The sequence below is a fragment of the Telmatherina bonti genome, assembly GCF_933228915.1.
Source record: "Telmatherina bonti genome assembly, chromosome: 1".
In the NCBI taxonomy this organism is placed as follows: domain Eukaryota; kingdom Metazoa; phylum Chordata; class Actinopteri; order Atheriniformes; family Telmatherinidae; genus Telmatherina; species Telmatherina bonti.
The window spans coordinates 12,234,317-12,763,186 of record NC_136619.1 but is presented as its reverse complement, the minus strand read 5'-3'; the positions used below and the strand labels follow the sequence as shown (position 1 = coordinate 12,763,186).

The following is a 528,870-nucleotide window of genomic DNA, read 5'->3' as shown; positions in this document are numbered from 1 at the left end:
CTGGTAGGAGAATGGGGAGACTGGTAGGAGAATGGGCAGACTGGTAGGAGAATGGGCAGACTGGCAGGAGAATGGGCAGACTGGCAGGAGAATGGGCAGACTGGCCGGAGAATGGGCAGACTGGCAGGAGAATGGGCAGACTGGCCGGAGAATGGGCAGACTGGCCGGAGAATGGGCAGACTGGCCGGAGAATGGGCAGACTGGCCGGAGAATGGGCAGACTGGTAGGAGAATGGGCAGACTGGCAGGAGAATGGGCAGACTGGCAGGAGAATGGGGAGACTGGCAGGAGAATGGGCAGACTGGCAGGAGAATGGGCAGACTGGCAGGAGAATGGGCAGACTGGTAGGAGAATGGGCAGACTGGTAGGAGAATGGGCAGACTGGCAGGAGAATGGGGAGACTGGTAGGAGAATGGGGAGACTGGTAGGAGAATGGGGAGACTGGCAGGAGAATGGGCAGACTGGTCGGAGAATGGGCAGACTGGTCGGAGAATGGGCAGACTGGTCGGAGAATGGGCAGACTGGTCGGAGAATGGGCAGACTGGTAGGAGAATGGGCAGACTGGCAGGAGAATGGGCAGACTGGCAGGAGAATGGGCAGACTGGCAGGAGAATGGGCAGACTGGTCGGAGAATGGGCAGACTGGTCGGAGAATGGGCAGACTGGCAGGAGAATGGGCAGACTGGTAGGAGAATGGGCAGACTGGCAGGAGAATGGGCAGACTGGTAGGAGAATGGGGAGACTGGTAGGAGAATGGGCAGACTGGTAGGAGAATGGGCAGACTGGCCGGAGAATGGGCAGACTGGCAGGAGAATGGGCAGACTGGTAGGAGAATGGGCAGACTGGCAGGAGAATGGGGAGACTGGTCGGAGAATGGGGAGACTGGTAGGAGAATGGGCAGACTGGCAGGAGAATGGGCAGACTGGCAGGAGAATGGGCAGACTGGCAGGAGAATGGGCAGACTGGCCGGAGAATGGGCAGACTGGCCGGAGAATGGGCAGACTGGTCGGAGAATGGGCAGACTGGTCGGAGAATGGGCAGACTGGTCGGAGAATGGGCAGACTGGTCGGAGAATGGGCAGACTGGCCGGAGAATGGGCAGACTGGTCGGAGAATGGGCAGACTGGCCGGAGAATGGGCAGACTGGCAGGAGAATGGGCAGACTGGCCGGAGAATGGGCAGACTGGCCGGAGAATGGGCAGACTGGCCGGAGAATGGGCAGACTGGCCGGAGAATGGGCAGACTGGTAGGAGAATGGGCAGACTGGCAGGAGAATGGGCAGACTGGCAGGAGAATGGGGAGACTGGTAGGAGAATGGGGAGACTGGTCGGAGAATGGGGAGACTGGTCGGAGAATGGGCAGACTGGTCGGAGAATGGGCAGACTGGCCGGAGAATGGGCAGACTGGCCGGAGAATGGGCAGACTGGTAGGAGAATGGGCAGACTGGCAGGAGAATGGGCAGACTGGCAGGAGAATGGGGAGACTGGTAGGAGAATGGGGAGACTGGTCGGAGAATGGGGAGACTGGTCGGAGAATGGGCAGACTGGTCGGAGAATGGGCAGACTGGCCGGAGAATGGGCAGACTGGCCGGAGAATGGGCAGACTGGCCGGAGAATGGGCAGACTGGCAGGAGAATGGGCAGACTGGCCGGAGAATGGGCAGACTGGCCGGAGAATGGGCAGACTGGCCGGAGAATGGGCAGACTGGCCGGAGAATGGGCAGACTGGTAGGAGAATGGGCAGACTGGCAGGAGAATGGGCAGACTGGCAGGAGAATGGGCAGACTGGCAGGAGAATGGGCAGACTGGTAGGAGAATGGGCAGATGATTGAAAGGCAACAGTAACCCTAACAAGCGCTGAGGCTACAATTCACACACACTCACCAGAACTGGAGAACAGAAGATGGAAAAACCTTGCTGGTCTGACGAGTCTCCAGTTTAGCTCCACATTGAAATGGTTCAGGCTACTGGTGGTGTACTGGTGTGGGGGATATTTTCTTTGCACACTTGTGGGTTCCTTTAGTACCATAATGGCATGACTTAACCACCAGCATGCTACCTGAGTACTGCAGCAGACCATGTCCATCCCTTTATGAGCCCAGTGTAGCGTCTTCTGATGGAAACTTCCAGCAGGATGATGCAACATGTCACAAAGCTCACATCATCTCCAGCTGCTTTCTACAACATGACGATGAGTTCGCTGTTCTCCTGCGGCTCCACAGTCACCAGATCTCCACCCTGGTGTAGCACGAGGTTCTCATGGATGTGCAGCAGACAAATCTGCAGCAACAACGTGCAGCTATCGTGTCTATATGGAGCAAAATCTCAGAAGTATCTCCAACGTTTTGATGAGTCTATGATACCAAGAAGCAGCGTTTGCTAATAAAGTGGCTGAATGTGCCAGCAGCTCATGTTGCCTTCAAGCTCCCCAGGTACCAATCTCCCAATCCACAGAGTCACAGGTCAGGATATTCTACAACCTCCCTGGTACCTGACACTGGCGGGTTGTCATGGATGAGGGGGTCTATATCAGTGTTTTCCAACCATTTTCAAGCTAAGGTACAATTTCTTTCACTCTCATAACCACAGGGCACATCACAAACCAACAATGTTTTTTTTTTTTTTTTGTTTTTTTTTCCAAAAAAAAAAAGCCTATATAAATAATATAAAGTCCATCTTGTCAAAGTGTCTTGAATAAAAATCAGATAAACAAAAGAAAAAGGAATTTTATGATCTTTCAAAGGCCTGGGTGTGTTTGGATGGACACAGAGCGGCTTTTTAGACAAATCCGGTGAAACTGGATCATTTTCATGGCACACCTGATGATCTCTCACTCCACCCTAGTGTGCCACGGCACAGTGGTCTATATAATAAACGTGTTTATGTGCTTTTCATGATGCACAAGCTGAATTTGAGCTCATCCTTTTTCTTCTATCTGCGGCTAAGATCGGCTCTGCAGGCATATGGTGTCCCATGAGGGACATCACTCCCCACACACCCTCTGCGTAAGCTACTAGCCTCCATAGAACCAACACAAGGGATGGTTTCTACACTTTACAAATTCATTACTGGACTCTCTAAACGTTTATCAGTGGAGGATATTTGGAAGAGAGATTTAACAGAAACAGCGGATGAAGAGGTCTGCTGGGAAACGGTGTGGAAAAATCTCAGTGATGCATCCAAAAACCAAACCAACTCGTTCGCTATAAATATATTCATAGGATGTACCTCCATCCACTGAATGCCCAGGGTTCATTCGTGCATGCTTATAGGAAGTGTCCTGGTACCGTTAGATTCTGGAAGGAAATAAGCCTCACATGAAGTGATCCCAGGCTCTCCAGGTTAGCTTTAAGCTTAATGATGACTTGTCTTTAAACTTGTCCCTGCAACTGTGGGCTGGCGTTTTACTGAAATAAGCACCCCTGCCATAAAAAGCTCTGTTCCAGTCAGAAATGGGAGTGGATGCATATTCTGGCAGAGGGTTTCCAAATAGATACAGCCATCATAAATATTTATAGCACTGTTTGGACCTTCACTGCTCCCACAGAGTTTTCAGTGCTGCATTTTCAACCCCTGCAGCCTCAACCACGTGGAGAAACTCTCCTGAATATTGAATTGTGCCTCAGTTGTTCTCTTCCACACACTGTGGTTTCCAACAGAAGCATCACTTTTACCATCGCTGGTTGACCAATCATGTGAGAAGACGGCCCGTGTCCGGAAACGGTGAGGCAACCAAAGGGGAATCCAGTAGAAAACAGTTTTATTGGTGAAAGAATACAGTAGAGCTGAGGAAGTCGCGCCACGCTGATGTGGAGCAGCTCAGCTCCTCCTGCAGCAGCTTCTCAAATGAATAAATCGGCACAGTTTTATTTCCTCTGCTGCTGATTGGGCTAAGCTACTTCCTGCTTTATGGCGTTTCCCCTCATCACAAACAAAAATTCACTATATGAGCTATGCAAATATCCACAACCTCCCTTTCAAAGAGTTATATAAAGACACAATGAAAGATAAATCTAAAACCATTCCCCAACACGTAAAACCCAAGTACAACTCATATGACCCCTACCCACCAACATCCCTGCCTGTCCCAGAACTCTTACAGAGTGTCCAGGCCCCCCAGGGAAGATTCACGAGAGGAAACCAGTCCCATGCGCCAACAAACCATTTCACTGGTAACTACATTTACTGTGTTAAACGATGAAAAACGCTGCTCCTTCGCAGACTTCAGGAAGAAAGAATCACATCATTATTCTGTTGTTCAATAAATAACCAAACATCTGTGAATTAAAGCACAAATGTGGCTGAAAAACAGCTTAAAGTGCTAAACACGGATTTAATTTACAGATCCCATGGAAAGCAGCACTGCTTCGTTACGCATAGTCATCCTCAAGAGGAAGAATCAGCGATGCCCGATAAATAAGCTTCATCAACATGGAGGGTCTTAACAAAACAATACAGCATTTTAATGAGAAGTAATGAAATATGAAATAACAATATATATTGCTCCATATAATTTCAAATTCAACAATTAATTCATACAAATAAGTTATTCACATGAATAAATGTTTGTCATTTTAAATTGAAATATTAAAAATTAATTGCAAACTGAAATATGAATTCCTTATTAAATGCTGCAATTTGTACACTTATTATAGATGCTACTTTGAAAAGTATTAAAAATTACAATTGATAGATTTGGTTAGAAATACCTCTTAATTTACTGTGATAAAAAAAAAAAAAAAATTAAATTCCCAATCTATATTTTTATTTAACAATTTATTGCTTCTCATGAAAATGTTGCTTTGCTGCTGCAGAGACCCTCCTGTTCCTCCAAACATCAACAGTTGTTTTATCATATTGCTGCTTTCTTCTATCCACTTTAATTCAGAATTAACATATTCTCCTACAAATTTACATTAAAATAATAATTCCGAATGAAGGTTTCCATGAAACACGTCCTCACTTAATTCCTCTTTAGAGTGGCGGGTTTGGAAGGGTTCTGATTGGACAAGGGGTGCATGTAACGTATGATGTATACTGGAAATAAACAGTTGGCTCCCTTCTTTTTAGTCCCAGCTTGTAAAAAGTATGAAATTGGTAACAGTTTCGCCACTATATTTATTATAAATGTGAAGTACCAGCTCAACACGAGCATAATACTTCACTTTTTGCAGCAACTGAGAAGGAGAAGAAAGATAGACCACCATGAAGGTTTACATGACAGAGGAATTAAATAGTTCAGAATTAAAATGCGAGTAAATCCGCCAATTACATCGGAATAAAGTTTAATTCTGAATATAAATTTGCATTAGGAATTAAGTGTTTACATGGTCATTTTCTTCAGTTTAAAGCGGAATTAACTTTTATTTTATTTTTATTTTTAAATTAAAGAGGAATTACAACTCCCATGTAAACGCTGTGACCTCATTCGCCCTTAAGGCGTCTTTTAAATACAAGTTTTAAGCAGACCACTTTCCCCCCACATCCCCACTGTTGCCCTACCAATTGATTTCCACCATAGACTGTATATGAAAGATGGACGGAGCCTCGGTGGTTAAAAGTGAAGCCGATGCGGAAGTGCATAAAACTGCAGTTCCCCCCTCATCCACTAGGGGCTCCAAAACAGAGCAAATCCCCATAGACTCCCATGTTAAAAAGACCAACTTCACAGCAGAAATAAACATGTTTACAGCCTGGTTCAAAAATCCATTTTCGGTTTATAAGTCAGGTTTACCTTCATGACAACTGTGGGGGGAGCAAATTTTTTTTTTTAACTTGCCCGTTTAAAAGTAATTTAATCTCGAAGTTTGGCATATTTAGGGGCGTGTCCTTTTGATTGACATCGACTTGTGATTGGCGATCTCCCGCTTCAAGTCAGAAGAACGTAGAACTACCGCGGTTTTTAGCTGGTTAACAACGTGACTTAGCTTTAGCCTGCTTACCTCCGTTAGCTGGTTAGCTCCTGTTATCTCCTGTTATCTCCGGGTTAGCTCGGTTAGCTCTTAGCTACAGAAAGCTAGGAGTTCGCTCGATGTCAATCATCCACCATGATGCTCACAGCCCCCCTCTCAGCTCCACCTCTTTGCTCACATTTGTATTTTCCGGGCTAGATGACACGCATGCCCCTGCCAAGATGGCGATGGTAGGAACCGCCCACCGAGCTTCAATTCAGCTCTTCAGAAACCTATGGGTGACGTCACAGCAGCTACGTCCATCTCTTTAGTCTAAGATTTACAGTCTAAGATTTACACTGAAGATGCACATGTCTGCCATCTAGTGGTGGAAAGTGGTGCCATTTTTGTGAGTTTAATCAGCGGTTGCTGTTGCATTGTCCACAAACCATAACATTTCCACCCCTGTGCTTTACAGATGGTTTCAGGCTCAGCTTCAACTTTTCTGTCACAAATCATTCAAAAAGAAAAATAAAACAAAAATCTCTGTCATTATTTTCTCTGGTTTTGCTCCAGTGGTCGTTGGAACAGAAAATGCTTTTTCCTGGCGTTTCTCCCATGTTTGTCCAATATGTGCAAATCTCTGTCTGATTGCTGGCAGGGCACTTTGACTGCGACAGCTTCCCAGATATGCACTGGACTGGTGTAGCTGGAGCTGCCAGTGCTGGATGAACTGAAAACTGTGGTCATGAAAATTCATTTCAAATAACTTTTAGATGTTTTTCAGCTCACAGGTATCCACAGTTCTTTTCTTTTTCCTACTTTTCCCCTGTTTTCTAAAGGCTTTAGAGGACTCTTGTCACGGTGACGCCGTCCACTCAGCAGCCCCGGGGCGGCTGTAACCACTGCCATCTAATCTGGACCAGCAGACTGTAGTTTTGCTGATGTGAAGCTCTGATAAGTGTTTCAGGGTACTCACTTTTCAGCATGTGACTGACCTGACTGTTTAATTACTGAATATCACCTTCATCTATAAGCAGTGCACCACAGAGGTTTACTTCTGCAGAAAAAGGCTGAAATGACAATCAGTTACTTTTTCACTCAGCTGTGTTCTTTATTTTTACATGGATGTTGTAAAAAGCCTTCGGTCTGTCTCTTTCTTCTCATGATAAACCAAGTCTGGGCTGCACTTCCATGTGGATGAACATTGTTATTTGTAGCATAAATGTTAATTGCTATTTAGGCTCAGTAAAATGACCTAGAAATAAAAACGGCCAAACAGCCTGTATGCAGATTTCAGAGGTCCCAAGGTTTGTGTGGGACGCCTGGCGTTGCCAAGCTGGTAAACCAGTTTAATTTTATTCTCCCATCATGATCTGCCCAACGATGCAAAAATGCCCAATCTAACCAAGTTTTATAACTTTCTATGAAGCAGAAAAGGCTTTTTGTGCTTGTTTAGAGGTGATATACTGGAAGAGCAGATTGTGGAAAATCATTCATATTTTCAAGGTTTATATATATATATATATATGTGTATATATATTCTATTTGTAGCTTTGTAACGACATTCTTAAGTTGCTTATTTTATACATATATATTAAATCATCACTGTTTGCTACCACATTCTATCTTTCACATCCCATTTTAGCCCTGGAAACTTGCGAGACCTCCCAGTACCAGTTCACACACAGCAAAAATGCTGTTTTAATATAAGTAAAGGCAAGTTTGTTTGTTTGTAGGACAATTCAAAGTGTTTTGCATTAAACATTAAAAGCATTGCAGATGTTGTAAAGAAAGAAAAAATAATCACAATAAAACCACAAGTTGAATTCAATGTATTAAAAGCAAGATAAGTTAAAAGTTACCGAGCAGATTTCATGCACAGGCGCATGAGAACAGAAATGTTTTAACCTGCATTTAAACGTGTTGGTATGTGGTGACAGTTTCATCCCCACAACAGCTAAATGCTGCTTCTCTATGGTTAGTCTGGACTCTCTGGTCTGGACTCTGGTCTGGTTTCTGGTGTTGACTTGACCTGAGCCTTTGGATCTAAGAGTTCTGCTAGGTTTATATTCTCTGAACGTATCACAGATTTGTTATATTTATTTTTTTATTTTTGTTTTTATTCGACCTACGACTGTATGAAAGTTACTTTTATGAGTGCATGAGCAGCTGGTGTTCACAATTTCTATCTATCTATCTATCTATCTATCTATCTATCTATCTATCTATCTATCTATCTATCTATCTATCTATCTATCTATCTATCTATCTATCTATCTATCATTTATTCTGGTCCTGAACCATTCTGGGATTTGTAAACAATCAGCAGGGTTTTAAAATCCATCCTGTGACTGACTGGAAACCAGCAGAAACTGGAAACCAGTGTAAAGATGTTAAAACTGGTGTGATGTGTTCAGGTCTCTCAAAGCTCTAGCAGCAGCATCTGGATGAGCTGCAGATGTTTAATGCTCTTTTTAGGAAGTCCTGTTAAAAAAATCCAGTCTACTGGAGATGAATGCATGGATGAGTTTCTATTGGTCTTTCTGGGAAATTAAAGTTTTAACTCTGACGTTTCTGATGGTAAAAAGCTTCTTCGTGACGCTTCGATGTTGAAAGTCAGATCTGAGTCTGTCAACACTTCGAGGTTACAAACTTGGCAGGTGATTTTAAGAACCCGACTTCCAGGTGTTTACCATCGCTGACCCTCTTCTCTTTGCTACCAAACAAAATAATCTCAGTTTTGTCTTTCTTTAATGGGAGAAGATTTTCTCTCATCCAGGCAACAACACGGTAAGAGTACTGGACTGCAGGCTTAATACTAAGAGTAGAATCAAGTCAAATATGTTGCCGTTACAGTAAAATAAGATTTCAGGAAATTAATTTTAAAAAAAATTCCTGGCTTTTAACAAATGAAAAATATCTTAAACACTCATTGAAAGCTTCATTTCAAACCCCTCATTAAGTAAAAGGGAAAAACTCAAACCACACTGTCTGTGCTGGTTTTAGTGTTTCTCACTCAAGCCTCCAAACCAGCCTGTCAAGCACCGAAAGAAGCTGACAGGCTGGTTTGGACGCTCAAACGACTGTTTCATAACTTGTTTTAAGATGTTTCTCAAAACGTAGATATTTGTCATTTCAGGAAATCTTACTAAGTGTAATTTATTTCACTGCACGGGACATTAATGATTCATCTGAATCTTCTCAAGTTAAGTTTTTTCCTCTTTATTTTCACATTATTTCTGCAGTTACTAGTCTTTATGATGAATGTTCTTTTCTTCCTGGGGTCTAGCATAACCAGAAAAACCAGTAAAGCATTTGCCAATAATCCACCGTTTTAAGGTCCCATCACTAAATTCTGTTAATGCTTTGATTTGCTGTTTTTTTGCCGGGTGGGCTGCAGCTGAAGCACCGCCGCCGCAGGAAAAATGCTGACAAAGATCTTGATGGACTGACAGCGACGGCAGCACAAGGAAGCGTTGGTTTGTGCTGATAAATAAAGAGCGAGCTGCTTTTATCTCTCTGTGCTCTCCACGCTGCGCTGTTTTGCCTCTGGTTACATCCGCTGTGGAGGTTCTTTCTTTCATTTTTTTTTTTTTTTACAACTGTGGGATCTCAGAAATCACACCAGGTTCATCAGACTGCAGTTTTTCAAAACATCTTCTTTCCAGTCTGCTCATTTCTCCAACTGTATAATCTCCAGAGGACACCCCCCCCCCCCCCCCCCCCCCACCTCCTCCCACACAGAATAAAAAAGAAAACAAACATCAGCTGATAAGAGCAAAAAGCATCAGTGTTCTGTAAATGTCGTCTGTTGGACCAAAACATGGTCAAAGTTCTCCTATCGCTTTGCAGATCACTTGTGTTGGACAGGTGCAGCCGGTCTGTTGGTGGGATGCGGTGACAGAAAACCAGATCTGCTTCTGGTTGTCATGGTGACAGGCCTATCCAGGCACATGGGAGCCATGCGGCAAAACGACTTGTGGAAACTGAGACATGAAGGAGGTGTCAAGGTAGTCCACCCTTGACAGTCGCAGTCGAAGTCGCAGACAACGCACTCAAGCAAGATCAGTGAGAGGTGAAAAAGCGCTCCACTGCACCAGTAGCGTGCCAAGCTCCTCCTCTTCACCACCATGCGTGAAACAGGACCATGGCATCCATTTAGGATGCATGGGTGGCCACTGGGAAGGTCAATGTTTATTCTGGGGGTTGTTTCAGTAGCAATAGTACTGCTTATTCGCACGCTTCATTTGGATTTTGACAAAAGGGGACATCGTAATCCTACCAACGCATCATCCAATTCCACCACACGTCGCCCTCGTTGCTTGAACACAAATAGTGCCACTAAAAATTGTCCTGTCTTTCGTCCTGCCAGTAAATAACTCGGCAGAAGTATTCATTCCATGGACTGCCCTTAAGGCACAGAGGGGGTCATACGATGGCTATGGATACGCCGACCGGCTGTGGTACGCGTTTATACACCCTTTAAATGACTGGACAAACCTAATAGGCGAAACTACGTATGACTGGTCTGCCTGATCCAAAGGCCAGGCAGCTAAATGGAGAAGGCATTGGGAGGTTACAAAAACTATCGGGGGACTAAAATTCGTGTTTACAAATAACACAGGCCCACCGCCGTCAGGTCAACAATTACATTTTAGGATTAGCCCGTATATGAGAAATCCTCCGTTCTGGGAAATCAACATGGAATGGCAGCCTCAAAAAAGCGGAAATGGGTCCGCAGGGACTATGGTATTAGTTGCTACGGAAGATGCAGTGGATTGGATTCAATTTACCACAGGGATCTCTGATAAAACCAACAATTGGTTGCTGCTAACAGAGCAGGCTGCAGAAACTGCCCAACAACATTGTGTGGTATGCATGGGTCCCAGGCCTACATTACTAGTGATCCCAGCTCTTTTAAACGCTAGCTGTATTCTTGATGTGATGACTCACACCGTACCAACCGATTCATGCCGAGAATGGGATCGTATCTACCCATTGACCTCGAGAGAGAAACAGACTCCCACATTCTCACGTGAGGTGGCGTTTGGCAACTTCACGTGTGTTAACTTGACAGGCACTGGAACAGGTTAGTCGCAGTAATATGGTGATCGCATCCACCCGTAGAGGAAAGAAGGGTGAGAGTTGAAATAAAGGCACAACAGAAGAAATTGATTAAATATTCCATCACATCTCGGAGGAAGCAGAGAAAATGCTGCGCTCCTGCCGCGTGCCGGCGTCTGTGTGGCTCCAGAGTTCATGGTAAATTCTCAGATTCGTGATTTATCCGCCACAGATTAGATACATTTGGTATTGTTGAGCTAATTGCTGTTGTGCGATAAGTGTCTAAATCTGTCTAATGGATCATTTGAAAGCAGCTTTGAATAGAACTGAGATAAAAACAAACATTTTAACCGAAGCAGCGCGTTCAAGACGACGCTCTGCTACTGAGAAGGCCTCTGTGGTCGAGAGATGCTCATTCTGCTTGTGTGATGGGTTGAGATAACATAACGTAGACATCCCCCTCCCATAACCACAGCTGTAACCTCAGTTTATACCTTCTGAAGAGGGGGTTATTCATAAGGTGACTTCATTCTTAAAAGAAAGAGATAAAAGGGTTTGGCTCATCACAAAATACTTTTGTATATATACTTATTTATTTATTTGTACTTTTAAATTGTAAGGAGTAGAAAGTACAGATAATTGCGCAAGAATACAATGAGTAGAAGTAGAAAGTTGTCTGAAATAACTGAAATAAGCTGAAATAATTACTCCAATAAAGTATAAATACTCCAAATTTCTACTTAAGAAAGGTAACAAAGTACTTGTGCTTTGTTACTTGACACCTCTGGTCATGAAAATCAAAGACAGGTCAAATAAAAGCACAAAAATAACAATAACATACATGAATTTAATAAATACAATAAAGGGGCAAAATTGAAAAACAAAACAAATTCAGACAATAAAAACTTAATAAAGTAAATTAAAAGCCAAGTAAGATCAAGTCTCATATTAAGTTCAAGGCCTGTGAGTAAAAGTGAGTTGTGAGATGGGATTTAAACTGTCAGTTGTTAGATATGGATTATGGCAAGTATTTTGGGTAAGAAGTGGTTCTAATACAGAAAGCCTTTATTTCCTCATGTTTTTGCAGCCATGCTCACATTTAGTCAGCGCTGTAAGCTGAGGCTAAATGTGGCACAAACTAAAATGCACATTTCTGCCATCTAGGATCGTACTGCTCACCCTCTGAACGCTACAAAAAATCACTGGTTGCATGCAAATATGTTGTATGTCCTTTGTTCTTGTAGGTGTGCTTCGGTTCAGAACTCTGCCACCTCGTCTGTAGCGTGAGCAAATGTCACACGCTGAAGTTTGAGCTTTTCTCCTTGTACTCACACTTCCTCTGCGCTTGCAGAAATAGCTACACTTGGGGTTTTTTTCTGCGTGCTTTACAGTTGTTCTGCGAAGATCCTGTTACATCTCTCCCAGCCGACGTACAGCCTCATTGTAGGTGCACTCGTTTACCTTCACAGCGTGCACTCCAGAATGAAGCAAGTTAACCAGTCTGTCACTCCCTCCCAAAGCTACTCATATGTGTAATGCAGTTTATGTATATTCTCCTGAACTTTAAAGGTTAATACCCAGGTGAACAACCGTTTATGTTTCTGCACCTTTGTCTGAGAACAAGCCTTTAGTTTATGACACCCGAAATTCTGCCTTCTTTTACAACCCAGTCGTCAGAATTACAACTAACACAAAGAGTAGGACCATCACATTATTACACCTTCAGTTGACTGAAGATCATGTTTACAATCTTATATGATTCTCTCCCCCTGCGATGGACTGGCGAACTGTCCAGGGTGTACCCTGCCTTTCGCCCAAATACTGCTGGGATAGGCTTCAGCTTCCCCATGACCCTTGATCAGACTAAACGGTTTTGATAGTGAATGAATGAATGAATCATCCTCCCCAGAACTTTGTCGTTTTCCCTCATTCACTTTCTTAAAATATATTTCTTGTTTGTTTATTTTCTTTGTTTCTCATTCAAACTATCTCCGTTATCAGAATAAATATGTAATAACTTTTTCTCCCTGGTTCCTCTTTGTTAGTTTTCCTTTCTTTTTTGGGTTGTTGACCTTTATCTAACTACTGGTTTTGGTCAAACCTCAGTGTCGGGGGTCCTTTCATATACATCAACATGTCTTTGGCTTGTAAATCCTTGCTTATCATCATCTTGGCAAAGAAACTTCTCTGATCTGACACCGTTCCCTGTATCGAGCTACACACACTCGGACAAAACAATAAGCTGAAAGCAAGCAGGTGCAGCTGAGCTGTTTGATCAGACCTTAAAATCTTGATGAAAACGTACCTTGAAACTCAAAGTTTTAAACAGCCATCGACACATGGACATCCAACAGAAGTGGTTGTGGCCTAGAACAGAAGTAGGAGTGTACAAGACTAACTAATAATAACTAGCAGCTGAGCAGGCTCCCTGACGTCATGCATGGCTTCCTTCATCAGACTCTTAAGATGAAAAGTTCAGTAAGAAAGAGCAGAGAAGCTGACGATCAGCAGACAACTGTGAACAGAGGCCGCGGCACAGCTGTGATAAGCAGGAGTACAATCTCCTGGTGTATATTTACAGAATGCTGAGTAGATATTATTCCAGTCCTCCTGGAGGTTGCAGGAAAATCACGTCTGCAAACAATATCTGCACCGCAGTGTGGAGAGCAGTTCGGCTGCAGTGGGGACAGAGGGCGGGACAGAGGCGACGCCAGGTCCTCCATCTTGCTCAGAGATGTGAGGATGATTTAGGAGGCCTGTCTTTCCCAGAGAGTCCAGAGAAGGAGTGGGGCCAAACAATCCTATTACTCCACAATGAGGTCACCACAGCACTTACAGACCACTCTGACGCCAAAGAGTAGTTGATAGTGCACTTACACAAACTTGAAAACAAGGACTCATCATGTTGTTTACATTTACTCAAGTTATTCCCAATCACTGCGATGGATAAGTGGATGCTAGCAGTCTGTCTAAGTCACTATGACATACATTATCATGAAATCTAAACAACAAAGTTTATAAAAGGAAATACTAATACAGGATATTAATGACCTTTCCATCATTATCTGTCATTCCAGGCCAATGATGCTAGTTAGCATGTGCTAGCAAACAAAAGTAACAAATATGGTCAATAAGGAGTCTGCTAAAGATTTTAAGCTGCACACTAAGGCTGTCAAGGTTTCTCTAAAGTTCCAATGTACTAAATCAGATGCTAGTAATTAAAAAATCAAAATACTAAATCAGATGGTAGAAATAAGGAAGCTAGCTTTAGCTTTGGATGCTAGGCATTGCTATTAGTGACTGATGGGTAGTGCTCTTTGCATTCCTGATGAGCGAGGATGAGAAATGTGCACTGCTTCACTCTCATTGCTTAACAGTGTGCTGTTGATGTACCCATAGTGCACTGCAGTAGCAGTACTCTCCAAATGATCATACTCTACTCTCAAAAAAGTAAGCTAATGTAATACACTGAATGATATTATATTTAACTTAATTTTGGTTGTATTTGCCAACTCACATCATATAAGACTATGTATTAGTTGGGTTGCCACCCGTTCCATAAAATAGACAAATGCTTTTGTTCCATACTTTCCAACAGCCTACACATGTCGGTCACACACATCAACACTCAATCTAAAAATGATTAACTAAATAAAATACAGAAAACACAGAAGTCAGCAAAAGTGTTCTTTTCGTGCAGAATCATAGACTGTATATAAAAAGAGATGGACGGAGCCTCCATGACGTCACCCATAAGTTTCTGAATTGAAGCTCGGTTCGCGGTTCCTACCATATTTGTATTTTCCGGGCGAGACTACACGCGTGACGTCTCGCCCGGAAAATACAAATAAGGGCAAAGAAGTAGAGCTGAGAGGGGGGCTGTGAACGTCATGGTGGATGATTGACATCGAGCGAATTCCAACTTTTCTGTAGCTAAGAGCTAATCAAGCTAACCCGGAGATAACAGGAGCTAACTAAAGAAGGTAAGCAGGCTAAAGCTAAGTCACGTTGCTAACCGTCTTAAAACCGCGGTTGTTCTATGTTCTTCTGACTTGAAGCCAGAGATTGGTACCTGTCAACCATAGTTGCCATGAAGGTAAACCTGAACTACAAACCGAAAATGGATTTTTGAACCAGGCTGTAAACATGTTTATTTCTGCTGTGAAGTTGGTCTTTTTAACATGGGAGTCTATGGGGATTTGCTCTGTTTTGGAGCCAGCCCCTAGCGGATGAAGGGGGAACTGCAGTTTTATGCACTTCCGCATAGGCTTCCCTTTTAACCGCCGGAGGTTGCCGCTTGTGCAGAATCTGAGCAGGTCCCGCCTCCTCCCCTCTGCACCTGTTGGACAGTCATGGTTGCCTAGAGACAAACAGGACTCATGCTGCCTTTTAAAAATGTCTACTGTTCCTGGTACTCTACCTCCTCAAAATAAAAAGCCCATGTAAAACAGACGTGAAGAAGTGCAGCTGCAGCGTCAGTGAAGATGTTTATAAGTCAAATTGTGCAACGTGACAGCGACTGTTCAGTCGCACACGGTGGACTGTCTAACATCTAACAGCATCAGCAGAGCATGATCATTTATTCATATTCTGTATTAGCCTATATAAATACCATATACAGATTATAACAATGTGTCATCCCACTCCTCTCCTCTTACTGGATGCAGGTGAAGTGACACAGGTGTTATTTTTGTGAAGTTCAATGTTGCACACTCTACACACAGAAATCTTCTTTAAGGTTAATTAATTACACAATAGCTAAATATTGTGCATATGGAACTTTACTATATAAAGTATTTTCCTCATGTTAGTAGAGCTACATGTAATCAAAGCTTTATGTTGCCTAATTAGCAAAACTTTATATGCAACAATGTTTATATGCAAATGTATTCATTGCCAATGTGCCCCCCCCCTCCGAGCTGTGGTGTATTTTGATTTATGAAAGGTGGCAATCCGATGTATTATTGTCATCTAGATAGCATATACTTTTATGTTATGATATTGTGATGCCCACTAATGTGTGCCCACAAAATAATTATATTTGTAAATGATTAGAATGTTAAATGAAACATTATTCTCTGTAAAATGTGTTTGTTATAAATTGGCACTCGTTTACTCAGTCACATGCAGTAACAATATTTACCAGCAGGAGGTGCAAAGTGAGTCAGTAGTCCACGCCCGTTTTCCTCATAAACTGAGAGCTCTTGGATTAACACAACCACGTCTCCTGTGTGATCATTGTGTACCCTTTAATTCAGGTGAGAAACTATGGTGACCCTGAACGTTTCAAAGCAAAACAAAAGCCACAACACAACAAAATTAGCCACAACAGAATGCATTAAGCCACAACATATTAGGCCACAACGGAAGTGATTTTGCTTTTTTTTTTTTTTTTTTTTTCCTCTAGACCACCACAATGGAATTTACATCACCTGAAGTTAGCAGCGACGTACGTAACATCATGGGAAGTCAGCAGATTTTAGTCCTTACAGATTACACAGACAACAATCTGCTGACTTATGTTTTGAGTAAACTTAATACAGTCGGACATAGGTGGATTGGTAAACTCTCAGATTTCGGTTTAACATAAAATACAGGTCTGGCAAGTGCAATATTGACAAAGACACCTTAACCCACCTTCCGCTTGATATGGAGATGTATGAGATAACTTGCACTCAAGCTTTCCAAAGTGAGGCGGTACGTGCAACATGGGGTGGAACTCAAGCAGCAAAGGACAAGGATGTGGCCTGGGTTGCAGCACTCAACATTTAATCCCTAGACCCACACCAACAGCCTCAGACTGATCTCCCAACCATCTACCCAAACAATCTCGTAAAAGCTGCCATGTCTAACTTATTTCTCCTTTTTCCGTGGGTCTTCCTTAATAAGTGGAGTTGTACATGTTGATTTGTCTTTCCTGTCGCCTCCACCCCAACCAGTCGAGGCAGATGGCTGCCCTCCCTGAGCCGGGTTCTGCTGGATGTTTTCTTCCTGTTAAAAGGGAGTTTTTTCCTTCCCACTGGTGCCTCGTACAGCTCAGGATGGGGGATTGGATTGAAGTCATGATTCAATGCAATCAGTTGGTTTCTATTGTAGGATATGTATGAATTGGCTTGAAATGATGTTTATGTTGATTCGTGTATGTAAAGTGCCCTGTGACAACATTGTTGTGAAGTGGTGCTATACAAATAAAGCTGAATTGAATTGAATTGAAAAGCTCAAAAGGAGTACCAGGCCATCCGGCAGATCAGAGACATGAAAGCATCCAATGTTAAATTGATGGATAAAAACGCAAAACCGTAAGCAAGGATGCTCAAAAATTGCTGCACAAATGGAGCAAGTTTCATTTGAACAATGATCTCCTTTGCCGATGGACCACAGAGAGAAAGCAATTAGTCCTCCCCTCCAAGTACAGAAATGTCTGCACAACGAGATGGGCCATGTTGGTGCAGAAGAAGTTCTTCTTCTGGCAGAGATTTTATTGGCCATTCATGGGCAAAGAAATTGAGGATTATGTCACACGAAAATGTTCATGCATCAAAGCCAAGAAACCCACCACACATGACTGCGCCCCGATGGGCAGCATCACTTCTAGTTTCCCTTTAGAGCTGGAATGTATTGACTATTTGCATTTGGAGGCCAGTTCTGGAGGATATGAATATATCCTAGTGGTGTTTGACCATTTCACAAGATTTGCTCAGGCGTACCAAATGAAAAACAAGAGCGGGAAGACAGCTGCTGAGCTGATGTTCAGTGACTTCATCCCTCAGTTTGGATAACCATCAAAATTTAAAATCATGACCAAGGTCGTGAGACTGAAAACAAACTCTTCCAAACATTGCAGCAGTTGTTAGGAGTTGGCCACTCTCAAACAACACTATACCATCCCCAATCCCCAATGGGAAATCCAGCTGAGCGGTTGAACCGCAGCCTCCTCCAGATGCTACGGACCCTGACTGAAATCCAACCATTGTACATGCATACAATTGTATCCAACATGAATCTACAGGCTACTCACCCTTTTTCATCCTCTATGGTCGCCCCCCCCCCCCCCCCCCCCCCCTACCAGTTGACTTATTACTCAGGTTAACTGGAGACAAAGATTCAGACACCGAGAGGATACACAGAAAAAACGGGCTCAGTGAATGTCACGAGCTAATCATAATGCCAGTGAAAATAGCAAGAGGTCCAGTGAAAAGGGAAAAGCAATATATGACAAGAAAGCAAAAGGAGTAACTTTGCAACCAGGAGACAGAGTCTTGGTCCGGAACCTCAGTGGGCGAGGGGCAAGTTACGGACCTACTGGGAGAAATCCATTCATGTAGTAAAAGAAAAAAGGTTGCTGATAGTCCAGTCTACATTACCTGCCCTGAATCTGGAGATCAGAATAAAACCAGAACGCTGCATCACAACCTCCTCTTGCAAAGAGATTTTGCACCATGCCAGGTCAACATCTGTGAGAAAGCAGACACAAAAACTAGGGAAAAGGAAAACTCAATATGTGACCATGTGGATGCATCTTTCGCATCCTTGCAAGCTGAGTGCAGAAGTAAGAAAAGCCTGCTAATTGACATTGACGAAGAGAAATGCAGTGACTTTGTTTGGATGGTTAATAGAACCAATGTTGATGTTTGCTTGTGTTTGTGCACAAATGAATATGTCTCCAGAGACGATTAAAATGTACAGTGAAATATTGAAGTGCAATTTGGACTATATAACAGCAGAATAAGTTTAGTGTGCTGAATAAAATAAGCTGAGAGATCTTGGAGGACCACGACCACGTGTCCTGTGTGATCGTGTACCCTGTTTTTCAGCCTATCCACTGACAATGAGTCTTGGGTTCCAGGACCCATTACAATATGAATGATATGAATAGCTTGCACAGGATACTTAAACACTGATTTGCTGAGATTTTCTACTTTAAAATGAAGAAAAACAACACAAGAACTACATATAATACTGTAGTTTGATCCTTAAAATGATCAACTAAAGCATGCACAAAAAAACACTAGATAAGAAGTAATTGCACATTCACACATATAAAAGTCAAACACAAACTGCAGAACGACATACTTATGCATAACAATGTGCAGAGACACAGACACGTGCACGTTCACACTGTCTGGGGATCTCCTGTTTGCACATCAGTATAGCCTGTTGCCAGGGTAACAGTCAGCCTGTCTCATTTAAAAAAGGTCTTGATGACCTCAGTGCTGTTTACTGAGCTGTGATCAACATGTTTGCCTGTGCCACCTCGACTCCCCGCAGGTTTCACCAGTCAGAGAGGGCCTGAACGGAGGCAGGAAATCAAAACTCTGTTGCTCATTTGAACTAAAAATCTTTAACCAGAAACAGGTTTTTTCTGAGTATGTATGCTATTTATGGAGAGAAAACAGGTATATGGTTGCCATAAAAATGGAAAATGTGTGATATTTGAAGGTCTGACAATATGTTTAAAGCATGAACATTTTACTTTAAAACATAAATTCTTATTGATTCTGATTATTAAGAGATCATTGCCACCGTGCAGAAAAGAAGAAGTAAATCGACATACACTATTTAAAATTCACATGTAGGGTATTGTAGCTAAATTTTCTCATTGGCAGATGCATCTTTTACATTGAAGCTGAGGATTGCAGAGGCTTCCATCCACCCTAAGGACACTGCTGTTGATCTAATTGTCGAGGTAGGAAGGAGGAAATGTCAGCCAGCCTCTGAAAGGGCAGCAACAAGATTTCTTCTTTAGATCTTGATCATATTTCCAATTCTGCCTGCCTCTTTGCAGGAGGAGGGGTCACTGCATGGAGATAAGTGTGATGCAGGAAGCCTTCAAAGCAACTAGAGACTTGTTGATCATAATAATAAAACTTTTATTTTTGCTTCAGTTTTGTTGGTTTTAGTTCAGTTTTTATCTATAAAGAAACAAAACATTCACATTGCATTTTGAGGCTAGAGCATCTGTTGTGTCCAGTTACCATGGTTACTGGTGCCATCCTGGCTGTGGCGAGAAAGACACTGTTTAGTTGTCCACTCAGACAGTGTGCATGTGACTCTGCTCAGTCAACCCAGTATTTCAAGCTTAGCCCATCTGGACAAGCTTGCTGTCTTTTATCTAATCTGTTCTTCTCCGGTCTGGTAACTTAGCATCACCGCACACGCACAACTGCAGTAGGGCAGCTCCCTGCTCGCTCCACTGCAGCTGGATTCATCTAAATACTCCCCATTGACTGCACTTATGATGAAAGAGGAAGCTATAGGATTTTAAGAAATAGTGATACTTTTTTAATGATTATTTAAATGATTGACAACAGATTGATCGAATAAGTCTACATGTAAAGAAAAGATATTTTGGGCAACGACAACAACAATCAGGATGTCAAGTAAAAACAACAAAAGGGGCTCAGCCAAAAAATGTTTCAAAATAAACATTTCTGCAAACGCAATGTTTGAAAAACGTGACAAACTAAAATTTTAAAGGAGGGTTTGGAACTTCCTTCACAAAGTATACATTCACATCAGGACTCCATTAGACTTGTTCTTATTGGGGACTCGGCTCAGTTGCAGGGGGGTGTTTCCATGCAGGCCGAGAGCTTGTTCATGCTGCACTTTGGTCAAATGAGCCAAACAATTAGAATAATATATCCCCATTCTCACCAAAGGTAGCACTGCAAGAGTATTAAGCAAAAGAGAGGACAAGACCTACGTGAATAAGAAAACTCTGTTGCAAGTTAAACATGGAGCAGTAAACTATTGTTGTTTTGGGTTTTTTTTTTTTGTGTCATGCGAGTATACTGCAGAAATACACAGCAACAATGTGCACAGTATAAACAACAGACAAGGCAGAGGACAATTAACAAAATTGCTATGTATTTACCCACAATGCAATGCTAAGCTAAATGCGGGAAGTGACTTTTTTTGTAGTCGGCTTCCTATATTTCCTGTATTAACGTTTCCCCAAATGAAACGGACTTTCCAACCAAATAAACTAGGATTCAAATCAAAAAAGGTTGATGTGAATGTGCCCTTAACCTCAGTCTTTAACGGTTCTTAAGCTTTCTCATACTGGAAAAGAATCGTCCAAATATCATTGGTTGGGCTGAAAATAAAACATTTTTAAGGCAAACTTTTCATCTGGCAATGTAAGGTGGTCTGTCAGAGCAAAGATTGAAATCACTCATTAAACCAAACGGTGTTGAGTTTTAGTTACCATCTTATTTTACAACAATAACGTGAATTAAAATCAGGTAAAATATGAAAGCAGTGGAGACAGCATTTCACAAAGTATTAGCTTAGAACCGAGTGAATTTGTAGGCTAACGTTAGCATGCTATTCACTGATATTAGCTGATACAGACACGTACAAAACTTTCCATTATAAAGTTTGACATGTTAAAAAAGGTGACGTTTGACAAACAGATGACTTCACAAAGCTACACTGCAGATGACACTATTGAAAGACGATGAGACTTGCTTCCAAATAAACCGTTTTTTTCCATAAATTAAACGTTGCAGGCAAAACACCTTCATGTAAACATGTTTTATGAAAAAGATAGCATCTCCTCACATATTTTATTAACAATGAAACATGTAATTCCAAAAACGCAATGACAGATTTGCAATGGCAAAAGATACACAAAAGATACTAATGTACCAAGGCTAGTATCAGTACTAATCTATACTGGAGAGTTTACATTGATATTTTTCTTGCAGACTGCTTTGGGATTAAAAAGTCAAAGATTGTGAATGAGAGCGATAGTAGGTGGTTTTACTTTTTTGGCACTGTTGTCTTTATTTTTCACAAAAAAATAACTACAGATCAAAATGAGCATTTAGTTTATTCGATATGTTTACAGCAATTTTTGCATTAATATGCACTGCCCCGTTCAAATTGTGCGCGATAAAAGGGTAAAACTGTTACTTTGTTAAATTTTTTACAAATAAAAATTTCTCAGGTCTCATTAAAATTGCTATCACAAACAATCTTTGTATATGTTTTATTATAGTAATGATTATAATCAATAATTGATGAAAAATAAGTTGATAACTATCAAGCAAAAAGTATAGGTTTAGATATTGGTAAAAGCATCGGCAATACTTTTCCTGGATTTACTTGGTATTGGATCGATGCTAAAATTTGCAGTAGTCCCCGCCCTAAAATTTATGTGAATGCCATATTTGTATTTAAAAATGGTGATGTGTGTTTGTGTTGTTTAGTTTCAATACATCAAAAACTAAGTCGTCCTTCTTTTTGTTATAAAAATAGTCTTTCTCTAAATGAGCATATAATTTGTACTTTAAAAGAAACTATTTTAGAACCAAGGGTTTGTAATATAGTTCAAACACAATGAAATACAAAGCGCAAGACATCTTGTTTAATTTTGCATATGCTGTTGGTGTTCTTGATATGTGAACCTTGTGTAAATGATTACATTTAAGTCTCATAGACCCTTGGGCTGTAATGACTAGTAGCACATCACGACTAATACCATCAACTTCAGTTCAAAGCAGAACGCAAACACAGACACGCACAAGAGTTAGGTGTAGAACAGAAACTAAACTTGAATTACTTATGAACAGTATAAAACTCATGGTTATGCTAGGCAGGTATAAGCCACAGGAAGCAAAGGTCACAAAACAGGATTAAAAAAATTACTACTCTAAATGGGCTGGTTCAAAAATTACCTGGAAGATAGAGAAAAAACCTCTGGGAAGAGAGTAAGTGGGAAAACTAATAAAGCATAAAGTAAAATTAACCAAAGTGAGGTAGCTCAACCAACTAAAATATAATATAAGCTGACTAGACATCCAAGAATGGACCAAAAAGATCATGTCAGACACTACAGACCCTCCCAAATATTAGTGAATGTAAGTAAAATTGAACGCAATATTAGGTTTCCAGTGTGATTTTCCTTTCATGTGATTGGAGTTGAGTTGACAATGATCACATCATTCCCAATCTGTCCACAAGTGTTTTTATTCAGATTTAAATAGTTCTCTGTAAATCAGGTATGCCCCAGTCCATTTCTGGAGATTTACTGTCCTGCAACATTATTTAATGCATCCCTTCATCAGTGTAAACACCTGACTCAGTTCAGCTGGTAATTAGCAAGCTTGTGTCAAGCTCTGCCAAAGTCTGCGATTTAAGTTTGATGTAAATCAGGTGTGTTGCAGCAGGGAAACTCTCAATGGCTCTCAGGGACCAGAGTTGGCCACCCTTTGTGAACTCCATCTGCATGTCACCCAAACAAGCTTTTGTTTGATTCAGGTGTTGGAGAAGGGATGCATCTAAACATTGCAGGATAGTAGATCTTGAGGATTGGACTTTGGGACCCCCACTTTGGAACACGTGTTCAAATAAACACCGTCCATTCTGCTTTCATTGCTCAGTCCAACAGGAAGTGACAATTCTTTCTACTAATCAATGATTTGCACAAAGTTTTTTAGCATTTTATTTTGCCTATTAACACTGTGATCAGTGTCCGAACTTTGATATGAATTTTTTAAAATGTAAAATAGTTGGTATTTTTATGTTATCTTTAGGCTGAATCGACCGAAATAGGTCTTCCATTTTGCTACTCTTTTTATTTGAAGTATTAAGTTGAAATATTAATGTTAAAACTTCTTGTTCTTCTTACTTACTGAAAACCTAACAGTTAGATAATTTGAAGGAATAAAAACAAATATTGCAGTGTATATAGCATTTAAGGTTTGATCTCAAAGATTTGGACACCAACTGGAAAGTAGGGAAGCTTGGATCAATTATTTTGCCAGTTTTGACCCATGGAAACAGACAAAAATGCATGAATTGTCCGGTACCAACCCAGACCTGCTGCTGGAAACAAGACCTTTGACATGTGACCACCAACCTCCTGACTGGCTGTTCACACAGTTACTTTGAGTTATGAGCCCTATTTGGTACATAAGTCCAGATTGTGTCTCAGGATAAAGATATGGAGTCCTACTGTACTGTACCTCTTTACCAGACACTGAGTTATTGGGAAGGACTTGTAAAAGAAATTAATCACATATTGTTTTAGCACAACAATATAAGGTGAAGACTAAGCAGAGGTCAAGTCAGTCATACAGTCAATTTATTAATTTATTCAATGTCCGTACTGCTTAGTCTGATCAAGGGTTACGGGGAGCTGAAGCCTATCCCATCAGTCTTTGGGCGAGAAGTGGGGTACACCCTGGACAGGTCACCAGTTCATCCAACAGTCAATTTAAAAATGGAATAATTACTGGAATGTCATCCATCCTTCATTCATTCATTTTCCAAACCGCTTAATCCAATTCAGGGTCGCGGGAAAGCTGGAGCCTATCCCAGCAGTCTTTGGGCAAAAGGCAGGGTACACCCTGAACAGGTGCTAGTCCATTGCAACAGTCAATTTAAAAACAGAATAATTAGCCGAATGTCATCCATCCTAAATTAGTCAATTTCCTTACTGTATTAAATATGATCATTGTTTTAAGTTGGATTGTCCACCTGAGAATGTGTCTGCCAGGACAAACGGGCTCCATATGTTAACAAATGTATTTAGCCTTCCCAAACCTGTGTCACTTCAATAATTAGTGTGATATCTTTTAACATTCACCATCTAATACAACAGCCCAGCCAGGGCCCACAGCTCCCCGTGCCAGAGCAGGACGTAGAAAGTTGGCTCATTTTGCCATTAAATGGAGCTAACAAGGTCCACTGGGATAAAGCCGGCACAGCAATTGATGTCAGTTTAGAATAGTTAAGCAGTGCTGATAATGCTCAGGAGCGTCCCAGTGGCCCAGTGCTTTTGTTTTTTGTTTTTTTTTCCACACTTCAGCTGATTGGAGCCGAACCGGGTTCCACGGACCCACGAGCATTCTCTTTGACTCTTGAAAGAAAATGGCTTTTAATAGACTCTTGCCTAAAATCGTTACCACTTCATCCACTAATAGATTCTCTTTGAAGTCAGCAACTTGTTCTACAAGGAGGGTTTCCACTGGTGCGAGTTATTGTCTTAGTAATCATCAGTATGCACCCTTAGTGGCTGAATTAAACATTTGATTTACATGATTGACCTGCAGTCATTGCTGTGTGTGGTAGGGAAATATAGCTGGATGTTAATGTTTAAAGTCTGCCTCACCCAGTTTCTTTGAGCTTGTTGCATGTTAGACATTTGCATGTGATTATGCTTAGATCACAGTTTTGATCTCACAGACTTCTTTCTTGAAGTCACAATCCTCCAGGCACATGTAGACATGAACTTGGATTTGTAAGATACATCCCAGAGCTCATTGCTAAGGAAATGGGTCAGTAGCTAAGTTTAATTGAGTTCACCACATAGAAGGTAGTCCTTCCTAGCAGGTGGTGGCGATATATATACTTTTCTTAAAAAGAAATAAGTATTATAAAGCTTCTTGTCAACCTGTGTACTATAGACAAATATTGTAGTTGCTCTGGCAATGGAGGAATTTATGGCAGTGGTACCTGAAACAGCTAAACCTCCACAATCCTGTCAAATAAACTCTTATAAGTCTAGAAGTAGCAAATACCTGCTGCTTTCAGTTTTTATTTGAAACATTACATCACATTTAGATAGTCTGACCCTTTAGTTCATTCCGTATATATTTGAACACTTTTCATTTGATTTTGCTTCCAAATTTAACTAGCATCTGTAGCTAACAGCTTTAGCTAACAATTGTAGCCGGGCATTCAGTTGAAGCTAATGATTATGCTGTTGCTTTCATAATTTTTTATTTTCTTATATATGACTTTTTCTTGTGTTTCAATTTCCAGATTAGCTAGTGCTTTGGGAATTTCTTTCCCATACTTTTTACATGCAAATATATATTTAATGTTTTCTTGCAACCTTAGCTAGCTACCTCAGCAAATTAAGTCCTGTTAGCTAGCTGGTGCTCCTACATTCTTCCATGCTTCCCACCCATTACTTTTAGCTAAGAATGTTTTAGTATTTGTAAAACTCCCTTCTTCAAATAATGAGATATTTCATTTTCTATGAACTACATATTTAATACAGTAACTTGCTACTTACTAACAACCTGCAGTAAATGGTGTTATACCTGACTTTAATAATAATCCATAATTCTGAATTAATGACAATGTCCTAAATTGTAGAGACAGAATTATATATGAAAGAAAACCCAAATGAAAAGAAAACAAAAAATTCTTCAGATATTTTGTGTTGTAGAATATCTCAGAGTACCTTCCTGCAGCTACAGAGTAAGCTGTGTTGGAATCACTGACCTACAGAGCCGCAAACTGACATGTGACTACATAACTGCTATGGATCTAAGATGTTTCAGTGAAACGCTATAAGCTCGGAGAGCAAACACAAAAGCCATCTTTGGTTCTGTGGAAAGCCTCCTGTTTCTCTGTGGCTGACAGTAGCAGCCCGTGGGTGTCTACCAGCATGAATGTGTGGAGCTATATGAGCGTGAAGCAGGGCAATGCTGACAAACAGCATGGAGCTCAGCTGACTCTCTCTGAATAATTACAGTCTGCTGTAAAGAAGGCTGCTGCTGTGGCTTATCTGTGTCTCTCTGTGTTGCCTCTACTCCTAAGTGCACCATCTGTTTTTGCATTGAGTCTGGCTGAACTGTGACACTCAGTCTGAGTAAACTTGTGTGCTTCTGCTCTCTCTCAGCAGGTCACGCTGCAGTAAGCAGATGCATATTTTTAGCCTTTGATATGTTACACTGTGGCAACTCTGAGGATTTTAAACCCATATGGAGTGCTAGCGTCTTTTAAAAATATTAATAGTCATTGCTACTTGTTATTGCTACCAAGATCCATTAAACTTCAATTACATGTAATTTGAATCCCCGTGGGGGCCTGTCTGGGTGTTTTCTTACAAAACGAAAATCACTTTCTATTAGATTACATTGAGAAAAATCTTTGTTTTGTCACTGGGTGAAGTTAATTGCTGAGTTGTGAAGGAAATGGCAACAGATTACTGCAGAGACCTTCTGTTTGCCTTGCACACTCCAGGGAAGTTGGATGCCGTCCACGTGAACCTGCCGACTGGAACGAGCAGACACAGGAGAAGCAGCACTCCTCTTTTAGCCTGTGAGGAGGAGGTGAGAGAGAATAGAGGAGTCATCTGTTAGAACCTTGTTGCATTGCTGTTTTTGCAAGAATATGCACTGTTACTAGAGAAACTCAGTTTTTATGCTTTTATCAGGACTTTGGTTTCACACTATTATTGCCATAAGGTTAGAGAGATGACACACTGAAACCAAAAATCTTTTAAAGTAAGATTACTAATATTATTTTTACTGAGCCAAGCATTTCGGCTTCCTAAACTTAACCACCCAGCTCGTGAAACTGAGATTAAACCAGGTGTACCGTGACCTTTCCATGTTAAATGCTTGACAATTCGTCCAGTAAACCACAATCCTGGTCCTCAACTCCCACTGCCATGTATGTTTTAGAGGTAAACCTACTTTAATTCAGCTGAATTAAATCAATGGCTTACTAACAGGCTTGCAAAAAACTTGAGGAAGTTCATTTAACAAAATCAGGTGCTTTGGAGTAGGAACATGTCTAGGACATGGAGGCCAGTAGTACAGGACCAGAACTTTCAAATAAATAAGATGGAACATGGTTAACACAGAGAGAAAATATGTGACCTAAAATAAAGATGCTGCTGCATAGTTGACGGATAAAAACACAAGACACCAGAGGGAGGTGCACTGAAGTGCAAAAATGTGACCTTATAGATGCTACTGTAACTTCTGCAGCTTTATAGCTTTTATGCTTTATAATTAATTAAATCTCACCAGGGGGCTGAAGTGAATTAATCTCTTTACTCAAAACAATGTGAAACATATTGTAATTGCTTGGTTAGGTCCAAAACGGTGATGAAATAGGACTCACCCCCCCCATCCCCACATCTGCCCTTTGTTTTATCCTCATCTTAAACTTTACAAGTTTGTCACCCTTAGAGCTCTTATGTCATCTGTTTTGTTTGCTGATATGTATTTGAATCAGTTGTGTGGAAACAAATGGCAGCTTCGAAAATGTTATGAAAGGTTTAAATCAGATGGATCCATGGGAGGGTTTTTAAATGCAGTGAAATGTTTATAGTAGTTAAAATATTTACATGCTTTGTCACAACTGCTGGAATCAAGAAGAATATTGTCTAAAAGTTCAGCAGAGCTTTGTATGTGACTGTCAGAGATTTGCAGAGTTAGTAGCCTTGAATATGCTCATGAATCAGAATCAATAAAAGTAACTTGTATTCATGTTACTATTCATCTCATATTTGGCTTTAGGGTTTAGAAGATTCGCTTAAAAAGCTTTAAAAAAAAAGTGAATAGTGTAGTTTCTCCAAAATTCTTTGTATATCAAATATAAATTACCAGCACCTATAGCATCTATTTGTAAAATTACAGATCAAAAATATAATAACAATAAGAAAACTTTATTCATTTATTACATTAAATAACGGGTCAAAAATTGCATTTTTATATATATATATATATATATATATATATATATATATATATATATATATATATATATATATATATATATATATATATATATAAATATACATATAAAATTCATCTTATTTTTCACCCAATAAATTGGTCTGTGGAAGTTCAAGCTACATCTACATCTGGTGACCTTTTAGCCACTTCTTATCAAAACAATTGATAAAAAGCACATTTTTTTTTTTTTTTTTTTTTTTTTTTTTATTCATCACAATTTTTTTGTTCCTTTTTTTGTCAAAATACAAAACGAAGTACAGATTTTTTACTTGCAATTTACAACTTTACCACCAGGTTACTAAATCACAAACTGCTTTTTTTTTTTTTTTTTTGTAGTAAAATGATAATATTTTTTTGTTTTCTTTATCAAACATCTTGTTGTTATACACATATTACCCTGATCAATATTACATAAATCATCCTCTTTTTCTGTGTCATATTTTAATTGTCTTTTGCATAGGGTATTCAGGGTATTATATTTAGTTAATATATGCAGAATAAAACTCAATCTCAATGGGCAATATGGGACTGCAAAATATGTAATTTTAGGTTTTAATCTTACAGTAAGCTCTATCTTGCCCGCATTTCACATTTTCCTCAATCCAAATGCTTTTCTTCCTGCAACACACACTCCACATTGGTCTGGAAGAAGCGAAGAGCAGACTCCCTGCCCCAGGATGTTGGCCTGGGTCTGTCATGTTTGTAGAAATAGACTCGAGCATGAATGCCGGGGACATATGCTCTGCCCAGTTCAACCATATGCCCCTTCTGCCGCTGCTGTTTCCCAACAAACTGCATCGCTTTAGCACAACAAGACTGTTTCTGGCATGCCTGCGTCGAGTAGTATTAATACAGACAGTCGTTCTATTGGAAACAGAGCCTGGGAGGCAGTGGATAAAGGAGAAAAATATATAGATATCACCTTAAATTAGAATTAACATCCAGCCACACGTTCAGACAGGGAAGTCATAATGCACAAATACAAGTGTGGGAGCATGACAGTCATTTCACTGGTGAGCTTATATTGTGCAGTTGAAGGTGAATTCCTTGCAGACTCACTGCCTCACTGAGAATCTGCTTGAGACGTGGAATCCAGCAGAGTTTTATATGACAGTAGCTTCCAGCTGTGAGTCAGATAATGTCTTGATATCACAGCAAAGCCTCACCGCAGCTGCTAACATCAGTGTCCTCATAGATGTTCCATTATTCAGAGTGCAAGGATCACTCTCAGCTTTTGTACCCAAAGAACCTGTCTGACTTGAAGACAGAGAATAATGCATAAATCCTCATTAAGGACTAATGATAATCTAAAACTTGTTACATGCAGCTGGATGAGCTTGCTGATTGAACAGATCCAATCTAAACATGCACAAAGTACGGGTGCTGACATGTCCAAGTATTGTGTATTTGCAACCTACAAATGCCTGACACGGAAAGCTGCATATTTTCCATCTCAATGGTAAACATTCACATCCCACTATCATGTAAAGCTGTTTGCTATCAAATGCAACCCTGAAATTGAGTATGCATGAGAACTGCACGGGCTGCCAAACACAGAAAATCCTTTTCATATTCTGAAGGGATGCCATTCTCTGAGTGTCCCATGGCTCTGTGCACAAATGCTCTCCCTTGGCTGTTTGCTGCTGGATGAAGTGCCAAGGGTAATGCTGTCTCTGAGGGTGCAGATGCCATGCGAGCCAGTAGGGGGCACTGTGACTATGTGGCAGGGCTGTGCCTGTTGCTTTCCACCTGCAGTGGCTGAGTGGATAGTGGCCTTAGCTACATTATATCTGTCTTCTCTCAGGAGCTTTCATGGCTGGGAGAAAATCGCTGTGTTTGCTGATGATAATGCAATTAATTAAAGAGCCAATCATTTTAGCCCTGCACGTCTACATTTGGGGGCTGCACGGTGGCGCAGTGGTTAGCACTGTGGCCTCACAGCAAGACAGTCGCTGGTTCAATCCTTGGCTGGTTTGGTCAGTGGCCTTTCTGTGTGGAGTTTGCATGTTCTCCCCGTGTATGCGTGGGTTCTCTCCGGGTACTCCGGCTTCCTCCCACCATCCAAAGACATGCATGATAGGTTAATTGGTCACTCTAAATTGCCCCTGGGAGTGAGTGTGAGCGTGAGTGTGGTTGTTCGTCTCTCTGTGTGTGGCCCTGCGATGGACTGGCGAGCTGTCCAGGGTGTACCCTGCCTGTCGCCCGGGGCCAGCTGGGATAGGCTCCAGCATCCCCATGACCCTGAATTGGAATAAGCGGTTCGGAAAATGAATGAATGAATGAATGAACATTTGAATAGAACTTGTGATATATTGCAGTGTGTTCCTACATGCTGACGCCTCTGCTCATCATCAACAAACTTGTGTTGTTTTTTTTTCCAGTGACCATTGTTTTTCATTTTTGATATTTGGGGTGGCACATAACAAGGCAGGAGGAGAAACCAACAAACGCACAAACAAGCCCGCCCCTGCCGTCTTTCTGCAATCTACTTGTTGAATTCTTTTTACCTCGTTTTTTTTTTTTCTTAAAGGCATTGACTTGATGCATGCCTCTATGTGTGCTCTGTGTATGAGATCATGTTGAGGTAGAGCAGGAGAGAGGCAGACAAGGAGGAAGATATGCAAGCATTCATGCATGCCACCAGCTAAAGGACTGAATGAAGGCAGTCTGCTCCCAAATTTCCTATAATGCCCCCTTCTCTGCTCTCTGTGTTCACAGACAGGATAGATTGCACGCCACATGTGGTTACGTGTACGGTTACAGGTGTGTGTTGACAGAGGCTCGTTATGGGATGTGGGCACTGGTGTGAGATCCAGTCGGTGAGCATCACTGGTGAAGCTGCTGTGATGTCAGAGGACACAGAGACAAGGAAGGCGAAGAGGAGAGGGAGAATCACAGCCGGAAAGAGAGGGAGAGCAGGGGGAGTATTAATACTGTCAGCAGGAAATCCTGCTTGGGGGGGTTCCATCTCTCTAACCCTCTAGCTAGTGGGAAAAAAAATCAGGTAAAGCACTCTAGCACAGCCTGTAATATTAACTTTATGCGTGTGTGATTCTTCTTTCTGTTGGCCCACAGGGAACAGACTCAATCCACACTGAAGCACAGGCTGTTTGTGAAGCATGCACACAGACCGTCGATGCTGCAGTGTAAAACTGCATAATGCATCTCTGATTGACTGATTACCAGCAAGCTAAAAATAGACACTGTTGCACACTGTATTTACACAGAATAATTACCGTTTGCTCCAAAGTACCAAAACAAAAGAAAAGAAAAAAAAAAAAGCAGAAAAAGCACGATCTGAATGCTTGTGATGCTCGGCAGCTGCTTGCAGGAATTTTTAGCTGGAACACCAGCCGCTTCCTGATGTTTGGGTTGAGAATGTGTTTTTAAAGCGGCAATCACTGTACGCGTTGCCATGGCAACTACATCATCAACTCATTGAGTCTATAAGAAGCTTTTCAGAAAAAAACACTCTCCATCAGCTGAGAATATAGAGATCTTACACAAAATCAGACCTGCTGTGCGAATGAAATGAATCAGAAAAAAAGATTGGGTCAACTGTCAAATGTGTTTCACGTAAAAACAGAGAGACCTGCAATACTACAGGATGGGCATTGTGATTTTGTTTTACTGTATAAATATGGTCTAAAGATCTGCATGTATATAAAATAACCTGGAGGCCTTTGGGAAAACAAGTAATTTTGGTATTTTTCTGGATAAATTTACTGAATTAAACCCAAAAGGAAAGAGATAAGGTGTTTAGGGGAAAAAACAGCTTGGACTTCCCAGAACAGCAGCATGATTTTCAGAAAGCAGAAAATGTTTTTAGTGTTTGTTCATTGAAGAAAAAAAGATATGCTCTAACTCTGATTGTAGGATAGACATTTATTTGACAAATATTTTGTTTACATAACCTCCGTACTGAGTAGATACAGAATAGTCCAGCCTTGCTGGGTTCAGTAGGTTTTATCTGATGGGATTTTATCCCTTTCTTTTGTTTCAGCAGAAGAGATGTGCGGCATAATTTACAAAACCTATTATAATACTGTGACAGTAATGTTTGGAGTCTGTTTAAGCAGAGAAGCCTTTGCAGTCTTTCCATGGTCATATTTTCATCCTGGGGAGTCCTGGGGTGTTCCCAGGTTGGCTCAGAGACACAGTCCCTCTGGTGTGTCCCAAGTCTTCTCCGGGGCCTTTACCCAGTGGAACAAGCCCAGAACACATCACCAGGGAGGCATCTAGTACGCATCATACCCAGATGTCCAGGCCACGTCGTCTGGCTCCTTTCCATGCAGAGGAACATCAGGTCACATGAGGGCTGGAATGTAAATGGACCATTTTTGTTGCCCTTTGGCTCAGCTCCTTTTTCACCATGACAGTCCAATACACACAATAACTGTGGACATCGCATCAACAGATCATGAAAAAAAAAAAAACAAAAAAAAAAAACAACCAAAAAAACAGCAAAGTATGAAATCCACAATACAAAAACCTATATTTGTTCCATTGTTTGAAAGTCCCACTTGAGTCTCTGTATGCTTATATTGTGCAAACCAAGAGCTTGTTTTTAGCACCTGCAAATCCACAGCCATCACAGCACAGTTTGCTTAACCTGTTGGAACCAGACGTCCTGTTGGGAAGGTCACGGTAAATAATGATTCATTTTATTTACTTGCCAATAGCTACAGATGTGTGATGTGAATGATGTACATCATACAGTACCAGTATTTAGAGGTGGGAAAATCAAACTGGAAAATCAGAAATTGGGATTTTTTTGCTTCACAATTTTAAATTTTTTATTCATTTTTTTTTAATTGATTTTTTTTTTCAAATAGATAAAAATAATCCATCAAAATAAAAATTTTGTCATTTTTATTACTTTTATTGATCTTCGAACTTGTCTTCTTGGGCATTATAGCAGCAGAATGATGGTCTGGCTACTGTGTGGTTTTTTTTCTCATTGAAATCAAGTAAAATGATGAGCAAAAAAAAGTTTTATACATTATTTTTGTTTTTAATCTACAAAACTCAGCCATATCGAAAAATTGTGAGAATCGCAATTTAAATCAAAATCGGCTACCAACAAATCGGAATCGAATCAAAAGCAAATCGTCACAGTCCTACCAGTATTTGTTAGATAACTTCAAAGGTAACCAATTCATCATCTGCTACTGTACACCAGAAACATGATGCTGCTAGAAGTACTCCAGTAAAATAGTTGGTCCACAACAAGTCTTTTATCCATGAAAACCTGTTTTAGACCAAAACTGAGGGGTTTTAAAAGGTTAAATCCAACTAAAGCTGTAATCACTTGCATGGTTTTGTTATAAAGAATCCTGCCATGTTTACAAAGCGTTAAAGATCAAACTGGAGACGCATGTAATTTGCAGAACTAAGGAACTATTTTAGCTTTAATCTCAGATTTTCTCCACCAGCAGAGGTAAAAACTCCTAATCAAACTGTTTGGTACACGGTCCAGACAGCTAAAGTGACTGATCACAAAATATTAACGTAAATATGGTAAAATAAAAGTTTTTAACATCAACCAGAAAAATGGAGCACTACTGCAGTCAGTAATTAATTTCATGCACAATGGACGGAGATCCAACTTGATTTTGCCTCATCTGCTGCTGAGCAGCTGCTGCTGCAGTGTTGGAGATGCAATCAGAAAGAAGTCCTTCAAAGTACTGAGTCCACACAGGAGAGCTTCAGAGTGCCCATTTACCCCCAGGGAATCAACTATTTGAGAAAAAAAAGTACCTATTTATGCCCAAGTGAAATGTGCCAGAAGAAAATAACCTAAAAACACTTTATTTTGTGTGATTTGATGAGGAAACAAGAGGGTGAAGTTAAAAGCACAGCCTTAAATTTTCATCTTTTAGCTTCTTACATGATGTCATGCTGATGTATTTTGCTGAATACTAGTTTGATGTGGAGAAAATTGGATTAGATCATCCATCATTCTAACATAACACAGTTTGGCAGTGAGGCAAGCGAGATAGAAAGTACATCTGTTTCATTGTTTGTATGCTTCAATTTTAATGTTAGAGCAGAGCATGATGCAATCTCTCGTAACATGTTTGGCTGAGGATCAAACAAAGTGCATTACAGGGTTCCTGACATTAGCATTTGACATAGTAGCATCCAGGACTCGTTTCCCCATGTTGCAAAGCTACTGTTTAGTTGTAGAAATACCAAAATACAAAGATTTTACTTCCCTGCTCTAATACTTGCTTCATAACACCAGAGTTGGTACATAAAGTGATAAATTAACCAAATATCTCTGTATCACATAAGCGCTATTGCTTGATTAGCTTTGAAAAGCTAAAGCTAGCCCTCTTTGAACACTGGGTGTGGTGTGTTGCTATAGGAAAATGTCGCAGGTTGCTAACAATTACATGTCATTTGAGGATAAGAGAATTCTGGGAAAAATGTTGTTTACGTGAATTACAACTAAAATCCACACACTTTGAATTCCGTATCCTGAAGCCTGCCTTCAGGCTGCTTCCATGTGTTTGAAATCTTTCCCTTTCATTCAGATTCCTGTGACACTGAGCATCTCTCTCTGCTGTCAAGCACTCGTCCCTGATCATCCTATAAAAATAATTACTGTTGAGGTGAAACACTCTTTAGCTCTGTGCATCTTTTCTAATTTTATTATTTCAAAACGCACTGGTATCCAAGCTTTTTCTCAGACTTTACAGGTTTTTTCCATTACTTGTAAAATGTTTTCCATGTAGGATCAACATCTAAGGGAAATCATTCAAGACGACGGAAAATAAACCAGAAAGATGTGACTAGTTTGGTGCTAGCTTAATTTTCTTGCATAAATTTATAAACTTTATTTGGATTTCATTCTTATAGAAAGTTGGACAGACATTTTCTCATTTCCAGCTTCCTGGGGAAGTTTTGGTAATATGTTTACTGTCTTGATGCACTTCTGCTGGATAAACAACACTGTGAAATGTCCGTCTGAGAGCTGCAGCTTATGTAAACTCTTTGCTTTCACTGCTCAGTATGTGTGTTGCTTTTTGTTGTTGGAAGAACATATTTTGTGATATAATGGTCATAATTGCATTGAAATTCTGGCTTTATTTCTGTGCCAGAAACACAAGGAAAGGAAAATGCCTACTGCTCCATTATTTGGCAGAATGGGTGCAAAACAATCACGCTACAATTTTCCCTTCTGAATGATGCTAGCAGCAAACACGACTGCAGCATTCAGCCATGTAAAGATACACATCTTTTCACTCACATTCAAGAGATGTGTTTGCAAGTAAACAGCTGAGAGGTCTACAACCTGTCAGCAGGATTGTTAGAGTTCTTACCTTTAGGTACTGTAGGTGGACGCGGCAATATTTTCATCCTGCTAAAACCTCCTAAAACCAAATCATTTTACCACCTTTCTGATCAGTTCTCGATAGAGCTGACATTCACGTTTTCCAGGCTTTACACAAAGTAAGAACATTATTTGGTTGATGAATTCTGTTGTAACAATTCTTTTTGGCAATAAAGCTTATATCCTTTTAAAGTGTTGCTACGTTTGTAATGGCCTATCAGTATGGGATAGTCGCTGGTTGCAGAATCTCATCTCAATTTTTTCCTGCATTGAAACTGCCTCCCGTGATGGCAAACCTTTTTTTCCACTGTGGGAGATGCTGCCCCACACCATCATCCAGCTCCCACCAAAATCTGTTACCGTATCGCTGCAGCTATCTCTGCCATAGTCATAATAATCCTGCCAGGTTACGGTGCACGTGCTGCTAACATCGGCGCAAATGGGCCTGATGGTGAGAGGAAGTTGTGTCAGAATAAGCTGTTTCACCGGCAAAAAGGTGCAGCAGAGGAAAAAAACCAGTGGGTGACCTCACTACGTGTGATAAACCAGTAAATCAGGGGTGTCCAAAGTCGGCCCTCAGAGACCGCCGTCCGGCAGGTTTTCAACTACTCCTGCTTCAACGCACCTGACTCAAATTAAATGGATCTAACAGCCTATGAAGTTCTGCACAATGTCTTATTCATTTGGGTCAGGTGTGTTGGAGCAGGGATACACTGAAAATCTGCAGGATTAAGTACCGGAACTGGACACCCCCGCAATAAATGACTGTAAAAGCTGGAGTTTTAAAGTGTTTATGGTGACTGCAAAGACTGAGCCTGTGAAACATATCCAAACTTTTTAAAATAAAATAATATAATCTCCCAAATATAATATCCCATAAGATTGTATATGTTTGGGTTGAACTTGATTAATGTAATCCCTAAAATGCAACTGATTTGTAAAAATCTAATGTTTTCTTCAAAGGTAGCTTGTAAGAAATAAAAACAGAAAATGTTGAGCCCATGTTTAACCTTTATAAGCAGCCAGGGTGTTTTTGCATAATCCTGCTCAAATGACAATCAGATGCTTCTGAAACACACACACAGACAAAAACCCCGCAGTATCGCAGTTGCCTGTTTGAAGTTGAACTATATTTGGATATGTGTTTTGGTGTTGTGCTGAAAACTGCTCCACCGACATACCAACAAGTTGAGACATAGTGGCACAGTGGACTGAGCATAACAGGCTTTTTCAGGTACATAGTCTAAGCTGATTAACGGTGATGACTCAGTATTTAGGTAACGTGGGAACTGCTGAGTGAACTTTATTGCTTTGTTCTTCATTTTATAACAACTAAAGCAAAACAAAAATGTTTACATTGATTTTTTATTGTTTATTTTTTCAGGAAAACATGAAAGAATGTTGTGATGATGCATGAACTGAAAAACATTGACTTGTTTGATATGGAATCAGATTTGATTCAGAATCTCCAAGCAAAACTTTTTAAAACTCAAGCAAAAAACAACAATTAAAACCTAAACTTTCTAAAACTTAAGTAGCATAAATGATCTCAAAATCAAAAAGTATCAATCATAATGAAAACTTATAGGCTTTTATTTAGTTAAATTGAGTAGTTTTGTTTGCAGTTTCCTCTTCCTCTTCCTCTCTTTTTGCTGTTTTGGTTGTGCTTCACAGTCTTTGGTTTTGATTCTTGACTGGTTTAATTTCTGACACAAACCTTTCATGGGTGGGCTCTTTCAGTAAAAGAGCCCGCATTCTGATTGGCTGGTGAGTTTTGGGGTGACACAGCTGTAGCCCAATGAGATGTACAAACACTTTCTTAGGAAGTTTAAGGAGTTGTAAAATTAAAACTACTTCTGATTCTCTGACAAAAAAAATTGAAACTGTGGAATTGTTTAATGGTCATTTTCTTTAATTATCAGCATTCGGCTGTGCTGCTTAACCATTAGAATGTAAAACATCCATAAAAACATTAAAAGATGAGTTAAATTTTACTTCTGAATCTCAGCCACTTTCACTTTTCAGCACACAGGTGTTAAAACGCTTCCCCATAAAAGTAAACTCTTGACTTTTATCTAGAAATTGATGCAAACTGCACGCTTAGTGAAAGTGTGAAAACAGACATGGGTGTAAACATAACTCAAAGCTGAACTTGGCATACATATATAAGGGTTTAAACCAGGGATCCCCAACCCTGGTCCTCAAGGACCGGTGTCCTGCAGGTTTTCCAAGTGTCCCTGCTGCAACACACCTGATTCAAATCAATGTGTATTTAGGAGACATGTGCAGAGCTTGTCTGAGTCTGAGACAGGTGTGTTCCAGCAGGAACACTTGGAAAACCTGCAGGACACCGGTCCTCGAGGACCAGGGTTGGGGATCCCTGGTTTAAACAACATCTGGGCTACAACTGTGTCACTCAAAAACTCACCAGCCAATCGGAATGCAGCCCTGAAAAGAGCCCGCCCAAGAAAGGTTTGTGTCAGAAATTAAACCAAACAATCGAGAATCAAAACCAAAGACTGTGAAGCGCAACCAAATAGAGAGAAGAGAGAAAGAAGAAGAGGAAACTGCAAACAAAACTACTCAATTTAACTAGATAAAAGACTAATAGTTTTCATGATGATTGATAATTTTTTATTTTGAGATCATTTATTTTACTTAAGTTTTAGAGAGTTTTGATTTTAATTGTTGTTGTTTTTTGAGTTTTAAAAAGTTTTGCTTGGAGATTCTGAAACAAATCTGATTCCATAGTTTGACCAATCTGTCCAGTAACAAACTATGGAATAAGCCATGCTGTAGGATCAGATGTGATATTAAGTTGTTCAAATCTGCAACATTTTAACTTGACTACTGGTAACAAGCAGGATTTCTGCTCCCCTCTTTTGTCCAGAGGATGCATTATCAATACTTTTCAAAAAGAGCTTAAAATGTTCATTAATCTGACCCCTGATCTGATCTCCATGTTTCCCGTGGGTTAATTTTGTAATTATTTTTGACCTGGAGAAATGGTAATACAATACTCTGGATGCTGTTCACGAGCTGCTGATAATTCCCATGATGTAGCTTTGACTGCATTTGTGCACAGCATAGACAGCTGTGTTCACAGAGGATGGTTTATAGAAGTATTCCTGAGCCCTCTTATTATTTCCATGACAAAACCTATTTTTATTCTCGCCTTAAATCTAATCATGTTTATGAAGCCCATTTATCCAAAAAGTTGCACAGTGTTTGAAAAACATGGTGAACATGAAAAACACTTTTTGAAATATAAAAACAAGCCTTATTGCAAATATCCAGCACTGATTGTTGAAATCTTTTAAAGATATTGCATGAGTTGAATTATGGAGACGTGCGCAGAATCTTCCAATGAGCATTAAGCTGAAATTAATTTACAGATGTAGTTCTTTTTTTTTTCCAGATGCATAACTTCTTTGCCTTTGAGAGACTCTGCATCTTTAAGGTGCCACTTAGTACCATTTATTTCAGTTTTTCTTGCCCCGTTCCACTTTTTTTTTTTTTTTTTTTTACATAAAACTTGTGCTGATGCTGCAGATCTTGTAATACAGCGCAGGTATATAGCAGAAGTACTTAATAAGAGTCCAGGGGTTAAGTATGTTTGTAATTGCTAATTTTGTTCCTACCTTTCCTGCTTCCTGTCCAAGAAGACTACAAGGACTGTATGTTTAATTTTGGCCTCAAAGGAGAGGTGACATCTGAGATTAAAACAAAAGATCAAGATATTTTATGATTTTATGAAGTTTTTCAAAGCTGTTTGTCTCATTATTGTGTGACATAAACTCAGCGAGTCAGACATCTGTGTGATATCTGCTTCCACATCTGGACTCAGGTTGGTTTTAAATGGTGAAAAAAAGCAGAAACACTAAACTGGACGTGTGCTGTTTAAGTAGGTTTTACTTTTGTTTTGCTCATTTAAATACTCGCAGTTTGTATTCTGTGTGTGTTTTTTTTCTAGCAGTTCTTGGTAGAGGCTTTCAGCTAAGTTACGTAGGATTTGTGCTTTCTATCGTGTGTATAATTGATCTGTACTACTCATATCTCACATTCTTCTTTAACCTCTTCATCATGAATGATGCAGCTAAGTACTTTTTCAAGTGTGTTGGCTGTAAATTCATTCATTCATTCATTTTCTTAACCGATTAGTCCAGTTAAGGGTTGCAGGAAGCTGGAGCCTTTCCCAGCAGTTATCAGGCGGGAGGTCTTTACATTTATGAAAAGAAAAATGACCTGCTGTTAAATTTACAGTACTGTTGATGACTGAGTTTCAACTGCAGGTTAACGCATACCAAACCGTGATGTACCACTTAGGAACTGTTAATACCTGCATCCATCAGCCATTATAAAAGTGTCTGCGTTATGCAAATATTCCACCTGAAAGTATCTACAGAATTTCCACGGATTAAACAGAAGCGTAGCTGCTATACTTTTCTGTCCTGCAGAAATTGCTTTTGAAACACTCTTGGCAGCTTAGCTCCAGGTTGCATCTTTTACCTTTGTGGAAACTGCATGTGATTTCCCCCATGGAGACAGCTGGAGTGACATCAATTCAACTTTGTACAAAACAATTTTCCACATTGAAGAAAATTGGGCGGCTCACTAATCTAGTAGCTCTCTAAAGGGACCGTGCGGGTGAGAAGATGTAATGCCTTGACTAGACCACTCTAAATGACTTAAGAAGTGGTGCCATTATAGATCTATATGTCAATGCAACCCCAGCTCAGCCTTTGACAAACACAAATTGGCAAGCCATTTGGTGGCCCTTTTCCCCTCATTACATATGTATTTATTTCAGCAGCTTCTCCTTTCATGCTGTCTGCTTCTGTCAGAGGCTGAGCATTGGTGTGCATCAATAACAGGAACATTTCTGATAGTGTTGCTGCAAAGTTGGAGAGAGGGACACAGAGAGAGAGAGAGAGAGCGGTGGGGGGGGGGGGGGGGGGCAAAAAGTAGAATAACCATCAGCAACTGAAAAAGACAAAGAGACGCACATTCAGCGCACTGATAACAATGGAAACTACTAAATGTCAGTGATCTTGGAACTGATTTGAACTGGTTTAAACACTTCAAACTTGATAAAGTAAAAAACTGGCGAGTATCCTAAATAACAAGCACACAAGAGAGGCATCATGTGATCACGCCTCAGCCTCATGGCCTTCACACAACACAGCATCTGTGTTTCTGACTGGATTAATGTGTTCATAACCTCCATACAGCTAGCATGCCTGTGCTCAAATCATCACCAAAAAACTGATTTTAAATGGACGCCATTGAATTAATGAGCTCAGGAACATGGATGCAGAGTACGAAAGATGGTGAAAACTTGTGTTTTTGTTGTTGATGTTGTGCAAAATTAAGATAATACTTTAAAATGTAAATAACTCCTGCCGTCATCTGCACTGTCCAATAATGAGTTACGCCTCTTACGTTCCCCAACATTAATAGCAGTTACATTGATTCAGAAGCCCCCAATGCATGTAGACATCACTCCCCCTCCTCAACTTATCATCATCACCACGAGTTTCCCCTATTAGTTACACAGACTTCTCTTCCAGAAGCATCCAATGTGTTTGATTTCTCCTTCCACGTCAATGTTGCTAAAGCTAAGGGACAGAAATGTTGAGTTTCCAGCGATAACTTGGAAGGGAGAGAAGTTAGGCCAAAGCCCTGAGGCAGTACAGCACCGTATCTTTAGGTTCTCGCTAAGTTCCAAATCTGTCATGTGTTTCCCGAAAGAAGATGGCAACGGCTCTGCTTGTGTGAAAAAATGTAAAGTAGGGTATGTAACTACAGAAATCTTTCACTTCTTTCCATGGTACTTCTCATCAGATCATTAGTTTCTTCATCCTTCCAAACAAGCATTTGGGATGGAGATGGATGGGTTGTAGCTTCTGAGCCCCATCAGAGTAACAAACAGCCACGGCCAGGCACGCAACGTAGCTAAGGTTTGATTTATAGAGAAGCTGGTATTTTCACACTGCCTAATGGAGCACAGAGTCTGCCTGATTTACTGGTATTTCATGTCCTTAACTACATGAATAGGAAAAGCTCTAACAAGCTCGTAAACAGCTTAATAACACGCTGACATACTGTATTTAGATCGACATGTGGTATCTCACACGGCTTTTCCGCATGTTATACACTACCAGTCAAAAGTCTGGACACACATTCTCTTTGGATTAAATGGGGGAATGTGTATGAGTGTCTGACTGGGAGTGTACTACCAAACTGCAGGAGAGAAGCAGATAAAATCAAACCAACTTCTATAAAACACTGAAGCAGACACAGAATTCATAACTTTGGATTAAACAAGGTTTTCGTGTGTGATTAAGACTTCTTTTTTAGCCTGAACAGAGATTTTCATAGATTTAATTTTGTGAAATGGGTGTGCTGGTGGCATTAAATCTGCAGCTCATTTCAACTGTCAAGCGATAAATAAATGAATGACCTTGTGTGCCCCCCGTCTGTTGTCGTGTTCGCGGCTTGATTCCCCACCAGGCAAAGGAAACAGAACTCTGCCTGACTTGTTTTCAGAGAAAATCAAGATTTATAAAAGCTTCCCATATATATTTTTTTACTTTTTAATTTTAGTTTCAGATGCAAAAATTGATTTGCTTTTAAAGCTGCCGGTAGCTGGACTGAATTTAATTTATTATCTCGGAAGAAAAGATAAGTTCAGCCCCACATCTTTTGGTTTCCTCTGAGGATGCCTTTTGCATGCTTAAATCCTGAGATCTAACTTTAGGTTGGTGACTTGCAAAACCAGCTGCTCATGAGCCAAAAAAATACACATACGGTTTGATATACTTAGGATAACAGCTTATTGTTTATTAGCAGGCATAGCACTATGCAGCACTATTAAACTTGTCTTAATAAAGTCCATTTTCTTATGTTGTCCTCGTTCCATCTTGTTCCTTCTTCCCAAAAAGTTAGCTACTTTTAGCCAACAAGAAAAAAGCTCACCCGACCACAACAGTCAATCAGAGGCAACAGAAGCGTAATCTTTACTAAATGGTTCTCTATTTCTAGAGCGTACAACATGAAGCACCTTCAGAGTCTTTATTATGCCTACATCCTGGTTTAATTATGGCCCAAAGCTTCCTTTTTCAAAGCCACTTAAAAGGGCTCTATTATGCTATTTCTAGTTTTCTGAGCTTTCTACAGTGTTATGGCGTTGAATACTCAAACATATGAGTGGTGCTGTTTTTTATCCCCTAAATTTATGTTTGAGTTCATCCTGCATGCGCTACGTTCGGTTTCCATGGCGTTGGAAATGTTTGGTTTTAGAGAGATTTTTCAACTTCGAGATTTCAGTGATGCCCCGGGGAGGGACTCAGTGATTGGTCATCTTCTCTACGTTGTGCACGTTCTTAAGTAGAAAGCCACGCCCACCTTCACTGCTCAGTATAACTACTCCTAGCAGCTGACCAATCAGACGCAGTCTGCAGGCAGGACATGGGGCAGAGCTTTCTTTGTTTCTTTGTTCTTTGGAGCTTGTTTCTGGCAGAGGCTGATCTGAGAGGATCAATACAAAATGAATGAAGGGGTTTGTGAAAAATGCTTGATTATTTCTTGCCCTTCTGGATTTGCATATTAACATAAATAAGACTGAAATGGGCAGGATTGAGTCACTTTAAAAAAAAAAAAAAAGCAGCCACTTCCTTAGTCTTCCTCAAAAGGCTCGCAGGATGATGCTGTGAAGTGACTTATAGGGCGTTTCTCAATTTAGGTTCTACACACTTTCAAGTGCCGATTCGTCGGCTGCATACGTCATCGTGGCGTGCCAAGTGCTGTCTCAATTCAAAGGCTCCTTCGAGTCCACCCTTCATATCTGCATTCTGTTTGGCTCCAGATTAGCTTAATTCAATTCAATTCAATTCAACTTTATTTATATAGCGTCAAATCACGGCAATGCCATCTCAAGACGCTTTATAGACAGAGGGGAAAACATAATGAAGGCCAATTCATAACAGCCTATATAAGGAAACCAACAGATTGAGTTGAGTCCAACTCAATCTCCCATCCTGAGCAAGCACACTGGCAACAGTGGGAAGGAAAAAAAACGAAGGTTACAAGAGATGCATCCTATGCGCCCTCTCCTATCCCAGAATTCATTGCGCTCCTGATAGATTATTTTTCAAGTTAACGTCTGAAGTTAACGTAAGATTGACAGGATAAGCTGTCAGCCAGAGGAGAGCTTGTCTAAACTGCCTCATGTTGGTCATTTAATCACAAAGAAAAATGAAAATAAATCAAAGTTAAATTACTGGCACCATTTGCTGTAATTTTAAACAATAATTTTGTGTCTTTTTGTGAAAGAACAGGATCAGTAATTAGATAAACTTGGCATATGTAGTTGCCAGGCAACGGAGGACCAGAGCACTACGGGTAATTCTCATACACTACATAAGCCTTCTCAATTTACTGTCAGTAAGCGCACTTCCGTGTGTGCAGACGACGTAAAACACTTCGTTGCCTACGCAGACCCAGAATTGAGAAACACCTGTAGGCTGTTCTTCGGTTTTCCAGGCAGTAGAAGACGATTACGCCCTCTTCTGTGTGGCATTGTGTGGACAGGTGTGTGACAAGATCCCTCATGTCTGGCGATGGTCCTCCGGGCTCGAGACACTCTGAGCTTCTTTGTTTCATCGAACCAGAACAAATGGCTTGTAAAATGGACATTTTGAAAACTAAATGAGAACGACACAAAGGATCGGTGGCATGGAAAGTGTTTTTACTTTGACATGGGATGTTATTCAGCTGAGTTAACATGTCAACAATCTCAAAAACACATGGTCCCAGTTAATAACATCAGTTGCTTGTAATAAATGGGCGGTAATAAACATGTGGTCACTGATTTCAGGCTAATTTTAGTTGGTGTATTTTTGAAAGGTGTCATTTCTTTAATTACATTCTTGTACGACCAGAAAATACTGCGGCTTTCATGTATCAAAGAAAAACCTTCCTAAGTAATCACTTGCAAGACAAATGGTTGGCATTGAGACATCTTACAGCCCTGTCTAATTAATGACTCCCTTCTTCCCCCCCTTGTAATAATTCAGGATGAAGGACAATAAATAAATGATGCTGCCATGGTGCAGGTTTCTTTTCAAGAGAGTGAGGAAGGATTCATTTAATGACCAAGGGTCTGAGCCTGCGTCTACAGCATGTTCTTACATTTACGTCATTATGTTGCATCTTAAAGCCAAAAGGGATCCAATCGTGTCAGAAATGGGGTTTTGTACTTTTTATTCCACTGATTAATCTCTAATCATTCATTTCTCATCACAGTTAGTTTTTTTCCTCAAATGATGGGAAGATGAAGCTGCAAGGTGGTGAAGTGGTCAGGAGTGTGACCTCACAGCAAGGAGGTTGCTGGTTTGAACCTTGGTTTGGGGGAAGGTTCAAACAGGGGCCTTTCTGCATGGAGGTTGTATGTTTCATGTATGCATGGGTTCACTACAGGAACTCTGGCTTCCTTCCTCCTTCCAAAGACATGCATGTTAGGTTGACTGGATACTGTAGGAGTGAGTGGGATGGTTGTTCGTCTCTTTGTGTTGTCCCTGCTCTGTGATGGACTGGTGAACTGTCCAGGGTGTACCTTGCCACTCACCCAAAGACTGCTTGGACAGGCTCCAGCTTCCTGCGACCCATGACTGGACAAACCGGTACTGAAAATGGATGGATTGATGAATTCACATACTGGGAAATTCTGCAACTTGATCTCTCAACATCTCCTCTACATAATGCTAAAACGTCAAATATTAATTGCTTGTCTAAGCTACCAGAGAAAATCATTAAAATGCTGTAAATGTGTATTTCAGCCATGTTTTTCAATTTGTTTTTTTTTACATTTATTGTGTTTAGAATATTATGCATAAATGCACATTTTATGTACATATTTTATGTACATATTTTATGTACATCCCTTTTTGGTATCTTCATTTATATACATATATTTCACATGTCATCATCATCTCATTTTTTAGAAAAGTTTTTATGAAGCCATTAAAGACTGTTTTCTGTTAGACATCTGGATGAGATTTTTTTTTTCTTTTTTTTTTTAGAAAACCTTGAAAAATTCATTTAAGAGGGTGACAATCTATATGTTACACTATCTCATGATTGTTCTTGAGTCTTTCTTTTAATTTTCTTTCTAGTGGAAGTTGCATGTTACCTGGGGGTGACTGTCGGTTACCCGGGTCTCTGGGTTCTCCTGGCCTTCCTCTAGCTGTAGGCGGGCGGGGTCACATTGGCATGATCACTCTTCTCTAAACACGTTCCACTCTGAATGTTCTGCATGAATGTTCTGCATGTGTCACAGTCACTGAGTCATCCAGCAAGTTTATTCACTAACAGCAGGTACCTCTCTTTCTGTCTTTTTGACTTAACTTGCTAGTTTCTGGTCCTCCTGATTGTCAACGGTTTTGTTCTCCACGAATCTAGAGTTGGCTTGTGTGGGTGTATATATTTATGTGTGTGGGTGGGTATGTGTGTATATGTATGGATATGTATATATGTATGCATATGTGTGAGTGTATGTGTATGTGTGTGTATGTGTATGTGTATATGTATGTGTATGTATGTGAGTATGTATATGTGTATATATGTATATATATATATATATATATATATATATATATATATATATATATATATATATATATGTGTGTGTGTATGTATGTGTATATGTATGTATGCATATCTATCTTTATGTATGCATGTATGTGTACATGTGTGTGTATGTATGTGTATATGTATGTATGTATGTATATATGTATATATATAATGTATGTGCGAGTGTATATACATATATATGTAGGTGGGTATGTATGTGCATATACATGTATGCATTGATCTCTTTCTTTTGTTTTTTTTTTGTTTTTTTATGTTCTCTTTTCTGTTCTCTTTCTGCCCCTTTCCTGTCCTTTCCGGTCGGGTCCAGCAGCATAAACTCTGTAATACAAGCTATTATCCAAAACAAATTGAAAAATAAAATAAGAATCAAGAAATACAAGGGGATCATTACATCTACAAAAGTTCCCCTTGGCAAAATAAATTTGCTCAGCAGAACACAGCATCCAGAACATCAGTCTGCTTGCTTAAATGCTGGACAAGACAAAAAAAAAAAAAAAAAAGGAAGTTGCATGTTAATGTAATATGATGTAACATGTGTTGATAGACATGTTTATGCTCATATGTTTCGGTATAGTACTTTGTCCTAATTTCATCCTGGTTGGTGGGGGGATGGATGAGAGAGGAGAGAGAAGCAGACTCCTTCTGGTTGAAGGGACATTGTGTAAATATTGATAAAAATATTTAAAAAAAATATTATAAATACCCTGTGATGGACTGGCAACCTGTCCAGTGCGTACCCTGTCTCTCGCCCAGTAATTGCTGGGAAAGACTCCAGCTTCCCAGCGTCCCTTAATTGCACTAAGCAGCTCAGAAAATGATTGAAGAAATGAATGATGAAAAAAATAAAATAAAATAAATTAAAAAAATTAAATGAAGATGACAACAAGGTGGCAAAAAAATCTACAAGATCAATAAGTCAGCACAAAAGAGCAATAAAACTACATTGGTGTGTCGGGCTCCAGCTTCCCTGAAAACCTGAATTATAAGTGGTAACAAAGAAAATGAATGGATGAATAAATTCACTTACCAGGATGTTGTGCAATTGGAGCTCTCATCAACTTGTCTACATAATACTAAAACATTAAATATTAATTGCTGTTCTAAGCTATCGGAGAAAAATCACTAAAATGCGGTAAATACTTGCGGTCTGTCTCATGGACGGGTGCAGGAGGGGAGAGGGAAGCAGACTCCTTCTGGTTGAAAGGATATTGTGTAAATAATGACCAAAATAATAAAAAAATAAAATGATCAAAAATAAAATAAAAAATAAAATGAAGAAGACAGGGTGGGTGGAAAAAAAATAAAAGATAAAATGAATCATCACAAAAGTGCAATAAAACCGCATGGATGTGTGAGGGAGTTAAGTAAAGTAGTCTTGTATGTGGGGGAATTTCTGATTCAGTGATGAAGAGAAAAAAGGTTGAATAATGACAGCTGTGGTATGCTTCTCAAACTGTTTGACTTACAAAAAAATATTTAAACCCAAGAGGATTCACAACACTGATCCTGAATATCAGTGAGACTTGATTTAATGTGACACACATCAATACAGTCTGCTGTGACATGTAGATTTAGTCATATCGCCTTTGAGCGTATCTTTGCAAGTTTACACCCTGACTCAGAGACACAGGAAGCAAATTATGCTGATATACATGCAGCAGCATGATGACTAAGAGCTGCTTGGAAAAAAAAAGAAAGAAATGTGACCTCTCATATGCGGAGACAAAGCGTCCTACAGAAGTTCGCCCTCTGAACTGATGAGGAATGTCGTCTGCTATTTTCTGTCTCGTCATGTTCAAAGTGCTTTCTCTGCCTAACCTCTCGCCTTCTCTGAAGCCTCAGCCAATTAGGACAAAAACAAGGTTAATATTTCATATCACATTTCCTGAGAGGAATTATAACCATGTCCGCTCCACTGGCTGCGTGCTTCTTTTGGTAACCTTCAGAGTCACGTGAAACCTGTTGGAAATGACATTCATGGAGGTGAATTGGCTTTTGCGGAAACTGAGCATCAATACACAGCACCAATCTGCTGGCGAGACCACCCTGCGATTGAGAAATGTGCCTCAGAAGTTCTCAAGCAGGAGGCCTCTGTGCTGCAAGCTTTAGCACACATTTGCATACAGTGTCAGAGACAAGAAGCGAGTCGGCACGATTAGCTCAGCCACTTGAAGTGCAGTCTGAAGAGGCGGCACTACAATGTGAACCGGACATATTTCTGCTCTACTAAGACATATCACACTCCTGTGAGCTTTTTAAACTAATTTAAAATTATTGGTGATGAGGGAAAAAGCAGAAAGGCTTTCTGACTAGTTCTGATATCAGTCGGAGGCAGAACTATCACGGAAACACACTCCCACACATGCAGCATGGTCAGTCGATATGGCGTTAGCTGGCTTACAGCTAATGTCGGTTTGAGATAACTAAATTGCAAAACTAGTCTCACACTTCTCAAACGTCTCTGAGCAATTTATTATTCTGATTGAATTAAAAATAAAGATATTTAATGTTGTTTAGCCGGTGGAATCAATAAGAGACTCTGAGATCATGTCTGCAGAGAGCAGATTGTGTATGTGTGGTTTGTTCTGACATTTCACGCTGCCATGGATGCATTTAGCAACGTTGCAGTGGTTCAACATTAGAAGTTTAAAATTTATTTACATCTGTTTCAGCTGTTAGTCTGCAGAAATTCTTGCTCAGGTTCATTGTGTTTCTACTGTGTTCACTCTCACTGTAGGTGCAGCGTTACGCATGCTGTGTGGAAATGTTAACAGTGATGGGAAAATAGCACTTTGGCATGTTTTCGCCATGTTGTCTGCTGGAAACAGATGATCAGAAACCAGACATAAACCCTGAGTGTGTTTGGGTTGATGTCACATAGATTTTTAAAATAAAACCACATGACTTTCCCGCCTTAAGACTCTGTATCTGACCTGTTTTTGTTGGCACACTGACAATTATTATGCACATTCCTGTAGCCTCAGGAAGCTCTGCAGCATCCAGAGGCTGAGAAACCAAACTTAATAACTTCTGTCCCGTTACATCTCGCTTTAATGCATAGCGACAGACATCAAACACTAACAACAGATGGCATACTGATTCCAAAAGCGCAAAAGCTTTGTGTCTTTTTATATATGCAAATATGATGCCTGATAATCTGATAAAACCTCTGATGGACTCAGCTGGTCAGCAGATATATTTTATATAAAGACCATCATAGTTTATTTGTTGAGAAAATAGAGGAAAAAGCAAATAACTGCCTGACTGAAACATGATGATGTTGACTGTATTGCTTTAAGTTTTCAGTTTTAAGTTGTTTTGTACAGCAAAGTTGTGCTTTATAAGTAGGCGTCAGCTTAACTCACTGGTCAGAATTCCTCCATAATTCTCCCAGTTGAGGATTCTGACTGCTTCCAGTTAGACATGCACAAACTCCTAATTCCTCCCACCACCAAAACAACATAATATTCCTTCTGAGTAACACGTTATAACTTTCTGACCTAAAAATTCTGTTCTTCAGACTTGTTTTGATGGCGCACTAACATTCATTATGCACATTTCTGGAGCTGCTTGCCCTGCAGCGACCGAAGGATAAGAAACTGCACTTCACAGCCATTTTTCTGTCCAGGAGAATAACTTTACAGCAAGCATTACACTTTATAACACTGTGTCTCCCACCAGCAACTGGATATCAATACACTGCTCAGTCTGAAAACAAACTGTTGCTAATTCGTCAAAAAAACTTCAGATGACATTAAAGAAGGAAGTCGGTAAGAAATGGAGAAAAGAGGAGGAAAGCCAAAGGGACAGAGCAAAAGAGAAGACAAGAAGTAACACTGGACTGATTTTTACTGGCTGGAAAGAGCTCAGAGAAGAAACAGGATACAAGATGGATGCAGAATTAATCACTGTTAGATGTCAATTCTGCCACAGTTCAGGTGTATAATCCAGGTGCCAGAAAGTAAAAGACCTGCTATGTTTTTGGATCTACCCCTGCATTTAGACAGGTGTTTTCACTAACAGGCTCATCTACCTTGCAGTGGAACGGAGCTCATTAAATTCAGCTGGTTTAGTGACTGGTTGTAAAAGCTGCCGGACAGAACTTCTACTTTATGGCACCTGGATTATACACCTCTGGGTTTTAATAGTTTTTTTTTTTTTTTAATATAAGATACTATTTATTATTTAATAAAGTAGTATATAGTTGATTCTATACCTGAGAGTCACCTTGTTCCTTCTGCCAAGGCGGAGTTCATGTTTTGGGTGGTGTTGGTTTGTTTATGTGTGTTATGTGTTAAGGATGGATTTTGATGAAATTTGAGGAAATCTCAGAAGTAGGATCAAAAACAAGTAATTAAATTTGTTGAAGGTTTTTTGGAATATGTGTTTTCATGAACGCTGATCAGGACAACAGTCAGCAGAACCCACCTGTCTTGATCAGAGTAAAATGTTGATCCAAATGAGTGATCAGATCAGAATCTTCTTATTAATATGTGATTAATATGATTTGTATTTTCATTCCAATCAGGCTTTTTATTCGAAGACTTGTTTTCCCCGAGCCACCACCTTATTGTGGTGGAGGGGTTTGTGTGTACCAAAGATCCTAGCAGCTATATTGTTGGGGGCTTTATGCCCCTGGTAGGGTCACCCGTGGCAAACAGTTGTCTAGGGGAGGGACCAGACTAAGTGCAGCTCAGCGACCTCCATGATGATGACGACCATTGCCAGAAGTGTTCCCTTGCCTGGATGCCAGTCATTTTGCCCGTGGGGCCCGGTCGGGCTTAGCCCGAAAATTGGCCCTGCCTTCCATGGGCTCACCATCGTTGGGACGAGCCATGGGGGGCAGGTGCAATGTGAGCTGGGATAGCGACAAGAGGCGGGGACACTGGTGGTTTGATCCTCGGTTGCAGAAACTGCCTCTAGGGATGTGGAGCGTCACCTCTCTGGCAGGGAAGGAGCCTGAGCTTGTGTGCGAGGTTGAGCGGTTCCAGCTAGATATAGTCTGACTCACCTCGACGCATGGCTTGGGCTCTGGAACCAGTTCCTTAGAGACCTTCTTCCACTCTGGAGTTGCTCACAATGAGAGGCGCCGAGTAGGTGTGGGTATTCTTATTGGCCCCCTGCTTTGTTCCTGTATGTTGGGTATGTATGTTACCCCGGTGGCTGAGAGCGTAGCTTCCCTTTGCCTCTGAGGAGACCCCGGGAAGACCCAGGACACGCTGGAGGGATTATATCTCTCGGCTTGCCTGGAAACACCTTGGGATCTCCCCCGGAGAGTTGGCAAATGTGGCTGGGGAGAGGGAAGTTTGGGCTTCCCTGCTTAGGCTGCTGCCCCCGCGACCCGACCCCGGATAAGTGGTGGAGAATGGATGGCACTTGTTTTCATGCAAACATCCTTACTGACTGTCATACCTGGTATTTGAGCATTAAATTGTCATGATTTCACGCTTCTTGATGTGTTTTGTGTTGTGTCATTAGTTCTAGTGTCCTGTTTTATTTAGTAGTTTTTCCCTGTTCAGTTCCCTTGCCTGGTTTTCTGCGTAGCCTTTATTCCTGTTCCAAGTTTTCACATGGTCTCGTTAGTTCCATTTTCACCTGTCTTGTTTTGTTCCCCAGTGTTTATGGCCCTTGGTTTCATTTGTGTTTGTTGGTTCATTGTGTTTTCTCGTAATAGTGTTCATGTTTGCTTCCCTTCAGTTCAGTTCTGAGTTAGCTCATTAAAATGTCTTCATTCTGCATTCCTGGTCCTGTTCCTGCATTTGGGCCCTCACCTCCACCACAACCCGTCACATAAAGTAAGTTAATAATTAAATGAAGCAGGAGACAAGTTTTGTTTTAACTTATCATTTGTCCTTATAAGAACAAAGTAGGGTGAAAAAAGAGAAAATACTTCCAGCTTTCTTTGATCATCTGTACTATCAAAGTAAATATTCAGCAGTAAACCTAATATTTCATTGTCAAAGTGGAATAGTTGACATTTACTACAAAACCATGATATGGACAAAGATGTTTCATGTCTAGGAAATAGTGAAGCTTTTTAAGAAGGCCTACATTCAGGCACAGATCAAATGTCAGACTTGGGTCAAAACTGGGCCACTTTTGGCCCTATGTCTCACTTTTGGCACTGGCAAGTCTTGTGTGGGGCAGATGCCAGTTGCCACTCTGGACATGAGTTACAGCAAGCATCTTGTGGGCCAAATGTGAACCAGATGTCAGGTGTTGGCCTGGCAAAGGTTTAACATCCAATCTCACAGAATCAACGCCGTGAATCAAGGCTAAATATGGGCCAAACAACTTTTGCTATCTGGGTTATTTGTTAAATTGGAAACACAGTGTCTGATAGTAGGACCAAAATGTGTAGGAAATTGTTTTTTTTTTGCAAAACGAGGAATTGATCAGTTTTCTTGTGACCAAAAAGAGTTGGCCTTATGTTTAGATTGACCTTCAAAGTTGTAGCTCTTTGGCCTTACATATATATATTATACACATAATGACCCCATGGCTCTATATTTTTAACTGGTTTAAAGTACAATGAATGGAAATGCCATTTGTGATATATTTTTCTACTTTTTTCATAGTTGCCCTGGTTGAGGGTCATTTCTACCACAGAGAGTGTAACATCTGCTAAGATATTGACAAGAAGCATCCAACCTCAAACAAGCTTGGCTTTTTCCTTTTTAAGCATTTTTTTTCTTCTCTAAATCCCCTTGTTTGTACTTTGGTGGAAGAAGCAAAGGAAACATTTGATGTTTGCCAGCTGCAGAGAAGATCTTCGATGGTGCACAAAGTTTCATATTGATCTTCTATCAACTGTGAAATCCTGATTCTTTTATCATCATAATGTAAAATCTACAGGCTCAGCAGGAACTCTAAGATACAGTGACTCAATTGTGTCATGTGCCAGGCGAGCAATCTTGATTCGTATGACCGGGCTTGTCCTTGTGTTCATCCATGGCTGGTGGGGGGTGGGCGGATGGGGGTCACTGCTGACAATGTGACAATGACCGAACAATTCACCAGCTGCCATCAAGTTTAGATTAAAAAGCTTTGAAATAGTAACTGGTACTTAGCAGTATGCAATGTCATGTACAACTTCATCAGTGAGAAAAGCTCCAATCAGAAAAATGAACATCAGTGATGTGAAGACCATGTGAGCTGTCCTGAGGAAAAAAAAAACTGTTTATCTGTTTTATTCAAGACCTTCTCATTTATTTAATATGCCAACTTGAAGCAGAACAAGGAAAGAACGTAGAAATATTCCACCACCATTTATTTATCATCTCCTCCTATCACATTTCATTACTGCTCCAGTAGCTCCACACCAACAACCACAAGGCACAAATCAAGCAGACCATCTGTTATTCATCATACTGTACCCTGAGGCGGATTCTGTGTCCTCCTGTTAAAAGCCACCTTCCCAGAGCAAATATTTCCAATAGTATGACACAGTTTAATAGCCCGTGGAACGCATCCAACAGCACTGTCCATCTGTCTTGAATCTCTGTAAGTCTGTGTGAAAGATTATCTGAAGTTGGCTCATTCCGTTTTGATGCTTTAATGCTGTCAGCTATGAATTGAAACAGAGGCCAAAACACTGAGTCATGAGCCCCGTGTGGGTACACCATAGTTACATTAACAAACCCGAGAACATCTAAGTAGAGTTTGCTAACATGCACTCTCTGGAGTAATCCCCAATTAGCATATAGTTAAACGTGATGTGTTGAGTTTGTTGTGATAATAAAGTGAACGAGAACTACCTTAAACATGCCTGAGCTGGTGGGAAATGTTCCTTACTGGTGGAACATTGCTAATCCTGAACTATTTGATGGGTTTTGTTTGGTAGAATATGAGCCAAACACGTGTGTCAGTCTCTTCCACCTCCACCTAGAGCTTGCAGGTACTAAACTGCTTCCCATTAGTTGACAGACCACTTAATGTGTCAGGGTCAAATGAGCCAGCTCCCCCTGGTGCTTTTCCGTAACATTTAGGGTGCAATCACACCTGGATCGCCCCGAGGATTTGGTTCAATTGGGCGGGAAATGCCCAGAACTATCACATCTTTCTTTGGTTTGTTTTCTTTCATATTACACTTTATCCAAACGTACCCGGACAACTTCATGCAGTTACTGCTCCCTAGGGGGAATATTCTCCAAAACAACCCCTGATGAAGTAAAAGCAGGAAGAACAAGAAAACCCAGCTTACCACCTGGACTGAAAAAGTAAAAAGTGACACAATGAATATATTCAGTCTTCTGTTTTTCTGTTGCAGTTCAGCCTCATAGAGTTTTAGCAACAAACTGTCTCGTATGAGCAGCTGGAGAAGCAGCGAGCACGATGACATCACTTCCTCTCATTTGTTCACTTGATGATCTGGTTGCTTTCTCGCTGTAAGTCAACCACACCAGCGTTCACCTGCCTGGGAACTGAGGCCACGTGCACACGTAGCTGGGTTTTTGAAAAACCAAACCCCCTCGTTTTTCAGAAACAAATCCATCCACACTTATCCGCATAACTGCGTTGTTAAGCACATCATACCTTAAGGCAACAGTAGCGCCTCTAATCATATCCAGTCAGAATAACCTTCAGTAATATGACTTCACTGCTACAAAACACATGCCTCTGAAGTGATATGGTTAGGTGGCAGGAAATAAATTTCTTTAATCTGGTCCTTTGCCTTTGGCTGTTTATATGGAGCGGTACTGACGGCAGTGTAGAAGACACACCTGGACAACGGATAACACCAACACAGTTTTGAGGACGTCCGTGCTGTTGAAAACAAAGGTTGCACATTTGACGTCATGACATCACACATAAATGTCTACATGCAGACGTGCAAACAGAGTATTTGCACATCTTCACTTTGGTCGGAGGTTTTTAATAGATTCATTTTTGACTGCATCAATCTGTGCTGTTGTGTGGATGGCAGGACAAACTGGAAAAAAATGTCTTTGTTTTGTGAGATACCTGCTACGTGTGGACAAGGCCTAAGAACTCTGGATTTTTGCAGACTAGAGTTCACCTAAAAGTCAGATCATAGACGCCACTAAATTATTTTTATTATCCGTCTTTCTTTGAATTGCTATTATTGAACTTTTTTATAAAATTGCCGAATTACTTTTCTGTTCTCATTTCCAGCGAGTAAAAATGTAACATTTGCTCAAACACATTAAATAATGTATAAAAAGCTTTTACTTTAGCTTAGTAGATTTTTAATTTTAAAATATTTGAACAGAAGTCATGTTTATGGGGAAGATATCGGGGCTCTCAGCTTCAGAGAAAGGAGGTGACCATACCTTTTCTTAAAGTTTAAAATCACCTTATCATGACATAAATGCACCTATGTTATGTGGACAGCCCACTTGTCTTTAGTGTGCAGGTAGATAAGATCCTCAGCTGCTTCCATCCCGCTGCCACATTTTACGCCATCACTGAGCGCTTGTCATGTTAAGACAAACTGGTAATGACACACTGGTGGAAGAGAAAACTAGGTTTGTAAAATAACCTCAGGAATATATCTCACTTCATATACCATCTAAGTTCGTAAAGCACTCTGACTTTCTCCCATGATTTTACTGAATAAAGTGACAGCAAAAGACTGTAGAGTTTGGATAGTTTCTTTCCCTTAGCTGTTACAAAATATAATAGCAAATAAGGCATTTTTTACTTTGTTATTAACAGGATAAATGTCTTTAATTTCCTCTGTTGTGCTGCAGATGTAAGGATCCAGGTTCACACAAACTTTACGTAAAAGATGGACGCGATCTTGCTCATGTCTTAGATAGGTTTCATTAGTTTTAGACTATTGTTAAGTTGTCTTATGTCACTTCCCTTCTTGAGACAATGCTGACGTGTTACATCTGACTGAGACCCATGGACACCTCGATGGTCGTGTAATACCCAACGTCACGTCTCAGACCTTGTAATCAGACTGTTCGCTATTCCCCACTCCTTAATTTTAACCTGGATGGATTATCCTTTATAAATTCACACAAGCATTTACAGTTGTGCTCATATTTATTCATACCGTTTCATTAAAAAAGGAAAAAAAAACAACAACAGCTGCCTGTAAAATAAGCTGAAATTGACTAAAGTAATAATAAATAAAAATTTTATAAAAATCATTACATTATTTTCTCATTCTGGTTCAATCGAAATATTTTTTTTAAAAAGCAAACAAATAAGATCATTTATTACATATTACATCACTCATAAACTAATATTTAGTTGAACAATCCTTTAATGTTTCCGCTACAGTCAGGTGTTTTCTGTTCCTCTCAGTCAGACTTCTGCACCTGTTGACAGGTATTTTGTCCCACTGTTCAACAGAAAAGTGCTCTAATTTGTCCAGGACCAATTTGTTTGTTTGTTTTTTTTATTCTTTTTTCAACTCAATTAAATTAAAAAACAGTGTCTTATATTACTAAATTATATTTTTGCAAATTTTTTCGTTATTGTTTCTTCTTTTAAGTCTCCAATTATTTGAGTGACTGTTGTAAATTCAGCCTTTTCTTTAATGAAAGGGGATGAATACATATGAGCACAACTGTAGTTGGGAAGGGATTTCAAACTCACTGAACCTTTATTATTTACACCTGCTCCAAAAACTGTTCTGATGAGTCTCTATTTAAGCTGTCAAATTCAGATGGCAGGGTCAGAATTTGACAGAAACATGGATGCATCTTGCCTTGTATCAAGGCTTCAGGCTGGGGTAACTGTTGTAAAGGTGTGTGTGTGTGCCTGTTACTGTTATTATGAGCACAGTGTAGCATCTTCTCATGGATACTTTTAGAAGAATAGTGCATCATGTCTTTATATCAGGTATTTAAATGTGCAAGATGCTCTAGAAATAACGTACTTACTTACACCATGAATGCCTGCATAGTAGTAACCTACCAGTCACATCGTAGCTCCGTTGTAAAGCATGACCAGCTTCGTTGTCTATTCTAGTCACAATGAAACTCGTTGCTGTGCAGAAAAACACAATGAAACGGTACATTCATTGGGGAATTATTTACAGAGACACTGGCTCAAGCAGGAAGGGGGCTTATTTGTCCCCATCTGCTATATTAAACGTAAAGCAGGTTTAAGGCGATTTCCACACATTGTATTGTTTATCAGATCTGAAATCTTTGTCTATTTTTTTTTTTACATAAAGTCCATAGTTTCACACCAATCCCACAATGCCTGTAATACGATAACACCAGAAGGAATTAATGTGGCGCCCAGTTACTGCGAAAACATTCTATATGTTTCTAATGGCACCCTCTGTTGGGAGCAGTAATTATAAACTTTACAAGTGTGAAGTTGGGTGCATATATGACTTTGGTATTTAACCATTCCCTAAAACCACATATGGTTAAAGTTGTCATGTTAAACACAAACACAACCCCATTAGTCTCAACATGGTATTTACACCACATTACGCCTCATTAGCATCAACCTCTAGGTTTTCCACGCCAAAAGGAAAAATCCGAATTGTTTTCCTGCAGGTCTGCTACATAATTGGGATTTTAAGACCAAATTAGCTAGTCACAGCATATTTATTGTGTTTATTTTATGAGCAAAATGAAAGAAAAAAAACAGTTAATTAGTTAATATGTAAACTATTGTACAAGTAGGCAGAGATGAACCGTTCTGTAGATTTTTGTGTATTTCACACTGTTGCTGTTCTTGTTACTTATAGTCCTGAATCTAAGAATTTAGTTTGAAAGCCTGAACATTTATAGAAGTTGAACACGATATAAGACATGAGCCCTGGATAGTCGTGTTGTTGTGCTGATAAATGTGCAAACCTTTTGATTTCAGCTCGTTTTTGTAAGCAGCTTATATTTTACTGGAAAAAAAAAACAACATCATATGTGACTATCACGGCAGAAAATAGTCGATTTGATTGCTGCTTAGTACAACATACTATGAGCTGCGGGCAACTTAAGGACGGGACCTGCCCCATTAGGAATGTGTATGGTATTTTAACATAATTCTGCCTCACAGGGTATTTTTCACTGCTCATTACTGTATATCCGTTCAGAGGCAGCAGGAATCTCATTAGCTTGCAGGGGAACTGCATTCATTGCTTGTCTTAGAGACAGTAAAACCCTTGATCCTGCATCCCTGCATACATCAACATTCAAATGAAAGATGACAAAAATGAACATTTTGCCACTTAAATTCTTCAGTGTGACTTCACTTTAATCCTGTTTGGTGTACTTTATTCCCTGTGAATGCATTTATTTTCATTTTCCCTTCATATTTACTTATTCAGCTGCTATTGGATCTGAGTCATCTGAGCACAACGCAGCAGTTTCTTCAAGGTTTATGCTCCTTCCTTTTTTAGCTGTCTGGTCTCCTTCCTCCCCGTCTCTCCTCTATGACTCAAGTGGATTTAACAGGCAAATCAATCTGGGATCAGAGCATGCACCTGGATTCACCTGAGCAGGCTGATTGATGGAAAGAGTAGCCACTCCTGATATCCTCATATTTTGTCCACTCCATATGTGCCCTGCTGGGTCCTCGCTGCTGCTCTCTGTGTTGAGTGCATTTTGGCTGAAGGATGATGGATGTTGGAAGTTTTCAATAGAAGAAGAAAGGAGATGAGAACAGATGAGTAAGAAATGGGGAGAAGGAGACAAGGACAGGGCAGAAGATGTACAGGAGGGGGGAGGGAGACTGCTGAGCAAGCTGTTTTCACACATGTAGAATGATCATGGTGTGTGGATGTGTAATGAAAACTTGGCCAGCATCTGGCTGAAGCAAGTACCTGCTTCCTCATCTCAAATCCACCACCACCACAGCCACCCTCCACCTCCCCCATCAGCCTGATTAATAGTGAGAAGAGCCAGCTGCATTCCTCTCCCCACAGAGAGGTCAGGCATATGGCGGAGTGGAGAGCCAAGCAGTGGAATTATCATATCAAACCGGTTTCCTTCAAATACTCGTGGGAGCACGCGTCTTAGCCACTGATTCTGAAAAAAAGAAGTATTACGAAGATCAAGGTGCTCAAGCCATCTCTGACAAGCACTGTTAGCTTTGAGATTATGAATTTTTTTTTTTCCCCCTCTTCTTCTCTTTCTTGAGCCCAGGCTATGCGGTAGCTGCAGGACTTTTTCATCTTCTGTTTTCACACAGCCATGATGTAAATTATGCATGGAACAGCACGGCCAATTTCCCAAATGTTTAAGCCTGTAACCTCCGAGGCACGGTTTTGACCCCTGCTTAACATGGAAACTAGCTGTAGATCTTCAGGAATTGGAAGCTTGCAAAAAAAAGGGACATGTTACTGGTAAGTGGGCCCAGTGATTAGACCAATGCTGGGAGGAATATGTTCAGTTTTGATCGTGTTAGCAGCATGTTAAAGGTTTGACACAACTACACTAAGCTGACGTGAAGAGATTAATTTAATTATGACAGTGTGTGTAATATGAAAGTCGTCTGCAGCTGACAGTAAGCCCTCAGGACCTCCCTGATTAGACCAGGTAATGGTTTTCTGACTAGAAATGCTACTGGTTAGCGTAGCAAAGGAGGCTACCGCATTAGCTGTTAAAACAGCCAGCTGGAGACAAAACATAGACTGAAGTTATGCTATGTGCTTTGTATTTAAAGACTGTCTGTAAATACAAAATGAAAGATTAGGTCTGTGAGGTCATTGTCTAATGGGAAATAACAATACTACTGTTAATTAGCTTTAATGCTGCTAAGCTAATGGGCACTTGCATGTTACCTGCACACATTCTACTGAACAAAGTAGTGGTCAAACAAGCCAAAATAGCTAATGTTGAATAAAAAATATATTTCCAGAGAATATTAAAAGTTTAAATTCAAGATCATGCTTTAGATACATCAATGTTGGTCCTCGGCTCTGGTATCGTGCAGAATGTACAAGTGTCCCAGATGCAACACGCCTCATTCAGACTGCTAATCATCCATCGACTAGAGTCAGGTGTGTTGCAGCAGGGAAACTTCTAAAACTGGCAGGGAAACCAGGCTTCAAGGACCAGGATTAAGGATCCTTGTCTTGACCCTTTAAATCAGGGATACTCAATCCTGGTCTTTGAGGGCTGGTTTCCTGCAGGTTTTCCAAGTGTCCCTGCTGGAACACACCTGAGTCAGACTCAGACAAGCTCTGCACATGTTTGCTAAATATACATTGCTTTGAATCAGGTGTGTTGCAGTGGGGACACTTGTAAAATCGGCAGGACACGGGCCTTTAAGGACCAGGGTTGAGTATCCCTGCTTTAAAGCTTGGACTAAGGCAGTGTTTCCTAGTCCAGGTCCTCAGGGCCCCCTGCCCTGCATGTTTTAGACATGTCCCTCCTCCAAAACACCTAAGTCAGATTACTGAGCTTTCCATTCAAGTTCTTTGCAGCCTGTTAATGAGTGTATCAAATTAGGGTTTTGCAGGTCAGGGGTTCCTGAGAACATGGATTGGGAAACACTGGACTAAGGGGAAAAGCACGAGAAGTGTTTCTTTACAACTTTCCAGTTTCCTTGAGTGTCAAATTCCAGTCCTCCAGGGACAGCAAATTGTTGTTGTTTTCCTGCACCAACACACTTGATTTAATTAAAGAAATACCCAACAGCATCTTCTCAACCTATTCATTCATTTCAGTCAGGTGTGTTGGAGCATGAAGACAACAAAAACCTGCACGATGCTGGTCCTCGAGGACAGGAGTTTGACACCTGTGCATTAGACAGTAATAATAAGAATTGTGTTTTTTTTTTTTTTTTTTTTTTTTTTTAACGAAAAGCTGACATAACAGTTAATATAGTTATCATAGTGAAATAGTCAAATCCTGAAACAGTAATGCACAAACTTCCTTTTGGCTTTACAAACCCAACCAAAGTGATAGATAGCTCCGACAAGATTCATTAGTCAATAAAAAAATGAGCCCCACCAAACCGTAGCGTTAGCATTTAAAGGGTTAAAAGGAACTTTTTAGTGGCATAAATTGAACTAGTGGATTGAACTGGAGATATATCTGGCAGTTCATTCCTCCAGTATCTCAAACTATTTTATGAGAAGGAAGAAAGTTTGACATAGGTCGCATGTGGGCAAATAATCTAATTTGTCCACCTTTACCTGGAGCATGAACAAAGTCTGAGAGAGTTAGAACCATATGTAAGAACCTCAGTTCTTTTCTCATTTCACTGTGGCCGATTCTTGAGTTTTGAGGGATTGTACAACAGGCTGGGATATTATATGAATCTAAAAAGCATCACAAATTAGCTGAATATGTTTATATGGAAACTGAAAAGGGGATTTTTAGGACTGAATGAAAATTGTGCAAAAACACCAACTTTTCAAAATTACTTAACCATATATCTTACAAAGTGTGAGCATAATAAAAATAATCCCACTTTGTGCATCAACAAAAATATTTTCAACCAAGATTTTGAGCTTGGAAGCCATAAACAGAGGAGACCTGTGGTTGTCGCATCAATCCCACAAATGAAATGTCTCCATAAAGATTTTAAATCCTATCTAAACTACCCTGTTTTTCTCTTGTATCAAAAAATTAAGCTTAGTTTCACAAAGTATGTTTAATTATCTACTATTACTTAACGCTGCTCATGAGCTTGCCTTGTTGGTTTATTCCATCTTTGAAGGGCCTTCATAGTCATAGCCATAGTCCCACCTGACTCATCAGTACATCTCATTCATGTTACCCAGATTCCCCTGCGAGCAGCATAGCAGAGATACTCTGCAAAGTTTTGCATGAATTCTTACAAGTAACTCTTGGACATCATTAATATATTTATCACAACTGCATGTTTCCTTTGGAATGTAAGCTCTTTTTCAGGCCAAAAATTCATACATAATTAGAAACAGGATCCTGCAATTTGTTCCAGCTAATTGCACCTTTTTGCCTGAATGAGGATGGCGAGATAGAAGAGCTGCCAGCAACCACGGTGCTTAGTGGCAGCGAAGAAGGCAACATCCTTATTAATATTGGCCATGAATTGACAAGTAACTGGAAAGTCTGCTGTTGGTGCTGAACCTCGGGAACTGCAGAAAGCTACACAGTTAGTGTCTGTCAAAAATACTGCTGTTTGTAAGAACTGCAAAAAGAACAGCGTTAGAGCGGGACAAACATACTGAAAACATCTCCAGGACAAGATAAGAGAAAACCAAGCTGTAGAAGATGTAGTCCAATCGCAGCAGCACTTTAGGGGCAAATCTCTCTCTCGTTGCTCAGCGTTCAAAGAAACACACTTAATCTTTCAGTTTGTTTGGGCGTTTTATTCCCCGGAGGTCTAATTTAGAACGAAGTGATCTGATTAGCCTGGCTCCCCCGGAGCCTCTCTCATGGGAGCCACCACCGAGGGCATCAGTTGAATCACAATCAGAAGATGCAGAGACAAATTATACTTCTTATTAAAAACTATGTCTTTTTAATCTCTTCTCCTCCAGATCAGCACTGATCCTTTTTGCTTCAGCCCTTCCTCACAACATTTAGTAGCTTCCTGCTTCCTTTATGACCTGGTATTTTTGCCAGAGTAAGTCCCCTCAGATATAATAATAATAATAATAATAATAATAATAATAATAATAATAATAATAATAATAATAATAATAATAATAATAATGGATTTATTTTGTGCTGTGTTGCTGCGGCACTCAAAGCACATTAATTTGATCTATTATCAACTCCACAATGGACCAATGGAAATTTTATATATATGTATATATATATATATATATATATATATATATATATATATATATATATATATATATATATATATATATATATATATATATATATATATATATATATATATGAACTTCTGAAACAATCCAGCACCTCACAGCAGAGTGCAAGATACTGGCAGGCAAAGAATACATGGAACGCCATAACCAAGTAGCCGGCATAGTGTACAGGAACATCTGTGCAGAATATGGACTGGAAACCCCTACGTCCTAATGGGAGACACCTCTCAAGGTGGTTGAGAATGAGAGGTCTAAGATCCTCTGGGACTTCCAGATCCAGACAGATAAAATAGTGATGGCCAACCAACCGGACATAGTGATCATACATGAGCAGCAGAGGAAAGCTGTAGTGATCGATGTATCCACCCCAATGATGGAAATATGAGGAAAAAGGAGCAGGAGAAACTGGATGAGTACTAAGGCCTCAAGGAAGAACTGCAGAAGGCCTGGAGGGTGAAAGCAACAGTTGTACCCATAGTGATCGGAGCACTGGGGGCCGTGTCCCCCAAACTGGAAAGGTGGCTCCAACAGATACCTGGTGAGACATCAGACATCTCCGTCCATATATATATATATATATATATATATATATATATATATATATATATATATATATATATATATATATATATATATATATGTATATGTATATAACTTGACACAAATTTTTAATCAGCTGATTGTTTGGCAGCTGTTTGGCAACTCAGTTCACGTAGACATGGTCAAAACTACTTGCAGAAGTTCAAACTGAGCATCAGATTGAGGACAAAAGAGGAATTAAGTGAGTGAATGTGACATGGTTGTAGGTGAGAATATTTGAGAACCTGTTCAGCTACTGGGATTTATGTCCAGAGTTTACAGAAAATGAACTGAAAAAGAGAAAATATCCCGTGAGGAGTTGTCCTGGTGTATATCACGTTGATGGTGTAGGTCAGAGGAGAATGGGCGGACTGGTTGGCTATATAATCATGTAAGCTCACCAGATATGTGGCTCTTTTGTGACCATAAAACCTTTAGATATCTATATTTCAGCAGAACATTAGAAATATGACTCTGGAAATGTGACTAAAACATGACAAAACATTCTTTAAAGCTTGAATATTTAGTTTTTCTTACTCATTAGATTTCCAGGCAAGGCAAGTTTATTTGTATAGCACCTTTCATGTACAAGACAATTCAAAGTGCTTTAAAACATCAAAAGCATTATTCTATTCTATTCTATTCTATTCTATTCTATTCTATTCTATTCTATTCTATTCTACAGTCATTTAGCAGACACTTTTATCCAAAGCGACATACATATAAGTGAGAACAACACAAGCATGAAATCAAACTGTAGAGGACATCATATGAAGGTGATAGTGGACTGTCCAGTTGGACGCAGGCCTGACATGAAGAGCTACATCTTTTTTTCTCCCTTCCCACCCCACAATATTCCCTATGCTAAAATACAAAGAATGAATACCATAATTTTTTTTTTGCAAAGAACTGGACTAAATACTCCAACTTTCTGAAAAATATAGCAGAACTAAGTGTGGAAGGGCTCCTTGAAGAGCTGAGTCTTCAGCTTGCTCTTAAAAGTAGCCAAGTATTCTTAAGAGTGGACAAATTTTGGGAGGACATCCCACCATTGTGGCACAAGACAGTAAAAGAGTCTGGCTAGTGATGTAGTCCCACATATTGGTAGTGACATGAGGCATCTTTCACTGGTGGAACGTAGCTGTGGAGAGGGAGTGTAGGTCTGGATTAAGGAGTAAAGGTAGACAGGAGCCGTTTGAGTTATTGTTTCATAAGCCAGTAGCAAAGTTTTAAATTTGATGCATGCTGCGACCGGAAGCCAGTGAAGTGTGATTGGCAGTGGAGTTACATGAACTTGTTTTGGCTGGTTGAAAAACCAGACACGCTGTGGCGTTCTGGATCATCTGTAGAAGTTTAACAGAGCATGCAGGCAGACCTGCCAGTAAGGAATTGCAGTAATCCACAGCCTGAACCAAAAGATGAGTCATGTGTTCTGTCAGGTACAGTCTGATTCTCTTGATGTTGTAAAGAGCTAATCAGCAAGTACAGGAAACCGAGGCAACATGGACCTTTAAGGTCAACTGGTCATCCACCATGACACCAAGAGTCTGGGTAGCTGACGTACGAAACAAATTAAATGCGGATGTATGGAAGGATTGACTGGACAGACAATTAGCTATGTCTTGGACAACCATTGAGCTGAAGGTGGCAAGTCTTCATCCATGCAGAGATATCAGAAAGACAAGCTGATTTTCTCATTGAGACAGGAGTCATCCGGAGAGAAGGAGAGGAAAAGCTGAGTGTCATCAGTGTAACAATGGTAGGAGAAGCCGTGAGAGCTTATGACTGCACCAAGTGAGGAGGTGTGTAGTGAAAAGAGAAGAGGGCCGAGCACCGACCCTGGAGGCACCCCGGTTTTCAACTCATGTGAGCTGGACACTTCTCCTCACCAGGATACTCTGAAGTTCTTCCTGAGAGGTAGGACATGAACCACAAGATCCAGATCCAGAGATGCCAAGCTCAAAGAGAGTGGAGAGGAGCATCTGATGGTTTACTTGGTCAAAAGCAGCAGAGAGATCTAGCAGTATCAGGACAGAGGATTTACCAGTGGATCTGATGTAAAAAAGATGTAAAAAAGCGTAAAAGACAACAAGTAGCAAAATCACAATAAAATCCTAAATTATATTAAAATTATGAAAAGCAAGCTTATTTACAGATTAATATATTAGTAAACACGAAAAAGAACAAACACAATGACATACATGCAATAAGAGGATAAAATACACAGCATACATTCATTTTTATTATGAAATATAATTTCAGTCAAAACTTCTGCAAACCTTATGGATACTCGCTTACATACAGTTTCACCTTACCATCTTTTCTGGAAGTATAACATTTTCTTCAATAATATAATGTGTATATCTACATTTTATACTTTAGAAGCAGAACCTTCATACAGAATAGATTAATATTCAGATCCATGTTCAAATAGCATACATGCTTTTCATTTATATTAGTTAAATATTTATCTTCACGAGTCCTTGCACATGCACTAAGACATCTAGATTTTTCTTTTTTCTTACTTTTACAACCCATAGAGCTAAAGCTCCACATCTGTTCTGGCTTCAGTGACTCAAACTGCAAATTTCCAAGTGCAGTTACAAGAGTTTTAACACCCTGCTTGTGGTGATCAAAATGGAAATTATTTTACTGCACCAAAATAGTTTTAAACCCATAATATAAACAAGGTCATTATCTCAAACCTACACTGTGCACTTCTGCCTCCCAGCAGGGACGTAGAGCTTTCAAAGGTATTACAGCCGAGCAGTCGTGTCAATGCAAATGTGTTTTCATGTTCTGCCCCGTGGGAGTATATGCGTGTTGTTGTCAAGCGATCTTAATGTCACCGTGCGTGGTTGAAGAGATTGTTTTCTGCAGCGGCATACACAGAGCCCACTCTGGAGCGGATGTCTATTTATGAACAGCAAGCTGACAAGGACAAGACTGAACACACCGCATGTGCTCCTTATCTGCAGCGTTGTACATTAAAACACAATATGTTGCACAGAAAGCGAGACTGCATGCATGCCTATGGCACATGCACTGCAGCAGGAGTGAGTAGCGAGCGGTTGGTGATGCATGATAGAGATGTCAACCAGCAGAGTGGCCATCAATCAATAGGTGTGATTAATATGATCATGTTATTCTTTGGAGCTAAACGGGCTGTGGGACAGTGTTAATCTACCTGTCAGCCTCTGCTGGTTTTCCCCTGGCTACAACACCGACTGTCAGTTTGATATTTGTTTTGTTTTTCTGTTTATCCTGTTACAGCTGAATCATTTAACTGAGTAACAACTGTATCGCCACCGTGAATCATTGTTGTGGGTTCGGTCGGGTTAGTTATGCTCTCATGCATTCTCTCCTCTCGGCTTCTCTCTCTCTTTCCCCCACTCACACACATCCAATTTCACACACACACACACACTGCCATGCACACAGGCCCATCCACTTTTCCACCTGGTAAGGGAATATAAATGATCAATTTCCCAAGTTGAAGTAGAAATTCTCATAGAGGAAAATTAAATCCCATGCCTAGGGTTGATGGGATATTTATCTCTCCCGTTTTATCTACTGCTCTCTTCCTTCAGTAGTTGGCACATTTTCCATCAGTGGCATTCTCCTTCAAACACTTGCACTGACTGTGAGTGTGTGCGAGTGTGTGTGTGTGTGTGTGTGTGCACACCAAGGCACAGTGCTTCCTTCTCATAGCAAGCCAGGGTTTTTTAATTTAATAGGTGCACCTTGGACCCAAGATGAATTTAAAAGGGGGGGGGTCACAACGTTGCAACTGCTCAGCCTCTCCTCAACAGAAGAACGAAGCTTTATTGAATATCTGAGAACAGTGAGCTGATTGTTTGGAGGAGGAGGCGTCTTAGTCCTAACAGGTTGAGGCAGTTTTAGTTGGTGTAAACAGTTGTTTATCTTGAGCAGAGAACGGTGCACTCCTTACGGCTCGTCGGTAAGAATCAATTCCTGATTCCAGCAGCCAATCACCTGCAGGTAATTAAACTCCTTTGCTCATGGGAAACATGGCAGTCTGATGTCATGGCGGCATCTGTTGTTTTCTCTCCTATTATTTTGTACTCCTGGTTTCATCTGTGAAGATGCTTCTAGCTGCCAGCAGCAGCAGCAGGTAGTTCAGGCGATGAAAACTTGTTTCTCTTTCTTCTGTGTCCTATCGATAGAAAGCGGTATTGACTGGCACGCTGATGTGGAGGGAATTGAACTGCAGGAGGCCGGTGGAGTCGGTAGATGTCCACAGCCCTCTGGATTCATCAGCTTGGCTGGCTGTCAGAAGCTTAGTGATTCTGCTTGCAATCAATGAGCCCTTTAAGTAATGCATGGATCCACAGAGACGACTGCAGATGACATGTTTAAGACAGGGTCATAACTAGGTTTCTAATGAGAGCCGTGGATGGCTCCCATAGGCCTGAAAAGCACTTACTGACACTTGGGAAATGAAGAAAAAAGTTGATGTCTCACATAATCGAAGCATTTGTAAGACATCACATATTTCATTAGTTTCCTGCAAGGAGGGAAAAATCCATCAACGCTCTCATGTACCACTCAGCCCAGTCGTGCAAGAGTTCATTTAATCTCGCACTTATAAAAGCCTTTTTTTGTTATCATTACATCTACATTGAAGTTGCACCAGGGCAATATTTATATATCCAACTTGGAACTGTCCAATAAAAACTACAAAAAAACAAAACAAAAAAAATCTGCCTGTAAGATTTTAGTGCCTTAAAGACACGTTACGTCACTTTTTTTACTTTAAAATGGCGCATCTCGGACTTGTTTGATGACACAGTAACATCTATCATGAGTGTGTCTAGAGCCGCTGCTACCAATGCTGAGAAACCGCACAATATGACTTTTACATCCAGGACGCCACATGACGCTGCAGTACAGTTTTACTTCATGGTATAAGGAATTGGCTGTTTTGAACATTGCTGATTCGGCAAAGAAACGCACAAAGATCAAGAGAGAGAAAGGAACAAAAGATTCATCGTAAGATCTTCTAGGAGAGCTAACAGGTGAGGTGGGATGCAAGATGGATGCCAAATTAACATTAGGGAGTGCATGAAAATGTCAAAAGTTCTGAAGTATGTCTTTAAAGGTTCCTGAAGACGCCTAATTCTGTATCCATCTTACATCCTGGCTCATCTCTGAACTCTCTACAGCTACTGAAAGTCGGTGTAATGTTGACTTTTGTCTTATCTACTGCTGTCTGTTCCATTCTTCCTTTTGTCCTGCTTACTACACATCCTATAACCAGTGTGTTGACAAGCGTTTGCAGGTGTTTGGTGTGTTGGCATCATGCAGAATGTCATGAAGTGCAGTTTTAGACGCTGAGGATGCTGCAAGGCAACAGCAGCTCCAGGAATATGGTTAAGTTATATAATTAGTTTCACTATAACAGGATATTTTATTGTTTAAAGTGATGTTTTATTCATTTTGGGGTTATGTTAATTATCAGTTTGTTCATGAGGACTTCTGACCAGCCAGCTAGGCTTAAGTTATTTTGAAAGAACAAATTTGACAAATAAAACAACTTCAGCTTGAAAAAACACAAAATATCCTGTAAACATCATAGCAGGCAGTTATTTACTTTGCTCCTATCCTAAATGAAAAACTAAGATGTTCCTTCATCTGCTGAATTCGTCCTGCTGCTGATCAGCTGCACTAACAGTCAAAAGTTTGGACACACTTTTTCAATGGATTCAATGGAGAGGTGTGTCCAAACTTTTGACTGGTAGTGTATGTCCATAAGGAGACTATGAGAGAACACAGTGCTTGCCTGTACATTTGCTAAAATGGAAAGATACTATGCTTTGGTGGTTTGGGGTCATTTCCATCGTGTTCACCATTAATAGTATTTTGGGACCAGATTTGTGAGTTGTAGCAAATCATTGACTGATGACAATCTTACTTTGAGACAGGTTGAACAGGTTGTTGTGCATACCTCCCAAAGCCGCTACATGTTGTTTAGTGTTGATTTATTTAGTGGAAGAAGTAAAAGAAGAAGTAAAAGCATATTTACAAAAGCAATATATTCATGTTTATTTTTGGGGTTTATAAGATAATTTCCGTTCAATTTAAATTGATGCTGCAGATCAACTATATTTCAGAGAAATATTGCACTCTCATCTGTGCTTTATTAATGTGATAGCTTCATTAGACACATTACGTTAAAAGCTTTTAAACCAGTGGGTGCCCAAGTCTGGTCCTCAAGGTCTACTATCGTGGAACCTTTAGATGCATCCCTTCTTCTCCTTTGAATCAAATGGTTGAATTCCCTCATCCACACATCATTTAGCCCAGCAGAGGCCTGGAAACCAGTAACATTTGATTCAGGAATGTTGGAGAAGAGAGGCAGCTAGTAGATCTCGAGGAATGGACTAAGGCACCTTTTTTTTTATAAACCTTGTTTAAACCATTTTTAAAGCATAGTTTATTTTTAAACTATGTTGAACTGAACCAGGAAGCTGAAATAAAAATCCCACCTTCAACACTTCCATTAACACTTCTACCTGAGGCGGACAGAAGGGAGAGATATAGCTGCCCAAGCAGCTTTTGCTTTAGACTGAGTGTGGTACCATCCAGCCAGTGGCTGCATAACATGAATAAACTCATCAATAATTACAGCAATACAGATGCAGCCAATATGTTCCAGGAGTGCTTTTTATCTGCTGTTGTCTGTCCGGGTCATTCAACTGTCTTGTGTTTAGGATGTGTTATATTGGGGTGCTTATGCTGGAGATGCTTGGACATGTTGCATATTTCCTTTAGTTTATAAGACAAAAACGCTTTTGTCATCCGAAATGAATTGTTTTCACTTCCTTATCGTTGTACTCGACAGCAAACCTGAAATTATCCAACACTACAGATTTGAATCAAGCCAGTGTATCTTTAAACTTCTTTCTCTTGACTCTGTTTTCACATTTGTGTTTGTATGAGTAGGTGTGTGTGTGGGTGTGTGTGTGTGTCTGTGAGAGAGCCACAACCCCTAGTGTGTGGTTGGACATTGACCTGCAGGGGGAAGCTTTCACCTGTGTGGAGAGGCACACACACTCAGTGGCTTGTAGAGCAGAAATTAAAGGAGCAGCGCAAAAACTATTGCGAAACTGAAAATCCCGCGGGATGGAAGGCGGATTGTCCCGAGCATGGCGGACCGCTTGGTTTGGTATTTTACAGAGTCCTGTTGTATCTCTAGTATATTCAGGATTGCAAATACAATGATGCGCTGCATCAGTTAAGCTGTGCAGCATAGAGATACATCATCTGAGGCAATACGAGAGTTTGTACAAACTTATTATGATCACTCTCCTTTTAATCCCAGCCTGAACCCTCTTCAACAAGCTTTCTTGTACTTTCTTGAAGTAGTCTTCAGGAATCCCTCTTACATGTTTTCTGCCTTGTTGTCTGATTGCTCCAGATTTTCAGCCCAGTTGTGTCATTGGCCATGGTTCAGGCATTTCTCTGGACAGCTACTGTACTGTGGAGAACATTTCTGATGATCAGCTGCAGGTCCAGATGTATCTCTAATGTCCTGCTTCAGATCTTTGTATTTTTTTCTCCTATTTCATCAGAGCTTCAGAAGCTCCACTTGTTTCACCACAGCTCGTCCAGTTGCTGACAAATGCCAGGTTTTTGGTTGATTTTTTTTTTTTGGAAATCCCATTTATGAAAATTTTTGGACATTTTTTTCTTATTGTGACAAAGAAATGTTAAAAAGTACATGTTTTTCTGTCAGGTTTTTAGCAAATATCCCTGTAAGATCGAACTTAAAATGTTATTTTTTGCTACATCAGTTATTTGGAGAAACAACATTGGTGCTTCACTTGAGCTAAGTGTCTTTTTTTGTGCTGAAATGATTCATTGCTTAGTTTTATGTGGCTTAACAAGCAACAAAAAGCAACACAAAACACACACACATTCCTGAAAAAACTCACATACACGGGATAAGAGGACTGGATTGAAAACATTTTAAAAAGCTCTTAAAGGCAGTTCAAAACCTCTTTAAGAGATTATGGTAAAGTCTGACTGCTTGAAGGTAAAATAATAAGAAAAAATTGGAAGCACAAGACTTTTTCTCAGCTCTTTCTCCTCTGAAGAAGATAAACTATTGCTAACAAATGGAACAGAAAACCTGCATCATTAGGACATGGCCGGTAATCACATTTACATATTAAAAAGTATTTACAAAAACTGTGAGTTATTTGTCCTGTACTGAGCTGGGAAAACATGGTCAAATACTCAAACCTCTGTCTTATGTATAAAATTATTCATGGTTCATCATCCCCTCGTCTTCACCAGTTTGTTAACGTCCGAACAGCTGATCACAGCAGAACTTGAGATGCAGCGAGGGGAGATTGTATCATTCCCTTTAGAAAAAGTGTTTTCTGTTCCAGCTGCTACTGAAAGGAACCAAACACCCATAACCATCAGAAATCTGAATACATACAATTCATTTACAACACAGTGAAAAAAATTGTTCTCTGACAATCAGAGCTGTCAACATTACTAAATCTGTTGTCGCTGCCTCCTGTTGCCATCTTGCCTTTTATGTGTGTGTGTGTGTGTGTGTGTGTTCATGTATTTTGTTTGTTGTTCTGGTTGTATGTGTGTTCTGTCACTAATGTACTTTTAGCCTAAATGTTACTTTTACTGAATGTACTACAGTAATATTGCCATGCAAATATGTAATTTTACTCTTTTAGGGTGACTTTTAACTCCTGTCTACGGACTGCAGATGAAAAATAGCCTTCTTGCATACTCTGGCATCTTGACAGAAATGTTTATTAATGTGAACTGGCCCAGTATTATAAAAATAAATAAATAAACAAACATTTTCACATATTCAGAAAGAAATGTTTACAGTGTTGTTCAACTATTAAAAGCTAAAATGATCATAAGGATAAGTCGTTGTTGTTGTTTTCCTTTTGACTTTTCCCCCTGAAGGGGTCATCACAGGGAATCACCAGGTTCCAACTACTGAAACCCCATTGGTACTCTGACACGTTTTCTGCCGGATGCCCTTCCTGACGCAACCTTCTGCAGTCGTAAGGATAAGAAATTAATCAAATAAATTATGCAAACAAGCATCAGAAAACCCAAAATTTCCAGTACAAACTTCACTGCGTGCCATTACCATGAGTGAAAGTAGGCGTAAGGAACATGTTTGCTGACATGGCATCAACATGTCCGTATGCCTTCAATATACTTTCACTTAAGTACAAACTCATACTAATTCCCAACCTTATTTATATGCAAATTCAGTTGTAGTCCCTCACCCTGCGTGCCGTCGAGCTGGGTGAGAATAATTTTCTGATTGCTGTGTTTTCAGGATATGTTGAGCCAAAGGGATTTACCTGAAGGTGTGTGTTTGCTGTTATGGTCATGATGTTTGATGCTGCTACGCACTACTCCTCTCCATGTGACTACCAAAGTCCAACCAAGAGCTAAACTTTTCTATTTTACTGTCACGATTTGTTAGTGCTTCCTATTGATGAGAGTGTTGTATTGCCTTTGCATTTCTTGACATATCAGACCGAATTCTGTCTGTTCAGGACATCCATGTGTCCTCGACAGTTCCCTTGGAGCTTCCATAAATAAGTGGCAGCAGTAGCGGAAAGCCACTTTGCACATACTCTTTTCCTAAAATTGATAATAATGATGCTTTTAGTCCCACTTGCTGACCTCTACCTTGCTTTCTTCCAGACTTTTTTCATCACATTCTGGTCAGCTGGGGAACATCTTCACCCAGTTCTGCACCTCAGCCTTCCACAGCTTCTCCTACATCGTAGAAAGTTAGGTGCAGTGAAACCCGGCTGGTATGTGGTTGTCTCTTCCATGCAGAGGCATCAGTTTTAGGTAGAAACTGAACAAACTGAACCGACTGATGAAAGATAAGAGGAAAGGAAAGGTGCTACAACCAACTGTAATGTTTAATTCTACAGCTTTGGCTCTGTTAAAGTCTCTTTCTCTGAAGTTTTAACCTTATTTACACAAGATGGTTAGCACCACTACAGTCTGCAAAAGGTAGAGCCACATAAGTGTTCTATCGACTTCTATCGAAGGACTAATCCTGACTTTGTAGGACTTTTCTGAAAGGTTTTTAATAAACCGATGAACTGGAATGTTGCACAAAGCAGAAACTGGGAGGGACACCGGCTGGATCAAACCAGCAGAATTTAATGTTTCCTCTATATGTGACCTTACATGTAAGATTTAGCTTCTCCTTCTTGAGATGCATTAGTTAGTTTAAGGGTTTATGACAGAAACATGACAAAGGCGCTAGAAAAAAAAAGTGAAATAATGATTAAATATTAAAATGAATTCCAAATGCAGGCTGCGTGGTGGCGTAGTGGTTAGAACTGTGACCTCACAGCAACTGTGTTCAGTTTACATGGTCTTATATGCATGTTAGCTTAATTGGTGACTGTAAATCGTCCCGAGGAGTGTGAGTGTGGATGGTTTGTCTCTGTGTGTTGGCCATGTGATTGACTGGCGACCTGTTCCCGATGTGCCCCGCCCCTCGCCTGATGATTGCTGGGAAAGACTCCAGCTTCACTGCAACCTGTAATTGGACCAAGCGGTTAAGAAAATTAACGATTGAAATTCTAAATGTAAAAATATTTCTACGAATTGCAACAACTAGTAATAAACTGAAAAGGAGTTCAACAGCTATGCACCAATATCCATAATCTAAGTTCAATGTTGAGGATTATAAGCAAGAATTTTTTTTAACTAAAAAGATTAATTTACATGAAGAAACAAAATAGTAACAACCTGACATTTAAGATGATAAAAAAAAAACACTGAAGAAAAAATACTTCAGGCTACAATCCTCCATTTTTTTCCCTTCTTCTTAGCTGTCATTTTCATTAACGATCATTACAAGCTAGCATGTAGCATAATTAGCACTGAGGCAATGAATGACACAGGAAGGCAATGAAAAACAGTCTCACTAAAGAAAACGTGGCAAACAGAACATAAAACTTCAGTTCAGCTTCCAAATAAAAACTAAACATCAACAATGAACAAAACACAAGGTGACAGATTAACGGTATAAACATTTTTATTAAATTAACTTGTTTGTCTTTGAAATCAGAACCAGCTTCCAATAAGTTTTCTGCTGTTTTTTTTTTCCCAAGTTAATTCCCATTTCTTTCCCCAGTCCTTTAGAGCAACAATCCCACAGGCTTTCACTGTTTCCCTGCTCCAACACGCCTGACTAGCAAAACACTGTGCAAAATTTTGGCTACTGGATCCATTAAATTTGAGTCAGATGTGGTCAAGCAGGGAAACACTGAATACCTGCAGGACAGTGGCCAACTTTGGACACTGTGGACCTGAAAATACATTTTAGCAGAGTTATCAGTAATATTTATATGGGTTACAAAAAGCCCAAAGTAAATAGTAACAATAATGGACTTTGATTCATTTTTCAGATTGTTTTTGTTTGTTGTATATATTTAATTGAATATAATTGGATTGGCTCATAAGACTGGGGGAGCTATAGTTTAACTGTGGCGTGAGTCCAAATGGCTCAGAGCAAAAGTGAACAGGAAAGGTGGAGCGAGAAGTGAGAAAATTTATTGAGAAATTAAAGAACCAAAAGCAGAATGAAAAACAACGACATAAAGATCAATTTATGACATTGGGAAAAACTGAAAATAAAAAAAATAGCATACAAAAATAGTGAAAAGTTACTCTACTGTTTATTGTTTTATACATAAAAACAATAAAAATAACTTGTATTGTTCTTTTGTTTTATTATTTGTCTTAAAAATCCACAATTTCCACATTTTTAAACGTATTTCTGTATATTAGGCATGTTTTTATTTTCCTTTTCTTTACAGAAATTGTATCATTTGTTGGTACTCTTATTATTCCAAAGGTTTTGCTCCAGCATTAGAAATGAAATATGAATATGTTGACTGAGGTCAGATCAGGATGTTCATAGATCCATATTAACCAACAAAGACAACTACCGTAAGCCATTTAAGGTCATCACCTTTTTGATGTCACAAGTTTTTAGATATACAATTTTGAAATGAAGCAAAAATAAGAACAACAGCAAAAAAAAAAAAAAAAAAAAAAAAAAAAAATCAAGGGATTTTCATCTACTGCAAGGTGCCATAAAGCATTTGTGCAAGGAAGTCCCACTTCTCTCCAGTCCACTTCCCAGACTGTAGCTTTTCACTACCTTCATAAATACTGCATCTTCTTGATGAAGAGAAAAATAAGCATCTCCTACGTAGCACCATTTTTCCTAACAGATAACGTATTTACCAGATCATTAACTAGTCGCATGTGACCTAATGTACAGTCAGTCCTCTGCTTGTAAAGCAACACTATTAACCTTTAACAGACTTTCACACGTTGGCGCCTTCTAATTTGGCCTCAGCCTTGCATCCTGACTGTGTGATGCTGACTTTTATTTTATCTCTTGCTCTGTAACTTTCTCTCTTTCTTTTCCTCGCTTCTTCCGATAATCTTCTTTTGTGTTTCTTTGCGTGATCCACCGATGAAACAGCCGGAGTGTTAATATCCAGTTGGTTGTGTTCTATTAAATGAAACACAGCTGCCACGTGACGCTCCTAACTGGAAAAAAAAAAACATTGCAAAGTGTTATTTGTCAGCCTCGGCATGCTGCAAGGCAGTGATGACACCAGAAAATTTACACAATGTTCAGTGTACTGTCAACACAAAACACAAAGTTTTACACAAGATGTGTTTGTGCAGATCACCTGAAGCTGTTAAAGGAGGGTGAAAACAATTTGCTCTCTACAAGACGCTGTCTTGAGAAGCTTTTAGCATTAGCAATCAGGAAAGATTCCCAAACTGAGAGCTGTGATTGTTCTCCAGTCTTTCGAGTCAACTTCACATGACGTAACGTAAAATGATTTGCTTCAGCAGACAACCTTAGGTAACCTAAAACAGAGTTGTACACTAGAGCTTCAGGCTTCAAATGAAGTGCAGTCAAAACAAAAGCGGTCATGAAAAGTAAACCATCACTTTGTTTGATGAAACTATTTTTAAAAAAGAATATTAAAAGAATGATGAGAACGTTTTTTAACCCACTTCTCAGAATTGAACATAATTATAAGCAGACTACATTAGTTTTGCTCCAGTACCTCACAACTGATAAGGAGATACCTGTTCTTCCTGCCTGCTGACTGATGTTCAAGCACAAAAGCTTGTTCCACATCAGGGATCCCCAATCCTGGCCCTTGAGGACCGGTGTCCTGCAGATTTATATCTGGTGCCAGATCAGGACCAGGATTGGGGATCCCTGTTCCAGATCACTCATGTATCTTTCACGATATAGCTTAATTAAACAGAAAGAAAGAAAGAAGGAATGAAAGAAAGTAGGTTTATGGAATAATGATGAGCTTAGCTGGCAAAGAATCCATTTCACATAGCTGTGCACAGAGACAACACTCTCAAAAATAGAGGTACAAGATAAGGACATTTCTGTACCTATAGGTACATTTTAAAGAAATGTTCTCTCAAAAGTACAATACTGGTCTTTAAGAGACAAGAAGCGCACATTCAGAGTATGAAAAAGGGTTCAAAGTGACATAAAGTACAAATTTGTACCATTTCGACCATAAGGGAACCTGCAGCATTGAAAAATGTAATGTTAATGGCTGTAATGTTACAAACTAGAGCAGAGATGAGTGATGACAGTAGTACTACTTAACAGTCATTTACTACACCAGACAATGAAGGTCAGATGCTGCAAACTAAGTATATGTCTGGTCAGTATTTTGAGTTTTTGAAGATTATTTCTAGATTAAAGATAAGATAATATTGCTAAGTTGCATGGACCAGGCCTAATGTGGAAAACATAAAAAAACATGACTTGAAAAGGTGAGGTTGAACTCGATAAGGTACAAAAATAGACCAGAACTGAAGGATACAGAAACGTCTCTCAAAAGAGTACACCCCCAGCGACAAGCATTTGTACCTTTTTAGGTTCAAGCTGGTACCTCTATTTTTGAGTGTGAATGAAATGAAAAATGCTATCTGGAAATTTTTGGGAATCTCCTGATTTCCTGGAAACGTTGCAAAATGTTTGATTTAAAACAAACTTTTTTTGCATCGTGTCCTATTTTGCAAAACTAACATTTTCTTTTATATCCAGTTAAATGGTAAATTTAAATGTACTTTTACACATTTTCATTATCTGCAAGCTGTTGAGAAACTGTTAGCTTTGTTAGCTTTGCGTTGAACACAGACTGTATATAAAAAGATGGATGTAGCCTCCGTGACGTCACCCATACGTTTCTAAACAGCTGAATTAAATATCGGTGGGCGGTTCCTACCATCGCCATCTTGGCAGGAGCATGTGTGTCGTCTCGCACAGAAAATACAAGTATGGACAAAGAGGTTGAGCTGAGAGGGGGCCTGGTGGATAATTGACATTGAGCAAACTCCGAGCTTTCTGTAGCTAAGAGCTAACCGAGCTAACCCGGAGATAACAGGAGCTAACCAGCTAACCAGCGACCTAAAGCTAAGTCCTGTTGTTAACCAGCTAAAAACCGTGATTATTCTACGTTCTTCTTACTTGAAGCGGGAAATTCGGTACTTGTCAATCAAAAGAACATGCCCGTAAATATGCCGAATTTCAAGATTAAATTACTTTTAAATGAGCTAATTAGAAAAAATTCACTCCCCTGACAGTTGTCATGAAGGTAAACCTGACTTATTAAACTGAAAATGGATTTTTGAACCAGGCTATAATGTTTATTTCTGCTGTGAAGTTGGTCTTTTTTAACATGGGAGTCTATGGGGATTTGCTCTGTTTTGCAGCCCCTAGCGGATGAAGGGGGAACTGCAGTTTAATGCACTTCTGCATAGGCTTCACTTTTAACCGCTGGAGGTTGCCGCTTGGTTGAACATTAGCTCTGCTCCTCTGAACGTGTTACTGTTTTAGGTTGACCTCAGCCAGTTGTGTTGAAAAAGTGCAACACAGCTGTTTTGTGTCGATTTAAAAACAGCAGTTACTTTGTCAGCTTTTCTTCCCAAAGTCTACATTTTATTTTTCTTTTGGGAATTTGACTAATTTAACAAAGGAAATTGGGAGGTTTTGAAAAACAGGTTCAAAGATTTTCCTCAAACTGAAAGCCGGAGGAAGCAAGTAATTCCCAGCTGTGATGTGCTGCTGAGGTCTTTCTCTCCGTCTCATTTTCTCTCTCTCATTAAAGTTCTTTTTAACCCTCGTTTGCGCCGTCAGCCTCGTCTCTGCCTGTCTCAATCTTTCTGCCGCTTATTCACTGCACGTCACCCCAGATAATAGTGTCAAATCAATGTCCAAACTGTGAACGCCTTTCTCCCTTCCACTTCTGTACATTTCTCCTCATAACAGCACATTAGAGCCGGCCCCTCTGGACACAGCCTGCCTCTTATTAATCGCATGCAACAGGATCTGAGCTCAATCTCCTCTGCAATTGAATTCTATTAATAACCTTTTGGCAGCTGTCTGTGCAGACACAGTATTTAACTTATTTGAAGGACAGGGGAAATTTTATCAGGACAATAAAGGGCTTAACATATGTGGTTGCAGCAATGTCTTACTCTTTGCATAATGGCTACTTTAGCATGATGTCATGTTGCTTCTGCTTTTTGTTTGGGGATCCAGTCACAGTTTTTCACACGCAGCTTTACGACAGCGGCACAAAATAACATCTGATCTCTCTGTGAAGAGGCACAGGAGGGAGGACAGAATCTATATGTAGTTAAGTGCACGCAGCTGCAGATGTGCACACAAGACAACTGGGAGAGAGCAGTGGAGTGAGCAGAGATGATGACCTTGAGCTTAGCTCTGGAAGAAATGGCTGAGCCGAGCGTCCGGAGTGCTGAGGAGAATATGAAGTCCTGTCAACATGAGGAATGTTGTCGTGCTGTTGTCTTGTAATAAAAGAAGCCATCATTCTCAGCTCAACGCAGCACGTTCCAGAAACAACCAGGAGAAATGAACCATCCAGAAGCGCATGCGTTTCACAGCTTTGGTATGTCATTAGCTTTCTGACATTTATTGAAGCATTGCCAGCGGAAGGACTGAAATACAGTACATCATGAGACAACAGAGCTTTTTATTATGGCTGGCTATTAATGGTCAATTTGGCATTTGCTGTGGCTCTAAACTACCTCCAGGCACTGCAGCTGTTTATTATAGGTTGAGGCGGAGTAAGAACTGGATATAATGTCATTTAATTTAACCGCATATGCATTTCACGCTAGTAAAATATCACAATTTACTGTTATGGTTTCATTTTGGTTGTTCACGCAGCTGTGGTAAATCTCACTGTTGTGAAAATAATGGGTCGGGAACATGGTAAAAACCAGCACACTGTTAAAATAAGGCTGGTTTATTCTCAGCAGGTGGTGACAGACAGCAATAACAGAAATCTGGAGAATTGAAAAACCATCAGTCTCAATCAGACATGAATCGAGATAACTGGCAGTGATATTCTTCAGAACAACCTGGTGAGGATGAGAACAGTGAAGAATGTAGCAGGCAGAAAAAAAAATCAATTTTAATATCATAATTTAGCTGTCAGATTTTCTTTTCCAGAGTGGAAAGAAGCAAAAATTGGACAGGTGCTGAAATAAGAAATCTACACCATTAAAGCAACCTGAGTCTGAATAAAAAGGCAAGGAAAAAAAAAAAAGAGCAAAGTTATTTTTGATTTAGTTCTGTGAATTCAGTTTGTGCCAAACCTCAAGAGCAACATGACACCAAGCAATTTATCAAGATCATAGAAGAAGAGTGAGCATCTGCAGTGCAGCACACAATAAGCCAAGCTGTTGCACAGAACCGAGAGGGCCGGGAGGGGTTAAACACTATTGAAATGTTTGGATGCCTTCCTTGCCTTCCAAGCCTGTGACATTGACTTATGGTGACACCCTCCAACCTGTTTTGCTTAGACAGATAAATGACAAATGGCCCTGCCTGTCAGCCAACATCTGTTACTCATCTGCAGCCCGGACTGGCAGCGCCATGCCAGCACACACAGAGTGTTAGCCTGGCAGCCACCTTTAAGGCCTGCCTCCCACAGCTCAGTTGCACAATTACAGCCAATCTGCAACCAAATACTGCTATTGGAGTTCCTTCAACAGCGATCACACCCAGTTAATGTTTTTTTTTAACTTCTCAGTTAACTTCATGTGGGGTTTAGTTGGATCAGGTGGGCGAGATTGTGTCAAAACATAACCTGCAACTCTTCCCTCTGTCTGTCTGAATAAAATGCATGAGGAATAACGGCAAACTAATATTATGGTTGAAAATAATTCAGAATTCAGGTTCCATCCATCCATCCATCCATCCATCCATCCATCCATCCATCCATCCATCCATCCATCTATTGATCCATCTATTCATTCATATCCATTCATTCATCCATCCATCCATTGATCCATCTGTTCATTTATATCCATCCATCCATCTGTCCATCCATCCATCCTTTCATTCATCCATTGATCCATCTTTTCATTCATATCCATCCATCCATCTATTCATTCATATCCATTCATTCATCATCCATGCATTGATCCATCTGTTCATTTATATCCATCCATCCATCCTTTCATCCATCTACAGTAATTCTGTGGAGAGTGGTGGGAAATTATAGATGCATATCCTAACCCAGTTTCTCACAATAGTTAAAGAAGTGCAAAAACAATAAACAAATAACATGATCATAAGTAAATAAATCAGCTAAGACACGCACAAGGGTTGGGTTAAATGAACTCCAGTTTCTTCCTATTTTTCAGATGAGGAAGGATTTTGTTTTCTATTTTGGATTGTAATGCTGTTCTGTTCTGATGATTCTAACATTTTAGTAATACCCCTCTAAACATCTTAGTTGCTACAGGAATATGCTACATTATGATGGAAGACAGATTCCAGCTCTCTGCTGTGTGTGAGCTCTGTGGTTCACTGTGAGGAGCAGTAGGAATGCTAACTCACGCTTGTGGAGCTGCACAGTGGGGAGGAGAAAGTGAAAGATCAGTCACTCAGCAGCTGAAAGACGACTATACCTGAGAGAAAATGTTCCTAATATTTCATTTTATTAATTTATTTCGCTCTGCAGAACCTCATCACGAAAAAAACAAAACAAACAATTCAAGAGCACATCTTAGAGCACCGTCATGATAGAAAAGGAGCAGGAAGAAGATAAACTTATAGTTGCCCCCTTTTTAATCAAAAACTCACACATAATACTCTGTCAGCTAATTATTTGACAATCATCATTAATACTTGGAAAAAAAACATAAAATAATTTATAATAGATAAATAATCACACTAATTTATGATTTATATAATATCCACCATTCATTTGACACATACAACCTAAATATATGCTTTTATACATTCTTTTAAACTGACATATATCTGCACACAACTTCAGCTTTTTCATTTCTGTCATGGATTCCATAATTTGACATCAAATGTGTATTTAAAGAGTCCTTATTCCTTCACATCCAGCACTCTCTCTGGTTCATCACCGTAAATATACATTTGAACAAAAATTATTGCAAACGCGTTGTAACTTGTAGTACTTTTGTACCAATAAATGTAGATTTAATGGAGCCTTGCAGAGAGCTTGCAAAGTTTGTGTTTTTAAAGACAGGCTGAAGCTAAATAGTCTGACTTTTTCTTCTTCTAACAGAAACATATGAAGATCAATTTTATTGCTCACATTACTGCACTCAAAATGTAAACAGAGAAGAAATCTGTTTATTTATTTTATTTTTAAGCAGACTTTAGCTAGACTACATTATGTTAGACCACACAAAGTCGATGTAAAGTCAAGGTTAAATGAATAAGTTTTAGTGCTTCGCTGTGTTTGGATGCTCGGTAATGCAGCACAGTTTTTGGTTTCTTTAGTGATTATGGATAGAGCGAGAGCGGCAGCAGTGTTTAGGGACTGTTATCTGCAGCCTCCTTTCATTTATGATGGCTTTATAATGTTCTCTCCTTCATGGATCACACTCTCAAAGGCACAATACCTCACAATGATGCATACTTTATTATATTTAACAACAGAGGTTAAACTAACAGTACACTCCACCGTCCTTCAGGAGTCCAAATAAGCATCGTGTCCACTGTAGCTCCGTAGAGACTAAGAGAGAAAGAGTATTCTCAAATTTTGAGTGTTGTTTGACACAATTAGGTCTGGATGAAGGAATTATATGCTAATTAGGAAAGACAAAGTTTTATCCATTTGATCAGGATTAAGGTTTATTAGGTTTGAAAACCAACCTCAGCTGGTTGTGGTCACCGACTTGGGTTCATAAAATGGTGCTTTTATTAGCACTGGCAGCAATAAGAGCAGACCAGAACACCGTCTCACCTACATTTTCCGGCTGTTCTGCTGGGACTCCGAGGTGTGCTCAAGCTTGACAAGATATGCATTACTCCAGCGTGTTAGCGTTTACTCTGGAGCCTTTTCTGATCCAAGTTTATGTCACATCGCTGCAAGTGGAGACTTGGGTAGCATCCTAATCAGATGCACAAACAACCTCATGTGTTTTTCAAGAAGAGTGGTGATACTATCATATCTTAGGCCATCATGTTTCAGAAGCCTGCCAAAGACGATGATGCAGTGATTTTCCAGTGATGGGGGGGGGGAGGATGCTGTGTGTGGACCATGACGGGGCGGACTTACCATTAGGCAAAACTAGGCGGTTGCCTAGGGCCCCCAGTTTTTTAGGGCCCCATAAAACTTGTCACACACGTATGGTTATTTATTACCTACTTATTAACAAAAATGATGTTTTTGATTAAAATGCATTCGCTAAACTGTCAGCAGAGTGATTATTATATTATGTGTCTTGGGCCTCCCACTTCTGGTATATAGGGCCGCGCACTAATACCTAATGTGATCTGTGTGTGTGATGCGGTCATGGAGTTGATCTGTAGCTTAAAGAATGACTCGTCACAATAAATGATCAGTTCGTACCATCAAGTGAAGCAACCTTTCTCTGTCATTATACACGGTCCTCTCAGTCAGCACAGAGACTTTTACACTGGCTGTTTGTTAGCAACGCAAATAATATACAGTAGTATATCAGCACACTACTGACGGTTTTTGTATTGTTTCAACTTTAAAATTTAGAATCATCCACATATATACTATCTCAAAATCAATTATTTTAAAGTGGTTATAGGGATCATGTATAGTTTAAACTGTAGAGGTATATTTTTAATGTTCTACTATAGTTAGTTTGATGTTCTCAGATCAGCTCTGGGGGCTTTTTTAGAGTATGAGTCTTATAGAAGCTTACAGTTCATATGCTGCCAAATAAATATATAGCACAATACTTCTGTGCATGAGCTGAGGCGACGGTCATGCACTTTCAATTTAGGTCAAATCAGACGATATAGTTTTGCTAAGGGAGGATAAAGGTGAGATGGACAACAGTTTGAAAAAACAGTAACAAAAAAACTTTATTAGCAGAAAATCCACTCTTACATGAAATATTGAAATGGTTCATCTACGACTGAATTATGTTTTCTTATATAAACAACAATAAACATCAATTCACAATAAACAACCTCAGTCAAAAAAACCCCCAAAATAATCAAATTCACAATATAGAAAAACATAGAATTACTGTGAATGAAAAAAGCAATGAGATAAATGAAAATAAAAATTAATTCAATTGGGGCCCTTAATAATAAACACAAAATCCAGTAAAGTCCAACAGAAATCACATCAAATAATCATACGAGTCAGTCCTTAGTCCGTCTGTGGGATTGTCTTTCAACATATAACTAAAACGTTCATGTGGCTGTTCACCAACCAGGTAGTGTGGTTTTGTTTTTTATCTGTATGATGAAATAGACGCGCTTTCTCCTGAAACTGTCGCCAACGACACACCCTCCATGCATTACCCCCGTATCCTGCTTCTTTAGTTCATTTATTTATTTCAAACAAAAGAAAATTTCTGTACATACATACACATAACATGTATACATACATATACAATAGGTAAATAAAAAGAAAAACATAATAACAATAATTAAATAGCATCATCAAATTATTCAAATTTCCACAAAGAAAGTGTTGCTATACTGTTCTTTGACATTCCCACCCTTTTCTACTCATCTGTATACCACACAATATCCATATACTAGATGCTCATTCAATTTATTATATACATATAGATACATCCATATCTATGCATAGACTACATAAATATCCACTGACTGATAATATCTCATATGTCTAGCAGTGTTTAGCCCTCATCTTCTATGTAATTTATCATAAATTATATTTTGTTCTTCCTCTTAAATATATTTATGTTTGTGCTTTCCTTTAATGCTTCCTTTCAGATTGTTCCACAAAGTCACCCCACAGCTTGATATGGATGTATACTTTCCATTCTTCCTCCTTAAATCAAAGCTTCCTTCTTTGTCTCTCAACATCTGCTGGGTAATTTTTGACAGTACATTATTTCTTACTTCACGTTTCTCTGGTTCGAGCTCCGGCTCGCCATCACCACTGACTCATACTGAAATAAAAAAAAACAAAAAACAAACCCTGCACAGAGCAGCTGTTTATTTCACCATTATTAATCTTTTTTTTTTTTTTTTTAATCAAGCATTCATCGAAATCAGCTGTACATTATTCATTCTGTTTTTAGTCTAAATCAATGAACATGAAGTGTTGACATTGACAAGTCAATGTCAACTGAAAAAGTTGAACATCACAGTCTATCTAGAACGGCTGTAAACAACTGTCAAATCAAACTCAACAAATAAAAGATGTCTTCACCTGTTGAGATGTGCAGGAAAACTGGAGAAACTGGGCTAGACAGGTAAGTAAGATAAGGTATCATTCATAACCAGGATAGTCCGCTGGACTCGGTATGACTGAGTGCTCAGTTGGGTGTACGACGTCATCCGGGACAGAGATTATGTTCATGCGGCACTTCTGAAACAAACTGAACCTTTTAAATAAAATGCTGCACTTCCTACCAGAGGTGGCGCTGCACCAAGAATTACTGAAGAAGAAACTGAAGAAAAAAACTTGTTCATCTATTTGTCAATGCAGCATGACTTCTCTTTCATAGAAAAGAGCAAAACATGGAGCTGCATAGGATCCGAGCTGCCCCTATTGACCACATAACTATCAGAAATTCTACTAAATTCTTCCACGTCTGTCCATTAACCATTTTTACCAGACAGACCTTGCATATTTGGATTGTTTTTACCCACAGTGCCATGCCCTGAACAATCACACACTTTGCTGTGTAGTTAGCTTTCTGTATTTGGTCTGCTTGAAACGCACAGCGACCTGCTTTTGTAGGCAGACCGTCTACTTCTTACATGCATTTAGCAAGAATCCACCAAGCAAACCAGAATGACCAAGCAAATGGACTGGGATTAGTGTTAATGTGCCACCAATTTCACAAAAGCACAACTCTTTCTGGAAAGACGTCCATACTGCACCTTATACTCCATGACTAAATGTAATACTAACATGTGTATGCTAATGAAATGTCAAACTGTATTTAAAGCTGTCTTTTCGCGTTTATATAAATACAGTATTTATTGTGACTATGAGGTTTGATTTTTTTAGATGGTAAAATAGTATAATCTAGATTTTTTATGAGTGTTGTGCTACACAGCTGTTTTCTTTAGTCAAAGCCGAAACTTTGACATACATTATGCAACACACGTGCAGCTCTACTTACTTTAATATCAAACGTGACAGCAAACCGCTGTGCGTAGGATGCTGCTGGGCTTCAGGTCCGCCGCGCTTGTTGAGAAACACTCAGCAAAAATCCAGACTGATGTCTTCACATAGAGGCTGCTGAAAATGTCCTGTAGAGACTCAACCCAACGCAGACTCCCATCACACACCTGCACGCTCCGTTCGGTTAGAAACGGATCCAAAAAAAATTCCCAGTTTAAGAACATCCAATGCAAGAAAAGTAGATCCCTGACGTGCGCTAGATGATGCTCCTTCTCTCTATGTTATGGAATTATTTGAAGATTTTAAACTTGTGTAACCGAGTTCTACCTCTATTGATGGTGTAAAGATGTGACAAAGCACGGCAACCTAAATCACCATCAGTCCAAACCTAGGACAAACTACAAAAGCAGGTAGGTGTGGCAACTGAAGGAACAGAGTCAAAAATAGCTAGTTAAAACATGTTTTATTAGACAAAAGTTTTTTTTTTTATAACAACTCTTTTAAAATGGGCTATAGCTCAATTTCTAGAGAGCACCAGAAAGGCTTAGATCAGGTTAACTGAACCCCCCCAAACAAAACAAAACAACACAACAAACCAAAATTAGTAACAAAACCAAACATTAGTAAAGAAATTAAGTCGTCCACTTAACCTAACCAAAGTCATCGGGCACCAATATTACAAAAACTGCACTTAAGATTTACTGAGCACTGTACACACGCAGCACTGACCGATTGTATGTTAAGAGCGAGAGCATAAATTAAACAGCAGAGGCCCACTGATCAGTTTGATCCCCTTTTCAAACGGAGCTCTGGACACCACCACCGACTCCTTTCCAACACCTCATTCATTCCAGCAGCCAGAAACCCTTTGGCGTGCACACCTTTTATCGATCAGTAACCTCTGGAGTCGGACGTAACGGGGAAGGGGAAGACGCACCGCTGAAGATGTGTTCACGTGCATCACCCACAGTGGGAAACCCGACCACCTACCCCAGCTAGAGTCCATAACCTGGTTACACTTGCATTAAGAAGATACAGCAAATTGAGTATATTTATAGCAACGAATTCTTTTCCCCCTTTTTCCCAAATCAACAAACTGTGCAAAACACAGAAGATGAGGCTATCAGCAGTACAAACTATGTGGCATTTGGCAGCGAAACAAAGAGGACTGTTCTCTCTGGTATAAATATACCTTTTTGCAGCTATGAAACAGTGAGTTCCTGAAAGTATTGTGTTGGACAGAACGTGTGTTGTGGCGTCACATTCACAAACCAGAAGCCAAGTAGAAATCCAGACCTTTCTTCTGGGAGAAATAAGGGTGGAAGTGCAGAACATTTCTCTTACTTTTCATCTTGCACGCTGGGCTGCACGTCTCTGTCTGTCTGGGGCTACTGCAGTTTTTCGCCTCGTTGACTCGTTAATGATGTGGTAAAGACATGTATGAAACCAGCCAGTTGAACTCCACCAAGCAGAAACATGGCATTATCTGCAGCAAAGGAACATAAGCAGCACGCCCCAGAGCATAATAGAAGGCTCATGTTAATCTTTTTATCAACATGATTAAAACATGAGTTTCTTCTCTGTCAAAACACAGCTGCGTTTGGTTTTCTCCTCCGGACACTGACTGGAGCAGATGAAGAGACCTTTAATTGCATCATCTCTCGCGATGCACTTTTTCCTTGTTTATCTGTTAGAACCTCCCATATCTTGCATCGTCTCATAGTTTATGACGGTATTTGTTAGTGGACTGGTGTACCAGCGTCTAATCATTAAAGTGTTTAAATATGTGAGATAAAATTCAGCATGGCCCTGTGTGGGGCTAGCAGCCTGTCCAGGGTGTACCGTGCCTCCTGCCTGATGCATGCTGGGATTGAGAGCTTCCCCCTGACACTGACCTGAAAGAAGTGGCTTTTAAAGCGAATGGATGAATAAAAGTTACGTATTTGAAGATGCTTCTCGCAGAGTTTACAGGAAATACAAGAAATTTAAACATGAAACATTGGTAATAGTTCAGTGAAGGAGATCTGATCCATCTGTTTCACTCCTTTTGCTTTTCCTGTTACCCGGACACTCCTCTTGTTGGCGCGCTGTCAGCCCTTCTTAATTCATGACATCTCCACTACAGGATGTCAATACTCTTCCTGCTTCTTCGTAGAGTATCACATCATATTTAATTTCCTTGTTTTTCTTTTTTTTTTCTTGTTAGCTGCGTTTCCATCAGTTTTTCGTAAAATAAAAGCAATATTTCTAAAATTTAAGCTATTTGTACCTAAGATTTCAAGTACATATTGGATTAGGGCGTTTCCATCGACTGGTGTTTAATCTCATAAAATCTCATCCAGTGAGCCTCCACTTTGGGTAAGAAAACATTGCTGCTGTCATCATCAGTAGATAAAAGAAGTTGTCTAGAAGACATTGTCTCTTCACGTCTGGGGACATGGAAATGTAAAAAAAAGCCTTCCTTTTAGACTTTTGCCATTTACTTTAATAGCAACACGTCTGAAAAATCACCACAGAGTAAAAGCTTTTACTTATATTTCAGAGGTTTCTTGAACCTTAGGTGGACTCATCATGTTTTTTTTTTTTTTTTTTATTGTGATACTTAGTTTTGTTATTTTTTTTAGCACAGTTTTAGGGGAAATGGAAATGCAGCTGTTCCCTATCCCGATAGTATGTCCTCCATACCACCTCTTTCCCAACGCCACCTTCTCCAGGTTCCCAAGATGGAGCTTCTGAGGAAATGTGATCCCACCAAGCATCTAGACTTTGATCCTTTCTGTCCTTTAAGCTTCATGTCTTGTTCAACCTTGACATCTGAAATTCTAATCATCTAATAAAAAAAGAATCTTATTTGGAACTTCCTTTTATTATGATCCACTTCTAATTTCTGTTTTTTTAAAAAAAAAAACTATTTTACTATATTTTACTTTTTGTGTCCTTTCAGCTGTTTCGCCCAGCTCTGTAAATCACTTTGGGTTTCTCTAATGTGTCTGGTGAGGCGCTATATAAAGCTGAGTTGCATATTGAACAGCTCCTTCAGTCGGAGACTAAAATATCCTCTCTGCAGGATGTAGCGTTTTCGCAGAGCATTCATCCCAACAGCAGTCAGACTCTTGAATGCATCATGATGTTATGAGTAACTCGGACACTTTGCCTCCACTGTTGCCATTGTCAACGCTTCACGCACACATATTCCCCATAATGCACCATGCATGTCTGTTGACATTTGGGATTGTTGAATATATGTGTATGCGTGCATATGGTGAACGCATATATATATATGTACATGATGTGTATGAGTTGTATGTGTCTATATGTATGTGTTTTATGTCTATATACCAAGGCAGATATTACCTATTATCACGTTTTCATAACCCTTCCTCCACGATACACACTGTGTATGTGTGTACATGTAGAACACCAGTCACTGTGATATAGTGGTGTTTTTTAGTTTATTGTACTTGCAGTGTAGTGTGTAATATTCATATTTTATATTTTCTTATCTGTTTTCTTACTCTGTTTTTTCTGTATTAAACTGTGGTAATCATAAATTTGCCCATTGTGGGGGAATTAATAAAGTCATGTCATGAAATATAAATGTTTTCTGAATGTTTTCTGATATAATGACAGAAGCGGACAAATGTTGCAGATGTATTTGTTAAACAGAACCAGCGTATACAAGGGTTGGACCAGTGTGTGAGATATGGGACGACGTAGAACCAGGTTTAGGGGCGTTGGCAGGCAACCTCCTGTTACCTTGAAAAGGTAGCAGGATCATCATCATCGTCGGGATTATTAAAACCAGAGCCACAGCTCAGACACGGTGTTCCAGCAGCTACAGGAACAGCTGCACGGTGCTGACTGGTCGGACTTTCTGTGTGTTTACTCTGCAATACTCTGTTTAAAGCCTGCTTTTCCTCTGAAGGATGAAGGAGTTTTTTGTGTTTGTAATAAGAAAATGAATAAATTAGGATTTCCAGACACTCAGGAATGGCTGTATTTCACACACTGATTAAAAGCAATCTGACCAGAAATCCTGCTGGACATTGCAGTTAGTACTATCTATTGATTGGCCACCCCACCCTAACTGGTGTCTTATCTTGGCCACCTCATTAAAAATTTGCTGTATGCACCACTGTTGTACATCAATAAAATTTCATCAAGCTTTTGTTTGATATCCTATCGAACTAAGATGAGGTGTGAGGGTTTGCTACACAGAAGGAGGTGTCAGCCTGCGAACCACCTGCAACCCTGCAAAAATGTTGAATCCATTCACTCATTTTCTCTTCTGCTTTGTCCGCCGCAGAAGCTGGTGCCTGTCCCAGCAAGCGAGAGGCGGGGAACGTCTTGGACAGGTCGCCGGTCAATCAAAGGGAAAATTTTTACATCACTTTACAATTTTTAATTGATAAAGATTTTTTTTTAATTTATTTTGGGCAACTTTGTAAACCTTTACTTGGCTGCGAGCAGGGTCTGGTCAGAAAATACAAATATGGGGAAATAGGTGGATCTGAGAGGGGGGACTGTGAGCATCATGGTGGATGATTGACATCGAGCGAACTCCGAGCTGCCTGTAGCTAAGAGCTAACTGAGCTAACCCGGAGATAACAGGAGCTAACCAGCTAACTGAGGTAAACGGGCTAAAGCTAAGTCACGTTGTTAACCGGTTGAAAACCGTGGTTGTTCTGCATTTTTCTTACTTGAAGCGGGAGATCGGGTACCTGTCAATCAAAAGGACACGCCCCTAAATATGCAGAACTTCAAGATTAAATTACTTTTAAACGGACAAGTTAGAAAAAAAATTCACTCCCCCCACAGTTGTCATGAAGGTAAACCTGACCTATAAACCTAAAATAGATTTTTGAACCAGGCTGTAAACATGTTTATTTCTGCTGTGAAGTTGGTCTTTTTAACATGGGAGTCTATGGGGATTCGTTCTGTTTTGAAGCCATCTTCTAGTGGATGAAGGGGGAACTGCAGTTTTATGCACTTCCGCATAGGCTTCACTTTTAACTGCCTGAGGTTGCCGCTTGGTTTATTTACTCTTGCATAAAGATTTGAGATATTTATTTGATGATGGGAAAAAGAGCAGCCCAGTCAGTTTTAGCACATTTCATTTAGCATGTTAAACATAATTTTAGTCATCACATCTGGTCATGACACTTAAGAATGTAGTATATTGATTCCCCCCCCCCCCCTCCAAGGCAGCCCCTCTTGGCCTTCCCCTTAACTGCAGAAAACTTTTAGCAATTCTAAATTTCAACACAAAGAAAACAATTAAAATGTGTGGATAATTAGGCATTTCTGATAAAAGAACGTGAAACTGTCCTGCTACTCAATTAAAAAGATCGAATCAGCGTGGCTTATTTAAGGTAGAAAACTGAAAAATAATGACTTGTTATTGGAACGTCTTTGTCTTTGGACATCTTGCTCATCACAGAGCTTTGGCTGAGTACAGATGTTCTACTACACTGAAACATTAACAAATTAATTCATTTCATCAAATTTTTCCCCCCTTTGAAACTTCTTTGTCACTGAACATGAAATAAATGAAACCCAGTCAGGATTTGCTACCAGACAGCTTCAAACAGATACTTCATTTTTATGACTGACAAAACTCGTGGTTGATGTAAACGCCTGATGTCAAAAAGCAGAGTGGCTTATGAGCGCATGCAGGGCTTAAATAAGGCAAATTTCTGTGCCTGAAATGTGATCAGTATTAAATAGAAAGAATAAAAATGATGGTTTTTAAGATGAAGAAATGAAACAGTGAACTATAATTTACATCTACTGCTGGTAACTGGAAGTACAGGTGAAAGTTGATTATGTTTCGATATTTACAGAAATAATTATGAAACACAACTAGATGTTGTAATTTGTTAAAAACATCGACAATAAGCTGGGAGCTAAAAGTCAGACGTATCTCAGCCATTTTTCAAGTGTACATCCAAGCTGTAAAGAATATTTTAAACTTGTTTACACTGTTTGTATCTAAACGTGTAAGTAGCTTCGCTAGGCAGGCAAAAACTGAAGTATCTCCACTTTCTGCTCCATCAATCATAAAATAGAAAAAAGCAAGAAAAAAATGGGTGCTTCTCCATCTTTGCTGTCAGACTCATTCATTCATTATCCAAACCGCTTAGCCTGATGAAGGGTGGCAGAGAAGCTGGAGCCTATCCCAGCAGTCTTTGGGCGAGAGGCAGGGTACACCCTGGACAACTCGACAGTTCATCGCAGGGCCACACAAACAACCACTCACACTCACTCCTCGGAGCAATTTAGAGTAACCAATCAACCTAACATGCATGTCTTTCCACGGTGGGAGGAAGCCGGAGTACCCAGGGAGAACCAACATATACACGGGGAGAACGTGCAAACTCCACACAGAAAGGCCACTGTTCAAGCCTCCCCCAGCCGAGGATCAAACCAGCGACCTAATTGCTGTGAGGCCACAGTGCTGACCACTATTCCACCATGCAGCCGCTGTCAGACTCAATGATGAAAATCAAAACATCCAAATTCTGGAAAATATTTTCCATATTACTCTAAATTGCCCCTAGGAATGAGTGTTAGCGTGAGTGGTTGTTCGTCTCTGTGTGTGGCCCTGCGATGGACTGGCGAGCTGTCCAGGGTGTACCCTGCCTGTCGCCCAAGGCCCGCTGGGATAGGCTCCAGCTTCCCCGCGACCCTGAATTGGAATAAGAGGCTCAGAAAATGAATGAATGAATGAATGATTATTTTCCATATTTGCAAATTGCTCAGTCGTTCATTTGTGTTGGAAGTGAAGAGTAGAACGATGCAGATAAATAACACATTCATATTAACTTAGACTTGCATATTAAATTAAAGCGACAGACAGAAACATCCAGTCACATCGTAACTGAACTACATGGATAAATTATTAATTAACATTGTCAATGAATTCATAAATAACGCTACAATGATTAAATGCTCAAGCATCTCTTTTATTTCATTTTATGTTCAAATTTATTATTTTTTAATGTAAATTTTAGCATCACAGTGACAACACAAACATACCAAAATGACCTCAAGTACACACATTTACATGAATTAAAACATCAAAAACTCTTCCTGACACAGAAATGATCTCGCTTTGCACAAAAGCTACAATTTTCGCATCAACACGTACGTGATAACATGCATGATCGCCGTCCTCTGGTCTCTATTCCAGTAAAACTCTGATGTGTTTGTTAAATCCAGCCATATTTTATGTTTTATTAACTTGTTTTTGCTGCTAAAATAACATTCTGATGGTATAATTGTGTACTGTATGTGTGTGATGCTCATCCTGAGTTTATCCTACTACATGTCAGACAGAAAAGCCCACCTTCCCGCCGAAGCAGCAACGCCGGCCGCAGCCATATCAACCAGCACACTGAATGCTTGTTATGATAAAGTCAACAAAGATGCGAGTGGGAGAGCTTTTTTTTTTCCACATTCTCTCACGGTCCTTTTTCTGCTTGAATAAAAGGAGGAAGAAAAAGGAAAAAGTCAGACACAAAGGAGACATTCAGACTAAGGTGAATGGATGACCAAAGATTGTTCAGTTAAGCCTTAAATGAACAGGGATGGGATGACGTGTGTCATTTTGTGGTGTCGGTTAACTGTAAGAAGAAACTCACAGACGATGAAAACACACAATGACCTGGAGACGATTACAAGACAAGAAGCAGCTGTTACAAGTAATCACTGGAAGTTAGTAACGTTACGCTCAAGCCCCTCTGCTCCACTTCCCCACCATCGTCTGAACCCGAAGTGTCGCTAGAATTGTTTCAATAAGTAGCGTCAGCATTCACAGGAACACAAAACTGATGCTGTTAGGTGGTCTAAGCGTGTCACGCTACCCCCGGAGTTTTAGAAGAGGCTGAGCTTGTCAGTCTGTCAATGCCTGGGATACTATTGCACGGTAAAACGGAGGTTTTACAGAGAAGATTTTTCTAGCAATCGATCATCATTTCATTTTGAAAACTGGGATCACTTTAATGATGTTGGATGAGCTTTTAGGAATCAAATATCTGCACGATGCTGAACGAGCTCAGAGTATGAGGATGGAGTGGGTGGAACTGTGGGCTATACTTCGCTTTCTTAGATGTTGTTGTCTTTTATAAAACTTTCCAGAAAATACTTTAAAAGTTAATCATGTGGATTTTCTCAGGAAGCAACAGCTGCAGAGGACCATGACATCCTGTGGCTCGTTCGACGATTGGTTTGTATAAACCTCTCATCACTGAAAGATTCTTTTTCATTGCTTTTAAAGTTGCTTGTCATCTAATTCTTGTGTTTCTTTTAGGGACAATCTAGAGAGGTAGTGGAGCAGAAAAATGGTGAATGGACTTGTATTTATAAAGCACTTTTCCAGTCATATTGACCACTTGAAGCACTTTACACTATATGACACATCCATTCATTCACACACATTCGTACCTCGGTGGGTACATCAGGGGGCAACTTGGGGTTCAGTATCTCCCCCAAGGACACTTCAGCATGTAGTCAAGGAAAGCCTGGAATTGCTCTCCCAACCTTCAGGTTAAAAGACAACTGGTCTTCCTCCATTTTAATACGACTACAAATACGACACAATCACTGTTGCATAATCACTGTTTTCTCCTACTTTCCTGTTTGACAGTTCAACACTGATTTAAATACTGATAGATGAAAACAGTAATTAGGTTGTAAACATTTTATAGACTGTATATTAAAAACACGTGCAATGCATATTTAAACAGTATGGTTTTAAACATATAGAGCTGTATGAGACGTAGCGACTCGTCTGACATCAAGAAGGTCCCTTTTCAAGCCTCGGCTGAGGGGGATGGGTTTAATTCAGTATTGCTGTGCAGATGCATGGGATCTCTAACTTCCTTCCCCCGTCTAAAGAAATGTATGATAGATTAATTGATCACTATAAATACTCCCCAAAAATGAGTGTGAGTGATTGTCTCGCTGTGTTGGTCCCGCAGTAGACTGGCAGCCTGTCCATGGTGCAACCTGCGTCTTGCCTAATTGCTGGCATAGACTCCAGCTTCCCTCAGACACAGAATAAGCAGGCATAGAAGACAGAGGACTTTGTGTATGTACATCTGTGTATCTGTTCTATTTAGTCTTTTTTACAATTGTGCATGTGCAAAAACATATTGTAGGTTCTGTTCAAACAAAAGAATTGACAGGAGTCACATGATGAGGGAACACAAAACAAAAAGACAAGAGCGTGCAGCAGCAGAATGTCGAGTCTAAAGGACATAAAACGACCAGCTGCAGTCTTTAAGCTCCCATATCAGCAGAGCTGATATTTATTTTCAGTGTCTGAAAGTTGCTGTCGCATCAGCAAGATGTTAACACAGAACCATAACTAAACAGTTTACATATAATATTTAGACAGTACACGCATGAAAAATCTCTCACTAATACTCCAATATATCATGTATACACAAACACTGCATTAAGTTCAAAGTTTAGTTCTGAGAACTGAGCTTGAAGCAGAGATGCCGTACTCAAAGACTGAGTCTGTGCGTTTTAATTCCTCTTTAATTCCAAATAAAAGTTAATTCTGCTTTAAACTGATGAAAAACGACCATGTAAACACTTCATTCCTAATGCAAACTTCTAATCGGGATTAAACTTAATCCTGAAGTAAGTGGCTGATTTATTCGCATTTTAATTCCGATCTATTTAATTCCTCTATCATGTAAACCTTTATTCTGCTCTAAATTAATTCCGGTCGTTCTGAGCATGCTCGTTACCTCGTCCTGTCCCGATGATGCGTTGTTTTGCCTCCAGTGTTCAGTGGTCTATCTTTCTTCTCCTTCTCAGTTGCTGCAAAAAGTGAAGTAGTATGCTCGTGTTGAGCTGGTACTGCAAAATTATAATGAAAATAGTGGCTAAACTGGTTCTTATTATGTAGTTTTTACAAGTTATGACTGAAAAGATGAGAAGCAGGGAGCCAACTTTGTTTATTTCGGGTTTTATGTTTCATGAAAACATTCTTTTGAAATTATTATTTTCATGTAAACTCGTAGGAGAATACGTTCATTCTGAATGATTTAATTCCGAATAATTTAATTATGAATTAAAAACCACCATGTAACCGTACCCAATGTTTAGAACACAACAGGAAGTTCTGTCACCATTTCTTTGTACAAATAAATCTGGGAAATGTAGACGAGGTTCTATGACTCATATTTCGGTAAAAGAAAAGACAAAAAAGTGCACGTGGACTGTCAGAAATGATTAATCCCCGTCACTGGAACTTGACGGTCATGTAAATGGAGTTGCTGTTATGTTAGCTCTGAAAATAGAGTCCATTTCGTTCACTTGCTGGTGTTCTCATTAATGAATATGTCTAATCACATAATCGTTTATGTCACCTGTACACTAAGAGGGAGAGAGAGAAGCGGAGACATGTAGATGAGGGGAGTCTGGAGGATTTATCAGAATAATCTGATTCAAAAAATATGGAGTTTCTTTAAAAAGTGAAGGCAGAACTAGAAAAGGAATATGCCACAGCGAATAATTAGGAGCTATTTTTTTTTTTTTTTTAAGAGTGTTTTAAAAATAAGTATGAAACATATATAAAGCAGGATAGTGATGTTGAAGCTGGGAAAAACCAAAACATAATCAAGCTGGCACAGTATTTCTGATTTTATTTAACCTCCTTTTTAAGCTTGTAATGCCTTTATTTAACCCTGTTTAACAATCAAGTAGGCCAATTGAGATTAAAGTGTTTTTTCCGTAGAGACTTGACTGTGAAAGCAGCATGAAGACTAGCATACCAATACTGAGAGCAAAAGACAAAAAAAAAAAAAAAAACCAGCAATGGGAATATTCTGTGCATGAAGAATGCCTGAAACTACATTCCTCACCATGCTGTAAAATATCAAACTCTTCCACAAGCAGAGGAAATATAAAAAGAAGCCTTTTGTCATTATGTTTTATTTATATTTTTGTTCTATTTTATAGTAACTTCAGTACATAATGGAGAACACCTAAACGTATGCAACAGATCTTCACAAAGGAAACCTCTCAGGGCTGTTTAAATACAGACAGTCGTAGATTCAGAATAAATCAGAGCTCCACTATTCCCTGCAGGTTAACGTGACCTCGGCAGAGGAATAACAGCGGCAGTCTGGGTTAACAGCATGGAAAACTACTTCATTTTAGGAAAATGACTGAAATTGTTTCCTGGAATTTCTTGCCTCTGCCACTGATGTGATTTGAAGATCTACTTCTCTGAATGAAAGAGAAATCTTATTTGAGGATTCTGATACTGTGCATTTGTGTATACACGCCGGTGAGGTCAGGGGAACCTTTGAGTAAACAGCCTCAGGGAATGCAGTCTGCCAGCAGCTGCGAGCCCACCTTCAGTCCATCTGAGGGGAGTTTCAGAGCCCTTTTAATGCACCTTTCAGGAAAAATGAGTACATTCCTGCTGATTATCTGAAAATAATTCAGAACTTGATGCTCTTGCCTCCTACAATTCTAAAAATGTACTGAACACTATTTAATCTTATGTTCTGGTAGAAAAGTCAGTAGATTAGTTTAAAAAAAAGTTTCCCAAAGCAACCATGGGTCAACTTTTATACACCTTTTTAAACAGCTCATTAGATATAAAGTTATACCAACCTGTTTACAAACTAGGAAGTCAAGATGTTAATTTCAATGAAACATAAAGCACAATGCATAAAGGTAAAGAAAAGCTTTTCTGCATGTTGTGATGAGAAAATATGGCAGAAAAAACTACTGAATATCAGGAACTCAAACATGACTTTAAATACTGGATATAAGCAACACTTCCTATGATGGGATGTTTAGACTGGACAAAATAATTTTTAGAAATTCCAGGTAAAAATGATGAGAATTGTAAAGTTGGATGTTTTTATTCTTTTAATCTGTTAACTGTTTTTTTCCACTATCTGTTGCGAGTCGATAAAACACTAAACCCAAAAGTCCGGCGTTGATTGAGAGAGAAAGACGAATCAGCCCTCTGATCCCAGCGTGATACCAGGATGAAAAGGACAATTGTGATAAATAAGAACATTTCAAAGGAACCTTTGAAGATATATCCACACAAGTATAAGCACAGGTCACCCAAACAATAAAAACGGTCCGTGATAATTCATTCATTCATTCATTCATTTTCTGAACCGCTTAATCCAATTCAGGGTCGCGGGCGGTCCGTGATAAGTTTCATCATAAAATATGTAATTAATTAATTGTAAAATTGTAAAACCCTGGCCCTGCAATGGACTGGCGAGCTGTCCAGGGTGTACCCTGCCTGTCGCCCAAAGCCAGCTGGGATAGGCTCCAGCTTCCCCGCGACCCTGAATTGGAATAAGCGGTTTGGAAATGAATGATAAAATTGTAAAACATTTGATGTAATAACATTTAACATGGCAGAGGAAGAGTTCTTCATTGAGTGAACTGTTTACAATAAACTGTTATCACCAAGGCTACAAACATGGATATTTTACATAAGTTTCTCCAAACTTATGGTTGCCCAAAGAATGGCTTTCACTAATGGTAGAATATGTAGTTTTTTTTTTTTAAAGCTTCAGTTGCTAAGTTAGCTTAGCTGTTCAGGTAGATCGAGCTGCAATTCATGTGCAATAAGCAACAAAAGGCAGGTAGGTTTTCATGCATGTAGAAAGTGGACCTGCTGCATTGTACTTTGTTAACTTATTGCTATGAAGAAATCAAGGTTTGGTGGAGGTTAGGACCTGAATGTAGGCTGAAAAGACAAGAGGCAGATGGAAACAAGACAAGGCAATGAACTGGTACAGCTGGTATGGAGGTCACTACAATGTTCAGCTGTTTAAAAGTGTTTTTATTGCGTAATCTTAAACAAAAAAAAATCCCTTTGGCAGGTGATTGCAATGGAAAAAGTAGTCAGTAAATCTACACTGCAAAAACTCAGCCTTAAAAAACAAGAAAAAAATATAGAAAATTTTGGTAAATTTTGCTTAAAATAAGATAAATTATCTGCCAATAGAAGAAAATTTGGCTTGTCAAGACTTCCCAAAACAAGTAAAAATAAGAGGAATTTTCTGGCATAAAAACTAAGAATTATCTTACCTTTAAAAAAAAGACAAGCATATATGTACTCAATTTAAGATTTTTAATCTTACTTAGATTTCAGTTTTTGCAGTGTAAGATGGCCGACAGACATCAAGAAAGACCAACCGTCTCAGATATTTTGGTTTCTACCTTCTATAAAACGATACCACTGCAGGTAAAAAAAAAAAAAAAAAAAAAAAAGCTCAAATAACATTTAATTTGACATATTAAGCAAAGACTTTCCAAGTTTTGATTTTATATTTGCAGGACATACAGATTAATCATCTGTCCACTCAGCTGTACATCATGCATCACAAGCTATGTTTCAGTTTAAATGAAATGTCATTCACAACCAAAACAATTCATATTCTTTAATGCTTTGGCTTTAAATAAACTGCCTTATGTTCTTGTAATATAATTTAAGTTAGTTTTTTTTATCAAATCAAATCAAATCAAACTTTATTTGTATCGCACTTTTCGTGCTTAAAAACAATACAAAGTGCTTTATATTATAAAACAATTTACATCAAAATAGATAAAAATAGATAAAACACTAACACACATACACATCCCCTTTCACCCACCCACAACCACCGTCACCCATGCCCTATTTGCCCTGTAACAGTTAAAAGAAGTTGAATGGCCAGGTGCATTTGCACCAGATGTGCACCAGATAGGGAAACGATATTCTCAGGGAGCCTCTACACAAAGGGCTACCCCCAATCAAGACCACCCAGGCCATCACCATGGGGGCCACCCGGGTCCGGGCAGACAGGACCCACGCCACAACCGTAAGGCTGCAGCGTTGGATCCCGACCCACCAGACAGGGACAGCCCCCACAGCAACACCCATGCAGTCAGAGCAGGGGCAGCCCTTGGTGAAGAGGACCCCAATGAGGAGAGAGCTGGAGTGAAAACAAAAATAAAATCCATTTAAAAAATAAATAAATAAATAAATAAAATAAAGTCTATACTAATATGTAAATAAATATATAAATAAATCAAATTAACTAAAAAGATGTAAATCAATACATAAAATATATAAATAAATGAAATTAACTAAAAAGAAGAATAAATGTGGTTTAATATAAGAATGTTACAACTTAGTTATAAGCTAAACTAAAACGGTAGGTCTTGAGCATTTTTTAAAAAAACATCAACAGTCTCTGCAGCCCTGAGGCCCTCAGGCAGGCTGTTCCATAGGCGAGGCCCGTAATACTGAAATGTGGCCTCGCCATATGTTTTGGTACGAACTTTAGGAAGAACTAAAAGGCCGGTACCTGAGGACCTCAGGGTCCGCGAGGGTCCATACTTTAAAAACAGATCAGATAAATAAGAAGGCCCAAGACCATTAAGACATTTATAAACCACTAAAAAAACCTTAAAATCAATCCTGAAATGCACGGGGAGCCAATGCAGCGACTTTAAAACTGGTGTAATGTGTTCCCGCCCCCTGGTCCTTGTCAGAACTCGTGCCGCCGAGTTATATATATTTTATATTTTTTATATATATTATATTATATATTTTTTCCATACTTTTAGTAGGGCTCAAAAGGAAAGGCATGCAAGGCAATAGAGGAGTTTCCAGACTCAAGTGGGAAGAGTAAGCTTCTGGTAGCAGTGAGGAGAAATGGGTGCCAGTACAGATAGATGCAAGCAAGCAGCAGAATCAAGCAGGGACAGTGAAGGTGAGGAGGCGGGAAATGTTGCTGAGGGAGTTGAGGATGAAGAACGAGATTAGGCTGATGAAGGAGATGAGACTGATGAAGCTGAGGGAAATCAATGCATGGGCTCAGGGACACTTCCTGAAATCACTGCGAATTCGCTGCATAATCCTCACATGATAATTGAAGCTGTGTTACTGAAAAAAGAAGCCAAATATAAACAGCGTGAGTAGAAAACATTTGGTGCATCATGAAACAAAGATCCAACAATATGGCTTCATGAGATTTATACATCATTGCTGTCTGATTTCACACAGCATACACACTTTGTTTTGGAACTGGAGCTTGGCAATTTGTTCCATTATAAAACTTATAAAGAACATTTTCTATTGCAGTACAGCCCTGTGTACTGCAATAGTAAAATGAATGTTAATACAAAGAAACATCACAGAAACTATTGTCCCAGTTGGTTCTTCCTGCATTAGCAATTAATGGTGATGGTGCAATAATGCCTAGAGGTTTCAGTGGCAATGAAATAAAGCCCCTCTGATGCCTACAGACTTATCTGTCTTCCTCATATATCATCAAGAATTAATAACTGACAAAAAGATGACAGAAAATGCATTAATTGAAAACAACTTTATCCAGTTCTTCATTAATATGAACTGAGATTTTGCATTTAGTGAAGGTTTTTCTGTCTTTTTCTCTCTTTTTGTAAATTACCCTTGAACTGAAACATAGTAAAGGGCCAGAAGCACTGACCCTTCAGAGCAGAATGGGCTTGTTTGAGGAAGGAAGCATCCTTTTTTTTTTTATTTACAAAAAATAAAACTTTAGAAATTGAATAAATGCTGAGACAAGCAGCTATTATTTATCTTTAGAGTCATTCATGTGAAGATGTATGAAAGTCACTGAGATTTAAAAGTCACTAAATAAATAAATCTGACCATATTTGACTGGATAACTTTTAAATCCTGCTGGAGCATTGATGTGCATAAAAAGGGAAGAAAGAAATCGGAAAGATATAAAATGATTGTTTAGGTTTTTGTGAATACCAATTCATTTTTCTCCCACTCCACCACATGGGAGTAAAGGCAGCACTGGTCTGTCTGTGAACAGCCTGTCATCTGTTTCTATTTCACATTCACTGGGCATCTTCATTGCAGTCAGGGAAAGGAGGATACATCATTCCTCATGGGCCATATGTATTCATCAGAGGAAGAAAGCTTTCACTTGACATCCGAAAAATCAGCCATGTTACTCTTGTCTGCGTACAACATCTGATTTCCAGGGTCTTTGTAACACTCCCACTTGCTCCTGTGGTCGTCTCCGGCTCGTTCCTTTTAATTTTGTCAGGGAGAAAGGATTCATTATTTGAATACATCCACTCTTGCTAATTTGTAAAAGAGTGAAACAGAGACGGATGCCCTCTTCGACCTAAATCTGCCGTCTGCCAGCAGCTGCCGTCTAATTATGCAGTCTACCTTTTTTAGGTCCTACCTGGTGTCACTGAGCCACACTGAAGCAATGTTAAGTGGTGCCTTTAATGGGTTTTCTGCCACAGTTCACGTTAAAAAATAAGGACCGCTCTACATTAGCGGTCAAAATGACCTGTGAAGAACAAGCAGAATCATTTACTATTTTGAGAAATGGAAAACTGAAGATAAAAAAATGTAAGTAAATTCCAGTTAATTCCGATTATCTATTATTTTTTACTCATTGTAGTATTCAATTAAATTCAATTCAACTTCATTTATATAGCGTCAAATCATGGCAATGCCATCTCAAGACGCTTTACAGAGGAAAAAAAAAAAAAAAAAGTACTGTTGAATTGTAGATTTCAAGGGTCGTGAGTCTTTGTTTTAATTCACAACTATTTATTGTTAGGATGTTGTGCAAACTGACTGCATGCTCAGATCTGTCCAACCTGTCAACACTGTTGCCAACTCCTCAGAAGAGAAGGTAGCTATTGGTTGTTCTAAAAGTTGCTATAAGTTGCTAAATGACGTCATCGCCTAATTTGCACAAGGGACCATTTGCATATGATGTAATGAATGTTGAAGGAGAGAGTTGTGGGAAAGACAAATAGGTGAGTCCAAGCCACCAAAAATATGTTTAGTACAATAAATGAAGTCTTTTCTGTTTGTTATTGTTTTGGGTTTTTTTTTCTATTATTTTGTTAGCCCATTGAAATGGGCTATCAATTTGAAAAATAGACCCACATTGCAAAAAACAACTTTGTCCTGATTTGTTAGATGTTAGAATATCAAATTTAACCAAAGGACTATTAGGTTGTGTGGCATTGTTAGCTGCATGTCCAACCTTCCTCCTTTATCTGGCCTTGGAACTGGTAAAGAAACCCAACATAGTTTTTTTTTTTTTTTGTAGTTTTCTTCTTTCTACTTTAAACTAAAACATGAGCATATGTTGCCAAAACAATAACATTTTATAAACTGGACAACATGGACAGAACAAAAACAATATAAACGTCACTTTTCAATTTACATCCCACTCTTAAAGCCTGGGCGGGGTCAGCAGTGGATTTGCATATACGCTATTCATTTTGACTGTGTATGTGGATTTGTGCACGTGTCCTCTCTGCTCTGGCTGTGTGCACCTGCAGCCGGAGCCGACCGGGAGACTGGCTACCTGCGAGTGCTTTAGTACAGGGAGAGTGACTTTAACTGCAGGACAACGTGTGCCTTCAAATCCGTCGCCAAAACAGCAGAAAAGTCTCTAAAACTCCAGTAAAAGTCACTAGAATTGTCGCTAGTCCCTTTTCACAAAAAAAGTCGCCAAGGTGGTTTGGAAAGTTGCCAGATTTAGTGAGAAAGTTGCCAAGTTGGCAACAGTGCATGTCAAATGGATTGTTAGAAAGGAAAAAGAGGGTGATACCCAATCAGGACACGATGCAGTTTTGCTACACGTGGTTCCAAAGCTTTGTTCGCACTGAAGCTTACTCCCAATTTTTTGCCCCTATGTGACTCGTATGTGATCTTTTAATAACAACCTGAATGGTACAACTCAGATTTATTAAATCCAAACCAGAAAACTTACATATCTGCTCCTACACTGGGTACATATCAGTTCAATATCTGTGTTAAAGTAACCTCTGTCTAAACAGTAATGACATCGATTTTTTCAGACTTGGACGTCACAGAAACGGGACAAACATCTCAATTCTGCACTGGTTGAAGAGAAATGCAGAAATTTAGGAGTGTTGGGCAAAATTTTGTCAGGTGCTTTGAAATTGATATAAAACCATGTGAAGCATCTATATTTACAACTGTGGCTGCTACTTGGGGCAGCTGTAGCTCTGGAGGAAGACCAGTTGTCCTTCAACTGGAAAGTTGGGGGATCAATTCCAGGCTTCCCCTAACAGGCTGAAGTGTCCTAGAGCAAGACACTAAACCCCAAGCTGCCCCCCGATATGCCTATCAGGGTATGAGCGTGTTGGATGAGTGTGTGCATGAATGGGTGAATGTGACAAGTAGTGTAAAGCGCTTTGAGTGGTCTGTATGACTAGAAAAGTGCTATAGAAGTACAAGTCCATTTACTGTAAATGCAACACAGTGTGTGACATCATGTTTTTCACTGTGCATGCTGTCAATTCAGGACCACTTACCATTCACGCTAAAGTGAAGAATGTTGCATTAAAATGATAATGTGGAAGACTGCAAGTGTTACAGGCCTCTGTTGAGTCCTGTATATTTTTGCAGGAAGGAAAAGACGCGTGAGCTGTGATCTGTTGGCAGGCAGGCTCTGGTCTGCATTTATTAGCAATCAATTTTCCTATCAAACATTCCTCATTACAAAATGCAGACATTTGTTCAGAATTCTTATGTATACAATCTTACTTAAAACACCGAAAAACCTATGTGCAGTACACTAGCTTTTCTTTAGCACAGTGATTTTGAGCATTTGTCTAACTCAAAGATATTGCAGTTTCCATTACAAAATACTGAAGCAGCACAACATGCTATATTTCACCTGCATCTTTTCTCGATTTTGTAAGTACAACAACACATATAAACAGTAACATCTCAGTAACAGTCTAAGAAAATAATCACATGTATCCTACTGTTTAAACAATTAGTATAACTTAAGGCCATTTGCAAATAAAATCCAAATAAAAGTCACACTCCGGGAGCTATACATTACACTTAACGATCCACGTGAAGGTCCGCCATCTTAACTCGGAAAACGTGCAACATAACTACTGCTTTGAAACTCAGGGCTCAATTTATATAGTTGTATCATTCAAACAAAGAAAATTCTGACATAACAATTACCAGTTTAATTGTAAATGATTACATTTAGCTTCACGATACATACAAGTCCAAGAAAAACATATAACCAACCTGTATATTTTTGCAGGAAGGAAAAGACGCGTGAGCTGTGATCTGTTGGCAGGCAGGCTCTGGTCTGAGCATGCGCTGCTTCTCAGCAGACCACCAGACCCAGCGCTCACCTTGACCCAGACGCCCTCTGCTGTCCTAATATCGCAATTGCACTTACAACAACAGGACTAAAACAGGTGTATTTTTGATGAGCTGAGACCTTCTTCTTAATAAAAAAAAACAAATTAAATCACATTTGTGATCCTACATTTGTAGGCGTCACACAAGAAGAAAAAAAAGGAAAAAAATCAGACTGCTGCAGTGTGAACTTAGCCTTTGGCAGGATGAAGGATTTGTAAATCACCAAAGGAGGTTGTTTAAATTGAAGAGTAATTTTCTTTCAGTGTGCTGTTAGCGTGTAACCAGCAACATGGAGGCAGCGCTCACATTGTAAAATCTGCTGAAGATCCAACAATGACTGCTTTCAAAACTGTTAAGTGGGAATGTTATTGCCTAACCTGACCACAAGGAGACAAACATTTAACTGGAAGTTGTCACAATAAGTTCAATCAACACTGAACTTATTTCAGAAGTGATAAAACTCTTGTCATCTTCAAGTTGGTGTTGTGGATAGACACTTTTACTACCGATGCTGGTGCAGAGTAGTGTGTTGCACAGGAAGCGGCTGTTAGTGGTTAGTGACATTGGCTTGCTATAAGGAAGCACATTACACTGAACCTCATTTGTTTAATTTAAAAGAGCAAAGGTGGACATCTGAGACCATTTTTTTCTTGTTTTTGGTCTGTGTTGGGGTTACATAGTCCCACTCCTGCATTAATGGTGAATAAAGAAACTGAAGATCTGAATAACCAGTTGTATGCTAAGGTTATCAGGATTTACATGTTAGCTCTGGCTGAGTCAAAGATACACACAATAAAACATAATATACAATCTATATTACTTTCAATCCACATTTGCCTCATAACTTTTAATTATCTCATTTGTATAATTTTTTTTTAATTTTCTTATTGAGTGACATGTTTTTATTTCTTTACTGCAGCTGTTCCGGAAAGATAAACATAATATTCTTGTATTGCTCCTATACTATGAAACCTCGTCACCTACTTATGTCAGATTAAGAAAGATTGAAACACAATTTTTTAAAAATCATTATTGCAAAAGGTGAATAAACTGAGTTTAGGTGGGTTTACCCGCCTCCGCAAAGTGAACTTCAGTGTAATTCCCTTGACTCTGAGGCTTTACTTTACAAGAGGAGCTGATGCAGAAAGCCCAAGGCACTGGAATGAAGGACTGTTAAATAATTTTTGTCAGTAGAGGTTTCACACTTGGATTCAAACAGACAAGGCTTCAGCAAAACGTTGAGGACTGTCCTTTGAGGACGGGGGGGGAGTCAGTGTCATGTTCAACACCTTCAGAAGCCATTTTGATCAAACTTTCACTGGATGGGCAGATGCTGAAGCAAGCTAAAAACTACTACACACTCATCCGTACCCTACTTTAAGCAGAAATAAAGATTTAAACTAATAAACTGCATGTCCGGTGGCACTGCCTGCTGTAGGTTTTGTGCCTCAGCTGAAAAAAAAAAAACCCACAATGAAATGGTACTCAAAGATGAATAAATGGTATGATTCACAATAAACTGTGCTATAATTTATGCCTTCTACCCTTCTCTCCTCCTCAGACTGTCTCAGTGTGTCTGGATCAAAAATTTCAAGATGACGTGTCACACAGGGTTCTTGTGATTCCAGACAACTTCCCGCACTAAGGAACAGGATGCCAGATGAGTGTCAAGGGGAAAAAAACACTTATTAAAAGTCTTTGGGTAAAAAAATATCTTTTCCTGAAGACACTCCTTTAAAAATTGTCCCACACAAGGTCAGAGAAGTGGGGTCAGCGTGGATAGTCCAGTCTCTTGCAGGGGGGAATCAGCTGCAGCCAGCATGGGGCATGTCCTCCTGGATGCACTCTGCTGTTTGCGCCACTGCCTGCCTTGGCTTCAGCCACGCCGCTGCCAGGGAAGACACATACAAGGAGGGGTAAGACACACTTCTGTATGGGGATCCAGCCCACCCACACACACAACAGCCAAGAGTGTTAACCTTCCTTTGACTCAGGTGCTCGTTAGGATTGGGTTCTCTCCAGGCTGGTGATCCTTGCTCCAGATCTGACACGGTATCCCGGTGTTCTTTTTATGCTTCCGTGAGCAGCCACAGTCGTCGTCGTCGTTAGCCTACCTAATCAAAACTCATCAATAATGACCTCTGAACAATTTCAATCTGGATTCCATACGCACCACAGCACTGAAACAGCTGTCCTCAAAGTCACCGGTGACCTCCTCCTCTCCTGATGCCGTCTCTTCATCCTCATCCTCCTGGACCTCCCTTTTGACACTGTCAATCATTCCATCTTGCTTTCTTTGTCTTAATATTACTGATCGCAGCCTCACCTGGCTGACATCATCTCTCATAGAGCTGAAACAGCTCAGCACCATTAACAACTGCTCCTCCTTAATTGCCCCACTGTCTCAAGGTGTCCCCCAGGGTTTGGTGCTTGGTCCTCTCCTTTTCATTCTCTACATCCTCCTCCTCACATCATCCATTGTCACGGTCTTTGCTTCCACTGTTATGCTGTTGATATTAACCTGTATATCCATCATATCTATCACCCAGCAGACCCATACCACTCTTTTAAACTGTCTGTCGGACATTAGCTTTTGGATGCAAAATTATTATCTGAAACTGAACATTGGTAAATCCAACTTTCTAATCATTGCTCCAGATTCCCTCACCTTCTCAGTGAAAGATCTCCATGGCTCATTAGATAACTTCAGCCCGTCACCCTCACCCCACTACCGGAACCTCCTAGTTATTTTTGATAGCAAACTCAGCTTCATGTAACACAAAACACACCTAACAAAAATATTGCGTGAGTAGACCCCATTTTCTCTTTTCCTGCTGCCGAAACCCTCATTGACACCTTTATTACATCTTGTATAGATTACTGTTATAGCTTTCTTAAATGCTGTAACAGTCACTCACACCCTCATAAAGCACTCCATAACCAGGGAACCGCCTACTTAAAATAAAAGGCGTCCTGGATTATAAGGTGCATTGTGATTGATCTTTTAATATCACATCTATTTTGATACATAAGGTGCAACCGGCTTATAAGGTGCAATTTAAGTCAGTGATAATTCTAATGTCAGTTGGTGTGCATTGTTTTCGTATGCACACACACTTAATTTGTCAAGTTAAATCACCTTTATATCACTTACTATTCAAGTACACATTAGTGGGCCTATCATGTGCAGTTATCAATATTTTCCATATCAAAATCACCAGACTTTGCTGATTTTACCCCTTTGAAACATTCAAAGTTGTGTTATTAATTGAAAATTATGTTATCTTTATGAGGACAGAAGCCCGTATGCTTGTTTGATCACTGCGTTTAATATGATTCATGATCCAGACGGTGATAAAGAGGTTATAATACATGGTCTGCTGATTTGTTGGTGCATTTTATGTAGATGAATGTTTAAATTGATGTGTTTAATATTATTTAAAACATTATCCAGATGGTGACTCATTGGTCACAACATACCAGTGCCATTTTATTTTGAAAATTTTTCCATTCAGTTCTGCAATGCAACTTATTTTGATTATTCTTTGTTTCTTCCTGCCCTGTGGAGGAGGTGTCCTGGGTGTGGATCCTGGACCAGAACTGTACTCACAGTGGAGCCCTGCAGCCAGACTGTCTTGGGTTAAAGTAGCAACTGCTACAGAAGCAGCAATTAACTTCATTTAAAACAAACTAAGGCAAAACAACCAAATCAAAAGTTGAAATAAACTTTGGAAATCAATGACACCACTTCCTCAAAAATAACATGGGAGAGGGCATCCAAATTGTTCAAGTCTAACACCTGTATCTCTCTGATGGTATTGGGGAAACATTGGTGCCTTTTGAGCTGGGAAGGTTATGTGCTCCCACTAGAACCTGCATATTTCATCAGGACAGCATTAAACCACGTATCATTCAGCTTCAGAATGGGAGACTCTGAGCAGGATTGGTCTACTCGAAGTCCAGATCATTCGCCGATAGTAAACATCTGGAGCGTCATGGAACACAGAGAGGACCAATGGCTGATTAACAATGAAAATTATCCATCTGACAAGAAAAGGACACAATTCCTCTCCCACACTGGAACACTGGTCTCTTCAGATGACTGTGGAGTGTTGATAAGAGATTGAAGGATGATAGACAGAGGTAAATATGGCTCTGTCCCCAAACTGTTTGGAAATATGTTTCTGTGTTGTAATGTGAATTTTATATTTGCTTTTGACAGTTGTGGAAACCTTGCACATTGTATCTCCAGTTATAAAACACCCCAAGGATGTTCTTAGAGCTGAGACAACTTTAATTTTCCATACAATGATTTTGTAAATCCACCAAGTTAATGAATCGTATTTTCATAATTCCTTACTTGTCTGACTTGTCCTTATCTATGGTTCCACGCTAGACAAAATGCCTCTGTGATGTTTTTAGAACCACTTTATCATCAAACAGTGAGAAATCCAGCATGTCTTCAGTAAGATTAATGTCAGCTGGGGGAGATCCAAAGAGCAATGTATTTATTACCTTTTTTTTCTAATCATATTTTAATTTAAAGTGATATTGGCTAAATATATTCTCACGGTGAGGCTGCAGCTTCTATGGGTGGATGGTTGTTGCTATATAGGAGCTCTCTATTGGCACACTATAAATATATTCTTCTAGAAAAGTTGCACACAGTTTTGCATCTACAAATCTTGTGTGCTGCAGGATTTAATTTACCCACAACACGTTTTGTTTTGGCAATCTGCAGCTTCTTCATCACTGCCTTGTCTACGTAGCTGCAGCAATCGTCTCATTGGTCTCTTCAGTGAAAGCCAATCCAGTCATTGTTTCATAAACTCTGCATGACTTAAAACCTTCCTCCTGATCTTTTCCTCCCTAGAGCATATCCCATAATAACATGATGAACATAATGTTTTAGACTTTGGATGGGGACATGGTGCAGCTAGTAGATCACAGAAAAGCCTTATTTACAGGACTTGATTAGGTTTTATTTCATGCATGGGTTGAGACGTGGCAAGATTCTGCTGTTTTTCAACACCTTCGATGGCATTATGCATACTCTGAGAAGGAATTTGAAATGAACGGGGCTGCACTGAATGAAGAATAAGTCTGATCACCTTGATGTGCCATTTTTTCTCATTGATCAACTACAGAGCCACAGGGGGCTCCATGGCTACAAGCTTCACCAACTAAACTGCATTCAGTTAGGTTATGTTGTGAGTTAAAGTACAGTGAAACCTCTACTGAAATTTCATCGCTTCAGATGTCTGTGGACTCGAGAAAACACAGAGAAACTGCTAAATATGTCACAGAGCACTAATCCACTGCTTAATTTTAAGTCAGTGCCTATTGAAGTGCCTATTGAAGTGGACTACACTGTGGTAATATGTCGCTGTCGCTATCAAACTGGCCTATAAATATAAATATATATATATATATATATATATATATATATATATATGTATACATACATATATATATATATATATATATATATATATATATATATATATATATATATATATATATATATATATATATATATATATATATACATATATATACATATATATATATATATATATATATATATACATATATATACATATATATATATATATATATATATATACATATATATATATATATATATATATATATATATATATATATATATATATATATATATATATATATATATATATATATATGGGGTGGGTCTTTCATGCTATAATTATGATTAATCAATATCAAAAACGTAAAAAAATTTATGCATTAATGCATCTGATTTTGGTGACATATAGACCCAAATGCAAATGTCCAGGCAGACGCAGTGCTCAAAGTGTTTAGATAAAAGTGCTTACAAGGAATGCAACTCTGGCAGCTAAATGGAGATGTGACAGACGTGGCAATGAACTGGCATAAATGAAACCCAGTTATAAATACAATATACACAGCTGAACTCACATGGAGCAGGTGAAGTAAATGAGCAAGTCAAACCAGGTTTACTTATGAACTGAAAGCAGAAAGTAAAAAAAAAGGTATATATAAGGTGGAAAAACTAAATAAAAAAGAAAACCAGACAGGACAACAAAGGAGTATAAACTAAGACCACAGGACAACAACGCAGATCATGGCAGACGTGTCTTTGTTGAAAATCTTAACTTGAAGCAACATGTAGCTGCTGTCTTTCCTGTTCTGTAACGTCCACTGAAAAATAAATTGCAAACTTTAATCACTGACTAACCAAAGAATTGTCCCCTTCACCCAGACATTGTCTGCCCAGTCCTGACATTTTCTACGGACACCTTTGTAATTGCCAGATGTTCTAATGCAAACTAAATGTAAGCTAGCAGCGTTTTCTCATTTTTTTATTTGTACTTATTACTTGCTGTATGATGTAAAACTAGAAGCCCTTCTACTGCCAGCATGCATTGTTACATAACACAACCATGTGCATGGTCCACTCCACTCAGCAAGGCCACAACATCCTTCCACACAGTTAATCTTTATACCTTCAGTCTGGTCCATGACAGGGATCTTTTCAGCATGTGTGGTCTTTATCTGCAGCTTGTCCACATCCAGAGAAGAGATGCAGCGCTGGTGAGATTTGCAGGCAACGTTCCAGTCCATTGGGGAGGCTTTCCTGCATCACTTCAGAGGGATAGACTTAGGTTCCAGGGCTGTAAGATGTAAAATTCAAGAAATGCCAGCAGTTTGGTGGCTTAGCCAAGTTTTATCTTTCTGCTTAGTTCCCTTTGTTGAGTTATGCATTTTTATAAAGTCTAAAAGAAAAGGAATGTTGAGCCACGGCATGCATATTTACAGCAAGAGATGCCTCTTTGTGTCTTCTGCAGCAACTAATTGTTAGCGTACACACCCAGCCACTTCTGCATTCTGTTATGTAGTCACGTAGCTTTACAACAGAATCTGGCCTGTCAACAGGCCAGATTCTGCTACTTATGAAAGTACTTGTCCACAGCTGAGACTGTCGCCTCCATATTGAAGTGTACTGTGTCAGGCAAAGTGTGAATAAGCAGCAGGGCTCAAGAGGGCACGAAGCGCACAGAGATTCACCAGTTGACTAGATGTGAGGGTGTGAGAGAGGGTGTGTGCATGGGGTAGCTCATGTTGAGGGTGTTTGTGGAGCAGATGCTGGTCTGAAGGAACCCTGACAGCATACAAAATACCCGCCTGATATGACAGATCACCTGTGATCCTGGAGAGATAACTGCAGCTATTCAGTTGTGGTTTGAGATGTCACAGAAGGTGCTTTTGGCTGACTTTTTCCACTGATAGATTTTTCTTTTTTCTACAAAGAGATGAAAGATTGAGCCTGACCTGTGTCTTGAAATAGCCTTCTGATGGTATCTACAGCTCATGGATGGATGGACAGGACTGTGCAGGAGAAGAAATGTATCAGGCCCTCGCCATATAGTATGATAAACATCGCGGATATACATTCTTTTCACTGAAAGGAACATTTATTTTCAAGTCATGCATTTACAAATTCAGTTTGTGCCATAAATTTATTGACCCCCCCCAAATAACCTAGATTTATTCTCTGAACCAAAGGTTTCACTCATTATAGTGGAGGGGCCACTTACAGCTTACAGATTTGATCTTGTGTGGGCCGAAACTCCTCCTTTTCCCCTTTGTCTAACTGCAGAGAAGTACACGATGTTTCCAGTTAATGAGCTGTCCTGTTATTGTTATTTTCTTGAGAAAAATAAGTGCTTAAACTATATTTCAGCTTAGTGTAACATTTATACATTACAGCTTACAGATAAAAACTGATCTATAGAATAACTACAGACTTAGTCAGAGGTATCTGGAAGTACAAAATCGAGTATTTCACATCATGATTAGCAAAACATGTAAAGTTATTTTAAATGTGCATCGCTGTATATTCCCACACCTGACATCTCGCATCATGAAAGTCCTGGAGAGACTCTTACTGGTTCACCTCAACAAGCAAGTAAACACCTTTCAGGACCCATTACAGTTTGCATATCGTAATGGACTTGGGGTTGAAGATGCCATCATATACCTGCTCCAGAGAGCACACTCTCATCTGAACCATTCAGGCAGCACTCTGAGGGTCATGTTCTTTGATTTCTCAAGTGCTTTTAATACCATTCAGCCTGATTTGTTATGTGAGAAGCTCCATAAATTCCAGGTGGATACCTCCACAACCACCTGGATCTATGACCACCTCACAAACAGACCCCAGTTTGTGAGACTGAAAGGTTGTGTGTCTGAGATGGAGGTCAGCAGCACTGGTGCACCACAAGGAACTGTACTCTGGCCATTCCTATTCACACTGTACACCTCAGACTTCCAGTACAACTCTGAGTTCTGTCATCTGCAGAAATACTCTGATGACTCTGCAGTTGTGGGGTGTATCAGGGATGGACAGGAAGCAGAGTACAGAGGACTGGTCAGTCAGTTTGTTAAATGGTGCGGTGACAATCATCTTATATTAAATACCAGCAAAACAAAAGAGATGATTGTTGACTTCAGGAGGAACAAGAATAAACAAAGCACTGTTTCCATCCTGGGTGAGGAGGTGGTGGAGGAATACAAGTATCTTGGAGTTCAGCTGGACAACAAACTGGACTGGAAATGCAACACTGACTACATCTACAAGAAAGGTCAGAGCAGACTGTACTTCTTAAGGAAGCTGAGATGGTTTAACGTCTGCACCAACATGTTGCATATCTTCTATAAGTCTGTTGTGGAGAGTGCAGTCAGCTTTGCAGCATCTGCTGGGGTAGTAGCATCAGAACCAGAGACTTGAAGAGAATCAACAAACTGATCCAGAAAGCTGCTTCTGTGCTTGGAGTAACTCTGGAGCCGCTGGAGCTGATTGTCCAAAGAAGAATGCTGCACAAGCTGATGAAGATGATGGAGGATTCTTCACACCCTCTCCACAACACAGTGATGAAACAACAAAGTGTGTTCAGTGAGAGGCTTCTTCAGGTCCAATGCAAGACTGAAAGATACAGAAGATCATTCCTGCCAGCAGCCATCAGCCTCTGGAACAAGACCTTCTCAAATTAACTATTATCTACTACAATATTGAATTTCCCTTTGGGGATTAATAAAGTATTTTAAGTCATTTAATTTAATAAAATCTGTAAAAGCTATCATCCTCTATTTCTCCCTTTTTTTAGTGTTGTTTTCCTAAACTGCCTCACCTCATCACATGTGTGTTATTAAGCTATAAAGTTATAAGTTATAACTCTGCCTTGTCAATGAATTGAACATTACAAATGTAATCAGTGTCTTCTATATCCTTTTCAGATTAACAAATTTATTCCAGAGGCCACATTAGACTATCTGGTAGGCCAGTTTCAGCTCTGAGCCATATGTGTTCTCAAACTTTTTTAGGTGCTAATTTCACAGATTTATCAATGTATTAATTGTTTCCCTTTGACAGCCCAGATAAAAATCCCAGATTTATTTAATGGTTTTTTTTTTTTTTAAATTATCTGGTGACCTTTACAATCATGTCATGAGCCCAACAGTGGCCCCAATCCCCAGATTGAGAACCACTCTTCTAAATAACGTCATATTTTACCTAGCTGACTGTAGGTTGTGTAAATCACAAGTTTAATCACAATATGATACGTTATTGATTCACTGTTTAGTGTTTGTTCATGCTTAGTAATAAGAGTAATATTAAGATGAGAAAAATCAATGTGAATAAATTGTAGGAAGATTTTATTCTACATCATTAGTCATTAAATCAATGTATTAGTGAATCTGTTACACCCCTACTAAATATCCACACCTATATAAACATAGCGTTAATAAGGAAGAAGCATGTTTAGTGTCACAGTAATTCCATGTGAGCAGCGTTATTCATAAACATAAAGCATGTGGTCTGGGTGATAGCAGTAATGAAAGGTCATGGTAGTACACGTAAAAGATTTGTAGCTGAGATCACAATGGTGGTTAAGTTGGAAGATGAATGTGGTCGTCTGTGAGAAACCAAATCAGCTAAACCTCAGACCAAAGCCACCAGCAAGTGTACCAGTCATATTTAACTCACTAACAGTCTTGCAAATGTGGCGTGATGGAAGCGAAGGATACAGAAATGTGTTGCTGACAACGCCACCCAGGGGGAATGCTTCCCCTGGGAAACTGCTAACCAGAACACACTGGTTAGGCACGCAAATTCGTCACCACTTGGCAGAGACCGTTCAAGTTACAAAACAAAGTTTATTTGAACAAATTACAAAATAATCTAAATCTTATTTAAAATCGCCAGGCTGCCAGCTGAAATGGAGGAGACAAAAAAAATGGGCCATTGCAGCATTTAAACAAAAAGGAGAATACTTACAAACCAAATCACCTGTGCACTGCACCCCAAGTGAACAATCGTGAAGAAACCAAAACCCACCACCAGGGAAGGGAATGCTTCCTCCGGCCCACAGGATAAAAAGTTAATACAATGCTAATTAAAACAAAACAAAACATTAACCCAAATACAATAAACAAAATACACAAAGGAAATCTAATGGGTTAAAAAAAAAACAATTATAAGGTGGGCCCAGAAAGTAGGGCCAACCGCGTCCAGTCAGAAGCCCCTCGCAGCACTCAAAGATAATGTAGGGCGAGCCGGGACATTAAGCCAGAGCCCGGAAGGCAGCCGAACCAGTATGTTAGGTGGAACCAAAAGAAGCAGGGCCGCGATCACTGGAAATCCAAGAGGGTTTGCATATACCCAGCCCAGCTAGAGATTAAGCACAATTAATATAAAATGATGCAAATTTATGCCGACAGTTATGCCCACACATACCACTGCCACAGCATCAGCGCAGCGCAGCGGGGACAGAGGGAGCACAGATCTGCAGCGTCAAAAGTGAACAATCTTGTGGTCCGCCAGTCTTGCCCCACATGAGCGACCAGCTCAACTACGAGTGAAAAAAAAAGGGTAAACCGCTTAACACATAAAGAAAACTGAGTGGACAAGGATCCGGTAGCAAGACTTACCTTTTTTGATGGAGACAGATCATGCTACTGTCAACCCACTGCAACCAGACAAAGCCAGAGGAGGAGATGACAACATGAGTTTCACCTGCGCTTAAATACCTGCGCTGTACTGCCAATCTGCCAACATGTGACACTCCGGCAGCACAGCGCCATGTAGTGGCCTGGGCAAAGAGGACCTCCGGCCACACACAGTCACGATGCTGTTGTTTAAAAAACAGTAACAAGAAAACATAATGTGGCACACCTAAAATAGGGTGTCCACATTTATGTGATATTTTATTTGTAAATTGTGTGATTTATTTTGACTGAAGTATTTTTTATGTGAAAGTCAGGGGGGCGGAAAGTTTCTTTTCTCTCGTTGCGCTGGGAGCGATAAAAGGGACGGACGCTTCCGGTGCTATTCAGACGTGATCTGAGAGAGAGAGCACAAGATGCGCCGTGGTCTTACTTCCCTCTTTCACCTGCTTAAATACAGGTCAGTAAAACATGCAGCAACCATCTGTAATTTTGATACAGAACCTGGAGTTATTCTGGTGGATTCTAACGTATTTAATGTGGTTTAATATAGTTTTGTCATATGTAAAACCAACTTTTGAGTAAGTTCTCACGAGTGGCCGCCATTTTGTGTCGCCCGCGCCATAGTTACACGAGTGAGACAGCCGTTTGGTGGATTTTAACGGCTCCGGTTTACATAAAATAATTGTTACAGCCAGTGTTTAGGCATCTTGAATGGAAAATAGCCATATGTTTATGCTATTATACCAAGGTTATTCTGAAGTTATGAAAGAATGTTGAACTTGTAGTGTTTTGGGAAAAAATGTTTAATGATTGACATAAATGTGCAACATTGTTCATTTCAGTGGTCTGTATATTTACAGCGAAGAGATATGTTTTATTTTGCTTGATGCTGAGAGAAATTACACATTTTATTTTGTGATGCTAATCCAGTGAAAGACTGTTATATAAAATTGTTACTTTATGTGCAAGAATTATTTTGTGAATACATGTCAATGCAGATGTGTGTATCTTAAGAACTGTCCATGGAGAATAGTGTGAAACAGTGAATCTGTCTAAAGGGATTTTAGGAACAGAGCTAGTGATATCTTTGAGTTGAGTTCAAACAAGCTGAAATGAAAATGCTGATGTTTGTGAAACATGTTTAATAAATTGAGACGTGATCTGAGAGAGAGAGAGCACAAGATGCGCCGTGGTCTTACCTCCCTCTTTCACCTTAAATACAGGAAACATCTCTGCTACTGTGGTCTTCAGCCCTGAGACCCGTAACAATAACGTTTTTTTTCTTAACCCTCCAATGCATGATGTCCACTACAGTGCACGCCTTTTTTTTAAAGACTGTTTTCTGGTATATTCATTGATGAGGATGGTATATTTGTAATTTTTGTCACTTCAGTGGTCATTAGGACAGTCACCCAACACACTGCCACTCACTGAAAAATAAACTAATTCAGTATAACATTTCATATCTACATGTACATTTAATTACCTACTTTACCTCAGTGATAAACAGGACAAAAAAATTATACAATTCAATTTTTTTAGACTATTTCTATATATAAATATGAAAATAGAAGTAAAATGTTGTATGTGAAAAATTTGGCAATGTTTTTTTAATAATTCATGCATCAGAGGGTTAAACAGGATCATATAAAAGTACTGAGAAGCATGTGTGTTGTAGTTTCTGCTACAAAGTAGGATAGTGGTTCCTATGTTGGGTTCTGAAAGATCACAGGCGCTGCTTGAATCCTTCCCTCCATAAATGTTGTCATAATTACATCTGCACCTGTACAAAATCATAACAAGTTTATTGAATGTTTTTGTAATTTATGCATTTGTCTGTTGTGTACGCTCCCAACTACCAAAGGCGGTCAGAATAGTTTATTTGCACTGTATTTTTATTTTAACAATTTATGCCGCTAAAGATGTTCACTTTTTGTTTTCCTTCAGCTCATGTCTGAGCTGATTATGTGTGAAGCAAAACCTGACCCACTGCAAGGTCTACAAGACAGCTCGACATATTGTGTGTATCCTGTTCCTGCTACTGTGTGCAAAATCTTGAAGATCCAGTGTTCTGGGGTGCATCTTCCAAAAGCTTCAAGTGGAGCTCAATTGGATCCAGATGTAGAGACAAGAGTAAAGTATGTTTTGTCTCACTTCTAAAACCATGAACCATTTTTGTCGTATAGGAAACCTCCGATCGTAAGAGCAGACGGTCGACTCTTGTTACTGATACCTTCATGATCATTCTATAAGAAGCCAGCTCTTCTGTGTGAACCAGCAGTCGTGCCTCATAAGATAGATTCTTCCACAGATAAAAGAGCAGCGATGGGTCTTACAGGAGAAACCCCCCCTCTAACAATCAAGGTTTATCACATGGTATCCAATAATATCTCTTGCAGGAAGCTATCAAAAGCCTAGTGTGGATTAGACAAGGTTGACTTCATGAGAACCTGCTGCTGAGTGGTTCAAATGAGTGCAGCAGGGACTGAACCATGTGCTCTGGGTGAAACCAGCTCCTAATCTGAAGCACATCCCAGAATTGAGTCATTTTTAGAAAGTGCAGCGTAGGATTTATGACAGATGCTCGGAGCATATATTTGGGCCAGGCGTTCAGCGGTGTGACAGGGAAGGAGGCACAAAAGGAAGCTTAAGAGCATCTGTGCTTGTTATGTCTACAGACTAAGCTTTGCAGAGAAGTGAACTAATGGCATTTTTATTTTCACAACAGGTTCCTCTGAGAGGCCACGCTGTGGCGAGCCGTTCTCCACGCCACTCCATCTTAATTTAACTCTGTTTTGTTTTCCTTTGAAACCTTGGTCCTTTTTTGCCATCTACCAGGGTGCCAGGCCTTTCTTCAGCTTGACAGCTCGGAGCTGAAATTGCAGAAAGATGGCGTTCGGCCTGATTGGGCTGTAGTTTGGACAGCTGCCCTGACAGCCAGAGTTTCTAACAGGAAGTGGGCCAAGCACTGTGTATGCTTCCCCTCAGGCCTGTCTGACAAAATCCTCTGCATATGGATGTCCGTTCTGATATTTACCATATTCGTTGTGACTCTGTGGCTTCAGAGACGCTCACTTTGAACTTGAGGAATTTAAAAATAGAAAAACCTTATTGGATTTAGCGAAGTTTGTCTTCATCAGTCTTTAAATTGTTGTCAGCATTGATTAAAAAGCCAAGCCTGTAACCATGTTAACTCTGACCTTCTCAGTTATCATACCCTCGCTAATGATGGCACAAAGTAGCCAGGAAGTATCATTTGTTCCTCAAGACATTCCCAGCCTGTCTCATACATCCTTCTGAAAGGTTATCATGTGCGCAAGCTTGATTTAGCTCTACAGCTGCAATCATCCTGGTCACCTTCTGCAGTGCAGGCTGTGTCATTTTTCCTGCTTGGAAGGGGAGTGAAGGATGCAGCGTGCAGTCGGTGGAGCCGGCAGCTTTTCCACCTTCTATTAGAGTGGCAGATATTACCAGGCCGCTGGTCCCAATAAACCCGGGTATGAACTGTCAGTGGCACGCTCAAAAGAGCAAATGAGCCAGTGATCATTGTCACCGGAGGCGGTGGTGTAAACACAAGAGCCTGACGGTAAAAGGAAAAGTGTTCATTCAGCACCTCAGAGTTGAGACTTTTGTAACGTTGTGTCAACATTTTTCAAAGCATTTTTTAAAGAAAATGCTTACAGAGCAAGGTAAAAGCCAAATAGCAAGAGTCTGTCTTGCGAGATGAATCAAAGGGTTGAAGCGCTGCCAGATGTTCCCAGGGAACATTAAGGAGCCAATCGGATTAGTGGATGAAGCAGCTGGTCATCCAGATGTTTCCGGCATGTGTGTAAAGGTGGAGCCATGAGCTCCAGTGTCTTTGATTAAAAAGTCAGTAGTTATTTACTCAAAACTCTTCATATGTCTGGCAGCGCAAGACGCCGTCAGACTGTACGAGGGAAATTAAATCAAGCCACGTTTATCTGTGAAATGCCTTTGGCAAGGTCACAATATGTTTTCAAGGAAGGTAACTTGATTAAAAATAATAACAGAAAGCCCCCCAAAACACATCAAACAGAAAAGAGACTAATGGAGTCAATAGGTGTGTGTATGGGCAATTCATTTGGGTTACTCCTGCTTTCTTATTTTAATCCAAAAACAGCCAATAGAGTGTGCTATCTGACATGGACAGATTAACCTTTATCACAGCAATGCAGCTCACTGGACAAACGTAGACAGCTCCCCAATACAGAACGAGGAGAAAGGGCACCTAAAGTGCTGTTTCAAATACCACCATCCTGGTGATTAAGGCCTTTCCTGTTGAGCCCAGAGGCTAGCCTTTTCAAATCAAGGCAATGTTAGTTAAATATTTTGCAATCCTGCTCTTCCTACCTGTGTTAGTTTAAGAGCCCGTGTAAGCTCTCAGGACTTGACAATACTTCAAACGCGGCAGCAAAGCAGCCGTGAAGGTCAGTCTCTTTGCAAGCAGGTTCTTTTTCATACAATATTCATCAAAGCCTAATTTCATATGAAAGAGACATGACATGTCGAGCTTAAAATAGGGAATGTCAACTAGAAGAGGATGAACAAAGACTGTTTGGATGGGGGAGAATCCCAGAAGATGTTCCTTTTGTCTCTCTATTCAAACATCTGGGCCTAAATTCATATCGAGGGTGATTCATCAGGTTAGACTCAAATTGAGCTAATTTGCCCTTAATGTTCTGTGTATCTTCCAGGGACAAAAGGGTTATTCTATAGCACTAAAGACTTGGGGTGCAAACGTTCCCTTTGATAATTTATTCATGCTTCGAAAAAGAGCCGCACACTCATTCCTATTTGCTCCTTCTTGATGATGAGAGAAACAAGGATTATTTTGCTCCACACCCACAAGACCGGATATCTCCCGGGATGAGAAGGACAGCTAAATGCATATTTGAGTTGGATTAAATACACCTGTGTTTGTAGTCCCATATGAACCCAGTATGCCAGGAATTTTTTGCAGCAATGCCGCACAAGATTCAGAGCCTCTTTCTTTCCTGCTTTAAATACTCAGTGAAAATAACCACAGATGAAACTACACCTGCACAAACTGACATCCTGGAGGCTGTTGGCAAGCTACTTTCCTCCCAAGGCATATGGCTGAGAGCCATCTGCTCAAACTCCACCTGGAAGTGCAGAAGCATTCATTTCACCCCAAACTGAGATCAAACTCAGAAGCTTTGCTTTAGTTAACTTTTTCACTCACACTTGCTCAGTGCACCTGCTGGCACATTGTCATTAGGACATTTGTGTGATATGATATGATTCTTAAATAAGATGCTCAATGTTTTTGTATTATTTAGTGTTGGAAAAGAGGTAAAAAATATCCTGGTTAGATTTACTCTATGAGCGCTACTGGGTTGGACAATTCTTTACTTGCTACGTTTCCATTAAGTTTATTTAAGTAAAAGTGATATTTTTAGGTTTCGACAAACAGCAACTGCGATTTGCAGGAATTTCCATTGAACAGCGTTCAGCGCTTCAGGTAAGCATTGAGTTTTTCTTTTATTGACCGAAGGATGCTAGGAATTTTTCACCACGTCTGTAATGTCATAGATGAAGACAAAACGCATAATTTTATTCTATGGCCTTCAATTTAAGCTTGCATTTTGGGGAACACCTTGACTTTTATACTGTTTTTTTACTTATTATTTTTACTTCCACTATTATCACTTTTATTTTACTTAATTGCCATTTTATTTGTACATTTTGACCATTATTTTATCACTATTGTTCTTTTGTTTTTATCTTAATTGTGATTATTTTTTCTGTATATTTTGTTCTGTGAAGCACTTTGGTCAGCTGGGGCTGTTTTTAAAAGTGCAATATAAATAAATTTGAACTGTTTTAAATTTAAAACAGTCAAACCAAATTAAATATATCATTAAAGGTGGTTTTTAATGGTATCCAATCACTTCACTAAAATAACTGTTAAATAGCTTGGTCTTAGAATGAGCTGTTGGTCCACATACATGAGAGCTGCTATATTTGTGGTATCTATTATTTTCTACGGCGTCTCTGAATGGACGAATAACTCTGTGTGTGACATGAGATCCCTCTGAGCTATAGAATGCAGTGCTGGCTTTGTTTGACAGGTGCCAGAGGACCATTTGGGATAAGTCGGGTGCCCAAAGTTGGTCAAGGAGGGCCTCTATCCTGCAGGTTTTTGTTGTATTTTTCCTCCACACCTGGCATACATTAAATAGATTCAGCAGCCAATGAAGTTCTGAACAATGGTTCATTAATTTGAGTCTGGATTCACTCACAGTTTTGACGTAGTTATGTGCAATGTATTCATGGATCCACTCGCAGATGAAAACATGTTTATGTCTTAAAGAGTTTTGGCCACTGATGGCCACCATCTGTTCTCAGTGCTCTGAGCAAATCTCAGGGCAATGCGTTGTTGTGAACGAAGGAGTGTTGTCTTACAGTGTGAAGAAAACTTGTGACAAAGAAGCTGAATTAAAAAACTGACTAATGGCAAAACTACTTTCTCAGGAAATATGACAGTTGGACCTTGGGGATGGAAATTGCTATGTGATGTGAAGAGTCCAGGTTGATTCTGTTCTGTAATGATAGTCACATCAAAGTACGATGAAACATTGAACCCATGATCTGTGGTGTGCACTGTACAAGACTTTGAGGCCAGTGTTAATATCTAGAGTTACTTTAGTTGTCACATTGTTGTCATGCAATATCTCCACCCCATCCAAAAACAAAAAAAAAAAAAAAAAAAAAAAACAGCAAATGACCTATATGAGCTAACACACTAAATGGTGAAATGTTTTCTTTAAAAGATTGAAACCTTTCCACATGGCACAGATATGATCTGAGAAAAATGCTAACCGTACTTAGCCTCAGTTTTAGAGAGTTTTTTCTATTTGGAAATCCTTGTGACGTCCCGGCGGATAAGGTTAGGTGATTGGTTACCTTCTACTGGTTAACAAGGGCATGTACAAATACATCAGGCGGGTGGAAAACGTGGGATAAAGTTATTTCCAACGATGGCTGGTGAGTTTACCAAAGAGAGACATCCTGCTGCATTCGTTGCTGTGGGTTGCTGTTTTCCACTTTGTTTTCAGGGTCTGATTCAGGTTCCAACATGTAGGGCTGTATGCTATGTGTTGACATTGTATTTTGTTTTTTTTATTGAGTTTATTTGAGCCTAATCCTTCTGTTTATGAGATGTTACAATGACGGCAAAAGCAGTTGCGGTGCGCGCTCCCGATGTAGTGCAGTGGCAGCTGACCAATCAGTGGCAACTTAAATCTGGCGGGAGGCGGGGCTTAATGCGGAAGAGTCTCAATCCACTCGTTTTGCCCACAGGCTGATCTGACAGCCTACGGAGAGGGTCAGTCTAAAGTAAATAAAGCAATTTGTGACAATAACTCGATCAATCCCAGCCCTTCTGGGCTCAGAAATGAAAATAAATTAGCCTGGAATGCACATAATAGGGGCTGCACGGTGGCGCAGTGGTTAGCACTGTGGCCTCACAGCAAGAAGGTCACTGGTTCAATCCTTGGCTGGTTCAGTCAGTGGCCTTTCTGTGTCAAGTTTGCATGTTCTCCCTGTGTATGCATGGGTTCTCTCTGGGTACTCCGGCTTCCTCCCACCATCCAAAGACATGCATGATAGGTTAATTGGTCACTCTAAATTGCCCCTAGGAGTGAGTGTGAGCATGAGTGTGGTTTGCCCCTAGGAGTGAGTGTGAGGTTGTTCGTCTCTGTGTGTGGCCCTGCGATGGACTGGCAAGCTGTCCAGGGTGTACCCTGCCTGTCGCCCAAAGCCAGCTGGGATAGGCTCCAGCTTCCCCATGACCCTGAATTGGAATAAGCAGTTCAGAAAATGAATGAATGCACATAATAGTTCTACTTCAAGTGTGGCAAGAAACAGTCGGCTACAAGCTAAAAATATGAAACCAGACAATGTCCAGGGTAAATAGCTAGGTGGTTACACCAGGCACTCAGGTTCGTTTAGCAATGGAGGCAGAGACATCAGTTACAGGTATAAAGAGATATTTTTTTATTTAAAAAGAAAGATAAATCAGGGCTGAGACCTATTGGGGTGGATGTGTCCAGAAGCTAGGGAAGGGACCCCAAGAACACCACACATGAAAAGATAAACAAAATCACACCAAAGTAGTAGGGAGGCACCACCACCAGGACACCAATCCACCACTGCAGTCTCAGCACCTGAAGAACAGAAATAGTTTAAACACAAAATTAAACAATATAAAAATATTAAGATAAAATAATCAGCTTTGTCCCCCAAAATGTCCTTCCGTTCCCCACTATCATGGGCGGCGCGACTGTCCAGTCTGCACCAGCTTGTGGTGAATCCGGCGCCCACGTCAGCGTTTCCTCTTCTCCAAGAAGGAGTTGTTGAGGGCGGAGAAGGAAATGAAGTGAAGTTGAAGCTCCAGTAAAACAGAGCGGCCGATGGAACACCTGGAAAGATGCGTCAAAGCAGAGCAGCAGCGGTCTCCAGAGCAGTTTGATACACCGTAACGCTCCCCGTAACTTGGGAAAAGGAGATCAGCGTCCGTCCAGTGCAACGCGGGTGACAGTATTTTGGCATCGAATAATCCAGCTCCAGCATATTCATGTCAGCTTCTGCCTGACCATAAAACTGGAACACCGGCGTTTGCCTCGGAACCAGTGATGCTACTGGCAACAGCTTGCCACAGCAATGAATGAGTCCAGGCTACTGAACCAAGCCTTGGAACACCCAGCGCCGATCTCTGAAACGAAAACAGCAGAGAGCAGTACCGGATGGGTAAAATGCAATTAAAACGTGAGGTGCTGCACTACCGCTGAGCCTACCTGCCACCAACCTGAAGCGGAAGCAAGGAATCCCCTGAATGACGTAGCCCAGCTGCTAGTCGGCAATCGATGAGCTGAATGCCCAGCTTACCTATATAGGGTGGCTCCCCGTGCAGCGATTGGCTGCTGGGAGGGAAAGCCAGAAACTACTGATAAGCTACAGCTGTGTCCTGTTACACAAGCATCTGAAATATGCTTCCTTTGAAAAAGTGACTGGCCTCATTCTAGGTAATAATGGGAGGAGCTTTATCATCTGGGAGGGGCTCTAAAGGAGCAAGTTAGGATCATTTGGACATTTGGTCAGGATACCTTTAGGACACATTGCAGGGAGAGAGCTTCAGACATGTCTCACCTGGAGGAAGCCTCAGGGCTGACACAAGACATGCTAGAGAGACTAAATCTCAGTTGGCAGCAGTGAGTGTCTCCTAGCTTGCGGTTGGGTCTGGGAGTCTGCTTAGTCCATTGCCTCCACATCCAATTCTCACATAAGAAGTGATCACTAACTCTGGACCTCTAGAGCCAGTTCCATGATGTTTGTAGATGCATACAGTGGGTACCTATAGAAGACATTCATGACTGAAACTTCTTGTCATGGGCATCGTGCAAAATTTCTTGGATTATTCGCAACACTTTGAGGCAGGTATTTATGATTCAAGAAATTTGAGGCAAATAGAAAGTTGGACTGAACAGTTAAAACTCAGTTTGACATAAAAATTTAATCCAGGCTGTAACAGAACTTCCAAAGAAACTCTGTCAAAGAGAAGGAAAACAGTGTTTGTCTGTTGCTTTTTACTGCACGTAAAGACTTGATGGAGTTGACAGTTAAATGGCTCGTGGCACAAAACCTCTCAGCTTGGTGTGTTCCATGTGTTCGTTTGAGGAACGTAAGCGGGTAATGTAATACCGGTAATACTCCTGTTGAACTCCTATGGCAGTATATAATGTCAAATTCTCATTCCAATGCACTTCTCTGCTTCTGTAGAGAAATTCATACGTTCAAGTTTTAATTTAGCCAATTTTTTTTTACTCAAACATGCATGAACAAGCAAATGTAATACTGTTTCATTTATAAAAAGATGAACCAGTGACAGATGCATGGAAAAAGAAGACAGCTGGTTTAAAAAAAAACAAAAAAAACTGGGCTTGAAAAGGCAAACAGAAATCTGAAATGCTTTCTTGGGCTTTTGCTATGCGCAACATTTACACCCGCTGACAGCCTTGTTTGATGAGATTCAAGACGAGAACTGGAATCAACCCAAACGCGTTAATATAAAAATCTGCAGCTTCATAGTTCTGCGAATTTGTTTGAACGGCACCAGATTAGGTCTGTAGCTGATGTAGATGCTCATCAAAGCTGCCATAAAAACTGCTCTGCAGTGTTTCTACTCGTATAGAGTTTGCTGCAGGCCGAACTGACACCTCCACTGACTTTACAGATAACTTGTTTCATGACGTGAAGGTAAGCTAGAGATCATTTCATCACAGGGGTCGACAGCAGTCACTCAAAGACAAATGGCCTGTTTGGATGACTGAAATGATGAGCTGCACAGTTTATACATCTATATACAGACAAGTGACAAAGGGCCGGCTCAGATCTGCTGACCCAAACTATATGAGAGGAAAAGGTCACTGCTAATCAATGCAGAGCTGGAGTGACTGATCATCCTGATTCATCCTGAGACCAAGCATTTCAATCAAGAATGGTTGCGATAAAGAAATCCTGCTACTCAACCCTACAGCTCACCTTATGTAGGTTTTGTACTTGTCTTCTACACAACATAATTATTAGGAGTGCAAAAATCGAATCGAAAAATCGAAAATCTGGATTTTTTGCTTCACAATTTTAAAATCGATTTTTTTGTTAAAAATTGATTTTTTATTCAAATAAATAAATAAAATCCATTATAATTTTTTTTTTTGTCATTTTTGTTGTTTTTATTGATCTTTTTACTCGACTTCTTGGGCATTATAGCAGCAGAATGATGGTCTGGCGTATTGTGTTATTTTTTCCTAATTGAAATCAAGAAAAATGACGTGCAAAAAAAAAAAGTTTGATACAATTTTTTTGATTTTAATCTACAAATATTAGCAATATCAAAACAATTGTGAGAATTGCAATTCAAATCGAATCAGGACAAAAGCATATTGTCACAGCCCTAATAATTATAATACCAAACAAATGAATATCTCTCCAAGTGATCTTTCCTTTCTCATCTCTGCAACTTCAACTAAACTTTTTAACTTTTCAAGGGTACAGTTGATGGAAAGTAAAACACACAGCTCATCAGAGCATGTAAAACACTACAAAGGGTCTGTGATAGTAAAAAAATTTGGATTTTTTCACATTCTGATCAAACAAGGTGTTCCTACAATTCAACAGTTATATTCCATCTTATAAAGAAGTTGTGTGACTTTGCAGAAATTGGGTGACAATGTCGAAACAGCATCACTGCAAATAGCTCCATTACTGTGATTCAGTTGTACATGCTCCAAATGTTCAATTCAGCATAATTGGTTCAAATCAGCATGTTTTATGTATCTTCATAAAGCACTCTAGCCCAATGTGGAATGGCACACTCTAACAGACATTAAATACTGTAATGTTCTGTTGCATGAAACAGTAAAAATATTTTATTCTTTAAAAAGTTAATCATGAGAGTGGTTTGTTATTATCAGCCATAACAACCAGTAGCTGCAGTTCATTCCACACTGGAAACACTCAATAAGAAAATGATGGTCATGAAGTTTTATAGACATTCACATTGTGAAGACATATAATTTGTAGTTTGAGAATGTATTCAGGGCCACAATGAGGTCAGAATGATCCACTGACATATAGAGATCACACGTGACATGAATAATAAATCCGTAGAGAGGTTCATTATTCCCTGAAGATGCAGTACTGACACTTTGTTTTAAATTTAATTCTGTTGTAGCATGATTTCTGACTTAATTGCCCTTGATGGATAAGTAGCTTAAAACTGTCTGAATGGAAATGAACTAACAGGCTGAGTTTAACCGGTAGGTGTGTGTATCTGCCATATGCGTAGAAGTCATGTGTATCCAGGATCCAGGCTTGTGTCATGAGCTCTGGGGTAAGGTAGTCAGGCAGTTGCAAATTGCTGCGGACACACAAATGATAATTTAAATGTGTGGGCAGGTAAGTGCTTCACAAGAGAGATGTGAAAATTGTTACAGCCTCTCTGGCAGGGTCATCCCTTCTGTGAATGTTAACCAACTTTGAGTGAAGCATCAATTCACTAATTCTCTGTGAATGTACATAGACCGTTGGCATAGAGCAGTGATGTAAAAAGGTAGCGTAGTTATCCGCCTTTTTATGTTATGTTATGTTATGTTATTTTATATAGGTAAACACACTGTGCATGCATAAACATATTGAGATGATATGAGAGGAAAAGGCAGTGCAGAGCTGTGCCTACGGCCTCGACGGTACAGCACATGAGTGAACTGTGCAGCTTCTCTGCCTGGCCAGGAGGAGGTGCTGTTGAGTGACTTTTATTGACCTATGAAAAGCACTGAATGCCATCAGTTTCAAATTGATAGGTGCTACTGCCTACAGGAAATTATCATCTGAAAGATTGTTTTATAATTACTATTTTTAAGATAAAGTGAAAAATAAATAAACTAATTAATAAAATGGAATGAAGCTATGGAATTTCTTTCTGCCTTGTGTCGGCACTGCCAACCCTGCCTGCACTCCACTGCCAGGATCTTTGCGGTAAACTATAATTCATGCACATTACTTGATATTTCAACTCAGTATGATGCTGTTAACATTCTTTGTAATTATTTTCTTCTTCTAAATGAAAACAGGTTATTTGTATATACATGACTCTGGCTAGTGATGTTAAGTAAAAAAGTAATGAAATTTGAATTTGGTGGAATTTTTTCTTTGTCGTAACAATACTCCTTGGCAGCACATGTTATGCCACTTTTCAGTATGTTTATTTCCCTTTTGAATGGTGCGATATGTGTGAGGAAAATGCATTTATTGGACGAGCAGCAGAGTTAATTAAATGGGTTGTTTCCTAGAAAAACTTGACAAATCTGCTCTGCATTGCCAAACAGCATGTTCTGCTGTTTACTCTTACTTGGTGCCGTTTGGATTGCATGGTTCAAGTCTGAAGAAAACAAAATGGCATGTTGTAAAATGTATCACTAGACTTTAATTTAACCAGATTACAATCCTACTGAGACAGAAATCTCCTTTGCGTTGGCAACCTAACCAGGAGAGCAGGGGCACCTCCAGGAATTTTGGGCCCTATGAAAGAAAACGACGTTGACCCCTCACTTAATTGCAAATTTGAGATCTTTGTTTTTGCCGCAACTGCTTCAACTTCTCTATTATATGATTTTAAATGATAAAAAAAAAAAAATCTCAGACTTTCTGCAATTATGTCAAATGGCCTGAACACAATGCTACTCGCCTTCTTCACTGGGACCAGGAGGGGACACTGGGAAGGAAAGGGGGCACTGAAGGAGGACACTGGTACAGGGAGGTGACTGGAACATGGAGGGACTGAGGCTGCAGCTGGCTTATCTGTGTTTCTGTGACAGAGACAAATGTTCAGTAAATGTTCATGCACTTTCACGGGGATGTTTGGTCAAAATCAACATTCATTCTTTGTTCATCTGTTTATTTTACCGCTATATTTTCTTATAGCCTTTGAAAAATATCTACAATTTCTATTGAAGGTTCAATAATGTTCTTATATATTTTGCACATATTCTTGGGGCCCTATCAAGTTGTGAGCCCTTGGAATTTTCCTAACTCCTTCCTAATTCCTAAAATTTCTAATTACATATATTTTCCTCTTAGTACTGTGTTATTACTGTAGGTTACAGACCTTTTAGTACCCTTTAAACATCAATTTTAGTCTATTTTTATCAAGATGTACCTAGTGTTACTAAGATGTAGTAATGGTACTGGCAGGAAGGTAGTTAAGTTCAATGTATTGGCATTATGGGAATGTCACTGGTGGCAGAATCTCATCTAGGCATGCCTCCATGTTGACAAGTTTTTGTAGTGGGAGAGGCCACCCCATCACACTGCTTCTTTCCTCAAGTTGTTTCCCCATTTGTGCAGCAATCACCAAAATATTCACCACGTCTTCTTCAAGTTTTCACTTTGTTTTGATCCAACAGAATCTAGACTCATCCCAGAATTCAACATTTATCCTGAAGTGCCAAAAACTGCAGTTCCCTTTTCATCCACGAGGGGCTCCAAAATATAGCAAATCTTCATAGAGTCCCATGTTAAAGAGGACAACTTCACAGCAGAAATAAACATGTTTACAGGCTGGTACAAAAATGTTGGGATGTTAGGTTTCCTTCTTTCAGCTGTCGTCCACCAGAGGTCCTCCTAGTGTGCTGTGTGCCGGAGGGCGGAATCTCCAACAGGTGTGGTTGCACACCTTTTTCTCATCTAAGCTCATTAGGGGAGGATAAAAGGAGTCTGCTGCCCGGCCTTCAGTGCCTGAGTGTTAACCCTCATGGTACCTTCAAGCCCTCTGAGTTATCTTCTGAGATTATTTGTGCCTTTGCAAGTCTGTGCAAACTCATTCCAACTTTGTAGGATAAAATTCTGGATCAGCTCCCACTAAGACGCCCTGGCTGACTCAACCATCCCTTCTCTGTTCCTGAAATTATTGGTTTTCCTCAAACGACAACTGGCCTTCTCCTTCCCTGCCTACAACTACACCTGTCTGCCCTCCAGCCGTCCTCCTTGGATTCCACGCTCCCTTCATCTTCACCAAATTTAGTTTTCGTCTGCCAACCTCCGTTAGCTGTTTAACTCCCATTTGCTCCTGTTAGCTCTTAGCAACAGGCAGGTCAGAGATTGATAGATGTACATCATCCATCCCTACGCTCACAACCCCTGTCTCTGCTCTACCTCTTTGTTTATTTGGTATTTTCTGTGAGAGACGAGCGTGATGCTGCCAACATAGTGACAGTGGGAACCGCCTAATGAGATTCAATCCAGCTCTCCAGAGACCAACGGGTGACGCCACAGAGGCTCCATCCATCTTTTATATCCAGTCTATGGTTCCTCCACACGTTCAGATTCCAAAGCACGTTAAGCTTCACTCGATATGCGAATAAGAGGACTGAAATGACTCGCCTCTGTTCTTCAGCCCACAAATGCATTTTCCATATGTGGCACTATAACCGGCTTTCCAAAGGTAAAAGGTTTATTTCACAGAAACTTTGTTGCAACAACGTTTTAACTAATTTCCATACCTTTAGGACACATTGCAGGGAGAGAGCTGCAATAGTTTGTTATAAAAGCTCAAAGAATCACATCTTAGCTTGTAGCGACCCACATGTTTAAGCATTCTTGTGCCTCTTTGTTGTTTGTCAAATGCAGTTCCACAGTGCTGATGTATGGACTGTAATGTCATCAAAGCCATCATTCTGAACATCCTTAGAAGCCTGTGAATCCTCTAAAATCACTCAATAAATGCTGAAATGATTTTTGACCTTGCAGTTATTCGAAACTTGTTGTTAGAAAAAATAATTTTACATTTGTGTCTTCATGATCTGAGTTGTTGCTTTGCGATGCTTGAGTTGCATTCATCCAGGGATTTACAATGAGGTCTTACCAGGTGAGTGTGGAGAGCTGTGAAGTAACCGCTGGAATTAATCAATGCTTTACACTCTTTAAACCAATGAAACTTCTTCATGAAATCCAAATGACTTCAGGAGATTAAATTTGACAGTGCATTGTAATGCTGCTCATCAGACATGTTTTATTTGTGTTGGAAATGTGAAAATGAGGAACTGATTTAATTTTCATGGTGATCCGGATCACCGTTTGGATTCAGGATTTCTTTAAAGGATTCTTTAACATTGTGAGATACGGCCATTTTCAACATTTGTGTTCATAACTCCAACAAAATTGGTTGGAGCACTTAAGGCAAATATTTAGGAATATTCCATCTATGATAGAGAATGTATAGTAAGAAAAAAAGGGAACTGGAAAAAATAAAGGCAAAAAAAAAGATTCTGAAAAATGCCACAAATGTAGGGCCAATATTTATTATGCATGTCACAATATGGGGAGAACTGAGGCCCTTGGCGGAGGTTTGTGCTCTGTGATTGCTTTTCTAGTTCTGATCTGAATTTTAACCATCAGATTAAAATCACTTCCAAAAACTGCCTCTTATCACCTGAAGAATATTTCCGGTTTTAAAGGACTGACTTGGGACTTGGGAAAACTGATTCATGCACTTATTTTCAGCAGGCTGGACAACTGTAAGGGTCAAATCACAGATTTACCACAAAGATTGATCAGGCAGTTGGAGTTGTGCTCTTCCTAACACAGAATAAGTGGATCATATTGCTCATATTTTAAGGTATTTCCACTGGCTCACTTATGGGATTTTCTACTTTATGAAGCTCGGTGCATGGTTTAGGGCCAAAGCACTTCTCAGACCTTCTTGCTACTTATTCTGCAAATTCGGACTAAACATGGAGTCCTTTAGCTTTTGTGCAACTGCAGGTCACCTCAACATCTGTTTTTTTTATTTAAATATTAAAACTTATCTTTGTACTGTTGCGTTTAACTAGTCTTTTATTTTTATGTCATATTTATTCTTTTAACTTGTATTTGTCTTCCCTGCTTGGAGAAGCTGCTTTATAGCATAACCCCGTTATGCTCTTATCTTTGCTCTAAAGTGTGTTTCGATGGACATGTTTACACCTGGTTGCTTTGGTTTGAGTATTTTGTCTGAAAAGTGCGATAATGTTTGATTTTTATCAAAATACAGGTACATTTTAGAAAAATTATGAAAAAGTTCAATATTTTTTGTCACTCATTTTACAATGTGAAACCTATAGATTCATTACACATAGTGAAACATTTCAGATATTCACTCCCTGAAATGTTGATAATTGTGGCTTATAGATATTGAAAACCCAAAATTCCCATGTTCCAAAATTCAATGTCTCAGAAAATTAGAATATTGTGAAAAACGTCAATCTTAGAACTAATTAACTAATAACCTAATTAAGTCAAAATACCTGCAAAGGTATCCTAAACCTTTAAATGGTTTCTCAGTCTGGGTCAGATGGCTACACAATCACGGAGAAGACTACTGACTGAACAGATGTCCAGAAGACGATCATTGACCCTCCACAAGGAGGGAAAGCCATGAAAGGTCATTTCTAAAGAAGCTGCTTGTTTACAGAGTGCTGGATCCAAACATATTAATGGAAAGTTGAGTGGAAGGAAAAGGTGCACCAGCAAAAGGCAGAACCGCAGCCTTGAGAGGATTGTCAAGCAACATCCATTCAGGAATCTGGGGAGCTTCACAAGGAGTGGACTGAAGCTGGACTCAGCACAGATGAATCCTAGACATGAGCTACCAATGTCCCATTCCTCGTGTCGAGCCACTCCTGAACCAGAGACAACGCCAGAAGCATCTCACCTGGGCTAAGAAGGAAAAGGACTGGACTGTTTCTTAGATGAAAGCAAATTTTGCATTTCATTTGGAAACCAAGGTCCCAGAGTCTGGAGGAAGAGTGGAGAGACACAGAATCCATGTTGCTGGAAGTCCAGTGTGAAGTTTCCACAGTCAGTGATGATTTGGGGAGCCATGTCATCTGCTGGTGTTGCTCCACTGTGTTTTCTGAAGTGCACAGTCAACACAGCATCTACCAGGACATTTTAGAGCACTTCATGCTTCCTTCTGCTGACAAGCTTTATGTAGATGCTTTGTAGATTGTTTTTTTTTTTTTCTTTTCCAGTTGGTACCTTTGCCACCTGCCTACACTGCCAAAGGTACCAACAGCTGCTTCAGTGACCATGGTGTTACTGTGCTGGATTGGCCAACAAACTCACCTGATCTGAACCCCATAGAGAATCTGTGGGGTATTGTCGAGAAGAATATGAGAGACACCAGACCCAACTATGTAGATGACCTGAAGGCTGCTATCAAAGCAACCTGGGCTTCCATTACACCTGAGCAGTGTCACATGCTGATCGCTTCCATTGCCACGCCACATTGATGCAGTAATTCATGCAGAAGGAGGCCTGACCAAGTACTGAGTGCATGGAAAAGAACATACTGTTCAGAAGCCTGACATTTCTGTTTAAAATATCCTTTTTTTCATTGATCTTAAATAATAATCTAATTTTCTGGGACACTGCATCTTGGGTTTTTATTATCTATAAGCCACAATTAACAAAATTTCAAGAAATAAATGTTTGAAATATTTCACCCTATGTGTAATGAATCAATATAATATATGGGTTTCACATTTTGAAATGAGTGATGAAAAATATTGAACTTTTTCATAATATTCTAATTTTCTGAAATGCACCTGTATATAATGTTAACACCAGGTTCTGTCTACACCTGTTAGCCTTACAAACACACACATGTATATATTAACAAATAAACACAGGAGCAGCTAATATCTACATTGGCATTACCGGAGGTTGTTCCAGTGTTATCCTGATTAAATTGTACTGTTAGGCTCTATGTCTGCAGACATCCTGCTGAACTGTGGGTGCAGTCAGCTGCAGACAACACTTCCCAACATACTGAAGACCAAATTGAGCCAGGTTTGGATTTTCAATCAAGGAGGTCATTTGAAGAAGAACCGAGACACTTTTTAGCCTCTGGGTTCGACATCAACCATCGTGTCCTTTCTATTCTGAGAAACAACCCTCACCCCCTTTAAAACAGCACGAGTTAACAGAAGAATGACCACCTGCAACACAATACATCACATGCCAAGGGGAGTTTGTGGTTTGCTTAATTCGTCACACGCTTGGTGCCAACAGGAAATGTGGCCCAGAGGCTGTGTAGCGTTACAGGTCTCAGCGACTGAGCCGAGCACGGCACAGGAGGGAGGAAGCTGAGCAAATATTCTTCCTCAGCTATTTGGATGATTGCTGATAACTCGAACTGCAGCCACTGCTTTGCAAAATGTCAGAAAGCAAGCAGAGAAGCAGTCAGCAGGTCTGAGCACACAAAAAGTCACACAGAGAAAATACACATAATCCCTTTCAACAATGCTGTTTGGTACTTGATATTAAGACAAATAACAGCTGTTTTTTTTGTTCCTTCTTTCATTTCACGGTTACATTTCAATACCTCTCTGTGGTTTTCTCATTCAGTTCACAGAGCACAATACTTAGTGGTTGGACCAAAGAGCAAAATGACTACAGGTGACTTTCTTTCTTTTTAACATTTAGTCATTTCTTTCTTTTGTTTTAACATTTGGAAAGTTTTTGAAACTGTTCAGCCACAAGTCTAAAGGGTTAAATATTGAAGTGTCAACATACTAAGCAGCAATAAAATGTTCTGCTTTTTACATAACAGCCAGAATGACCTTTCATCCTTGTCCAACATTTGCTCCAAAAAGCACATATTGTACTGTTTGCCAGCAACATATTTTGAAGAAATTGTTTACTGGGTGGAAACGTGATGTTTTGAGCGATACTAAACTGCAATGTTTACCCAAGATCTGCCGTCAGAAGTGTTTGTGTTTGCTTTCTCTGGCAGCACTTCACCGCCTAGCTTTGTGGTTATCACAGCGACTCCACAGAGTTCATTAATTGTTCCAGCAGAGGCCTTTGAGTCTCATTGTCATCTAATCTGGTTTGGGCCGTGTCACTGGTTTTTAGTCAAACTTTCCCTTTGTTTTCCAAATCTAATTAGAGATTGCAAAAGGTGAAGATGTGAGAAATGATTGATTTGAATATATAATAAATAGGTGACGAAAAAAGAAAAACTCTAACTGGAAAATCTATTCCCACATAGTAAAGGTTTACAAGAGAAGGCATGAAAGCAGTGCTGCAAACACAAACAAGAGATTTGTGACAGGAATGAACAGTGAAAGAAAATATCAAACCACATAAGTTTTATTAAGAATATTTACAAATGCTATTTTGATGTAAAAAAAAAAAAAAAAGAATCTGCCTTTTTATTATGTGCCATTTTTTCAGGCCATGTAGTGGCTTGCATGATCACTTTCAGTATAAAATAATATATCATACAATGACTTTGTTTTACTTGGGTCATATGGAAAACAGCTGACTGGACTGTATCTTTAAAAATGTTCAGCTTCCCAGTTCCTGTCCAGTAGTTCACCTGGTTTCATTTAGTTCATTCAGTCCACCTGTGTCTTCCACTTTTACCTCCTTGTTTCAGTGGTTTATTGTTGCAATCTGCTCTGTTCTCCTTCCACTGGATTATAACATAGATATCTGCGTCCCTCCTGCCGTCCTCCAGCATGCATCAGGGTCCTGCACCTCTCACATACCATAATTATGCCTTCGTTTACAACTTTGTTACTTGCAGATATCCCACCTTATTTTGTGCATAATTAATTAGACCGTAGACTGAGCCTTCAATTCATAAAATGTTGAAAGAAAAACAATCTAGAAAGGTTTTTTTTTCTTGTTCTGTTTCTGACCTCAACTTGATTCAAACCTCAAAGAGGCAGATTTGCACAGAGAACCGTTTAAAGAAGGACCCTCACAGAACATTGCGTGGTCTCGCTTCTCCTGATAGAGATGCCAAACCCAATAACATGCCGCACAGAGAGGTTTTTTTTAAATCTGGCTGTTGTGTCAGAGTTACACAAAATAATACTAAAGAATTATTTTGGTTCAGTTTAATTTTTCCGTGACAGAAATGCACCGCAATGCGAGAAGAACACTGTCCCAAACAATCTGTCAACTTATGACTCAAATTCCTTCGTCTTTTTCAAGGAACACAATTGTTCTTTCATTTTCAAGCAGATGAAATCAAAATATATATCTTTTTTATTAAAACTGAAACCAAAGCTGGATCTGAACTGGCTGAATTTTAATGGGAGAAAAATCGTTAAATCACTGTATTTTGGTGAGATGTCCAGGTGAGAGATTCAACTGATCGGGTCCCTTTCTTATGCTCCCTTACCTACAGATACCCATTTCAAACATTACCTTACACCACAGGTGTCAAACTCCAGTCCTGGAGGTCCAGTATCCTGCAGGTTTTTGTTGTCTCCATGCTCCAACACACCTGACGGAAATTCATAAAGAGGTTGACAAGAAGCTGCTGGATCCATTTGATGTGAATCAGGTGTGATGGTTGAGAGAGAAGCAACAAAACCTGTCGGGTTCTGGCCCTCAAGGACTGGAGTTTGACACCCCTGCCTTACGCCAACGTCCTTATACTCCCATTAGTCTTCCTCTTACCACAGCAGTTAAATCAGTTCATCCACTAGTGGGCGATGCTGAGTTCAGCGAAATCAGAGTACACGTCCACGTTTTGGCACTGACATGAAGATGTTTATAACCATCCAAAAGGTCCAAAAGAAGTAAACTATGAAACCACAGTTTTTTCTCAACTCCTTCTGCGTCATCTGCTTTTTATATGTTGGTTCCTGCCTCTTCTGTTCCTCTTCTTCTTTTCTAGTTTGTTCCTTTCGCGGGTTGTGTGTGCGCTGTACAACTCAACACCGCCTCTGCGATTTCCGGTGTTTTCAGCATCCAGTGAGAGAAAGCTAAGCCATTAAAAACAGACCAAATTACACATTCAAAGCGACATAAAACTACCCGTCCATCTGCGTATCAGTCTTCTATGTTAAAGCATAAACGGGCATTTATTGTTTAAGGTTTATTCATCTGTTTGTTGGTGTGATTTAACCATCAAACTGAATTTTTGTAATTCCTTGTAGTTCAGTTTATCTCTGCCAAAGCACCAACGCACTGCTGCTCAACTCCATTTAGACTAAAAAACATAAACATATTACTTGTGTTTTGGCATCACTCCATTGGTTTATGTCCACAGTAGTAGATTTCAAATTCCGTTGCTTGTTTTTAAGGTTTTCCATGGTTTGGCACCATTATATTTGTGTGAACTTCTGCATTTGAATCAGATTGTGTTTGTATTCCTGAGGTCCAGAGTCAGAAATAGAGGTGTTTGGGCTTTTTCAGGCGCTGGCACCGTTCTCTGGAACAACTAGTATCTACAAAAAAAACCAAGCAGCTCAAGCTGAAAACTCACATTTTTCACTTGTCTTCAACTCACAATGATTTAGACATTTTATCATGATTTATTGTTTTACTTGTTTTGATGTGCATTATCTGGACTGTTTTATTTGTACCCGTAAAGCCCTTTAGTTAAGCTTGGTGGGTTTTAAATATGCTGTGTAAATAAAAATGACCTTTAACATGACTTTTTGCTACTTCCAATTACCTCAACTCCCCCCCCCCCCCCCCCCCAATTTTCTGCCTAACTTGCAGTAGTTGGAGATCATATGAACAAAAAATATGCAATAAAAACATCTGTAAATCTATGCAAAGGTTACAAAAAAAATCATTAACGTTTTGAGCCTCACAGCAGCACAAAGGACTCAGTAATTGTGAGCTGGAAGATGTTCAGAACAAGCAAGATGCTTCCTCGGTGCCCCCCCTGCTGATACAGCCCGCTTTACTTTGTCTTCCTGCTGGAAGTGGGAAATAAACTCCCTGCTGGGCCTCTCCTCTCATCAGCAACACAACGTCTGCACAGAAACAGCGAGAGCTGCACTCGCAGTTCCGCTGCTCTGTCTGTGCCACACTGGACCCGTTCTGGTGGGGGGGGTGGGTGGAAATAGATGCATGTTAACCATAGGATCTGTATGCCGCAGCTATTCACACTCAGCCATTGCTGATAAATGTGTTGAGGCCTGAATGTGTCACTACTGTCACTTATACATGGTGGCGTTTTATGAAAAGTACTGTAAAAGACAACATCATACACAATGTGTGTTCCTCTCATGAAATGAGATATCAGATATTGCATAATTTTTTAGGACATTATGTACTAAATAATTTACTCAGCATAGCTGAAATGTCACAGTGACTGAAGTGCACTTTCTGTGTGACTGCCTCAGGGTCTTCAATGCAAGATTTAAAAAACAGGTCTCTTAAAAGCAGCTTAGTTTTTAACTTGTAAGTTTAATGTTCAACATTTGGACCAAAACTTTGCTTCCAGTTGTTCTGATGAAAAAAAAAAAAAGACTGATATACATTTAAAAAATAGGTTATATCAATGTAATATTTAGCAAGAAAAACACAGCGAAAACAAGATAATTGTGTTGATTGGTAATAACAAGCTGCTTTGTTAAAAAATATGTGTAGTTGAAGTGAATCATGTATGATAAAAACACCAGAGAATTAAAGATATATGTGGATAATGCAGATAAAAAGTTAACAAAAAATTAGAAAAATAAATATAAGCATCACTGTAATATTAAGGGTTATCTTAGTATTTGTGCTGTCTATGTGATAAAAACACCTCAACAGTGATATAGCATGAGTAAAAAACCAAAAACAAAATCAAAAAAGAGTTTTTATAGTGAATAGTAAAAATGTAAATACAAGAGCACGTGAACATGTAGCCTGATGTTCTTTATTCTGGATTACAGGTTTCAAAGACCTGGGATTTCATAGAAATCGTCCATATTAGAAAATTCTTTGTTGAGCAGCGTGTTTTTTTTTATCACCAAAACACATCTTTGAGTTTTCCAGCACCTCCAACGTTTGGTTTCCATGGTGACAAAACAATTGGTTATAGAGAGTTATTTCTACTTCAAAATTTTAGTGACATCCCGAAGGAGGGACTGTGATTGGTTATAGTCTCTAGGTTGTGCACGTTCATGAGAAGAAAGCCACGCCCACCTTCACTGCTCTGTATAACTACTCCTAGCATCTGACCAATCAGCCGCAGCCTGCAGGCAGGACAGAGGGCGGAGCTTTCTCTGTTCGCTTGTTTCCGGCAGAGACCGATCTGAGAGGATCAATACAAAATAAATGAAGGGGCTTGTGAAAATGCTTGATTATTTCTTGCCCTTCTGGACCTGCATATTAAAATTCATTAGACTGAAATGTGCACAATAGAGTCACTATAAAGGCTTTTTAAATTTGTTTTCCCTGCACTTTGACAATATAAAAAAAAATTACAGAAATTCCCAACAAACCTAATTAAAACTGTAAAACCATCACTGTTGCAGATACTGCACAAAGTCTTTGGTGCAGAGCTACTTTCCTATTCTATGAAACATGATACTGGGGTTAAAAAAAAAAAAAGACCATTTCATGACCTGTGTAACATTAGGCAGTGCTATGACTGAATCGTGTGAATCTATTCTTTATTTACCAGAGGAATGTCTCTTTGCAGCAACATGAGTCAAAGTTCACTGTTTTGTCAAACGGTTTGGGGAGGTTTTCTTGCCATTTAACTCTCCCATTTCATATTTTAAACATACCTTTACTTTTTCCTGCCTTTACACTCTGCTGTAAACTCTACTCCTCTTCAGACTCGTTTCCAAAAACAGGTCAGGTTTATTTAGATGTTCGAATAAAAGTTATAACACTTATTTTCTCAGGACACCAACACATAAATCATAAATGCCATATTTAAGTACATGTTGCTCGCAGTAGAAATGTGCACCACCACTCCAGCGTCTACTAAATCTTTCTAAATGCCTTCTGCATTTAAACACTTGGTTCAGTTTGCCTCTCTACCTATCCTTTATAGTATCAGCTGTTATATTAAAATTTCCTAGATCTCTCTCGACCTCCACCGTTTCTATGGGAAACGGCTGCTTTTTCATGGTGTTTTTTCCTCACAAAGCGATTTTTGCATAAACTGGCCTTTTGTAACAATGACTATGATCAGACATATCCAAAACAGGCTCCAAAAGAACTTATATTTTGGGCAAAATATTGGTAAGAGTGGAAGTTTCATGGTGTTGGAGGAAGGAAACATGGAGAACCTGCTGGACTGTGGCCATCCGAGGGCTGAATTAAGCCCCTCTGCTCTAAGGAGAGTCAGAAAAACCCAAACAAAATTATTCTATTTGTTGCTTTTAGCCACGATAACTTGTACTATAGTCATGCATCCATTTTTGGTCTGACTCTGCAGGGCTGCTGTGATTTAACGCTGTATAGTAAGACTATATGCCACCTTTTGTAGGTCAAGTACAGAGGTAGGGGCTGCTTTTTAATCTTCCAATCAACATTCCTTTCCTGAAATATGGAGATGAAAATCCTTTTTAAGAATCTTGCTCAACAGTTCAAAGAAATGAGGAATTCTTCTTGTTAGCTTTTTTGCTGTGATTTCTCCATCTGGCCCTTCTCATCTAAACCTTTGACCCTCTAATCATAATCCGGTCTCTACAACCCCCAACACAGCTGTCCCAATTTAAAGAAAAAAAAAACCAAAAAAAAACCCATAATGCCCAACATTGTCCCCTGCTGGGACATAATCTAAAGTAAATTACCTCTATCATCTTCATCAGTCTTAATGTGATTCCATCTACACTACCCAGTGATATTACAGCTGCAGTTAAATGTTACGGTCATTAATGGCAAGCAGTAACTCTCGTCGTGCTGCTATGGAGCTGCTCTTACAGAGTAGATAATCTGTTATGCTCATTGTGTCATCAATCATTCCTCTCCTAGAGCTGCACTGTTAGTGTCTCAGCTTCAGAATAGCCAACACAGGACAAGGAGATGACGCTGATAAATCACCAGCTGACTGGCTGACTGGTCTGCATGTAGATGCACTGTCTGACTTGAAGTCGACAACGGTGTGGGCTGATTGACTTGTTTATTTGCTAGGTAACTTTTGGACTCCCCCGTCCACTTAGCAGCTGCTTCTCACATGACATGTAAAGCAGCCCCACTAGCTGACAGGATGGTTGAGCAACTGACTGACTAACTGATTGGTCTTTCTTTCCGGCTGGTTGCTGTTTTCATGTGCGCGCGCCAGGCAAGAGCTGAACCCAGTCAGCAGAGGGAACACTAATTACCACCAGGAGCAACAGATACATGTTTTGGTTGGATGTCTTGATTCTTCACTCCCCCCCTACTGATTACTTTTCCTGTGAGGGTGTAGACCTTCTCGCTGACCTGCAGATGAGACTGCAATCTGCAGGGATGGATGATAGATAGAAAGGGAAGCGATGAAGCTGTTGACTTCATTGTAATTAAAGAGGACAATGACTGAAGTAGTTAATCAGGCAGATGAATGGCTTCTACTCTTTCCTTTGTGAATGAACAAGAACGCTGCGTCCTCCGATATGTAGAGAGAATTACCGTCCTCTCGCTGAATAAAATGGGATCATAAAACATGTTGGTTTTTATAAGGATTACGCTCCTCTTTGAAAGAAAAGATCAATGCTTCTTTTTAAATATCTCTCTCTGCAAGGCTGTACAGCAAAAAGAGTTTCACAAACTACCAATGCTGTTGTGAAATATTGAAAATAATCCTCTATACGTTGATCAAAGCTCTCCATGTAATCTGAAAAGTAAGCGCATGCTGTTTGCTCATTTGGCATTTTTTTCCGGGCCGTGATCGATGTGTGTGAACGTAGCGAACTGTCAGGCTTTCATAAGGTGTCCTTTTACTCCATCCCTCTGAAGAGAGTGGGGCCTGAAGCCTTGTTAATGGGAAATGGCTTAATTAGTGAACAGGAGCAGGGAGGGATAGGAACGATGATGCATTTGAGCTCTTTCCATCTATATCTGCACTGGGGGTTGCCTCTGTCTCTGGCCTTTCTGTAATTGATGTCTCTGCCCTTTTCCAGGCTACCGTGACGGCTCGGTTTGACAATATAACATATAGATCTACAGTAAACTATACCGTATATAGCTTTTGAATGCCGTTAACAAAGTCATTTTATTGACGCTGGTGATGTTCCCTGCTTTTCACAACATAAATAAAAACTGATGAAGAAAACTTGAAGTAAATCTATTTTGCAATGTTTCAAAGAAAAACTTAAAAAGTTTCCAAACCTTAAATCTCTGCTTCTGACAGGTTTTGATGGTCTACTGACATTTATTATGCACATTTCTGAAATCTTTATTTCCCTGCAGCGTTATGAGGCTGACAACTCCAATTGCACAACTTTGTGTGTGTCTGCCCAGAACATTGCATGACAGCTGGACTACTGGATATCACCACACTGGCCATTCTGGAGACGCACCATGGCTGATTGAGCAAAGGGATTCTGGAGGACATTATCAGATGAATCAATGACTAGAAAGAGAGAAAGCAGCAGAACAAGGGTCGACATTCAACTGACTTCTACTGACTGGAGAGAGCTTAGAGAAGAGACAGGACTTAAGATGGATACTGATTGAGCTTCCATTAGCACAAATGTCTGGAAATCTGCCAAGGTTTAGTTCTGCTGCTTTCAGTAAAAAAGCATCAACTTATACGAACAATTATCCAAAAGAAATAGAAAAATAAAATAAGAATCCAGAAATACAAGGGGATCGTTATACATTTAAAAGCTCCCCTTGGCAAAATAAATTTACTCAGCAGAACATGGCATCCAGAACATCAGTCTGCTTGCTTAAATGCTGGACAAGACAATTACAAAAAAAAAAAAAAAAAAAAAAAGCATCAACATCATACATATTATCCACCATCTTAACAGATAAAGAAGCTTTACAAAGATAACTAAACAACTTTCAAATTCTTAACCCCACCACTCCCACACACACACACACACACACACACGCACAAACACACAAAAGAAAAAAAAAAGAAAACAGAAATGACTTAACATCTTAAAATGAAATACTGTCTGGGTGTCCAGCTTCAGTCCTCGAGGAACACGATTCTGCAGATTTTCAGTGATTTTCTCCTCTAACACACTCAAACTCAAATCAATTAATCATTTTGCAGAATGTCATAGGCTGTTGGATCCATTTAATGTCAGTCAGGTGTGTTTACTGCCGCGACATATTGAAAACCTGTAGGACCGTTGCCATTGAGGACCAAATTTGGACTCGCCTGGCTTAGTTGAATAAGTTTAGCTGGTTTAAATCTTAAAAAAACAAAACAAAACAAAACAAAACAAAAAAAGGAAATATTTTTTTCTTTGAAACCAATTTCTAATATTGGAATTTGTAGAAAATAATGATCGGTGCAGACTTCATCTTTTTCTGCAAGTGGCTCCTTTACATTAATGGATGTCTAACGTTAAAATGTAATGGCACGTTGTATCGACATGTCTCCCCAGTTTTACATTCCTGCATATGGCTGTGGCTTAGTTTGGGACTTAAAGCCTGCTCATCTACATACAGGCATTAATGACGGAAGCACAATACACTCAACTGTCATGTGTCAAGCATGAGACTCAGGCAATTTAGATTTTCTTACCCTCACACATCCACAAATAAACACACATACAACATACACACATACAGGACAGAGTAGAACTGCACAGCAAGGTTTTCACATCAGCGAAGAGATGATCATAATATAATGAGTGGAAGGTCATTCATTTTCTGTGTTTTTAGGAAACGTACCCACAAATACTGTATTTTTAAAACGTTTTTTTTTTTTTTTTTTTTTTCGTCATCATTGGCAAGAAAAATCTACATGAATATCCACAAACACAGGGCTGACCGCTTACCTCATACGGTTTCAGTACATTCAGTGTTAAGATGAAGCAACTCATCAAATGCAGAAGTGATGATCTGGACAAATGAAAAGTCTTTCACTTTCCAGCACACTAGAGATCCAACTGTTCTGGACAAAACTCTGGCTTTGGATTCTGTCACTGAGATGGTTTTCATTTTTTATTTTCTTTAGCAGTTTATACTCTGTGAAATCTCTGTTCTTCAGTGCTGTCGTCAAGTAAGAACATTTATATGCAAACATAACAAAGATGTAAACATAATAAAAGAGTTGTTAGCAAGGTCAGCATTCAGTGGTCAGTAACGTTGTGGAAAGCTTGTCTGGTTCCTGTCTTGCAGAACAGTGACTGATGCTTAATATTTTCACCAAAAATCTTTTTTAAGGTCTTAAAGTGTTGAAAAACAAATAGATTTTTGTCATATGCTTAAACACAAACACACAAAATAGGCAATAGTGACCTGACACCTTGGGTTCAAGGTAGGAAACAAAAGAAAAGCTTTGCAGGTTTGTAAAAGCAAAAGAGATATTAAAGCACCTCATGAATTATTTGCTTTATGTGTGCTCTTATTATAATTGTAACTTTTATGAAGTAAATGTGGAGTCACAAGTGTAACACTGTCTGCAGACAAAATTGAGACATTGCCTTGTCATTGATATAATGCACCGGCTAATGGCGTTCTTAATGCAACCTGCCCTTTTGCACACAGACAGACAGCAGGTAGGACTTTTGAGAGGGGTCACGGTGACCAAATATTTTACTGACAAAGAGATATTACAACAATAGTAAACCATTTGTAAGACTGACGCTACATCAAAGATTACACACCTAAATAATGTTATGCAAATGACGTCCTTACATCGCTGCTTATCAAACACTTGACAGTTTTGCACCTTGAATCTGTCACAATTCACATAAATTCATCATTGCTGTAAGCTGAACGCATGTTTTGCAGATTTTAAGGACGGGAATTAAGAAAAGGGGGCGATGAAGACACGGGGAAGGAGGGAGAAATCACATTTAGCAGCACAGTGAGGTGGATAAAATGAGGCATGTGCTGAGAGGCTGGGCCATGAAAAGGAGAGAGGAGAGGAGAGAGATGGAAATTGAAAAGCTGTAGTGAATCAATGTGCTTGTCACATCTCCATCCCTTGGGATCCATGTTTTTTAATCTAATTAGCCAGCCTGGTCTTTGTGCTGCCTGTCTATCAGCGGCAACGTCTCAAGGTCAGACCCTCCTTCTGAGGTCTGAGCAGGAACAGTGCTCCTGTCAGTATTCAATTACAGCTTAGCCTCACACTCTCAACCTCCACAGCAGACCTCTTTGTTCAGGACAGCAGCCGGTGGAAAACCTCAATGCGTTCTCCTGCATTTCAACTCCAAACACACACACACACACACACACACACACACACACACACACACACACACACACACACAGATTACTCTAATGCAAACTCATTACATTTTGGAGAAATATTTCAGCGCTGTGGAGAGCTCTGAGTGCAAATCTAAATAAGTCTATCAGAATCAGTCAATTAGCCAAAGCCTCATCAGCAAATGTATTTATATACACATAAATCTGTCTGTAAAGCTGCAAGTCATTGAAAAAAAAAAAAAAAAAAACCCAAAACAAATGTTTTTCTGTGTTTTCTTTAGGTTTAGTTAAATTAGTCCACATTAAATCACGTTGACAGTGGTAAGGAATACCTTGTGTCACTGGTATGCACATCACATGTTTATCTTCTAGTGCTATACGAGTCGCTTCATACTCGGGATTTACCTTACTGAATTGTGAATCACAATTCCACGTCCTTTCAGACTCATTCACTGACTCGACCCACAAGAAAAGCTCAGTTCCGTCTTTCCATTAAGAGTTAATCAAGAATATTGGGCAAAAAAGTCAGAATTAATAAACAGAAAAAAACTTTTGTATGTTTTTTATGTTCCCATTTGAGATCTGTTGATCCTACACTCTTTTTTTTCCCATAATGAAATGGATCGTACTTCTTCCAATTAAGGGTTGTGGGAAGCTGAAGCCTATCCCAGTAATCATTGTGGAGAGGCAGGATACACCCTGGACTGGTTGTCAGTCCATCACATGCCACACAGAGAGCCAAACTACCACTCACTCTTACACTCACTCCTAGAGAGAATTTAGAGTAGCAAATTAACCAAACATACATGTCTTAGGACGGTGGGAGGAAGATGGAATACCTGGAGACAACCATACATGGGACATGCTAACTCCCCTCAGAAAGGCTACAGTGTTAATCCCTGCGCCACTGTGAAGCCCCTGGGTGGTGTGAATCAGTTGAAAATGGGAAGCTATATACATATATGTATTTATAGATATATGTGGAATTCAACGCTCTCTTTGGGAGACTGACACAGATAAGAAATTGACTCTAAAATCCGATTTATTTTGGTGACAGACACATTTAAAGTTGATTCAGTGAAAATAATTGTGTTTACCATCATTACAGTCAGTCGATACAGAGCAGAGCATTGACCAGCCACCCTTGATGTATACTGGGACTCCTTGTCCCGACAAATCTCAAGATCGAATGTAAACAGTTGCAACAAGCCACAAAAACAAACCTGGACTTTTCTTTTTAAGATGACATTATCATGTAGTGAGCGTGTGACTGGTCATTTTACTTTTAGGTAGACAAGCCACAACACTGCTAAATACAAGATGTCCCAGAGTATTGATCTCAGAGGGCCAATGAGAGCAGCCAAACATCAGCTTTGGCTCCAGTCTGGCCTTGCACATCGATTTTACAAGTACCTAGCACAATGTCTCCCCTATCACTGCCAGGCTGGAGATGCATCATAAAGCAGTTGCATTGCTGAGCCTTTTTCTGCATCATAAAACAGCCAAACAGAGAGAAGAACAAGTGTTAAGCCAGACAGCTGCCACTGCCAAAGATGTACTGAGAGGTTAGTTGCTAAAAATGCTGCTGCCCCGTGATGCTGACTTTGCGGCGAAGTCCATGAGAGCAATGGATCGAATATACGTTAACAAGCTTAAAATACAATGGGGGGGAAAGAGCTTAGGATCAGCTCAGAGCCCCTTAGTCATAAGATAAGATGAAACAATAATCCCTTTGAGGGGATTTGCTTGTTACATTATTAGTCAATAGAACACGCACACTGTGTTAAACCGTCATGCTCATCACTGCCCAAAATCACAAGCTTGCAAATAATTAAACAGTTTATATACATTCAGAAGAAAAATATTGTTATGGCTCCTTTAAAAAAAAAAAAAAAAAAAAAAAAAAAATATGTACTTGATTGTGGTAAACAGATTTTTTTTTTTTTTTAGCATATTTTCTTATAATTATAAGCATACTAGCTTATAACTAGAGCTGTGCAAATGGTTATATATGTAATTAATTATTCTATTGATTATTTCTAATAATGAATTAACTTGTACTTGTTCTGTTCTGAACGCTGGATGTGTAGACTGGCTGCTTTTAAAGACGCATTACGTAACTATTTGACCTTAAACAGAGCTGACACAGTGACATCTATCATGTGCATATCTGCTCAGCAGCATCCCAAGGCTGAGAAACCAAACTATAGAAGTTTTACATCCGGGACGTGACTTGACATTTCGCTTCACGGTAAAATGAGGAACTGGCTGAACACGCAACGTTGCAGATTCACCAAGGAAACGCAAGAAGATTTAAAGACAGAAAGGGACAAAACAAGAGTCATAATAATTTTGCTGGCTGGAGAGAGCTAACAGGTCCGATAAGATGAAAGATAGATACTAGTTTAGCCGTCGATAGGAGGTGTGTGATGGGGATGTGGCAAAAGTTCTGCAGTGTGTCTTCCATGACATGCGGGATGATTGCATGTATAGCACAAGAAATGAAGAAAAGGCTCGCGTGTTTTTGTTTAGGATTGCATGCAGGTTTCCACAATGTGAGAATTGCAAATTGCCAAAATAAAATTACAACCACCTTTTTCAAAAGATAGTGAGTTAAATGTCTCAACGTAATAATGTGTCAGATTATTAGTTTATTGTAGTAAGGTGTCAATATACTGGAAACTGTTCACTGCTAGACAACTATAGCAGTAATCCGTTACATCATTTTCTCAAATAAGGAAAGTTACAACAGTCCACAATTCAGATGAAATTCAGCCAATATATAGAAAATTAAGTGCTTTGAAGCTGTTTTAAGAACAGTTCTGAAAAACTTCATCAGCCATAATGAAGATGCCCCTGGAAAGGAAAAACGAGTTATGCCTTTACTGTGGAGGAGAAGTTTGTTAAGTAACCTTAAAAATCACCAATTAACAATACCTCAGACTGGACGTCCAGCTGCAGATGAACATCTGCAGCAGCTGTTGGAAGAGACTGCAAAGCGACGTTTATGATGGAACTGCAGCAAAAGAATAAGACCCAGGGGACTGACAGTGGTGTTAAATAAAATAAAGATTTGAGCTGAAGAGTCATAATTTGATCTGTTGTTTCCATGTCTTTATGACACACAGGTCCAAACAATTTGAGGGGTTTTCTGAGGAACTGTGCAACTGAGGACGACAAGAACTTTTTGCTCTGGTTACATTTTCAGTGCAGATAAAGTTCTAGTTAAGTTAAGCATTTATAAAACAAATCATGTGGCCCTTAGCGTTTCAGAAAGATGTACAACATTTAACCTATTACAACATCTCTGAAATAAAAACAAAAAAACATCTCATTTCAAAGTAATATGGGAAAACTTTGCCAATGGGAATCTTCTACATGAATTAAGAGGATAAGCAGCAGCAAGGTGTTGCAAATCAAAGGGATTTGATCGAATGATCTTGAACAGATGTGTTGATGACCTGCCGTCTCTGCAAATTTAACATACAAAGCTCAGAGAAACTGTGTAAAAAATGAAAGAAGAAATACAGAGAGTTACACCTAAAACTCGGCAGGCCTCAGTTATCATGGTAAATGTTGAAGTTCATAATACGAGTATAAAAAAGACCTAACAAGTCTGCCTTGCTTCTGAAGGGTTTTTAACATGGAAAGATGACCTCAAATGCCTCTTCCCAACCGTGAAGCATAGCAGTGCAGGGTTAATGTTTTGGGCTTGTTTTGCAGCACCTGGAACTGGACATGATGCTTTAAAGAATCCTCCAGAGTCAAATATGTGGTAATTTCTCCAACAGCTAAAGCTTTGGTCAGAATTTAATCAGCATAATAATCCCAAAAACACCAAAAAACTTCAACAAACTATAGAAAATAGTTAAGTATTGCAAGGGTCCAGTCAAAGTCCAGACCAAAAGCTGATTAAGCCTACAAAACCAAACCATCATAAACGATAACTGCATTTTCTGAAACCTTTTGAATCACTTTACGGTAGAAACTTTGCTCAAAACCCTGTTGTACACCATGCAATACTTGTCTCCATCCTCATGGTGAAAACCAAGAAGCAGAAGACTACACTAATACTTCTGCTTTATGATATAGTAAAAATAGTAAGAAAAGAAAAATAATAAATAATAAAAAAAAATAAAATACAAGTGCTCGGTATTTCTTAGGTCAGGCTTTGAAGAGTTAAAACAGGGCAGCAGGACCTTAAGAGACCAGTGCAACAAAGAATATGGAAAATCTCAAATTACACGTGCAGTAAAGAGAAAGGTGGGTCAGATTTACTCTGTAAAAATGTTAAAGACTAACAGCACAGGAGCACTTTCATCTTAATTACCATTAATTAGTGAAGCAGTTATATATGTCTTTGCAACATATTTAAGGTTTTTGCCATTTAAGACCTGATAGGACTAAAACTTTCTTCTGTTACGTATAAGTAAAATTTCAACAGGTGTGATGTGATACATCAGCTGGTGGGTCATACACATGTAAAGATCATCTGATCATTTCTTCCTGGATTAGACTATAATAGAATATTTTCAGATTATTCTTTATTATGATAATTGGATTCAGAGCTAAGTGAACCTTCTTTCTCCATCCATGATCTTATGCATTGAATAAGTGTGAAAACATAATAAGCTTATGAACACCCTCCTTACACTTTAAAGACGTCTTAAGATGCTGCAAAAGAAACCTGTCGCTGTGTTATAATATTCAAAAATAGAAGAGAAAATGTTAGATTTATTTATATACAAATTTTTAACACTGTGTGTCATTTTAATTTAGTAATACTGAACCTTGAATTGGTCCTATAAAATTTTCATGCAATATTTTTGTTATTACCATCCTAACCAGGACTATCATCAATATATAATGAATTTGATCTCAATGGAATCTTACGAGCAAAAAAAAAAAAGTAAATTAAATAAACTATTACAAGCTCTTCCTGGCAGCAGTGTGCGTTTGTTATATCTTTACTAGACATAATCCTCCATATGCTTTATGTACAATTAAAACTTTTTCATTTTGCATTCAGAAAGGGAAAGATGTTATTGCTCTAAACCTGGATTATTTACTTTTCTCCTGCCATCTCAGCTTCTAACGTTCAGAAATTTCAAGTTAGCAAAATAATGTTGATATAAAAGATTAACAGGAGGTTACTGTAATGGAATTAAACACTGCTATGAGCTCAGCTTTTCAGTAATGTTAACACAGTTCCTGCGAAAAACTGGCCATCTCCTCTCATCAGGCAGCTATTTTCTAACATAAGTCTAAACTGACATCTTCTGATGCCACTAATTTTAATAATTGTTGTTTTCAGTAAATTGTCTTTGAAACAAATGCAAGAAATGCAATGAAATTTGAACTGTATTCATATGTATGCTGTTTGGAGCACAAACATAGCTAAAACTACTACTTTGTTAGTACTTAAACCTGTTCTGACACTGGGGTCAGACAGACTGAATCCAAAGTCCTTAAAGACACAAACCACCCAAAGTTTTACATCCTTGGTTGCTCTCTTTTTTTCACATTTGACGCTTAACATTGGTAAATTTGGGTTTAAATGTGTTATGCTAAGAAGAGCTAACCTTATGCAGAGAAGAGAAGCAGTCTGCAGAGGTTTGATAAGCTTCGCTCTTCTATACATTAGCATCCAAACTGGGTGTGTGCTCCAGTATGGAATTAAACCATACATTTTGGCTTTGGAGCTAAAAACGAGGTTTAAATAAATTACAAAGGGTATGGTAAAGGATGAGGCTACCTACTGAATGCAGCAGCCTTTTAGCTTTTAGTTGGACCCACTCTTTACTTGTCACATCTACATTCAAAATGCTTAAATGAAGAGGAATAAACAGGACTAAAAGCAACCCAAAAACCATAGTACGTTCCCATCTTTTATATAAAATCCACCCAGCAAATAATATGTGCATCACATCAGCATGCATCTGTTGTCTTTGTGAGCAAAACATGCAAAATTGAACAGTTCTCTTTAGATGTAATGATTGTGAGAAATGCAGCTTTCTTTACTGCAGCTATCTTGTCATTTTGTTTGCAAAGTTTTATCTGATCGAAGGGGGTTGGGGGGGGGATCAGGTAACGTTGATGCTGATTTCATCTGAATGCTACATGCTTGCCCAAGTTCACACATGAATGAATTTCTTAATTAGTGCCTCATTCGGTTGCACGTGCTTATTTCTCTGCTGTATCAAATGATTGTGTTATTACATACCAAACTGAATGAGAATGAGGGGGTTGAATGGGGGGCTGGTCTCTTAGCTCTCCAAATTTAAGCAGCACATGATTGGTTTGAGTGTTTCTAAACTAATAAAATAACCCAAAGTAATTTAACAAACTTTACCCCTTGACACTACGCAGTGTTCAGAGAATGTGACCGGAAACATGTCTTGAAGTTAGCGTATGTTCTAAAATGTCAAGGTTTCTGTGTGTGTGTGTGTGTGAGTGTGTGTGTGGAAGGGGTGGGGTCGTGTGGGGTGGTCCTGATGTCTACCAAGCTTTTAATCAAATCCCTACCCTGAAGCAACAGTGACAGTGAAGGTAAGCCTGAAACAGGATATATACTCTAAAAGTCTAAGAGCTAAAATATCCCTGCTGGTGTCCTTATTAATTTCTCATGGTAACTTAAAATACCAGTAGCCTGTATCTGTTCCTATTTGCAGAGCACTTTGGTGCTTTCGCTTCATATGACAAATTCTACTCCAAAAAGCACACTTGCTCCAAATGGCCATATAAAATAAATATGGTAAGTCCAGAGAAAATGTGTGTGTTACCGTCAATGAAATATTGAAACCTTTTTTTTTTTTTTTTTTTTTTTTTTTATGTATGAAATGAAGCCATTCACCTGTGGGCTTTTACAGCCGCAGTTATCCTGTCTGTCTGTTAGAGAGAAAAGCTAATGGAGATGACACACGCAACACCACTCACCGTCTCTCAGGTTTCACAGGCTCCTTCACAGGCACTTTTTTTGTCCTGCAACACATATTTGTTTTCATATAACAGTAACTGTCACAGTGGAGATCTGTCCAAGATGTGCCATACCTCTCGTGGTTTTAGCTGGGATAGACTAGGGCTCCAAAGATAAGACGGATTGATGGATGATTTATCACACGAATCATTCAGTTCCTCTGGAGGGTCTGAAAGCCAAGCGGAACAAAATTCCCTTCCAATAATACAAATTTTAACACAAGATTCAAGAGGGAGACGCTATGAAACTATTATCAGCTTGTATGCAAAGACATTTTCCATAACCTTCAGGGAGTTATCTTCCAACAGCTGCCAAAGCTGCAGATCTCAGGCATATTGGAAAATAACCAAGCTTTAATTATGCTATCAGTGTGTTTTATGTCAACCATTAAGATGTCAAATGGATGAAGTAAAAGTAAATCAGAAAGTTTGTTCCATTATAGGAAAAAATGGTTTTGAATGATTCCAGCACATAGACTGTATATAAAGAGATGGACGTAGCCTTTGTGACGTCACACACAGGTTTCTGAAGAGCTGAATTGAAACTCGGTGGGCAGTTCCTACCATCGCCATCTTGGCAGAGGCATGCGTGTTGTCTTGCCTGGAAAATACAAATATGGGCAAAGAAGTGGAGCTGAGAGGGGGGCTTTGAGCTTCATTGTGGATGATTGACATCGAGTGAACTCTGAGCTGCCTGTAGCTCAGAGTTCACTTAGCTACAGGCTAAGAGCTAACTGAGCAAACCCGGAGATAACAGAAGCTAACCAGCTAACAGAGGTAAGCGGGCTAAAGCTACGTTGCTAACCGGCTAAAAACCGTGGTTGTTCTACGTTCTTCTGACTTGAAGCATGAGGTCAGGTACCTGTCAATCAAAAGGACACGCCCCTAGATATCCCAAACTTCGAGATTAAATTACTTTTAAACGGGTGAGTTAGCAAAAATTCACTCCTACCACAGTTGTCATGAAGGTAAACCTGACCTATTAAACCGAAAATAGATTTTTGAACCAGGCTATGAACATGTTTATTTCTGCTGTGAATTTGGCCTTGTTAACATGGGAGTCTATGGGGATTCTCTCTGTTTCGCAGCCCCTAGTGGATGAAGGGGGGACTGCAGTTTTATACACTTCCGCATAGGCTTCACTTTTAACCACCGAAGGCTCCGTCCATCTTTCATATACAGTCGATGCTCCAGCAGTAATGAATGTGACATGGTTTTCCAAACTACCTTTGGAGGCATCTAGGTTCTGTTCAGCTCTGATTTGATCCCTTTCACCCATAAAGACGTAAATATTGGCAGATTTTCTCAGTGAGGCAGCAGCTCACCTTGCATCTTACCTGTACTCTGAGCTCTCTCCAGTCGGTAAAAGTCTGTCCAAGTTTAAAACTTATCTATTGCTCTGTCCCCTTTTTCTCTTTCCTTTGCTTCCTCCAATAATGTCTTCTTTGGATGAATAATATTAGTTATTTAAAGTACCACTGCATGATTGCAATGCATGAGAGAAAGGGATAGAGCAAGAATTACAAGAGGAAAAATTGGATAAATCTGTGGAGGCGTCTCAGTGAAAAACTGTCAAAATTCAGCAGAGTTGCTTTTACTCTCTATGACCAACAGGACCTTCCTGCTCTGCACCAAATGTTTGACATTATTTCAATGTTATTGCCTGAGATTCATCAAGATATTAGTTCAGTTCATGTATAAGTGGTTATGCAGAGACGCATATGAAGTAGTGCAGTGGTGTATCTGGGAATTCCAGCTGCTTCTGGTAGAAAAAAAAAAAAAAAAAAAAAGCGAAACTACCATGTGAAAGATGAAGCAGACTTTAGCACCGATCATCAGCACTATTACTGACACAAAACCAGTTCTCAGATTAGGTACACAGCACTGTATTTGTACTGCAGTGCTTGCTCTTCACACACTAATCTAATGCTTTCATTTACTCGCATTTAGCGCAGTATAATATTTAACTTTGAATCACCGGTCATTAATTCAGTTTTTAGTGCCACGTCTCAGCTGTGTCTTTCACAAAACGTAACTAGTTCTTCTACTGCGTCGGCAACCCATATTTTGTTCTACATATTCTGGCATCTAAGATACCATATGCATATTTTTCGGCTGAAAGCAGAACTGTTCCAGGATCTGGTAGATGGCAGGTGGAGTGGATGACTTGCTTAAGGCTATTGCGATATAGCATTACTGTATTTCCTAACAAAAAACCCTGAATTTCCAAATCCGTTCAAAATACTATTGTATGTGCAATATAATTTTTTACCAAAGGCTTGACACTAAATATTTATGAAACAAGGGAAGAAGGTAGCCAGGGTGAGTTATAAGGGGAAGGTGGAGAGGCCAACCAAAAGATATTTAGCTTTTAATTCTTTGTTTGATTTTGAGTTGTTTAATGAGCCTAATCTTTTGCTAAAACACCAGACCTGTTGATCTTACCTCATTAGCAATGAGGAGAAGGTCCCTTTATCAAAAGTCACAGTTCATCTGGACCCATTTCACTTTGCTTCTACGTCCGGCTGTCACAAAATATTATGAACCCACGGAATAGGTTAGCAGTTTAACTGTAATTGAGTAATCACCAAGAGGACCAGATGGCTGATGTCCCAGGATCTTGGCAGAATCTGGGAAGGCAAGGTATTGACCCAGGCAGGCAGGCAGGCAGGACTGGCTGGGTAGGATGTCAGATGGTCTGAACAGGCAAGGCAGGGCTGTGGTTTGTCTCAGCTTAGTTTGACACCTAGAAGAGGCAACGATCCAGCGTCAAATGGTGAACAGCCTGGGGTTTTTAAGCAGGTGAGGAGCATGATAGTGATTCTGCTCAGCTGTGCTGCCTTAACCACAGGCCACGCCTCCGCCAGACACCACAGAGAGCTATACACAGCTTGGAGATCCATGACACCGGCAGGGGGTGCGAGATGCAACAGAAACATGTCTAAGTGGGATTTTAAGGCGTCTAGAGGCAAGAACAATTCTGACCAGATGACTTGTACTTGATTTTTCATCTGCTTATAACTCTATCCAACCCAATATTTTAGCAGAGAAATCAGGTTGGTGGCAGGTAGGCTCAGCGGTAGTGCAGCACCTCACGCTTTAATTACATTTTACCCATCCGGTACTGCTCTCTGCTGTTTTCGTTTCAGAGATCGGCGCTGGGTGTTCCAAGGCTTGGTTCAGTAGCCTGGACTCATTCATTGCTGTGGCAAGCTGTTGCCAGTAGCATCACTGGTTCCGAGGCAAACGACGGTGTTCCAGTTTTATGGTCAGGCAGAAGCTGACATGAATATGCTGGAGCTGGATTATTCGATGCCAAAATACTGTCACCCGCGTTGCACTGGACGGACGCCGATCTCCTTTTCCCAAGTTACGGGGAGCGTTACGGTGTATCAAACTGCTCTGGAGACCGCTGCTGCTCTGCTTTGACGCATCTTTCCAGATGTTCCATCGGCCGCTCTGTTTTACTGCGGCTTCAACTTCACTTCGTTTCCTTCTCCGCCCTCAACAACTCCTTCTTGGAAAAGAGGAAACACTGACGTGGGCGCCGGATTCACCACAAGCTGGTGCAGACTGGACAGTCGAGCCGCCCATGATAGTGGGGAACGGAAGAACATTTTGGGGGAGAAAGCTGATTATTTTATCTTAATATTTTTATATTGTTTAATTTTGTGTTTAAACTATTTCTGTTCTTCAGGTGCTGAGACTGCAGTGGTGGATTGGTGTCCTGGTGGTGGTGCCTCCCTACTACTTTGGTGTGATTTTGTTTATCTTTTCATGTGTGGTGTTCTTGGGGTCCCTTCCCTAGGTTCTGGACACATCCACCCCAATAGGTCTCAGCCCTGATTTATCTTTCTTTTTAAAGTATTTTGTAGGTTTTAAATAGGAATAATATCTCTTTATACCTGTAACTGATGTCTCTGCCTCCATTGCTAAACGAACCTGAGTGCCTGGTGTAACCACCTAGCTATTTACCCTGGACATAATACCCAGGGTGGCGTTGTCCGGTTTTATATCTTTAGCTTGTAGCCGACTGTCTCTTGCCACACCAGCTTTATATTTATATTTTAGATCTTGCTGATGACTTGGTCATGTTGGTCCTCCACTGTATTGATGATCCTGATCCCTGACCTGCGATCAGGGATATTACTGACAGGGCAGCAGCGACTCCAGAAATACACGATATGTGTCACAGTTTCCTCAGACAAGTCTGGGACGTGGAGTTTTAAGGTCAAAAAGCTGCATAATGCGTCTTTAAGTGAGACATCACAGGAACAACATCTTTTTTGTATAGAATAGCCCCTCAGACTTAAGAAATGGGATTCATGATAACATCTTCAGAGGAGTCAGAATGTAAGTTTTGTTTTTGGATCATGCTTGCAGATGTTTCATCATGAATTTCACACTATATGTAAATTCATTTTACATTTTTTAATAGACTGCTCAATTCATCTGTGAGTCAGAGTTAAAGGAATGTCATGAGGGCGACACAAAGAAATCGTTTTCAGAAAAATGGATGAAACAACTTGAAAACATAGAAACTCCAGCCATGGCTACTGCTAGCATGATAAAGACACGTTTTATAGGTGTGATCACGAAAATGAAAAGTTAATGGTTTGAAAAGTTATTGAAAATGTCTCTTGTGTATTTTATGACAACCCAGCAAAGCACTTTGTATCTCACTCAGAGCCACTGATTTTAACCTCACAGTGGAGCCATGAGGGGTGTTAGAAGTTCATTGGGATCCAGTAAAATGCCATTTTTCCCATTCTGGAACATTCCTCGGATGTCTGCTTGCTTCTAGCATGTCTCATCTGAATATGTTGTTTGGGTGTTGAGTGGACAGGAAGATGCTCCTCCTGCTTACAGCTCTGACAGCACCTGCGCACTACGTGGATATGAGGAAGACCAAAGACTTTCAAAAAGAGGTCATCCATGAAAATGGAAACCACAAGCCATCCAATCAAAGCGACTGTATTGTGACAGCTGGGCTGCATGTGTCATAAAGCAAATTCATCACAGGCAAGCTGTCCTTGTTCTTACTTGCTTTATTAAACCCGACACTTGCAATAACAGCTGACATATATTAACAATGCTCTTGTAGTGGAAACTGATTAATAAATATGTAAGTACTTATTACAGCAGAAGAACTGGACAAATTGATTCAAACAGAAAAAAAAACAAGAAAGACGTTGAACACATGTGAGCACAAAGTACATCCAGATTGGTACTCAGCAAGCAATACAAAGAGATTTAATGCAGGATTAAATGAAAGCAGAACAGCCTTGAGCAATAAAACTTCATATAAATTCTAAAAAATTATCTTCTTTACATTACATGTTATAGAAGAGTTCACAAAGACGACCAACGAATCTGCACTCGAATTAATTACTGTCCGGATTTCCTGCTGCGAGCAATGTCAAAAAAGTGTGTTAAAATATCACACATCATACTTTTTGAAGACTTTTTATTAAAATGCCCCAAAAAAACCTGCAGGTATGTTTCAGATCTAGACATGAGAAGAATATCATAGAGATAGAGAGTAAAGAGAATCTGGTAATTGCTTGCATTTGGTTACGTAATGTTCGTGCATTACTGCTGCACAATAAATCGTTTGAGCGTCGTCATCACAATGTGTGTGTGTGTGCTGTAGTCACACTTTGGAAGCAAATTCACTCAACATGTTTTCATCATTTTCAAGGGTACATGACATGCAGGTTTTTTTTTTTTTTTTCCATTGGCAAAGGTAAAACATAATTCACGTTTGCACATAATAGCATGAAACGTTTATTGTGGACTGTTGTGGAAAAAAAGTTCATCATGAGTCTCAATAAAACAAAATGAAGCTGATATTTATTAAGACTTATGCATAAGAAGAGCTGTTGCACAGATCCACAAGGGTTCTGAATGAGGACTCCGCTCACAGAAAAGCTGCTCAGTCTTATAAATTACAGGAGATGTGTATTCATTGCAGAGGTCTTTGCTTACTTAGAGGCAAAAAGAGTGATTCACTACAGTTTGGTAACTTTTATTAACTCTAAGTTGTGAATTGATCAAGCAGAAACAATAAGAAATTAAATAAAAGCATTACATTTCCTCCACAGGAACCTTCCACAATAAAAGCTGGAATAGCAGATAAAAACCATACAGGTTTCGTTTCAGAAAATTAGAATATTATGAACAAGTTCAATTTTTTTGTGACTCATTTCACAATGTGAAACCTATATATTTTATAGATTCATTACACATAGTGAAACATTTCAAATATTTAATCCTTGAAATGTTGGTAATTGTGGCTTATAGATAATGAAAACCCAAAATTCAATGTCTCAGAAAATTAGAATATTGTGAAAAACGTCAATCTTAGAAAGTCATGGTGTCACACCATAATGAACTAATTAAGTCAAAATACCTGCAAAGGTATCCTAAACCTTTAAATGGTTTCTCAGTCTGGGTCAGATGGCTACACAATCACGGAGAAGACTACTGACTAAACAGATGTCCAGAAGACGACCATTGACCCTCCACAAGGAGGGAAAGCCATGAAAGGTCATTTCTAAAGAAGCTGCTTGTTTACAGAGTGCTGGATCCAACCATATTAATGGAAAGTTGAGTGGAAGGAAAAGTTGCACCAGCAAAAGGCAGAACCGCAGCCTTGAGAGGATTGTCAAGCAACATCCAATCAGGAATCTGGGGAGCTTCACAAGGAGTGGACTGAAGCTGGACTCAGCACATCAGGAGCCGCTATGCACAGATGAATCCTAGACATGAGCTACCAATGTCCCATTCCTCGTGTCGAGCCACTCCTGAACCAGAGACAACGCCAGAAGCATCTCACCTGGGCTAAGAAGGAAAAGGACTGGACTGTTTCTTAGTTGAAAGCAAATTTTGCATTTCATTTGGAAACCAAGGTCCCAGAGTCTGGAGGAAGAGTGGAGAGACACAGAATCCATGTTGCTGGAAGTCCAGTGTGAAGTTTCCACAGTCAGTGATGATTTGGTGAGCCATGTCATCTGCTGGTGTTGCTCCACTGTGTTTTCTGAAGTGCACAGTCAACACAGCATCTACCAGGACATTTTAGAGCACTTCATGCTTCCTTCTGCTGACAAGCTTTATGTAGATGTTGTAGGCACCTGCCTACACTGCCAAAGGTACCAACAGCTGCTTCAATGACCATGGTGTTAGTGATTGATTGACCAACAAACTCACCTGATCTGAACCCCATAGAGAATCTGTGGGGTATTGTCGAGAAGAATATGAGAGACACCAGACCCAACTATGTAGATGACCTGAAGGCTGCTATCAAAGCAACCTGGGCTTCCATTACATCTGAGCAGTGTCACATGCTGATCGCTTCCATTGCCACGCCACATTGATGCAGTAATTCATGCAGAAGGAGGCCTGACCAAGTACTGAGTGCATGGAAAAGAACATACTTACCAGAAGCCTGACATTTCTGTTTAAAAGAAATCAATTTTTTTGCATTGATCTTAAATAATGTTTAAATTTTTTGAGACACTGCATTTTGGGTTTTCATTATCTATAAACCACAATCATCAAAGTTTCAAAAAAATAAATGTTTGAAATGTTTCACTCTGTATGTAACCATTATAATATAAAGGTTTCATATTCTGAAATAAGTGATAAAAAATATTGAACTTTTCATAATATTCTAATTTTCTGAAATGCACCTGTATATAATGTTAACACCAGGTTCTGTCTACACCTGTTAGCCTTACAAACACACACATGTATATATTAACAAATAAACACAGGAGCAGCTAATATCTACATTGGCATTACCGGAGGTTGTTCCAGTGTTATCCTGATTAAATTGTACTGTTAGGCTCCATGTCTGCAGACATCCTGCTGAACTGTGGGTGCAGTCAGCTGCAGACAACACTTCCCAACATACTGAAGACCAAATTGAGCCAGGTTTGGATTTTCAATCAAGGTCATTTGAAGAAGAACCGAGATGTTCCTTTACTTATACCATTCACAAACATAGGCTAATGGTATATTTACTTACCATTAGCCCCATATTTTAGCAGTCTGCTAACAGTATTTTCTTTTTTAGTCTCAAAAGAAATGTAAAACCTAAACTTAAATATTTACTAAAATAATGAGTAAAAACCACCCCTGCTCCAACTGTTTATACTAAAATAGTGATAACCCTTTAGGCACCAAAGCTGCAACACTGTCAAGCGCCAGGCCAGAGACCTGAAAGGATGGGTTAGGAGATGCTTTTCAGGAGTATTTTTTAATGTATTGCTTGAAGGGTGCCCATGTCTAGGAAGGAAAAAAAACACCAACCAATTGTTCTAACAGTCCTGTTCTTCAAGATTGAATGGTGATATGTCAATCCCCCTCCCTCCATTAACAAGCATTGGGTGTCTTTGGTGTTTGGAGTCATGGCTTAGGAGGAAGATCTGAAGGGTTTGGACCAGTGACAACTTCCCACCGCTAGATGGCACACATGTGAATCTGCCGGCATTCTGCCGGCATTCAGCCACCTTCAGCGTCAGCAGTTGGCCGATTGACACTGCCATCACAAACAAAACAATGCGCAGAACACATCACACACTCTAAAACTTTCAGAATTAAAGAGTTAACTTTTGTTTGTTTGTTTTTGTTTTTTGGTGACTTGCCACTGGTCAAGCTGGGATTCCACAGTAAATACAGATTCTGTATGCTATACATTTGCCATGTTGTTAATGGCTGTCCAGTTGGAGCAATTAAAATCCTTTGTTTCTGTTTTGGGCAACCTACCTTCAGGGATGACTCAGTAATTTAAGCAACCTTGTTCTTCCACATGGCAGATTAGTGTCTGTGCCCAGAGGGAGTATAGAACAAACAGAAGCAAATGATTTTGCAGTGAACTGAGAAAGCCAGAAACCACAGAGAAAATGCCTGAAACAACCAACCTGTCAAGAATCAAGAAAAGCTGTCAACAAGTGAGCTGAATACTGCTGCCATTTTAAAGATACAGCTGATGTTTTTCTTCTCTTCACCTGACTGTCTTGGAGGATAACTGTCAAATACAAACTTCTGAACACATGTTTTTAAAGCATCACACCTTCCCTTTAGGTTTTATGTTGCTACAAGGCTAAATAGAGAGTTTGGCCTCACCTGACTCATTCTGGGCACTGATGTCCTGATTTGTACTGCAAGTTGAAACTAAACGAGTTGGATTAGACTGAACTGTGACCTAGGGCTGCTTGATTATGGCAAAAATTTTAATCACGATTACTTTGACTGAAACTGAGATGTTGATTATTTAACACGATTATCCATTATCTTTAACAACATGAATACAGTTAACATTAAACCGTGGCCTTTAAACAATGTCTTTAGGACTCCACAAATTTTAGAAAACAAACAAATAACATGCAGCTTTGTCTTGACAAAGTGCAAATACTGATGTAAACTGAATAGATAAATAGAAGTAAGGATTAAACAACGCTGTGTGTTGGGGTGTTCTAGGCTCGGCGCACGGTTCTTATGCCATGGTCCCACACAGTAAATATTTTATAACAAATTTGTATTTCTTTTTCACAATATTTGCTGAATATACTAAATTACATGAATTATTTCATGTTGGCCTGGATGTAGTTTTTATACCAAGCACCTGTTAAAGACAGCTGATCTGAACCAGATGATTAACGCGTTGCTATGGTGACGCCCCGTACTGGAGGGATATTATAGTGATTTAACTCACCGAACTACGTGTGCGTTTATCCGAAAATAATGCAGCCAGTTGTCACTGACCGTGGTAGAAACTATGTTGTGGTGAACTTCCACAACCTACTGCAGTTATTCTACATTGACCTGCAGCCGGAGTCGACTGAGACTGGCCGCCTGGGAGTGCTTTAGGATGGGAGAGGCTCCCGCTGCTCCTTCCTTACAGTAACTGCAGAACAATATGTGCCTTCAAGTCAGTCGCCAAAACACCAGAAAAGTCTCTAATAACTCCAGTAAAAGGGGCTAGATTTGTCGCTAGTCGCTTTTAACAAAAAAAAAAAAAAAAAAAAAAAAGACACCAAGTTGGCGACAGTGTCTGAATGAAACCAAAGCATCTGTGGGAGGAGTTTACAGCACAGCGCTGCAATGCCAGAGACGCTCGATTAGCAACTGAAGACAGCAGGAGAGGAAACTGCTAAGAGAAAAATAATCACACCTTTTTATTTTTATGATCGTTGAAAAGCCAGATCGTAATTGAGATTAAAATCTGATTAATCGCCCTGTGACCATCCCTCCAGCTGACCCAACCTTTCGCAATAAAAAGCTGTGGTTATTGCAAGCCATGCTGTGTTCTTTTAGTAGGCAGCTATCTATGTTACATACCATTGTACTGGATATGTACATACAGACATTACATATTGCATATGTTCTGAGAGGATAATGTTATTTTGACAACATATGACATAAAAGCTTAAAACGTGCCTTTTAAAGGTACAGAGCGTAAAAATCACTGACATCTTGTGGTGAAGATGGGAACAGAAATTGCTTTACATGAATGTTGGTCGTCAGTGACCAAAATTCCCTCAGACATAAACACGTTGTCACCTGCAGTTGCAAGCGGAGCGCTGCGACTTGTCAAACTAAGCAGCGATGTTTGTCCATTCAGAGACACTGTAGCAGAAATGGTGGTTTGCATCTGGCAGCTGACCTGCATGTGAACCCATTGTAAGTAGATAGAAATGGCTCCATTTAAAGGAATAGAAAAGTTATTTTAGTAAAGTAATTATCCACACACAGACAAACCGCTTTTAATCATGTTACTTTTTGTTTTGACAATGAGCTTTGGTTTTGTCACATGATGCACCTTAAATTAAATTTGGACCCATGGGGCGAGCTCTATCCATCCTGCACAAACAGGATTCCCAACAGCGAGGCCGACTAACTTCCAGTTCAATTCACACATGAATGGAACAGAATGAAACACCCGAACGCTTCCTCCAAACACCTAATCAGAGTTGATCAGATGACATTGTTTGTTCAAAGGGGTTTGAGACACAAGTTTAAAAGAAAATGTTTTTGTTTTGTTTTTTTCACTAAAAATCGGTTGCATCAATTCCATCGTGGTTTTTAGATCTTGCTGTTGCTCATGTGATATTTGCCTCCTATCAGCAGTTTTACACATGTCAATACTTCCAGGTCACATTAGAAAGTTCTCCCTTTGAAAGTAAACATATTCCAGACAGCAACTCAGACAAAAAAAGATTTTCACAGCATTTAATTGGTTCTTTCTTTCTTTCTTTCTTTTTAGCATTTACTGCACATCTTTCCTGCAAACATTGTGGTGCCATATTGTGTGATTTTTGGGAATAATTTTACCTTCACAGAAAGTGTCTCGTGTAAACATTCTCCGCCCCCTTTTCTTTAGGAAATACACCCAGTTTAGATGATTTTTATTCTCCCCCTCACACAGAACAAAAGCTTCTTCCAGTTTCAGATGGTAATTCAGCTCTGTACTACGCCTTAATGATTACTGATGTGTATTATCATTAAATGAAATGTGCTTAGTGTGCTTGAAATTGAATTGGAAGGCGTACGTTTGCTTTGACACTGCAGGGCAGATACTGAAAGTCATTAGACGCGGCTCTGAGATAAAAACGTAAACTCCTTTCCGCGGTAAATTCGGCTGCCTCTGGCTGGCGGAGAGCCTTATTAGGGAAATATTGTGTGACTTGTTTCTTTGCTCCAGTGTACAATCATTTTGACAAATGTAAGGAACAAAGCGCACAACAGTGGATGTTGACAATAGCTTCAAGACAAAGAATCGGAGGAGAAAATCTCAGCTCAGCACATGCGGTCGACCACTGTAACACTGCTAACCTAGAAACTGGAGGTCAGTCTTGTTAAACATATCAATGGGCACATTTAACAATCAGCCAACAATTTACTACCAACTTGACTTTAATAAAGTCAGTTTTTGTTTATTATTTAGCACACAAAGGCAAAAGGGACATCTATAACAGTGTCTCTCCGGCAACACTGGGCTTATAAAGGTGCTTGTGATTTTTAGTAAATACTGAGCGTACAAGGTCATGTTTGCAGTCACTTTATGAGTCTAGTTTTGTCTGTTCTTTATTCTAAATGTCCTGAGGGAAATATTTGTCTCTGTCTCCCGTATGGATGGATGATTATAAGGCCTTCAGAGGGACTGGTCAGGGGGCCTTGTGATCAAAGACCCCGTTTGACAAACGCATAACAAAAATGCAAAATTGGGATTTTTGTAGCGCTCGGCCCTTTGTTTCAACAAAAGCATGCAAATGACAGTGAGACTAACCTTTTCTTTTTTTTGTTTTACAACTTTAAAGCTTCTGGTTTGATATTTTAAAATTTGTCATCAACCATGATCACGTCTGAAACTACTTTAGTGAAGCTGACGCTTAACTAAAAGCTCAAATTTAACAGTTTAATCTCATCCTCAGCTGTGACTGGGCTTGTTTTTCTCCATGAGAAACAGATTTCTGATGTTTAAAGGCTTTAAAATGGAAAACTGTCTTGTATAATGCTGGATAAAATATTTTGCAGGGATAGATGCTATTAAATAATGTCAGGTTTTTAATTCTAGCATTGCTAATTTTCTTAGAGAATGCTCATATTTTGTGTACACGAGTGCCAGTGGGCCAAAAACATCTTATTACATGATAACAGGAGCATAATGATATGCTAATTTCACTGCAGAGGAGACTTGATGTTCTCTGTAATTATGATATATGTGTACACCAGTCAGCTTGGACAGAACTGACATGTGTGTTTACCCTCCGAAACGCAGGCAGTAATTCCACTGATGCCAAATGTTTGAAGCTTTATTATTTACGTTTACATTTTAATCATTTCAAATGTTTTGGTCTCTTTTACAACGCAGAATTTCACTTTATATTTATTTCTACATATAATATGGCATCATGGACATCTTTTGATTATGAAGACAGTGGAGCCAGCAGTGAAATCATGACGAGTTAAAAGCACGTTGAAGTGCAGAAATTGCAACAATCTCCAGTTAATATAATGTTATTGTGGACGTTAAGCCGTGTGGGGCATTGAGCGGAGGTGTGTTACCATGACCTCGTGCTCCTGCTGACTTCTACCGTGTAGAGTGACGTAAATGCTAAATGTTTGAATAGAACAACCACATACCACCTAATACCATTTCCCATTGGATCTAATCCTTTTCTACACCTGCTTTATCGTATCTGGGATCAGTCACAGTCACTTTTAGTGTCAATATGGGATTATTCATTAACATGCATTGGGAAATGGGAGGAAGTCATTTGTGTACAGGAAGAAGATAAAGTCTGCATAAAAAAAGGCTCCAGGCAAGATTGAACCAGGAACCTTCTGGCTAGGAGGAAAAGAGAGTCTCATGGTCCAAAGAAAAGTTAACTCCAGCAGCAGCTCTGTGAATTGGTTCAACCAGCATCTGATTTTATTTGTATTTTGCTTCCATGTAGAATACAGGAGAGAAACGCCAGACAATTCAAAGCTCAGAGGGAAATCTGACAAGGTGGAAATGTGGAAAAGCGTCAAACTGGTCTGTCTATCTGCTCTGTTTTCAGGGATGTGGTGAGATGCATCCATCTTGTGGGCAGCTGTTCAGTGTCTTCTGTCTGGGCTTGCTTTGTTAGCTGAAGGAAACCCACTGGTGGGAGGAGTTACTTCCTCTATGTGTGGATCTGTTTGGTCTCTTTCTCCAAACACCAGCTTCATCTTCTCTCCTCTGAATCTCCACACCCTCTCTAATGGGCAGGTTAACATCATTTTAGTTTTTTGTTACTTTAATAACAGAACTTCACATTTATGATGGTCCAACTCCCTGTTTAGCCCCTCAGTTTCACCTCCTCAGAAGACGTCTCTGTCCTAGCTGTCCCTGTGCTGTGTCAGTCTGTATCCAGGCGACAGAATTGGTGGAGTGATCGTTATTGGGATGTTTTTCCTTTTCATCAATAGAAGGTCCGGTCCAAACTGGTCTCTCTCTACTTTCAGAGCCAACCCAGCAGAAACAGAACTCAACATCATGCTGACGTTTTAACAGCAGGCAGGTGTTTCATTTGTAACACAGAGAGAGCTTATCAGTAGTTATTAGGTTTTAGCTGTTAACCAGCAGTATTGGTGAATAGTATTTACTAACATTGTTTTTTTTTTTTGTTTTTTTTTTTTTAACTCCCCTGTATCCATTTGGACTGGTGGTATTACATGCAGATACAGCCAAAGTGAGAGGTAGGAAGACAAACATCAAATGGATGGAGAAGGGGGGCTCGAACATTGTAGTGTGGCTACGGACAAACTGAAATAGGCCTAACATTATCCATTACTGATATTCTAATTTTATTACCTGTATGCTGCATGTATTACCATTATTGCCATTGAGGTTATATTTTTGTCCACGTTTATGTTTCTGTCTGTCTGTTTATTAGTAACCTTACACAAAAACTACAAGGTAACATTTTGTGATTTTACTTTTTTAATATTAGTCTTGGTCTAATTTAAATCAAAGCTGGATATATATATTCAATTCTATTCTACAGAAATTCATCTGATGCTTTTATCCTAAGCGACATATAAATGAGAGTGAGAACAACACAAGCACAAAATCAAACAGTAGAGGATAAGTAGGTGCTGGTTGGACTGCTGCAAGTCTAGTTGGATGCAGGTGTTGCCATTTAGTGCTACAGGCTGTGTAACAAAAGTTTTTGTTATCCTGCACACAATATTCCCAATGTTAAAATACAAAGCATAAATAAGCAGGCCAAGTTCTCCAACCCCTCTGACAAATAGGGTTAAACTAAGATCAAAAGTGCTCCTTAAAGAGCTGATTATATATATATATATATATATATATATATATATATATATATATATATATATATATATATATATATATATATATATATATATATATATATATATAGATAGATATATATATATATATATATATATATATATATACAATGACATATAAAACCGTGAAGACATTAAGACCTATTCACCTTTGCTCTGAATCTAGTGCAACCGGCCACCACAGATGCAACAGTCCTGTTACTAAGCCTCTGAATTGCAGATTTGCTGACATTGTCATAAAGAGGAAAATTCTAATTTATTGCTGAAGTCAGCATGGTTGTGAAGATGAGGGAGGTGGGGGGCTGGGGTCGGGGTAAAGGAAATGCTGTTTTAAAGAGGGATTATGGTGTATCTGACAGTATTATTATTTTCCAGTTAAAAATGTTTGTGACTCACAGTCCAGGCTGTTCAGGAATGTGATGTTTGTTTGCATTTAGGCTGGATTAGACTCTAACAGACAGTTTAGAAACAGACTTTGTGATTTCACATGTGATAAAACTACACTGTGTTCTTCTTTCTGACAGCAAAACAGAAATGAAGATGATTGCGCTTGAAAGACTCCGAGCAAAACATGTCTATGCCAAAAATATGTTGAGCCATTAGCAGAATGAATTAAAAGAAAGACTGATTATAATGTAAAGAAGCTACATAATTTAATATTAGCATGTTTATAGAATGTTTATGATGGCAAACAGCGCAATGTGATGCACAGAAAATGGCTGTCCATCTGTTAAATGTGTCTATTAAACAAATACAGTAAAACATCTGTTGTTACCTTCTGTTTCTAATTAAAAAATATATTTTATTTTCATGACAAAGTTCAATTCAACTTAACTTTATTTAAACAACACATTATGAAACAGAGCCGCCACAAGGCTTTCACAGTGGAAACAAGCCAGAGAAAGGACATAACAACTAAAACTGATGTAAAACAAATAAACAAAAGGCTAAAAGTAAGTCACTAATAAAAACAAACAATGATACTAATATCCATAACACAGTGATACAACAAGGAGGCAAGTGTTGACTTTGGTTCCCACATTAAATAACTTAACCAATCAGAAGTTTCAGCGATACTTTGGTCTTTGTTTTGAATAAACATGGACAGGCAAATGGTAAATGGACTTGTATTTATACATCACTTTTCCAGTCATGCAGACCCCTCAAAGCACTTTACACTACTTGTCACATTCACCCATTCACATGCACACCCATACCCTGATAGGCACATCGGAGGGCTGCTTGGGGTTCAGTGTCTTGCCCCAAGACACTTCGGCATGTTGTCAGGGGACGCCTGGAATCGACCTCCCAGTTGAAGGGCGACCGCTCTTCCTCCTGAGCTCATTGTGCAGCTTACTCAGTTTTACCAAGCTGTGAATTTGCTGAAAGACAATGTTTACATCTGTCGTGATATAAAAGCTACCCGACAGAAGAAGCCCGTCGTCTTGATATCATTTGCAAGCAGAGCACAGTGGAGATATGATTAAATCATCCAAAAATGGGCTGGACGATTTCGCAGTGGTTTGCACTGTGGCCTCTTAGCAAGAACGCTGGTCCGAGCCTCGGCTGGAGGGTTTGAACAGTGGCCTTTCTTTATGGCCACATGTGTGTGTGGGTTCTCTCTGTGTACTCTGGCTTCCGTCCAACGTTCAGACATGTACATTTGGTTAATATGTTACTCTAGATTGTCCTTTGGGGTGAATGTGTTAATGATTGTTTGTCTCTCTGCGTGGCCCTGTGATGGACTGGCGACCTGTCCAGGGTGTCCAGGGTGTCCCCTGCCTCTCACACAATGATTCCTGAGATAGTCTCCCGCTTCCTCTCCTCTCAATGGATGGATGGAACATCCAAAAACTCCCCAGTCCTAAAGTGGTTTTATTGGATTTGATGTTAACTTTGAATCATCATACTTCTTCGTCCCAGTAACGAGGGAATCTTTTTTGTTAAAATTTAACTCACACTAGTCAGCCATTTTGGAATTGCATCAGAGCAGTTCCCAACATGGTCGCTATTTGGCCATTTCCAAAATAGGCTGTTGTTCAGGTGGGTGATGTGCCGAAGCAATATTCATACAAAAAGTTTGAACTTTTACGACAAGATTAAGCAGACACCATTTTAAAATGAATTGAGGAAAGCTATGAGAAGTGTAATCTCACCTGTCAGTGGTTTACATGTGGCTAAGAGTGAGAATCACAGTAGTATCTAACATGTTACATATATATGCTCTAACAGAACACCCTGCGACCCCCCCCCCCACGTGAGTTGTGTGGTCCTTTATGTCTTTTTCTTTCATTTTATTTTATTTCATTTTATTAATTTATTTACAGTTTTTTTTTATTACCTGTTTATTGTGATTGTTTTTAAGCTAATTACTATATATTTATTGCTGTTTTAGTATATCCATATTTTAGTAATGTAACATTGTTTTTCTTTTACACTGTTTTATTTGTGCAACACTTTGGAAGCTGTTTACATTAATAAAATGTGCTACAGAAATAAAGTGGATTGAACTGGAAAAATCCCTTCAATACACGTCATTAATATTCTGTAATGTGATGTTAAACCGATCGATCCCAAGGTAACATTATTTCTTGCAATCAGCTTCTGAGACATTTTGTGGTAAAAACTTTTCTCATAATCCGGTTGAACACAGTTTAATATTTCTTTTCATTCCCCTAATAGATACCAGGAAGCAGAAGATTACACTGCAGCAATATTGACATATAACATAAAACATAACAAAACCTTTCTTACCATTTTTTATGGGTCTGGCCCTAAAGGGTTAATTTGTAATGCTTTTGTTTGCTTTTGGTTTCAAAATCTGTAGCTTTACAAGTTATTAAATTCCCACAGAAAATTTCAGGACAATCTTGTACCGGTAAAGGGATTTGTTGTGCAAAACGTGAGCAGATTTCATGCGTGTTTGTAATTTCCTTCCTGCTGCAGCGTGCAGAACACAGCCTGCATCAGCACGCTCCTCGGCTGCTGCGTCTCCGGTTGACCACAAACGACCTCATCGTTTCTCCAATCCCAGGTGAACAAAAGCGGCAGATTAACTCTGCCAAGCTAAAGGTAGTGTTGCTTAAAATAAGGAGGCGTGTTTGGCCGACATACAACACAACATACAACATGTAATCTTTAAGTGGCGCAGTCATTTTTCACTGCAAACATAATTGGGTGGGCATGAGTGTGTTTTCACCTGGAGTTAATGTTCCCTGATTTAGCAGAGGAAATTTCTGTATTAAAATATTATAAAGAAATCTATTTGGTTGCATATTGTGTAGTAAAAGTCCTATTTCTTCTCAAATTATTGAGCGTTGAAGAACTAATCAATAAAAGCTAAAGAGTCAATCGTCCTCAGCGACTGTTTGTTTTGGTTCCGTTTCCACATTCAGCCAACGAGTTAAGAGGGTTGCATTAACCTTTATTGCAACCCACCTTTCAGTCAGCAGAACATTTCCATTTGCTTTAGAGGCTCTGATAAGGTCGGGAGCCTGCTGCAGCTCATCCAGCCATGCAGTTTTACCCTTCATGTGCCATTTATTGATTCACATAAAATGTTGATTTTAGAGCATGAATAAAACTGTAACTATAATCATCAGCAGTAATGAGCTGCTCCAGAAGTAGATGGAAATCAGTTATAGCTATTTTACTTTAATCATAAAAAAAAATCAATAAATTATTGTTATGACTTTATAACATGTCTGTTTTATTATTTTTGTCAGATGTATATACAATTCTAAGATAAAAATAAACGTGTTTGTTTTATTTAACAATTCTGCAAAGAGTAACAAAAATCCAAAGCTAGTTTTTTCCCAAAATTGATATTATATGAATCAGTTATACTTATTGCATTCTGTGCAATACTTTCAGTTTAAGTGTTATTCACAGAAAGAAAAAAAATAAAACTAACCAAACCATAACTTAATGCAGTGAAATGTCTCTGCAGGATTTCCTTGATCTGTCTTTCAAGGTTCAGCTTTGCTCCTCATGTTTAGACGCTTCAGCAGCTTCAGGCAGCTTGTATTATTTCAATTTCAACTCCAGAGTATTTTTAGACTCCAGAGTTTAAAAAAAAAAATCATGAAGTGTGTTTTGGAGTTTTAAAAGTCCGTCCATGTTCTTGCTGTTCAGTAGAAAAGCTGAATGGAGGAGCGGTGTCCGCATGATGAAAAGAACTGTTGGTCCAGCTCTTCGGATCAATAAAGTGATCTGATTCAATGGCAGCTAATCATTTCTCTCTTCATGAACATCTGAAAAGAAATACAGAGGCTTTTTCCCATGTAAATCTCTAAACTGAATCTGTATGAAGGACATTCTCCAGTTTTTCATCCAGTTTGGCACAATTATACAATCAATTATTCTTTCACTACTTTGCAGAAATTCTCAGACGAACTGTTTTCCTTTTAAATCTGCTGCTTTTAAGTATGACCTAGGATTACTAACCATTAAACTATCAATTTTACATGTATTTTTTCTCTTTTCCCATTAATTTTATATGTGCCTTCCCCCTTTTAACCATTCATCTTATATGCATGTTTCTTTCTCAACTATGAATTATTATTATTCAGTCTCCTAAGCCACTATCTGTCCTATGTTTCTTTTGATACTGTGAACTCAGTGGTGAACATACATCCTGCATACCAAAAAATTCTTGCAGTCAGTGTAAGACTTAATGGAATGAAACTAGTAGCAGTGCTCAACAATGCAAAAGTAGGCCACACTGACAGAAGTCATAACAAAAAGACTTACTCATATCTCAGTTATCCTATCAAGTTATCATTGCAGAAGTTCGCTGCATTTACTGAGACACTAACTATCAGAGTTCTTAAAATAATGTGACAGTCACATGTAGTAATGGTGCTAATTTAAGCCTCCAATAGGACGTCTGAATTTCCTGATTCTTTGTTTGAGTCCTATAAACCACATAAATCCACACATATTTCTCCATGAAAAAAAAAAATGTGGTTAAGAAAGTATATCTCACTGTTCCCTTCTGTTTTAATCTAGATACGTGATTATCTGTTCAATTCAGCTTTATTTGTACAGCAGCACTTCACAACAATGTCATCTCAGGCCACTTTACACACACATCAATATGATCCAGTCTGTCAGTCATTTTCTTAACCGCTTGTCCAATTCAGGGTTGTGGGGAAGCTGGAGCCTGTCCCAGCAACCACTGGGTGAGAGACAGGGCACACCCTGGACAGGCTGCCAGTCTATCACAGGGCAAATAGAAGCCATTTTATAAGAAATAACTGAGGAAAACCAACAGATTGCATCAAATCCTGACTTTAATCCAATCCACCATCCTGAACATGCACGAGGCGACAGTGGAGAGGAAAAAACGCCCTTCTAACTGGAAGGAAAACCAGAAGCTGGCTCAGGAAGGACTGCCATCTGCCTGAACTGGTTTGGGTGGAGAGGACAGGAAAGACAGACTTGCATGCACTCACTGCAATATTTATCCAGGAAAACCTGCAGAAATATGTTAATGATGCCAGCCCTGCGATGGACTGGCAACCTGTTCAGGGTGTACCCTGCCTCTCGCCTAAAGACTCCAGCTTCCCCGTGACCCTTAATCGGACTAAGCGGATAATGAATGAATGAATCTGGATGATGCCAAGTGTCATTTGTCTCTACATGGAAGAGCAGAGAGATAAAATGAAGTGCCCAGTGCATCATGGGACAGTCCTCAGCAGTCTAAGTCTATGGCTGCATGACGAAGGGATGGCGAGACTACAAGACTGATCAAAAAGAGAGGTCCTAAGCTTGATTCTAAAGGTAGAAAGGGTGTCTTCCTCCGAAACCCGAATCGGGAGCTAGTTCCATAAGGGAAGAGTCTGATAGTTGAAGACTTTTCCTCCTATCGAAGACTCTATCTGTGATCCTTAACTATGTGGTAAGTGCAAATTATGATTACATTGGACGAGGCACTTATTCACTGCGATGGATTGGTGACCTTTCCAGGGTGTACTCTGCCTCTCACCTGCTACTCACTGGGATAGGCTCCGGCTTCCCTGTGACCCTGAATTGGTCAGACAAATTAAAGAAAATTGATGGATGGCTGCAGCCACTCCACAAGCTTGTCTCAATAACCAGCATATAACTGACTTTCCTGTGACTTTGCCTCTCACACTTAACTGTCACCTAATGAATAAATATAAAACAAGAAAAACAGACTTCAGTTAGACAGATCCAAAGCTCTGTTTCTCACAGAAAGTTTTTGTCTTAGATTGAGAAAAACTATATATTTAACATTTCTGTGGGATACTTTAACAGACATTGTATCTCCTGGAACTCCTCATGTATATGTGTTCACAAAAACTGGTTTCAACAGTTCCCCATCTGAATAAAGTCAAAGATTTCTCACCTCCATCCTCTAAATTGGCCAATAATCTCTGTCTCCCAGCAAATCTGGTCCTCCTTTCCATTAATTTCTTTCTAAAATATCTTCAAGTCCTCTTGACATCCTTCCAACTTCATTGTTTTTTTTCAGCCTTTGAGTGAATTGGCACCTTTGTTGGGGAGATTGCAGATCTGTCTCTTTCAACTAGCTCTGTCTGCAGCTTTTCAAATAAATATTTGAATCAGTGCTGAAGAGACACAGTTAGATGCCAAAGAACCATAAGCACAATTTCAAACTAACTTTCTCATTCAGGATTTGGGGGGAAAAAAAAAAGCAGCTGCATTGTTTTCTTCTGGAGCAACATAGCATTTATGATAAGTTACAGTCTTTGTTTTGGAAGATGCATGCGACTGAAACTGCTCCTCAAAGTTTCAAATATGACTGCTGTAGACTCTGGAGAGTTTACAGTTCAGTTTTGCAGAACTTTCCATGGCCTTTGACTCGACTGATCACATGTTAAGTAAAAGGAATTTAGGATTCAGAGAGACATATATTATAAATGTGTCCCTCAACATACTGTTCTGGTCCATCGGCTGTTCTGTATGTAGGACATGATATGTAACGATTTAGCAACATCACACACTAAATAAGACAGAATGTCTAATCATTGTTGCTGACAGCAGGCCATCACATTTACGATGGAGTTACAGTCTAAACTGAGTCTTAAACTGAGCTCAAACAGTGATCAGCCACCTCCATGCAAGTATTGCAATTGAAAAACTGTTAATTTCAACAACAAATTTTTGTTTAGTTTATGTCATAGTCTTATGACTAAAATGCTGTTTAGTTTTAGTCATAATTTAGCAATCTTCGGTTTAAATCTAGCTTTAGTTGACTAAATATCATAATATAGTTGACTAAGCTATGATATATTTAGTTGACTAAAATGTTATCTAGAAAAACAATTAAAACTAGTCTACTTGTTTGAACATATAATACTTTAGCTCAGACTCGCAGGGATTTTACTTGTAGCGGAATATGCCTCTACTGATTATTAATTTATTAATTACCTCGGAGCACCACTCATCACTTTTGATTGACCTAAGATTCAGGAGGATGAGACACCTGAAATAAACTCAATTCAATAAACACTCTCAATTTCTCAATTTAAAGGAGTAAATTCGAAGAACAAGCGAACCAGAAATTGTGCATTCAGACATTATGACAAGAACGAATGAATTGATTACATATTTATTGACAATGATGATAAACAACACAGAAGAAGAAACCAAACAGTTAAAAGGAGGTTATTAATGGAATGGTATGATGGATATGTCTGCATGGGTTTTCAATTCTGACATTAATAAGGAACGCTGAAATTAATTAAATGAGATGGAGCAGGAAGAAACTGGTTGGAATTAAGCAAATAAATCGGGATGATTATCTTACTTAAATCTTTGATAAGAACGTGTTCAATAATTCTAAATTTGGATAAGAATTCAAATGTAATTATTAGTTAAAATTTGATGTACTGGTTTGGGACATCACAAATGTCAGAGCGCTATCAGATCCTACTTGGATGCAGATCTCTGGAGTTAGGGGTTGAAGCGGGTGGTTGGTTCCCTATTTGGCGCGTTTCCGGGGGATTGGATCCCTGGAGCGTCAGAAGAGGTAGGTCTATGCAGCTACTTTGGGCTTCTGGGTCCGTTTAGCGGAGTTCCAGAGCGGCGTGATGATGATCCAGATTGTCCCAAAAATAGTTCCAGATTTTACGTGTAAAGACACAGTGGAAAAAGTTGGAGCTACGGTTCTAGTTAATTACTGATCTCGGGAAAAATGACTGGTTACAAATAAACACTTGTACTTTCTCCCGTTTGGAAGAACGGAGAGGTAAAAAAAAGGCTTATAACGAAATAAAAACTAAGAAAGAAAGAACAAAAAAGCTAAAGAACTAAAAAGCTAAAAAGAAGACTGAGGAAGTCAGGCTGCAAGTCTAATTTAAACAGACCCGCCTTTCGGACTTCCAGCCAATCATGAGTTGCTTCTGTCAGAGGCTGACTGACCTTATCCAATCAGGTCAGCTCTAGTTCCTTCCCTCTGCATCTCATTAATGTGAACATGATACTCAAATTCTTTACTTTGTTTCGACTCCAATACACATCAAATCACATTCTTAAGAGTTATGCAGACTCCTCGTTTGCTGGGAAGAAAAGCATTAACTTATAGTATTACTTTCACACATGAAAAGATTGGCTGCATGTATTTTTATTAAAGGTGGATTAATTAATTGTCATGACTCGTCTTCATCGGGCAATAAATCCTGAAAAAGGAAACTCACATTTTATTCATTCACATTAGTAGCTTAAGACAGATCTGGAGCTTGGAAAACATAATCAACAATTATTTAATGCAGTGCTTATGATTAATATATGTGTGTGATCAGTTCAAAGAATTAAATCACATATCAGTCTGGTACTTTAATGAAAGGTGTCATTTTTGACAAGAATGAGGTTTGGTCAGATGCAACTCTCGACATCCCCCCGACCTGCAACTATAAACTGCGTTCCACTTAGAAATCTCCCTTTGTTGATGCAGCTGCATTCTGTAGAGAAGGGAGAGTGTAAATCTCTGAGTGTCGTCCTCCTTTGGGTCAAATGGTCACCCTTCTCGTCCTGTGTGGACCAGTCTTACTGCAGAGAGAGAAAGATGGGAACTATTGTTTAATCCAGTTCGAATGTCTTTTAATCCTGGAAGGCCAAGATCATTACATACTTATTTAAAAAAAAAAAAGTTTTTGGCATTTATTTTGTTCTCTATCAGATCAGCGTAATGAGTTGTTTCTTTCCAAAAGTAGCTAACTTTGCAAGAGCCCACCAATAAGCTCAATTTAGGGTTAGCATGCTCACCTTCGCATGAATTTCTGGATGACTTCGGAAAATGTTTCAAGTTGGTTGTGATTTTGCCGGTAAAACGACTTCCGCTGTGTCCTATCATATGCGCAATGTGTCCTTATGTCAGCTCTTCTTTTTCTCACCAGAGTGGACATTGTTTCAAGATCCCTTCATCACAAAATAAGAACACAGGTGAACTGTTTATGGCATCTTCCCAGGTAACCGTTTGGTTGCAGCCTCACTAAAAAAACTGTTTGTATTCTGATTGGATCTTTTTGTCATTCCTCCTGCATTTCCACATAATAACAGTTGTTCAGATTGGATAATGTATTTTGTCAGTTATCAGTACATTTCTTTATAATTTTCATCCCCATGTGGTAATTTTTATCAAATGATCGTTTTTTTTATCGTCGAGAAAAATAAGTCGTTGGCAAAGACTATGACAAAAATATTTTGTCAATAAAATTAACACTGCTGATAAAGTATGAACACAAAGGACAGTCCCTAAAACATGGGTGCCCAGCTCTGGTCCTCAAGGGGGCCCAATCCTGCTGGTTTTCCATGTATCCCTGTTCCAACACACCTGACTCAAACTAATCACTCATTGGGCAGAACTTCATTGGCTGTTGGATTGTTGGATCTTCATTGGTGTGTTGGAACAGGGATACATAGAAAACCTGCAGGGCAGTGGCCCTCAAGGACATTCAAGGAGTCCCCCTATGAGAAACACATCTCCACACGTCCAGTGTTCATAGCATGTTCATCCTTTTCAGGGTGAAGGGGGCTGGAGTCTATCCCAGCTGCCATCAAGGTCTGGGACACCCTGCAAAGTTTATCAGCCCATCTTTGGGTCAACATAAAAATTAACAAAACAAATCATTACCGCTCACACTCGCTTGTTGGGTCCAGTTGGAATTACTACATAACTTAATATGTATACATGTGTGTACTGTGAGAGGCAGTCAGAGATATCCACAGCTGCACGCTGACAGCAGGCAGCCCATTCCTGTACAGCACACTGTTCTTTGTGCCTTTTGTGTTTTTTTCTTTGCTTTTATTGCTCTTTGTCTAATTTCTTTTTGTACTTTATTCTAATTCAGGCCATGAAAAATTGAAGAAGTTTTTATCAAAAACAAAATGCAGTGATTTGCAAACCTCATGAGCCAATGTTATTACCTCCCTCAAAGCAGAAGTCATGGTGGCATTGGTCAGTACAAAAGATTCCAACAGTAAATGGATGGATTTTAATCAAATTTTCATTACATATTAGAGGTGGAATGAGAAACAAATGATTAGATTGGGGGTGGTCCAGATCACTGCCTACATCAGGGAATTATTCTGAAGGATTCATTTCTAGGACCATCACCCCATCAGTTAATCTCATGGCAGAAACAAGTCTGTGGCAAGTTGGGAAAAGGACAAACAGCAACAACAAAGAAAACTAAAGACAAACGGCTGTTAGGATGATGTTGTAGTTAATGTTTTTTAGTAACAAGTCAATAACAAGAAGCAGTAAAGAGGAGCACCTCAGGAAGGCAGAAGTACATGATGCAGCATCTTTAAAACATCACGTACAAATTTTTGAAAAATAGGATTTTTTTCCACAAAAAAGTATTTTACAATCTCAATTATTTTCAATACTTAATACCATCAAACTATTCAGATAATCTGGAGATATTTCTGTAAGCCTGTGATTTCCAGACGTTCTAGTGCCATCTCATTAAAAACAGACATGAAAACTACTGCAGAGTCTCTGTTCTCTGGGCAGAAGCTAAAAGCTTTAGAAGTAACAGAGGCAAACTAGAATGCTGTTGTGTGGTCAAACAAATTGAAAGTGGAAATTCTTTGTGGAAATGACGCCTGATAAATACTCTAATGAAGAGAGGGCCCGTCCATCTAGTATTTCAGATAGTACGGACTGCATTAGTGCCTCTGGAACCAACAGCTTGCACGCCTGGAAAAACCTCAATGCTGAATGATATACATGGATTTAAGAGCAATAAAAGATGTCATCCAGACAATGGAGATGGCCAAATACCCAAAAGAAAAAAAAATAATAATGTTTTTCCTAATTCCTTTTACTTGACCTTGTTAGAAACTTTCACAGGATTAAAGAAAGGTGGTAGGAGAACTTTGGACAAACGTGATGCAATGAGAATAACACCCCTCTGACCAAGCTGCAATAGTCTCAGCAGCAGTGAAACTCTACATTTAACTTAGAGTGTTTTCGAAACTTCCTCTTTTACATCTTATGACAGTGTTGCAATGAGACGTTTAGCAAGACAAGATATAACATATTACACAATTATGGCACAAAATGAACTCCTTTCTTTCATGGAAGATTGCTTTGTGTTTTCTTTCCTGAAAAAAACAAAGTAGCTGGAGACTTTAACGTCACTTTAAACAGGTCTTTACACAGCTGCTTTTCACAAATATTTGAGTCATTTCACACAGTTGGGGAGATTCTTAAGAAAAGTTTACTGTTTGACACAGCCTTTTCGGGGAACATTTTGCAAATTTCAGCAAGACAATATGACAATATAAACATGTGGCAGCCATTTTAACAGCAGTGTGAATGCTGGACTGGCTGGTCTACATTTCAGACTTTTCACTGATTGAAAACACTGATTGATCAAGAACTGCTAAATATAATCGAAGACTGCTTTGGAGCTGAAATATTACAGTATATCACACAAAAATGGAACATTCCTCTCCCGAATGTCCAAAAACTGGTCTTAATGATTCTTAGTCCTTTACTGACTGTTGTGAAGGAAATGGAGGATGCTGCACATGGGTAAGCATCGCCTTGTCTTTGTTTTCAGCTAGAAGTGTCATGATTCTCCTCTTGCTGCCATCACAGTTACTTTTATCTAATAAATCAGTAGAATGTCCCTTTTCAACATTTGATGTTTTATGTGTTTAGAGTCTGAAATTATGTGTTTTTACATTTTACACAGTACGTCACGTTTTTATGGGAATTACCGGTAAGTTATTTTTTTTCTTACAAACAGAACTTAAGGATGGTAGGATATGCTGGAAAACATTTCGTGCTAGATACATTTTAAAAATACACAATTCGAAAGTTCAAACCCTTTTTCTTCAGGTTCCCCTGAAGCCATGGCTCCAAAGCACACAAACACGCAACGCTTGTTCCCGAGAAGTTGAGCAGGGAGGGACAAATGCCAATTAAATTTGATAGAACGGCCAGTTAAAACAATTTGATAGTGATTTTTTCAGTACTATTTGTTCCTATTTTACCATTGTTGACTAAATACTTTTATTTTTGTGTTAGTTTATTTAATTTGCTGCAGTCGGGGTATGAAGGAGATCCTAAGAATGATAAGTAAAAATGCTCCTGGAAAACGTCTCCTAGCTTACCTGCAAAGCTTCAACAACATGCTGCACAAATCTATCTTTAGCACACAGATCCCAGTACAATTTAGGATTCAACATAACCTAAATTTGCCATCCTAGCTGAAATTTCCTTGAAAATTTTCTGTTTCACAAGCGTGAATCTCGTTGCAGACTGAAAAGAATGCCATCTGCTGACACACAAAGAGAAGTCAGTGTGTAAGGTCTACATGCCTTTGTTTCCTCATAACTGTCTGGTTTTACCTGCTGGTTGCAAACAGTGTTAAGTGAAGATCTTTGTAAATATAATTTATCTGGTGCGAACTGAGAAGGATTGATGCTGTGAGGAACAAGATGGTCTGAGAAAACTTTAACAGTAATTCATAATATTATTGAAATATTTCAGAATCTTTAATACAACAAATAAATATTGGAAAAATGTAATTGTTATTATCCTTAAACATGTTTTTTTTTTCCAGGTTTCCAGAGGTTAGACAGGGTCCCAGACAGAAAAGGCCTCATTTGTGATCTTCTTAGATGATCAGTAACATATAGGCATGAATCAGATCAAACACAACAAAAGAAAAGACACGTCTCCAGTTTTTAATGAACAAAGGCAGAGAAGAGTATACTGAACAGTAGAGGATGACATGACATCTCTAAGACTTTCTACATTAGGAGAAAAGAAAGCTACAAAACAAGCATCTGCCAAGACATCAGACTCACTGAGACCGGGTGAGAGTCATATTAACACAGGCAGCCAGAATACTTACAATCGCCAGCAGACAGGAGCTGGGTGTTTTGCTCGAGGACGTTGTCAGAACCCATGGCTGCTGACGGACACGCGAGCTGCCAAGGGGAAAGACTTTAAAGGGAGCAAGGACAGAAAAAAAAAAAAAAAACCCTGCCTGCATCAAACCAGGACAATTAGTTGGTTTTGTAATGTCTCACTTATTTTCTCTTTGAGTTCATTTTACTACAAATGACATTCAAATTAATTGCAGGCGGCCTGATAATAATAATAATTTCTCTCCCTCAAGATGGGGATTGTTTGAAATGTCTGCGGAAAAATGTTTGATGCCTTATCAAGATGTGAGCTTCACAGCTGAAAATAATCCATTGTGCGGTGATGAAAGAGTGGCTCAAGCTGCGGACTGAAGAAATGGTGAGAAAGTGGCACGGAGAAGAATGGGATCTTTACTTTTGGGATTTTCTATCAGAATTGTTTTAATTGTGTAGAGGGGTGGGGGTGTGGGGTGGTGGTGGTGGTGGTGGTGGGGGGGGGGGGGGGGGGGGTTTCAGTGGTTACTTTTAAGATGAACCCTTTTTCAACACGCCTTCCTTGGTTTCCCCTAATGACCTGATTATTAGCTCTTTGCTGCAGACGTGGTTGTGAAAATGACCCAATGACTTCCTACTAACACTTCATATGGGGAGAGAAAATCACTTCACCATCTTAGTGACTCAGTTTTACTTTTTACTGTCATTTTCCAGTAATATCCAACTTCACATGATCTTTTAAAGGCCACATCGACCCATTTTTATATAATCGGTTATGACAATAAGTCTCTGATCATTAAAGTTATGTAGTTGATGTCGAGATGAAGTGTACTCAAGTCTCTCACTAAGCGTGTCAGATAAGAGACGGTTAGAACGGCATGTCGACATTACCACTGGATGCGGTTTTTCCTCAAAGCAGTGACGGTGACATCTAAAAGATCGATGCGACACTAGCAAGGCCTTCAGATTTGGGCAAACAGTCTGTCCCTAAATGCATTTCATTGTGTTTCTGCCAGCCACAGACATGTGCACGATCCTGAATTAACAAGCACAACAAACCAAGTTAGTCTAAGAGGAGTTAATCTGGGGTCTGCTCCACACGCTTGGTTTTAGTCACTTTAACGCCCTTGAGCTGCGTTATGAAGTGAAGAATGGGAAGAAGGTGAACTGTAAAAAAAAAAAAAAAAAAAAGAGAAAAATGAAAGAAAGCATATTATGGCAAAATCATTTTCAAAATGATAATTATTAACTAAAACAACTGTTTTTTTTGGTTTTTTTTTATCTTTCATTCAGTTATTTGTCAGTGTATGACTGTAACAGTCGAATCCTCCAGCTGAAATGATCATAACCCTCGTTGGTTCGGACCAAGCGGCAAAGCGGCAAGCGGACCAAAAAGTGAAGCCTATGCGGAAGTAAATAAAACTGCAGTTCCCCCTTCATCCACGAGGGGCTCCAAAACAGAGCAAATCTCCATAGACTCCCATGTTAAAAAGACCAACTTCACAGCACAAATAAACATGTTTACAGCCTGGTTCAAAAATCCATTTTCGGTTTAATAGGTCAGGTTTACCTTCATGACAACTGTGGGGGGAGTCAATTTTTTTTTAACTTGCCGGTTTAAAAGTTATTTATTCTCGAAGTTCGGCATATTTAGGGACGTGTCCTTTTGATTGACAGGTACCAATCTCCGGCTTCAAGTAAGGAGAACGTAGAACAACCGCGGTTTTTAGCCGGTTATCAACGTGACTTAGCTTTAGCCCGCTTACCTCCATTAGCTGGTTAGCTCCTGTTAGCTCCTGTTAGCTCCAAGTTAACTCTGTTTGTTTTTAGCTACAGAAAGCTCTGAGTTCACTTGATGTCAATCATCCACCATGACGTTCACAGCCCCCCCCCCCTTTCAGCTCCACCTCTTTGCCCATATTTGTATTCTCTGGGCGAGACGACACGTATGACGCTGATGGCAATGGTAGGAACCGCCCACCGAGCTTCAGTTTAGCTCTTCAGAAACCTTTGGGTGACGTCACGGAGGCTCCGTCCATCTCTTTTTATACAGTCTATGGTTCAGACCCTTTATTATGTCTTATAATTCAGCATGATGAGGGGAATGCACCTCATATACAGTATATATACAGTATATACAGTACTTCCACTCAGGAGCAGATTTCATTTTCAAGTGTTTTGTTTAAAAAGTCACACGGTTCCCATGGGGATCGGGAGGTGTAGCATGTAGTACAACAATAATTTTGTTACGCCGAAACTGTCATTTTGTGGTTGCTGTTAAACAACATCGTCACTTCATTATGGGTTTAATTACATTCTTTCAGCATTTCTTCCCATCATTGATGCCATTTGTACCCATCATGTGCATTTTTCTTTTATGTCATTGTAGTCTCCATCTGCCTCCATACACATACCCCTGTGGTGCATTCTCAGTCCACGTCCACACATACATATACTTAGAAAAAATCAGATTTTTCCTTGTGTTTGTGCATTTTGCCAACATGGAAAGAAAATTTAGGGGCACCTAAAATAAACTATTAGTGATGTTGGATGATTGTGTGTGTGGACCGGATAACCGGTGCTTTAGTTTTGCAGTCTTTCATTGTGTGCTGGAGTTTGTGTGCTTTGCATCATAATAACCCCTTTCTTTACTTCCATGGCTACGGTGCCAATACTGTGCTGGTACTTCTGTTGTTAACAGCACTTTTTTTCATGTCTGGATATACGATTGCAGTTAGTCACAGATTATACTGAAGAACAAGGCTTGGACACCACAAGGCGACATAACAACACAGTCATTTCTTCATCAGCTTTGTGATTGGGGCTGGATTGCCACCTTCTGGTTTGGCATGTTCACATTGTTTTAATCAGGACAGTGTGGGAGTTATTTTTGGGGGTGGGGGAGGGGAGATACTCCATTTGTGTAAAAGCAAAAATATTTTTACTTATGTTAAAGTCTCCACTTGGTTTTTCTACTGAAGACAGAATCTTGCAAGAGCGACTTGTAACTTTCTGTCACTGCAGTTTATTTTGCAGTGAAGCTGAAACAGAAACAGAACAAACAGCTTCCCTGTGTGTGAAGAATCATGAGCCATGTTTACAATAATCCACTGACCTGATTGAAATCAGTCTGATTGGAGATTCCAGCTGACATGTTTACATGGAAACTTGGTGAAGTGATCTGATTGGTTGGTTTTACACGATCCTGTGAAAACATTTGAAATGCTCAGTGCCTACTTGTCCAGAAAGTGTTTTTTTTATTTATTTCTAACCTTCTGACTGTCAAAAGGCCCATTAATACTTAACTTTTCCAGTTCTCAGTGTGGTTCAAGCATGCGCAGAAACAACGCCCAGGATAAAGCGATGCGAATGATGCTGATGCAATCGTCTCGATGTTTTCTGCAGAGCTCTGTTTGTGTTTGTGTCTGAAACAGCTCAATCACATGTTTTCATGCATCTGGTCTTTAAGTCACCTCCAAGTTGTTGTGTCCTGTGTGTAAAATGTTATTCTAAGTATGTGAAACTTGAGAATATTTCACCTGTCAACTTTAATTTCAGGATTTCACCAAAATTGCGTCCCATAATGGGGACAATACATAAATAAGCTAATAAAACCTTAAATGATGACTATTTTTTATACATGCAGCATTCTGACGTCCGTTAAAACAGCTGAAACAATCAAGCCTTTTCACATAGTTTCAGAACATTTTAAAAGAATAAAAGAACTGAAATTGCAGTTCGTGCAACAGGAGATGGCATCACAGGTGTTGCAGAGTCATACCTCCATGTCTCTTTATAATTGTCCAGGCACATATTTCCTTTTAAAATATTTTTTAATATTTTGCATCTGCAGATGGGGCTGATTTACGGAAGCGTAGAGCTGTCATCCTCATAAAAAAAAGTTTGGGCCTTATTACGTTATAACATGATAGTTTTATTGTAAAAACATATAACCACTTGAACGCTGGAGGGATTACATCTCTCAGCTGGCCCGGGAGCGCTTTGGGACCCCCCCTGCAGAGTTGGCGAATGTGGCTGGGGAGGGGGGCTTCCCTGCTTAGGCTGCTGCCCCCGCGATCAGAACCCTGATAAGCGGTAGAGGGGGGATGGATGGATGGCACTTGGATGCACCGATGATGATGTTTGAATTTATAACGATTCTCACGCCGCTCAAGTTTCAATTAGAAATGATGCCACGTCATGGGGATTGGACTCATTTTTCCTTCTGTACAGACCCATGTCTTTTAAAACTGTCCTTAAACTACGCATATTTATTACAATGTGATCGAAAGTGTTCCAAAGCACCATAATTTCACAATGTCTCAACCCAAGTATGAAGAAAAACTCTATCAAGTCCTGTAAATGAGCCATTTGTGATCTCCTATCCACCCCGCACTCAATTTCCTCATCTAAAGTCAAAAATGACCAAGTTCACGTTTTCAGATACATGAAATGTTTCACGTTTTTACAATAAACTTATCACGTTATAACGTAATAAGGCCCAAACATTTTTTTATGAGGATGACAGCGCTATGCTTCCGTACTGATTTGATAAAAGTGCGATCATTTTGAATTATCCAGGATCATTTTGTGCTTTTGCACATTGTAACAGCTTTTGTGTACTATTGAAATCAGCAGGACATCATAATGAAGAGAGATCCTCTTTACAAAGACTCCCTAAATCTCAATCAGAAATCATGATATGACTTGGATGTGACGTGAAGTACAAAATAACCAGTGACCAAAATGCACGCATTGTTGCCGTCACAGGGACAGTCTTAATAAGACGTGTAAAATCTAAGCTGTCTAACGGCGGTGGTTCTGAAAAAAAAACCCATAAGAAAACACTGGATAACGGAAATTATGCAAATCAATAAGAGCTTTGAATCTAATCTGAAGATATCAGACACACTGGAGGGAAATTCTGTTTCACGTGTCGTTATTGTCTTATATGTCAAAACACAACAAATGGACCGTAGAACTGTGCAACTTCATCATAAGTCAGCAGCAGCTGACTTATGAATTAAGCATGACAGGGTTTGCAACCCTCTTTTGCATGAGTACTGTTCCTATTGGCAGTTGTTGCCCCGGCAGGGTGGTGGGGACGAAAGCATGCGTCTGTTCAAAGCAGGGCCATTCATCTCATGGACACCTGTCAGAACCCGGCTGACCTGCTCACCTACAAAGGTTTTAATGAGTGAAACAGTGACGTCGCCAAACCTGTGCTAATGGCTGCCAAACGCTCGTCACCGGCCGCAAGACCCCTCTGAGATCTCTGGCATGCCACTTTCACCGCGCAGGAGTGATCCAAGACTTTCTGGACCTGTCGCCAGGAATGCCAAAGAAGAAAAAAAACAACAAAGTTTTGACATGCGAGACGGTATAAACACAGGAAAGAATGGCTGTAAAACTGTGAGTGAGAGGTGGAGCGACGCGACGCCGTTCACCTGCATTGTCACAATCGCTCTGCTCGTTTTGCTTCTGGCGTTGCTCCCATCATGATAAAACCTTTGAGAGGTGCAAAAATTCTGTCATCTGTCTCGGCTCGGCCCCAAAATAAATAAATAAATAGAAAGGTTCTGAGCACTGAAAGGCACGCTTTAAATCTGCAGGTCGGAGTCGTTTCTGAACAGCAATTTTCCCCTTTCTCTGCGAGCAGGTTACCTCTAAGCACTCTGTCAGCTTTCTGAAAAATCCTCAGCTGGGGACCGCCAGCTATAAAGTGTGCATTAAAGAGATCTATCACAGAGCCAGATCATTGGCTGGGACTGGCACTGGTGTCCAATAATACAGTCTGCCTTCTCCAATTTCAAATGACAGACAGGAAGATGGGGACAATAAACACATTTTACCTCCCCTCACGCACATCCCCGCTCTGCCTCTCTCACACCTGTCCTTTCCCTTGTTGTGCTTCATTCATCACATGTCTCTTTCATGCTTAACACCGAAGTTTTTCAATTTAGTCAGGTTATGATTATGTTTCCTTTTTCTGTTGTCAGGAAAAGAAAGAACAAACCTGAAATGCGGAAGGTTTGTTAAGTTCATTTGTTGTATTGCAGCACGCTGTCTTACGTCCACACTGGGACTAATCTGAGGATGTGTTTTACTGTTGTTTTTTTTTTTTTTTTGCCACCATGAAGCTTGAGACCTTCTGAAATGTGTGTGCGGAATATCTTTATGTGTGCTTGTTCGACAGAATAATGGATTTTCTACGGGAAGGAGCAAAAACACAAAAACAGAGGGGTTGGGGGCTGCTTCACTCAGGTGAAAGGAGGCAGTCTGCTTGAGACAGGTGGCTTGAAGAGCTGTGGGATTATTCCTCAGTTTCATGTTGAATGTTATCATGGGCGGCCAGACTGATGCGGGCGGAAAGCAGCAATGCAGCACAACATCTAACCAAGGTCAAGCACTTCCTCTCTGTCTCTGCGAGTTGTAGGGAGATTTGCTCAGAAAAAGTGTGATGAAATGTCAAGAACAGAGTGATTGCTCGGGAAGTGGAGATCCTAATTAACTCTCTCTGGTGCAGATCTCCAACTACTCCCTCATGCTGCGTGCGCCCGTATGTATCTTTCATCTCATCCTCCTTGCTTTGCCTCAGAGGACTCCGCTCCAACTCCGCGCCAGCCAAAGGACAGATGAATACAACAAATGCAAAGGTCGAAAAATAAACAGTGTAGCCGTGAATGACAGCCTCTCTCTCAGGGATGCAGACAAACAGCAAAGCAGTTCCTGCAGGACTTTATCCAAAGATCTCGCAAGTTGCAACTGTGTCTCAGTTTTTGGAAAAAGAAAAGAACATGGACCTCTGAGCCATACAAGAATATAACGTGGTATTAATTAGTCCTGTATGAACACAATATTCACTGACAGAAGCACCGTTGGAATTGATTTGTGGTGAATGTTCACTTAAATGCCCTTTTCACACACTGTAGGAACCTTAACAGTAGTAGTTCCACATTTTATAACTCATAATGCAATTTTGCTTCCTTTTTTTAAATTTAATAAATAAAATGTTAAACACTGAAGAGGGAAACAATCCCACAGCTAGTTAAAAGGTTTCATAAAAGGAGCAGAACACCTACGGTATAAGCATGATGTTGCACTTTAAGCAAACCACTAAAACACTTGACCACACAGCTGGACTTTAGTAGAAACACAATGACCAGGATTACTGTCCATGACAAAAAGCTGTTAACCTGTTTTTAACATAATTAATGGCATCAGTGGAAGAGCAGAGAGAAAAAAGAAAAAAAGCCCCACTATTATGCACTTACCGGTCATTTTAATTCGCTTTATTCAACCTTTATTTAACCAGGAGGGTCGACAGAGAACCAGTTCTAATTAATCATGACGACCCGAGCCAGAATAAAGTGCAAGGTAAAATCCAAAGCACAGTTTCATACAAAGGAAAACATCTGAAAAGCTGCGATAAAACAATTCCACACATTTAAAGAAGCAGTTAAGAGGAGAAGTTGTTAGCTGATCACAGCTATCGGGGAATGAAAAGAAGTTAAAGTTTAGTTTCTACTAGAACTACTCCCAGTTATTAGAAGCTCCAAACTGGGAAGAGAAACAGCCAAAAGGTGTAGAAGCTTTTGGGATGAAATAGGGCTGGACCTTTTTTTTTTTCTGCAGAAGTGACTTCATTTTTGCCACGCAGACTCAACAAGGTGTTGGAAAAATTCCTCAGAGATTTTGCTCCATATCAACATGAAACATCACACAGTTGCTGCACATCCATGATGAGAATCTCCTGTTCCACCACATCCCAAAGCTGCTCTGCTGGACTGGGATCTGGTGGCTGTGGAGGCCATTGCAGTACAGAGAACTCTCCTGCAACTTTCAGATGGTAAGGTCAGAATTTGTAAATGGCATGCAAGCCTGTGCATCACTGCTTCAGAAATATGCAACATGTATTCACTCCAAAACTTTCATATAAAAGATGGATGGAGCGTCTGTTACATTACCTGAAGGTTTCTTAGGAGCTGAATTGAAGATGATTGGGCGGTTCCTAGTGTCGCCATCTTGGCAGCGTCATGTGGGCCGTCTCTGCTGGAAAATACAAAAAATGGGCAAAGAGGTAGAGCTCAGAGGGGGACTGTGAGCGTGAGGGTGGATGATTGACATCTATTAAACTCTGACCTATCTGTTGCTGAAAGCTAGCACAGAGCTAACAGGAGCTAACCAGCTAACGGAGGAAACAAGGCTAAAACTAAATCATGCTGTTAATGTCTAAAAACTGTAGCTGTGTTACATTCTGCCTTCTTGCAGATATTTGATTTGATTGTTGGGTATCTGTCAATGTCATAAAAATGAGGATGAGTAATAAAAAAAAAAAAATCACTCCCCCCACAGCTGTCATAAAAGCAGACTTGACCTATTCAACCTAAAATGTTTTTTGTACCAGACTGTAAACATGTTTATTTCTGCTGTGAAGTTGGTCTTTCTAACATGGGAGTCTATGGGGATTGGCTTTGTTTTTGAGCCCCTAGTGGATGAAGGATGAACTGCAGTTTTTGGAACTCCTGCATAAGCTTCACTTTTAAGCGCCCGAGTATCCCGCCTGATTTACATAAACCACGGGGCTTATTGTGGACATGTAGATGTTACAGCAGAGAACCAAACTATCATTTTATCCTCTTTATCCACTTTTTTTTTTTTTTTTTTTTAAACTTTTCAAGCCTCACATTGAGAAGATAGCAGCAGGATGACCTGTTTGATATATCACAAGATGAACCATTCAGTCGTCTGGAGGGGGGGGGGGTGGGCTTGTGGTGGGAGGGTAATCTGTTATCTCAGGGGTGGTGAATCAAAAAGCTTGAGAACCACTGCATTTAAACATGCCATTTATCTTTCCAGAAGGTTTTTAGATTAGATCAGAAAACGTTAAACTGTTTCATGAAACGGATGTTTTAGCGCCTTGTGTGATCTGCATCACTACAGCATCACTTGCCTGCATCCTCCCGTTGCCCCGGCAGCGGCTTCATTAAACCCAGTCTGGCTCTGAGTGATCCTTTAAAACTTTCACACTTACATGTTAACTAGCAGTTTTTTATGTTAAGTTTTTATCTACTTCATATTCTACTGAGTTGAAGTCAGTTGTGCTATAATAAAGAAGACATATTTGGTTCAGCTCTTTTTAAAAAATGAACTTATTTAAAGTACTTCCATCATGCTTCCTCTTTGACTGCTATGTAGAAGTTTGTCAAGATGTCACTGTGTCATTGAATAAGTCTGGAATGCAGAGGTTTAAGGTTGGAAAGTTATGAAATGCTGCGATGGACTGGCGATCTGTTCAGGATGTACCCCGCCTCTCGCCCAAAGCCTGCTGGGATAGGCTCCAGCTTCCCTGCGACCCTTAATCGGACTAAGCAGTTAGGATGATGAATGAATGAAAGTTCAAAATAAGGAATTATTAAACTGGAATTTTAAACATGCACCCACAATAATCAACTGCCCAGCTTTTAATCAATAAAACAATCAGACTGAGTATTTACAGAGCACTTTTTTATACATTGCTGTGCAACACCAAGTCATTTACTTTGTCATGTTGAAGAAAACAGTTTCACATGTTCCACTCCCCCCCATTCCTTACCCATCAAGTGCCCCAGACCATAGACCCTCAAGTCACACATATAACACACACACCTAGTATATGTAGTTCTAATGTAGTATATATGTAGTATATGATGTCTTGCCAGCTATGTCTCTGAGACGTTAGAAAGTTTCAATGCTTAATGATTAAATTAAATTAAAGATTAGAAGCATCAAGGTTTTGTTTTGGTTTTTTTTTGCACCTGATTTACAAATTTTTGCTCTTATATTTGGAGCTAAATTAATTTTAAACTTCAGTATTTATAAAAATTAGGATTTACTTTTGAATTGGGAGAAAATCCATGTGATATAGTTTTATTTCACTGTTTTAACAAAGCTCATGTTTTTTTGTTAGTCTTTTTTGTATTGCAGTATTTAAGTCTGTCAGATCCGGCTGTTATAAAACACTGAATTAATTTGGACCAAAATACATTCTGGATCTTCTTGTTTATTATGAACCAACCAGATCCCTCAGGTCATCCGGAGCAGGTCTAATTTCTGTTCCCAGAGACAAAACTGAACATGGAGGCCTTGTTCAGTTTTTATGCTCTTCACATGTGGAACAAACTCCATGAAAACTGCAGGTTTGCTGAAACTATGAGCTACTTTAAATCAAGATTAAAAACGCTTTTATTTGCCGCCTTTTATCAAAGTAACTGCTAATTCCTCACACTGTAACTTATTTAAAGTATTTTTTCATGTCTTTTTATGTAATCCATTTTTCTTTAAAAAGGTAATTGTTTTTTAATGCTCTCAGCACCCGCAGTAATGCTCTAATGTTTTAATGTAAAGTGCTTTGAATCGTCTCATACATTAAATTTGCTCATTAACTGACCTTGAAAACACCAGAAAAATCTTGAATTTGCCAATTAACTTAAAATGATTAGGGCTTGACTAATTTTGGCTGCAAATCTGAATAAAAAATATGTAAATGACAAAACTCTCAAGAATCTAAACAAAATTGGCAAAGTTTTGTTTAAAAGGGAAGAAAATTGATCAAAACATAACGGATAGCCACATTTTCCATGTTGTTAAAACCGCTTATGATTCTGCACCTTCCGGGGATATTACTCAGCAACTCTTTAGTTCTGCATGTGAGGAACAAACCGACTTGAGTCACCGCATGGTTATGAGCTCTGAGGAGTGCTAGCTCCAGATGCTAATGCAACTTAGCGGCAGCTAACGTTAGCAAGCTCCATTAGCTGCTGGCTCCAGAACAAGATGCATAATGTTTCAGCGTAAGTAGTGTGCAGTTTCTGCACACAATACTTGACTTCACTGACAAGATTTTAGTGGACAAGATGGTGGATGAGAAATTTCTTTGGAAATTTCTAATAGCACTAGAAAATGACTCACTAATGAGCAGACAATTCGTGTACAGCCTGCAGGCCTCCACACATATTCATAGGCTGAGACACATGTTGTAGGTCAGCCGTAATTCTGTGTCAACCTTTAACTCTGATGACTACACAACAGTCCGTTTGCACAACTAAACACTGCTAAAATAATCAGTTCCAGCCCTCTTTTATTATTTGGAACCAAAAGATTTTATTTGATTCTTTTCATTTGGAAATGAAGTAGCCCTTTCAAATGAAGCAAGTAATGAGATCTTTCACTGTAAAGTTAAAATAAGAATATAATTGGACTAAATGAACAAAAGAAAAAGAAGTAATAACACTTTCAACTGTAAGAAAATCCCAGTAGAGATAGACAGGGCAGATACTGGTGCTAAGTATTAGCTGCTCAAAGCTGGAGACAAAAAAAAAAAGAAACAGTTATTGACCTTCAAGTTACAGAGGAGCTTTTATGTCAGACTTAGCTAATGGGTTTGCCTTCTTCATTTATGGGAAACGATGAGAACTTCAGGGCAGATGGATGCCTACAGAGGAAGTTTCTCCTGGGACGGATCATAAGCAGCCTCCTGCTGAGTTCAGAGATCAAAGCCAACCCAATTACAACAGAGCTGACAAACTGGATAACTCCTGTGTTGCTGCTAACTTGCCAATCACACATATTTTTACCATGAAGTTTCACAGTGGAAAAATGTGTGTAAAATTGCCACAGTTTGCTTTTCGCCGGGCAACAAACAAGCTCATTTATATAACAGCCAAGATCTCACAGTAAAAAGATGCTTTTCTCTGAATAACAATGCGGGTCAAAATCATTGACCTGCAATTATTCCAGGAATTATTTTTTATTAATCTTCTGCTGTTTAACACTGTATTTAACTCATGAGGGCATATTAATTTTATTCGTTTGCAACATGCTAATTTTTGCAGCTTATTTCCCAATAAATCTTCACACATGCCAAGTGGAAGCTTATGACAGAAGCAATCATGTATTAAATAGAGGGAGCCTTTCATTGCTCAGTATATTGAAGAGGGGCTGGGCTGATAAAGGTCAAGTGCCTCAGTGAAATCCACTGAGGTGTCAGGAAGTTATCCATCAAAGAAGACATGAATGTGGAATGCATGGTTAATGAAGGAGAACCCGTCGTCATGTGCATCATGGGCTTTGTGTGTCGACGGGAGCCCCACATATTCCCATCAAAGCACTTTCTTGATACATTTCCAAAACTTGAAATGAAGTCACATCTGAATGTCCCTTCTGATGCCGTCACAGTTAGGAGTGATTCAGAAAATCCTGCAAATTAGTAGCAAAAAAGCAATAATATATAGAATGTAAACAAGCTGGTTTTCAGCCTGAATGTGGAACTTATGTGTATTGCTCTGTTTTCTATAGACAAGTGAAAAGTTGTGTAATATTTTTGACATTTGTCCATGAAAACTCTAAGGGAAAAGAATCAAGTCTATTACACTGCCAAGCTAACAACAAGTCTTATCAAGCCACTTTTAAAGATACAATCTGATTCCATCTGGTTATAATCCAATTCAACCCAATTTACTGTAATCCAGATCTAATCTAATTAATTCTAATTCATTTGTAATCCTCATTGGTCTAATTAATTGTTACAGTGTTCACATAATGTCAATTCATGACCTAAACTAGCTAAAAATGCCAACAGATCAGAGGAAATATTTTTGATTGACTCCTCTGTCTTGAGCTTGTGGGGGCTGCATGGAGCGGTGGGAAGGAAAACAGGAGGGACCCTTTAACCAGACCTTATTCATTATTTAACAAAAATACAAACAAATGTTAAATAAATTAATAAAAAAACGTACATTTCAAATCATAAAGTTTGTTTGTTATTCAGCTTGTCCCTCTGATGGTGTCGCCACAGATGAACAAGTCATCACACAGGTGAACTTATGGCTCATATTTTACATCAGATGCCCTGACACAACCCTCTGCGTTTATCTGGGCTTGGGCAGTGCAGGGGACCGTCATGTGGCACGACAGATAGCTCTACCACCTGAGCCACTGTCACCTCAGTTCAAACAATAAAGTATAAATAAAAAAATAAAAAAACCCTGTGAAATGAACCAAAGTTGGATTTGGTTCCTGCACTGCAGACACGCTAAAAGAACAGTACGTGTGTTTTTCCGATGACTTTTTAAGCTCTTATCAGAAGAAAAACTACAAGAAAAAAAATGAATAAAAAAATTACCTTTGCCAGAGCAGCTTTGTAGTCATCTCTCCTGATAAGGCCTGGAGCAGAGTAAAAGTACATTTTTAGAAATACAGACTATTTTTTTTATCTGCTCAAACAGTCCACAGTGGATTAAAGCATAAAAACAAGCTGCTTTTGCTTTTATGCTTAATGGAAAAAAAACAAAAAACAAAACACAAGCTACAATCTAATCCAGTCTATAAGGTTTAAAGGTGAGAGTTCCCAATTCTCTCTGTGTCTTTGTTTATTTGTCTCATCTCCATTTGGGACCAAGCAGATGAGGTCATGCTGGTGCTGTGCCTTATTTAGCTCAAATGAAATAAACTAGGCTGTGCTGTACTTGGTCTGTTGGTGGCTTTTAGACTGGTGAAAATGTCCTCAATTACAAACCAGTTAAAGGTTATATGTTATATATAATACATACATGCTTCTATGTTCACATTTAAATGTAAACATGCTGGAACTATGCTCCTTGCTGCTAATTTGCCCTCGTTCATCGTGATCAGTGACTGGCGTTGTTTAGCAGACTGATGCTGATGTATAATGGCATCATAAAGTCTCGTCTGGGCTGACAGCTTTCGGAGAGAAGACAGTCAAGTAAACAGCTAAAAGTCAATGTTGGCCTGAAGCATCCTGTGTACACAGGCCTCATTAATGTAAGACTAACTCTTTAGTATGGGAAAGACATGAGCCAGGAGGTAGGGCGTGATCCAGAGGGGAAATTACTTCTTTCCCTTATTTTCTTGTTCTTTTTTATTTTTAAACAGAATGTTGATTTACTGCTCCGAGATGATAAAATCCTAATTTAATAGAATTTAAAGCAAATGTGATCAAATGAAAACACACTTAAAGCTTGTTTTGTATAGCTAAACCTGCACGTGGTTAGCACAGTGGCCTCACAGCAAGAAGGTCGCTGGCTCGAGCCTTGGCTGGGCGGGGTAGGGGGGTCAAAGGTTCGCCTTTCTGTGTGGAGTTTGCATGTTCCACTGTTCAAGGACATGCATGTTAGGTTGATAGATTACCAGAAGTGAGTGTGAGCGTGAATGGTTGCTTGTCTCTCTGTGTGGCCCTGTGATGGACTGGTGTACCTGCCGCTCGCCCAGTGATTGCTGGGATTGGCTCCAGCTTTCTTGTCACCCCTAATTAGAGCAAGCGGTTAAGAAAACTGTTGCACCTTCCGCTCCGACAGTAAGGGAGAGGTAAGTAGTTATTTCTTAGTAAAATAAAGAAAGGAGACGCAGACAACGTCTTCACTCCGTTTCACTTTTATTAAGAAGACCACGTCATCACTGTGCGAGCGCACAACACAATTCCCTGCTGGTGAAAAGCAATCGAGCATGCAATCTCAACCTCCTACTGAATTGTAAATATTTGCACACAATACTGATACCTTTTGTACTGTATTGAACATTCCCAGTTGTTGCAGTGATGAACAATGCAATTACAAAATATACTTTTTTAACCTTTTAACTCCTGCAAATCCACTATCAACTTTTACAAATGTGCACAATACATCAACTTTTACAATCTGTAACCTGTCACATTACTAAAAGAGTATGTTACTCACGCTTTGTCACATAAATTAAATGTGAATCGGTGACATGCAAAAGTTTGACTAAGTGTTTGGTTGCTGGGTGTTGGCAAGTTAAGGACATGTTGAGGTTCAACTCCTGCTGTTTTGTTTCCAATTTCTTTGCACCTTATTCTCTGTATGCTTTCTTTTCTACATAAGGTTAATTAAATGTGGGAAAAAATGGTTTGTACAGAGGCACAACGCATTCTGTCAGATCACTCCGGTGGACTTTCAAATGAGGATGCAGTTTATTAGGAGGCCTCATCAGAAAACATGTCAGACCTGCAGGGATTCATAGAACCTTGTCTCTCCTTCACCGAGGCTTAGAAGACACACTTTACCCACTGTAAAACCAAACACTCAGGTCAAGATTAAAGAGAGGAAGGAAGATGAGAGGAAACACCGTTGCAGATTCTTAACAGCGCTCCCTGGTAAGGGAGGAAAGAAAGGGTGGGAACAACGGCTCAACCCTCGCTCAGAAAACACAGTCTGCATTCTAATTCACTTCAACACTCATGAAACAACTTTTTCCTCCACTTGCAACATTTATTTTTATTTTCGTCACATATGTCTGTGAATGTCCATCACAGCAGACGGATAAGTCTGTTCTGGTTATTTGTGGACAGGTCCAGCTTTGTGAGCACATCACAGCCAAGCCATTCAGGCTGTTTTCTTTCTTTGTTGTGAATTGACTTTTCCCTTTAAAGGCTTGTCCACTTCTGCATCAGCTGGTAATGTTCTGCATTAACAGTGACATTACCCAGTGCAGAGAAAGGCTTTGAGCTTGATGTTTTTCAGCCAAAGATAGCTATTTGGACAAATAGTCTCTGATTGCAGCCATGGCCTCTTTCTAACATAAAAAAAAAAAACAACATGTCTCTTTGGCAGAATCACTCGGCTCCCTTTTTAAGATGTTGTAAAAAGATAAAACTGATTTTTTTCATGGAAGTGTGTTGCTTATTAATGTGTTTAAAATAAGAGTGTTATTGCTTTTAAACTTGTTTAACTAATAAATCAATAATTTGTCTCTTTTAGAGATGAATTAAACACAGGGAACAGCTAGCTATGGTTACAGTTTGACTGGCCCATTGGCAGCTCTGCTTGGACTGTAGAGATGCATGAGACTGAAAGATTGAAGGATGACAGACATCCATATGATGGGCGGCATCCAGTTGATGAATCACATCACAAACCAAACAGCTGACATTTTAGTTGATATCAAAGTATAATCACGTCAATCAGTGATGTGAAAAATGTTTGCCTTTCACCGGTCTTCTGCATCCTTTAAGTGCATAATTTGGCCCGTTTTTTGGGGTCCTTGCGGATGCATACCATGGCCGATAAATGGAGCAGTACCCCTGAAAACCATGGGGGCAGCACTGAGCAGTATAGCTGATGTGCAACCTGTGAAAGGAACTTAGGAAAAGAAGCTGCAATGTATTTTTAATAGGATTTTTGGGCTGTATGGGCTTTATAGACAGTAGCTGGACAGGAAAGGCATCAGAGGGTGTAGGAAATCACATGTACCAAAGAATCCCAGTGTGGGGCGCCAACCTGCAACTCCACAGAGGAGCCAAAGACAGTACTTTGCTAGTCAACCAGTTGATCTGGTTGACTCCAATGCAGCCATGCATGGACCACCAGTCTTTACTGCAACACCTCCTTTTACTGTCTCCTTCTGAGAATGCAACTTAACATGATCTCTTTGTCAAGAGCCCAAAGTGCATTTTTATCAAAGTATTAGGGTTTTACCTGCTTCCCATTGTTTTATTTAGTTTATTCTGTGTTTTTTGTGGGCTGTTTTTTTTTTTTTTTATTCACCACCTGGAGGTCCAATCAAATGCTCAACTAATCTGGCATAACCAGGAAGAGGTGTTATGTCCCCTGCAGCACTGAAGTGGTGTGAGGGAGTGTTAGAGGGGGCACTGCTGTGAATCTCTCAGATCAGTGGACTTCTACGTACGTCTCTTCTTTCTCTTTCTTATTTTTCCCTACAGGACATTTTTAGAACCATTTTAAGGATTATCTAACTGACTGGTTCTTACTTCGATTTACAATAAATTGCTTTTGCAACTTTTTGTGTGGTTTTAACTCTGCTGTCCCTGTTTTTAGGCTTTTTGAGGATCATTGTGGCTTTGAGGCCTGGGGCTCTGGAAACCCAGGTGCCGTTGTCTGTAGATATTAGTATTTTATTTTTTAAAATCTTTGGCCACTTACACCTTCATCATCGCCATGTTTACTGTTATCTAAAACTGATGTCAGAACTCTCTTCACCATCCATCCATCATCTGTTCCTGCAGAGCGATGGAGGAGACTGAAGGCTACGAAGCGACAGATGCTGTACAGGCCACTGCTTCGACCTAACACACGTGTTCATGGACTGTAAATCAGTGTTTTTCTAAATCCAGGTCTACAGGGCACAGAGCTCTGCACTTGTTAGATGTTCCTACTCCAACACACCTGATTCACATTAATGAACTCCCTCAAAGTCTATGTTACCTGTAAAACAAGCAGGGCGGGGGGTCCTGAGGATCAGATTGAAATACACTGCTGTAGAAGGAAGCCAAAGTACCTAGTAGTAGTAGGGTAAGGAGCTCGGTCTTCTGGGAGGGGATCAGAGTAGAGCTCCTCCGCATTGAGAGGAACCAGTTGAGGTGACTGGGCATCTGGTCAGGATGCCTCCTGGACTCCTCCCTGGTGAGGTGTTCCGGGTACATCCCTCTGGGAAGAGACCCCGGGGAAGACCCAGGACACACTAGAGGGATTATATCTCTCGGCTGGCCTGGGAAGGCCTTGTGATCCTGGACGCAGAGTTTGCAAATGTGGCTTGGGAGAGAGAAGTCTGGGCTTCCCTGTTTAGCAGCAAAAGATGGATGGATGGATTTAAGGACCAGCGGCCCCTCTTAGTGAGATACAATGAATTGTAAATATTGTAGGAGTGGCCACAGGTAGGGTGACCAAACATTCTCTTTTACCTCGAGATGTCCTCCTTTTGAAAGCTTAAAAGTGCTTCTGGGAGGAATTTTTAAAATGTCCAAAATTTTGCCCGCTTCTGCTTGGAATATGTTTGCGTCAGATTTACATTGCATTTTACTTCCAGTACTTGCTTATTGATGATATAAACCTTTCTGACATCAAGGAACAAGAAAGGGAGGGGGGCAGTGCCCGACCCGATGAGAGGTCTCAACTCCCGTAGTTTTGCACAAGCATCTGAATTGGTCAGATGCTTGTGGAGACGAGGTTCATGTTTTGGACTCCTGGCCTTGATGTCTTCGTGAGGTAGCTGTTCAGGAGTTTTGGATTTGAGTGTACAGTGTCTAGAAAAACTACAAAATGTAAAATTGTAAATGCAAATTTATGAACAAACTATGGGAAAAATATTCCCATTTTCACTGTGGTGGTAATGCTTGGTAATCTCAGTGGCAGAAAAGCAGGAAGCTGAAAGCTCACATCAGTTGAGCAGGATGATATACAGCAGCTTTTTGTTGTGTGTTATCATATTGCTTTATAAAGCAACAACCATCAGAAACCACACTGACAGTTGACTGAATGCCACAGTATGTTTCAATGCAAACAGACTGACACTATTTAGAGTTATATTTTCTAAAGCCCAGTTAACAAGCCCACATGGACAGGCTTCGCCCACTTTGGCCATACATCTCTAATGAGGCACAAAGCCTATGAGCTTCACTTATGGGGACCGTATAACAAAAACCACATGGACCTGCAAAATTTTCCCAGTTCAAGCCCTTGCCCACTCAGTACCCCTATAGCCCAAAATGAACCAATGTGGGCCCCACATGGACATGCTGGCTGGGATATGGGGGCTGCATGGGTCCTGGGCAACTCACCAAGTTGGGCTCCAACCGAAACCCAGTTAGAACCAACTTGAAACCCATATGGGCAATATGAGACCCCCATAGAAACCTCAACATAGACATGCTGGCTGTGTATAAGTCAGATCTTTCATTTAGCAAAGTAATTCAATATTTCATCAACTGCAGGCAGATAACTTTAAGCCATGATGCCGATGGCAGCAAAGTTTGGAGTTTAGTCCTCACTTTGAACACTAATGTTCCTCTAAAATGCCTTATTTTAGTAATGTACACCCTGGACAAGTCGCCAGTCCATAACAAGGTCAACACAGGCACAAGCTTTAATGAGTAAAATGTAATTCTGAAACTGTGCCCATATATCCTTGAGCCGTATCTGTATGTTCAGAAGTGCAATTTATTCCTTTGGGAATATTAGTTTATCGTGTGAAAGATTTGAACTTTGTTTTATTCCGCCTTCTGAAATTTGCCATATGGTTGAAACATAACTTTTGCTGTGAATCGCACCGAGATGGCATTGAGCAGTAAAGGCAAACAGTTGATTTAACAAGATGTGTATGTGCATGTTATCAACTCGTGCAGTGTTTCAATCAGACATTTTCCCTGACTCTGACTGGATGGAAGCCCTCCTGTTCCTAGCAGACTGGATGATGAGACGTTTATACTCACCTTTGCATCAGCACGCAGATTGATTCCCGATTGTTCAGAATATAATCAAACCGCATCTTTGTACAATATTAAGTCGTTCCAAGAAATTCTTCCACCCAGTATGCCACCAAGGTTTTAGTACGAATCATGGTTATCTCCCACCTCCATAACAGCAATTCTCTTGCAGGTCTTCCTGCTTGCACAGTGAAGCCTCAACAATCAAGTTCAAGACATTTATGCCTCAAGAGTAAAAGCAGAGTCTGCACCGGGCTATGAAAATCTCAGGAAGGCTATCTGGTATTGTTAAACCCACGCACAAGAGTCTCAATCCACAATGTCCTCATTTGTGGTGCCATGATGGCGGAACGAACTAACGAGTACTATCAGAGCAGCGGTGTCCCTCTCTACCTTGTAGAAATACTTTTAAAGACTTATCACATCAGAGAATACATCCTCTCCTAACATTTCTAGCTCCACTTACACTTTAGTATTTGTTCTTCTTCTACTTATCATTTAAGTTTCTTCTGAGTAATTCTACAGAACAGGGTTTCTTCCTCTCCTGAAGCTTGCATGTTGTTTCCTCATGTAAAATGGCTTTAGATTAAGCATCCGCTTTCTGATTTTGGAATTTATAGATCACTTAAAAAGTGAATGCTTTCAATGTTGGCATGCAAAATTACAATGCTGTTTTCCCTTCCTTTTCTCCCTCACCTCGCTGCTTCTGCGCGGGCTGTAATGGGTGCCAACCTTTGTTTGTGTCAACTCTGCTTCTGGTCATTAAAAGATACCAAGTTTTTAATTGAATCCTGGTTTTTATTTGAGGAAATTGGGTACAAACTTTAACAAAGCATTGTGATTACCTTCAAAGAATACACACAGATCAAATTTACTCCAACAAATTGTTGTTGTTTTTTTTTTGTGTAGCTAAAGGAAGCTTTGTATGTAAAATCTTTGGAGTGCTTATTAGGCACTGACACACCTGTGCTGATATTTTTTATGTAGATATAATTGGAATAACATTTTTAAAACTAATTTGATGAAACTTTTGATGAAATAGTTTTGAAAGGTCTCTTCTGTAGAGAATTGATCAGAACTCAGTGGTTAGTACCGACACCTCGCAGCACGACAACCTGAGCACAGTCACAACCTGCTGTGCACATCTTTGCCGTTTTGATTTAGATTCACTGATCCAGTCAACACTCATGAATACCAGATGAATGGTTGATGTAACAGTGCAATTGAAAACAACATAAGTTCTGGCTTGTGATAGACTTCTGTCCTGTCCAGGATACCATGTGCTTCCCCTCCTGATGTTCCAACATCTCTGACATCCACCACACAAATGTTAATCCTCTGGGGACCAAGGGTATTTTATTTTTACTTTGAATTGAAATATCATAAACTGCTATGTAAATGAGGCTCCTTTGCTTGAAATAAAGAGTATTTTAATTTCAAAGCATGACTAAAGGTACTGAAGGGGACTGAAGCACCACAGCTTTCCGAAATCACTGTCAGCTGCACACACTGTATCTGCTACCAAGTTATACATCTGTTACGACACTGTCGTGTCGTTTATGTTGAAATAAACTACTTGAGTAATGCAAATGTTTGTTTGAGCAATTACAGATGGTATGCATGCGTGAAAGCTGTTGTTTTCATAATTTAATCGGCCTTGTAAATACAGAAGGCAGCTATCTGACTGCTGACACCAATGCATAGTGACTGACACTGTTTGGAGGCGTTTCCTGAGGCATCATTGGCTCTGATTGAACAAACACGTGTCATGCGCCAAAGACAAAGGTTCTGATTTTATGGTTCAAAAGCTATGCTCGATAAAACACAACATGGTCCCTGGCATCACCGACGATGCCGGCGTCTCCATAGTGTTAAAATGTTAAGCAAAGAGAATTCTGCTTTATTTTAATGAAGAATACATTGCATTAATGCGGCTAATAGTCTTTGCACTGGCAGCCAAACCTCAGCTGACTCAGTCAGAGCTTCTTACCTGTTTCATGCTAACCAGCCAGCAAAGATTTGAACCAAAGAGACGAGACAAATAGGAATGGGAAATGAGCATGACTTTACATTGGAAAGCCTTGTTGTGGTACAAACTCAAACTTGGTTTCAATAAAAAATAGATGTTTCTATATGTTCAAGTTCCCTCTGCTTGTCTGATGAATGTGGTGGAACCAGTATTCACACATGGCTAGACAGAATGTGAAAGCGAACGCGTTTCACAGGCCTATCTGTTAGTAGACAATCCCCTGGGCCTCATCTGACGCACCCTTTCACACTATCTGCTATACTGCAGTCAGACTAGCCCGCTACATGACTGGAATATCAACCAGGAGAGTATTTTTGTCCCCCATTTTGATAACATCTCACTCTTTCTTGCAGCCATATTCTGCAACCGCCATTGAGCACTTCATCCCATTCATCCACAGCCCACGAGGATAAAAGACAGAGCGTGTGCCATATGCATGTGAAAGCAGATGAATGTGAGACTCATCTGATAATCTGCTCAAAACGCTGAGGGATATGTCTGGTTTGGTGATATTATACTGGTTAATATTGCATATGGGCAGAAGTGGATGAAGCTCCACACCTGAGCTGACTTGTGCTCGTAATTAAAGAGGAATAACATGTTTCTGACTACATATCTGCCTTCACTTCATAACCTGCTTATTTTACGTCAACTTAGACAGACTACTTCTCTGATTTCTAACGACAGACTATGTCGTTGCAACAGTGCAACATATCATGCAACAGTGTTGCATGATATGATAACTGGTTCTTGCTTCACTTCATGCTACATAAATAAAGCTAAAGGAACTTTGTTGATTGGATTAAAAAAGTGAGATTTTAATATTTCAGGATGAATTTTCATCAAACAAATGTTTTGTATATGGTGTCTAAAATAAGCAAATAATGTAATCACTGAGGATGAAATTCTGTTCATTCAAATAAATGTTGAGATTGAAATTTTATGAATTTTATGCAGGTTTATGAAGCCAGTGGAAACATCTGAAAATGTGTTTCAGATGTTTCCACTGGCTTCAATCCATCAACTGATAATTCACACAGAAAATGTTGAGTTTAGCGGTCATTGTAGAACCTGTTATATGCTGAGAAATAAATGGGATCAGATATATTTTCCAAAAGAATCACTGACGCAAGATTGATAATTAGGCAAATGTTTCTTTTCAGTTTATCTTGACAGTGTTATGCATTGCATGCAGCCCCATCTTCACCTGAATCAAACGGCTGAATTCCCTCACGCACATGTGTTGCAGCTCTGCAGATGCCTTGTAACAGTCCATTCATTTGATTCAGGCATGTTGGAGAAGGGATGCATCTAAAAGCAGCGGGATAGTAGATCTCGAGGACCGGACTTGGGCACCATGCTGTATACTAATAAAACACACAACTCAGATGACACGTGATCACTAGCATGATGAAAGCTGATTTGCAGTGAGGACAGAGACTGTCACCGTTGTACTCTCTTTTTTTCTCCCACGAATTGCATGTCTTCAACTGTTTCACACCAGATGTGGTAAAATAGTTGTTTCAGATTTGACTGTATTTTCGCCTGAGTTGTACTGATGGTTAGAGCGTCAAAGCACTACAGCTGACATTTGGCCTGGAGGCCATCCAAGATATCACAGTGAGTTTTCTGGGCATTACAGGTTTTCCACATGTTTACACTGGCAAGAACTTTTTAAAATCATTTTATGAGTATAAATATCTACTTCCCTTTACAAGCCTGCAGGGGAGTGGGAGAACAGGAAGCGGTCTGCTCTAAGTGGACAGTTTGATTCGTCACCCTCCAATCAGATCGAGGTATTAAGGTATCATTTTACTGCATATCTGGACAGGATGTTAGCAGATTCCCATGCAAATCTTTGTTACAGCCATGCAAATGCTTTTCTGCACATTTTTAGCAAACATTCATTTACAGCTGCAAAGTCTTTGACTCCATATTGAGTCTGTACATTTTTTTATTTTTTTTTTTATCTTTGGCTGCTTGATCAAATCATTTGGCACATATTGTCTTCAGGGGATCAAAATCATCGAGCGAACTTTACGTAAAGATTCCCTGGGCTTCGGCTTTTTGCATGACCTTAGTAAATAAGGTCTGCTCCTTCTTATCAGTAACTGTACACAGCTGGCCTCTTCATCCTGCTACACTTCCCACAAAGTCAAACTCATTCTTAATCCATCACAAGTCTGCTTCAGTGATCTTTCTACTTATTGAGCCGCCATGCGATGGACTGGCGACCGGTCCAGGCTGTGCCCTGCTTCCCGCCTGCTAATTGCTGTGGTAGACTCCAGGTTCTCTGTGACCCTGAGTTGGAAAAAGGTGTAAAAAAGAGGAAAAGATGAACTCTTATTGGCTACGACTACATGATGTTTTTTAATTCCAAATTAAAAATTCGGAATTAAATAATTCGGAATTAATTCTCCTACGAGTTCACATGGAAACAATTCTGAATTGAGGTTTACATGACACACTTCCTTACTCAATTCCTCTTCAGAGCGGCGGGTTGGGAAGGGTTCTGATTGGACAGAGAGTGCATGTGACGTATGACGTACACCGGAAATAAACAAAGTTAGCTCCCTGCTTCTCGTCTTTTCAGTCGTAACTTGTAAAAACTACATAATAAGTACCTATTTCGCCACTATTTTTATCATAAAATTGAAGCACCAGCTCAACACGAGCATACTACTTCACTTTTTGCAGCAACTCAGAAGGAGAGACCACTGAACACGAGAGGCAAAACAACGTGCGTCATCGGGACAGGACGAGGTAACGCGCATGCTCAGAACGACCGGAATTAACTTAGAGCGGAATAAAAGTTTACATGACAGAGGAATTAAGTAGAACGGAATTAAAATGCGAATAAACCAGACTCTTACATCAGAATTAAGTTTAACTCCGAATAGAAATTTGCATTTGGAATGAAGTGTTTGTGACCAGGCTTAGCCACACTACTTTGAAAAAAAAACGTCACGCTGCTCCAGTTGCCCTACAAACCGCCTCCCTCGAGGCCTGCTTACGCCGTTCCAGCAACATTGTAAGTCGCACCTGTCTCAGCCTCGCATCTCCACCAATAAGCCTGTGGGGGAGAACAGACTCCTCCCCTGTCGGCTGCCCATTCGTCTATCAATGTTCACACACCTGCGGTCAATCTCAGATAACACTGGGAGGCAGGGTCAATCCATCATGCAAAAGAATAATAAAACCAAACATGTAAATTGCATAAAAATCATAAACATGCTATTGATAAAACAATAAAAAGACTAAAAAAAACCCACCCTGTAACACTTATGTGGTCATTTTTCATCAGTTCAAAGCGGAATTAACTTTTGTTCGGAATGTAACAGGAATTAAAACTTCATGTAAACGTAGTGATTGAGCCAATCAGTCTGAACCCCATTTATCAAAATGTTCTCCTGCGCTTGTCATTCCTCCCCCCTCCAGTCTGGCTTTTACACATCCCACTTCCTCCCCATCTCCACCTTCTCCTGATACCACCTTATCCTGGTGGTGCTACCCTTCATAGCCTCATTCTTTTCTGCCTCATGACTCAACTCTATCAAGTTGAAACACTACAATATAATCAACATGCAATATTGTCCATTTTTTCCCATCCATTCAGATGATCTCCCCTTCCTAAACATGTTTTATATCAAGATTTGCCCCAATAGATCTCTACTTAGCCTGATCGGACATGCTATTCCACCTCACAGATGTTTGGCTGAGGTACAGAATTACATTAAATCCTTCACATGCTTACAAACCATCAACCAGAAGAGAGAAGAAAAGTGGAGTGAGAGATGTTGCATCGTTGGTGATGCCTCTCAACTTGGTTTGATATTTTTTGACAGGCAGCAAAAGGCTGAAAATGCTGTCAGAACTTCAGCAGTCTGTTTAAAGGAACACCTTTTTTTCTCTCTGATTATTTCCAAACCCAGAAAGGTTTTGTTGATTATTTCAGACAATGCTGAGAGCTCAGTGTGTCTTTGCCACTCAACGAGTCCTAAGTTAAACATATTCAAACTTCTAAAAACACTGAATTTCAATCATCACACTGTAACGGCGAGAGCAGCATCCCAAATTTCCCGCAGGCACCTTTTAACCATTCAAATAAAAAAACAGATCTTGGTGGATGCAACTCCACGACCCTGTCACTCTCGTTTCTCCGACCCTTCCCTTTTAAACACATGTAAACTGTCTGTCTCATCTCAAACAGCACTCATCCTTTTGTACATCAGCATGTTTATTCATGGCACGACTCCCACTGTGGCACATGGAGAGGCTGCTGGAGGAAGAGTGGCAGGGTGCTGTGAGTTTTCACCCTGACAACATGTCAAAAGAGGACAGACACAAAGGAATTATAAACGTCCAGTCGCTGTGCTACGCTTGGGATCGTGATATGAAAATACCACTTGAAGTATTATCCTTGCCAGGTGGGGGGGTCCATACTAATCACCTCAGCAGGTGATGGCTGGAGCACTGGGTAAAATCCAGGGTAAAAACTCTATTTTCCAGTGCTAGACAAGAAAACATAGAAAGATCCAGTAAATCAGAGGCCAAAGGAACGATGTCCCATGCTGTTGACAAATATGGCGGATTCTAGGACTCTGCTGCTTGTGGCAAAGCTTCCCAGCTTCAGTCTAAGAAATCTTGCCAAAATAAGGCAAAGCAGAAGACAGAACATACAGAGAGGAAAGACATGCGACTTGCAGTGGGTTTCCAGCTTTCTATGTTGGTCCTGTGTTGGAACCTAAGCAGCTGAGGAAACACTTTCACTTCTCCATCTCTAATGGGGCCTAAGGGTAGACATGTTGAATAAGTTATACGGGGAAAGTAACACCACCGTGGCCGGGGAGAGTCTTCTAAGCCTCTATTCATAATTTACGGTACAAGAAGCTCTTTTTTTTGCAGCAGAAGGAGCCGTTAGATTGTCGCATATTTTTGTTTTCAGCTAATACCGACTGCAGCAGAAAGCAGCATTTTTTTTTTCCTTTTTATTTCAACAAAAGCAAAGTTAAATGGTAAATTTCAATCAGTGAAAAAGGAGGGCAGAAAAGCAAAAGCTAAAGAACGAAGCTGAATGTGGGAGTGTGAGCATGTGTGTGAGTGTCGGGGGGCGGGGGGGTTTAGCTCTGGAAAGGACAGTCGTGTCTGTGAGGCTGATGTAGTGCTACTGTGTTGCTACTGAAGGATTTACAATAAATGTCACAGTCAAGTGTGGGAGGCTCGCGGGAAAAACAGGGGGAAATTTATTGTTAATGCAAAACCTTCTGATGACATAAACATATGCACACATGCATGCACCCCCCCCCCCCAACCCCCCCACACACACATCCCATAGAGGGGGGAATTACTGAGCTGTGAGGCTCTTTGAATTTAATTCTATTCTGTATATCACCAAAAAGATGTGCCGATGCCTTCACTGCCATTTAGAGCAGGCAGTCCTACACACCAACACGCACACACACAAACACACTTTCATGCATTCCCACACGCACACACACAGTGTGGCAGAGTAGCTAAAATGCCTGTGAGCTGTTTGAGAAATGATTGGATGAAAATCCTCCTGTTAATGGACTGCAGATCTTGAAGAAAATATTTGCAGCAAGTCACACAGCCAACGGTGACGCACGACAGGAGAGCCTGGAGAAAACGAAAAAAAAAAAAACATCTTCAGACATCATCATTCACAGCTCTCAAGATAATTAAGTTTTAATCCCTGAATCACACATAAATAATCTCAGAAGAAGAAGAAAAAAAAGAACTTTGCTGGTTAAAGGTCTGGGTGTAAGAAAGTAAAGGAAAAGACTTTAAACTCTAAGGTCAGGCACAGGTAGATGTTGTACGTGAATAAGGAGTTTTTGGCACCTACTATATGTAAAAATGATGAAATTTAGAACATCATGTCTCAGAGTTATGCTGTAAGATTGTTCATTCATGATGTGACTGCTACAATTCCCTGTTATTAGTTGGTCCCACACGTTTTCTGAAAAACCAGTCGTTGATCCAAGATGCTGCCAGAGTGATAATAGTGACCAAACTTTATGCATCTTAAAGATTTAGTAGAAGTGTGTTTTCCCAGCAGAGCTTTGCCCTCAGACTGCAGGTTTACTGGTGGAACTGGGAGGCAGAGCCTTGAGTCTGCAGGTCTCCAGGTCTCTCTCTTGTGGAACCAGCTCTCAGTGTTGCTTCAGGAAGCAGAAACCTGTCACACATTTAGGAGTAGGCTTTCTTTGGTTAACTTTCCTTTTTGATAAAGCTGTGGTTGCCATAGTGATTCATAGTTTTCCCTTTAGTTATTCGGATTATATGATTGCTAGGACACTTTTTTCCGTTTTCTCCCCATGTATAAATAAGTGACATTATTCATGTCACTAACTTGTTTATCTTTTTCTTTACCTTTCGCAGCATCTCTGGCTTACAGTGCTGATGCTTGTTCCTTTCCATCCAACTGATCGAGACAAATGGCTGTGCTTCCTGAGTCTGTTTTGTTTGGAGGTTTTCCTTCATGTTAAAGGGGAGTTTTTCCTCCCCACTATCGCCTGCCACCCATGCTTAAGATGGGACATTGCATGAAAGACAAGATGCAACGCTATCAGATGGTTTCCAGGTGGTTTTTAAAAAATAGGCAAGGTAAAATGAACTTTTAAGGACAGGTGTACCTGGTCTGCATGCTCCAGGGGAGACACTTGATCTAACTAATGTCCTGTATTGAAGCATAACATTCACAGTGGCCACTAGAGAGTAAACTTGCCACACTTTGAATCCTCCTTCCTCATGGGGTAACTGAAAAACAAATGCTCCATCACACTGAGCATTTTAACATAAGACGGGTACCGCATTGCTACAGGGATTTAGTGCAAAGCCTGATGTTGTTCATGGCACGTGAGCAGCCAGTCATCAGGTTTACAGCTGTGGGAATTCAGCCATTCGTTGCAAAAGACTGAAGTTGAATTGATGAAAAAGTGACAAAGAATAAAATATACAAGGAATACAAAGTAGAACATGAATATTTAGGAGTGTTTTTATGTGTAAATGTTTCCTTCCTTTAGTTATGAACCATGCAAATAGCATGCTTTGATAATAGTGAAGTAACTGAATTATCAGTAGGTTTGGTTTTCAACAGAGGACAAGTTACTAATATCCATATACAAATAGATGAATGAACGCTTTATGATAAATTTGGTGAACTTGATGACTTATATTTATCCATCCGTTTGTTTGGCATCCACCCATCCAGCATATTGGAGGGTCTGGATGAATCAAACAGAAGCAAAACATTTATATTTGCAATTGACTATTTTGAAACCAGACAATAGTGAATGTTGTATCAATCCATCGAGCCATTTACACTAATGGATGCTGTCTTTTAACTCTGTACTTTGTTTTCCCTCCTGAACAGAAGCTTGCTGCATTTCTGGGACTGGATCCACAGAGATTTCTCTTCAGTATTATATGTTATAGATTATAAAGCTTCTGTTTTTGTTTCTGAATTCTTCCAGTGTTTGAGCCATTTGCCACAGTGTGGTGAAACTCTCCTTATCTTTACTTGTGAACGACAGCCTGTGTGGGAGGCTTCAGTGTGGTAGACCACAAACCGAACGCTGGCGTCATTCTCTTACATCCTAACAATCTGTGGCTTGTTGACACTTTGACAACAGGACATTGTTTAAAAATTGTGCTTGTCTGAAAAGAAAATTAAATAAAAGAGCGCTGTGTTTCATACGCGTGTGCTGCTAAACTGGTGTGTCTTTTCTTTAAGATGAAGTGCATGACTGTCACAGCCTCATTATACAGCCACATAGTTTGACAGCAAAGCTTTTTCAAAAGGGTTTATGGAACCTGTAATACACAAATAGGGAGAGAGTGGGATTTTTACCCCCATAATCTGAGCCTAGACACGACCCTGGAAGATCTTTTGTGAGCAGTAGTAGTGCCTCTCAGCAATCCCAGCCTCTACTCTTTAACCACTGCAAGCTGACAAAGCTTTACACGCTCCTGCTGGGCGAAAACGGGGTCACCGTTTCTGCATAAGAAGCATCGTTTTTAAATTCAGTTGCTTTTATTAAAACCCACTGTATCCCTTTGAAAGAATATATATATATATATTTTTTACATGTTTTATTCATTCTTATAGAGACGGAAAGATTTGTGTCTATTTATCAGGACGCTTCAACTTCCCTGTCTGAAAAGCCACTTTCTCAGAGTTACTATGGCAACAGGTTGTACCAATTTCACTGTCAGACACAACGGAGTATTAGTATGGTATAATTCAGTATTGAAAGTGCTTTCAGCTGCAGGAATGTAATGCTTGGGCCCTTTAACAGACATGTGGCCTGATTTCACGCAGCATCATGTAAGCCACCAGCAACCGAGCTCATTGTAGGCCAGCGTGTGTGATAAAGGTGTGCTTAATCACTAGAAAATGAGTTAAGGCTCATTTGAGGTCACTTTATGTAAATAGGTACATCTTATTTTAAACAATGTCAAATGTCCCTACACACATGCTCCACATGTCAACTTTATGTTGGCACGATTGTTACGCAACACATCCAGTAGAGAAGCAAATATGGCGTTCTGACTCACACTGGGGTCCCATGATCATTTTACTATGTCGCCAGATCATTGACAAAAATAGCTTACATTTATCAAATAAATTTGGTATTTTAATTAGGACTGTCAAAATTAATGTGCTGTGATTAAATGGCGAGCTGTCCAGGGTGTACCCTGCCTTTCGCCCAAAGACTGCTGGGATAGGCTCCAGCTTAACCCTTAATCGGACTAAGCAGTTCGGAATTTTAAATTAATCAAAATTAAAGTGTTAATAATTACACAGATGAATCTTTTTGCATAAACACAAATTTTTTAATGACTGAATGCATAAACTACGGAAGCTGAGAGCAGCCACAAACAACTATGATCCTGGATTTAATTATCCAGATAATGAGTTAATTTTCCCGTTATGTTTAGATAATGAGGACTGTTTTCTCATAAAAACGGAACAATTTATCTGTTTTTTTCAGGATAATGAGATAATTAAGGTGGGCTCAAATGTAACAAGTTTTACACCTAATTTCATTGCTCAAAACAGATCACATGGCAGAGGGGGGAGGGGCTACAGTCATGGTGTAGATGTGTATTTCACCAAATCAGTGATAGTTGAAGTTAGTTAGACACTTTGTCAGACTTAATAGAAGTACAAATGGATGTATTGATCAGTGATGGATGTTCCTCTATCTGATGTCAGTCTCCATCCATTGCTGACTTGTCTGTACTGAGGCATACCAGTACAGACCGGCTCAGTACTGGTTCCCATTGGACCCACTAGCTCAGGTGTTGGGAGATATTAGGATGCTGATATTAAGATGGCCCTCCCCACCTCTCTTCAGCCCTCCTGAACACTGACAGCCCCACAGAGCTCCTTCAGTGACAACAAACTGCTGCAAGTGTGAAGAAGCAGCTCCTTGATTCCTGCAGCAGTTAGACTGGAAACCAGCACTGCTCCCAGTAGATCACCAACACACACAATAAAATCCAGTACAGTTTAACAATGAACACACTTAATTATATTTATTTTTATAACTGCTACATATGAAAAATGTGTGTGGGGAAGTCCCCCCACCCACCACCCCTTCAATCAATCAATCAATACTTTATTTGTAGAGCATTTTCACATACCTCTAAGTAACCAAAGTGCTGTACAGGTAAAATAAAATATATCAACATTAAAAGCACTAAAATAAAGACAACAAAATAGTTAAAAAGACAAAATAAGACAGAAAAGACCCAGTGGTCCTGCTCTCCGACATAAAAAGATGAGTTTTCAATCTGTTCAGACTGTTCTAGAGTTTGGGGGCTACTGCAGAAAACATTCCGTCTCCACGAGTCACGAGTCGAGTCCTCGGGACTACTAGAAGCATCTGGTCTTCTGATCTAAGAGCTCTAATGGGACAATGATGTTGCAGTAGTTCAGAAAGGTACAGAGGTGCCAGACCATTTAAACATTTAAAAGCCAAAAGTTGAACTTTAAAAACTATTCTAAATGAGACAAGTAGCCAGTTTCTGAGCTTCCTCCCACAGACCAAAAACTTGCATGTTAGGTAGGTTAGTGTATGTAAATTCTTGCTAGGAGTGAATGTGAGTCAGAGTACGAGTAGTCCCCCCACCCCTCCAACGACTCTGCATCTGTATAATCCATTATTTCAAGAAAATGAAGTTTGTTTCCTTGAGATAACAACATAAATAATTCAATTCAATTCAATTCAATTCAATTCAACTTTATTTATATAGCGTCAAATCACGGCAATGCCATCTCAAGACGCTTTACAGACAGAGGGGGAAACATAATGAAGGCCAATTCATAACAGCCTATATAAGGAAACCAACAGATTGAGTTGAGTCCAACTCAATCTCCCATCCTGAGCAAGCACACTGGCGACAGTGGGAAGGAAAAAACTCCCTTTTAACAGGAAGGAAACCTCCGGCAGAACCCGGCTCAGGACAGGCAGCCATCTGCCTCTGCTGTGTGGGGGGAAGAGGACAGAAAGACAACAGACAACAGGAACTGCTACTCCCGGCCAGGGAGACCTGCTGAGACAGGAGACATACATGTTAATGATGCAACACTGTTATGGGGGGGGGGGATAAAAGAGAGAGATAAAGAGAAAAAGAAAGAAGCTCAGTGTATCAGGAAATGTCCCTCAGCAGTCTAAACTTATAGCAGCATAACTAAGGGATGCTAACCATCCCTAGCTATAGGACTTATCAAAAAGATAAGTCTTCAGCCTAGTCTTAAAGGTGGGGAGGGTGTCTGCTTCCCTAACACTAACTGGGAGCTTATTCCATAAGAGAGGGGCCTGATAACCAAAGGCTCTGCCTCCTGCTCGGCTCTTGAGACTCTAGGAACCACAAGTAAGCCTGCAGTCTGCGAACGAAGTACTCTGCTTGGTATATAAGGAACAATGAGGTCTTTGATATATAGTGGTGCCTGGTTGTGGAGGGCTTTATATGTAAGGAGAAGGATTTTAAATTCTATTCTAGATTCAACAGGCAGCCAATGAAGAGAGGCTAAAACTGGAGAAATATGATCTCTCCTGCTGGTTCTGGTCAGGACTCTGGCTGCAGAATTCTGGATCAGTTGAAGGCTTTTCAGGGCATATTTAGGACAGCCCAGTAATAGAGAGTTACAGTAATCTAGTCTCGAAGTAACAAAAGCGTGAACCAGTTTTTCTGCATCACTCTGAGACAGAATGTCCCTAATTTTGGCTATATTACGTAAATGAAAGAAGGCTGTTTTAGTAACCTGCTTAATATGTGGGCCAAAGGACAGGTCAGGGTCAAATATTACTCCAAGGTTTCTCACTGTAGCACTGGAAACTAAAGTAATGCCATCCAGGTTCATTACGAAACTGGAAAATTTAGCTCTGAGTTTTTCAGATCCAACGGGAATTACTTCAGACTTATCTGAGTTTAAGAGGAGAAAATTTCTAGACATCCAAGTCTTTATGTCTATGAGACAATTTTGTAGCCTATTGGGCTGATTTGTTTAATCTGGTTTAAAGGATAAGTATATTTGAGTATCATCTACATAACAATGAAAGTTTATTCCATGCTGTCTAATAATTTTGCCTAAAGGGAGCATATATAGCGTGAAGAGTATTGGTCCAAGTACAGAACCTTGAGGAACTCCATGACTTACTGTAGTTTGTGAGGAGGACTTATCATTTACATGAACGAACTGAAGTCTATCAGATAAATATGATTTAAACCAGCTTAACGCTGTACCTGTAATTCCACTAACCTGTTCTAGTCTTTGTAACAGAATGTTATGATTGACTGTATCAAATGCAGCACTAAGATCAAGCAAGATAAGTATGGACAGAAGTCCTTTGTCTGAGGCCATAAGAAGGTCATTAGTAACTTTCACCAATGCCGTCTCAGTGCTATGATGAGCTCTAAATCCTGACTGAAACTCCTCGCATAAATTATTTCTGCTCAGGTGGGCATGTAGCTGAGCGGAAACTATTTTCTCCAGAATTTTGGACTTAAACGGGAGGTTAGATATAGGTCTATAATTTGCTATTACCTCTGGATCCAGAGATTGCTTTTTAAGTAAAGGCTTGATTACAGCAGTTTTAAATGATTGTGGTACATATCCTGTCACTAAAGACATATTGATAAGATTTAGTAGTGATGTATTAATTAAAGGGAAAATGTCCTTAAAGAGGCTCGTTGGGAGAGGGTCTAAGATACAGGTGGATGGTTTAGATGAAGCTATTATTTTAGTTAATTCAGAGGGTTGGACAGGACAGAAACTATTTAGACACAAGTCAGATCCTGGTTCTAAGGATGCTTCAGAGACCACAACAGGCTCAACATTATAAGTAGAAGGAAGAGTATTGTGAATTTGATCTCTAATAGTGTCAATTTTATTCCTGAAAAAATACATGAAATCATCACAGCTAAGTGAGAAAGGAATACATGGCTCCACAGCGCTCTGGCTCCTAGTAAGCCTAGCTACAGTGCTGAAAAGAAACCGAGGGTTGTTTTTGTTTTCCTCTATCAATGATGAAAAATAAGCTGTTCTTGCCGTACGTAAGGCTTTTTTGTATACAATTAAACTTTCTTTCCAGGTTAAGTGAGACTCCTCTAGTCCTGATGAACGCCATCTGTTTTCCAAACGCCTTGACGCCTGTTTTAGAGCTCGAAGCTGGGAATTAAACCAGGGAGCCTTCATAATCTTACCTAATTTCTTCTTCTTTAGGGGGGCAACATTATCCAAGGTTGTACGCATTGAAGCTGTTATAGTATCAGCATGTTGATCAATCTGAGCAGGAGTAAAGCTTAAAGGGGGACTCTCAGTCATGCTAACACATGGTAGATGTTAAAAAATGGATTCAATTGATTGTTTAAATTTTGTAATATTATTGTCTGATAAACATCTACTATAGTAGAATTTATTTTTGGTCAGTGAGTAATCAAATAAAGTGAATTCAAAGGTTAATAAGAAGTGATCGGACAAGACATGGTTTTGAGGAAATTTGAGCTTATCAGTCTCAATACCATATGTCAGAACAAGATCAAGAGTAGGACCATGAGAGTGAGTGGCACCATGGACATTTTGTGAAAACCCAATTGAGTTTAGAATAGAGCTAAAGGAAATGTTTAAACTATCATTTTCATCGTCAACATGAATATTAAAATCACCTAGTACAATGACCTTATCAGTAGTCAGCACTAACTCAGACAAGAGATCAGAGAATTCGGTCAGAAACTCGGAGTAAGGTCCAGGTGGGCGATACACTAATGCTAAAAGGAGCGGTTTCTCTGAATTCCATTTTGGATGAGATAAATTTAATGTCAGGAATTCAAAGGATTTATAGTTAGTTTTGTGCTTAGGATTAATTAAAAATTCTGACTTAAAAATAGCTGCAACACCTCCTCCTCTGCCTGTAGTTCTAGGAATGTGAAAGTTTAAATAGTTAGCTGGCGTAGCTTCATTAATACTAACATAATCCTTTTGCTGTAACCAGGTTTCCGTAAGACATAATAAATCAATGTGGTGATCACCTATCAAGTCATTGACTAATAAAGACTTATTTGGGAGGGATCTGATATTCAGTAGGCCACACTTTATTGTCTTATTTTCAGATTTTATTAGATCCATTGTTTTTATTTTTATGAGGTTTTCACGATTAACCCGAGGAGTATTTTTGTGTTGTTTAATTCTTACTGCTGGGGAGTTATATAAGGTCAGAATGGGGTTTTGGGTGGGTGGCGGCAGGTGGGAAGCTGCAGAAAAGTGTGTAGGACTACAATTCTGCCTCCTGGTCCCAACCCTGAGTTGTCAATTTAGCTGACTAATAAAAGAGTCCATATTGCTAGATAAGAGAGCGGCTCCATCCAACGTGGGATGGATGCCATCTCTCCTAATAAGACCAGGCTTTCCCCAAAAAGCGCTCCAATTATCTATAAAACCCACGTTGTTATTGGGACACCACCTCGACAACCAGCGGTTGAAGGATGACATGCGGCTAAACATGTCATCGCTGATTAAATTTGGCAAGGGACCAGAGAAAACTACGGAGTCCGACATGCTCTTGGCAAAGTTACACACCGAAGCAACATTAATTTTAGTGACCTCCGATTGGCGTAACCGGGTGTCGTTACCGCCGACGTGAATTACAATCTTACGGTATTTACGTTTAGCCTTAGCCAGCAGTTTCAAATACGATTCGACATCGCCCGCTCTGGCCCCAGGAATGCATTTGACTATGGTCCCCGGTGTCTCTAGTGCCACGTTTCTGACTATGGAACTACCTATAATCAGGGTTTCTGCCTCAGCGGGTGTGTCGCCGATCGGGGAAAATCTGTTAGAAACGTGAACAGGTCGGTGGTGGCCAGTGGGTTTTGGTTTGGGGCTACGCTTCCGCCTGACCGTCGTCCAGCCTGCCTCGGCTCCGGGCTGCGCGGGAACTGCTGAGGGACGGCTCGGGATGGCTGCCCTGGCTGGTAGCTCCGCCCTGGCTAATGGGGGCTTGCTGACTAACTGCTTCCCTAACTGAGTGCGGAGCTGGGCTTCTAACTCGCAGAGCCTCACCTCCAAAGCTGCCAAGCTGCTACACTTAATACACCTACTGTTATCACTAAAGGAGGCGGAGGAGTAGCTAAACATCAGACACACCGAGCAAGAAAAGGCAGGGGACCGGGGTGTGGGAAGAGAGCTAGCAGCCATGCTAAAACCGAGTGCTTGAGCTGTTTAAGTCAGTAAACAGAAAGCCAAAGATCCCAAAAATAAATGCAATATATAGAACAGTGGTTTGGGAAGATATTGTGCGCTAAAGTGAGTGGTTGGTTAATAATAGATAGAAGTTAGAAAGAAGTTAAAGGAGTCAACGGCTCGTAGCAACCCGCAGTGATACACGCTAGGGAAACAGGAAATGACACAATACGTTACCGCAACGTCAGCGCGTCAGTGATAATAATGCAGTTACCCTGATAAAACACAAGCATGTATGGCTGCTTGCTGCTTCCGTAATAAACAGTTAGTTCTGGTGCCGTATTGAAAATCTAAATTTGGTATTATCTCTGTGAGAGCAGCTGATTTTCGGCATGTACGGTATGGGTTTTGCTACAGTTCTAAACTTATCAAACGTCTTATCCTGGTTATTTAAAGAGATTCAGATGTTTTTTCAAGCCTTCTATTTAGAGGATGTTTCAGCGGCTAGTACAGAGTTTAACATCCCCTTCAGCTTCTTATTTCAACAGCAACACATAAAAGAAAACGAAGAAGATCATGATAGTAAACCCTCAGAAAGAGACATATGAAGAGACAGAGCAGTAGGTGTCAGGACTTTCTGTAGCCATTACATACAAACCAACCTTTTTTTTGTCTTTGTTGCTTTTGCTAGTCACACGTTAGTGATACTGCATAAGCCCGTCCTCATGATGTGTGGTGGTACTGCTCTATTCTCTGCATTTTGCTACACATCCTCAAAAGCTTTCTGAAAACACACAGAGATACATATGAAATGAATGAAGATGAAGATCATTCATAAGGCTCCGTGTGTACGTAGATGTGTATTTACCGTGAAGCATAAATGAACCTGTGTTGTTTGTGTTTTTTCCAATTTTTTAAGCGCACATTGACATCAACCTTTTTGATTCAAATCCGGTTGCTCGGAAAATCCACTTAATTTAGGGAAACTTGAAAGCGCCAAATGAATTCTGACTCAGATCAAAGAAGCAGACTTAGTCTTCCTACAAATGCAAGTCTCAGTCTGTTAAGTGGACCAAATAAAGGACACGGATTAAAACAAAAAAGTCATTATCTGCATTTTGCGTAGTTTTGTATTTTGGGTAAATACATAGCGATGGCATTAAGAGTCCTCTGCCTCATCTATTGTTCATATTGCATCCATTGTTGCAGTGTATGTCTGCAGTATACTTGCATTAGACAAAATAAAACACCCAGAACAGCGATAGTTTTGTACTCTATGTTTAACTCCTAGCTGAGTTTTCTTCTTCATGTGGGTCTTCTTTTCTCTTTTGCTAAATACTAGTGTAGCGCCACCTTTGGTGAGAATGGGGATATATTATTGTAGAGATTTAGCTGGTTTGACCAAAGTGCCACATGAGTCCGCTTGGATACACCCCCTACGACTAAGCCCAGTCCCCACTTGGATTGAGTCTACTTTCCTGTGAATGTACCCTAAATAATGTAAATGATCAAGGTTGCTTCACACTTCCGCTTAAATTCATGAAACTGGAAAAGTGAGCAAAGGATTTCTTGAAAAGATGTAAATTTATGTGCCTTGTGAATCTCTTGTTGGGGTCGGAAGGAGCTCAGTCAGTCAGAGCTTAAGATGCTACATAAGTTGACGCTGAAACTGTGTTTCAGGCTTGTTTGATGGACCAGTGTAACATGCTAAAAGGCATATATAAACACACTGGCTGTTTTGAAGGCGCGTCTTGCTGATTCATCAAAGAAATGCAACAAGACACAAAAAGAGGAAGGAAAAGAGAGAAAAGAGACAGCGCAAGAGATAAGACAACAGGCGAGATAAGACTTACTAGCTGAAGAAAGCTCACAGTGCGGGGAAGATGCAAGACGGATGCATAACTAACCGTTGACAGGGGGTGCATCACTGAGAAGAGTCTGAATGGCTTTTATTCTGTTGATTAGGAACCTTTTCTGTTAGCTTTCAGTGTTTTGTGCTTAAATTGGAACAATTAAAGCTCGAGCTGCTTACTTGTCAGGAGGCCAACAATAACATTACCACTTGCATTAATTATTTTTCCTCATTTTCCAGAATGTCCGAGAAATCTTTATGACAGCGACAACTAAGATTGGGTTTAGTTTATACCCAACACAGGCAGAATGTACGATTAAAAGAAAAAAAAAGGTGTGCTTATTGGAGCAGAAACAATGCCGGATTTGTCATGAAGCATTTTTTTCTCAACTGTTTCCACACACATATAGAGGCTGTAAGCTTTTCCTGTTTTTTCATGCGTTGCTTCATCTTATATGAAGCAAAATGTCAGGAACCTGCAGGGCAGTTTCACCAATTCATTCTAAAGTTTCATTCTTTGTTAGATCATATAGAAAGATATATAACACCACAGAGTTTGGAGTTTTCAAGCACCAACTTGTATTTAAACTTTAAAAATTCTCAAAGGCTCCACTGCTTTCTGACACAACATTGGCGTTGTGTTTAGTGGTGTTTGAACACCACTTTGTGAGCAGGAAGACGAGCGTCTGCAACAGCTACGTAACAGATTTCCAGCTGTAGCTGAACTGCGTTGAAAATAAAACAAAGCAGAGAGTATTAGAAGAATTATGTTTGTCATGTTGAAAACCACCAATAGTTGTTGGTCAGAGATCCAGAGAAAGCCTGTGTGTCTGTGACTATTTGTTTACACCAAACAGCAGTCAGTTATTTGTCCTCAGGTTTGTATTTCAGGTGTCATTGCATTTTTTCCAAACATTTACTAGATCTTGTTTGATGGATAAATATACTTCATTAGCATTTACTCATTTATTTTCTTAACCGCTTTGTCCAATTAAGGGTCACGGGGAAGCTGGAGCCTATCAAAGCAATCATCAGGCGAGAGGCAGGGTACACCCTGGACAGGTCGCCAGGGCAACACGGAGACAAACACCTATTCACACCAGTCCGAGTTGTAACCAGTTCAAATCACTGTTCAAACGTCTCCCCCAGCTAAGGCTCGAACCAGCAGACTTCATGCCACAGTGCTAACCATGACACCACCATGCAGCCACTCTGAAAACTACATGACTAAAAAGAACAAACCGCGGTCCCTGAAAGCTGCGTGTTTGTCTTTTACAACCACACGCTAACCGTCATGGTTTTCTAACTCGTCCAAACAGCTTTGTTTCCTCTGCCTGCCAGGTTCTCATGAGACAAATCAAACATAAACCCAGTACATCTAACAGTTCCGGTAACTAGGGGTGGGAAAATTGAATTGAAAAATTGAAAATTGGGATTTTTTTTGCTCCACTATTTTAAAATCGGTTTTTTGTTGTTTTTTTTGGTAAAAAAAATCTTTTTTATTTCAAATTAATAAAAATAATCCATGATAAATTTTTGATCTTTTCACTTGTCTTCTTGGACATTAAAGCAGCAGAATGATTGTCCATTTCAAGCTTTCCAAATACAGGAAGTGGACAACAAAAAAGTCACTTCCTGCATTTGACGTGGCATTGCATTATGGGTAAATTCATAGCAGTCACGTTAAGAGTCTTCTACCTCGTCTGTAGTTCATACTGCACACACTGTTGCAGTGCATTTCTGCAGAATACTTGCACAAGACAAAATAAAAATCCCAGAACAGCATCAGTTTCCTGCTCAATGTTGAACTGACAATGAAGTTTTCTTTTTTATGCAGACCTCGTCCTCTCTTTTGCTACATACTAGTGCAGCCCCACCGTTGGTGGGAGTGGGGATATTTTATTGTAAAGGTTTGGTGTGTTTGACCCAAGAGCAGCGTGAACATAATCTTGGTCTGAAAGGATACACCCCCCTACAACTGAGCCGAGTCCCTAATCAGACCGAGTCCAGCAGACTTTCCTGATGTGAATGCACCTTAAGTGCACTGAGCTGCTGCCATGTGATTGGCTGATTGTATATTTGTGGGTTGTGTATTTTATAGTTACAGGTGTATCTATTAAAGTAGCAGGAAAGTGTATTTCTGAGTAACTGCATCGCCTGAAAATGTTATTTTCTCTGAATATTTGCATGTAAGTGAATCTTCAGATGCGAGTATTTCCATTTTGTTGCTGTTTTTGATGCTTACAGGACTTTTACTGGACTGGATCCTGACTCTTCTACTGGTCCACAGAGAGCTGTCATCCATTCAGAATCCTGAATGATATCCAATTATCTTTTTAGGCAACTGGTGAAATGAATGCACTGTCATCTCGGTTTCGGGGCAACTTTTTCACAGCGTCATAAAGCCTAAACAAAAACTGATTGATAGAATAGATTAAGACTAAAGAAACCCTGCTGCAGTCGGCTTTATGGTCATTACCCGAGTTAAGATGCAGAGCATCACTTGCTTCTTTTAATTAAGTTCAAATCCCTGCTAAATTAAGATGAGGTGTGGAGTTTAGACCTGCATGGACAATCTCTTATTTCTGCTTCTACCAGGTCAGAAAGGAAGGACATCCAGCAGCGTCAGACCAAAGGCTGCCTTGGAATTCATGTCAAAACTGATACTCGTCCCTTTTTTTCTGTTTAAAACCCTCATTGCATATTTGAAACTCTTTGTTTATCAGATGAGCTCTCTCCCCTTCTTGCAAAGTTTTCCTTTCATCTTTTCATTAAAAAATATCAAAAATAGATGAAAGCCATGAACGTCCTTGTTGGGTTTCACACCTTTATGGAAAAAAAAATGGCATAACATGCCAGGTTAAGCAACCTGTGGAGTTAGAAGAAGGAAATCAACAAAAAGACGGGACACACGGCTGCACGGGGGGGGGGGGGGGGGGGGGGGGGGTTGCAGAGGAACTGCTTACTGTGTGCTAGACTGAACAAATAAGCTGATAATGATGAAGAAGAAGTAGGTCGCTTGCTTGCGATTCTCAAACAATTTCCAGGCTCGTCCTGGAGAGGATTTTTGGTGTCACACACCATTTTTTTCACTGCTGAGCCTTAAATCATCCGATCGTATTTTTCCTGGACCGATGCCATCAGACGTGATGTTGTGTAATATCTGATCAGAGATCTGCATGTTATCCTGCATGCTTTTTACTTCTTTTTTTTTTTATATATGCCTCATTTGCTCTGCTCAACTCTGTTCATAACAAACCTCGCATGTATGATTAAGTTGATGGTCATGTTACTTTTGAGAACCGTGTGCAGCCTGGCAAGTAAGACTCTCTCGCTGTACCGGCGTCGAGTCTGGGGACTCTCTCGCATCAACGGATTTCTAGGGCGGGACAAACGAGCGCGGAGTAAACCAATCAGAAAAATAGCGGACGTGACGTCTGTAAAGCGGCAGCCTTCAATGTCAGGAAGTGTTCAGTAGAGCAAACGCAACAGAAGAAAATAAACATAAAGAAGACATCAGACAGAAATGACCTGTGTTGTTTTTGCTCTATAAACCTGAGGCTACGTGGCGTCATGGCAACTCAGTGTTGCTTTTTCCCTGGTCATTTAAAACAGCATTTACAGCAAAAAGAAACAAACTCCTGCTACATCGGTGCGCCATCTTGAATGTTTTGAAGAATACATGGTGACACAAGGCGAGAGTCTCCTCAGATCAACCAATCAGAGTGGCCGGTTTGTTTCAGACCGATGTTAAGGGGAGGGACTCCAGACTGAGTTGCTCTGTAATGAACATATAGAGCTCTCCAGTCTGTCGTGTGAAGCGACCACATGTGCTGCATGCATCTAATGCAGGGGTGTGAAAAAAATCCGGTTTTCTATACATCCCTGCTCCAACGCACGAGTCTACAAAGTTCTGCTCAATGACTCATTAATCTGAGCCAGGCATGTTGGAGCAGGGATATGTCAAAAACCTGCAGGATTGTGGCCCTTGAGGACCGGAGCTGGACGTCCCTGATCTAATGGGATCACAAGCATGTTACACAAAGATGCAAGCCGCCCCTTTTCCCCCCAGTCTGCAGCTCACAGAGGTACTCTCTGCTGTCTAAATGTCACCGGTACCTTACAAGCATGTCAGGGCTGTTTGCTTTGGGGCATACCCGCATGAATGAGCTGGATAAGCTCCTGTGGAAGCAGTTAAGTTAGTATTAATTAATGAAGGCCAAATAATTGCCAGGTCAAAGGTTCCAGCCGAGTTTCCCATGTCCCTGCAGCTACAGTCTGCTCTGACGACCCTTTGAGTGGCAGGAGAGCGAACGAGGGGGCAGAACATGGGAGCGTTGGAAGCCTGCGACTGGATATGAGCCCTCCATGTGCATTCTAATACACTGCCTTCCATAGGAATTGGACCCCAGCAGTCCAAGGTTAATCTAGATGTCAACACCTGCTGAGTGTGCAGCAAATTGCTGTGGCTTGACATCCCGCATCTTCCTCTTTACTGTGGAAACTTAATGTGGCATCTGATTCCTCCCTCTGTGCAGGAGGAAGGGTAGGGGCTGCTGTCGTGGTGCTCGGCAGATGAAAACTCCTCCTGGCACTTCGCCTGCTGCCCTGCTTACTTGCTTGCTTGATTGCCTCCGATGCACCCTGGTCACGCTCCCAACGAAAGCCTCTGAATATTCCTGAGAAGAGTTTGAGGAGTGGTGCAAATGAATTTAAGAGAAACTCATTAGCTTTATAGCTTTCTGGTATTCATGATCAAATGTTAATGCTGTTTTGTTTTATTTGTTTTCCAAAATGTCAAATGAATAAACCCAGTTTAATTCGGTTTATTTATTTGCATTCAGTGAATTGGCAGCGGCAGCCATCTGAGGGTACTGCTCGGAAAAAGTAAGCAAATTAAATCCAAGTCCAATAAAATAGTCTCATTTAATTAGAATGTAAATTAATCCAATTCAAGACGATACAGTTTAATTCACAGCAATGTCATTTATTAAATAACTATTAAATGTGTCTTGTATAGAAATGCAACGTAGCTTTAACTGGTCAGGCAGGGACCCTCTGGACCCAGACTGAAGTCTTCATCTTCATCTTCATCTTCATAAGCCCAAGTTTGACTTGGAGGTGTTGCTGAACTATTGATCTGTTACCGAGTAAATGAAGAACTAGAATCTGTGATACTACAATCTGAATACATTTTCATGATATTACAGCAGCTTTGTCGTGTTTTCTTTAGATCGCTGTTGGTGAATTCATTTTTAATCTGCTGTTGAAGAACTGGATGAGTGAGATAGTAAATTAATTCAGTCTAACACATATACTTGTAGTTTAAATATAATAAGCACACAGCATCACTTCCACAGTTAACAAAAGCTGCAATTATATTTAATGAAATCGGAGCTGTATTTCAGCCAGTCTGCAGAATAAATGCATCATATCAACATCTGAGCATAATATTTACTTTGTAAAATTGACCAATGTGACAAATGGCAAATTCGCACTTTAAAAATGAAACTGTGACAAAATCCAGCAACACAGTGCATAAAGAAGAAAAGCTGATGAAGGTGGGATGTTGTTTAAAAATGTAAATAAAAACAGAAAAGACTCACATACAGATCAGCTTTAATCTATATTAAACTGAAAAGACACAAAGACGAGAGATTTCATGTCTAAACTGATTTTTTCTTTTTCATTGTTGCAAATATTCACTCATATATTCATTTTCAATTTGATGTCTGCAAATTGTTTAGAATCTGAGACAGGGGCAAGAAATTACTGGGAAAGTTGAGGAACGCTCCATAAACACCTGTCTGGAACATTGCACGGGTGACGAACAGGTTCGATGGAAACAGAGGAGAGTCATGAGGAGGATAGAAGGAGCATCTCCAAAAGGTTCAGTCATCACAAGTTACCATGTGGAGGTAAAACGCCTGCTTGGAGAGAACGAGCAACTTGACACAACAGACTTTTAAACGTTTCCCTCCTGTGTCAGTGCGGCACATTCAACAATAACCACAGCTAATGGCTCCACATGAACCGACACAAGAAAACTAAGATGGTGGCCATCACTGTTTTTTGTTTCTTTGTTATTTTTGCCAAACAGCTGAGGGTGGGGTCTGCTCCTTTTCTATTATTGTGTGAAATTACATGTTTGTCCTCCAGTGTTTGCACAGGCCTAGCTACTTTTTGTAGACTAAACACTGTGGTCAGTCACATCCCATCTGGTGACACCAAGCGGTCCTTCCTCAGATCATCTCAGCTGGTACCAATACTGACCACTAACTACTGCATAACTTTTTTTATTATAGAAAAATATTTTTAGGTTTTCAGGTCTTGTAATAGCCTCCAGTATTATAACAACACAATTTTTTGTTGCTGAAAATGAAAGAGTTTTGCAGTGAGAGCTGGATTAAGGCTTCATAGCAAAGACGACCTTCCATTTGACATTATTCACCGTCTATTGCTGACATCCCAAGACAATATGAAGTTGTGGTTTTTGCATTTTAATGCGGTTCATCTTTTTAAAATGCTGTGGCTACTATGTATGTGATGCATTGATATAATAACATATTTTTGCTATGGAGAAAAGTGGAACCAAATCTATCGCTTACTTAAATTGATATCTGCAGGTGAAAAAGCAAACAAGATCATCTAAGTCTTTAAAGTGAATACAGTATAGTAGTTAACTTCCCAAAAATCCATCTGGCAGCCAGCTCACTGTTACATATATGTCCATTCATCACAGCAGTGTGCATAAAAATAACCATGATTACATGTTTTCCATTGTGGATATTAAGTTACACATGGCTGGAAAACTTAGAGGCTTCACAATTCAAGTTGTGTATGCACTGTGTGTATCCACTAAGTTGTGTATGCAAATTAGCCAAGGATAATTTAAAAATAGGTGTATATTAATAAGTTTAAAAAAAAACAGTTCTATAAAAGCGCATGTAAATGGCACCTAAAGTCATAAACTTCTGACCAACCCAAATGAAGCCACTCAATACAAAAGTTTTGCAGAAGACTTGAAGGCAGAGAAATAACAACCTTTTCTCGAGACTTCATGCATTTCCTTACATCTGACGCAATATTCCAATGTTTGCTATGAAGCAAAATCCCTTTTTACAACTTATACACGGTGTTTCTTCAGTCTGAAAGCCTCAAAACTACTTCTTCTCACCACCCGACTTGTCTGTAATTTAGCGTGACAGTTTAAAGACATGCAGCTTGCTGAAGCAGAATGACTGGCAGCCCTGAGTGGTGTTAAAACTGGGTGTAATGTAATGAAAACCACAAGGATTATAGCTTTATTAATATAATTATGTCAAATACAGTCACGTTGATGTCAGAATGGCCAGTATTAAATCAGCCTTCACAAGGACATTTTGTTTAAAAAAATAAAAAGCCACCCAGCTTGTAATTCCCTCCTTCTGCACACATAAAGCAAACAGATGAGAAAAAAAAGCTTACTTGAGACAGTGCATGAAATTATATCAAAATTAAAGCTTGCGTTAAGGAAATTGTCATTTAATTGCCATCTCCTTCCCTGCAGAGTTCGTCTTTCAAAGGGGTTTTTTAAATGCTCGCAAAGAGAGTGTCAGCTGAGTGAAAGCGGGAGATTCATGCTTCTTTATCACACTCCTACAAAGAAAACAACATTACAGTAACTAAAAAAAAAAAAACCTGAAAGCCTTTTACACCATAAGTACCTTTTATTTTTCATCAGTCATCGTTCTTATCAAAAGATGCAAAAACAGCCGAGGCATCGTCGCCGGGTATCATCCGCTTGACCCTGAACAATTACTTTGACCAAACACCGTATTTGGGAGGCACCTGCAGCCACGAAATCTCATTTCATTGGTAATTGTCACCCATTCCCCGACAGTGGAGTCACTTAACCCCCAGAAACCTTCTGAACCCCCCCCCCCCCACCTCCCTCTGTCACACTCGCTCGTATAACCCTCCCAGCACACCACTTCTTTTCTCATTTTGTCAAAATTCATTTATTTTCTCCGCAGATCAACCTAATTAGAAGGAAGGCTTGTGGTGAAAATACGTCTTTATTGCTGTCATCATCAATATCACACTCCTTATCTGGGTCACTGCACACTGATTGGCTGCATGGCAAATGGAGTGGAAATTTTCCATTTTGTTCGGAGCCTTTCATGTTTCAAACACATGCCCACTGGGGAATGAACGTGCAGATTTGGGGGGTGTGTGTCTGGCGGGGGTGGTAAACAGTTAACAGGTCTTCTTTTTTACACAAACACCTTGTTTTGGAGAGAACAGAAAGAAACAGGAATAGAAAATAGAGAGATAAAGGCTAGTCTGTCTTCTGGGGGACTGAGGGTACTATTCAATCACACTTGATAAGAAAGCCTGGGGGATTAGTCAAAGGCATTCTGCCTGGGTGGTGAGAACACAACCTTGAGTTCAGGAACTCAACAAAATAAAAAAAACGCTGTTTGCGGGGAGATAGCACCGGAGGCTGCTTTGAGGCAAAACAGAAGATTATGAATTTTCAACAAATCACACAGAAGCAGGTTTGATGAAACAGCAGCAGGCAGTTTTGTATTCAAGGTCAGTACTTTTGCTTTAGTGTCGGCAGATAATAAAACAACGAGGTAAAGAATTATATAAAGAGCATCAGTGTAGCTTCTCTTTTTATTTTGCACAACCTCCTACTCACAGATGAACCTGCCGCCACAAAGAACACAATCCTGAAAACCTTCAGCCTCCCCCAAACATTTCTTGTTTTCCTGATCGTGCGTTTCCGGTAAAGCTGCCTCAGTTATCGCCTGGTCTAATACTTGCTGATCTGAGGCGAACTGACACAACAGAATTTCCTTCCAGTTTGTTGTTTTTTAAAAAATTTTTTTTAACAATACAAGTCTCCAGGATGGATAGAAAATCATTTCCTTGTAGTCATCTTGGGCTTTTTAAAGACACGGATGAAGGCAGGGCTTGGATTGTCGCTCAAATTGCTCAGCTGTGTTCAAGCACTTGATGCTGACAAGCAATACTGGAGCAGCAGAAAGCAATCTGCCTCCAACACACAACAATATATTCATTTTAAACGCACTCTCGGTCGGAGATTTCATGTCACATGCAATGTGTGGTAGTCAGCTGGTATGTATGGTTCAGCAAATAAGAGCTGTTCTGCACAACTGCTTGACATTGATTTTCATCACACTGGTGACCTTATTCTGTCACACTTCACAGTGGGACGCACGGAACAGAGGTTTGTGTTTATGGTCCATGTCAGGGGTTTGACTGATCCCTCAGAAGCGGAAGTCGAATAACTGTGGACTTCAACTTGAAGTTTACATTTAGAGTTTACATCTTGGGAAATTAATGCCATCCTTTGAGAGCGTGAGTCACCCTGATCTTAAAAATATGAGTATCCGATTTGTGTGTTTAGATGTGACAAGATGCCCACAGGCGCAGGAATCAGATGGGAAATTGTGGTATTTTTAAACTTGGCCCTTGACACTTTTTATCGTCTTTTGGGTCTCAGCAATTGATAGAGACAAAAAGCTTAGAATCCAATAGTGAGGGAAAGGACTGAAAAGTGGCAACTTCAGGCTGAAAGTAAAATCTGAACTAACTTTTCAGGCAAGTCATCTGTCTGTGATGTGTGATGTGTCCGAATACAAGACAACATTAATTAGAAGGTTACAACGTGACCATAAGGAACCATAATGGCATGGTGGCAGTGGATTCATTTGGATCCATCAGCAGTCTCAAATTTCCATAAGGCACTGATTGACAGGAGAACTTAGAACCAGGCCCGTCGCAACAAGGCAGGCAAACCAGGATATTGCCAGGGCCCCAAGCTGCCAGGGGCCCAGGACAACAAATCATTGTGAGTTAAACACAACCACTTTAAAATGCTATGATGGCAGATGCAGGAAAATGCAACGACGTGGTTTTGTGGAACCCCCCTAAAGGGGCCCCATCGCTACGGCACTTGCTGACAGTTCCCAGCCAGCTAGGTCCGTGATTTCTACTGCTGGCTGAATATGAAAATCATGAATTATCTACCAGAAAGTCAGAAAAGAAGGAAGAAGAAATTTACTTTACTTTACATTTTATTATCTCTGCCAAGGAGGTTATGTTTTTACCGGTGTTTATCTGTTTGTGTTCAAGATGACTCAAAAAGTTATGGGCAGATTTTCATGAAATTATTAGGAGTTGTTGGACATGTAAAAAGGAAGAGCTGATTAAATATTGGTGGTCCTAAACACCGTTTGGATCCAGGAATTTTATTAATGGATTCTTTAACATTGTGCTTGGCGGAGGTTTGCGCTCTCTTGAGTGCTTTTCTGGTTTGTTTTGTTCAAATAACATGGCTTAAACTAGCAGCAACTATGCTAGCTATGCATGCTAGTTAGCATGGCTGCTGGGCAGTTTCTGTCATTAACATTCATGTAGACAACACATTGGATGCTGCTTCAAGTGTCAACTACAATATTGATCCTGGGAATTACCCTTAACAGCAAAGCTGGACAAATGTTATATGTTATTCTAAATAAATAACTTGTAGCACGTCTTAGTCATAAAGCAGCCAATCATGCTGCTGTCTGGCCTAAATGCTGGAGATATGCTGAGTGTTGCTGCTGTGGAGGTCTGACGTGATGTTTTATTGAGGTAGTTAATCCTCATTTTAGTTTTTTAATTAAAAGTTAAAGTCAAAAAAAAGGAGGAGAACCTGCCTTATTAAAATATTTGTTCGACTGTAAAGACATTTTTTTCTTTTGAATACCTGTCAGATTATACCCCATACATATTATTATTTTTATATTTCTGTGTATATTTTTTTTATATCACCTGCATGCTTCAACTTTTCCAACAATTCAAGGTTTCTTAATCTTATTTCTTTATATTCTTAGTTTAATTATAAGTGGTCTTTAAAATATATTTGTAATGATCTACAGAGATCCAGGACACTGTGGACATATTACTGATGAATTTTCTAAATTATTGTCAGTTATCTGAGTAGATCTTAACAATATCATTTTGACTGGGAATTTTAACACATAATTACAGCACATAATATAATGGATGGTAAGTTGAGGATCTTTTCACTTTTGGTTTCCATTAAGTTAAAGAATATGACGCCTACATGATAAAATAATGGGACAGGGAGGGTGGTGTTAGTTGTAGTTTATTAGAAAGTTTGTTTTCATTCATAGCTTTTCTTGTCTTTCCATCAATACCTGGTGGACCAGTTTCAGCCCAATATGCCCAGGCCAATTTTTTGTCCCAGTCCAGACCTGAGTGCTTCAGGAATGTTGGAGAAGGGTTGCAGGAAGGAAGTTCTCGAAGACTAGACCTGGGCATCCCTGTAATAGGATAAAACAACAGACAGGATAAAAACAGGCAACCTTATGGCTGCAAAACAACCCATGATGGAAGACACGGCTACAGTTTTGTCTAACTTTCAAATCAAAGAGCAACCAATTTTATTAAAACACTTTTTTTTTTTTTTTTTTTTTCACAAAGGAGAAATGTCTTGTATCTGGGCCAGCACTCTTATTGTCCTTATGCTGGGGAGCAGATAGCATAGACACTCAAACTGGATATTTGACACACTCCATACTAATAATAGGAGAAAACACACACACACACACACACACACACACTTGCTCTGAAACCAAAGCACACAAAACACTTAGTAATTGTAAATCAATAAACAATTACAGAACCACCATCATATAACACCCTGTTTACTGACCTCAAATCCCTCGGCACCGGCTGTGTCTCCATTTTCTTGTTTGTTCGAGGGCAGCTAAAACAATCCAGGGATAGGTGCCGTCTAATCTGGACATTCTCCACTGAAGCCTTGCAGTGTAGCGAGACAGCTGAAGTGTTTCTGTTTGTGCTTTGCATGTTCACCACACAACTGGAAAGCTCATGCATGACCATTATTTACCTTGAGACAGTAAATATGTCATTTCACTTCTTTCAGGTGCTTTTAAGGAATGTTTGACTTCTCAGAAATGTAAATAATTTCTATGTGATGTGAAAGGTCGCATGCATGTTTTTGGACAGTGGCAATGTGATGAAAGATTTTATGAAATAGAAAAAACAAGAGTTTGTGATTTTCAACATGCGAAAACAGGTTTGTGATGACGGAACATTCATGGAAAGTCTTTATGCTAAATAAAGCACTGACAGTGTTCTGAATCCTGCACACGGTACTCTCAAAGCCTCGCTGTTTGTTTGATGAACTGGTGAGGAAACAGTCGTCAGTAGCTTCCCCATCTACACGAGAAACTCCAGCAGTTTCCTCTAAAATGTATTGAGCATATTGTGATGCTTAACTGCTGTTTTTCACAGGTGATGTGTGATTTACTCCTTGAAGAAGGATGTAGAGCAGCTCCTTGTGTGGAGAAACACAAAAAGTTCTTGACAAACCAACCACCAGTAAGTGACGGGTTGGGACATAGAATGTGCTGCAACAATAACGCTGATGAAAAAAAAAAACAAAAACAGATATTAAGAATATCTGTTTTAAAGTCCAACATGTTCATGCAGTGAATGTTTGTTTTTATTCAGACAGTGCTCTTTTCACTTGTGTTTTTTGTCAGAAGTGATTTGAGGGGTGAGTTTAAGGCAGGTTTTAACCAGTTTGTCTCTTCTCCAAGTATGTTCGCAACAGTTAGAGCAGCAGCACCCACTGAGACTACAGCAGCTGCCAGTTCAAGTGGAACACCTTGTATAGCAGCTAAATCTCTTATTTGTTTTGAAAGTTACTCTATGTTGGTTTGGCAGCGGTGTTCTGGAGAAGGCTAATTTTAGCTGTTAGCATGCTAACGTGCTGTTGAAGTCAGTGTTAAGAAAGAAAAAGTTCATTTAACTTGATGAAAGTTATTTTTACTGAGAATGCTGAACTGGTTACAACATATTTGTAATTAAACTAAAAAAAAGCATTAGAATTCTTCCAAGCATCTCATTTCCACCCCATGCTCTACTCTTACATTCATTTTATATGTAAACACTACTAGATAATTAGATACAATGATAGTGAATCCACATTGTCTTGGTAATATTGTGTTGTTTGTTGCCAGTGTATATCTTAAAATTGTTCTCTTCCAGTGATGAAAATTCCAAAAGATCCCCTGTTTTTTCCTGTTCTGGATCAAATAGAATTTTTCTAGGTGACAGATTTATCTGAGATATCTTTTAAAACATGTTAGGAACTTCTCCTGTATTTCCTGGCCAATCACAAAGACCATCTATCGTGGTCAGGGTGATTTATACACACATACACACTAATAAATGTTAGTGGGGGTAATATAGACCTTGAGTTTGAACTTCTTTTGATGAAAGAATATCCTGTCAAAGTTGCTTACATTTTCAGCTACACCCACTTCAGACCACATTACAACCATGCAATGGGACGTCTAGCATAACAAAGCAGCAACGCACCTCAGCAATGTCGGCACTGTCCCTCCACTGTCACTCTGACATGTCAAATGATGGTGAAAGGAGAGAAGCTGCAGTGGTAGCATGTGCATCCTGTGCTTCACGTGCTTCTGAGTACATACATACTGTGTGCAGATTCTGACAGTAAAAATATAATATTTCTATGCAAGTTATGTCTGCTTGCACTTAAAATGAAAGTCGGAACATCAGACTTATAGACTTCTAAGTTGAAGTGATCTGGAGCCGAAGCGTCCGTCCAATTTGTGAGGATACCTGCAAGTCCTCACCATTTTAAAAAATGAGAGAACCTTCAAAGAAAAGGTGGGACCCCCCGCTAACAGCCCCAAGCAACCAAGATCACACTGCCTGCAGGGTCAGTAGCACCTCTCTGCAACAGGTTAGCAGCAGGTTTCTCAGGTTCAGTCTGGTATTATTAGTTTCACTTAAAACAACTGAATGAGCTGAACTTCAGACTTGTTCATGACAAGCATGAACTTGTGCAACACTTGTTGAAGCTCCAGTTTTTTTTATTCATCTTGACCACACCCCTCCCCCGTGCTAAATATTAATGCAAAGTTTTCTCTGGAAAAATCACATCATTTAAAAAAAAAAAAAAAAAAAAACTATCAATGTTAAAAAAAAAACAAACTCTTACCATCAATATGCTAAATTTTAATTTAACTTTTTTTTTTTGTTTTAAATTAATTTAATTTTTATTTTGTAATATGTTTTTATTCACCGGTGCAGTTTTTTGTTCTTGCTTTGGTTTGTCACAACCAAAACACTTCCTGAGTTTTTGCAATTTAGAATCAATGTTTTTGTTTTAAGCTTTAATAGGTTGAAAACTAACTTTATTTTATTTTTACAATATAATGAGCTGTCGGTGTTTTAGCCCAGGAATGAATGAATGAATGAATGAACGTTATTAATCTCACTGTGAAGAAATTCTGTAAATGTCTCCACTGTGAGAACTGGGATCTTAGATCTTCAGTTTAGTGCTTAAAAAAGTCTGCTCTGTCTTTAACATGAAATAGCTTAAACATGGTGACCACACAGGGGGAGATAGTATTAAACTTAAGAAGAGGAAGAAAGAAGTGACATAAAATAAAGTTGGTTGCCATTATCATCATGAAAATATGTATTAAAGAGGACGTTGACTACAGATAAATGAAACAACGTAAACTTAAAATATCCAGTTTTGTATTTGGGCAAAGAGAAATGTGTTTCTGACTGCACAGGTTGTAAGGATGTAGGCTAACCTGAAAAACAGAAAGGCCACCTGAGGTTCACAAGAAACATGTACGAGGAAATGGAGGTGTGGAACAAAGCGAGGAGGTAAACAAATATCTGCTATCAATGAGGGAAAGAGAAAATGGAAACACATGACCCAAAGCAGCACCCTGCTCCGTTACAGCTTACACACTGAACCTGGCATTTAGTCATGGCTTCACTGCGCGTAGAAATGATAGGATGCATACAGACGTGTGTGTGCTAGCGTTTTGTGTGGTCAGACTCACACTGATGCATCAAAAGTCGCCAGATGTGTTATCATCATTCAGCAGATCGGCGGTCCTGCATGTGTGGTCAACAGCAGTCATGATGAAGATGAAGAGGGAGAAAGTTGTCAGTGATCGCTGCTGTCTGACCAAGCTGATGCCGGGATATCTAAAGAGCTGGAGGTGTCTGCAGCGGAGATGCAGGAGCATCTGGAGGGAGGTGGAGAGTCGTCAGGGGAAGATTCAAACGTCGGCTGCTGTTCATGGGTCAAACACTTTAATCTATGACCAAGTTAAAAATGTGCGATTTCCCACTCAGTTCTTGCTTTTCTCATTGAATAAATAAATAAATACAGCTCAAACTAAAAGCTGACTGCTTTAATGTAATACCCATGATTTAATCTGAAATCAAAAGTGCTAAAATACACAAGAATGTAAAATATGCCACCAGCCAAGCGCTCACCATCTCTGAACAAGGCTCCAAACTGAGCCTAACTTTTTCATTTGGCTGATTTTCTCTGCAAACTCTTTATTTTTATATATTTTAATGTTTGTCTTTTGATCCTTTCACATAGACATTGTTGAGGACTGAAGTTATAATATAACGAGATTTATGAAAAATATTTGGCAATTTTCCTTCCACTAAACCAATGTTTAACCTTTTCCAGGATATTTATCTGCTTGGATCTGAAGCTCGTGAAAGGCGGCTCCTCATTGGCTTCTTTTAGACCATGTTGTTGCTGCTCAGCAGCCAGAAACTTCCAGGGATGTTGTTCAGTTGTTTCTTTGTTAATCTACAGCAATCTCTTATTAGGGGAGTAACAATTTATTGATCCTAATTGATATATCGGTCATATGATCAATGAGCCAATGACACTGATCCAAAACACAAACATTGTTCAAAAATCGACACAGTAACCATTTAGAAATGTAATTTAAAAATGGCCAAAGTCCCCCTGGCACGTTGTTTCCATTTATTACCAGTCTCTCTAGGTTATAGAATGGAACTCAATTTAAATACCTAATTTCAGTAATAAAAACATTAAATGATTTGAATTTTGTGATTTTAATATAATTAGAAATTACTGTGTTCAGTTACCTGACATTATTTCCTATGAATCTGTCGATCCAAGCAAACACTGAATCACTGTCTATAAAATCATTTTATCATCATATGATAATCAAACTGGTGATTTACACCCCTACACTAGTGGTTTTGTTGAACATGATTAATGTTTATTTTTCATGGATCTTCTCCAGGACAGCATCCAGGAACAGCTCAGACAGGTGAGTTTGATGGAGGCTGCTTTCATTTTCTGACAGGATCAGGCAGCATATTCTCACTCAAATGCTTCAACAGAAACAACTTTCTGCTTTTCTATTGATGAGTAGCGACTGAGGTCTTAATATTTGCATGTAACCTCATGGCCTTCTTGGGGAGACTTGATCCCTGTCAGTACAGGTGGCATCACACAGATGGACAGACTGCAGCGGTTACAACACGTTCAACACTCCAGCTCTTCCACTTCATTTATCTCATACATGCTGAAGAACTCTTAAATCAGTGTGGATAACAGACAGCAACCACAAAGGAGCAAATTCCACCAAATTCCATGTTTTACACATGATTCTAGTTTCCTTAGTGTCGGTCTTTGCTTTACTGGATGTTTAAAGGTGGAGTGTGTAAGATTTTCAATATTTTCAAAATAAATTAACTAATAAAAAAATTACAATCATAATTAGAAAGTTTTTTGAACATTTCGGTTGCAGTCTGTTCATATTTGATGCGTTTTTAAATTACAAGTTTAATTAATGACAAATGACAAAAAGCACATTTTTTTACTGGTAGGCAAACATTTAAGAAGGGTCTTTGTCATTAATTAAACTTGTATTTTAATAACACATCAAATATGGACAGACTGGAACATACATGTTTAAAAAACTATCTAATTATGATTGTAGTTATTTTTTAGTTAATTTTTTTTTTTTTTTAAATATTCAAAATCTTACATACTCCACCTTTAATGAGTGTCGGCCTTAATTTCAAAACAACACGCAACACGGCGTACACCTGTGTATCAGAGCCAATCAGAGGTCAAGGAACACCTTGGGTTTTTTTCTTCTCTGAGCTCGGGTGAAGAGGCAACGAATACAGACCGCACACACACAAACATTCAGAGTAATAATTACAGTCCTTCACCTACACCTGAGAAAAATTAGGCAAGACTCAAAACAGTTTTGGTGCCATGTGCACTCTGGAGCCCTTCTATGAGAAAACGTGTTTTCTATCACTTAATTAGTGGCTGCAGAAGCAGAAAACACAAACACACACTCTTCACCTCTGTAAGAGATTTAGAGGAAGACGAGATTTTGTCAAATTCACACATCTTTATAAGACAGGACAAAATGGAAAAGGAGATCGTCTGATTGTTTGAAGACATTTTCTTAAGAGAGTCACATTAATACAAAGATCTATCATGGAATACCAGTATTTTATATACTGCAGTTGTTATACCACATTTTTATATTCTGTAACATGTGTACATGGTAATATGCCAACTTTGCTCCAAAAAGTGTTCAGTTAGTTCATCCAAGAAAAGAAAAAAAACAAAGTAAAACTTCAAACAATATTCATCTCACCATGACAGGATTACAATACCCTGCAAATGCTCACGGTCTGTGTCATAATGTCTTTAAGCGTTTATCTTTACGACAAGAGAATACACAAAAACTCAACGCTTTGGGTAACTCGATGGATTTGATCCCGCCTTTCATATAAAACACTTGAAATAACTGAATGTGCATTAATGCTTCACACAGTCCCAAAAGGGAAACAGAGCCAACACTGTGAAACTGTGTGAATTCATGTCAAGATAATAAGGAAGATGTGTAGAGTTCCACTCCAAAATGCTTTATATCCAGATACATGAACTAAAATTGTTGCCTGAGGTTTTTCATTCAGTCTCAAATCTCTTGGATGTGAAAAATGAACGAATTTAGTCAACTAAGCACTTTTTATCTGTTCTTCAAAAATTAATGTTATTTGGGTTTACATTGTGATTAGGGTCTTCTTTTTTCCCAGTTTCATTTTGGAACAAAACTCTATGTTTCACTGGTCATTTAATAAATGTAATTACAAAAAAATATGCATTTACTGTAATACCACACAATTAGCTGATTCACTTCAGCGGTTAATTTTGATCCAAGGCCATAAACTGGCACAAGTATCTGCGTGCTTCAGTGAGACATTTGTGATGGAAACAGTGGAAGGTTTTTTTTTTTTGTTTATTTGTTTGTTTTTCTTATCAAAGCAATGGAAATATAAATCACTCATGGACAGCTGATGGGAAATAAAGCAGGATGGTAAAGAGGAAATGTTTTAATTTCAGAACCACTTATTTTTACAGCTCATGAAGTGACAAGATCTTGATGGTTTTAAATGAGTATTAAATGTTGAAGTTCCACGTTTGAAGCTGATATGCTTTCTTGCTGAGTTATATGAGAAGATATATTCCAATATCTATACGGTTCGGTATACAGCTAGTGCCAGAGGTAGGTTAGCTTAGCACAAAGACTGAATACAAAGGTAGCTACTAGCTTAGCAGATTTCAGTAAGCAAGACCTCTTTGTGTCATAAACGTAAAATATCCTGAAGCCTTGATGTGACACAACTTCACACATTTTGTAGAGTTTACCAATACTTACATGGGATTCCATTATGAGCTTACATGTCTGTTCCAAGCTAGCTTATTTTATTTATTCATTTAATTTTTTGGTGTCCGTTTATCTGATTGAAATTAATTCTGGAGTTAAAAGACCTTTTTTGTCTAAAAAAAGTTAAATACTGTAACTTAAATATCCAAAAGCTACAATTACAGTAAAAATTTTCAAGCAACGCAGTGCAGGTAGTTGTGTTAGCTTCACTTTGTCAAATTCTTTTAAGTGCGTATTTCCCCTGGTTTAAGCTCTTATTCTGCTTTAATATTACTTTACTACTCTGATGTACTGAAAGGTTTCTTTTGTAGGTTAATTGTTTAAGTGTTAATAAGAAAAGCAGAAGCCTGTACGATGAAACTGGATTGTCTCTCATCAGGCTAACTTGGGTGTTAAGCTTGGTTTCAGTACTTTGGTTCACTTCTTAGGTCTAGGATAGACACCCAGTGTACGCAAGCAAACACAGTAATGTCCCGCTACATTACTGTGTAAATCACGAGGGTTTGCCAATGTGCAACTGGGAGGAAAAAATCATAAAGATTCTTGGAGCTGCGAAGGATGTCCAAGAGACGCTCTTCGAAACTATCCGCCATTGTGTTTATCTTTGATCTCATGTTCATGCTCTGAGAGTCTCTAGTGGTTAAGGCAATATTACAACTCGTACACCCGACACGTTACCTAGCATCAACGCGAGTGGTCTACATGCCAAATGAATGCTAAAAATGCATAGCGGCCATGATACGTATGCAGACGCATTGCTTACAGCAAGTATATCCCAGTCCTTACAGGGGTAAATCACCATGGTAACTTATGCTAAATGGCTGACCTGCTCTAAAAAGTTTTTTTTTTCTTTTTCTTTTTTTGGGATAAGATCTCAGTTTAATAATTTGATTAATAATTTAACTTAATTTAAAAGCACAATCTCCTGACCAATCAGCTCTCAGCCTTTTCACTGGCGACTTTAAAGTACCGCAGCGAATCATTGCACAGTTGAATCGGCACACGTTTTATGCTGGATGCTCCTCCTGACACAACCCTCTGCCTTTATCTGGGCTTGGGATCGGCCATCAGAGAACCATTGTGTCCCCTCTCAAGGCTGCAGCATTGTAGGGGAGCAGGACTTAAACCGTAGACTGTCAGGTCACAAGAAAAGCAGCTCTACCACCTGAGCCACTGCCAATATATTAATATTGTACAATCTCACAAATTTAATGCAACAGAATCTGGAATTTTCTGCCAGCCTTTCTTCCTGGCTGTTGCTGCGGCAACAATGTTGCTTTTGAATTGAATGAAGTGTTTTCATTCTTCATATCTTTGTATTTAACTGTTTGCTCCTCAATGGTAAAGAAGGCTGCAGGGTTTCTCCATGTTTGTTAGCGGTCAGACGCTGCGAGCACCAACCACTTTTGTGAGTGACTGGTCAAAATGGGCAAACCCAGGGTTGAAATATAGAGTTGATAACCAGTATCGTAGTGCCACTTATCAGGGTTGCGAACGTCTGAGTTAGACTACCCAGAGATACCTGGGCACGTGAATCCTGCTTCAGGTGACTGGCTTGCAACATGAGGGATGTTCATATTCCACAAGAACAACTTTCTCCCTTCAAGTGCTTTCAGAGAAGAAAGACATAATTTTTAGTGAGTTCTTGCTGTTTGTTGTCAAAAAAATCATCTGTGGAAAAATTTTCTTTACACATGGGTTCCAACAGTTATTGCATGATAAGTCAAAAAGGGGACGATTCACCAAGGTGAACTGGATATTTTTGAGAAACAGCTGCCCGATATGGTGACGAGGTGGTGACACCCGGTACAAACTGTTGGTTGCAACTCAAAGGAATGCATAATGTTTGACCCATTAATCCCTCTGCTTTCTCTTTTCACACATACAGCTTCATACAACTTGGATTAAGACGTAATGGCAAACAATAGAACAGAAATTAGGTTTCATTCTATATAGTATCAAAAAAGTCTAAAATTTACCTCAGAGTGTTTCGTGTTTCGAACCAAATTTAAAATAAAAGATTGCTTCTAGATACATCTAAATTTTTAAATACTTTAATCAAGAAAATAATTTAGGCCACATTGAAGATTTGACCTTGTAGTATTTGCAATATTTTAAATGTCTCGTGCTTTACTGAAGGAGGCTTCACCATGTGACGCTCGTGATGTCACCTCTTTCCAATCTTTATGTAAAGCTAGGTTTTCTATCTCCTGGCAGTAGCAGCAGTTTGTTTATCCTACATATAAAAGCTGAAATGTTAATAACTCACAGCAAGAAAGCAAAATGTCAGAATTCCCAAAACATCAAACTACTCCTTTAACGTGTAGAGGCAACACACCTGCGACAAACTAACGATGAAAACACTGAGAGCTACGAAAAATGTTTTTCTTAAGGAATTTCACACCAAAAAGCTTGAAAATGAACAAAGCATGTGTTTGTGTTGGAATGGGGTGTGGTGCGAGATGTTACGTATCAACTCATTATTCCTGCCATAAAAAGCAAATGAACTGGAAAGTGAAAACGAGGTTTCATCACCTCTTTGGAAAGTGTCATGTTGAACCATGGCTCTGAGTCATCCCACATTCTCCAAAGTCTGTGATTTGGTGTCAGTAGGCTGTTTGAACTGTAGTCACTGTCATTCACCTTCACCACATTAGACAACTTAACCAGCACTGACACAGGGAAATCCCGAGAGAAAATATCCTCTGGATTAGGATGAAAACAAAGACCATAGCTTTATACTTTTAGCCAGTCAGATCACAGTCAGAAAAAGAACCAAAGTAACATCCGAAAAAATAAGTTAACATAATTCTGACACGTAGAATTTTACAATATGTACATTATTTTTAAATTAAAATAGATTTGTCGGTTGTCTGATTGGGTAGGTCCTCTACAGAGCGTTGCTTTTGTTTTTTTTTGTTTGTTCCAACCATCCAGTGTTATTCCACAGTTCCCTTTAAAAGCTCAGTGCCAGCCAATCAGAGAGCGAGTAAGGCTTCCATCGCAAGTCCCTGCCAATAGTTTGTTGGTGGCGTCTTCGACAGGGCCAACCCCCTAGCAACACAAATGGCAGACCCTTCAACACCTTGTCGAAAAGAAATAAATATAAAATATATGTAATATTTCTATTTATATTCATAAAACCAAACCCAAGATAGATTTAAACTCTAATGTTTTTGTTTTTTTTCCATTTCATTAAACTGTGGCCATTATCCTACAGCCAGCCCACTTCCCATTCTTTCTCCATGTTTGTTTATTTTTGCAGTTTTTTTTTTGAAGGGGGGAAAAAAAAAGTCTTCTTCAAACCTGTACATCTTATACGCAAGTAAACAAAATGTAAAAGTGCATGTTTTTTTTGTTTGTTTGTATTTTTTTTTTTTTATTTTATTTTATTTTTTTAATACGTTTTATCCACTATATCCAAAAGTGTTGCAGGCACTTAAGTCCTTCCCAAACAAAGCAGGTGTTTTTCGACAGTGGAGCAGGTTGGTTTGGTTATTCCTGGATTCCTGTGGGTCGTTCTGTCTGTTATGTCTCTGTCGATCTTTCTGTCTGGCGAGGAACGGGCCAGCCTGGGTCGCTGCTAGCCCAGGATGTCCAGGTAGACCGGTGTAGCTTTTCCCATGGCGAACAGGACCTTTTGAATGTCCTTAATGTTCAGTCGTTGCTGTGGTTCCCTCTGCCAGCAGCCCAGCATGATGTCATACACCTCCTTTGGACAAATCCGTGGCCTCTCCAGCACCCGACCCTGGGTTATGCACTCAATAACCTGCAGAGGAAACAAGAGCAGTGGAGTGAGACAGGCGATTCCCACTGTCTGATTGCTTCGCTTTGTTCATAATGAGAAAGTGGTGACGCTGAGCAGACTGTCCTTTGAGGTTTGAACTAATGAAAGGGAGATGAAAGAAATAAACAGAATGCATTCAGTCCTAAATTTATGTAATATTAAAGGGGAAACAAGTTTTTTTCTTAGTCCCACTGCACTAAAACAACAATAAATATCAGCGGGGGTGGATGTGTGACATGCTGCTAAAAGCTTGAATGATCACTTCTTTGTTGGGCTTGTGCGCCAATTAGCCCGATGACTCACTGTTGTCATGACAATTTGACTTCATTATTTGTGCCAGTTCTGACCACTGTAGCTTAACTAAAAGGATCAGGCTCTGTTTGTTTATACTGACTGGGGATAGACAGGAAAACTTTTGTTCACAGTCAGTGAAAATCTTTTTTTTTTTTCTAGAGATTTCCCCTTTGAAGCGTGGGAAAATTAGCAACTCAGCTGAACGGGGTAAACAGAAATCCTCCCCTTAAGGCATTTTATGGTGTCGTGCAATTTCATGTTCTTTCCAGCTAGCAGCACAACAACACAATGTCAAAACAAAGATCCTGATTATCTGTTGCAATCTCAAGTCTAATTTTCTGGAAAATAAAAAGCACAAAACAAACTTATTCTGTGCTGTGATGTACACACAAACGTGCCCACATGAAACATCACATCAATCCAGTGGGGAGTCTGTTCGTCTGCTCCTGCTTTTGATTCCTTTCTGTCATTCTTTATTTATTGCACTACCTAAAAAGTTGCAGGATAGACAAACACAAAAGAGCATCTTTGAATAAATTCCTAAATTAAAAAGCGTACACGAGCACAGCGCTGCCTGCAGCAACTAACTGCGACTTATTGGTAGTTTACCTGCAGCGTCACATTAGAATTTGCACCATCTTCAATCCAGAGATGTCTAAGTTTGTTCGAGAGCTCCAGTGTAGATGATCATATCCCTTGCAGATATATAATAGGTTTTCAAATTTCAGGAATTTTGGTGCAAGGAGAAAGAAAAGAGTGAAAACAAGTGTGTGATTTGACACTGATCGTGGTTGTAGTCTTTGATTACAGCCCAAAGGACTCCAGGCTCCTTCCAAAGAAACTCGAGTGGACAGATAAACCGTTGGATGCTCAGCTGGCGAGCTGATGTAACACTGGCCTGGGATCAGCTGCCACTACGAGCCCCAGGCAACTGGTGAAGTATTGGAAAGGAAAAGGTGGAGATGGATCCTTTACAACAGGTACGGCCTGCAGTAAAGTTTTCGCTTTTTGTTTGTAATGTAGCTTCAACGAATAATTCTGCTTTACTTTAACCCAACATATATCAGGTTGGTTCTGCTGCTGAAGATCTCTAAGTGCCACGTCTGCAAAATTATAGTTACAAAAGTTTTTAAAAAAAAAGTGTCAAAAAAGCATGATTTAATTCTGACAGACTTGCACTGATTATCGTTGATGCTGTAAGAAAAATAGTTGTTATAGGTGACTCATTTCTGTGTTTATTTACTGTGATGAAAACAAGCCTTTGGCATAAATAGTGTAAACAAAACATTAATGCAGAGAGCTTGTTGCATTTATATACAGTGTTTGCAAACTGTTACATGTGAATGCCGTTCTTCAAAACTTCTGCAACAGCTGCAAAATTATCTTTAAGCAGGATTAATGAAAATTTGTTAGGTTGAAGTAGTATCCTTATTTTTTAAAACAAAATTTACATAGAAGGATAAAATAATGATTGGATAATAATGATTAGACTAAATAAATACTAGCTTAGGAGCGAAAGCAGTCGGCTTGTAACTGGAAAGTTGGGAGTTCGATTCCTGGTTTCTGCTGACTATGTGCCAGAGTGTCCTTGGGCAAGGCACTGAACCCTAAGATGCCCCCCGATGTGTGCCTATCGGGCTATGAGTGTGTATTTAAGTCGCTTTGGATAAAAGCGTCTGCTAAAATGACTGTAGAATAATTTGGTATAAGAATGAGGGGAAAATAATACTCATAAGGTTAACAACATGTGATACTACAATGTATGATTACTTAACATAAAAGCTAAACTCGCGTAAGCCAAAGTGCACGAGCAGTGTGTGATTAATGAGGAAAATGCTTCTGTTTCTGCAGAGATCATGAGATTCCTTCGCAGCCAGCTGCTGCTGATGAAATGCACTTTAATAAATAATTATCAGCAAGGTGTGAAGACTTCTGTAAAAGCAAAGGTGATGGCGGTTTGCTATTCTGCAGCCTTAGTGTGTGTGTTAACACAATGTCAAAGTAAGGGAGGTGCCAGGAATGATCGTAGAGAAGCATCTACTGCTACCGCATCAACCTGGGAAGGGTTATAAAAAGGCTATTTCCAAACAATCTGAGTCCATTACTCTACGGAGAGAAAGATAATTCAAGGCGGTTGCCAGTTTTCATAGGAATGTACATCCTATCATGTTCACCCTGAGGTCAGACAGAGCACTGCTCTGAGCAATTCCCCAGAGCTCTGACTTAGACTTTACTGGCATCTTGTAGCATGTCTAATGTTAAAAGTTCATGACACTGTGATAAGAAAAAAACCGAACAAGTGTGGCCTGGTTTGAAAGGATGCCAGGAAAGAAGCCTCGCTTCTGAAAAGGACATGGCAGCACAGCTTAGCTCTGCAGACTTACATGTACATGAACCACAAGAGGTCCAGAACAGTGTCCTTTTGAAAGACAAGACAGAAGCGGGTGTGTACAGCCTTAATGTGCAGCTCCACATTTGCAGAAAACCTAACACAGCGTTCCAAACCTGTCGGGACCAAACTGTCAGGACCAGTAGCAGAGGAGTGGTGTGGGTTTGTTTTGCAGCAGAAGGGACCTGGAAGTCCTGATATTTTTATACATGAACCTTTTGTGGTATTTATGGCATTTTTGCTAAAGATGTGCTTTCCCGGATTGAAATGCAATCAAGAAGGTACCGTGAAACGTCTCTGTGAATGACACAGGAGGCATGACATGATGCAGAAATTAAACCGTGGAAGTCCCTGTTTTATGTACATGTTTAGTTCTTCTATAGATGAAAACACACTATGAAACACTAGCAGTTACATTTGAACATGGTTTAATGTGAAATTGTGCCGTCTTCACTGAGGGGCTTGGTGGAGAGTAGAGATTTTTGTTATCGAATGCCACAGGTCTAGAACATCGCCAGAAGATTTTATACGGAGTGTTACAGCAACACAAAAGCCACAACAGTCCACAGATAGCCACAATACAACACAAAAGCCGCAATGCCTGATACCCTGCTTTGTTGTGTTGCCTTTGCTGCATTTTGATTTGTGTTACTGCTGATTGTGGGGGCGTTGCTGCTAATTGTTGCTGGTCTGGACGGTGGCGTCCGGGGGGGCTTTGAACAGTGGTCTTTCTGTGTGGAGTTTGCATGTTTTGACTTTGTGAGTGTGTGCGTTCTGTCCTGGTACTCCGGCTTCCTCCCACTCACAAGACATGCATCTTAGGTTAACTGATCACTTCTCACATTTAGGTCACTTTGGATAAAAGCGTCTGCCAAATGTGTGTGGAAGAATTGTGCAGTGTTGTAAATATTTGTGGAGTGTTGTGGTGTTTGCATTTGTGTTGTGTATTCTGCTTTTTGTCTTCATGTTGCAGCTTTCCTGTTGCTGTGACACTAATTTTGCATGTATAAAAGTCTTTAATCAGCTTTTAACCAAGTAAAGCAAATTATTGTAGGGTCCAATGTCTGGCCATCTGTCTGACTGGTATTGTTGGACTATAACTGGGTCATGAACTGGAACTCTGATTTTGCTTTTTTGATTAGTTTTCATTCAGTGTTGTTATTCATCTCATGCTGTATTTATCAGATGTTTAATGTCACAACAGAATTAAAAGAAGATGCCATTTTTTCAGGTGATTGAATGTTACATGGTGCTATGTATCGAGTCATCGCCAAAGAAACAGCTGGAGCCAATAGAGGCTGGCAGTGAAAGTAGATGCTAATCCTAATATTCCATAAATGTGAGCGATAGAGCCTGCCGAGCACAAAAGAGAAAGGGGGCTGTTTTGTAACATGTTCCCACAGTAACTAAGTACTAATTCGTCACTGTCACTGAATTACTGTTGCCTGCTTATAATTCGAGCAGGAATGTGAATTTATGAAATGAGTTAAATGAATATTCCAGATTGAAGGTTTTTACAACTCACTCCTCTCATTATACTGGCATGAGATTTTGGCGTTGAACAGTTTTATTTTAAGTTTCTTAAAACTGCTGCTCAGAAATGTGCAAATCCCTTGTCTGTGTCAAGAAAAATTAGGCTTTGACATCTCTATTGCTCACAAATCTAAGGTGCGCCATGTGCTGCGTTTTTTTTAAATTATCTGGTCAGTTTCTTTTTCTCAAGATGTTCGAATTGAATTTTATTGATTCAAAGATCCAAAGTAAAAACATAAACAAAAAAACCAAAAAAAAACCAATCATGGGTGTTATGCCGCGTGCCATCTATTCTGGTAGATGGCATCCGTTTATCACCTCTTGGGTGGAGATGCGTCTCACAGACAGAAGAAACAACACTGCATATGATTAAGATCTAAAAATGGTAGTGTTAATTCAAATCAGCCGGTAAAAAGCTCAGGTTTTCACTTTGTGTCAAGCAAAGCGGCGTCTCGCCTCCACCTTTGAAGTTATATGAGAGAGGCTTTCTACATGGTCTGCAACAAACAGCCCCACTTGATCTGTGGAAATGTAAAAGCAGACTAGACATGAGCACTGAACTACCTGGAGCCTTCATTTCCAGTGTCTACATGAAAGCCTGCATCAAAGCCTTTTGGTTATCTACATGAATATATGTGGTTATGTGGATGTTCATCTTTGTACCTCATTGTTGCCAAGTTGAAACCAAGGTTGTTTCCCATAGGTAAAGATCTCCCACAAGATGACTCCGAAGCTCCAAACGTCACTTTCCGTGGAGAACTTCCTGTACATGATGCTCTCCGGGGGCATCCAGCGAATTGGTAGCATGGTATGTCCTCCGACCTGAGAGGAGGCAAGAACAGAGGGGAGGGATGAAGAGGTTTATTTCAAACTTAAACACTGTATCTAAAACACAGATTATAATATTGAGACATCACCGCAACTGTTGCCTGAGGATTAACTTTCCTTAAACTAAACGACATATTTTTGGCTCAACATTTCTTGATTGTGTGCTGCGTTGTTGGATGTTGACAATAACAGAAGAAAATGCTGAGTCATCTCCCTCCTATTCTGCACACTGAATCACTGGATGTGAAATTATTTGGGCTACGGTATTAAGCCGCCCCCTTGCTTTTGATGTAAAGTAGCAATCTGTTTTTATGTTGAGTCTTCAGCATCAAGCGAAAGATTGAAGTGTCAGATCATAGACATGGATACTTTTGAACCACTTCTTTTCAAATTAATCAACCAAGGAGATAAGAAAAGTAGTAACGTGAATGCAAATGTGGATGTTGAATATCTACATATCAGCCTCATGTATTCTTAGATGTTTGCATGTTGAAGGGTAACAGTGGAGGCAGATATCAGCTTAAAGCTGTTTGTAGTGAAACTGGCAGGACATGAAATGAAGACATCCACTGATGTAAATCCTGTGCCTGGATATTAATTAACTGAACAGTTGTCCATTTATCATCAGCCTCCACTTGCAGGACTTATTTTAAGATCATTTTCCAGTTTCTACCAGCAACTGTGCATGGCAGCGTGAAGCTTCACAAAGCTAGAAATAATAGTGATGTGTTGCAAGTATTGGCTGGGGATTCTAAGAAACTTACTTTCATCAATTATTGTTTGATTTAGGAGTCAAACTGTTGTCAGATAATGTTAATAATAGTGTTAAACAAACCGGTTTGACAATAGTTTGCATACCGTTGTCTCTATTCTAACTCATCTAGTTCAGTTACTTTCAGTGATGCTAAGCATACACAAATGATACTTCTTCCCAACCTATTAGAACTAAACACATTTATTTTTATGACAAATGTAAGCCTGCTGTTAAAAATCTTAATTACATAATTCAAGTTGATAAAAACATAATGACTTCAAACCAAGCCATTAGCTTGTAAGGAGATGCTAACACAACATGCTAGCATCTGCTAAAGTGCATCTTTTAAAGTATTTTAGAAATAGTTATCATTAAAATGTTCTGATTGTCAATCAGAAACATTTATTTGGTTTTCAAGTCTGCTAAATTTCTCTTCAACTGCTTCAAGGAAAATATTGGCAGTATGTGTTTAGTCACTAGCCCATTAGCAGACACTAGCATACCGCAATCCCTGAATCTTTCATAGCTTTTCTAAAATCATCAGTCTCAAACAAGGAATTTATGACCTTGAAAGCTAATAGAGCTAAATGCTACAAATCAATGAAGATGAGCCAAAAGTCACATATTTTAAGTGAAAAAGCAGCCTGCAAGTTCAGCACAGGCTATTCCTGTTAATCCGTTTTAACTTCTTGTAAATAGAGTTGACACAGTAGCCCTTGTATAGCTAAAGGCCTTTCAGTGTAATTAATATAATATTCCCAAAATAATATTAGCCTTCCCTAAATAACACTATGGCAATGCAACAATAATAGCCACAATCTATTTGTGCTCATTTTGTGCATCTGTGGGAAATGTATGAAAACAAAAAAGGTTGCTTTGATTAATGGGAAGTTGACACAAAGGCACACAGCAATATTCGGTCGTAGTGCTTTCAGTTTGCACAAATTAAATCACTCTTTTGGTTTTTCTTTTGAGACATCGTTGCAAACTTGTCACAAACACAGTACTCAGAGCTGATTTTACAGACATCTTACAGGATCTGTGCCTGATAGCATAACCCTAAAACTCTTTCATTATAGTCACAATCATTTTCCAAAGGCAAGAAATTTTGATGTTAGAGTTCTGTCTGAATTTTTAATGAAGAGTACTGATCTACTCTCATATCAATTACATCTGATAATGCCACTGTAATTTCATTGCATAGTATCTATAATACTAATAGCAGGGATATTGTACTTCTTATCATCCCTTTCTCTTAGCTTTTGCTCTCCTAGTTCAGTCTGCCAGCTTTGCTGTTACCTTTGGTTTTGTCAAGATAAAAATATGATGGATTTTTAAGCTGCTTTGAGGTTTTTATCTCCAAGTCAGTGAAAGTACCCCTGCAATATATCAGACACATATATCACTCATCCATCATCAAAACCACCCATCCATCAGGACATTCAGTGATCCATCCTACATCAGTCGACTCAAACATACATCTGTCCCTCTGAGATTGTTTCTATGTTTAAATACAACATAAAATAAAATCTAACTCAAGCTGTGAGATCTAAAATTGTCATTAAATTGGAGCTGCATTCACCCTCACACACTGCCTCCAATCTGTACCACTGGGTTACAACACAATCAGATTCGTTTAATCATAATAAGCTCTTCTCCAAACTCCATTTACCAGCTCCAACATCTGTGTGCCTTCAGCTGTGAGTGCTGCGTAGCATTTTAAGTATCATGAAAAAATTCCACTCGATTCGTTCTAATTACCTCCCAGTTCTGTAGCATATTCATTGCACATTTCCTTTGAAAGTCAAATATAATCTCCATGTGTCAGACTGATGCAGCAGCTGAATCTTCTGGATGTGTAGCCTGTTTCTTCCTGGCCATTTATTTAGGACGTCCTCTAGTTTGTACACTTTATCAAATTTAGTTGCTGAGTGTGACGTTTGTTTGTTTGCATTACATGTCCTGCATGTGTAACCAACTCTGATGCCTGGTGTGGGTTGCTCAAGTTACACACAAGGCCTTCTTTACTGGTTTGTACTGATAGGTTCCAATTAGTTTACTGGTTTGCCTTGCATTTGAAATGTGCTATATTAATAATTTGCTTTGCCTAGTAATTTGTTTGTATAAATAAGCAGATTACTATCAAATTATGTTCAAACATTTTAAAGTTAATCATCTAAAGAAAACTGATCTCTGTCAACAACAGTGTTTTGCCAACATTTACATAGAGATCACTCCTTAGTAATACGAATGAATGCAACATATCACATGACTGTATAGGTTGATGGAAAAGTGATCAGATTGTTGTTTAGTTTTGATTTACACGTTAAATGTGGCAGCTACTTACAAGTTGCTTGTTGTTGCCAATGTGAAAGTTAATGTGGGGACAAATCTAAAGCTTTTCAATGAGTGTTTGCTGCAGAGACCTTTAACTAGAAATCATGAGGAAGTAATTAAATCTGACTAAGGATTACATTCACCTGGGTCGACTTCTGTCAAGTTAAATTTATTCACAAAATAAACCTTATGTTGTTAAAATAAGACAAATAAATGAGACTCAAGCTATGCAGACAAAAAGTCTCAAAGAACATGGAGTCAGCGTTATATATTAGCCTAGACCAGTGTTTCTTGATTCCGGTCCTCAGGACCCTCTGCCCTGCATGTTTTATAGGCACCCCCACCTTAACACACCTGAATAAAATAAATGGCTTGCTAACAGGCTGCAAAGAACTGGATGAGGACATTTAATGATCTGGCTCAGGTGCTTTGGAGGAGGACCATGTCTGGTCCTGAGGACCAGAACTGAGAAACACTGGCCTAGACCAAAGCATAAATATCAGTACTACATTTTGACATTGCACACACACACACACACACACACACACACACACACACACACACACACACACACACACACACACACACACACACACACACACACAACACACACCTACCCACTAAAAACTGGCATCAAAGCTCTGCAAATGCTTATTGCTTTACTTTTATGTGCACTAATAAAGAAAGTGAACACTAATCATGTAGATCTCAGTAACTATATGCTGAAAAGCTGAATGTCTCAAATTGTAAAACAATTCGTACCATTATCATTCAGTTTTAGTAAAGTAGCAGGTCACTTATATCATCTATATCCCATCAACACTTTTGCTCTCAGGTCTCTTTGGGACTAATTAGCAGTTTAAATGAATGGTTGTAAGTGTAAATGCTCTCTCGTTGCATTTTACATATGCTATGCGACGCTAACTTCAGAACTTGTAGTGAGACCGTGCGATTAAAAAGTAGCGCTGACTTCCTCTTTTATAATAAAAATGCAGATTTTGATGATTGAAAGTCGAACACAGAAGTGAGCACACAGCTGTAACACTCTCCTCTGTATAGATGGTTCAAATGATTCAAGATGGCGTCTTGAAGAACAGCTTCATAAATGATTCATTAGCCTTGCAAATATCCACAATTCAAATGTATTTAAAGAAACCCCTCCCTCAGAAGACAAAGAACCTCAAGGTATTTTGTATCCTCAGGAAAAGTTGTGTTGTGGCTATTCCATGTCATTTTGGACCTGGTTATTCCTCGGTGTATCACCTTTTCTTCGGTATGTTGAATAAGTGGATATCTGCTGTGCAAAGCATTCACTGTGTAATGATATCAGTGAGCTGTATCTGTCTGCTCTGCTTACATTTAACAAAAATCTATATTTGTACACTTGGCCTGCAGGGGAGTAAAGGCAGTTAGAGACAGTTTCATACACAGGCACCTATGTTCTGACTGACATTTTGAAGGTTAACAGAGTTTTATTGTGGTTCTCAAACTTCTGGTCTTGCCGGTTTCCCAGCAAAACAAATGGAAAGCATAATTTCTTTTCAATTCACACATTACTAAAAACACATCCATCTATCTGGATACCTTCTCCTTCAAAGGGGATGAAGGTAAAAGTATTCAAACATAGATGTATAGTATGTCTATATGTGTCCACATAAGTTTGAATGGTCACCCCGTCTTATTAAAAGAACCAAGAAAATCACACGTTCATGTTCAGCTGTGCTTCTAAATACACCCCTTATGTTTCCCTGTCAGGGATTAAGCAAAGCAGGTTCAAATGGGAGATATTTTAAACACACCAGGAAATCCCGAACATTTACTTTCAGGCTATTATTAACCTGTTAGACACATTTTCCAACTAGAAAACACTCGGTGAAGTCAGACCCGCCTCGTAGACATTTCCACCTCTATTGTGATTATACTCCTTCATTCGGTTTATATGGATACATTATTGGATTATTAGATACGCTGATAATGAATCCACAGTTTTGGCTATATTGTGGTGTTTGTTGCCTGTTTATATCTTTATTTGTTCTTTTCCAGGGATGAAATTTTTAAAGATCTACTTTTTCCCTGTTCTGGATCGTAGCAGCCAGAGTTTTGCCGGGATCCAGATCTATCTTAGATATCATGTTCCTGTTGGGAACGTCTGTGTGTTTTAGCCAAGCATCCAGACTATTTATCATGGAGTTATATGCATACATATTGAAAATGTATGCATGATAAAGAATCCTTCAAAAATTCCTGGATCAAAAATCTGGATTGCTTTCAAATTTTAATGGGAAATACTTTAGACCAAGACCCACTCTCAGAAAAGCAGAATAAAAATCCATCCGGTAGTTTTTGTGTAAAGTTGCTAACAAACAAACACCAGCAAAAAACATAACCCGCTTGGTGGAGGTAACCATTAATGTCCACCATTCAGCAACAAAACTGTTTAAATCCATGGGGAGAAAAGACTTTTAGGAATTCTCAAACTACAATCTAATTAATTTATCTGTCATAAGGTCAAATTTCCCAAAATAAAAAATACCTAGTATTAATGTGCTTCATTGAGGTAAAGAAAACCTGTCATTGCTTCTTTCAGTCATGGGCGTTGCGGATGTAGGGTACACGGGGGACATGTCCCCCACACTTTTTACAGCCACTTAATTACTTTTTTACATTCTGAAACGTGTTTTTTCCGAGCCGCACCTAAACACATCACGAGCAGGCGTAGCTACGGCGGCTAACAACAAACACTGTGTAAACAGAGAAGCCTGTCTTTGCTAAGAGAAATAAAACTAAGATAGTTTCTTCCAAACAAACCATGTCAGATGAGTCATGCTGCTGAATGTAGACGCTGTTGAGCCGAAACAGAGACGTTTTGTATTCTTTATGTCACCATGTGGATTTTAAAAGATGACAGATAGATGTTAATTAAATTAGCTAAGATAGCTAGTTAAGGCAGAGGTAGTTGTATCTACATTTACTTTAATAATGTTTTTGGTAAATAGTACTCTTGGGAGTTATTTTGTTGCGAAAATGTTTTTACTTGAATATTTTTATTCTAAAGTAATAATAAGCTGCTCTTGCTCAAGTAAAGTTAGGGTACTATTTAGGCTTCTCTAAAACTACTCACTTCTGGATAGAAAATAAAAATATAAATTTATTTGTCTTCCTTTGACTATCATATATGTACAGATTTAATCTATTTTGTGGTATTTAAAGTTTAAAGTAAATTAGTTTTATGATAGCTATTTTTTATTTTGATTGATGTTACTTGATGAATAAAATCAGATGTTAGGCTACACAGCATTTTAGTAGTTTTTTTTCTCTAGACACGTTTTTATTCTTACTCAAGTAATTATTTGGATGGGTACTTTTTTCTTTCATAAAAGTAATATTGTTCTAAAGAAATAATGGTTCAGAGACCAGCGGCAGGGGTGAACGTAGATTGTTTTCACAGCAGGAAAAAAGGTAACCAAAGTCCTGCCTTAGAATGTCTCTGTTATAACTAAGAGGAAATATTGACAGTATCAAAGGGATTTTGAGATTAAATTCCACAACAATTTCACTTTTACTACTGTATGGTTAATTCATTTTTAATTTATTTAGGTATAGCCCCCACTCAAACTTTAACATAAATGATTTATTTTGATCATATTACTGTTTCTGCTTGAGTTTAAAATGAAATTTAGAACTCATTACATTATTGTGTAATGTAGTTTTATTTTTTTAGGAGCACCTGTAGTCTTTGATTCCCTTAGTTAAAAAAGGAAATACTTTCACACAGTTTATCTGTCATTTCAAAGACAATATTTGTTTATTATTCATTTATTTGCAAATATAATTTACTGTTGTATCAGGCAGCAGGCATTGTTCATAACATTCTTTTTAACTGATTAATTTTACACATCTGTGCTGTCATCATTGATGATAAAATAAAAGATAAAATAGCTACATCTTAATGTTGACATGTTTATTGTTGGGTCACTTTTTCCTTTTTATCAAATGATGTGGCTTATTAGCCTGTTACCGTGTCACTTCCATGTCATTTTGGTGCTGATATATTGAAACAGAAATGGTGTTTTACCAAACTTATTGTTCTCAGTGTCGTCGTTTGGCACATAATATTCTGACTACTCACCCTGTAGACGCTCCAGGGTCATTCTCTGTCAACTCAATCAGTTTAGCAGCTTTAGATTTTAGATTTTGACTTTAGGTTTTGATAGTATGCCATTAAAAGAACCAAAGTTGGTTCCCTGGTTCTGTGCTGGTTGTAGTTACGTGGTTCTTTGGCTGCTAAGGATAGATGCAATTGAAACAGCCCTTTGATTACCTCGTGGTATGTGAAAGTGCTCTACAAATAAAGCTTTGATTGATTGATTGAATGCGAGATGGTGATAAATCATTTTATAGATCTAAGCACTTTGTCCCCCTCACTTCTAAAAGGATGGCTACGCCCTTGGTTTCAGTGTTTTTCCTTCCTCACATTGAGAGGAAGGATCTTTTTTCCTATAAAACATTTCCAGCAAAACAATTCATAATAATGGAAAAGATTTCCATAACATATAGACTCTAAAGAATAATCTCAATTACTTTCTAAGAAGATATGTGAGGAAGAAAGAACCTCTGTGAGAGAGAGTGAGCAGGCGTGAAGTGTACGAGAAGAGGCAGCATGAACGCTGGAGGAAGTGAATTCTATAAATAAAACATTCAATTTTACAGCAGTTACATTTTAAACGAAAAAAAAAATCTAAATGTTCCCACCCGAGCACAACCCTGAAGTGAATTCTGGTGCAACTTTTTGTTTTTTCTCCCACTGTGTGTGTGTGTGTGTTCACCCTACTTCATCCCTGCTCATTAGATACATAGATGTGCAACTCTGATACATAAAGCATAAAGGAAATAAAATTTTATCAGCTGTCAATGGGCTACTTTGCTCATCTTCACTGGGCTGTAGACTGAAGTGGAAACACGGAAAACCAAGGTCTGGGGGAACCTGGAGATTAATTGACAAGATCTCCTGGGTCATTTAGACCCCTGAAATTTTGATTATAGCGCAGCCTTTGTTCAAGCTTGTCATGGGAGGGGAAGGCTGAGAACTAAGGACCTTAGTTATAGAAATTAAGAAAAGGAATTTTAAATTCGAAATGGTCCCATTCCTCAGGAGCCAAGAAACCCAAGGTAACATCTAATTCATTAAGTGTCTCATTTCCATGAGCCCATCTTTTCTGAAACACTTAATAAAAATGGCGTGCATGGCACGCTGCAAGGACAAATCCACTGCTATCCTAAAAGAAGGTTGCATTTTGTCACGCGGGCAAGCCACAAGGCTCATTCAGGCTAAGGCAGACTGGCATCATTCACAAAACATTCAAATTTCAACCATTATATCAGCAAATTTTCAAAGAAAACGTTCGTCATACAGCAAAAATGTGGCCTTCAGCTCCCAACTTGTTCCACCTAAACAGTGTAGGAATAAAGTTCTTGTGCTGAAATGGGCAAAAAGCTGAAGTCTTGACCTCAATCCAGCAGAAAGGTCATGGTTGGATCTAACATGACCTGGTCAAATCTATCCAAGTTGAGGCGGGTTTCTTTTAGATGGAATTGGATAAAATTCCTACAAACATTCTTTAGTTTTTTTTTCCAATCAGAGTTGTTAAACAGAAATTATTCTTTAACAAGTGACAAAGAATGAAAATCTGACAAAGTTTTGCATCATATATCTGCAGAAATGATTCCATTTCTAACAATTGCGTTGGATCGTTTTCCTCTCCGCAACACAGAGGAGTTCCAACTTAGAGGGTTTGTTTAGCACTTCCCACCTCCATCCAGGGTTACAATGCATTCGCACACACGTTTACACCTCAGGGCCACCCAGTGCAGCCACAGCCTTCCACTAATCTCACCAGGGGTTATGTGCTCTGCTCAGCTGCATCTCATGGCAGAGTTTCAAAGTAAAGAAAAAACACTTTTGTGCCATTTCCCCCCCCCACCCGATCCTCCTGTCACAGTTCTGTCTCTATGTCATGCCCAAGGGCGTTGGGCAGAAACACACCTCCTCACCATGCTCGCTCCCATTCTCAACAAGTTTGAGACACCAAAGCTGCTGCTTTTTCTCACCAGGGGGACAGATAAAATAGTAATTAAGATAAAGTTACTTTTAAAAAGGTGCCCTTTCTCCACATGGTGAATGCACAAAGGCTTTATTGACATTAGCAGCGTGAATCTCGTAGCGGTGAGGAGGGCTGGCAGGAGCTCTCCCTCGTGTGTAGCCTCAGACTCATTTACCACAGTTTCCCTGTGAGCTAATGGCCAAATGAACACTGACTTACACTCCACCCGGTCTCATTACACACGACTTGTTTTACTATTGTGCATAGCATTAAGCCAATATCTATACCGACGATACGGAGACCACTCACCACCCTCTGCTCCTGTAAAACCTCGAGGTCGAGCCACGGCGAGGTGGGCTGAGTGAGGCGAAGGAGCTGGTGAGGGGCTGTATACCAATCTGTCCCCCTGTGGGGCTTTACAAAGATTAAACAGAATTAATTAAGATCCCGTTAGTCTAAATGACTTGTCTGAGGCCCACCCTGCCCACTGGATCCAATGCTGAACCTCATCAGATGCATACTAATGACTGAACCGTTGTTGCCGTGGTGAAATTGGCTCACTCGCTTCTCCCCAAATGGTTGTTTGCCATCCACCTTGGGTTTCGTGACAAGGCCATGGCAATTAGCTCGGGACACGGAGGGAAAGGAAATACGGAAAAAAAAAGGCCTCATAACGTAAAGAAATTAAATAATTGCTCCTGTAATTATCTTCATCTTTCTCACTCAATGTCACATGGAGAAGCTGGGAATGCTCAGCAGGAAGTGAGGAATGAGTCTGGGGCCTTTTTTTTTTGTTGCTCTATAAACTGGATTAGTGCTCTGCCTGTCCCACCGTGGCAGGGGAGTGATTGGATTAACGGTGTGGAGAGCACAGCAGCATGGCAGAGGGATAGATTACTAGCCCAATCGGGCTCTTCCATGGGCGCTTCGCGACCCGCAGGGAGGCCCCAGACATCTTAAAGGGCCCCGATAACCATCTAGACACACTCTCACTCCCTGCTCTAACCGTGCTGCTATCTCTGCTCTCCCAGCTCAAACAGCAGCAAACACAAGTTCACTCTTAGAGGCTATGATGTCCATTAGGTTCCTACCTGCTGCGCTGCTGCCAGGCGGAGATAAAGTGGTATCTACTCCGGCTGGTGCGTGCTGCTGGGTGGAGGAAGTTTCTGTGTGTGTGTGTGTGTGTGTGTGTGTGTGTGTGTGTGTTTATGCTTAATAAAACTGACATGCACTACACCAATGCCAGCTTGCACTTCTAATATGTGAATTTTTAAAGTAATGTGTGATTTGCTTTATTTTAAATATGTTGTAATGAAAAATGGAAAAAAAAAACACAAGTAAAAATACCCAATATGGCATTTATCCACAGGGATTTCATAGCAAAGAAACAAAAGGAAACGCCTCACTTTTAAAGTTTTTATGTCACTTAAAACTAAATAATGCACCTGGAGTGTAACAGTGCCTCGACCTAAACTGGTTAAATGATCCAATCTAAATGATCCACGTAAGACGTGGTGAAGAGAGCGAAACCGATCTGTCTGATTCTCTAGTCATATCCATCAGCTCTTTAATTTAATCAAAATTATATTGTAGCGTCAGAAGAGATAGAACTTTTATCCGCTGTATTAATATATCTTTTCATTTGCAGTTTAGACCAGCTGTGCACCACCATGCAAGACTTATCTAACCAGATTTACGAAGCAGACCAGAAGAGCTGCATCTATTTGCTCTTCTGGTCTGACTAGAAAATTTCCTAAAAGACTGATTAAAACCCACTGTGCCAAGAAAGAATAAACAACTTCAAGAAAAGAAGGGAGAACACACATTTTTTTCAATCCAATCATGGAGAGGTAACAAATACGGCATGTGCAGTCATTAGCACCCAGCTTCCTACAGTCTTGAGAAGCTTGCGCTTGATAAATAATGTAGCAGAGGAGCGTCTGTTTGATCCCTGAGACAAGAGCAACCTGGGGGACCATTTTCCTTCAAAGCAAAGCAGCACAGGTAAGCAGAGGCTTCTTGGCAGAGATACAAAGACAACTGAGTCACTGAAACCGCCATTAGATCGTAGCAAGGATACAAGGTTTACTCATCTTTTTTTTTTTTTTTTTATATATATTTCATAAAATAAATAAATAAGGCTCATACAGTATTATGCAAGTCTTGAGTCACCCCTTTTACTTTGCATGCGGCAATTTCTGAAAACATGTCCAAACTCTGATAAAAACACAGCATCACACAGAGTTGGAACAATCCCAGTACGAGCCCAGTGATTCTTTAACAGACTCCTCAACACGTTTTCTTGTCATTTCATAAAAATGGTCTTCAGGAATAGTTCTGCAGGCTTGTTTAAAGCGCTTCCACACACTGTTCTTTGGATGTTTTCTACTTGTAGTTTTTCATCAAAATGATCCCATGAAGCTTCTCTAATGTTCAGGCTCAGGTTCTGGGGAGGATTCATGGCGCCTGTTGCCGATGATTTTCAGTCCAGCTTTTGTGTTATTTGGCATCGCTCAGCCTTTTCCCTTGTTTCATCTCTCTTAAGAATGGCTTCTTGACAGCTAGCTTTCCACTGGAGACAATTTCTGGAGAGGTTCCAGTGAACAGTAGATGGGCAAACTGGGTCTGGTCTTTCTTCCTATCTCTTAAGAACAAAAGTTTCAGACATCACAGTTCTTATCGTGTCAACTTGTCTTGTTTTTCTTGTTTTTGTAAAGGCTACACTGTGTACCGGGCTTTGGTATGCCAAGTTTGATGCAAAACTACTGAATCTTATCAAATGCGGTTTGTTAGGATTCTTTTAATCAAACTAATTTTCTTTGTCTTCGGCATTTCTGTAGAAGTTACTAAGAACCAACCTGCGTATCTTTGCAACTGGCTGCTGTTGACAAAGTGTTTTGATCACATTTAATTTAATTATTAGAGGAGATGTGGATGATCAAGATCAAAATTTCATTAATGTAGTTCATAAGGAAGCAGCTGTCCTGGACTTCTTGTTAATAAAAAAAAAAACAACTGAATATTACAGAAAATTCAACAGGCACACCAGGAAAGAAATGTCAGAAAGAAATTAGCTGTCAAATTGACCACATTTCTCATTATTCTAACAGCTCGGTTCAATTAAGGAAGACACACAATACGAAAGAAGATGTCATTTCACACTAAGGAGATGATGGTACCAATAATGACATCTGAGACCTGAAGGTTGTCAGCGATCCTGCATGTGCACCTTCATTCTGCTAAAAGACTTCCTCGCTTTCACTTTTAATGCAGAGGCACTTTGAGAGTTTTTATTTATACCCACGTAAACATGCATAATTTAGAAGTCAGGAAAACTTTTCCTGGTGCATTGTGAGGCAGTGGTGTAAAGCTGCTGCCGGCCTGCGTGGGCTCGCTGGTTGTTTTAAATATCAGAGAAACACAGTCGGTGCAGGTGGAGCAGAAAGATGAGACAGATGGATGTGATTTAGGACAATATTCCTCTCTATCTCAAAGTTGCTCCCTTCTGCTGCAAAGTCTCTCAGAGCCCCAAAGGGCAGCAAGCATCGATACAACTAGCCGGCAATGAGGCGGATTCTACTACGCTGCTATTTATAGTCCCTCAACACGGGAAAAGTGTCCAATACTGTTTAGAGCTCCTTATCTCTGTCAATACTCCGCAATGTAGGCGTGCAGCGATGCTATCACAGTGCACCAAACAGCAGCTTCGCACAAAGGATGCCACACAAATACACACAAATTTAAACTGAGACAGCTTTACTCTGGTTTCTGCTTGATTTAACAGACAGCTTTCTTAATAAATTATTCAGCTGCTTTAAGTTTCCTCAAAGTGTGATACAAGAAGCCCACATTGAGCTGAGGATGTTGCTCCCTGACTCCTGTCTGTCTACGAGGTTATGTCTAGTGTCACATCAACAACAACATCAACAGTGTCACATCACCGCTGCGGTGAGAAATCAAGTAAAGTAAATGAATTCTGAGTTTGCCATCATCCCAAGAGGACAAACGAAAGAACTACACCCACTGGACGGTAGTTGGGAGCGATGGATGAGAGACTAGTATATTTGTAGTCACGGATACCAGGTAGTTAACACTTTAGATGCATTCTGGGTAAATTTCATGGAAGTGTTTGAATTCTTTGACTTCCTTTAAAGGTAAATTCAGTAACGCAAGGCATCAGAGAAGCATCGATCAGTCGTTCTTCCTGAAGACATTTTAACATTGTTTCAGTCGGATTCGGTTGTTTAAAACATCATCAGGAAAAGAACTGATGAAAAAAAGTGCATGTTTTCCACATAATCTGGACCTGAAAATGTTTATATAAACACACAAACAGAATCTTACTGCATCACTGATAACAGAAAAAGCCTGATTGACACAAACTTTCTGACTCATCTGACGATATGCTTCGCCGCTAACCTCGCGGTTAGCCTGGTCAGAGTGGCACTGCACATGGAGTATCCTGCTATTTGCTTTCATCTGTCAGCAAGGAGCATAATGTGCTTGGAGGGAGGCTCACCTTGTCACCCCCCCAGGTCCACCCCCCTCTGCACAAACAGCTTGAACTACCAGCGGGAGCTTTGATGGCAGTGTGAGGACACGGAGATTCAGGCCCTCACACTGGAAGCTTCACCTCCGACAATCCTGACGCTCCATTATACCACATCTTTGGCAAGTATTGTTCATTCAGGCTTCATCAGTTAAAACTTTATTCTCAGCACTGACTGCACGTACAGTAAAACATGTTGATTGCGCAGACAGGAGCAGCCAGCTGATTCAGCCTTCCAGCTGGGAAGTATCTGCCCACTAAATGAGTTGCGACTGAGGCAATTATAGGAAATGTTCCGCAGCCAAAACAAGAAAAGAACTCTTGCTTCTCTCTGTTACTTGTCCACAGAGGCCAGTCTGAGCCAACCAACACATCTTTATTCATGCTGGAATCTCTGTTACAGACAAATGAAGCAGGCACCTAACAATAATGGATAAATATATATTTTTTAAATCATCATAATAATTTCTACACTTTATGCGTTTTAAAGCTCTATCATGAGCTGTCTTTGGAGGAAGCAGTGCAGGAGGGACCATTTGAAAAACACAATCTGCAAAGAAATGACATTTCACCCCCTTTAAATGTCAAGATAAGTAACTGTTGTGGTAATAAATCAAGTCCTGGAGAAAATCCACATATGAAAAAAAAGAACGGATGAGAATGGCATTCAGGAGTCCAATTCAGATCTTGTTAAAATAAGCCATGTGTGTGTTTTTTTTTCTTTGTTTGCTTCTGTAAAAAAAAAAAACCACAAAAAAACACTGGCACAACTTTTATGCAAGATTCAAAGAGTAACGCTTGTTATGGGTGCCACTGGGCTGACCTGAACGAGGCAGAAAGTGTCTAAACATCCAATTATCCGCCCTCACAAAGAGCTTGATGCTAAACCCTCCAACTGCTTTGAATGTTACATTTAGAAGAAGTGTGGCTGGCAAATGAATAAGTCACAAAGCTTCACTTCACACTTTCTCATAATGCAACATGAAATTCTAGGCTGCTGGAAAAGCATTATTCTACAACTAATGCTCAAATTTATTAAAAATGATTAATACAGCAATTGATAAAGAAGGTGCACTTTGATTAATGTTTAGGTATCAGGACAAAGTGAAATGAAATTCTGGTATCTTAACATGTTAAATAAAACCACAGATCAATAACACGTGGCGTAACACTGTTATTAAACAAATCAGTCAAAATGTAAAAGAAGTGTGTAAAAAAACAGGTACTCTGCGTGGTTTCACGGCTTTAGAAACATCTTTAGTAACAATAACTTCATTTTGTGTGTATTTATTTATAAACTACTCTCTAAATCCTACAAAATATCATTCAGTTTGAGGTCTAGACCTTGACTCTTGCCACACCCCGATTCTTTAGACTTTTGTGGACAATTCCTTGTAGATTTGTTGCTGTGTGTGGGGATAATTTTCCTGCTACATGATCTGGGCTTGACCTGTCTTCATATTTGACTAAACTGAAAAAATTCTTTGCTAAACCGGAGAGTTTGACTTAAAGACCGGAAGGTGTCAGGATGTAGCGGCTGCAAAACAAGCCCAAACCATCAGCTCTCCACCACCGTGCTCTACAGTTGGTATGATTGCACTGATATGCTGTGTTTGTTTCTCACTTGATATGCTGCTATGAATTATGGCCAAATATCCTCAGTGTGAAGTAACCTGGCCTAAGGACATTGTCTGACAAATCTTATTCAGATCTAACTGTGCAAGTCTAAGCTAGGCTGCCATGTTAATATTTTAGAGAGAAGAGCCTTTTTCTCAATAACCCTTCCAACACAGACATACTTGTTCAATCTTTTTATGGTTTCCTTGAGTGGATTGCGTGGTCTGACCTTGGGGCTGAGCTTATTGCAAAGTCCACTCTTGAAAAGATGGGTAACAGTCTTCAGTGTTCCCATCTGTTGAGCAATCTTTCTATGGACTCCAAATTGATTACAAACAGCCTTTCAACCCTTCTCAGACGGATGGGCAGCACTGCTATGCATTAGGTTTTGATCCAATCAAATGTCTAAGCAGAAGAAAAATGTGTATCCAGTTGGACAAGATTGGAGAGAATCTTCAATCCGAGAGAGGTGGTGGTTTAAACCTCTTCATGATCTGATCAACAGGGAAAAACACATGGCTACGCTCATCCTGATGATTTCTGCGGCATGTGTTCTTTCTGCACATACTTTGGAGCACATAGGGGAAAGCTGATGAAATGTGTTTCAGGAAAGACTTGTGAAAATGAACTGAACTGTTGCAGATGCCATATTTTTGGTAGAAACTGAAAGAGTTCCTGAAGCATCCCGATGGTCAAAAGGCTCAAAACAATAACCTGTTTATGCAGGCACCTGCCATGCATTAGGTAGGCAGACAGTCGCAAATTGCACACACAAATGATCAGTTAAATGTGCAGGCAGGTATGTGTCTGCTCAAACTAACACAATCAAGATCAAAAGACCTCAGTAAAAACTTGCAAAGCTAGCTAGACTAGTCCCCAGTAGCAGTCCCCAGACGATTTAAATTTGTATGTCATGACAACCATTAGTGTATGTTGACAGTTTTTCTCAAAAGAAAGATGTGAAAATGGTTAACTTCTCTGGCAGGGTCATCCCTCCAGTGAAAACATGAACTTACTTTGAGCGAAGCGTCAACTCACAAATTCTATGTGAATGTACGAAAACCATTGGCATAGTGCTCTAACGTGCCTTTTTTATGTACATGATTTTATATTGGGGAATGGACTGTACATGCGCAGACATGCATTGCTGCAATGATTTGAGAGGAAAAGGCAGTGCGGGACTGTGCCTACGGCCTCGATCACCAAGCTATGACAAGCATTGGTTTTGACTCAATAGGTATTACAGGCGATAGGAAATTATAATCAGAAAGATTATATTAAAGATAATAATTATAAAACAAAGTGAAAAATATATAAACTAATGATTAAAATGGAAAGATTCCTTTTTTTTTTTTGACTTGTGTAGGCACTGCCTACCCTGCCTGCACACCACAAGGTATTTACTAAAATTGGATAAAATCTGAATTACCTTCTTTTTCTTCAAGTTAGTGGATATCAAAAGTGTTTAGATTGAATTCAATCTTTGTATCATGTAAACACATGGATCAGATCAATTTATCTAGCGCCCATGTAAACATGTCCGCTGGAATCTCTTAGCGTGGTACGCCAGACTGGAGCGCTCTATATATTTAATACATAACGACTCAGTCTGGAGTCACTTCCCTTCACGGAGATTCACATCGGTCTGGAACAAACCGGCCACTTTGATTGGTTGATCTGTGGAGACTCTTGCCTCTTGCCTTGTGTCACTATGTATTGTTTAAAACATTCAAGATGGCGCACGGAGTTTGTTTTTTTAACAATTTAACAAGTTTTTTTTTAACAATTTCTATGATTATGTTCAAAAAGCAACACCGAGTTGCCAATAACGCCATGTAGCCTCAGGTTTTTACAGCAAAGACAACACTGGTCAGTTATATCTTCTGTACAGCAAACCATGTTTATTTTCTTCTGTTGCGATCGCTCTCCTGAACACTTCTGGACATTGTAGGCTGCCGCTTTACTGACATCACGTCCACCATTTTTCTGATTGGTTTACTCCGCGCTTGTTTGTCCCGCCCTAGAGATCCGTTGATGCGAGTCCCAGAGTCTGGTCTGGTACAGTGAGAGAGTCTGGCTAGCCAGGCTAGGAATCTCTTATCCGATTGCTTTCAATCAGATACAAGATTTTTTTCTGCATGCTAACGTAGCGGTTTGGCATTGTGTATTCAATTCAAATCAATTCAAATTTTATTTGTATAGCACATTTAACACAAACTCTGTTGCCCAAAGTGCTGAACAGAATTCATTCAGACATTCAGTTTCTGAAACCACTTAGTCCAATGAAGGGTCGCAGGGGCTGAGCAGAATTAAAAGTACAAATACTGATGATATCAATAAAAGCTATTTTTTGTTTAAAAGAAGTACTCTAGGGTCGACAGGTATACAGTAAAAAACAAAGTAAAACACAAGTAAAACATAAAAATGAATTCTAAATACAAGTAAAGAGAAATATCCTGTTTAAGTAAGTTTTAAATACCAGACTTACACAGCTCCACGGAGTGAGAGGCCTTAACAGAGAGCAGAAGGCTGTTCCACAGTCTAGGAGCTGCTACTGAGAAAGCCCTGTCTTCTCTAGCTTTGAGTCTAGTTGTAGGCACTGTCAAGGAGCTGATCTGCAGACCTGAAGGCTCTTGATGGAGCATAGGGACGCAGAAGCTCAGTTAAATAAAGTGGGGTCATAAAATGCAAACATTTCAAAACAATTAATAAAATCTTTGGAGTCTAAAAGTAACTGGGAGCCAGTGAAGGGAGACCATTACAAGAGTAATGTGCTCCCATCGCTTGGCTTTCGTCAGGTGGCGGGTTGCATCATTCTGCAAACGCTGGAGAGACCCCCGGTCTAACAGTGAGTTACAGTAATCTAGTCGCAACGTGACAAAAGCATGAATTGCTCTTTCAAAATCCTCCTGAGGGAGAAACTGCTTTATTTTCAAAAGAAGTCTTAGCAGAAAAAAGCTCGACTTAATGACACAACTGATTTGCTTGTCAAACTTAACCCTTTTATGCAGGTAGTGGACACCTATTTACAAGCTTTTTTTGTGCATATTCATGAATGATGATGGTGTTTTTGTAAAACTACTTCAGTTGATGTTAGTGAGTCATCCAATACGTTTCCACTCAATGGACAATAAATGAATATGTGATATAATTAAACATAATGTAATTACACAAGTTTGACTTTGACATAAATATGAAAATAAAATATACAGCTATTTTTAAAGAAGATTTACATACTATAATTATGACTATATATATTATCTTATAAATATTTTATAATATACAAAAAAACAAAAAAACATGATGAATTGTAAATATCACTAAGAAACAAAATTGTATCATTGCATATGTCTGTAGAGGTAAAATACAGTTTTTAAAAAAACATTGTATTTTTCACTTAGTCATTTCATGCATGACAAGGTTGAACATGCAGTCACACATCACTCCAAGGTTACTTGCAGAGTGATTGGAGTAGGAGGACAAAGGACCAATGACACTGTCATGTCCATGCGGAGGGTCGGTTTGGCCAAAAACCACAATTTCTGTTTAATTTTGGTTTAAGTTTAGAAAATTAGCCCCCATCCATGAATGCACATCATGTAGACAGCCCTGTAAAGTATTCACTGTAGACCAACTATCACTGGTAGTTACAGGCAGATAAATCTGAATGTCAACAGCAAAGCAGTGAGAAGAGACTTCATGCTTTTTAAAAATGGAGCCCAGGGGAATTATGTATGAAGAGAAAAGGAAAGGAGCCAAGACTTATCCCTGAGGAACTCCGAGTTAAAAGAATGACGTGGTCTACTGTGTCAACAGCTGCAGTTAAATCTAAAAGCACTAGAACTGCAGATTTACCTCAATCAACAGCTAAAAATCTAATCATTCAAAACTTTTAAAGGGGCAATTTCTGTACTTTGCTTCGCTTTAAAGCTGGACTGAAAATGTGTAAACATGCACCCGCAAAATGCAGACAACCAAACTGACAACACTTCTCTAATAGATGTTTCCAGAGTTACTAATTCTCAGTTAACTGAGTGCATTTGATCAGCAGCATCTGGCTCGTCATTAACTTTACAATACTGAAATACTGAAAGCGGTAAAGACAAGCTCAGTTTTTCACACTCCGCTTCTGGTTTTTGTCTTAGTATTTATTAAACACATTATAACACCACGTCATCGCCTTTCTGTTTATTGTTGCAGTTGTGCCTCCTGCATTTTAACTCTTCGTAGAGATCCGATGATTTTTGCATGATATCCTGCTACATAAAACCTTGGAATTGAAAGAGCGGGTCCTCTCTCTTCCACATGAATATGTATGCTCAGGATGTTTAAAATGCTAAGCTGGTCTAAATAGCCTCCCACCATTACTCTGCTGCTGGGTTATACTTCCACTATAAAACAGCCTTTTTCTCATAAAAGAAAACTAATGATATTCTGTTGCAGCTATTTTATATTTTATCCAGTGAAGACATTAAATCCCCAACTTGCATTGCACAGGACACACAGAATCCTATCATCATTTTTTTGACAACTTAAACAAATATTCTGGTTTTATGGTAGTAATATAACCGTCACACAGATGGTGCACATGGAGAAGCCATGGAGCAGGCGCAGGATGCAGCTTCCTCAAATTTCCGAACAAATTATTTTATGGGTCCAGAGATGCTCTCACAGCAGGCGAGTACTCTGTTACTGCTGGCGTTGCCCCAAGCAGCGTCCGAACTGGCCCAGCTGTCACGCTGGGAAAGCATTATCAGGCACACCTAAAGTCATTTTACACAACCAAGCTATTTAAAGCAGCCAGATCTCCAGCAGCCATCGCTTCGCTTCCATTATTTGTTCTGCAAAAACGCTAAATTCTTTAGCCCAGCATTTTGCTGCCTGGTCTGCAGCATTCATAGTTGCTAATCGTGTTAAACAGTAGAGAAGACATGATTACGATGCAATACAAACAAGCCTTAGAGCGTCAAGCTGGAGGCTCAGCAGGCTCATCTCCCACCACACTGCTGCAGCAGCTCCATCCACGAACGAATGTACGAGGCGTGGTGTGAAGGCCTGGAGCTGCGTGTGGATGGGAGGACTGTTAACTCTCCGTAATGAGGGGGGAAAAAAGAAGGAAACATAAACATGTAAACAAAATGACACAGTAGAGCAGCAGCATTCACTCATTAGTACGATCTTTTTTTGTTTGCAGCCCTGGAGGCTGTTTTTAAATCGGTTTTGAGCCTAATTGGAGACCAAGTCAAAAGTACTGTGAACTAAATTTACTTTTTCTGATTAAATTCCTTAGATTATTAAATGTGTAGCACGCTGAGTGCTAAAGGATAGAAAACTTGACAGTTTTAAATCTTCACACAATGTACAGGCAACTTGTGTTGCCTGTGGCAGAATTAATTGAGGCGTGGCAAACACTGATTTTCAGTCAGGGACTGTGGGGACTTCAACATGGACGATTATTTTAATGGCGAATGACAAGCACAACAACAATACTTGCTGAGGCTTACCCTGTAGTAGTCACTGCTGTAGATGTCCCTTGACATGCCGAAGTCTCCGATCTTGACCAGCAGGCCATTCCCCACCAGGCAGTTGCGGGTAGCCAGATCTCTGTGCACAAAGTGCTGGGAGGCCAGGTAGACCATGCCTGAGGCAATCTGGGTGGCGATGTGCAACATCTGGGAAAGACCCAGCTCTCCGTTGGATTGCAGCGGCTGGCCGTCAACCAGGATCATGGCATCAGGGCCGTGGGCTCTGGGTCAGAAAGAATAATGCAGACTGGATTAATGAGCTGGTACTGATGACGCCATTCTCTTGTCTCAGATTTGGTTTGAAAAGACAATAATGAGATAATCAACTGGACTGATTGGATTTTTAATGTGGACAAATATAAAACTTATTTTTCTGGGATTAAGAACATGTATTTTGACATTGAAGTCCCTGCAGACCATCAATTTAGAAATATCTCAATTTTGTGATATGTCCAGTGGATTTTATCGTTATACTCCCAGCTCAAAGTAAAAAATGTTCAGGTTTCTCATCCTTATGTCCACCCAAATCCAACTTTAAATACAGTTGGGTTCACTGGACGCCCAAAGTTATAACTCTTTTGCTTTTACTTTGCTATTAATGGAAAACAAACTAGCATATAGTTATTTTTAACTCAAAGATGAAATAACATCTGTCTGTGTTTCCATTTCATCTAAAATTACCCAAAAACTAAATATCGCAACAACACCAAAAAAAAATGCTAATGCTAACGCCTACATTTAGAAAAAACTCAAATATTGTTTTAAGGTGTTTATGCTCTAATGAGATGGTTTTTCAGATGTTTTGATACAGAAGTACATTGCAAAAGTGTAATAAGAACAATTTTTCCACATTTACGTGTCCTTTTCGTGATGTAGGTGGTTACCAGTTCATTTCCAGTAAAAATGGCGCGGTATTGAACAAATAACAGCAAATTTCAGAGTTTTATAATTAATTAGAAAAGGGAATACGAGAGAGACTTTGAAAAGCAATCACAAATTCTCCACAGCAAGTAGAAAATGCCAAAATAATGCTACATGGCTACCTGAGGCTTATGCAATTAAAACACCTACAAATCACTTTTGTTGTTTGTTGATACTTACAAATATCACTTTTCTATTGCAAAAAACTGCAATGGAAATGCAGCTAATAATCTACTTGATTTTATTTTCGGCTGTATGTATCCCAACTAGACAATGTAAACTATAATTTCATTTCATTTCTTCCAAGTTAGAATTGAATTATTGCACTCTAGGACTACTGTAAAAATAACCGTAAAGAAAGGGAGCTTGTATAAACTGTAGTTTTTTAAGCTGGTCTCTAAAATCTAAGAATTTCTGACATCTAATGCGAAAGTTGGTATAAAAATGAACTCAAACACATCAAACACAGTTGTAATGGACGGTGGCTGTCAGTGGCCAAAATCCTTCCAGCCAGTGGATCCAGTGGCTTCAGGTGCAGTAATGACTACAGGTAACCACTTCAACATTGTGTGCATATTTACTGATTTCTATGTGCCTTTCAAGATGTTCCTAATTTCAAACGGAGCCCCAGAGCCTGTCTAACAAATCTTGTCATTTATCCATTCAGAGACACCGTAGTAAAAATGGTGGCACAAATATGACAGCTGCCATATATGCAGACCAACAGCAAGTACATGTAAATGTATCATTCTAAGGCAGTAAAAACATAAATGTTGTTTTTAAGTGATTGTATCCCAATAAAAACACAGTTTTATTATTTCTCACAATGGTCTTTAATTTTATTGCATACTTATCCAAAACAGCAGAGGAGGGGGGTGACGATGGGATTATGGAATGCAGAAAATACTATGCAAGTTTTGACAATTTTTTTAACCCTGATGACATGATGTGACTTGTAGTGTTGTCAACCCAGTCCAGTTCAACACATCACTTACACTGTAGTTAAAGACACATTGCGTAACTTTCTGAACTTAAAACTCTGAGTTCCAGACTTTTTTGAGGACACAGTGATGTCTATCATTAGCATTTCTAGAGCCAGTGCTGCTGTCCAGCAGCGTCCCGAGGCTGAGAAAACGCAAGAAAGAACTTTTACTTTTAGAGAAAAGGGAAAAAACAAGAGTCACCTTAAAATTATTATTTGCTCGCTGGAGAGAGCTAAGAGGTTGGTTTCAAGGTGGATGGCGAAATAGCCGTCAATAGGGGGTGTGTAATGGGAAAAATTGCAAAAGTTCTGTAGTGTGTCTTTAACAAACAGAGGAACGCTTACTATTGATTAACAGTTTTGTTACTTTTTTAAAAAATTAATTAGCTACGTGTTACTGCTGTGAATTATGACGAGATTACTAGTCACTGCATTTGAAAAGTAACATCAATACTTATTACTTTACTTTTCTGTTTTATAAGTTAGATGTAGATTTGGAGAAACGGCGTGCAGACGCTGCTGTCTGCAGGAATACATACAGTATGTCTCTTTGTAAATCCATAAACAGGATAAAGGCAGCTGTGAAGACGTCATGCTGTGATGATACATGCTACTAGAAGATATGAAAATGTGCGTAAGGCTGAATCGCCCCGTGGCTCATCAACTACGTGTTCTCGTGTAAAATAAATCTATTAATGCTTTCCTGGAAGATCCGAACCCCCCCCTTTCAGATCTAACTTCCAGCTCAAATCTTTATTTCAGGTTTTTACTGAGTGCAGAAAAGGGAATTAAACTACGTTTGTTATAAAATATCATCTTACACACCATCAGTGTTTGCAGATCTCTGATAGCGGAATGATTTCGCACAGCAGCTGATTGATCAGACGGATCATCTGAGGAATCGCCTTCCAATGATCCGTGAAGTCAAATAAAAGAATTTCAGCAGTATAAAAACTCTAATAAACCATCCTGTTTGGTTATATGAAGTATGGATGTGGACCAAGTAACTACCGTCACATCCATCTCTATGGCAACGTGTCCAGGTAAGGACACACACAGACAGTTCATGCAGGCAGAACTTGAACAGATCAGAACTTCACTCACAGGCAACTACGGCTCGGGTAACGCAGGAAAGCCGGCTACCACAGTGTATTCAAGTAATTCCATTACAGATATTTCTAATGTAATGCGTTACTTCACTGTGTTCTACAAAAAACAGTAATGTCTGTCACACGTTACCCCCATCAGTTCGGTGTGTGGCTGTCTGATCTGTGTTTACAGTGTGTGCTAGCGTCAACGCTCCAACTATTTACTGCGTGCAATGTGACATGGTAATAATGTGCTCTTGGTGTTACTACTGATTTGAAAAGAGGCAGATCCTGCAGAACAGACTGTTGAGTGGGTGAGTGGATCACACACTGACCATAAGACAGTCCAATGTGGAACCAGGTGTGCATTCATGGTGGAAACTGTGGGGGTGGATTTCCTATCTTTCTGTGCTGTTTTAAAAAAAAAAGGCCACATGGCAGATCTCTAATTAAAACCCTAAGAAATTACATCAGCTGTTTGGGAAATGGCATATTATGTCTCTTTTAACCTAACACTATCAGAATAAAGTCCTAAACTGATAATAGAAAACAACATTTAAAGACCAGCAGCTACTTCTTATACCGGGGCAAGCAGAGCTGCCGCAGCAACACCCCTACGAGGGCTGAAAAACACAAGCGTTTTATTCTCATGTTCTCTTTCTTTAAAGCGTCCACAGCCTCTGTTAATAACCGCATGTAGGAGTTCACAGTGTGTGCTCAGCTTGACAGATGCAGAAGGGGGGTTGCTGCTTTATAATGTCACCCAAAGCTCCTTACAGCACCACTGTAATAAACCTTACGCTCGCACTATTTGTGTCTATTTCTTTTTATTGAGGATCATTAACATAATAAAGAGGGAATGTGAGGAATGTTAACAAATTAACTGTAGCCTGGAAGCAGTCAGACTGCTTTAATTTCATGATAAACTCTTACGCGCTCGCACCGTTATGATTAATTCTATGGCTGCGATATGAGCATCGCAGCTGCTTTTTTTTTTTTTTTTTTTTCCCCTCCGTTTTTCATACAAAACTTTCATGTATTTCAACATGTCAGGAATTCTAAGTGGGTCTGTGGGATTTCATGGAGGCACTGCAAGTTGTACTTTTGCCCCAAGTGGTTGACTGAAGGCTTCTGGGTGACGAGGAACTCATTTCCTGTAAAGAGTCCCCGCTGTTCTCATCACCCTCTTGTCAGTGTGATTACAGACCAGCCGCCACACAGGAAGGAGTGCAGGTCTGCCGCTCTGCCTCGGCCTGTCTTTCCACCACCATTTCTTTCTTTCGGCGTGCATGCTCTTTGCTTTCAAAGCTTTTGCTTGGTGACTGATTTTTCTTAGCATGTCTCTTTTGTCTCTCCCCTTCTTTCACTTCGCAGACATCCAGTAGCGGCTAATTAGGTGCACACTGCCCTCCATTTATCTGACGACTGAGTTGGACCCCCTCATCTGATCCTTCTATTCAGTCATTGATTCGCCCTGCACGTCTCATCATCATAAATGTGACCAAAAAGGACCAGCCGACCGAGAATCAGCCCCGTCTTGCACCTTGCATGAAAGAATTTCATCATTCACGACGTTGCCTTTCATTTCAGGAATGATTTCCCAACAGAAAATCTTCACGCATTTTTGAGTCTACACACACACACATTCACACTCAATCATAACATGTCATCTTTTCATCCACTGCTCAAATTTCAAAAACAAGAAAGGCCACACACACACACACACACACACACACATGTATGAACGCTGCAGCTGCTGTCATCACACTTGAAATAGCACTCTTGTGTCTGACTCCTCTCGAGCGCGCCGACATCAGCTCCAGTGAAGTCTTCCATTACCAAAGCGTTGGCTGTAACGGCATCATGTCGCCTCTGCTGCGGCTTATCAGAGGTCACTTCTTTCTCTGCACACTGACAAACATGGAACAAAGCACCGAAGCCCACATGTTTCTGAAAGCAGGAAGCCGCCAGGAGGTCTGAAAGTTTCATCACTGACAGGAGCTTGACATCCAAATTACAGGTTTCTCACGCAGCTAATAAAGTTTTACATTTCCAAGCAGAGTTGGTGATGCCCCGAGTAACGCTGTCACACACACATTTGCATTGTAATTAAGCTTTTCTCCCACTGCTGCACGTTGCTGCTTGTTTCCATATTATCATTGTCAAACGTTCTTTTAGCAGAACAAGCTGCTGCAGCGGGAACGACTGCACTTCCTGTCAAATACTGACCTCAGGAACTTGTTGAGGTCTCCATGCTTCATGTATTCAAACACCATGATGAGCGGGTCTCCGTCCACACACACTCCATAAAATTTAACAATGTGGTCGTGCTGCAGGTTGGTCAGCAGCTCCGCTTCCCTCTGGAAGTCCTTCCGAGCCGACAGGTTGGGATCTTTAAGCGTCTGAAAGGAAAAACAAAAGTTCACCAGTGAGAGGGAAATAATGTGAAGGAGCTTACATGGCCTGTAAAAAAAAATCTGTTATTTTAGAAAAGTCTTTGCCTTTTTAAAGAATATTAATATTTATAATAGTATTATGAATAACAATAATGATAACAATTAATAACAATCATAATATTATTATTAATAACAATCGTATCTGGCAGAGTTGTTACATCAACATGTTCCAGTCAGGACTGCTCCGGAGATATGGAATAACCTTCCCCTTCACATCAGTGCTGCTCAATCTTTTTCTGATTTTAAGTCTGTCCTTAAAACCCACTTCTTTGTGCTGGCATTTGGTCTGAGCTTTTTCTTTGTGTATTTTAATTTTTACTTTTATTTTAGATTTTTCATTTTGTGTCCAGGTTGTATTTCTTTTTTAATGTGCAGTGTTTAATTTTAATTTGTGGGGTGTTGTTGTGTGTTATTTTACTGTTCAGCACTGGGCAGCTGCTGCTGTAGAAATGTGCTATATAAATAAACTTGAACTTTAACTTGAACTAATAATGACAGATATGTGTTCATAGAAATAAGTGTCTGTTGTTTTTTTTGTTTTTATTAAGATTTACGTCATCAAACTTATTGTTCACTCTTTAAAAGAGTGAGTCGACGGGGATCTCAGGGTGGCAGCAGGATGAATTATGTCACTGTTAAGGCTGGAAAATGTTTTGGACAGAAGCAGGAGAAGTTTGAGTCAGAGGGGACAAGAGGCCAGAGAACAAACTGCTTTCCGTCATGGACCATACATCCCAGCATCTCCGCGTCCCAAAGCAGGGGCAGCAGAGCTCATTCTCCAACAGACTCATCCAGCTCTGCTGTCAGAAAGAATGCTGCAGGAAATCCTTCCAACCTGTCACCACAACACTGTACAGCAACTCACCTTCCTGTAACAATCACACACACTGTTGTACTCATCTCTATAGACTCTGGCTATCAGTATGGAAATCACAGCCATCTTGGACTATGTCCTGTTTACAAGGTTCTGCCTTGTTCCCCTTTTATTCACAACATTTTGTCTTTTGCTTTATTTGGATTCGCTTTTATTTCTTTTTTTTTTTCCACCTTTTTATTCTTTTTAGTTTTACTTTGTATCAGATGTAGTACTTTCATTCTAACCCTCATTATTTCTGATATTTCTTTATTATGATGATTATTTACACCCAAGGATTAAGTAAGTTTTTATTTTCCTTAACTGATTATTGCTATATATCAATTCATCTAACTATCATCTTGTTTAACATCAACTCAAACTGAGATGCAGCTTGTGCTTTTCTTTTTACTGCTTATGCTCACTAATCCAATTAGCTCCCTCCCTGTTGTTTGAATTAGTGATAGACCATGTGCTTTGACTAAAATGGTCTGACAAAACTGATGGATTATGATCACATTTGCTGCTGACACGAAAGGTTCCTAGCACATTATTTCTGGTGCTAATTAGCAAGCTAAACTAAAATGACGAGCAAGTCAAACATTAGTCACCGAACATCAACAGACCACCATTTTATATTTCTTTGCTGAAAACACAAGATGATGAAACCATTTAACATAAAACCTAGAAATTATGTCATAATAAAAAAAAATATATCAGATTAGCATGCAGTGAAAATTCAACTTTATTTTATTCTTCACATGAACACAAAAACTAAGGTGATATACCACACGGTGCTGTCACGAACCCTGGTTATATTTCTGATTTGCTCCAATTTCAAATGAAAAAAAACTGGACTTTCATGCTACTGCTTGTTCCAACACCTGTTAGCAACATGATGCTATCTGTTAGCAACATGATGCTATCTGTTAGCAACATGTCTGTTATCAACATAATGCTATCTGCTAGCAACATGACGCTATCTGTGAGCATCATGTTGCTATCTGTTGACAACATGATGCTATCTGTTAGCTTCAAACACTTTTGGTTCCAATATCAAGACTAGAAACAGAGAAGAGGATGATGTGTTTGATTGTTTCGATCCAAAATCCTTACAAACATGGTAGTAAATTAAATTTACATCACAGTGTCTGATGAGGATGATAAAAGCATTATGACTTATTTCCCCTGAAGTCATTCATGTAACGACATCTGAGGTGAAATATAAATTTGCCTCACTTATACAGTACTTTTCAAGGCTTGTGGAGCACCCAAAGTGCTTTACATTAAAATATAAAAACACCATATTTACACAGGCATTCATACAGTTCTTTCTAGTTCCTTTCTAGTTCCTTGACTAAGTGCATGTATCTCCCAAATGCAAGGCAAGTCTATTTGTACAGCACCTTTCATGTCAACAATTCAAAGTGCTTTACATAAAACATTAAAACCCATTACAGATAGTTAAAGAAGCATAAACAACATCATAAAGAAAAAAACATAATAAAACCATAAAATAAATAAAAGCAAAATCATTTAAAAGTTACTGTGTGGATTTCATGGTGAGTTTTAATCTCCTCTGGCAGATTGTTCCACTTGTTTGTAGCATAACAGCTAAATCCAGCGTCTCCCTGTTTAGTCTGGATTCTGATCTGGACAACCAAAGTATGGTCTTTAATCACAAAATGCAGTCCATTTCCTGTTGCGTGTTCCTCCTGCGATGCAATAAGGCTGAGTAAACAGTAATCACAGCTATATGTGCTCACTTTGTGTTTTAGGAAGACACCTCTCCTCTCTCACAGTGTGTGGCTGTAATTCTCTGCCAGAGACTGACTGCAGCTTGCATTGAGGCGTAACTGCTATGTGTTCTGCCTTCTGCTGCATAGCAACCCCTGCTTCTATGTGTAGTATTGTACAGTAATCACATGGAAGTGGGAAATGACCACCAGGATAACATTTAGTTATATTTTCTTTCCCTCAAGAAGCTTCACTGATTTAAAGTTAAACTGAAATTGCACTTAAATTGGTTTTGGAAGTGTGCACACAGGGCTCACACACACAGGGTAATAATGACCACCTGTTCAAGCAAGAATTCTCAGTGTTTGTCATGATGTATTTTTTTTTTTTTACTGTATCTAAACATTTATAATTGTATTTTATTTATTTTAAACTGGTTGTTACCATAATAATAAATAAATATAGAATAAATAAATAAAGAACGATGAAATTAAGTAAAAAAAGACATTAAAAGGATTCAGTGACACATTTCATGGCCAACAGTTCTTGTGGAAAAAAGTGTGTCGGATCCAGAAATGGGCAGCTTTGAAGACCTGAGGGACTCTGACAGAGGCCAAAAGATTTTGGCTGATAACCGAGCTGCAGCATCCCTAAATGCTGAGGCTTGTTTGGATCAAGAATGAGCCGCCACAGGAAGAAGTTCGATGCCGACCTACAGGCAACAGGCTGCGCATCTCCAACTGCTTAGCCAGGAGAACAACTTTGACTCCTGCTGTGCCTTGATGTTTGCACACCCACGCCACATGCAGCAATGCAGCAATAAACTAACTGCAAATTGTCTACCAATGTTTGATTTCTTTCTGAAATTAAAAATTAATGTTGCCGTATGAGTTACGTTTGCTGTGAACACATTAAACATGAATTTATTTTGGCTTGCGCTGCAGCAGGAACAACTACGTCCTGATGTAAAGCTGTTTTCCCCCAAACATGGTTATGTAGCTTTCCAATTGTTCATTTCTATATATTTTTCAAAATCTTCTACTTAATAGTTCTAAAGGTAGTAATGTTCAGAGAGTAAAGGTGCAGCAGCATCCACTACACACACAGTCTGATCTGATTAGTGATAAAATGAAGCACAGGGGTGATCTGAGCCTGCCTTTGAGGTGGAGAGCAAATAAAACACCAAATCTCGATGGGGGTGTCAGTTAAAGCCACCAGCTTGAGAAAGAAAGGAAAATAAATAAATAACCAAAGTAACTTATCTTATTGCAGCCAACTATTTATTGGAGGGAAAAAAAAGCTCTTGACACTTCATCAGCTGCAGGAAAATACTCAGAGTTGCCATTCTTGATCTCCTCGGCCTTGAGTCCTGCTTTTCCAGCCTGCTGCTCACATTAGCACCGATGGAATGACCCCCAGGATGGAAATGCATGTGCTCTTCCCTTTCTGTGAAGCGCTGGACGTGGTTGAGATGGACGACGGAGTGGAAAAAATAACCATAAAATTCTATTACCAAATCAAGCCGCACTCTTAAGGAAATGTTTTTTCTCTGGGCATCCCTCCAAAACAATACCTCCAAAGTGCTCAGCGACGATAAATTGAGGGAAAACGCTGCGATGAATTTTCTTTTTGTTGACCTTTGAGTGTCATTCATTCATTCATTTTCCGAACCGCTTATTCCAATTCAGGGTCGCGGGGAAGCTGGAGCCTATCCCAGCCGGCTTTGGGCGACAGGCAGGGTACACCCCGGACAGCTCGCCAGTCCATCGCAGGGACCTTTGAGTGTATTCAGAGAAATTCTTCCTGCTTCATCATAGCCAGACACATGACCAGGCGGAAAAGCACACGGAACTGTGTTGCAAAGAGGTCAAAGCAGAGGATAATTTCTGGCATTTTCTTTTATAAAACTCTTCCTAAAAATCAAAGTAGGTGACATCCAAATCCTCATTCACAGCCATCTGAACTGTTCCTCTGGTGTCAAGGACGGGGCGCTTCTGTCTTTATGTCCTGACCAGTTATGCTGCGTTGGCAGGCTTCACATTCATACAGATCTTTATTCTCACACTGGGATTCGCCATGTGCAACCTAGTATTGATAGCATCGCGAGCTGCATCACACTGACAGCGGCTGCAAAGGCTCAAATCTTTCAGAAATAAATCCTCCGGTTCACTGGGGTTTTAACTTTGTGGTTGCTCCCACATCAAGTCTGAAACATCAATATTCTTTTTTTTGACAGCAGTTGCTCATCTTTGTGATTGATGGTTAGGCTAGTTTTACTGTGAAGCAAAGACCAGTAAACTTAAGGACATCCACTACCAAAAAAATAAAACAGGAGAGAACTCAGTTATATGTCAACTCAACAAATGTCCACTTCGCTCATGACTTTGTTGCTTGAGTCTCGTCACCAGTAGTGAACTAAACTGCAGAAAAGCATGCAGCCCTCGCTTACATGCCATTTAAGCTGAGTTTGTTTGACATCATCTTTTCACAACTGATGAGGTTGTGCCATGTTTAGCTTCTGGTAGTTTTGTGGAGTTTGCATTTTAGGAAATGCTGCATATTTTTAAAATGGAAAATGGGAAAATTCCTTAAAAGGCAGATATTTTACAATGAGTACTATTTGCATTACAATTAGCATAAAACTGATGTAAAGTGTCAGTTTGTAGCACTTTTATCTGATGAAAATAAAGCCACTTTGAGGGCTGATTAGAATGAAATTACCTCCCTCCTAGAACTCAGTGTGGACAAACTAAAGGTTAAAACTCCAGTTCAGTTTCTAGCGGTGTACCACAGGGCCATTGAAAGTTTACATATTTATGCAGATGATACCTCATAATCTACACTAGCCTGGCTTTCTGTAGCAACATGTCTTTAATAGAATGGAGCGTCTTTTAATGATTTAAGACTTGTAATAAATGCAATCAAAACTAAATGCTTGTTGTTCTCAAATTTAAAATAGAACCAAACAACATTCCCAGAATCACCACTTCTCCAGATCAACTCATTGAACAACAGAAGAGTATAGATCTGGGTATCTTAACAGACAACACGCACATCACGTTCATCCCATTCACTAACTGGTAAAATGATAGAAGCTTAAGCTGAGTTTTCACTTCAGCCTTTCTTTTGAGGCTACAAAGAAAACGGTGACTGCTTTAATATCAGTGCTGGATTACGGTGATGTTGTTTATATGAATGCCTTTTCTAGATGCTTGCGCTTGATACTGTTTTACCTGGTGATCTGAGGCCCGTCACAATTTACAAATTGCTTATTCATCCCCAGATTTTGTTTGCTAGTGTTTCTCTATCTGACTTGTTCACAAGAAGACTTGAGCATTGCTATGTTTTCATCGCTAGATGTTGTTTGGGTCTGGTTTCCTCATATCAATAAGCACGCTTTACATGAAATAACTCAGCAAGGTATAATCTCACAAGACATCATACTGTTAGCTGTTCTTAGAGCAGGAAATATGGCTTTCGAATATGCTGCTTCTGCAGCCTGGAAACACGTGCTGACAGAGGCGGTCTTGCTGCACGCTTTTAAAGATATTTTAAATTGATGGTCAAATGGAAGTTCAGACTGCGGCTTTCTTTGACATGTTATTGATAGATTACTTTTCTTTAGCTTTGATTGTGTTTTAGACCATGATTTCTGTGTGTTTTTGTTTTCATTGCTAGGTGCAGGTTTTGTTTGTGGTTGACATTAGCTGCAGTTTCTCTTGGTCTGAGTTCGCCAAGATTTCAATCTCAATGAGTTCATTTTATTGGTTAAAGTTTAAATAAACAATCACAATGTTTACCAATGTTTGTAGCTGATTAAGAATTTGTAAGTGTGATATTTTATCAGATAATGGCTATGTTTCATTCATCCATTCAAAGAAATTTCTATACAATAAAATTCAGAGAGGGTTTTAATTCAATATGGTGAAGAAAGTCTCAAGAGTGCGTTGACAGTTTGCCAAGCTAGCAGCTTGTTAGCATGGTGCTGTTTGGTTTATCCTCCAGTTTGGCAGATAGTGCAGTCTTTTAATTTACAGTGAAAGTTGCACTTTTTCATCAAACATTAAGCAAATTCAGGAGGGGACAAATCAATGCACAGTTATAAACGATGGGATTAAGGGAATTCCAATTGGAACGAATGGCATTCCAGATGACTTGCATTTGAACGCAGTATGCAAAAATGAGGTTAAATGATTATGTACAATGTTCTGTTTCTTCTATAGAAAACTGGTCTTGCAGGAAAAATAAGACAAGTCCGACTAATATCAATGAGAATCAGTAATAAAGACCTGTTCCATGTAAACTCCAGCTAAACTACGGAGCTTATGCCAACACACAGCTCTGACTGTCTCTGATGAACTGAGAAAAACTGACAGAACTCCTTGAAAAGGAAATGTTTTCCATTCGCAGCATGATAAACATCATATGTTGTTTAACACAGCTAATGAGATCATTTTTCCTGCACAGCTGTGCGATCAGCTGGCCATACTGCAGCTGGTGTCTGTAGCTGTACGGACCAATCAGCATGTTGTTAAGAAAATCATAACAGTGGTTTGTCTGAATATTTACGAGCCAAACAGTGGACACTCAGTGGGCAAATTCACCATGGTAACAGACACGATCTAGTTTAGAAATCTTTTTTCAGATCACAATGACAGGTTTAGTGACATGTAGCTACACCTGTAACTAGCAAAGCAGCTATTACTCTGAAATGCAAGACTAACAAAATAAAAGAAAAAAAAATGTACGTACAAGAAAAATATCATTGTGGTAAGTTTCCTGGTGGTGCTGATTTCAGAAAGGAGCTTCAACTAACTCTGAGTTAAGCGCTTACTTAATCTCAGCTGAGCCCCTCTTGAGGTTTTAGATCCACTTCCTGAGTTGGTCTATCAAGTCTGAGTATCTATCAGGAAATGGGAATCACAATAAAAATCTATCATCAACAGAGCCCCACTAACTGGATTCACCATGGCAACCTATGATAAAAAGCCAGTTATTTTACCAGATTGGAGCAAGAGTCTTATTGAAGCATTTGGGCAACACAAGAGGTAAAGAGGAAAACACTAAAGCTGCTGCTAAGGAGAGAGAGAAGCATAAGGGAAGAAAACTGTAGTACGAGTCAATGTAGACGTTAGAATCCTCTCATGCACTGACTAAATATTGAACTTTATTAAAACTGGAGAACGTGGGGTCAAATATCGGTGAATAGAACTAAAACTGAAAAGTATTTACATTCAATCCTGCTAGGGAAAACACATGTTTAGGCAGCTAAAGACGAAATATAACAATATATCTTAGAAAGGTATATGGCAATGGATCATTCAGTATGCACTCTCTCCTCATGTCCAGATAGATAGACAGACAGACAGATAGATAGATAGATAGATAGATAGATAGATAGATAGATAGATAGATAGATAGATAGATAGCTAGATAGACAGATAGATAGATAGACAGATAGATAGATAGATAGATAGATAGATAGATAGATAGATAGATAGAGATAGACAGATAGATAGATAGATAGATAGATAGACAGATAGATAGACAGATAGATAGATAGACAGATAGATAGATAGACAGATACAGATAGATAGATAGATAGATAGATAGATAGATAGATAGATACAGATAGATAGCTAGATAGCTAGATAGACAGATAGATAGATAGACAGATAGACAGATACAGATAGACAGATACAGATAGACAGATAGACAGATAGATAGATAGATAGATAGATAGATAGATAGATAGATAGATAGATAGATAGATAGATAGATAGACAGATAGATAGATAGATAGACAGATACAGATAGATAGATAGATAGATACAGATAGATAGATAGATAGATAGATAGATAGATAGATAGATAGATAGATAGATAGATAGATAGATAGATTGCCAGCCAATGTCTGACAGCTTTTTCCTCCAATTCAGGGTAAAAATACTCAGAGTTTCAACACAACTGGTTTTCTGGAACAGACCGCAGGTGTTGCACAGCTGATAATCAGCTTGTGAAGTCTCATCAAGTGTCTCTGTGTGGCCCTGTGATGGACTGATGATATGTCCAGGGTGTATCCTGCATCTCGCCTCATGATTACTGGGATATGCTCCAGCTTCCCCACAACCCTTAATTGGTCTAAGCAGTTAAGGAAAAGATGAATGAAAGTCTAATCAATCTCCAATGAGAGCCTCAAACATCAAAATATGCTTTCCCACCAGTGTTTAATGAAACACTTAACCAATCAGAATCCATTTGACTGTCTGGTGTTGCTCTGACAACCAGCAGAAAATATGAACAGATAGGAACTGAACTTCTTCAGATGTCACTGCAGTGACCTTAGCAGCGTAGTCTGCTCAAAGAAGCATTAACTACTGAAGCACGACCTCCTGTAAGACCCACTCAGCAAGAAAACTTAGGAATGAAACTTTGAAGATCAGCAACAAATAAATAATATCAATAGATAAATGACTAAACTGAACATAAAACAAGCCGGAGACGAAAGATGAGGGAAGTGTGGAGTCAGCAGCCGCGGATAAACTATTCACTGGGTGATGGATTTGGGCCTAAGGGCACCGAATCAGCTTTCTCACACTTTGCCAACAATCACAGGGACATGCTTTTTAAAAATCAAGTTTTGGATATTTTATTTGGCTTTTTTCCACACAGAAACAAACATTTCAGGTTATTAAAAACCAACCTAAGAAAAGTGCTTCTGGGTAAAATTTCTATTAAAAATACCACATGCACATATGAGCTATTCCCAAAGCTCTATCTGAAACTGCCTGCTATTACAAATACTGAAGCAATACGCCATAAGAAGATTATCTCTTTTTCCCAGCATGGTGGGGGAGGCTCATTTACCGAAGTGCAGCATTCCCTTATGCTACCAAAATGAGGTGCTTTAAATGGGTTTTCAAGACTTTTTTCATTGAATAATTAGATGTGTGAATGGAAGCAGATTTTGTCACATTACATGTCGCTAATTGGATATGTAATGTTTCGATTTATTTTGGGCTGCAATGACATCAGACTGCTCCTACTTTACTTTCTGGGGTACTCTCAGCAAGGTAGATCAAAATCTAAATATACTGGAGTGTCTGAGAATAACCATGAAGTCCCTTTTTATTACAAACATGACATCTTAATAAAATCAAAACATTAGTCTAAAACATAACAGGTAAAGATGGAAAGATGGTGTGGAGATGGCACAGGACAGATTACTTTCAGTGAACCATCTGATGTTAGCTTCACATCCTCATGTAGTAGTTTATGTTTTAATGGACATCCTGCTATAATGTGTTGCAGTTTTGCAGTTAAATGAGCTCTGCATCATGATTTACTGAGCATGAAATGAAAAAGACCTTTCGGATCTAACTGTATTACTCAAACACAGATACATTTTGGACACAATTAGGCCATTTGTCATCTTCTTATATCCTCCTGACTACCAGGAAAAAAAATGTGTAACTAAAAATGTCAACTACGAAGGATATTGCTTAAATTTTAAAAATTGTGGTAAAATACAGTTATATTTATCTAAGAAACGATTTAATGTGTTTATAAGTTATTCAATGAAAATATAACTACAAAATTTCAAGTAAAAATCAGCACAAAGAAAAGTATTATGCACTTTGGCTCTTCCCATTAAAAATGCTTGTTGCAATGGAGGCCATTTTTCTTGAAGAGAGAAAGAAAGTTCACAAAGCCCCCCCCCTTTTAAAAGCACTAAATGTCCTCTTGAAAGACCAAAAGGTGTCAGTTCAGTAGCATTCAAGGAGATGAAAACATTTCGGTTTACAAAGGTCCTCCACAGAGGACATATTGAACTACTGGTAGTCAGGAGGATATACTTCGAAGTGATGTCAAGCTTCAGGGACACCATACATACATAATATAATATAATATAATATAATATAATATAATGTAATATAATATAATATAATATAATATAATATAATATAATATAATATAATATTAGATTAGATTTTATATATACATACATATATATATATATATATATATATATATATATATATATATATATATATATATATATATATATATATATATATATATATATAATATCATTCAGTATACAGATATTGAAATCATGACTGAGATTACTTCTCCTTGTCTCCTGTGATGTAATATCTCATCACAAATTGCAGACTAAAATCACAACATCTTTGTCTTGCACTTGAGCTTAATGAGTTTTAATAAATCTGATGTTATTCAATTCCTATGTCAGTTGTACTGCATCACAAGTTGTTGTGATGCAGTAAAATTTTGAAAACAGTCATTTAAAAATACTTGGGTTCCACTTTTGCGGTTGTTAAAACTTATCAAGGCTAAAAAAAAAAAAAAACCAACAGTATTTTCAGTAATTGCTAACACAAGAATAATATTACTTAAAGTGGAATTATGTGCATTTCAGGCTAATTTATTTTTATTTCTGAGACCAGAAGGGCTGGGATTGATCGAGTTATTGTTACAAATGGCTTTCTTTACTTCAGACCGACCCTCTCCGTAGGCTGTCAGATCAGCCTGCGGGCAAAACGAGTGGATTGAGACTCTTCCGCATTAAGCCCCGCCTCCTGCCACTGCATTACATCGGGAGCGCGCACCGCAACTGCTTTCGCCGTCATTGTAACATCTCATAAACAGAAGGATTAGGCTAATATGAACTCAATAAAAAAACAAAATACAATGTCAACACATAGCATGCAGCCCTACATGTTGGAACCTGAATCAGACCCTGAAAACGAAGTGGAAAACAGCAACCCACAGCAACGAATGCAGCAGGATGTCTCTCTTTGGTAAACTCACCAGCCATCGTTGGAAATAACTTTATCCCACGTTTTCCACCCACCTGATGTATTTGTACATGCCTTTGTTAACCAGTAGAAGGTAACCAATCACCGAACCTTATCCCCCGGGACGTCACAAGGATTTCCAAGTAGAAAAAACTCTCTAAAACGACACATTTTTCGTCGCCATGGAAACCGAATGGAGAGCGTGCTGGAACTCAAACTCAAACTCAAACATGCGTTTAGGTGATAAAAAACAGTGTCGTTCACATGTCTGATGAGGATTCAACATGGTAACACTGTAGAAAGCTCAGAAAACTCCAAATACCATCATAGCACCCCTTTAAACACATATCAAAGTATAACACACACTTGTTGGAATATCTGACATCTAATAAATCATGGCAACGTGTTGGACACATAATTTCAGAGAAGGACATCCTAAAGGTACTGAATCTCCATCCATTTTCCTCCACTTATCCAGGGTGGGGTCAAGGAGGTCAGCAGCAGAAGCAGAGAAGATCACACTTCCCTCTTCCCAGCCACTTCATTCAGCTCATCCAGGGGGATACCGAGGCGTCCCCAGGCCAGTCGAGAGACATAGTCCCTGTAGCGGGTCCTGGTCTTCCCCGGGATTTCCTCCCAGGTGAACTTACTGTACCTATAACACCTCACCAGTGAAGCATCCAGAAGGCATCCTAACCAGATACTCGAGAGACACTGAATCTCTGTCACACACACACACCTGACATATTTAGCGACAGCTCTGATGACGATGGAAAAGTTACAATCTAAACATGTCAGGTATGTATGACAGATTTAAATGTCCGAAAAAAAATAGGAAAAAAAGAGAAAACTATGTAAATAGTAAACAATTTGAACGTATTTGGACTACTGGGTAAGGCATAGTTACATTAAGTTTGCACATGCTCAGACTTAATATTTTACCTAAATATGTTAACCTTCAATGGAAGTGGGTTCAGGTCATTTGGACATGTTGCAGTTGTACGTATCCACTGAAAATACTAGAAAAGACATGTCTCTGCAGGGTTCAGTACTCAGAAAGATACTTTGCTCATCTGTCTTAAAATCAAGTTGAATTTTGCAACTTCATTATAAATGAATGCTCTGCAGACCAGTTTTTCTTTTCAATATTCCTGCACTCAAGTGTTGAGCGTCTCAGTAAATTATAAGCATATTAGCAGATTAGCATATTTAGAGATACTCATTCACTGATTTGGATCACTCCAAGCCACTTTAGGACCATGAAAGTTTTTTTTTTTTTCATTGCTAAAATCCATTAAACGTATAGTCAAGCAACACACATTAGCTTTTCTAAATGCTTAAGGGGCACATTAAGAAGCAATCGCTGTCACTGCATTGATTAAAGACTATAAAAAACATCCAACAACCCACAAGGAGAACCAAACAGTCTGAAGATGTACCTTGACAGCAACCAGCATCTTGTCCTTGGTGGGGCTCAGGTTGTAACACTCTGCCAAGAAGACTTTCCCAAACGCTCCCTCACCCAGCTCCCTTTTCAGGATGATGTCTCTCCGCTTTATATGCTGGACGACTGAAACGAAACAGAAAAAGAAAAAGAAAAAAACCAGTGAGTATTGTATTCTTTTAAAATCCCCTTTCTCAAAATTCTGCCATGATATATTTTATGAGACGGAAACTGCGTTACTCTGACAGGAAAACATGATTAGAGAGGCATTTCACCACCAAATGAATATATCTCATGGAGAGAGAGAATATGAGGACTGACAGGATGCCAGCGAAGAGAAAGAAATTGTAAGTGAATCTACTTTGTGTTTGTTTTGCTTTTTTTTTTTTTAAACTCCAGTCAAGAGCCCAAGATGTCTTTTTAAAGATACTCTTCATGCTGAATTACAGGGTAGCATTTAGAAAGACGATTCTCTGCTTTGCTGTGAGCTTCGGGATATTTCAGCATAACTGTAAGAAAAAAAATATAAAACAATGTTAAGAGAATAAATAATGTTGTCTCAGCGTGTGAGAATTGTTTTATCTAACTTTGAAGCCGCTGAAGAAAGACTAGTAGGAGCAACATGGTTCAAGTGGTTTGAAATCTCTGAAGTGCACGTAAACTGCGAGATGACACTGGACCTGCCGAGCCGCGGAGCTCTTATCTTGGATTTTTTTTTTGTTCTACTGTCAGTGCTGCGACGCCACAGGAGGATACTGTCTAATGAATCGGGACTGTAAACTGTTTATTACTGGAAAAAAAGAACCTTTTACCTTTAACTGAGCAGAGTAAGGAATAACAGCCTCCTCCTCTGTCTCTTTCAGCGGCTCTTTTTATCTCCTGTCCCTAATAACTCCTTCTAACAACAATCTTTTCACAGCTAGAGGCTTGAGAAATCTGTTTTTAAAAATATATGGGAATAAATATATGTGTATTTCTTCCCTTAGATCAGTCTCATCCTTCGCTGCTGTCATTGCTTACAATGTTTGTGCTTCCAGACTGGCTTATTCTTCTATTGATTAGCCTTTAAAAACCGGGTGGCTCCACAGAATAGGAGGCTGAGTAAGTGACAAAGCTGCAGGGAAAAAGGTAGAAATAGCGAGACAGAAAGCTCAGTGAGAAAAAGAGAGACGGGGAGGTGCAGGAAGCTTTTCAACAGAACTCCTCTTTGTGCCCCACTCTGAATAAAACATGACAGTCTGTAGGTTTACCATGAAAGCTGTAGTGCTCTGATAGATCTGCACACAGAGTACATGTGGTTTCTACAACACATCCACATGAAGATCACCACAGCACACACGGCCGGGCATCACGGCTTCAGCAGCAGTTGTCGCTGATATGAACCAGTAATGACATGAAACCTGATCGTTAAATAGCTAAAACAACAGAAAGAGGATTAAATGAGAACAAACTGTTTTGGGATAGGAAATTGATGATTATGAAAAAAAAAGAGGGTTTAAAAGTCAGATATGCATTTAGAACTTGGTGTCCAAAACAACTATAATTGTACAGCACAGTATGTAATCCTCTGGTATTATTGGACATAACAGGACTTAGTTGTGTTTCACGTTTCCCTGTAAGGAGAAAGAAGTCACAAACAACATAATAGTTGTTTATATTACTTTGGATCATTATGTTTTGTTACACACATCTGTATTTTTGCAGCTGCTTCTAAAGGATCCTTACAACACACAGTGATGTTGCTGAGACACGATGAATTAATCTGGCTATCAGATATTTTCTAATACAGCCATCATAGACATATCTACCTCCATCTGTGTATTCTTCCTTATTGCGGTACACCTAAAACAGGTTGATCACATTTATGTTTTTTTTTTTTTTTATTATAGTATTTTTTTTATATATTAGTGGAGCGGGACATTTGTTCTCTCTTGTTGCCATGGAAGCGGTAAATATGACGGACTTTTCTACCGTTTAATCAGATGTGATCTGTGAGAGACCATAAGATGCACCATGTCATTACATCTCTTCTTTCACCTGCTTAAGCACATATCACTTTGGTATTGATCCTGAAATTATTCCTGGTTTTTGGCATTTATAATGTGGTGTAGAGTTATTTTGCTATTTATAAAGCTGCTTTTCAGTAAGTTTGCTTGAGCGGCCGCCATTTTGCACAGACCGCGTCATATTTCACACGAGTGAGACAGCAGTTTGGTGGATCTTAAGGACTTCTGTGGAAATAAAACAATTCTCACAGCCAGTGTTCAGGTATAAAGGATGGCAAATAGCTTCTAGTTTAGTTATTCTAAGATGTTTGTTAAAGAATTTTAAGCTTGTTTTCGTTTGGAAAATGTTTAATAATTGATATGAACACGTGCAATGTTGCTCATTTCAGTGGTCTGTTTACGGAAAGGAGATATGTACGGTTTTGTACAAAGAAAGGAGATATGTTATACTTTGTTTTAGGGAAATTACACATTTTATTTTCTAGTTTTGACCCAGTGAAAGACTGTTACATAAAACCATTGCTTTATGTACGAAAGTTACATTGTAAATACAAAACAGATGTGTATATCTAAGGGATAGCTGTGTCCATGAGTCATGAGATGAGTGTGAAATGGTGAAGCTGTCCAAAAGAACTTCCAGAAACAGAGTTAAAGATTGCTGAGGTGCGGTTCAAACAAACTGAAATGGAAAATACTGATGTTTGATGATGATGATGTTCAACACAAAAAATTAGAGAGAAAGCACCAAATGCACCGTGTCCTTACTTTTCTTCTTTCACCTGCTTAAATACAGGAAACATCTTTGTTGCCGCGATATACAAACCTGAGACATGTGACATTGAGAATGAGTCCGAGTGCGGTGGACAACACGTGAAAGCACATGAGGTTACAGACAATGTAAGCTAACAATACACGGAGGAAAACATTGATGTTTGTAGACATGTTTTTCTTGTTTCAACAGATATTTCTCCTAAGCTAGACTTTTAATGCCTAAGAAGTGGGGTGTGCTGTAGCGAGAAATGATTGTAACAGCTAACACAACTCATGCTAACCAGATCAAGTTAGTTGACAAATACAAGATTCATTCATAATTTCCAGACTTGCTGAAACACTTGGCTAAGCTCATGTGGACAAACACTCAAAACTTTTCTTTGAGTATACAAATCTAGTTCTGTCATTTCAACCCAGTGACCATCTATTCCATTTGCAAGGCTCGCAAGCCGCATGCGGCTCACTGACTCGTGCCATGCGGCCACTGAAGCAGCCACTGGCTTTAAAAAAAAATGCTATCTAAACAAGTCATAATGATCCTCAACAGTGCAGTTCTCTCCACTAACAAGAGCTGCAGGCTGCTTGCAAAAACTTTGCTGTCCTAACGGCCCAAACTGACCCTGTCAGAGTTGCCAGTTTAGGCTGATTTCAGCTGCACCGAACTCCGCCAAAGACCCGCTCCGTCGGTAGCTCCGTATATATATTGGAAAAGAAACACCCACATTCTGGAGACATTATTTTATTTTCACCATATACTGTTGCATAAGAATGCCGTTACTCCATGCAATATTTAGGATTACGAATAGTTGCTAAAAAAAACTGAATGTTACTGATTTGGCAACGTAGCAGGATACGTAGCGTGGGAATGCTTTTTTTTTGGGGGGGGGGGGCGTCTCTCCTCTTGTCTTAGTATTGAGTGCGGCTCTTGTTGAATTAACAGTGAGGATCACTGATCTATTCGGTTGAGTAAAATGATGAAGATACCTGCAGATTTGATTAAAATGAACCGAACTCTAAGCTATAATGTGATCTAAGTAGTCCAGAATGTGATGATTCACAGATCATGATGTTATTTTAAGGGTGCTAAAACACGACAGCATTTCTCAAATTCAACACAGCCCTTTTTTATCCCCGTCTGATTAGAGTGCTACCTTTTAGCTACAGCCTCCTTAAGGCTGCTCTCTATCTGATTTTTTACTGGAGGTATGCTAAACTATTCTCAAGGCAGACATAATGAGATTTTGTTATACACCCAGGGATGTATAAGTAATAGAATAAAAGCCTGAAATGCTGCTTAGGGGTTTCGGCAGTTTGTCCACGGCATCTTCTTTGATATAGTCTGTGGGCTTTGTACTTTTGCAGGCTTTTTTGTTGCATTAAAAGCTATGTAACACACTGAAGGCAAGAGAAAACACTCCATATACTGTAAAGCCTAATGTGCTTCCAGATGACTATTTTGTACATTATAACCAAGGTTTTTTTATGGTTAATGGGGAAAATGTCACATAATGGTTGTATTACTTCCTTCTTACCTGGACAGACATTTGCTGTAAAACCATTGCTCGGTAATACCTCGATCACAACAATTTTTCACATGATTAAACATTTCTTTGGTATGAGACACCCAGTTTGAAGCAGTGAAATTGTCAGTAAAAAGCAGCTAATGGTGCTAGCATTAGCCTGTCTATGGTCTGACACAGTAACATTCAGAAAAAATCTTCCACAGAAAAATAATTCACAGTGAATGTTTTTGTCATTTCAACAAATGTCTCTTCTCAACTAGACGTTTAACCCCCAACATGTGTGGTGTAGCGTGGCGAGAAATTATTGTAACAGCTAACATATATTCAAGCTCAAATTAGTTAATAAACACTAAACAATAAAATTATGTTATGTCATCATTTTCATTCATCATTTTCCGCGTTTAAAAAAGCTTTCAAAAACTAAAAACACCCTTACTCTGGGGAATCAAGCATATTATTCCAACGTATCATGAACCCAGGGTCTGTAGAAACTTCTTTACACTCCTTCAATGGCTTTGTTTTTTACTTTTTGGTAAAGCTGTTAATGTCAAATCTGCATTTAGCTAGCTTTAATTGCAATGTTGGAATTAAATTAAGAGGAAGGTCAGAGTAGGAATTTGCGGTCCAAATGTAAAGCCCAGAGGGTATACAGGCAATTAGTTAAAAACTTTCTCCATGGTCTACTTGGCCTCTTTTCCTGGATATAGTTGAAAAAAACCCCACAGAGTTAAGGATAGACGGTGGGAGGTTCTAGAAAGAAAAGATACACATAATAATGTCCCCTAGTTAATGTCTGACCTCCCGTGGTTCCATATTGCAATAATGATTCATGAAAGGGCTCACTGGTGTGGGATTTTACCAGCAGATTTTGTCAACATCAGTCGATGGACAAATAAATGTGTGGTCATGGTGGCTGATGTTGGAGCCGATCTGTGAAAGGGGAGACCGAGCCTTTTATTAGATTCTTCTTGTTACTTTAAATTATGATCACGAACATTTTTTGTTTGAGATAACATGGCCATAAAAATAGTTTATTTATTAATTAAATTACCCTTCTTACTTGCCCTAAAGTATACCTATTGCAGCAAGTTTGTAAAGTGTTGCCAGCCTAAAAGTGGATTAAAAAAAAAACAAAAAAACATAATTAAATTATAATATAACACAAAATATTCCTTTCTCCTTTTTTTTTTTTTTTTTATTTATTTATTTTTTTATTAGCGTCTTCCCTTCTATTCCAACATTTTTATTTGAGGTTTTAACTGGTTTTAACTGGTTGCTTGTTGCTTAGCACAACATATTTCCTGTATGTCAAAAGTCACAGGAATGCAAACCTTAAGAGGCAGATCCTCATTAACTACAGTTTTTAATTCAAACAAATCTGGATTAACTATGGATGGATGGGTGGATGGATGGATGGATGGATGGATGGACGGACAGATGGATTGACAGTCGGATGGATGGATGGATGGACGGATAGATGGATGGATGGGTGGATGGGTAGATGGATGGATGGGTGGGTGGATGGATGGGTGGATGGATGGATGGATGGATGGACGGACGGATGGATGGACGAATGGATGGATGGATGGATGGACAGACAGATGGATGGATAGGTGGATGGATGGATGGATGGATGGATTGACAGTCGGATGGATGGATGGATGGATGGACGGATAGATGGATGGATGGATGGATGGGTAGATGGATGGGTGGATGGATGGGTGGATGGATTGACGGATGGATGGGTGGATGGATGTACGGACGGATGGATGGATGAATGGATGGATGGACTGACAGATGGATTGGATTTTATCCAGTAAGGGTTAAGCAAAAGCTGAGACAATTCTCCCAAACTATTTTTCTTTTATTTAGCCATTTCATCGTGATGGTAAAAACACTGTTAATGAACGTGCTGAGAAGGTAATTCAGAAAAAAAACTGGCTCCTTTCGAGCTTCAGTCAGACGGTGTCAATGCAACTATTACTGAAATCACTATTAAATATGAAGAAATGTCCTAGTTTGAAAGTAGATCGAACAGAAGTGTCTGCAGGCTGGCAGCCACTTTCCTTGGTGACTTGGCCCACCAGGGACACTAACACATCACTGCTGTCAAAACTTCATCTGCAAAAATCTGCTTTCTTAGAGTAGTGAAAATAAAAAGTCAATGCATGTACATTTTGATTCAGAATGTGTTTTGACAGGATCCATGGAGCAAAATAAATAAAAACACTTCCACAGCTAATAAAGGTGTGAAGAGTCACCATATGAAAACGACATCTATTCCCTAATGAATCCCACTTCTGCTTCTGTTGCGTTTTCTTTAAACATTATTCATTTAATTCATGTCTTATGTCGGATATAATTATTTAATCCTTTAAAGACGAGAAAAACAAGGATAAAATTCTGATTTCTTTTTAATCTGATGTATTTATTTTGCTCTTGAACAAAATATAAAAAACAAAAACAAATTACAAAACATTATTTTGTGTATTTAATCTCAATTAGCATGTGAAATGTCAAGATTTTTGTAGAGCAAAAGGTATCTACCAGGAAACAGAAGGCAAATATCAGACAAGTATACTGTGTCTCATTACACCTAACCTCCTCATCTACACTTATATTTAATTCCTTAAAGCAACACCTGAGCAAATTTTTAAAAATGGCTCTAACAGGCTGTGTGTAGGCTACGCAGGTACACAAGTGTTGTCAGGGAAAAACAAGACTTATTGTGAGGAAACAAACGTATTGCAAGATAACTCTAAAGTAATGCAAAATAGCGCACAACTAATTGTGTGTTAAAAAAAATATGGTAAAGGAATGCAATGGAAAAAAATCTGCCTATATCCACCAGGATCTCTGTACTTTACTGTTTCCAACAATTCACAGTATCATTGTGGAGGGCAAGTGCACATACCATATGAGACAAGAGCTAGGGAGTTGTTTCCACATGTTAAGTTATGTTACTGCCTTTTTTTTTTTGATGATGCTCTTGAACATCTTGTAGGTACCTTACAGAATAATGTGCATTGCACTCTGTAAGGACTGAAGGAAGTAGTCTACAACAGTTTGTGTTTCTGGGATTCAAAGATTATTTCATTAATCACCTGGCTTGTGATAAGCAATAAAATGCCAACTAAAGGTCTTTCTCTCTCTCTCTCTCATAGTGGAATAAAACTACCTCCGTTCCATATGGGATGGCCAAATGCTACACACATCATACCTAAAGCATCTGTCTAATGCTCACAGTCCATCAACAAGTATAACGTTAAATTAAGGGAAAAGAACTGCAGAAATTCATTAAGAGTTCCTCCCCATAAAAATAAGTTAATTAAATAATTCACACTCCAGCAGTGCATTGTGATTGTGGTATGTTGTATTGTGATTGGGGTGTGATGTATTGTGATTGGTGTTCAATACATTGTGATGTATTGTGATTGTGGTGTGTTGTATTGTGATTTGGATGCAATGTGATGCATTGTTATTGGAATGTGATGCATTGTGATTGTGGTGTGATGTATTGTGATTGTGGTGTGATGTATTGTGATTGTGGTGTGATGTATTGTGGTTGGGGTGTGATGCATTGTGATTGTGGTGTGATGTATTGTGATTGTGGTGTGATGTATTGTGATTGTGGTGTGATGTATTGTGGTTGGGGTGTGATGCATTGTGATTGTGGTGTGATGTATTGTGATTGTGGTGTGATGTATTGTGATTGTGGTGTGATGTATTGTGGTTGTGGTGTGATGTATTGTGATTGTGGTGTGATGTATTGTGGTTGGGGTGTGATGTATTGTGATTGTGGTGTGATGTATTGTGATTGTGGTGTGATGCATTGTGATTGTGGTGTGATGTATTGTGATTGTGGTGTGATGTATTGTGATTGTGGTGTGATGTATTGTGATTGTGGTGTGATGCATTGTGATTGTGGTGTGATGTATTGTGATTGTGGTGTGATGTATTGTGGTTGTGGTGTGATGTATTGTGATTGTGGTGTGATGTATTGTGATTGTGATGTGATGTATTGTGATTGTGGTGTGATGTATTGTGATTGTGGTGTGATGTATTGTGGTTGTGGTGTGATGTATTGTGATTGTGGTGTGATGTATTGTGGTTGGGGTGTGATGTATTGTGATTGTGGTGTGATGTATTGTGGTTGGGGTGTGATGCATTGTGATTGGGGTGTGATGCATTGTGATTGTGGTGTGATGCATTGTGATTGTGGTGTGATGTATTGTGATTGTGGTGTGATGCATTGTGATTGTGGTGTGATGCATTGTGATTGTGGTGTGATGTATTGTGATTGTGGTGTGATGTATTGTGATTGTGGTGTGATGTATTGTGATTGTGGTGTGATGTATTGTGGTTGTGGTGTGATGTATTGTGATTGTGGTGTGATGCATTGTGATTGTGGTGTGATGTATTGTGATTGTGGTGTGATGCATTGTGATTGTGGTGTGATGTATTGTGATTGTGGTGTGATGTATTGTGATTGTGGTGTGATGTATTGTGATTGTGGTGTGATGCATTGTGATTGTGGTGTGATGTATTGTGATTGTGGTGTGATGTATTGTGGTTGTGGTGTGATGCATTGTGATTGTGGTGTGATGTATTGTGATTGTGGTGTGATGTATTGTGATTGTGGTGTGATGTATTGTGGTTGGGGTGTGATGTATTGTGATTGTGGTGTGATGTATTGTGATTGTGGTGTGATGTATTGTGATTGTGGTGTGATGTATTGTGATTGTGGTGTGATGCATTGTGGTTGTGGTGTGATGTATTGTGATTGTGGTGTGATGTATTGTGATTGTGGTGTGATGCATTGTGATTGTGGTGTGATGTATTGTGATTGTGGTGTGATGTATTGTGATTGTGGTGTGATGTATTGTGATTGTGGTGTGATGCGTTGTGATTGTGGTGTGATGTATTGTGATTGTGGTGTGATGTATTGTGATTGTGGTGTGATGTATTGTGTTTGTGGTGTGATGTATTGTGATTGTGGTGTGATGTATTGTGATTGTGGTGTGATGTATTGTGATTGTGGTGTGATGTATTGTGATTGTGGTGTGATGTATTGTGGTTGGGGTGTGATGCATTGTGATTGGGGTGTGATGTATTGTGATTGTGGTGTGATGTATTGTGATTGTGGTGTGATGCATTGTGATTGTGGTGTGATGTATTGTGATTGTGGTGTGATGTATTGTGATTGTGATGTGATGTATTGTGATTGTGGTGTGATGTATTGTGATTGTGGTGTGATGTATTGTGATTGTGGTGTGATGTATTGTGATTGTGGTGTGATGCATTGTGATTGTGGTGTGATGTATTGTGATTGTGGTGTGATGTATTGTGATTGTGGTGTGATGTATTGTGATTGTGGTGTGATGTATTGTGATTGTGGTGTGATGCATTGTGATTGTGGTGTGATGTATTGTGATTGTGGTGTGATGTATTGTGATTGTGGTGTGATGCATTGTGATTGTGGTGTGATGTATTGTGATTGTGGTGTGATGTATTGTGATTGTGGTGTGATGCATTGTGATTGTGGTGTGATGTATTGTGATTGTGGTGTGATGTATTGTGATTGTGGTGTGATGTATTGTGGTTGGGGTGTGATGCATTGTGATTGTGGTGTGATGTATTGTGATTGTGGTGTGATGTATTGTGATTGTGGTGTGATGTATTGTGATTGTGGTGTGATGTATTGTGATTGTGGTGTGATGTATTGTGATTGTGGTGTGATGTATTGTGGTTGGGGTGTGATGCATTGTATTGTGATTGTGGTGTGATGTATTGTGGTTGGGGTGTGATGCATTGTATTGTGATTGTGGTGTGATGTATTGTGATTGTGGTGTGATGTATTGTGATTGTGGTGTGATGTATTGTGATTGTGGTGTGATGTATTGTGATTGTTGTGTGATGTATTGTGATTGTGGTGTGATGTATTGTGGTTGGGGTGTGATGCATTGTATTGTGATTGTGGTGTGATGTATTGTGATTGTGGTGTGATGTATTGTGATTGTGGTGTGATGTATTGTGATTGTGGTGTGATGTATTGTGGTTGTGGTGTGATGTATTGTGATTGTGGTGTGATGTATTGTGGTTGTGGTGTGATGTATTGTGGTTGTGGTGTGATGTATTGTGATTGTGGTGTGATGTATTGTGGTTGGGGTGTGATGCATTGTATTGTGATTGTGGTGTGATGTATTGTGATTGTGGTGTGATGTATTGTGATTGTGGTGTGATGTATTGTGATTGTGGTGTGATGTATTGTGATTGTGGTGTGATGTATTGTGGTTGTGGTGTGATGTATTGTGGTTGGGGTGTGATGTATTGTGGTTGTGGTGTGATGTATTGTGGTTGTGGTGTGATGTATTGTGGTTGGGGTGTGATGCATTGTGATTGTGGTGTGATGTATTGTGATTGTGGTGTGATGCATTGTGATTGTGGTGTGATGTATTGTGATTGTGGTGTGATGTATTGTGATTGTGGTGGTTGGGGTGTGTGATGTATTGTGATTGTGGTGTGATGTATTGTGGTTGTGGGTGTGATGTATTGTGATTGTGGTGTGATGTATTGTGATTGTGGTGTGATGTATTGTGGTTGTGGTGTGATGTATTGTGATTGTGGTGTGATGTATTGTGGTTGGGGTGTGATGTATTGTGATTGTGGTGTGATATATTGTGGTTGTGGTGGTGATGTATTGTGATTGTGGTGTGATGTATTGTGATTGTGGTGTGATGTATTGTGATTGTGGTGTGATGTATTGTGATTGTGGTGTGATGTATTGTGATTGTGGTGTGATGTATTGTGGTTGTGGTGTGATGTATTGTGGTTGTGGGTGTGATGTATTGTGATTGTGGGTGTGATGTATTGTGATTGTGGTGTGATGTATTGTGATTGTGGTGTGATGTATTGTGATTGTGGTGTGATGTATTGTGATTGTGGTGTGATGTATTGTGATTGTGGTGTGATGTATTGTGATTGTGGTGTGATGTATGTGATTGTGGTGTGATGTATTGTGGTTGGGGGTGTGATGTATTGTGATTGTGGTGTGATGTATTGTGGTTGTGGTGTGATGTATTGTGAGTTGGGGTGTGATGCATTGTGATTGTGGTGTGATGTATTGTGATTGTGGTGTGATGTATTGTGATTGTGGTGTGATGTATTGTGATTGTGGTGTGATGTATTGTGGTTGTGGTGTGTGATGTATTGTGATTGTGGTGTGATGTATTGTGGTTGTGGGTGTGATGTATTGTGATTGTGGTGTGATGTATTGTGATTGTGGTGTGATGTATTGTGGTTGGGGTGTGATGCATTGTGATTGTGGTTGTGGACGTATTGTGATTGTGGTGTGATGCATTGTGATTGTGGTGTGATGTATTGTGATTGTGGTGTGATGTATTGTGATTGTGGTATGATGTATTGTGGTTGTGGTGTGATGTATTGTGATTGTGGTATGATGTATTGTGATTGTGGTGTGATGTATTGTGATTGTGGTGTGATGTATTGTGATTGTGGTGTGATGTATTGTGATTGTGGTGTGATATATTGTGATTGTAGTGTGATGTATTGTGATTGTGGTGTGATGTATTGTGATTGTGGTGTGATGCATTGTGATTGTGGTGTGATGCATTGTGATTGTGGGTGTGATGTATTGTGGTTGGGGTGTGATGCATTGTGATTGTGGTGTGATGTATTGTGATTGTGGTGTGATGCATTGTGATTGTGGTGTGATGTATTGTGATTGTGGTGTGATGTATTGTGATTGTGGTGTGATGTATTGTGATTGTGGTGTGATGTATTGTGATTGTGGTGTGATGTATTGTGATTGTGGTGTGATGTATTGTGGTTGGGGTGTGATGCATTGTGATTGTGGTGTGATGTATTGTGATTGTGGTGTGATGTATTGTGATTGTGGTGTGATGTATTGTAATTGTGTGTGATGTATTGTGATTGTGGTGTGATGTATTGTGAATGTGGTGTGATGCATTGTGATTGTGGTGTGATGTATTGTGATTGTGGTGTGATGTATTGTGATTGTGGTGTGATGTATTGTGATTGTGGTGTGATATATTGTGATTGTAGTGTGATGTATTGTGATTGGGGTACGATGCGATTCACTGGGACTGCGATTCCATTGGATCCATTGTGAATGGGATGCTCTTGCATTCTAACGCAAAGCAGGCGATGAAGCTGAGAAATTCACTGGAAGAAATCAAGAACTGAAATCAAGAAAATGTCCCACAAAGGGGGTTTTCAGATTTCACAGAACCATTTCTGGTGTAAGGGAAGCCTTACACGATTAAAAAGAGCAGAGTTTCCACTTCTACAGCAGCACTTAAAACCTGTTTAGCCTTCCATTTGTACTGGTTGCCCCCTCATCCTTATTTCCTACCTCTGAATTATTCATTTGGTTTATTTTGCTTAGCTGCTATATAGGCACCAAGCACCTTGTTCCTCTCCACTGATGGGATTGAAGCCACCATTATGGAGCATGCCACACTGACAGTGGTGTAGACAAGTTACTTTAACCTTCAGTTTCCTCTGCAGGCGGACTCAGGCTGCATCCTGCAACCTATTTACCCAGAGTGGCATGTTGAAAAGCCCAGAGATTAAATCTCTATCCCACTGCTCAGCATCATTCATTTGTCCTGGCTCACTCGAGGCCTCCATGCTGGCAAACATTCTCCCTAGAGGGAGAGACAGTGCAGCGCTGAGATTTACTCAGCTAGTCAGGTCAGGCTGCTGTGGGAGAACAGATGTTTGGAGGGCTTTGTTCTGCACCCTCAACTGTGCATGTCTGCGTGTGTGCATGCATTTCATCACAACTACCTGCCAACTTTCTCTAATTTCACTATGTGTGAGTGTGTTTGGCTTCTGCCAATGTTGGATATTAAAATGCATTTTTGTGTATGTGTGTGTTTCTGGCAGCCCTCCTTTGTTGGGTTGACCTACGTGTCTCCTTGCTCTCTTCCTTAAAAATGGTGGCTTGGTCACAAATGCTGAGGTCATTCATGTAAACATTATTGTCAAAACACAACTGTGCATTAATTTTCTTTCAAACACAGTAACTTATCCGCATTTGTATTTGTATAAACAACTAGACTAACAAATAGACAAATGCAACAATGGAAAATCAAAAGGGGAACATTTTTTTTTTTCCATTTAGGTGCAGCTCACATACAAAGTTCACCAGCATTAAATCTACTGCAGTAGGGAGACTGTCTGTACTGGCATCACTGGGGGACTGTGACGTGAAAGCCAGCATGTACTCTTGACTCTCACTTGGAGTCTCCTCTTAACCTGCTGCTGCTGAATCGCTGCCGGTCTGAGAGTCTGCTTCTGCAGCTGCACAGCCTTGGCAAATGCTTTGTGAAATAACACCTACGCTTGGATACAATACAGAACACATCACTCACAACATCATCCTGATGACACCACCTTTGTTTTGTAATGATTAGAAAAAAGCTCAGGAAATAAGCCAGCTGCTTCTTTTCATTTAACTATAGTCCATCATTCTTGCTATCAAAGTAGTGAGTTGGTCCTGGGGCTGCTTCTTCTCTGTTTTTTTTCTTTTTCTTTTTTTTTTTTGTTAAATTGACACATTTTTACAACATAAAGTCCTTTTCAAATGTCTGTGTTTCATAAAAGCACTTTGCTATGTATCACTTTTATTTTTCTGTGACAGTTATGAAATAGCATAAAAAGTCAATGCTAGTCTTTTCAGCCAATCAAATGCCCCCAGCTCAGAGCAGGTCCATTTAGAGCTCAGTTTTTCATTGATTGTATCTAAAAAATAATAATAATTTAAAAAAAAAAAGAAACAGATGAATAAATAAAAAAAAAAAATCTTCTGAACACTGAACTGGTATTAGCCAACAAGATACTTTTGGCCAAAGTATGTCTGTATTCCAACTGCACCATCTCATGAAATGTAAAAACACGTATTCTCTCATTAATGTAAAACCTAAATATAGACAAATGTCATTAAAAATGAATTTGTCTTCACCAATTAGAACATTTAAATGTACAGAATAAAAAATAAAACCATGCAATTATTCTTAACCATCCACATAATGCTAACAGCATAGAAACCAGGTCCACCTTAAAATGTCATTTTGTGTGTAAAATAGGTTTTTCCAGGTTTCAAAACAGCAAATTATAAAGAAACAGCAGATGTCATGATGACCATGTTCATTTTTACATGGTTTTATGATTAAACTCAAATATAAAGTCTCACAACTTTAGCTAGCAACCAGACTTTCTAGACATGAAAGCAACAGGAAGTTGATTTCCGTTCATGGAGTTTGTATGTGAAGCAACAGTTTTCACGTTGCGTTGCTCATTACAGTGACGAAGCTACTGATACTCACGGCTTCACATAGTTTTGGTCACAAGTTTCTAAGTTGGTAATTGTAACATACATACAAACATGACTACAATGCTAGGTGTTACATTTGCAATCATACTGTGGCCCGTTAACATTAGTGTTGCTACCAAACACATGCTAACTAGCTAAATGCTACATAAAGTAACAGTTTGCAGTTTATTATAAAGCTTGACTTGTTGGACAAGATTTAAGGAAATGCATTTCAGTCAATAAAATGGAATTATAATATCAAATATCTGTTATACTTATAACCACCTCAAATACAACTATTGTTTGTTGGTATACTGAATAGTAATAGAAGACTTTATCGTAAACACTTAGCAGTTTCATAGTGCAGCACTTACAACACACTGAGATAAAACTGTGAAAGTTGATATCCTTTTAACAATGCTTCCTCCCTTAGCATAACTCCAGAGTTATTGCTGGATTAAAGTTTGAACATTTAAGCACCAAGCACTTAACACTTGCTTCTCAGGGGAGTTTCTCTAAAAGTCTTGGCTGGCTATATTTGACATCTTAGTGGAGATGAGGTATATTATCCACCCTAAGCTGTTAGTCCCAGTTCATAGGGTGTAAATTATGTTTCAATAAAAACAGAAAAAGCACTTTATGCAAATTTTATTGGTTAAAATCTTAATAATTTAGGCTTATTTTATGCATCAGTTAAAACACTGAAACACTGTTAATGCTGTTAAAATAAGGTTATTGAACAACACATGCTCTCTCTGCGTATTGCATAATCCATGTATAATATTTAACTGAATCTGGATATTTGTAAATGGAGACTTAACCGTTTCAGTCTGGATGTAGTTGTCACAAGGCTTTAGAAAACATCACTTCAGAGCTCTTAATAAAAAGCTTATACTTTGCCTTTGTCTCGGTTGAGCTGATGGGAAGTCATGGTAATTTTGGGTAACACAATAAAGCAGGTTGTTTGAATTCACAACTTGTTACTGTATGAGGCCGTTTCATTTCATCAGACTGTAATTCAGGGAATCATAGCCTTGGAACATAATAAGTGCCTTTCAATCAATATGCTGCCTACTCACATTCATTTGCTGAGCTTTCAGGTTGCCAAATTAGTCACTCCTCATCTCAGCTGGGAACGTTTTAGTCCTCAAAAAATGTCACCTAAAGCATAATCATGTCTCTGTTACACCAAAAGCAGAGGAGCCAGGGAGGGATGGCTTGTCCGAGCCATGCCTGGGAGTGATATCCATAATAACATGGATGTAATGAAAAACTATACACACTATACTGCAGCATCAAAAGCTCTAATTTTGGCCAGTGGGGTGTGACAAATCCGTAATTAAAAAAGCTAGCTGAATGATAAAACAAAGCCACTTGCTGGGAGACAGGGGATCTGACTAGATATGGATCTGTCATTAGGCTAAAGGATTGTCCTTTGCCTTCCCGGCTTTTATCCTCCTAATGCGGCAACATTTCCTCGGGATTGGCCTTTTTCAGCTTTCTCAGTACAAAACGAAAGGCTGGTCTCAATAAACTTGCACATTTGCCTGTTTACCTCAGCAGAAGTTGAGGACTCCACTTTAGTCAGGAGGTACCCAAGTGCATTGTGGTACATTGTGCTTCTAAACTGCTACTAGAATAACAGCAATATTAACACTAAAGCCAGCTTCTGCAGCCTGTTTACAGCTGCAATTGCACCGGTTGCCAGTTCAACAAGAGGGCATCCATAATGGAATGATATTTATATTATTGTTTCATGTTCTCTCCTGCAGTGAGGGATGATAGCAGCACTGCTACTGGTTTCAGGTCCCATAATTTTAACAGCTGAAATACAGTGTGGTTTTTTTTATGCAATTACAGTTATATGAATAGTGGTATCACCATATAGATGTATGTATAGAAGCTGTATATATTCTTTTGCCAGGACTGACTTGTAGATCACACGCTAATGAATAATACATTCAGAGTGTGGATACTTGAATTAATGGTGCAAACTCTGCAGCAGGCAGTTTCTCAGCACATACAGCTGTTTAAACGGGCCAACAGTAGCAGTATCTACACACTATTCCCCTTTTCATTGTTATTATTGGAGCTGATTTGAAAACACACACAAAAGCGAAAAGGACAATAGACACCACCCAAAGATCTAAAAGGGGACTGGAACTGACCATTACATTAATACAATCTTGATACACACGGGAAAGCAGTAAATTCATATATGAGTGAGATAGTACCACCATTGCAAGCCAGAGTTGTGTAATGTATGTGTGTGTTTGTGTTTGACGCCCTGGCACTGTGCTATTCCCCTGGATAAGAAGCTTTCAAGTAAATGAATGAATACATTATGGATTAGTGGTCGAGCGCCAATCTAGCAGCCAACCTGCATCTGACTGAGTGCTGCGGAACAATCCAGCTGAGCGAGGCCAGAGGGACAATGGTGACCCGGGGGGGGGGGGCATCTAAGAGACCTCTGACATGTCATGCGATAGAGTAAGCGGAGGGGTGTAAGGTGACAGAGCTGCAAACTTTCCGTACATAAGCAGTGCCAATGGTCCGCCCACATGCGTGGATAGATTTTTTTTCTACCGTACACTTACACACATACTAGAGATTTTCATGCGGCTGCATAGAGACATTTCCTTTCTTTGTGTGCATGTCCTGAGGGTAAAGAAGGCATTCATATTCAGTGAATGATCGGCAAAAGCAGAAGCCGTTCAGATCTATTTTGTTTTTCTAGCCCATGGCAGGGAAGCAGTGGCCATTATGACCTTGTGATGAATTCAGGGTTCATTTACTACAGCTTCCTCTTTTTGTGCATGCACATAGAATTTAATCTAAAAGGAGAAAGGGGGCAATACCTGTAGATAGGGAGAGGGAGGAACACTTGGTCAAAGCTGCAATGGCGCATGTGCATGGCCTGACTTTCAATTCCAGGTGCACAGTGATCGGGAGAAAGTTTAATTTGTGCCCACTGTCATTTATTCATTAGCTTGCAATCAGATCTCCTGTGCAAGGCATGAGACGTTATAAATCAGTCACTGGCAGGACATTAAAAATTCATGCAATTCATAATACATAGGACCCGTCATTTATTTATCACCTCTAAATGGGATTTCCTCTCTTCTCATTGGCTCCTACTCAGAAGTCAACTTTTGTTAGCCTGACCAGCAGCCATTTTGAGGCAGAGTAAAGATCTGAGCTGGACAGGGCAGTTGATGGAAGAGCTGGGTCCGACTTTCGGAACAGAGGGAAGCTTTTTCCTTAAATCGAGGTGGTTTGACTGGCACCATCTGGAACAGATACAGTGGACACCAAACTACGACTATCTGCTGGTTTCTACTCATATTTTTGTTATTGTAATTTTGAAAAAAGTGGTTTCGTCTGACCTGAAACAGTCATTCAAGTCTTATTTATTACTATAGTACATTTAAATAACCTAAGTTGACCAAAGTGCTGGACAGGACAGAGCACACAACAATATAACAAAGATTACATAAGTTCAAGAGTGACTTTAGAGAGAGGAGATTGTAGGTATCTAAATAACAGTTGCTGGTATGTTCAAGCCGCCTTTTTTCTAAACTGATTGTACATGCACAGTCTGTTACTGTTCGAGCAGATGCTAACAGTAGCAGCTAACAGCACGCGATAAAAGAGATTCTGCAGCTGACTCTAAATGATACTTTTACCCTAAGGGTCCCAGCACATTGCAAAGATGCACAGTTCATTGCCAACGTTATGCAATATGCAGAACGAGCCTCATAAAGATGGTTGATAACTGGCTGCTGCTTGTGAATGATGCTGAGGCAACGTAACTTCTTTTAAAAAGAATTTCCTCATGGTTATGAGAAATTGATTTATAAATATCAGTAGCTCTTCACTGAAAGTGACAGGCAGTCGGGATATTTCTCCACACATGGGTTGGGTGTGTTAATTCCAGACTTACGAGTGGTTGGCTTGTTGCAGTTGTGTCCATGTCTGAAGTACTGGGGATTCTCCACCACGGGTATACGAGTCATCCCTATGACAACCGCATCAGGGCCTGCATCCAGTGTACATGGGGTAATTATCCCATGATTGACATGATGAAGAGGGCTGGCAGAGTCTTCCTCCCCACTTATTACAGCTACAGGACCTGAAACAACAAGAAGAACAGTGATTTACTTTACAGTGCTCGTTGTTGTTCTTTATTATTTATTTCTGTTAATGCTGCATGAGGATGTACTTTGTAATTAAGGCCAAAGGTACAGTTATCTGAGGTTCAGTAGATGAAGCTGTTATACTTTACACAACACAATTGAGGTTGGCAGAGAAATTGTACAATTTTTCACTTAAAACAATAAACGATGTGTCCTCTGCTTTACCAAATGACAAATTAAGAAGTAATGGAGAGTTTTCTGGTTTGTATTTAGGATAAACACAGAGAATAATACAAAAGCCTATTACAGTAAATGTGTTTTCATGTTTCTGTAGTAGCTAACCATCACTAACTCAAAAGTAGAATCAAGTAGAGCATATGAAGGATTAGCAAGTCTTCAAGAATTATTTTACTGTTGTTTTCTTCAGATAATCCTCAACCATGTACAAAAGATAATGTACTCACAACTCTGGGGCAACTACAGTCCAATTACAGAGGGAATTATAATGCACCCCAAAAACCCAAGCCAATCGATTAGGCATGACCGTTTCACTGAAGTTTCCATGCAGCAAACCAAACTGATTCTTAGTAGTTTGTATCACTGCCATGTGCTGCTCTGCATGCCTGGTAATGTCTGGCACTACTACTACTGGGACAACAACTACTGCCCATCTCCTCCCAGATGTGGACCAAGGTATCAGAGGACACACATAATGTCCAAGAAGTCCTCCATTTGATTCAGGTCAAGTGAGAATCTGGCCTTATAATATCAAGTCCTTTATTCTCCAGAAGCTCCCTTCATACTCTCACCACATGAGGGCAAACGTTGGCATGCACCAGGGAGAACCCAGGAGATGATGCACCACTGTATGGTCTCACAATGAATTCAAGGGTTTCATCCTGATATCTGTTGGCAGTCACGAAGCTGTTGCCCGGCCGTTTTGTGTCCAGAGGATAAGCCTCCCCAAACCGCCGCTGATCCACCACCAAACCATTCATGTTGAACAATATTTCATGGTACATAATGTTCTCCATGCCTAGACGCTTTCCCATTGGTCACATGTGGTCAGGATGAAGCTGCTCTCATCAAGTGCCAATCGAGCTTCATGGCACTGGGAATGGAGCACAGTGGGTCCCTCACATCCCCCCTAATGAAGTCTGTTTCAGCTTCTTTTGATCAGGGACATTCACACCGGTAGCCTTCTGGAAGTTAGCTTATAAAGCTCTAGAAGTGCTTATCCAGTTTTTCCTCACACAAAGCACCTCCTACCACGCTGTCTGGCTGTTCTGGTGTAACTACCCAGCTAATGAAATCTCTTCCATTCACTGTACTGGGAGTTACAGCAAGCCTTATTGACATGTCATCCTGGAGGAGTTGGACTGCCTGCAAAACCTCTGTTTGGTCCAGGTATCGCTTCAAGCTGCCAGCAGGGAAATGGACTACTGAATGCAACACAACTAACCAGATCAATATAGCAGAAGTTTAACTGACTTAATGCTAAACTCTGATTAAAAATCCTTCACCTGCTTTGTTCTGGCAGTGTGTGTTCAGGCTTCAGCCCAACGGTGCAGTCAATGAAAGGGCTGGTTACCTCGACCTTTTGTGGTTTGCAGTTATGTTTCTTTTATTGTGCGTCTCTATTAAATGTCACTACTGATGTCATTAAGTTGAGTGGAAAATTCTGAAAGTCAACCAATTCATTACTGTCAGAGTAATGAAAAGCGAATCCCAATGTGGTCCACTTTTCCGCTAAATGTGTGAGAAGCTTTGAAATATGGGTTCAGTATTCAAAGGTGCAAATTATTAAAAAGGAAAAACATTGTTATTATGGGCACTGTCACAAAAAGTAAGCCCTGTGATGTCATGTAACACAGTTATCAATCTGGACGATAATTTCCCGTCTGTTTCTTTAATCAACATTCAGAGAACGACCCTGAAAGGTTGTGATTTACTGTCAACCAGTGGGATCCAGTTTGCTGTTCTATCACCGCTGTGTCAAAAGCAACTCACAGCTCTGACAACTGCAATCTTTAAAGAGGAGTGAGTGAAGGAGGGAGGGAGGGGATGGGGAAACAGAAAGTGGATATATGAAGTCAACAGCGGCTGATCCGATGGAGCAGTGACAGTGAATCTGTTCATCCACCATGAGGAGTCTTTTTCTCACCTTGACAACACTGTAAATAGTCATCAAGGTCCAGTCATATCAAATTATAGACCCTCAGTGGTGGAAATGGGCCGGGGGGGGGGGGGGGGGGGGGGGGGGGGTTGATGTGACACAATTTATTCCCGACATTTATTTTCATTGCAGGGTTTTCAGACCCGAGCACCTGCTTTATCAGACACAAACACACACGGAGCACAGGTCTTCACTGGGTGACTACCGGCCCAACCACTGGGGACAGGTGGCAAATGGCAGCTCTAAATCTCAGCAGGGGCTGTACACACCTCACAGCTCTGCAAACATGCACATAGAAATGAAAACATCTGCTTGGAAATCTTGAAGAGGATATTCTAAAGTCTTGTCCATGTAGTAGGACCCATAAACATAACAGTGAATTTGAAAAAAAAATCCCTAATCACCCAAGGATGTGGTGTGTGTTCTGCTTTTTACTATAGTACGAAATGGAAGGAGGAGCCACCGGGCCAAATCAATGTAGTCCTAGGAAATGGATTTGCTTCAAACTACTGTACTTAAAAAAAGTACCATTACTCCTACTTGATTCCTTTGGAGATGAAGGTTTTCTCTGATTCTAAAGTGAAATTTGGATTCTTGACTCCAGAACATCTTAAAAAATGCATTTGCGTTAGCAGAGTGATGAAAAAGCCCAACAACATCCTGGAGATGATGCCGGAGCACAGAATGGATTTCAACGCTGGACATTTATCCCTGAAAGGTTTATTTGAAAGAAAAGTTTCTCGCTATTAAACTGACGTTGATTCATTCAGGAGAACTTAACAATGCAATGAGACTTTAAACTCCTTTTTTCTTTTCTTCTCTTGACCCATCCTCTGTGCAGCTTCACTGAAGCCGATAATTCAGTCATCGAACCTGATTGGCTGCTGGATTTATTTCAAACCTTGACTACAGACAGGAAGTTAGGAGACTAATGAGGGGTTACTGCCTTCTACTCTGTAATTAGTCAAGTATTTTCAGCAATTTCATGATGTACAGAAATAAATCTGCATAACAGAAAAAGTCGACATAGCTGATGAGTACATTGATATTTTTAATCTTTTCTATTCATATGAAATTTGGATCTTTTAACATTCCCCTCCCATCAACTCCACAGAGCTTAAGTTAGTTTAGCACATTGTCATTATACACTGTTAATAAGGTGGACATAACCACTGGGGTTTCTGTCCATTTCCAGTTTAACTACTAACCATATTTGGATAACAGGTTGGGGTTAAACAGTCGTACTTAAACCCTTATTAATTATGGGATTATCGCTGTAGGACCAGCGGCCGCCTTAAAGAGGAGTGAATTTAGCGTATGACAGCTCAATGACCGCTGTAGAGAAATTACCTGAATTATGACCACATTAGAGAACCTGGCAGATGTATTGTGCTTCATGCCTCCTCCTGGTTAGCAACCAGTTTCAGACTTGACAGTTACCTTCTGCTTCTCTGGTTCTGCTTCGGCTAATTTCAGAGTTTAGTTGTTTGTAGACGTGAACGGCAGAGATGTTCAGGACAATGTGGGGACAGTTTGGCCTGCTTTTTCTCCACAGCAGCTGCTCGCAGCACCTCTCTGCTACAGAAGTGCTCTTATAACTGGAAAAATAAGGGAGAGGTTGTGTTTGAGTGCCTGTTTAGAGGGTAGAAATTTGATTTCAAGAAAATGTACTCTTTAGAAATCACAGCCTTTTTTAGGAACAGTTGAAGAGGCTCCATGAGGAACGTTGTTGTGTTTAAATCAACAGAACATGTTTATAATGATGGAAGTGGTCTATATTTGGGTGGACTTTGTTTTTTTTTGGGTAAAACAATGCTAGTTATTTTTTTCATGGTTTCCAGCCTTTAACACCTAATTTGACTGTCTTAACAACACAGGCACGTAAATGACGTTAAACTTTGCAAACAACTCGCAGCATAAGAGCCAATAAGTGAATTGAACCGCAAGTGGAACTTTAATGGACAGTATTTGATCAATGAACCTAAAATTCTACTGTCAGTCATTTAGATTTGTAAAGTTTGGTTCCTCTCCCACATAACATAATGATGCAGCACTTTCAGTAAAAATAAAAAGATAATGATGCTCCGGTTTCTTTTTTAACACTTATTGCAAAATTTCCCAGGGTACTTGGCAGCAAATCCGCCTTAACAAACTTGTTGCACTTCTTTGAGCTGATTCCGTTCATGTAACCCTAGATGTGATCTACAGGAAGACGATATTAGGATTACAAGGGGGGGATAAACATAGGCCGCAATACTTTTTATCCTTTCTGTTAAAGTGGCAAGAATATCTAATAATCATTAAAAGGAGATGAAACCAATCAGAGGAACGTGTTTAACACTGACTGGAGTAAGAGAAACTAGTTTGTACCAACACTCCTACTGGAACGCTCTGAGATCCAGCAGGTTTATTGTCGTTCTATTACCATTCCACTTTCTTCTCCCTTCTAAAACTTGATGCTCCTTCTCTGTGAACTTTATCTTTAACATTATGCCCATGCGAGGAATAGTTCAGAGGTACATTAGCTAATTCAGCCAAAACAGTTGATGAAGAGTGACATTTGCATCATCTGTCTCTCAGAGTTTAGAGGTTAATCTAATTGAGCTGATACAGAAGAAGCTGTGGTCCAAGTCTGGGCCTCGGTGATGGATTGGAAGGACAGTGGCACCTTTGAGCTAACCAGCTTTGGAACAGTATCAGAGCCAGAAAAGAGCATAACGGGACAGCATAAATAATGCAGGTGGAGAAGTAAGGTAACAGAGCTCAGTCTGCCTCTATGAAAGATGGTAACAGCTTTGCGTGCAGCTCATATGTTCCACATCTTTTTATTTCAGGAACAGTGTAGGTTAAATGTGATTGTAAAGTTTTCACTGGATTGTGTTCAAAATGTCCAGTTCTCATCAGTTCATCTGTAAAGTTAGGAGTTTGTTAGCCTGACAGCTGTTTTGTCTATTTTTTCCACAAAAAATGGAAAACAGTGTGTAAGTAAATACTGTAGGTCATTGTTGTGTGAGTGTTTGGACTTTGTAAAGCCCAACATGGTGAAGAGCCTTTAAACTTTAAAATGAGGCCTGAAGCAGGCTGGAAGCCGATGCAGGGACTCCAGATCAGAATCATGTGGACTCTTTCTGGTCCCCGTCAGCAGGCAACACCAGCGCTAACAGGTCTGTAGCTCCGCCTCCTGCATCAGGAGTTCATGGCTTACCAAAACAATATAAAGAATAAAGGACATTTTCAAGTAAATTTGTCTTGATTTGTGGCGTGATTTAACATGAACTCTGCTTTTTAAACGTCTACATGTTTGAGGGGAATCAGTCAGCCAGAGTGCGGAGGGAAAAGAGGACATTTATCACGCCTGCCTTTATTTAAACTGCAATCCTTTGTTGGGTTATATGTTGGACGTGTGCAGGTCTGATTGTGTGTGCTGCTTCAACTGAATCAAAAGTTTAATTGAGGTTGCTTTAAGTTATTTTCCTCCGCTGCTTTATACCATTTTCCTCCCATGTCCTCTTTCCGTGCCGCGGCGACGCTCAGCTCATTTATTCCAATCCTAATTTGTTTTCATTCTAAAAGTTATCTCTGCAAAAAAAAGCCATACGAGAGCAAAAATCAGCAGGAGTGTTTGTCTGGAGCCACCTGATTGTGTTTTTGCTTTCCTACAAAGGAGAGTGCATGCTGAAGGTGATTCTTGGGACAGGAGGAAAAAAATGGAAGGCAGCGGGTGACTCTGCAGGGTTTTCCCTGCGGTGGGAAATAAATTGTGCAGAGTGTGATTGCTTCCGTTCCACCTCCTTGTGGTAATTATCGCACAGATTTCTTTCAAAGGTAGTTAATTAGGACTGGAATTAACTTAAGGACATGTAAAACGAACAAGAGAACACAGGAAGGATAACTTACTGAGGCAAGGCCCCACTTTTAGTTAATGATGGATTTGAAACTAATTAAATCCATTCCTGGGAAAGGTTGAAAGCAGTGGCATCTGGACTACCTGACGTGACTGTAAAGACGGACAATGAGTTTTCAGGACACGACTACAGTCATGACACTTTTCTCATTAATATATCACAGTTTGTCATTTGCTGCTTAGAGCTGCAGCCGTTGTGGGTTCATTTATTTAGATGGCAAAGCTACCAGCCAACATGGGAAAGGTTGCCTTACCCCTTAAACAAGAGGCTTAACTCTTTAAAGCCTTACTCAAGGAATAATGGGGAGAAAATTATTTTAAAAAAAGGATGAAATGTAAAAATAAAATCAAATAACTTGTATAAATGTTGAGTTTAATATTGTACAATAGCCCATGTCAGGACTATGTGGTGCACCAGGTTGAGAAAACAAGCGGTTGTGTTGTATACAGCCGGCTTTTGAGCCATGTTTTTATGACAAGGTGATGCAAGTGGTCTCAGAAATGTGTGTGTGTGTGTGAAATTATCCTCGCAACACTGAAATCTACAGTGAAGTCAAATACAAAACACTTCACAAACAGTGATTCACAAAGCCAAAAAGAAAATAAAAAGATTTAGTCAAATCTGACAGCTTTTTACAAAACCAGATTCAGTTCAAGACTAAATATTTGGGTTTTTTTTTTTCACTCTACAAGAAAAACAATATTTAGACAGTTAAAAACTGAACTCTGTTATCCACAGAAACTGTAGATTATCAGATTTTTTTTTAAATAAACCAGTTAAACCAGTTCCAGTTTAAAAGCTGCAAACTTTAAAATGCTGAAATCTGAACATTTTACACTTTTACAAATCACTTCCTGTAATTTCACTGGTTTTACTATGTGTAGGATAATCTAGTTAGAATTTGACAAATTTAGTGCTTATTTTTAGGGGTGGGGGGTGGGGGGGGGGGTAGTCGAACTGGACCTGCCCTAGGGTGGTCTATTTCACATGGAGAAAAAAAAAGAGAAAAACAAAACACTTGACATATTTTACATGACCTGCTAAATCCCAAACTGTAACTGCGACTGCTACGTGGCCGTGCGCTGTGGGCCATAATGAAAACTTCTCAGGGAAAGTGTCCTCAGAGTAGAGACGGATGCAATGAGAGCTGATGGAAAAGATACCAATCTTTTATGTTAGGTCTGTCGAATCACATGGAAGATTTTTCCCCCTACCTCCTTCACAGGATTTAAATGTGTTTTCTCCTTTCTTGTGTTTGACACTTCAAATAGAAAATCTCATCTGTATAAGTTTACAAATACGATGTCTTAGCAGCTAATTCAGCAGCAGCCAAATGGGCAGAATCACACTGCGAGTGCAGCTCTAGAAAAGGTCAGTCTGATGCAGGATTCCCCTGCCGTTCCCCTTTGGGTTCACGGCTAAATTCATACGACAACCTTCTCAATGCATCAAAAAAGACATATAAATAGTTCTACTGACAAACGGCCTCAACCTGCTCACTCAACCTCCCACTTAAGCACGGTGAGCATGTGACAGCTGGGCAGGCCGGCAGCAAACCCACGCTAACCCCATTCCTCACAGTTTCACGGTAACGGCTTCTGTAGATTGAAACATCCCTGGACTGCATGCAAGCCGCCTTTCTGCTGGTAGATCTTCAAGACGGCTAATATTTATGGGCTATCGACGATGTACAGTTGCCTCATATCGCTCAAAGTGTTCTCCTTTTTTGAAATAAGCAATGGCAAATGCTGAGGGGAAGAGCAGTTGAGTCATAATAAAGATAAACATGCACTGGAAGCCCTCTGCAAATCCATCAGTCACTGCATCTGAGTCCACTTGTATGTCGTCTAAAATCAAGCATCTGCACCACACCAGACAACAGTAAACCAATTACAGCTGCTGTTGCTGCTACATATCTGCGCTCTTGATGCTCAGAATGATAATAAAAGAAAACACAGAGATTGTTATTCTTACTCTGTTCCCACAACACCCTATCAGCGTCCATATAACTGACAGCACATTACCCTGTGGGCTTCCTGAAGACAGATGAAGCAATTTTAAACAAGTCTGAAAAGTGATGGAAAATGACATCATCCAGCGGCTGAGTGGTCCAGACTCTTGCTTCTTGATTTATGACTGAGAACAAGTCAGGTTCTTTACCAAAGCTGCCACATACATTTGAACAGATGTAATGCACCCAAACGCAAATTGGAAACACAATGCAGCGGGCGCGCATAGCGATCTGAGCAAATATTCATACAAGTCGTCCAAACCTACAAGTCTGTTTGGGCTTTCAATTTTTACTCTCGCTGCAATGTAATCAGAAAAGGCCAAATGAAAAGCTTATGGCGGCATTGTGATAGAAACCAGTCTCCATCATAAACTCGGCAGTAAAGGCGAAAGCACACACACACATATACAATGTAAACAAATGCACAGCAGCAGCAGCCTCGCACCAGACGGCTGTATTTCTTGTCATGGTATTAGAATATGAGACGATTCCCTGGCGTCGAGCATCTGGCAGTTTGCATATAAATCACAAAGGAGACCGAGAGCCACATTCAGCCACTGCGGCCCTCAGAGCTGTTTGATGATGGTGCACATCAGTGTTGCGGGTGAAGCCTCTGCATGCTAATGCGGCGCACCGCCCTGCAACCAACAAGTGTTAGATGTGGGGGAGGGTTAGCAGGGAGGCATCTCATTAGCCATGAGCCATAGGCTGTGATGCGATATGATTTCTTCATTATGTCAAATGTGTTAAAAATCTGGACACAAGTTGACTTGGTAGCCACACCATAAATCACCAAAAGAGATCTGTTAGAAGGCAGTGCTGAACCTGTATTAATCCCTGTTTATAAATATTTATTGCTGCCTGTGTAGCCAGACAGCTACTTCATTGTGCTCCCAAGAGGGAAAATGTTTTCACAGTCTGCACATGGAACATGAACAGTTCGCTGCACCCAGGCACAGTATGGATGTGCGTGGCTGGATAGCTGAAAAGAAAGTAGAAAATCCAGGTACAGATCACTGTGCATCTTCAACATGCTGATTGAACAAGAGGATTGGTATTAGTTACAGTGCAGGTATTGCATGTTGGACTACTGGTTAATGAGATGGACACAAACAGCCTTCAGCCACACAAGCTGCCTTGTGCAGATCTACAATGCCAACATGCAGATGTTTAGAAGGTGGAGTTTAGCTTTATCTCCTTATTAGCTTACTTTAGAATTAGCATTGAACTTTCCATTGTGGGAAAATTTATTATGTACAAGTTCAAAAGCTACATAGCTAACAGTCAAGTGCATGATCCTTTTTGTAAGTTTAAAGGTACAGTGTGTAAGGATAACTGACATCTAGTGGTAGAGATGGGGATAACAATGATTTGAATGGACGGTGGTCGTCGGTGGCCAAAATTCATTCAGACGTAAACATGTTTTCATCTTTGAGTGGAGACATTGACCTCACATGCAGCAATGATGGTACTGCAGGAAGCTTCAACATTGTTGAAATGTTTACTGGTTTTTTTTGTGTAACTTCTGAGGCATTACTTATCCCAAACTCATTTGGGATACTAAATCTGACTCATTACTTATCAATGACTCATTCTAATAGAATAAAATCAGAACAGTTATTTAGGTAAAGTAGACTAATAAAAATGTTTTTCTTTGAATAACTTTTTTTCTTTCATTAGTCTTTTGATTTTGTTCAGTTTAATTTAAATTTATATGAACTGACCTGGGAAAGTCATATTTCCAGATTATTTCCTATTCCACAGATTTCAGTGTTTCTTTCATGGAATCGTTACTGATACTATTAAATAAATTAGAAAGTTAAAAAAAAAAAAAAAAAAAAGATTGCACATTGCTGTTTGTTCACATGAAGTACTGCTCCTACAAGTTGGGAATATTTCCCCATCAAAGAAGACATAATTTCCAAGTCTTTTCCTTTAGAAAATCATAAATTCCACACAAAGAGGTATTGCACGCAGGACCTTCAGTTATGCACAAGACCATCATACAGTAACGGGTAACACTATAACGTCATTGCTGGGTTTGACCAAAAACATGACTTGGTTAAGGTTTGAAAATCATCATGACCCCCCCACTCTGTAAGTTACTCCAATCAGGATGAAATTTGAGGCTTTTTACCATACGTTCCTTCTTGTGCATCAGAATAATTGAAAAGCAAATGAGGCATGAAGAGGATGAAGTTATCTGCCTTGATATTTGTAAGCACACACTGATTGGCCAAAGATGTTGATTTAGTCTTGTCATCAGACCAATATTTTACCTGGACTGGCGATAAAAATACAAACTGTACACACAGGACTCAAACAAGAGACAACACAGGCACTTCTTGCTTTATTAAGCTACAAACAGCCATATATGAGTAAGGTGCACAAGGGGCAAGAGTCTAATTACCATATGATTGTTCCAGGATGGGAATATTAAACAATAACATCTAAATAAATAATAAGGAACAGGTTTAGAAAACAGCAGTGAAAGTCTGAATCATTTTTAATCTGAACTTTTCCTCGCTATGAAAGGTAACAAAGGCAAGGGCCCCGTGGGGAGCTTCAAATTAATTGCAGGTAGCACATTAATGTCGTTGTTAAATACATTTTTTTTTAATCTGGTTGCATTCAGGTCTTGTTTCCTGAGCTTTTACTCAGACTTGGTTCTAAACACACACTCAATTAAATCCTTGGCTCATTGTGTGATATCAATCACTCAAATGTCAGCATTGCCTTTTTCTCTTACCTCTCTCCCTCTCATATTCCCTTCTCTTTGTTTTCTTTCAACAATTTCCCTGATTGCTTTCTTCCCATTCAGTTGCCTGCTGTCAGACTCTTGAACATGTTGCCTTAGTTAGCTCAGCTGCAAGTATCCATAGTAATACAGATTAGAACATAAAATGCCTTCTGAACGAGAGCAAAAGCAATTGATCAAAACCTAAATTCCTCTATCAGCATGTTTTACTCGAGCAACTGCTGTTTCATCATAACTTAAAAGCTGTTTTTAGCCTCACATCATTTATTTCATCTTTCCCTTGCTACTATCTCTTTCTGTCCCTGCCTCTTTCTTGTTTCTAGCCCCCAGGGGTCTTGGTTCCTGCCTCGGTTCTCTCACAACCTCCCTCCATTGGAGGGTTTCAGACCAAACAGATTGGCTATCCCACGAGGTGGAGGAGTGAGAAAAGGGAGGAGGGGAAAGAAACAGAGGGAGGTGTGTGTGTTCATGTGCACACATATCTCCCCGTCAGTCAAATTACACATCTAGCCATAGCGCATAATTTCAAATCAACCTTCATGCTCCTCTACCTAATGCCCACCTTTCATGCATACAGACTATTAATTCATTATGAAATGAACAACTGGTGGACAGTCCGTTAAAGCCAAACCCTGGTTCAAAGCGGTTCACTTAATTTATCGCTATAACATACATGATGGCCACTTTTCATGTGCATCGTCACGGCGTTGTCACTTCGTCATTTGATACAGTCAGAAGGCATTCAAATGGTCCGTGGAAGTGGTTCAGTTCTGTATGTTTGTAGAGGTTTAGAAAATGTTCATATTTAGTTCTAATTTCACCAGAATTTCCAACCTAAATACATAGAAGACAGAATAAAAGAAACATAGTTAGAGTTCCTCTCCACACAGCCACATATGGCCCTTTTCTACCAGTACCTGCTTGGATTGCTTTTGGGTTTCCCATTGGGTAGCAGCACCTGGTACCAGATCCACACTCAGGCTTCAAGTTGCTGAAGTTTAAAGAATGCTGCCACTGATTGGCCAGCGAAGACATTGCTATGAGTCATGAGAGCAACTCATTTCCTGTATTTCCTCGTCTGCAGCTTTTCTTTTACCTTGACACAATCACCTCCATGTCCTCTATTGTTGTGTTGTGTTTTGTGTTGCATACAAATAATCTAATGTGACTTTTAGGTTACGATGAGGATATATTCAATTGCAATGAAAAAAAACCTGTAAGCCTTGAAAAGTCAAGTCAAATTGAGTCAAGGATGATAAAGCACTAGTGGAAATGAGGCTTTAGTTGTCATCTGCACCACCACAGTGTCATATTGTTGAAAGCAGGTAACATCCATGCAGCAGCTAAAGCTGATAAATGTTTACCATATATTCAACTCCCTTTATGATGTCCCATATGCATCTTGATGAAGGCAACAGCTGCTGTTGCTCCGTATGTATAGAATTTTATATAAAACATTAAGTGTGTTGCAGTCTATTATACCACAATGGATTAACATGTGAAATATTGGTTTTATACATTTACATTAATCAATATCATCTCTCTCTTAACACGCAACTTTAAGTGATTTAATGTGTGTGTTTAGATGTAAAAGTAAAAAGTTATTTCTTAAACATGCTCAACATGCTCAAATAAATTTTAAATCTAGTTTGGTTTATTTTAGCAACTTGCAAAACAAATTTCATTTTTGCATCTTCTGTATTATAGCTTTTTTTATTTAAAAATGTATTAATGAGGGATAACGCCCCTGGGTTTAAACCTTCAGCCCAAGATATCCACAACATGATAAGAAGCAACACTAACGTCACGTCTCATGCTCATCAGAACTGTAAAAACCCCAGAAGCTCTATGATCATAGAAGGGTTTTGTGGTTTGATTAATAAAATGTTTTTTGAAAAGAAACAAAAAGGTTTTATGAGACATAAAAGTAGTAACAATTACTTGCATGGAAAATTTACTCCAGGTGGCCTAGTGTGCAAGTTCATCCTAAACAGAGGTGTAAAAAGTAGAAGTAAAAATAAGGTAGAAGTCCTGCCATGTTTTCTGGAACTACCTTTGCGTTTAGACAGGTGTTTTCACCAACAGGCTCATCTACCTTGCAGTGGAGTTGAGCTAATTAAATTCACCTGATTTAGTAACTGGTTGGAACAGTTACCGGACAGGACTCCTACTTTTCTACTTCTACCTTATACACCTCTGATCCTAAGTAAGATATTGTGCTGTGGCTGCACTGTATCATTATAGAATGGGATCTTGAGTCCAACAGCAAGAGGTGACTTTAATCTTCTGTATGCCCGTTTAAGGGCGTCATATTCATAACAGGCAGTATTTATATCCTTTGGATGAATGCATAGTGAGATGGATAAATATATCACAGGATTAATGGTTGTATAAGTGTCAGCTTATATGGAGAATAATCGTCTGCTCTTGTTTCACCTACACTACGTGTCCAGCCATTACATACAGTATCTACTGTAGCTATGACATATTCTACACCCTGCTTGCTCTGTGGTACGGTGCTACAGTGGCCGAGCAGGCAGGCTCTTTAATATTTTAGTCAGACTCCCGGCAGACTGATGGCTTACAGGGGCAGCCAGGCAGGGCGCACAGCCAAGGTTAGCAGTAACATCAATCTCCTTTCATTTGAACCTGAACACTATACTGCTGCACTCAGAAAAAGGACGCGTCTACTCCACAATTCCCTTCAGTTCAGGTTAGAGGTCCACATCACATAATGCCTAAGATATAATATGGAGAAGGAAAAGTGCTTTTTTCCAGTTCTTTGAAATTGCTTTTTAATACTGATCTTTTTTTGAAAAGTTCTGCAAATGCCAATTATCAGACAGACAGATAGACAGATAGACGGATAGATGGATAGATAGATAGATAGATAGATAGATAGATAGATAGATAGATAGATAGATAGATAGATAGTCTATTAAAGATACAATCACAGATCAAATTTAAATATATGCTTTTAATCAAACTTTGAATGAACCAAAAATGGAAACAACTGATTGATTCAAATAAAAAATTGTGTTGTTATTGCATTACTGAAAATAAATAAAAAAATAAAACTGTCCATATGACGTGGCTGTGGTAATACTACCCTTAGTCAGACTTTTTGTGTACACTAACTCTGACTATTTAGCAGTTGTGAACATAGTGGAACTGAAAATGGCTCATTAAATCAGTTGTGCTGTCAGAAGGAACAAGTCAATTCCAGGAACTTTGAGGACTCTGTACAGATGACATGCCCCCTAACAGGCCTAACTATTGATTACCACCACAGGCAAGAGTAGTTAGAAGGCGATACACAAAGTTACTGAACTGGAGTTGGCGACTACTTAAGCTAGAAATAGAAGAAACCTGAAGTTAGATCCGTGAAACTTGTCTTAACAAATGAAGTATGTAATACGGCTTTGTTGTTGGACAAAATTAGGATTTAGTAGTAAGAAATGGTGGGTGAGGGATTTAACTACTGGAAACACAACTGTAGTTTTCTCTTGCTAACAAAACTACTGACAAATGGCAGCTCACTGGCCCTGAGAGCAGCAGCACATCAAACAAGATCTTTTATCTACAATATCCAACCCATAAGAACAACTGAAGACACATTGACAGGTTTGCCAATGATTTTACTTTTACTTCCAACCACTTATTTACTTATCTTAAATTGTTGGGTTTTTTTACACTTATTTACTTATCTTAAATTGTTGGGTTTTTTTATATTGAGAGAAAAGAGAGACGTGCTAATTAGCAGTGCTAGCTTAGCATGACAGGAAAAGTTAGGCTGTTCAAATAAATGACAAATTTAACAAAGCTTTTCCAAAGAACCCTTGTCAACCCCAGTTATGTGGGCGTTTTGATGTTATGACAGATAAATAAAAAATATCTACAAAATATATATCTATATGGTTGTTTCACAATAACTGGTTGTTTAGCACTTCAACATCCTACATCAGCCATGTTGATAGATGGAGTTTCTATGGTCTTGGTGCTCCAGCAACTGTCACATTAATCGCTATGCTGTCCCAACAAGAAATTGTAAGAGAAGGAGACTGAACGCAAAAGTCAGGATTCAGTGTTGGGCCGTGGAATCAGTCCTTATAAATGAAGGGCCAGATGGAGATTGCCCACTTGCAGGGAAGAAATTAAACCAACTGACTAAACTACTGACAAACCTCAAGCAAACATATAGTCAATCTCTGAAACAGCACACCTATTTTTGCTTCACAAATATAAATGTTTGTGTAGTGATTTGTGTATAATTTATAGTTTTCATTAGTACATCTCTCTACACAAGGTAAAAGGTAAGGTAAGGTTTTTATTTCTTACCCTAAGGTCTGTATATCAAATGTATTTACCAATACCAATACCCTACACACACACACACACACACACACACACACACACACACAAAGTTTCAGTTTATGACAACTTGTTTTAAGTGTTTCTCCAAATAAAATCTTCACATGCAGAAGAGGAATTGCACCATGTACAAGAGCATATAGGCGTTTTAAAACAAAACACCTGAAAACTTCTCTGAAGGCGACTGCTGTTCACAATGTGGGTGATGAAGCATCTGTCAGTCACTGTCATGTGAATCATGATGAAAATGCAAAGTTTTTTTCTCCCTGTAGTTGCTATGAAGCCATCTGTACCACAATAATCACAGAGGACCGTGGACTCCATCATGAACAGGTCTCACATGCAAAACTCCTTTTAAGAGAAAAACTGGTGGAGATGAACTGGGATCCTTCAGAAAAGCTTCAACACATCATGGGAAAGACTATTGGCACCAAGTCTGAATCTGAAAAGAGGGGAAAAACAAACCTAAATATAGGTCACGCAATCTTGCTCACTGTGACTTGGGGGGGAACCTGGATAGATAAAAACAAGCAAATCAACCAATACAATAAATTGGACTCCCCCAGCTGCTCTCTTCTAGAACCCCCCCCACTCAGATTTAGCAAACTCTTCAACATGCTGCCATCAGCGAATGGCAATAAAGCAAATGAGCTGGCTGTGTATGGACTTGGACGCTGAGGATGCTGAGGCAGGGGACTGTCAAAAGGAGCTCATCACACTGAGAAAACAGTGCGGCCATGCTGTAAAAGCAAAATGGGTGTCCAACACCTTTGACATTAAGGAGACAAACCCGGTTAACTCTGGAATAATAATACAGCAGAAAGGATGGCATCACTTGAACGGAGACATTTCTGTTGATGGCCATGCGGGGTTGATGACTGTGTTTGTGAGGAGCAGAAAAGCAAAGCGGCGTTATTACTGCTGTGTGTCAGAATGTCCTGGAAGAAAGAACCATCCCCGCAGCAGGGGATCTGAAATGACACCCTCTCCTGACGACCAGCCTGATGACTAAATCTGACAAAATATAGAGCTGGAGTGTTTCCGTGAAATGGAGGATTTTCCCACTGCAGGATGAGAACACCCGGCTTTATGAGAGATTTCTATTTTACAACTCAAGGTAAATTCTGCTTCAAAGAACAGATTTGACGCATCTAATTACCCAAAATACATTTCTTCCAAATCCCTTCCTTTATGAAAAAAGGTTTTCCTTTCAGGACTACTTCTGCTGCTCTCTCGCACTTTCTCTCTTTCACTTCCTGAGTCCAGCTGTTTTGTGTCCTGCTGCGCGTTCGCGGTGGGATGATTTCCACACAGATCTGAGCGCCATTTAAATAAACATCAACAGAAAATGTCAGAGGGAGACTCTGAATAACACCGGGGGCTTATCCACTTGCACAGCTTTAAAAAGGGAAGAGGAGCCGTCCAATTCCTTCATTTTGGTCTCAGTATGCTGTTTGAATAACCAGCAACCAGCCATTTGGCTTTGGCTGTCTCCATGTTATGTGAGCCAGAAAGGCCAGGCATCCGCTCCCACAGCAGTAGGCCTGGCTCCTCGCCCCCCCCGACTGGAAGGCTTTCCTTATAATATAGATGTTTTTGTTGGAGTTTTCTCGCTGGCTCTGCGCTGTGCCTGATTCTTGGTTAATTCTGATTCAAAATAAATCGGCATGAGGAGGACAGGCGGTCCGATGCCGTTCTTGTGAAAATGCTTTATATCAGCCTTCTGCAGGAAGCGTCAAGAGTTGCCGAAGGCTAAACTTAAAGGGGTGCTATTATGGTATTTGGAGTTTTCTGAGCTTTCTACAGTGTTACAGTGTTGAATCCTCATCAGACATGTGAACGGCACTGTTTTTTTTTATCACCTAAACGCATGTTTGAGTTTGAGTTCCAGCACTCTCTCTCCGTTTGGTTTCCATAGCGACGAAAAACGCGTCGTTTTAGAGAGTTTTTTTTACTTGGAAATCCTTGTGATGTCCCGGGGGATAAGGTTCGGTGATTGGTTACCTTCTACTGGTTAACAAGGGCATGTACAAATACATCAGGCGGGTGGAAAACGTGGGATAAAGTTATTTCCAACGATGGCTGGTGAGTTTACCAAAGAGAGACATCCTGCTGCTTTCGTTGCTGTGGGTTGCTGTTTTCCACTTCGTTTTCAGGGTCTGATTCAGGTTCCAACATGTAGGGCTGTATGCTATGTGTTGACATTGTAGTTTGTTTTTTTATTGAGTTTATATCAGCCTAATCCTTCTGTTTATGAGACGTTACAATGACGGCGAAAGCAGGTGCGGTGCGCGCTCCCGATGTAGCGCAGTGGCGGGAGGCGGGGCTTAATGCGGAAGAGTCTCAATCCACTCGTTTTGCCCACAGGCTGATCTGACAGCCTACGGAGAGGGTCGGTCTGAAGTAAATAAAGCAATTTGTAACAATAATTCGATCAATTCCAGCCCTTCTGGTCTCAGAAATAAAAATAAATTAGCCTGAAATGCACATAATAGTTCCACTTTAAACATGAAGCAGCATGAAGACAATGCCAACTGAAATATGATCTCTGTGGATTGTTGTTTTAAAAGAATAGTGTTTGTATGAAACAGATCTGTTAAAATGTTGTTTAAACATCCATTAAAAGCATCCCAGCTGCAAGGTTGGGACCATCACACAGCCGAGCTAACTCTTCACAGACCTCTTTTCCCCACTTTTCTCTCTTCTTTTGTATTTGCATTGGAAAGCTGTTGGCAGCACTTGTCACTTTGCTTCATAAGTGATAGCAATTACTATTCCAGCTCTTGGGATCAAAGAGACGCCAAAAAGCGGTTTTTAGACAGGAGAAAAAACACCAAACCCTGTTTCCCCGCTTCTGTTTACACTGATAGAGGCTGAGGCCTAGCATGCAGAGTAAATGTGACTGACAGATTGAGAATACACCTACTTTTAATCCTAGAGAAGGGGGGGGGGGGGGGGGGGGGGGGGGGGGGGGGATGAAGGGAAAGAGGAGAGAAGAGGAGCTGTTTCTATGAGAAAAGGGCAAACTGTACCATTAACCGTGAGGTTCCCCTCCTGCTTACACTGGATTAGTCCCATTACTGATTCTTTTTCAGCTCTGAGAAAGCTGAAAGCATCAAACCCAGCAACAAAAACACCAGTCATAATGAGACGACTTCAAATCTTGACTTCAAACGACAAGCCTCCTCAAAATGCCCGCTTTGCTAAAAGAAAACAAACAAACAAAAAACAAACAAGCTGAAATTGAGCTTGTCAACATCATTTACAGGGTATATTCCCACTTCCAAGGGTGAGAAGATATCTTCATTAACGGGAAGAATTTGTGAGCTCTCCTGAAATTTTGTGTGGTACACAGAAGCGGGGTTGCCAGTTTACATCTTAAGCAGAGGCGAGAAGTCAGCCATTGATTCGTTCTGAAGCCGGGCTGATGAATTAGCCCGGCCGATATTAGCTTCATAAATTGTGTTGGCGAACATGCTGGGCTGCTGCCATCTATTTTCTCACGCAGTAAAAAACAAATTTACAACTGATGATGTCTTGGTGAAAAAAAAAAAAAGAAAAGACAAGACACCTCAAATATTACCTGGGTAGAAGCAGCAGGAAGGTTTCCAGACCAATCAGCAACAAAGTGGGAAACATCTACTGCAATCACTGGTGTATTCTTTTACTGGTTCAGGCACCAGAGTCTCCCGACAACATATTCTCACTCCCAACTTCTGTCACACTGCCGTTTGGCTTGGTCTCTGTGTTCGTTTTTGATGCTTGGGATACCTGTCTTTACATCAGTGCATGGTTCTATGGAAACTAATCTGGAGCTATGTGTTGCTAGTTGTCCCTCTGCAGATGGTGGTTGGCAAGTTGCGTGGAATGGCAGTGTCAATCAGTCAGACACACAGTTAAGGCCTTTATACACTTGGACCGATGCGAATAAATTACATGAAACTGCGAATAATTCGGAATTATCAATATTTCTGTTTATGCACACCAAGTGCAATGCTATACTGTGAATAAATGAAAATTTTTAAGCAATCTCGCAAGGTGGGAAGGTGGATTCCACATGAAGCCACGCCAGTGTGCAGAAGCTGCAGAAGAAGACGAAAAGACACACTGGTGTACATCCTATTTTAGAAAAGAGTGGAGAACTTGAGGAGTTTTATTGTTTAATCCAGCAGCTAAAACTGGACCACAGCCGACTCAGGATGGACTTTAGGATGTCCATCGAAAAATTCGAGGATCTACTTTAGCAGCTAGCTGCTTGCTTTAAGAAGCAGAGAAGAAGTAATGAAGATGCTCAGCCATGAAGATACAAAGTTTGAATGAAATGGTGAAAGTGACTCCTGCATGGCAACCAGTCAACATGCCTTTTCTGATTGGTTGATAATATACTTCATTCATTCATTATCCTAACCGCTTCATCCAATAAGCGGGAAGCTGGCGCCTATCCCAGCAGTCTTTGGGCAAAAGGCAGGGTACACCCTGGACAGCTCGCCAGTCCATTGCAGGGTGATTATATACTTGTTGGATGCAAATATTGAGAAAAATAAACCTCAGTTTGAAAAATTAAAACTTGCTAAATTGCTAGATGAAATCTTGTCACAATGTTCTGCCATAGACTCAATAAAACATATTACCATGTGAATTATTTGGACAAAATATTTGTAGCAGGTGTGTAAAAGTTTTTGGGTGTACTTACACTGAAACCTGATCCATTTAATCGGTTTGTACAGTTCATTTAGTGTGAATGCAAAAGAGCAAACTTGGATCAGCATGTACAAGACAGGAAGTAAGGTAGGGTGCATTACATCGAAGCGCAGCATGGCGAATAGCTTGTTTCCTCTCCTGGTGTTCATACTGGACAGCTTTTAGAAAAAAACAGATTAGGTTTGAACACCAGAGAAAAGCAGAAACCCAGAGACTGCAGAAACTGGCCTTGCTCTCTTTTCTAGCACTAGCTGAGAAAAGAAGTGTATGTTTTTGGGAATATGGCTTCTAGGGTTGACATTGTAACTGCATGATGTTGTTCAGGTGGTTTGGTCTGCAAGCAAACTATCCAAAATACAGTGCAAACTTTTTCAGCATTCCTCACCTTGAAATGAGTTCTCTGTTCTGTTCTGGTGTGAATAACAATCAAACCGTTTCTTTGGTCTATGCTTTTGTTTTTGTTTCAGAAAGTCGAATTCTTCTCGCCTTTCCACCTCACACTTTGAGAGTGAAGCAAAGCAGAAGATCCAGAATTTAGTTTTGGTAATGCAAGACATCAATCTTTTTCTAAGTAAACGAAAAGCATGACCATACCTGTGAATCTGGTCTGGAGGAGTGCCTAACAGTCTTACAGGTTTTAGTTGTTTCCCTCCTTTAACACACTTATTTCTGATGAAGCTGATCTCCTCCAAACTTTGTTCTCAGGTTCTGCACATCCCAGCTAATAGGCCATTCATTTAGGCCTGGTAAGAGCAAGCAGGGAAACAACTAAAATCCACCGGACAGAGGCTCAGGTGAGAGGAAAATGTCACGGTGTGGGGTTATGAACAAGTCACAAGGACAGAGTAAAAGGTTAAAGATGAGGAGGATAGACACCTGACCTTCAGGCATGTGACTGGTGTTTGAGTCCAGCCTGGAGACTATTGTTCACTTCCTTTTTTCTTATATTTCATTAGTGATTTTTCACTCTGCAATGGTAAGAAAAGCAAAATGCCTGGATAAATTTATTTAAGGGTATTTTCTCATTCCTAAAATTAAGCTATGTTTAGTTCTGTGAGTCATTGATGTTAACTGTTAACAGGCAACAGAAAAATTCCTGACAAAAAGCGGAAGCTGCTCAGAAAGGATGCGCCTGCATCAGAAGATTAAATCTGATGACATCTACAACATCCTTAATCCTGGTTGGACCAAAAAAATGTATTGTGTTATAACATAAAGTTACAAAGTCAACATTATATTACATTACATTACATTACATTACATTACATTACATTACATTATATTATATTATATTATATTTGATACAGAAATGATAAGATACCTTCTTTTTAAGTACTATAATTTTCAACACAACCTCATTTACAAAAGAGACAAAAAAGAAAGTTAAACGTTTTTTAGGAATCAACCACTAGAGACAAAGACAAGTGTAGAAAAAGATTGTTTTGTTCGGTTTCCTGCTGCTTACAACCATTTTAGGATCCACAATGTTTTACAAAATGATGATAAATGAAAGACAGACTTTTATTCACTCATATGTTTATTATTTTTATCTATTCTTGGTTGTTGTGGCCTTACTGAATCTTAGAGAGCAGAAGATGTAATTGATGACCGATTCAGTCACACATCTTTGGGAATGGACCAAAATCCCTCACTTTTCTGTGTTTGAAATGGTCATAACTTTTACAGTATATTTACATTTGTGCAGCAGAAAATATTTGAATATATAAAGATCAATGCACTATGTAATAATTAGTCAAAAAGTTAAAAATATCTTTAAATATATTAAGAAAAAAAAACCAAAAAAAAACAAAACACAATATCTTTATTAATGTCATGGACCAGATTTACCAAACAAAAGTTCTGCAGTGAATCTATCACTGCAGCAGGGATGAGCACATGAAGGTAAACATGATATTTACTAAATCAGAAAGATGCTCCAATCACACAATTCTGCACAGCAGAAAGTGTTTTACCTCAATACAAGTCTTCCTGCGGAGCATTTCAGCCACTTTAACGGTCAAAGTGTAAACCTTTAAGCTAAATGGTTCTTACTGTATTTTGAATTTGCAAGTGTTATTGTTTTAATTTTTCTTATTGATTAAACAGAAGAAACCTGCAAGCTTTAAATGTTCTTTAGTTTATGGTAAGAAAAAAAAAAAAGAAGCTATTTTCCTCCATAATTTATGTCACAGCTACAAGCAGCTAGAACTCCACAGGCAAACTCTGCTGTGCTTGATCAATTGATAAACTGCTCTGTAAGGGAATGCGCTGACACCAGGAGTAATCAGTAATGCTGTCCTGCATCCCAGCTCAAAATGACCTTTTCATTTGTGCCAACAGGATATGTCTAATTTCCAAAAATTCCAACTTGAACTGATTGTAATGTTGTTGATGTACGAGTTGGAACATATTCTACAGTGAGAGCCAGTGTTTCTCAGAAAGGGCAGCAGCTAATTGTCTGAAAATGTAAATTAAAGTGCAGTTGCCCTGGATACGATACTTGTACTGTGGGATTAATCTGCAGCACAGTGACAAGCCGGGTCCAACACTGTGCACTGCGTCCCATCTCCTCCCAGGACAATTCTCACCGACACGTGGAGGACACATTCCTGGCCCTCTTCCTTGCAGAAATGAAGGTCGGATGCTGCTTTTCCACATTTCTGCCCGCATTAGCATCTCTAGTTAATTGGCACCATTTGCTCAATGGCATCGCTCGAGTTTGTAAATTACTTTTACAATTGTCACTAATTATCAAGCTCAATGAGTGGAATTGGTGCAATTGGTCCCCAGTGGAGCAGAAACACAACAGGATTAAGACTCTGGGGGCAACAAGAATGGCTGGCTAGCTGAGAAATACAGTAGCGCTACATGCTAATCAACAGAGGATTATATGCAGATGGTGCTACTGTGGCGCTGGATCTGTGTGCTGCATGCTTGATGAACTATGGATGCACTTTGGCTGCATCCTCAAGAGGCTGCTAAAGTTTATTTTCCCCATTTTTTACATTTAGATGGGCCTGTTTACATAAAATATGCCAACTAATTTATAAATAAATAAAATCTATTGCAGATTTAACTGAAAAATCACTCCTAAATTTGCTGAGTTTTGTCTTTGCCACAAATATAAAACAATGGATGCTCCTCAACTTGGTTAAAACTGCTCAGTCCAATGCTTATTATTAAATAACTCTAATCACAATTCTTTCTTTTTTCTTTTAATTTGAGATCATTGCTATGATGTCAGTTAACTTGGCTGCAATAGTCTTTGGAACTTATTGCACCTCCTAGACTGGCCAATCAGCAGCCAGACACATTTACAGCCATGTAATGACAGAACAACACAGACGCACTTTGGCAATGAAAAAAGTTCAAATTTGAAGCTTAAATTGTTCTTTAATGCTACAGTGATTAGGTTTAGAAATCATCATTTGTAACATCCACTTGAGCTGCGGTGAGTTTTGCAGTTCTAGTTGTTTTGTAAGTAAAAAATTATATTCATCTGCAGATCTGTTCTCAGCTTAGCTTGTTTCCAAAGAGCTTTAATCAAGAAAGTGTTACTTTTTTTTAGCTAAGTGTTTTTTTAGCTAAGTGTTACTTAGCTTAGATTTTAAAGCTGTCTCACTGCCGTCCACAACAAGTAAGGAAGACAACAGATTTCTTCTTTTGGCTCAACATATGGTCCAAAGGTTTTATGCACTTGGCTTCATCATGCACCAAAGTCCAAGAGCCTGTCATGCCTGGTTGCATGACCACAGTTTTGCATGTCCTGATGTTTATGTATGATACTTTCAAGCTGCCCTATGAGCAAGTGCTTCTTCCCGCCCACAGTGACACAGAGACAAAATCCTGAATCAAGAGCGGAGGTGTAGCTGCAGCATGAGTCTCACAGCTTATCGCCAGCGGATGACAGGCGTGCACAGTGCAGAGAACATTCAGTTCAAAGACACCTAATAATTGAGGATGGAGCAGTTATCTGAGAGAGTGTTTTCTCTGTCATGTCAGTATGAGCTAGACAGTCCGGCCTTCTCAAAGGCCAGACAATTTGCGCTCCAAATGTCATGTTGCGAGAAGGCAAACATGGCCTGGTGGAAGAAGGCCAACCAGAAACAAAGGCTCAGGTTAAAGACATGCCAGACAATTATTCATCTAAAAACATTGTGATAGAACACCCAATCTATTAGTTGATACCATTTGTCTACTGGGAATATGCAAGAGATAAATAGTCATCTTCGGCTTGGTATTAATTGTTGATTAAAAATGTTTTGTTTTTCTTGTTTTTTTTCTTCTCCTTCTTTCTTTTTCTCCTCCTGCATTGTGAAGGAAATTGGATTTTGCCCTCTGGCACGGCGGCAAGATCAGATTGTGGCTGCAGTAGCGTGGATTTTTATCTCTGCTGCAGCACTGGTCCAAAACATATTGCTGGGCTTTTCTCAGTAGAAACGGGATTCAGGTGTGCTTTACTGTTAACAGAGCAAGGGTAATGAATGCACATGCATGCAAACATGCACAGATACAAACAACACTGCATCTTTTCAATTCCACTCATTTTATTCCCTTATGCTGCAGCTCTCCAAAGGTGTGTCTGTGTGTGTGTGTGTGTGTGTGTGTGTGTGTGTGTAAGTGTACATGCGTATGGGAGGTGAAAAAGGTTGCTATATAAATCTAAAGGGTGCCAACTCTCACATGACCCAGAAAGTGCATACTGCCGTGCTTGCAATGAAGATGATCTTAAATCAGAGCAGTCCCTGAAGATGGTTTTAAATCAAATGTACACACACATACACCCAAACACACCTCAAGAAGTCTTTGAATCCATATTGTTAATATAATATACAAATAAACATTCTGTACACATGAAGGAAATACAAAATTTGTAATCTCAATAGATGGATGGCTGATGAGAATAAATTCCATTTAGACACGTCATTCCACTGTTTTTCATCAGTGTTTTGTGTGAATGATTGTGTCTGATTTTATTCTTACTCCACGAATGTCTGCCTCAGTTTTAGTCTTATATTAATGTTGTAATAATGATCATTAATCTTCTGGCTGTTTAAACCTAAAGCTGACAGTACATCTGTCAGGACCGGGGAGATTTGTTTTACAGCCAGTCGACTGCCTCGAGGCAAAAAAAAAAAAAAGCAACATTATCCTGCTATATAGAAATATTCAACCCAACAGTCACAAGGGACAGTCAGCAGAGAAGCTAGCTCACCCATTAGCTAAAACACAGCTGAGCCAGCCTTTCAGAGCTCCCTGAACACCTTGCTCCTCCTTTCTTCATTTCTTTTTAATTTTTTTTAATGTTTCTGCTTCTTTTCTTCTGGCTTTCCCTCCCATGTGTGAAGAACATGCTGTGTTCAGTGCTGTAGCACGGTTAGCCTGCTAGCCTGTTTGTTTAGCTCATCATCACTGTGCTCCCTTGGGCTACATGGAGTTTATGTTCTTGCCAGTTAGCTGCCATGAAGTCCAAACACAGAAACAAAACCACTTTGCAAGGCAGCTGAAACACAATATTTCCTCTACAATACAATATTACAGCTACAATTGGATTTTCAAAAGCAATGAAAATGGAAGATGAAGATGGAACCTCTTCTGGGATTGTTGTTGTTTTCAATTGTTTTTAGATATTGTGGACATTTCTGTGACAAGGCATTTCAACAAAATCCATTTTCCTGAGGATGTGTGACAATGCAATCATGCATTTTTTGTTTTGGTGACAGGCACTACATTGTCAACACTGATGAAGCATTGAGAAACCTGGCAAAAACTGGAAGAAGGAAAGCACTGTTAGCAGAGCAGCAGCATAAGATGAAACAAAACAACAACGATGCTGAATGAGAGGGAGTCGAATCCTAAGGCACAAAGAAGTGAAAATCATGTGAAACTGAATCGGAACTAAATAGGAGTAAGCCACGAATGGCCCACATTATTTACACTGTGAATTTTTTCTTTGCAAAGGCAGCTGAGGAGATAAATAAAAAAGTTGAAGATAAATACAATAAGCAGTAATGACATTGCAAACAAGAATAAATGATCCGAGAGGACATCTGGTATTTGCTTTTTTTTTTTTTTTTTTTATAAAAAAGGATCAGTGTCAATCAGATGAGACTGCACAGGCTGCTGACAAGAAAACTCAGAGTAGTTCTTGTGTGAACAAATATTAACACACTTGAGTTTGAGAATTTGTGCCTTTAAATGTGCCGCTTTATCTCATAATAAAGTCCATTAATCATCATCATGTACAGCCCAACACTAATAACAGCAATTACGGAGGCAATATCCCCCTTACAGGACTTCCTAAATGATTACAACAACAAATAACATGAAAATCAAGTGAATGGAGTTCAGTGCTCCAGAAAGATAACAATGATTTTCTTCGTTACACAACATGCAACATTTTCTTTCATTTCCTTCAAAGCAGTGGCTTCTACTGAGCCTAATAGTGCACTCAAGTTGACTTCAACATACTTTTTGTTGTAAAAGACATAATGATCTAACTGACCACTCATAACTTGCAGTAAGCCAACAGATTCCAGATTTCAAAATGGCTGCAAACTGGAGTGCATTTTTGTCTTTAATACCTCTTTAATGTGATTTGTATCCACCCAATTTCCCTGGCAAATATTGCCAAGTTGTTGTTATGAATAATGTCATTGGGGTTTTTTTTGAGATGTGTAAAAAGCATGGTTTATCTACCATTACCTCCAAAATTGTCTGGTTTTCTCATGTGGTTTATGATTTTCTAGTTTTATAATTGTAGATACACACTAGCTATGTATGAGGTGTCCATGCTTTCAAATTGGTGAAAACAAGAGTTTTCACCCTGCAATTAAATTATCAGCTAACAGACACTTCAGGCCCATTTATAATTGACGCAGAACACAGATACACAGACAAATGGACAGTTTTGTATGTCTTCTGGGTCAGTTATGCACGTAATTTGGTTAATCTTTAAGGATTTTAGCTATCCATCAATTGTCACAGAAAACAACGACACAGCAAAACACGCAACTGGCGGAATGAACAAACCAGAAACAAAGAAGAGGATAAGACCACCAAATTAAAATCAGCCGAAGAAGACACTGAAGAAAGTTCATTCATTCATTATCCTAACTGCTTTGTCTGATTAAGGGTCGTGGGGAAGCTGGAGCCTATCCCAGCAGTCTTTGGGCAAAAGGCAGGGTACACCCTGGACAGCTCGCCAGTCCATTGGAGGATCACACAGAGACAAACAACCACTCACGCCAATTGGGCAATTTAAAGTAGCCAATCAACCTAACATGCATGTCTTTGGACGGTGGGAGGAAGCTGGAGTACCCGGAGAGAACCCACGCATACACGGGGAGAACATGGAAACTCCACACAGAAAGGCCACTGACCAAACCTTGCTCCAGCCAAGGATCGAAACGGCAACCTTCTTGCTTTGAGGCCACAGTGCTAACCACTACATCCATGAAGAAATTTGAAAACAGCAAAATGTTGCAGTTTTATTCTTCCACTAGTTGTAAGCAACCCTGTGCCGGTACATTACCACTACCAACTGGTGTCAAAACCTGAAAGTGAACTCTGACTTCAACACTGCCCACTATTGGATGAACTGACTTAACAACCATGACAACATTAAAGATGCATAAAAGTATGAAGGCAGCAATGTATGACAATGCGAAGGAGCCTAAATGAACCATTAATGTCACCCGATCACAGCCTGAATTCCCTGAAATGTTCCCGTTGTTTTCCAGGCAGGGATTTGAAAAACCACTGTCCTCTTTGCTACTTTGCTAGCAGAGAGCTACACATGTGCACTGATCTAATTTCACTGTATTACATCAAACTGCAGAGACTGAAAAGGAAAAATGCCAGAAACAGATTGTTTGTTAGACAAAGAAACGAGTAATCTGAGTATTCCTAACGCTGATGATCACAAGAACAAAGGAGGAGGCATAATGGAGCTCATTGGAAGAATACATTCTCATCAAGGCAGTGTGTTTAACAATCTACAGCTTTTGTCTGTGTAGTAAATAGTGGTCTAACAAAGAGACAAAGATGCAGTTTCAGTCCAAGAAACAAAGCTCCAGAGTTTTACTGCACCATCTGGTCTAGAAGACCAGCATCACTGTGTCAACACTGCGGTCCTCTTCACCTTACGCTTGCACACAACATCTATAAAACACTGATCTAAGCTCTCACTGGTTTATCCTACTACATAATTATCCATTTTCTATACCCCATATTCAAATTCAGAGTTGCGGGGAAGCTGAAGCCTCCCTTCCATGTCATGTCTTCCAACAATTCTGGTCTGCTGGGTTAGGATTTAGGGGGATGAGCTCCTCAACATGCAAACTGCCCAGGGTCACACAGTCTAATGCAAATAACAATATCGAACAAACAAAATAAGGAAACAACAATTATTTAAACAATCATGGCAGCTCTAAACATATCTGCCAAAGTGATGATCTGCCAGGAGAGACAACACCAATAGTTACGGATACTCTGAATACAAGCAGCAACGTCCCGCTGCCATCTGGCAGCATCTAATCATCGCCAGCTACCGTTTAGCTGCTGTCTGTGAGCATTGCAGCCCTTACATAGTGCACATTTTAACTCCACACACTTGAAGACTCATTACTAAGTGTTAAAATGTCGCAAAGACAATGCAGATTTAAAAAAAAAAAAAAAAAAAAGTAGCCGTCCACAAGACTGTGACCTGTGAAATTGACATGATCTGCTGCCTTTGAGGGGCCGGTAATGACCTCTCATTGCGCAGTGACACACTCTCTGTCTTCATTTCACACCCTCTTAGAGCAGCACAGATGGCCTTGGCATTTCCTTAACGGCCTCTGAAGTCTGCCATGAAGCCGGCTGCAAGTCTTTTGAATCTCTTGTTGCTCAAAAACCCTTGGAAAAAGCATGCAGATGAAACTGGTTTTTCGATACCAGTCTTCCCAGGCTCACAGTAAACAACTGTATTCGACCCAGCCACTGCAGGGATGAACACACAGCTGTTAAGTGTTTCCCTCCTCACTTATACATATATCCCCAATCTATTTTGCATCACTGTGTACTAACAATGCTATTCCACGGGTTAATACACAGGCGGGACAAGGCGGGACAAGGCCACTGTAAAATGCTACAAAACCAACCATGCAGGATAATTCGTCTTGCTTCAGAAGTGTCAGCTACTGCAGCTCCCTGCTCTTTAATTCATTCAAATGAATTTTCTTTTAATTGTTCTAGCCTTGGTGCTCACTAACTCCATTAGTGGGGAAACGAAGGGTGGGTGGTTGGTTTGGAGAGGAAGGGACTGGAAGAGAGATGTAATTGGAAGCTGAGGAAAGCAAAGACACACAGACACAATGAAATGCAGAAAGAGATTGAATAGGATCCACTTTGTGTGTGTGTGTGCGTGTGTGTGTGTGTATATGACTTTACGAATAATTAATTCCCTTGTTGTGATTATACAATTACTCTCCTGAGCTGAAACTTTAACCAACCTTATAAAAGATGGAAGCATCTTCTGTACCCATAACAGAGAGGTCTGCCAGTCCCATAGGTGTGTTAATGCAAACTTCAGGCTGCCGATGGGAACTGGGGCCGGTGGGATATATCGGCAGATGGAGAGGCTGAGAGATGAACTGTGCTATATTTAACGGATCAGGAAATTTTCAGGCTGACTGGGTCTCTGGATGAGTTATTTTGCAGCAACGTTGTAGACAAGAAGGAAGAGTATTTCAAAAACTCTAACCGTACATCCCAGTCGCCATCAGGATGATGGAAAATCCATTCACCTCATTGGGTACATCTGTTGTATTGATAGTTAATCATCCAATCAGATGGCAGAGACTCAGGACATTTAGTCATGTAGACTTGGTCAAGATGACTCACTGAAGGCCAAACTGGGTGTCAAAATGAAGAAAAACTGGAAATTAAGTGACATTGAAGATGGTTGTTGGTGCCAAACCGGCAGGTCTGATTATTCCAGAAACTGCTGATCTGCAGGGATTGTCACACGTAACCATCTCTAGGCTTTACAAAGAATGGTGTGAAAAAGAGGAAATAATGTTTTGCAGCCTTGTTGAGGTCAGAGGAGAAATGGCAGACTGCTTGCAGATGACAGAATGACAACAGGACCTCACATAAACGCTGGCTGCATCTAAGATATGCAGAATACTGTAGTATCGTTGAACACACAACATGTCTGAACTTGATGCAGATGGGCTCCAGCAGCCGCAAACCACACTGGGTGCCTCTCCTGTCAGCTAGGAACAGCAAACTGAGGCTACAACAGAAGATGGAATGGTGGGATGAGTCTCCATTTCAGCTGAATGTGATTTTTTTTTTCTCTTTCAGAAGCAGAAATGGAGGAAAAATACTGTAGGTGACCTAACAAACATTAAGGTGCAGATCTCACAAAGAGTTATGTTACTTCTTATCTATTTTCTTGTTTTATATTTATTTGTGTTTTCTTTACTGCAGTAATTTAGAATTATTTTATCTCAGGTGTTTTGTGTGTTTTTAAAGTGGACTCTGCGTTGTCAATAAGAGTGATCTGAAGCAGTACTACAGTGCTGTCTGTCAACATGATACATCAATCCCAGCTGACTAATCATAATCATATTTCTAACAGGCTGAAGTTCAGCACAGGTGCTGCAGTCAAAGCAAAAAAAAAAAAGGAGCCTGTCGACTGGGTGGAAGCATAAATTATTAAAGTGATCAATATCACCGTCACCTTATTAAAGCAAAAGTAGGAATAGTACGAATAATAAATGAATCCCAAGTTTGATATATTGTTTTAAAAGTAAAATTTGCATGAATGTTGTAAAAGATAAAGCAGTGACCAGATGTTGCTGCAATGTTATGACTTGTTCCGTTCATAAAACACTGAATTAAAAAGCACATTATCAGATAGTCCATTTTTGAAATAAAAACTTCAACAATATGACATGTTCTATTTACTTTAAAGTTTTTGTCATCGTTAAAGACAAAACTTGTCAGAAATTATTACCAAAAGAAAGTCCTTTTTATGGCTCTTTTAAACAGAAATATTTCCATGATGCAGAAAAAAACAAATAAAAAGCTTTGATGGTTTGTATAGTGAATTGGAAGTTTAAGCACAATTCAGACAGAACGGGGTTTTTGGAGAACGAGAGCGTGCTTCTGTTCTCATGTGACCGGATGTTGCGCTCGTACGCAGCTCGATACAAGACCGGCAGACTGCTTCTTAATCCACTTGTCTTAGTCCATTTCCATACTTCAATGCGAAGCTGGAGCGCCTCCAACCAGGACATTTTAATGACGGGAGACGGTCTTTAAGCTCTCGTTCCTCCTTAAATCTGTTGCTAGCGATAGCATCTGCCAACCAGAGGCTGTCGACCATCTGGGAGTTCAGTACGTCTGTTCCTTACTGTTACACCCCCATTTTTAAAAAAAATCTGCTCGCATATAAATACTCCATATTTCTGACTTCATCTTTAGCACATGGTAAGCATAATTCCTCTTCCTGGACCCACACAAAGATAAACTCACCAAATTTAAACTTACAATAAAGCTGAGGTCAACTTCGAGGTTCAAAATGTTTGTTTGCATGTTGATGCATTTCTGTTTCCTTTTTTACATTTAAAACTGCACATGAACTCCTTCTACTATATATATATATATATATATATATATATATATATATATATACACACACACGTATATATGTATATATGTATATATATATATATATATATATATATATATATATATATATATATATATATATATATTATATATATATACACACACGTATATATGTATATATGTATATATATATATATATATATATATATATATATATATATATATATATATATATATATATATATATATATATATATATATATATATATATATGTAAATGCATTGCATATGTATATACTACATATACACCATATGGCACTGTATAAACTGCTTCTGATACACTCAGTAGTATAACAAATGCAAGTTAATATTCAGTGATGCAGCACAAACAGTGTAATAGCTTCAACCTTTAGAAAACACAAAGAAAATTATGTCAATACAACAAATGTAAATGTATATGAATGAAAATAAATAATCCTGCTCTGTCCTCCACCATCACTAAGTATAGTTCATTGTTTTTAGTGTAATATTAGTGACTAATTTTACAGTCATTATCCATGTATATTTAGTTGTAAAACACGCTCTTTATTATAGATACAATTCTCATAAATACAAGTTCCTGAAGCCTACAGTCACTTCATCGTTGACTTAGCAGAGAAATTAATTTCAATGCAAGATCTTTTTTTATATTTGTCTATAAAAAAGAGACAATCCTGTGCAGCGTAGGAGTGAGCTCGCGGCATCCCACGTTCGGCTGTTACATAACACGAGCTGTTTCCTGTGCCACTGGCAGAAAATTCACACTGAACTGTGGAGTGGTTTGAAAAGCAGCTCAGCAAACGTGCAGCTTGCTTCTTCTCCACAGCAATGCAATTAAGAATTATATTTAAAAAATTAGGCAAGATTTTCATCAGTGACCCTAAAAGTCACCTTCTTCCCTCTGCTGTGTCTGCTCATGCGGAGCAAAACATCACCTCACCAACATTACTTTCACTTTGTTTCCTCAGAGGGACAAACAGCAAGAATTCAACATTTGTGAACATGAACCAAAAAACAGGAAAAATCTGCTTGTTTGACGACGATAATGGCTATCTAAGAAGGCTGCTGGCTTTTCCAGACACTTTCTGTGGCTGGTATAGACAGCAGGGAGGAGTCAGATCAGGGTCACAACATGTGGAAAATGCTGTCCAAGCTGATTTGGCTCCACTTCAGGGTTGTCTGATAACACTCAGTCCCTTAATGTTTATTAACTCAGAAGAATCTCATCCCTGGCATGGTGCACGAGTCTATTTCAAGGCGTCATGTAAACTGCAGAATAAATGAGCACAATAATCATTAGGGGGGTCCTCCAGGATAAGGAATGCACTTTATGGATGGAAAGTTGAATTAAAGTTCATGGCAGAGATAATAAATGTGTTTATGAACACTAGGATGCTGATCAGGAGTCTCTTGGGAAAAACAGCCTTAAGCAAAAAGGAATAAGGTATATGGTAAAAGCTGTGGGGATGTGGAGAGTCCAAATAATCAAATAACAAAGAATAAAACCTAAAAATGGGAGAGAGACTTGCTTTATTTTGTGCATCTGCTATTAGATTGGCCTTTAAATGGCAAAAACTGTTCCAGCATCTGTATTCACAAGGCTAAATGTTGGTTCCTGCAGCACAGCGAGTCCTTGTAGCATCTCACGCCTGACAAAGAGGAGCAAACCTGTTCTTTTCTTAACTACCCCCCCCCCCCCCCCCCCCCCACCCCTTGGGAAAGGCACCGCATAGCTGCAGTGATTCAAAAAGCCTTCTTTTTTTGTCCACCTACACCTCCACACTGCCACATCCTGACATTTCAAAATGCTATATTAAGCCACGTTTAAACTCAGAAGACACAGGACAGCTTTCTGAACTATTGATAGCAAAGTTTTAAAAGGGAAGAAGCTTCCAAACACCCGGTTAAAGTGCACTCAACAAGACCACTCTGTAACACTGGCCTTTCAGTGGGAGTAAGAGAGCGGCGGACGTCTCTGCAGAAAACTCCACTAGGACACAAGGCACTTAGCTATTAGCAGTCTAACGCTGAATACCCAAAATAAAAATAAAAATAAAAAAAATAGAGCTCCTGTTTGTAGCAGGAACACGATATCCAAGGCAATAACCCTGGACCTTCCTGGCACTCTGGATCCATTTTGGAGCAGATGGCGCCACAGACTCCTTGGGAAGGTTCTCGTGCAGCTTTAAAATCAGCTAAATAAGTAAACAGCTTTTCTTTATTTATATTTCCCATTTTATTCCTTCGTGTAGTTTTATTTTCCATACAATGTGCAAAAAAAACAACTTGTTGAATGACACGTGTGCTCATGTCAGGGCTGAGAGGTTGCAGGCTGCATCGAAACAGAGCTGGCGGTCGGTCGGCGAGATGCATCAGAGACAGATCAGGTCCGAAACGGGGAAGAAGATTAGCTTCACTTTCTAAAAATCGCCTTGTTTTCTGGGAAGAAGGAAAAACAGGGACGAGAGAGGGAGAGAGAGAGAGAGAGAGAGAGGCGTTGTTGCTGTTTCCTGGCAGTCTCCATCTGTCGCATGTGTTCAGAAGAATGGATTAAAGCCAATTAAGATGACAGTGCTGAAGCAACTGAGCAAAAGGGTAAACACAGTTTGTGCTGGGAAGACAAGTTTTGTGATCCATGTCGCCGCGTGTCTGCTGATGATGGCGAGTGTTTCTGCCTTCTACCTCGGCTCCAGCTTCGGCGTGATCATCGCTGTGTATTTGTTTGCCTGTTTGTTAGTGAGACTCCATATGATCTGCCAAGCTGAATTTCATGAATCTTTGTGGGGAGTTGGAGCATGGGCAGCAGGGTTTTAGTGCGGTTCGGCATCCCTTTGTAAAAACTAAAATGCAGCATCAGTCCCGGTGGAGGATGTGCTCTCTGAATAATATTAACAGTACAGTAATCGCTGCTGTCAAACAATGCCATTATGATAACAAGTATCTATATAAAATTATTATTTTTAAGGTAACTGGAGCAACACATGGAAGACAACTGATGCTCTTTCTACCATGGGTTTTACGTGTTTTAGGTTGTGAGAGCAAGTCCAGCATGTTTTAACCCTTTCAGGGCTGGATTTTTTAAAAGATTTGAAGATATACTGTAAATGAAAGAAAAAAGAAAGTTAAATATGTTCAAGAGTTCATGATGGCAGTAAAATGACTCATCTAGTTCAAATTGTTGCATCACAGGTTGGTGGCTGTATTAAGGAACTTCCTGCTGTCGCTTTAAAGACCCACTTCAGAACTTTTGCCATTTCCCCTGTCAGACATCCCTCTACCGACGGCTAATTCCGCATCCATCTTACATCCTGCCTGACCTGTCAGCTCTTTCAAACCGATCTTATGATAACTTGTTTTGTCCTTTTCTCTCTTTTAGTCTTCTTTTGGGTTTTAGCTGCATCAGATACATGGCGTATTATAAACAGCAAGTGTGTTTTCTAGCGTGAAGTAAAACTCTGCTGCAATGCAGCATCATGGATGTAAAAGTTGTATAGTGACAGATGTCACTGTGTCATGGAACGAGTCCAAAAGGCTAAGTTTTAAGGTGAGAAAGTTACGTAATGCGTCAAATGATGTCATTTATCAAGTGTGAATCTGCTGATAGTAAAGCAAAAGAGCTCCAATGAGCTACAAATGACGAGGATAGATCTCTCCAGTCCTACCTGGGAGTGAGGACAAAATCTAGAAGAAGCTAAATATAAATTAATCCTTTATGGTTTATAAAAGTATTAAAAGATTCAGATAATACAAAGAATTTCTTGATGTGCAGAATATGACTTCTATTGTTATTAGCAAATACCGTACGGAGCCTGGTTTGTGACATAATAAATGCACGGTTTATTGCATTGCCACGCACTGCAAAAACTCAGCCTTAAAAAACAAGAAAAAAAAAAAAAAATTCGGTAAATGTTACTTAAAATAAGATAAATTATCTGCCAACAGAACAAGAAAATTTGGCTTGTCAATACTTCCCAAAACAAGTTAAAATACTCTTAACACAAGAGGAATTTTCTAGCATAAAAACTACGAATTATCTTGCCTTTAAAAAAATAAGCATATGTGTACTCAATTTAAGATTTTTAATCTTACTTAGATTTAATTTTTGCAGTGATATATGAGGGAATGTGATGACACCACATGGCCACAAGTTACCTAGCTGCGACCGTAGATGACAAATATGTGGGAACAACATAATTAAGTCATGTGCACGTGTTACTAATTCATCGACAACTTGCCGAATGGCTGCATTTTGTTCTCATATCAAACCGTGCGCCTCAAGCATCCAAATGAACAGCCTCTTACTACTTGTGACACCACGTTTAATTGCAACAGATCACAGCATAGCATTATTATTCATCCCTGGATTAAAATAAAGTGAAATTAATATCAAAATTATTCATGTTACTCATAGCTTGCATATTATCATGACTCGCATGTAGCCATGAGTTAATTATCTTGTTCCCAGATAGTTATGTCTGTGCCCATGACTTAATAATGTTTGGCCAGAAATGATTATATTTTCTATCCATGTTACCTGACTGCATTTATAACAAACACTAATCTGTTGTGAATTATGGGTACTCTAGCCAACCTTTACTTATGTGGCAATGGGGACGCTACCTGATGCACTGAGAAGTACCTCACTCTATTTCTCCAATATATTCATGTATAAATATATGCCAATATTGCCGTCTCTAACTTATTTCTTCTTTTTCCGCAGGTCTTCCTGAATAAGTGGAGTTGTACATGTTGATCTGTCTTTCCTGTCGTCTCCACCCCAACCAGTCGAGGCAGATGGCTGCCCTCCCTGAGCTGGGTTCTGCCGGAGGTTTTCTTCCTGTTAAATGGGAGTTTTTTCCTTCCCACTGTCGCCGCGTGCATGCTCAGGATGGGGGATTGGATCGAAGTCATGACTCGATGCAATCAGTTGGTTTCTATTATAGGCTATGTATGAATTGTCTTGAAATGATGTGTATGTTGATTCGTGTATGTAAAGTGCCCTGTGACAACATTGTTGTGAAGTGGCGCTATACAAATAAAGTTGAATTGAATCCACTGCACATGGTAACACACATGACAACAGGGCTCAGTAAACACAACTCTTTACAGCTCTCCAATTCAAAGAAAACATTATAAATAGAAAAATTAGGTGCTCGACCATCACATTCAAAATGCGATGAGACTCATTTTCCACACATTTCCATGAAACACCAGAACCCATCTTCTTGTGGAAACAAGGTTGACTGTGACCTAAAGTGAAAGGGTAGAAATAAAGTTTAATAAGATTTGAATAAAGTGTGTTTGACCTGTTCTGCTTCCAGTTCCTAAAACATTATGTCGCATTAATGAAGGCGGGTTCTAATGGGGGGAAGTTTTACTGGCTGTTTGCTTGACATTTGCTCAGACATGCGGGAGGAGAGGGTCTCTGCAGATGGACGTCTCACTGCTTGGCGGCAGTGCTCACCCTGGCCACTGGAGGCCAAGTGAGGCAGTGATGCAGTAAATGCTGTTGCTGCTGTTGTGTGTGTGTGTGTGTGTGTGTGTGGGCTGATCATCCCCAGGCCTGGTTAAGGTAATGTAGCGGAGAGGAGGGTAAGTCGGCTTGACACTCATCTCTGGATCACAGAGGCTAGCAGGCTGCTGCGGGGCAGAGTTTGTGTGTGGATACTACATGTGTGCATCGGTGTGAGTGTGTGCAACGAGCATCTCTGTCATTTATCCACCTGTCTCTCTGCACGTCTTAAAGCATAACCTGAAAACTGCCTGTTTTACTCCTAATCCTAATGTGGGGGCAGGTGAATGTCTTAAAAATGTCTCGGGTGTATTTATCCCAACACGCCGTGCCGGTGACCTCTACCTGAGCACTCGGTAGCCGAGTGGCTACACAGCTAAATCTGATTAAATGTGAAGAGTGCCTGCACACTTTGTCTCACTGCCAGGTCCTTCTAATGCTCCTTCATCTGACCTTGACGTCTAAGTACTTTAACATTTATGGGTCAGTCCGATGCTTTACACAATATTTCCAATAAACCTAATAGAGTCACAGCCAGAAAGCCAGCGATGCAGTTTCTGAGCTGTGGACTCGGATTTGGACAGGACTGAGTTTACGATGACAACAGCTGCTTTTTCTGCAGACTTTTCCTTGTTTTTGATGTAGTCTGGTTCAGCTCAAAAGTGTGTGTTCTGAGCATAATGTATGGGAGGAAAAGCTCTGCTTGATTAACCAAAGTTCATCCAGCGTGAACTGTGAAAAATCCCTTCATAGATCAGCTTAAAGTGGAAGACGTTCTGTAAAGACAATAAACAAAGACATTTCCTGTGGTGAAAAGCGTACCTGTGAGTGCTTGAAGTGACATGTAACTGGGGGTGTACCTCACTATTTTATGACTGAAAAATGTTGTTGATTCGATGTTTGCAGAAATCACTAGTTCTGCCACAATTTAGATCTCATTTAATTCAAGCATCACCAGTCTGTATAAGATGATATCACATGTTCATTAAACACAATCACCTCCATTTATGTCAAATTACCACAGAAAAATGTGTTTTTACTGAACACAAAATGGACCGTAAAGTTACACGTTCTGCCAGTCAGTCATGTTCCTGCCTGGATATGTGCACATGCCTTATTTGGTCATGTTTCCTGTCATTTCTTTCCCTGTTTCCAGTAATTAGTCAGTAAATAACCAGATCAGTTTCCCCTGTCCCTCTCTCTCATCATAAGGACGAGCGCCAGCAGAGCAACAGCCAGATCATCTATAAGCATGACATCAGCCAGTGACTTTCAAGCCTTCCGAATAGGACTGAATGCCTCTGGCCCCCGTTTCATACCTGACCCCAGACTGTTCTCCACCAGAATTTCAAACAAACAAATAAAAAACGAATAGAAAACTTCACTAACTCATCTCTGACTATATGACATCCATGTCGGCTCCTGCTTATCAGCTCTGTTCACTATTCCATCTGTTTTGGAATGAATAAAACCTTAACCTTCACTGTGACCAACCTTTTCTGACTCCATAAGACCATTACGATCTCTTTTATTCTATTAGAGTCTCAAAGTAAACATGTTTTTAGAAATTTAACATCTTTCTTGTCAGAAGAAAGCAAGCAAACCTAAATCTGTGCCTTAGCTTTGTTTTGATGACCTCTGACATTCATTATGCACATTTCCGGAGCTGTGTTTGAAACTGCACTTCAACTTTCACACGCCAGCAACTGGATAACACATTGGCTGATTCAGCAAAGAAGCACCAGAGGACATTACTGGAGGAAAAGACAGTGACAGAACGAGAGTAAACAGGACCTCTCAGAGAAGACGTGCTGCCAGACGGATGCTGAATAATCCTATGTTAGAGGGCGCTAGAGTACAAGGCGCTGTAGTGGGGCTTCAGGCACGTCTTATAAATGATTACTCTGCTAACATTTGCACAGTTTATCTTTGAGCCACAGTTGCAACACTAGAAGTACTAAAAAAAATCCCATCCTTGTGCTTTGTTTTCCCCAAAGATCTGAACGTGTCATTCATTAAGTTCATGTTAATTCAGGGGTGGGCAAGTCCGGTCCTCCAAGGCAGCCGTCTTGCAGGGTTTGGAAGTTTCCCCGGTGCAACACACCTGACTCAAATTAATGGGTTATTAGCAAAGTTGTGCAGAGTTTGACTTCAAGCTCTACATAAGTCTGCTAATTAATTCTGATAGGTGTCAGGCATGTTGCAAGAGGGAAACTCCTAACACTCGCAGGACTGCGGCCCTCGAGGACCAGCATTACCACATTTCAGCACATTTCTTTAACTTTAAAGATGCAACAACCTTTCTCCATGAAATCAGCAATATGTTAAACATTTGGAAGGTTTGGTGGGGGGCAGACGAAGAGAAAACTTGAAGGAATCAAGTGACAAGGTGGGTGTACTTTCATTTGTTCACCTCCTCCTCCCCTTTGTGCCTTTACAAGGGGTCGCCACAGCGAATCATCTGCTCCCATGTATCTGAAGCTGCATTCATGTGTTTTTTGTTGATACATGTTTTTATGCCAGATGCTCTTCCTGATGCAGCCCCTGCATGTATTCGGACTCAGAACCAGCCATCAGAGAACACAGACTTGTGCCTGCATTGTGAGGGACCGCTGAGTTCAGGCCAGCGGACAACCAGCTCGACCTCGTGAGCCACTGCCAGCTGCCTAATTTATTCACCCACTAAATACAAAACGTAAAATAATTGCAGTGATGGAGAAGAGAAAATATTTTGCTGTGTTAAAAACACAAATAACATGACAAGGACGTGTACATGAAATGCATCACACTTGTAGGTTAGAAACCAATTATAGTGAGAAACGAGGCTCCTGCCGGTGAAGAAAGAATCTTTGGATGGCATCTTCACTGGCGCTTCCATCATCTGTCACTTCCTGCTGACATTTGTTTGTTCACGGTATACTGTATTTCCAGTCAGAAGCTGTGGTGAAATGTAACCAAAAATAGCACGGCGCCTGCATCATCTGCTCCTTACATAAACACACGGCAGCTGCCAACTATGACTGTGGCTGAGCCCCAGATAGAACCAGAATTTAACGCGTTAAATTGGCCCTCCAACCAGGATGCGAGGTGGAAACTGGATTCAGTTACATGATTCAGAAGTGTGTATGCATTGTAATAATTACATTTGAGACAAAAATGTCAGAATATACATCTGTATACACCAGACTAACATGATTAACTCATCCCAGCCTTTCCACATGATCGACCCTGATGTTTTTGTGACTGTCTGATTAAGATATGTGATCAAAATCTATTAAAATGTAGTGTTAACTTAACACGTGGACTAATTAAATGTCATGCCTAGAAATATGTTTTATGGAGGATTTATGGAGAAAACAGAAAAAATAAGGAAGTTGACAAAACATTTAGTTGTTTACTGGCTGCAGTTGCTGCAACAGTGAAGGAGCCATTTCCAACAGAATATGAGAAAAGATTACAGGGAGGACAATTCTTATTAATGACATGCTGAGTGTCTTTTTCTAAAGAAGCATTATCGATTCCCCGCTGACAAAAATCTTTGGGCATAAACACTTCAAAACCCACTGGTGTGAATCACCGTGTGAAGAGTAAACCTGACACTTAGACTGTAAGATGTTTTGACAGGGAGGTGAGATGACAACACATTGATTAGAACAACAAGTAATCTATAGGATGAGGAGATATGTACATATAGGTAAAGTATCTATTCTATTGTATTCTATTCTACAGTCATTTAGCAGACACTTTTATCCAAAGTGACTTACATATGAGTGTAAGAACAACCCAAGCACAAAATCAAACAGTAGAGCACATCATCAGAAGGTGCTAGTGGACTGCTGGAGTCCAGTTGGATGACCGTCTTGGCATGTAGTGCTACAGGTTTTTTTGTTTCTTCCCTCCCCACCCCACAATATTACCTATGTTAAAATACAAGGAATAAATACCATAAAATTTGTTGCAAAGAACTGGGCTAGGTTCTCCAACTCCTCTGACAAATATAGCTAAACTAAGTGCAGAAGTGCTATTTGAAGAGCTAAGTCTTCAGCTTGCTCTCAGAAGTAGACAAGGACTCTGCAGAGCGGACAGAGTTTGGGAGATCATTTCTCCATCGTGGCACAACAGAGGAAAATAGTCTGGCTAGTGATGTAGTCCCACGTATTGGTGGTAACACAAAGCGTCTTTCACTGGTGGAACGTAGCTGTCTAGAGGGAGTGTAGGTCTAGATTAAGGAGTGAAGGTAGACAGGAGTCGTTTGAGTTATTGTTTTGTAAGCCAGAAGCAAAGCTTTGAATTTGATGTGTGCTGCAATCGGAAGCCAGTGAAGTGTGATTAGCAGCAGAGTGACATGAACTCGTTTGAGCTGGTTGTAGACCAGACATGCTGCGGTGTTCTGGATCATCTACAGAGGTTTAACAGAGCATGCAAGCAGACCTGCCAGTAAGGAATTGCAGTAATCAAAGCGAATCAAATGACCAGAGCTTTAACCAAAAGCTGTATTGTATGTTCTGTCAGATACGGTCTGATTCTCTTGATGTTGTAAAGATCCAATTGGCAAGTACAAGAAACCGAAGCAACATGGACCTTTAAGGTCAACAGGTCATCCACCATGACACCCAGATTCCGTGCAGCTGACCTAGGAACAAGTGTGATAGCGTCAAGCTTAATGCTTATTTGCGAAGGTAAGGAAGGATTGGCTGGACAGACAATGAGCTCTGTCTTGGACAGATTGAGCTGAAGATGGCGAGCCTTCTCCCATAAAGTGCAAGAGATTCGCGTAAACTGCACGGCTGTAAATGCCCTGCAGCCGTAAGATGGAGCTACCGGTGGGATCAATCAACTGAATGTACCTCACATACACAACCACATAAAAGGGGAGAAAAAAAAAAGAGTTTTTATTGGATGCCCAGAAACGGTCGGTGATCAAACTCCAACAACCAAAAGAGCCACTGTGATTTAGTGGAGCGAAAATCCATTATGACTCTATCCAAAGGTAATGACTTTTTCAAGCCTTCCAGCTGATTCTCCAAAACAAGAGTGGGAGCAGAAAACACACACAGCGGACAAATCAGGCCTTTATATGGAGCAGCAAGAGGTCCTGCATGAGCCAGCCACTAACATCATCTCTGCTTTTGGTCTTTTATCTCCTCGATAACTCACAGCAGTGGGGACAGAAGCATCTCTATCGTAACTGAGCTGGATTACAGTACGTAGCCACAGTCGGGCATCTCAACTACAACCACACAGCAAATGAGGAACCGCAGCAGTAGTACTATTGATTTGTTGCTTGTCTGTCATTACATTGGGCAATAAAGCTGAGGATTATGGCTGCAAAACGCTGAGGAAATATTGAATTTCCATCTTTTACATTATAGATTGTCCATGCTCAAAATAACACTGACATTTCTGCAAAAACTGACATATTTCTGTAGTAATGATGGCTCAACCTGTTATTTGCTCAAGCTTTAAAGTGCTCCTCATTTTCTGCAACACTATCGCCATCTATCAAGGTATTCATTACCCTGAACAAGGCAACTAAGCTTAAGTTACTCAGGTTAAAAGTCTGCCTAAAGAGGATACATTTGTGTGATTCTTTATTTCTTTAGCTATCTTTTTGTTAAGTGCTGGAGGCCCTTGAGTAAATTGAGTAACTTATGTGAACTTACTTCTTAATAAAAGAAGCAGTGAGTGTAGCTGGAGAGCTGCATGGCACACTGTGGTATCACATAAAGGAGAGTAAAAAAAGCCAAAATCATAAAAAAAAAAAAAAAAAAGAATACTGCAGTGTCCAAAAGAACTTTGGACCTTGTCATCGAGCAGTTGAATTGCATCCCTTGCCGCTACTATGTGGAGAGTACTGAAACTGCAGCTGAAGCACCATTTTGGTAAGAGTTGACCTGCTCAGCAACAGCAGAGGCTCTGAGCATTAAAACATGCTACGCTCTCAGTACTGCTAGCGATGTGAGGCAGAACCTCTCCTTTGATTCTGATAGCAGGTGTATAAATAAGGCAGCGCTGCAGATTTCTGGCATACCCGAGTTTTACAGCCAGATTTCTATTGATTTTTTGAAAGCTACACACAGGATTGTGAATTGAGTAAAACTCACAACAGCAACTCATGCTTGTGGGTGGATGTAAATATCAAACTTGTCTGCTGGGTAAGATCCATTTAAATTCACCACATAAATGTAAGGAATAAAGAGGAATGGCAAAGTTAATGTGCAGTAGAAGTGTCATTAGCAGGCACATGTCATTTATGGAAACACACACACACACAGAATCTGATCTTTTCAGTGCAGCTTATTATTATCTACCATTTTTCTCACAGTTTGTCACCAATGCGTAGCTCTCCTATTGTAGTAGAATGGCTGTGTTAGCACAGTTAAAAATTAATGTGACATTACAAACAGGTCTGTGAAGCCTTATTAAGACTCATCCTTGATTAGAGCCGGCTTTGGTCCAATGCAATAATTGCAACCCCCTAAATTATTACAGCAGAGACTTCTTCACTGAGGTAAATAACGAATGCTAATCCTGCAAAGTGGTTAATTAAAAGGTGGCAGCAGCTCATGCTGCTTTACACCACCCTTACAGTATGTAATGAAGAACATGCATTGTTTGAAGGTTACAGTTATGAGAAAATATTCTTATAATGAAAGAAAAACAAACTACATGATAGAACTAAGCATGTTTTTTGGCATTAATGTATGCATAAAGTGATAAAGAATCAGATTTGTACTCACATCACTGACTTCAAAACACAAAAACAAGCAAGTGCCATCGCTCAGATCGCCAACCTGTCAAGACCTGTGTTTTCCCCCCCAGGTTGGCTAATACTTAAGCCTTTTGCCACAGACACCTTAGCTGCTGCTGCCATCTCCCCTCTGCCCTATGCTGCTCTTACATCAGTGCTACAGAGGCTTTCTCTTCACCTACAAAGAAGAGATAAGCGAAAGCTGGAGCTGACCCAAAATAAAAGCTCAGTATGAATCAAAAACATGCCAAAACTTTTAATCCTGTTGTATTCCTCAGCAAGATCAACAGCTTCAAGTCTGCTAATTAATACAGTATTTCTTTGTAAGATCACTTAAGATAGTCACTGTGCATTTATTAAATGCACATATTAAGTGCATATCATTTCACATGTATTATTACAGTTATGCAGATGATGCACAACTTTATGTGTCTTTGACATCAGATGAAAGCAGTCAAACAGATTTACTGTGTCAGCGTTTGGAGCAAGTAAACATCTGGATGAGGGAGGGAAAACCGAGAATGTTCTGTCTGGTTGCAAAGAAAAGAGGGTCAGCATTGGTAACTAGCTGGAGAATCCGCTCCTGAAGTCACCACCAATCTGACTTTCAGGAACCACATCACAGCTTCAAGCTTTTTATAAACTCAGAAACATCAACAGAACTAAAACTTTACTTTCCCAGAAAGAACAGGAGAAACGTATCCATGCATTCATCTCTAGTAGACTGGATTTTTTTTAACAGGACTTCCTAAAGAAGACCATTAAACACCAACAGCTCATCCAGATGCTGCTGCAAGAGCTTTAAGAGATCTGAACACATCACACCAGTTTTAAAATCATTACACTGGTTTCCAGTCAGTCACAGGATGGATTTTAAAACCCTGCTGATTGTTTACAAATCCCAGAATGGTTTAGGACCAGAACACATCTGTGATATGTTCAGAGAATATAAAGCTAGCAGAGCTCTTAGATCTAAAGACTGATGTCAAGTCCAGATCAGAGTCCAGACCAGAATCCAGTCCAGAGTCCAGACCAGAGTCCAAGCTAACCATGGAGAAGCAGCATTGAGCTGTTGTGCTGCAAACAAGTGGAACAAAATACCAGTAGAGATTAAACTCTCACAAGTAAACACTAATAAACCCAACTTAAAACATTTCTTTTTTCATATGCTTTTAATTATTTTGATTGATCATATGATTTTATTGTAACTTTGACTATTTGTTGCTGCTTTTTACTACTTTTAAATGCTTCTTTACACCATCTGCAATGCTTTTATTGTCTTGTGTATAGCACTTTGAATAGTCTTGTACATGAAATGTGCTTTCATAAACCTGCCTCGCCTTCCCTTCTACATTTGTATGTCCACACTCCTGTTGTGTTGATTTTTTTTCACTATACAAATGACTTAAACATGTATTGCATGTGGCAGTCAGGATGCAGCAACAAACACAGTGATCAAAATCATTCAGTGTCCCTTTCCAAGCAGGAAAAAAAGGGCTTTTTTTCTAACCACTAATGAATCCTCTTGGGGGTATGACTAAAGAGAAGCAGTGGTTCCTTTTAACGTGTTAAAAAAAGGGGGGGTGGGCTGCCATAGAAACTGCTAGTACACATATCTGGCAAAAAGCTTTTAAAAAGATTAGCAGGGGGAACTGATTCTTTTCAGTAATGCAGATGACAGAGAAGAGAAAAACAGAGCTAATGGCCTGTCTTCCTTTCCTTTTCCCTAACTATTAGTGTACACTTACCCTTCATACCGAATTTGGAGCGTCGGCCGTATTTGTTGATGAGAACGAAAAGGACGAGCAGGAGGACGCAAGCGAAACCCACCAGACCCACAGCAATGGTAACCTGGGAGAAACACAGATCGGAGATTAAACCACTGGATAGCATCTTTCATAGATTAAAGTGAGAAAGAAGGTTAAACATCTTGTTGTGATGCATTCTGGTTGATCGGTTGTAATTCTAACTTCTCCACAAAAATCCTGCTTTATCCAAATCACAGCAGCGTGCCATGTCTAACTTTGGAACTCTAAAACAATGAAGCTCTAAATGATGTAACAATAATATTACAATCTGCACAACTTGCTCCTCATCATCATAAAAAAGATACTTATTTTGTGTTCAATATCACAGCAATTACCTGAAGGGTAATTATTATCTATCTAAGAGGGGGTTAAAACAGCCAAACAATTAATATTTTGGATTTTCACAGCAGGCCATGCACAGTTGTAAATAATTAAAAATGGCTGATATAAATATTGTTGAGCTTGCATGGGGTCCCTGTGTTGTGCAAGCATAGCAAGACTTCTCATACTAAAGCAGTGGACAGTGGTAATTCAGGCATGCTGCATTTGAAAAGCATTTACAGAGGTGGTTGATGATACATTTGTCTTGAACCTCCAAAATTACTTCACAATTATATGGGATCGATTTAACCTTTTTGTTGCTGTTGGTTTCTTTGACATTATTAAACATTTTCTCCCACTGAAAATTGCTAGTATGTTCTATTCTACAGTCATTTGGCACATACTGTTATCCAAAACCTTGTATGTTTTGTGGGTGGGAAGAAGCTGGAGTACCCAGAAAGAGAGAATGCACACATACAGGGAAAAACTCCACACAGGCCACTGCTCAAACTTCCCTCACAGCCGAGGCTCAAACCTGCAACCTTCTTTCTCTGAGCCCACAGTAACCAGAATCCCACTGTGAATGTTTGCACAAACTGCAATACACTTAGCAAAATCATTTAGCTGGCTGTTTATGTGAAATCCTACTAACCTACTTAACTAAAAGCTTAGCCACTGCTATAGAAATTAATATAACAGCTTAGCCAAGCTAACGCAACAACTATAACCTAGCTAAAACTCTAGTAACTTTAGCACATCATGCTAACAAACTATGCTAGCTCTCATGATCTGAAGTTTAAAGGTAAAATATGTTCTAAATCTAGTCATGTTTGCTGAATGTACTTAAAAACTTTGGAGTGCACTCATTTTTTCCATGTTTGAATCTCTGAACCTTTGTTAATATTTCCTAAAAAAAAAAAAAAAAAAAAAAAAAAAACCCAAACAAAAAGGCCCTGAAGCTAACATGTACCTGCTAGGGTTTTTTGGTTTTTTGAAAAATGACAATATCTGAACATTTGCAGTTTGACTCCTACATTATGTTTGTGCTCACAAGCTTTACAAATAGGAATGTTTCCGATCATTAGCCTCCATGCCACATTATCTGAATGTGACAGCTAAACACTCTCATACGACCTCTGCATGCAGGTCAAATGAAAGATGACTCAGTAGAATATTTAGTATTTTTCCCAGAGATTTTGATTAATTTTGTCTAACCAATTTTCTCCTAAAACTGTTAGGACTGAGAAATGGATGCCAGTCATCTACGCATCCCAAAAACCAGAACCATCACACCACAATGACAGTAGTCATTATGAAAGTTACAAATTACACCTGTGCTCTTCCTGCTCTCATATATCAAGATGTCTGCCATTAATAAGTCTATTAACAGCCCATTAATGGTAACTTTATCTATCCAGTAGTATATCTCACTAGTGCTACTGTCAGTGCTGTATTACATTGTGGTGGAACATGATGACTCTAAATTAGCATAAACATTGCCTCTGCAGAACAAGATGCAAATAGTCAAATGCAGCTTTGTGATACATGCAGAATCTAAAAGTAAATAAATAAAAGTAAGGCCATGACAAACTTATTCTCTCACTGAACTGATGACCATTGTTCCATTGCTCTATTCTGTGGAAGAGTTAATCTATTGTTAATGTTGTTGGCATTTGCTGTCTCATTATGTTGATTGTTTTTTTTTTCTCTCTTTATGAAAAGGCACACACAGGTATACTTATATGTATATGGCAGGAATCACCAACTCTGCTCCTCAAAGACAGGTGTGCTGCAGGATCTCCTACTGCAACACACCTGATTCAAGAAAAATGGATCCAATAGCTTTTTATTAAGTTCTGCACAACTCTATTAACGACCCATTTGGATCAGATGTGTTGCTGCAGGGAAACATCCAGTATCTGCAGGACACCAGCCCTCGAGGATACTTTCATTAAAAGAGCTGGCTCTTGTAATACAACATAAACAATAGATGACTGACTTGTTCCTTTTGTTCTAAACATGGCATACATTCCTGACATGTAGTGTTAAATGCTACTTATTTCATGTATTTCTGACAGAATCTTTTGACAAATAGCAGAAATGGTTTGGGTTTGTGTTTAAACACAGCATCTCTCTCCGCTGAGACCAGGGCTGCCATTTTAACAGCTGTTTTATCAACACCATTAGGGAGAAAAACTCACCCCGAATGTATCTTCATCTTGTCGGCCTGATTCACCGTCTGATGGTGGATCTGCAACACAGAAGCACAAACCCAAGAATCAGTGGATTTGAGCAGGAATAAACCTTTTATGACTGTGGTTTCCACCCAAACCACTTTATATTTAATGCATAAAATAGTTTCCCCCTTTTGTTCATGGACTTTAATATCAAGCAAATGCTGTATGTGTTGATAAAAATACATGGAAAATAATAGGACGGGACTTTTGTCATCAGCAGCGGTGTCATTACACAATGTATTCATGGATCCTTTATTACATTAAATAAAACTAATATTCATACAAGCCGCTTAGGGCCAAACAGACTCAGTTTAGGAGCTCTGATGCACTCTGTCGTGAACATGACAGTATCTCCACAAAGTAAACTGGCTTAATTAATATTTTTTTACTCTGTAGTTTGCACACGTATTATGCTTTCCCATGTGTCTCTCCTTTCAAATAAATTATTTGTGTAGGATAAACATGAAAAGGTGCAAACAAAATCAATTTTTATCGGTAGAAGATCAGAAGGTATAAAGGTTTCAGTTGCAACTGTGTGCAGACATCAGATCTGACCTTTGGGAAAATTTGCTGTCTGACCAGACCTCAAATAATGTAACAGAAGACAAATGCATGCTTGTTTTTGCACATATTAAATATAGCAAGATTAAAAACAAGCTGCTGGAGTTCACACAATTATAAGCACAGTGAAAAAGTAAGTCGAAACAAAAAAAGACGCCACAAGTCACATTTTATCAAATCACTTGGAACACGCTAAAGCAGCACCAAATAAATCAGACTAATAATTAAACAGAAGTGAAGAATGTTTAACTCAGACCAGGAAGCTTCTGTAATATTTGCAGTCTTTGATGTTTAAATGCTGCTCGTCACATCCAGAAAAACAAAAGTTTTGGCAGACAGAAACAGCTTGTGGATTGTCATGAGACGGAGCCATAAAATGAAGAATGAACTGTTGTGGGAGAAACTCCAGTCTGAGGCCTCCAGCCAAGACATCAGAGAGTAATTGTGGGCAAATTAATGTCCACATGGCAGACTGGCTGCCATCAGCTCAAACACACATACACACACTAAACTAAAGTGTGAGTGTGTATGTCTTGCCTAGCATCTCTGCGTCCCTCCCTCCAAGCCTTGACCCCTGTCTCCTCTCCTCCCTCTGCCCTCCTCTCTGCTCAGCAGCGTTAGTATCAGTCAGCCTGTCAGGCTCTTGTCCACGGCTGAGCTCCCTCACACACCAGAAGCTGTGTGAGTGTGTGTGCGTAAGCCAATGTGAAGTCGCAGCCCGTCTCTTACAGCTCTCTACTCAGTCCATTCGTCTCTATGCTGCTCCTGCAGTAGCCTCATAATCCATGGCTGATTAGAAAGAACGACCCCGCAGTGAGATGGGAGGAGACACTGATGAGGGTCAGAGATCAAACTGGCCCACTTTGTTTAAGCTTTCAGCTACAACAACCAGAGGCGGATTCTCAAACCACAAACAAAAGACATTTGGAAGGCAGAGTGAGAGCTGGTAGTAACCACATATTCAGCTACACAACGGTGTCCATACTGTTGTTTTCTAACTCAGATGCATCAGATGTGCTGTTCTGTCCCATGTATGCTTAACTACACTCATTCTGACAATGCTACTGTGTTCCAGAGGGACAAGACCACTTTGGTGGAGGCATTATTCCATGACTAGAAAGCACCTAAATCAGTGCATAAATGGCCAAGCCCCCAAAAAAGCTGTGGTCAAAGGATAACACTCCTTTGAGGACTCAGTTGGGTCTTGCACTGCCCTGCATTTCAGGTTGAGTAACTCCAGTGTTAAATTATACTGTAAATTGATATTCAATATGATTCAACAAATGTGAAAAAGACTGGAGTTGTTCAGCAGTAGAGTTGAAAAGACCACCAGAATTATGAGACCAAAGTTCATTTACGTCTGTAAATTTCTAAAATTCTTTGGTATTGTTTATCTTGTAAAGACAGCCAAAACTCAGGACTATCCCATATGAAGGTGACATATTTCCATATTTTATGGATATTTCTTTCTATAATAATAACTTTGAAAAGGGGGTATTTTCACGACTAGCATATTTAGTGTCCTAGCCTACTGTTTTCCACACAGTATGGACATTAGCCCTGGATTTGATCATGTTTGTACTAGCAGTAGTGGCTTTTTAGAAGAGTTGGGGAAGTATTTACTCTAACAGTCAAAAAATGTTTAAATAATATTTAATGTGAGACTAAAACATTCATTCATTCATTTTCCGAACCGCTTATTCCAATTCAGGGTCGCGGGGAAGCTGGAGCCTATCCCAGCTGGCTTTGGGCGACAGGCAGGGTACACCCTGGACAGCTCGCCAGTCCATCGCAGGGCCACACACAGAGAGACGAACAACCACACTCATGCTCACACTCACTCCTAGGAGGCAATTTAGAGTGACCAATTAACCTATCATGCATGTCTTTGGATGGTGGGAGGAAGCCAGAGTACCCGGAGAGAACCAACGCATACACGGGGAGAACATGCAACACACAGAAAGGCCACTGACCAAACCAAGGATCAACCAAGCCAAGGATCGAACCAGCGACCTTCCTGCTGTGAGGCCACAGTGCTAACCACTGCGCCACCGTGCAGCCCTCGAGACTAAAACAACATATTAAAAATTAAATGTAAAAATATACTCAAGTTGGCCAAAAGCATACTTTTGATTGGCAGTCCCTTACGTATATTAGCAACCAAAGATCACATACAGTAACTAAAGGCTCATATGCTTCTATAAGATGTTTGTTGGAAAACCTTTGAATCAGCTGTGGTCTTAATTTTTTATAAACCAAGATAAAGTGCCAGTTTTTGCTTTAGTGGCTAGCTAATACTATTGCTCATGAGCTAATGCTAATGAACTCTAATGTCCTCAGCTTTTTTTATGCTTTTAGGCATAGAAATAAAAAAAAAAATCAAAATCTTCAACTCAAACAGTCGTGTATACTGTTTGCACATATTCTTAACAATTATGCATAAATCCATCATGACATGAGGAAATATATCTCTATACATCTCAGAGCTTCAGATCATTGCCATCTTTATCAAGTCTATTGTTTAACATGTTTCATAAGGAAAAGGAAGAAGTGGTTGGAAAGAGCAGTTAGATGTTCTTACAGCCATGGTTTTTGTGAGACATGAGACCCACCATTTGTTTCGCCAGTGTGTAGACACAACACATGATGACGAAACTGCCATTTCCTGGTTGGCTTCAGGCTTTAACATCACTTGTCTGTTATTACAAATCAAAACTATTTGGCTCGGGTGATAAAACTGACAATGATTTGGGATAAAATACATTACTTTTGTAACTTGACTTTCACCATCACGGATGTCCTTTTTTATTCTTTACATGTAGTTTCATTGGGAACACTAAAGATAGAATATTCTTTTAATACAGTATCTGCCTACATTACACAGACATGTTTTAGGGGAGGTCTGATGTCCTAAATAACAAGTAAATGGAAAGAATTTTAGGGTTTTAACTTTCGTACCATTAATCCCTGCAAAAATGTTGCCCAAGGTTTAAAGTAAATGGCTGATCAGAATTAAATCTATAAACCCAAAAACACGATGATGGTGCCACTCTGATTGGAGCGTGACATGCATGTAATAACAGTGCAGGTTATTCCACCCTACACCTTCACTGTACTGAGACACTCCTGAGTGAGTGAAACGGATGTCCGTGCTGTTTAGCAAGGACATGGAGAGAACAAATAAGAGAATAAGAGTACCACTAAAACCTTTTAGGACTATTGCACAAAGGGAACAAATTTCTCCATGGTTACCACCTTGAAAGTGACTGGGTCTCAGTCATACACGAGGACCCAGAAATGATGGGTCTGGTGTCTCAGTGTAAGAGTGTGCACTCACAGACACCAAGCAAGCCAAAGAAAAGAAAAACAAAAAAATGAAACAAAAAGGTTTATGTTTGAAAATAGAAACACTCACCTATGTCCACTGTGTCTGCAAAAGAAAAGACAGAGACAGTCACACTATGTCAAAGAGTTTTAACCCTGGAATATTGACCATGGGGAGAAATTTGCCAGTCTTTGTGGGATTTCCCCCCTTCCTGTGAACTTCAGCATGAACTGCAAGTGAACAATCTACCTGACTGAACTGTGGATGAACTTTGGCAGGCATCCACACTACAGGGACTAGCTGCACATTCTGCACCCTGTGTTGGGACATCTCAATGACAACCTAATGCTTCCTAAAGTTTTGCTATATATAAGGAATATGTAATGCATAGGGAGGGAAGGAACGAATAAAGCAAGTTAGACTAGCTGAAAATTTGCTCCAGCCACAAGTTTTATTCCCAAAATCTTGCCCGTGCTAGATCTTATGGCAATAAGTTTTTTTTTTTTTTTTTTTTTTTTAAATCTTATGTAAACTTTGTGGAAAGAAGCCTTAGATAAAACAAAAAAAAGAAAAAACAAAAAAACAAGTTCATTCTACTCACCGTTTTCATCAGGGGGCGTGAGGAAGTGACCGTATACCGTCTTTGTAACCGTTCCCAGGTGGTTGCTAGCCTCCAAGGTGTAGTTGCCGTTATTGATGTGTGTTGGGTTTTCGAAGATCAGACAGCCCTCCAGGTCATCCTGATAGACATCCATTTCAGTTCTGATGTATTGGTTCTGCTGAATCTCCTTTTGTTTGTAGAACCAGCGCAGCTTGGGGTGGGGGTAACCACGAACCGTGAATTCGATGCAGGTATGAAGGCGCTTATCTGGCTCAGCCAGTCTCAGGATGACTGGAGGAACTGCAATGGGAACAGAGGAGAGAAAAGACACATTTTCAGCATCATTCCTAAGAACACCTACAAGTCGTCTTTGACTTCTAAAAAATATAATCAGCATGTCTGGTTTTTGTTCTAAATTATGGAACGCAAGGGACCTTTAATGTGTCGGAAAGGTTTCACAACCCTTGGGCGGGTGAAAACCTTTCCTAAAACGTAAAAAAAAAGAAAAAAAAAGCAGCATCAGACTGAATAGACCAGTTCTGGGAGGGATGGCATTTAGGAGGCAGGTTTCTTGCTTGGAGTGGTGATGAGCCTTTTATCATATCCTACATATTGCAGCAGCAAATAGAACAATAAGGCGTGCCAACAGATCATAGGACTTGCTTGAAATAGACAGAGGAATTTCCATAGCACGAACAAGCAGTTTTCATTTTTATCCTGACATACAGCCACACTCGTCGGTATCCAAAACTCCGCCAAGCCGAGAGGCAATTTATCACTTTAATACCATCAGATACACTTCATAAACAATTCATCCACTGATTTGTCTATGCGATGAGTCACTCTTGCTGTTTCATCATCAAAAGGAAATATTTGGCAGTTAGTGTTACCTGGCATCCTCTTATGGCGTCTGTTCTACATTCAACTACCCCATCCCCCCTTCACACCAAACCTACCCAGCCACCACTCACATTCACACAGTCATGATACACCATTGGCTTATTTCTTGCTGCATCTCAATGAAGCCTGCAATTTCCATAGACATGCATGAGCAATCCGATTTATTCTGCTAGATCAGGGCTGAATGTGTGTTTATGCCATCATTCAGCTGCACCAGTGGATCCTCACCTGCTGTTCCAAGCAATGCGATACTAAACAGCATGTTTTCTTATATAATTCCAAGAAATGATGGGGAGGTTAATTGAGTGATATATATTAAACAGATATTATTGATATGAGGATTAATATGGCTGGATTAACCTGTTTGGAAACCACATTTACTGCACCAAACCTAACTCTCATATCGTGAAGTGTTTCAAGATCATTCCTGTCTGAGTACGAGTATCAGTTGTAAATTATTTTATGATGCTGGTAGAAGTTAGGAAAGGCCATTGTGATTAAGCCTCTAAGGATCATAAAAGTCTATACCAAAAGTAATTGCTTTCAATTTACTCAATGCAGATATCTTGGCTTTTGAATCAACAGGTTTTGCTGCAGGCAGTGTTAATCCTGCATGTCATCTTTTCCTCATCTTTTTCTGGAGAGTAGGATCTCGGAGGGTTAGAATGCAAGGTGAGATGTATTTACAGCAAAACTGTTGGGATTATTTTAAAAATGAAAAATGCTAAGTCCACAGATCTCCATTAGAGGGTGTGAGGAGTTACTCTTGATCTGAAACCTAAACCGCCTTTGCCTCCTTTATTACAATGCAATATTAACTGTGATTCCTTCATAAGTTCTCTCCAGAAGTCTGTGCTCTTAACTTTATAAGTGAGTCCAGCTGACCTTCACCAATTTGTATTTAAAATCCCGTTTTTGGCACCACGCTGTATGTATGGCCTAAAAGAAACTAAATTACTATTTTTTGCCTCTTTTCCCTTCTACTCCTTTGCATGGACACAATGCCCTTTTGTAATGTGGGTCAAGAAATAGGGGTCTTCTAGCCATCCAAATGGCCCCAAATGCCCCAAATGAAGGTCTAGATGATCAATTAGACCTGAAAAATACAGGCACACTCTATTTCTGCCAAACAAAGAAGCAGCACAATAGATGGGAACTGATCATTGCTCCTATTATGAAAAAGAGCCCAAAATACTTCTTACTTCAAACAAAAACTAAGAAATCTATACCTTTCAAGAAGATACTTGTAGACATGGTGGAGCTAACTTTCAGCCATCTCATTGAACAAACCCAGTATAACCACAAAAAAAACTTGTAACCTGGTCCAACGAGATCAAAAACTTTCCAAGATCTCTACCAAATGGGGCAAAAAGTAGATTGAAAGATAGTTTACTGCAGCTGATTTGATGATGGGTGGTTTGCCACAGGTGATCCCCATCTATAGAAGAGGGAATGCCCTTTATAGATGGGACAGAAAAAGATTCTGAAGCCTACTCTGCTACAGTCTTCCAGTAACAGAAATGGAAGCGAAGGATTAACAGCAACACAATAACCCAAATGGTTTTCATGTGAGCACTATAAATGGTTTCCAGTGAAGACTGTCTGTTTAGGTATTGTGTCAATGTGATTCTGCCTCTCTACAATAGCGGACCTTTCACACCGCCCAACAGAAACGTTCCAAGCAGCAATAAACACATCTGACCATTCCCAACCCTGTAATTGTAAACCCTTCAATAACACTGTATCATTAAGTGACACACTTCAACCAATCAATTAAAAGTGATTACCACACACTGTGATCTGTATTAAAAATTACCGTCAGCTTGTTTGTAGACCTCTCATGTTTTCCAACCAAATAATCACCTCATAGAAACATGAATAAACTTTTCATTGGTGTGTGGAAATAGTCATTTTCTAAATCTATTATGTGGCAGGCTGCATTGCAACAAAGCCTTCCAATTGATCTAAAGGAAAGGATTGTGTGTGTGTGAATGGGATGGTGGGAGAGCATGAGCAGGGCTGTGATTGTGAGTGGAGAGTGAAAGAACAGATAACAGTAAAAAACGACAGAAGGACGAGTGATGCAAGAGTGTCCGTAGAGCTGTGCTGCACAGAAACAAAAGTAAGCTGGGAAGAAAAATGAAATTCTCCTGGTGATGGACAGTTAGAGGCTGATCCGTTTTCCCCTCAGCAAGGCCCAGTCTCAGTCAGTACAAGTCATTACATGGTACTACATATGACCACAGTGTCATTGTAGGGTCCATGCAGATGACAAGCTTTGATAACTACAAGCCTTTGATCAGTGAGAAGTCTAAATGCAAGGCTATTTTTGCATGTTATCCAGTTCGAACACTGGTTGTATACTCAAAACGCCATGTTTCAGTTAGATTACAGATAGGACATCATGGCTGGCGGTGACATGGGGGCAGCTGCAACTTCAGTGGTTCCTTTTTTTCTGCAGGGGCCCCCTTTTCATAACCAACAGCAATGTCAAGCCCTTCCATCCCGCTGCCATGTGCACCACAACACATGCAATGAAACGTACAAAACAGCTTTGCTGGTGGACACAAAGTCTTTGATTATTGGTTATTACTTCATTAATTATAGTTTAAACCATATCAGTACTCAGTTCCTTTGCTATAGTGTGAGACTTTAATGGCTGGGAAACTCTGCACGCTACTTTCAATGAGTTAAGTTGAGCATTTGAAGAGGTGGGTGCTGCTTTAACTAGCGACCTGTCCAAAGTGTACCCTGCCTCTCGCCCAGTGATTGCTGGGATGGGCTCCAGCTTCCCCATGACCCTTAATTTGACTAAGCAGTTAAGTAAAAGAAATGAATGAATGGATGCTGCTTTAGTAAAACAGCTTTAGAATTGAATCTAAATTAATCAGGAGGCTTTTCTTTGTGTTCAGGATGAGATACCCCAAGTGGTGTTGGAACTTATTTGGGTTCATACTGCAGATGAGACACGCCGTGGTCTCTTATTAATACCCATTACCATTCCTTCACCATGGCTGGATTAAGCTCAGGGCAACATATGCCTTGTCTTTTGTTCTTTTGTTGATTTGTTATTGCTTGCTCATTCGTATACTTTCACAAGTTTCACAAATTATTTAAAAAATCATGTTTTATGTAGCCTAGCCATGCCACATGTCACCCCCGTCCCCCATGTCATAACTGCCCTGGATGTCAGCACCAGTTTGAGAATATCTGCTACTTATTCTCTAAGGTCTAAAACACACTGCATTATAGATTTCAATCTGTTATATGCAGCATTGGATAGGGTGAAGTCACATTATTACTCTTAATCAAATATCCTACCTTGCTCAGCTTGCTGTAAAAAAAAAAAAAAAAACAACTACTAACTCAAATATAAGTTTGTGTTGTATTATTAATAGGGAGCTGCATCGTGCATAAGGGACCGAAGGAGGAAAACAAGGTAAGATATGTGGGTCCACACTGCCGCAGAGCTGCTACTGTTCCTGACAGCGGCATAACAATGTGCTTGCAGAATTTGCATTGTGGTTAATTACGGTTTCACTAAAATAGCAAGCTCATCTTTGAATGCAGAGAATGTCACTTGACGGCTGGTAATTTTGCTGTCAATCAGATTACTCCCTAATCAGAGCAGCAGTTTAAGCTATTTTATGACATTTCCAGAGACAATAGGCTGCACAGGGGAGGAAATGTAATTACCATCAGAGCATGTGGTGAAAAATTAATAAGTTAATTTGCAGCACCAGCAGAGTGTCAACAGGAAAAAAAATGCCTGGAGATGTACATCCACTGTGTGTCCGTGTGAAGGAAGCCCTGAAGACTTGATGTTGCGAAGTTAATCTGTCACTCTAACATGGGTCTCAGCAGCTCTGCTCCAGTAGGGAGTGTTGGATTTGTTGACAAATCTTCCCTGTCCTGCAGAGTGATGCATTGCGAGCAGCTACAATAGATTGTGGTCTACAAGAGGAAGCTTTCTACAAAGAGAAAAATGTCAGGCAGCTTTGATAAATATTGGCTTTGAATACAGTCTGTCCCAAATCTGCCCAGGGCCAATGCGCTCGGTAGACTTATGTAAGAGTTGAATTATATACGGTAATTCACAGTCTGGATGTTGGAGGAACCTTTTGACAGTCACCAAATCATTGCTGTTTCATTGCAGTGGATCCGTTTTTCTTTTTTTTCCCCTTCTTCTCTCTTCTCGCTCAGATCAAGGCTGAGCTTTCAAGTGGGCTGGAGGGTATATTCTTGCTAATTGGCTACATCAATTTCACTTGGTTTGTAGCTGTGCAACACCTCATTGCATTCTAAATGTACCTGCATAATTTGGCTGCTCAGCTTGATAAAGGAGATTTTTTTTTTCCTGTTCTAAATTATTCTCTCAGACTGTCTGTGTCATTAATGCATGATAAATTTAAGTCTCCAACATAAGCCCATCAAAGTTGCCATGAAAGACTTTTTTCTGTAAAAAGAGAAGCCACAGAGCACGCTTCGCTCCAAGCATTCTCTTTATGGCATTAGATTTCAGATGAGCATTTTATAGGGCATTTTATATGTTTTTGGCTGTTGGCATGACTGCGCTTTACAATAAGCCTGAACGATGTTTGGACTGAACATTCGCTGCACTGAAAGTATAGACTTTTTTGTTTTTCTAAGTAGAACTTGTAGTTGCTTTCTAATACTCATTCTGATGTCTTTCCTCCTTGGCATCGAATCAAAACACAAATAAAAGCTTCAGATCAGCAAAGCGCCAAAAACCTCTCAAACCTGCAGGTGACCAGTTAATCAAGTGCATTTGATTAGGAGCGCCTCAGTGCCACTTAACCATCTTAGTTTCCATGGAAGCAGTAAAGGTGTACTTAGTTTATTAAACGCTTCCTCTGTATTTTGACTTTCTTTTACTCCTATTAAAAATAAGTATTATTCATTTGAGTGTTTTTTTTTTTACTCAAGGAGCTTGAGTTTCAATTTGTCTTGATTACGGAAATCTCCGAAGTTCTCGTGATTGCATATTCAATATGAACTTCTGTGTTTATGCATGTCACGCAGGATTAAATATCTAGTGTTACTAACTTCATAATGAGGCTATCGGCTAAACAAATAATGTTCATACTAGTATTATAAAATTGTAAAAGCGGATTTTCACCCTTACAAAAGAAGAGTTTTTTCAAATCCTGGTAGAGCCCAGCTGAACTGATGGCCTCAAATGTAGATAACCCACTTACTCTGTGGTAGGTAACAAGATTTCATTTCAAATAATCACTGAACCAGCAGGCTTCACTGATTAACAACAGAGCAACATGATTTCACATTTTAAGCATTTGAGTCTTATTCGGAGCATTCATAACAGGTGAGAAAATCAGATTAAATAACCAAAACATAACTGCTGTGACACAACAATACAGATGTCACAGGGGCTTCGGGGCTTATGCTTTTTATCACAGAGGGACTCTCTCAAGTGATTCTGCATTTAATCTTTGAAACAGTGACAAATTAGCCTTTTTAGCCATGCTATCACAACTTATCTCGGTCGTCTTTTACTGGAAATCCTCATTTCTATTGGATGGACTGAAACAATATTTTTCAGGCTTTTATGCTTCAAAGAGTGTGATGACTTTGACAGTGGATGATCCTTTTCTTTTATGGGCACATCATCAGTTATTTAGGAGTGCAGTCAGGACTGACGCTGTAGGTGTTAGATGTTAGTCGGCGTGCGTCTAATATCTTCATCTGGATATACTCCAGTGATGAGTAAACTGAGGAATTAACAGGGAATAGAGCAGCTCCTGTGACACCTGCTGTCTTGCTCCACCGTTGGCTTAATAGGAGTGTAAATTATAGAATGGAAATAAACACTGTTGCTTTAACAAAACAAGTGATTTTAGCTAGCACAATATTTTATCCCCTTACATTTTTAGCTATAATAATTTGGTTTGCCTGCCAGGCTCATGTGATTGTATGGTCTGTGCTTCTTGTAACACATCACACAGCTAGAACCACTATGAAATATTTAATCCCTGACTTGTTTTAGATGGTGAAAATGAGCTCCCCTGCTAGCCCTGATCTGAGCTGTGGTTAGCCTAGCTCGGCAGTCATAAATCCTTTTGATTCTTCAAATTTAGGAGCCTCTGCTGCCTACTTAGAGTTCAGGACAGGAGTTGGTTACCTTTCATTTTATACTTTAAACATGTGCTACTTCTATTTATCCATTTTGTCCAAATAAAGATAATAAGTTAATAAAAAAGTGCTAAAGTTTCTTTAAGGACAATCAGAATCTCCTTAACCCTCTGGGGACCAAGGGTATTTTAGACAAATAAACCTGACTTTTTTTGTTTAAATGCTAATAAACACCACCTTTCAATGCCCCTTAATGTCCTATACCTTGGTTTTGTTTTTATTTGTTTGTTTGCTTTTTTTAATTGAAATATCATAAACTGCTATGTAAATGAGGCTCCTTTGCTTGAAATAAAGAGTATTATAATTTCGAAGCATGACTAAAGGTACTGAAGCACCGCAGCTTTCCGAAATCACTGTCAGCTGCACACACTATATCTGCTACCAAGTTATACATTGGTTACAACGCTGTTGTGTCGTTTATGTTGAAATAAACTACTTGAGTAATGCAAATGTTTGTTTGAGCAATTAAGCATGGTATGTGTGCGTAAAAGCTGTTGTTTCATGATTTATCGGCCTTGTAAATACAGAAGGCAGCTATCCGACTGCTAATGAACCCGATGCATAGTGATGACACTGTTTGGAGGCGTTTCCTGAGGCATCATCGGCTCTGATTGGACAAACACGTGTCATGCGCCAAAGACAAAGGCTCTGATTGGAACACCTATTTTGACACAACACTGTATCACCTTTGAATGGGCTACAGTGATGCCGGAACTACCGCCTGAAATACCGGAGTCTCCCGATTAAGAGGGGAAAAAAGTAAGTTTCTATCTTTTATGGTTCGACAGCTATGCTCGATTAAACACAACATGGTCCCTGGCATTGCCGACAATGCCGACGTCCCCAGAGTGTTAAGATCTGGGTTAACCTCTTCATTAGCCCTAACCTCTTCATTACTACCGAGACACTGACCCTAACCCTGATCCAGTAGTATCACCATCCAGTGGTGATGAAACGGTTGAAATATCATAAACAATTCATCCAACATTTAACATGATAATTAAAATAAAATAAGGTTCTCTACAGTACAAGTGGAATTCCAACAATGAATGTAAAGGAGTCAATGATCACCTGAATAAAACTTTAAATCAGAGTGAAATTTACACCCCAGCTAACACTTAAACCCTTCCCACCAACAGTGAGGACTCCCTTTTCTTATATCCAAGTGAACTCAGCCCCTCCGTTCTACAGTGTTAACAAAGCTTAATCTTTTAAATTAAATACATCGAGATACTTAATGTACCACTATTAACCTTGGTTATATTACACATAAACAGCTATGCAAATTACAAGATTAATCAAACTAATTACTTAGAAAGAGTAAATATTTAATGTCAACATACTTACCTTCATGTAACATGTGCAGCAGTATTATACGCTTGGTGTTGAAGCACTGGAGACTTTCTCTTGGTAATATTATGAGCGATAATTTAACTATCAGCTGTAAATTTAACCCTCCCATTCAGAATAAAATCAGAAAATTTCCAACTTACACTGTACGTTAAGCTGGATGGAGGCATTGGTCATCCCCACCACGTTCTCTGAGATGCAGGCCAGCTGGAAGTTGTTATCATCTCTGCTGATGTTCAGGATATTCAAGCTGATGGAGTGGATGTTCGGCCAGTCAATATTTGCCTGGACAAAGAGAAAGACGGGAACAAAATGAGTTTAGATCTGTGTTTAGCTGCGTGACGGATCTACTGTACAAGACATACTATTGTACTGCTGGGGTTTAAATTTTTAATCACTTAATTAAAACCAAGGTTAATTATTCATCAGTTAAATTCCTGTTAAAGGAAATGGAATGCAGTCCAGAAGTGCACACTACCTGTGGGAATTAACCAGTTATTGATCCAATAGACTCCTATCACCATGGATATAGTACTGCAGCAAGCCTGAAAAGGGGGATGCAATCTGTATTTTGGCACTAACTGATGTGCAGCTCTTCTTCACCTCTAGGTAGCCAAATACAAATGGGTCCTTCGTGCCTCCAGCTGGCTGGATTCCCACTCCCAAACACTTCACTCTTCCTAATACATTATCTGTATGTGCTTCAGCATGAAGCCTGCAGCTGAGGTGACTTTCATCTGTAAAGTCAATGTAAGCATTAAAGGCACAGATGACAAACACAACCACACAGCACTTTTAGAGACTCCTGTTCTCCTTTTTTTTGGACTATATTTTTGTAGTTTGTATTGCAATAACATCCCTTGGGTCTGTCCCAGAATAATGGCTTGCCAGTCTCATTGTGGGTTCAACTAGAGCATCTCAGTCAGACAAAAGCGGCTCGTTTTGCCCAAGGGGAGATCATCATGGTCGCCCTCAAACAATCTGTAAGAAGTGAAGGTAACCACTGTGGTGTCAACCTACAACTTTCTGAGTGACCATTCCGTCCTACTTCTAGTCATAATTAATAACATGGCGACACGTCATAAGAAGCCCCCTGCATGGATTTTAACAAGAGATAACCCACCATAACGTCACGTTTGAAAGTGCTGGATTTCACAAAGTGCTAATGTAAAGTAGCATGGTGTAGATTTTCCCATTTTGTATTTTAATGCAATCAAATACTAAATATTGTGTTCATTCATTCATTCATTCATTCATTCATTCATTCATTCAATAATTGATTCATTTTCTACAAAGCTTAATCTAATCCAGGTTGGGGAAGCTGGAGCCTGTAGCAGGGATTAGCAGGCCAGAGGTAAGGTACACCCCGACAGGTCGTCATTCAGCGCAGGTGAATTTGTTTTCAAAAGATTAAAGTCCAAAATATTTTCCTATCCATAACCAAGTACTTTTACTGGCTTACCTTATGTACATTAAAAAGGTAAAGTAATGCAGTAGCAAAGCAAAGGGGGGAAACAACAAAATGATAATGGGAATGACACTTTCCTGTCAGTTTATTTTGGGTGCAGCTAGTGCTGAAAAGTAGCAATGTCTGACTTTGAAGGAGTTACCAGTGAGTGAAATATTGATGGTAAGGGGCCACTATTTCCATGCACTGAAAACTAGCACAAATAGCTCTCAATCAAACGTCAGTGAGACAGATAAGAATGTGGTGGGCGTTCAGCTCCTGCTAGCTTGGGCTTTTTGGAGAAAGATGTCATTATATTCACAAAGCTAAGTTAAGTAAGAACTGAGTCTATTGGACACACATATGAAACCATTAACCATTTATTAATATATAGTTGTTTAGTTATGTGTTTGTTTCAGCTAGACAGTTTTGGGTCATTATTTTTCCTTCAATCTTTTTTGTGCATTTCTGTCATTTCAGTTACAAATCTTCATTTGATATTAGCATCCAAGAGATTTTCTGAATGTTTTATTTTCCCAACATGCCATTTTAATGCATATACCCATAATGTTGAATATAGGAAGTGTACACCAGACCTGTTTTTTCCTAAATATTTCGATCAGCAGGAGAGGAAATTAAAATCTCTGCTACTGTTAGGGAGAATTGAAAAGCATCCTACCAATCAAGCCAAACTTTATCCAAAAACTTGTCCAGCTCCGATTGATTCTGGCTCCGAAGTGTCCAAGATCTCAAAAGCTGTCGGCAGAAGTAACTCTTTGAAAACCACAGCTCACAAGCCGATGTCTGCATCACTGTGGCTGTGTCTTTCTATCACATATTCTGTGGGAATCAATTATTCACTAACTTGATTTTAACCTGCTTGCAATTCTCCTGTCAAGTCCTGAAGCACAAGCTCATAAACACCTGGATTTATCACTAAAGTATTTTCCATTTAACTACAGAAATCATTCACTGGGAACTGACCTCTTACAAGTATAACTGGCCAGCAGCTCAGTGTTGCATCTAAATGCATCCTGCTGCTGCTCAGCAGTGCTACAATGATAACTTCTGTCAGGAGGAACCCAGGCAGTCACGCAGCAAAAATCAGTCACAGTCAACTACATTCGACAGGCACTATCCCGAAGACAGAAGACTGAAATTACCAGCACGGTAGCTGCTAATGTTTCAGCTAAATAACTTCATTTCTATCATTTAAATTTAATAATCTGTCTTTTTTAAAATGATTATATGTAAAAAATCTGCTTTTTTTTTTATCAATATAAATAATGGACAGCGAGAAAATAGTGAAACTAGAAGAGATGTACTCCTTTACAGTTGTTCTAAAACTGTACAAAATGTTTTTTAATGTCTTAATGAGAAAGATTTAACCTCTGGTTCAGGCTCACACAAAGCACTTAAACATGGTTGCCAAACATCATTAACACTTGTTGCCATGTGACCAATCTCTTGCAGGTTCGTTCTCTCCGTCTGGAGCCTCCCAGATGCAGAAAAATAGGAGTGTTCAGGAGTGATGGAACACTAGAAGCAGCTGGAGGACTGTTAGGCACAGTGCAGAAGGAAATCAGAACAGTAGGAAATCGCTAAAGAAATATGGAAAATAACCTCACATACATTTTGCCCCAGTGCATGTTGGGACATTATAATACCAATTACACATCTGCAACCACGTGATCAGCAGTCAAACAAACAGTGATCAGAACTGATGGGCCATGTTGGCTGAATATGAGCGGATGCTATTCTAGTTTGAGAACAGCTGCATTAATTAGTTAAGTCACATCTGAGGAAAATCTGCCTGCAGATGAGAAAAATAAAGCAGCATCATTAATATTTTGCCATGGGATGTTTCAGTATTTTTAAGTGGGTTTTAGTGACGTAATTACAAGCACTCAGTGATGCACTCTTCGTTTGGAAAATCAGAGGAGGAAAATCTCATGGAGGAGTTGAGCTTATCTCTACTTAGACTACGCCTGCAGAATATAAAAAAGCGAACGTACCGCCCCACATGACCGGTGTTTACTTTCTCACTTTTCCCAAATGAAGAACATCCATTGCTGAACATGTAACTTCAAACAGAATCACTTTCCAACATTAATGATCAGCTCGGGTTCGAAAGTCTCCTGGTGTAGTCTCAAATGACCAATGAGACGATAAAAATAAAAAATTCCTGGGTGGACGAGTTGTGGCATTAAATAAAGGGAGATAATTGTAATATCAGTCAAATGAGAGAATGTAAAAAAAATTTCTAATCAATAAAAGCCATTGTCCATTGAATGGATATAATATTGTACGGTGACCAAACAGTGACAGAACATTTGCTTTCACAAAAGCCCCATTTTCCCCAAGCAGTTTGGCTTGGCATGGAACAGGTTGGTACAGTTTGGCCTGGTAAACCCTCATCTCTGTCGAGCTTCCATAGCGAGCTGTACCATGGTAGGCAGGGTAAGACCCCTTACCTAAATTATTACAAAGAAGAACGCACATTCAGCACTTTGTGTTTTCTTCTCTGCATGTGATTTTAAAAAGCAAAGAATCCATCGTATGGCGCCGATCAACATTTGTTCAATTTACCAAATGATGGTTCTTTTGACCAATCAACGGATTACGGTGTGCATTTTTTGGCACTTCTGCATACGCCTCACATTTTACCGTCGAAGGGTGCTGCTTGGTCAAGATCTACTGTTCAGGGTGGAACAGACCTGGGACCCAAACAGAAGGGTCCCTAATAAGTTTAAGGTTTGAATCAGATATTCTTGCACTTTTTGCCTGTCGAAACATTAAAAATGTGTACTGGTCTATTCCGAGTCAGACCCCTTGTTGGAAATGAGACCAACGTTGACAAAAACCAAACAGTCGGCTCGTCACAAAAACCATTGATACGTAGGATGTGGAGCGACACGTGTTTCTGGGTGAATACAAAAGTGCTGCTGTGGTGTAAAATGAACTATTTAAAGTGTTGACTTGAAAGTTTGATCGAGTTGTTTGATATCGTACATGGATTTCAGGACTGCTGATGATTTTATCTCTATTCATAAGTTCATTTTTAGCATAGCTACAAGTGTGTGACTGACCAGGTGTGTGTTGATGGAATGCAGTCCGTGGACAGTCCAGTCAACTTCAGGAAGCGGGGATCCGGATCCATTGCAGCTCACCGTCACATTGTCACCCTCCATCACCAACACGTTGCTGTGGCTCACACTGGTCTCTGGTAAATCTGAAAGCACACAGATGCATCCACACACACACACACACACACACACACACACAAAAGAGCATATGTTCACATTAATATACCCCTGTCACATATTTTCACACCAAATCAATTAATCTCCTTTTATAAACATAACAAAATGAGCACATAGGAAATGGTGGAACACACACACACACACACACACACACACACACACACACACACACACACGTGTGTGTGTAATAGATGTCCCAGAGGATGAGTCACTGCAAGGAGATAATACCACACAGCCTCCAGCCTCAGAGTCAACACTCTGCTCGTCACATCAGATTCATCCTATGAACTCTGCTACTCCTCCTCCTCTTTTCATCACAACTTGTCTCCCTGATAGTCGCTCTTAACCCTTTCCTTCCCTTTCGCTTTATGCTACCTGTTCTCCACCATCCTCCTTCCCCTTCCCGCTACCTTCCCCTTTCTGAGACGTCCCTCCTCCTCCTCTTACCGCAGTTGTGGATGTACATGTTGTGCAGTCGTATCTTGGAGGCTCCGTTCCTGCAGTAAAGCTGCTGTGTGTGAAGACCCGCCTCCCCTCTCTGCTGCCACAGCTGGATCCAGCGGATGTCACAGCCACAGTCGAACACGACTCCATCCAAACGTCTTGAAAGAAAATTCAGGAAAGGCACGATTAATTGAAATCACGCCAAGCAAACAGCAGCATCATAAACAATTTTAAAAAAGGAAGAAGAGAGAAAGGCAAAGCATTTGTAATAACATCGGCCCCGACCGCGACATCAAAGCCATTAAAAAGGTCAATCTACACATTTCACTTGCTTGAATCAAAGATGCTTCTTAAATCCCCTCCAGTTTTCTTCCTTATCAGGACTGTGTTACTCAGAATGCAACTCAAAGACCAAGAGTTTGGTTGGAAAACAAACATTAGCTGTGGCTTGTGTTGCCTGGAGCATCTTGCCCCAAGCAGCTCTTTGGAGTGGTAATCTCACACTTCTTCACCCCACACACACTTGCTCATCATCATTTGTACACACTATCAGATTTGAGCTCCTCCGGAGTCAAATAATGTCTAATGGCTTCAGTTTTATTGTGAGCTTAAGTGTTTTTTAAGGTCCATTGTTCCCTCTTTTACCTCAAGGACTTTGTGGGGGAGGGGGGGGGGGGGGGGGGGGGGGGGTGAACACTTTGAAAGCACAGGTGACCCACAGCTCAGTAATGAAATGAAATGAAATGAAAAGTACTTTATCTATCCCAGAGGGAAATGACAATATTAAAGCTTTTTTAAAAAAATAAAAACATTAATAATAATTGATGAAAAGAATTTGGTGCTTTGTTCCGCAGGACGATGGCTGCTGGCGGGAATGATCTCTGGTTCCTTTCTGTTTGACAGAAACACACACTAAACACACCCTGTTGTTTCCGCATGTGTTGTTTTGATCATGTGAAGCATTGTTGGTTGTTTTGTGCAGCATTCTTTCCCGGACAACCAGCTCCAGTGGGTCTAGACTCATCCCCAGCGCAGAACCAGCCTTCTTGACCAGTTTGTTCAGTGTCTTCCAGTCTCTGACTCCGATGCTGCAGAGCTGACTGCGCTTAAAGAAGAGGCAACATCTGGCTTCCTTGAAAAGTAGAGTCCGCCGTGTCCCTGAGGAAGCCTCTTTGTTGCGGGTCTGGTTGAGTCGGTTTTCTAGATTAACTCCATGGTACTGGTTTTCCTTCACCACTTGCACCTCTTCGCCCAGGATGTAAAGAGTTTACTCCTGTTTCTCCTGAAGTATAACGTCTTGTGTTTGAGATGAAGTTATTGCTTCTGCACCGGTTCACAAACTGACTGACCAGTTCTCTGTACTCAGCCTCCAGTGGATCACCGATGCCCCCAACAACTGGAGAGTAACCAGATTACTTCTGCAGATGACAGGAGTCATACTGGAAGTACAGAAATGGTGAGATTACAGTCCTTTGTGGTGCTGCAGCGTTGCTGACCACCATCTCAGACACACAACCTTCCAATCTCACAAACTGTTGTCTGGTTTTTAGGTAGGCGACTGTGGAGGTGTCCACCAGGAATTTATGGAGTTTCTCACATACTAGAGAAGCTGAATGATATTAAAAGCACTTGAGAAGTCAAAGAACATCATCCTGAAAGTGCTACCTGATTGGTCCAGATAAGGATGGGCTTTCTAAAGCAGGTATAAGCAGCTAGACAACAACAGCTAGATAATGGCGTCTTTAACCCCAAGCCAATAAAAAATTAAAACTTTAATGCTTCTGAAAGGTGTTTGGTGGCCTGTTGGGGTTAGAGAAACTGGTCTCTGATCTCTCTATAGGAGTTGCAACATAACTTGCTTCATTCGTATCTGATAATGATGAAGACTTCGAGCCAACTGGGACCTTCACGACTGCCGTTTGCATGCAGTTACTGTAATGACCACTAGAGGTCAGATGTTCTTCAAAGGGAATAATGGACTTTCTCAGCCTGCATGAACAGACAACCAATGAGAACACATCCTGACAGAGGAGAGTCTCAATTTTAGCTAATTTATATTCATATTTAGTGTTTTGGATGAAACTTTTATAAAAGTGGGAAAACAGCACTCAAGTCTTAGTGGTTCAGGCTTTTTTGTTCAGCAGCCTAGCTGCGCTTCCAAGCATCTATGGATATTTTTATAAAAGAAAATGCACCTGGAAGGTGTTTTCTTAGGTAACTTTTCAATAACCTGAAATTTTTTTGTGTGTGGAAAAAGACCAAGTAAAATATCAAAAGCTTTATTTGAAAAAAAAAAAAAAAAAAATCCCTTTGCATGCTGGCAAGCCTCTCCAACTCAGTACCTTGAGGCCCAAACACAAGGCCGAGTGAATATAATTAGAATACATACAGAAGTGCAAGTAAGAGTAGGTTAGGTGTGTTAGAGGTGTAAGAGGTTTTCAGAGAGTAAGTGTTTATTCTGTGAAGGTAGAGAAAGGACTTTGCTTTGAATGCACTTGGGATCAATCATAAATAAGAACTGCGTGGATTGAGACCGTCTCGTGAACACTTGGTGAAAGATTAATTTTATTCTCGTCAGCTAGTCACACTGTTTATCATCTCAACGCTATCAAAGAGCAAATGTGCAAATGCGTAACTGTAATTAGAATTACTGTTTTTTTTCCTTCATGTTTCATGTGAACATGTGATTATGTTTGATTAATTTCCTCTGCATATTGAAAAAGACAAATTATAATTTTGTCTGTCGTTCTTTTAGAAAAAGTAGCTTATAAAATAAAAATACATTAAATGGATCCTGAGCCCACTCCCCGCCTCCCCCATTCCCCGCCTCCCCTCCTCCCCTCTGGCCCGCATGGAGCTGCACCCTGCATCAGGCAGAAACAGCTTTTTGAATACACTAATTGTTTTGGGGTTTTGGTTGTTGTGTTGCTCAGAGACAGCCGAGGATGTTCATGAATTTGGGATAGTGAGCGCTCTCGCTGGGTTGCATGTTGTCCATTAACACGGTCAGTAGAGCGCATGGAGGGCTAGCCAGACGGCACTGTGCATTTCCACTGTGGAACGTCACTGTGAACACGCACGACAGAATATTCCCCAGATTCCTCTTAAATGAATCACTGTTCTGCAGAGAAACGCCCGGTGTAATTGTTATTTGTGATCCGGGATGATCAGGCAACAGTTATCAGTTATCTTTTGCAGCCTTACGTTTGCAGCAGGTCCCTGAAATCACGTTGCGGTGAAGTTCATGCCTTCTGATGTAAACCAGAAAGGTGAGTATCATGCATTCATGGAGCAGGTGGTGTAACGTCTACCATGTGTAGAGACTTTGAAGGCATGTTCTGGTTGCATTAACTGATTATTTTTTTGAAGGACGTAGATATGAAGCCATTTTGATGTTTTATGGTCTTGATTAAATTTTATTGGTGGCTTGATGTGTACATTGTGTTTTGTGTCTGGGTGTTTTATTATTTGTAAGTAAATATCACCTAATGTTGGTTTGTCTTGCAGGAGGGGCCTCCAGTATGAAGCTAGAGTGGAACACTTACTTTCTGCAGCGATAGGGGTCTCATGTTTGGTATGGTGTTGTCTCAGCTCCCGAAGAGCATTTCTGTACTTTGTTGTTTTGTTCAAGTTTGTTTTTTTTTTTTTTTACCATTTTTTCCGTAAATTGTGCTATTGTGCACGTCATATGTCACTTTACTGGTAAAATAGTAAAGAAAAAAAACATGTTTCCTGTTCCTGTTCCTTCCACAACCCAGCTGAAAACCAGAGGCCGTTCACCTCGATAAGCTCAGAAAAGAGGAGAAGAGTGTTTTCATTGTAGAAGCACTAATTAATATTAATTCAGCTGCAGAACAATGAATGAAGTTTAGATTTAGCTATGTTGCCACCTGTTTGGTGTTTAACTTGTGCACCTCTCAGGAATTTAACAACTATGGATCATTAAGTGCATATGCAGCCATTTTATAAACAGACATGCAAAGCTGAGAGTCAACAGTCAGCTACAGTCTGCCATCGTGCTGAAAATGTTTAATACTCACTGCTCTGAAATCTTCTTTCTGGAATCAAATATACATATTCATCTGTGTGAACTAATGTCGGATCATTTATTCTGGCCGTCATAAAAGGAAAAGACTTTCTAAATATACAGGATTAATTTATTTAATGCATTTTATTTAAGCAAAAGGAGCAATCAAAAGCATGAGAATCTGTTAATTATTCATTTATTGCACAAACAGTAAAATATACAAAATAACTTTCCTGGATCTGACGGCAGATCGACCCTGAAATGTCTGAAACGAGTAAACTGTCCTGTTTTCATAAATATTCCTTGTTCCATATATAGCCGTAACCCTTTCTGGATGAATTCTCAGGTGAGTCAGCTCACCTCATCGCTCACCATCCTGCTCATCCAGCTGCTACGCTGGAAATGCAGCCATCTCTACTTCAGCTCAGATAAAGGCCAAAACTGTCTTTTACATCCAAACCACGGTCAGCCAGGCCTGCAGCACCCAGAAAAGTCTGCTGTTCTGTGGGATGTGGAATGGAAATATTACATATCCATGTGCTCTTATGTCTTTCAGTATATTCCCGTATAGAAAACATGTTTTCATGTGTGATTCAGTGACCTTACAAAGTCTCTGCACAACCTCAGTTATCCTCTAAATGTATGTAAATCAATCAGAGGACGTATCTCTGATGCCATGGTCACAATTTACCGCCTCTCTGTGTTGCTGCAGCTGTGATGAAAAGCAAACGTGTGCTGGAATTTTTTAACCTGGATTCCCAGGTGACTACATGACAGCTAAATACAATATGTTTCTGTGTAGCAGACAGGGCCTCCCTAAAGGGTCTCTGCATACCTGGCTCAGAGATAAAGATGAAGAAAGTGCTTTGACACAATGTGATAGACGTTTCTTGTCAGCTGAAGGTATTTTGGGCCCCCTCCCCATCTAGGGGAACTGTGAAAAGCTAGTTAGGATTCACTGTTAGTGCGATGGTGGTCTCCATCTTGTTATTGTGCATCCCGTCTCACAGCGTCAGCTGATAAATATAAACGCTCACAGACATAGGGATTTTTCTCCAGTGTTTATTTAAAGTCAGATTTCCACGACAGATGTTTGATATTCCACTGGCTCCATGACAGAAACGGTGAGAAAATCCACTGCCTAATTTTATTTTTATGTGCCGATGATGAAGCTGATGATGAAGCTGCTGCAGCGAGAGGGGTCTTGCTGCAGAGCTCCACTGTGGGGACAGTTCCAGTGTGGGCGTCCCTCTCAGCCCACCCCTTCCCTACCCAATACCACTGGGAGGTGATTAGACAAAGGAGAAGGTTTGCCAACCACCGATAAAGGAGAAGCAGAAGAAGAAAAAGATGAAGATAACCATTTGAAATTAAAAAAAAAAAAAAATAGTACACTGTACTAAGCAGAATCGCAATATGGTATGGTAGCACAGAGCTGTCACCCATAAAAACAGACCTTATCATGCTTTATACACATACACACACACACACATACACACACACACACACACACACACACACACACATATATATATATATATATATATATATATATATATATATATATATATATATATATATATATATATATATATATATATATTATCATGCTTTATACACACACACACACACATATATATATATATATATATATATATATATATATATATATATATATATATATATATATATATATATATATATATATATATATATATATATGTAGAGAGCATTCTAAGTCTTACTAATTGAGTACACATACCCAATAGGCCTATTGTACATAGTTATTAATATATTTCATATCAAAATCTGTCTGTGAATTGAAAAGTATCTTTGTTTTATGAAAACAGAGACTGCTTGTTTGATCAGTGTGCTTAATGTTATTTATAGCAGATCCAGACAACAGTAGTTCTAACTCACCATCTGCTGATTCGTTGGTTCAGTTTATTTAGAAAAATGTTTTAATTGATGCTCGTAATGTTATCTAAAACGTGATCCAGACAATGACAGGGCTATTTTGTCAGTGCTTTTTACTCAGAAAAATCCTTTATGTAGTTCCAGGATTCATTTTATATTGAGAGATCTTTTGTTTCTTCCTGCTCTGCGTTGGAGACGGACTGAGAGTGGAACCTGCACCGGAAATGTCCTCAGGAGCCCTGCAGCCAGACTGCTTCATCAAGATGAAATACTCATCAGAAACTAGAAGATGGAGATTCATAAGACAAGATTCTCAGCTGACCTGATGCAAACAGAACATGGCTTCCCTTACGATGGCAAATCCATCCCACAGTCAGTGTGTGAGGACATCTGTGTGTGTTAAAGCCTCAGAAGTTTGTACAATACATCAAACCTCTTCACAGCTTTGTTAAAATCTTACGTTTTCCTAAAAAGTAAATCAAAGCAAATGTAAAACTTTAATAAAAACATTCCCACCTTTAAAGCGTGCAAAAGATGTTATATATATATATATATTACAAGTTATGACAGTTCTCTGGTTCTTAATTTCTTTTTCAGAAAGTTGGGTCTCTTCTGAAGGGAAGAAGAAGAGCAATGAGAGGCATTTAAACGAGCTTAGTGTCAAAGGTCGGTGCGGCGTTCAGGCCATCCGTCTTACGCTGCATTAGCTGCAGACAGGTATCATTAGGTTCTACTTGCATACATTTAATTCTCATGTCCATGTGCAGCAAAGCGACGCATTATTCAGCTCTGTACGCCACCTTCTCATTTTGCATATGTTCCATTCAAAGGCCTTGATTGGCCAATTTTGTCTAGATGAACGCACATCCAAATGTCCTTGATGGAGGTCAATGAGATACAGCAGAAGGCCTGAATAATGTACGGACAGCGGCGAGCTCGCTGTGTGAAGCCATGGGAACAGAGTCCCGCAGGTGTGTCACAGTATCTGCAGGACATCGGATCCGATACGCTTCACAGTTAATGTGTGACAACTGACGGCGCTTTAGTTCTTGTTTTTTTTTTTTTTGCCTCTGTTGGTTTGTTGACACTTATTTAACATATTGAGCAAGACAATCTTGCAATAAAAGAAAAAAAGACTCAAGATAGAAATTCCTGGATCTAGATTTAAGATCTACTCACGTATAACCACCTCTGACCAAATGTTCCTTTAGCTCCTATTTTATTTTTAATAATCCTGCTAACCAACAAATACATACTGAACATAAACTGCTTTATTAAACAGTTAAAAAAAGTGAAAAAAAAGTGGATTTATTTTTTTATTTAGTGTTTCCCAGTGCTTTCAAATGCTAAAAATAATGGTTTTGCTGGTGAATGTTTTGCTGCTTAATATGTAAAGTAAAACAACAAAAAAAAAAAAAAAAAAAAAAAAAAAAAAAAACTCAAATACTGTAAGGAAGTCCTTTTCTTTTATTATGCTAAAATGCTAAAATTAATGGTTTTGCTGGTAAATGTTTTGCTACTTAATATGTAAAGTTAAAAAAAAAACAAAAAAACAATGAAATACTGTATGGAAGTTCTGAATAAATGAAATGGAAGAAAACCAGTCAGAAAGAAGAAGTGAAAAAAGCAGATACACAGATTTCACAAATATTTTCCAGTGCTGAGATCAAACAGCATTGACAACTCTTACAGTCATGGTCTGATAAAACAAACCGGATTAAAGAATTTCTTTGAAACAATCTTGTTACTTTAAATTTCTCCAAACTGTCTCGGTGAAATCAGAGCCAGGGTGCAGATTTTATTAGAGGAAACATAACGGAGAGACAGACCGCGTTCTCCGTGACGATGCGGAAGAGATGCTCAAGGTTAAAAAGGTTCATATTTAATGCTGAGCAAGCAAACCACAAGGGGTCCAAGCTCACTGGAGCAGTACTGCCCAGGCTTCCTTATGATGTAATTATAGTCATTATTATTAATAACCACCTCCACACATTATCCATTACACCTCTGGGCAGAACGCCTCTACACCTGGACAGATGCTCTCCTGAAACGAGAAAAGTCTTGCATTTCCAACACTCGTGAATTTACAGTGCTAACACCTAAATAAGCAACAGCACAACAAAAGGAAGGAGTAACAGCTCCCTGACAGCTGGAAGTTGATAAAATGCATGAAGCAGGGCAGATTAGACTTACAAAGCAGCAAAAGCAAACAGCAGTGAGACCCCAGATAGAGCGCTAGCAACATGGTGTTTCCTTGAAGCCGGCTAACGATCCACCCTGCTACTCCAGAGGAGAGGTAATGATCACCACCGGAGGCTGTTTTTCCTGGAAATGTACACACAGGTGCTCTGGCTGAGGAGCTGCGGATCACAAGCAACAATAAGCCACAATGTGTTGGAGCTCGCAAGCTTTGATCTCCGCTCCTCTTCCTACGTCGGCAGCGGGAATTACTTTAGATATTTAAATCCTGAACGCTTGATAAATCACTCTGGCGTCATTTAAATGCAGCATCTGAGCTGCCGAGTTTGGCTACGTGTGTGTGGTAATCTAGCAGAAAGCAGCGCAGTTAGCTGTTAAATGTTCTGACTGTCATTTACTTCTAATGTGCGTTCACGTGACCGCGACCGTTTCCAGCGCCGTGCACAAGTCTTGAGACGTCCTCTTTAATTTACTGAAACATGTTGATAAAGCAGAGCGGCACAGGGGTGTGGCGGCTGGGTCTGGTCTCTGTAAAGCATTTACCACAAAATAAAACCTGTTGCAGCTGATGTTTTATCCACTTCTGCAGTGAACAGTGGAGAGTAGGAGATAGTAGATCAAGTGTTTGCTGGTTTTTTCACATTTCAGATTCATTTCATGTTCAGATACTGTCAGACATGTTTAAGGGCATTGCTCACAAAGCTAAGATATGCTAAGATATAAGCTAATGAATCTTTTTATGTCATTTTGTTCATGCAGAAATTTCACATTATTCCTCTTGATCTGTTTTTTTTCTTTTCTTTTTAAAAGGAGATGCAAGAAATGGAAACAAATTATGTGTTTTGTGACAGACAGCTTTTAACTGTTTCCTTTAAAACCCCATTTTAAAGCGGTCCTTTAACAAGCTGTCTGTCATGTGAGGACACACTGCAGCTTCATTACAGAGTTAAATGTCTGTTTTTATGCTTATGTTTTTCAGAAAATGGTCAGATTCAAAAATTGAACTGAAAATAAATGAAAAAGCAGCAAATGTAGAAACAAAACTATTAATACTTTTGCTCAAGATCACTTTAAAAGATGACAAAGAAGTCAGGAAGAATAGAGAAAAGTACAAAGGTCCGTTACACAAATGGCTTAGTTTTACTTCACTGATTAGTTCTTGCAACGTTAGATACAGAGCAGAAACCAGTTTCTTCCAGTTTGTCCTGATTATATACATCTATATGGAAATTTTAGAGTTTAAGAAATCCAATCTAAAATAGCAAAATTCCAAAATGAGCTGGGAAACGTTGATTTATTCATTTATTGCAGTGAATAATGGTGCAATAAGCACACTGCATACTGAAAACCTTAATAAATCACTAAAGGTGAGAACATTTCTTCTTCGTCCGGCAGATTCCCAATATGCAGCCTGGCTAAATATAAGCACAGCAATATCCAAATATTTTATGTCCCCTTTGTTTCACTGAAAACCTTCTGCTCCAAAAACAACAATTTTGCCTGGTAAATCTGCAAGTTATGGCCGTAAACGACACAGCGCACCAGAATGGAAGGCAGAATTGCATGTCTCATCTTTGTTTTGCTTTTTAATAAAGCCACATCACCCTGTTGCTGTTAGCGCCGAGCACTCGTTCTTCATTTCTTCTCCGCTCTGCGCTTCTTACAGACAACGCGTCGATCAAACGGCGAAGCCCGTCCTTATTTTATTGTCGTCATTATAGTGTGGAAAAGATATAATTGAGCTGTCGTGCCATCGGATTGAACTGAAGCGTGTGGAAGCAGCCGACTGACAAACAGGCATTTATTCGAAAGCAATGGGTTTAATAAACAGATGCAGGCAGCAATGAACTGGCACATGACTGCCGCTCTACCTCCACCAGTTACATCCAGTTATTTTTGCTTCTCGTTGTGCAGCGGGAGGTTGGCGGCTTTGGGTTTTGACAGAATAGTTGAAGTGAATCAGGCGGACTGATTTGGAAATAAAAATGAGGTTATCTAATGTGAAATGTCCAACATGAGAACGTTTGACTGATCCAGACCTGCCAGCTTTAAACACACACATTGCAGCGTGCTGTTGCCTCGGCACACTTCAGCATTCTCACGCTGCATCTTGGCGTTATGTCGCGGACAAAGCAGGTGGCTGTGAATGAATAAATCATGGTTGCTTTTGTGTAAGGCTGCAGCAGTTTGGTCAGTTGGTGTCCCTGCAGGCTCTTTCTCTGTCTGATATAGTTTTTTTTTTTTTTTTTCTTCAAGCCACTAAAGCATAATTTGTCTGAAGAGCCAGACGTGATTTTGGCTTATCAACAACACCACCTGCACTGCAATCATAGAGGAGAGAGGGGGAAACTCGAGTCAGGTCAGGAGAAGCTGCAGGTAGGAAAGGTGGGATTTAACAGAGGGCATGCGTTTGGGACTTTTAAAGGTTGATATTTAAGTTCTTTGTCTTTTTCCATACAGCCCAGTCTCCTGCTAAAATATGGATGAGGAGTGAAATGGTCGTATTTAGAAGTGCAAACACAAAATGTATGTTTTTTTGTTGTTTGTTTTTAATTTCCAGTGTCAGATAAATGTTATTTTTTCTTGTCCTAAACATATATATGAAATGTTTGAACCAGACCAGCACATCTGCTGAAGCAGTTTGGTTTCATCATAGGGGGGACGCCCCTCATGGGGATCCTCAGCAGCAGGCGCTTCACATGCCTGGTCTGCAGCTGGGGGTCCTGCACTGCAGCCCAATGGCTGTGGTGTGGATCCTGCCGGGGTCTTGGCTGCTCCTGTGGTGATGCTCTCTCTGGCAGTGGGTGGGCACTGCCTGGTGTGAATGGATCCCCAGGACATTGTTTCCTCATAGCTGTGTCAAACCAGATGTTTGTGTTTATCTCCAACAATTTCATGTTTACATTCAGTTAAACGACAGTAAAGAAGGATGGGAATTCATGTCTGTTTAGAATAGAAAGGGTGTTTGGTGTGTGTGTGGTGGTGGGGGGGGGGGGGGGGGGGGGGGGGGGGTAAAATCAATACTTTGGTGTGTGAAGGTTTATTTAACTTTATTTTAATATGCAGAAATTCTTTTAATGTGATGCACTTTGTGTGAAAAGTGTTTTTTTTTTATAAATAAAGCTTCATTTAATATTTTATTTGCATTTTATATTTCACAAAGATCTCATATTGAACAACCGCTCATGAATTGATCTAAATCGGATCGCAACAGAAACTGTGACGTGTGCCAACTTTGATTTATCATCCCATGAATGGAGGGTTTTAGGAAAAGAAGAGCACCGTCTGGACATGCAGGTAGCTGATGGAATTGACAGGCAGCATCAAGAAGCTGCTTTTAGCTCCCAGCTCCAAACAAACTGAGCCAGAAAACAAAAGAAACCAAATTATGTGAATGACAGCAGCTTAAAAATACACTTATGTTTCTTCTTATTTTACAAAAAGATGCTCTGTCCTTGTGCTCAGTAATGCATCACATGGACTCTATTTGATACACAACCACACACACACACACACACACACACACACACACACACACACACACACACACACACAAACAAAGATATGTTTACAGTAGAATAAAGACTGATTGTCTAATTGAATGTGAAGCACCTATAAACAATGCAAACCTTTAATGTTCACGTTGCACATTTATTGAGACGTTGCTATATAACGTCGTGTTTTTGTTATTACAGCTGCAGAAAGGACCAACAGCAGCGTTAAAGGCTAAATCGGAATCAATGTGAATGCAATCACTGGTGGTGCGGTTGGGATGCTGGTGGCAACGCCGATGCATGCATGTGTTTGGGTGTGTGTGTGTGTGTGCATTTGAGAGAACGCGAGACTATGATCAGGTGTGTGTTTTAAAAGCTGTTGAGTTTTATGCTTGGGTGTGTGAAGATCTGTTTCCAGTGTGCCACAGATGTTTTTATGAAAAGAACTTTGTGCTTCTTTTCAGTATGATTTGATTATGTATTATTACATATTGCCAATGCAACGAGAGGGAAAGCTGCAGCTCATGTTGTGCATAAACCTTTCAAATTACAATGGTTGCAAATCCATACATATACATTTAAAGCTAAAGTGTTTCTTTAAATTGTACTTTACGGTATAAAAGTCACTATAAATGTATGAATGAGCATAACCTAAACAGTTCAAGTCAGTTTGTTTTTCCAGATACACGTTGTTTAGATGCATGTTTAGATACAGTTTGAGAAGAAGGACATTCAGTTCTGCAGGAAACTGTTGTAATGCAAAATTAACAGCAGAAAATCCGTCGGAGAGATTTCTAATTTAACACCCATAAAAACAAAAATATTTACAAATGAAATATGTATCATAGAGTTATTTAAGATTTAAAAGCGCAATATTTTTGTGCATCTTCCAGCTCACCTGATTGGGTGAAAAAAGTATTTAGTTTTAGTGTGTTTTTTTTCTAAATCAACTGTTTAAGCGACGAATCATCGCCATGAATCTTATTTACAATTAGTTGATGGACACGTGACCCCACTAAACAGCAACCTGCAGTACTTCACAGCTAATAAGATTTATGTAAATGTCAGGTTACAACTTGAATGATTTCACCTGAAACTTTGGATTTAATGGTTTTTTTCTTCAAAATGGAACAAAAGTAGATTTTGATCAAATTAAATTATGTGATATAAAATGGAAAATGTTAAAAAGTCAGGTTAGCTCTTTAATGTAACAAGCAAATGCTTTTCTTTCATGTTGCAGAAGGTTTTCTTCAGATGTTTTTATCCTAATTTATTGGATTTAAATACCAAAATAAGGAATTGGGACTAAAATGAATATCCTAACAGAGCTCTGTTACAGATTAGCGATCAGTGACACATGACCATAAGTCTACTTGGTTGAAGGTCATCTTCTAATATGGTTTTATCAGATTATTAATTCATTCATGTCAGCAGGTTACCGCTTTGATCCATTCATACATCACACAGAAAAACCCATTTTTGCAGGGAGAGACGGAAATGTTTGACTTTGCATTTGCTGCTGAGAGCCGGATTAAAGAGGCGCTAACAGAATAAAAGGGATTGAGGATGTACGTTGCTTCAGGCAGATCATGTCGGTTGCTGAAGAGGAGGAATATTTTCCTCTTTTCGTGGACCAGACAGAAGGAGCGGAAACTGGCTCGCTGCTGCGGAGCCTGCTTGACAATAATCTCCGAGCATATCGGGCCTGGACGCTGCAGAGGCAAATCTTGCATTTAGCCCGCCCCCTTCACCCCGCTGGCGTTGTGTGGCTTTTGCCTGGCCGGGCTGTGCACCACGCCGCAGTGGCGGCGGTTCTTCAGCTAAAGGGCAGCAGACAAAGAGGTAGAGCCGATTATCTGTCTCATTCAGAGGCAGCACACAGCAGACGTCCATTATAAAGCTTCAATGTGATGTTGGAGCCTTTCACAGGAGCCACAAAAGACTTGAGATTATTGAGATTCCCCCTGATAGTTTTGCTATTGTTTGTGATATAAAGATATTGCAGGCCCTGCAAAATATCTGTGAAGCCAACCTGCAAAACAAAGCTGCTGATGTGTTGCTGCAAACCGCACAGACTGAAAAATACTCCCTGATAACAGACCTGAGGTGACTTGCTTGACCTATATGATGAAATATCAACTTTCTCCGCTAGGCTCTTAAATTTTGGAGCTCCAAACCGTGGCTAGGCCTGAAACGGCGTAATGAGTCCGTAACACAAGCCTCCGTGTTAACAGGCTGTTCTGAAACTGCTGTACACTACTTTTAATTGAGTGAAACATCTTCTTACAGTCAGTTAATTATGTTTAAAGCAAGACTTTAAGCCAAGAACAGCTTTGTTCTATTCCAAACTCAACCAATTATTGCTGCTTTGATGAAACTGTGTGATGTTTAATGGTGATTTCAGCTGAGCATCAATGCGGCGTTCTGTTGGTTTTTTTTTTACCTTTCTGGTTGGCATCTTTGAACTGGATGAATTACCTGCTTTGTTTTAAGTATAATTGGTATCTGCCACAGCGTGAACAAAACTTTCTGCTCCAATTTTCAATCAATGTTTAGTCACAAAAGTCTGTAAAGCTAATTGGAAAGAACCCTGCGTTAGCCCTTAATGAAACGCAGTATATTAATCAATAAGGACGTTGTTCTTTAAAGCTCAATTAGGGACACACGCTGTAATTCCAGGCTTAAAAAAAATCCATTTCATTTTCATTGCAGATGACTGTCAGCCATGTATTCCAGCTTTGAAATTGGTTATCTTCCATTGTAAAAAGAAGAAAAAATCTGAATTACAATAAAATTGCCTCGAGTGCCTGAGATAACAGGGGTTAGCGTCACCGTTGTGGCAAAGGGCGGCGCTCTCCTTTCGTCACATAATACGGAAATTATTTCAGCTGGTTTGATCTTCTATTTACATAATATCTGCGTGACTGAGCAGCATGGGGGGCCACTTATCATTGATGCTACGTTGTGTATTATTCCAATAAAAAAAGAAAAAAGGCAGTAGCTGTCCGGTGTACATGCTTTATTTGGCATGATTGGCACTTTCCAAGCTAATATGGCGCTAGGTGTGTATGCTGACACGGTGAAGAGAATAATGATGTCAGGGCCACGTTGCACTTTCTGGCCATGACAGAGTGACTCATTTCCCATTAGCGAAGCCTGATTCCACATGGTTTCCTTCTTGCATAATACCCCGGCCCACGTCTGTGCCGCCACGCCACTCCGACTGGCACCTCTTAACCAAACACACCAAATGGAATAGACATAAACCCTCACCCCTCATCAGCATTCAGGAGGAAACGCGGGCATCACCCTGGCCCTGCTTTTCATGTAGGACAACAAAGAAGCCATTCGTACGCGTCTGAAATGGTTGCCTAAAAAGAAATAGGATTGCACATCTGAGGAAATCAAGCCCTGTGAGCCTGAAGAGAGATTTGGTTGAAGAAGACTCGGAGCTTGGTTGCTATATCAGCTTGTTGCACATGATGAAGATGGTCATTTTAACAGCTGATGAATTACGCCGTGGTCTTAAATGGGAAAGGTTGCAAGATGCCATAAACCTGCTTTCCTCACATACTTCACGTGGAATAATAAAGGCCTTTTAATCTTGTTTTTATGCCACAATTTCAGTATCCCTTCAGTTTGGACGTCTACAGAAACAATTCATGTTTCTGTTATGATAAGAACAGAGGAAACCGAGATTCCTTTTGGCAGGTGTTGTTACAAGATACTCTGCTGATCAACCAGTTCAGCCTAAAATATTCAGGTGGGTGGGCCTTACAGGGTATAACTGGCCATTTGCTTTGCCTTTACATTAGATAACTGATGAAGTAGTAATACATATCTTCTAAAACTGCACTTTCAGCTGGTTTTATCTTCCTCTAAAAGTCTTTTGCTTACTTATCTTTAAATAAGATAAATCAGGCAAATTATAAAGATCAGTTCAACGTAATGCTAAATATTAAATATGTTTACTTAAAAACCCTTGTCCAGTTCTCTCGAGGAACTGTGTAGAATATCATGCTTTGAAGGTTGAAAATAGAAAATAAATAAAAAAAACAGTTTCATGAAGGTGCTGAAAAATAAATGCACATTTGAAAGAAACAAAAATTTAAGCAAGAGCTTAAATCTGAGGTGGTTTAAAATTTGAGTGACACTTTTCATGTGCATTTTTTGCTGCACACTGACTGTAACGTCCACTTTAAAAAGGATGTTTTGTTTGTTTGAAGTGTTTAAAAGTAGTCAGCATCTTTCTTGCAGTCAAAGGTGAGTTTGGAGAATCAGATTCCTGATGGGAAGACAAGCCAACAAATGTATTTCTGTATGTTTTCAGTGGCGCTGATCCGTTTGTCTGTCTGTTAGAGACTTAACTTCAAAAGTTAAGCTTGGATCAAATTTTATGAGCGATTTCCAAAATAGAATAAGGAAAAAGTAGATTCTGGGGGTGATCCAGATAACCGTCTGGATCCAGAGATCTTTTTGAAGGCAGGTGGAAATATCTAGGAAAGTCATTAAACTTTGTCACATCCAGGTCTTTTTGCCAGATGAAACAAAAGGTTGCTAAAGGTAACGCCATGGGATTTTCAGCATTGACCGTCAGGCTATTCTTTCCATAAAATATGCCGAAAAGCTGCAATATCGCTGTTAAACAGACAACATGACATCGTTCTTCAAGGATACAAAGGATGCAAAATCCCAGGAATATAAGATAACTGACCAGAGGCTGTCAAAGGTGTCAGTGGTGACAGTACACCTTGGAGTCCTTTGAAATATTCTATATTTTACTGAGATTTTTTTACAACTTTTACAGAGTCGAAAAGATGCCAAAAAATAACAGTTGCTTACAGTAACAATACCAAATGTCTGTTAGTTTTTGTTTGTAAAGTTCTCAATGCTTCCTGTTTGAAGATCCTTCATAATGGGAACAGTGGCTAGGCAAACGAAAATCCACCAATTATTTGTGATGGCAAAAGCGCTCTTCTAAGCCTCTAGTCTAAACTGACTCTAAAGAGTGCACTGACTTCTGTGTAGTGACAGTAGGACACCAACGTCTCTTAAGTACCTCACAGAATTTTACTAAAAGAAAAAGATTCAACCTTGGAAATTCCTTGAACACACATCGTACATTATTTAAGATGTAAAAATGGAGTTTTGCAAAGTTCAAACCTTGTGAGACTAAAGGAGAGACAAAGCATCGAACTTTTGTCGTGTCACAGTTGGTTAGCTGGTAAGAAAAGTACAGAACTCCTACGTTCCAGTGAAGAATGAGATTTGCAGCCCAACTACAGGCGCCGTGAGGTATCCAGAGACCCGTCTACCTCTGATGACGGCCCACAGCGAGGCAGCGCTTGTTTAGCTGCAGCGTTGGGGTCTGGTGTAAGCTGCATTCAGCACAGAACCAACAAAAGGCCTCCTTTATTAATGATTTGTCTGGTGAGTGCAAAGAAGATTTAAGCTCACGGATTAAATGTGAAACGATGGCATGCACGTGAGCGGGGCTTCCCCTGTGTTCTACCGCTTGAAGTGTAGCTGCAGGTCTACCCGGATCAGCATTGTGCCGTGCTCTCTAAGGACCTGCCCCGCTTCTACCTCTGAAAATAGCACAATAAGGAGGTCTGCCTGAAATAGTCTTGTATCACATCCTGCTATACCTCAGTTTTATGTACCAGGAGGCTCATATGAGCAGCAGCGGTGTTCAGAGCACAGCCAAGGTTCAAATGATGGACAGTACTGACAGGTGTAATGATGTGTAAATTACAAGCAGGTCGACATTGCAATGTTCTCCCCGGTGGTGTCAGAGCAATCTCATTTCATAAACACAGTGATCACTAAAATATTCATAACAAACAAGAAATGGGGTCAGACTGCCTCCTTCTTCCAATCCATTACATTTTCTTTGAGCGCATTTAATAAACCAACAAATGACCTAAAATATCCCAGAGTCACCGTGCAGCCTATGGATTTGCTCTTTTCACGTGTGCTCAGACAAATTGGAGAATTTGTACAACGCAGACAGGATTCGTAATGATATGCAGCGACAACAGTTTGTATCGAGGCTGGTTGCGCGCAGACTGCCATGATGAAGCGCTGTAATAAAATCCAAACAAAAGTCAGCAAGACAGATTAGATGAGACTTACAGCTCAGAGAGTTGGAGGTGCTTGAAGAGCTGCCATGACAGCGTGGTGAGAGGATTCTTCGACAAGTTTCTGTGGAAGGGAACAAAGAAAGAAGACTATTACATTTAAAAATTAGATATGAATCATTCTTAATCACTTTTTTTTCTGTATTTTTCACACTAAAAACTAGAATCGACGTTGTCTGTGGGATCATTTTCAATTACAAATAACTTTTTTGTTTGTTTCTGGAATCTTCTGTGTGATTCCTTGTCATTCTTTCAGCTATTTTTACACAAGTTAAAGCATCGCAAACAAGAATCTCTCATACACTGAGTATTCACACCTTCTCTGCTCAGTAGAAAACATCTTAAAGTTTCAATTTTGAAGCCTCTATCAGACCACAACACTCGGATAATCTTACAATTTAATGAAGAGATGTGTCATTTTCTGGTTTTCCAAAGCTGATCTGACTCGGACGGTCTGGGCTTTGGATGGAGCATTCTAGAGGAGTTAGAGGTTTGCCTGTATCACTTTGGTGCTACAGTGAAACATCATCTATTCTCATATGAGAAGCCAGAAATGGCACTTTCTTTCTTAGTTTTTAAATAGTCTTCATGCATTCACTGTTTAAAGCATTAAAGCAACATTTAGCATTTAGGCTAATGACTTCATGCAGAGCTGGTGGGGCAGAAACCCAAGACTACAAACAGACTCAGATGAGAGGCCATAAAATTATAAATAAAAGTGAATGTTTATAATTTTTGTATTTTGCCTCACAATGAAAAACACATAAAGTGACGCCATATTAACTACTGTTGTCGTTTACATCGCTGGTAACCCACATTGTTGGTAATCCCAATTTGGTTGTTCTTGAAAACTGTGAATTTGGTTCAGGCTTATCAAATCTAATATTGCTTTGAAAAACTGGCATAATAGTAAAACAGATAACCAGATCCTGGATACAAAAAACAAAAAACAAACAGGATTTCCAAATCTGGATGAAATATTTTAATTTTGAGCTACTCATTCACTGTCAAAACTACTCAGTTTGCTCATGGCAAACTCTTACAAAACTGTTGACATATTCATAGAAACTGAGAATAAATAGAAATGAACATATACAACCTAATAATGTAGGAAGGTTTATGTGTTTTAAAAGAAAAAAATCACATTATAACTGTGCATATCTCAAGTCTACTGGCATAGTGCATGCCTGGCATAGTGCATAGTTTTTTTCTTCTTTTTTTAATTTTTTTTTTATAAACTTATAAAATATCTAAAACCATGTTTTTACATAATTACATGTTAGGATATTTTCTAAAATGGCTGCATTTCTAGAAATGGTCTAAATCCATTAAATCTTAGTCAAAAATGAATAATAAATCAAAGAAATTAATTGCTACCTGAATGCATAAGCCTGGAAATAATGCAAAGTGCAAGCGACAAAGAAAAAGGAATAGGTCTGGCTGTGTGGAGCTTCAGGGCTTAGCAGACTCAATAAAAGGATCCCCTCTGGCTCACGAAGCCACGGAATTCAATAACAAATATCCAGAGACTTGGAGGCAAAATGACCGGAACAGTGAATCAGGCATATGTGCATACATTTCATTTATAATACAGCATCTCTGTGAAAGCCTTAACACAACATTTATGTCACAAAACATTGTCCAACATGAAACCTTTATGAGTATATTCAGTGTCTGACTACTCTACTCCATCATGAGACACACTCAATGCATGTTTGGACAACTTTAGTGATACCTCAGCGACTGACATACTGCATGTTATTATTTCAAACAACCAGCCTTGTGTGATTCATCCAGCCACATTACTCTTAGAAGTAAATTGTTCTTATAGATTTTTAGGAAACAAATTGCAATGCAGCCGTTTAAAATCAAGTTAGGTGTCAATTCAGCAGTATCATTATTATTATTTTTTAATATTTTAAGAACATCTAAATGTGGAAGTTTTAAGTTATGTACATGGTGAAACTTGTTGTTTCTTTCTCCCACACAGACCCACACACAGAGCCCAGTGTCAGGTTCATTTGAATGGGAACCCTATTAGATGTATAACCAGACATGTCGCTATAGCAACAGAGAGCCAAGGATGTTGCAAGTCTAACTTATTCCCTGTGATATCACACATCAAATCACACATCCATGTGCAAATCCACAGACAGAAAGACATCTGATCATCATAAAAAAGAAATATACTTTGTTTGGAAGGCACATGTATTTAGCCTCATATTACTGTCAAAGTCATCTTTTGGCTAAATTGTGATACCTGTCTAACTGTACACTCCCAATATGCCTGCCTGACTTTGCATCATTACCTGAAACTTTAAAATATGAGTTAAGCAAGGATGCTATGAAGCCAACAACATGGAAACTTACAGACATATTGGTCAAATATTGTTTGAAATGTTAGCATTAGTGCACTGGCTAAACTGAGAACCGAGGATGTAAAGATGCAGCATGAAATTTTACCTCACAAAGAAAGCCTCTGTTTCCAAATGGACTATATTATGCTAAGACTGAATACATTACAGGATGGAGAGGGAGAGAGTGAAAAGGCGGGCAAGCAAACAGCAGCTCATTAGATGATGTAGACCAGGCCTGCTCAACACTTGTGTCAAATCAGACACCCTTAAACAGACACACACCAAATAGGAAGCTAAAATAGACACACTTTAAACCACATATAACCAAATATGCAAATAGCCTGTTAGAAATATACATGTAAAGATGCCACACTAAAGTTTTATCCACATTTGAGCACAGCAGGCTTTTGTTTCTGACTACAAAATGACTTTGACCTCATAATTTGCTACATTCCAGAATAATGACCACAAGATCAGTCACAAATGAATGAACAGCACAGAAAACAATTGAGTTTTTTTTTTTTTTTTTAAATAGGTGCAGCAGTAATTGTGTTGATCTCCTGCAGGAATCACACCTCTGCAGACAGAACCAATTAAGACAATTAACACAGTCATGCCCTTGAATCCTCTAAGGATACATGCACATACCATCATAAATCGGAATCCACAAGAGTGTAAAATTAACCCATAAATAGTCAGTTAACCACTGAAAAGTTAAAAAGATAACAGGAATTTCTACACCCTTATAAACTTTTATGTGTTGTTTTAAAGGACACATGTATCTCATTTAAATACAATTTAAAAAGAACTGGTTTCAATAAGCAGCTGAAACAAGAAGTACATGGAAAGTAATGCTTGACACATCTGTGTACCCAGCGGATCCATAAAAGCTACTCTTTGTGAATGTAGGGAAGTCTGTTGAGGCAATGCCTCATCTGTCATGCTGGATCAAAATCAAAACTGAATTTCAAGTCACAAGATCTCTGTAAATGTTGCCTTTTAACATTATATCTCGGCAAAGTTGAACTAACTTGGTCATGTACAATGGGCATACTGTAGCTCAGTGTCTCCCATTATCCCTCAGCACTATCCCTCATTACAAGGAAACAATCTCAGGCTCCCACAGATTCAGTGATGTTGGTGAGTGGTAATGTTTTTATGTTTCTACAAGGAAAATGTGTCATTTGTTTAAACAATTCAACACCTCTTACATGCTGCATGTTGATATCACATGGATATCTGTTGCTTTGAGAGAGATTGTATTATCTTACAAAGTATAACTATTGAAAAATAGCTTACCCTTTCTGGCCAGTTCAAAACATGTTTATTAATATTCCCTGTAAATGTTCATTAAACTAAATAAATCAAATGATTGCTAAACATCTAACAGCTTGTTCCCCTCAGCAGTGATGCTATGTGTAAGCTATATGCTAACAGGTCAGCTTTAACTGGAAGATGAGGGTCAGGAAAACTTTTCAACCAATAGTTTTTAAAACTTTATTTCTCTTTGCCACTAAAGCAGTTTCTTTTCCACTTCAGCTGCTTTTCCTTTGGCATAGCAAAGTGTAAGGACCAACAACAGCATCAACACAAGAAGAGTAGCCTACACGTAAGAGCACTCAGTATATGTTTAAGAATTCCCACATGGAACTAAGATAGATGCAATAGATGTGTGTTTACAAAGCTGTACACGCTAATGAGGAGAAAATGCACATTAGAGCCCTTATTTAGTTACATTACCACAGGCGCTGCTTGTCTAACTAGCGAGATGGCTAGAAGCTAGAAAATAAATGCCAGCTAGCGCATGCTAATTAGCAAGCTTTAGTAGAGCTGGTTAAACAGACCAAGCTGAGCTGCTAGCTGTTCCCTGTTTGTAACATTTATGCTAGAGAAAGCTAACTAGCAGTTTAGGTATGAAAGTGTAAATTTAGGAAACAACATACACACAGATACACTTAAACACAAAACATAATAACAAAACTGCATTATTGAAACCCCCCCCCCCCCCCCCTTTTGCATTTTGCTTTTTTGCTTTAGCATGTTTGCATTACATGTTGTTTTCTACAATGAATACAACCGCTATGTGGCCAACAACATATATTTATGAATGCCTACAAGTCAATACACAAGAGCCTTTCAATAAATCCTTTGCAGTTGTTCTACCCTAGCATACTGATAAGTAAACAGAGAGAAGGAGGAGTGTTTTCTAAGCACAGAGTAAGACCTGCTCACACCTCTAGCAGGGAGTGTTCTGTTTTCAAAGGTCATCCTTCGCATCTTGACAAGAAATGTCAACTAAAATTGGATTGGGAGGGGGGGTTAAATGAATTAATAAATATATAAACAAATCAGCAAATAAGCCATCAAATCCAGTGGAATACCAAAAGACAGGAGGTGAGGAAGGCCAAGTGTTGCTGGGATGGGGGTGTGAGGGGTAGGGAGTTGCAGCAGAATATTAAATCAAAGAATTAATGATGTGTCCTTTTTTAAAGCAGGTGTGTCTTTTTCCTTATATGTCAACCAAGACAAACACACACAAACAAACCAAACCACAAAACAGTAGCAGCATCACGAAACAGCTCCTGCACCATGCTGCAAATCATCTCCATGGCTCAGACAGGGCTCATTTGAATAAGAAATTGTAATTATGTGATTCACATGAAATTTTCATTAGGTTGGGCTAAAAAAAAATATACTCAATACACTAACGGATGTATCTAGGTGTTAATATTGATGACAGTATTCGCTCCCCCAGCCAGAGGGTGACGAAAAGAATGCTAAACTGAAGCTGAGTGTTTTGCTCCTCTGCAGAAGAGGTGCGACTCCTCCTCCCTCCTTCTTTAATAATTCTGTTTGGCATGGATGCCGTTGGGAGGGCTTGGCTACTCAAGAGGGTTGGCTAATTAGTGCAGCATTACTGGTAGCTAGTGTCTGAGTGTGGAGGAGGTCTGCGGATTGACATTCAAGACTATGCAGAGGAGAACCAGACAGCCACCGAGCAAAGTCTCGGAAATCAAGTCTTCATCTGTCATGCTAAGGAGGAGCCGCTAATGTGTTCTGCTGCAGCGCAAACTAATTGTGTCCTTTTAACTGTGTCTTTTTACAGCATTTTGTCACAGATTTTCTTCCCCAACGAATGTCTTGGAGCTGTTTCCATTATGAGTCATGGTGATGACGGTGATCTGATAATGAAAAAGAAAAAGAAAAACACCTTCAAAAACAGGATGTCTAGCTTTGAAATTTCACTTGTCATTCTTTAAAGAATTTGTATTTCTTTATAAAAACTTCAAAAAAGGGATGGTTCCACTCTGTGGCGTGCTGACATCAAATAATGGAGCATTCAAGAATAAAAAGGTGGAAGTACTTTGATCAAGGCCATCTCGTGTCTTAAACTAGTGTCAGAACACGTTTCAGATGACTTGAAAGGTAATTACAGTATTACATAAGAAACATACATTTCAAAGATGTTTTGTGATAATACACATTCATTAGCCCTCCCTCTATCAGTTGCTGCTTCAACTTTTAGGTCTATTTAAAGCTCAGATTCATTCAAACACTCAGAAAAAAAAGACTGTTTACCTGGAAACATGCTGTGATTCAGTTTCAAAGATGCTACAAGTTTGTGTATTTATTATGTTAATCCCCCGCCTAAAACTTCAAAGCCATTACTGCTTATCAGCATGGGTTGTTTCTGACATATATACAGCTACCCTCATTTGATATGGCTGAACTTATTGCAACCCCTAGCAGTAGCTGGAACATCACCAAAAACAGTCAATTCAACAAAGAAAAACTAAGGGTTAAGCTAATAAAAAAGGCTTTCACGACTCTCCGTTCCTCTGTGTGTCTCTGGCTGATAATGCACAGGACTCATTTCATGCTTTTCAGCCTCCAGAGTAACTATGCATCTCATTGTCAAGCAATCCATTCCTCTCTGCAGCTTAAAGACACTGAATGCAACCTGGCTGACGACAAAAGTACTGAATATATGTTAATATGCAGGATGCAGTAAAGTGAGGTAGCCTACACACCGTATGTATCTCAGCTCTCATGATTCCTAGAAAAACTGGATATTTTTTTCTCTTTGGTATTCTTTCAGCATTACTTACACCGGCCAATGAGGTTTTATCCAGCAATTTTTCATCCTTACAGTAATAATTGCAGCTACAATAGCCTCGTCAGTGAGAGGATTACTGGATCAATGAGCTTTTATCTGCACCTTCTATTCTATTTTTGTTTTCGTCAGCTTAGTAAGAAGCTTCACTTACATTTAAAAGTGTAAATGCATCTTTTCTCCCCTGTCATTCATCTGCTGTTTAAAAAAATAGAAAAGAATAAAACAAAAACAAAATAACAACAAAAAAAGATAGCCCTGTTTAATCATTTTTCCATTTTCATTTGAAAATAGGATGATGATGAAATAAAATGAATTTTTAATTGATTTTGATTTCATTTAAAGTCGACATCCTTGTATTAAGGGTGTGAAAATGTTTTTTTTAAATTTTTTTTTATTGGATTTCTTTACATCTAGTCAACTATGAAGAGTTCCGGTTTGCAATATTTCTAGTCTGAACGCTTGTTCAGACAAGTTATGATGAGTCTTCTTTCATTTCTATGCAGATGATTAATGGTATATATATATATATATATACAATTTGAGATTTTATTTATCTGTCATATTTATTTAACATAATTAAAATAATAATTAACATCTTGAAGCATGTGTGCTCTTTTATCATATATATGTATATATATACATATATGTATATATACATATATATATATATATATATATATATACGTATATATATATATATATATATATATATATATATATATATATATATATATATATATATATATATATATATATATATATATATATATATATATATACCATAGCCCTCATAGTATAGCAGCTATCTGCAATAAAGATAGTCCATTCTCCTGGAAAGAAACGCATGCCTGAGTTGCTCTTGGTCGTTTTGGGACACAAATCTGTGAATACTGTTTATGTTTGTGAATGGGTAAAAAAAAAAACTGCCCTGGTGACAGTTTTGATGTGGCTGCGGCTGTGGCTTAATGGACTTCTTTTCTAATGCTGACCTTTTCTCTTTGGTACCAAACAGAATAATCTAAGTTTTGTTTTAATTTAATGATAGAAAATTCTCTCTTATCCATTTGTTTATTTGTTCCATACACATACAATAGACAGTTAGTCTGTTGGGCTGCAGTCATCTGACGACAGAGACACATAAAGTTGTGTATCATCTGCATACGTTAAGGTTCATTTTTCAGTATTACAAGTTAAATGGAAGAAGGCACTAACTCCTTGGTGAATTAAGAAATTATGGCCACTCACTCAAAAATTATACACACATCAGCAAAATATACATTCTTCGTCCCACATAATTCTGATTTTATGGGGTGCATTACGCATTTAAAAAAAAAAAAAAGTTTATTCCAACCGGCAACCTCCGGCGATTAAAAGTGAAGCCTATGTGGAAGTGCACAAAACTGCAGTTCCCCCTTCATCCGCTAGGGGCTCCAAAAACAAAAACAGAGGGTTCCTAACAGAGCAAATCCCCATAGACTCCCATGTTAAAAAGACCAACTTCACGGCAGAAATAAACATGTTTACAGTCTGGTTCAAAAATCCATTTTTGGTTTATAGGTCAGGTTTACCTTGTGGGGTGAGTGATTTTTTTTCTAACTTGCCTGTTTTAAAGTAATTTAATCTCGAAGTTCGGCAAATTTAGGGGCGTGTCCTTTTGATTGACAGGCACCAATCTTCGGCTTTAAGTAAGAAGAACATAGAACAACCGCGGTTTTTAGCCAATTAACAATATGACTTAGCTTTAGCCCGCTTACCTCCGTTAGCTGGTTAGCTCCCGCTAACGCCCGTTATCTCGGGGTTAGCTCGGTTAGCTTTTAGCTACAGAAAGCTCGGAGTTCGCTCGATGTCAATCATCCACCATGACGATCACGGCTGCCCTCTCAGCTCCACCTCTTTGCCCATATTTGTATTTTCCGGGTGAGACGAGGCACATGACGCTGCCAACATGACGACGGTAGGAACCGCCCACCGAGCTTCAATTCAGCTCTTCAGAAACCTATGGGTGACATCACCGAGGCTCCGTCCATCTCTTTATGTACAGTCCAGGGGTTCCCATACCTGTTTGACTCTATTGACATTAGGGTACAGACTGCTTTGCTTCCCCCAGCACATAACACAGAAAACAGAAACACTGAATGAAGCTTTTACTAGAAACACCACCAGCTGTGGTTCTTTGCAAAGCGTGAAAGTCTCTTGACCCAGACTCGATAAACTCATGTAAAAGAGAAAAAATGTTTACACAACACACTGATTACCAATATTTATTCCACATTCATTTCACTACTTTTCTGATGGCGTTTCTCTACTAATTATAATTCACTCAGATCGTCAGTTATTTTTAACCTCGTTGACTTGGAAAGGTGGCCATTTGCCTGTTTTCATAATTAACCATGATCCAGTGGCACCACAATAAAAACTCAACAATACAGAGTAAATTTATTCATTAAGCACTTTACAGCCTAACAGCTCAATTCCACAGATGCTCGGGAAGAAAGAAAACTACTTAATTTAACATCAGTATACAGTATAGTGTTGTAATTATTATGAACCATGATAGGAAGTCTCATGGTCCCATAAGCTTCTCAGAATCAAATGTTTTTTCTGTTTGAAGTTTACAGATGATTTTTGGCTCCGTGCCGCTTTGTAAAGTGCAATGTCTAAGCTGATGGCTCCCTCACTCTGTATTCCTTGTGTGCTGTAATTACCCAAATGTCCCAAAATCCATGAGGTAATGATTTATTCACATAAAAATATGGGGCGTAATGAAAAATCAAGTCATTTTCTGAAAGCAAATGGAGTTTGTCTTTTCACATATCCCACCTTAGTTAAACATTCAGAGCATGTAGTGTAGTTCTTACACTGGAGGAAGCAGACTGCAGCAGCAGCAGCCCCAGTGCAGAGCCTCAAGAAAAGCGGCAGGGGCAAACTCACAGGTGGAACAAAATCTCTCAAATCTTCCATCACCATCTTTCCTCAGGTTTACTTATAATTTTTGTGACTATGGGAAAAAAAAGAGTAATCTTAGGACGGTTATTTTCTTCTACTTTAAACATCTTGCTTTATCAACACCATCTCAGTCGATCCCAAATCCAGCATGAAGACACTGTAAATCATTTATGAAAAAGAGTGAATACATTTCATGATGTGCTGAAGGTGAGGCAGCACTTGAATAGTAATGCAGATAAAGAGGAGCAGAATGAATGTGCTGAAAATCTCCCTCCTTAGGCAGTTCAATCACCAGAAATACAAAGAGAGGGAGTGAATCCCTTAAAACAGCGTTGGAGGTACCTTATGGAATTCATTGCGTCAAAACAGCGAAGGAGAGACTTCAAACAGCCACCATTTCATTATCACTGAGAACATTATTCCCCTCAATTCTGCATCAAATGTAAGCAAGGTTCCCTCTTGGGAATAGGTATAAAAATAGCTGATTCTTTTTAATCTTAGAATATATATATATATATATATATATATATATATATATATATATATATATATATATATATATATATATATATATATATATATATATATATATATATATATAAAAACACAGTGTATATACATACAGTATATACATGCATGATTTTGGATGCACACCAAATAGTAAGGTTCCCACAAAAGCCCCTTTTTATTTAAAGACCCCACAATGAACACATGCTTATAATTAGTAACACACTCACAGTGTTTAGTTTTGTGGCCTGCGTCCTTCAGAAAACATGAAAACAAATATATTCTTATATCACCAAGTCATCATTTTAAGGATTTTTGTGTTTTTTCTTAGTTATTATATGAAAACAAAAAATACTTTATTAATCCCCAAAGGGAAACGTAATAATATCAGCTTCATGTAAATGTTATTATTTATGAACTTTATTATTTAATTCAATAATGTCAGCTTTATGTCAGCAACAACACAGCGTTCAATGTTGTTCAGTTGCAGAGACATCATGTCAGACAATGAATGAATGATTTTCAGGTCATGTCAGTAACTGAAAGTGCAGACGACAGTTCAGCCGCACCTGGAGATTAACTGTTAACTGAATGCAAGACTGCAGCTGCAAACTGATGTGAAGCTGGACACTGGGAGCAGCCTCTGGTACCAACACCAGAGTAGCTGGTTATTGATTAGTGGGAAATCTAACTTCACATAGATGGATTTGTGAACTGCTAGACTACTTTTCCTACATGTGTTTATTATTCATTAGACTTGAATTCCTCTCATTTAATCTCCTCTCTCCTCCAAGATTATGCTGCACTAAAATGAAGCTTCTTCGTCATGTTACATAATCTGCCATATGACTAATGTCCTACCAGCTCATCTGCAGGCATTAAAAATGGGTCCTGTTTTGGATGAGTATTAACAACCTGATGATAAAATGCTGCATCTAGTTTTATTACACCCTGCTATGTGCAAACTTCAGAGCTGTGTGAACACATTAGTACTTCTTAGCTATTATCAACACCAGCAGTTCAGTGAAGATCATCTGTGGTTCCTTTTTTTTGTCCAGTTTAACACCCAGCAGATTCATAATTATATGGTTTTAGTCTATCCTCAAATATAGGGTGTATTCACATCAGGACAATGCTCTTGTCTCGGTCTGAATGGAGACTTGGTTCTTTTTTTTTTAGGGGGGGGGCAGTATTTTTCCAGACCACAATTGCATTCAAACTGCATTGCTCAAACGAATAAGACTTTTAAAAAAACCTGTTTAACTCTCCACCAGAGGCCAGAAAATACCAAGCTGCATCGGCTCCTGGCGGTCTGGGTTGATCAGATTTCTATTCTAGGTTTCTATTTATTCCATTCTTCCATGTGCGACCTATTATTCCACCATTATGCACTTTGTTTTGTTGTCCGCTTCTCGTACTTGGTTCATTAGCGCTTGTCGGCAGACCGAGTCCACTTATTCGATCTGAATCTGAAGCTAACCCTAACCCATTCACAGTATGTATGTAATAGTAGTTTTGATAGAAACTGATGGGGTCGCCAAAGTTTTAATCATCATCATAATAAGGTTAATCATATGACAATAACTACTCTATATTAAACATTTGATGCCAATTACACCATTTGAGATTTTATTTATCTGTCATATTTTACATAATTAAAATGATATTTAACATCTTGAAGCATGTGTGCTCTTTTATCATATATATATATATATATATATATATATATATATATATATATATATATATATATATATATATATATATATATATATATATATATATATATATATATATATATTGCTGTTTTAGAATCATTTAATGGATACTGTTTTCAGCATTGTTGGTTATGTCAACACATTAGATGCTGGATGGCCATGCTGTTTGGCTAATTCTAATCTTGTAAAAGTACCATGTACGTGTTAGCTGTTGTAAAAGGTTAGAAAGCAAAAGAAGGAGGAAGATGATTAAATAGGGATAAATGAAACCTGTGACATTAAACCCGTATGTTGTGTTGAGGACATTGGTATCTGGAATATTTACCTTAATTAAATGTCAGTATTTAATGCAAAACAATATTGTGAGCAGTCATCTATAGAAGCTCCTCACTGCAAAGGAGGGACACATGAATCAATGTTCCAAGACACAAGAGAGCGGAGCCTTTGAGCCAAGTTTAAGATTATATTTCCAGATAACGATGGAGATGTTAATTTAGGCTGAGTGATTTAATGAAAAATGTCATCAATCTGAGGAGACGTGCACAGAGACAGAAACGCCAGTGGGCTGACATCACTGCCACAGGTAGACTAAGACCTTTTATCCATAAGTCTTATTGAGTTTGTTAATTATGGAGATGAAAGATGCGCTGAGCCTCAAACAAAATGCAGCCCAAAACAGACAAACAGCAGGGAGAGAGGTGGGAGTTATGTGGCCATAAACCGAGGACTCAGGGTTCCCATGGAGAAAAGTTTGCAGCTTGTTCAGCTGAAGGTACACACTGCCAACCTGTTCTGGCCTTCTGCTTTATGAAATGCCTCTTGCTGAAATCAATAAAATGTTGGAGTTGATTAAAACACCAATAAAGACACTCAGGGGTTTTTCTACCTAGAAAACTTCGAGACACATTTTCAGCCTGTTTCCTCGCCTCATATTGTGTCCCCCAGCAAGCGAGTTAGAGCTATGATTACAGTAAATATGTTGCAAATGTATTTCTTTTCTTTTTTTTGTATGTGTTGTAAAACAGCCACTTTTGCAGACGAAGACTCAGACCAGATGATTGTTGTATTTGCAGCATGTAATTCCCATCTGGAAAATAGCAAAATGATTATAATCAGTGAGAGAAAACTTTAATTATTTCCCCGTAGCGCAGCATAAATCACTTTGCTATGAGTCTTTTTATTTCTAATCCAGATGTTTTTGAGAATCGATCAAGGCATTCCCACATCCAGCCCAGCCCAGGGTGCATTAAACGGCTTGCCGCAGTACCCATTTCACCTCTCCCTGTTCTGAGAACAGGATTAAATTGCTTCAGTTAATTAAAACATTTGTACCAAGCACAAAACTGGCCCTGGTTGGTCTTTGTCACAAAGATTGTTTCTCCTCACCACCAGCAGAGACGAGGGAGTTGCAAGAAAAAATGGACGCCGTTCTTCAGAGCAGTGGGGGCTTGTGCAATCAATGCGCTTATCATCTAGATGTGGAGCAGGGGATTCCTGTGTCGCTGTCAGGAGTTGTAGAGCAAACTATTCCAAAACTCTCTGTTTTTTCTTTCTTACTGTAGATATTGAAAGTCCAGCACGCTTCCCCACGAGGAAAGAACTGGGAAAATTTAGTTTTGTTTTCAGCTGCTTTCAGGGATTATTTGTAGAGTTGTAGAGGTGTTGAACATCTTCCTCTGAGACTAGTCCTTCTCTTTTCACTGGAAAGGAATAAAAGCTTGAAAGAATTTTATTTTTCAAACCAGTGTGCCGAGCCAGACTTCCACACAAAATATTGTGACGGGCATCAAACTCATCTTTTTAACATGGAGGTTAATGGATTAAGACCTCTAAATACTTCTTCTTCTAAGCATCTGAAGAAGAATGCCAAATCAAGCGTTAAGATGTAGAACATTATTACCACAATAAATGCTGAGACATAAAGCAACAATATCATCACAAAGTGAGACATTAAACATATACAGCTACACGTAGATGGGTGTGTCAGGCATCGCAAAGGGAATATGAGTAAGGAAATGTTTTTTATGCAGTTTGTCAGCGATTATTTTGAGCTTTTTCAGGTGTGAACCAGCAATCTGCAGCTATTATACGACCGTGAGATTAGGTTGTACTGTGGAGCAGGTAATAGATTGCATTTTTATTGTGTATGTAGGACAGATGCTTGACCTTGGAAATTCTGCAGCGATCACCTGCTAGTGGAACACGGTGATAGTCAATGTGACTGACAACTGCCATATAAATTACTGGGCCCCTTACTGAAATGCATTATATCTAACATGATAATTACAATAATTAAACCTGTTCAGGACCAGGTCAGACCCTCTTCAAAATTGCCTTGATAATTGGTGGCATAGTTTCCACAAGGTGTCGGAAACATTCCTCAGAGATGCATCTATGAAGAGAATTTCCTGTTCCACCACATCCCAAAGCTGCTTTGTTTTATTGAGATCGGAGAGTTGCAAATTGGAAATGATTTGAGTTTTTTGACATGATGAATCATTCTGCTGGAAGATGCAATCACAAAATGGTCCACTGTGGGCATAAAGAGATGGACATGGTCGGCAACAACCAATGTCTCCTAAACATTACACCACCAGTATGACCCATGACTACAAATCCCGATGCTACTATCTGAATCTTGCTGCTGACGTGCCATGCATTTAAAAATGATATGTTTCATACCTTGGTTTTAACAGCTGGTTATTGTTGTCTTTCTTTAAGGTCAAACCAGTCTGACCATTCCTCTTTGACATCAACAAGGTACTTTTCAGCCAGACACCTGCTGCTGCTGGATATTTTCTCTCTTTTGGTCTATTATCTATAAACTCTGGAGATGGCAGTGTGTGAAAATCCCAGTGGATAGGTAGTTTCTGTAATACTTAAAATGGCACCAACAACCACGCCACATTCAAAGTCACATAAATCCCCTTTTCTTCCAAATTCTGCTGTTCAGTTTGAACTGTGTCAAGTCATCTTGACCATGCCTACCAGCCTAAATGCATTGAGATGCAGCCATGTGTTAAAAAGCAATTAAATCAGTGTATCTAAAGGATGGTGGGTGTATGTGTTGTGTATATATAATGTGCATTGACAAGCTAACAAATAAATGAACAATTTATCCAACAGATAATGGATTAAAAGCATGAAACAGTTGAGAAAACTTTTTGTCATGAGGTACATCAGGTAAACTACTACAGTAAATGTTTTCAGTAACTCTCTATGACAGCAGTATGCTGAACCACAAACAGTAACATCATCTGTAGTAGTGAGGACATACTCAGTGTCCATAATTTATAGCTAGACATTGTCATCTGGCATCAGGTTACAAATTATCCACTTTTCTAGAGTCTGTCATGATGAAAAATGCTCCAGCTTTTGTAAATTGAACATCAAAGCTTGTGAGGATTGCAGTTCATTATATGATTTGTTTACATCATCAATGCACAAACTTTATCTCTTGTTACTTTAATGCCCCTGAAGATGATGAATGCATACATCACCCACTGTGGCTTGTGCTTCCATTAGGAATGTACTGCCAGTGTGGAGCCGGTGTAACACACTGCCAACATTGCATACTGCCAACACTTAATGGTAATGGAGATGCTTTCATTAATTTCAAAGGAAAGCCTTCCTTCTGTGGCTGCAGAGTGGCTTAGCCTCTCACCGTGCATCTCAAGATACTGCTGGGTATTGGTTACTGTGGAAACCAGGAGACCAGCTACAGCAAACACTGAGATGCACACCGCCTGAATTAAATTAGTCAAAGCAGGTCCACGAAAAACAAAACACTCATCTCTGCCTGACAGCGGAAGACAAATACAAATGATATAGGGTCATAATGTTTACACAGATGGCAGCGCTTTCCTGGAGTAGGTTGCTTCTTCGGCAATGCTGGTACTGATGTGTCTTGTAAAAGCATCTGCTCAGTGCACACATCTTACAAAATGTCCAGGCAGCTGGAAAACAGTGACCCTGGGTGTCAAGTGACTCTGCGTTAGCAGCTTCAACTGTTTTACACAACCGGAAGCAAGAAATGAGGACTGTCTCCATTTCTTCCTGCTCATGAAAAGAAAGAGGAGAAAAAAAAAACAAATGCAAAGAGTCATTTCTCCTTGACAACTCAAAAAAAAAAAACACCAGTCTGAAGGACATTTAGGTTCTCACTGTCCCAGTTATGTAAAGAAAATACAGATGCAATGTTTAGAGGATGGGGCTTTACAGTTGTACCATCCTCAGATAAAGTGCTGTTTTCTTAGCACATTCGTTCTTACTATGCACAGATTTACAGAGGAGCTTTAGCTAAAATGCACACTGATCTTTTAACTTAGATCCTCTGTATTCAGGTGTAGATGGCATGAGAATTACCTGCTTTGCGCTTTGAAAATTTATGCAGTTTATATCAAGATTTTGTTTAGTTTCCATGAGAGCTGGACAATAAAACAACCTTTGTATTGGCAATTAAATGTGTGTCAATATTGAGACATTTTTAGTCTATTTCAGTCTATCTACAGAGTCAGCTGTGTGTCCCTCAGCTTATTCCAGTCCACTAATTGGGGGCAATAAAGTGGTTACTAACAGCCAAGAAAACCTCCCGAAAAGGGGGGAAAGAGGGGAAAAGACTGGCTATGAAAGCAGGGTAAGCCTGAAACTATACTTACATTATTTACCCAAACTGTCAGAGGAGTTGACAGAAAAGGCAGCGCCACGTCAGTAATATGGGGGTGATTTGGATTCACTAAAAATGATGTGAAACTTTCTCATTGGTTGGTGAAAAGGCAAAACGGGAAACATACGTATTATATTTAGTAATCAGTTTAATCACCTGGAAAGAAATCACCCTGGCAACGATGAAAGTAAGCATGAAAACGCAGGTCCGTGCAACTTGGTGCAAATGTCAACGAGAAAAGCATCATCTCATCATGTATGTTTAGTCACTCCTTAAGACAAACAGTCATTCCAAAGCAGAGAGACTGCAACAGAAAGAGACATCATGCCATTTGCACGTATTATTTGTACACCTTTTAAACTGATGACAATAATGCAATCTATATCATGATCCAGATTGTTCATTATAGAAAATGTCATGTCATTCTAGTTTACATAAATATATGCAAATGTTAAGAATCCAGCCATCTTTAAATGTTTCACCCAAAAACAAAAAGCTTATATTAAGAGAAGTGGATACATTATGCGTCATTTAAATCACAGGCTGAGCCTTGTGGGTACCCTGAGTGCCGGAGAATGATATAGTTGCTGTGGGAAGACAGCATCTCTCTCTCTCTCTCTCTCTCTATCCCTCTCTGTGGAGAGTGTGTGAGTAATGTTACCTGAACCTAACTGCAGTGAAGTGAAGTGTGAAGTGCATGCCAACAGAGGACGGATATCAGTTACCAGAATGTTGTACACTGTGTTCACTGCCTCAGAATGTTACTAGCTATGAGCCATGCTAGAGTAAAGACAAATCCAGAGATCTTCCTGGCACAACAAATCTAGAAAGACTTATTATCTGATAAGGGAAACACTGTCCAGCAGAGTCTGTCGCATATTACTAGGACTACCACTGCTGGGGTTAAATATGCGCTTGTTGTCAATGTTGTGTTTCATAGGCCCAGTGCAGACTGGAATTTAACTCACTGGCTTAAAGAGAAACCCAACAGTTACCTATGTAATACTTTAAGTTACAGTTGACAAACAATTTTGTGATGAAGTACTGCAACTAGCGGCAATGAAGTCCAGCTTAGTATGTTGCTATATTCGCTACATGTTTAGTTGTGTTAGTGGTGCAAATTTACCCCATTCCATTGCATAAACACACACATTTATCTAGCTTAAAAAAGTTGTTTCATGATAAATGATGCTAACTGGAACTATGCAGAGTGGCTATGTGCTAGAAATGTAAAAGAAAAACAGCCATGTCAAGTTAAAGTTAGCTTAAAGTATTACAGAATAAGTTTCTGATCATAAAAATGTGCTTCATATTAGTTTTGAGGGTACATTGGCATTTATCACACACATTACTGGAGCTGTTGTTGCTCTGTAGCATCCAAGGGCTGAGAAACTACACTTCACAACTTTGTGTTCAAGCTGTAAGCATCATGTGAACTGCTGCATTTTGCTTTAAACCATGCTAGCAACTGGACATCAACACACCAGGCAGGTGTGTCAGGAAATAAATCAAAAAGCACGGTGTTGAAGGCAGCAAGGAAAAGTAAGAGAGACAAAGTGACAGTGCAAGAGAGACAACATTGGAGTGACTTTTACTGGAGACAGGAGGAAAGATGGTTGCCTGATTAGCAGCTGTTAGGGGGCACTAACAGCAGCTAACTTTGCCAAAGTTCAGTCGTGCACATTTAAGAGGACAGAGCTAGTTTTAACTAAAATGACCATGTTTTTTCTCATTTAACTGAAAACCTTTCAACTGAAAATGTTCCTAAATGATACAACAGCATGAGAGCTAAATCCTTTAATCACAGACACAGAATGCTAGGTGCTAACTAGTTAGCATTACATCAAGTGACAGCTCACCTCAAAGCTGGCAGAAAAAAAACAATTCCATCGATTGTTGTCAGTAAACGGTTAAATGTACCAAGAAAAAAAAACAGAAATGACGTTTATACATAGACCACAGTTGCCATCTAAACATTACGCCCCACTTGAAGAGGGAGCGCAGCATTTAATTTTACAAACAATGAAACTTGATGAGCAGTTTGACTTTTTTATTGCACTGCAACACAAAATGCAGCTGGCTGAAAATGAGCTACTGTGAATTATTAACAATGAGGCAGCATTTCAGGAATTCTATTTAGAAGAAAAAATAATATTAATCCAACAGGAGGCATTTTCTAAAATTCACCAAGGAACTGCATCAAAATGCATAATATTCCAGGGGCAGTCAAATGGAAGTAATTACTTGACCAATTCCCATAATAATACTGAAAATTGCTCATAAAGGCATAATATGAGCAGATTAAAATGGTGGAAACAACTTTGCATTCTAGTAAAGTCACAGCCGGATGCCAAGAGAAATGTACATAAGGGGTTTTTAAAAGACTTAAGCAGCTGAGTGAAAACATGGCCTATTGAATGGTAGGAAATGCTAACGTCAAGTCCCCTCTCACTACAGTAGCTCATTTTATTCTCCGACAAAGAGGAGACGCCTTCTAAACGGTCAGTAAGCAGAGTTTTAGTGAATAGCAGCTGTTTGGCAGCTTAATCCAGCTTGTTGTGTCTAACATCTGCACAGCTGGTCGCTGCTCAGTAGAGTGAGCGAATCACAGCGGTTTCGAGCTGAATGACAATGATGAATTCAGATGGATGGACCCTGTGTTTCAGAATTATAACCCTAGCAGGTGACATCCAAATCATCCACACTCACCAGCAGAAATGAGCACGGCGACATTCAGGACATGAAAAACAGCTCTGCCGCCCAGCCGGAGAGATTCTTCCTTGCTTGGTTGCAGCTGGCTCCATTCAGTGGGCTGCAGGCTGAGCTGCCTTCTTCCATTAGCCTGGAGGATCCATTTATCCCTTCATCACTCTGCACTACTGCAACAATAACACTATCACCTTGCCGTGCGTCACACATCAGGGTGGCTTTGGTGTCTCTTCAGCAATTCCAGTAATGAGTTGTGGTTTGAAAAAGATGCGATGGATGGAGCAAATCACGTACTCAGTGCTAAGGGTTTGGACATTTCTGAAGCTAGAAACAACAAAGGAAGGGGACAGAAGCTGACAGGACGGGGGATAAAACCACACTGACTAAGAAGAAAAGAAGAAAAATACAACACAAGTCAAGAAAAAAAATGTTTTAACAAGACTGGTCAAACAAAAAAAAAAAAAAAAGAAACCATCAAATAAAATGAAAAACATAAGTATATATTTAAAAACACACACACACATAACGGTTGTGTGACTTTCAGACTAAATAATTACAGAAATATTGACCCAACCAAGCATGTCAAGTGAATAATGTTGTTTTTTCCCTTGTTTTTAATCTTTTTTTTTTTTTTTTTTCTGCCGCTCCTAAAAACTTCTTTTTGGATGTTTTTATAAAGCATGTTTTTACTAAATGCTCTTTTCTTTTCTTGTTGTAGCATTTGAGATTTTTTTTCTATTTTCTCACATTGCTTTGTGTTTATTGTAGCTCCAATATGGAAGAAAAATTACAATGATGGCCCTACATGTGAGAAAATCCAGTGTTTATGACAAACAGCTCTTTCTTCTAATTTATAATTTTCTTCTTGTCTTATATTAAAGACATTTAAATTTTCTTATAACATAAACATTATTAATATACAATTGTAATTTGAGTCATTTATACTCATTTAAAAGATAAATAGGAATGTTTTACTAAACTTTGTAAAACTTCACTGCCCACACACTCATGCATGCTCTGTGGTTGTTCAGTAAAACATCCACTAGAGGGCACTGCATAGGTCAGAGGTCACTTCTGAGTTCAGACCAGGTTTTGGAGCAATGTATGATCGCAAACATGGTAACAATCGAGGATATCCTGATAATTAACATTCTCAGGCCGAGACATCAAAAGGGACATCTGTAGTGTGATTAGCTATCACGACATGTGGATGAGTAAAATCATCCCTGTTTATAGGCAAGCCATGTTTATTTGTAAACCACATTACATTCCCGTGATCATTCAAAGTGCTTTACATAAAAGACATAAGATAAACACATGTTATGTTGATTTATTTTCCTCTGATTCGTTCTTCCCACGCTCCACCCGCGTGATTTCTGGTGTTTGCTGTGTTTGGCTTCCATCTGTCCATGTACGCAGGGTTAGCATTAAGTTTCAATTGTTGACAAGTTTAAAGGCCCATGTATGATTAACCACTCATTTCTTCCAGTTGCTATTGGTTATTTGAAGACACATTGATGCACACTACCAGTCAAAAGTTTGGATACACTTTCCCATTAAATCCAATAAGAAAGTGTGTCCAGACTTTAATGATACCGTTGTTTTAATACATCACTAAATACAGCAGAAATATTCCTTATGGTTCACTTCCCGTCACATGTTTTAATCTGATGTTTCACAGAAATTGTGTATTTATGTCTTTATTCTATGTATTCATCACAGTTTGACTAAATGTATCTGATCTTGATCCCTGGATGATTGAGTCTGGATAGATTCATATTTATTTAAGTGTGAATTTAATCCATTATAAAAGCTACACTAACACATTTTTACTTGGTGGGAGCAAAAAACAGTATTATACGATAATTGATGAGTATTTGGTGATTATTTATCACATAAAAAAAAAATTGTTTTGCTTTATGGACTTAATTGTTTGGACTTTTGCCTCTCAGATGTTCCGATGTAAGTTGTTTTTTTGTTTTTTTTCCCCCTTTTTTTTAAGTCTTTTCATTGTTTATGTCTTAGCTAGCTAATAAAAAACACAGATGAGAAAATCCAGCATTAACAGCAACTGATCACCTGTTTAATCTCACATCTAATCTTCTGCTGATCAGCTTTCACCTCATCTGAACAACACAAATACATTTTTGCTGAATTATGTTTAGTAATACAAGAAGTTTTAAACGCAATAAAGTGCTATATTTCCTTCCTAATATAGAACCATACCTATTACATGGGAACGGCCGTGTCTTTGTTTTACATATATTGTGAAATAATAAAATGATGTCACTGATTATTCGTTCTAGATCTTCAGCGAGAGACGTTACAGAGCTGAGAAACACTGGCTGAAGAAGGATTTATGTAATCGGCTCCTAACACAGCCTGGCAATTGTTCATTCCTGCTGAAAAGAGAAAATTGAGGAAGAAAACAAAGAACGAAGCAGAATTCTAACATTATACAGCAGTTATGCTGAACAAATCCTGTATATAAGCAGCTGGAATGTTTGCATGACTTCTGTAATTTACCTGGACTGACTGGAGAATCTAGAGGCTTAAACTAATGTTGTGGCACTTTATTATAGAATCGAGTTTTTTTTTTTTTTTTAATATATGTTTTCTTCACCCTTAATGAGTTCACTTTCTTCATTTTAATCCCGGTTGCATGTTCCAGCGTGGTTTGATGTTTGTCTTTCCCAGCAGTTATTTAGCCAAGACAGTCAGAATTTCATCTCTTTTCTTTTTTTTTTACATAAAGTCAGACTATAAAAAATAAAATAAAACATATTTTTATGTTCTTTCTTTTTCAGTCTGAGAAAGCAAAACAAAAAAAAATAATCCTTGCAAATTACAGTCCAAAGATTCTTCATGATTTTCCCCCTTATATTCATATTTATGATTTCTGTATCCTTATCTTATATTTGAATTGTAGGATGTTATAATAATATATATGTTTTTTTTTTTACTTCAACCAACCAGTTTCATTTAGTGTTTGCGGATGGTTTATTGTCACCTAAAATAGTATATTGAACTAGTAAATCAGCCGCCTGCTGTACTCCGTAGGTACAAATCAGCCATTTTATTAGCTACATATAGAATATTTAACATATTTTCCCAGCCAAAGCATGAAGTAGTACCTGGAGAAAAATAAAATGAGACATTACAAACTTTCCTAATTTAGCTGGACTGGTTTTCTTCATGATGATCAGCATAAATTTATGAACTGTTTCACCCTCCTTTATAAACACAGAGATGAAAATGTTTCTTGACAGTAATGCCACACACACAGCAGCTTTTACTTGAAAAATGTGACAGCCCCCCAGGTTAAATTGCAGGCTGCCTGCCAGCCCCTCGCCGGTGAACCACAGCTAACTTGCAATCTGTGACCAGAGATGGGTGTGATGGAGGACGCTGCAGCTTGCTGTACCTCTGTCTTACAGCTGGAAAGGTGTTCAAGTGGTTATATGGTGTAACACCAGTCTGGGCCTGCCTGGATGATTTCCACAACCACACAGCAGCTCCCAGCATTTCCCAGCATCCCCTCGACCATAGCTGTCATACACAGCCACCTGGGGCTGCCATCTTGACTTGTTTTGACGAGGCTGGCTGCGCAGGAGGAGGAGCAGGGGCAGATGGTACTGTTAAACTGGCAGGGGTGACGTGGCTGGCACCGCGCCTCATATCCTTGTGAGTCTCAGACAGCAGGAAGCCACCTTGACCCAGCCAAGACTGCCGGATCTTAATTCCCATCACCCCGCTGGAGACAAAGGGCCGCAAGCCATGCAGATCCAGGCATCGGTGAAGACAGCTCAGACAGCCTGGCCTCCCAGCAGCCCCTAGGTCATTGGCTAACATGCTGCCAAACACTCTGTTAGGAATAATTTTGTACGTTTTGGCCAGGTTCTGTTTCACTGCCACTACACGCAACAACCTGATGAGTATGAGCATACTAATGAGATTTTGGATGAGGACAAACTATAAAATGAGGAGCAGGAGGGCAAATAAACCTCTGAAAGGATTTTTTTCACAGCAAGTGTGTCCCAACTACTATTCACATCCCCATGAAAATAATATTTCTTTACATTTTCTTGAACTGTTTAAGTATTGCTTTACTCCCCCTTTTATAGTTGCTATGGGGCGTTGCTATGGGGCGTTGCTATGATGCAGTTTTACAGCAAGTACATACAAAATAAAACCAAGACAAAACAAACGGCTATTCTAGCAGAAATATATTACGTGAGAGACATTTATAAAACTGATAAATGTAGTGTACATAAACAGAATTTAAAGCTTTTCTCTCTTTTTTTTTTTTGTTAAGGAAGAGTGGTCTTTGCGGACAACAACTTTTACATAAATGTCCATTTGTCTTTAACCTCAGCTGGGAGAAATATTTTGACACCCCCTTCATGTAAAATTCTTTCACTTTGTGGGTCTTCTTACATGCACTGGTGGGTTTTAATCCCTCCTATAACAATTTAATGGGATTCAAATTAAAGCTTGGACTTGGCCTTCCATATTCCTCATTTTTCCCTGTTAGAGCTGTCCTTTGGGGGATTTGCTGTTCAGGGGTTATAATCCTGTTTAAACATCCATTTAAATGTTCTGACATGTGACATCCCTTCAAACACTCCTTCATATTAAGATCACATGTCTGAATTTGTGGCTTTAACCTATCACACTAAAACAACAGTCTGAGCCCAAACAATGATGTTTTCACCACCGTGCTTCATAGGTGTAATGCTCTGAGATAGCTTTTATTAAATGAATAGAATGATTGGTGATGTGATATGGAAAAGTCATGTGACATCCACATCTTGGCAAAGCAGGAACCTCTGGCGGTTAAAAGTCAAACCTATCCGGAAGTGCCAAAAATTGCAGTTCCCCCCTCATCCACTAGGGGCTACAAAACAGCAAATTCCAATAAACTCCCATGTTAAAGAGGCCAACTTCACAGCAAAAACAAACATGTTTATAACCTGGTACAAAGCACCATTTTATGTTTAATAAATGAAAAAATTCCTTTTTTTATAGGAAATTTATAGGCGTGTCCTTTTGATTGACAAGCACCCAATGTCGCACTGCAAGAAGGCAAAATGTAGAACAGCTGCAGTTTTTAGCTGGTTAACAGCGTGCTTTGGCTTTAACCTGCCAGCCTATCTGGTTAGCGCCTGTTGGCTCCAGGTTAGTTCGGTTAGCTCTTGGTTACAAGCAGGTCAGGGTTTGGTAGACGTCAATCATCCACCCCCACACTCAAAGCCCCACTCTCCGCTCTATCTCTTTGCCCATTTTTGTATTTTCTGGGACAAATAGCATGCATGACACTGCCAAGATGGCGACAGTGGGAACCACCCAACAAGCTTCAATTTAGCTCTTCAGAGATCTACGGGTGGTGCTGCATCTTTTATAATAGGTCCATAGTCTCGACTCAGATCACAAACAGATTTGCACCAAACATTCAACGTTAGCTTTAGTACAGATTGGAACACCATTTCAATCTTGCCATCACTAGTGTTAAAGCAAACATATGAACCAACATTGAAGCTACTAGTGTTACATTAACTCAGGAGGAAGAGCAGTTGTCTTCCAACTGGAAAGTTGGGAGGTCGATTCCAGGCTTCCCCTGACTATATGCCGAAGTGTCCTGGCGTAAGACACTGAACCCCAAGCTGCCCCCTGATGTGCCTATTGGGGTACAAGTGTGTAGTATGAGTGTGCGTGTTCATGGGTGAATGTGACAAGTAGTGTAAAGTGCTTTGTGTGGTCTGCATGACTGGGAAAAATGCTATATAAGTACAAGTCCATTTAATATTTACCATTTCTTGAAGTGTAAAATCATATAAATATGGTGTTCGTACATAGAAAAATATAACAGGCAACATTCACATCAACTGCTTTCAACTTGACCAAATGCAGTTTACCGCAATGCTCTACTCCTCAACTTTAATTGTCTTCTGTTTTCTTTCCATGTGTTTGTGTTTTTCCTTGGAGTAGATAATTTTTTTTTTTTTTTATATGTACGAAAACAGATTAACCTGTTGGGTATCTATAGTATAGGATTATTAGAAAGAGCGCATTAGCATGAGACCTCAAGCTGTGCAAGAGGCAGTGTGAAGCTGTGTGTACTACCACACGGTAACCAGAGGCCAAGGCAACCCTCGTCAGTTAGCCAGTAAGCCAACTGTGAAGTCAGGGAGGCTGTGCCAGTGCTTTACTCTTCACTGACATGACTTAATTAAAGTGCCACAGTCTTGCTTTAAGTTCTTCTCATTTAATTGGATCATTAACAGAACAGATTTAATTACAGCCAAACGTTGAATGGTTCGAATTAAATGTGCACCTGGAAAACTTGGTTTAAAATCAAAGTTGGACTTTGTCAAAGGGAGGTGGTCCTTGCCCTTCAGCACAGAGGAACCCTTAGAGACCATAAAACTAATACAAGTCAGGTTTAAGTGCACCTTTTGACAGAGGTTTTCAATAATGAATAAGGTTAAATCCCAGATCTTTAACCGAATCTTGCTACTTAATCACCGTTTTACACAAAGCCTGCGAGTTGCTATGACTACAGCTGCACACTAACTTGTAACTCACAGTATGTTACATCCTTGTTAAAAGAGGTGAGAGCGGCAGACAGCCAATATGTGACAACTATGCGACTTGTACAGTATTCTGTAATCCTGTAGCCGAGCAACTAATGAAGTCAGAAGCAGCACAGAGCGTCGTTAGTCAGCCGCCTCTATGTATGAACGTGCATTTGGTACATTCACACAGCTTCAAAAGGAGTAAAGAATCTACATCTTCACTAGCTGCACATCTTTGAAGTGAACTTCAGAAATACATAAAATGTACCTAGTCCTAGAAATGTGTGACTACTGTGTATTACTGTGTCTGAAATATTCAGGGTTGGTCTAATACAGAATCTGCGTCACAGTTTTCAGTCAATCATCTCACATGTGTCAAACATGCTTTTAAAATGTAACCCTTTTTATCTCAGCCCAGCAATTCACACAAAGCATGAAATGTTTTTTTTTCCTTCAGTTTTCATGCACCAAACTCTGATTGCTGCTAAAATTAAATCTACAGCTCAGTATCGGCTCTGTACTCACTTGGTTCCAGTATACATGAACACAGTTATTTTTCAAAGACGTGCTTTTTCCTCCTCCACATCCCCAAAACATATTCATACAGAAAAATGCCAGTCAACCTTTAAATTTCCAGGCGGATTTGAAGCTGGACAATGCCAAGCTCATGCTACTTTTTAGGACGAATAGAAAAATCAGTTTCAGACAACAGCAGTCATGGTTACAATGTCGGAGATTATGATACAATTTCAGGAGGAGACATAAAAAGACACAGCCCAGTACATGGGAATGCCCAAATAGTAAAATATGTATGGCCCAAGTGTGCACTGTAGCTGCCAAAAGCTGCCAAAACCACCACATGTACCCCACAAGGAAAATACCATAAGGAACCTTCCGATATCAAGACCAGTTCTGGCCCACAAAAACATTCCAATAATCCTGTTCAGGCCAAAAACTGACATCTAGACCACATCTGGCCCACAGAAGACTTGCCATAACCCAAAAAAAAGGCTAGCCACTGACATCTGATTCACTTGTGCTCAACAGAGCACTTGCCAGTGCCGTAACTGAGCGATAAGTGGTAAAAGTATCCTGGATTTAGCCAAAACATGCCTAATATCTGGGTGGCGCAGACATTAAACACATCGCAACTCCCTCTTCTTCTTCTTTATTCCTTTTACTGGTCACACACGGCCTTTATTGCTCAACACTACCTCCAGTTTGTAGTCGTTTTAGTCTTTTTTTTTTTTTTTTTTTTTTTTTTTATCAGTTGACGCATCTGCAACTTGAAACTAAACAAAAGATGAAGAATGACATCTGTTTATCCAAATTTAGAGTTGAGCATCAATGGGCCTTAAGGGTTTTTTCCACCTTTCAATGAACAGGAAAAGCAGCTCAGAAAACAATCATTTTTAATTCCTGGAAATAAAGATATTGACATTATTCATTCAAAACATTTTCAAAGTTGTCCAACTAACTCATGGTCCAACAGAATTTGTTCATTTAGAAACTAGCATTTGCTTGTTTGAGTTTTACTTAGAGGACATGTACATCACAAGGTATTCTGGTGCCTCAATTCCACAATATTGTCATAGAATCACCAAAAGTATATGTGCCACATCGACATTCCCATACAACCCATTAAAACCCCAAAAGGTTACTGGGAATGTGGTAAAAAGGAAGACAAAGTATCTCAAAGTGAATCATAGAAAAAGAAAAAATAGAGCACAGCAATTTGCTCGTCTTCAGGATGTAGTTGTGTCTACATATATTCCGATACCCTTCTGTACTTCATTTGAAGAAGCTGGCAATGAATCCACTATAAAATGCTTAACTGATTGTAACACACCATGAGACAGTTGTTGATCAGCACCAGTCAGTTAAAGATAGCCCTTTCATTTCTGAATCGCCATTGTTCGAATTGTTAACTCGATTAATTTGCACAATTAATTTGCACTTGAATTGAGGATATATATATATATATATATATATATATATATATATATATATATATATATATATATATATATATATATATATACACATTTCCTGTGAATGGGATAGGTATACCCTATCAAAAATGGGAAGCACATGTAAAAGAGATGAAATTAAATACGCTGATGTGGACAGCGATAACAACAGTGGAGCTTATGTGCAGCAAAGTACACTTGTACTGACATTTATGAGAGAAGACTTCACTGATTATCAAAGGGTTCAGTGAATCTTAAGCCCTGATTGCTAACATCACTTCAGAGTCCTTTAGACATTTGGAGATAGGGAGGGTGTTAGCACCTCTGAAAATTATCACTCACTCAAGCGGCTTCATTTCTGTGAGAGGGATATGAGGCAATAGTTTTTTCCCTTCTTTTTAGTCTCCCTTTGTGAAATGTGCCAGCCATTTTGAAGGTCAACAGCGTTATTGAGTGGAAACCTTCAAATCTGTGCAATATGTCACAGTCCGTGCACACTCTGCAAGCTTTGAGTTTGCATTTATTGTGGTCAACTTTCCGTTGTTGTAATAACTTAATGATTAAATCAAATCAAATCAAAGATACTTTATTTATCCTCGAGGGGAAATTCAAGGTTCAAGTCAGCTTGTCCAAGGTTAGACATACAGACATTTACATTTGACAAGTTTACAGAACTAACTGATACATAGGCCCCGCAGCCAGTTTTTTAACCGGGGCTGCCTTAAAATGCGGAAATGATGACATAAGGAAGGATGGGTGGGTGTTGAAATAAAAAAAAGAAGTATCTCTACACTTCACCTAAAGGGGGAAGGGTAAAGATGCAACAACAAAAAAAACACACCTCTAAGCATAAGCACAAATTCTGACAATAGACAGCACACAATATGGGAGGGGGGGTGGGTGGGGTCTCCCAGACAGCCAGTGTGGTTGCAGCCAGCCAAGCAGCGCACCCATCCAACTCGCTGTCCGAGAGTGGAGGGAAGGGCGAGGTCCGGAGAACGCGGTAAAAGATAGGAGAGTGTGTCTGTAACTGTGGGTGTGAGTGTGTGTGAGTGTGTGCGTAGAGTGAGTGAGTCTGTGAACTTTCCCCAGTTCATCTGTGCCACCTGATGTAAATGCGGCCTTGAGAGCTGAGTTCAGTTTAAGTTCCACAGGCCTGAGAAAGGGAGGGGGGTTAGGAGGGGGCCTGAGCGTCAGACATCATTATATTCCAGGAGACGTGATAACAAGCCTGCCCAAGGCCAGTCAGGGAGCCAGATTCAGATAACAGCTTTGTCAAACTATGCTTCGTTTGACTCAGCTTTGAGTCCTTAGTGGTCTCTGTCGGACTCCGAAACAGCCGAATCGGGGGTCAGTTTCCACCAAAACCGAGCAAAAATGGGCTTGGGACATCAGATGTGTGCACATTTAATATCACAAGTATATGGCACCAAATTGTTTTTTTTTTGTTTCCATGGCAACCACAGACCTAGCCAGGATAGCGTTGGTGCTATCTGCTAACAAAACTTTTACATCTTTGCGCTTAATGTTTAGTTCATTAAACAGCTAAATTGGGGAACTGATCAGACACAACAGTTTATTGAGTATGCTGCTGCACAAAACAGTCCTGCAAACAAAGCAGTTTTCACAGAAAGATGATTTTTGTTTGTCCTGGATGTCACTGTCTAGCGATTAAAGGCTAGGAAACTGTTTCATGATCACCATCCAGTCTTTTTCAACTAGATCTTTCCATTTTCACATCAAAATGTGTGTTTTGGTAAATATTGCTTTTTGAATGTTATTTTCTTCAGGTAATAAAGGAGGGAAAAAATTGAAATGCTGGTCTTCATGAGTAGAAGATTTGAACCTAAATAGAAGAATTAAGATAAACCTACGTTTCTTATTTTTTATACTAATGTTCATGAACCTGTACCACCCAAATTAAACAAATAAGTCAAAATGATAATAATTAAAAAAGAAAATCTTAGATGTGTCAATTTCGGTGTTACAAAAAAGACTGCTCCTATTTGTTTTTTCATCATATGGAAACCTTCTTATTTATTTGGGCTTCTTTGATTAATGATCCCTGGTTGGGTGGTCGTACATTTTTTTCTGCTCTATTTGGACTTAAAATGAATATTTTTATGTAAAAAATTTACCCAAAGTGTTTTAACATGCCCAAACTTTCTTCAAGGGTTCCAAATGTTATTTATAATTGCGTTTCTAAAAAATCTGCAGTGTTTTATTAAAGCTGCAATCTATGATAATATGAAGCAGAGTTGTGGCATTGGAATGAATCTCCAGCGCCCAGAACAGACATCTTATCAGCCTCCCTGGATACACAGAAGTGAAAAACCTTATTTCCTTTTTCACATTATCAAAGTCAGTCTCCCCTATCTGTCTCTGTCACAGTGAAATCAGTCCGCTTCCACACTCCAACAGCACCACACAGCAGCAGTGAATGTGGAGCTGGAGGCTCCATCCAGAGGCCAGCCAGTGGAGCCACAGGGCTTGGGGGGAGAAAAGACCCCATCTTCTCCCCCCTGTGGCACAGCTAAGAGCAATCTACGTGGTTCAAATCCTCATCGCCTTGTCCAAACACATCTAAGGGTTCCCGACCGGTGTCGTTTGATTGACAGCACATGTGTCGGAGGGCTTGGCGCTGTATACACTGAATGTCAAGCCTCAGCCAGACGAATGTCTGTCAGGCCAAGGGTTGTGGAGTGAGTGGTGAGTGATGTGGGAGGATAGAAGAGGCTGGGAGGGAGCAGGGGAGGAGGGGAGGCTAAGGCAAAGCGCTGCCTCAGGAATCAGAAAACCTCATCTGGCCTGTGGGATTTCGCTGCCCTCAGAGAAGAGCTGCTATTGCTACCTCTTCTACTTGTAGTCTCATGGCACTGACAGATTTGCAGCTAGCCAACATTATGAAAGTGGAGCATGATGACACTGCATGTTCGACCCCTGCAACGTGATTTCAAAAAGCACTCCAGCACTTTGGCTGTGAGGATGGAGCTCCATAGACGAGTTCCTGTACACCGCCTTAAACCAATCCCTCACCAAGATGAAAGTGGCTATTTTTAGCTGCTCTGTCGGCTTAGGTAAGGAAAATGTGGTCTCGCCTCAATCATATTTTTCACCCCCTTTGGTTGTTCAACACTCAGGAGATCAAAAGGGACGTCAGAAAAGCTACAGCAGCAAGGTGAGGATGCAGTGAACTGATGGTGGGAGGGTTGAACTCGAGGCAGTGGGGAAAGCTTGGCGCTGCACATGCTATCGATCCCGTCATGTTGGTTGGCATGGAGTCCCCCGAGACAGAGTGTCCTGTACTCCGCAGATTAACTGAAGACATTATTCCTGTGACTCACCGCGACCTGCAACCCGCTGCTGTCTCAGGACCAGCATAGCCGTCATAAAGCATTAGGCTCTGTTGGAGTGCCGTGATTATGGATGTAAAGATCGCCTGCACAGCCTGGCTACTTTCTGTCCTACTCAATGGGCCTCCAGGTGAAGGACTGCTTTTTCCTTAACAGTGCTTTCATGCCCAATTTTGTCTCCGACTCTGTCTTCCCATCGTTATCTACTACTGCCAATGCCTTGATGTTTTTTAATCTCGCTTTCAGTCTGTCTCTTCTTTTCTTTCAATCTCAATTTCCCTCTTTTTCACTTGGTTTTCAGGCCAAGTTTGAGCCAGTTTCTCTGTCTCTTCTGCTATTTGACCACATTTGTTTTATTTCTCCTTACTCATTGCTGTGATCTCATATCATGATCTGATTCAGAATCAAGCAAGCATACATCAGATCAGAAGACAGCACATTACGAGCAACACATTATTAAAATTTGTTTATGTAAAACATGCCAGGTCCTTTCATAGCTAACATCACTTTCAAATCAATATTATGTGATGATGAAGGAGATGTGGCCCTTATAAAACACTGGCTCAAACACACACACATACATACACACTATGGCTTTCAGATGTATTGATTTTGGGCAATTTGGTGGTAAAACAACTCTTTGGCCTGTGCTTTTTATAGGTTTTAGAAAATAAATATATAAAACTTGGTATTGATTTGTGAAACAGTGTTCTAACCAAAATAGCTCCTGAAAACTGAGGAAAATCTGAATTATTAAATGTTGAATCAAAGGTGTCAACCAAATCCACAGGTTCGCAAAACTCACTTGGGGGAGGCTAATGTTAAATTGTAACCCAGCGAGGGACCTCACTTTGCTTTTCACACTTTTACTTATTTCAGTTTATTTGCTTTTGGAGAGTTTCCGCCTTTTTAAATGAGCTGTTTTTCTTTTTGTTTTTTTGTTTTTTTACTTTACCAACTGGGATTGTCTTTAGTACGTTTGATAAAGTGTCACAATAATCAGACTAATAAAAGGCTACATTTATCAATAAACTGAATCAGATTTCTATAAGCTTACATTTCTGTAAGCTTATGGAAAGGATAGAAAGTTGGCATATTGAAGCCTTTTGAAAATGCTTTTTCTACCCAATTACTTGCCAATTACTTGTCTCAGCATGTGTTTGCAGACTATTCAGATGAAACAAAAAATCAAACAATTTAATTTACTACTAAAAAAATGAAGAACATCTTTGCAATTCAAAGAACTCAGGAAGGAATTGTAATCACAAAAAGAATCTGTTCTTAAAGACATCAGTCCGTAACCAATTTCTACCAACATCTGAGGGCTGTTTTTAAAACTCATCTCATTTATAGTCATCTGCCTTTAGCCCAACTAAAACTTGATGTTATTTGCTTTTATTTCATTTGTTTGTTCAAATTCTGTCTTTTTATCTAATTTACTTCTTTTTTTTAATCACATTTTAGTCATTTTATGTGTTTTTGCTACTCTTTGTTAAATTGCACAGCACTATGTGAGCCATAGCTGTGTTGAAATGACTATAAATAAACTGATTTGATTTGATTTGACTATTGTCAGTCCAATCAAGCTATAATTTGGTTATTTTTTTGTTTATTGTTGAGATCTTTTTAAAAAAGAAAAATTAAAGCTTGATTTACCAAATCACTGCAGTTTTGACGAAATATTCTTTCAACTGGAAAAATTTGCACATTCATGTGACCCTTTTTTCAACTGCTGCTTACATCATATTTATCCGAAGGATAATAAAGATGGTGGATTAACCAAATGACTTAACCAGCACTTATGGCACAAAACGCTGCAAATCCACTGGTTCAGTAGATAAAATCTATTCCTCAGTTTTGTTCTCTCTATAGCTGATTTTAACTGGTATCTTTAGCTCATCCCTTAGAAGATATGAACTAAAGGTGACTGAAACAGGTAAAAGATCTGGAATACTTTCAATCATACACCTGTTTATGCTCACTTGAGGTAGTTATTGTCAGTTTCACTATAGACTTTTTGTCCAATCGAGATTTTTATCCAGTCAATACCAATAAACTTACATTAAGGACCAATGCCCTCATATCCGTGACATAATTTTACCAAACATATCTAAGAGATTATTATCATTCCTTAAGTAAAACGTTTTTTTATGATTTTGTGGATGCCTACCAGGTTTTGTTATTTATTTATTTATTTTTATATTTCTCCATGTTTGAATAAGATCAGGTTAAGGTAACAACTTCTACTGGCATTTTAGCATATGTTGCCACCCTGATTAATTCAATTCAATTCAATTCAACTTTATTTGTATAGCGCCACTTCACAACAATGTTGTCACAGGGCACTTTACATACACGAATCAACATACACATCATTTCGAGCCAATTCATACATATCCTATAATACAAAACCAACTGATTGCATCAAGTTATGACTTCGATCCAATCCTCCATCCTGAGCATGCATGCAGCAACAGTGGGAAGGAAAAAACTCCCCTTTAATAGGAAGAAAACCTCTGGTGTTTTGATTACAAAACACAGCCTGGATTCTTTGCTTTAAGTTATTCACTAACTCAGACTAATTCCCTCAGTTGCATTTTTTGTCATTTAGCAGATTTTCAGAAAATGTCTTTATTAGTGAACTGAACCACCAAACGAGAGCCTGAATTCGTAGACTATATTCAGAAATTTCATGCTCAGTGCTTGGCTGCAGGTTGCAGTGGTTAAGTATGTGAGAGATGCTAGAAAGGCTCATCAGATTGTCAAGTGTTTTTGTTGAGCAGAATACCAGTCTTGCATCTATATGTTGTTTACAGGCCTGAACATGAGCATATCTGTGCTCTTTTTATAGATAAGTGCAACCAATAAACCTTGATGCTCACAGCATGTAACCAAATAGTAGCAGGCCATTGGACAGAGGGCAGTGGAGCAATCCCCACCTCCCAGTCCACCAACAGATACCATGCTCCAAGACACCACTATCAGATGGTGGCAAGTTCTTCTGTTTATGTTTACTCTGAGATTAGCTGCATGCATATCCAAGCACAAGCGCATAAGGATGGACTGTAAATTTGAGCTCAAAATGAATTTATCAATGTGCTGATTCAATTACAGCAGCTTGTTTGTTCTCCTGACTTTTCACATGTGGGAAATAAGTTGCTCAATATGACCTGTGTAACTGGTAAATGTAATGCGTGCTTGTAAAAAGTTGGCTTTTTCACTGTGAGGAAAAATCCATTGCCTCCAGAGTGGCAACTGGAAAGCCAAGCAACCAGCGTGATCAAACCTCACATGGCTTTACCCACTGGCAAAGCAAAGATGTGTCCACAGTGGAGAGATTTCATGTGGTGCATTGTGGGTGGTGAAGCTCAGTGAAACGGCGGGGGTGGTCTACTACAAAATCAAATGTTAAAGGGAGATCCAGAAGTACCCTTCACCTCCACATCAGCTATCTCCACCGGTAACATGGCTTCAGTCCTTGCAAAAAAAGAAAAATAGAGCAGGCCAGTCTGTGGGAGGGAATCAGGTCCATGCAACCTTTACCCACAGAGCAACGCCAACTTCCAATTTAACACACTCGGAAAGCAGAAACTCGCCCACACAGAGCACAGTGAGCAAGAACCGTTAGAGAGTGATCTCAGCTGAATTACTGTTGATTCAAGGATAGCTTCTGAAATTAATGCAAAGGATGTGAATCCAGCACTTGTGTGAGAAGCATGCAAGCAACTTAATGATGTATACACATTCTGATGGAAATGAGAGCTCACAGGAATTAATAGCCTTTGGTTCTCAGAGGGTGCACCATGAGTGTAGGAGGAAGTCCTCCTCCAGAGCAATGCTAAACTGAAGAGGATAGAATGGGGAGAAACAAACAGACCTTCTGCTTTTCTTTAAGGATCAAAAGTCATTAGAAGACTCCCACAGAAGCAAGCACTTGATGCCGTGTACATCCCTGAATCTACTGTTGGGGTTTTGCAGCAGATATTTCTTTTGTTATATTATAATTGGCCTTTATAGATATCTAAATATTGTTTTCTCTGCACATTCATAGCTAATGTAATGGTGTAGTCATTATCTTCATTCATGATCAATCAACAATTTTTCCCATATATATATATATATATATATATATATATATATATATATATATATATATATTAGTAGTAGTAGTAGTAGTAGTACAATGGTAGTAGTAGTAGTAGTAGTAGTAGTAGTAGTAGTAGTACAATGGCCTCCTTGTTATATGCTCTGAATAAATACTGCCAAAGTACATGGGATAACACCACAAAAACCAAGTGACAGACTAAAACAGCTCCTGCAGTTCCATTAGCAGTTATTAAAGACTCATTTCTGGTCACCGTTCCTTATCTATGAATTCATTTCATTCATCAAAAAATAAACCATGGGTGTTGTTTCTTCACAGAACTCTAATTTGTATCCCTGCTGTTACATACACTCACCCTCACATGGCTGATTGTCTCTAATGAAGAATTTCTGTAGGTAAAGGGACAGTCTGTCGCATTACTTTCACACAATTTCCCCCACATTGTCTACATTTTAAAATGGCAAAGCTCCAAAACTGATTAGCAGCAACAACAGTGATGAGTTGTGGTGTTATCAGCAATTTAGCCAGATTGATTTGACACAGATTAACTGTCTTCTCTTGGCTTTGAAACAACAATCAAAAAATGTCATCTGCCCATACGAGTCAGGCTTTCATCGTAGTTACAGAGAGAAGAGGTCCAACTTCATTCTGTTCAGCAGCAACTTGCTTGGTCCAAATGACATCTAGCATGACTGGGAACTCTGCTAACATTGTTTTGGCTAATTACCTTGAACATTATAAAGATGCTTGACACAGGCTGTGTATCACAACTGCACCTAGATCACTGTACGCCTGTTTTTTGTGCCTGTGAAGGCGCCAGGTAGACGACTGCAGGTGTCACCTGGGTAGCTGTTTCATATCCCTGCCAACCACTACCTGAAGCGTACAGATTACCAGAGGACCTGAATGAGAAACTCCTTTAAAAAAAAGCGCAGAGACAGAAAATGAAGTCTATTTTTAAGAATTACTCAGGAGAAAAGAGAGTTTAAAAGACTTGACAAGGTAAACAGAGAATAATCAGCCTTCTAATTTAAGGTGGTCTCAGGCTAGCTGGCCAGCTGACCCGAATATGAAAGTGACATTTAGAAATTAAAAAAAAAAAAAAAAAGAGAAAGAGAAAAAAAAAAACATAGCTGAGAAGATTTAATGAGAGTCTCTTCACTTCGCTCTCCCTGTGGGGAGTAACCTTTCCGACTCCCCTGTGACAACGTTCCCTCCAGATTTATTGGGCCCTTCCTTTGCCTGCTCTGGAATAAAGAAAAGACTTGCTTCACCATCCAGACACTGACCTTTAATTTGACACAAGCGGGGACAAGCATGGCTCAAGACGCCTGGCCCACCAGTGACATCAAATAGAAAACTGGACCTAGCAGTGGCAGCGATGATTTGAATGCCCAAGACCTTGTAGTGGTGCCTTTGCTGATAGGCTTCATTTCTACCTGGTGCTTTGTGTGGGGGATAAAAGTGAGGAAGATTAATGTCATAGCAACAGAGGAAAAAACCCAGGTATTACATCTAAACCCATGCAAAGCTCATGGAGAGTCTAACTAGCATTCAGCCATCACCCTGGCATTAATCATGGATGGCCTAAGTCACCACTCCGCAGTCTAGACCTAAGTAACAAGTCCTAAAAGAACCATGTTTGCTATTAAGCTGTACAGTAGCAAGAAGCTAGCTAGGTTAGCTAGGAAAGTGGAAAACCGAAGTGAAACAAGAAAAGGTAACACATCTTAGGACACTTTTGTGGTTTGATGGAGGATAGAAACCTCCCAACACTTCTAGCATATAAATGTTGGTGGTTAGCCATGATCTGAGGACTCGTCACGTGGTGAAATGCTAATGCCCCTTTATTTAGTAGCTAATCATAACCATTCATACTGAGTACTGAGAGTTTAAGTAATGAGAGTTTAATTTATTATTGAGCTGTACTTTAGCAAGAAGCTAGCTAGCTTAGCTAGGAAAGGTGGAAAACCAAAGTGAAACAAGAAAAAGTAGCACATCTTTGGATACTTTTGTGGTTTGAAGGAGGATAGAAACCTCCCAACACTTTTAGCATAGAAATGTTGGTGGTTAGCCATGAACTGAGGACTCGTCACGGGGTGAAATGCTAATGTCCCTTTATTTAGTAGCTAATCATAACCATTCACAATGAGTAATGAGAGTTTAATTTGACCTTCTTAGACCTTCAGCCGTTTTTTTTTTTCAAAGCTTGCGTGGTTTGCTCTGCTGTAGAAGTAGGAATAGCTTCCTGATAAGTGAAAATGTAGCTATTATTGCAGACAAAGCATCCATTAATTAGCACAAAGCTACAGATGAAAGAATCTCACAACATGCTACTCCAGGAAACAGAAAAGCTTAAGTGTTTCCCTTTTGTCCTTATTCAAAATATTTAATGTTCCATTTCAAGAAAAGGCTCACAAAAACCTCTTCCAGACAGAACTCTGTAGATATCATACTGTACTGTACTATGCCTTCTAATCAACATCATCTTACATTGTAAAGAATTGCTTAACGGTCTGAACCACCACAAAGAAGGCTGTGAGTCACAGTGAAGCAGTTTGGATTTAGTGATGCATCAGTGGTTAAGTACATATGTAGTTATTGTGGGGAAACAAATGTTTTCTCTCAGTTCAAGTGAAAGTGGTACACTTTAAAGTGTTGGACTTGCTTGTGTTTCAGAGATGTCAGTGCTCCGTCAGCCTGACTAGACAAGGCAAGGTCAGATTACAGCTTCTGAGACTCTTATGGGAGGGACTGAAATAGAACAGGCAACAAGGAGCAATAAACAATCATGATTTAATAATAATAAAGCTAACCCAGTTCAGTCCCCACTGACACTCTGAGCGGACACAATTACCTCTTGTAAAGTAAATCTCAAGGAGCAACACACAAGATGATGTCCTTTAATGTGATCACCTGTAGGGAGGCAGTGCAGAGGAAGACCATCAAGATCTAGTGTGTGTGTGTGTGTGTTTATGTGATCTCCTCCTGAAGGAGATTAAAGCTTTCATACAATTACTGTTATCTAAAGACATTTCACAAGGGCTCTTATCCTCTATATCACCAGCATCACAGCAGGTAAGCTCCTATTGCCAATAAGATACAGTACGTGCTTTGGAAGAGATGCCACTTTTGACAGAGAAAAAGGCTATCAAACACCTCCAGAAACCATCGTCCATGAGTTATGCCTCTATCCATTTAACCAAAGATACATACAGTATTGTAAGTGTACTGATATTTGCATCATAGCTGTTTGAACATGCTGTCAGAAATGGCTTTTATCGCTTTATAATTTGATTTGCAATCTTATAATCCTGAACCCTAACCCTTCCTGCAAGAGGAGACCCCTGGGAAAGCCCAGGACACACTGGTGGAATTATTTCTGTTAGCTGGCCTGGGAAAGCCTCTGGATCCCCCCTGATGAGCTGGCAAATGTGACTGAGGAGAGGGACATCTGGGCTTTCCTGCTTAGGCTGCGGCCCCTGCAAACCGACCCTGGATAAGCAGCAGCAACTGGATGGATGGATGGATGAATGGATGGATGGATGGACGAATGGATGGATTGATGAATGGATGGATGGTTGGATGGATGAATGGATGGATGGATGGACGGACGGACGGACGGATGGATGGATGGACGGATGGGTGGATGGATGGCATGTGGCCATAATTTCTCTATGTCTTTTTCATTATGGGTCAGAATGGAAATAATGCATCATTGAACATCTGTTTTCAGCATCAGTTAAATGTGTTCCGATCACTCCCCAGGATATTTTGTAACTTTGTCCTGATTATAGTTTTAACCGCCTTTTGTTTGACTAAGTTATTCAAAGAGGCAACAGAGGCAGAAGTATCAGATACAATTAATGCAACAGATGACTTTACAGCTCATCCTTTAATGCTCAATGGGCATGGTACTTTTAATTGTAGTTATAATCATTCAAGATATCAGACACACAAACTATTTAACTGACTAGTAGCTCTGCTGCTAAATTAAACTAAAACTCAGCAAGTTGTCAGTAAATCAAAACCAAGGGACCCAGAAGTCAATCACATGACTTCCGCTCCCTTCAATGTGAAGTATGACAGTTGAGGCCTGAAACATGTTTGTGTGAACTCAACTGGACATCAGTCTTTATGTAGCTGTGTGATGGATAAGCATCGACCTGGCCCGGCTTTTTCAACAGTTTCTGTCCACATATACTCTGGAAGTCTGAAAGGTTTGCACTGGAGATTGATGTGGATAGAATTGGGAGTAGATACAAAGGAACATCTGACTCAAGCAGCAGGATGCAGATCATGATTAGAAAAATACACTGTGGAAATCACAATTTTCTTCACACTGTGTTGAGAATATGAATCTGAGTCCTTGGCTGTGACTGTGCTGACATGAATTATTGAAGGATGTATTTGAAAACTACCTGAATATAACACACAACAGGGAAAAGTATGAACTAGCAACATTTAATAGCAGACATACTTGAGATGCATTCACACCTCGAAGTTCACTGAGCAACTGTGGACTTGGTTTGACTGGGGGATTGCAACATTCAGTTCCAGTTCATTTTGCACATTCTCACACTTATCTGACCTTATAAATAAGGTATTCCTATTCTTGCCAGAGGTGGCCCTGATGAACAGCAAAAAAGAAAGCTCGCTCAGTGATTGGTGAATGCAGGACAACTACAGTTTCCACCACACAAGAGGAAAACGTGGAGCTGGATTAGATCTTAGTGGTCTTGGGTTGATCATATTTCAATCAGAACGTTTAACTGAGTTCTTACAGAGCTGACCATGAGACATTTCTCCCAGCCGGACTGCCCGTCATCCCACACAGATATCTGTTTTGGTTGGGTTTAGCTGATGTATGTGCTGAACTCAAAGTGCCCTCTGCTTTGTGGTTCGCTTTGTGTATATTGGTCAGCGTCTCCTTCTTTGATCTAAAACCGAGTTTGCTTGTGCATTCACTATTCCCCAAACAAAACAGACTTTCTAACCAGATTAACTATTTGTATCACAAGGTCTGGCATGATTGCACCTTCATTCACTTCCAGTAAATGACTAGCTGTTATGTTTGCAAGGTGTCACGCCCACGTATCTTCTGGAGATTTCACTGGAGAGCTTGGTGTACACTCTCTGCACATGTCCAGGGCAAATGCTGTGCACATTTTTACACACACACACACACACACACACACACACACACACACACACACACACACACACACACACACACACACACACACACACTATTAGGGCATGAATGTGTGTCATAGTTGAAAAGCACTTAGTAGACAACAATAGACACAGGATTTGGGTGAGTGTCAAATCAGATCGAAGTAAAGATACTTTATTCATCCCTGAAGGGAAGTTCAAGGTTCAACCAGCTCGTCCAAGGTTTGATATGCAGACATTTAACATTTGTGACATGTAATTTAAAGCTCTTTGAGTGGCTGACTTATGAATGGAAAACCAGTCTGTTTACTGGATACAGATATATTGTTATGGACTGGAGACCTGTCCAGGTTGTACTGAACTGCTTCAGAGGCAAGAAGCATGCTTGGAAAGATAGCCTTTGGTGGACAGTCCTTTTATACCCAATGCTAACACCCTTACCTTTCAGCAATCAATCTGACAAATAAGTTTTGTTGAATATTCAATGGAATTTTTACTCATTTAAATGCGTGACTGACATCAAAATTTTAGATGTTATTGCATTTTCTACATGCAATGACGTTTTTCAGTGAAGCATCTATGTACATATTTAATATGTACCTTTGTATCTATTTAATAAAATGAATTAAAAGTTTAAAGAAATAAAATTACATATTTAAGATGTTGCAGGAAAACGTCTGAGTATAGGTTTTTTCTGAGTACATTTGTTCAGACAAAGACTAGGATTTTTATCTAAACAGTTAGTTATGGACACAAGTGTTCTGTTATTACCAATTTTATTAAAAATGATCATTTGAAATCTTTTCGCCCCCCACTTACGTACTTGCTTTTAACTAAACTGTTTCAGAAACATCCAACTGAGGGTAAACTGTAGAACTTTCCATTATGGATAGACCTTAGTTTTAGATACATTGCGGTGAAAAAGTCAGAGAACTCTTTAGTTGGCTGATTTGTGCTCTATGGGTCTATTACTAGTTCATGACTGATGTTTGTTTTATGATTTAATTTTCATTTCTGCATAACTAATCCAATCGGCATCATGATGCAATATTAGTTTTTATTCTAAACGTTTAGTTTAATTCTTATTTTTTAAGACAGTGCTGTGGTGTTTAGGACCACAGCCTCTCAGAAAGTCGCTGGTTTGAGCCTCGCCTGGGGGAGCGGTTTGAACAGTGTCCTTTCTGTGCAGAGTTAGCATGTTCTGTATGTGTGGGTTCTCTGTGGGTACTCCGGCTTCTTCCCAACGTCCAAAGACATGCACGTTAGGTTAATTGTCCACTCTAAAATTGCCCCTACAAGTGAGCATGTCTCTTTGTGCTAACCCTGTCCACCCTGTACCCTGCTAATTGCTGGGATAGGCTGCCTCTGACCCTGAACTGGAATAAGCAGTATGGAAAATGAATGAATGAACTAACAGGAGAGAGAAAAATAACACAAATACACCCCATAACAAATTATTAACAGATGATCATCATTAACTTCTCAGACCATTACTATTAGGAGGAATCCTAAAAAGCTCTTCACACTGCTGCCAACAGACAACAAAGGCCTCTTTCCTTTCTGTGTCGCAGCATTAAAAGTAGTTTCCAAGCTTTCAGTTTGCTTTGTTTGCTTCTGCTTACTTTCATACTATAATGCAAAGTTGGGTGGAACATATTCATGGCTGTCTGGGGAGCATTCAGAGGCTGTATGAAGTAAGAAATGGAGTTAACACTAAACTGCTTGTTTACAAAGCTTCAAATCTCTGTAGTCATTTATAACTGTAGACACACTGAATATGATCATTTTCTGCAACAACAGTGTAAAATATTACTGATTGTTCCTTCAGTGTCCCCTTATGGTACTTAAGTGGTTCAAGGCTGTTTCATGAGACGCTCCAGCCACAACACCGTGAGTGATGGGACTGAGTCACTGGCACCACTGAGACAAACACAGTCATATGTTTACTTGATGAGATGTCTTTCCGGAGACAGATTTCCCTCGGAGACGGACATTCCTAAAGTCTCTCTCAAACGGAAGTTTTCATTTTCTTTCTGATAAAATAACTTTATTTTAAAAAGCCAATAATTTGCAGCTGTTAGTAGATGAGCACACCGTTCTGAAATGCACGGCTCTCATAACAGGTCTTTTCACTGGAGGTGTAGATAATATACATTGTGGATGACATGTGTCCTTCACATACTGTTATTTCCCTTTCCATCACATCATCAGCATCCCGTATCATTTTAGTGTCACATTTAGTTTAATGTCTGAGTGCAGTGACGTCTGATTCTGGCAGCTGTAACGTTTCAAGTGTAGCCCTGTTTTATTGTAACGTTTAAGCAATTTGCTGCTTTCATGTTTGCATCTCACATCCATATTAAGTCAAGATTGTTGCCCAGTTATTTGTCATTACACATGTTTAATCATAAAGAACTAATCCTATTCTGGTACCTCAAAATGTATATTTTATCCTTAAGTCAGCAACTTACGCTTTCGTGTGAATTAACCTACAAAAACCCAATGTGACATATATGATACACACACTTTATGGTGGAAACTTTGCCAAAGTTGGTGTTGAACTCTATCTGATTTTTGTCTTCTGCTCCTTAATGGACACAAGAAAGTAGAAGGTTACATGATCAAAATGTTAAACTATCACAGTGTAATAAATGCTAAATATTCCTAAAAATGTTTTTTATTTTACATTTTGCAAAGTGGACAAATAAAAACCTCATACTAAAAGAATTTATAAGAAAATAAGATAAAAAAAAAAACTTATCTGATTACTTCTCATGGGTTCTCATGGGTTAAAGAAGGAAAAGCTCAGTTGAGTATCTTGTTTAAAAACACATCAGCAGGATGAAGGTTTACTTAATATATTGGTTGCTGTATGGATTAAACCGCCTGCTGTTTCTTATGCAACGCAACTTCCCTCTGATCAGAATAAATGACTCTTTCAGGCTGGTAAATTTATTTTAGTCTCTCATAAAACAAATTTGTCCCACAGAGGTCACTTCATAATAACAGCACCAATGCTTTGAAAAGAGCTTTTATGAAATTAAACAAGACAAGAGAATGGGACACTAAATATAGCTGAGATGAATGTAAAAAGAAATAATCTGATATCCATCAGTGTTTTTTCATTGTCGTGTATTAATTGCTTTCCATAGACATCAGAAAACTTGTTGCTTCTGCTCCATTTTCTTTTTTACATACATGCATAATTTATGAAAACGTTCCCTGGCCTTGTTTTTAATGAAGCCCGACTGTAGAGTGAGAAATTAAATTTATTATCAAGTACGTGTGCAATTTGTCTTGGGTTGCTGGGGGAAAAAAACACATCAAAAAGAACACAAAAACAACGTGAATATATATATATATATATATATATATATATATATATATATATATATATATATATATATATATGATGTATGTATGTAAGTAAAATATAAATAGAATCATCCAATGGTAATGTATTTAACATACAAAATTGACATAGAAGCTTACAACATTGTAGGGCAAAACGTAACGTGTCAATGTGTCAACAACATGTCCTCCATCAATTTTAATCTTCATTTAATTACTTTAAAATGTAATCAGATGAAGATGTAATGAAAATTTATGATGAAAAGAACTCTTTAGATACAAACTTCCATGGCAAAATTTTATTTGTCTGTTTTTTTTTTTTTTGTTTATTTGCTTGTTTTTTTGTTTTATTATTTTCTTTGCAAATACATTTCAAAGGTTCAAAAAAGTCCAATTAAATACTCCTAACCCCAAGCTCTGAGTAGTGAGTAGTGAATAAATGAATGAAGTGTGTAAGACGAAGAAGAGCTAACAGAAGTGGGGGAAATATATATAATAATACATTCTTACCCTGTTATATATATATACATATATATATATATATATATATATATATATATATATATATATATATATATATATATATATATATATATATATATATATATATATATATATATATATATACACATGACTGACTGCAGTGAAAAAAGTAAAACTCATGATATTATGCCACTGTTAGTAGCTTTAAATATTGATTTTGGCCGGGACATGAGGACATGGTCAAGATTAGTTTGATTGTGCCTTACTGTCATTTAAAAAAAGACTCAAAACATGGTTAAATAAATAACAGCAGGATAAGGGTGATTAACGCGAAAGATACATAAAGGATTTCTTCTTGCAATGTAGCTTGAAGCTAGTAAAGATGAGGCTAATGTTAAGAATGTTAAGTTTTAGCTTCTTAGCTTGGATTAACTTAATGTAATGTTAAGCAGTTTTAAGAGCATTGCCAAAACATTTAAAAAAGGGTTTAAAGCTCAAGGTTGTGCTTCTTTTTTATGTTAGCAACATTAAAAATCTGGTGGTGTTTTTAGCTCTTCTATTATGCATCCATGAGGATTGGTGACCTGTTAATGTATTATGTATACGTGTTGGTAATCAGGGTTTAAACTTGCTATATGCAGCAGTCGGTGCATTCTCAGTTTGGAGAAGTGAGAAAGGTGGGCTAACAGAGGAACCAGGCCAACTTAGCACAAATGCAGGCAGGGAGTAAATGTTCTGCCAACCACATGTCGTGCTGGTTTAACTGAGCTCTGAACAGTCAATTAAAACAACTGTTTTGCAACAATCTGTTACTGACATTCACACTGTTGTACATTTTGCTGCAGAATGTTTCCATGAAATGCTAACTGAGTCCAAGTCTGTCTGTTTTTAGAAGGTGAAAATGTTGCTCTTTTCATTTTACTGCGAGAAATTTTAATTTGACTAAACTATCATGTATTTCTCCGCAACAGATGAGACAAGAAATATAACTACAGACACTGATAAATAACTAAAACCAGCTGTTGGAACTTGGGTTATGATAAATAACTAAAACTCTGGTCCTCGTGTGCGATCACCCTGCAGGTTTTAGTGTTTCCCCGCTACAACAAACTAGATTCAAATATAAAAGGTTCTCCAGCAAGCTGTTGTCATCTTCTGCACCTGCCTGTTAATGAGCTGTTGATTTGGGTCAAGTGTGTTGCAGCAGGGAAACACTAAAACCTGCAGGATGGTAGCCCTCGAGGACCAGAGTGGAAGACCCCTGCCTCAGACAAACATGTTAATGTTTGTAGTTTCTATAATTTAAACTAAGTGATTAGATTCTTATAGCCCTACATTTTTAATATTTTGACTTTGCAGAAGGCCCTGCGATGGACTGGCGAGCTGACCGGGGTGTACCCTGCCTTTTCGCCCAAAGACTGCTGGGATAGGCTTCAGCTTCCCTACAATCCTGGATTGGATTAAGCGGTTTGGAAAATGAATGAATGAATGAATTTGCAGAAGTCATTTGCTAATGACTTAAAAAAAAAAAAGCAGAAATGTTTGAGTTCCATTCAGAGTAAGATCTTTTGCTTCAGTAAAATGTTGTTGGAACTTAAGACTAGTGTCAGTTGCATGAGTCTCATGTGTAAGACTTGACAGCTCTACAAAACAGCACTGCTCTCATCCCCAACACTAGCAAATGCCAACAAAAATGCCTTGTCAATTTTAAGCTTACAGTTTTTATCACAGCTTCAGCCTACATCAAGTCAAACTGTGGCTGCCTGTGCAGAAAGTCAATCTTTTATCATAATCTTTTTTTTTTTTTAAAGAAAAAAATGTTATAATAGATGTAATCTTCAAATTGTATGAAAAACAATCATTTTGAGCAATCTAGATAAGTCTAGATAGAGCATATAGAAAGTATTTCTGTTTAGAAAATCCCTAAAACAAGAGCGAATGTGCTAATCAGGACAACACACATCACATTTGTGAGAAATTAAGTCAAATGATCTTCCTTAGAGAGCATTTGGAAATCTATTTATACATAAAACAGGACTGATTACATTTTAATTTATAAATATACGATTATCACGGCTGGTTTGAACTGCAGTTTTTGCAGATCATGCACACTCCTTCAACACACAGTAATACATGCTAAACACTGCAATGCATAATACATATATTGAAAATAGAGCAGGAGAATGCTAATTGAAAAGAGAACATAACTGGGGTGGATGTTAATTACAGCCATCATGTTTACAGCATATGGAATTAATGATATCTTTACTGGGAGTAATTGAGCCTGTTTTGGCTCGAACATGTGATGAAGACAATGGATTCCGTTCCCCTGATGAAGGAGCAACCAGTTGAGTGCCTGATGGCTCGGGCTTTGAACAGACCCTTTCTGACACAAACATCAATGAGGTCGGTCCTCTGAGGCTAAGCATAGGCAATAATTAATCTTCTTAGACATCATCATCCTCAGCGTCACCTAGCAACCGTCCACCTGCATTAACAGCTTCACAACAGAGGCCTGTCACGGACAGTCCGGAGTCGCGGTGCTCAGCACGTACTTCAGCGTTAAAACTGGTTGTAAACCTTTTCTGCTTGTGAAACAGCGTTCAACCACATTTTTAATTAGATCCTAAACAGGATTTTTAGAACACATATATTATTAGAGAGAAGTGACTTAAATAGAAAGAAGCATAAATTATCACTTTGCCTGGAAAGATTTTATTGTTCTTTCACGGCAGTAAATGATTGCTTCATTATTATCCCTGTGAATCCGAACATCACACTCACACCAAAGGTGTGGATAAAAAGAAAGAAAAATAGAAAATTTATTCAACTTATCTTCTCTTTCATATTAAAAAGTGAAGATATTAATAAAGAAATTAATATTTAAATATTAATTCCGGTACTGATGCACAGCAGGTTTTATGTGGATGTGGGAAGAAGAAAAGAAGCAGGTTTTCTAGAGGAAAAATGAAAGCAAAGGCAGGACTTTAAATATATTTTGTCCTCTAATGCCCACATAAATGTTTAGAGAACCAGCAAAACCAGTACCAACACCTTTCTTTGAATATGTCAGCTTATAAAACACACAACAAAATCGACAATGGATTCTTAAACACACACTTAAAGGCCAACAAGTCAGTCACAGGCAACATTTACTTGTCAAATAAAAAATACTGCAGTTTAGTATCTAGATAATACTATTTAGGCACCAACATACATGTTGATTTTTTTTTAAAGCCAAACAGCAGCAAAACAGAAAAAAAGAGTCCAAGCTTCCCACAGATCAACAACTGGAAACAGCAAACGGCCCTGTGTTCAGGTAAAAGACGTGACCGAGTTCCTCAAAGTGTTTACTCCCGGAAAATTGAGGAATAACAGGCTGTCATACGGTGACACATCAGCCTTTGTTAAAGAAATTAATTTGCTCTTTGCCCAGCTCTCTGATGCTCGGCCTCATGGACAAATTGTCCATTTGGCGAGTGCAGTCTAAATGGAACTGCGTCTTGGGCGCACTGCTCTGGCGAAGCACAAAGAAACCGGAGCAGATAGGAATCCAATTATCCAAGGCAAATAATGGATGTCTCATTTAAGATGTGCGGCTGTTGCGACAGTAATGGCACTGCCACAATTTTCCCAAAGCCAGTCTCTATCAAGTGCATCATCTTCTGTTCAACACTAACTCATATACAGCCTCATACTGCAAGATGTCAGCCTGAGCAGATCATAATAAATCTAGTGAAGGCACAGAAAACGTGGTTTTAAACATAGAGTATTAACTCACATGTAGCGTAGGTGTGGGTTCATCGCAAACGCTCGAGCCTGGATCACGTTCAGGTTACAATTCATGATGGTTCTGCAATGAAAACAGAGAAAGTGCAGATGAAACGGTGCAGGAATCACCAAATATAGACATTTATTTTCCTCCAAAACTGCATGCCCACAGCTTTATTATGTGACGATGTGCATGTGGATATTTTGAGGTTCTTGTTGTTTTTAACATGTTCTTTATGCATTTATTTATGTTTTCTTCTTCTCCTCTCATCTTTAATTCTTCTTATTTTGGCATTTTAGATAGATAGATAGATAGACAGACAGATAGATAGATAGAGAGAGAGATCGATAGATAGATAGATAGATAGACAGATAGATAGATAGAGAGAGAGATAGATAGATAGAGAGATCGATAGATAGATAGACAGATAGACAGATAGATAGATAGATGAACATAGAGAGAGAGAGATAGGTAGATAGATAGATAGATAGATAGATAGATAGATAGATAGATAGATAGATAGATAGATGAACATAGAGAGAGAGAGATAGGTAGATAGATAGATAGATAGATAGATAGATAGATAGATAGATAGACAGATAGATAGACAGATAGATAGACAGATGGATGAACATATAGATAGATAGATAGATAGATAGATAGATAGATAGATAGATAGATAGATAGATAGATAGATAGATAGATAGATAGATAGATAGATAGATAGATGAACATAGAGAGAGAGAGAGATAGGCAGATAGATAGATAGACAGATAGATAGATAGATAGATAGATAGATAGATAGATAGATAGATAGATAGATGAACATAGAGAGAGAGAGAGATAGGCAGATAGACAGACAGATAGATAGATAGATAGATAGATAGATAGATAGACAGACAGATAGATAGATAGATAGATAGATAGATAGATAGATAGATAGATAGACAGACAGATAGATAGATAGATAGATAGATAGATAGATAGATAGATAGATAGATAGATAGATAGATAGATAGATACAGATAGATAGATAGATAGATAGACAGATAGATAGATAGATAGATAGACAGACAGATAGATAGATAGATAGATAGATAGATAGATAGATAGATAGATAGATAGATAAATTTTAATCTTTTAAATCTTTAAATCTTTTAAAAAGCTTTATAACATTTTTTTTGCCTTTTTTCAAGCACAAATAATGTTTTTTGTATTTTATTTGAGTCAAAGAAAAACTAAACAAATGTTGCTCTCATCGTGGGAAAGCACTGACACAGCACTGGTTTGTTTCTGTACTTCTTACATGCTTTTGTCTGCTGTTGCAATGCGCTGTAATAAGACAAGTTCCCAGTCTCTTCCCATTCTACTTGTTCTAACCCAGATCTGTATTCATGTGTATTCATGTCAAATAAAAGTTTACTTTGAAGCAGCATCTGAAGTAAGATTTGTATCTTTAACAAAACTGCGTGAAAATCTCTGGGTGGAGAAACAAGCAATCCCTCTGTGACAACTTGAATGGAAATAAATGTCAAATTAAACTTATTCTCGCTTCTCCCAGAGAGCCAATGGAAACCGCTAGAGGACTCTTGGTATTCCCAGTGCCCCAGTAGGGGAACTACTGTTCTGAGCTACAATTGTAATGACTTCTAATCTTGTAATCACAGATGTCTCTTTCCACAGAAGTCACTGACACCATCAGCGAGTGCCTCATAATACACTGAGCTGATTAAACTCAGCTGTTGGAGACAATTGTCTTCTAAAAATCCGATCATCGCTTTTCAGTGTTTCACTCAGACCATCCAAAAGTTCCCAAGGTCAATCAGAGGCTCTGGGGAGTTCCTTGAAAATGTTGTTTCCACTGAGAAAGTCAACCAGAATTATTTTTTCTTCCTTACATTTAGTTAAATTAGGGTGACGGTGGAGTTTTATCTCCTGCGCGCAGTGATGCTGAACACAATCCACCCTGTCCTTAAAGAAGACTTTAAGCTTTGACTGCGAGACGCAACAAATCTGAGCACAGGCGGAGTGTTAACACGTACATCATTGGATGCGTTCCCGCTTGAGAGCATTTGGAAGGTGAGGAGACCGACTGCTGCAGCTTCTGAAAGAGAAACGTCTTCTGATCTTTCCTCCAGACAAGATTTCAGCTGCTCCATTCTTGTGTTTCTCTTTTATAACATGCCAAATGTTGTCGGTGGGTGACGAGTCTGGACGATTTCCCAAAGAATGTCATGTTCTGATTGGTCAATCCACGGGGCAGTTTTTCCACTTCTGTTTAAAATAATCTTCCACACAGAAAAGGTGGAAGTACTTCTGGGTCTTGTATTTTTTGTTTATATGTTTTTTTTTCCCATCACATGATAAAGGTGTGACCGGATCATACAGCAAATTCCTCTTCAGATTGATGGTTTTCGTCAAAGAACAGGAAGATATGTGTCATGCTGAGCTGTTTTCAGCATTAAATTACACTTCTTTTTTTAGCTGTTTTAGAAATGACATCAGGTACCTGCACACAGTCAATACCATTCAAATAACAGCCACTCTGCTGTCACATAACTGTCTTGAATTGTCAGCATTTTAAGTTTAAAATTTGATATTTGAGAGCAACTTGGAAATAGAAGCACAGAATCAATGATAAACATATTAAATTTGCAGAAAGGTAAAATGTGTCTTGTTTTGTACAGACAGAATCAGCAGGAAGAAAAACGATCAGCTTCTGATTGTGCACTTACAAAACAACTCAATCTTTACGAACGAATGATAACATTTCCTCTCACTTCACTCAAATGAAGACGGCGATGATGAGGGAAAATCTGAAATAAAATGCTATGAGTGACTGTTTCTTCGCTTCTCCCTCCAGACTGCTTAAAGCCCCGCAAGGCGGCATCACAACAGCCTGGAGTCCAGACGGGGAGGAGCCGGTATCCCCTGACAAGGCAGCAGAGGGAGGCGGCAGTAATGAGAAAAATGCTAATTTAGCAGCGGAGATATTGCACTTGGCCTCCCTGATGAGGGATCAGGGGAGAGGCCGTCTCTAACTTTGGAGGGCAAAGGAGGGTATGGTTTCTCAGCAAAGAGCAGAAGAGAAAAAAAATGAAGTGGAAGAGGAGGTCTGGAAACAGCTGCTGCAGTGGAAATGATGTGGCTTCACACTGCATGGTTGCAAACCAGGAAAGGAGCATCGCATTCCTTTAAGAAGGGAAGTGATGAGAACAAAAGGAAGAAAAACCCACTACGCTACAGCAGGGACCCTTAATTCAATTTTCCCTGCTGCTTTTTAGTATTATTTGATCAGTAGCTACACAAAGCAAAGGGGATGTTCTACCAGCAGGTGACTGGTGAGAATTAAAAGCTTGTTGAAACTTCAGCTTGTGTTTGGAATGGGAACACGCTCTGGTCTTGCTGTTTTCTCTACACAACCTGCAGAAAAATGGGACGTTAAATCCAGCTGTTGGAACTTGGGTTATGATCTGATCTGCTGCTGTCATCTGTGGAAGTACACCGCTGGTTCTTCTGCAGCAAAAGGAGGAAATCTCCCAGAAAACAGGGATTAACAGTGGTGCGGTTTGCACTGCCCTTTTCTAGATCTGCATAGCCCCCCCCCCCCCCCCCCCCCCCACCACACACACACACACACACACACACACTCGCCTTCCCCCTGCAGATAAAAGCATCAACACTCACAGTCTCTGTAGTCCAGTGTAGAGCTCCATATCGACGTCTCTCAGGGTCTGCAATCCCGTCCAGTTCTCTATGTGTCTGTAAACAGCAAGAAAGAGGATAGTAAATGAGACATTCCCGCTCATCCGAAGAGAAAGGAAAACAAACCGGGACATGTGACAGGAGAAAAAGTCCTTTTCCAAGTCCCAAGTTGCAAATTAACTGGCTGTGTGTTGTCAAAAGTTTTTGAATCCATATTCATTTAAACTGCAATTATTGGAACAGCTCTGACAGAGCGCTCTCTGTTGCCCTCTGATAGATTTAATTGCCAAGAGGCAGCTTCTGAGGCTTAATCTATGTAAGGGAAAGTGTGTGTGTGTGTGAGGGGTGGGCAGATAGACCAAATAAACGCTGCAGATGACTTTACTTCTGTTAAGACTGTCAGACTCCGCGGCAAACCTCTTTCTGTGTGGCGGAGAAGAAGTGGAGCTGCTGCCTTTAAATTAGCTTCAGGAAATGTTCATTTAAAAGCAAAGTATTGGCGATGGCTTGGAAGTTGACACTGCATCAGGAACATTGGTTTAAGATAAAGGGACGCGTGGAAAAACTGCAGAGGAAAAAGAGGAAAAGAAAATCCAAATCTGCAGCATGAGCTAAACAATGTATTTACACTCGTGTATGGTATGGAAGTCTTTAGAGCATGTAAACAGATGCACCCAAGCTGAGTGTGATCAGATATGACAGGGGTCACCTAAAACTGACCTAAGTCAGTCCTTGAGGGCTGGTGTCTTACAGGTTTTTGATGTAACCCTTTTCTGACACACTTGGCTCACAATAATTGGATCTAAGAGCCGGTGAAGTTCTGCATAGAGACTGATTGACTTTACGTCAGGTGTGTTGGAACAAGAATCCATGGAAAGCCTGTAGGATTGTGGCCCTCTAGGACCAGAGACATCCTGACCTAGGGTTAAACCAACTGAATGACAAACAAAAATAACTTCATCCAGCAAAACCGTTTTTTTCAGAGTAAACTAAACATTTTCATGGTTAGTACCTCATCCTGTTCTTTTCTGCTGAGATAAAACTGTGAGACAAGCAGGACATGCTGCCTTTAGCGGCAGCTGTGGTACCCAGAGAAAACCTACCCATAGACTGGGAAAACATGCAAGTTCCACACAGAAAGACCACCATTCAAACCTTATCGAGGCTGAGACTTAAACCAGTGACCACACCCCTGTGCAGTCTCTAAGCACATACACACATCATTTAAACTGAGACATTGAAAAGATGCGTGTGTATCAAATTAAGACATTAAATATTATATATATATATATATATATATATATATATATATATATATATATATATATATATATATATATATATATATACATATATTGACATGTTTATTAGTCTGCTCCATGTTACAGCACTTCCAGTGTTTTGAAATGTTTTTGTTTACTCTTGTTTAATAGACTTTAATATGTGACGGTAAGCCAGGGCAACTTTGCACATTTCATGTCAGTCTGTTTTCAGTTTTCTCACTTTTTTTTTTTTTTTTTTTTTTTAAATTTTGTTTTAATCAGTGTCATATGGTGGGCCAGGTATTATTGGAAGTGGGCCATGGTGCCGGTTGCCAGATATATGAGCTTGTTTTTTTATGTTACTTTAGCAATGTGATATTTCTTCACTTGATTTTGGAGAAGCTTCTGCTCAGTACATGTTCTTCATCTTGTGTTTCTGGTGAAACGCTGTCCCTTGTGGGGGCCCTGCAGCTCCAAGGTGCACCACATGCTCTTGTGGTGAAGAATGACACAGCCCTGCCAAATGCTACCATCAGTGCTGGAACCTGACCTAGCCCTGCTTCATGATGGCGTACAAGCTTCCCACGTTCTTTAATGAAGGCTGGCAGATTAGAGCAGTTTGCAATTAGAGAACACGAGTGACTCTGTTCTTGGATATTTTTCCAGTAAATGAAGTTTAACAGTTTCATTAAGTGATGAATAGCAGCAGTGTTGGTGATAATTTGAGGTGAGGTCATTTCCAGATAATTTGGGAGATCTGAAATCAAGGCAAAGGTTCTGATCCTTGTCTGAGTCTGGGCCTGTCCTTCCAAACCACTCTCTTTTGTGATTTAACCTGCTTTTTCCAGACTCAGAGTTGGCTGACAGATACAGAGGAATTATTCCATTTAGCTGTAAAATATACAGACTAATAAAGTTCAGCAGTTTTCAGTAGGTTTGTCTTGTTGGTTCGGGACCTAAGAGAGGACTTGTGTCCCCCTCAGAGATGCAGGGTAGGGGTGCAGGACTTGAGCCACCGACCTTCAAGCCACAGAATAACCAGCTCTATCACCTGAGCTGCCACCTCAACTCCTTCCTAAAGTTCTGCGTTATGCTCCAGAAATGTAAAAGCAGAGTTATTGCTAATTCAATACATTGGCATATTGCCAACAAAATGTCCTATTTTTTTTTTTTTTTTTTTTTTTTTATTCTATGCAAGACACATTTTGTTTGTAGACACTGTTTTACTTGTAAAAAAAAAAGTCATATTTCAAATACTTTTAATGCTAGATTGAACTAAGCAGCTGTTTGGTTACTCTGTTCAACATGAGTGACACTGGGGTGAGGCAGCTGTGTTATTCAAAAGACAAGCGTTCTGCTTCAAAAGCTATTTTTTTTTCCAAACTATAATCACCGTGAAAAGAGCAGCTGGTAAACAATGAAATAAACAAACCTTGCTGGATGACTTTTTAAATTTGAGCTGAGTATTTTTACCTATTAGGAAAATGTTTCTTCTGTTTTCTACAAAGGAAGCGAGCAGGATGCAAACATGACGAACATGGCTGAAACTTCACAAATGATTGTCAGCATGGGTTTCGGAGAATGTCTGTGAAGAGGAGTTTGGGATGGCATCAGGTTCAAGAGTGACTGACGTCGGCCCTCAAGGCCGCTGTCCTGGATGTTTCCTGCTGCATCATCTGAATCAGACTGATGGGTTAACATGCTTCAGGAGAATTTAACAGCAAGCTGTTTGCGATAAGTCCTGGATTGCGGCAACATCTACAATCTGAAGGGTTTAAGCCTGTGAGGGCTGGAACTGGATACCCATGCTTTAATGTATCCAATGCAAATATTGATCTCTAACTAACTTACCGTGAACTAAGACAAACACTCCAGAGAGCTGCTGTTATTCAGCATCTTCATTTCCTTTCTTTCCAGTACACTTCTTCATGTCGTAGTGGTCTAGCCATCCATTACTCATGTAGCAACGGGGAAGTCACCTGATGCACTGAGAAGTACCTCGCTCCATTTCTCTAACATGCTTATGTATAAATATATGACAATATTGCCGTCTCTAACTTATTTCTCCTTTTTTCTGCAGGACTTCCTGAACAAGTGCAGTTGTACATGTGGATCTGTCTTTCCTGTCGTCTCCACCCCAACCAGTCGAGGCAGATGGCTGCCCTCCCTGAGCCGGGTTCTGCTGGAGGTTTTCCTCCTGTTAAAGGGGAGTTTTTTCCTTCCCACTGTCGCCGCGTGCAGCTCAGGATGGGGGATTGGATCAAAGTCATGATTCGATGCAATCAGTTGGTTTCTATTATAGGATATGTATGAATTGGTCCGAAATGATGTGTATGTAAAGTTCCCTGTGACAACATTGTTGTGAAATGGCGCTATACAAATAAAGTTGAATTGAATTGAATTGAACGTTTCGCAAATGTTCTGAAACATTATTTTATCCTCTTTTATGCACAAGAGCATTAAAATGGCCGTATAGAATAATGCAGACTTGTAGCATTTAAGTAAAATCCTCACAACATGGGCACACATGCAGCTTGTCTTACAACAGATTATCTCAGTTTCATGTTATAAAGCAGATTTTTTTTAGCTTGCTGTGGAAAACACATACATGTGGTTCAGATGCACAAACAGCTCCTGTTGTGTTTCTGTGGGATTTTTTTTTTTTTCCCTTTTGAACTTTCCAGGTAAGACGGAGCTACTTTGTTTTTCCTGTTCTGCCATCACAGATCTGTTTGTAGTTATAAATACACACAGTTGAAATGCTGCCTTCAAATTAGCTAAATTAAAAAAAAGGGAATGGTGTCATAAAGTCAGCATCGCAGAGATATCTCTGGCAGCTTTATTTCAACAAATTCTTAATTAGAGCCAGCAGAGTCACCAATCAATGTGCTTGAACAAACAGCAGATGAGAATTATGACAGATTTGCATTAAATGTTTTTCAATGACTACATATAGACAATAATGTTTTGTGCTCAGATATACTGTATCAACTAAATGCAATTACATTTTGCCATTATTTGGTTAGAATAGGAATAAATCTAGACTTTAGTATGTCTGGAGTACTTGACATGCTTCATTATGTGCAGCTTTTTAAATATGATGTTCAGTAAATAATGACGTTAACAATATGGCCAAAGGGGGAAATATCAATAATATGAATCAATAATGAACAGCTACAAACAAAGCCAGTGCGACAAAAGACGACTCACACTGTAGACAGGCAGGGATAATCATGCTATCGCTGCAGAGGCGCCAACAGCTGACCGTGGCATGGAAATGAAATGAGACGGTGCAGCAGCTGGAAGTGGCGGACACGGACAGAGTCACGCTGCTGATGGTGGGATCAGTGGTGAACCAGGGGGGCAGTTGATTCTGCAGGCAGCAAGCAGGGTCATTAATGCGACCCACAAGCAGGAAAGACCGACCCCCCCTTTAGAGGATTTGCCTGTTTACAGTGCTGCTGTGTTGCTCCATGCACACTGAGAGAGGAGAGGCTCAGAGGAAGGTGAGTCCACACCTCGGGTCCTCATACGCTGTGAGCCTGGGGTCTTCTCAGAGGACTGCTTGCAACATACTGCTTATTAATATTTCTCATATACTGTACATGCTTTTTTTTTTTTTTTGGAAAGTAGTTTCACTGCATGTTTCTTTTGTTTCTGTTATATTTTTTGGGTATTAATTCAGATACAATTCAAATGTTTTGGGGAAAAAAAAACTATTATTGTAAACATGGATGCAAATGCAGGAATGTTTCATTTCTGTTATTATCTATGACAGAGATTAAATATTGGCTTGAAAAAACACATGAGCCAATCGTGGTTTGTAATTAGACTGAACATGTTTGGCCAGATGTCAAACTCCATACATGTTTAATCACAAATCGTCACTTCAGTCCAAATATCTGAAACTCTGGAAAATGTACAATGAGGTCATATTTGATGCGCTTGGTTTAATGATGGCCACAGATGTGTCTGGAGGCCTTTGCTCATTTGAGCAGAACTAGACAACACATGTTTTCCCAGCATGATCTGACAATATGATCCTGTGATGTTCATCATTCTGAATCCTAAAGTGTCACATAAATGTTCAGTGGGATGGATGTGAGATGTGTCTCTGGAGGAAAGATCCCAACTGTTAGCACTCTCGTTCGCTTTCTTGGTCGTCTTTCCTCTGAAAAAAATACTTACAAAGCTGAGTCCAAACACATCTTACAGATTTACAGATTTGCTTCATAGGGTGTCAAAGGATTTGGGACATCATGTGGTCAAAAGAGCGACTTCATGAGCAGAATCCAAATAATCCATCCATCCATCCATCCATCCATCCATCCAACCATCCATCCATTCATCCAACTATCCATCCATCCAACTATCCATCCATCCATCCATCCATCTATCCATCCATCATCCAACTATCCATCCAACCATCCATCCATCCAACCATTCATCCATCCATCCATCCATCCATCCATCCATCCATCCATCCAACCATCCATCCATCCAACTATCCATCCATCCAACTATCCATCCATCCATCATCCAACTATCCATCCATCCATCCATCCTTCCATTCATCCATCCATCCAACTATCCATCATCCATCCATCCATCCATCATCCAACTATCCATCCAACCATCCATCCATCCAACCATTCGTCCATCTATCCATCCATCCATCCATCCAACCATTCATCCATCTATCCATCCATTCATCCATCCATCCAACCATTCATCCATCTATCCATCCATTCATCCATCCATCCAACCATTCATCCATCTATCCATCCATTCATCCATCCATCCAACCATTCATCCATCTATCCATCCATCCATCCATCCAACCATTCATCCATCTATCCATCCATCCATCCATCCATCCATCCATCCATCCAACCATTCATCCATCTGTCCATCCATCCATCCATTGGCTACCTGCTTATTCCACTTGGAGGGGCTTGATGGACCTACCTAGTGCCTACTGTATGTGAGGGGCAGGCTACACCCTGGATGGGTCGCTGGTTCATCGCAAGCCCAGAATAGTAATACAAACAGTCTTACTGCTGGGCAGAATTTCAAGACACAAATCAATCTTGGAAGCAACTTTTTAGACTGTGGGAGGAAGCTGGAGTATTCCAAAAGAGCCCACTTAGTGAGCACATCAGAATTCTACACAGGAAATCTCCAAATGAAGCTCAAACCAGGATCCTTCTTGCTGTGAAGCGAAGGTGCCAACCTTACACAACACCCATCCAAAGACACAAAGAATCTATTTTAGTCCTAACCCTGGTGCTTATTGATTCCAGCTGAGTAGTTTTCATTCCTAACCTGAAATAAGTGATTTTATTTTTACTAAAACCAAACATACGTGTGTGCATTACTGCCTCAACCTAGAGATTAGATTGTTTTTAGTTCAGATTTGGTTAATTTGCTTTCCAATCCTCTTATTTCATCTGTAAGATGACTACAGTATATGGCTCATTAAGGGAAACACTCCAAAACGATACATTTTCCAATATGGAAACACACATATGATGTAGGATTGGTAATTAAAAAGCCCTCAAGGCTTGTGTTTAAAGGTACGAGGAAGATCAATATTATATGGAAGAGAGACCGGAAACTACAACAAAATCCTCTAAAAGTTACATAAAAATGGATTTAGAAATAAAGCAGAACAAATACGCCTCGCTTATTAAATAACTCTAAAGATTCACGAGGAGGTTCATTAGATTTAAGATATTAAAAAGGAAATAAAGAAAAACAAAAGGAAATGGAAAACAACTAAAGATACAATGTTTTTCTTATTAAATCCCACCACTGGGCATCCTGTAGCTGCGATATTAAACGTCATTACTTTTACTGCAAGTGCACTTCACTGACTGATTCATTAAACTTAAATATATAAAATGTTATTTGAATCAAGGTTTATGGACGGTTTTGGAAATCGTGGTGTGAAGCACTGGAAAAAGCCACAAAAAGAATCTTTCTCTTTTGTTTTTTGTGTTTTTGCAGGTAGATAATAGACTGTATTTATTCATAACTTCTGACTTAATACTATGCAAACAGTTTGCCAAATAAAAATCAGACCATTTAACCAGACCGCATCAGTGCAACGCCTGGTAATTTAGCCTATAAACTTGTAGGATACTGATGCAATATTGTGATATGAAAGAAGAGCTTAATTTATGCAAAAAAAAAAAAAGCTTTATATTCCTTGATATGATTTTGCACTCTCCTCATTTTCATCAAGCTGCTGTCAACAAACAGCCCAGAGGAAGCAGGCGACACCTCCCTGCAGACCTGATCACATTGTCTGCTCCCAACCCCTGATTGTCCGCGGCATGCTGAATATGCATGTGGATTAGACTGCTGTGAAAAGATGGATATGAATAACAAAGATTCTGTGATGATACAGGAGCATTCAATCTTTGTCCTGTTATCTCTAGATCCTCGGAGGATGTGCGAAGAAAATGCTCCAAAAATAAAATCAACATAATTTGAAAAAGTAATAGAGATGCTAATGTTTCACATTTCAGCCCATCAAACAGACTCGCTCTTCCTGACTTACAATGAGTGAAACAGGGTAATCATCAAATCACTGTTTTGTCAAATGAGCATTTCCATAAAGAAAGGAGATTTGGTGGAAAAAAAAAAAAAGAAACTTTTTGGTGGCAGCATGATTAGTAAGAGTCTCTCTGTCGACAGACTGTCTCATCTCTTATCTGCCTATGAATATTTCCTCTTTGCACAGCATTTTACGATCCTGTTTTGTTAAAGCGCTTTCTAAATAAATTTCCTGCGACATGGCCGGATTAATAACTGCAATCTAAAGGAAATGATAATATCAGAACAAACTGTTCAGGCAGATCAAGCAGCTTGCTCGCCAATATACAAGCCTCTGAAATTACAGCCATCTTCCATCTGCTTTAGAAAATGGCCTCCAACAAAGTACAATGTGAACTGGGTGGCGGGGTGGTTCAGCGCTTGAGGAGAACACCCTGCAACCAAACAGTAACAGATTCCATCTCAGCAACAGCCATCTGTTGTGTTCAAGTGGCCCTGGGCGACGCACTGAGCCCCCTACCTGCTATCTTGTCCTGAGCTTCTGTGATTATGAGCAGCAGGAAAATATAACTGTGAGATTTGTTTAAAAAAAAAAAAAAAAACTAATTTAACGCAGACAGCAACCAGAATTTAAAAAACATAGAAACTATTGGGATGAGAGCTAGCAGCTCGCCATGCAAGTTTGTTTGTTTTGGAATAAACTAATCTAAGCTGTAATAAATGTGCAGGATGAAATACATGGAAGAACTCATGCTTTGTGGTGATTTTTGTTACATAATTTTGTTGTCAGTCCTCCTTGCAGTCTGGCAAACACATATTTAATTAAAATGTTGATTTTATATATGTGCTGCCTGTCAGAGAAGGTATTATCAGATCGCTGATCCACAGTGGATTTTTACCCCTGATGGAAATTTATTTTTTTTTGCAACCTATATGAGTCTGAAAGAAGTAAAAGCTACACACTTTATTGTAAGATCATTTCTGGCATAGGGTTTTTTTAAGGCATGAGAGGAAACAAATATGTTGGAGGGAGGTGACTTGCAGCCAAAGTTGGATTGACTCAAACCCAGACTGGCTACAGGACCTTCAGCCTATTCGTACTGGGCATTTGCTTGCCCAGTTGAACCTCCATGTACTTCCCACTACTCACCATTTAATGAGTTATTTCAGTTTTTGCTCCAGTAGGCATTGGTAATGATAGCACAAGCGATTCAAACACAAAATGAGTGGTGTCAAACAGTAGCAGCTACCCTGGACTTTGAACAATGAATCGTACCACTGCTAGCTGCTTTTTCTCATAGCTAATACTTTAAGGTGACAGAAGTCTGTGCTCCTATCGCATCCCAGTTTGCTGGTTGTGTTTAGGATTTTAACGTATTCCGAAACTATCCTTCCACATGCTCTTGTGGCAGATCTGTTGCTTGTAGCTAAGAACAACTCTGACTCAGCGATGATGGAAGTATAGTGAATATCATTGTTACTTTGCACCTGCTGGAGCTTTTTCTTCTTTTTTTTATTTCTGATACAATGAACCGTGCTTACATAAGTTATACTGAAACCTAGACCTGCATAGACTCTTAATGGCTAACTATGAGTAATTTATTACGTATAAACGTTTAAAATAGTATTGCACTTTACACACAATGTCACACTGTTAAAAGGAAAGGCTTGGTGGAGCATTGGTGCATCAGTAGAGCACATTCACATTTAAAAATTTATTCCAGGAAACGTTCATGAAACAAGCATAAAAATGTGTATTGCCAGGACAAAAAAAGAAAGGCTACCTCATTCCACATTGGTATTTAGAAAATTACTGCACTGATGTTATTATCAAGCATTGTCAGCATTATTATCAGCTGGCAACAAATTATTTAACTGCAGCTGATTCAATGAGCAGCTTGTCGTTTCTTAAACAACCATGTCGGAAGACACAACCTGTGGTCGTCTGTTTGAGAAGAGTCAAATCATTGACATCAAAAAGACGAAGTAGCTGGGTTAAGAACTGTAAAAGTCATGAATCAGGGGGATCTCTTAAACTTTGGAGAAACCAAAACTTAAACAAACAGCAGCAGAACTCAGAAGAATGTTTAAAGCATTTCCACATGAAGGGTGTGATGGGAAATCAGGGATTTGGGACTAAACAGCTGTGTAGCCAAAAGTAAACCATGAATCAGTCAGACCAACAGGAGAAAAAGGCTTCAGTTTGTAGGGGAGCATAAAGACTGGACTCTGGACCTGGAAGAAGGTCATGTGGTCTAATGAGTCCAGATTGGCGCTGTTGCAGAGTGATGACAGCATCAAGAAGAGGAGCAGGTGAAGTGAAGCCACCATCATGTCTAGTGTCTACTGTACAAGCCTGTGGGGGGGCGGTCTGTGATCTGGGGGTGCTGCAGTTTGTCAGGTCTACATTTAGGTCTATGTTCAGATCTATGTTCAGGTCTATGTTCAGAACATTATTATCCCAAAGAATGAGTTGATCTGAGATGTGAACACACTGAATGAGACGGTTTTTCCATCAGTTTTCTCTGATGGTGCAGGAATATTCCAGGATGATGACACCAGGATGGAACGGGCTCAAACTGTGGTTCAGCGAGCATGAGACACAAGTTACACAAACACGTTGTGTGTGTGTGTGTGTGTGTGTGTGTGTGTGTGTGTGTGTAGGAGGGGATGTATGTATGCTGTCTCTAAATAAGTGAGTGTAAGAAGTTTAACATGTTGTAACATGTTTTTTTGTGTGTGTGTGTATGTGATTGTTTGTTTCTTTTGTTTGTTTTCTTACGTGCATCCTTTGTCGTCTACCTGTCCAGGAACTGCAGGTGAAAATGAGCAGCTTTTGGTGCCTCCCTCCGCTCCAAACATATTTTCCTTTGAGGCCAATGTTTTACTGTGCATGTCCATGTAAAAGCCATAAATTCAGATCATGGTTAAAAAAAAAAAAAAAAAAAAAAAAAAAATGCAACACTGAATGGAAGTAAATCTCGTGACATTGCAGAAACTTACAGAAACAAAGCCACAGCAAATGCTAATAATGGTCACTGTCCATTAGATGCAGTTGGGAAGTGTGTCTAAAGATTTGCCTGGTAGGGATGTGCACGACTAACCAACTAGTTGAATGGTTGAAACGGCCCACATATGCTAAAAAATCAAAAATGACTCCTAATTCTGACCACTGTAACTGATCTGCTTGTCTGCCTGGCAGGCAGAAGGCAATAAACACATATAATTTACGTTTGATAAGGCGAACATGCTGTCTAACTAACTGCATAATTACATGTGCAACAGAGCAACATTAGCATTCCCTCCCACTCCGTCAGCATGTCTTCTTTGTCTGGTCTCTTTCAATTCCTGAGAGAAATATCGAATCCTCTGTAACTAAATGTTCTGTTATGTTCACTGGAATCACAAACTGTGTCTTCCAGCTGTTTGTTCAGCGGAATAGCAACACTTTTCCTGCTTTTTTAAAACTTTTACACTTGCAGTTGTTTAACATATGTGTTTGGCCAAGCGAAAGATGAAACTTTATGAGCTTCAGACCTGAAAATGAAGGGCAGCTTTAGGTATGCTTTTGGCTCTGACGAGTTTCTGCTCCTGGAAATCTTTATCATCATGAAGCTAACCTGCTCAGTTGCCACGGCAGCAGGTTTTAATGGATCTGCCTTGTGAGATAATGTCAGTCACTGTTAAGCTGAAGGTAACCTGTTGTGATTCGGATTGAATACAATATGATTTTGATGCTTCACTACAGCTGAAACATTCCCTCAGCTGCAGTGTGAAGTGTATACGAACAAGATACCCAGCAGCACAAACAGCAAATAGCTGCTGTTTCTTAGTAATCTCCTCTGATTCTGCCCATTGTTTCTGCCTGTGCTGCTGTCTGTCCGTGATTTACGACTTTGTTGGGATGATCTACAACGCTGGAGCCACAGCTTTAATGGGAAAATGTTTAATAAAATAGAATGACTCTGGTGTGTTCCTGGGATATTGATCTATATTCTGTCTCCCTCTCTGTTTTCATAAAGGCAAAGCAGCACTTCTCTACAGTCCAAACACTTCAGAGTAGGGACGCGGTGGTGAAGTAGCACTCCTCTAGATTAAAACACAAGCCGAACATCAATCAGATAACCTGTTTTTCCTTTGTTTTTTTCTTTTTTATGCCTGTTTGTGAGCTGCTCTGTATAGTCGAAAAACACAAAAAGGCCACATAGGAGCAGAGTATGGCGCAAAAGAGAAGGAAAGAAGCCATTTCCTCTTCACATTTGCTACAGCCAGTAGTCTGGAAATAAGTCATCCTCCAAACCAATCATGAGGGGCATTTGGCATTCAGAGCTTGTAAATTGGAATCAAGTATAACACTCTGGTTTCACTCACTGAGACAAACCCACGCCTGTTACCTCTATGCAAATGTAATCACATGCACAAGCAGACAGATGCACCCGCTTCCTTCCTAATGTATGAGACTATGAAATTATATCCACCTTCCATCTGTTGGTCAGAATCTCAATTATAAAATGGCCTCAAACGACAGTATTAATGTACAAAACCAACTGAAGCGTATGGTGGAGTTTTTTCACCTTTATTCCCCCAACCAGGCTTGTTGTGAACGCAACGAGGGCAGCACTGGCCTGCAGCTTAACCCTACGATCTTTTAATGAATCTATTGTCTCTGAATAAGCATGGAAATTAAATTGTTGTCCGTAAAATTATTACATGTTAAAGTAAGAAGACTTGAGGCATACAACTGATTGCAGTCCAGGGTTAACTTCGTTCCCTTTTTAGTTATTTTTCCTTTGAGCGCTACAACTGACAATAAACGTGCAACCAACTAAAAATATGAAAAGAAACTTCAGGCTGACGTCTTTATCCACATTAATTGAGTTCCATCCATGTTTTGTGACTGAAGGGTTACTTTCTACAGACCTTGTCACACATTGGTTGAGCATGGTCTGCACAGAAAGCCTGATGATCCATCGATTTCACCAATCGGACAATATTAGTGTATTCTTACAGTACAGATGTGGGATTTTTTTTTCATTTATTTGTTTCTTTATTCATAGATTTGCCAAAGAAAACGGCAAACTGTGCACTTATGAAAACTTTTCTCAATGCCAGCTGTGACTTTTTGAGACAATTATCTGAGAGTGAATGCTGTTGCCTGTAGCAACCCAGCAAGCATTAGCTTTTCACCTGAGATGATAACTAATCGCCAGGAGGGGGGAAAAAAAGCCTTTTTCTTTGTGTATAACATGATGTTATAGTGGTCTACCCATCCTGTTTCACTGTTAGAGTACCTAAGAGCAGCATAGTGTTTGAGTACTTGTACACAATGTGAACACACTAACTCACTTAAAACAACGTGTAAATGCAGAACGATAGTACGATACGACATTTACTTGTGTGCACAGTTCTAAATGAAAACCCATCAGCCTGTTGCAATTCATGTATAAATAAATATAAACTGATCATTTTAGTCCCATGCTACTACCACATTTCCCACGACACGTTTCCATGACAGCGTCTCTCCACTGGCGACGCGTTTCAACATGCAGGGTGTCATTTACAACCTGGCTCCTGAACAAAGTGTGTGTGAGGGGTGAAGTTTAAACATAAAGACACGTAGAAGGGATTAAAATGTAAATCAGCATAAAACAGCAAATAAATGTGCAAGAAGAGAATCGTCTAGAAGCAAAAAGCCAAAATACTTTTCCTACATTCTACATGGGACATTTTAAGACACTTTTGTGTGATGTAGACATGCTGTGTCCAGCAGCAAGAAAAACCTGCACAAATTGTGGCACGAACAATTCAGGTATTGTAACTATGTCTCGTGTTTCCATGAGATTGGGTTGGTTCAGCATTTTTTATTTACTTATATTAGCTGCTTCATTGGCAGAGAATGGGATGATCTAAAAAAAACTAACCTTTTTACAACCTTTTTACAAACTAAAAATAAGAATGAAAGTTCTTTGTTCTGAAGTTTTTATATGAAAGATATCAAAGCCCTGTCAAATGATGAGAATTCATCTTAAATTGACTGTGTTAGAATAGAATAACTGATCAAATTACAGATATATTAAAAATGAATACCTTTAAAATGAAATGATTGATTCAAGCCTACGGATGCAGCCCAGTTTTCCCAACAGCTGCAACTGGAAATCCACGGGAAAGGACAGATTGGAAGGAAGGGGACACAGAGAAAGACAGAAAGGTCTTTCAAATCCAATGAAAAAGAAAGAATAAAAAGCTGTATGAAATTTCAATAGATTGCTTTAGTTATCAAAGAATTTCCAGGGAATGATCCTCTGGAGGGAAATCTGACCTGAATTATAGACTGATCACTGGAGCAATTGCTTCCTCTAAGTGCTGGTCTCCGTAGACCTGTCCATTATTTTTCCAGAAGAAAGGCTATGTGGATGTATGCTGAGTATTGATTATAGCATTCAGTAAATTATGCCTACTTATATGTTCTTCTTGCTTTCTGCCTCTTAGCTGTCAGTCACACTGAATACTAAGAGACAATCATTTTCATTTCCAACACCCATTATTATATTTTCACACTTTTATATTTTACTGATATTCTCTATCATAACATCTCTGTTTTATTACACTGAGTGTTATTTCTGCTGCACGTGTTCTCTGATCATTTGGATTTCATACCTGAACAAAAAGAAATATAATAGTTTAGTGAAATGTTTCTGTTGTCAGGCCGACCATATGTGTTCTGGGTTATTGATGCACTTCACGTGTACATTGATATGTATTAAGTTATTCCTTTTTCTCATCATCATGAGTAAAATTTTCACAGTTTTTATGTGTAAAAGCTATTAAACAGGAAAGCATGGCATTCGTGATTAATGTGAGACCCCGGGCTCTTTAACAGTGCAGCTGTGTGTTGGGTGAAAATAACTGCCAGCTAGTTCACCATCTCGGTTTACTTGTTCAGTGAATGTGAGTTGTGTTCCTATGGAGCCATGCCAGAGCCATCAGCTCAGAGTGTTTTAACACTGCTAATATTCGCAGTCAGGATGCCGTTCCGCGGCTGCCCCCAGACTGTTCTGTGTCACCAGTTTGCCGATCCAGCCTTGGGTAGAGACTACCTAAGCCTCTGAGTGTCACTGCTCGCTACTGGCTCAGCCAATCCGCAGCGGGGATTTGGCAGGGCTAAACGTCGTGGGAGCATTGGTCCATGCTTTGAAAGGTATCAACACTTCGCACATGACTAAGCGCAAGCTTTTCTGCCCAAAATGAAAATGACTATAATTAGCGAGTCATTTTGCCAAGTGTCATTGGGCTATGATCCTTCCCAGATTCAGCTGCACACAGGAATTACTCAGCGGCAGTTCAGAAGGCAATGGATCTGTGCATCAGCTGCTGTGGCTTTCAGCACCGTACACCTCCATCTGCAGCGGAAAATAAACGGAGTACATTAACACTGTCACGTAACAGTTAACATCTCGCCATTAAATCTCCTCCAGCTCATAGACAGGCCTTTTCCAGTACAGCACTTCCCTCTTTAGTACCTTATTCATAAATTCTTAAAAGTTAAACATCCGAAGAGTCAGTCTGCTTCATTTTCACTTAAAAACAGCTTTAAATTATTTGTGCATATTTGTCCAAAAACAAGTTCAGAAGTGAAAACATTGTAAAAACTTTAACATTAGCAGGTGTGTGATGACGTCCTGACCAGCAACATTAACCAAACTAGCAGCCATTTCTTTTCATTAGTTTAAAGTTACAAGTACAAACTGCTAGAATAAAAGTCTGTTTAATCTTCTTTATAATATTTCACACTCATGATGGAACGGACTGTACTCAGACTCGATGCTGTGTGTGTTCCCATGAAGTGAATATCAAGGCTTATTTTCAGGGGAGTGACGTCAGTGATTACGTTGGAAGCCTCACAGCTCAGCTGTACCATGTGACCGGTTTAGAAAGTGGCTCAGTTGTTCATGTGAACTTCACTCTGCCACATCAACAAGAATATTTCCACTCTTGTTCCATCCATCTCTCTTTCCGTACCACTAATTCCAGTTCAGGGGAACTGAAGCCTATCCCGACGTTAAGCATGGGTTTTTTGCAATAACTTCCGTCTGCAGCCTGGAGAATGGGGCGGGCCTGGATATTGGGCGGAGTTGGATGTTAAATGGGCGTGGCTGTATGCCAAATGGGCGTGGTTACGGTTAGTGTTAGCGTCAAGGTTAGGGTTAATCCAATCAAAATGTTGAGGGGGCGGGGTTGGGCATCCAGCCCCGCCTCATTCTCCAGTCGGATCCGAGACCCTCGCACTTTTTGGGGAGCCAAATTTTCAGATGTGCATCATGTGTTCGAAGTCATGTGCCACACATATATTTGTGCTCCGCACCGCCGTTAAAGACACGGTTATCATCGGAAACATCCAGATACTAATAGGTGTGAAAGTAGTTTTACATTCTTGTCAGTAATATGCCAAAGCATTTATTTCTCTCTCACTTCATGGATTTTGAAATAGCAAAGTCAAAACCCAAACAAGTAAAACCATTTCGGTAATATGCTGGAGGCTACCTGTAAGCCTGTGGAGTAGGCAGGAATCAAAAAGACATAACAACATGTTCAACTATTTCTTTTAATGCATAAACATGCAGAATACAAGTCTCTAAGAACAGCTGCAAGGTCAAAAACTCATGGTGGAACTACTCCTGACGTCTGTGGACCAATTGTAGAAAATGTCCCAGTGCATTAAATCAAACATACTGATCCCTCATAGCAATTTTTGTGTTTCAAAGAGGAAACCTCTGGTTCGCACAGAAGCAGTTTACTGTCTAAGCTTTTCTGTGTCATTAAAATGATAGAATAAGTAAATAAAAGACACAAAAGCTGCTTTACAACTGATTTAAATCAGGGCATTTTGCAACAAATGTAAAGACACTAAATGTATGGTACACGCTTCAAAGGCTGGGCAAAGAGGAGACCACCGGACTCTCTCCGAGGGGAGAAGCAGGGAAAGACTCTTGAGGTAAAAAGGGAGATGTTCCATCCAGCATGGACTACAACACAGCATCAAGTTAAGAAACAATTCAGAATAAGTTTAAATTAATTTTTAAACAAGTATCTATTTTGTGACCCAGAGTGTGGTTATGACTGATTGTGCATGAGCTTCTCTACCGTCTTCCTGGTACCGCAAACCCCGACCCAATCTTTAAGTGGTACTGCATACCGGCTTACTTTCACCCCGACTACTGCTGCATACAGCTGAGACAGTCAGAAACATCTCGCATAGGGAGGATGACACTATCAAGCCATCATTGAAAAGGGTCTGAAAGCAGAGACGACTGCTTGGGCAAGGTGCTAAAACAGCAGCTTCTGTATAGAGTCAGACTTTTTAAAACAGAATGGATAACATGGGTCTTAATAAAGAAACACACTCACATGATGATCAAAATCCTAAACTACCTCAATGTTAGACAGGGTTAAGGTAAATCCAGCTTACTGGCCTGTCCTACGTTTGTAGAGTTCTCACAAATCTTGGCTGTAAAACTGTTTTAGTTTTCTACAAGAACAAATTTGTTGATTGTTCAGTTTCACAACTCAAAAGAGTTTTATGGGTGACTTCATAAAGCGAGTAATCAGATTACAGCGCCGCCGTGCACGGATGGTCACTGAAGGAGCCAGTGCAAAGTGATCTCAAATGGTACAAAATATGCTTAAGATATTTAATGTAATGAATGAATAAACACAACACAGACAAATGAATGTTATTCTTTTCATTAAAGAAAATAACATTGGGGAATGGCCCTGCGATGGACTGGCGAGCTGTCCAGGGTGTGCCCTGCCTGTCGCCCAAAGCCAGCTGGGATAGGCTCCAGCTTCCCCGCGACCCTGACTTGGAATAAGCGGTTTGGAAAATGAATGAATGAATGAACATTGGAGAATGGATGGGAAAGAAAATAATATAAAAGTTCAATTTATTTAGAGGTCATCTGAAGTATCTAACATGACTTTTCTCAGGAACTAATCTGCTTTTCATGAGTTTCAAACTCCCCAGTACGAGTCATGACTCCACCTTTATGTCACTGGAATTTGTTGTTGTCAGCCAAGCGTGCACGTGAACATTTAGTAGGTATGCCATAAGCTACCGACTCAAAAGATAATCCTGTTCTGGGTCTTTTTTTTTTTTTTTATCAATCATCACCTGTAAATTACAGATTTATAATTATGATAAATGATAAATATATTTAAAAAATGTAGAATTATTTTCAAAATTTTAAATATTAAATCTATCCAGTGACACGAAAATGACTTGTGAGAAAATGCAACTAATATGATGGGAATCCACAGTAGACAGCTGTTTAAGGGATTTTTGGTGGGTAAAATGAAAAAAATGTTCCAGAAAATGACCCAGTTAGAATTTACTAAAATGCTCCATTTGTACTAGGAAGCTATTGGCATTGCAGAAATGAGTTCACAGTCAAACAAAATGGAAATGTATTAAATAAACCCTGCTGTTAAATTCAGCTTTACGGCAGAAAAGAAAATCAGCTTTCAGAAGTGACTGACAAGAATCAACAGCATAGTTTTCAAAATTGATGAGCCAACTATTCAATGAAATTGGATTCATTTTGAGGAATGTTTATTACGCTTGTGATAAAAACACGCTCATGTTAGAAAAAGCTGCAGATTGAAAGACTCCTCTGCAGTAATGAATGAACAAAAAACTCAAAGAGGAATGAAATATTAGTTATCAAAGAAACCCACAATTTAAAAACAAAAAAGAAACCATTCACGCCGATCGTAATCAGAGGTAAGTTTTATAAACTGGATGAAAAAAAGACTGAATCATGTAAGGCAGATCTTCTTATCCATAATATTCCTACATATGAGCTTTTTGTTGCTGTCAGCGGTTCTACCTCTCCAGGATGGCAGAGCTCTTCTTGGAGCTTCTGTCCTGCTGAGCATGGCCATGTTTAATCAAATAAGTGATCTTATAGAGCTGGATGTAAGCCAGAAATGCCACACCTTATGTAAATGTGGATGACCTTTAGCGTTGTCCATCCATCTAGAGACTCACACGCAGATATGTGTAAAAACATACATAAAACTACACACTGCAGACAGTCTTAGAAAGAGAACTGTGTGAGTGATACTTTCTAGTCTTCATCTGGATTCAGTGTGGTGAACAAAAGTAGTAAATTGCAGGATAAAATAGGATAAAATGGGACAAGATAGCACAGAGCATGACAGGACAGATAGAATAAAGCAGGAGATAAAGACGAGAATATAAGATAGGACACAGACTTTGACAGGATAGGATGGATTACAATATTGGACTGACTAGAACAGTATAGAACAAGATAGGAGATGAAACAAGGCAGAATCCATATCAGGACACAAAACATATGCAAAGACATGACAAAAGTAAAGACAGGATGTGTTATAGAAATGATACACTGGGCTATAGATAGTTACAGTTATAGGGTACAGACATGGACCATTTATGGAAGGATTAAGGTGCCACAAAGTACTTTTTTAAATCAGTTTCCATATGGTGTAAGTCTAAGGTGAAAAGATGAGCTCTAACCTTTGGAAGATGTAAAAAATCTGTTATCCTTCTTGTCTGCACACCATGCACTGTTTTTTTCTACAGTTACACCCTGATGATATTGAGTTGGACCCCCCTTTTGCTTCAGAACTTCCTTAAATCCACGCAGCATAGTCTCAACAAGGTGTTGGAAACATGCCTCAGAGACTTTGCTTCATACTGACACAAAGCATCACACAGTTGCTGCACATCCATGAGGAGAATCTCCCGTTCCACCACATCCCAAAGCTGCTTCTCTGGACTGAGATCTGGTGACTGTGGAGGCCGTTGGAGGACAGTGAACTCATCGTCATGGTGGAGATGATGTGAGCTTTGTGACATGGTGCATCATCCTGCTGGAAGTTTCCATCAGATGATAATACACTATGCTCATAAAGGGATGGACATGGTCAGCAGCAGTACTTAGGTAGGCTGTACAGTCCTACTGAAGATCCCAAAGTCTGCCAAGAAAATGTTTCCCACACCATTAAACCACCACCAGCCTGAAATAGAGACTCATGAGACCGGGCAATGTTTTCTAATCTTGTCCAGTTTTGGTGAGTCTGTGTGAGTTGTGGTCTCAGTTTCCTGTTTTCAACTGGGAGGAGTGGGACCTGGTGTGGTCTGAAGCAGATCTGCTTCAAACCTGGACGTGTTGTTTGTTCAGAGATGATGTTATCATATCTCAGCTGTAAGAAGTGGTTAGCAGTGGTGAGTTATTGTTGCCGTTTTATCGTCCCCATCCAGTCTACCCATTCTGGTCTGCCCTCTGACATCAACAAGACATTTTCGTCCAGACAACCCATAAATATTTTTTCTTTTCTGGAGCATTTTCTGCAAACCTTATGTTAGTAACACTTCCAGCCTGGGAAGAAGCCTGCCTGACACCAACAGGCATGCCACCTTCATGTTGACTTAAAAGAGTTTTCTTCTCCATTCTCATACTCGGTTTGAACTTCAGTCATCTTGACCACGTCGAGAGATGTCTTGATCCGCTGCCACCTGATTGGCTGATTAGCAGTTTATATTAACAAGCCAATGAACAGGTGGAACGAATAAAGTGGCACATGAATGTACATAAAGAAGATTCCGCGGCCTGCTTTGATTTTAGCAGGACACGGAAACCCCCCCGAGTTATCAGATCTTTACTGGATAGAATAGAATAAGAAAGGAAAGGAAAAGAGAGAGGAAAAGGGAAGAAAAGGAAAGGGAAAGAGAGAAGAAAGGAAAGGAAAAGAGAGAGGAAAATGGAAGAAAGGGACAAGAGAGAAAGAAGGAAATGAAAAGGAGAGGAAAAGAGAAAAGGAAAAGAAAAGGGGAAAGGGAAGAAAAGGAAAAAAGAGGAAGGAAAGGAAAAGACAGAGGAAAGTAAGAAAAGTAAAGGAAAATAGAGAGGAAAGAGAGAAGAAAGGAAAAGAGAAGAAAAGGAAAAGAGAGAGAAAAGGAAATGAAAAGGAGAGGAAAGGGAAGTAAAGGAAAAAAGAGGAAAGGAAAGAAAAGGAAAAGAGAGTGGAAAGGAAAGAAATGGAAAGGAAAAGAGAGAGGATGAGTGAAGAAAGGGAAAGGAAAAAAGAGAGGAAAGGGAAGAAAAGGGAAGGAAAAGAGGAAAGGAAAGAAAGGGATAGGAAAAGAGTGAGGAAAGGAAAGGAAAAGAGAGAGCAAAGAAAAGGAGAGAAGAAAGGACAGATGAAAGGATATTATTTAACTCTGCAAAGAAAATTTAGATTCAGAATACGGACATATTGTGCACTGAGCTGCATTTAAGGGGCTTTGATTATAGATTATGATGCCATCTGTTAGGAATGCTGGTCACACTGTACGTGACGGGCAGCATATTTAGTGTGGGCTGGGAACACCTTCTGCTGCTGATCCCGTTCACCTCAGGCCACGTGGAATAAAAACGCCCTCTGAAGGCCAGTGGTCTTCTGTGGGCTAATTCCAGCCCTGGCAGAGACATGGCACCCAGAGTCACAGCACTGAGGGCGGGATGAAATTTTCCGCACATGTCCTTCATGGAGCTAGTCTCCTCCAATTTCAGGATATGATAAATCTGCAGCTGAGGGGCATCTCTCCTGAAGAATTCAATTAGGTAAGAATAGGAATAGGATCACAGTGATATTGGAGAGCTGATTGGAGAGCTCCTCGGCCCTCCCAGTAATGAACTGCTCCGTTCCCCTACCATGACTAGATTGATTTGACTTGTCGAGCTCAGAGTTCATCCTCTTTTTGAAGTCATTCGGTCTTTGTGGAGGGGAGAATTTTCAAATTCAGATCTAGACTGAAATGTGAGTGAAGCTTGGGGCTGGGAGGCTGGGGAGAGAGGTGCCTGCCAGCATGTTGAGATAACCTTTAAGAGAACTTTGTGACCTTTTCAAACCTGGCGAGACTTCCCGAACGCTTCGCACACCAGCCCTGATCGATGACTCCGCTCTGTAAATACTTCACATCTCGATTACAAGTTAAATGCACTCTCAATGGGCTGTCTCTGATTTCTGTCCATCTTGTTAGAAGTCTCGCGGAAATACCATTCTATGCACAGCTGAATTAACGTTTGCTGCAGTAACCCAACCAGAAATTCTGCCTCTGGCAATAACCCAGTGATTTATGGTACCGCCAACATACTGCAGCAGCTTCACTGCATATTGATATATTCTGTTCATACAAATTCTTCTTGTAAAGCTGAGATCAGGTCACAGACCTGAAAAGGAGTCTCAAGGATGTTCCTAATCAAGCTGGTATAAATAGTATAATCATCTTAAATAGGATCTGATAAGAATCTTTATTGTAAAATTATGTAGCAAAGAAGCTTCTGTTATCACCATTATGACACGGTGAAATTAAGCTGGATAAACGTTCTAGCCTTTCACACTTGTTTGCTTGATGTTTATCTCCACTAACTTGGTTACAGCGTTCTCCACAAAGCATTTAAATGATTTCAAATACATCTAATATGTAAAGCTTTAGATTTTCTTTGCATTTTTCAGACTGTCCCCAGGTAAGCTTATTTCATAAAAGATTAAACAGGAAAGACCACAGTAGCAGATTTGTTCTCAATCGCCTCATCCAAAACCATTTTACCATTCAAACCAGCTTGTCAGGTGCCCGAGGCTTCTCTGCACAATTAATTCTAAAATGTTCTTTAAAAATCTTTAACTTTAATGCAAAAGCCCCACTTCTGGTACATTTTGGACATTTAGGAATTTAAAAGCTAAGAAGAGTCCCTCACCTTCCTTATGGAGGCAAGCCGATCAGCTGAGGGGGAAAAAAGCTGTAATTACTGGGTTGGGTTGAGATGCACTTCACTGCACTCCATCACAGTCTGTCTCTATCTTCCAATTTATAGTTTATGGCAAAATGTGACATTTAAAGGTCCTTCTGTTTGTCTGCTCTCTGTTTAGTTTTCATCTATTTTTTTTTTCTTTTTCCAAATCTTTATTTGTTTAACTTCCGAGTGCTGTGTGGTTTGTGCTGCCTGTCAAACATGGCTACTTGTTGTTTTTTCTATACGCTGTTAAATTATGCTGGTTTTATTGGTTTCTCTGCATAAAGAATACAATTGCAGCTGCAGGTTTCTCTCCTGAGAAGAAAGTCTGGTTGGAGAGGAGTTTGTTTACAGGCTTCAGTCAATGTAATGAAAATTAAACTTAAAGAAATATAAAATACAATTGGCAATGGCAAAAAGGGACATTATGGAGTTTGACAAGCTGCAGAAGAGCATGGAAACATTGAGAAGGAGCAACAAAAAGCTCGACATATACAAAGAACTGAAGAAGGAAGTTAAATGATGAATAGAGTGAAGGTAACAGTGGTGCCAGCAATCATCGGAGAAATACCACTGGAGAGCTCCATCCAGCTTCCAGGTCTCTGGTAGAGGACCGGATCTGGGAAGAGGGGCATTACCTAGATTTTCCCAAGGTTAACCATGTCCAGTACCTCAAACAGAGAAAACCAGCATCATTTCCCCCTCTACTCTGTTGGAGACATAAATGAGCTGAAGTATTAATGACCTATTTGGAACCAAATCAGACAATATTAGCATACGTCTACAGAGCAACAGCATGAAATGGATATCTGGCAGTAAACCACAACAAGGCTAATTGTAAAGACTGTCATGTCCTCAAACACGTTATGGCCACCATCTTGGTTGTTCCACATCTTTGTTGATGTGGAAAATTAGCTGTGAATAGTGGTGAATGCGTTGCGCCTGTAGAGGTGGGAGTGGTAAAACGTATTGAAACCTGTTTTGGGTAGTCTCTCTCTTTCTCTGGGCAGCCATTTACTTCCAAATTGTAACTAAGGCCATGTCCATCAGAGTATCTCACAATACGAAGATATTTTTCTCCGATTTGGACCGTCATCCACACAACAGCGCAGATTTATGCAATCAAAAACAAGTCTATTAAAAACTTCTGACCAGAGTGAAGATTTACGAATACTCTGCACGTCTGCGTGTGGACATATATAACCGGAGTTTTAGGTTTTAAAACGTCACTGTCTGCGACAGAAAACACCATGACGTCACGTGTAAAACCTTTGTTTCCAACAGCATGGTCGTCCTCAAAACTGTGTTGGTGCTTTCCGTTGTCCGGGTGCTTTGTGTTTGTTTGTTTTTACACGTCAGAACGGCTCCATATAAACAACCAACAGCGAAGGACGAGATTTAGGACAATTGTTTTCCACCACCTAACCATATCACGTTGGAGGCATGTGTTTTGTTTTGTGGAAGTGACGTTGTGAGACGGAAAGTTATTCTGATTAGATAGGATCGGAGGGGCTACTGTTGTCTTAAGGTCCGATATGCTTATGAATGTGCTGAACGACGAGGTTATCCAGATATGTGTGGATGGATTTGTTTTTGAAATGCTATTATTTAGTGGCCAGAAGGGGGAAGATATTCAATTGTGGACAAGGCCTAAGTATTTTAATTTAGTTATTTATCTATTTATACATGTCCACAACCAATTTTATATGTATACACACACATTTGTGTGTATTTGTATGCATAAATAAAGAGAAAAGTTATTTTTCAGCCAGACTACTACTTTCCAACAGACATCCCAACATGACGGCTGCAGGAAGAACAAATCAAACACAGATTACAAATATGCTTGTGCTAATAACTCAATTTACAGATCTCATTATTCTTTTAAATCTTCTTCTCCCTCCTTTGTAACCCATTTTCAGTCAGTTTCATCCAGATTCTTTATCTTTCTAGATTTTTATCATCGAAGGTGAAGACTGTAAAGCTGTATGAAGGTGAAAAAACATGTGGAGGAGAGAATTCTTTGGGATTGATTTAATGTCTCTTTCAGTCTGCTTCACAACATCACTCTGAAAAAACTGAAAGCTGAAAGATGTTGGGCAGCAGATCCAATGATGGCTGCGATACACAACAATTGATGGTTTTATCATGACCTCTACTGCCTCATCTTACATCTCTCACAATGTCCCTATAAGATTATCAGTGATTTTAAGCCTCCTTTAAACCACTGTGTGACAGAATCCTGATAAGAGACCAATAAAAGGACAAATAGTTCCTTTGAATGATGGTAAAGTGAAAAGCCTGACTAACCTCTTATTTTCCTTTATATTTGAAATGTTATGAACAATTTACAGTCAATCTGAGGCCATCCATTCTTGTTCATCCCTCGCACATCCATCAGGAGGCAACCTTTGAGTGGGTGAAGACAAGCATGTCCAGACTTTTATCTAACTCGTAGCAAAAATTCACGACTTTATAATCGCTTGATGCGGAGTATTCTTTCCCAATAAACATTGTCTCAATTAGTGAGTGAGAGCATCAGAAAGAGTCACAGTGATGCATTAACCACACCGTAATCTAACAAGCATCTATAGGAGAATTTCAAGTTGAAGCAAAATAAGACACAAGAGCAAACACAGTTGTTTACTTGCAAATACCAGGAATCAAGCTTGAGGGAAATCAAAGCAAAAGGTTAACCTGAATCATGTGTGTGACACTTCTCCACCTGAGTCTTTGTGTTAATTAGAGCTCCGGGTAAATTAGCATTTCCATGTTGACGGAGAACTCTGACAGGAGGAATTCACACCTGCAGCTAAAGAGCCAAGCTCACACTTGGAATTAAATTTAGCTACAGAGATATTTAGCCAGGTGTTGAAATAGAAAAAAAAGAAAAGTACTTTTTGCAGGAACGTAGGCATTTGTTTACAGAACTGACAGGGACGGAAGGTGTTGGAGGTGAAGCTGTGACAACACTGCGTAGTTCCAGAGTAAAGGATGATAGACATTCTGCAAACAGAGGTTTAATTCTTTGAAAACTTCAGCTCAAAGAGAGATTATTTAGTGGCGCATTCAGGCAGAAAAAAAACAAAGAAATTTGTGTAAATTTAACAATTGTTTAAGGAGAAAAATGTTCACATGATATTATTAATATGAATATAAGTTAAACTGCTGGACTTTCAATGACACGTAAAACAACATGTGGATACATTAAGAAATATAATTCACCTTCTAAATCTATCAGGTGATGGCCGATGTATGTAAAAACAAAAATAAAAAGTCAAACCTGTTTGAAAAGAAGTTTTACAACAATTACCTCAGTACACATTTTTCTAATGATCATTCCTATAATTAAGCCTTTGTCAGCAACAGTTTTATTGTTATTTTCATAATAATAGTCTCAAGATGTGGTAAGACATGAGTTTGACAATGAGTTAATGAACGGGTCACCAACAATGTCTAACCATAAAATAAGAAAGAAAAAGACAAAACCAGAAGTTAATCACGAAATTGTCCCTTCAAAATAAAAGTGCACAGCTGAACAGATGATGTCACAGTCATTTTTATGCAGTTCACAGAGTAGCGCTTTGTTGACTTTAGTGGAAAAGGTACTTTAACAGGGTTTTAATGACAAAACCAATGCTTGGCTTGAAAATGATGGAATTTAAGTTTTTGTTTGTTTGTTTGTTTGTTTTTATAGTTTGGATTGTCCATCCTAAAATTCTGATCAAATTTCCTTTGACAAAGTCATTTTATAATCGTTCTGTTCCAGTTTGCTGAGAGGATCCACCAGCAGTTTTTTTACACCCACCCATGTTTCTTATTAGTTGTCAGATGTTCCTCCAACTGATTATTTTCTCATGTCTGATGTTCATAGACCTCTAGCCGACTTCCTCATGTAATTAAAATTGCAGCAGAAAGCATTAAAATGATTATTTTTAAGTTTTAGTGTGTGTGTACCCTAAACATCCCATCTTTTGAAAAGCAGACAGCTATGTTTGTCTGCACCTGTTGAAGCATTGTCTTAATACTTCAGAAAATCAGACAACGTGTGGCTTGAAAAGTTAAGATTGCATGTTGACAGTTCTTTTTATATAAATTCACTGTTTACTTTTAGTAAAGTCAAAGCTCGCAGAAAAGTCCACAAGGTTTTTCTTAAATTTCTTAAATTTGTCTTTTTGTTTTTTGGCAAGAATGTGAAACGCTGTAACACCCATCCCTTCCAGACTACAGATCTCACACAACCCCACGGTGTCATCCAATTACCTCCAGCAGGAGGGATGGACAGAGAGGGGAGACGGAGATCAAGGTTGCTGCATATTTGACTTGTTCTATGTTTTTTTGTAGTTGTTTTTTTATCCCTACATCTATCACACATGCACACTACTGCTTTCTAACTCCGCTTTACACACATACACAGTCAGTTTTTATCAAAATGAGGATCAGGGAGCCTGATCCAAATCCAAGCAGCCAGACGTGGTTGTCTCAAAACACGCTTCATCAATCTCCCTGTTGACATGAAAACTTGGCAGCTGGATGCCACCTCCCAGTCTGTGTTTTACAACTACTTTTGGGCATGCACACAGAGATACAAACAGATGGATTACTGGACAAGTCCACCTGTCAAAGGAAAGGGGACCAAACAGTCAGTGGACCTCTGACCCTCAGCCGGTGTCTGAAGCCTCTGTTAACTTTTTGTTAGAAGATCAATTAAATGATCAGAAAACAGGTGCAAACTGGCCACCGAGATAAGCACTGGAAGCCCAAACGGAAACAAAATGGCTTCAAAAGAATATCTAATAACTACAAAGAGATGCAAAATGGCCATGAACAGAAACAAATACAACAAAAGCAACTCCAGACCTACAAAGGCCATGAAAAGATGTGAGGTGACTTCAAATAAGTCAAAGAGCAACAACAAAGACACGCAAAAAACTACAAAGAGAACCATAAAGAATTCAAACAAAAGAGAAAATAAATAAAACAATGGTCACAAAAATACTTCAGAGACTAATGCAACTAATTTAAATGGGTGCAAACCCATCAGAAGCTTGAATAAAAAAACAAATAATGAACTTTAAGACCAAATATACTGGAGAAGAGATGAAAAAATAGAAACAAAGATGGTAGCCATTTTGTAACACTTCTGATTTTATACATTTTTATTCAGCCTTTTTCCTTTCAAACTTGCTTATCCAATATATGCATGTAGAACAAGTCAAGCTAAGCGATGAAATCCCAAAGCAGTGAACTTAAAAAAAACGCACAAATCTGCAGAATCCTGACATTTTGCCTCTGCTTCATCTGAGATTTAACTGGAGGGGAACGAGTGGATCTTTCCAGTAACAATAAACACATTAGTGATGCTTGACATGTGATGGCTTCTTCTGGAAATACAAACCCTCTGCAGTTCACAGTGTCAAACACAGACAAGCTGCCATCCCAAGTCCCTTTGCTGACTGACGTGCCACCGGTTTCTCAATCAAACTCCCGTCAAAAGAAGACACATCACTTTTCCACATGGAGGCTTGAGCCAAAGCTCAAAGTTAGCTTGACTCCCGAAGGTGCCACTGCTGGTAAGATATTCACCCTTGGTTGTTGTTTTAGCAGTGTTGACTCCACTGACATTGACTTGCATGATGTGGGGGCCTTGTGTTATTATTAACAACCTCTGCGCTTCATGTAGTGCATGAAATATGGGCTGATGCAATTTAAAGAAACCTCTAACGTCCTGATTGGGACTATCTGAAGTCAAAATTGGTCAAAATCATATCTGCCACTGGTTTAGCAATGCATTACAAAGCAACGCAATATATTTATTTAACTAATAATTACTATGTAATATACAGGGATTTCCACTTAAAAAGGTATAACCGCCTAGATCGCAGCTTTTTATGGAGATATGCTGGGTAGTATGTAAGATTCTGCAACAAGCCAACAACAACAAGCATCCTCATAGTGAAGCTTTCATTGTCTTTGTCACAGTAGAATATGTGAGCAGCAGAAACAACGCGGTGGACGTTCAGCTTCATCAACAATCCAATACTCAGTCTCCCAAATCATTTCATCTGCTTGTAATGCAACCAAACAAATGAAATTCCCACATTACTAAGTAAATATTAAAGGGCACTTTAAGAAACACAGCTCCCTGAACAAGTCCTCTTCCATCATTTTAGTATTATTTCATCATAGATAAACAGAGAAAGTTTGACATGAGCTATTTCATGCTGCTCATCACATCAAAATGCCTGCAAGGAAGTTTGTGTAAAATGAAAAAAGCTCAGGAAGCGTATCAGGACAGAAAGCCTTGATTTATCACAAAAAAAAACAACATTTATTTCCCAGCAGTTTTACAGAAAATAAGTCTGTTTTTTTTTTTTTTTTTTTTTAAATCAGAAATAAAATAAGATTAATATCACTCTAAATCAGGGGTTGCTAACTCCCATCCTTGTGATGGACTGGCGAGCTGTCCAGGGTGTACCCTGCCTTTCGCCCATAGACAGTTGTGATAGGCTCCAGCTTCCCCGCAACCCTGAATGGATTAAGCGATTTAGAAAATGAATGAATGAATAACTCTGATCCTTGTGAGCTACCATCCTGCAGGTTTTAGTGTTTCCCTGCTACAACACACATGACTGAAATGAAAAGGTTCTCCAACAGCTTGTTGTCATCTTCTGCACCTGGTTGGTAATGAGCCGTTGATTTGGGTCGGGTGTGTTGGAGCGGGGAAAACACTAAAACCTGTAGGATGGGAGCTCACAAGGACTGGAGTTGGAGACCCCTGCTCCAAATGATGTTTGCTGTACATGAAGCTACCAGCTGCCTGCCTAGTTTGGTTTGGCATGAAGACAGATGCCTGGTTCTTTTTGAAGACAACATATTCGTTCTACAAGTGCAGGACAGGAAAGACATATGAAGGCTTTTAAAACTTTGATTGTATATGTAAAATAGGAGGATACGACAAATCAGTGAGAGAGGTTGATGTCAGGCCTTTTGTAAAACAAGGTTTTGAGTATAAAAGGGAAGATGAAGAGTGACTATGGCACTCTGATTTGAGTATCAAGGTCATTGCAGCAACATGGAACCAGTAGGAAGGAGCGCTGCGTCATTTACTTTAAATACGTTCTCATCGGCTTGCACACAAAACCTCAAACAGATCTTAGAAAAGAAAACCTGCTGGTGTTCTTGACTTCTGCACTGCAACAGTGTCCTCGGTTGTCTGAGAACAATCACGAAGCTGAGCTGAGCAGAGTCCTGCCAGGGCTGTAATATCTTCATATAGTGTATTATGAAGCGAGACTTCACAGAACCGAGGAAATGCAGACATCAAAGCATTCTGAGGAATCGATAAATACATGCTGCTGTGGTTCTCAGGGCTGATAAAGAGTATTATATGAATCTCTTTGCGTTGTGGAAAACGTGAGGGTGCATTTGTTCATCAGCGCTTTCACCCACTGCTGATGACACTGGTGGTCAAAGCATAACAGCCAGGATGGCAGAGCCATTAGTTCATGATGAGTGTTTATCACCCAAACATCAGCACTGGACCAGCTTGTACTGATGGGAGACTGATGGACGGATGTGGGCAGGAAAGGGCAGTACTCCTCTCTGGTTAATGCACTGGTTTGCTTTGTCAGCACACAACAAAACACAAAGCAAGAGTTTCAACTCACGAATGAGAAGCTTTTTACCCATTCAGAGGAAACCGAAAGGCTCAAATTCTAGAAATGATAGAAATGGTCCAGTTGGGACAAGCTCTGGCATCAGACCCACACACACACACAACAAAGTAGGAATTTGATGCAAGCGGTCCCAAACAATGCAGCGCTGCAAATTAATAAGAAATAAGTTTGTTTCTGAAGCAGAGCTTTTTTAAAAAAAAAAAAAAAAAAAACTCTTGCTATAAGTGCCTTTTTTTACAGAAGAGAAGAGGGAATAGCGCTGAATAGCATCCATCAAGATGGTGTAGGACAACATGGCTGAAGCTCAATGAGAACCCAGACAGCTGCATTATTCACACAGCTCTGCCAGTCATAGTTGACATGGAGGACAGGGGGAGTGATTCATCCTACATGATAATACGTGATGATTGATGTTATTCGAAACGCTAAACATCCCACACGAGTAATAAGCAGGAGTTTTGTTAGAAGCTGAGAGAGAGTGAAAGAAGGAAGACTGTATTCTTTTTTTTTTATTTTTTCCACTAATGGAGGGAGTGAACACACGGTGATGGACGCTGTGAGGGTCAGACACATCCTCACCTGGGAGGAGGTTATCTCTGAGGAAATTAATGGTGCCTTCAAGTGAAGAAGAGAGGCAGCTACAAAGTAGCTGATAGAGAGAGATGCACTGTTGTACAAAAGTCTTTAGCCACCCTTTTCTCTAGGAAAACAGGAAAAACATGCAGCGATTTATTGACGCACCAGCCAATACCAATGGAAATGCAGCACATAAGGCAAAAACAGAGTTTGCACGATTGTAATGGGTTGCAGGGTCAATATTTGCTCAGACCACCTCGCTGCTACAAGGCTCCGAACAGCTGCATCGGCTCTCCGTCCACCTCAGAATACATTTTAACATTTAGATTTTAAAGATCCAGTATTATAAATTTTTTCAACTATTTCAGAGCTCCAACGACATTGTTTTCAAAGTGTTTTACCCCAAATTCTGTCTTTGTCCTTAATTTCAGCCATTTCAAAAGTGCCTCTAGTGGGCTCTACTTTTAACAGGTCGTTTCTGTGTCTGAACCTTTAAATGTTCATGAGTGGCGCCTGTCCACGTCAACTCCACGCCCTTCACGGGATGAGAATATGGATTTTGCTGGTGCTAGCAAGGTGATTTCAGAGGGTAGGCTCAGCTATGCAGGGGCGGGTCGAAGGCAGTATCCACAACCAGGTGAAGTGGTAATTTCCCTTTGTGATGTCATGAAGGGAAAAATCTCAGACTCACTCATTTAACTAAATTTAACTGAATTGAAATTGGAAGTTAGAAACTATTTATAGAAAGCAGCAATGCCCGTGCAATAGTAGAGCAATAATAGTATACTTTAAAAACTGGGCATGAAATTTAAAATGAAAATTTGCTTGTGCATGAATAAATAAACAATGTGCTGCTGGGATTTTAATGCAATGCACTAAGTTAAGTCCAGCTTGATAAAAGAAATGAAAGCAAAGCTGAAGTTAATGAAGATGTGGTCTATAAAGACCTGTTCAACTCCATTTTATCATGATTTATTCTGTCTTTGTCCTTAATTTCCCCTTGTGAGGTCATTAAGGGAAAGATCTCAGACTCACTCATTTGAGTTGAACAAAATCTGTGAGAGAAGTGACAAAATTTTATCATTTTTAGGCCTCATACATATTGACTGTTAGAAACCTTTAGGAAGAGATTTTTCCATGATATGGGACATTTTACACATACACAGCATTACATGGTTCAGCACACGTTTATATCAGGGGACATGATATAAACCATGTGACCAGGATCTGCTCATAATGAAGCAAACACGGTTAAAAGCTGAAGTTGACAAAGCCTTTGCAACAATCTGTCCTACTCTCTGGAACTTCCTCTGAGCCTGCGATCTGTGGACTAGATGATCTGTTTGAAATCATTTTGAAAGTTACTTTTGCTGAGTTTGTTGTGCTTCATATTTCATTGTTTCTAGTTTTTGACTTTTATTTTGAAAGGCACTATAATAACATTTCACTTACTTGCTTGCCTATTCTGCGCCACAGCCTGAACCCTCTTAGACAGGAATTCTCTTCAGGAAAAGCTCTCCAGGTTTCTCCGGACATTTCAGAGCTCTTCTTTGGGATGATGGCAGCTTTTTGTTCTTTCCTTTGTCAGAATGACCCCACATTGCTTCAATAATGTGGAGGTCTGTGGAGGATGCATCCCTCCATCAGACCTGTTGACACTAATTTTCAGTCTACTTCTGTGTCATTTGGCATACCTCAGCCTTTTCTCCCCATTTCGCTTCCTTAAAATTGTCCGCTTGACAGCCACCTCTCCATAGAGCACATTTCTGATGAAGGTCAGTTCCCATACTATATCTCTTCTGGATTATTTCCTTTCTCTGAAACAGATAATGTTCATCTACTGTAGAAATTCTTGGTTATGGCTTGATCAGCCCAGTCCGGTCATTATCACTCAATTGGATGGGCATTCAGTAGTTATTAATCCATCTGTACGAGACATTAGTGCCGTATCCTGCCTCTTTGCAGGTAGAAAAGGTCATTATCATCTATTTACATCACTGATAAACAGCACTGATGCAGGACTCCTAATCTACTCAATGTTTTCTTTTCTTTTTCCATCTTCCTCTTTTCCATCTTCCTCTTCGTTGCTTTCTAGACATAATAAGCAAGACAGAATTTACTAAATGCTGTTACTAGAAAATCTTAAGTTAACACATTTTTATTTTTTCTCACCACAGATCATTTACAGACTGTCACAGAGTGAATTGTCCGACCAGCTGTACCATATTGCTGACATGTAAAGTGGTCGCCTGGGTGGAGGCGTTCCGGCCTCTGGAGGCACCTGGTACAGGTGGCCCCTTCAGATGTCATACCTGACTCGAGATCCTTTGTTCAGCCACTTTTTTTTTTATGTGCACAAAGTCTGTGTGGGTGTGTGAATGTATGTGTGTCTATGATGGGGGAATGATGTGGGAAGGTTTTAAATATGTAAAGCACTTTGTGCAATGGGGTCAATATATGAGAGTGTTTTATAAATAAAATGTGATTTGATTTTATTGGAATTTGTTGGAAATACGAAGTAAGCATTTGATTTTACGATCCTTTCTACAATCACACAACCAGAAAATGGAATTGTGGTGCCGATTAAAAGAACTCCCAACCTACATCCATTTTCATTTAATGCAAGCCGAAATAACTAAAACAAGCAAGAATTTTTACATTAAATCAACTAATATCATCTAGCAGCACCAGTTCAGCTTTACTAGGTATTTGATTCACATAAAATATCTTTTGTTTCCATATTTTACTGGATGGTTCAGAAGAACTACAATCATGGTACTGCTACAAATAATCATAGCTTTTTACATAATAGTAGCATTTTCATCTAGTTTAGAGTTGAAGATATAGAATTAAAAACACACTGGACGGTTAATGAGATGGTGAACACAGCTGTAGATTCAGATATCTTAATAATTAATTTAGTCAAATAAGTGAAGATGCATTTTATCCATACTTGACATACCGGTTGGTGGGAATAACACAAGCTATTGCATATCAGCTCAGGTGAAGAGCTCTCTGTAATAGTTGGTCCTGTGTATTTAGTCCCTTTTGTTGTTGAATTAACAGCCTTCACTGAGGTCAAGGGTAAAAATTAGGTTTTTATAGGAGTTGTCATGCAGAGTCTTCCTACTGTCATATGTTATTCTCCAGATAAACACCTTTCTAATGATGTATTTGGTTTAATTAAAGTATTTTCATTTCATTAACAGAAACATTCTGGGGCAAAGTTTCAGAAACTATTTTGAAAAAAATCCAGTAAATAAAAATAAGCTTTTCACTTTTTTGCTTGATTTTTTGGGAAGTATTTTCCAAAATGAGTTCCCTTCAGAGCTATTTTACTCTTCAGATTGTAGGACATTCATATAAGCTTGAAACCCTTAAAGGGGTTGGTGCAAAGTCTGTGGGATCAAGGTCAGGCTTAGATCCCAGATAATCACATTTAACACATAGACAGGTTATCATGTCAATAATAAGTAATAATATGAAAAGAAATAATAAAAAGGTGAAGTTGACAAAATTTAACTGAATTGAAATATGAAGGTAGAAACTATTTACAGAAAGCAGCTCCTGCAATAGTAGAGCAATAATAGTTCAGTTTAAAAACTGGGCATAAAAATTTAAATGAAAATTTGCTTGTGGATGAATAAATAAACTATGTACTGCTGGGATTTTAATGCAATGCACTAAGTTAAGTCCAGTTTGATAAAAGAAATGAAAGCAAAGCAAAAGTTAACGAAGATGTGGTCTATAAAGACCTGTTCAACTCCATTTTATCATGTTTTTATAGTATCAGTACAAGATTTGATGTATATATTTTTTTCACTATCCCTGTAGGTTAGTCTATTTCCAGATGTCAAGTCTGTATCCTGAGACAAAACCAGGTCAAAATATTCACGCACTTTCATGAAAAAACACTCCTGTTAATGTTTAGGTGAAGTTAGATTGAATATCTTCTGCCATAGTTTATTGGAAATATAGAAATAAATAACATTATAAGCCTATAAAACTTCCAGTGGGGATTTGAAATGGAATGCAGCCCATTGGCAGCAGACAGCCCAAAACAGGATTGGAACTTGCACCTAGCAGCATCCATAGCAACCACTGTAGCAAGATCTTTCTGGAGACTGGATGAAATGGCTGAAATATGTAACCTTTCATTTTTTTATTGAATAATCTCTTTTGTGGCAGGGGTGTCCAAAGGCGAGGACCGCTGTCCTGCAGGTTTTCAGTGCATTCTTGCATCTTCACACCTGACTGTATCACATGGATCTAATGGCCGAGGAGCTTCAGCACGATGACTCGTTCATTCAGGTGTGTTTGAGCATCGTTTACATGCCTTAAATTTATATCGATCTGCCAGAAAATATCACATAATTCTGAGGATTTTAAACCTGCAGGCGGATTGCATTCCTGTCAGACTGGATCAGGAATCTTCCTGATCACTGATGTGAATAGATGATACCGATCTACTGGAGCTTGGAGGTGGAGGGCCCTACTGTCCCATACCGATGGGCCAATGACTACTGATAAAGTCCATTCAATCAAGCAATAGGAACCATAAGAAGTGCCGGATTTTTCTTTTGATTTCCTTCATGTTTCCACTTTACCGTTTTCTTCCCGTCAAACTGTTAGGAAGTTGTCATAGATGCAAAAAAGGGGATTCAGAAATATATCTCTTTGCATTAGGCTGCCAATAACAAGCATTTTGCAAAGTTCTCTGTTAAGAGTAAGCACAACGGTAAACTATACCTCTAGTTAAGTGCCTTCTGAATAATTCATATATGTCAGTGCAGCGTGGCTTAACAAAGAAAAACAAATTTCTCTGAAAATGGCCAAGGTTGGTCAAGGACCAGACTGAAAAGGCATAAAAAAAAAGCAGCCAAAGGAAAAACTTTGAAAGATCCTAAGAAAACATGGAGAACTATTCCTCTGGAGCACACATGAAGGACGGAAAAGTGGCTCAGGATTTTTGCACGGCAGTGCTGTATTAAAGCAAAAAGAGAGAAACAGAACTGAAAACAGAGAAAAAAAAGTGTTTCCACACCAACCACCATCACACTCGCTCTATGAATCATCCATCAATATCATGCAGAAGAAGGAATTAGCTGTAGCGCTGCTTTCAGTGTGGCTTCACTTAAGCCTGCAGATATTATGTTTAAATATGCTTAACTGTAATAAAGCTTCAGTAAAGCTCATTTTACCTGATAAGACATGAAAATGACAAGTCTAAAATTAAAATAAAAAATCCAGCTAAAAGCACTGCATGTAAATAGATGTAAATTGATTAAGGATGTACTGGGGAAACATTTCACTTGGTTTATTTCACATTTCTCATGTCGCCGTGCCGTGAATGGCAGCTGATATGGGTAGGTACACAATTTTTTCTGCTTCCTTCAATCTCTCAAATCGTTCATGATAAACGGTTGCACACAGCAACACACTGACTCATAATCTGCTGTATGAAAGCAGGAGCTCAAGCAAGTGTCAACAGCAAGGTCCTGGTATGCTGCTGCAAGGTTTTATAGGGTGTTTTTTTTTTTTCTCGTCCTGGCAGAAACAGCAGAGCCTTCACCCAACCGTCATCAATGCATCTTTTGACTGTTAGAGGGAGTAGGAAGACGCTTCATTAGTATGCATCTTTTATGGTAGCGAGGAGCCGCTTGCGGATGCAGCGTTTGAGGTGGTGGGGGCGTGGTAGAAGCTGGGTCAGTCACATGGCCAGGGTTTCTAGCAGCATCCCTGCATGCGGAGGATCTGAACGAAGGCGGCGTTCTCTCCTCCTAATTCTCAGATGGCAGCCGTGACCTACTTTCAACAAAGACAGGCTCATGCAAACTTGATGATGTGCCTTTAACAGAGGAGCCCGTCACACTCTGCCCGAGGTGAGCATCGCATTGTGCAGTCAACAGGGGGTCTCTGTGGTGGGGACCAACTGGCCGCGTGTCAGCAGCTCCGTCCTGAGTGGCTAAACGACATTAGTGGCGATGATGCAGACGCAGTGTGGGACTAAAGATGCAACAAGGTTTTTGAAGCTTGTCGGAATTGATCCCTGCAGGCAAACAGTCTCGTCTCAAGACATTTCATGAAATAAGACTTCAAGACAGGCCAATAATTCATTAATGGACCTGAGAAAATCTCTTCTTGTAGTAGCCGTACAAGAAAAGAAGGCAGGCTTTGCGGCACTGATCCTGCAGATGCAGTGCTTCCACTGACTGAAGCAGCAACTGCAGCCATTGGATTTAAAATATTGGAGTTATTTTAGTAGCTGAGTGGGCACATTGCAGCCTCTTAAATCAAATATCCGGCTGCTTATTACCAAGCCTTCTTTGCAACTTCTTAATGCTAAAACATAGAGCTCTGTATTTAACTGTTGCCTCTGTTTGTTGCAGAATAAAAAGCACAAGTAGCAACAGAATCTGCGGCTTTTTCAAACAATGAAAAGAGAAGGTTTTCAACTGGATTCATGTTAATTAGCAGCAATAAACCAGTAATACATCAGTTTGCATGATCAACATGACCATATAAAACATCAGGTAGTTCACCAGTTTGCAAAGATGTTGCTGAACATGAAGAAGAGATCTCCATTTGTGCTCTCTTTGCACACAGATACATGAGTCTCATGTCGAAGCAATCGAGGTTTAGGTGTTTCTTTTAGCTTTCAAATTAAATGAATGCACCAAAAACTGCATATTACGCAGAGAAGCCACAGCAGGCTTGTGAATACATCTCACCCCTCTGGAGTCAAAGGAAGAAAAGAATCAAACCAGTGAGATATGAGGATGATAAAGAAACTAAATCAAGATGGCAAACAGATTGAGGTGAACAGAGCATGAATGCAGACATCACAACCTCACAGCATGAGGCTGAGAACAAAGTCAAAGACAAACAACAAAGGAAAGGTGGTGGGGATCTAAATAAATAGATCTGCAGAGGAAAGGGAGGAAGGTGTGTCTGAGACACAGTGGAGGTGTGGGGGGGTTTGTATCAATGTACAGCCATCTCATATCCCATTAGAGGGAGCTACAAATCCTTTTGAATGGGCTCATCGCGCATGGAAAACCCTGAAAGTGATCTGTTATTTCCCAGAAAACAGAAGTACCGAATCATTTTTCAGAGCATCACACAGTTTAGTCAACAAGTTTGTTTTTACTGAGTAAGCCTGGTTACATTACACAGGCTGAGAAAATGTGCAACATATTTTTGGTTTTAGCTCATATTTTCCAGACATAATCATCTAAATGAGCATGTAATGATACTCACATGAACCTTTAGTCTAATGAGAAGCTGCTTACTGATAAGTGGAGCTCTGAGCGGGCTGGTGCTGATTTAGGGGTTTGTTGGGTTTCTCTCAATAATAAAAAAAAAACAGGGTGTGACACAGGAGGCTTTAAAAAGAGCCTCCTCTACATTTTCTTGGCATTTTTACTCAGCAGTCATCTTTGGGCAAAACCCAAGTTTTAAACCAGTCTTTACAAAAGTAAAAATGTGTCACTGCAACATTTCATGTCTGTATTTTATAGACACACCTCCATCAAATTAGCCGCCTTTCCATTTACGCATACAATCACACAAACCTTAAATATCACATGGAAAACTGGCAATAAAAACACCTAAATTACCAAAAAAAAAAAAACTCTCAAATACCAATAAAAAGTATTTACATTCTGATGTTGGAGTTCATATGTGTCGATGTAAAAGTACATTGCAAAAGTGTAATGGAAGCATTTTTGTTTCGCATTCAGTGGGTGTGTTGCAGGAAGTCACATGACCAGTTTATTGCAGGTAAAGACGGCTACTGGAAGACTTATATTGTCTTCTGGTGAGGACAACAGCAAAAGCAGCAGAGGCAACTGAAATAGCTGCTCCGAAACGCAAAACGTTGCGCATCTCCTTAAAGTGGAGCATCGTGAGACGAGATTTCAGCAGAGTTACGGCTTATAAACACCTTTCAGTGGAAACACCTGCAAATCGCAGTTGTGCTGTATAAAGTTGTAGAAGTATAAAAAATCTGTAATAAAAACACAGCTGCTGATATAATTATATATAATGCACTTAGATATAACAGAGATGTATAAACACTTAGCAAAATACTAGAAATCACCTCTTTGGAAGCTCCTACCAGTTTTGTCATCAAGACACACCAGAAAACATGTAATGTACACATTCGGCCATGTTGTTTTTAGTATATAGCAGCGTAACAATCCATGACTGTGAATTAAAAGACAGTAATGTATCAGTTCAACAACGCATATTTTAACTTGTAACGTGTACATAAATTGTGAGGACTTTTAATGCCTTATATCAGGAAAAAATTAAGAACATTTAGACTAGAGGAACAATCTTACCTTCCTTCCTGCATTTAAGCCTTTATAATAAATTAAACAGTAGCTAAATGTGCATGGTCAACGTCACGATGCTTAAACAAGCCTGGAAACCAAAGATGTGGATGTTTTGAATCAGAACTTAACTCTGTAAACGCCAACCTTGTCTTAGAGGGGGGGGTGAAGCATTTTTATTTGCGTTTAGCTGCAGAACGCCAATGAATCCACTTCAGAGGGCAGAGAATCTGTCAAACTGTAGACAAGGGTTTAAGAAGCACTTCAGAGGTGGTAAAGCCATGTATCTAATACAGTTTGACGTTACACTGCTGAGATGTTTCTCTGCAGGGACTAAAGTAGGAAAAATCCCTTTTTAATCCAGTTTACGAGTTTACTGAAAAAAAACTGGTGCAGAGCAAAAAAATAAATAAATAAATAAATCCAGTGAAAGACTCATCCATTCATTTTCTATACCACTTAATCCAGTTCATGGTCGGGGGAAAGCTCCAGCCTATCCCAGTAATGACCCAGTGAGAGTCAGGGTACACCCTGGACAGGTCGCCAGTACATCACAGCCAGTAAAACATGAACACAAGAAGTTTTGACCCATCTTAACAATAAACTTCAAAGCAACACATTTCCACTAGTTCAAATCCAAACATTTGAGCATCTTCACACCATCACGTAAAAACGCACAAAACACACTTCAGCTTCCTCATGATGGACTCGGACTGTGTCAACAACATGTTCTTTGGAACTTAACCAACACAAGAGATGGATTTTCAAGTGATCCTTACCTACACTGCTCAGATTTGAGCCCATTTTTTTCTAACGTCCTCCAAATTAATGTCTCGACTAAACTGCTGAAGTACTCCTTTGTAAACACGATCCACAGATGAAGGAGATCTTTTTCATCCCGAGCCGAAGTGCTGCTCCCAACCAGCCGCTGAACACTTCACATTTCATAACAAAGTCAGTGAAACTCTACTAAAGTTCACGTATCGATCCCCATTCAGAAGCTTTGCGAAGGGTATCACCTGCTGGTTTTTATAAATCGGAATTTACAACTTGCCTCACACACACACACAGACACACACATACGTAGGTGGGCTGCATGACTTATAAAAGGCAGAGAAAACTTCGGGTTTATGTAATGCAGTAAATACTCAGTGTCTGAACTACGGGACATTTGCAGCCCACACAGTCACCTAAGCAGACCTCAGAAACAATCCTGGCTGTACGGCTCTTTTTTTTTTTTTTTTTTGGCAAATACCAGCGAGCTGGTTTCACATAAACTATAAACTCAAGGGTGTCTGAAGATCAATAATTTAAAGAAGCGCTTTGTTGGTCCAACATTTAAAGCTTTACAAGCTGACGTAAGCAGTCACTGGTAAAAAACACACAACAAAAACACAATGCAGGGACACAAGGACGACAGCTTTTAGCTTCATTCCACACAAGTTTGACGTTTGCTGCAAGTAAAGGAGAAATCATGACAAATGCAACGCATCGAGCAACTGATGAGCTAAAGCTCTCGGAGAAGAGAAGCTCTTTCGGAAGCAGGATGATCAAGACTTTGATAGACGTGAAACGGTGAGCTTCATGCCACATTTGGCAACGCAGATAAACTGTAAACCGTTTAGGAGTGTGGAACCCTCGTTTTGTTTGCAGATAAACAGGCGGTAATTTTACAATCCACATAAATAAAACTGTCAAGATTAAGCTGAAAGCACGATAGTTTTATAGGAGACTGCCTATCTGAAAAACAAAGAGAGAAGGTGAAAAAAAGTTTTTAATAAAATAGCCATTAGATATTTAAATCGGACGTTTCAGGCTTTGGGTTGATGACCGGATGGCTGTGGAATGTGTACAAAAAAACCCACTTGTATCAGAACGTCTCCTTTAGAAACTCAACCCTGAGGTGTAATCCCACCCCTCAGATAAACGTTGCCCTTTCAGCGGTCAAAATACAGTTAAATACTCAACAGTGTGGGAATTAGAAACCTCCAGTCCACACACACACTGACAAGGGACCAAGTTGCTATGGTAACACATGAAAACAAACATCATATAATGTTTTTCTTTTTTGTATTTAAATGTCCTGGTTTGTAACAATCTGAAGGGAAATCTTGAAATGTAACTCTGAACTCAGTGATGGATGTCATGTAGTCGCCTCAAGCGGCTATGACATCATTACCATGACATCATTACCATGACGTCATTACCAACGTGTTGAAACGGATTTTTAAAAAATGTCAGACATATTTTCTTTCCTCCCACATATTTCACTGGTACTAGTTTTAACCTGAACATCTAGTTAAAACGATCTTTCTGCAGTTTTGAAACACGCTTTTGTTTTTTTATAATATGCATTCTTGGCGCTAAGATAATAAATCATATTTTATTAGGTTGCGGCTCAGCAGCCTCCATTTTAATACGCTGAAAAGACGGAGCGGCTACAGACGAGTTGCTCTGTGAAGACATCACCTTTTACTGTTACAGCAAAGTCTCTGCTTGACTGCCATCACATAAACAGAGAAGTAGCATCCACACTCTGACAGTCTGTAGACTGTAGACCCTCTGTACTGCAAACGTCCTAATGTGTCCTAACAGGAAGTGTCCCCATAAGCGGGGCCAGTAAACCAGTAGGCAGTCAACGCCTCTCACTGTTTCAGTAGAATAACGGCTCTGCTTCTTTCCAGCAACAGCCAGTCAAGATGTCTGCAGTGGAGAGCATCCATATAGTTGAAAGCTTTGCAGCCGCTGGAGCGAAGACACTGACTGCATGCAAGCGTCGCAGAATGAAAAGGATCAAGCAACGGAGAAGGCTGCAGAGGTCAATTTCCTCGTCTCTAGTTTCAGTTCCCGCTAATTCTTCAGTCTCCAATCGCAAACGTGATTCGGCACGGCACAACAAAAGAGGAAGACGAAGGAAAAGAAACAAAAGAAAATGAAGAGGCGGAAAGGCTGATTAGATTTGCAGTCGCACTTACTCAAACAAGTAAAATGCTTCAGCTGCTCTCAGAAACCCCCCCACCCCCCCCTCAAGTATCACAGCAAGGCCTTATCTCTTCCAATTCATGCAGCGATGCTTCCTGTGATGAATCTCCACTTTGACAGAACTGGAAAACTACTATCTGGACTTGGCAGTTTTCACCCCTCCTCTTCCTCCAAGGAGCCCTCGCTCTGCCTCTCCATCTCTATGAATTTACCCAATCTATTGATGTTTTACTTCAGATGAATATAAATGGACTTCTTGTCCTGCATCTTCCTACTTACAGAGAGAGAGAGGATCAACAACCACTTGTGGTGTATTGAATGCGGGCCGAGTCGCTGAGTACTTCGTATTACTATGGAGACCAGTAATCATTTCCAAAGAGCAGGTCTGCCTGGCTCACCCTAAATTAGCATCAAGCTCAACTTTGCTTTATCGCGATACTTTTTCGATGAGATGCAGTTTCTGATTAAACGCTTCTGTTTGTAACTAAAACAAAATGGGGGATTTTAGAAGAACTTAGCTGACGTGAAATTGGGCAATTTTCTCTTTTAGGCTGTCAGTGAGCTGCTGGTTGTGCTGGGTGGATGTTGCTGTCCATGCTGAGCAGCAATGGCGGAGAGAGAGAGAGAGAGAGAGAGAGAGAGAGAGAGAGAGAGATGGGGAAGGTGCTGGTGTAGAATGCACAATTATCACCGGACCAGTTGCATTTGGGTTTCTCAAAGGCAAACAAGGCGATCAGGTGACTTTGTGTCGACAATAAAGAGAAGATGAGCAGAAGAAGCAGGAGGATGAAGAAGCAGGTGTGAGAATGTGTTCTTCTGTATGCAAAGGGTCAACTTTAACTCATTCTAATGAGGAAGAATGGTGAAACCAAGGTGTATCTTTTCATTTTAACGCAGCCGAGTTTCTCCATTTGGCTGATAAAGACACAACAACGACAAAAGGAGAAAGGAAAGAAAAAAAAAACCTCTCTGATAAAACAGTCACGTAAATGACTTCTGTGTCGTGGCTGGAGCAACTCATTTCCAAGAATATATAAAGGGTACCAGGCTACCCTCTAGTGGTCCAGGGAAGCGATGAACCGTGGCAGGGAATAAGTTGTTGTCTGCCTCGTAAGGAAGGAGGAAGAAGCTGGAGAAGTGAGCTGATGGGAGGAAAAGTCCTTTGTGGCGTAAGACGACGTGGAGGAAGCCGTGCAGGGAATTCCACCGCCTTCACTGGGAGATGTTTACTCTATATGCAAATCAGCCTCATCAGCACCAGGGGTCTTATTTTAAGGCCTGAGCTCTTCTTCTTCTTCTGCTTCTTCTCTCTCTCTCTCTCTCTCTCTCTTCTCTTTTTTTTTTTTAGCCCCCCCCCTTCCTCCCCTGACTTTTCAAGAAAGAAAGCTTTGATGTTGGCAGGAAGGATCGATGCCAGAGAAAGAGAGAGGAGAGAGGAGGGAGGGAGGATGCAGAATGAAAATGGAGCTACTTCTGGGGGTGTGTGGGTGTGCGGATGAGGGGGAGGGAGGGAGGGAGGGAGGGAGGGGGGGCTGGATAGTCTGCCGTCATCGCAGCTCTTCTGCTTAAAGTAAAGCCATTTAAAATGATGCATATTGATATTAAAAAAAGCTTGCAGTTCTGTACAGAAAGTGTGTGTGTGTGTGTGTGTGTGTGTGTGTGTGTGTGTGTGTGAGAGGGGGGGGGGGTGATAATCCACAAGTGATGTCCTCCTCGCGCTCTCCTCCCTCCCTTGCGACATCTGGACACCATAAAGTTTGCAGGGTCGCGTCTCTCTCAGGGGGGATGTGGGGCTGACATGGAAATGTTGACCTTACTGCACCATTTATTCCTGTTTCATTTCGCACAGCCTGTCGGAACACTTGCAACGCACGAGGACGGGGGATGAGGTGAATGGCTGATGGGAGCTGCTCTCTGCAACATCCCCCCTGTTGGCCATGTAGGCCTGCGGTGCTGATGCTGATGCTGATGCTGCGGAGGAGCAACTTTATGGGGACACACAAGGAAAAGAAGGGGAGGGTGGGAACAAAAAATACACACACACATTTACAACCAAGGCTCAAGATGAGGTGATGTGTTGGGGGAGCAGCGAGTGATTGATGTTATTGCGCACAGGAGGCAGAATGCGCACATTTAGAGCTCCGTCCGCACAGCACCGGTTGGTAAAAAGATGTGCATGTTGGAGGAAAAATGCCTCTTCGACTGTTTTAAGTGGGAAAAGTCTCAGAATTTACACATAAGAAACAACAAGTCAGTGGACAGAAAGGAACATACAAGGGGGGGCGCGCTTCTGAATGAATGATTCAGAAGCGCGCAGCATAATCCGCATCTACTTACACTGAGGTGATGTTTTTGAATAACTCCGCTATATCCCCGTTGGTCCCATTGCTCCCATCTTGCAGGACGAGTAATGGGAAAAACCTGCCGCTGTCGGACTTATTGCAAAAGATCTCTGTCTGAGAGCAGCTGCAGGTCAGCGGGCAGTCCAGCATGGAGCTCAGATAGTCCTGGAAAACACTCATCAGAAACAAAACCCTCCACCAGCAAATCCGGATCGAAAGAAACCATAGATCCATGTCTCCGGGTAAAGTGGGGAGGGGGGGAGGGATAGAAAAGGGGGTCCCGATGTCCTCTGGGTTCGAACAGAACGAGAGAAGAGGAGAGGAGAGTGGGAGGAAGAAAAAGGAAGGAGGAGGAAGGCTGGTGCGTCCGTACAGAGGATGCTCTGTGTGAGCGTTTCTGCCGTGGATGGATGCTGTAGTGTCCTTGCGCGTCAGAGATTGGGTGGAAAGAAGAAAAAAAAAAGGAGGAGGTAGTGGGGGGTGGGGGTGGGGGGGTAAATGAAGACAAGACGCAATAAAAATAAAAAATAATAAAGAATGAAACAAAAATAAAAGAGGAAAATCCAAATCAAAGATAGGAAAAGGCGATGGTGAGAGGCTCCACTCGTGCCGCCAGCCTAAGATGCATGGTGTTCCCCGGAATGCAGGGCTGCTGATGCCGTCGTCGCCTCTCTCCGAGCAGGACCAGGACGACTGGCTGGAGAGCAGAGACACAAAATGAGAAGTTGGAGCATCAAGTCCCTCCTACTGGCTACAGTCATACTGACACCTGCAGAAGCAGCAGTGATTACAACAACATGCTCAGCCTAAAGATAGCTGGAGCACACAGAGCCAGCGGGGTTTTAGCACACTGAAAAACGGGATTTCATTTGGAAACCAACAAACAAATGTATCTTATATATTAGAATTTATGTCACAGCAGTCTCACTGTTACAGAAAATGAATGTTAACTCTTTATGAGAGCCAGCATCCCTGCACTCGTGTTGTTAAATGATTGAATGATGTTTATTTTCTATCTTCAGGGCAACTAGAGCATGATCCAGAGGTGGATGAATCACTTTAAAGTTTCCCACAAGAAGCAACATGGAAATAATAGTTGACTTTTTAACTTTTCTCTATTGAATTTAAATACCAAATACCAATTACAGACACATTTACTCCCTTATAAGGAATTGATTTAAATTCCAACTGTGGTCTTCTTGTCTGTAATTTTTATGTTCACTTGTTTCTACAAGATTATGGACAAAAATGTCTAAAGAAGGGATTCAAATCGGGAACCAGTGCAAACGTGTGTGCACATATTTGCCAGCAGCTTAGCCAACATCTACTGTTTGTGTCTGCACTCCTGTCATTTACCTTTAAAAGGAAACTAAGGTCCCTGACATCCATCTGAAGGACACTCTGTGTGTCTGATGGCAAATGTTCTGAGACCTGTTGGGAGTGCAGAAATTTAACCCCATGAAGGGAAAATCAGTACAGCTTTTTATTTAACTAAATACTGTATCATAAGGACTTGCTCAAGGTTACACACATATGGAGTTGTTTGGCCCGTTCCTTAGTTTTCTGTTTACTACTAATCGTACTGTATTTTATTTACTATTACTAAAAATAATAACATTATTGAATTGTATTTGTAAAACACTTAGATGGAAGAAAAACCCCAAGAAAACTGTTTAATTCCAATAAATTTCTACTTTCCGTTGAACAGCTGAGTCTTTCTACATGGTGTATGCTTGTTTCACTTTTCTTTTCCTTCTTTTTTTCTCCTCTGTTTACTCCCTCTTTCCTTTCCTCTTCACCCCACCTAGTCAGGTCCAGCATTAACATGGAAACTCAGCCCTATAAAGTCATTTAAAAATAAAGAAGAATAGTTAAGTACTAAGAGGGGCCTTATGATGCTCCTCTTGGCAAAGCAGATTGCTCGGCGTGACCCGGCAGCCTGTCCATCATTCTGCCGTTATGGTGCTGGACAGGACGAGACGAACAAAAGAAAAGTGCGTTTGCAGCTGGTTGAGGCCGGTTTGGACTCGCTTTGGAGAGGAAAGAGTATGAAATAAAATAAATAAAAAAAATAAATAAATCAAAGGTTTACAGACTAAATAAATCACTTGTTGTTTTCAGTCTGAGTCAGCAAACAATAAATCCACGTGCACACTGGCATCTTCCCACATGTAATTATCCACCTTTTCCCAGAGACGAAGGAATTCCTGAAGCATGGACAATGAGCATGTTGGGACATTTTACACATTAGTAATTCTTCAACTCATTATTACTCAGCTGATGCTGGAAATGATTGAACATATGATGCTGTAAAGTGAAGGACTGCGGTCAAACTTAATCTGTTCTGTTGTCATATTCAGCGCCAATAAAGAGTCTTAATCTCTGGAAGTATTGATATGTGGTATATTCTGCTGGCAGGTCTTTTAAGGCCAACACTCTCAAACTTGAGTATTAAGATGGACAGATTTTAAATTGGATCAGCAAATCTGCTCTGTGGTGAAGTCCAGTTTTTCTACACGAGACAGCAGGCTGAGGTCAAACCTTTTCTTGCACTACGGCACTTTGAAACAGTAATCCATGCTTTCATTACGTCTCGGCTGGATTACTGTAGCTCTGCATTCTGGGGGGAGCCGGCCCTCCATCGCACACCTTCAGCTGGTGCTGGTTCCCCCCATATTTTCTTTTAAATCAGCTGTCTGTAATCTTGGTCATGTTGGGACTCATAACATGTCCACCAGCAGCTCATATAAACTTACAAAACACTTATTGAATGTCCAGATTCACTTTTCCCTTCTTATTTGGACACAGTGGTTTATTTTACCCATCATTCATCAGGATTTGTTTTAGCTGAGGACTACTTCTTGTACTGAATTATAACCACTGACCAAGTAACTTAAAAGTGTTTTTCTAAACCACTCAGTGGAAATGTGTCTGGTTTATTTATTTTATGCAGCTTTTCTGGTCCCATTAGAATTTTATCACTTAATGGAAACCCAGCTGCTTTACACTCAACCAGTTATTGTGATGATTCATCATGAAAGGTTCCTGTCATGTTTGGAAACTACATCCCAGCCAGTATTCCCATGTGGGACCCATAGGGGTCACATTTAGGCTGCATATATTTGTCCCACGGGTCGGTGTGCATTTTCTCCAAACCTGTGTTTGCTCATATGTATTTCAACCTGGTTCTGACTGAGTTTTAACTTGGTGAGTTGCACAGGACCCATGTTGACTCCATATACCAGTCAGCATGTCAATGTGGGACCAGTAAGGGTTAAGTTTGGGCTTTGGATTTTTAGTGGGCATGGGTTTGAACTGGGAAAATGTGCAGGTCCCACATGGTTTCATGGGCTTCATATGTATAGCCTCTGTGGGCTGGCTGTATGAACCCCAAAAGGGATGTAAGTGGGACATAATCAGGGCAGACCCCAGTTTGGCTCCCAGCTGAAACCCAGTCAGAACCAACTTGAAACCCATATGGGCAAACATGGGGGAAGCCACCCTGGAAACTACAGAAAAAACAATGTGGGGCCCTTATCTGCTGCCCAAATTTAACCTTACTATGAAATGTTAGTAATTGTACTTCTTGCAGTGGGAAAAAAAAATACAGGATGCTCCTTCATTAAAATAAATCAACATGAAATTGAAGGGAATCTGGATGTATCTTTTGGCTCCAGCCTCAGAACTGGCACACTATAAAGTAAAACAGGAAGTAATGTTGCATTTTTTTCAACAGATTTTTTCAGTATGAATAAGAGGAAATAATAATAAGATTGCAGAAATAGTATGAATATGTATTATTCTGCTGCCCCGGCTACTGGAAAAACACAGTTTCTTAATGTCTTTTTCTACAGTGTGGTCACCATTGAGAGGCTCTCCGATAACATCGTACCAGCACTTAGATGTTAAACAACAATGAAGATATTTTCCACATAAACAACAGTTCTTAAACTGAACTTTTAATAACTTGAATTTAACACAGAGGGATGGACCCACACTGGCAGGCAGTTTCTCCAATGGGTAGAAAATCTCCTCCTGAAAAACATACCAGTATCACCACAAAGAAAACAAACTTATGAAAGTATGTAATCTCTCAGTGGTGTCTTCAGATCCCCTTTCCCTCAGAAAGCACCTTAAAGGCTGCATTTAGATCAGGATGGTCCGCTAGACTCTGCCCGATTGGGGACCCGGCTCAGTTCTAGGGGGCGTATCCGTTACGTTGCACTTTGTGCAGCATTTCTTGCCCTTGAAATGAACGGGTTGTAGAAAACGATGGATCTGGAAGCAGTCTTGGTCCTCACGGAGAACTCATACAGAGGCTCCTGCATATCAGGTGTTTGTGAATCCATGCAGGGCTCCGTACTCTGAGTTAAAAACACATTCAGAAAAATCACAATCGAGACACATTCAAGTGTTTTAAAAGCTTTCATGGCAAAGTTAAAAGCTGCTTGTGGTGCCTGACCAAAGCATTTATCAGGGCTGCTGTTGGATGTAACTTAGTGTTCAGGAAGGAACTGTCCCCCACTAATGGACTCGTCTTTAAATGAAATGATCTAAATCAACAGTGACGGAAGGGAAGAAATAAGAAACGAGCATCTCACAAAACATCTCACATGCATAAAACACACATGCAGGTTTTATAGTGTGCCTTTTTTCCACTAAGGAGGAATTCTTGCTATAAGTGTAAGAAAATGAGACCAGGTTGCTCTGCGGTGTTATTTCAGTTCGTACGCTGCTTCTTGGATCCTCAGCAGCAACCTGAAGGTTCAGAGCTTCATCAGTCGGACCGCCCTGCCGAGCAGCCCACCCTGTCTGTCTCAGGCTGCCCTCCAGAGCTGTTCTGCCTGATTGGCCCTCATCCTTGTCTTTGAATTGGCCTCACCCCCGCCCCCACAACACCTCCACCTGCCCAACTTGATTTGGGCTTTATTTGGACGCTGCCATGGTCCATGAGTTTGGAGTTTGGTGTTCATTTAGGTTTTGTCTCATTTTCACATTCTGTTCTCAGATTGTCACTTCCTGTTAAATGCGGTAACGTCCGCGCTTTTGTTCATTTCAGTTGGTGTTACACCTGGTTTCAGCTGCTCATGCCTGCTCTGCGTCTGGTCATTAGCTGCTTTATTTTGCACATTGGTCTTTGTGAGTTTCTGCAGTTGCCAATCTTGCAAGTCCATTATGTTTATATTTACAAAGATTAAGTCTTAATTAAAGTTTTTTCCTGCCAGTCGGCTCTTAGTGCAGGATTTGGGTCTTACCCCTCATAACACGAAAATAAACTGGAATTCTCATTTATTAGATGCAACGTAAAACCCCAAGTGACAATGCACCTTCCACACAAGAGTGGCAGAATTTAAGCCCACAAGAAAGAGGGTCAAAATAAAACAAAAAGCAAAGGGAAGACCACCAAGCAGCTTGTAGAGCTCAGTATAATGAGGACTAAATGGAAAAAACCTGGAAGTCTACACGCCTCAGACATAAAGGAACAATTCTGAGAAGCTATCCCATCAACCTCTAGAAGGATACTTTCACTCCAAAATATTTCGACAAAGAAAACATTTTCTTGTTGTAAAGTTTAAGAAGAAAAGTCATCTTGTGAGAGAAAACACAACGTTAAGATGATAAATGTTTAAACTCTAAATCACAAGTAGAGGTGATTAAAAACAACATCTCAATTGCTCCTCAAAACATAAAGCGTCAGGCGTTTTATTGATTCTTTTTCTAACCTTAGCTGGATTTCTGAGCCTTCCTCTTTGACAGCCAATCATATTCCACATATTTCATTTGAACATAATATATTCCAAGTTGCAAAAGTCATTTAGGAGAAAAGGACTCCTGGGATGATTTGAGTGACAGAACAGAGTTTAACTGATGCATCTACACTTCTGGGGGTGTGTGGGTGTGCAGATGATATTTCTATTACTTAGTTAACTTCTACCCAGTCACATTTCATCTCAGTCTGCAAAGTGGCGAGACAGAAACGTCTTTGTCCTCTGAGTTTACATGTTAAGATCATATTGGACGGAGTCTGCTGCTGGAGGGACAGATTGTCAGGTATATAAGTGCCCCAACAATGATGCAAATGTAGCAAATGCACCCCCAGTATTTCATTAAGAGAAGTAAAATCATGGCTTTGTATTTGACAATATAATATCATAATACAGCTTCTACAGTCAGATGATTATATTCAAGCAGACAGTACTTCACTGTGCTTTTCTTTTAGTTTAGCAACTGAAAAAACAAGTATAATGAAAAAAAATAAAATAATAATAATAATAATGATAATAATAATAAACATAATAGAAAAATATTGTTACTTGACCTAATTTCTACTTGATTGGAATACTGCCAGATGTAATCTGTGCATGATAAGGTTGCTGCATGTGTCATACAAGCTACATGTAACCTACAGCACAAACACTAACATGCAAAAACAAAGAGGAAGGTCTAGATGCTGTTGGAGACTGTTCTGCATTTCTCTCCTATGCAACTGAATCTCCACTTTCTCATTTAATTCATTTAATTGCTCACCTTTTTTCACAGAATCTGTTTTTTTGTGAACATGAAAAGTTAAATTGTGCTGGTTACTGTTTTTTGTATAATTTTTTGTATGGAATTGTATGAAGTCACCGTGGTTGGACCTGAAATACATATAAACTGGCCTGTACTTGGAAAAACAGTCACTTATAATTCTGTGGGGGTGAGGAGCTCGGTCATCTGGGAGGGGCTCAGAGTAGAGCCGCTGCTCCTCCGCATCGAGAGGAGCCAGGTGACGTGGCTCGGGCATCTGGTTAGGATGCCTCCTGGACATCTCCCTGGTGAGGTGATCCGGGCACGTCCCTCTGGGAGGAGACCCCAGGGAAGACCCAGGACACGCTGGAGGGATTATATCTCTCAGCTGGTTTGGGAACGCCTCGGGATCCCCCCCGCAGAGTTGGCAAATGTGGCTGGGGAGAGATGAGTCTGGGCTTCCCTGCTTAGGCTGCTGCCCCCGTGACCCGACCCCGGATAAGCAGTAGAAGATGGATGGATGGATGATTTTGTGGCACCTTGATGCTTAATAATTTATTTAAAAATAACGACTGATACAACTTTGGTAAGGCCCTGTGACGGCCTGGCGACCTGTCCAGGGTGTACCCCACCGTTTGCCCAAAGAATGCTGGGATAGGCTCCAGTTTACCCTTCATCGGACTAATGAATGAATGACTGAATGAATGAATGAATGAATGAATGGATGGATGAATGAATGGATGGATGAATGAATGAATGACAACTTTGGTAAACAGAAAAGCATGCAATCATCAGAGAACATAAAGGCATACAATCCCACATATCCTGTCGGTCCAGATGCCACATAAGCTTTCATTTTCAACTCATGTAGGTGAAAATAATAAGGTTATGATTTGGCATGAAGGTAAAATAAGTGTGCAGGTTTCCTATATATTGTGTACAAATAGTCCCAGTAATTTTTTTGTTTGTTTGAAGAGGGTTTTCCTCCTTTTGTATTGAATCAATTTTAAAACAGGTGGTATTGGCGTTGTATGTCATCATAGTAATGTTTCATTTAGTAGGCCAATGTCTCCATAATGAATCTGAAAACTCTGTTTTTCAGTGTTACGGTCCCTGAATGAGATAAAGCTCAAATAAAGGAACCATAACAACTCAAACCACCGACCAGAAAAGTTTCAAAAGAAGTTGGAATGAGAAGGGAGCCCTGGACTGAAGAAACACGCTAACATGCATGTCTTTGGACAGTGGGGGGAAGCCAGAAAACCCAGAGAGAACCCACACATATAAGGGGAGAACATGAAAACTCCACACAGAAAGGCCACTAACTGAGCCTCCCCTCAGCTGAAGATCAAACCAGTGACCTTCTTGCTGGGAGGCCACTGTGCTAACCACTATTCCACAGTGCAGCTTGCCTTGTCCACTCTAAATGCTTCATTTCCTGATATTCAAAGTAAAAAATTCTACCAGACCATTTTTCTGAATTTACTACTCAGGTAAAGGTAAAACCTAGGAACAAGACTTTAATGTGTTTAATAAATAGATTTTTATTTTTTAAATTGAGTCCCATGCCTGGTGAAAACCACTCCTGGACGATGTAAGCCAACCAAATATGATGGGTGCGTTACATTTATATCAGCAATTGCACCAGTGGTGTTGTGGTGTTCACGGTTCTCCCACATTAATTTCTGCTCTGGACCCCATAAAGGCTGGGGCTGGTCCTGCACAAAATCCTACATACGGATTTTGTGCTCTTCTAACTCTGCATACTGTCTAAAAAAAAAACTAAAAAAAACACATGGTTATGTTTCAGAACTTTGTTTTCTTTCGTTCTTTCAGCAGCCTCTTATATTCTGCTGTTATTAAGTTATTATCATTAGTTAAGTTGATTTAAAGGCTAATTCTTTCATCTTCTTTCATTTTGGGTTGGGTAAAAAGGATAATTTTATACATTTCAAGCTGTGATCCCTCACTTCTGCATGCATGGTCCTCCCTTTAGGCCAAAACTGATACTTAATGATGTGAGAATGTAAGAGTTTGAGAAATAGGCACCCTGGTAGTTTTTCGACAGAGCTTGGTTATAAGATTGTTTTTGCACGTCAGGCTTCATGTTTTCTCTGTCATAACACTGTCAAGTTCATGTGAAGACCTCCTAAGGTGTATATATTGATAGACATGGAAGATATGGAAATATTGAAGCGAAAGTACAAATCAAAGTGCTTTCTGCAGCGGACTTCACCGATTCATTTTCAGTTCTGAATTCTTGGATTTCTTTGATAAAAACGAAAAGTCAAAAGTGATTAAACTCATTAAAAAACTAATTCTGCATCACAACATTTCTGTTTGAGATCTGTTTGCTTGTTGTTACTTAAAATAAGAAAGAAACTTTTTTTTTTTTTTTATGAACCTTTATTTCAAGAAGTCAGCTCTGTGGAGCTGAGTCAGAGGGCAAAGGTATGCAATTTTGTGACAACTGATAGGAGCTGGTCTCTGCATTTACTTCAGAATGAAAAGAGACCAGTATTATTATGCCTTGGAACAATACCTTCTCTATTACAGTTATCCAAAATATGTACATGAATTTACCAGTAATGAATGGCCTTGTGTTTTGATTATATGATTTGCTTCATCTATATGTAAATTAGTTAGATATCAGTTGTGTGTTTGCATCACACTGGGTTTAACATAACAGCATCAGTCTTTTGCCTTCCTCTTGGTTGTGTAACATCACTTGTAATGATCAGTTCTCTCCTAAGAAACCAGACCATTATCCCCTTTTTCCAAGAATATTCATTCAAATTCTAGTAGAACTACGGATAATAAAATGTCAAACCCAATAAGCTATGATAACACTTTTAGCAGCAGAAATTGATGGCACTCAGTCAAGTGAATATTTGTGCCATTAGTAGGTAGCTGTAAATGCCTCATAATGAGCCAGTGGTGCATTTTTAGAGTTAAAAACTGCAACATTTTCCTGAAGTCTTTCACTGTCTGATTCTATTATGTTTAGTCAAATTAAAATTCTTTTTTTTTTATTTTATTTATTTATTTTTATTCATCATAATAAGGCAAGCAGAAAAAACAGCCTGAACCAAAAACAATCACAGTTAAAGAAGATGGTGTGGAGGAGTATAACTTAATATTATAACTAGATTATAGGTGGGATGTGATTAAAACATCTAATTAATTAGAGACTGGAAGCTGGGACTGATACTGGGAGCTGGGAATGATACTGGGAGCTGGGAATGATGCTGGGAGCTGGGAATGATGCTGGGAGCTGGGACTGATACTGGGAGCTGGGAATGATACTGGGAGCTGGGAATGATGCTGGGAACTGGGAATGATGCTGGAAGCTGGGACTGATGCTGGGACTGATGCTGGGACTGATGCTGGGAATGATGCTGGGAGCTGGCAATGATGCTGGGAACTGGGAATGATGCTGGGAGCTGGGACTGATACTGGGAGCTGGGAATGATGCTGGGAACTGGGAATGATGCTGGAAGCTGGGACTGATGCTGGGACTGATGCTGGGAATGATGCTGGGAGCTGGCAATGATGCTGGGAACTGGGAATGATGCTGGAAGCTGGGACTGATGCTGGGACTGATGCTGGGAATGATGCTGGGAGCTGGCAATGATGCTGGGAACTGGGAATGATGCTGGAAGCTGGGACTGATGCTGGGACTGATGCTGGGAATGATGCTGGGAGCTGGCAATGATGCTGGGAACTGGGAATGATGCTGGGAACTGGGAATGATGCTGGGAGCTGGGACTGATGCTGGGACTGATGCTGGGAGCTGGCAATGATACTGGGAGCTGGGAATGATACTGGGAGCTGGGAATGATGCTGGGAGCTGGGAATGATGCTGGGAACTGGGAATGATGCTGGGAACTGGGAATGATGCTGGGAGCTGGGACTGATACTGGGAGCTGGGACTGACGCTGGGACTAATGATGGGACTGTTGGTGGGACCAATGCTGGGAGCTGGGACAGCTGGTAAGAGGTGGTTGTTGCTGCTTCCTAGATACTGAGGCCATGGTTTTGGACAGTGACGGGACCTGCAGGAGTTTTCTCGGCACATTGAGAAAAAGTAAATGATTTCATGTTTTCATGCCAGTCTCCAAAAGTTTCTAGTAACACCAGAAAAAGTTGCAAGAATCGTCACTTGTCGCTGATTTGAGAGAAATCGACATAGTCCTGAAAATGTGTTAAATACACACTGATTCAGCAGAGATCTGAAATGTGCATCAATATAATCTGTTTTTCAGGATTTCATGCACAAAATGTTGCACGTTGAAACACAAACTGGGACTGAATGTGTTAACCTTTTTAACACATTAAGTTTTATGTAATTAATTCTGTAATGAATCATAATAAATGCATTAAAGTCCCACACCTAAAATAGAAGCTAAATTATGTAAAAGAAAAAGTAAATCAACTGTATCTCGAAACCAAACTTTATTTAACTTTTAAAAAAATCTGGGAAAGACATTGATTGAACATTCTTACCATATACTTGCATCCATCTTTAAAGGGGTGCTATTATGGTATTTTAAGTTTTATGAGCTTTCTACAGTGTTACAGTGTTGAATCCTCATCAGACATGTGAACGGCACTGTTTTTTATCACCTTAACGCATGTTTGAGTTTGAGTTTGAGTTTCAGCACTCTCTCCGTTCGGTTTCCATGGCGACAAAAAACACGTCGTTTTAGAGAGTTTCTTCTACTTGGAAATCCTTGTGACGTCCCGGGGGATAAGGTTCGGTGATTGGTTACCTTCTACTGGCTAACAAGGGCATGTACAAATACATCAGGCGGGTGGAAAACGTGGGATAAAGTTATTTCCAACGATGACTGGTGAGTTTACCAAAGAGAGACATCCTGCTGCATTCGTTGCTGTTTTCATGGTCTGATTCAGGTTCCAACATGTAGGGCTGTATGCTATGTGTTGACGTTGTATTTTGTTTTTTTTATTGAGTTCATATTAGCCTAATCCTTCTGTTTATGAGATGTTACAATGACGGTGAAAGCAGGTGCGGTGCGCGCTCCCGATGTAGTGCAGTGGCGGGAGGCGGGGCTTAATGCGGAAGAGTCTCAATCCACTCGTTTTGCCCGCAGGCTGATCCGACAGCCTACGGAGAGGGTCGGTCTGAAGTAAATAAAGCGATTTGTAACAATAATTCGATCAATCCCTTCTGGTCTCAGAAATAAAAATAAATTAGCCTGAAATGCACATAATAGTTCCACTTTAAATAATTATATTCAGGTCATTTACCCATCCCATCAAAAGCTTTTTATTCATGTTCAGCACATTTAAAATGACATTAAATTTGTGCATTTCTGTGGACACCAAATATCACGGTGTTTACTTCATTTATCTCAAAATCATTTCTGAAATAATTTGTCATATTTAATCTCCTTTAACATGACTCTAAAAGCTCAGGTCACAGTGCTTTATGTCTTCTGAGAGCCTGCTCAGGTGGAGGGACAGCTCATAGTGACAACCTGTCATTGCTTTTCTGACCTAATTCGGCGTGAAGTTTCATTTTTTTAAAAGCTAAACAGATATGAAAGCACACTGAGATTTATTTTCTTCAAGTGTCATTCAAGGTGCTTTAAAAAGATGACTTCTTCGCTGGATGCCTCCAAATCCCTTTAACCCATTCTGAAGTTCAGATTGTCCTTGTCTTTGCATTGTGTCCATAAATACGGTTTGGAAAAATTATTAAATGCAATAATGAGCTCATGACAACTGTCCTCTTCGATAAAATCAACATAAACAAAGGTGTCATTGTTGCTCTGCGTGACTTCTCTGAGAAATCACATGTGGTTTAAATAATCCTTGCTTTACTAAAGGTTTCCTTTACTTTCTTTACTAAGTATCCAGTGATGATCGGTAATCCAGCTTGTCTCTGTAGTGCATCCAAACAACAACACTCCAACTCAACTCAGTAATCACTGTGTGGCTCAAAATGTTATTTTGTAGCGACAACCACCTCCTTGCACTTCTTCACCAGCTCAACTGCTCCCCCAGAATTAGTCAGGAGCACCTGATGTAACTGTACAGCCTTCAAAGTGTCTTGCTGATGATGAAGGGCTGCATGAGCGGCGCACAAAGTTCTTGAGGTCTAATTAAGTTGAAGGAGTGCACCGCCATGCCTCCAAAGTGAGCAACTTAAAAAGACGACATGCTCTCAGATCTTTTGTGCACCAGAGAAAGCAGCAGTGCAAGACTGCAAAAGTTTAGCAGAACATTGCGTTTTCTCTCTCTGGCTTCCCCAACTAACCGCTTCCTCAGACTGAACCATGCTTTGTGCACATAATCGGTCTCGCTTGCAAACTCTTACAAATGCATTAGATGCAAAATAGCAGGATCTACGGAGAAATCTGACACCGTAAGCTGTCCATGCAGTCATTTCATGATGCTTTAAAACTTTAGCATCACAGGTTGTTGGAGATTGTCCGAATTGTGCCCTATGGAAATGATATCATGCTTTACCAACCTACCATGGAGTACACTTCTATAGCATGCTGTGGGAAGAGGTCTATTGTGACAGTCTTAAAAGCCCTGACAGCTCCAACGGTGCATCCTTATGAGTACCCATAGTATGCAAAGACCATGTTTGTCGGAGCTTCCCTCTCCCCTCAGGTGATAATCCACTTTGCTCAGTCTTCCTGTTGCCTCAGAGCTTGAGAAGACTCATCAGCAGCACGTTACAAATCAAAAGAAATATTCAAAAATAATTAAGTCACAAACCTACAACCCTGAAATTCCTCGTTGCCAAAAACGAGTACTTTTCCTTTTCCTTCGGCTGATCACTCTTTCCGCAAGATCTCCGAAACATTTCACAGAGACCACATCAGCAGAAAAGTGCTTCAGCTGCACATCTCCTTCTTTAACCTTATCAGACACATTGTGGTGCAGGTACTAAACAAAATCTGGCTTTCAATCCCTCGCTTTTGTCACCTTCTGAGTAAGTTTTTTGTCCCACATTTGAGTCTCTGTTATGGAGGGAAAAAAAAGCAATGAAGCAAATACCACCGTGAATCTAACATTAAGGCTCATTTGAATTTTCACACAGCCTGATGAGTGATGGGATGGAAGCTGGTCTGTTTTTAAGCAAGGCGTACCATTAGATTTTCTGTAAACCAAACAGAACTGCACAGTGGGAAGATCATGGAGAACAACACACCGATAGAGAGATGAAGCATCAATGTTACTTTCTGATGTGGGAATCTGCTCCATTCTGTGTCTGACGGAAACAATCCTGCTTTTCTGATCAAATATCCTTTATCATGAGTCCATGCTAGAAAGGTTTTCCCACAGCTGTAGGTCAGCTCCACAACACGTAGAACCTTATGTGTAACTAAAACATGAGAAATGTAGTCACAACAGTAAAATGACACTAGTATTTTCCAACACAAGACAAGTCTGCTGCTTAGCCTGATTTTTGAGGTTGGAGAGGTGGGATACAACAGGACCGTTACCCTGGAGACTGCAGCTCGTGTTCTGCATGGCATCACCACAGTTTCGACCTTTGCTTTTAAATTTGACATTGTATCTCTGTTTACGCAACACAAAATTAATTATTAAGTTGGAAACAAATGAGCAGTTCTAAGTTAAAGTAGATTTATTCATAGGTTGCCTGTAGAAATTATGATCATTTTATACCCCTCAGACAAACACCATTATCCAGGAAGAAAGTCAAAGTCAACACTGTAATGAGGATGATTAAAACAGTATCCTTCATGGACCAACATGTCCTAAATGTACATGTATGTACCTGCAGTACAGACATACTGAAATGTATGTGTGAATTTTGCATGTATTGACATCTCTGTGTCTTGGATTGATTGTTTTGAGACTCTGGTGTAGTTTTTGGTCGACAGTTGACAGCAGGATTAATTTCTCCAGATACAGCAGAGGGCGAGCTACAGCAGCCCAGAGTGGTCAGGGTTGTGTTATCTTGAGATCACAGGAAAATAATTCCGTTTTCACGGGATAACCAACTTTGTTTTGTCGTGATGACAAGATAATTATTTCGATAAAACAAAGTTGGTTATGCCGTGATCACGACATCACGAGAAAATCAGGTCGTTATGTCGAGGTAATCACTGAAAAAAAAAAAAAAAAAAAACAATAGGGGAAAGCGACCAATCTAGGCTTCCGTAGCGAGCCAATCAGATCACTCGAATAATAAAGTTGCTGATCTCATCTGACCGTCACAATTCTAAGCATCAGAAACACCAACTGAGAAATGTTCGAGAATCGTGTCCATGAATTGTGCCTTACATGGGCATTGGTGCGATCCTGAGCGGAACTTTGCCTTTATTGACTGGATTTCTTGTAGGTAGAATATTACAACTCTGCTGCTGCTGTTTTAGATGTTGAACTTTTTACCAGAGGCACCCTGGAAAGAGTAAAAAAACAACACATTGATGAGCTGCCACAGTTGGGCGACTCTGGAGGAAGAGCAGTCATCTTTCAACCAGAACGTTGGAGGACTGATTCCAGGCTTCACCTGAATCCTGAGTGCCCTTGGGCAAGACACTGAACCCTGCTTTGGCCCCACTGTGTCTAATAGGGAATGGATGTATGTGTGAATGAGTGACTGTTAAATATGTTGTAAGGTGCTTTGAGTGGTTGGCATAACTGGAAAAGCGCTATATAAGTACAGGTCCATTTTACCATAGTTTACGGAGGGAGAGGAGCCTGTTATTTGTTTTAAATATCTGGTATCGTGCTAGACTCCAACCTTACTTTTGAAATACACACCAAAAAGTAACCCAAACACCAAATCTTGATTTAAAAAAATCATGAAGCAAATCAGGTCATTTATTACAGCAAAACCTGCAAATTCTTTCCTCCATTGTATGATTTTATCCCCAATAAGATATTCTTTTACAACTTGGTGGTTTGGTGTTAATTCAGTTGGCTAAACGAAGGCGCCATCGAGGTGGCTGGAAACCTGCAACATATATCCGCACATTAGAGAAATATTACCTTTAATAAAAAAAATTTAAAAAAAAAAAAAAAAAAAAAAAAAGTGTAATGAGTTACCCTGAGGATCCGTAATTCAGCCACACACAGAGTTCTGGACAAATGACCAGTTTATTGGTGGAGTAGTATGAACAGAAGATCAGTCCAGGGGAGTGGTCTGCAGAAGAAACCAGGCAACAGCTGGGAGGTAAACAGGATGGCAAAATACTCATCCAGGCAAAGACAAGGCTCAGAGATCCTAAGACAGGCAGGGTCGGTAACCAGAAGATCCGAAAGGTAGCGGTGTCCGTCGAGGGCAAGGCGAGGAGGGTAATCCAGGGGCATAAAGCAGAGGGTCGGCAACTGAGGAACAATCCGTAGACCGCTGGAACAAAACTAGACATAGGTCTGATTATTATCTGGCAGAAAAGGAGGGATTGGAGGGAGCTTAAGTAGGCAGTGAGAGAAAAGAAAACCAGGTGAACTGAATAAGAAAGCAGAGGCAATTAGGAAGCCAGCAGGTGGATCGAGTAATCAATGATGAGCGCCAGGAGATCAGGGTGGCAAAAAACATGACAAAAAGTTATTGCTGCCATAAGAGATAAGAAGTGGAATTATTTGATTGTGTCCAACACAAATTGTCCTACTTCCATTTCCTTTAAAAGACAGCTTTAAACATGGCTGATGAGCAATCAGCACTGTGATCAGTGAACCTGTTAATGAAAAAAGGAACCTTGAATAAAAGAGACACAGTTTTCTCTTTTCCACAATGCCACAGCCTCATAAGAACTTTATGGACATGCATCCTGACAGCTAGCACTTTAAAGTTGCTTTAACGTTACTAATGCTACTGTTCAGTACTTCTTCTTTTCATTGTGTTGTGTGGTGCGGCTCTGCTCTTATTTTCTCAAGGTTATTTTGGTGTGTTTTTTCTTGTGGGACTGCGGATGGAAATTAGCATCTTGCTAAATCCGGTATATTTACAACAAGACATTGTACATTCATTAATATGCACCATCTCATCCAGATAAGCGAACAAAATAAACTAATAGTGATAAATCATATGTACGGTAATGGCTGCATCTGTATGATTGTTTTAATGCGATATGATTCCCCAAAACCCCAAATTGTCTGAGCCCAAGAGCAAATACAGGCTCCACGTGTCTGAGGCCTTTGTTGCTTTAGCCTCTCTCTGTCATTATCTAGCGCATTGTGTAACTACGCACAATTGGTGATTCTGTGACAGAAAATTGGCTCTTCGTATTCCTTGAAGATAATTACAGCTGCTCAGCTCATAGTTCATTCTGCTGTATTTTGTAATCCACAGTCAGAGACATGAGAAGCAGTTGTGTTGCATTATATAACTGCTTCTTAAATGCAGTCTAAAACCTTTCTGAACTAGCAGATGTCCTTGCTCCTATGGGCTCTGGGCCTGCTATAATGCAGTGAAAAGGTAGTCTCTAATGAGTGGAGACTAATGAGTCAACCAGCAGACCATCCACCCACATTGTTTATGTTGCTTCGCCTGTTTGTTTATGTTGTGTTTTCTGAGTTAATGGTAGATTCTGACATTTCAGGATGTATGATTGTGTCTCATTAGATCTCCTTCCTTCATTTTAGGTTCTGCAGTATGCCCGGTTCTCTCCAAAATTCCCTCTAAATCTCACTAATTAATTATTAATTATTTCCTACACAACCAGACGAGTTTGGTTCTGTTTTACCCTCTAATGCTAAGCTATAGCTTCATATTTGCTGTGCTGGCATGAAATTGGGTTTAATTTCATATTAGGCAAGACAACCATTAAGAACATTTCCGAAAAGGCCATTTCATCAAATAATCACAACAGTGTCACAAAGTTCTCTCTTTTTTCAATTTTTGTTTAATTTTTCATTGTTTCTTTTTTTTTTTTTTTTTTTGTCAATAAGGGAAAGTGCAAATAAAACTCCATAATGCAACACTACAGTGACTGTAGACCAATAAGGCCTCAGTTATTGATTCCTGTAGGTTGTGGCATGTAAAAAAAAAAAAAAAAAAAAAAAAAAAGAAAGAAAATGTAATATATCATTTTAAACTGTTATTTCATTGGTATCTAATTATTCTAATAAAATAATTTTGTTTCTACTCCCCTTGAATGAACCATTTATATGTAGGCTACTTGCTGTGGGTCAGCATACGTGGCAGTTTTTGCTTGTGTCTGAATGGACAAATAACGCTTTCTGTGATGTTAAAAACCCTCCGAACTTTAAATCTGTATTTGCAGCTTTATTTGCTAGGTTACAGAGCACCGTTTAGAATAAACAACACCTAAGAGACACAAAGAAGAAGACAGTATGTTGTAATGGTTACCTGTACTGCGGTTATTCCAGCTGCATCTGAGCCCACTGGATCCACTCACAAATGAAAACATGTCTGGAAGAGATTTGGCCTCTGACGGCCACCATCCAGTCATACCTACATTTAGAATTTCAAGGTATTGCAGTGTCCATGCTTTCTGCTAGATGTCAGTAATTCTTACACGCTGCACTTTTAAGCGAGCATGGTTGGAGGCATCTATGATGCTTTTAGATTATAGTGACATATTTTCTACATGTATGTCTCCTGCCATAGTCAACATACTCTGGACGCTGTGTGTCAGTGGGCTTTGAGGTTCATCGTCTATTTAGATGAAGATGAAGCATGTTGGATGATGCTCTTTCTCCATAAAAAGGCAAAGTCAGTGGCTTATTTTTATTTGCAAAGCTGCCCTTCGTCTTCTTCATTCCAACCTCTCAGCCTTTCTGCAGCTGAAGAGATCAGGACCTTGTAGTCTTCATTCACAGGAGCTTTTATCGTTTTCAGTCTCAAGGATACAAACTTAGATGGGAAAAAGGGCTTCCTTGTGCACTTCTCCTTTTGAAGAATCTGCAGACGTCGTGACCTGATGTCATTGGACGTGTTTCAGAAAACGCTGGATGATTTGGAAGCACTTTTGTTTGTTGTTATGCTTTTGACTTTGGGATTTTAATCAATGTTTTTGTTTACTTTTATATGTTTTTTTTTTATTTTATTTTTAAAAACTTAGTTTGTAGCAAGGTTTATATGTGCAATATGTAGACGTGTGTGCGATGATGTGTGTGAGAAAGAGATCATGATCAGGTGTGTGATTCTGAACCCTGATGGTTTTTTTTTACTTGTGTGTGTGATGATTTTATTCATAAGTTGTGTTTGTTGTGAAAAGCACTTTGAGAGGGTTTTGCAGGAAAAGTGCTGCATAAATAAAGTTGATTTGGTTTGAATGTGTGTTGTGTGTTTGTACAGTTTCACCGTGCAGCTGCGGTCTTTGCAAAGATTCATTTGAAGATTTCTTTTTACATCTCAATGAGGCTTTCTCTAGTCAAATGAAAGTTAAATTTAAAAAAAAACTTTGCATTTCTAGTTTTTTCAGTAACTTTTTTTGAAAGGAAAGTAAAGACGTCTGTCGTGTGTGTCCAGCTTGTTGTTTGTTGAATAATCATCATAAACACCACAGTTTTTAGTTGTTCTTTAATATGAGAGACGATGGATTACATGCAGTACAGCTTCCAGATTACCTATTTCATGTCTATGTTTAACTGGTTGGGTGTTTTATTACACCTAAAAAAAAATCAATGCATGTTTTTGATTATTTATTCTGGTGGGACGTTAGATTAGTTGTAGCTGGTCAGGAGTGTTTTATACAGCTTGATTTTAGTTTAAGTAAAAATCTAAAAAAAAAACCAATAATTTCCTTCTTCCAGTAACATAATTTAAAAACAGTCCGCAGTGAAACTTAAAACATACAAGAAGTCAATAATGCTTCATCAATAACACAATGAAGCTACTGATGTTTTTGGTGAGAAGGTTACATCAGATTACATTTTAGGTTATTTACAGATTATCATTCCATTCGTTTGCATGTCGGACGATTCCTTATAGATTATTCTCAATGACGTCACATTGTTACGCCGCCATGTTGGATGACAACGCGCGAGCTGCCCTTATTGAGAGACTGTTAACTGTTTCTCATCAAGGATGGCGCTGACGGCCTACGCACTTTCCAAGTTCAGCACCAGTGCGATCAGGTCAGAAAGCCTTAATTTAAAAATGTGTGTTTTGTTGCAGTGCAAGACCTGAACGATTTTCCAAAATCCTGGTTTACATAAACATCGACAGGGATCACTTCACCGGGTCAAAACTAACAGCTTAAGAGTTGTTAGAGGTTTATAAATGCAGTATTTGGTGGCAGGACAGGTATCAGACATCCTTCCACAAAAAAAAAAAAAAAAAAACAGCAGGTAACACAAACATAAAAAATGAGGTATTTTTCAATTACTTAGGATTACTTAGGAGTTAGTCTTAGATTACTGTTAGAAAACATTGCTATTTTGTGACTGTTTATTGACACCACAAAGGAAAATCAAAGTATTTTCATTAAAACTGAAACTGTGATAACAATATCACATAATTACATTGTAGTAAAGGTTTAATTAGCTGAATATCCAACCAGCTTCTGCTCATCGCTACACAGCCAGCAGCTCTCTGACGGCTTCCAGTTATGTCATTTGATGACAACAACCCATTTAGCCCATCATTCAGGGTCAGCAGGCAGCCTGGAAAATGTAATCCCATCACTGGGAAGTCAGATGGAACATCTCAAGGCTCAGCGCACATGCACTTTTTTTTTGTTTAGTTTTTTTGTTTTACCTGAAAAGCTACCTGTAGCAGTCGAGCCAGAAGCAGTATGTCTGCTTTGTTTATCTTCCTGCCACCTACAAACATCACTAACAGGCAAGTGGGATGATTAGTGGGGAAAGCTACGAAAGGTCTTCAGGGAGGCCGAAGTCCGGTCCTGGAGATCTACTATCCTGCAGGTTTTCGATGGATCCCTTCTTCATCACACCTGAGTCAGATGTCTGAACTCCTCGTGGATCAGCTCTGCAGATTCCTGATGATGAAACATGTCTAGGTGTCTAGGAGAAGTGATGCGTCTGAAAACTGCTGGATAGTAGATCTCCAGGACCAGACTCGGGCACCCCTTGTCCATATAGAGCACAAGTGGTCAACTGCTGCCAATGTTGGGAGTTTCCGGGCTGATATCAAGCAAACTTGTCTGGTAATTTATTCTGATGTGAATCAGGTGTATTGAAGCAGGGAAACACCCAACCCCTTTCAGGACAATGGCATCGAGGACTGGAGTTACCCACCCCTGATAAACAGCATCACTCCCCCAGTTTGAGGATACTTGGGTTGTAAATATAGAGCGTTGTTTCAGGTAAAGTTTTGTGTTGCGATGTCTTGAAAAAACAGAGCTGACTGTAAATCTGAAAAGCAAAATCTTTATTTGGATTGGCACGAACCAACCTTAGTAACCACCTTTTAACCCTCAGCTGCCCGTGAAAAACCACATGGTGTCCTTTTACAAGAAGATATCTTTGCTAATTTTAATAAGGAGCATTGCATGTCTTAAAAAAAAAAAAAAAAAAAACAAGATCACATTTTGTGAAAAAAACCCACTGATCTATACTGTAGAGCAGAGGTGTCCAGCTCTGGTCCTTGAGGGCCAAATCTTGCAGCTTCTCCATATATCCTTGCTCCAACACATCTGACTAAAATTAATGTGGCACTGAGAGGAAGTTCAGTGGCTGTTTCAACCATTTAATGGATGCCAGGCGTGTTGGAACAAGGCTACAGCTAAAACCTGGAGGACCGCGGCCCTTGACGACCGACTCTAGGCACCCCTGCTCTTGAGCTTGGCTTCTCAAGTTGGTCCGAGGACCACGGTCCTGCAGGTTCTCATTGCTTCCCCCCTAAAACCCGAATTTAACCTGCAATTAAAACAAACTGAGAACTGTGCCATCGAGCATTTTGTTGCTGCTTAATCAACCTTTTAATACCATGCATATCATACCTGATATACTGTTTTTGAGACCTATGTTTCATCACCCATCATATACGAGCTGATCCTTATCGTCTGTCCCCTGGTGGATTATCCTCATGTAGCTCACGCTGTTAAAACATCAGTTCCCGGTCCGTTGTCTTTAATCCTTTGACAGTTTAGCTGTATGTAGGGCAAGCATGTGAAGCAAAGACATGTGTCCGTCTTTCCACTTTTCCACTTGATGAACGTTTTATTAATTTATCATTAATTCAAATCATGTGTGCACAACTGAAGGACAAACTGCTTCAAAGTTTTCTCAGAAAGTCAGACCCTTGTCGTCTAAAAGAGCAACTGAATGATTAATGGCAAATGTTTATTGTTTGTACTGTTTGGAGGCGTCTGTAAAAGTGTGAGCGTAAACAGGCTTCTGTTCATGACAGCAGTTTACAGTTGACATAAATTGTTGTAATGGATTTAGCTGAAGTTTGAGTTGGAGAAAAGGTAAAGAGGGGAAACAGAATGAAAAGTATGAGGATCAGGACTAAAAATGAAGGATGTTTTGGAGACAAAAAATCACATGACTGACTTCATTTAAATCGCAGCACCTTACTTTTATTTCCAAGTATAGCTAGTATGCTACTGCAGATCAAACAGCAGCTCGGGTGGATGTATCTGCATGATGCTGAATGACGCATTCAGAGCCTCAGATTTACCAGTTAACAGGAAGTTGTGGGAGAAAAGCGAGTATCACGTTTTACTGTTGTCTGCATTGCAAACTATAGTTATCATCCGTCCATTAGTCTTCTTAACCACTTAGTCCAACGAATAGTCACAGACAATCTGGAGTCTATCCCAGCAACCACTGAGTGAGCGTCAGGGTGCACCCTCTACAGGTCACCAGTACACCGCAGCTCTTCCACCTAAACACTGATTAAAATCCAGTGTCACAATTTGGAAGCTTATTTTTTTTCATATCAAGACCACATTTAACCAAGTCATAGACTAGTCATTACAGCTAAACTTACAGTATTTACTTTTGTGTGTAAAGTCTTTTGTTTTCCCTTAAAAAAATAAATAAATGAGTGAAGGCGGATCTCATTTTATTGACTTCTGGCTTCAGTACAACCCCAATTCTAAAAGATGTCAGGACTAAAATGTGAATAAAGATACAATGATTTGCAAATCTTACAAACAGTTTTATTTATTCCCAGCAATAGGTAAACAACATATCAGGCGCTAAAACTGGGACATTTTAGGATTCTACAGTGGTAGAAAATAAAAAAAAAACTAAAGCTGAGAATTTGGAGTATTTGGCAAATAATTAGGTTAATGACAACAGGTCAGTAATATGACTGGGTATGTATGGAGCATTTCAGAGACGCAGAGCTCCTCAGATTTAAAGATGGATGAAAGTTCACCAATCTGCAACAAAAACAGTGGATCAAATTTAGAAAAAAAGATTTTCAGCATTAAACTGCCAAAATTTTGATGCTCTGCAACATCATATCATCACAAGATTCAGAAGTCCTTTTTTCCGAACAATCCTGTAATAATCACAGTTTTTAACGGTTTTTTTTTTTATTTTTATTTTCATTTTCAGAAGATTTTGCCAGTAACAACATTCATAATCATTAGGTGCGTTTCTATTACACAGAGTTGTACAAGAAAATAATATTGCGAAAAAAAAAAAAAAAAAGTCTAATGGAAACGCATACATAAAAAAAAACAAAAAAAACCCAAACATCTGAAGTATCACTAAAACATTTTTATGTTCTCATGAGGTGGTTTTTAGGCATTTCCATATAGAAATATATCACAAAAGTTTAATAAAACCACTTTTTCCACATTTCCATGTCTCTGACGTGACATGGGGTCGTTACCAGGTCATTTCTGGTAAAGATGACCCAGTATGGAACAAAAAACTGCAAATTTCAGAGTTTTAGGAATGAAAATGAAGGAGAAAAACTTTGAAAAGCTGTAGCAAATTCTCTGCAGCACGTAGAAAATCCTAAAATAAGTGCTACATTTATCCTTATCTAAATTTAAGGGCGACCTGTAACATATGTAGAGGTAAAAATTAATAAAGAAGTCAAGTCATCAACTTCACGACGTCTTGTTCTCGATTTCATTCATCCACGACGCCACAGAAATCATTACTGCCTTCATTGAGCTCCTCCCACAAACCAAGATCTCAAAGGCCTCTGACCAGTTAAGACTTTTATTTAATAATAATGAGACAAATTGATGTGTTGAAAAGTCAGCAACGCAGTCCCGTGCAGCTGCATTTCTTGTAAGCAGTGTGAGATTTACACTTTTTATTAAGCCCAGCAGTCCTCAAGCTTCAGCAAACAAAGCACAGCCTCTTGACAAGCGCTCATAGTTTCCCTGCTTTAACATCCACATGCTCCTGCCATTCAAAATGCCACAGTTAATTAGTCAAGGTGCATTACCCACTGTCATCATGACCTGAGATTTACACCCCTCAGTGCCTCTGTTGTGCAGGAGATGAAGGATGTAATCCCCTCAGAACGGTGACAGTTCATGTTTCATTACAAAAATGGTAGATTTTATGATTTTTCTCATTGTGTATTGTTGAGCACTGTTACAATGATATCAGCAAGACTATCTGCTGCGAGCAATATCTTTTTTTTTCCCTGAAAAAGATCAGCCAGAAGCAAAAGTGGAATCCTCAAATGCAATAGCTGCATTGCAGTTTAACCAGTAACTAATACAACTTTTCTGAACCACGACTGACATTCTCATCTATACCTGAAGCGTGAAAGACCATAATCAACTACGGGAATTCCTGAATTTCCTCCTCTGCAAACTCAGAATTCCAGACGGTGCAGTCATTAGCATGTTCTAACTAGCAACATACAGTAAAATAATTGACTTGTATTTCCAAAGCAAAGCAGGGCAGTAAATTAGCATGCAAACTGTGGGTTGAGCTTTTAAAAAGCTGTGTTCACGTGCAGCACTCAATTCAATCCTCAATCTAGGGACGTTTCATCAGTATCAGCTAATGCGTGTGGCTAACTATAGCTAAAAAAAACACACATTAGTTATTGCTAACCTTGACAAGGTAATCAATCATATTGAACAGGGAGTGAGAGGTGTTCACACACGAACATCTCGTGCTCTGCTTGCTTTGGAAAACAAGGCGGCTATAAGCAGCGACACAGCGGAGCACTGCATTTAGCTTCTTTTTCAACACAGGAGGGCAAAGGTTCCTTTTGTTAGGAGCACCTCCTTTCCCAGCATGGCCACTGGGAGAAAGAACACTCTGGGGAAATGAGTCTGTCATCTATAATTAGAAACAATTCTTCTCAGCGGGACCGTTATCTCACCCACCTACTGTACAGTAGCCGCAGGGAGCAAGCTGATTTCTTTCAGCAGACCGCCTTCGAGAGCGCTTCACTCTTTTGCATGCAGGTAAACGCGAGCGCAGAACTTCTGTAAGCAAACAGTGATGATAATTGGCATCACGATCAGTTTTTCAAGCAGGTGGATGATTAGAAAAACCCTGGCCTTTTTCCTCATCTCCTGTGGTCTCAACATTGAACAAGACTCATCTTACAAAGGCAAGACTGTCTGAGGCGTCAGCCGTGGTTAAATGAAACATCAAGGCACCTCTCTGCCACCAGCTGATTAAAAATGGATTAATCAAGTTTGGTAAGGAGGAGAACAGAGTAGAAATTCAATCTATCCCCCCTTCAACATATTTAAAATGTAATTACATCACAGGCGTTGATAGATTTGAGCGAGGCACAAAGGTTTTAGATCTTTCAAATTAGCAGAGACCTGGCTGTGTTTCTACATTCTGTCTGTGATAGGTCGGTGACAGCGGTGACGTGTCGCCAGGGCTGCTGACGAACACACTTAGAAGCTGAAAATCATTTAGAAAACTTGTGAAGGGGCTAAATAATAATGAAAAATTATTGGTGGATTTGCCTTATTTGTCGGAATGAAGTTAAAACTTTCGATTCATGTTTCAAAACGCAGCTCTTTGGTTCCCATCAGTCATTTCTAAGTTAACACAGTGTGTCAGGTAGCAGAACAACATTTAAATAAACACACCTATGAAGAAACTTTTTAAATATATTTAGTCTGCAGGCAGTGAAAAATAACAAACCTTGCAATGGAATGATTTGCTTTTTCCTCCTTCACAAAGTATCTCTAAATTAAGCCATTTAATATTTGTTCGACACATTTTATTGAACAAAGATATATTAGATTAGATAGATATATAGATTAGATATATAGATTAGATTAGATTTTATTTTATTTTATTATACTTCCATGTTATGTTTTTTGTCAATATAAACTTTGAAAACTTCTTAATTTTATTATTCCATTTTATGTAATTATTTCCTATATTTAATGTATTTACTAGCCTGGTACGCCAGACTGGAGTGCTCTATTTATTCAATACAGAGCGACTCGGTCTGGAGTCCCTCCCCCATCGTGGATCCATCCGGCCACTCTGATTGGTTGATCTGAGGAGACTCTTGCCTCTTGCCTTGTGTCACCACATATTCTTCAAAACATTTAAGATGGTAGACCGACGTAGCGGGAGTTTGTTTCTTTTTGCCATAAATACTGTTTTAAATTACCAGGAACATATCAAATATTTTTTACACATTGTTAATTTTCTTCTGTTGCGCTCGCTCTACTGAACACTTCCAGACACCGTAGGCTACCGCTTTACTGACGTCACTTCCGCCATTTTTCTCATCAGTTTTACTCCGCGCTTGTTTGTCCCGCCCTAAAAATCCGTTGAAGCGAGTGAGTCCCCAGACTCTGGTCTGGTACAACGAGAGAATCTGGCTTACACGGCTATGTATTTACTACTACGACTACTACTACTACTACTAATACTACTACTACTACTACTACTACTACTACTACTACGACTACTACTACTACTACTACTACTACTACTAATACTACTATGACTACTACTACGACTACTACTACTACTACTACAACTACTACTACTACTACTACGACTACTACTACGACGGGATGCCCAAACTATACCCACGGGCCAAAATCGGTCCGCCAGCACTTTGCTTTCGGCCCTTAAGTCATTGTTTATATTAATGGCCTACAGAGCTTGATGAAAAGACACTTTCAGTGTCATGAACCCCAATAAGACCAGACTCAGAGGGATCCTGACTGACTCACCCCTCAATGACCTGGTCAGTGAGCCAGGTGCAACCCAACATGGAGACTGGTCATGTCCAAAGATCAACTTCATGTTTTCCACTAAGTAACAACAACTTGCCTTGTTCCACATGCACTGTTTCTGGTTGTTGACACTTGGTTAAAGTTTAACGGCTGTAATTATTGTTTCTTGACCCTCTAACTATGGCTTCATTGTTCTATTGCTATATTGATTTTTATTGATTTATTTGCCTAGATAGAAAAAAAAATACACTGTATTTGCTATTGAACGATAACTAAAATAACTTTGTTCATTTTCTTGTGTTTCATCCTTAAAGCTGCAGCGTTTGGCCCGTGGCTCACTGGATCATTTTCAGTTTGGCCCTTGGAGGCAAAAAGTTTGGGTACCCCTGAGTTAAACATTTTAAATACAAAAGATAACACCATAATTCCTGAATAAACAATAACCCAAAGCATCCCCAACCTATATCCACTGAAAAACTACAAGCTAGATGTATAAAGCACCAATTCATCTATTCTGTGTACTTGATATTTAAATATCATCTTACATGCAGAAAAACCCTCCACTGTCACTTAACATCTCGGCATGATTATAATCATTTGAAGTAATAGAGGAAAGAAAATACATTTTAATAAAGTCAAATTTAGAGTCCTTCGAATAGGCTGACTGGCTGCTTGATTGCACCAAAAAGCTTCCAAAAAGGGCTTAAACATGTGGATTTCTGAAAATAAGGTTGTGCATTCAAATATGGGACCTGCTGGGATAATTGACACTGGAAAAATGAGAAAAACTGCCCTCACTGCACACTTCTCCACAGTGAAGGTGCCATTAAGCAGTGCGTATGGAGAAGAGGTAAACCTCTCAAATAGCCACGTGTAGCGAGTGTGAGATTTTCATGCTGGACAGATCTGGTTTAAAGAGGAAGAATTGATTTGTAAAATGAATGGAGCTGAAAAAAAGCAGAGGCCTTACACCAACCTGCAATCATGACATTTTACGAAATGGTTCGTTGCTTTTTAATTGGCACAGCACCCTGATGAATCCCACCGTTGTAGAGAAACATTGTGACTTTCCAGTACTCTAGTAAGGTTTAGTTTCACCAAAAAGATGGAGGTTTTTATCATCACTGTTTCATTTGCATCAGTCAGAGTCACTGTTTCAGGCATTTTTAGGGGATTTTGAGGGGAAACATCTTCATTAGACTGTTGAGTCTATCAAACATAAAGAATATTTTAGAACATGGTTTTCTGTATTATTTCAGACTTCTTCTAATTCTGCTCTTTTTTTTTCTTCTTTTGTCGCTTCCCAGTTAAAACCCAGTATGAGAACACAGTTCTCAGTTCACAGTTTGGGTTTCAGATTAGTTAAACATGCAGAAGAGAGTTGAGGAAAGGCGCGTCATGGAGGATCCCAGCAGTTTGGACCAATAGCAGCTAATGTAAAGGCCTTTTACAGCATCAGGGTCATTTCAGCCAAAGCTAAGAAAAAAAGACATTTTTAAGCTTAATATGACCCTAAATGGCATTATCTGGATGTTTTAATCAAACTTTGAGATATATTATTTCCTACAGTTTCTTTCAGGCTCAAAATGTTTACAAAATATTTTAAAGTAAGTGTTTTAAGGCTGATTATTAAATCGTTTTATTTAATCATCTCGCCTCATTTCAACGCGCTGACTGTCGCAGGGTCTGAATAGAGTCTTGAGAAACAATAATTAATGTCTTCACGCTAACAGGTTGATGAAGACGGCATTGTGCCATGATGATGTTTTCCCTGGTTTTGCCGTTTTGAAAATCGATAAGTTGATTGATTTTTTTTAAATGATAGTATGGCCATGAATTTTGACATTTTGAGTCTTGGAGATGAGCAGAAAATCTTCAGAGGCTGGTGGCTGACCCATCACATGTCCTCTTTCAGCATCCAGCAGGCGACGCAGAGCCCCTTACTGTAAACGGAATATCATAAAAACTCATTTGTCTCTTCTTCAATCAGACTTTGAATAAATCTACCAAAGAGACGCGGCATGGTTTCATTTGTTTTATGATTTTATTATGTTTTTATGATTTTATTTGCATATATTTATGTATTTTTGGGTGTGTAATATGTCTACGGAGTATGTAGCCTTCGGGGGGGGGGGAATGTAGTGGGCATTTCGGAAGCATTTATAGAAAATATTAATAAGATAAGTTTTCATCACTTCAAGAGGCATCCACAGCATCAAGTCCAAGACAAATGTCCTCACAGGGACAATGAAGTATATTGTATTATATCTGAAAATAAATAAATAAATTTAACATTAACGGTTAACTAAATTAAATTAACTACAAAAAAAAGTGTTATCGATGCTTTTCAGAGAGAAAACACAGCAGGGTGTAAACATGTTCAATGTCCTTCTCAGGATTCTTCATGTTAAAGAAGCAACAACATCCAGCCTCAACAGCAGGACTGCTCAACTTTTACACTAAAAGAGGGAAAATATGAAAAGCAAGGCAAGACGTTTTCTCAGGAATAAAACGGTGCGCATACCTGATCCTGCAGTTCTTTCCTTAATGAATTTTCATAAGCATGAAATTGCGCCCACATGTATAAAGCAATTATCCAGCCTTGGTTAATTAGAAAAATGACTAAGTACTAAAACACACCCCTCCTGCCGCTTACAACGATGCAGGATCTAAGTGCTGATAACAGACGTATGAGTAATGAAAGAAAATGGCATTTGCTTTTTTTTATCCTCAGGATTGTTGACAAACTAAAAAATCCAGATCAAGCCAGATGGAGGAAACGCACAGCTTTTGAAAACAAGTGTGATGTGAAAGTGGGTGAGAAGATGAAGGTGTACCAGCACCGTGTGGTAAGAGGGTGACCACTGTTCTCCAGCTAGAGATCTAATTTACACACAGGGAGCAGGCAGGACTCAGTGACACAATCAAATAAAATATAGCGATATTGTGAAGCTGCAACTGGGGATTCCAGGGAGACTTTAAGCAGAGTTGGAGAAAGAAAACAAAGAGACCATCTGAGTGCAAAAAGCATCTTAATTGTAGTTGATGATGCACTCTGCTCCTCCTGGGTCTAGAATCTGAAAACATGGACAGGTTTTAAAGAAACGCTGTGTTGATACTGTATAGCAGGTGCATCAGGGGATTTTCCTTTCTGGACAGATTGATCGGTGCACCACGCCTCAGTGTGAACCACAGCAAACCGTGCAGTCCAGACATGCCATAATGTGTCCACATCACACAGAAAGCTGTCCATTTTCCAGGTGATGGAGGTGGTTACAGACTGAGAAGGTACGTGACCACTGGGAATTATTTTTCAGTAGGTTTTCAGTGTGCTCAGTAAGAGGAGTCATGGATACTGTGGACACAACAGCATTTGCCTCCTGAGATATCAGCCAGTTTCATGGAAAATACATGAAATGGAGGCGAAACTTGACACTCAGCAATCCCAGAAAAGAATATTTGATGTAATACCTTTTTACAGGGTCAGTTGTAGAAGCTATGATGTTTTTTATGTTAAAACTTGACCGCAACCATAATTTTTTACAGCCAACCATAACCTGATTGGTTGTGATATGAAAAAACATCAAGTTAAATTGCAAAAGAAAACAAAACTGATTGAAAAACAGATGTTAGTACTGAAAGGCAACAGAACTTATGGGGACAAACTACGGTGACACTTCTGTGGAGTAATCTTTATATTCAGTAGCAAAAGAAACACACACACGCACAACTGTGGATATGAATTATTTAATTAAATGTATAATTAAATGTATGTAAGTATATCTAAAGTATTGCTTTGGTTTAGACACATTGTACAAGTTATTCTGCTGAAAACAATGCTATGAAATAAACAAGCCGCTGTGGAAAAGGATGCTGTGAAAGAAAAACCGCTTTTAAAAAATGAAATCTTGACAATTAAATTAAAAAACAATATTACGCTACAGTGAAAACAATATTCATTAAAAATATTTAATAACAAAAAATAACAAACAGACATTTAGGAATAATGAATTATATTTCACAATATTGTTTCCACATTTTACAGTTTCATGGTCGTATTATATTTGTGTCTGTTATTTAATAAAATCATAATTAATTCAAAATGTTGTCTTTATTTATTTCTGAATAAAACTGTTCTCCATAGGTCGTACAGAGAAAAGAGGCAATAAGTGCCAAGTGAAAATGAGGTATGTAAGATGAGATGAACACCAAATCAACAATTTGTCAAATATTTACACTGCAAAAACTGAAATCTAAGTAAGATTAAAAATCTTAAATTGAGTTTACATATGCTTATTTAGTTTTTATGCCAGAGAATTCCTCTTGTTTTAAGAGTGTTTTTACTTGTTTTGGGAAGTCTTGACAAGCCAAATTTTCTTGTTCTGTGGGCACATAATTTATCTTATTTTAAAGGTGGAGTGTGTAAGATTTTAAATATTTTCAAAATAAATTAACTAATAAAATAAATACAATCATAATTAGATGGTTTTTTTAGACATATAGGTTCCAGTCTGTCCACTTTTGATGCGTTATTAAATTACAAGTTTAATTAATGACAAATGACAAAAAGCACTTTTTTTTTTCACTGGTAGGCAAACATTTAAGAAGGGTCTTTGTCATTAATTAAACTTTTAATTTAATAATGCATCAAATATGGACAGACTGGAACCAACAAGTTTAAAAAAAACTATCTAATAATGATATTTTTTTAGTTAATTTGTTTTGAAAATGTTGAAAATCTTACATACTCCACCTTTAAGCAACATTTACCTAATTTTTCTATATTTTTTCCTTGTTTTTTAAGGCTTTCAGTTTTCGCAGTGTAAAATTTTATAGTAGCCAGACTGTCAAAATGTTACAGAAGACCAATAAATATCTAGCTTTCCTGTCTTCTATGTAAATATTTGTGTTCTGTAACCTCAACGACCAGTTTGCGCCACGTGCCAGCATACGGCAAGCAAAACACTCGGTCTCCCACCTGCAAATTATGATACCAGTTTGATGAAAAACTATTTTATGTTTAGATGTCAGTATACGCAGCACTTCCAACTCACCTCATACTGTTACTGACTCTCTAACCTCATTTGCATTAATCAATGCAGAACAGTGGAGCAGCAGGTGTGCCGCATCACGCGGCAGAGAGGGTGGGTTAAATGTAAGTGTGTAATGAACTGCTTGTCTGCACACATCCTGTGCTGCAGCATTTGCATGTGCATCAAGAAGCCTTGTTTGAATCTCTACCTGTAGCTGTCCCACTTCTTTTCTCTCTGTCTGGTTTGGAAACCAGACGACTGACAAGATGAAGAATTTAGACTTCACGCAAATTTTTTCATTCATTTGCCACAATCAGCCATCCGGTTGCAGAGATTCAGCATGGCGATAACCAGCAGCCAAACTCCTGTGTGTGGTTGCAGCCGAAAAGGCCGAGGCTGCTGGCAGCCACACCACAGACAGATAATATTCTTGTTATGTACACATTCCCACTGCGGACAGATAAATGTGAGCAAATGTGTAATAGTTGCAATAATTATTCAATGGATATTTTTACTTGTGTGTGAATATCCATTTCATCCTGCAGGATTTTGTATGTCTCTTTGAGCAGGCGTGTATGCCCGCAGCATGACAAGTGAGGGCGAACACACAATGAGTCATCACCGCCTGCAAAGCCACACAAGTCGATGCCTGCCGACTTCTATCGACCAATTACTCACTGGGTCATCGCTGTGTGAGCAGGCCAACTGAGTTGTCAGCAGTGCTACCGAGCAGGCTGGGCTGTAGTCTGTGGCTGGGATGGAATGGGGATAAGAGACTGAGGGAGGACTGAAAGGGGCAGGGGGGCAGGGGGGGGGGGTTGCATTGTGTCAGGACTGGCACACCGACGGACATCTCGGTGGCAATTTGGAGAACATCAGCGCTCCAGCCCGTGCTCTGCAGCAGAGACAGGTCACTTTCGGGACCTTGAGAAAATAAGGAAGTCAGACTCCATTTGTTTTCTGTCTTTGTTCCCTGGGGAATCAAAGGGGAAGACATTTCCAGGCGTCCTGCCTTACTGGGTCTGACTCACTTAAGAGGTCCGTTTTCGCCTCACTCCCACCGAGCTTTGTTCACACATCCAGCAGACATGGCATGTGGGATGGTTGTGGTTTGGCAAGAACAGCAGGAGAACTAGGGGAGTGGAAGAAGCCATGCTGGCCAGCAGGGAGGCATCTGTGAGCACAAACAGCAGTGTAAAGAAATGTAAACGGACCTTTTTTAAAATGCAAGATTTAGATCAAGCTTCTTCCATGTACAGGATTAAAAAAACTGGCTGTGTGACAGTTCTGTGGCGTGTCTGTATGTATATCTTGTGTACATCATCATTGCAAACTTGAGGCTTAAAGGGGCTCTATGATGCTATTTCTGGTTTTCTGAGCTTGATACAGTGTTATAGTGTTGAATACTCATCAGACATATGAGTGCGCCATTTTTTTTTTATCACCACAACACATGTTTGTTCTTTCCAGGACACTCTATGTTTGGTTTCCATGGCGACGGAAGCAATCGTTTTTAGGGAGTTTTTTGTACTTTGAAATTTTAGTGATGCCCAAGGGAGGCACTTAGTAATTGGTCATCTTGTCTTAGTTGTGCATGTTCATAAGAAGAAAGCCACACACAACTTCACTGCTAAGTATAACTATTCCCGAGCAGTTGAGTTGCTGGAGGGGCACAGGGCGGAACTTTCTCTGTTTGCTTGTTTCCGGCAGAGACTGATATGAAAGGGATCAATACAAAATGAATGAAAATCTTAGTAGTAACTTCTTACAAAGTTACTACTTGGAATTATTTAAACACTTAACTTCTCAGATCATTTCAAAGCACTTTACTGAAGAGATTTAAGAGTTAAGGTAAATCTAGGTAAGATCTAGCCTACTGACAACCCTCTTTATTGGAACATGGCAACATGCACGTCAAGCAGTCAGTGACAGTGTGAATAGGCTGAGTATCGGTGAGTATCAACCAGGGGATATGGGTAAATTTTCCACTAACTAAGAAAGTAATATCAAAATAGATTGACTAAGATGAATAAATCAACTATATAGTCACTATAAAATGGCCAAGCTAGCTTGCATTTTGGAGTAATGCCATAAATTGAATTCCTCTGACATTCTGCTCACAGCACATTAGCTAGCTTAACTGTTAGCTTGGCAGCTAGCTTAATGCCACACTTTATCTCATTAAGTAAAAACTCTGCATGGTGCAGAGTAAACATGTTGAGGTGTTACAGGTTTGTAAAAGCTAGTTAATGGATGTTTACATAAACAGTGTAGACATTAGGTGTTTTCATTTTGTTTAATTATAGGGCTACAGTTATGTCCATCTAAAGCTCACTTGAAGCTAAATTATCCAGCTAGGTCCTGGTTGCAGCCATGGGGGAAAGATGTGCTATATTCAGTCATGTTGACCTAGTCTTACTTTCATGTTAGAATGGCAAAGTTATGTCACATGCAAGCGGCAACATCTGGCGGTTAAAAGTGAAGCCTATGCGGAAGTGCATAAAACAGCAGTTCCCCCCTCTTCCGCTAGGGGCTGGCTGCAAAACCGAGTAAATCCCCATAGACTCCCATGTTAAAAAGACCAACTTCATAGCAGAAATAAACATGTTTACAGTCTGGTTCAAAAATCCATTTTAGGTTTAATAGGTCAGGTTTACCTTCATGACAACTGTGGAGGGAGGGAATTTTTTTCTAACTTGCCCGTTTAAAAGTAATTTAATCTGGAAATTCTGCATATTTAGGGGCATGTCCTTTTGATTGACATGTACCAATCTGCCGCGTCAAGTAAGAAGAATGTAAAACAACCGCGATTTTTAACCGGTTAACAAAGTGGCTTAGCTTTAGTCCGCTTACCTCCGTTAGCTGGTTAGCTCCTGTTATCTCCGGGTTAGCTCAGTTAGCTCTCAGTTACAGAAAGCTCAGAGTTCGCTCGATGTCAATCATCTACCATGACCCACACAGCCACCCTCTCAGCTCCACCTCTTTGCCCATATTTGTATTTTCCGGGTGACACGACACGCATGCCTCTGCGATGGCGATGGTAGAAATTTAGCTCTTCAGAAACCTACGGGTGACATCATGGAGGCTACATCCATCTCTTTATTTTCAGTCTATGGTCACATGTAATTCTTTTTAAGAGTGATTTCTTGTTATAAGAAAGAGTTGTACAGCAGAACTAAAGTGTTGTACTTTTCAAAGACAGATTTTATAGCTCGCAATGCTAATGATGGGTTAAGTAGTGTGGAATGACTTGACAACATTGACTAGGTAATTTGAAGCCCTGATTTAGCCCTTGTCACTATATTACACTTAAACACCCACTGAGCTACATGACAAACCAGTAAGTCTCAACTTTCTTTCCAAATGAGAACACCGAATAGATTTAGAAATATAATGTAAAATTTATTGCTCTTGATTTTTAATAGGCTTTATGTCCTTTTACCAATATATTTATCATATTTTTTTCCCATTTACATTTGAAAAAGATCTGAACTTGTAAACTTTTCTGAAGAACTCCCAGATCTCCCTCTTTTAAATGGATTTATTCTGCTCAGCAGAGGCTTGTTCCAGTGAATCAGCTTGCAGGTAGCATGAATATGACTTTGCCTTATAGCTCTGTTGAAATATGGCTTTTTTTTTAGGTAATATTGTGATAATGGAAAACATGGCAATGTATTTAAAAGTCACAAGTCAAAATGATAAAGAAAATTTCCATTTCACATGTATTTTTCAGAAAGTAAACTTTTTACTCCCATCTTAACCTGCACATAGTATCATTTTTGATTAAAAGAAAAATAAAAATAAATAAGTCTACACATTGATAATGTCTGCATTTAGATTCAAAGAAAAAATTTAATTAAACTTATAAACTTCAGCTGTCAGTATGATGTAAAATAGCTGAACTTCATTCTTTAATTTGTTCAACAAAAAGCAATTTCTTTAGTTTTTTTTTTTTTTGTTGTTTTTTTTTTTTTGTTTTTTTAAAGTAAACTTTTATCAAATGGAAATGGTGCAGAAATTTCTCAACTTTTTTTTTTTTTTTTTTGCACCCCTAATTTTAATTCTTCAGTGGAAGTATATAATACTCAAGTCATTTTCTCTAGTTGTTGCTAGTTCCAAAATAATAAATTATCCACTGTCAGTTTGCAATGTTCTGTCAGGCTTTCCACCACCTGAAGTATATCTGTATTTGTATGGTCAACATGGACAACAGGACTGCATGGTGGCATAGTGGTTAACAGTTGCGTCACAGCAAGAAGGTTGCTGGTTTGATCCTCGGCTGGTGCGGGGTTTGGTCAGTGGCCTTTCTGTGTGGAGTTTGCATGTTCTCCCTGTGTATGCCTGGGTTCTCTCTGGGTACTCTGGCTTCCTCCCACCATCCAAAGACAATGATTGGTTGATTAGTTACTCTAAATTGCCTATAGGAATGAGTATGAGTGTGAGTGTGAGTGGTTGTTTGTCTCTGTGTGGCCCTGCGATGGACTGGCAAGCTGTCCAGGGTGTACCCTGCCTTTTGCCCAAAGACTGCTGGGATAGGCTCCAGCTTCCCCACTACCCTTAATCGGACTAAGCGGTTAGTATAATTAATTAATGAACGTGGATAACCTCTTACTGAAAAGATCTCTGGGTGAGGCCAAGTTTTCTGTCACGGGTTGCATTTTCTTGCATTTGAGCCAGATTCAAGATGAACTGTCGAGGTTTTCTTTTCCTCTCTAACAGTTTTGCTAAAACATCACTGAGAACGACAGAAATTGTGTCAACCAATGAAAGGAAAGTTGAACTAGGGACATGACACGATCTAATGTTTCTATCTTAGTACTCAACGTTTGCAGTTTGAGTTTTGCTAAATTATTTTTTCCACCTTCCACCATATTTTTAAAATCCTTTCTTCTTTCTTCTATTAGTCTTCAAGTTGTAGTATTCGCTAACACCAAACTGTGTTCAGACAGAAAATTCAAGCACTTGTTCGGTTGTATGTTACCCCTAGGCCACTGCTCATTTACCTGGTGCTACATCTAATTTTGCTTGAGGCTGAACAGAAAGTTTTACACACTATTTTATTTATCTCTTTTGTGAAGCATCTTTATCAATAGCAAATATTTTTCCTTTCATAAATGGTAATTGTGTCAGGAAAATACGAGCATTTAAACAAATATTGTCCATGTGTGACTCTACTTTAAGTATCACGCTGTTCATTTTCTATGTCGCTGATAAGTGAAGCATAATCACCATTCTGTTCTTTTAGTGTGTTTGTTTTTCATTGATAAGAACAATGAAGATGTCTAAAAGTGGAAAGCAGTAGAATTTTGCAGGTGGAAAGAACCAAAGCAGTGACACTGCTCTTTCCGAGCCATCTTCAGAGGTGCGGTGTCTGACACTTCTGTATACTTGGATCGCAGCAGGTGGTGGCACACAGCGTTCCACAGCATTTCCCTGCAATTAGCCCCCTGTGCATTTCGCAACAGAGATGCAACATACAACCCAAGTCAGCCTTATAAAATATAAGTAATTATTTGATCCAGTCTTATTTTTTATTCTTTTATGTGTTTTGCATTTTACTGTGGGAAAATTATGTAACTTTTTATTTATTCATCTTCATCCAAGAGGCAATCTGTGCAGATCACTGCCAAGCTGTACTAATTAAATAAATATATGTATTTAGTAAAATAAGAGATTCAAAGAGACTGATTTAAATCATCAAGTATATCATTTCTCACCAAAATGAAACATTTAGCAGTCAGAGTGACCTTATATAAATGGAATAAGGACAAAAGCTGATTTTGCAATTGAAACAATCATGACCTTATTTATTCTGTGATGACATGAGTTCGATGACGACTGAGATTAGAGCCTATCATGGGGGTTTGGACTGTACTGAACACTTCATATATGCAGCACATGCTGCAGGGACATTTGTCCTTTTATACGCTATCCGATAAATTGCAGAGATCTTATTTTGGCCGGGGTTGCACAGTGGCATAGTGGTTAGCACTGTGGCGTCACAGCAATAAGGTCAGTGGTTTGATCCCTAGCTGGTGGCCTTTCTGTGTGGAGTTTTCATGTTCTCCCTGTGTATGCATGGGTTCTCTCCAAGTACTCAGGCTTCCTTCCACCATGCAAAGACATTCATATTAGGTTGATTGGTCACTCTAAAATTGCCCGTAGGAGTGAGTGATTGTTTGTCTTTGTGTGGCCCTGCGATGGACTGGCAAGCTGTCCAGGGTGTACCCCGCCTTTTGCCCAAAGACTGCTGGGTTAGGCTCCAGCTTCCCCTCGGCCGTTCATCGGACTAAGCGATTAGGATGATGGATGAATGATTTTGGCTGTTTTTATATAGTAATTTATCCCTGTACGTTACTGTGTTGAGTAAGTCTGCAGCGATCAGGGTTTCAAACCAGCATTGGCCCCTTAGTTGATGCCCCTCCCTCTCTCTTTGTGTATGTTTACTGTCTTGTACAGGTTTAGAAAAATGGGCTACAACAGAGAGAGTTTACTCTTTTCCTGGGACCAAACAAACAAACAAAAAACTTTCACAGCTCAAGGAAAGTAATTGTTCCTTAGTCTGCTGCGGATACTAAAGGTACCAGTGGCGCCACTCATCCCTGCTCATCCGTGCCCATCCCATGCCAGTTTGTACTTCGGCTGGAAACCTTTCTCCTGCTCCTGTGTAGAAGTTTGAAATAACTTGTTTGGAAAAAGTTAGTTCCTCTGAAAGTACAGCTGTTTCTGAGTTATAACCACAGAGGAGATGTGTTATGATCATAGCATGGTTGGTTTTCTGTGATATTGATTCCCAGAAACTTTCTACGTCCAGCCCAACTACACTGTCAGAAGGATATTCGCTGTTCCTTTTTTCTGTTTGGAAGGATTACCCCTTTTTTTGTTGACGCTGGTGGTGAAAAAATTGCTCCCTCCACTACACAACAGTGCTGGTTTTGTCTTCTTCTGTATGTTTTCAGATGGTTTAGTTATGAAGGTTGATCTGATAAATGGTTTGTGTGATTTGTCAGGAGAAATGGTGATTGGATACCTGTACTTGTTCCACGAAATCCTGAGCCAATCAGGGCATTAATAAGTCAATGGTGGGGCTTTGTCTTTGTGTCTGCAGAACTTCTTTGCTTCTGAAACATCAACAAAAGAGGAAGCGAAAGGAAAATCATAATTTCACTATTAAGGTTTTCTGCCATTTTTGGTGCACTTTTCTCTTTGTTTTACGTCTTCATATCAGTTTGAGTCAAATCTCATCACTGACTTTTTAAAATGTTGGATTTACGTGACTGAAAAGAATAACCGTTCATGCATTTAACTTCCACCTATCCGAGATCAAGTAAGCTGATAAATTCACAGGTAATATTTGTAATGATAAAAATAAACCACTGAGACATTTGCTTTGACTACCAACAACCTGATTCACTTGTCAAAGTTAAACCATGATCAGTGATTTTCAGCCCATTTGTATGGGTTGGATGGGTCAAACTTTGCCTCATAGCCACTTTGCCACTTGACTGTTTTCATCTATTCATATCGCTGATCGCCTGCACTGTTACATGAAGAGTCCTGATGCAGTTGTACATGATCCAGTCTGCTGGCTCACTTCAAATCCTCAGCATTACAGTTTCTTATTTCATGTTAAGCAATGTCAAATTAAGGCATTTAAATGGTGACTGTGAGCACTATGGAAAAACAACAAAGACCACAGTGAGAAAAACGAGGATTTTAAAGAGTAAAACTTTTATAGTGTTTCAAGATACTGTTGCTTTTTTCCGTGTTTTTTCTTTTTTTTTTTGAGTGAAACTTGTACCATCTATAGTTTGATGTTGCAATTTTTCCAAATAAAATGATTAAATAATGTAGAAAATGCCCAAGATTTTTTGTGTAATTGAGCTTGAGTTGAGATATAGATGGAGTGTGACTTGGCCTTTTAATTAGATCCCTGTTGTCATCTCAGTATCCATACACAGGAGAGGAATCGAGTTATCGACTGAAGTATGCCGAACCCTGCCGAGTTAAGTGGCATTACACCCCCTTTCAGCTTGTTAGTATTGGGTTTTTTTCTAGTTAACCTATTACATCACTGACCAACACAACTGATGAACATTTGGCTTTGTTGTGTCCAACACACAAAAAAAATCCAATAAACTGGGAAAAACAGATGAAGCAGCAATCCTAAAAGTTCATCTGCAAAGCAGAAAAAACAGTGAACAGCCTGAGAAAGCACATGAAAATAGCCATCTTTTAATCTCTTTCAGCAGTGATATCCATCAGTAAGGATGGCGATATGACAAGTCTGACACGAGTCCTGATGGAGTCAGCTGGTCAGCAGCAGCATACATGAGGCTGCTCACAATGATACATTCTATTATCAGTGATTTTTCATTAGGAAAATATTGACAAGGTAAATAGCTGATGCATATATATTGCGATAGAAAAAAAGTTGCAGGAATGAAATTTTGGCATTAGGAGTTGTTTCGGTAGAAACAACATCATAACCATCTTTCATTTGATTAGTCATTAGATAAACTCCATCTTTAGAGCTGCATTATGGATCTGAAAGTGAAAGTGCTCTGACCTCTTTCAGCTCTGCTTATAAGACACTGATCATTCATAAGTACTTCACACAACCTCAATATTAAGTAAAGTAAAAAAAAATAAATAAAAAAAAAAAGTCTTTTCAAAGTTTAAAATTACTGATATAATAATAACTACAACCACTGTTGAAGATGGGTTAGACATCTGGAACAGTGGTTGTAGTTAACATAGTAAATGTGAGCTGCATCCTGGCTTGTATCACAGGGCTTTGTGTTTCCTCCTTACTTCAGCTCCACTGATACGCCCTATAGCAATATCAATATATTTTCACTGTTTAGATTGAAAAAAGAACAACACAACACTTCCATTTAGTAAGAAAATAATTTTCAGGAAAGAAAAGAGATTTAAATTCAACACACCTTCCTCATAAATCCTGCTTTGTGTAAAAAGATGCTGTGTCCTCATGTGCACTGTAGTGGCCGTCCACGAGAGATGCTTGTTCAGCAAGTAGAAGAAGCAGCTATTGAAGTGCGACATGCAGACAAGCAGACAAGGTGTAATCCATAGATAAACGCTGACAAGGAGCAGACAAACAGGAAGCCTGCAGGAGTAAAAGATGGCAGCACGACAATACACACTGCTAGGCTGCAAAGTCAAACAATCCAGCCTGAGGTTGCCAGCACAGCTCCGTTTACATTATGTTTTACTGTGTGTATTTGATTGACACTGAGGGACTCCGACAAAGATAGCACACAAGAATAAGAATTGTGCATTTTCATACAAGAATTTCTCACAGTAATGTAGAAAGAAAGTACAACAAAAGCAAAAAGCAAAATAGAAATAGAATAAGAAAATAAAAAACAGGAAACACCTTAATCGGATTTGTGCAGATGTGTTGGTCTTTAAAGAGTCGATCAGTGGGCCTCAGTGTGTCTCATTGATACCTCATTATAATGTCAATAACATCCCATCCAATCTGTATCTTGTGGGTTAAACTCATAGGACAGTCTATGTGGACTCCAGCGTGCTGATGGATTTCCAGATCAACAGCAAGGTTCATACGAGGAGAGAAAAGATGATAGATTAAGTACAGAAAACAGATTGTTTGGAGCATTGCACCTGCTGTACCTTCAGAAGGGCAGTCAGGTACAGAACTTGTGTCAAAAACCTAATTAATAATGAATAATCATTTAGTTTATCTCGTACTCTATTTGTCTCTGGGCCTGAAAACAGAAAATATCTTCCTTTTTTTCCAAGATGGCAGCCATTTTTATTCTGCTCTAGCTGTGACTCTGACTGGATAAGCTAATCAGCACTCGCCTCAGGGATTACATTCCTTATCATATCTCTGCCACCAGTCAGGTTAAGCATGCTGCCACATTGCAACTCTTTTTAATAAAGCTCCATTTTTAAATCAAGATTTGGGTAAAGCCACCCACTCAGTTAATTGGTTTCTATTATATTAGGAGGTATTGTATGGCAGCCAACTCAGTAGAACTGGCTTGGACTGAAGTGCAGGCAGTATTGCTGACTCACGCATAGCGACCTTCAACTCCAATTTGCTCCATCATTCCAAAGCACTTGGTAACTACTCTAATACAGGCCTGATAAGTGTGAGGAGAATACAGAGGGCTCGGCTTGTTGGGAATGTGGAGGTCAGGCTGAGATTGTGTAAATGGATGTTATCAGCTTGGCTGCTAATACCAAACCCAATGGATTGCACTGCTAAAGGATGCCATTTGTCTACAGGCTGCAGCGGCTGGAAATTTCCAGAAAAGTTGCAGGTCTGTACCACAGATGATGCAGATGGGAACTGAATGGGCTTCCCGATACATGATTTAAACATTCACTCACCACAAACATCACTACCATCCAGCTAATGCAATTGCATTAGGGCCCTGGTGACCTGAAGCCACAATGCATGGAGCATTACTAAACATTTCTCATTATTCAGATCATCATATTAACATTTGTTTTCCAGCATGGTTATGCCATGTTGCCCCACTTATACTATTCAAGGAATCTTTCCCTAGTGAAAGAGAAGGTGTAGGACAGCTGCTTGCAAAACCTCCTTCTACATACTGTGTGTTACTGGTAGCACACAGTATGGTGTCCATAGCATGTGCTACATATGTTGCTAGCATTTGTGAACTTATAAATGGTTCATTTCAGAGCATTTTTAGCCAGTTTCCAGTTTAAGTGAGTACATTTTAATTATGCCAGAGCTCTATTTATCCACTTTAATGCTCAGGATAAATTTTAAAAATGTGCATCTTTACTTTATTTTTACAGAACAGCTGCCTGAATGAGTTCAAAGGAAAAAGAAAACTAAACAAAAATAAAATGGTGTCAGAAGGGTTGTGCCACTGAGCTGTAATATAATAATTAAAATAAGAAAAAAAAAATACGTATATGAATAACAAACATAGTTTTATCAGTTCTGAGACAGCTGCAATGCATCGCATTATGGGATACAGTATGCAACATAGACTGGTTGGGAAAATTCTGGAGAATTAATCCAAATTAGTGTATTATATACCTCCTACAGATTATGCAGTAGTTAGCATATTGCATAGCACAGTTTGGTAAATTCATAGGTTGTTGGGGAAATTTACATCCCAGGCACTGCTACCATCCATCATATTAAGGTAGTGTTACATAGCAACACTATGTTCAGTTTCATGTTACAGCACAGGCAGATAGTCAGCACTGATGCGGACTCTGCAGAATCCAGTCTGACTCAATGTGAAGGTTAGTTTAGCTTATAGTTCAGGGGCAGGGGGGTCCAAAGTTGGTTCTCAACTGTTACAACATACATGGCTTCCATTAAATGGATCAAACAACCAATGAAGTTCTGCATTTGAGGTGTTTTAAAGAGGAACAGATGGAAAACCTGCAGGATAGTAACCCTCAAGATCTGGAGCTGGACACCCATGCTATAATTAACTTCTAAGGCAGTTTCATTGAGGTGAGGGTTAGTTTAGACTATTTTGAATTGTTTTAATGCCTAGAATCTATATGTGCTCGACACCCACAGGGATTGGCTGACAGGAGTCCGGGCATGAGACCTTGAGCAGACTGAATATACACTCTGAGGAAAAATAGGTCATAAATAGCATTCTGTTGAAACCTGATTTTCTGCTGCAACATAAAAAAAAATGATGCACAATACCACTGCAGTTTTCAGAGTTTATTTCAGAATTGTTCAATGAATAGTTTCCATGACGATGCACTACTGTACTGGTATCGTAAGTGGCTTTGAAAAGAGACAAACTTTCTGAGTCATGATGGAACATAATTTATAAATTTCTTTTTCTTTAAAAATATATATTTGAAATCTGTAATTTGAAGATATTCATGAATAAAAGTTTAATTTGTTAAAGGACTGTTGCAAATATTTAATATTCATCTGACAGAAATAGTTAAAGTTGTAGCCTGCAGCAAAGAAATGTTATGATGATTTAGTTGACTTCAGCTGAAAATGATGAGAGAAAAAACATCTCATTGTCCTACAGTAAATATCTGTCACCTGTCTCCATACTCCTGCCATCTGTCCTCAAATCCTCTGGTTGGGAAGACTGAGGGCAGTAACACACAACAGCTCTCACACACATGCAGCTGTTCTGGTTTTCTACTGCTGCATGAAGTCAGAGCTTAACATTAGAAACAGGTTTGTATTTTCAGTTGGTTTTTGCTTTGACATGGGAATATGCTCATTTGCTTTAAAATATGCACAATTAAACCAAATGCATTAAACTATGGATAATCAATAGAAATGGTATCAACGTGGATATGTTGTGATCAGGATGGCGACATTTTTCAAAACAGTATGGCTGCA

At 39.5% G+C, this 528,870-nt stretch overlaps 1 protein-coding gene across 1 annotated transcript; it reads right to left on the bottom strand.

Annotated features, from left to right (window-relative positions):
- Window positions 1-241,580: 241,580 nt before the first annotated feature.
- ntrk3b (neurotrophic tyrosine kinase, receptor, type 3b) lies at window positions 241,581-485,155 on the bottom strand (the record flags this gene model as incomplete). Its single annotated transcript, XM_079244813.1, is given in 18 exon segments — window positions 241,581-241,766; window positions 246,664-246,822; window position 266,859; window positions 266,861-266,925; window positions 267,691-267,934; window positions 272,932-273,104; window positions 286,007-286,137; window positions 304,615-304,803; window positions 350,402-350,504; window positions 352,984-353,033; window positions 357,507-357,806; window positions 366,071-366,212; window positions 370,464-370,606; window positions 371,085-371,239; window positions 388,854-388,922; window positions 436,672-436,743; window positions 440,350-440,424; window positions 484,917-485,155. Coding segments are annotated over 18 exon segments (2,496 nt in total).
- Window positions 485,156-528,870: the final 43,715 nt, after the last annotated feature.